The sequence below is a fragment of the Panthera tigris genome, chromosome F2 (genome assembly GCF_018350195.1).
Source record: "Panthera tigris isolate Pti1 chromosome F2, P.tigris_Pti1_mat1.1, whole genome shotgun sequence".
Taxonomy (NCBI): domain Eukaryota; kingdom Metazoa; phylum Chordata; class Mammalia; order Carnivora; family Felidae; genus Panthera; species Panthera tigris.
The window spans coordinates 44141221-44689322 of NC_056676.1; the positions used below are offsets into that span (position 1 = coordinate 44141221).

The 548102-nt window shown below is 39.6% G+C and overlaps 3 protein-coding genes and 3 long non-coding RNA genes across 9 annotated transcripts in view; 4 read left to right on the top strand and 2 right to left on the bottom strand.

Moving 5' to 3' along the window:
* Positions 1-97750: 97750 nt before the first annotated feature.
* Positions 97751-99184, top strand: KCNS2 (potassium voltage-gated channel modifier subfamily S member 2). The gene has a single exon (XM_007073299.3). The coding sequence runs from the start codon at positions 97751-97753 to the stop codon at positions 99182-99184; it is 1434 nt and encodes a 477-aa protein (XP_007073361.2).
* Positions 99185-122965: 23781 nt separating this feature from the next.
* On the top strand, positions 122966-155917 carry LOC122234855. 3 transcript variants are annotated; one of them, XR_006212792.1, is made up of 5 exons: positions 122966-123179; positions 134725-134813; positions 135782-135863; positions 136235-136671; positions 155625-155917. It is a non-coding gene; the product is annotated as an uncharacterized LOC122234855 (long non-coding RNA). The 3 variants fall into 3 exon arrangements; XR_006212793.1 differs by lacking the exon at positions 155625-155917 and adding an exon at positions 137063-137127; XR_006212791.1 differs by lacking the exon at positions 155625-155917 and having other exon boundaries at positions 136235-136897.
* Positions 124366-416924, bottom strand: STK3 (serine/threonine kinase 3). Its single transcript, XM_042972682.1, has 11 exons — positions 416717-416924; positions 382640-382720; positions 373835-373963; positions 362421-362535; positions 334534-334698; positions 333856-334023; positions 272645-272782; positions 255544-255669; positions 209421-209613; positions 194466-194641; positions 124366-124590 (listed from the first exon to the last, which is right to left on the bottom strand). The coding sequence occupies exons 1-11, from the start codon at positions 416740-416742 to the stop codon at positions 124432-124434; spliced, it is 1476 nt and encodes a 491-aa protein (XP_042828616.1). The 5' UTR covers positions 416743-416924; the 3' UTR covers positions 124366-124431.
* Positions 352416-400019, top strand: LOC122234856. The gene is made up of 4 exons (XR_006212794.1): positions 352416-352489; positions 383959-384097; positions 394098-394319; positions 399918-400019. It is a non-coding gene; the product is annotated as an uncharacterized LOC122234856 (long non-coding RNA).
* Positions 416925-532202: 115278 nt separating the features above from the next.
* Positions 532203-539909, top strand: OSR2 (odd-skipped related transciption factor 2). 2 transcript variants are annotated; one of them, XM_007073300.2, is made up of 4 exons: positions 532203-532563; positions 536618-537386; positions 538468-538567; positions 539327-539909. In XM_007073300.2, the coding sequence occupies exons 2-4, from the start codon at positions 536731-536733 to the stop codon at positions 539507-539509; spliced, it is 939 nt and encodes a 312-aa protein (XP_007073362.1). In that variant the 5' UTR covers positions 532203-532563; positions 536618-536730; the 3' UTR covers positions 539510-539909. The 2 variants fall into 2 exon arrangements, with proteins under 2 accessions (XP_007073362.1, XP_007073363.1); XM_007073301.2 differs by having other exon boundaries at positions 539409-539909.
* A 3531-nt stretch (positions 539910-543440) lies between these two features.
* The window catches only part of LOC122235106, a 16746-nt gene continuing 12084 nt past the window's right edge, over positions 543441-548102 (bottom strand). Inside the window, exon 7 of the long non-coding RNA XR_006213233.1 lies at positions 543441-543628. This is a non-coding gene — a long non-coding RNA (uncharacterized LOC122235106). The remainder of the gene's footprint in view (positions 543629-548102) is intronic.

The window sequence follows — 548102 nt, forward strand, 5'->3', positions numbered from 1 at the left end:
TGAACTTCCTCTGTTCTAATACCCAACTGCCTTACAGCAAGATTAACCTGTTTATTGTCTTAGTAAATACATTAAAAAGTGTAATTTCCTCATTTATCAAAATTGCAGTGCAAGGAAATGAGGCAATTTGTGCATATATGTTCATCGATCCGGTGTTAAAATTCGAGAATTGAACTCTGATGTTTTTTTTTTAAACCCTGCCAGTATTTGTACAGTATGTCAGGAGGGCAGCATACTGTAAAGAAAAAAAGAAGGAAAATAGTAAGATAATAAAAATTATTCATTTTGGGTTGAATAACAAAAGAGCGCCAAATGGAAACTCATCCACTCGCCAAGAAGGGCTCTCGTTCACTCCCCCATCCATCACCACCAGCTGGCAGATGGGCTCAAGGCAAACTTCCACAGATGCCAAGTTTTCTGCTTACTCAGTAGTCTTTGTCGTTGCCATTCTGGGAGGGAGGACAGGGAGTGGCCAGAGCCTACAGTTCCACGTAGCCGTTCATCCCACTGTGAAGGAAACTCTTGGGCTTAGCCAACAAAAATGGAATTCAAATTTGGAACCAGACCTCACCTGATATATTTTAATTGATTGTCATGTGATTGGCCATCTGTTTATAATTTGAGTGTCTTTTCTTTGTATGAGAAATGCTTTTGCACAGGGTGGGACCCATGCTCCTCTCAATTTCTATATGGAAAAAAATATTTTCTATCTTTTCATTGCTTTGCTGAGTAGCTTTCAACAAGCTTTTGGAAAAAGTCTGGATCCAGATTTATAAAGTATCAACTGATGCTATGCTAAAACAATGGGGATATTTTATGGGCTGTAAAGCTCTTATTATTAAATAATTTTTGGGTTGCGATAATTTTAATAATAGTAGTAGTAAACTATTTTAGAGGCTGGAAGGTTGATGAACCTTTTAAAATCAGTTGAAATTCTTTAAATTCAATTTACACCCTAAGGACTACATCCAAACTATTATTTGGCTATGGCTATAGTTCTATAACTTATTTGAATGCCACAATTTAGATGATTTATGAAAACTGATGCTAGCTAGAATTACGGGTCGAAATTATTGGTCCCTAAAACTTCTAGAAATGTAGAAGTTGTTCTATTTTTTCAATTTAAAATGTGTTAATTGCCAGAGGGCCAATTTTGATTCTCTTGTCTAAACCTCCCTTCTATGAGTCCCTTATGAGTCTCTTATCAAAATTTTGGTAGATAACATTTTAGAGCTGCATTTCTTAAGGAAAAAGAGCAGAGGTTCCCAAACTCTGGTATATCAGAATAACCTTGGGACCCCGAGCCTCAGCCTGAATCCATGGAATCAGAATCTGGGGTCTCGGCATCTTTTCTGGTCACAAGTCACTCAGGTCATCCTGGTGCACGTGGAAATTTGAGAACAAATTAATCAGACCACCTCAAAGGCCAAACCTGCCCACTGCCCACTCTTGTAAATAACACATTATTAGAATACAGCCACACCCACCATTTTTGTATTGGCCATGGCTGCTTTCACGCTACAATGGCAGAACTGAGTAGTTGTGACAAAGACCATGAGGCCCACAAACCTGAAAATATTTTTTTAATATGAAATTTATTGTCAAATTGGCTTCCATACAACACCCAGTGCTCATCCCAACAGGTGCCCTCCTCAGTGCCCATCACCCACTTTGCCCTCCTTCCCATCCCCCATCAACTCTCATTTTATTCGCAGTTTTTAAGAGTCTCTTATGGTTTGGCTCCCTCCCTAACTTTTTTACTTTTTCTTCCCCTCCCCCATGGTCTTCTGTTAAGTTTCTCAGGATCCACATAAGAGTAAACCTGAAAATATTTACTGACTGGCCCGTTATGGGAAACATTTGCTAAAGGAACTGAAGTGATACATAAATAAACATATTTTTCTAGATCTAATTATTTCAATTCATTCATTCATTCATTCATTCATTCATGCATTCATTCACCTAGTCATTTACCTAGACAGGTAAGAACTAAAAATCACAGAAACACACAAAAGGAGTTAGTTAAAAAGGACTTTAGAGATTGTCCTTTAATTTTCTTCAAACCTCTCAGTTGTTTCAAACAAAGAAAGGAAAATCTAAGTTGGATAATATGCTTTTTAAAATTAGCTGTATTTGATATCTTGGAAACTTAATACTTTTCTAATTTGTTGCTGAAAAATGACTCATCCCTAAGTTAAACTCTGTTATATCATAAATTTTAGTAGTGATTAAAGTGATATTCAAATGCAAGAAAGAGTAAACCTATTCCTCCCCAAAGGTGGGTAATATTAAAAAAGATTTAGGAGCTTAGAAGTGTGTTTGGATTTAGCAAGGCAGAGAAATGGGGAAAAGAGCTAATGATCTTTAGAGCTGCCTAGCCAGAGACAGCACATCGTAAAACAAGGATGCTTTTTGGTGATACAGATACAAGAATGCTCTGTACACGGTCTGAGGCATCTTGAAATGTGAATAAATTGGATGACGTTCCAAATACAATAGGTATGCTCAAGTGAACAGGAAGGCTCAGGGGCAGCAAGGCCTTTGATTTACATGGCATGATTGTTTCAAGGCGTGCACAGCCCTTCCCAAGAGCTGGGCTGGATTTCCCTCCCAGCACCTGCAGGAGATGTTGAATAGACATCACAGAAAATTGTCAGCAGAGAAGAGAGACTGATTGCCCGGCTGTAGGAGGGACTTGAAGAAGGAATTAGGTTCCTCACATCTTGTTTGTCATGTCACTCATCCCCTTCTTCAAAGATGTCTGATGGCTTCTTATTACTTAAAGGATTAGAGTCAAGCCCGGCTGGCATTTCAGGCATTCTCTAATCTGTCCCTTATGCTGGTATCACCAAGCGTTCTCATGTGTATTACCTCATTTGCTCTTTACAAGTACCCTTCACGTGTGTCAGAGGAGGAAGCAGTATTCCCAGTTTTCAGAGAAATAGGCGCAGGGACAGCTGGCTTCATAGACGGGCTGAAGGTGACCCAGCAGTGAGGGGCTGAGTTAGGGCTGGAACCTGGGGCTCCTGCCCCATGAGGTATATTTTTGATTCCTTTCCTCTAAGTTAGACTTGTTCCCGGAAGCATGCCCTGTGCTTGCCTACCTCATCTTTGCTCCTGGCTCATGGAACGCCTCCCCCTTCTCCACGTGGAATGCTGCCTTTGAGTTCGAGCTCCTTTTCTGTCTCTGCTAGCAAACCTTTCCAGAGCTCTGGGATTTCGTGTTCTGTTTCTCCTCCTTCAAACCCACACACATTTTTGCTGACACCATTCCTTTTCCTCAGAACCCTACCAGGCTTTGTGGCACCTCTCGCCTTATTAGATATTTTCATTGGATAGGGAGATTCTTGAAGAGCTCTTTAACTCTGCACAAGTGAGTGCCCCATGTCTCCAGCGGTGCTACACGTTTTTTGAGGGGGCATCTACGCAGCGTGTATTTTTTTGCTCCTCTGCTTACCATAGTGTGTAAAGAAGGCAGGGGCCCAGTAGATATTTGCTGGACAAACAAATGACTTCATTCTCATGCTATCTCTGAATATGATTAAGAGAAAGGAGATGAAACTAAAAAAAGAAGACTGGGTCGAATATCGCAAATATGTTTTTAATAGCAAATTCTTTTCTATCGAATGAAAGTATTCCAAGGACAGCCACCGATGCTCCATGTTTAGCCGAGCCCAGAGTCATCAGGGCTGACTGATCTTAAACTGGGCATAACATAAACCAGCCCATAGGGAATTAAGACTTGGAATATACACGGATAAGACAACCCTTTTGTACCTTTTACTTCCTTGGGCCAGCAACTCACAGGCAGTTGGCGTAATAGGAAGAAAGAGAAAGACGGTATTTTCCTCCCCAGATGCTGACCTTGCCATATCTCTACCTTCCTGAGGCCAAGCTCTCCAGTTTCCTGGCCTGGGCCCCGGGATGCAGCTGCAACAAAGCAAACCTTCCTTGGGGCTTTGCCAGAGTCTTCTCAGGTCTCCGTGGTTGTTGGACTAAGAACTAATCATCGTTGTCTTTTGGTAAGCTGATAAATGGGAAATAAAATTCATGAAAGTATCACCTCGCCAGTTTGTGAGGCTTGACTAAGCCTTCATGATGCCCACTCTCTGCCATCCTCACTCATAGGCGGTGCTCCTTCCTTGTGTGTCTGTGTTGTGTGTTTCCTGCCTAGTTGCACTGGCCGCCCACCTCCCCCTACCCGCCTCCCCACCCCAGAATCAGTGCACAAAATGATCTCTCGTCCTGTGATCCGCTTTCTCTGGGTTCAGAGCCCTGGCCCTAGGTAGGGCTGTGTGGTCTAGGCCACGTCTCCCCTGTTTCTGGATGAGTACACTGACCAAGTAAAACTAAATGTGACATTATACCTATTTACACTGATGACTTCCTCTCAATTTACCAGGTCCTTCTATCACAGAAAGTGATTAATCTGAGTGCTACCTGGGAAGTTGAAAACTTATGTGGTTTTTATTACTTCTGCAAGAGTCTCTAAATTATATTCTACACACATATTTCTTCACTTAAGAGTAAAACAGAGCTGTGTAAAGTGAGCAGCGTGTTTACAGTAGATCCCTATGGCTTGCTATCAAATTAGTGGCGAATCAGTATTATAGTAAACAGAGGTCAAAGATCAAACCCACGATTTCACATAAAATTCAAAACACGAGACACAAAATACAAAATAGAAGGCTCATGTCATGAGACCATCAACTACTCTTAAAAAATAATCAAAACCAGGAAAAGATGAGAGGAAACACAATTTAAACATGATTTGAGTCCAGAATCTGATGCAAAAGCCAGACCTCACAGTGCTCTTTTAAAAACCATGACAACCGACTATAGGTCACTCATCCTAAACGGAAACACACGTCGAAAGGTGGCAAGAAGCAAGACTTAGCAACTCCCGGATTCTATTCATGGACTTGTCACTGACTTTGGACAAGTCAAAATCTGTCTTCAGTTTTTACTCTGAAAAGCAGGGTGGAAACTATTGTTTTACTTCTTTTGATGGACAACTCTGGAGAGAGTCATGCTAATAAGAAGACAGTGGTAATTCTCTCCTAGATTTGATTAGATGTATTTTTGAAAGGTCAAATGATTTAGGAGCATGAAATTGTACACACCACACCCCAGTTTTACTGTGGGCAGCTCTCCATTCTTGGCTTCTAAGGAGGAAACTAGAGGGATCACATTTATTCCATGTTAAAGTATTCCTTCAAGCCAAATAACCCCATAAAAATTGATTACAGTTTAGATCTCATTATTAAAATTGAAGTCCTAAATTAGTCAACAGTTCACACTTATCATTATTAATCTAGGGTTAATTAACCTTGAGTTAAAACATAACTTTTTACTGAAGGCTTCAATGAATGGACTAGGCCAGATGATAAATGGCATAGGAGGAAAAGAAAAGCCTTTGAAAACAGTGTTTGGAAAAGCTCCGAAGGAGTTCTGAGTATTTAAAAGCAATTTGGTCAATAATTTTAATCACAGCCCTCCTTCTTAATTCATAAGTATTTGCTTAATCGATGCCACCAGATGTCAGTATATCCTGTACGATTACCACTGGGTTCTCAAAACCATCCAGAGTTTTCATTCCAGTTAATGAAAGTGAGGTAGTGGCCAAATAATTAAGGCTCTCTAGAGGATTATAAATCCTACTCCTCAACATTAGTTATGTTATGGTAGAGGCCCTTCAGTTTAGATGCAAATTCCCAAGCTCCCAATAAATCTCAGCACTGCAGATCTTAAAAGTAGAAATGCCCTCCTCTGAAAGTGTTATGTGGTCAGAGAGTTCTTCATGTTGAAGTACAGCTTCAGACAGTCCAGCCCTGGACCTCTACTGAGGTTTTCCTAGCCTATTTGACCTAACTTTTCCATTAAGGAAATGTCTTATTGACATTTATGTTTACACTAAAGTCGTCATCAGTGAGATAAAAGGAATTTTTATTAATGGAGAAGATAACTAATTTTTACTGTAGATAAGTGCTAGGACTTTTACCTGTATTACCTTATAGAAACATTAGGAAGTTGGAAAGACAGTTAAAAATGGTCTGTAAGTTTCACATGCATGTCTTTTTTTGACACTATGAAGAACCTAAACTGAGTTCTCGAGGCTTTCAGAGATTTTGTTTCAGTTAACAAACGTGATGTCATGGTCAAAAATGTAAAGGTTCAGTAAACAGGCAAAAATTTTAATTTGCTGGTTATTATTCAATATCAACTGGCCTGTTCTTTAACAGGATACATCTGGGAGGATTTTTGATAAGCAGTAAGGATAACATTTGAAATGATATTTAACAGGATATCTTTAATTGTGAAATACATGTGCAGTTTGATAACTGTAAGCTCTAGAAATCTTTGAAGTCCTCGGCACTTTGCTATGTTTTCAGGAAAGACTGAATTTTGTATAAAGGAGATCCTTGTTGAAACTTCACATTATAAAGTGTCACTGTGGGATCATCCAGGGCATAATCCCTGGGGACAGCATTGCAAGACAGCTGCAGGCTTCCTGCTGCATAATGAAGAATATACGTTTTATCTTAGGAATGAAAGTACCCTCCTTTATCCTAGAAGTTGATATTGCTGTAGGCTTTGCCCTTGGAAAGAAATCCTTTGAAATATGAATGTTCAGTGCGAGAGAAATTATTATAGTCTTGTTTATGACAGGAGGAAGGAAAGTCTGACAAAAATTTTTGGACTCCACTTATAAAAGCATTAATACACCTGTAATTTTGTTTGTGAAAAGATAACTGAATTTTTTCAGAGCTTATCTCCTCTGATGTTAAAATGTTTGTGAAATTCACTACAAACAAAGCTCCCTCCCCCCCACCCCATGCACATGCACATGCACATGTATTGTTTCCTGGTTCATGGAAATTAGTGAAACAAATAGCTAAGGACTCTATTGGATTACGTCAAATAGGGAATTTTAACTTGGCAAAATATGTTTCATGGATCAAAGCACCAAATGCATTGCATTTGAATACCTGCCTTCATGTACCATCATAAAGCCTGAGAAATCAGAAAATTTTATCTAATCACAGAAAGAAGATGCCACAAAAGTCACTCTTAGACAAACTGTTACTTGTCCTTGAATGTTTTCCTATGGAAATACATTTTACAAACTGCAAGGTTATTCATTGAATCAAAGATCGTGACACCTGGGGAGGATTTTAGTGTTCATCCAAGGACAGAACAATCTGCTGCTCCACCCAGAACAACTTTGCTCCGGGGGGACACTGACAGCTCAGAGGAGTAACTTGCCTAGGGGCTCATTGGCCAGAATTGGTTTGTGAATCCCACCCACTCCTGAGGCCCCTGGGCAATTGCACTACCTAATTCTTAATAATAATGGTTTTATTGTAAACTAATTTATTTTACTCATTAAAATTGTTTTCTAGGCATTAATTAATTTTAACTGATTCTCCAAAAAAAAAAAAAATCATTAGAGAAATAGGTACAGGTAAAATTCATCTTTTAAAGCTGGAAAAAAAAAAAAAACCCAAGAGGAAGTGAAAGTTATCTTACACACATATTTCATTTATTCTTCATAAAACATAAAATAGTGTGAGGTAAGGATCACCCTCTCCATCTGACTGATGAGGAAAGTGGCTCGGAGAACTTAATTAATGTGCCCAAGATCACTAATTATTTAAGTAGCAGAGCCAGGATTTAAACCCAGATCTGTCTGATTCCAGAAACCATGTCCTGTCCAGTTCAAGACATTTCTCTTTAAGTTACTTATCCAAAATTACATGATGAGGGCTAATAGAATTGAACACAAATCTTAGTGCCAGTGCCCTGGGTTATGTTTGAAAAGAATCCTCGCAATAAAGTCCAACAGTACAACTCCTAGCACTAACCAAGAATGTCCTAACTTTTCTCTCTCTTTTAATCCTGATTGTTTTACGTACTCAATATCTTAACTAAGTTACAGGTTTCCTTTCTCTTGAAACCTGTAAACCACTCTGAAAAGGTCGGCCCATAAATTATCAAGGAAATAGGGGAGCCTGGGCGGCTCAGTCAGTTAAGCATCTGACTCTTGATTTCAGCTGAGGCCATGATCTCATGGTTTGTGAGATAAAGCCCTGCGTCAGGCTCCAGGCTGACAGCTCTCTCTTTCGCTCTCTCAAAATAAATAACTAAACTTTTAAAAAATGTATCAAGGAAATAAAATATATTAAGAACTCTCAGCAAGGACTACCATTGAAAGTGGTTTAAGCCCAGTTACCTACCACAGGTATGGTCAGCAGGCTTCTGTGTGCTCCTGAGTTAGTTTGAATCGTGCATGAAGAATCCTCGTACTGGCTGAGTTCTCCAAATGTCCTGTTCTCACTCTGTAGCTCATCTTACCCCCATTTCTCCTCTCTAATTTAAAACAGGATTTCAAAAACAGAAGAGAAAGAGAAGGAAAACAAGAGTGCCTATCTTGATGATTTTACTATCAAGATATATGAGGCTGATATTGCATCGACAAGTTTAGGCTAAAAAAATTTATGTATTTTAAAATTCCAGGGGTGCCCGGGTGGCTCAGTTGGTTGAGAGTCCGACTTCGGCTCAGGTCATGATCTCGCGGTGTGTGAGTTCGAGCCCCGTGTCGGGCTCTGTGCTGACAGCTCGGAGCCTGGAGCCCGCTTCAGATTCTGTGTCTCCCTCTCTCTCTGCCCCTCCCCTGCCCATGCTCTGTCTCTCTCTGTCTCAAAAATAAATAAAAACATTTAAAAAAAAATTAAAAATAAATAAATAAATAAAATTCTGTCTTGTTTATTCAACATGTGTCTTAACAGACTTAGGTGGTACCAAGTTCTTAAACAGACCTCCATACAGAGGGAGCAATGGGAAATAAACCACTTTTCTGACCAGATAGCTCTGTTTTTAAGTAGATGATTCTACTCTGATGTCTAAACGATGATCCCTATCATTACTTTGGAAAACTAATAAGATCCTTTGTGGGGCCAGTTTGGAGCCAGCCGTCAAAAGATCAAATAGAGTGTTGGGCCAGAGATGTTCCTGAGGACACCAGCACATGCTGAGTAAACACGAATGAACTAATGGCCACCATTTTTTCTTGGGTGCCCGGAGAACGTGTGTAAGCAGGAGGAGCTGAAGGAAAATAATTTCACAGGATTGCACAAGTATTACTTATTCCTTCCCACTGGGGAGGTTCATAGAGTTTAGAGTACCATCTTGGGCAGCATTCACTCACCAATTGGTCCTGTGAGGAATATTTAATACTTCATCCAGACATAACCTCACGAGGCATCTCCTAAAAATTCCAGCTGTCCTGACACAATGGAAGAGAAACTCTAATTCTTTCGTGTTTGCACATGCTGTTCAAGAGATGCGACTTTATTCTGGCACATCCTGCTACAGGTCCTTTGGTTATGAATGACCCAAAGCCCAGGTCACACTCCTAGTGTGGTCCTAGACTTCCATTGCAAGGGGGCTGCTCCCAACATTGGCCACAGAGCTGCTGTCAGAGGGCACCCTGAGCAGAGCCGGAAATGTCAAATACTGCACATCTTCTGCTTGGTTTTCTTTTTAGGGTAAACTCACTTCTGTGTACAGGTAAAGGAAAAAATAACCAATTGACATTTCACTGACCCAAAAAGGGCAAACTCTGAAATCTCCATGTAACAGAAATGACTGACTAGAAAGAAATGACTAACTGTTGCAAAGATCTGCACTGACAATATAGCTTACATATGAAAACAAAAAAATTGAGAATACTCAATATAGGAATTTGAAGAGTTTGAAATCTATCAAAGCATTCTCACCATATGCCTGTTCCTTCTTAATAATATAATATTTCAAAGTAAATGGCTGGCTTTCTTACCTCCAACTATTCAGATGCAATGAAAAAAGAACATTTCTTTCTCTCTTTTATTTTTGGAAAGTGTTTTTTTTTTTTTTTTTTTTTATCAAAGTGTATATTCAGCATGACATTGGTGACATGATTCCCTCCTCTGGCTCTCTGCTGTCACAGCCCTAGTTCATACTTTCCACATTAATAATGAAATAACAAAACTAATAGTAATAGCTATTATTTCTTTATGAATTTGTATGGACCATTGCTTTGCTGAGAATTTTATACACATTATTTAATCTTTACAACAGTATGTAAGCAAATAGGTTAACACAAGTGTTTACTATGGACGATGGTCAATTTTATGTGTCAACTTGACTGGGCCATGGGAGGTGACTTCTAGGTGTATCTGTAAGAGTTTCTGGAAGAGATTAACATTTGAATTGGTGGACAGAGTAAAGCAGATGGCCCTCCCCGGTGTAGGTGAGCATCTTTCAATTCTTTGAGGGCCTGAATAGAACAGAAAGAGGAAAGTCGAATTTGCCAAAGTCAGTCAATTCTTTTGGGCCTAGATTCTTTTTGTTACATGCAACTTTCAAACTCCTCAAACTCCTAAATTTTACATCTGGACTATTAACTTCCAAGGTGGTGACAGTTTTTTCTCTTGCCAATCCATCCTTCAGAGATGTTAGAGTTATAATCTTCTTTTCCTTCAATCCTTCAATGGTTTACTGCTGCCTGTAGAGTGAATTCCAAACTTAGCATGGCATTGGAGGTCCCCCAACATTTGTGTGGCCTCAATTCCCGTCAATTTCTACCACTCACTCTAGGCTATAACTACCTTATGGGCGTCTCTCAGCTCCACTGTGTTCTCTGGTGCCTACAGGCATGTGCATGTGCTATTTGGGTCACTTCTTTTCATCCCTACCTGCCATTAGCACTCATTTCTAGGCTTCTAGCCCTCATTTGAATTACTGCAGCCACTTTCCAACTGTTTTTCTTGCTTCGATCTCTTTCTCCCATCCAATTCATTTTCTACTTGGTACCCAGAGTAATCTTCCTAAATTTCAGAGCTGAGCATGGCATGCCCCTGCTTAAGGCCTCTGAATAATTTCCCATTGCCAAAGGAATCAAGTCCAAATTCCTTCAAAGGGCCCTATGACCTTGTCCCAGCTTACCTCTCCAGTCTTTATCTCTCACTAACCTCCTCAACAGGCCATGTCACCCCTAGGCCTTTGCACAGAAAGGCCTCTTTGCCCAGAATATTCTGCCTCAGTCCTCACTTGGCTAATGCCTTCTTAACCTTCAGGTCTCAGCTGGGATGTCATCTCCTCTTGAACGCTATCCTAGACCCTTGTCCCTACCAATATCTTCCAGGCTTGGAAGCATATTGTGCCATCCAATGTGCCCTAGGACAATGTGCTGATTACTCCCTTTGTCTTTATCCCACTGTCAGGTCACAGCCTGGTTCTTGTCAGCTTGTAGCACTGGCCTATGCATACCCTGACTGGCAAGTTTCTCCTCTTATTCACTATTGTTCCCCAATGCGTGTCACATAATAGGGATTCAGTAAATATCCAGCAAAGGAAGTGAAAAAATAAACAAATGAATGAATATCTGGAATGCTTTCCCTGTCTTCACTTCTTGATGAAATCTCTGCTTTGCTTCAAATATTGGCTCTAGCTTCAGCTCTCCTCTAATGCTGAGCTTGCCCTGTCCCCTCTGTGAAATTAGCACACCCTTCTCTGGGCTCTCCTGGAAATGTGCTCTAATACACATAATATATTTAGCAAGACTACAAATATGGCCTTGCTAAATTGTAAGCTCCCTGGGGGTAGGGATGATATTTTTGCCCCCCAATGGGGCCTGATACTTAGTCCATTCACATCAGTTGAGAATTTTCATCAGGAGCGCATCATCACAAATGGGGAAAAAATAGAAAATACAAAAAAAAAAAAATTAAGGAAAATGTAGCCTTGTGATGAAACAATATGCCCCCAGCTCCCCAAGTAAAACCCCAGTGCTCTGCCCCTGGAGCTTTTTTGCTTCCTCCACCCCGAGCATCTGGGGCAAGAGGGCATCTGGGTCATCTTCCTTCCCTCACTTCTCTTTACTGACCCCTCCACAATAGACCTGCACGCAGCCCAGCACATGGTTAGCCATTTAGAAACCAAATTGTGTTTTTTTTCCACCATGTTAGCATTCATGCCAAGCAGAAACTATACACAAGCAGGTGGCAAGTGCTCAGAGGGCTGAACCTCGATGTCACGTGACCCATCACTCTGGGGCTCAACCATTCAAGAAGGTGTCTCCTGAAAAGGAGCCGGGTCACCTCTTCACTTTGACTCTGTGTCCAGTCCAGTCTACACCTTCCATACAGCTTGAAATCCTCTTTCCTTGGCCATCCAAAAGCCGGTGTGGATTCTATCCCACCCTAGGGGTCGCCTTCCACTTATTTATCAAACCACTCTGTCTGCTTGGAAAATTCCCCTCAATCAATGCATTTTTTTTTATTGCTACTTCTGGAAGCTATTAAATCACCATTAATTCATCTGTTCTTTCCTCACAACTCAGTTTCTTTCAGTCACTTCCTTTTCCACTTCCTTCCTGTACTCACTGATCCAGCCTTCTAGGTCTTCTGCAGGTGGTCTTTCAGGCCTTGTAGACTGTTCACTTCAACAAACGTTTACAGGGGGTCCAGCATTTAGTAGGCACTGGGGATAAGATAAATTACAGAGTTCTTGCCCTTGAAGGAATTATGCAAGACATACAGAGAGAAAGAAATATAATACAGACCAGTTACACAACAGAAGTTTGTACGGGACTATCTTAGTTTGCTTCTCCAAGAAGTAGACTTTGTGAGGTGCCTGGGTGGCTCAATCGGTTAAGCATCCAACTTTGGCTTGGGTCATGATCGGGTATGGGAGTTCAAGCCCTGCTTCAGGCTCTAGACTGACAGTTCAGAGCCTGGAGCCTGCTTCAGATTCTGTGTTTCCCTCTCTCTCTACCCCTCCCCTGCTTATGCTCTGTCTCTGTCTCTGTCTCTCTCTCTCTCTCTCTCTCTCAAAAATAAACATTAAAAAAAAAAAAAAAGCAGAGCTTGTGATAAAGATTTGAGTGCCATGCATTACTTTGAGAGGTGATCCAAGGAAGCACAATGAGAGAATAAGAGAGTGAAACAGAGAAGGAGAAAAAAACCAATCAAGAGTATATTAAAAAGTAGGTAAAGACTGGGGGCAATAAGGGCTTGGATCTCCTAGGAACCCTCTGAGACATGGTGGAGAGCACCCTTCAGAATGTGCTGTTGTAAAGTGAGGAAGCTGGGGTGTTTATCCGTGAATTCCTGCCTCTCAGTGGTTAAGGGTTGCTTCTGGGACATTAACTTCCTGGCACTTTTGCCTACTCCATGCGGGGATGGTGAGCTCCTGTGGTCAGAGAAAGCCCTCAAGTCAAGAGAAACAGATGCTTGAGAAACAAGACCATAGACACATACAGGAATTATCTGCGGAATCTCCAAGGGCTTCTAGGGTAGTCCCAGGAGATATGAGTGAGGCACCCACAACACCTGCTACCTGGACACAGAAATATGAGTGTGGGGAGAGAATATTGTAGGTCAGCAAAATTTCCACAGAGGTGCCGTCTTAGCAAGGTTTGAAGGGGAAAAGTTCTCCAGGTGGACAAGTAGGGAAAGTGTTTCAGACCAAGAAGATACTACACACCAGGGCTTGTAGATGTGAATTAGCATGCTAATGTGGGACACCTGGGTCCAGATGAGGTAGGGGGTGGTGCTGAGGCAACCAGGGGCAAGGTGAGATTGGAGGGATTTGATAAGCATTTGCATCACATCTTTTCAATGCCAAGAGACAAAAACCTACAACAAAATGGTGAAATTTTTTTGTTAGCGTTGGCCATATGACATTGTTGTATATTGTGGGGATAATTGGGTGGACGGCCAAGAGGTCCAACCATAGATCTAGGCTATCTTCCAGATCTATGGAACATATTTTAAAAACTTTACCCATTTTAGCTTCTGGCATCCTGTTTTCCTTTGGTTTGTTTACTCACTTTGATGGAGGGAGAGATTTCCTTTTCCTGAACTTCTCAATTTTACCCTAGTCATTAGCAAAGTCATGTGGAATAAAGATCTCAAGGAAAATGTGACATTTTCATCTCTTATGAGGAAGTGTAATTTGGGGCTCAAGGAGATCCAAGCTTGTGTTATTGACAGAGGAAATATGACCCTTGCAGGGGAAAACAGAACAATATGGATTGAGATATTCTTACTTCAAACATATACCACAGTGTTTAAATAAATAAATAACCCAGAAATATCTACCATGGGCAAAGCACAATTAACAAATTATGACGATCATATTCCACCTATGCATTTCATCTCCGTTTGAGGTGTTTGCCTCTCTGAGCAGTTCACATAAGCAAGGCTTTTGCTGTGCTCTGTGAGCTACCACTAAGCCCTAGCAGAAGCCTTTGATGATATTCTTTCTCCGTTATATTGTGTTTTACTTCATCAGCAAGGAAAAAAGAGAAAAAGCCAGTGACATAAACAGCGGGTATTTTGGGGGTTGTTCTTGTTTATTTAATTTCCTTTTTTTTAAAAAAAGGCAGCTGGGGGCAGGGAAAGGAAAGGAGGACGAGAGTGTTTAAAAACTAATTACGGCATAAAAATAATCCAAGAGCTCTGCTTTGGCCTGTCAAAGTCCCGGCTTTACCCTTATGCATGAGTCAGAGACACCCAGGGGTCAAGCTTGTGACTACCAAGGGCCATTACTACATTTGGTTGTTTTCTGTGGAATTTTGGAATGCAGTTAGTGTTAATCCCACCCTATAACATAGGGCAGGGTTTCTCAATCTCAGTACTATTGACATTTTGGGCCGGATCATTCTTCATTATGGGTTTTGGATTATAGGATGTTTATCAACATCCCTGGCCTTCATCCAACACACAGATGCTAGTACACTACCCCTCCCCGAAGATGTGACAACCAAAAAATGTACGAAGACATTGCCAAATGTCCCCTGGGGTGCAACACTGCCCCTGTTTGAGAACCACTGACCTAGGGCCACAGGATCATTGTTATGGAACAAAATTATTCCAAAAAATCTCTCTAAGTGGGTCGTTCTGACTTTTTTTTCCCAAAAGAAAAAGAAACAGGTCTTCACCTTTTCTCCTTTTAGTCTTTAGTTGCTTTTCTAACATCCAGAGTCTTTTTATTGCCTGAAAATACACATTCCCCTATAATAGTTTATTTGATTTTCCCAGTCCTCTCGGGCAGACCAGGGCTGCCAAACAAAAGCCCTGTGGCTTGGGAACGTTAGGGGAACTGATAATCAAACATTTTCAGACACTGAAAGGGAAAAGAGAATTTTTAAGTGTCCTTTGTATTAAAAATATTCCGTCATAAACGATGTTATTTTTAATTTCCAGAAAAACCATCTCCTTGAAGGCAGGGACTGTGTTTTGTTCCTTTGAGTATGGTTGTATAATTGTCCACAAAGCCTGGCACACAGCACATGCTCAATAAATCTGTAATTAACTGCTTAATTAATTAAGATTGATCATCTACTAGCTAGACTTCTGGCAGCCTTAGTCCTAGTTAGCCCAGAAGCAAGTGAACAGAACTCTAGGTAGGTATCTATATTTGAGTGAGTCACTAGTGCAGAAATAAGTGTCACAAAAACCCACATACTCTTCTCAGTTCGGATCTGTTCAGCGAACAATTATTGAGTGCTCAGTGCAGTGGGGCTGGGACACAGAGGTGAAAAAGATGCAGTCCCTACTTTAGAGGTACTTCAAGTCACTTAAAGGCCCAGCAGTGGATCATTTCAATGCGATGTGATACATTCTAAGATAAAGGGACTTTACCAGTCCTGTGCGAGGCCAGCAGAGGGCCACCAACCTGGCCTTTGCTAGGAGATAGAAGCAAGGTTGGAAGGTATGATACCTGGACTGGGTGCAAAGGGACAACCAGATGTGAAGGGGGGTGGGCAGTGAAGGGGTAGGAGGATAGCAGTGGTCGTCCAGACAGAGGAGCGGCATAAACCTAGCTACAGAAGCAAGTTCTGGCAAGATGTGGGAGAGGAATTACATATGATATGATGCTGCTGGGGCTGGGATGGATCAGAGGTGAGTCTGGGGAGATGGAAAGGTCAGGTCATGGAGGGCCTGGCACCCTGACCAAGGAGTGGGAGACCTCTTCTGCATGGAAAGTGTAATGTCTCAAGCACGGGGGTAAGACAACCTGATTTTTGTCTTGCTGGAGCATCAAGCATGGATTTTTTTTTTTTTTTAATATATGAAATTTACTGTCAAATTGGTTTCCATACAACACCCAGTGCTCATCCCGAAAGGTGCCCTCCTCAATACCCATCACCCACCCTGCCCTCCCTCCCACCCCCCATCAACCCTCAGTCTGTTCTCAGTTTTTAACAGTCTCTTATGCTTTGGCTCTCTCCCACTCTAACCTCTTTTTTTTTTTTTCCTTCCCCTCCCCCATGGGTTTCTGTTACGTTTCTCAGGATCCACATAAGAGTGAAACCATATGGTATCTGTCTTTCTCTGTATGGCTTATTTCACTTAGCATCACACTCTCCAGTTCCATCCACGTTGCTACAAAAGGCCATATTTCATTTTTTCTCATTGCCACGTAGTATTCCATTGTGTATATAAACCACAATTTCTTTATCCATTCATCAGTTGATGGACATTTAGGCTCTTTCCATAATTTGGCTATTGTTGAGAGTGCCGCTATAAACATTGGGGTACAGGTGCCCCTATGCATCAGTACTCCTGTATCCCTTGGATAAATTCCTAGCAGTGCTATTGCTGGGTCATAGGGTAGGTCTATTTTTAATTTTCTGAGGAACCTCCACACTGCTTTCCAGAGCGGCTGCACCAATTTGCATTCCCACCAACAGTGCAAGAGGGTTCCTGTTTCTCCACATCCTCTCCAGCATCTATAGTCTCCTGATTTCTTCATTTTGGCCACTCTGACTGGCGTGAGGTGGTATCTGAGTGTGGTTTTGATTTGTATTTCCCTGATAAGGAGCGACGTTGAGCATCTTTTCATGTGCCTGTTGGCCATCCGGATGTCTTCTTTAGAGAAGTGTCTATTCATGTTTTCTGCCCATTTCTTCACTGGGTTATTTGTTTTTCGGGTGTGGAGTTTGATGAGCTCTTTATAGATTTTGGATACTAGCCCTTTGTCCGATGTGTCATTTGCAAATATCTTTTCCCATTCCGTTGGTTGCCTTTTAGTTTTGTTGGTTGTTTCCTTTGCTGTGCAGAAGCTTTTTATCTTCATAAGGTCCCAGTAATTCACTTTTGCTTTTAATTCCCTTGCCTTTGGGGATGTGCCGAGTAAGAGATTGCTACGGCTGAGGTCAGAGAGGTCTTTTCCTGTCAAGCATGGATTTAAAGAACAGAGGCCATTTCATAATGGGTAAAAATATTGAATCTCTATGATGTACACCTGAACTAACAGGATACTGTATGTCTGTTATACTTCAATTAAAAAAAAATAAAATTAGGAATATTTTTAAAAAAAGAACAGAGGCCAGATGAGAGACTAACATGATGCAAGGAAGAGGTGCTCTAGGTGATGAAAGGAGGGAAGTACAGAGTCAAGAAATGGAACAGGATGTCCCAGAAGACACTGAACTACAGGTAGCAACCCTCTGAGCCAGGGAGAGCCCATGGATGTCTGGGTGCCCTTTGAGAGATGTGTCTGATCTGTTGAGATGTGAAAAGTATTTCTCTCTCACCTCTGTGCTGCTCTCTCTCAGAGTTTTGTGGGTTTATTTATTTATTTTTTTGGTAGAGAAGATAATCTGCCTTGTAAATATTCCTTATAGAGGACTTTGTGTTTTAAAAATTCTCTAGGCTCATCAAAGAAATAAAATTGGATATCAAAGAAGGAACAGCAAAGGGTAGAACTACAGGAATGGTAAGGAAAGGGAATCCAGATTTTGAAAGGAATGGAGGACTGAGTTTTCTAGGTTCAGTGCCTCTAAGGCGGCAGAGGCTAGGAGGGGAATAGCCTGAGTCAGCAAATTATATTTGGTGTGCTTTAGTACCAGCAACTTTGGGAGTACTCATGAAGTTCAGGGCAATGCTAAGATCTGAAGTGCAGATGAAGGTGCTTGGAGTTGAGGGAGCCAAGAACCCAAAAAACTAGAACTGTCTTAGATGGGCCATCCACAAAGCCATTGGAAAGTCTTAGAATCAAGCAGGGATGGAGTTCACCCCTAATATTTGTGCAGATTCAGCAGGAGTACAAACTCAGGTGCCACTCTTTTTTCTCAACCCCAGCCCTGTTCCATTCCAAGTTAGGTAGGGGCTTACCCTTAAACCTGTACAACCTCAGCTTGCACATCCAAGTTCACCTCTTCAATCACAAGTGACTTGGCTAACCCTAAGAGTGCACATGTAACACTGTCTACCCTCTAGAGGACAGATAAATGAAAGAGGCCCTAAAAGAGGGCAAAGGGTCATTTGGGCAAGGACACCCAGGGTCCTTTGTACCCAGAACATGGCTCTGAAAGAGGAGGCATATGCTCCCTATGGGACTCTAGCTTTGGCTCCTGGGACTCCTTGTTCCTTGGGAAGAAACATAGCTGTAGGAGAGCCATAGCAGGGTCCTCTAAAAAATGGGCCAGATGAGAGACTGAAAGAGCTAGGCCTAAAGGCAGTAATGGCAGGGATTGGGATGGAGAAAAGTACTGAGTCAGGGCCTTTATGATCAATGATGTGTGTGTGTGTGTGTGTGTGTGTGTGTGTGTTCTGTATGTTTTAGGCAGGTGGGTGGCAGTGATGATATATAGAGGGTGAAGGAGAACTACCCTTAACACAACTCTATTGCCTTAGAATCAAATGAAATTGATAGATATTCCTCTACCATATTGATCTTCTTGTTTTCCCTGGTAACCTTCTGTTTCTGCAGAGTTCAAAGACAAGCAAGTAGAGTGGGACATGTTGGGAGATGACACACTGAGAAGTGGTAGCTGGCAGCAAAAAAGAGACAAGAGACTCCAAATAGAAAAACACATTAGTTGGGGGTCATTTAGTGCCAGGGCAAATAGCCCTACATGCCTCAAAAGCTCCTTGGGACACAACTCCATTACAGCATGGAACAATGATGAATGTGCTTTTAGAAGTTTCCATTTTTGGGAAAAAGTATTTGCTTTCAGTTTGTCTAAAAAATGCATTAATTTGAGTTCCTTCTTCTCCAGCAATTTGGGATAATTCGGGTATTGCTGCAGTTCCCATTTAATCTGAGACTTTTTGTTGCCTCTCCTCTGGCACAGAGCAGCCTGATCAAGTTTTGTTGTTGTTCCTCCTCTTCTTCTCCATCCTGGAGAATTCTGCCTGTCCCTGCACAGAGCTGCATCGCAGGGCTCATTTACTGGTCAGACAGCATAAAGTCAGCTCAACTAAACTAAGTCCAAAAATGAAATGACAATTCTGCTGCTATGCCCTAATTCACAGCCACATCATTAAATTGTTCATCATGGCCTTATATGGGACTTTTAATTCTTTTACAACAGCTGGCACATGGCAGGAACAGATGTGCCCACTCACTGGAGCTACTTCAGCAGGAGCAGGAGAGATGAATGAGGATAATGAATAATAGCAAAGAAGGTCCATCATCCCCCTTCTCCCTAGCTCTCAACCCTGGAACATCTGGGCTGCCATTCTAGGGGGATTGGGGCAACCCCTGGGTCATAGCACGGCTCTAAGAGGAACATGAATCTCTGGGAGAGGCTTCATGTGGCTCTTATGAGCTCATCTCATCTCAAGTGGATTCCCACTACTTCTCTGCTGTCAAGTCCTCTCCTTTGAAGGTCAGCCCTCAAAGGTGGAGTGAATGTGGTGGCCTCACCTTATGCTGTCTCAATGCTTTGCTTCTGTCTCATGAACAAAAAGGCAGGGGTGGGCTAGCCTGGAAACCCAACCATTGTTTATGGTATGGCTTTTACAGACAGGGGTTCTAAGTGGCAAACAAGTGATTTACAAACAAGCTTGAGTAAGTTGGGGCCATCTTATTTGTGTGTGTGGATCTTGTGCCTACATCTTCCCAACACTCGTCTGCAGAATCAGCAGCCCAGGCTCTGGGGCCAGTCCAGTTCTGAATGGGTGGGTAAGATACAGTGATGATGGTGATGATGGTGGTGGTAGGAGGAGAAGAAGAGCTAACATGTTTTATAACCCTACTCGGTAGTACCAGTGTTTGACAGTGATTGTGCCATACAATGTCTATGACTATTCTGTGAGGTAGGAATTACTACCCCCCTTTTAGAGATAGGAAACTGGGCTGGAATTTAACTTTCCAAGGTCACAAAAATGGGAGGTCACAGAACCAGGATTCTAACCCAGCTCATGCTCTTGATGAATATCGGGCAGCATGTCTTACATGGCACTTGGTACTTACTTACACTTTGTACTTTGGGGGCTCAGACTCACTAAGTTTTCCTAGGACTCCTCTCTGATATTGTCTCTGAATTCTAAAACCTAGGTTCTGCCTTACTCCCTGTGACCAGTCTCCTTGTTGTAGGCCTATTTCTGGTCACTGCCTCCTTATCGAATTCTCCTGCATTGAGTACCTGTCATACCCAGGATCTCTACTTTCCCAGGACAAAAATATTTGCCTTGATCTTTCTAGCATTGCCAATGAGTCTGAGCATTGGGTTCCCCAATACCTTCTAGATTTATAGATAATTGCTACTTTCTTGTTGCTCCTGATGGACCATCCTGTTGCTAACCACCTGCTTAATTGAGCCACATCACCTCTCTCTGACTTCCAAATGTTCCTATATTTTAGGCCCACTTGTAAGCTTTTGATCACCCTTGGTCACTGCATAACACCTCCTCAACTTTTGCCATCTATTCCCTACGTTTAAACCACCCCCAGGTAACATTGAAGCATTTGTAAGAGGACTATAAGCAAACCTGAATTTTCCCAAAGGGGTGTTAGGGAGCCTGGACAATACACTCAGCTTCTGCAATAACACTCATTCCCCAATATTTCCTCAGAGGTCTGTCTTTTGGAAGCTCTGCTCACCCACTGGGTTGGCTAGTAATAATTTTGTCCAGCCTCTTAGGCCCCTTCTCACCACTGACCACAGGGGCTCATATGGAAGCTTTATCAAATATATTTTCCGCTATTGATTAAATATATAAGGGGGGTATTTATCCATTAATAATTCTCTCCTGGTATTACTTTGCAAAAAAGCAGAGCAAGCAAGGAATATAATTCCCAGTGATCCTGCCAGCTTCCCTCTGTGGGCAGCAAAAGAAGACCAAGGAATACGGAGCTGGAGGCTCTCCTGCCTTTTCTGGAGCAGCCTGGTGGGTATAATAATCCCTGTGGCAACTTCTGGTGAGGCCTCAGGGCAGAGAATAATGATAGTGAAAAGCATCATGATAGTGAAAAGATCACTGCAGAGTAGCTCTGAAGTGAAAGAACTGGAGGTAAGTGAAAAATTGATCGGACATTGTGTTGTCTAGGATTAGAAACTGGATCCCCATCTTAGAGATGTACAGTAAATACTAGTGTGCCTCAAAAATTGCTTTTAGTTTCTGAAGTGCATTTTCTTTGAATCTGATTTTGAAAAGATACTGACCTCTGTGGGACGCTAGAACCATGAACAACCTGTTTGGACATTGTTCCAAACCACTGAAGAAAATACAGTCGTTTTGCAAATCATCCGACATCTTAGAAAGGCACGGTTTCCATCTGGAGATGAAGTTTACCCTAATTCCACCATGTTCTCCAATGTCATAGTTCTTCATATCTGGGAATCCATCCCATTTTCTTCCTTGGCTTCCTATATATCTGGTTCAAATGAAACATGGAACAGTTACCTATAGCAAATATTCTGAGCATCTCCACGAAGTCAGATTGCCAGGCAAGTCCAACAGCTCAAAAGGAGAAAAATAGGGAAATATTCTCAGTATAATTTAGGCATACTGATTGCTGAGTGCCTTTTTGTCCCCTTGACAAATGACCTGAGTTTATTTTCAAGAGTGGGATAGACAAACTCAGTTGGGAATGCAACATGGCTAAAGCAGGAAAGCATGAGTAGGAAGTCTGGGACAATTACCAATTTCTCACCCTGCGATTCTAATTCCATCACCAATATTAGTGAAATATAGGGCAGCTGAAATACAGAATTGCATCTCCAAAGGTCAGTAAAAGAGCCATACATAAAATATCTGTGAAATATTTTGAGATCCTTAGAAGCACAGAATGTTAGAGCTGAAAGTCATAGGTATCAGCAAGAATGTGGAAATAGACCATTTTCATTAAAAAACAAAAGACAAAGTACTACAAGTTACTGAGCCTGAAGCAGTTTGAGCTCTATGAATACTAGATCAAACAATGCATGCACAAACTATCACAGGTCATCTTGACTCTCACAGTGAAAAAATGAGCTCATACTTACTCAGTAGAAGTAAACAAAGCAGCTTTCTAAATACCAACACCATCCCTTTACACTCAGCACCTAAACTGAAGGCTTCGGATAACCATTTAATGCTTTTCTCTGTTTTCTCTTAGTAGGAAACCTATCTCTCACTTCCCTTCCCTGGTTTTGGTCTGTCTAGGGCTTTGCCAATGAGCAAGAAGCTAGCTCTTTCAAAATACTGGACACTAATACAGAATTTTCAAAAATGAGTGATGATGGCAGCAGAGTTTTCAATCTGTCTGAATCCCCTCATGAAAACAGACAATGAAACTGGATAGTGGAACTGAAAAACCCATGGATAACATTTAAACAAAACTAGGTAACAAGGTATCCTCATCAACCCCCAAATACAAACAGATGAAGACAAGGCGTTCATAGACACAAATCTGCATGGTAGCAGTATCAGTATGGGACAAAGGAGAGAGAAGCAAGTGTACAGGGTTTGGTAAACCTGAGAACAAACAGACAACAGGTACACACTGGAAAGCAGAGTGGGCCAATTGGAGAAGGGCAGTTGAAACTGGGAGGATGCTGATGTTTCCAAACCCAGGTGAATAACAGGGCCCATGACAAAAATGACTGAAGAGGCTGGATCCATCTAGCTCTTTGAATTCTCAACCCCAACCCAGAGCTCTCTTGCACGACAGAGTCCCACAGTTAGGAGAAACTTATGGGAATGGAATAAAAATTGATCAGGACATAGCGGATAAAAAGATGGGGAAAAAAGTCCAGTCCAATATCAAGGGAAAGAACAGAGTCCCAAAGTGTCAGAAAACAGGCTCATGTATTTATTAACACTGCACAACAACAGATGAGGGAGCTCAGAGTGGTTAGAAAAGCTTTCCTGGACCTCATTTCCTGCCTCAATCTAAATGCTTAGGAAAACTAATGTCACATAAAAATAAGCAACACTCAAAGCCCATACAAAGTTACTATTTAAAAACAAGACAATGAGAATACTATCCCTACAAATAATAAAAACATTGGAAAGATGCATCTGCAAAACAGATCAAAATTGTAACTTATTACCTCAAATAAAGCAAAAGACATTAAGGAAGTAATTGACAACTTGAAAGAACAACACAGGTCAGAAATAGGAAAAATCCCGGGGCACCTGGCTGACTCAGTCAGGATATGTGACTCATTGGATATGTGACTCTTGATCTTGGGGGGTTGTGAGTTCAAGCCCCATGTTGGTGTAGAGATTGCTTAAAAACAAAATCTTAAAAAAAATAAAGAAATATGAAAAACTCAGAAATGAGTTGACAGAACTCAGGAAAGATGTAAAAATAAAAGAAAAAAATATTTCAAAAACAAAGACTGAACTATAAGGAACAGTGAGAGCAAAATGCACAATAATTAATGCCTTAAAGTAAAAGTTTAAAATAAAAAAATGAAGAATGAGTTAAAAGAAATTGAGAAAAAAAGAATAAATATTGAAGATAGGCAAAGAAAGTCCAATATACAGATAATAGAAATCGCTGAAGGTGAAAATTAAAGAGAATAGAAAAAAATTACTAACATATATAATTCAAGAAAACATTCCTGAAAAAAGATTGAAATCATAATATTGAAAAGGCACATTGCTCATCTACTCAGGCCAAAATGGAGTAACAGGGACTGGATTTACTCTCCAATATGAAACAACTCAAAAAAACTGGACAAAATATATGAAACAATTGGTTTCAAGACACTGCTCATCAAGGAATGAAGGACAGTGATTCCCAAGATATGGGAAACAGTTGAGGTAAGCCCCATGATTATCCCAACTTGCTGCCTTGTGAGCGTTTCCAAGGTGTGATACAGGCGGAGAAATCCAGCAGGAACTTGGCGGATTCTTCAAGTTGAGGAGACGAAGTTATGAGGCCAGTTAAGACCAAAAGGAGAGAGAGTCATCAGGAAAGAATACTGAGAAAGAACTCCAGAGATCTGATCAGAGTCATATAGGGCATTCAGTCAAGTATTGATCAGTACTATCCAAAGCTGGAAAAGAACCATGTGAGAAGATTGGAAGAAACATACCTGACACTCTATACAGCCCTAAAAATAATGCCTGCAAAGAGGCAGGAAAACATAACCACAAGAGAAGAATGATCAGTCAGTAGAAATCAATCCAGAATTGACACAGATGTTAGAATTAACAGACAAGGACATTAAAACAATTTTTATAACTGTGTTCTATATGTTCAAAAATTTAATAGAAACATGGAAAATATGAGAGATCCAAGTTGAACTTCTAGAGATTAAAAACTACAATGTCTAAGATTGAGAATACACTGGATGAGATGACTGGCATTGCAGAAAAAAGAATAGTTGAACTTGAAGATGTAACTATAGAAACTATCTAAAATGAAAAAGAGAGAAGAAACCAATTTTTTAAAAGTTGGCAGAGCATCAGCGAGCTCTGGGACAACTTCAGTAGCCTAATAGACATGTAATTGGAGTCCCTGAAGGAGAGGAAGGAGACAGGAGCTGAAAAGTTATTGAAGAAATAATGTTCAAAATGTTTCCAAACTTGATGAAAACTAGAATTCAAAGATTCAAGAAGCTTAATGAATCCCAAGTACAAGAAACATGAAGAAAACTGTATGAAAGCACATCACAATCAAATTGCTCAATACCACAGATAAAGAGAAAATCAAAATCATCCAGAGATAAAAGACATTTAACATACAAAGGAACAAGATAATGAGGACAAATTTCTTTTTGGGAGCAATGCAAGTAAGAAGGTCACATCAATCTAGACTTCTATATCCACCAAAAAATATCTTTTAAAAAAAAGTGTGAAATAAAGACTTTTTCAAATATAAAAAGCTGAGAGAATTCATCACTAGCAGACCTGCATTGTTAGAAATGTTGCACTACATCCTAGGCAGAAGAAAAATGATACTAGATAGAAGTATGGTTCTATACAAAGGAACGAAGAACACCAAAAATGGTAAGTACATGTGTATAATGTATATTTTTTTTATTATTTGAATTTCTTTAAAAAATAATTATCTGTTTAGAAAAAAATAATAGCAGTGTATTTTAGGATTTATAGTGTATGTAAAAGTAAATGTATGTCAACAATAGCAGAAAGTCCAGAAAGAGAGATATGGAAGTAAAGCTTTTATAATATGCATTAAATGCTATAATGTTATTTGAAGGTAGACTATGATATGTTAAAGATGTAAATTATAAACCCTAAAAGCAATGACTAAATAATAGTTATAGCTAATAAACCAACAAAGGAGATAAAATAAAATCATAGAAAATATTCAATTAATCCAAAAACAAGGCAGAAATAGAGAAGAATGCAACAAAATTCAGATGAGATGAATAGAAAAAAATAAAATGATAGATTTAAACCTACTCATATCCATAATCACAATAAATTTAAATGGTCTTAACACCCTCAATTAAAAGGCAGAGGTTATTGGAATGGATTACAAAGGCAAATAGATTAAAGTAAAAGAACGAAAGAAGATAAAACATATTCATAGCAATCGTAAGAAAACTTTACTTCTGTGCATCAAAGAACACAACCAACAGAGTAAAAAGGAAACCTACATAATAGGAGAAAATATTTGTAATCATATATCTGATAAGGGGTTAGTGTACAGAATACATAAAGACCTCCTATAACTGAACAACAACAAAACATGATTAAAAATGAGGGAAGAACTTGAGTAGACATTTCTCCAGAGAACATATATGAATGGCCAATGAACACATGAAAAGATGTTCAACATCACTAATCATTAGAGAAGTGTAAATCAAAATCACAATGAGATAGTAACTTACACCCATTAGGATGGCTAATATCAAACAAACAAAAACCCAGGGAAATAATAAGTTTTAGTGAAGATGTAGAGAAATTGGAATCCTTCCTCGTACACTGCTGGTGCAAATGTAAAATGGGACAGCTACTATGGAAAACAGAATAGTGGTTTCTCAAAAAATTAAACATAAAATAATCATATGACCCAACAGCTCCACTTAATAGCTCTCAAAGAGGTATTTGTACACCCATGTTGAGAGCAGCATTATTGACAATAGCCAAAAGATGGAAGCAACTCACGTGCCCATTGACAGATGATTGTATTAACAAAATATCATACCTATAAAGATGACTGGGCATACAAATCTATATACATACAATGGAATATTAGCCTTAAAAAGTAAGGACATTATGACACATGCTATGACATGGATGAACCTTGAAGACATTATGATAGGTGAAATAAGCCAGTCACAAAAAGACAATTACTGTATGATTTCTCTTACATGAGGTATCTAGAGCAATCGAATTAAGAGAGAGTAGAAAGGTAATTGGCCAGGTGCTAGGGGGAAGGGAGAATGGGGAGTTTGTTTAACAGGAATGAAGTTTCAGTTTTGCAAGATGAAGAGTTTTGGAGATTAGTTGCACAACAATGTGCATGTACTTAATAATACTGAACTATATACTTTAAAATAGTATGTTAAATTTCATACTATGTATATTTTATCACAATTAAAAATAATAAAAAGGAAGGGAGAGTTGGTATATTAATAGTACACAAAATGGATTTCAGAGCAAATAATATTACCAGAAAGAAACAAGGCTATCTTACAACATCAAAGTGGTCAATTCATAAGAAGGAAAAAGCACACCATGTTCCTGGAAATACTAGCTTGAATGACTAATTCCATGATATATTTTAATAAAAATCACAGGACTTTAATGAACAAGAAAAAATATTTGGGGCAATAGAAGTAAAAAATAGAAAAAGAACATGTGGCATAAAATAGAAAAAAATAATCATCAGACGTTGACAGTACTACTTTATGTCAGAAGAAAATGGAGTGACATGTGCAAGACAATGAAGAACAGAAAATGTGAGCCAAGATTTTGCATTCAGCAAACCTGCCTCTCAATTGCAAAGGGTACAGACTATCAACATGTGACAATTTAGGAAAACTGGTCTCACAGACCTCCCTAAAAAAGTCTACTAGAGAACCAACAATGAACAAAGCAACCAGAGAGATATTTGTGGGGAGCGTTACATATATACATTAAATATATACCCCCCTTATCCATGGGGGATATGTTCCAAAACCCCCAGTGATGCCTGAAACTGGATGGTACCAAACCCTCATGTGCTATGTATTTTCCCATACATACATACCTATGATAAAATTTTATTTATAAATAAGGCAAAGTAGAAGATTAAAACCACAATAATAAAATAGAACAATGATAACAATATACTAGAATAAAAGTTATGTGAATATGATCTCTGTCTCAAAATATCTTATTGTACCGTTCTCACCCTTCTTCTTGTGATGTGAGGTGATAAAATGTCTACGTGATGAGATGAAGTGAGGTGAAAGATGTAGGCACTGTGACTATAGTGTTGAGTTACTACTGACTTTCTGACAATATATTCATCAGGAGGAGGATTGTCTGCTTCCAGATGGAGGTTAACCACAGGTAACCGAAACTGTGGAAAGCAAAACTGTGGATAAAAGGGGATTACTGTAGGGGCACCTGCGTGGCTCGGTCAGTTAAGTGTCCAATTCTTGATTTTGGCTTAGGTCATGATCTCTTGGTTCATGGGATCAAGCCCTGCATTGGGCTCCATGCTGACAGCACAGAGCCTGCTTGGGATTCTCTCTCTCCCTCTCTGTATGCCCCTCTCCCTCGTGCTCTGTCTCTAAATAAATAAATAAATAAATGAACAAAAATTTTTTTTGAAAAGGGGGCTACTGTAATTACTTGTCACACTAAGACTACATGAAGGCTTAGAGGGAGAGTAAAGTATCTAATAGCTCTATGCTCTGACAATGTAGATACAGTACAACTATTTCTTAATGGTGGGGAGAATGGAGAGATCATATAGAAAACATTTAAAAGTGGTTTTGGTCATCATAATGATGGCAGGATTGGTATTGTTATTCTGAGACTGCTGTGTACGAAATATGGGATAAAATAAATGAGTAATTGTGGAATATTCTCATCTATCATTCCCTGTGTCCTTGAGAACCAGGGCACTTGGCATGAAAGAGAAGAAATACAGATTTAAGAGGTTAATAAAAGCTCTATAATCCAATGTTCTCTCTCTCTCTTTCCTCTCCTCCCCCATATATTTGATAATTGTATATATATATATATATATAATTATATATATAATTATATAATTATATATATATAATTGATAATTGTGTATATATAATTATACATATATAATTATATAATTATATATATAATTATATATATATATATATACATAAATATAAATATATGTTTGGATCCTGACATGAATATAATATATATATCTTTTTGACTAATCCTGGGCTCTTTTCCCTAAGGACATCACCAAATGGCTACCTAACTCACTAAATGTATCCACCATAAAGTAGCTATGACTGGTAATGATGTCAAGTGTTATTTTGTCCAACACTGTCAGTATTTTAACAGGAATGATTCAGACACTCAGTGCCCTTGATCAAAGTAATCGCCTTCTGTGGTGGGTATTCGTATTGTCCTGTACATCATTCACACTTCCTTGTCAACCAGGTGCTGATTTTATGCTAGACTCAAGTGGCTATATGCCCGGCACACAAGCTATAATTCTCCCTCCCTTACCCTGTATTCTTGCTCTCACACACTCTCTCTCTATTCGTGGGCTTTCTTGTGTTCACTTCTTCCCGTATGTCTGAATTGTTCTTTCTGTCCTGCAGTTTAATTTCGTTAGTTTTTTTCCATGCATATGGCAGAAAATCCCTTACCAGAGCTCCCAAATTTACATGTGCCATACAGACTAGCTGTTTCTTAAAGCTTTTTTTTTTTTTTAATTCGAGAGACACACAGAGAGAGAGAATATTAAGTAGGCTCTACACTCAGCCTGGAGCCCAGTGTGGAGCTTGATTCCATGACCCTGAGATCATGATCTGAGCCGAAATCAAATGTCAGATGCCCAACCGACTAAACCACCCAGGGGCCCCAGACTAGCTGTTTCTGAACTACAATTCTAAATTTCTGGGACAGAGAATCCTAGTGGCTCAGTTTTGGTTAGGGGCATTCTTCTGATCTAATCAGCTGTGTCTAGGGAGGGCCGTGTAGTACCAACATGACAGCAACTCTAAGAGCCACCCCTCTGAGTAGATAGGCTGGATGTAGCAGTCAGAGGTGTACATGGGTAAGGCAGACACCCTAAGAGGGTATTCACTACAAGCCTGACTATAGTTGACCCATTCTGGATTCCCACAGCTATACTCCCAGGGCTATGATCTTCTTAAAATTTTTTTAATGTTTATTCATTTTTGAGAGATAGAGACAGGGTGTTAGCAAGGGAGGGGTAGACAGAGCGGGAGATACAGAATCTGAAGCAGGCTCCCCGCTCTGAGCTATCAACACAGAGCTCGATGTGGAGCTTGAACTCATGAACCGCGAGATCATGAGTCAGATGCTTAACCAGCTGAGCCACCCATGCACCCCCCTCCCCAGGACTATGATCTTCTTAAGGCCAGGGCCTTAAAGAGTTGCTGACTAATATAGATATCACAGAAGGACCTCCACATTTAGGTGGACGTGTTGGATATAATATCTGTCAGTGCCACATTCCAAGTCTTTCCAGCTGTCTGTCTTCTGGGCAGGTAGGATTTTATATTCTGGCATACCCTGAGGTTGGATCACACCATGTGATCAGTTCTGGCCAATAGGCTGTGAGCATTTAATGACTTATGAAAGGCCTTCCAAGATGGCCTTTTCCCTTTGCCATGAACATTGACAGTGTTTCAGACAGTGGATGTTTGGATCCTGACATGAATATTACAGTGCAATGGCCCTGCAATGGGCATGTAATATAAGTAGAAATAAGTCACTGAGATTCAGGGCTGTTTGTTAGCCTACCTTATTGACTGATACCATGTAAACAGGGCTGGGATCAGCATCATCTCTGGAAAAAAGTCACTTAAAGTCTAATTCGTAGTACTAAGTCGGTCACGCAGACTCCTCTCCCCTCCTCTGTTCTGAGCCTCCCATGAATTTTTTATCCTTACCTCAGAAAGAAAAGTGCTATTTCTTAGTAGTGATACCACCAAGAAATAATGGAGTTGAGAGCTTCTTTCTTGCTTGGATGGGGCTGGTGCCTAGTGGGGTGCATACATGGACCTTTTGGTTAAGGGTGTTTGGTGTTCAATCCAGCTCAAAAAGAGCTGTCCTTTGTTGAGACTCAGCCTGGTTTTTAGAAGGACAGGGCCTCAGGCAGGGAATGCAGCTTAACTAGATAAGGCTCCTGAAGCTGTCCCTCTTCCTGCAAAAGTCATAGAAGAGAGGTTTAGGAGTCTGGAAAGCCAAGCTGAAAGCATGGGTGCTCCAGCCCACATGCAGATCCCAAATGTGGGAATGCGATGTGATGATTTTATGAAATATAAAAGTCAAATGAATTTTTCATGAAGAAGTTATCTTCCCAAGATGCAATAATGGAAAATTCCTTTCAAGAACTGGTGTTTAGACCTCACAAAAATGCGCAGCAAATTGCATTGTGATTTATTTGTCAATGTTTTTATAGGTTAGGCGTTACTTTCTACCCCACAGCTGGAGTCAATTTTTAATATTTAAAAGTGGAAAGAAAGCAAAACCTAAACACGTCCAGAGCTGTCTGTTTTAGATTGAGCTTTTCCCAAACAGTGCTGTTTAGAACTGAACCCTGAGCATGGTCGGTCAGCGGCCAGCTGGCACTTACCTCCCTGCAACATAGAATTAAAATATCTGGGACTGGGCAGATTACATAGAAGACCTCCTAAATTGTAGTTGGTGGGCCTGGTGTTTATAACCACTTTCGAATGCATGTAGCCTGTCTGCCCTCCTGATTGAGGAAGGAAAGAGTCTTTGTGCTTTTTATTCTGGGTTTCCTTCTTGCTCAGAGCTCAAGGTGCTGTGAACGTAATTTTCAAGTTCAGTGGTTTCTGGCCCCCTTTGATGGCTGGGTTAGCAGGGATCCCACAAGACAGTCTCCTTCGTGATTTCCAGGACACCAATCAACTACAGAGAAGCAGCTTGTCCTCTCTAGACTTTTGACTTCCACGGGGTCTACTCTGGGAACTACTCAGGGCCCATCTTCCTGGGCCTGCAGGTGAAACCATAAGGCCAGCCTTGAAGGTGGGTTCTTACAGAAAGGATTCAAATCACAAGAGAACAAGCCATCAGGCCATAAAGCTTAACCCCATTACATATTCCCTTGGGCCCCGTCTCCAGGCTCAAACAGGGGCCTCATTATAACTGGTGATAAAGAATTCACAAAGCAAAACTGGGTCTGTGCTTTTGGGAACAGCACAGAATGGTGTCCCTAGAGCACAGCATTCATACCTCAGTGCATGGCACATCACACTTTGTGCTCAATTGCAGCCCCCATTGTTGAGGCCTCCAGGCTGGCACTGGCTGCTGCTAAGGCTGCCATGTGTGTGCCTACCAAAAAAGGATTCTGTAACATACAACATCTGGAAGGAGGAAAAACAGCCCTAATTGTGACAGGCACAATCCCTTTGGGTAGGAGTTGATACCCTTCTGATGGAGGGGGTGTTTCTCTTTGCCCTCTCTCTTTCTGCTCCCTCCTGATCATTCTATAGCCAAGGCCCACAGGAGGAGTTGACCCATTTCCAAATGTGTGCTTTGGTCCAGCTAAATCAGCCAGTGGAGGACTTTTGGGGCTGCTGACAACATCCCCCAGTCAGGCTTTGAGAAGCACCAACAATCCATAGAGACAAGCTTTGGGTTACAAGGAGCCTCAGCAAACCATGGAAATGTAAGATGTGCCAGCATTTTAGGCTCAGCTTCAACTACCATGGACTTTTCCCAGGAACCATGCTCAAGGTCTTCAACAGGAACACCAGCATCAAGAGAACCCCTTCAATAAATCCCCCAATTCATAGCATCAACAAATGAAGGGCTGGGGAAGAGCAATGATTATTCCCCATCACAAAAGGATTTCTTGACTCACAAAAGGATTTACCATGGATTTCCTTTTAAAAGTGCACACTCCAAGAGCACCTATCACATGATTCAATTTAATGCACAAATCTCCAAGAACACACGCCATGCAGAGTAGAGTATATGGGCAATTGGAGCTAATGTGCAACAGAGCTGCCCGCCAGCAGGGGGAGCTCTTCCCCTGGTTCACAGATTACCCAATAGAAACCCCCTAAGGCTTAAAGAACAGGGAGTCACTGTCCAAAAGAACACAGATACCCAGTGGATTGGTCATTTTTCCTGAGGGCAGTGGGGAGCCACTGAAGGATTCACGGACATCTATGGAATCGTACTGGGTCATCCTGCCTCTTTTGCTCAATATCTCTGACATCTTTGGGGAACACGTTTGCAAAAATGGTGTTCCCTGCATTTTCAACGTAAATGCATTAAAATGCATTACGGTGATGACCCGTGAATCTTTTTTAGGGACCAAGGGTAGGTTCTGGTTTAGGGGTGTTTCTCAGGAAGTGTAAAGCTTTGTTTTATTTTGTTGGGGGCGAGGAGAAAGATGGGCAAGAATGGGAGGGAGATGGAGGCAGAAATGCTATTGTTTTATGCTCCAGTGGTGCTCCAAACCTTGCAGCAGGCAGTTTGGCACTGAAAATGGTGCTGTTTGAAAGTTAATGGGCAAGACGTTCTGAGAAATGGGTTGTGGAGATAAGCATCAGGAGGAAACTGCACTGTTTGAAGTTTGCCTGCATCCAGGAAACCAAGAAAAGCAGAGCCACCCATTAGCTGGATTGCAACTCACACACGCACACACTCATGGAATCCAAACACTGTCCAAAGACAAACATCTCCCAGAAGCAAATGAAGAATGACTTTCCCCCCACCCCTAAAAAGAGCTGGGGAAATGGTATTTCCTTCCTGTGCTGGGGAAAAAAGTCACGATATTCTCGGAGAGAGATGTGAGTGAGCTCTGGAGGGCGAGAACTGGGCACCGTCCCTTTATTCCTGCTGAATGTTGATAATAAAAACAAATGTCTTGACTTCAGAGAGTTCCAAAAAGCATAGGAACCCAAGGGGAAGTGATGAAAATAAGAAATGAGTGTTGTCTTGAATACTTTATACCAGGATTAGGCCACTGTGATCTCCCTCCAGAGTGACTGCAATGGCTTTCCCACCTCTGGTCTTGATTACCTCCCCAATTTACCCTCCATAGTGCTGCCAGGAGGATCTTTCCCAATCAGAATCTGCTTAGAATCCTTCAGTGGTTCCCCACTGCTTACAGGATAAAGGCCCACCTCAGGCATAAGTGATGAGGCCCTCCATACTCCCCTCTCTGAGGTTACCTCTGAATCTCATGTCTTGCCCTTTCAGGAGGTCTTGTAGCTCCCTGAATGGACCGTGTTTTCAGTGGCATAGGAAAGGTAAACAGTTCTGGGGGCATTGCAATGTACCCTGGGTCCTTTCTCCTTACACAGGCTAGAATTTGTCCAGATTCCCGTCTCTGAGGGATCCCCACAGACTGGGCACGTGTTCTCTTCTGCTCCCCTTTGCTCTGCCCCCTATAGTTTCCACACTCACTCTGGATTTTTGCACACACCCAAGGCTCTCTTTTCACATCCCTGCTTCTGTTTTACCCTTCGGACAGTGAATTAGACATTATTTCATCAAGGAAGGCTTTTCTGACTACCCAAGACTCATAGGGACACCCCCGATATCGCCTTCCTTTGTCACCCTGTGCGTATCCCTACTGTACCTTTTGCATGCTGTGCATAATTACCTGATGATCTGTCCCTTGTCCCCTCTAGACTGCCAGCTCCACAGAAATGCAACTTGTCCCCTGCTATGTCCCCATTCCTAGTCTGTCATACTCTAGGAGCTCAATATTTTCTCAGTGAAAATATTCCTTTCCCCCAGACTATCAAAAGACTGCCTTGGCTTTTGGGGATAACTTTTTCTGGTCAAATAAAATATATTATTAATGATGCCACAGTTTGGCCTGTGCGTGGTGCATCCGTTGACAGATGGATCTGACTGCTTTATTTTGCTGTAAGGAATATCCCTCCTTCTTCAAGAGCTCTCTCTCACAGGCACTTCCATTACCTTAATATTTTATTATGCAGCCATTTTTCAGGGTGTAAGGGCATTGTCTCTGTTAATCAAATGTCAGAGTAGAGTAGTCAAGGCTAGTGATTCACCTGGGATTCCAGGAATTAGAAAGCTTTGTTAACAGGTCATTTGAGCTGAGGCTATGTGATTACAGGTATTCAGTTCTACTTTTACGCAAAAGACTGTAAACAAATAGAGATCAGGGATTGCTAAAACATTTTCCAGGGGTGTCAGAGGGTCACAAAATTGAACATTCCGTTCACTTTCTTACATCCTATACATCTATAGGACCTAAGCTCTGCAGAATATTGAATCACCAGGTCAACGTTTGATCTCATCAGTCTGATAATTTACTACTGTCCAACTCCTGTAGATAGAGAAGCCTGCAGGATGCATACAAGCAGAGTATTAGATTACATCAAATACCCCATCCCCAACCACAGTGGACGCCAGAGAGATTATATGTTTGGCTCTAATGAATGCTCAGGGATGGACAAGGCCCTTGGAAGCTGAAGAGCTGCTTACTGGGAGTTTAAGGCCCACACGTCCTGCAGCCTGTCTACACATACAATGTGGCTGCCTGCCACTTACTGACTTTGTGGACCTTGGGAAAGTTACTTAAGCTCTCCATGCTCCATTTTCCTCATTTGTTCAAAGGGGGCAGTGACAATACCTATCTATCTCTCAGAGTTGTTGAGAGGATTAAATTAGCTGATGAGTTGCATAGAACGGTGCCTGACACTAGGTAAGCATCACAATAGATGTGAGCTATAGTTGTGACCATAACAAGAAGGGTAAACAGACTTTATCTCTGTTTGAGTTAACCCTGCTGTGGCGACCACGGTAAACAACAGAGCAACGTATCTTGTGTAAATGGTGTATATTTCATCAGGACATTGGCTGTTTGACCCCCTGGTTTGCTGGCTTTAGAAAGGATCTAGAAATGAAGGGGTTTCACCGGTCTGATCAGGCCAGAGTGAGCTGTGGGAACAGGCTTTCAGAATGTGGCCCTGTGGTTTCAGGACAAGGGAGCCACAGGCGAGTTCTTTTGCTTCTCAGATCAAGCAGTAGAGCATTCTGAACTCCAGCCAGTCCCAAGGACTTCGTGATCTCAGCTCAGTCCTTGCTGCCAGCTTGAGTCCTCTGCAAACTGGAGCTGGCATTGCAGATGCCACACAAGCTCCTTAGTGGAGCCAGTGAGACTGGATTCTGGGTGGCAAAGATTCCCTCTGGGGAGACTTGTGCAAAAGTATTTCTTCCCACAGGGTGTTTGAAGGCAGGTTGGCCCAGGAAGAGATGTAGTTAGAGAGAGCAAAGGAGGATGACTGGGGAGGAATTCAAAGCCCCTCTCACACCAAAATGAGCTCAGATGAAGATAGCTCAGTGGGAAGATGGGAGGAGACACACGGGTTTGGGAATTAGCACTGACAGGACTTGTGATGGATTCGATGGGGTAGGGGAGAGAGTGAGAATGGCTCTAAGGCTTTTTCTTGGAGCATCTGGATGGCTGCACACCCCCTTTCCAGTCTGAGTAAGCTAGGGTGTCTGTGACAGCCCCATTGGACCCTCCACCATCACCCCGCTCATCAAACTCCCCTTCCCTCAGGACTGTCCCACTGTGCTTTAGAGCAACCAGGGTGACAGACACTTTGGGGTACCTTTCCTAGATGAAGTCTACTTCCATCAGCAAAATCTCTAGCTGACTCCCCAGGGGAAGGTGCTGGAATGACGTCCATCCCCTCCCAGATGTAGGGTAGATGCCTACAGGAGAGGGGGCATCAGCTCCTTCTGCCTCCCACAGAGCGTCCTGCAGTGCAGTTTTAGAAACTAGGGTAAAGAAGACAAAGAGTGTGTTGCTTCTGCCTGAACAGCTATCACAGAATTGTGGCTTAGCCCAGGCTATGCAAGAGAGGCTGCTCCCTTCACTTAGCCACATCTCTTCCCTGTGTCTGCTCCCTCAGCCAGCACAACATCAGCAAACCAAAAAGGATAGTCTGAAGGTCTAATCTGCAGAAAATCCTTTCAGATCTGGAAGGAGTTAGTTATGTTTCTAGAAAGCTTCTACATAATCATCTTTCTCTTTCTCCCCCCACCCATACATACACACGCACGCACACACACACAATTTTATTTACAGTCCAGGAAAGACCCATACATTCTGAATATATACTCCACCCTCCCCACAAATTACTGTAAAATTCTAAAAAACCTACACATGCTTGTAAATAGATCACCCTTAAATGGAGCAAGGATCTCTGAATATCCCATGAGTCATGCAGCTAAAATGTCCCCCGGGAGCCCGAGTCGGCAGCACACATTTTCCCATAAAAAATTGAGTTCAGAGCTTTCCATGGCACCCAGCTCTATGCCAGGAAGAGCCCATCTGTGCGTAGTGGGGAAGCCATCAGTCAGGAAACCTGTGAGACCAGATGCTACGCCCTTCACCTGGTGGAAAGTCTCCCCCAGGAAGTCACTTAGGACAGCGAGGAGAGTCACGCTGCCAGAGTAGAAAGAGCATATAGTCAAGGAATGCAGGCTCGGGTTCTAGTATAGTCTTTGTCCTGTGTTCCCCCAGGAAATATGCCTCCCTTCACCGGGCCTTTGTCACCTTATCTCTGAAGGGACGGGGCTAGACCAGATGAAATTCAACAGTGTCTGAGCTGCATATGTGCTGTACAAATGAAAAATATTTTTTAAAGCCCAGATTCAGCTCCGTTCCTCAAAGAGCATGCAGTCTTGTGCATGGATAACTATGGCACTTCATAGTTAGGGCCTGGGGCCCCCACGAAGACTGAGAGCCACCCTTTCACATTTAAGAGGCTGAGATGCTGTGTCTCCCTGACTACAGCAGCCTCAGGTTGGGGTGAGTGGAAGTCATAACACCACAGAAATGTCACAGCCAAGGGAGGGACCTGTGGGCTCTTCTCCTTTCACTATTGGCCATTGCTAAACTGTGGAGCTTCTAAATTCACACACGCCACCAGACACTGGGAACGTCCTGATGGGCATAGAAGAGGAGTACAAAAACACTCAGATGTGGCCCTGGCCTGAGCTGTCCCCCGCTGCTCTTCTCTCTGTGTCTCAGTCAAGCCAAGCAGACCTCAGCAGGGGAGCGAGAAGCTGAGAGAAATCTCCTTAATGAGTTGGTGAGTGTCAGTCTGTCTGCTGAAGGGGTACTGGGGGTTCCCGAAGGAATCTCTAGCCCTCCTGGAGCCTGGTTAGTGGGATAAGTGTTGTTTTCTATGGGGCCCCGGGCAGCCTCAGGCTGAAGGGTGGTCTGGGTGGTTCCTACCTGCAGGTGCTAGGTCTCACACAAGGCCCTTTTTCCTCCTACTCACCTGCTTTCCATCAGCTGCCTGCATCTTCCACATCTGTGCACTCAGCAATCATGGCTATCTACTAATTCCCACTTGGAGGAAACAGATGGGGCTTTATAGCCACTGCCTGCCAGCTCCTTCTGGTCCCACCTTAAAGCCTCTGCACCCCTCCTCCCGTCCCTCACTCTGGGCCTCATGAGGTCTGCCAGCCTCTTTTCCCAGAGGTGCAGCAAGAGCCCAAATCCCAAGCCGTATTCCTTTCTCCTCTCTGGTTTCCACTTCCTTAACTGACCTTTCTCCAAAGGCAGCGGGCCCGAGTCTCTTTTTTTCCTGTTCTTCCAAACTAAAATGTGTGACTATCACTCACTAACTCCATGACTGAGATTTTTCTAGCTCTTAGGCTGGTTAGCCACCAGGTGCTCGCACCCCCAAACCAGCTCACCCCTACTCTAAGCCCCGGGGGACTGACCTCCTGTGGACTACATCTCCCAGAATCCCCTGTAACTCGTTCCAATCGGGTTCAGTCATTGGGAGGCACCTGGAAGGGGGTGGGGGCTGGGAGGAAAGATAACTCAGGGTACTTCTCACCTATTCCATACCCTCTTTCTGCTTTGGGGGCATCTGGGGCTTTTGTTGAGGCCCTCCATGACTCTGGCTTCCACTAGGCAGTGTCTCCTCCGTAGTTTCACTTTTCTCTGGAGCAAAGTCACACCGTGACTTCTCCTCCTCCCTTTAGCCCTAGGGTGGTAATGACTCCCCACGTTGCTGATCTCTGCGTGCTCCACCGCGTGTTTCCATAACCCTGCCCACGCTTCTGTAATAGTCTCAGAGCCCTCTGGGGGCGAATCCTGTTTCCTGTTGTGACCATACGGATGCAATAGTCCTCCACTTTTAATTTCAGAGTTTGACTCACTGCCCTTTTAAAATTATATGATTTTTCCACTAAGATCACAAGAATGGATGCTTTGGTGTCAATATTATGCCCACTAGAAGTTCTAGAGGAACTCAAGAGAAGCTAAATTCCTTGATAAAGCTGGGCATCATGGGAAGAAAGGACACTCTCTGAGAGACAAGATGAGAAGGTCTGCCAACAAGTTTCTCCCGTGATTGGCGGGAGACGCTGACTCCCTGATGAAAAGAAGTGAGGGAGAGCCCAGCCTTGGAAGAAGAGAGTGAGGCACAGTGATCCCAGATCTGTTTATTTTTAAGGAAACAAGACAAAATAAAACAAAACCCCTGAAAGAATCTATGTGCCTGCCACCCAAAATGAACAAATGCTTACATTTTTAAATTTACGTCAGATCTTTTTAAAAAAGAAACAAAACATTACAGAGTTAAAATACCCTGTCCTCACACCAGAGACCTGCTCCCTTTCCTTCCTTCTCAAAGTCACCACCGTGATGAATTCTACGTGTTCCCAGTCCTTCTGTTTACAACTTCACTGTACATCCATGTATTGATAAACAGTATATAACAATGTTCCATGCTTTGAAACTTGTATGAAACATGGTATCATTTTCTACATATATGCTGCACCTTGCTTTTATTACTCAGCATTGTGTTGTCTGCATCAGGCTTCTTTGCTACATAGAGATTGGATCCATGCTTTCTGGTTGCTGTGTAATATTCCATCATATGGACGCTCCATAACTTACTCGTTTTACCCAAATTCCCACTGGTGGGCATTTTGTGGTTTCAGGCTTTTTTGGTTTCTGGAAGCAGTGTTTCTAAAACAAATACACAAGTTTCCCTAAGAAGGGAAGTGTTTCCCAGAAATGGAATGTTCAGTTCAGTTGGATATGTGTATTTGCAGTTTTATTAGAGTTTGCCAAAATTATTCTCCAAAATGATTTTACCTACCTGGTGAATTCCCATTCCCCTGCATTTGTATCAATACTTGGTATTGTCATAAGTTTTCATTTTTACCAAGCTAAAAACACGAAATTGAATTGTACTGTTTAAATGGAATATTCCTATTTACTGGTGAGGCTCAGACATCTTTTCACAACTTTCACATGTATGTTTGATGCTCAGGGTTCTTCTGTAAATTGTTGGTTTAAAGTCTTTACTCATTTTTTTGTTGTTGTTGGCTTTTTGTCCTTTTTAGAAATTGACTTAAAGAATTCTTTATATATTTCTAATATTAATCCTTTATGACCTGACTTTTACCTTTTTTTCAGAAGTTTTAAAATTTGACATTTTCCTTTTTGATTTCTGATTCTCGTGTCTTATAAAATAAACCCTTCCCTACCTCCCTGTCATAAAAACATTCTCACAAGCGTTTAGGTCTTTAAGCCATCTGGAATTTATTTTTGGGTGTGGTGTGAGGTAGGAATCTAATGTAATTTTTTTCCACATAGGAATCCAGTTGTCTTAACATATTTATTGAATGGCTCATAATTTCCCCACTAATTTATAATGCCTCCTCTCTCATACACCAAAGTCCAATTTATGTTGGACCTATTTCTGGGTTTTCTATTCTGTTTTATTGATAGATTTGTCCATCCCTGTTCCATACCCTCCCACTCACTTTGTTAAACACATTAGACAAAACCCATAGCCTTTTATCTCCAATCCCCATTTCCACATTTCCCTCCTTAATTTTGTCCTGCACTCATCTATGAGCCCTATCTTCCCAAGAATCATCATCACCTAATTTATTTTATGCCTACTGTGTGCTAGACAGTGCTAACTACACACATATTATGTAGTTATTCCTCACGGCCCTGTAAGGTGATCTATGTTTGCCAATCAATTCACTGAGGCTCAGAGGTTGAGAAACTTGCCAATGTCATACAGCCAGTAAAAGACAAAGCTACAACTGGAACCCGGGTTTGTTTGATGGCACCCCATTTCCACTTTCTAGCCCTTCAAGACTTCCATAATCTGGTCCTCACCTGATCTCAGAATCTTTCTGTCTTTAAAATGGGTATAATAATCCTTCCTTGCAGAGTTGTTACAAGGATTATGTGAAATTATAGTTGTGAAAGCACTTAGCACAGTGCCTACCACATAATAGGTACTCAATAAATGCCAGTTAAAGTTGAATAAAAAGTAGACAATAATTGCCAAAGTTAAAAAAAGAAGAAAGAAAGAAAGAAAGAAAGAAAGAAAGAAAGAAAGTTTACCCCAGCCCATTATCCCTGCTTTAGGGAAGGAGGAGGGCTGGGCAAGAGTGGGTGGAGTGAGTAGGGGTAGAAGTCTTTGGATAGTTCCACCTTCCACTCTGCTTCCTCTGGTTAGGGTCTCCCGGGAACAACTGGAAGACTGGTGAGGGGAAGCTGACAAGGAAGGTAAACCCTCAGAAATCTTATTTCTTCCTGCTGAACCTCAGGGCTGAGGATCAACAGCTGCTCTGTAGCTCTGGACCTACACAGCAAGCTTGGCTATTGAGTGGCTGTCATGAGGTTTCAGCCTTCCAGGCATTCAGAGCTGGAGCGGACATCTTCCCTCTCTGGGCTGCCTGAGGAAGGACTGGGGCCAGTCATCCCTTAGTGATTCCCATGGCAACAAGGCAACTGTAGGCCTCCCTCAGAGGAAGCAGGTGAAACAAGACAGCCCTTCCGGGCAGCTCTCTGACTAATGGGAACCACATTGACAAAGGAAGCTGATTGACTTGAGAAATCCAGCACAGCGCGCGGGCTCCCTTTAATGCTGGAGGATTATGGTCACTTGCAATTTTCTTGCTAATTGAAGTTTTTGTAGGAAAAGCAAACACACATATACACATGTACGCATGTATTTCCACGCTGATTCTATTTCAGAAGCAGTGGGTTGTACACATCGGTTACAGGCTTTCTTTGACTCCACCCCTCACATCTGCACCATATCAACGACAGCTCCAGCTATGGCCCCAGGACACTCCACAGGGGTCAGAATAACAGGAAAACAGGAGTGGAGAGGACAGTGCCCTCTCTCCCTTGTTTAACTTGGAAATCCTGCCTGAGTCTTAAGAGAGGCAATATGTTGGGTCCTAAAAGAGGTGAAAATTACACCCAGTTACTCAGAGAGAAACCCAAAAGGGCTACAGCCGATTTTCCTTTGCTGGTGGTCTGGCTTGGGGTGTTGGGGCAGCAGCTTAGGGCCATGGATTCCTCTGCATACGACAATTTGGAAAGAGCAGGACTTTTTCCTTAAGCCATCCCACCTTGCTCCCCTAAATTAAGTGAGGACCCTGAGTCCCCATAACCTTTTTTATACGGGAGTAAAGAAGAACACTCAATCTGTGTTTAAAATTAGAGGTTTCAAGGAGAAGCTGTTCCTTAGAGGGGGACAAAGGGCCCCCCTTCCTTGATATGTTGACATGGCGGCATGCATGGTGGCACTCTGTATCTGCTGTCACACACACCCACCCACACTCCCAAACACACGGCAGTGTTTATATGCACACCACACTTCCATGGACATGACCAGGGCTAGGCCAATTCCGGGGCGTGGCCTCTCCATTTCTTCTGCGTTCGTGTAAGTGCCATCAGAATACAAGTGAGTGCCAGTTATGTATTAGGAAAGGACTCCACGCACAAGGACCATTCTTGATTGTTTGTAACAGATTAACTGCGATGCATTTCAATACTGATGGTGCCATCTTAGAGGCAGGAGATCTGATTTCTAGCTCTAGTATTCGACCCTCAGTGTCCTTGGATAGAGCACTTCTCTGAATGCTGGTTTCCTCATCTGTGAAAGTGTGAGGTCAGACTGGTGGCCTCTAGGGCCAGTGTTAGTGGCAGCACTAACACTCTTGAGGCCAAACTTCTTTTGTACTTTGTGTCTCTAGGCACGTCTAAGATCCCTGGAAATCAGGACTTACCAGAATTTCCAAGACTCTGACCATTCTTGCTGGGCCCTGTAACCTTTCCCCCATGGAAGTTTCTGTTTAGTTCCTGCCCCCTTGGATTAACAAGCAAGCGCTTGGTCTCCATCCCTACAATTCTGCCCTCAGGAAAGGACATGATAATAGTGTGTACACTAAGGGGGGAGAAGGAGTTGCCTTTGGAAAGAAGTATGATGCTTGGAACCAAAGGAGTGAAACCCTAATTGTGAAATTTTTAGCTGGAGAGTTGAAGGAGAAGATGTTTGAGATTGAGGATCCTAACTACACAGAGGCTTACCCTGTTGTCGATGCCTAAAATTTCATCACCAGCAAGTGAGTCCTTTGCTGAAACTATTGAGAGTCGCCTCCCACAAAAGAAACGTATTTAAGTTCAGAAGTCATTCAGGCCTTGGTGGGAAGGAGTTATTCAGATCCTTTTTTCAGTGCCTTTTTAAATAAAGAAATGGAGGTGAGGCAGAAAGCTAAGGGACTTAGCAGCTAGGGATGTGAGAGGAATGTCCTCAAAGGAAAACATGACAGGGCAGGCTTGGGACCCCAGAAAATAAACTGCAAGTCCCACACAGTTTTGGTGAAGGCCTGTCCTATACTGGGAACTCCCTGTAGGGAGGAGGAGGGGCCCAGTGAAGGAATCAGAAGTAATTCTAGACCAGCACAGGCCTTAGAGATAAAACAAAAGAGGCTCCATTGAGTCATGCGATAGAGACGGGATGTACCCTTACCCAAAACTTGGTTCAGATGTTGAGACTGATGACACCATACATGCACCAAGGGGGTTATTAAAAAGATTATTACTCACATAAAGAAGCTTTCTAGAGAGAGCAGTCCAGGCTCCCAAGGAGATCTGAAAAGGCTTGGGATTTCATGGTGGTTAGGGAGTGGGGCTGGAATGAGGGCTCCTGTCCCCAAGGGCTCATGTAGCTTGAACTTCCCACTGGTGCTAAAGGAACAGGCACCTGTGCACCTGGCCATTCTCAAGAACTTGCACCAACACAGAACAGAAAAGAGGGTGATGGGGCTTGAAAGCTGTCAGCAGTCAAAAATCAAAAATGGGATTCTGATTTTTTTACAGGCCAGGGAGAAGCAATAGATTCTGTTTGTTTCCATGGCCTATCAAGGCGGTCCCTATTACCACTAGCTCCCAGGAACCCCAAGTCTCCCAGGTCTTCAGTGTTGGGCAAGACCAGAGTCACTTCAGCATTTTCATGTTATTAGACCAGGAACTTTTGTTCTTCCAGGAAGTAGGGAAGCCTGTTAAAATATATTCTGAGACCACAGACCTCCTGGCCTACAGTGTGTGTGTGTGTGTGTGTGTGTGTGTGTGTGACTTTAAAGAACACCGGCTTTATCACTGACCCCAAGCTTCAGAGTCTTATACAATGAAATGGAACTCAGAACTAGTTTCTTTTGTGCCTGAGAAATTGAAATATGCTAAAGAGAACAGGATGGCAGCTTACTATATTTGTACTTGGTTGTGTGCTCCTAAGAGTTGATATTATTTGTTGTAGAACATGACCCAGCACAAAGCCAGATATATAGTAGGTGCTCAATAAACATTTATTGAACTAGTGAAGTGGTAACTGATATATCCATTCTTCTGATCCCATCTACTAAGGACAGGGTTGGGAAGGAAACGAACACTCCCCTAAACACTTACTACAGACACTTCTCGTGCGTTATGCCATTTCATTGTCACTACAATTCCGAGTAAGCATTGAAGTTCCCATTCTGACAGATGAGGAAAAGAGAGGCCCCAGGAGGTGAAATAAGTCTAAATAACTAGTGCGTGATGGGACCAGGCTTTCCGTTGAAGGCCAGCAGACCATGGTGCGGTCGGAGGCAGGGTAAGAGCAGTGCCTCAGAAGGGAGCCACCAGGCAGGAATGTCATTCTGTTCTTTTCTTCAGATGTTCAACTCTCCTCAACAAAAAACACTTCCCAGATGTTTCCAGGACCTGGCAAGTCTTCAGTCACAAAGTGAGGGATGATCTCACACCTGCAGGAGAACGGAACTATATAGCCTGACCTCTCTGGATTATGCTTTTCAAGTTGTTCAAGGGCCACCTGGAATAACCCTTGTCTCAGCTGCGCTGAAGGCTCACAGGCAGTACTTATTGTGAGGCAATATGTTTACCCCACCCAAGTCATAGGTCATGGCAAATGTGATGGGTTGAATTGTGTCCCCCCAAAAGACTCTCTGAAGTCCTAATGCCCAGTACCTATGAATGTGACCTTATTTGGAACAAGGGTCTTTGCCAACGCAATCGTGTTAAGATGAGGGTGTATTGAGTGAGTGTAGGCCCTTAATCCAATGTGACTGGTGTCCTTATAGGAGGAGGGCAGTTTGGACACAGACACCAACAAAGGGTAGAACACCGTGTGAAGTCAGAGCAGAGCAGACTGGAAAGATACAGCTGCAAGCCAAGGAACAGCAAGGATTGCCAGCTGCCGTCAGAAGCTAGGAAGCAGCAAGGAATGATTCTACCCCATCTCAGTGATAGCATGGCCCTACTGACTCCTTGACTTCAGACTTCTGCCTGGAGGAATCATTAAGAGAATAAATTCCTGATGTTTTAAACCCAGTCTTTACTCCTTTGTTAAGGCAGTCCTAGGAAACTAATGTAGAAAGTTCTTATGGGCAGGTGCCCTGAGAATTAAGAATTTAGAGCCTTCGCCCACATTGGAGGAGTGTGCTGAGAAGAGTAGTGATCGGGTCTAGGTTTGATCAAGAGTTCATGTTAACCAAAAACCTGTCTTAGTTTTCAAATATCTGGTAACTTTCTGAGAAGTGTGATGAGGGAAATGTATTACAAGCCCTAGCAAGAGAAGGTTGAGAATCAGTGAAGGTCAAACACTGGGATTAAAAAGCATCCTGGGAGAAGTGTGTTGGGGAGATGTGGGTCATCTGGTATGACTGACTGTGGGGCAAATGTTAGGGGGCCCAGGTAGGCTGACCATGGGAATTGTCAATTTGTCTGAGTTGGTGGTCCAGGCACCAGCCTCAGAGTAGAAGATTCCCCTTCCTCAGAGTTTTGAGTCTCTTGGGTTCTGGTAGATTGCTATTGGCCGCTGCCAACAGATTGCAGGGTGTGTGGGGACATAAGAGAAGAGAAATGAGAGAAAATACATTGGGATATTTCCATCCTCTCTGGAGCATTAGAAGTTCCTTTGCCCAGTTCTTGAGCAGGAGCTACAGGGCTTCTCCTGAGGTGCTTTCTGCTCAGCTTCTGGGTTTCTGGATGCTTTGAGTTCATGTCATAAGCTACCAGTGGGAAAAAATGTGGTAAACTTGGCACTGGTGAGATTCTGTGGTATTCAGAATTCTGGTGTTCTTCCTCCATCTGCCTGCTGCTATTTAATTTTCTCAGACTTCAAATCATCCTCCATGCAGTCTATTCAGGCTTTATAGCTACAGTCAGTGGGGGAGAAAGAGTGAAGCATACTTACTCTATCTCACATGGAACCCAACATGTATATATACCATATGTTATGGTATGGTATATACACACCATATGTATTACCTATTCGAAGTTTAAATCTTAAAAAAATGCTCAAATCATTTTAAAAAGAAAAATTACTTTCTACACAATTTATGTTTGCCATTATATCAGCAGGCACTGTGAGCCCTGGAAAAAGGTGATTTGTGGCACCTGCCTCATGTGGGCCAAGAGCTTAAAGGCCTACAGTCAACCCTACTGTCCTGAGACAGCTTCGTCTTCCTTTCACAAATGGAAAGAAGTTCCAGGGGCGCCTGGGTGGCTCAGTCGTTTAAGCATCCGACTTCAGCTCAGGTCATGATCTCACAGTTCTTGAGTTTAAGCCCCATGTCGGGCTCTGGGCTGACCACTCAGAACCTGGAGCCTGCTTTGGATTCTGTGTCTCCCTTTCTCTATGCCCCTCCCCACCACTCACACTCTGTCTCTGTGTCTCTCTCTCTCTCAAAAATAAATAAACATTGAAATTTTTTTTTTAAAAGAAAGAAGTTACAGTCTCTTGACTATGAGTAATCAGTCAGTAGGGACATTGGTTAGGTTTGGGCCTCAGGATACTCATAGCCTCTGCCACATCACCCCAGTTGAGTCTTGGCAGAATGTAGACGATGCAGGTCTCAGGGAGGAAAATGTGTTTCTTGAAGCATCTGATAAGATTCAAGTTGCACCGATTCTCTCCTAGCCTCCAGTGGGGACGTTGTTCAGGGATATAGGTGTCAAGCCAGTGAACACACCTGCCAGGTGCCCAGCTTACTTCCTAAGGGGAATCTTCCATAGCAGGGCTGCCTAAAGTCACACAGTCCTTCAGATCCAGAGGGAAGGTGGGGAGAAGAAGTAGGACTGCTCCAGAGAAGCCACAGATTCAAGAATGAGCTGCGCTTCACTGATTGAAGGTAGTCCAGGAAATGAAAAGGAATGTGGTAGGACTGATGAGCCAACTTCCCAACCCTTAATCACATCCAGCCGTGACATCCATCCTTTGGCTTGTAAAAGGGCTCACCTTTTTCTTCAGTCAGGAGCTAAATGAAGATCTCCATCACTTGGCTTCCTAAAGAGTTACTTGGTCATGTGTGTGTGTGTGTGTGTGTGTGTGTGTGTGTGAAAAAGATAGAGAAAAATGAGAGACAGAGAGCAAGAGCATTTGGCTTGTCCACGTGTAGTGGTGAGTAACACACAGAGAGTCGGTACACTGAGGTTTTTTCTTTCCAGGAAGCAGCTTTTTTCATGTCAGCTTGGGCTCGGGGTGCTAAGACCCAAAAGGCTGAACCCTGACAGCAGCGGGGGGTGGGGGTGCCTTTTGTACCATTTTGCTCCTTTGTCTCCCATATATGGTAACATACAATCTGAATGGGTGGTCTATGTTACAGAGTCGTGAGGAAGGTCATATATGTGCACATAGCCAGGTTGCCTTCCCTTGTCTTGAGGTTTCGCCACATCCCCCCCCCTTTGATGCTCAGACCCCCTATTTTGGGTCATAGAGCATCATCTTGGTTTAGGGGTTTATATTTCCATAGCATCTTCACATGCATGGCCATTTTCCTTTCGATCATTACCTCAATGAGGTTGGAGACAGACTGCACGACCAGGGGAGCTAGGCAAGGTAGGATCAAGCCAGCTCCCCAAATCAAGAGGATAATACCTATGAGGGTTTTGAATCCTCCAAGAGTTGAAAACCGTCCTCCAAATAACTCCCCAGGATTCTAACCTTCTCAGGTCTGGACTGGGACATGAGCAACCTTTTTCATTTGATGATCTCCTCTATGACTTTTCCTTCATCACCGATCTGTAGGCAGCAGCTGCTCAGGTTAAACTTTCCACAAGCTCCTCCTTCAGAAACAAGCAAGTAACCTAAGGCCAAGTGATTTTGATAGATAGCATTGTGCATTTTGGTTTGCGGCTTGACTAGTAAGTTAAGAGCTCTAGCAGTTTGATTATAATTATAATTGATTATAATTTCTACAACTGCTTGCAGTCTGATTATGCGGTTTAGCATGTAAATGGGAGTGCGGTAGCCCCAGGGCCCATCTTCTGCTCAGATGGCAGGGCCATAATATTGGACTATATGCTCAGGAGGCCATTCATCATCTTTCCAATTGCCAATTTGTAGGGCATATCATTTCCTTTGAGTCTCCCTGTCCATACACTTGGACTCCCAAAGGTTCCCTTCTGGCAAGTGGGAGCAGGAAGAAAGATGGACGAATAGTCCCTAGCACACGTGACCCTGAGCAAGCTGGGGAAAGTACTGTATAGGCTGTCCTTCGACACATCCAGTATAGTCCACCTGGGCCCGCCATTCAATGGCTGCATCGACATTGTCCCAGGCCTCTCAGAGATGAAAGAAGTTAGACAAGGGGTGGGGATTGGCTCAAGGTGATCTGGGGATCTCCACCATTGGGTTTCCCAGGTGGTTGAGTTATAAAATCTTTGGCCTAGGCACGTTAAACTTCCAGCGGCAATGCTGAACTTTCTTCCCCATCGGGCAAGGCAGTTTTTCCCAATACTTGAGGTTTTGAAGAGCCACACCCCAGTAGTAGGACTGGGGTATTCTGTTACATTATAAGGTTCTTGGGGATCTAATTCTCTAGCCTCCCATGGCCTTTGATCTCCCCGTTTTGGTTCCCCCGCATACACAGCAGGAAGAGATCTTCAGAGTCTGGCTATAGTCTCTGCTAGAGCTAGAAACAAGTTCCTTGCTGTGACTGAAATAGAGGGGGGGCTACTTCTCATTTCTTCGTAGGAGTGGAAGACTTGATGGGATATGGTTGGATGGGCAGTAGTGACTCTCTTGAAATATAGCACAGTCCCTGGGTCTCTGCCTCGCTTTTGGATCCGGAGCCAATTCAGGTGCCCCATTGTCATTTAGAATCTCCTGGGTTAATTAACAGGGTTACAGGCCTTTGATGGACAACTTGATATAGCAGCCCCCTTATGAAGGAGCGCTGCTGTGTTTTCTTTTTCCCAAGTAGTCCATGAAACACAGCTCCAACTGGGGCATAAAACTTAGGTGTATAGGCACATAAACCGTTTTCCTCACACATGTATTTGTCATTGAGTCAGTATTCCTGCTCCCAATCTAAGCCTCCCCATGGCATATCAAGAGTCCTTGGGCCCTCTATGACAAGTACCCACTTTTTTCTTCTGACAGATGCTTCTGGACCAATACTTATAACCTCATATATGTCAAACAGCATTGACACCGGTCGTTTGGGGTTAGTACTTTGTGTCCGGCTGACAAAGCTCCCCCACCCACCTTCTCGGTAGGATTGGACTTCTAACCAATTTTCACTGGGGAGTATTATGGGTCAAAACGAGTGTATTGATTCTCCCATTGGCAGATAGAGTAGGTGATCTTATTGTGAGCAGGTCCCCAGGATTGTCCTTGGCACGAGAAGTGGGTATGGTATAGTAAGGTCCAAGTGACTCCCTGGCCTGACCCGGCTATGTGAATACATTGGTCACATGATGAGGCATCTAGGTCTACAGAAAAGGTCCAGATTAGAAGCAACCGATACCAACAAAGCATCCTATCCATAAAAGGAAGGTAAGTGCTAACAGAAATCTCTCACCACACTCCCAGCCAGCTGGGGAGTCCTCTGCCAATCCTATGGTGAAAAGTAGAACAAGAAACACAATAACAGCGAGACACAGGGGGTGGCAGTGCATCACAGTAAGGAAACAGGTCTAGAAAATAAGGACAGGTTATTTGTTCCACAGGACCGTCGACTTCTCAAGCTTCTGCCGTGTGTAGATTAGTCAGCTTCTGGAGTGACTAAAGCAGGGCTGTGGTCTCCCACAGCCTCTGGAGTCGCAGATTGCTTCTTTTGTATGGTCACTTGGCAGGGCATTGATGGATCAGGAATGCACTCCCAGTTTTAAGATGACTGTTTCACTCTGCTGTGGTGAATCCAGGGACCCACCTCGGCTACGTTTTCTGCAGTAGGGGTGGACAATATGACAGTGAATGGGCCCCTCCGGAGGGGGTATAGGGTTTGGACATTCCATTCCTTCACCCATACAACATCTCCTCGTTTAAAGGGGTGAGCATCTGTGGTCAGACTCACAGGTAACCAGTCCCTAACCCAGTGGTATAAGGTGGTCAGGGGAGAGCCAAGGGTCTCATCTGTTACCTTAGGGTTAGATTGCCTATCTCATTTAGATCCCGTCTTATGCCCTTGATAATGGGGGGAGGGTGCCCATAAAGGATTTCATAAGGGGAGAACCCCGTCTGCTTAGTGGGGCTACACCTGATTCTTACAAGGTGATCGGCAATACCTGGTCCCAGTGTAGGTGGGTTTCCTGACACAGTTTGCTTAACAGCAGTATCAGGGTTAGTTTTTTCCACCTTCCGGGAGCTCTGGGGTCCGTATGCCGTGTGCAACTTCCAGGTGATCTTTAACCGCTTCGCCACCAGCCGCACCACCTCAGCCACGAATGCAGGACTGTTATCTGATCCAATAGTGATAAGGATCCCAAATTGAGGAACGATTTATTTTAGAAGTAGTTGGGCCAGTTCATGTGTCTTTTCTGTGAGAGTAGGGAAGGCTTCCACCCAGCCCGAGAAAGTGCACACAAGGACAAACAGATATTTACAGCTTCAGACCCAGGGAAGCTCAGTGAAGTCCACAATCACATTTTCAAACGGGGGTCCCCTGACACTCTGCACCCCAGGGGTGGCCTTGGGTCCCTGATGTGGGTTACTCCCAGCACACGTTTCACATTGCTTGCATATTGCCCGGGCTGTGCTGGAGAGTCGAGGGATGTAGAAATAAATGTTGGCTCAACATAGTCTCAAGAGCTCTCCGGCCAGTATGGGTTTCCTGATGGAACTGTTTGACAAAAGCTGGAGCCAGGGCCTCAGGAATTGCTACTTGTAAATCTCTACCATCCACCTGGGAGGTAGCTTCCATTTTCAGTCTTAAATCAGGTACTCTCATGTTGTGAGTAATTGGGGTGCCATTCTCCAGTGGACTAGGGAACAGTGCGGCCCTTAAAGCTGCTGATTCCACTATTTCTTCAGAAGCCACAAGCTTTGCCTCTCAGTCTGCCTTATGGTTTCCTGTCCAGTCCTGGTGTCTCCCCTTTGATGTCCCCGACATGCATGACTGCCACTCTTTTAGGGGCCCTGCTGAGAATTTCCCAGCCACAGAGGGCACTCATTTTCCCAGTGGCCCTCCTGACAACAGTGAGAACATGGTTCCATCCTAACTTTCGTCCTGGGTGGGATGATCCTCCTTGTTGTTCCCCTTTTTGGCCTCAGCCCTATCCCTGCGGGACATCTTTCCAGGAGCGTTCCAACCATTCCATCAAGGCAGCAGCTAACAAGTCTGAGCTTTTCTGCATCTTCCGGTGTTCCCGCCATGCTGCCTGGTCACGGTTGACAAACACCTTAGTTGCTACTTCCAGCAACTGACTGGCATTCAGGCCAGCGAAACCTCTAGCCTTTGCAGCTTGTGACAGATGTCCCCTTGGACCTGACCCACGAACGCCACATTGGCCGTCCACTGGTTAACCGGTGGATCAAAAGGGGTGTAGAGATGAAATGTCCCACATAGCCTCTCCTAGAACTGGCTTGGGCTTTCTGGAGCACGTCTGATGTTTTACTCATATTTATGGCCTTTTTCTCCCCTTCCTTCATGCCATTTAGGAGAGCTTCTTGATACCTTTCAGTCCTTCTGAGCCCTCCATCTACACTTGAGTTGTTTGGTTCCTAATTGGGGTCCTCCCCAGGGAAGTGAGCCTGCGCATAAGCCTGGGTGTCTAGCATCCCAGCCGGGGCATTCTCCTCTAACAATTTTAGGGCCACCTGGGTAATTCGGTGATGTTCTTCCGTGTTGAAGAGGGTCAGGAGGAGTTGGCGGCAGTCCATCCAAGTAGGTTAAGGGGTTTGAATTATGGACTGCATTAGTTCAATCATAGCCTGGGTCTTCTCCATATAGAGGGGGTATGGTGCTTCCAATTTAGGTCTGTAGTGCAAAGAGTTGGTACACAAAACATGCTGGCCTCCTCAGATCTGGCCTTCCTGCTCATAATAGATGGGTCTCCTAGTTTCCCCCAGTGGCATCTGTAGGGCTCCGCAGTGTGGGTGCAGAGAGGGACTGTCTCCGCTGGCCTGATCTTCTAGTCACCTTCCAGGAGGGGTGTATGGGGTTTGGACCGGTGGTCCAAGTGAGCTGGTCATGTCCGGAGAGGCCGGTGGTGAGGCCTTCGGACTAGGGGCAGGCTCAGGTGGGGTTTCAGCAGCTGAGGCGGCTGGAGGCACAGGTGGCAGTGAGGGGTACAGTGGGGCATATGGCAGTAGGGTCCCCTCAGTCTCTCCTGACAGTATGGGTTTTTCAATTTTTGGCCGGCATATGGAGGTCACTGTGACATAAGCCATCATAACTTTACAGCTTTCTTCAATACAGGCTATCAGCCAAAGCAGCCAGGATAGGACCAGGTCTTGCCAACAGTCAATGGAGGGAAATTGGTTGGGGTGGCCTGGATCCCCCATGCTGACCCTGAACACTCGGCCAACTAGTTCCTCATCAAGTGAGCCCTCAGAGGGCCAGCCCACCCTGAACGATGGCCAATCAATTTCACAGAATGTCCAGAGCTTTCCAGGAGTTAATTTCACACCATAATTTTCTGAATATCCCTTCTTGAAATTCCTCAACATACACTATAGGGGAGTCGGTTTACTCTGCTTTCCACCCATTTCTGCCCCCCTTAATGTATAACTTTCATACACAAGAGAGGAAACAGGGAGAAGGGAGGGACTAATTTGGAGAGGATGCACACTCACTTCTTCCATTTCTGGCCGCTGTCCCTTGGAGATATTTCAGGCGCGTTTTAACGTTGGTGGGTTTGGTATCAAGCCTTGACCCAGATCAGACTCCTGAGGAAGTCTAAGGCTGCCCTGAGCCATATGAGGTTGCCACAGAACTGTAGATCGGGACTCAACACTCATTTCTGCCCATTGGTCAGTTCGGAACCTTTCCACTGTACATCTCATTCACACAAAGTCACGCAGGGACCCCAACCCACTGCCCAGTACCCAGTGCCTTAGAGTTGTGGTTTCACCTCTTATGGAACTACTCAGGCAACCTCGGGAGGTGATCAGGCTCCCCTTCTGCCTCTTAGAGGCAGGTCTACCAAGACGAACCCAGGTTCTCACCAGTCTGATGGGCAGAGCTCCCTGAGCTGGTTCCTAGGCCATACCAGGTTCCTTTGTGCATCCAGGGCCCTTGCCTCAGTACACCAGGAGGGGCTAGTCTCCTACAGATCAAGCAGTCTGCTAGCACCAGGTGAGATCGCCTCTCCTGGTACACTGAGGTTTGAACCCCAGTGACAAGGGAAGTGAAACACCGTCTCCACATCCCGGACAAGCTCCCATGTAATGTAATGGTGAGTCACACATAGAGAGTCAGGACACTGAGGCTTTTCTTTCCAAGAAGCAGCTTTATTCTTGCGGCACAGGCTCAGCGGGCTAAGACGCAAAAGCACAGTGGGGGGTTGCCTTTTGTACAATTTTTGCTCCTTTGTTTCCCATATATGGTAACATACAGTCTGAATGGGTGGTCTATGTTACAGAGTCGTGAGGAAAGTCACGCAGGTGCACATAGCCAGGTTGCCTTCCCTTGTCTTGAAGTTCTCACCACATTCCTTAGGGAGGGACTCTACCACACCCTCTTCCCTACTGGTTTTTTCCTGCATGTTTAAGATCAATACCATGGATAGTTAAGAGCTTGGATCCTGAGTTAGACAGATCTGGATCCATATTTTAACTCTACCATTTACTAGCTGTGCCTCAGGCAAGTTTTTTACATGTCTTAAACTTTGGTTCCCTCATCCCTAAGGTGGACACAAGAATAGTGCTCAGATTGCGAGAATAATATGAGGTAATATGTATAAGGCCCCTAACCTACTGCCTGACACATAGTGTGAGTTTATGCTCAATGAGTGATAGTTATCTTTATCAACATCCTCCTCCTCCTCATCATGAATCATCATGATCATGATTATGATAATGATCAGGAAGGCTCTACTTCCTTCTCTGGCCTATTTAGTATTGGGAGGGCCAAGGTTGGAAAACACACTAACTGAGCATCACCAGCCAACAGGTAGCCTGCCCTCAAAATCGGGAGGATGGGATATCTCTTAATCAGGTGGGCTTTGGCCTCCTCGACTACATTGGTCTTTTGCAATCCTGTCAGAGCTCAGATATTGGCATGAAAACCCCACTGAGAGCCCTGTGGAGTTTTGGGGTGAGGTAGACATGAAGAAGAAGCTGGGGCATAACCACATCTAGAGAGGCTCCAAGCCCTGGCTTCTGGAGACATCACTGAGCCCAGGTTTGTGGGTTTACTGGGTATTAGTCTCTGCTGGTCTGCTCTTCACCTCGCTCCGGTATGGGTATTATAGGGGAAATCATGGTTTAAGTAAGTCAAAGTAGCTCAGGGGTTAATATCTGAGAGGCCTCCAGAACAATTAGAGTCTGGATTCCCAGCTGCTAAAAAATTCCTACAAGGAAAAATGGCCTTCATAAATATGTTAAACTTTGATATTCCCCCAGCAATGGGCTGATCTGTTGGCATAACTTCGCTAAATGCAGCCACTGAGATACATAAGCACTATTTGACCATTAGGGAATAATTAGCTTAGAATGGTTTTTAGCAGGTTTCCTCTCAGGCCCTGGAGTATTAGACAATGCCATTATTCTACTCAAAAACTTTGTTCTTTGCTAGTTTCACTTCAAGTGGAGCAAATGTTGCAGAAACCTGCATCAGGCCTCCTGAATTCCTCCCACACTGTTCTGGCCACCTTGGTTAGCAATGACCTGGGGTTCAGCTGGGAATTTGCCCCCACCCTCATTCCTCCGTCAAGCGCCCCGGGACTGGAGAACTGGACACAACAGCTCCAAAAGTCACAGGTGCAGGGTCACCCACACCACACTCTCCTACCCCTCAGGATAATCAGATTTTCAATTTCTTTCATTCTTAAGACAAAATTATTATACAAGGTAACACATGTTTACTACAGAAACTTTTAAATATACAGAAAAGCAAAAAGCAGAAAATACAACTCATAATCTTATCTCCCAGTGATAACCACCACTAATATTTCGATATCATCTACCCATCTTTCTATATATTTAAAAAATAATAATAATCCCCTATTGTTAAACACAGGTTATTTTCAGTGTCCTGCTAAACAATTCCTGCTACCATTTCTGTTCACATCTACTATTATTACCTCGGGATGGACGTTATTTCAAGGAGCGTCATTACTGAGTTTGCACAGTTTTAAAGCTTTTTATTCAAGCTGACCTCCAGAAAAATCATATCTATATACTCTCATTTCAACAATGTATGAGATTGCTTGTTTCCTCCAACTCTTCCAAGTACCAGGAATTGTAATTTTTTTTTTCAAAAGTTGTAGTTTGATACGTGAAAATGTTGCATTCCTTTGATTATTGGCTAAGTTGAACGTGCTTTCATGGGATTCTTGGTCCCTTGAATTTCTTCATCATGAGTGGCCTATCAATATCTGTTATTCATTTTCCCACTGGGTTTTCTTCATCTTTTTCTTGTAAATTTGTAAAAGCACACATATAACAAGGAAATCAGTCTTCTGTCTATCATGAGAGTTGGAAATTCTTCCCTCAGATTGTTGTATGTATTTTTAATTTTACTATTTGGGGGGAGGGCCCACATTTCTACTCCAGGGGCCCTGAGAAGTGTATTCTGGCCTCTGAACTCCTGCCACTTCTCCCCAGTCCCACCTACTTTACTGATTACTTCATTAATAGTTTTGAATCTATTTGCTTTCCATACTCAATCTGGGTATTCAACAAACATATTTGGCTCCTCTGCTGCGTGCAGACACTTGGACTGGGTGCTCAAGTGAATTGCTACCAGTTTATAATGTCTCCGGAAAAACCTGATGGGCAACTATGAGGGTGAGAGCCAGTATTTAGTTATTACCTCCTGTGTGCCAGTTCTGTGCTGGGCATTGTGTACTCCTCCCGATTTAACCCTTAGAACAACTTTTGAGGTAGGTATTTGGGACAGGGAATTTGATACGTCAACTTGACTTGGCTAGGGGATGCCCATATATTTGGTTAAACATTATTTCTTGTGTGTTTGTGAGGATGTTTCTGGATAAGAGTAACATTTGAGTCAGTAGACTGAGTGAAGCACATTGCTTTCCCCAACGTGGATGGGCTTTATCGAACGTGTTGAAGGTCTGAATAAAATAAAAGGCTGAGTAAGAAAGAATTATCTCTCTGCTGAACTGTCTTGGAGATGGGACATTGATCTCCTGCCTTCAGACTTGGATTCAGACTGAAACTTATACCATTGTCTTTCCTGGTTCTCAGACCTTTGGATTTTGATGGGAACTATATACCATTGGCTCTCCTGGGTCTGGACGGCTCAGCCTCCATAGTCACATAAAGCAATTCCTTATCATAAACATCTTTAGTTATATGTACATATATGTATGTTTATACTTGGAAAGTTTTATATATATAAAATTTATATATGTGAAATCTACACTTACATGACATAAATCATATATACATAAACTTCTATAAATTATATTATATATACATGTACAGATATATATTTATATGTGTGAAAATTTGAATATATGAAGACATATCTATAATTATATAGCGTATAATATACCCCCACACACATCCTGTTGTTTCTGTTTCTCTGGAGAACACTAATTGACCCCATTTAAAAAAACTTTTTAAGTTTATTTGTTTATTTTGAGAGAGAGAGTGTGTGAGCAAGAGAGGAGTAGAGAGAGAGAGAGAGAGAGAGAGAGAGAGAGAGAGAATCCCAAGCAGGCTCCACACTTTCAGCATGGAGTCCAATACAGGGCTTGAACTGATGAACCATGAGATCACTACCTGAGTCGAAACCAAGAGTCGGATGTTTAACCAGCTGAGCCACCCAGGCATCCCTAATCGCCCCCATTTTAAAGATGAGGATATGGAGGCCCAAAGAGTTTCAGTCACTTAGCCTAAAGTCACCCAGCTGGTAAACAGCATAATGGAATACTCGTCTGGTGCCGAAGCCCATGCTTCTTGTGTTCCACATGGGTTCTGGGGACGATGTACTTTAGCGGGGCTGGTACCAGAGGAGGCAAATGAGGTGGGTTATGCAAGTGCAGAGTCAGATCTTGCCTTTACTTAGAAATTTGATGATTTTTGCAACATGGATTTTTTTGACATTAATTTTTATTTAATAAATATATTGCATTAGGGGCACCTGGGTGGCTCCGTTGGTTAAGCAGCTCACTCTTGATTTCAGCTCAGGTCATGAGCTCATGAGAGACTCTCAGGTTGTGAGACTGAGCCCTGTGTCAGGCTCTGTGCTGAGTGTGGAGCCTGCTTAAGATTCTCTCCTCTTCTTCTGCCCCTCCCCTGCTCAGGTGCATTCTCTGTCTTTCTCTCTCCTTCTCTCTCTCTTTCTCAAAAATACACACACACACACACACACACACACACACACACACATTGCATTAAAATATAATTTATCATCAGTGTTAAATTTTTTGCCCCTACCCTTTAAATTTTGTGCTCAAGTGAGTACCTCGCTGACCTCACCCTAAAGGGAAAGAACATCCATCCTTTTCAAAGAAATTAAAGTGTGTACTGGGGGAGAGGGAGGTTGGTCAGCTGAGTGCAGAACGGGGCAGGAGGCCTGGGATCACACCCAGTTCCCACAGTGACTCTTGTGTATGGCTCTGAGCAGCATGTTGGCCTTCCTGTGCCTCTTGCCCTGTCAGTAGCAGATCTGCTTCCTCCTGCCTCAGAAACAGGCCTGGAAAACGAACACGGTGCTCAGTATGCCCCTTGTACATAAGAAAGATGTTCCACATAAATGCACACGATTTTGACATTTGGTGATGAGCAGCCTTCTGAACTATCACAGTCTGTATGTCATTTTGTTTAAAAGGCACAGCCCCTTCCCAGCCCAGGCCCCCAGAAGGCAGGGGAGGCAGGAGGCAGGGGAGGCAGGGGAGGCAAGAACTTCCCAAGCGCAGGATGATGGGAGAAGAAGCCTCAGGGTCCAGGCTGCCTCCTCCAGCCCAGAAACAGGCCTTCCCAGGAGGGTCTGTGTTTCTAGGATGGGTGAGAGAGGGGTCTGGCTCGGGGACCCGAGGGGAGGCCACTTTTCAGCTCCCTGACCTGTGAGACCTGCTCAGGCAGCTCACTGAGGTGGGGTCTGCCCAGTTTCTCTCAGGGCTCCCACATTCCCCATCCACATTCTAACCCTGCTCCAATCTGAGCCACATTCCCACTCCCCCTGCCTGGAAGGCAGCCTGATAGCTAATCGCATTCCCTCCCACTTTGTCCACTCCAGCGGCCACATGACTGAGGGGAAATGGCAAGAAACAGCTCCTGAAACGGGGCCCAACTGATAGGGCCCAGTTCCTGGAATCACAGCAGAGAGCCGGCCTGCTAGGGTGGGGGCCAGCCTTCCCAGGGTTTGGGCTCTGTCCTGCATGGCGGGGTTTCAAAGTCCATGCAGGCCCCAGCTGGGCTGCCTGCCTCCCACAGAAGACAAAGAAATCCAGGCCCCAAAGCCTCCTCCTCGCCCAGGAAGCCTTCCCTGAGAGACTGAGGCTCTCTGCCGGCTCCCGACCTCCCCAGCACAGACCCTCTCCTCCCTCAAGGCACATTCTACCTTTTTTAAAAAAAATCAGACAATTTATAAAATTTGTTCATATTTCACCTTTTAAAAGTCAGAACACAACAAATTTCACTTTCTGGAAAGTCATCTTATTGGAAATACACGAAGTGCACTTCATACAAGGAAATGGGTATCTTGGTACCAACAGTGAGAGGGACACACCCTCACCAGTGCCCTCAAATGAAGCCTTTGTGAAATTTCCCTTCAAACTTAGACCTCTCAATTCAGGGAGGTCTGAGTGAACTTTTCTTTCTTTCTTTCTTTCTTTCTTTCTTTCTTTCTTTCTTTCTTTCTTTCTTTTCTTTCTTTTTTTTTATATATATAGAGAAAGAGAGTGTGAGTGGAGGAAGGGCAGAGAGAGAGGGAGACAGAGGATCCGAAGCAGGTTCTGTGCTGACAGCAGTAAGCCCAGAGCTGGGCTTGGACCCACAAACTGTGAGATCATGACCTGAGCTAAAGTCCAGATGCGTCACCGAATGAGCCACCCAGGCTCCCCTGAGTGAGCTTTTTCCAGAAATTACAATGAAGACGCTGGCCTTAACATTTGGGCCCTCCTAAGCAGCATAACCTTGAAAAAATTGTATGGCTGCCAAAGGGCCCTGTCTTTGCTGGTTCCCAGATATCTGCAGCCCCTACTGGCAGGTAGGGGGAGGCCCACACCTGCCGTGCACACAGGCCCAAAGCTCTCTGTCACTTACAACCTCAGCCACTGGGCAGAAAAACTTTCCACGTTCAGAGAAGAGAGGTCTGACGTGAAAAAATGAACCTAAATCCACATGCCTTTCAGTCAATCAGAGGTTCTGTTCCTACAGATTAGACTGACAGCTCTTAGCCTTGTATTTATTAATATTCGCGAAACATGGTGAACGTCAAGATTCTGACCAGGCAGAATATGGTCAGCAGGGAATTTGTCTCAGCCATCTCTCATGGTGATAGCGGCCACTTGCTAAGCAATTTCTGCGTATGCATTATTTTATTTGCTCGAGCCCTGGGAGGTAGGCACTATTAACATTACCGTTCTGAAGAAGGGGAGACTGATTCTTCGGGGAGTAAAGTAACTTGCCCAAGGTCACTGGTATGTGGCTGAAGTAAGACTAGAGCGTATGTCAGTTGATGAGCAAACCCCATGGGTTGAAGCAACAAGCCAGAAGTGTCAGACGCCAAGGACCACAGGAATTAGGCCAGAAGTCTAAATGAGAAAGGATGAACAGGTAGGATCTATGGTGAGTAGGAGAGGTATGTCTGTCTGAGAGAGCTGGCACCCCACCCCTCTCGCTGATTTTGCCGGGTGGGAATGCAGGCCCACAGCTGTCAAATAGATTTTTTAGAAGAGCTTGAAACTCACATTTTTAGGTAAAAATGCCTTGGGGCGCCTGGGTGGCTCAGTCGGTTAAGCGTCCAACTTCGGCTCGGGTCATGATCTCACGGTCCGTGAGTTCGAGCCCTGCGTCGGGCTCTGTGCTGACCGCTCAGAACCTGCAGCCTGTTTCAGATTCTGTGTCTCCCTCTCTCTCTAACCCCCTCCCTGTTCATGCTCTGTCTCTCTCTGTCTCAAAAATAATGCCTTGATATCTATAGTTTGGCAGCTAGTTAAAAATAAAAGGAAAACTAACAACAGCATTATGCATGCTAAACAACAGAAGTCTTCTCTTTGGGTCAGATATAGCCTGTGAGCTAGCAGTTTGCAACTCCTTTTCCATGCGGTTGCATGACACTGTGCTCTGTGTATGTTAGGTACACATTGAATGATTGTTACATTAACTAGAAAGTAAACCCCAGCCCTACTTCTAGGGACAGTTGTATCTGCGGGGGGGGGGGGGGGAGGTACCATTTCATATATTCTTCAGGATGTACAATGGTAAATGACATGGCTCCGGTTGCCCGTTGGGACAGCAGATGGACAGTCAGATACTCATATAGACCAGGCTGGTATATTTATCAGATGCTCTGAAATGAATCCTCCTGTCAAGTGTCAGGGTGAGATTATGTGCTGGGATGAAAGGCATGTTTACATGATGCTTGGCCCCACAAAGACTTGGCCTCTCTGAGCTGTACTCATAATGTCCTCACCCCTTACCTGTGGAAAGCAGCCCAAGACTCAGTCCTGGACCTTGGCAACTCTCTCTCTCTCTCTGTCTTGTCCTCCAGAAAGCATGGATCTCAACCCCTCTCTTGGATTTAAATGTCACCTCTACATCTCACCCAAGTCTGAAGGCAAGTTCTCTATCCTTCTCCCAGAATCAGTGTGCCCACCCTCCAGCTGGCCTCATTTCAGTCACTTGCACTATCACTCTTCTGCGTGGGCAGCTCCAAATCCCAGCCTCATTCTTGAATCTTTCTCCTTCCCTCCATCAATCAGCCCCCAAACTCCAGCCAATATCTCATTCCACCTCTCAACACGTCATACCTGGCCGTTGCTATATGCTCTTAACTGATGTAACTGGGATAATATTTGGAGATATTAACTGAGGCTCCCCCCACCCATTCCTTTCTTTTCCCCCCTGTGGCCCTCTACCATTCAAACAAGATTGTGAGGCATCCACCCATTGTTTCAAGAAAGCAATGTTTCAAGAAAGCATTGTTAGAACTTAATGGAACTGTCAAATTCTTGGCTTTTGAATTGCAAAAGCCAGTCATCAGTCTCGAGGATGGGGTGGGGGTGGGGGCTCACTCAGAGGTAGTTCCCCATCACACCCTCTTCTCTCCCAGAAGATAGAATCCTATGCTGGTCCTTGGGGAAGGCTCAGAAGAGGAGAAACTGGAAGGTTTCTGAGAAAATTTGTGCCTTTATCCCACACCCAAGCTGAGCCCTAGAGAGATTTGGGAGGCATTTTAGAGGAGACAAATATATGTCTCATTTTCCAGGAGGGGGCCCAGCATAGCCCAGGTGCTGAGTAGAAATTGCTACATAGGGTCTCTGGAAGATAAGACCTCAGTTGTCCTCCCAGTATCTTGTGAACCCCAAGATGGAAGAACAGCCAGATTTCCTTAGGTTCCCAAAAGAGGGATGAAAGAGCTAGACGCCAACGAAAAAAAGGCCCTCTGGATGAAAGTGCAAGAGGCTATACACAGCTGCAACCTCCTTGGTTCCTTGACTGGGGACTTGCCAGGAGGAGGGGTGGGGGTGCATCTCAGCCAGTGGTCAGATGGCATATGACCACCAAGAACCTGATTCTCCTTCTCAACTCTCCTTCCCCCTTCCTCCCCCAGTTCCCTATTGTAGCACTGACATAAGACCCTAGAATTCAGACATAATCTTGGGGGTGTGGGAATAGGCAAAATCTGAATTGATAGAGATTATTAAATCAATGCTCTCACCCCCCAAGAAGACAAAATGTAATATGGGCATTGTAGAAAAGTAAAGTTGTATTTCTTACAACTTGATCTTGTGTCCTGAAATTTATGATTGCTCCTTGCCTCTGTTCTCTCCATATTCTAAACTATTCTGTATTCTGCAGCTAGATCAGTCTTCCTAAAATACCACTTTATACTTTTATGGATTCAAAGAATAATTATTGAACAGCTACTATGAGCCAGGAGCTGTGTTAGGGGATTAAAAACCTTAAATGGAGTGTCATAAGAAAGATGTAAAATACAATTAAATCAAGATGCCATTTTTCAAGCAAAAATCCAAAAATTTGACAACATACCATTAGGGAGTCTATGAAGATAGAAGCGCTCAATACATTGCTATTAGACATGCAAAATGGTACAACCCTATGGAAGCGAATTTGGCGATATCTAGCAAAATTACATATGCACTTGCCCTTTGAAAAACCTATCCCTCTTGTAAGAATCTATACCAAAGAAACTTTGCAAAAGTAGAAGGGATGTGTACACAAGACTATTAATTGCAACACTATTTATATTAACAAAGAACTGGAAGCCACTCAAATGCCTGTCAATAGGAGACTGGTTAAGTAAATTACGGAGTTTATCATTATTAAAATATACAATAGATGACCATGTAGGTATGAAAAGGAATGAGAAATATTTTCTAAATTCTACTGTGGAGTGATCTGCAAAGCATATTATTGATGGAGAAAAAAGGTGCAGAATACTATGTATAGAATGTTACATTTTCTTTGAGAAAGGGGAGTTTATTTGATTATTTGTATATATTCCTTACATATTTTTAAATGCAAGATAACAAAAATTAATAATGGTTTCTTATAGATGACAGAGGAAATAAAATGGAGAAGAAAGGACTAAAGCAAGACTTCTCTGAAAATATCTTATCTTATAGATTTTTTACCTTGGAACAATGGAAATGCTTTACATAATTATTAAAAAATTAATCAAATAGAAAAATGTAATCCTTAAGAATTGAAAGTAAATACAACAGTTAAGCCTGTGTATAAATTTGGTGGCTTATCACATAGGGAATAATTATTTCTAATGACCTTAAAACACAGTAATTTGATTAATAACTCTAGTGAAATATAGCATTAGCATTTCAAAAACACCAAACTTTAAATAGAAAGGTTAAACTGTTTTTGCAGTAATTACATTGTTAATTCTGAAATATACACATAACAGGATAAAGCAAATAAGTAATTCACTTTAGGATTCAAGATTTTCAGAACAAGAGAAATGAGATTTTTAACTATAAAATTAAAATTAAGTAAACAAACATGTGGTTTTAATTTGAATTGTAAATCTCAGCATGAATACATGATGTATTTTCTCTTCAAAAAAGCAAACAAACAAAAAAAACCACTTCTTTCCCTTCTCTGTCTGTTTAAAAGACCTATATACAATGACCTACCTAGGAATAATGAGCACCCCTAGGGCACAGATTGTTGCCTCTAAATACCACTTGCCATGAAAAGAAATTAGAGCTCTTTGTGGAATGGCTGATTTCAGATCTGGACCAGGAAATGTACAAGATGAGACTGGAAAGTAAGGAAAATATCAAAGATTTTTGAAATCATACATAAAGGACCCAGGAGCCAAGTTGAAAGGGCTCCCATTGACCAAAGATGAGACAATCTGAGCATCAAAATGAATAGTAATTGCAAGGGATTTAACATCAAAAATATTAAAATCCATGAGTTCATAATAATAATAAACTAATCAGTCATCTTTGGAGTATGCTAGGGAACTAACTCATTATTCTGAAAATGTATAAATAAAGAGAAAAAAATTAAACATTTATTCTTCCTTTTTAGGTAGTCAAAAAGTTGATGGAGAAAAGGTCTTTATAGAATAATTATAACCTATAACTGAAGAAGGAATTATAGAATCATACTATCACCATTTTATGGTTCCCAGTGTTACCATGGGATAGGCAATACCATTGGCTGCTATACCAACATGCTATATCAATGGCTGCTAAAATCATTAGATGAAAAACTGAGGGATGCTTCTTAATGACTCATACTGATAATTCCTAAACCCAATGATCAAACTTAAGATGACAAAAAGAGAAATGATCAAACATTGCATGCCACCTGATATGACACATTTAGAAGCATACACTACTGATGGAACATTCCTCAAAAAACAAACTAGACTCTAATCAAGATTCAAGTTCTAACCAGTTTCCAGGGTAAAAAGGGACAAAGGAACATGTCAACTGACACCGATAGGACAAAGTCTGCCAAATCTAGAATGTTACAAATAAATTGCAAGGAAAACACTGAGAAGGAAACCTATAAATTTTAAGAGACTTACAAGACCTATCACTAAATTCAATTTGGGAACCTTGTTTGGATTTTGATTCAGACACATCAAAAGATTTTGAAAAGACAACTGAGAAAATTTATTACTTAACAATATAGGAAATTGTTAAATATTAGGTGATGTCTTTTGCCATTATGATAAAAATTCACTCTGACCTGGTATTATTAAGTGCCTTACACTTGAATCAAAAGATTTGGCCTAAGTTCTCAATGTGCCACATACTAGGCGATACATCCTTAAGGAAATCATTGAATGGCTCAGAACCACCTTACTGGATTCTTGTGAAATTATGACATAATGAATGTGAGAGCACTTTACAAACCATTTAAGCCATTTTTCCATAACTAACCTACAGGATTCCTTCAAGCATACCGGAGCCTTTGCCTTTGTTCATGTAATTTGCCCCTATCCAGAGTATTGTCTTCCATCTTGTGTGTTAATGGATGTTTCACCTTCCCTTCTATGCCCTAGCCCAAGTTTCACCTTTTCCATAAAACCTTTTCTCACCACTTCAGCTCACAGTGGTTTTTCCCTTCTCATGGACCTTATTGTGTGTAATGCTCACTTGGCACTTTGAAATGGCATTTTGTGGTATGACTGTCTTCCCATTTAGACTGAAGGACTCTTGACAACATGGACTCTGTCTCATTTATCCATTCTTCCCTCCACCACAGACCCTAGAACATATTTACATACAATAATGTATTTGCTGCTAATGATAGTTGCAGCTTCAAATAAACTGTATTGTTCAGAACTCTTTTTGCAGTGACAGAAACCCAACTCAATGTAGCTTGAGCAAAAACAAATTAACTGGCTCACACAGCCAGATTTCAGGAAGGGCATGGGTGGCATGGGCCTGAAGGATGACTATTACCAGGGACTGGATGGGTAGGACTCACTGTTTCTCATTCTCTACTACTGCACACAGTCTTTTCCACGTGACAGAGACACAGCTTCCTCCCCGACGTCTTCCTGCCTAATTCTGATTCAAGAGTCTGGGAAAGGACTCTGATTGGTCTGGCTTGGTCTATACCCACACCCACAGCCAGGGAGTGTGATGGAACTCATGTTGGACCAAATATTAGCGATGGGGACAGGAAAGTTGTCCCTCAAAATGGGCCAACTACCATCAGAAGGAAAAAGAAGAGCTGAACATATAAACCATGAAACGTCCACTATATGTGTCAATAATACGTTCACTCTGTGAGCCACTTGAAACCATAGATTGTAAACTTTTGTTAAGTCAAAGGGAACTGACATTGAATCTATCTTCCATGTGCTAGGCCCTGTGCCAGGCATAAAGCAGTAAATAGAAAGACAAAAAACCCTGTCTTCATCAAAGTGGGACATGAGAGACAATAAATAAATACATACATACATACATACATACATACATACATAAATACATAAATAAATAAATAAACAAATAAGAAATTAGATGGTATGATAATGTTGATAGGTGCTATGGAGAAAGACAAAATAGGAAATAAAGTAACAGAACAGCAGGGTAGATAGAGGAGTTTTCAGTTTTTAATAGAATAGTCAGGGAAATTTGAGCAAAGACCTGAAGGAGATGGCAGAGCCAGCCATGCAGACATCTGAGGAAAAAAGATCCAGACAGAGGAAGCAACAAGTGCAAAGGCCCTGACGTGGAAACAAGAGATCCAGTTTGTCTGCAGAGGAGCATGAGAGTGGGGAAACAGTAGGAGAAGACATCAAAGAGGTAATGAGGGGCCACATCACACAGGGCCTGTGTGTTAGAGTAAGGACTGGGACATATTCTGAGATGACACACTACTGAACTAAGGAGTGACATGATTTGACATGATCTGATATTCTGCATGACCTCCACTTCCCCCACAGCATTGATTTTTAGAACTGCAGGTTAATGCATGCCCTTGGAGTACCCTCAGGGTTGATGTCAGAAATAGCCAAAATTGGAACACCTCTGCACTTTCAGTAAAACTGTTTTTGGTTACTTACCATTTCTTTTGCTCTCTCTTCACTCTTGATGTTCTGAGTTCCCATCTGGTATCACTTTTCATCCGCTTGGAGAACTTCCTTAGCAATTCTCTTTGAGCAAGTCCATTGGCAACCAGTTCTTTTAGTTTTGCTTACTCTGAGAATGTCTTTATTTCACTTTCATTCCTGAAACATATTTTCACTAGATATAGAAATTCTGGAATGACACTTCTTTTCTTTCGGCACTCCAAAAATGTCATGCCACCTCCTTCTGGCCTGCATGATTTCTGATAAGAAGTCCTCAGTCATTTGAACTGTAGTTCTACTGAAAGCACTGTGTTGTCTTCCCCTGAATTTGAGACTTTCTCTCGTCTTTAGTTTTTAGTAGTTTGATCGTGGAGTGGCTGAGCATAGATTTCTCTGGGTTTGTCCTGTTTCGGGGTCACTCGGCTTCTTGAATATATAGGTTTACGTCTCTCACCAAATTTTGGAAGTTTTCAGACATTTTTTTTAAATGTTCTTATTTCTTTATTTTGAGAGAGGGAGAGTGAGAGTGAGCACAAGCTGGGGATGGGCAGAAAGAGAGGGAGAGATAATCCCAAGCAGGCTCCACACTGTGGGTGCAGAGGTTGAATTGGGGGCTTCATCTCGCAAACTGTGAGCTGAAATCAAGAGTTGGATGCTTAGCTGACTGAGCCACCTGGCACCCCTTTTTAGGAATTTTTTCAGCACTGCACTATTTCCCCTCTCCTTCTGGGACTTTCATGACATAAATATTGGACTTTTTGCTATTGTCTGACAGATTCCTGATCTCTGTTCACTTTCCCAACATTTTTTATTTCTGTTGTTCAGATTACATAATTTCTGTTAATCTGTCTTTTAAGTTCACTCACTCTTTCCTCTATCACCCTCATTCTGCTGTTGAGCTCATCCAGTGAGTTTTTATTTCAGTTAATATTATATTTTTCAGTTTTAAAATTTCCATTTGGTTCTTCTTCGTATCTTCTATTTCCCTGCTGAGGCCTTCTACTTTTCCATTCCTGGCAAGAGAAATTGCCCCTCTACTTTAAAAGTTTAACATAATGCCAGCGGACAAAAGAAAAAAATATTTATATCCCATATCCATTATCACAGAGGAGGAAAAAAGAGTGAATCTGGAGCTGAGAGGCAAGAAACTGATAAGCTAGCAAAGGCGTGTTTAGCAGGCATGTTTTCTGGTTTCCTATAGTCCATGAATCATCACAGCCCCTATGTCAACAATAACTGTGTAAATTACATGTCCACCATCAGCTTTCTTCAGAAATGCAAAGTCAGTGCTTAATTATTCATTTTTGAATGAATATTGAACCTTCATTTGAACCTTCGATGTTTAGGCTGATGCTAATACTTTTTAATTAAAAATTATGACTAAATAATAAAATAAATTAAATATTATTGTAGTAAGAACAAAAGAGTGAGGGAGAGAAAGGGAAAGGGAGAGAGAGACAGAGAATTTGTCCTTACTTTTGGATCAGTTTTATAATAACTGCTCTAAAGTCTTTGTTAGTAATTCCAACATCTGTGCCATCTAAACATTGACCTCCATGGGTTGTCTTTTCCTATGCAAATTGACATTTGTCTGGTTCTTTATGTGCCAAAGAACTCTTAACTGTATTCTGGACATTTTGATAATTATGTTATGAGACTTTGGGTCTTGTTTAAATCCTATGAGGAATGTTGCTATTTTTGTCATAGGAGGTGATGAACCTGATTAACTCAGGCCTTAAGTTCCAACCTGTCTTCATGTGGGCTGCGACTACAATGTCAGTTCAGTTGTCAAATTCTTTGTAGTGTTGTCAGACCTATCCATATATAGGTACCCTCTACCTGCTGCTCTGGGATGCAGGCAGTGGTCTGGCTTGCAGGTTGGGATCAGATCCACACATGTGAAGCTTGGCACGAGCCCTTCAGGTCACAAACACTTTTATGTGGTCACTTTCTCTACTATCTTTCTGGTACTTTCCAATTCTCTGGGGTTCCCGTTTTCAGTTCCTTGGTCAGAAATCTGGGGCTTTGCTTACCCCACCTTGTTGTGTACCTCCCACATAGACACTCATCTTTAAGTCTAAGCTGTGAGGGGATTGGAGGGGAAAAGCGGTAAAGTCATTGACAGCTTGATGGTTCATCAAATTCTGGTCTTCTTCCCCAGTTTGCCTACTACCATTTGCTTTTGACTCCTCAAATAGTGTCCCATGAATTCTCTCCAGATTTCATAACCGCATTTCCCTGGGGGAGATAAGGTGACATGTGTTTACTCCGTCTTACCTGGAGCCTGAACACAATACACTCATTTAGAAGATGTTCTGCCATATGTTCCTTGATGTGTCTTATACAAAGACTCATCTCAGAACTCAAGCTCAGAAAAAAGCAAGTGATAAATTTATGTAGATTTCTTTTCTTCCACTGTTAATTCCTTTCTTTTACCCTGGTTACTGAAGAGCTCAGAAAAAAATTATTTGGCTCATGCAATTGAACTGCAATGTCTGGCACACAGGAGGTGCTTAGTAAACATTAGTGATCTCTATATTTATCTGTCTATCCTGTTATCCTTCAAGAGCTAAATTTTATGCTCATTTGAAGAAACCTTTCTTGGTGTGGTTTTCGGATATAATTTTCCTTATTCCCATTCCTTTTATCACTTGGCTTTTCTCGTGGTTCTGTGATGGTAGTTTGGGGACCTATTTTCACCATATTAATCTTGGGAACTGTCTCAATCCCGTTTGAAAAGAGTCAAGCCGTAAATGAACAAATACATGAAAAAAATGTGTTGATAGAATGTCTCATATTTCTAAAGCTGCTTTCACACCTGTTTCCATATTTAACCCTAAAAAATATCCCAGATGACTGAAAGAGAAAAGGTAGCATGAGCCTCTTCTACAGAAGATGAAGCTGGCACCCAGCCAAAACAGGCCATCTCGAAGATTCTTTGGGTACCCCTCCCCCTCAGCAGCAATGAACCATTTTTGTCTTCTGTTGAATGTTGCACCAAGGCTACAAGCCATTTGGAAACCATCCTAGAGAGTTCTGGGTGTCCTCTGGGACCCCACACTCTAAGAACCCCAAGCCTAAGACCACCCCCACCAAGTCTTCTTTTCTCAGACTGCCTTGTGATTGGTTTAATTATCCCCCTGGGATCCAGGGACCCCTAGAGATGCTAAGGTTTGATGTCTCTTGAAGGGGCACAATAAAATTTCTACCCCTTCCAATCTTAGACTAGGAACTCATCCCTGAACAGAGTAGGCCTGTCTACTCAGTGGGTTCTCCACTCCTATTCCTGTCCATGAAACCAAGTATCTCCTCCTGGGTTGGCACTGAGAGGTGAGACAAAGAATTGTCCTGCAGGCATATGCGAAGGATGACTGTCACAACTCTTTCCTATTATTACTCTACATCCTGAAACTTCCCTTGTTAGTTCAAAAGGAGGGGCAGAATGTGGCCTTGATCACAGAAAAGCCAGTCTGAACCCAGCATGTAGATTAGCCTCTCTCATTCCTTCTCTCCCTCCCTTAGTCACACTGAGGGGGCACAGATTGCAGCCACCTTCTTCTGAGGTGTCCACCCAAGAGTTACTTGCTGACTTTGGCTTTCCTAGGGAAGTGATATCAGCAAGCAGGAGGCCAAAAAAGAGAGAGCTACTCAGGAGACTTCTTGAACAGTCCCTTCCCCCAGTTCTTGGTAAGCTTTAGCAGCCAGAGCCAGACCCCTGTCACACTCCTTGGGCTGAGTTTGAACTTAGGTTGTGCCTACTACCATGGTATCGACATGTGTGAACATGGTCAAAGTCAAAAGATCAACAGTGGGAGCAGGGGTTATTCTGAGTGAGTCTGGGCTCACATAATACAGCAGCTGGGCTGAGAACATATTCATATATTCTCTAGCCCAAACCCCATGGACTCCCACCTTACTTCTAAGGGGAGGATGTTAGGTGTTATATGGCAGCAGCCTTTTATTCCTCCCTGTACCCACAGCCCTTGTGATGTAACCTTGTAGCTCTCCCATCAAGAGGTGGAGTCTATTTCCCATTTCCTTGATTCTGGGCTGATCCTTTGGCCAACAGAATCTACTAGAGGAGACATTTTCCAGTTCTGAGTCTAGGCTTTAAGAGGTCTTCCACACTTCTTTCCCTTCCCTTGGGACTCCTCCTCATCCATGTGAGCTAGCCCATCGGAGAATAAGAGGCCATGTGAACCAGAGTTAGTCAGCCCAGTTATTCCAACAGAGACCCCAGACATGTGGAAGAGTCCAGTCAAGATCAGCACAGACACAAGAGGAAGCCCAGCTAAGACCAGAGGAGTTGTCAATTTAATGCCAGCCTAAACTTTCAACCTATAGAATCAGAAGCTTAAAAAAAACCAAAAAAACAAAACAAAACAAAACAAAACAAAAAAACGGTTGTTGTTTTATAGGCCACTGTATTTGGAGGTAGTTTATTGTATAGCTCTAGCTAACCAATGCAGAGGCTGAGCACTAAAAGAGCTATTTCTTTACCATTTCTTAAAATATTGGGAGCACAAGGTTTTCATAATACCAGTCAGCCAATAGACCGAGACAGAAAGTATGTGTATAGTGGTTGGTAGCAGTGAGGGTTGTGTCTTTGAGGACGTTGATACAGTTTTAGCATTTAGCTAAATGCTAATATGGCTAAATGCTAAGCCATATTAGCATTATGGAGTAATGCCAGAGCAGGAAGTAGCCAGAGCAGGAAGTAGCCAGAGTAGCCAGAGCAGGAAGAAAATGAAATATGAACAGAAGCCCACAGGATCAGCTGGAGAAGCACCCTTAAAACTATATCCAGGGGCTCCCAGAAATCTTCAGAAGATATATAAAGGGGCTGGAGGACTTACAGAGTGGATGTAGTTAAAGACAGGGAGACCACATAATTTGCATATTATGGATGAGGATACACTTGTTGACCTTTTTTTTTAACCTCAAATAAAAACTTTAACTTCCCAAAAGACATTAGAAATAGGAAGTTTTCATAAACTTCTTAGGCATGAGTTCTTCCAAAAGTCCCTAATCATGGCTACTTTATTCTTCCTCAAAGGATTCTATATTTTTCTCTACATTGCTAATTCTTTGGGGATAGTTAAAAACAAAATACGAGGAATGGGTGCAAAGGCTGGCAGCATTTATCACATATTCTTTGTAAAAATGAACGAAATAAAGTGCTCGTGAACGCATAAGATACTGTGGCACAAAAGTCAGATGCTTACTCCTATTTGGTTCTCTTCTCCTCCCAGGCAAGTGTGAGGATTTCACATCTCTGCTCCCCTGGCAGTCAGGAGAGCCTCCATGACCAGGTCTGGCCAATGGGTAGTGAACAGTCGTGATCCTGTGATTTCCAAACTGAAGCGTTTGATTGTTGGTCTCAGATCCTCCATCATCCTCGCCTGCCATACTGACCGAGGAGGCCACACGTTCCAGTGGAAAGCATAAGGGTGGTGGCATCTCTGTCCACCTGGATCACTGGGTCGCCCCACAGGAAGGCACCTGTCCTAGAAGCCACTCAGTCCTGCAGTGGGTATTGCACGAACGTGAATCAACCTTGGTTGTGTCAAGCCATGAAGTCTTGGTGTTGCCTGCTCCCAAAGCATTCCTTGACCTAGTCCGACGAATAGTATTGGAAAGCTGAAATTTAAAAAATCTGATTAAAAGAAAAAACTATCAATGCTGCAAATAAATTACAAAAGTGAGGAAGAAAAATTTGTGCTGTTGTCAAATGCAGATTATACATGGTTTAATTTTTGGCAGGCAAGGTCTAGTGTGCCGAGGAGCATCCAAGAAACTTTATGAGCATGAACATGATAATGGGAATTTTATCCATTTGGCAGAAGTCAGAGCAAAAATTTGATAATATTATGGCAGAGCATTTATGCATAATATAAATATTTACACCAAATAATATTGCACCTATTTAGGGGATGAAATACAAAACTAAATAATTAAAATTGTAGCAGATGCAATGAATAAAACCGGTCTGAATAAGGTAAGAAGAGTTAAATATTATTCATTATTTTGGCTACAAACTTTGATGTTGTATTTGAGACACAACCCCTGATGAATATACTATAGATTGCAATTTTTGTTAGACTGTGGATTCCCAAAATGCAAATATTTCTATATGTAAACACGGTTTGGGATTTTTTTTTCCAGTAGATGACACAACTGGAAAAGGATTATAAGCAGTGTTGGTAGAGGAACTACAAAAACAATCAAGAATAAGATAATTTGAGGGGCCATGGCTATCACAATACTGCAGATATTCATGGAAAACATGACAGATTGAAATAGATGATTCAAAAAAAAATGATTCTATGGAATTTTCTGTTCCTTGACTGGATATTTTCATCTCGGTAGTGAATGGTGCAGCAAAAATCTCTCCTGACACCACTGAATTTTATTTAAACCATCCATGATCTATACAACTGCCTTTTGGCTTCAATACACAATGTTTCCTTGAAGCCGAAAGGCAGTTAGTTGTATAGGTTTGTGTATTAAAAACACATTTACCAAACTTAAATTTGAAACATTGTCAAATGCATGATGGGAAAGTTGAGTTTATGCCATTATGGCACTAAAAACTCAATTAGATACTCTAGGCTATTCTTTTTTAGAAAATGGTGTATTAATGAAGACAAAGATTGTAGAATTCAAGCCAAAGGTAGGCTTTCAAAAACATCCACTACTAAATTTATTTGCTCAGGGCAATTTGGCAAAATGTTTTAAGTAAAATTAGTGCTATATCCAAAATAATACAGGAGCTGAAATTCAACATATTGCCCTAAGAAGCGTCCAGAGAGGGTTGTGTGTCTGCAGAGGCTTGTTGCATGGACTGGGAGTTGGGGTGAAAGCACACGAGCTTCCTCCTGCTGGAGTCTGGACTCTGTGAGAAGGTGTTGTCAAATCATCCTCTGAGAGGAGGCAAGCCTGCCCTGCAGGGTGGGAGGCCAGAGATCGACCAGGAGGGATTCCTGGGGAAGGGCCTTTGCCATTGATATCGCGGAATTTTTATGTCTGCCAGCCTGTGGTCAATGATCTTTTCTGCAGTTGAGGTCCCTGTTCAAAGCAAGAAGCTCAGCCTGTCCACCCCAGCCTGGGAGGCAGTGACCAGGCAGCAAGAGAGAATGGGGGATGCGGTGAGAACAGCCGGCAGAGGTGAAAAGCCACCATGGGTCCTAAGTACAGAGCTTTCACTGGTGTGCAATTCTGACGACAGCTGAGACAACTTCGTATACCACCATACAAGGTGACTGAGTATGTTTGACTCAGCCATCTCATTCCGGGTCCATAGATTTTTTTTTTTTTTTTCCGAGCAATTACTATGTGCTAGGCCCCATTCTAAATTCTTTGTATGTATTAATTTAATCCTCACAGCCACTGTATCAGTGTGCCCATTTTATAGATTAGAAAACTGAGGTCCAGAGAGGTTATATTACTTGCCCGAGGTCAAATTAAATGGCAGCCAGGACCTTAACCCAAGTGGTGTGGCTCCAGTGAGGCTCTACACTGTTAATCAGGGTATTATAGGATTTCAGTGTACAATTTCAGTGGTACCCTTATAACCAAAAGGCCCACCATAGTGGTCTGAGTTTTCAGCCCTAAAAAGGAAAACAAAAAACACAAAAAACAAAAAAACAAAACAACCATATTTCTTCCCCAAGACATAAATCCAAACCTGCTGCCAGGTTGAAACTGCTTCAGCCCATCAGGGTTTCAGCAATGTTGACATCCACCCTCAGAATCTGCCACTTCAGCAGGGTCACACCCTCTTCCTAATGACAGCTGCTTCTGCTCATCTGCCTCCCCACACAGACTGTGGACTTTTCCGTCTTTTAAGGTAGGTTCAGAGATTGTCAATGCCCCACCATAGGCAGGAAAGCCTGCCGCGGCCTCCCAGCAGAGGGAAAAGGCAACCTAATACCTGGAAACTAGGCAGGACTCGACTTTACATTTTCATCCTTTAAAGCCATGGGGGATCTGTCTTTCTAGAGCCTGAGGCCCTATAGCAGCTGCTTGGGAAGGAAAAATACCCTTCTATCCCAACCGAAGCCTGGCTTCATCTTAAGGCCTGACTTCCAAAGTCAAAAGACATCAAAGTTAGGGTGACCAACTTGTCCCAGTTTGCCCAGAACTTTTCTTTGTACTGAAAGTCCCACATCCTGGAAATCCCCTCGGTCTCCAGCAAACCCAACAGTTGGTACCCTGGTCAAAGTAGAAATTAAGGAAACCCTTACCATTGTAGCCTCAAGCCTAGAAGGCTCAGACCCCACATTTCTCCTGATCCATGGAAGCCAGGATCTCCCCAAACTGTCACAATCAGGCTATAGATCAGTCCTCACTGCTCTCCATACAAAGGGATATGACATCCCCTTGGAGCATGGAGAAAAAAGCATTAAGGACACAGGGCCCAAATTCCGTCCACATGTTCCCATCTCCCCGGAGGCTTAAAAAAATTGGACACCAGGAGATGGAGATGCTTGATGGCTGGAGTCACTCCCAGCCTCGGGCAAATTTTCCAGACTTTTACATCTTTGGATGCGATGGCAATATTCCCCTTTCTTTCCAGATCCACATGGCTCGGGGTCAGAGGCATGGGGAATTGGCCAACATGGCTTTCTCTATGATAAAGAGAGCACAGAGTTAAATCCTGTGAGTTAACGTACAGGTGACAAAACATCTGGCATGACTGGGCCAGGACTGACAAGAAGCCATGACCACTTCCAAGGCGCTTGCCGTCCCTAGTGGATTCCCCAGAGAGGTCTTAGTCCTCAGCCCGGCTACAGATATTCACTGTATATAATCCAGACCCCATCTAATGATATAAGTAAATAAACTCTGGACATTCAGAGAAAACAAATCACCAGTCCATCAAAATCCTTGGGGTAAATTAGTTCAGCAGACTGGACTAGAGACTTACTCTGTGACTCACCCTCACCCAGAGTAAATAAGGGAAGATTAAGCACAACTTGATTGAATCATGCTGAAGCTTGGCATCGCTCAACAAACAGATCAGCCTGAAATCTCACATTAGGAACACATAATCTCATAAAATTTATGACTGTTATTGCTCACCACATATGTTTCTGGGTTACTATGTGCTGGGCCGAGCAAGCTGCATTGCTGGGGTCTTGAGGGGCCTGCCTGCTGATCCACGATGTATTTCAAGAAAGAAGACACGTTCCTGGTTGACACTCTTTGGCACGGTCTTCGGCATTGCCTGGCCACCGCAAGGAAGGAAATGGAGAGGGATATTGGCAGTGGGGAAGGAGGCTTGCACCATGCCTTAAGAGGGCCCTTTGCAAGCCCTTGTTGGGATGTTGGTGGGGAGGTGGGCAAGAAAATCTTCTTTCTCCTCTCTAGGCCTCAGTTTCCTCACTTGTAAAAGAAGGCCATAGAACTAGATGATCTCCAGGGTCTTTTCAACACTTACTAAGGTCTATGAAGAAGATCAAAGAGACAGCTTATTTGAAGAGGAATCAGAACCAGGGTGCCCGGGTGGCTCAGTCAGTTAAGTGTCGGACTTCAGCTCAGGTCATGATCTCACAGTTTGCGAGTTCAAGCCCCGCGTGGGGCTCTGTGCTGACAGCGTGGACCCTGTTTCAGATTCTGTGTCTCCATCTCTCTCTGCCCCTCCCCTGTTCACACTCTGTCTCTGTCTCTCTCAAAAATAAATAAACATTTTAAAAAAACTTAAAAAAAAAAGAGGAATCAGAATAAAAATGTCATCGACTGAGGTCAGCAGAGAATAGGGTACAGGAAGTGTGGGTGTGGCCTAAGAAGGTAGGGGTGGGTACAGGAGGCTATGGAAGGCTAGCCCTGAAAATATGGGAGGAACATTTAGATGGTCAACTGCTTTGAGAAGTATGTTGCTGCCCAACACTGAAACAATCTGTAGCTGTTTTCAGAACACTTTCTGCTGACCATTCATGTAGGCCTTCTTCTCCTCTGAGTGCAAATGCAACCTCAGAATCCTTTTCAACACAAAAGCCGATGCTCACCCATCAGATCTGAAGGTGAGAGAGAGCTGCTCTCCAACCCAAATGACCTTGAGGCTCTTCCAGGGCCAAGATCAGATATTCCAGGTCTGACTATGGGCGCTCAGAACACAGAGTCAGCGGGAAGCAGAGCAGGAGAGAGAGAATGATGTCCCTGCCATGAAGGGCCCCCACTTATAGGAGATGGTCACTGAGGTGGGAGTCTGGGGACACCAGCAATGAACAGAGGCAAACTCCATAAGCCCTTGATTCACCTGCGGGAGTCCAAAATGGAACAGGAGATCCTGGGCCTCCAAGGCCATGCCCCCCCCAAGTGTCCCCACCAAGGGGGTGCATGTGTAGAAGCAGGTGCCTGTTGTGCTCACGCTGGTGTCCCTCAACTCCCTCCTCCACGTACCCACCACAGGCTCTGTCCCGAACATTTCATCTCAGTAATCTGTCACTCATCCATGAAATCCTGCTAACAGCCAAGATCTGACCCTCCTGACCCTCAGGCCCTCTCAGGATGTTCCTGTTCCATTTTCCAGCACACTAGCTCCATCCAGAAAGAGTTTTGAACAAGAGAGTAACATTTTTTCTTTCTGGCTCGTTCATTTTCATGATGATTTTCACAGCCAATTCCAGCAAATCTGCTACACTCAAAGTCCCTATTCATCATCCATGTTCTTTTAAATAATCTCAGATTGGAGTGGAAGTCTACTTTGTTAATATTTGGTCTTTAAAAAGAAAGAAAGAAAGAAGGAAAGAAAGAAAGAAAGAAAGAAAGAAAGAAAGAAAGAAAGAAGTTTTATTTTTATTTTTTCCTGATTGTAACTCAGATATCAGCTGGGGACTGCCATGCCCCCTCAAAATCTATCAAATGTCTTGTGACAGATTGTGTTTTCCAAAAATGGCCACAACAATATTGTCTTTTAAAAAAAATTATTTTTAATGTTTATTTATTTTTGAAGAAGAGAGAGACAGAGTGTGGGGGGGTGGGGTGCGGCAGAGAGAGAGGGAGACACAGAATCCGAAGCAGGCTCCAGGTTCTGAGCTGTCAGCACAGAGCCCGGTGCGGGGCTCGAACCCACAAACCGCGAGATGATGACCTGAACTGAAGTCAGACATTCAACCGACTGAGCCACCCAGACACCCCTCACAACAATATTTTCAACCCCACATGCTCACTCCAAAACCTTGTGATTCCTCCATCAAGAAATGGGGTCTGTGTCATCTCCCCTTGAGCCTGGGTGGGCCTTTTGAATGCTTTGACCGATAGAAGGCAGTAGAAGTGACTGTGTGAGTCCCAAAGCTGGATCAGAAAGGCAGTACAGCTTCTACCTCGTTCCCTCTTTCTCAGTACATGTGCCTTTGGAGCCACGAACGGCCATGTAAGAAGTCCAGGCCCGGTGAAGATGCCCAGCTGGAGACACCATGTGGAGACATCACATGGGGACAGAAAGAAATCCTTGAGGAGCTCCAGCTGTGCTGGCCCCAGCAGCGTGAGCCTATCTAGCCCAGGCGCCATACACACGAGTGCGGAAGACTTTCCACAGGAGGGACTCCACCTTGCTGAGCCCACTCAATCCCCAGAACTATGTGAGAGAATAATAAATGATTGTCAGTGCTTTAAGCCACCAAGTGTGGGATGGTTTGTTACGCAGCAAAAGAGAACCAGGACAACTGGGTTCAAGCTTGAGCAAGTCTATGCTCCAGGGAGCTCAAGAGGCCTCCCAAGATTACTGCTGATTCTGGAGGAATCAAATGGGTTGTTCACTGTGAGTCATGTGTCCTCGGATGCTGCCTCTGTCCTACCCCACGTTAACTCTTATGTGAAGTTGGGCCCCAATTTTAGTGCCCCCCGGTGAAAATTACTCATGCCAACCATCTGAGTGTGTGGAAAATTTAGATACATGCTGCTGACCACATGGGCTTCTGTTAACTAGCTGCCTCTTTCCTCCCCATCCTCTTACACTCTCCCTTGGGCTTCAGTTTGTTCTGGGAGCCCAAATCCTTCTCCTGCTATGAAGAGTAATACAGCTTCCCCCACGCTCCTAATCCAGAACTTTCACGTTCAAGTGCATCAAGAATCCAACCTTTACTGGAACCCATTGAGGTTATAGATGGGCAATTTTTCTTATGTGGACATGCATTATAAAGATATTCAAGGGACACACAGATAAATAAAAGAAAGTAAAAATGGCCCCTAAATCCCGTTGCCCAGAGATAATTACTATTCATGTCTTGATAAACCTCCTGTCAGTATAACACAACTTCACACAAATAGAATCACACTCTCCTTCCTGTCCTGTTTTCCCCTAGGCATCATTAACGATATTAACAGTATTAACGATAGCTTTACCATTTATTCAGCACCTGGTATGTATTTAGCAGCTGCATAAATGTGACATCCACAACCCTGAGGTGCAGGCTCATTACCATCATCTTCTTTTTCCTAAGGGATCTTGGTGAGAGGCAGAGCTGGGATGCGAGCCCAGGCCCACCTAACCCTAAAGCCTGTGTTCTTTCCGCTGAATCATAGGCTCCTGACTCCTTTTCCCAAGCCTGTAAAGGGACTATCGTGGCTCTGCATAACTCAAGCCAGACCTAGTGCCCCGACCAACTCCTGTCCCCTCTTTCAGAAAGCCAAAGGATTCAGAGCTCTGTGGGGTCTGGCTCATTTACCTAATGGGACTGAGTCTCTGAGAGGAGGAGAAGGTCTGTGCCCAGTGGGAGGGGCAGGGCAGAGCCACACAGGAGACCCTCTACCTCTGTGTCTGCTGGATCAAGAGGGCCCTGCTATCCTAAGTCTGGGGGTGGCCTCTACTGAGTTCAGCATGTGTCATCTGCTTCCCCCGGTCCAGAGTCGTGATGGCTGTATCTGTGCAGGGCCAGCTGGGTGAGAAGGACATGCCCGGGAGGCAGTTTGTGACTGTTCCTTCAGCCCTAGAAGAGACACTGCCAGGAGGGATTTGCTCTTCCCAGGGAAGGAACATGCAGCTCGTTCTCTGTAAACCTTCCCTGATGAGCACATTTTCCAAGCAGAGCCCCAGGAGGCCAGCATCTGCTGTCTCCCCTCCAGAGGGACCCTGGGTGGGAGGCTGAAGGAGGAGACCTCACGCATGCATTGTAGCCCCAGAAAAGGAGGAAAGCCTCCAGGGAGGTCCTGACCTTTCTTTGACAGCTTTCATGGCCTTGAGCTAATTGCGAAGGAGAATTCAAAACTGAGTGATCAGCCTGTCCCCCAGCTGTTGCCACAGCTGCTGACACTTGGGGGAAGCCAAGGGCAGCCAAATGCTTCCCCAGCTCCACCCACACTCACAGTCCCCCCCCCCCCCCCCCCCGCCCCAAGGTAGGCCCTGTCTGGCTACAGTTCCCCCTTGACACCAGGGGCCTTCAGACACTCACAGTTCAGGATAGGAGTTAAGAAGTCAGCCTTTGAATCTGTACGTTCTGGATCTGAATCCTGGATACCTACTTATTGGCAACCCTGGACAATCTGCTTAAGTTCCCTGATCGTGGGGTTCCCCATCACCTTAGTTTGGTTTCCCCTGCAAAAGCAGACCCTGAGAGGATGATTCTAGTGCAAGTAGTTTAATTGGGAGACAGGAGGCCAGTGCCAGGAAGGAAAGGGAGGCAAGGAGAGATGTAATATTAAGCAAAACTGAAGCTTAATCCCCCTCTGGGCACTCTTGGAGACAGTGCAGAATAAAGACGTTTTAGAATCACCACCCCCATGGGGGCAAAGGAGCTGGGGTATTGACCTGCCAGTACCTACCAGTTATCGATTGGCTGACAGCTGCCCCTAGGGAGAGGGTCAGGGCCGGTCAGGTGTCCCCTTGACCTGTTCCGTGCTCAGGCGAGCAGGCTCCGACAGACAGAGAAGCCTTCTGGCAGACTCACAGCATAGGCCAATGAGATTAAGGAGAAGTTTGTTACTAATGTCCCGTCCTCTTTCCTTCTTCCTGGCTGATATGTGGACACATGCTGGGAGGTACAACCATCTTCTTGAGGCCCTCAGGTAACAGCATAAGGAAGAGACAAAAACGATCACTCAGAAGCCAGCGCCGGTGAACAGCGAACTGGGGCCTCCAGACAGCTTCCTGCAGGTTGTTTGTGAAAATGGCTCCAGCTGAGTCTTCTGTTACTTGCACCTGAATGTGGTTCCTCACTGAAACCAGGTGGGGGAACTCTGACCCCCGAAGAGGTAAGTAAGGCATGGTGTATATAGTTGTCCTGCCACAAATGAATGCAAACGCCTCCCGCGTAGCTGAAGTCCAGAATTCAGTGTAGAACTCCCCTTCCGTAAAAGAAGGGGTTGGACCACTGATAGCAAAGTTTGGTTCCAGCCCTGGAGTCCGGCATGGAAGAGGAGGCCACACATTTGCACGTGTATGTGTGCGTGCATGCTGTGTGGTATGATTGCTAGCCCCTTAGCCTCCAGGCTGGTGGAAAGGTAAATTTTATGCCCTCACATCTCAGCCCTGGTGGATGCAGGACCTCCAGACGGCAATCCCCGCAATCCCTTGGAGGTGGAAGGAGAACGGGGGCAACCAACTACTCACCTATGTCAGGCCCCACACACCCATCACCCACAGTGAGCCTGCAAGGCTCAAACCCCTTAACGGGGTTTGATGATCAAACCCCTTAACGGACTTTGAAGACAGGACTCGAAGAGACCCGAGCTCAGCACTGGCCGAGCCACTCACGCTGGGTTCTCTTCCTGCTTCCACAGTTTCTATCCTGGTGGCCGTGGGCAAGTCACCTAACCATTAAGAACTTCACTGTACCATCTGGAAGAGAGGAGCAGTTTGGAGCTGGAGGTGCATTTGATAAGTCCTACTCTGCTTACTCCTCCGTGTTAGAGGATGGAATTAAGTAACATTTGTGAATATTTTTTTAAATTGTCAAGTGCCTTGACAATTAACGGATTATAATTATTTTCCACAACAATAATAATGAGCTAGATTTGATTCTGGCATAAAAATGCAAATAGCTGAAATTCAGTGATGTAGAACAGATCAATTTAGGGAAAACGATACTCCATCTGCATTTCGCAGAGGTAGAAGAAATGCACATCGCCGCAGCCATGAAAAGGACCAGAAGAAGAGAAGGGTCCATTAATTCAGTAAGTCTGCCCAATTCCTGTTGACTCAAAGGCACAACAATTTATTCATGAATAACTCTGCTGGGCTTAGGGGCAGATTCAATGATTAAAATATATTCTTAAAGCCTTTAAGAGAGTTTGAGCAATCATTTGTATTCTAAATAGGTCTCACTGACACAACCCTTTTCAAAAGTTAGATCACACACACACACACACACACACACGCATCTAGAGCCAGAGGCTGGCTGGCAATGCTACTTCTGGTTTTATAAAGTTGACCGTGGGTTCCCTTTCTGCTGAAACAATAGTCTGGATAAATAAGCGCATGTAACCAGAGTTTAGGGATATAATCAAATGAAACCCTCAATCAAGTTAATCTGATACTGCTTTGGCAATTTTTCCAGACCAGTCCCAAATTCAGATTCTTTATCTTATTATCCAACTATGTCTCCCACTATATGACCCAATATTGAGTTTGAAAGAAAATGTCCCCTGGTCTGTGGTCTTCAACTTTTTTCTATAATGTTAGCAGCTTTCTTTAAGCCTCATAATCAGTGACCTAGAATCCCTCCACTCGCCTTATCTTCTCTCTCAGGACCTCTCATCCCTAAATTGTCTATGAAGCCTCATGTTTTCATTCACTCACATGAAGCTTTCTGGGAATCCACTGCTAATGGTGCCCCTGGGAAAATCTTATTTTGGGTGAGAGGGAGGCACCATCTCTTGGGGCATCTAGAATCACCATCCCGCAAGATGCAAGGGCAGTGCTGGGCTCCATGCACGTGAGAAAAACAGCGTCTCTCATGTTCTGTGAGTGAGCCCCAAAGCAGTTTGGTTTGTACCCAGACTGTCCTCAACTTCCTCATGAAAACAGCCCCTCTGGCTTTCTTTCTAAGCCCCCTGTCTGCATGTTCTATGACACTCTGCCATTCCTTCCAACCAGTCTCTCCCTCTCCCTTCTGAAGGCAATGGCCACCCTTCCCGCCATGCTCTCCAGCCAACAAAGGCCCTGTGCATGTCACTTCATGTAAGCAGATGCCGGGGGTTTGACATAGGGATCATCAGGTCAACCTACGGCAAACCTCCCAATCCCACTTTGGACTCAGTAATACCACCCTGCAATGTGAATTTTCTAATTCCAGATTTTCTGTCCTATTGTAACTCATGTGTCAAACCATGTGTTTCAATTTTAAGGCTTGAAAAATATGGTCAACATGGCTCTGGGGCCTTGTACTGACCTGAAGTCCCTTCTGACTCATTCACAGCTGTCTTCAAGCTCAGGACAATCCCCTACACCTTCTCTGCCAAATGCCTTCTAGGCTGGGCTGGGTGATGGAGGGAAAGCCTGTGTCTCTCAAACACCCTCAGTGGTCCCTTCCTTGGCCAGAGAGTGCCACACATCCAGAAGGAAAGAACTGACCCAAGTCAGAGGCCCAAGAATCAGATTTTGTTGGGATAGAAGGCCACTGAATCAGCCTCATTATCTCTGCACTTGTGTTTCCTAAGTTTTTCCACATTATTTCTGATCTGGGCTGTTAGAAAAGGGGGGAAATTAAAAACCACTGATTTAGAGAATAATGGAATATCTCAGTGGTTATTGCATTAAAACCCGGCTGGCAAAAATGGCTTTGGAAGATCTTAGAAGGCCATCTCTGACTCAAGCTCTGTATAAGTCAGAGCTGGGAGTGAGCACAGGCCAAGGAGTGGCTGAAATCCCAAGGATCTGCCTCCCTTCCCTGTGAAAACACATGTGGAGACATGTGAGCTGTGTCCTCTCACTTCTCCCTCCTTCTAGAAATAATGGGACAGAGGGATAGGGATTGCCTTTTGGATCAGGAATTCCCCAGGTGTCCCTAACATGTGGACCTCATCTACAATGTGGTCTTATTGCCCTTGACTCCTTTACTCATCTGTCTTGCTCAGGAGTCTTAATGAGTATTTGTTGAATAAATGAAGGAAAGAGAACTGGGATAGGACATATTTTGGCTACTCTGAATGCCTTTCTTTCTTCCTTCCTTCCTTCCTTCCTTCCTTCCTTCCTTTCTATCTTTCTTTCTCTCTTTTGAGAATTAGGTATGCAGGTGTGAACGAGTGGGTAGATAAATAATCAAATTGTTGCTCATTGAATGATGTGGTTGATGTAAACACCTGCACCATTTATATTTCTCTCTCTGCTGACAGTGTATAACTTAATTAGTAATCTTAAATGTGTCCATATGATCCCACGGTGTTCTTTTCTACCAGCCCTCTGATAAGTTCTTTCTCCATATACACAACATATTCACATGTTTACTAAGACAAAGCCATTCATAAATGGTACAGGCACTAGGAGGAAGTAAAAAGGTAGGGAGCAGATTCTAAGTGCTTCTTCTCATGTAATCATTTACCCTTAGATCAATAAGAGCTTTGGTACATCTGAAGGTCCTATGACAGAAAACATAATGTCCAGGGGCACCTGGGTGGCTCAGTTGGTTAAGCATCTGACTTTGGCTCAGGTCATGATCTCATGGCTTGTGAGATGGAGCCCCACATCGGGCTCTGCGCTGATAGCTCAGACCCTGGAGCCTGCTTCAGATTCTATTCTCCCTCTCTCTCTCTGCCCCTCCCCCACTTGTTCTCTCTCTCTCTCTCTCTCTCTCTCTCAAAAATAAATAAACATTGGGGCACCTGGGTGGCTCAGTCGGTTAAGCGGCCGACTTTGGCTCAGGTCATGATCTCACGCTCCGTGAGTTCGAGCCCCGCGTCAGGCTCTGTGCTGACAGCTCAGAGCCTGGAGCCTGTTTCAGATTCTGTGTCTCCCTCTCTCTGACCCTCCCCCGTTCATGCTCTCTCTCTCTCTGTCTCAAAATAAATAAACATTAAAAAATTTTAAAAAAATAAAAATAAATAAACATTAAAAAAATAAAAAAAAAAAGAAAACCTAATATCCAGTGGTATACTCTTTACAACGGCAATTCATTATTACAATGAATTATGTACCAACAAATATCCACCACCACCCTCCCCAAAAGTTTGGCCAATTGGTGTTAATACTTAGATGAGGCTTATTTTCAATCAGTCACATTCATTTTTATGTGCCTTTTTAAGTATTACCCACATAAATTTAAGGGTCCTCATGGCCTTTTCAGGTCTTGCACGGTCAAAAGAAACAGACATTCAACTCTTAAATCTTTGAGGAATAATGGAGATTTGGGGACGGGTTTTCTAAATAAGGTGGCACAAGGAGTTTGCATTACTCTAGCTGTTCTTTGTATGAGAAGCCACCAACCTATGCTCCACTCCCTCTCAAGGCCATGAAATAAAATCCTCCAACTTTTCCAGAACCGACAAACCAATTGCATAACTCCCTTCCAGAAGTACACAGTCACAGTCAAAATGTCATATTAACTTGTGACCAGTGAGTGCTCTCTCCATGTTCAACATATCCCCTCATTCAATCTAGATTCTCTTTTCTTCTCTTTCCGCAGGCAGTTTGGAGACACAGAGACGCAAGGTGGTGGGCTTGTCACCCCTGCAGCATGCCTCCACTGCTTCCTGTTGCACCATTAACATCTGAACCCACCCACCCAGCCTTTTCCACCAGAGTCCCTGCCCCTTGGCAATCCCCACCGACCATGTTTCCTCGGAGTTACAAGTTGCGATGTTGTTCCTTGCTGCAAATAAAATGCACATGTCACTTATTCCGATGTTCAGGGCAGCCTAAGGGTGACACTGTCTCACTCATTCTGGGGCCTGAGAAATGGCTTCTATGTGACCAACGTTACCCCTCTGGGAGCACAGTCAGGGATACTGTCTTCAACTTAAGTCCTGGGCTGGATCTGGGTGTCTCTTGAGTGGGACTAGGGAAGCTGCTCTCCCGTCCATCTTGCTTCTCAAATTGAGGCACACTGGTCCCCCAAATTATCCCGACCGCCCCAGTTAGAATTCCATTATTTCATCTTGCTCCCAGAGAGCGCCATATTGCCTTTCTTTGTTCCTCAGGCTCAATTAGGCATCTCAAACAGAGGGAATTCAGGAAGTCTCTCCAAGTTTAAGACCAGATCTCAAATTGCTCAGCCACTTTTTACTAAAAGTTGCTGATCGTTCTCCCACAAGGATTGATCCAAGTGCTTCTCATTATCCAAGCCAGCTTCCACAGCTCCCCTGGGGATGCAGCATCGGAAACATTTGCACTGCTGGTAGGTTCCTAATTATGAACTCAACATATAAATCCTAGCTTCCCTCCACTCTACCCTTGACTTGCATTGGGGCAGTGAGGTGGTCGGCCACTAAATCAGACGCCTGGTGGCTGGAGAGCTGCGAACAATCTCTGCTGTTTCGTACTTCATCTAACAGTGTCTTCTCTCTGCCTTCAGTGCTTGCCGTCCTTGAAACCTTCCGAGAAGCACTAACACAGCTCAAGGCCCTTTTCTCTGGTTCCTTGCACAGAACATTTTGCAAACTTCTTATGTTGCTAGTAGCAGTCAGCTTGTATAAACAGTTCAAAGCCAACTTGACTGCAAGCCTTGCGGTAGCAGTCGTGCTCCAGGGGAGCTGACCCCAGCTAGAGCAGGGCAACAACTTTGAACTAGTCTAACTGTGTTTAGCATTAACTTCTCCACTCCTTATGCAAGAGTCTCTTATGTCTTAAGACACTTGGAAATCTATGAGGGTTGGATTAAACGCTGATGTCCAACTTGGAATTGGCAGAGAGAGCTCTCGTAGGCATCCTCCATTTAACCAATTGCCAGAGCCCTGCATTCATTTAATTCTTGAAAATGGCAATTTTAATGTCAGAGTATGTGCCACCATTTCTTTCAGGCTTTCCTGCGTTGTCACTGCTTGTATCTGACTCACCTACACTTGTGTATTCAAATTTCAACAATTTGGGAATCCCAGAAGGTATATCTGTGGCTCAGGTCTATGACTATTATTTTAATCTAAGAAGCAGAATATTGTCCTTTAGGGCCTGCTTAGGGCCCCCAAGTGGAACCTGCACACAGTTTGGTCCATTTACGGTTCTTTGTACATAGAATTGCATTCTCGAAGCATACTCAAATCCAACTTTGAAAGAATTAAGACCTTTTGTGACATAAACCAGTCAAGTCTTCATAAGCCTGATTCCTCTTCCTCCAGGCTGCACAGCTAGAGAATATTTCCCAGCCTCCTTTGCGATGAGGAGGGGTCACGTGATTGGGTTCTGACCAACGAAACACCAGTGGCTATGATGTGCACCACCTCTAGGTCTAGGCTGTAAAAACATCCCACATTCATCCTCACCCTCCTCCTTTGCCTTGTGGCTGAATGCAGATGAGCTCTGCACCATTGGAAGGTGGTGTTGACTATGGGAAGGAGCCCAGTTCCCCGACTCACCACTTGGAGGGCAACGATCCACCAGTTAGAACAAGTGTTTTGGGCTTTATGTAAGAATTAAACTTCTATCACACTTGAGACATAATACATGTATTTATTATACTTGTTGGCATTACCTTCACTAATATAGCTTAACAGGGGTTTTCTTGGTCGGGCAGCACATCATGGAAAAACTTCTTAAAATTCTTCTTCAGACATCTTCTCAGGACTTCTCAACCACTCAGTTACTGTTCCCTTCTATAAGTCAATGTTTTCACTCATGGACCTGCCCACACGCATAATTCTCTTAGAAATGAATATGCCTCCCATTCTGACTACTTTTATTCTGAGGGACTGCTTTTAACCTTACCCTGGACTTTTGGTAAATTTGAAAGCCTCCTGTTGACACATACATTTTATTTAAATAAACTAAATATGTTCTCCAGCAATCTTATTCAGACCTGGCAAAAGTAAACTTTAGCCCAGACTATGGGCTATTCCAGACTATGTAGGACCAACGATTTTTTGAAGTTCCAAAATAGTCTCATATAAAATAATTAAAATAATGGGGTGCTATTGTACAATGATTATTAGAAAAAAATGTATTAATCAGGATGGAAGAGATTCTGCTGTGGGAAACAGCCAACTCTCCTCAAAGCTCAGGAATATAGCCCAACTAAAATGTATCCCTCAAACACACGAGAGTCTGCTTCAAATCCAGGAGCATCCAGGGCGGCTGTGCTCTATGTAGGTGCTCAAGGATCCAGGCTGCTTTGATCTTGAGGCATCGTCATCACAATATGTACTTTCACAGCAAGGGAAGAAATAGCTGCAGCCTCTCACACCGGCAGTCAAGTGCTCTGGCCCACATAGGACGCAATACCTCCAGACACAGCTCATTGGCCAGAACAAGTCACGTGGTTCCTTCAAACTTGGAGAGGATGGGGAAATGCCATCTTTCTATATGCCCAAGAGAGAGGAACACTGGATGTGGGTGAGCAGTATGCACTAGAAGACTCTACCTTAGAAACTTTTGGTTTCTTCACATTTATGCCATGAACTTCAGAAAAGTCCAAACGTTTTCTCAAAAATAACTCTGTAATTTATAAACTTTTTTCCCCCCAAATCATTTGGATTTTTCTACTCCAGTTAGTTAGAAAGAGCGTGGTGTAAAGAAACTAGTTTCTGTTAAAAAAAAAAAAAAAGAGCAAAGGAAACCAGAATTTCAAGAAGACTGCACCTTTTCTCAGGAGCTGTGCTTAATGGGGTGGGCCTGGAAGGTCAGTCCGGGATGGGAGACGGGCAAGGGAGGTGTTTCCAGCATCATGTTCCCCACCTCTTCCCAATCACATTGCTTCCTACCATGATAAAAATATCCAGACCCTCTGTCATCTTAGCAAGATTTAATTAAAACTGCCCTAAATTAAGAAAATCTAGTCATTGTTTGCATTCTTAGATGCCTATGTTTAGTTGAATTGCACGTAAGCAGAGAAGTGAAAAATTAGCTTAATTTTTTGGCTGCAGGAAAGAGTGTGAATTGGTTTTTTGTCACTCGTGGGGAACATCTTGTGTCTTCCCTCAGCTGGGTTTCTCTGATGGGATTGCATCTTCCCATCCTCCTGAAGGCCTCTGAGGACAAGCTGCCACTTGGCTATGACCTGAGGAAACCTCTAGAGCCCACAGACAGACCAGCTGAGGGTGGGGAGGGTCAGAGAGTTCCTCATGAGAACAGCTGTGGCCCACCCAGTCTTCTGAGCAACGGAAAACTGCTGTCGAGTGGGTCTAGGGTGGAAAGTGGGGGTGGGGAGTTCTTGCATATGGGCATTCGTTGCCCTCAGAGCAGAGCCGAGTAGTGGGGAGGTGTTCGAAACCTACTTCCTATCTTGAAAAAAAATGAATCAGGGAAGCTTCCAGAATCCAGGAGTAGGAAGGAAAGGCCATAAAGAAGTCATGAATGCAGTGTGTAAGAAGAAATCTCTAGAGTCAGACTGTCTTGCTCCAAATCGCAGCTCTGTTGCCGGTTAGCTCTATAACCTTGAACATGCTACTCAATATTTCTGTGCCTGTTTCCTCTCAGATAATGATAATACGTGCCCCACAGAGTCGTTGTGAGAATTGACCTAGTTCATGGACGTGAAATCCTTAGAACAGTGCCTGGCTTATAGTAAGTGCCCAGTAAATGTTAGCTTTTGTTACTATCGCAAAGGGGCCCTACCTATCTCTGGGAACTTCCACTTGTTTTCCTGTGGCAGCCTCCCAGACGTTGTATTTCCAGATCACCTCTCTGTTCAAATACTAGAAAGCTGTTATTTTAAATCTAGGAAGCTGATCACCCTGATGGACCGATGTGCAAGCAGTGTGTGATCCGCAGGTAGGCAGAGCTGTAAGAAGCAGGACAACCTACCAGCAATCAAGGGTTTGAGTCCGGCAGTAAGGCTGCTTTGGGAACAGTCTAGAAAGGAGAATCTTTCAGCAAACCCAAAGCAAACTAAGGCCCTGGAGTAACCATAGAAACAGGAGCCCACAGAGGCATCCAGGGTGTGGGATGGGAAGTGGGTGGATGGATGGATCAATCGATGGGCGATAGATGGATAGTTGGGTGGCTGTCACTTTCACGGAAGAGGGAGGGCCTGAGAGCAGCAGCTCTGATCACCTCTGAGCTGAGGGAGGTGTGGGAAGCCGGGAATGTGTCCCAGGGTAGATGGGTGGGCATGATAAATGAAAATCAGGCCAGGGCAGAAAGGGACTCTTTCCCTGAGTAATTTCTCCCAAGTTCCCAGCCTAGGGAAGGAGTGAAGATCAAAGCAGGAGGAAGGGGGTGGGGTTTTAGCCTCTGCAGCTTCCAAGTCTCATTTCTCTCCTAGAAGTTTGTGACCTCCTTTATTACACACTTTTTCTGCCTAATTATCTGCTGATTCCAACCAAGAACTGGGACTGACACCTTTCTTCAAATATGTGGTGTGGAAAAGTTCTGAAAAAAGGGGAATAAGGCCTTATCTGAGACAAAACCATTCCTCAGTGCCGGCTCAGAACTCCTAGAGAGACAGGGCACCCTGGGCCTGCGTCCTGAAGGAAAGCCCTTCCAGCTGGGACACCTTCAGCCACCTCATGGTAAACAGCCAGGGGGCATCTTCCTGTGTTCTCTCTTCCTATCTCCGGAGAATGGATGCAGGACGTCTACCGGCTTCTACACATGCATTGGCAACAGAGAATGCTAATTTCTCTTCTACAACCTCCTCTCCCCCTCTCTCCAGTTACATGGGGCCATGTGATTAAGTCCTATCAAAGGAATATGGGCAGAAACGCAGTCGGCCACTTCCAGACCTGGCCCTGGAAACATTTCGTGCCATCCTCCACGTTCTCTTCGCTCGTGTGCCATCTTGATGCAGAGGATCCCAAGGAAGGGGCCCAAAGTCCTGGAAGCTGCTCTAGGGAGGAGACTGGGATCACTTGAGTCCTAGAAGGCTGCTCCCAAACACCCAGTTGGAGTATAACCGAAGCAAGAAATGGTCCTTTTATCATGTTAAACTATTGGCATCTGGGGGGTATTCATTATAGCAATTAGCCTACCCTGACTAATTCTTTTTTTATTTTTTATTTTTTTTTTATTTTTTTTATTTTTTATTTTTTTTTATTTTTTTATTTTTTTAATATATGAAATTTACTGTCAAATTGGTTTCCATACAACACCCAGTGCTCATCCCAAAAGGTGCCCTCCTCAATACCCATCACCCACCCTGCCCTCCCTCTACCCTGACTAATTCTGCACCTACCTGAGATGGTTAAGAGGGCATATCTGGGACCAGAGAGCCATGTTTGAGTCTAAACCCCCCACTTAACACAAGGCAGATCACATCACAAGCGCTCAGCCATCAGTACTGGTCACGGTTCACATTTGAAGCACTCGCTATGTGCCGGCCGCGCTATATAGCTCTTTAATGCTCCTTTTCTTCTCTAGATAACTCTGTGAGTTTGGGACTGTCACAGGTTTTCAAGACGAAGACCTCAAAGCATGGAGGGGGCAAATGTTTCGCCAGGCATATGGAGAAAGAAGAGCTGGACTGGGACACAAGCAGCCTGCCTCCAGGGCACAATCCCCCAGCCGCCAGGCTTCCCTCTGCTGCTGCCCTCATTGTCTTCACCCTCAGCCTCATTTTCTCTGCCATCTTATCTTCATCAGCCACCTGCCGGGCTGAGATGCCACTCCCACAAGTGAGGGCCTTAAGGCAGATTGTCCTGATCTAGTGTCTTGATAGGCCCAGAGATTAGGGCCAGGCTGAGAACTGGAGGCTTCAGTCCAGCTGACAGTCACCCAGAGAAGGGTCAGTAGAGGAGGGACAACAGAAATGACATGTCTGAGGCAGAGAGAGGGGGATCTCCTGGGTCTCTGTGGCTCAAACTCCACACCGTGAGCTTTCAGGAAGGCCTGGGGTAGGGAGGAGACAGAGCCCAAGAGGCAGGTGAAGGTGAGACTGGGAGGGCTGCTACCTGGGTGACATGTTGTCCTCTGAGTAATTTCCCTTGCGGTGACCTTAAGTCTGCATTTAATCAGTTTTATCTTAATTATTTCAGCCTCTTCCCAGGATATTCTGGGAGATCCATGGAAGGGCCCGCATGGAGCAGTAGCCAGCAGGGCTCCTAGGGAGGGCCTCCCAAGGAGAAGACTCTCAGAGAGAGACACAAGAGTCAGGACCTTGAGGCCCCAACTCCTATGCATGCCAGCTGTGGGACCTCTGGACATCTCTTTTTACTAAGGAACTCAAAGAGGAGCCCTTCAGAAACAACCTTCCCTCCCTTGTCGACCTCCAAGGGGTGCCTAGGGATGGAGGGCTGTAGGAGGAGGGGAGGGTGGTCTCTGGGGATAAAAGCAGACAGCCTAGGCAAGGACCCACCTATAATATATTCAGTCCTGCAACCAAAAACAATACAAAAGTGATAGAAATATTTACTGTTGCCTCTTGAGAAAACACTTAATGAGGAATTGCATTCATAATGCAGCAAAACTTAAAACCTTTGTCCCCCATTTTGTCTCTTAATCTCCCACACGTCTCATCTCATTCCTTCCCTCCCCAGTGCCCTCCTTCCCAAGGCTCAGGCCGATTGCCCAGCTCAGCACCTGCCCCCTCCCCCTCCTGCTTCCCTCTTCTCTTTGGTCTGCCTCCACCCCTAGCCACTTCTCAGTGCCCTTTCTACCCTAAATCCACCTAGACAGGCCTGCTGGCTCCCTGGTTCCCCGTCCCCATCACCGCTGTTCACATAATAAAGGCTCACTCACGAATGCATCCTCTTCCGAGGTAGGGAAGAAACCTTGACTATTCCTAATCACAAATTATCATTAAAGTAAGTGATTCTGAGAGGCACACCTATACCAGCATTTATGGTACCCCCTGGGGCAGGCACAACTTAACAGTTGGGGTGGGTGTGAGTGTTTACTAAGTTGAGCAAGATACAGCCCCTGCCTTTGGTGCTGACCATTGAGCTGCGTGTAGGCATACAGTTCTGTGTTCACGCTGTGTTCACATTCATAAAGACATGCGGCTCAAGCTTTCAATCTTGGCTCCATATTGCGATCACTTAGGCTCTTTAAGGAAACACTGATTCCCTGGCCCTACATCAGGGATTCTGATTTAATTGGTCTAGGGTGAGACCCCGGGCATCCAGGGGCATTGACTATTTCAAAAGCTCCTGAGTGATTCTAATGTGCAGCCAGGGATGAGACCCATTAGTCTAACCAATTACTTGGGAGAGCACCCCAGAGTCTGGGGTCCCCAAGCCATAGCCCCAGGCACAGCAACTCCTCATTTTCCAACTGCCTTCTTGATCCATCAGAGGAAGAGGAGGTGGGGTCAAGACTCAGGCTAGCACAGAGCGACGTTAGCATAGGAGTTGGAGCCCCATTCGTTCATCATTCAATCACATGTTCAATAACTACTATAAGTTCTGTGTGAGAAATAATAGAAACTGCGGGATCCAGTTTAAAATTTATTTTGATGTTTATTTTTGAGAAGAGAGAGAGACAGAGTGTGAGCAGGGGCGGGGGAGGGGCAGAGAGAGAGGGAGATACAGAACCCTAAACGGCTCCAGGCTCTGCGTTGTTAGCACAGAGCTTGACTCAGAGCTCGAACTTTATGTACCGCAAGATCATGACCTGAGCCGAAGTCGGACGCTTAACCAACTGAACGATTCAGGTGCCCCATGTGGGATCCAGTTTAAATTGAGCAGTTGGGCCCCTTTGAGGAGGTGACATTTAACGCAAGACTTGAGCTACAAGAAACCTGCCTTGTTGAGCTGCCATGATGAGCAGAGAATAGTACGTGCAAAGGCCCTGTGGATGGAGCAAAGGGGCATGTAGCTAGAGCATAATTGGCAGAGAAGAGACAGGTGGGATGAACTCTGTGAGCTGGGCAGGGGTGCATCGTGGAGGGTCTTGGAACTGTGATAAGGAAGTGGCTTTTGTTTTCAGTTTGTTAGGGAGCCTCTGGAAGGTTTTCAGAAAAGAAAGACATGACCTGGTTTGTGTCTTTAAGAGACACTGGGAAGGGTGGCTGGCAGGGGGCAGGATGGACACAGGTGAATAGTCCACTCCAGTGGGATGGCAGGCATGAGCACTCAGCTCTCTGCAGTGGGGAATGTAGGTCAGGCAGCCCAGCCCCCTCAGCCAAGCCGCCAGAGCAGCCCCCTCGCCTGTCAGAGAAAAAAGCCGATTCTGAGATGTGTGGGCTCACTGAGAGATCAGTGCTGCTGGCAGGGGAGGCAGAGATAATAGTCACCCAGGTGCAGGGATCTGGGCCACTGCCTGGGGGTGCCTTTGTCCCCCTTTCCAGGGTGCCTTTCCCACCCTCCCCCACCCCACCCCTTCAGGATCTCCCTGGCAGGGCCAGCGGTGGGTGGGGGGGGGGGGGAGGGTAGGCCTTGATGTGTGCCTGGAGCAGGCGGCTGTATTTTAAGATCAGGGCTCAGACCTCTAAATAAACCATAAACACAGCCAGCTTCCCCGGTACAGAAGGAGCGAGATGGCTCCATTTCTCTTCAGCACAGTGACTGGGAAATAAACAAGTGGCTCTGCCTGTCACATACACTTAACCCTCTGCAAAGGCATCTGTCACACACAGAGCTTCTGCCTCAGCCTTTCCAAGAAATAACTGAGATGCCCCAAACTTGGGCTTCTCTTTGCAGCCCTTAAGTTCATTTTCCCTTCAAGGAAAGGTGGGCGGGGGGGCTTGTCCTTGACTCCAGGCAAAGCTTACAAAGGGCAAGTAGGAACGGTGGGCTGCCAAGTAACTGGGGCATGTTGGCATAGCTCCGTGGGCTGCAGAAGTGGACAAGGGAGTGGCAGAGAGGGAGGAAGGGAAGGTGAATGGAAAAGAGGAAGGAGGAGGGGGGCTGGCGGGAGCAGGGTGCAGAGCTGAGATGGGTGAGAGCCCAGTGGGCCTGAGCAGAGCACAGGCCGGGTGGTCGCGGGTGTGGGAGAAACAAAGAGAAACAGAAGGCAGAGGGGGCTCTGTCTTTATGGGCCCGTGGAGCAAAATCTCCCACGACCATAAAGGAAGAAGGAATGAGCAAGAACAAAAACAGACAGGAACAGAAGGAGGCAGGCAGATACATAAAGCAGGGGAGGGAGGAGAACCCCAGAGTTATCAAACCCAAGCATTTTTTTGGTGGGGGGAGGGAGTCCTCCAAATTCTGCAGGAGAAGGTGATTTATACACTGAGCCAAACCAGAAGAGTCAGGAGCGAGGCCAAGGGAATGGGAGTGGCTGGGGATGGTGGCCATGCAGCAGAAGCCATACAGACATGTGCTGGTGAAGCAGAAGGGGGGCTGAAAGCTTTGGGGCAGCCAGCAGCCAGGCAGCACACGGCGACGATGACAGCAAAGGGCAAGACAGAAAGTCACTGGGCCCACAAAGCCAGCCCCACAGGTGCTGCTGCAAAGGGCACCTGCAGCAGGGAGATCTCACAGCCGCCACCCCCAAGGTGTGGGAGGGGGTTGAAGAAGAGTGAAAGAGGCAGCAACACAGCGATTACGCCTGTCCTTACAGACACACACACACCCTCAGCAAGGGCTGGCACACTCTCAGCAGCATTCCCATGGGGATAAAGGACACCCAGGGGCCTCCAGACTGCAACCCAGCCAGGTGCGGAGGGAGCCACAGACTTCAAATGGTGGATCCAACAGAACTAGGTAGGAGATGAAGTGCACGTACTCCAGATGCAGACCTGACAGAAACAGGGACGGAGACAAAGACGACAAATGCCAGATTCCGTCACCTCTCTCTCTCTCTCTCTCTCTCTCTCACACACACACACACACACGCACACACACACACACACCCCTCTCTAAAAACATCAGACACAAGAGAAGGGATGCTCATGTGGCCCTCGCCACCCTGTTCATCCCCCTCCCACACGTGCCTGCTTCCCTGGAATCCCCTGCACTTGCAGGTGCTTGCAGTGACATGGGGGTGGGGGTGGAGCCCTCTCAGCAGACAACACACCTGCACACACCCACCTCCCCACATATCCTGAGGCAAATGGCTGGCACAGGCATGATCTCCTCTAAGTGAAGCCAGGCTTGGATCCAAGAACCCCCGCACAGAGCCAGTTCAAGGGTCTTTCCCAGGCCCTCCAGGGAGCCCCAAAGCACTGGAGCTCCACAGAGCACCTGTCTAACTGGGACAGCATTGCCAGACCCACAGAAAGAAGGGATGTGCTTTCCACTGTGGCTGTGCTGGCTGCCCCGTGAGTCCAGAGCCACACCGCAGGGGCTTTCCCCAGGACTTCGGACCAAGACCTGTAGCCCGCTAGCTCCCTGCTAAGCTCACAAGGTGCTCCAGTCTTTGCAAATGGGGACTATGAAAGGGCTGAAAGACCAAGGGGTGGGGGCTCCCCAGAGATTGTGGGTCTATTTCTCAACTCAGGCCCAACAGGCGGTGACTTAAGGAACAATCTTGGGAGACCGAGAGCTCAGATTTGGGCCACAAGTCTCCTGGGGAATGGGGACAGAGACACTGAGCACATCTGCACTGGACTCACAGACCTGCACAGTCCCCACTGAGCCCGTAGGCACACAGTTCTTATTTTATTATACACAGACCCTGTCACAGTCTCATTGAATACTACACTGTGTACAGCACACAGTACACAGAGCTAACAGTCACCCGTTGTGACACGCTACACTGACATGCCCTAGGTTCCCCTGTTCTGGCATACTGTGCACATCTCCTCACCCTTCAGAGGTTCCATTTTTATCAACACTGCACACACAGATACTGAAAAGTCGTACTGTCCTCAGACTACACACACACACACACACACACACACACACACACAAACATAGAGCTCCTTACTCTCCTATAAAGCCTGCACACCCCGCTGGCACTGGCCTGTACACACATGGCACCCACACAGAATTCCCCCAAAGAACCCCTTGACTCCCTCCCAAGAGGTGGGGCCTGCGCTCCCACCCCTGGCAAGCTAAGATGAGCTGACCTCAGGCTTCCCTGCCCCTTTTCTTCCCTCCTGTTGCCTTTCGCTAACCCCCACCCCCAGCTTCAGGAAACTTTTCATCAGGTCCCTAAAAGGGGAAACCTGGGGTCCCCGGAGCCCTGCCCTTCCCCCAGACTCGCGCAAGCCACCCCTCCTTCCTCGGCCGGGCTCTTGCCCAGCACCCAGTGGGGAAAGGTCACCGTAGGCAGTCCCCTGCCTGCGCCCTGGGAGGAGGGATCGTGGCAGTAATAGCTGTCATCAAGGGATAGGAAAGGTGTCGGCCCTGCGTCGAGCCGCGGGCGCAAAAGGGTCGCGGTGACGCGCCGGAGGAGAGCCGAGAAGCTCAGGCGGCGGCGGCAGCTCCATCTCCGGAGTCTGCGGCGGCGGCCGCGCCCCGGAGTGGGGCGCGTGGAGCTGTCCGTTCAGCACCACCGCTCTGCGCCCCAGCGCAGGGCCAAGCCGAGGCGCACCGGCTCCGCTCCCGCTCCCGCTCCCGCCGGCGCCTGCGGCGCGGGCTGCTGTCTCTCTCGGGCGCTGAGGGGCATGCGGATCGAGAGAGGGGGGCTCTGCAAGCGTCGGGGCCACGCAGCCACCTGTGAGCCTCCCGCAACTGCGGGCGGCGGCAGCATCTCCAGCCGGAGACAGGAGACGACGCTTGGCGGACCCCGCCCGCCGGCCCGCCGGGCGCACACACAGGCGCACACACACTCGCACCCGCGCGCACACGCACAGCCAGCCGGCAGCGGCGGCCGCAGAGATGCTAACAAGCAGGTCGGGGAAGTTTCCCGCCGGCCTCGGCCGCGGGCCCCGGTGCTTGCAGGTAAGCGCTTCCAGAACGCGCAGGGCGAGCCTGGGCAGCTCCGCTGGGTAAGGCGCGGCGCACGCGGCTCCCGGGCACCGCGCCAGGCGGGCGGGGAGGCCCGGGGCGGGGGGCTAGGGGGCTCCAGTCGTGAGGGCTGGACGCAGGGGACGCCAGGCTGGCCCCCTACCCACAGCCCGGGTTTACAGACTCGAGCGGTGAATTTCTCCGCCCCCCTGCCGAAGCTGCGCGTCCCCCACCCTCGGCCCAGCCCTGCCCGTGCGCATCCCAGGTACAGTCCCGCCTGTCTGCGGCGAGCGGGCGGGGGTGTCTCCTCAGCCTGCCCACGGGCAAGGTCAGCTTTCAGCCCCCCTGGGCTCTCTGAGCCGCGGGGGCGCGACCCCCACAAGCGTAAAGCGACCGACAGGACCCCCGGGGTGGGGATGGAGGCGCAGCCATGCTACTGAAAACATACCTTCTCCTCCCAAACCTTTCCTTGGGAGGGGGCCAAACCCCACGGAACCTTCCCCCTATCCCAGTGCCCTTCAGCCCCCAGAGGCCCGCCTGGGGAGGACTGGGCTCGCCAGAGAGGGGTGGGGAGAAAGGAGAGGGGAGCCGTGGTCTTGGGCACCCCGCGCTCACAGGACGCCGTTTCCTCCGCCTTCAGGTGTAGCGCCCCCGCGTGGCACGGGCGGCCAGGCGTCTCCAGCATGACCCGCCGGAGCCTGTGGGACGTGTCGGAGGCCAACGTCGAAGATGGAGAGATCCGCATCAACGTAGGAGGCTTCAAGAGGCGGCTGCGCTCGCACACCCTGCTGCGCTTTCCTGAGACGCGTCTGGGCCGCCTGCTGCTCTGCCACTCGCGCGAGGCCATTCTGGAGCTCTGTGATGACTACGACGATGTCCAGCGTGAGTTCTACTTTGACCGCAACCCCGAGCTCTTCCCCTATGTGCTGCATTTCTACCACACTGGCAAGCTTCACGTCATGGCCGAGCTGTGCGTCTTCTCCTTCAGCCAGGAGATCGAGTACTGGGGCATTAACGAGTTCTTCATCGATTCCTGCTGCAGCTACAGCTACCATGGCCGCAAAGTGGAGCCCGAACAGGAGAAGTGGGATGAGCAGAGCGACCAGGAGAGCACCACATCCTCCTTCGATGAGATCCTGGCCTTCTACAACGATGCCTCCAAGTTTGATGGGCAGCCGCTGGGCAACTTCCGCAGGCAGCTGTGGCTGGCGCTGGACAACCCTGGCTACTCTGTCTTGAGCAGGGTCTTCAGCATCTTGTCCATCCTGGTGGTGTTGGGGTCCATCATCACCATGTGCCTGAATAGCCTGCCGGACTTCCAAATACCTGACAGCCAGGGCAACCCTGGAGAGGACCCCAGGTTCGAAATTGTGGAGCACTTTGGTATCGCCTGGTTCACGTTTGAGCTGGTGGCCAGGTTTGCTGTGGCCCCTGACTTCCTCAAATTTTTCAAGAATGCCCTAAACCTTATTGACCTCATGTCCATTGTACCCTTTTACATCACTCTGGTGGTGAATCTGGTGGTAGAGAGCACACCTACCCTGGCCAACTTGGGCAGGGTGGCCCAGGTCCTGAGGCTGATGCGGATTTTCCGCATCTTAAAGCTGGCTAGACACTCCACTGGCCTCCGCTCCCTGGGCGCCACCCTGAAATACAGCTACAAAGAAGTAGGGCTGCTTTTGCTCTATCTCTCTGTGGGGATTTCCATCTTCTCTGTAGTGGCCTACACCATTGAAAAGGAGGAGAATGAGGGCCTGACCACCATCCCTGCCTGCTGGTGGTGGGCCACCGTCAGTATGACCACTGTGGGGTACGGGGATGTGGTCCCGGGAACCACCGCAGGGAAGCTGACCGCCTCTGCCTGCATCTTGGCGGGTATCCTGGTGGTGGTACTGCCCATCACCTTGATCTTCAACAAGTTCTCCCACTTTTATCGGCGCCAAAAGCAACTTGAGAGTGCCATGCGCAGCTGTGACTTCGGAGATGGAATGAAGGAGGTTCCCTCTGTCAATTTAAGGGACTACTATGCACATAAAGTTAAATCCCTCATGGCAAGCCTGACGAACATGAGCAGGAGCTCACCAAGTGAACTAAGTTTAAATGATTCCCTACATTAGCCGAGAGGACTTGTCATCCTCAAACCTACGTTGCTGAGCTGCCTCTGGTGCCTCTGGCACAGTCCAGGCACCTTAGAGTTATGGCGTAAGGAGTATGCCCAGCCCCAAAGGGGAGAGATGCATGGGTTGTGCACCCCAGGTTGCTTTTACAGTATTTAGAATCCTTTTTAGAGGGTGTTGTGTCAGACACCATGCCTTTGCACCCTTCAGTGAAATGACACTCACTGGTCTTTGCATCGTGGGCGTAAAATGTTCACCTTTCTGCCAGATGAGTACCACCCAGAATGCTAATTTTTTCTGTTTATTGTGTACTCTCTTCTAGTGCTCGTGGCCCAGTACTGTCTGTGAGTTGTTTGTGCTCTTGTTTCTGAGGTTGTCATGTGAGTTCTGTACAAAAAGCCCCCACAACTCTGTCCCGTGGAAACACATTGGTGAGGTCAGCAAGGATGTGATGAGATTTTGCCCAGTCAGCTGAAAACAAAATCTCAGTTCTCTATCCATTGCTTTCATTTAGTTTCAATACCAAAACAAAGAACGTGAAGTTAAGCGCATACGACCGGTGCAAGGCTGTGAGTTGTTTTTACAAATCATCTGTAACTCTGTGGCTTGCATGGGTACACTGGTCACCTTTAGAATGACGTACACTGATGTTCATCTTGTAAATGTCACTTTTAGAGAATGTTACTTAGTTAAACATGTAGTGAAGGTTGAATATTTTTTTCCCAAAAGAGAAGCATTAGGGACAGGGCTTCAGCTAAATGGAGGCTAAATTGCGGGATACCTGAAGACCTTCAAAATCAGGCCTTCATTTTCCTATGGTGGCCGTGGAGACATTTATTTCTGGCTGAGGTTCCTGGTCTAGGCCATTGACCAAACTTTGCCGTGTCTTAGATCAAAGCATGTTTTTGAAATATTTATTTTTTAAGGTGTTTAGAAATAAGGTCGTGTTGTCTTTCTCAACTAAAAAGAGGTTTACTGTTGTATTATCTCCCTGAGGCAAACATTATTGGGTTGCTAGCAAGGGCAGTAGCTTAGAAACTTTGTTGCCTGCTCTGGTAGCTCATAAAATGAGAGCCCTTTTATTTCCAAGCAGAACTTAGGTAATTTTGCTTCCAGGATACAGTATGTTATATAGGATGCTCTAATTGCCCTGGAGTTCCTGGTTTGACATGGAAACCGGGCGGTGTGCAAGTGTGTACTCAGAATATAGCCATGCATGAATGAAGGCTGTGTGGCTTACCCAGGATGGAAATACTGTAGTGATTATTTCCATTTCAACAGCCTTTGGACGGGAGAGGGTGGGGAGGGGCCAGGAGCAAGGAAAGAGCTGTAAAACAGAACATTGTTACTTCATAAAATGTCACATATAATGGCAAACTTCTTGCAAAGCTTGCTGCTACTTAAAAGACCTTTAAATTTCTCCGCTTGTGCTGAAGGTTGAGAACGCTTTCCTTCTCCACAATGCCCTCTCTCCTCTTCTTCAGTCAACTAGCACACAACATGGTGAAGGGAATCTGGGCCTCTTTGTAATGTAGTTCTCTGTTATCTTCCAGGTAGTCAGGTGGTTCGTCGGTTGGTTTTTGTTACTGTTCGGTCTTTGAAAAGGCTGCCGAATCCCGGGGTCTCAGCGAGGAGAAAGGCTGGCTTTTTATGCAAGTTTGGGGCCTTCTGCTGGTTGAAGAAAACACATACCTCAGGATCTTGTCAGAAGGCTTTGCTACTTAGAGTTGCCATGGCTTCTACAGAGTGAGCAATCTGTTGGATGAATGCACCAGTCCCTTACACCCCTGAGTTCCAAGTTCAAATCCTTCCATCGTACTGGAGCCTCATGGGGGAAGGGCGAGGAGGTGGCCACTTCCTAATACCAGCCAATTTACTGTCTTCGTCTCTTGGTCAGAAGTATCAGGAGAGATGCGATGACTTAGGGGCAACTGGCCACCAGGTCAGAAGAGCAGGTTGTTTTTTAGCATTTGCACTAGGCTCATGTTTCCAGCACTGGATGGCAGAGAATTTATGAAACGATTCCCAGCTGCACTGAGGGCAGGGGAGGGTACAAATCTGTCAGGACCATTCAGTTTGGCAAGGATGATGGTACCAGGTCACTGAGCATGGTGTCCGTGGTCACGGGCCACAAAGGTCATGAAAAAGTTGAAACAAGGAAGGAGGCAGAATAACTCAGTCACTCTCGTGAGTATTTTTCTCAACAGGCAGGTTTTACCACCAAAAAAGAGATATCCCTAGTGGTTGCTCTTCGCAGACGCGAACGCTAGAAAACTTGACTTTTCATTTTAGTAATGACTTGCATTTTTTTGGTGCCTTTCATTGGGGGAATCCCAAAGTGCTTTAGAGACTGTCTTTTTAACATCTCTTGTATATATTTATACACTTGTATAAAATATTGTTGTGCCCATCCCGGAACGGCAGTCACTTCTGAGCATGAGAGTGTCCTAATAGCATCGACTTCTCCAAGTGGTGGTTTCAGATAAGAGGGAGAGAGAACAACCCAGCTGGCTTGAACCCTGGAGTTAATTCCCACAAAGGATGGCACCTGACTGTGGCCCAGGAGAAAGAACCTTCCTCTCCTCCAGAGTACCACCGAGGGACAGAGTTCACAAGTGCTCTCAATTGGGCTCTGACGGATACTAGATAACATCTTTATGTAGCAGTTTCTTCTGGCCTCTGAAACTAATCAGGGAGGATCAGGTTAATTTTGCGCTCTGTTTCTGGAGTTAAGACTATAATTATGAGGTGATGTCTTCGGCCACCAAGCTGTCAGACTGACCCATATACCTCCTCTAGGGGGACCCGATAGAAGCTTCAGGTTGCTTATTTCCAGCTGTGGCTCAAGAGCAGCTCCCTCTCAGCATTTCCAATGCCGTTGGGACAAATATATGGACCAGGCTCTTCTCACTACGTATGTGAAGAGCACTTCAAAAGTGCCAGTTGGGAAGCGACACTGTGTCTTGACCGCATGGATATTGGTTATAGGTTTTTGTTTTCTGCCAAAGGCCCTCATTTCCTGGGTTTGCTCCCGAGGAGGGACATGTTGCAATGCCGAGCCGATTTGTAGCTCCTAAGGTAGTAATTGGTATTTAATATTCGGATTTGTTATTTCTACTTCTCTTAGTACTCGAATAACTGAACTACCTGCTAATTCTTGCCTCATTTCAAAGGAAATGATTTGTTCTGCACTTTGGGATAGCAGTGATCTGTACAGGCTGCGTGTTGTCTACTTGAAGGCTTAACTGGTATTTCCTGTATGTTTTAACAGCATGACTTGTTACAGAGTTGTAATTTTCAAAATTGAGAACGCTGTATTTGCGATGTCAGTTTTAACACTCATTAACACACTACTGTGCAAGCATTAACACAGGCCCTGCTGAACCATTATGTCTGGTGGCTGCACTCGAGTCTCCGTGCCTGGACTCGGGAGTGAGGAGGGACGCTGACGCACTCAGGACTCCAGCCCCGAAGATTAAATAGAAAAAGATTATTTACGCTTCCTTAAGGCACTTCAGTTATGTATGGAGTGGCAAACCCCGCAAGGGTGTTCGGCACGGGGGACCGGGTTTCCTAGGAAAGGCTAGGCTTTTTGAGCATTTGTTGGGAAGGAAGAGTTGTTACTTCTTCTTTGTAGGCATATAGAGGTGGTACCCTTGTCACCAGGATCTGGAGCCTCCAGACTGCTTTGTGGAAGGGATGGTCATTTATTCTTGGAGCCCTCGTGAAACAGACAGCTCTCGCAGGATGATCCCCTTCTACACTGTCTTGCTCAGCACCACTGTTGGGGGGCCTGCCCATGCCAACCCTCTGCCCCCCGGGTGCCATTGTCTCTGCTGCTGCAGTACCTCCCCGACAGTAACTTGGGTCCTGGGTAACCTGAGTGCCCTGGCTGGTTTGGTGTGAGTATTGCTGGGCGATACATAGAACCAGCCCTCAGCACCCATTTACCCTGGTAGTGCCTTAGACCACGAGCTATCGCAAAGGCCACGGCGAGTCTGTGGGAAGGTCCCTGAGCTTTACTCCCAGTTTTGCCTTCAATTCTGTGATCTTACACACATCATTTGGCCTGAGCCTTACACCCCACTGCTGCAAAGTGAGAGGGTTGGATTAGATCATCCTTAAAGCTCTGGCCAATTCTCCATCACAATAGAGAAACAATTTCTACAGGCCCCTCTACGTCCACATAGTAACAGTGAGCCGGTCCTGATATCCTAAACTTATTTCTAACCAGAGCAGAGGGACTGATCATGAACCTGTTTTCTCTCATTTCTCTCTTCAGTAGCCAGCCACGATAGATGGCAGTTTCAGGGATCATGATACCAGAGGAATGTTGGGACTGGGGTCTCTGCCAGGTGAATAGAGTTTTAACATAACCTACAGGTGTCGCCTTTGGGCTTTATACTATTTACACCTAATCTAATTCCTGCTATTAAATCAAAGGACAGAGAAGAAAATCACATTGATCCCATGTGGCTTCGGGGCTCTTTGCCATTTATGTTTGTTCCCTTTGTAAAGCAGGGTGGATCGCCCACCCTGTTTCTAAGAGGTCCCGGGGCCCCTGAGTGGAGCCAGAGCAGACGGATCACCCCCCACCGCACTTAATTCTCAGGAGCCGTGGTGCCTGCACGGGTCTTCTGCATAATGGGTGCAAGGGAATGCCACAGGCTGTGTCAGCCTGCCTCCAGGCTCACAGCGGTGGCCGAGGAAGGGTGCTGAGGGACCCACATGCGGCACTGAGAAGGCACTTGCGATCGCCACAGAGGGGCATAGTGGTAGAAAATGGATGTTCAGGAATATTCTGAGGCCAGGATGCCTTGTGTCTTAAAAGGAAAACGAACACCTCTGTGGGGAAGAACTTACATACTGTGCTCGCATGGTTATTATCGCCTCTTATTTTTAGGAGAACTTTTAACTAGCATCTCTGCCCAAGGACCTTATCTGGGCGTTATACCCAGTTGATACTGTAGGTCTGAAAATCTGCAACATTTTCCTCATTCTGTGACCTCATTTGTCAATCTTCTCATCCTTCTGGCTAAATTCTCCAAAGCACATGATTGTGTCTGCAGGTGACAAGCGGATGCTTTTAGTAGAAGGTAGATACAAATGAGGCCTCAAAGACATGGTGAAGGGGAAAGAGATACAACAGGGAAAAGGGGGCAGGCGTGCCTAGGAGCTGGTGCAAGCTCCCACAGAAGGAAGAAGGGATAGAAAGAAGCCAGGGAAAAGAGGAAACTCACAAGAGGGGACAGAGGAGAGGGTGAAGGAAAGAAAAGGCATAGGAGACTGAAGGGAAAGAGCAGACGGAAAATTAGGGAGAACAGGAAAGGCTAAGTTTGACGTGGTCACTTTAGGCCTGAATTCATTTTATTCCCAGTCAGCGTCGCCTGCTCGGAGTCCACCAGTGGCCTCCTGGGAGGTGACCGGTTCTGGAGTCCACTGCCACCATCTACCTGGCGCCTCCATTGCCCACCTCCACCAAAGGGGTGCGCGGTCCGGCAGAATAGACGTGGAAGCTACAAAACGCGTTTTGGATGAAGAGGGCAGTGAGGACGCAAGGAAAGGAGCAGCAAACGTTTCCTTCTGAAGATGGGACTTCTGGGGTACAGATAGAAATAGCCAGGTGTTGGCCAGACACAGGTGGCCGAGGGAGTCTGAAATGGGGACACAGGGGGGAAGGGAAGGGAAGAAACCTCCGTGAACAGGGACCTACACAAGCACAGACAAGGAGGCCCACACAGGCCAGCGCGTGGGAGTCAGAGCAGCTGAGAAGAAGCACGGTGCAAACCAGTCCAGAGAAAAGGCTGAAGGGGCTCGAGCTTCATTCTTTGGTCACTGGGGTGGGACATCTGACCAAGTCAGTGCGGTCAGAGCTCGACTCTGGCAGCAGCGGGGAGGTGTGCAGGGGCCAGGAGACCTATTTGAGGTCAGATGCGAAGGGAGTGGGCTGGACAGGAAGGGGCAGAGTGGGTTGCCAGGGTGGTTGGCTCTACAGGATTCAGTCAATGACTGGATGTGGAGAGGGAGGCTGGGATGGCTGGAGGTCTGGCTTGGTTGGTGATGGGGTAGATGGTGGTGCCACCAAGAGAGGGAATCCCTGGACCTGTCCCTGAGGTTCGGTGGTGTTGCCTGAGTGCCTGGGAGCGTGCGGATGGAGGTGTGCAGCGGGGAGACTGGGACAGGACCCCTCACCTGCGAGGTGGACGTTGAGGCCACGGGTGAGATAGCCCAGGAAGGGTACAGAGAGGAACAGAAGAAAGGAAGGTCTCTGCAGCAGGCCACCACATCTGACAGACAGCCACAGGGATAAGCGAGGCCCAGGGCTTTGTCTTCCTCTGCTGGCCCCTGATAGCTGTCATCTTATCTCCTTCTTTTCCCCTGAGAAACTCCCGGTGGGTGATCTCTACTGGCAGCCTCAGCTGTCCTCTTCATCCATTTCCTTGTTTTATCTCTGCAATTGGCGTCTGTTCCTCCCACTCTCTTCCAACTGCTCTTTTGAAGATCACCAGTGCTTTTCTGATAGCTAAATTTGGTGCCCCTTCCTCGGTTCTCAGGCTCCCCCAAATTTCACCCACTTAGGCCAACCTCTAAGTTCTTTGCACTCCCTCCTCTCTTACTTTTTGGACACTGCACATTGCTGGTTCTCCCGAGGGCTCTGCTTCTCTCTTTCACATTCCTATTGGGTCTTTGTCCTCCTTCTGACCCTCTTGATCATGCATTTCCCCCCAACTTTTGTCTGTAGCAGCCTGCAATGCACTTTACCCAAGCAGCAGCCTCAACTAGTGTGCACACGACTTGCATGTCTCCTTGCCTGACCCCACGTCACTTCTGAGCCCCGTGTATGTTGCCCATGCGTTCGAGGGTCACCATATCTAAAACTGGACTTTTCACCTTTAGCGCAAGCCTGCTCTTCCTCCCGCCTTCTCCTCCACTTCTGGCAATGGAAACACAGTGCTCTCAGCCACCCAGGAATTTTAGTCATCCTTGAATCCTCTCCATTTAGTTAGACATCTACTCACCACAGCAATCATTTCTTGACAGCTGATTGCCAAGCACCATATTGATGTAAGGGAAGCAAATGTAAAGGGTATTGCTCATAGCCCTTAAGCAGTATAGGCTTTAAGCCATTTTATTGTGCGTTGAAATCATCTGGGGAGCTTTCAACAAAGTAGATTTCTGGGCATCACTCCATCTACAAAATCAGACCCTTGGGAGTAGGTCTCCGGGAATCTGTATTCTTAAAATGCTGCTGGGTGATTTTGATGCAAGTGGTGTTCAAACCCTTCACGGAGAAATAGTGGCTCAGGGATCCCCCTTACAGAACTCACCCTCTCCTTCAATTCCCCTGCCCAGTGGACACCAGGTTTTATCACTCCTCTCTTGACTGCATCTTGCACATAAGCACCATGGACATGAAGGGTCACAGCTAAGGAAGTGAAAAATCGGCATACAGGCTCAAGGACAGAGAAAAGTTGCCATTACGTGGGGCAATGAGGGGCAGGTGATGGGGACATAAAGATTGGTAACAAGGGACACAAAAGTTGGCAGCATGGAGGGATTGAATGTTGGATGACCAGGCTCACCACCTGTCCGGGATGGCCAATCCTGACTCCTAGGCTCATGGTCTCTCAAAGAGTGTGTGGGTCTGTCCAGCACTGAGTCATTCCTGGACACCCAGTGATGTGGTATGAGGCAGGCAGACTGGGGGATATGGTAGAAACAGAGTTGGGGTTCTCCAGGAGGTGTTTTTCCACTCAAAACTCTTTCCGTCGCCTACATCTCCAGACATTTAAAGAATTCTGAGCTATTTTCAGACCTACTATGAAAAGAACTGAGGTGTTATCAGTCAGACACCCATCTAACCATTTCCTAAGAGGCGAGCTGGCATGACTCACTTTTGATCTGTCAGCTTCGTATTGATTTTTCTGGCAAACTTTGTGGGTCTGCCAGGGCTGACTCTACCGGGAGCAGCTGAATTGTGACCCACCGTGCTCAGGGGCAGTTATTACAAAGGCCAGCATCGCAGGGTTGTAGCCTGCGTTTCTTTGGTGGAACACGCGGGAGGAGAGGTGGGAAACCGCAGTGCACAAAACCAAGGATGTCCCTGGGCTTTCCCACCGCTCGCTAAAAGAGAAGCCAGACAGCTTTCCTTATGCCTCTCCCAGATTCGAGATTTGAGTGCTGTTTGTGGATGAGGTGCTGGCAGGAACTGATGGGGCCCCCGAAGTAATTCTGGGCTCTTTCTCATGGCAGGTGAAGTCACTAGCTTCCACTGTGCTGTGAAGCTGGGCAGCCAACGACTGGAGGCGTTTAAATATACTACTATGTAATCTGCCAATTTTAAAACATGAGATCACTGATTATTCAGTAGTCTCGTTTTTTTAAAAAGCCCTCTCATGTTAAAAAGTAAACGATAAAAATCCCAGTCAAGTCGAAATGTCCTAGTGACCTTCACATTTACCTGAACCCTCCCCCACCCACCATGGGAATATGTAAATGGGTGTCAAAGCGTCAGAATTAACAGACGCTCCGAGTCCTGATGTTAAAGGACTCATTTGAGCTGATGTTTCAGGGACGAGCTGATGCCTGGAAACTGGAATGTGCAGATGTCACATATTCAGAGAGACTGGAGTGCTGGCCTCAGCAAATGATGCCAAGAGAGGAACCGAGAAGCAGAGTTAAATCAACCAAGAGCCATCATCTGGCGGAGTGCTAAGCCATTTGCCAAGCAGTGCTGAGTGAAATAGAAACAGCTTCTTCACGTGCCCTCAGTCCCGAATACTTTCATATGTGTGACATTGGGTGAAAAGACGCCTCACATGGCCTTTCAGGAGCAGCTCTGACATGTCACACAGGGATGTGCACCTGTGTATGCCCTGCGTATATGTATGTGCATGTGTCTGTGTGTGTGTGCGGGTCTCTCTGTGAATCTGTGTCTATGTGCCTGTGTGTATGTATGTGGGTGTGTTTGTGCCACTGTGTGTCTGTGAATGTGGGGGTGAAATGAGAGGGGAAAGCGGTGGAGATAGCCGCTATCCAGGACTCTCATCGACACTATCTTCATAGAGAGGCTTTCCCTGCATTCCCCCCAATTTAATTGAAGTTCTTCGGCCACGGATGCCTCTGTTTTATGTGTCAAAGCAGCCAGTACCTTTTCATCTTAGCTCCCATTGCAATTTGTCATTTTGTTTATTGGGTGGGGTCTGTCACCTCCGCTAATTGGAAGCTCCGTGAGTGCAGGGTTATTTATCTCCAGTGCTCAACACGGTGCCTGGCACAGAGTAAATGCTGACAAATGATAAATAAGCCAAGGCCAGAGGGGCCGGCATGAAGTGTAGAGTTCAGGTCTCTTACCGGGGGGCGGGGGGCCGGTAGACAAATCACAGGTTGCCAGGGAGTCCGTCTGACCTGCCGCGTGACTGAAGCAGGGTTGGGAGGCCTCATAAAGGGTTTTCATTGAATGAACATCCCTTAGCAAAGCCTCCCAGGCTGGACACGTGTGACATGTTGGTCAGTGCCACCAGTAAGACTGGAAGGGACAGACTCCCTGTGATGCACGTTTCTGAATGAGCTCCAGGACCGAGGAAGGGCTGCCGGGACATTCCTACTGGCTAATGACTAATGCCTGAGCCAGTGTGCAGGTGAGTAATGTCAAAATGGATCAATGTATAAGCACCCCATCCCTCTGGGGCAGGGTCCAACAGAGATCACCACACCGTCAGGCTTTGGAGCAGAGGGCGTTAGATGTCCCCTCTATGGAATGGCAGGCATCGCTTTGTACTGGTCAGAGGGGCAGTCTTGACATTAATATTTCATTGCTGATCTTCTAGCGAAAACCCAAACCCAAAAACTCTATCTGAGCCCTTCAGTGACATGCGTCTTCATCATGGCTAGCTAAGCACATCGCAGTCTGCATACTGAGTGGCCTCTGCGGGTCACTGGCTGGCACACTCACGAAGCCGGTGGGGCCTGTGCCCCCGTGAACGGGTCGCCTGCCGTGCACTGGCTGAGGTGTTGGGCACAACGCGGCACCTCTGCTGCCTTCAGCAAACAGGTGACATCTGCGCTAGGCCTTACTGTGAGGAGGGGCATCGGAGAGAAAAGCAGGTCCCCAGGTTCCTGGAGGCAGGATCTGGGAGGAAGAGCTGCGGCTACCATACAACCTGCTCCTCTGGACCAGGACAGAACCAAGAGGGCTGAGCAGAGGGATGGGAGCTGCTCTGGGGATCTACACAGACATGGATGCTGGGCGAGGAGTTAGGAGGAATTCAGATCAGGTGTGGGGAAGGCCATGGCCGGAGGCTCTGAGAGCCCCAAGCATATGAAGGGCCTTTATATCTCCTAGGCTGGCAATCTTAAGGCAAATTTATTCTATACTTAGCTTTATTTATTTATTTATTTATTTATTTATTTATTTTCTATCTATCTCTATTATCTCTCTCTGTCTGTCTCTATTATCTCTATCTATCTATCCATCTTTCTATCTCTATTATCTACCTATCTATGTATCTATCTATCTCTATTATCTTTCTCTGTCTCTCTCTCTATTACTTATCCCTATCTATCTACCTGTCATCTATGTATCTATCTATTATCTCTTTCTATTACATCTATCTATCTATCTACCTATCTATCTATCCATCTTTCTATCTCTATTATTTCTATCATCTATGTATCTATCTCTATTATCTCTCTCTGTCTCTCTATTATCTCTATCTATCTATCCATCCATCTTTCTATCTCTATTATCTATCATCTATGTATCTATCTATCTCTTTATCTGTCTCTATCTCTCTCTCTATTATCTCTATCTATCTATCTATCCATCCATCTATCTATTTCCCAACACCCTATAAAACAGGTTCTGTTATTATTCTCATTTTGTAGATGAGGATGCTAAAGCAGAGGGGGGTTAAATAACTAAGTAGCCCAAGGCCACACAAAGCATCTGCCTTCTAGAATATGTCGTGTAAAGAAAGTGCCAGGCAGAGTCAGTGCTCAGAAATATTGTTTCCTGTTGCCTTTTCCAGTACAGTGAATATAGTCTGTGTAACAAGAGCTTCTTTGTGCCAGGAAACAAATTTTATAGTCATTGTCTCGTTGAAGTCTTCACTACAACACTGGAGGGTGAATAATTTTTAAATGTATTTTTAAAGTGAATCAATTTGTAATTATACAGGCAATAGCCAAATACGTCTGTCATACAAAATATTAAACTTTATAGGAAGCACTCAAACCCACATGACCCTCCAACCTCAGTCCCAGCCCCCCCAGAGTCACTGCTATTATTGTATTGGTGTATATCCTCCAGAACTTCCTATTGACGTATATAGACAGATCGTTATACCTGGCATATTGAAGAGTGGTTTTGTAAACTGCTCATTCTGAAAATGCCTCAGTTTCACTCGGGGAATTTTTTCCATGTCAGTTCATAAAAACCAACTCTATTCTTGTTATCTGCTCCTAGCAGCCGTTGTCCCAGAGTTTATTTAGTCATCCCCCTCTGATACTCAATTAATGAGGTGAGTAATATTATCTTCATTTGAGGGCTGAGTACCTTGTCCAAGGCCATCCAACTGGAAAGTGGCAGAGCTGGGCTCCAGCCCACTTCCATTTGGTTCTAAAACCAACAGTCGTAACCACTAGAGTATGAATGAACACAAACATAAATTTTGTTTTAAAGTCAAATGAGGGGCACCTTGTGGCTCAGTTGGTTGAGCGTCTGACTCTTGGTTTTGACTCAGGTCATGATCTTATGGGTTCTTGAGTTCAAGTGCAGTGTCGAACTCTGCTCTGCAAGAGCCTGCTTGGGATTTCTCTCTCTCTCTCTGTCTCTCTCTCTGTCTGTCTGTCTCTCTCTCCCCCTCTCCCCCCACTCATGTGGGTGGACTCTCTTCCCCCCTCAAATACATAAATAAACATTAAAAAAATAAAGTCAAATGGAAACTCAGTAGTTACCATATTTATTTGTTCAATACACATTTATTGAATGTCTACTATGTGTCACAACAAGTGGTGAGGAATCTCTTCCCTGAAGTTTCTCCTCTCTTGACTTCCAGCTCTCCCTCATACCTCCTTGCCTACTATAAAAATCCGTTGGCTCTTCTTCTTGTCCTGCCAATCCCCCCAGGGCTTTATCCTTGGTCATTTCCCCTTTTCCTTCACTTGGCTCAGTCTCCAATTGTTCTTTCTGTCCACTCTTCTACTTGACAACAAAAGTCTTCATTTCCAGCACTACTCCCTCACCCAGCTCCAGATTCATGCTTCCACCTGCCTCCAGGATGCCTGCTGGGGGGTATCTCATAGGCATGTAAAATCAACATGTCTAAATCTTAACTCATTATCCTACCCCTCAAATCCACTCCTATTCTGATTAAGGTATCATAGTTTAGGGTGGCCCAAGTTGGGGTCCTCAGTGCTATCCTTGACCTCTCACTCTTTTGTATCCCCCAATCCCACTTAGTCGACCGACCCCACTGGTTCAATCTCCCAAATAGTCCTTGGATTTGCCCTCTCCTCCCTGTCACCAGTCCCCTGTCATAATTCAAGCCTTCAGTGACTTCTCCTGGACTAGCTCAAACACCTCTCCTCCCCAGTTCGTCAAGCTCCCAAAAGCACAGGACCTGTTCTTCTGTTAGCCCTCAACTGAGCTCTGGGATTTCGGGTGTGTTTCTAGTGGAGGCATGTTCCAATCATCTGAATGTCTGGTGTCTAAATGCCTAGAGCTCATTTAGTTTCCCGAAGCACTTTTTTGCTAGCTCCTGTGCATGAATGTGTCATTAAGCTGAGAATTTCTTACCATTAAACTAATTTCTCAGCTTTGTGCTTTAGAAGCATTACAAATACTATCTTTTTCACTACCTTTTGTGTGGTGATGATTGCAGGTCTGTCATCAGTGCTTGGCTCTTTCATATTAATCACACAGTTAGCAAATGTATAGACTAAGAGCTAGAACTGGTAGTAAAATATATAGCCTTTCTCTAACTGTACTGCATGCAAGGACATTTTTATTTTCTTACCACATCAACTGAATGTTTCATTTTATAAAGCACTTTTTAATGCTGTGGTTGGTGCCTCATGGTGCAGGAAGCCCTGAGACTGTTCTGAGAAACATGGATACCCTTCACTCTTCGTACAGAATCATAGAAACAAAAATTACACTGTCTCAGAGCTAAATAAAAGAGAGATTCTGCTCCCCTTTTCGTATTTCTGTGACACATCAGTCTGTTTTGTATAAATCAAAGGGTCTAGAACTCCAGAGATGTGACCATTTTCACTACATAATGGCACTAAAGCAGTTCACGTCTTCCCTTTTAGAACCTGGGGTATATTCAGTCAGGCCTTAGAATATAGCTGGATGCAAAAATACAGCGATATTTGTCACATGAATTTTCACATTCAATCGAATAATTATTTGCTCAAGGGAAAAATAAATGCTTCCCGAGGCTCCAAAGTGTTAGATACTGAGTAATCTTGGTTTGGGAGATGACAGAGATATAATTTTGTGAACGTCAGCCCTATTCTCATGAAAGCCGTTTGTTTTCAGTTCACCTCTCTGCCTGTACTTTTGTTCATTCGTTGATTTATCTTCCTATCCACATGTTCAGCAAATACCAAATGACACTGGAGACACAGTGTGTTCTAATGGGAACAGATAAGGGTAGTTAGTACCTCAAAGTTGGGTTTCTAAGATTTCTTGGCTGTTTGCATAGACCCAAAATTTAAATCATACTTCTTTTATCTGTGATCATCCCTTATTCAGCAAGCAGTTATTAAACATTGCTATGTCAGGGCCTGTGCTGGTGTTACAGAGATTAGGAAAACATGGGCACAGTGCTGGCTCTTGGAAAGCTTAGGTGATAGGAAAGAAAGAAGAATGAGTAGATACTATAATAATGCAATATGGAAAGCTCAGTGATGGTGATCCATGTCTGGGCTCACAGAGGAGGCATCCCTAAGTTGAGTTGACAGGATGAGTTGCAACTGGCCACTTCAGGTTCAGGAGGGGTGGGCAGCAGAAGACATAGGCCATTTGAAGGAGTGTTCGGAGCTGAGAAGAGAGAGGGGGACAGGGCCCTGGTCTTAGAGAGCCATATTTGCTTTAATGAACTTTATCCTGCAGGTGATAAGAATCCATTGTGCTCTGGATTGACGTGGCAGCAAATGATGGAGGGGATGACTTGAAGGGAACAACTGGAGCGGAGACCAGTTAAGGGGCTGCTGCAGTCTTCCAGGACGCAGATGATGAACGCTTGAGGGGCAGTGGAGAGAGGATGGAGATGAGAACACAGATTCGAGAACTACTGGAAAGCCTGAATCGGCAGAGGGAGGGTGTGGGTGGAAAGGCAATGAAAATGCAAGGAATCCCAGGTTTCTGGCATTGGTGAAGGGACGGTAGATGGTAGCACCAACTGGGTAGAAAATACAGGGGGGATGGTGTTTGGTCATGTTGAACGTGAAGTATGCGTGTGACATTAAGAATGCCTGGGTATGGAGTTTTAAGGGGAAGACCTGGGCTGAAGGCAGGAATTTGAGTGCTGTTAGCACGCAGGTGTTTGCCAAACAGAGTATGATGCCACTGACAAAAATTGAAAACACCATGCAAGACCGATCTGCAAAAGTCATCCCTGTGTCTGCTCTGAGAATATTGGTAATGAATATTGATGTTAAATTAATATTTAATTAATATTTAATTAACCCCCACCCCCGACCTGATAAAGTTCAATAGCTTCTATTTTATTACTGTAACATAGCTAAGTACATTGTATTCATTTAAAAAAAAATTTTTTTTTTTATTTATTTTTTTTAACGTTTATTTATTTTTGAGACAGAGAGAGACAGAGCACGAACGGGGGAGGGTCAGAGAGAGAGGGAGACACAGAATCTGAAACAGGCTCCAGGCTCTGAGCAGTCAGCACAGAGCCTGACGCGGGGCTCGAACTCACATACCGCGAGATCGTGACCTGAGCTGAAGTCGGACGCCCAACCGACTGAGCCACCCAGGCGCCCCCATTGTATTCATTTTTTAAGGTTTACAGTTCAGTGGTTTGTAATATATTCAGAGTTATGCCGCCTTTACCACAATTTTGAAACATGGCTATCACCCCCAAAAGAAACCCTGTACCCATTATTTCATTCTTTTTGATTGTTGAACCATCTTCCCTGGCATGAATATACCACACTTTATCCATTCATCAGTTGATGAATGCTTTTATCTTATAGACCAGCACTGTCTAATAGATTCACGATGAGAGCCACAAACATGAGCTGTAATTTTAAATTTTCTAGTAGTTGTATTTTTTTAAAAGAGGAATAGATAAAACTAATTTTATTAAGATATTTTAACCCAATATATCTAAAATACTATTTCAACATGTAATCAACATTAAAAAATACGAATGATATATTCTACATTTTCTTTTATACTAAGTTTATACTAAGTTTATGTATGTAAGTTTAAACTTAGTTTATGTTTTTATACTAAGTTTATACTAGGTTTAAGTTTTCTTTTATACTAAGTTTATACTAAGTTTATCTTTGAAATACGATGTGTATCTTTCTACCCAGGATTCATCTCAACTTGGACTAGCTTCTTTTCCAGTGCTAGTGGCTGCCATATTGAACAGCTGAGTTCGATGGTATCTAAACTGTGTCTGGTTTCCTTCTTCACTTGGGCTCCTTAGGAAGCTTTGAACCAAATTCATGGTAAGCAGTTTTTTGTTAATGTGATTCATGGCTCCAAACTGCTGCTCTACGTTTGTCTCCCTTTTGTTTTATCTTGTTACATTTGTTTTTAATTTATGCTACTTTGTTAGCCTTTATGTTCCTGCCCTCTCCTTTGGTAATTGCCTTGATGGGAGGTGGAAAACGCTGAAGGCCTTGAGAGGAAAACCACTGACAAAAAGGAGATCAATGTTTCAGTCGAGGCAAACAGCCAGTGAAGCGATTTGAGGAACTGAGCATAAGCCTATTCCTTTAGATGCGGCTGCTGACGCTCTCTCCACCTTTCTCTGGCTCCTTTGCCCCAACAGTCAACCTCAGCGAGCCACCACAGACAACATTTCTTCCATATACTATCAAAGAATGGAAATGAGTGCAGCTGAGTGTGACTGGTAGACATGGGCACCAGGAAATAGGCCAGATATTACTTGGAATTAATTGATTTCGAAAACATTCAGTGACTTGGCAAAACAAAACAAAACAAAACAAAACAAAACCCCAAACGGGCCACCTCCTAAATTGCAGGGTAGAGAGAGCAAGCAAGCAAATGATCCTTGATGCTTTTCCACTATACACATTATTATGCAATAAACTTTCTTAGACACTGAAAGATATACCGTATATTTTTTCTCATCTCTCTGCCTTCCTATATGTTCTTCCTATATGTTCTGCCCTCCCCATAGTGCCCTTCTCCCTCTCTTGCCTTCCCAAGCTTCAAAGCCTGGTTCAAATATCGCTTCAGTGAAGACTTCCTCAATTCCTGCGGCCACAGGGATTTGTGGTATCCTTTTTACTACACTCACCACACTCGTGTATCTATGCCCTGCACCCGGCGATATGCACCAGCTCTTGGGCAGACAGGAACCATGTCGCCTTCATTTCTGTGTTCCCACACTTAGCTGGGAAGCTGGCATGTAGTTGGTGCTCAATGGATGTTTGTTGGTGAGTAAAGAGAGCAAGTCACTGGAGCCTTCTAGGTGCTGGGCAGCGTGCTCTCCGTGTGTGTCTCATCCACCTTTCACAACCCCGAAGCTCTTCTCTGATAAAGAAGGTGGGACTTATGCAAGGTCAAACAACTCACCTAAGGTCATGCAGCAAGTTAGTGGCAGAGCTTCAAAAACACCTACTTTTGAGGGGTACCAATCTGTAAGAGACAAGATTTTTTTTTTTTTTCATTTCATAATGGCCTCAAGGACTAAAGCACTGAATTTGTTTCAAATTGGACACAGTAGGGCCCTTTTCTACCAGAAGAAGCTATTGCTTCCTTTCAGCCAAGCTAGAAATGGTTACTATAGACAAATAGCATATATATCTCTATACACGATACATATATGGGGTCATTGCTTTGAACACATGTCAGGGTACTCGGCAAGACAATAGAAGTCACTGACCTAAAAACACTAGCAACTCATTATATTTGTGTGAAATTGAAATAATTTTGCATTAAGAACTTTAAAAACATTGTGTTTGAATTTCTGTGATTGCCTGCCACACTCAGATTCTGGAATCATATCCCGAATTACAACTTGCTTGTTAAAGCAATTAATTTACTTTCAAAATTGAAATCCTTGCTGAAACTTGTTAAGGCCCAGGTCCATTAGTCTATTGATATCAGAAATAATTTCCAAAGTCCACATTCTAAGCACATTAACTGATGTACAGTCATCAGCTGGTAAACCTTTAAAAAAACTATATACTTTGTGAAAGGTCAACAGAAAATGAATTCATGAATCCACAAAATTATTCCTTAATGATGGAACAGTTCTATGTTTCAGATTTTTCCAAGCATCTTGTTTCTTAACATCAAAGACTTTAGTTTCAAGTGCTATTATGCCTTCTCATTGGAATATTTTTGCTAAGAATTTTCTTTTTAAATAGGAAAGCAAGCTGTCATGGAATAAATGGGGAGGCTGAATAAATGCACAGCTGGAGGCCTGCCCCCATCCCTCATGCTCTGTACACACTGGAACATTAGGAGAAGTATGTACAGGAGCCTGGCTGGCTCAGTGGGTTAGACGTCCTACTCTTGATTTTGGCTCAGGTAAGGATCTCATGGTTTGTGAGATCGAGCCCCACGTCATCCTCAGGCTCTGTGCTGACATTGTGGAGACTGCTTGGGATTCTCTCTCCCTCTCTCTCTGCCCCTCCCCACTTGCACACACCCTTTCTCTCCCTCTCTCTCAAAATAAATGAAACTTGAAAGAAAAAAGAAAATATGTAAAAACTGAGAGCTTTAGTATCAGGTGCTGTTTAACTTCCACTCAACCAATTATAGTTCACCTTGGAAAATTCTTTATATATGTAATTTATTGTCAGGTTAGCTAACATACGGTGTATACGGTGTGCTCTTGGTTTTGGAGGTAGATCCCCATGATTCATCGCTTACATACAACATCTAGTGCTCATCCCAACAAGTGCCCTCCTCAATGCCCATCACCCATTTCCCCCCTGCCCTACCCCTCTCCCCTTGGAAAATTCTATAAAAATGTAAAAGACAAAACTGGTTGTCTGGTTTCAACATGGACAGGCACTGAGTTTTCTCCTAGAAAAATTTTAGAACGTGTTAGCTTTGAGTGCTTTCCACTGAAATGGAATAGACTTGTTTCTCTATCAAAGAAATGTGGGGTATGACACTACTTGTAACTTGGGGCTACAACTGTCATTTTAATATCAGGCAAAATCTATTTCCCTTTGCTTTCCTCTATTTTTTGGTTCATATCCTTCTCTTTTCATTGTGAATATGAAGTGGCATATGAATAGAGGAATAGGAATGGAAAAATCCTGAGAAGTAGATAAGCTTCTTTAGCAATTCTGATCTGTTGGCTGACCCGGGGCTGGAAGCTAGGGTGCTTGCCTGGTCATCCTGAATCAGGTTTTGTGTAAATGTGATTTGAACAGGCTGCCAAGGGCACAGGTGCAGGAGCCAAGGGCATTATGGTGTTCTCTAGCTTGTCTTCTTTCCAAAGAGGAAGGATAGGGGTTATCTTAGTATCTAGGAGTCTCATACCCCTTTGGGCGGTAAGACTCACATGTAGAAGATTCCAGCCGAGTTCTAGGTGCAGGACCTCAAGAACAAACCCCCTCGACACTCATTACCATATCTGACACCCACAAGAACACTGTCAGAAGACATAAAAATTACACGTAATAGGGAACCAGATCCTTCTAAGTATAGCAGAAGGACCAAAGCCTCCACAGATATTTTCTTTTTCTTTTAAAAAATATTTTCAGGTTTTATAAGTATAGGATCATGGAAATGGAAGTATGCAGATCATAGAATACCATAGGCTTTTAACTGTCAGTTTGATTTTGAGCTTCCTGGGATCAAAGCAAGTTGGGAAACCATCAGTTGCATGACTCATATTTTTAAGGACCAAGAATGCTAAAACTTCAGTGAAACAAAACTTTAAGGGCATAAACCTGAAATTTCCAGATGGGTCTTCATAAATGTTGGTCCTAACAATATCCCTAAAATAGAAAGGAGAGTCTCAGGCAGGGGTGAGGGGAATGTTTAGCTTACTATTTACTTTGTTTTAGATAGAAAAGAAAACACTCTTAAAAATTGAATATGCTTTTCCTCAGTGCAAATCACTACCTGAGAGTAGGCCAGGCCCTTAATGGAACACACATCTGGGTTCTAGGAGACTCTAATGCACTTTAGAAGTTATAATAAATTTGCTCATCAATGGAGAACAGAGCCATTTTCTTCATTCTTTTTTTTTTTTTTTAATGCTTATTTATTTTGAGAGAGGGGGCAGAGGGGGCAGAAAGAGAGGGAGAAAAGAGGATCCCAAGCAGGCTCCATGCTTAGCATGGAGACTGATTCAGGGCTTGATCCCAAGACCCTGGGATCATGACCTGAGTCGAAATCAAGAGTTGGATGCTTAACCAACTGAGCCACCCAGGCACCCCTAAAAGTTTATTTTTTAATCTATGTCTATGTGCCATATGCCAAGAACTTTGTTAAATATTTTACATGTACTAGAACATTTGATCTTCACAATTGCTTCATTATTACAGATGAAGAAATGGAAACACAGATTAGCTGAATGGTTATTCTTGCCCAGGGCAATAAAAGTGTAAAGGAAGAGCTGGGATTTGAACCCAGGTAATTTAGCTTCTGAGGCCATGTATGTTGCATGTACATGTACTAACTTTCCATGTCCATGTCCATGTACTAACCATGCTGGTTAGTGTTTCTCTAAAGTACTCATTAACCAAGGCAGGCTTTTGTAAGGGAGTGAAATGGACACATTTCAGTTTACAAAATACATAGATTTTCAAGGCATAAGAACTCCAAATATACCCTAATAACGAAGTAAAAAAAAAATCTTTGTGTAAGTCATCTTGGAAACTTAATGCATTCTGCTTTTTTTCTTTCCCCCACATGTAGGAAGGATGCCATTTCAGAAAATGTAGGTCCCATTTGAAATGGAGAACAGGATCACATCAGCTAACAATGGTCCTCTTCTAAGTTTTAACTGAAAAGCTTCTCTTTCTAAGATCAGCAAGCAGGCTTAGCAATCCCGTCCAACGTTCTAAAGCCAGACCTCCTGTGTTTATTAGGCAATGTGGTCTAGTGGAAAAAGCAAAGATTTTGGAGACAGACGCTGGCATTGACTAGCTTTGTGACCTCATTTAATCTCTCCAATCCTTTCTTTTCTGAGAAAAAGACTGTATCTTGTTATGAAGGTTTGAGATAATAAATCGAAAGTGCATGGCTTAGGAGGTGCTCAAAACCTGGTTGAAGCTAGTATTATTGTTGTCAACGTGATTACCTGGGTGTAAGGAGAGAGATTAGCCTTTATAATTAGTGATGACAATTTTGTTGTTTGGGCTAATACTATTCAATGAAACTTTATTTGCTACCGATTTCATTTAACATCCGAGAAAGCATTGTGGGGAAACAAGATGGATAAACACCAAGTCTCTGCTCCCAGGAACCTTATAATCCAATAATAAATCACATCATTATAATAGAGTTTGAAAGCAGTTCGGTTTGGTGGAAGAAAGGGCTCAAATAAAGCAATTATGTAAGATGAGGTCATGTCCATTGGGGCATGATGCAGGTCTTGAGCACCAGGAGGCAGAGTTCATTCGTAATTTGGTAGGCAAAGTCTTGTGGGCAGAAGAGTAACCCCTAAAATCAGCACTTTAATTTAAAGAGCTTAATCAAGTGAAAAAAATGGTGGCAGGGAGTCTGACTACTGATATGATCCAGTGCGAGAAGAGCACGTCCTTGAATCTGGTTTTCCAAGATTGGTGGAAGAACGGAACTGGTCACTTGCTTTCTCTGGGTCTTTTCATGGGGGTCTTTTCATGGCTCAGGGAAGTGTTTGGCTGAGGTTCAGGTATTTCGTGTGGACATGGAACAGGGAGAAACTGACTGACTTCCTGGAGGATAAGTCACCATTCGGTGGCACCAAACTACCCAGCTAAGGTATATGCACCCTTGAGTCCACATCTCATCAGATTGCTCAAAAAGCAAAGTAGTTCTCTCTTTAGACCCCCAATTCTTGAGCTTTGGGACCAAATGTCTAGGATTCCAAAATAACATTTTGATGAAACACCTAATTAAGTGCCTATGCCTGGTAACAGTTTACTAATGCAATGTAACTCCAATTTTTTTTAAATGATTTTTTTTTAAACATTTATTTATTTTTGAGACAGAGAGAGAGAGAGAGAGCATGAACAGGGGAGGGTCAAAGAGGGAGACACAGAATCTGAAACAGGCTCCAGGCTCTGAGCTGTCAGCACAGGGCCCAACACGGGGCTCAAACCCACGGATCATGAGATCATGACCTGAGCTGAAGTCGGACGCCCAACCGACTGGGCCACCCAGGTGCCCCTAAAAAATGATGTTCTATTTAGAGTGTTGTATCATTAGTATTTTCAGGATTTATTTTAATCATTAATCTTTGACACAGAATAGGAAACAAAAATAGCATTCCTATTGAATGCTAATGTGTCAGTAATTTGAAAAAATTTCCTGTGACTAAGTTAAAAACATTTTATTGATGTATTATAGAATTTCCGCTAGAGAAGCTACATATCCTGCAGTGAGTAGAGAGTGATTTTAAACCTTGGGGATGTGATTCAATAAATAAGCAGAGGAAAGAAACACAAAAGCACGTAAGTCATGTATGTAAGGTTGTTTAGCATAGTGTCTGACAAATAGTAAATGTCCCAAATAATAGATGGTATTATTTTGAAATCCATTTAAATAAAAACATTTTCTTCCCCAATTTATTTTTTTTTTAATTTTTTTTTTAACGTTTTATTTATTTTTGAGACAGGGAGAGACAGAGCATGAACAGGGGAGGGTCATAGAGAGGAAGACACAGAATCTGAAACAGGCTCCAGGCTCCGAGCTGTCAGCACAGAGCCCGATGCGGGGCTCGAACTCACGGACCACGAGATCATGACCTGAGCCGAAGTCGGCCGCTTAACCGACTGAGCCACCCAGGCACCCCTCTTCCCCAATTTATATTGACCAAATTAGCTCATATTATGAACATAAAACTATTACTGCTAAAATAAGCTAAGTGTATTGTAAGTCTGTAGAAATGAGTCATCTAGGATCAGAAAAAACCTTCTCATCTACAGAACAACATATACAATGATGCTGGATTTTAGGCAAGACAAAATCCTCACTCATTAGCTACAATCACACTTACAATTCTGCGTTTATGAAAGGACGGGGGTGTGCAGAAAGTACACTTACCTATTTTTGGAATGTTCTCAGAAGCCAAGGTTAAGATAATAAGAGGCTTCTTCTTAAACTCATTAAAATAACCAGAAAACTCTTGCCTCAGCATCACGATTAATCAAGGCTTACCTAGACTTGAAGCTTTCTTTCATGGCTTTTGGTTCTTCAAAACTTATCATAAGTTCCTTTTTTTGATTGGTGGGGGGCAGAGACTGAGAAGATTGGAAGAATTTTAAAAGATTATCCTAAAATATTCTAGAGCTTCCTAAGTCTCTAAAATAAAAATATGCTCACTGCTCTTAATTCTCTTGTGTGTGTGTATGTGTGTGTGTATAAAGAATAAAAATAACAACAGGATATAAAACCTATTTATATACAAATTACAATGTGATTGGAACATTCAATGTTTACTATTAAAAGGAGGATTCTTGTTGAGACTGAATTAGAAAGAGTGGTTAACAGGCCTCATCGAATTAATTTGCATACATTTTCTAATTTAGCAAACTGGAGAGAAATCCTCTTCATAGGTTTCTTGACATTTCATGTGGGCGGTTTTACTTGGATGGTAGCAAGTCAGTCATTTGATTCCACCCAATTAGGCAGGGTATTAGGTTACTGAAAAGAAAAACAATTAAGGAAGGGGTAAAAAAGGCAGGGTGCTTGAGGGGACTGACTCATCTGACTGTCCCAAGTAGACTCCGTAAGTATGCAGCTGAAGCATATATTGTAGATTTAGTCTTCATTCTGAATTACCTTTAGAAATTTTTCAATACTTCCCACTATTTTAACAATCTTGTAATTCCTATGTGACTTATAACGACTCAACAGAGCAGAGATAAATGTTACTTCAAGGCACTACCCGGGACGCATCTGCCATTTTTATTTATTTATTATTATTTTTTTTAACGTTTATTTTTGAGACAGAGAGACACAGCATGAACGGGGGAGGGGCAGAGAGAGAGGGAGACACAGAATCGGAAGCAAGCTTCAGGCTCTGAGCCATCAGCCCAGAGCCCGACGCGGGGCTCAAACTCACGGACCGCGAGATCGTGACCTGAGCTGAAGTCGGACGCTTAACCGACTGAGCCACCCAGGCGCCCCATGCATCTGCCATTTTAAAATGGAATAAAAGCTCTCTGGAGATGATATACCTTCTCTGGTGGTCATCAGTGAACCTGCCGGCATCTCCCTTCTCTCCCCTCCAGGCACATGGTAAGGTTGCATCTCCTTGCTCCCTTGAAATGAGGAGTGGCCACGTGACTGGTTCTGAACACAGGGTGTGGCCAACCTGACACGTGTCACAGTGGAGCTTGTGTGACTTGTCAGTGCTCCTTCCCTTGCCAGGGTGACCACTAATGTTACAGAGGGTGAAGGCACCATCGGTGGGGTCCCTGGGTGAGAGCGACAGGAGCAGGGTATCTTGCCAAGCGGGGGTGGGCACGGAGCATCAGAAAGAAATGAGCTGTGTTACTACGCTGAGCCACTGAGGTTTCACGGTTGTTATCCATCATCCAGCCCGTCCTCACTAATATACCTGCCTCGCCAGGAAAAGATAGAATCCAGGTGGTGAGTTTTTTTGCAAAGACAGAGAGACGCAATACGCTGGGTGGCACAGTAAAATTTATTTGTCTTTATGATTTACACACAGTAATTAAACACACAAAAGACCAAACACGGTCAAGATGGCCATATGTAGCTTCGGAAATGACTGGTCCCAGATCAATCACGCAAACCTTCATTCAGCTTAGAAATGAGTTTCTTTTTAATGGTTTTAATCTTTTTATTCAGTCCCCAAGGCTGGTACAGTTCAGTACAAATGTTTCTGCTATTTTGTTATCGTCAGGCACATGATGTTTACCAATTCCCAGGAAATAAGTGAAATCAACAAAAAAGTCCTGTGACAATTGAGCATGTTTTCACAGGAATAAATTTGATGAGCTTATTACAGTTTGATACAGTTTAGCTATCAGACCTACATATGAAACATGAAACAAATTGCATTTGTTTTAAGGATTTATTTCTTTTAAAATATTTACCACACTTTTTTGTGCAAGAGTTCCATTGATTTCTTTGGTTTTAAACATTATAGCTCCGTGTGATCTAAATATAGTTTTATTTGTACCAAACATCAGGAATAAAAACATTAAACAAAATTTCAGAAGGTAAAAATGGAATTATTGCTTCAGTATAAAAAAATGTCTGGCCCATTTGGGTACTATTTCTATTATTGCTTTGCTTCTATTGGAAAACTATCCTGGAAATCAAGGAATGTACCCCCATAGCTCCCTGCTGAAAGTACAATTTGGTTGTACGTTATCATCTATTATTAATGCGCCCTACCTTCACCAAAGCTATCCTGATCTCGTCCTTAAAAACAAAACAAAGTGAAACAGCATAAATAAATAAGCTTACGTAGGGGATACAATAAATAAGCTACCAGAAATAAGAATAAAGAATATTGTAACATAAAGCCCTATGGTGCTGTACAATTAAACAATGACTTCAGATTTTCAAGGTCTCTAAACACAGCTTTTGTTTTATAACACAGTTTTAGTGCTGGTATGCAGCTGACAGATCTAGAGAAGAATACCTTTTTGTTGTTTTCATTACCTAAGAATGAAAACATAGTGGCTATAGTTGTAAATTCTGCCCTGTGGAAATTTACTAGATAGGTACCATTGTCAATTTTGGACTGTTGCCTAGTTGTAGAGCACAAATCTTAGGGATGAAAAAAAACCCAATAATAATATTTCTTCAATTCTTAGTGGTTTCTTGGTCTCCAGAATAGTTATAGAAACAAACAGGGAAGAAATCAGACTCAAAAGTTTTGCTGCCTTCTTTTCTTCGCATCCATTGCATCCAGAATGGGTTGTCTTTTCGCCGTGTATCGTTGACGAAGCTCTTCTATTTCTCGTTCCATCATAGGGTCCAGTGCTTTTAACCGCATCTGTAGTTCTTCTAGACTTAGATTTTTTAACTAGAAACAGAAAAAAGTGAAGATATCAATACAGGATAAAATTATCTACAATAGGTTAAAATCTAATGGGGTTTAGCATGAATATTTCAGCGAACTCTCTACAACGTCTTTGAAATATGGTTCAATAACTAAAACAGGAATTCCTTCACTAAAGAACCAAAAAGTCACGCCTTATAAGAACCTTAATTCTGCAACAAAAGCAATAAAAAAAACCTCTGCTTTTAGGAAAGAACAAATGAGAAAAATAAGCAGATGAAAAGTATTAGTTTTTTAAAGAAGGGCAGAAAAACAAATCCACCATTGCCAACACACGGACTTTCAGGATATGCTCCGGATATATTCACTCTAACCTCTCACATCCTTGCCAGCTCTGGAGCACTGTCATAATTGTGAACACTTGAAGAGATCACCCAAGAATGTGACAAGATTGAATGCAGGTTAAATTACCCATTCTATCCTGCATTTTACCAATTGCTTCAATTTTAAGTACTTGTTTAATCAAAAAATTAAATTACCTAGAATACTTCTATCCCAAACATTTTGATACAATAAGGTTTTTAATTTATGCCTCAAAATATCCCAAGCCTGATATATTAGTGCCGAGTAAATTCTGACCTGCTGGTCAATTTGAGAATAAACTATCAGCTTTTCACCACATACATTATAGTTTGACAATAATGATGTGATTTGACTAAATGATCTAGTTTGACCACAGTGATTCAGTTCAATTACTCTGGCTTCCAGAGACAACACTAGCAATCCTTCACTGGTTTTCTGTATAACAGGAGGTGAGAGGCCTCAGGTCAGGGGGATGAAATCCATTCTACATAACAGGATCTGTGGCATGCTGAGCTTTACTGTAATTATTTATATGTGAAAAAAGCAGGGCCCCTGGATGGCCCAGTTGGTTAAAGGTCCAACCTTGGCTCTCAGGTCATAATATTGCGGTTTGTGGGTTTGAGCCCTGTGTCAGGCTCTGTCCTGATAGCTCAGAGCTCGGAGCCTGCTTTGGATTCTGTGTCTCCTTCTCTCTCTGACCCACCCCACTCATGCTCTGTCTCTCTTTCAAAAATAAATACACATTAAAATTTTTTTTGTATGTGAAAACAGCAAGATATGGATTATCTCCTGAGAAACATATTTTAAGATGCCCTGAAATATATAACCTAACACTTGGGCTTTATCTTACTAACATTTAAAAAAAGTCTAAAACTTTGTCTCATTCCGAAACTATTAAAGCAATGGTGGCAGGTAAGTGGTTTTAAAAAATCTGTTAAACCACAGTGATTTACAGAATGCTATTACATATTCAGCATCTTGGTAGGTACTGTAAGGAAAGCAAAGAAGCACTGAACTATTTCCTTGCCTTAAGAAACTTGCAAATTGGGGCACCTGGGTGGCTCAGTCTGTTAAGCGTCTGACTTTGGCTCAGATCATGATTTCATGGTTCATGGGTTGGGGCCCACATCAGGCTCTCCACTGGTGGTGCAGAGCCTGCTTGGGATTCTCTCTCTCTCTCTCTCTCTCTCTCTCTCTCTCTCTCTCTCTCTCTTTCTCTCTCTCTCTCCCTCTGTCTCCCTCCCTCCCTCCCTGCCCCTCCCCTACTTGCACTCTCTCCCTCTCTCTCTCTCTCTTAAAAAAAATAAATAAAGGAAACCTGCATATTAGTCAGAAGGGTGAGATCAGCAACTAGAAATATGTGGGACTGACACAAGACCCTACTGCATAAAGTACAGATTGACTGCAGTGAGAGGTTCTTAAGTCCATGAATAAGCTTCTCATGTACCCAATTTCGCAGGTTCAGTGTACATTTTCCTGGGGACAACATCTATTGCTTCTTGGTCTTTTTTTTTTTTTTTTTTTTAAACAGATTCCCAACAAAAAGAGAGAAGCGTCACTAAGCTGATCCCTTTTAGGGGAGCAGGGACCATGCTGGTCCTTGAAAAGGGGGTTGTCTCAGAGATGAGCAGGGCCCTGAGGAGGAAGCTCCACCATGTTGAGGAAGGACTATGGTTGCTGCAGAACCAGGGGCTGGTGGGGTCCCAAGCTAGGCAAAGCAGGGTTTGGACTTTAGGGAATCATGATCTGCTCCACAGCAGGAGAATTCCATGAGAGTAATTCAGACTTGGTCTTAATATGATAACACTTGCAGCAATTTTTTGTTTTAATAAGAGAACTGTCTTCGGTTATTTTATGAGCCAAATCAGAAAGTGCTCTCATTACTTTAGGGTCAACATGTCAATTTTAACCAAAAATAGCATTTTTCAGCTTGATCCTTCCACTTTCCTCACCTTACCTGGCCCTAAATTACTCTTGGTTCTAAAAAATCCATTCTCACTGAAAAAGGTTTGTCACCACTGAGGATACTGAAAAGAATGAGTCACAGACTCTGAAGTAAATTCAAAAGAGGCGTTCCAAAAATATAGGCATGACAGTGTTACGGGAAAGAGTATGTGGGCTCCCAGGATGATGATTCTGAAGGTGAGTACCACTTGCCTTGGTGTATGAAAAGTTCTGGTGTATACATATATATAATAATATATATATACAATATGCCCTGTCATAAAAAGAAGCTACTTTACTATATCACACCATTATAGGCATTTATATTATCATGCATTGTATTTTATCATATTCTTCACTAATTTTTAACCCAAGTACTAATCATGCCACTATTAATATGGCTAAATATGTTCAAATCTCTGGGAGGATAAAGAATAAGCCAATAGGGGACTTCAGAACTTTCTGAACTGGACGAACAGGTGATGGCGGTGGGGGGGGGGGGGGGGAGGGATGAAGAACCAATTAGACACCACATAGGGCCTTGTTTCCCTGAGAAAGACGGGGCACTTGGGTGGCTCAGTCGGTTGAGCGTCCGACTTCAGCTCAAGTCATGATCTCGAGGTTTGTGAGTTTGAGTGCCATGTCAGGCCCTGTGCTGACAGCTCAGAGCCTGGAGCCTGCTTCAGATTCTGTGTCTCCCTCTCTCTCTGCCCCTCCCCTGCACGCGCGCTCTCTGTCTCTGTCTCTGTCTCTCAGAAATAAATAAATGTAAAAAAAAAAAAAAAAAAATGAAAGAAAGACATGTCCGGGTGCTGTCTACATGAGATCCCATTTCACTTTTGTCTCTTTTTCAGTCCACACTAATCTTCCCATCTCTGAATTTCAATATAACATTCATAATTTAAACAACACAATTTAGTATTTGATTCTAAATTTATTTATTATTATTTTGTAATTGACTTTTATGAACGAGTTTCAGGTCCCCCTGTCAGATATTCTAAAAAATACTTAAACTTTAGATACTGTAAACATGGTTAGAAACTATCAAACTGTACTGCTAAATACCATGGCATGAGGATGGGTAAATAGAAATACAGAAAAAAATGATTCAAAGGAATGGGTTACTCTAAGATTAGGAGAAATAGCATCAAAGCAAAGGAAAACAATTTTTGCATTAACATATTCCTGTAAATATTTTATACTACCTTACTGGGGCAAATTACCAACAGTTTATAAATATTATATTACAGTAATGGACTAAATTCAGAGAAAGAAGCTACTTAGAAGAAAGTTTTCCCCCTCTAATAGACTTGTATATTTTCAATATGTAAAATGTGTGACGAACAGGTCTGTGATGTTGGAGAATCATCCAGGACTGTTAGGGAATTAGATGTTCCATATAAGAAAATTTATGAAGTACCTAAATCTTAGTTTTTTAGGTGGTAAAAACTTTGTTTCAACCGTTTTGAAGAGAAAATCTTTATGAAGTACTTTACAGAATATGCCGGCTTCTAAAGGAGAGGACACAGGACCTAAAGCAATCTTTCCTTAATGATGAATCCCCATTATTAATTTCTACTACTAATCTATGCCATGTATTAATTTCCTCTCTCCTTTTTGGCTTTTTATCTTCATTTGAGAGAAAGCTATCAGCTCCTTTTCATGACATAAAGAGAGAAAGATATCATTCTCTCTTTACATAGTTTGTTCATCTATTGGGAACCAGAAAAGTGATTGAACGGTCCTAGAAAGCATTACACTAAATAAAAATAAATACGTTAATGAAGGCCTGAGGCTGTTTTAGGAAAGACAGAGCATGGTTTTAGTGCTGAAGCTTGTACCACCTGTTTCTAGTGTTTTTGTTTTTTAAAAAATTTGATTTCAGATTTGTGGCTCTGTAAGGTTGAAGTTACAGGAAATCTGACATCTATGTAAGAAACATACATAGTTACATTTTCAGGTGAGCTGTCAGAGAACTCCAGAGTACTCATTTATTAAAATATTTATTGGTAATTTCTATGGACCAAGCACGTGGATACAGAGATGAATAGAACACTCTACCTCCCACAGAGAACTTGCAATCTAGCTGGCAAGACAGGTCCACACACAGCTAATTGACTGAAGGATGGGTAAGCTGAGAAGATGGCAAATAGGACAGGGCAGAAGGGAAGCAGCATGAATAGAAATGTATAAGGTACCCAAATGCTCCATACTTTTGGAGACCTCAGCTGGCTGCTGGGATGTGGGGCGGATCCATGGGGGGAGGGGTCAGGAGAGGAGACAGAAGGAGACAGGAGACCTTTAAGCATGTTGCTACAAACTTTCTGTAGCGAAGAAGGAAATGCTAGATAATTGTGAACATAACTGGTGACATGATCATATATGAGATAGAAAAATGTACCTACTAGCAGGTATAGAAAATGGAATACCATGGGTGAAAATGGAGGCAGGAAGGCCTGTCAGCAGGTTACTGCACAGTCTGGTGAGAGGATGAGGCTTGGACTAGGAAAAAGGAAGTGGAGACTCAGAAGAAGGGAGGGATCTGAGAGACTTGGAAGTAGAACTGATACGGCTTTCTTTGTTGACTGGTTGATTACGAAGGGTCAGGAAGAAGGAAGGGCTAGGATGATTCTGGCTTCAAGCAAGGGTAATGGGGTAGAGTTATCATTAATAAGGTACCGGAGTAGATCACATGACATTTTAGTCCTGCTGAGTTTGAGATACGAACAAGGCATCAAGGTGGAGACATTAGATATGGATTATAATTTGGAGTTTTGGAGTTCAGCAGAGAAATTAAAGCTACCGATTTAGGGAATCATCAGCATTTAGGCTATAACTGAAGCTCCTGATGAGGATCAGATTATCCAGGACAAGGTTTTCTCCTTGATCTTACGATCTATGGTATCCAACAAAAAATAATCCCCAAACTGTAGCCTTTGTTGCCAGAGGCTCTTCTCGTTTTGTTAATAGAAGAGAAATATCAGATTTCTAAATAACTGGATCATGGTGTCATCTAGACAAAAAAAAAATGTGAATCTAACTGGTAGAAGTTTTCACTTTTTATACAGTGGGTATGATTTTAGACATGCACTTCTGGCTGAGTTCTGACTTATGATAAATCCTAATAACATATATTTAGCATTCTGCACTTCTGTAGCTACCAAGCCTCACAGGCATGAAAATGATTGCGGGGTTGGGAGAAATGGGGCAGGAGCAGCTTTTCCAAGCTCTTGGAAAGCACTACTGCTCAACGGCTTAGTAGTAAATAGGGTCACAAACCAGATAAAATTTTATGGAGACTCATAATGACAAACATGGTCCTGTAATATTAAACAATTCCACTATCATCCTTTTAAAATGCTAATCCAAATGAAAACAATTTTGGGGGCTAATGAGGATAATACAAGAAGGAAAAGTTGAGCTTCCTGAATTAGTATCAATATTACTGTGACAGAAGTTTCAGTCACTAAAATTAGCTTTCTTGAAAATCTTCACAAAAAGGAAAGGAAATCACTTCAGAATTCTTATGTTTATGGATCAACAGAGCTTGTGGTAAATTGACTTGAATTTATATATTTTTAAATATAGCAAAGAAATGTTACTTATGAACCATCTTTCTACAATACAAGGAACACAAAGTAGCTATATTACCATAGCCATCTGCCAGATGACTAATTCCAAAATAAATGCAGAGTAAACCATAGTTGTCAGTTTAGAGTTCTGTAAGTGAAGTCAGTGAAGAGAATTTTAGGTTATGCGTACATTGTGGTTATGGCTGTATGTGAACAAATGTATAAAAATGAATAACTCATCTGGAGATGGCTTTTATATGTTGTAGGCTAATTCTACTTAATAACATTTGATTTTGAATTTAATGGTAACACAGAACTTGCGCAACGAACGATGATTCTTAGATTTTCAGATCTTAACATTCTGAGAGAAAACTGTAGTTTGACAACTGTGACGAACATCAAGGATATATAACTTCATTAAGTGACTAAATGAGTAGACGTTCGGTAACAGGAAGGTCTTATCAGCAAAGACAGAACTTCTTCAAATTCACAGCCACAGAAAAGGAGAAGAGTTTCAGGACAATACAGTTTTATTACCCGAGGCATGTTTTTCTATTCACAAGAATGTTTGCTTCTCTTGAACATTTGAAATGACAAGTATCAGGGGGCAAGACATATTAAGGACAGAGAAGAAAATCAATTGCCATAAAAAGAGTTTAAACTGAGGTCAGGTAAATTGAATCATATGAGCCTCAGAGAAACACTTTGTGAATCTGGGATTATTAACCACCACTGCATATGAACAAACCATTGTTTAACAGGAGCATAAACTATAAGGTTGGGTTATGAGTTAAACCTCACACAATCTTACTGCAAATGAAAACCTCAGAAATGATCTATTTTAGCTTCCTTATTTTGAGTGAGAAAATGGGAGCCAGCTTGCTCAAAGTTACAATGTTGGTTGATGGCAGAGATACAATCTGACCTTGAGGCCAATGCATTTTTTCATTATAACAACTTTGATGCATATGTTTTTTAACGTTTACTTATTTTTGAGAGAGAGAGAGAGGTAGGGAGGGAGAGAGCGTATGAGTTGGGGAGGGGCAGAGAGAGAGGGAGACACAGAATCCGAAGCAGACTCCAGGCTCTGAGCTGTCAGCATGGAGTCCGATGCAGAGTTCGAACTCACGAGCTGTGACATCATGACCTGAGCCGATATCGGTTGCTTAACCGACTGAGCCACCCAGGCGCCCCAAGTTCGATACTTTTAGTTAGCACTGCCAGAGTGTTCAAAATGTTACGACACCATGAATGGGAAGGGTGTGGTGCCAAGAAATTTCCAGGGTCTTCAACCTGAGCTGAAAGGGAAAATAGCTGAAAGGGAAAATATTCAACTAGGAAGATCACAGTGAAGAGAAAACATTGCATACGATATTTTTATAAAGCAGTTTTTTTTTTTTTACAATGAAATAAACTGCAGAAAGTCAGCACAAGGTAGAAATACCATTTTCTTTAAGTTTCAGGACACTCGGTAGACTAGGACTTCCCACCTCTTATAGAAAGGCTGTTTAAAACAAGTGAAAGAGTTTAAATATAAACACTAACTTTTAAACAATAATTAGAAGAGTAGATGGATTGCTTGTAAGTTAAAAAAGTCAAAACCACTTTTCAATAGAGGTCAGCATTTGTTTGAAAATTGGTATAGTTTGGGACATAAGTGACAGCTTGACCACACAGCCCATTTTGTTAATAACTGTCCTGGATTGTCACATTTCATCCAGGAGGTTGGGAGGATTACAGATCACTACCCAGCAAAACCATATTTCTTAGTAGCCCTTAAAAAAGAAAAAGCAAGTCCAAATAAATGATATGCAAATGAACAGCTCCCTTACTTACTAGCTCTTGCCTGACGCAGGGGCACAGACAACACAGTGGTGTGAGAAGATAGAAGGTGAGATTAAATCTTAAAACTGATCGTTTTGATAGCTCACTCTTTTAATCATTAGAATTACTTCTGAACTCTACGAGAACCAGAAAAGCTTCTAGTTACTGACCAAGAAGAGTTGTCAGTAATGTCAGAACTTTCTGCAAGTTTATGTATCCAACCTACTATAAAAACCTAATGGGGGCGCCGGGGTGGCTCAGTCAGTTGAGCGTCCGACTTCGGCTCAGGTCATGATCTCGCAGTTCGTGGGTTCGAGCCCCGTGTCGGGCTCTGTGCTGACAGCTCAGAACCTGGAGCCTGCTTCGGATTCTGTGTCTCCTTCTCTCTCTGTTCCTCCCCTGCTCACGCTCTGTCTCTCTCTCTCTCAAAAATAAATAAAGATTAAACAAAAAATTAAAAAAAAATGTAAAAACCTAATGTATTGTATTCAAGTGATAAGAGTGAATTACTTCCTAAAATAGTATCTTAAGAGCTCTCTGAGGAAAACACTTAGATTTTTATATTATTTTGTCAAAAACAGTCCCAATTACATGAGAGGTTTTTTTCAAAAGTCTTACTCTCTAAAAACAGCAGAAATAAGATTATGAAGTTTTAAAATGCATAAATGTGATAACATTCAAGACTCAACGGGTCCATGAGTTGCTGGTATAATCAGTCTGTCAAAATAAACACGACACCGTCACAATGAAGCAAATGGTCTTATATGTTAATGTTAACACATTTAGTCAAATAGTCAATCAAGAAAATCCTGTACAAGGTTTGCTGTGTTTACTGGGAAAACAAACTCTTCCTAGCAACTGTTTAAATCTCACAGATGCTACAGACCTTATTAGTGGCTTGTGATTAAAAAAATATGGATTGTTAATACCGTATCCTGACTCATCTATTCTCCCATCTGCTAGCAATTCTAACAATATGAACTATCAACAGAATGGCTAACAACAATAATTTTCTATGGCAATTTTGATGCTGAATTGCCTATAGCATTTTGTAAGATTTACCAGTGCATGCCTCAGACTGTTTTGAGTTGTTTGTGGCCTGGAGCAGTATACTCCTTTTCCCCCTAATATTCCATTGTAGCTCAAATTTTTACTGTGTTGAATGGAATCTGGTTCGGTTTTACAAAACACTGTTCATAGAGGCTGCCACACTCATTTTGCTAACAGTGAGAGTGGGAAATGCACCAAAATACTAGCAAAAACCCAGTCAAATCTGCCAATTAGTTTAGATATATATAAACAGGTAAGGGGCCTTCTTCCCTAAGACTGAACAACAGAGATCATGGGTATGACACTTGTTCAAAAACCATTGAAATACCAATGTATTAAGGCATTTCCTGATTTCATTTCCAGACTGAGAAGAATACACAAACTCTCAAGTCAATCCAAACTAGTATGAAGCCTGTTAAAGAAAGACATACAGATACATTTAAAATATGGAGTAATAAGGAGTTATAAAAATAACGAAGACTGTGATAATTTCACACTTGACACACTAAAGAGTAAAAATGGAATTCTTCACTGTAAAACATGCCCTTAAAAGCTACATTCACATTAATCTACTAGCAGAACCTTCTTCCCAAAACAGACACTATTTGGAGAGAGAATTACATGCAACCTTGTTTGAGCTGAGTGGCCCCTGTCTACAGCTGACTGACTAAATGACTATAAATATTTCAGGACTCTAAAGAGAAACTGCCATGAAGCATTTGTTTAACCTCAGGGCATCTAAAGTAAATTTAAGACACTGGGATTTTATTTTCATTCCCAAAGAAAAGGGAGAAAACCACTTCTTGTGGATATCAGTGGAGGAGAAGAGAAAAGTGCTGACTACTAATCATTTACAATGTGTTAGACACTGTCCTACGCTCTGGGCATGAAGTCATTTAATCCTACCAATTACCTTATGGGGTAGATATTATCAGCCCTATTTTAGAGGTCAGGACACCAGGAGAGCCCAAGTGACCCACCACAGGTCTCCCAGCTAGACGTGTTCATGCAGGCACTCACAGCCCACATCAAACCCACTAATAGAAGTTGGGATTGGAGTCTACTAAGAGCTGTTTCCTAGGTCTCCCAAGATCTACAAGCACTTCAAAATCCAGATATCACATAAAACAGTTCCTGACAGATTGTTCAGAGATTAAAAGTAGGGAAGCACTGCTTTTAAAAATCCCAGCTTTCCTCTCAATGGAGTATTTTATTTATAAGTTATCGTTGTATTTTAGCTATAATCGGCCTTATGAAGTCAGTGATATGTTTAAGCATTTTTAATTTTATCAGCTCTCTAGCAAAATAAATACATTCCTACATAGTGATTTGGGATAGACACCATCATTTTATCAATAAGAGAAATGCCAAGACAAAACCAACAAGACATGTCCCCTTGATACAGAAGCAAGACTTGGCTTGTGCCCATTCGGACTGTCCGCTCGCTGCTTTGGTGTTGTGTTCAGCTGGGATCTCCCCATGAGCTGCAAGCTGGTAAGCATCCCTATCATCACCCTGATCTGGAGAAACTTGAGCCACCCATGTGAAAAAGGAATGATGACATTTCAGTTGCATTCCTTAATGGCAGCTGAATACCCATTCCTTCTATGCTTTTCAGTTTCTAGTAGTAGTTTTGTCTGCTAAAAATATCAGGGAGGAGTTCATTCCCGTACAGCCCTGTTATACTGTAAGCTGCTCTAAAATTCTAGGCCCAATACAACAAAATCTGAGTAACTTAAAACCAAATTACTAATTAAATCTTTCCAGATCTATTAAGGGCCAGATGAAGAAGTTCTATTAGCTTTGATGCCTTCTCTTAGCGATTCCGATGAATACTTTGAATATCTTAAAACACTGATTAAGCCATAAATGAGATTAACAAATTGAGTGATTAACTTTGCTTATATATTTTATTTCTTTAAAAATTAACTTTATGACTAGTATGGAAGATAATAAACATTTCCAAAAACAGTCCTTGGGGAGGCTGGGTGGTGCAGTCAGTTAAGCGGCTGACTCTTCATCTGGGCTTGGGTCATGGTCTCACGGTTCATGGGGTCGAGCCCCACGTCGGGCTCTGCGCTGATGGCACGGGGCCTGCTTGGGATTCTGTCTCTCTTTCTCTCTGCCCCTCCCCAACTTGTGCTCTCTCTCTTTCTCTCAAAAATAAATAAACATAAAAATCTTCTTTTAAATTACAATTTTTTTTACAAAGTCCTTAAAATATATCTGTAACTAGTTTATTGGGCAGTCAAATCTTTGTGTAACCATTATATAAACTTAAAAGAGTTTCATTTTTCTCCACTCATACTTTTTCAGCTGTGCTAGGCCAAATTTCCCTGACACATCCCTTAAGGAATCTTGGACAGATCTCACTGATTTCTGGTCACTTTTAGTTATTAAAAGTCCAGACTAATTATAAACTTCAATGTCATATTAATGATAAACTTTGTTCCTTCCCTCAGTATGGGCTTGCACAGACCAAGAGGCTTACAGTGGAAAGAGAGGCTGCCTGCATCTAGAACCTTCTTCCCATCTCTTTTCAAGGTCTAGCTCCTCTGGTGCTGGGAGCTGGGAGCTGGGAAGAAAACCGGGATCCTGTGATGGGAATGGTTACTTGTTGGTGGAAGGAGGTTTCAGTCCTGCTCTGGTTTGGTTGATTACTGGTGGTTTGTGACTAAGGAGTGTGTGTGGATTTCCTGACAGGGTGGGCAGTACTATCATGGTGCTCACCCCTCTTGAGAGCAGCTCTCTGGGTGAGGTATTGTCTCCTCTGGACTGGAAGCCCCCTTGGCAGCATTATGATGTCTGACCTCCGTGTTTAGAGCCACAGAGATTGCAGAGGTTGTTCTCCATACTTTCCAGGGGCCACCAGGACCCAAGGAAAGGGAGAGGTACCCTAGTCTCTTCTTTCCTAGAATACGCCAACATGACCCCGGTTACCCTGCAGGCCTTGGCTCCACCTACAGAAGTCTGCTACCTACAGAACTCTTTGCGAGAGACATGGACATCGCTCTCTTATTCCAGGCATCTTTTCCTTATGTCTATGTTAATATGCCCCCCAGACTCCCAGAACTTCCCCACTGAGTTCTGCTCTAGTGGCACGTCAGTGGGTTTCCTGGTTCAACCAGCTTAGCGAGCAGCTGGCTGGGATACTAGATGCCAGTCTCCCTTTCCTGCAGGCACCACCAATTTGTGACTGGCTCTCTGGAAGACATCCCTCCACCCCTGACTTTAATCGAAGCAAGAAGAGAGCTACTTTCTTCTTCTACTAGACCACTGGATTGTGAATTCCATAAGGGTAGAACTTTCTCAATGGCTGCACCCCCAGTGCCTAGAACACTACCTGGAACAGGTACCTAATAAATATTTACTGAATGAAAGAAGGATGGTAGGGCTTTTAGTAAACCCTGGAGAGAGATGTCTGGCCTCAATTGTTGGTGGCTCTCCTCAAAATATGGGGTACTGCAGTCTTCAGCTATGGTCTCTAGTGCTAATGTGTGGCAACAGGAAAAGTCCCCTTCAACATTATGGCACATATCTGTTAACTCCAAAAAAGTAAAATAAAATAAAAAAGTGTGTGTGTGTGTGTGTGTGTGTGTGTGTGTGTGTGTGCGCGCGCGCGCGCGCGCGCGCGCGCATGCGCTCACGCTATCAAGTAGGAGCACTTACAACTTAAGTAAAGGAAAAGGAGTATCTGGGAAAATCAGGGTATTATCCAGCATATTTCGTTTATTCCACTACAGGATGGTCTCATGCTCCATTACATGTTTATTCTGCAAGCCGGATAATACATTTATTTTGATTCCGACTCATTCTTTTCCAGAAAAATGGCTTCTGTAAAAAAAATTCTTCAAAACGATAATAAACACCACAGTTTACTCTTTTGACAAACATGCATTGAATGAAGTGCCCTGGGAGGATAGAGTTCTTACCAATATCACCGAGAACAACCATTTGTAGCTTTCTACTGCAGCAGTTTCACAAAACTTACTCTGACAATTTAAATTCCTATCTTAAAGATGCAAAATTTACTTCGACAAATCTCTAAAAAGTTTAAAAACAGAGGTCAGCTGAAAACCACAAATCATGAAACTCAGATTGCAATGATTTTTTTAAGTAGTGAAACAACACCTACAAATAAGCAGGTACCTCTGACTCTAGTTTTGAGGCATCAGTCTACCACAGAAGAGGAATCACGGTCTGACGCAAATATGGCAAAATATTTTTTTAAAACTTAGCAAAGACAAATTTTGATCAAAGTTATTCATCCTTACTTGCCACGTGGGCCTCAGAAAATAAAATTTACCAAAAATATAACATTTAACATAAATATTACTTTTAGATTGGCATGATTGGTGGCTGAAACAGTATTTTAAATTTCCCAGATATTAACATACAAATTCACGAATTCAGTCAAAACTCCGGGAAGATATTCAGGGATTTAAAAGAATACACATCAGAGAGCTCCTATGAAACGTTAAAAGAAAAAAAAAAATTCCTGCCTACTTTAATAACAATCAGTCTTATGCAAACTTCAAAGCAAAACCACTAACTGAGTAAAACTGAAGATGACAGCTTCTGCCCTTGTCCTTTCGTTAATAACTTTTAAGATATGTTCATAAATGTTATTAATCTAAGATAAAACAGAAAATGAGACTAAGTGAACATAAAACTGGCTAAATTAAATGTGTCTTACTGGGGGGGCATCAACTTGCAAACGTAATGTTTCAAACTTTCGACTTTCTGGTTTAGGGAGAGGACAGTAGTGTTTATGAGGTATGTCGTCATCTTAGACTCACAACTATTATGCATAAGTCACTGAAAATTAAGATGACAGTAATATGCCAGTGTCATTTGCAAGCAAAATAGCTTAAGGGTAAAAATTTATAGCAAACTAAAATTTTTACACTTAGGGGACTACAGTAAAATGAATTTTTCATGAAGGCTTTTTTTTTTTTTTTTTTGGTCTGAGAATGGCACTAAATTAGATTTTTAAAAATTGTTTTTGGTACCAACTAATTTAATAGAGAACATGGCATCAAACTCGTATTTGTAATACCACCTTGTAAAATGAGCACATTCCCAACGTTCCCAGAACTTTCCAGCGTGGGCTTGGAACAAGCTATCGCTATCACCTCTCACAGAGGCAAGCACTTTTGGTGAGATCTTCCCTTGAATCAAACACCTGCTTGCTGAGTGCGCCACCACCAATGCGGACATGGGAGCGGAAGCAAGAACTGGACATTGAGGGATTCACCTTAACTGGCCAATCTCACTTTGCATCTCCTGGGAAGCCAGGAGGTTGTGGTCTCTTGTGGAAACTTGGGGATCAGAATGTGAGCTCTGGCTTGAATACTATACATTAATATGAAGTAGTTTTGCTAGCAAATCTTAACATTTTATTTTTCAGGATAAAATTTCACCTCAGCCTTAAATGGTCCAATTTTAATAAGGATAAAAAGAAAAATGCATCTTTAATTACCTATCAAATGAAAGACATACTATTGGTTTACCTCCTGTGGAAAAGTAACAAAAAAGCATATGGCTGTTAAATTCAACGTGCTCTTGAGGAACTTTCCATAAAATGTTTTTAGCAAGTGACTGGCACATGCTGTTATTCAGAGGAGCTAATCCACTGGATGATTATCCTGAAATTATTTTGTATTAGTATACAATATCACGTAACTTCCAATCCTTAAGAAATGACCCAACAGACCTAGTACCAACAAATGTCAGAATTCTCCAAAGCATTCTTAGACAAAAATATTGTGAGAGAAATTTCCTTTGCCTCATTAGATTCAGAGCAGGAGGAAGTCATTTTGAAAGATACTGCATGCAGAGGAATTACCTTCAAACTGACTTAAATATTGCAAATATTGTAATCTGGTCTACACAACACTGTCCGTTTTTCGGTTCCCATGACACCCACCCCATTTTTAGTTAGGAAGATCCAGGTGAATGAACCTCTTCCTGCTCTAAATTCTTTTAACCAAAATGCATAATCTTCTGTCAGGCAGGCCCACTCCAGTCCTGGGGTCACCAATCCACACATCTCTCCTGCTCACCCAGAGGGAAGAAACAGGCACTGGCCCCTCCTCAGAGATAAGCTCAAGGCCTCCTCTCAACCCTACTCATTCCAGAGTCTTCTACGTAGACCACCCTCACTCTCTTAGCCCATCTGACAGAAAAGCTGACTGTGCTCGACCATGCTGTCCAAGGAAGGAGAGAGGACTCTAAAATACTGAGGCAGTGGCAGATTTTGTCAGCTATCTCCTAGTTTTCTATAGTTTTTCAATCACTAGAAATTTTGTTTTTTATTGACCTTTAATGAATGTCATCCTGAATTATACCAACTAAAAATGAAGAGGGCAGATTTCCTACTAGGTAGTTTTGCTAGGTCAACAGCAGTGGAAGTTTCCCCATCCCCTGCCAAATCTCTGCTCTGAGTATAAAAATGAAGGCACTGTTTATTGATTTTTAAGTAGTGGGTTTTTAACTTTGCAGAATGATGAAGTACTGAATAATTGGTAACTATTTTGTAAAATCTCTTAAATCTCATTAAGAAATTAACTTATAGGATAACTGAGAGCAGCAAAAGTGGAAGCAGTAGGATAGAATACAATTAAATCCTCCTAAATCAACTGAATTGTGACCACCGTGATTTCTGAATGGGTGAGCCTCTTTGAAAAGGGCAGGGGTAACATGAAAAGCTCAATTGGCTCAGCGTTAACTGGTTTACAAAGGAGGGGAATAGGTTTCCAGCTCAATCCCTGGTCCCTGAGAAGGCAGATGGGCCAATATCAGATCAATGGTGATTGGAACCGAGAAAGCATGACACCACTGAGTTCTACAGATCATGATTAGTGGCAGTTCCTGAACCCCTCTCACAAGGGCAAGCTCTCAGTCTCTAAGGAAGGGCTAGGTCGCTGGCTATCGGCACCCTCTAGTGGCCATATTTGGCACCACATGTTGTCTGCCTTCTCAGAGCAGAGACCTGCTTCCATTTTTTTTTTTTTTTTTTTTTTTAAAGCATAGTATACAGTATTTCAGAATCTTTTTTGGTTAGAGAAAGAATCACCACTACCATTTCTGGGCTACAGGTATGTGGCCAACTACTTACTAGGTGTAAATCTGGAACCCCCAAAAGTAAGCTATTGTAATGATTCAAAGAGAGAAAATGTTCTTCCAAAGGTATTTAAAATCTCGTGGGTGAAGCTACTTAAATGAAAAGATCTGGTCAGAACTTGGCTATTTATAATTTAATCTTCTGAAGGTACTTATTTTATAAGCAATATTATTTTATATATTGATTCATATCACTATAAATTTCATACACATCACAGCTCACATCTATTGAGCACATGGCACTGGCAGACACTATGCTGTTAAATGACTCTGCTGTCATCTGAAGGGCAACTGTTCTGTGAAACAGTACTGTTAACACCACCATTTTTCTGAGTTAAAATTGTCAGGGGCACCAAGAATTTAAACTTACCCAAGACACTTAGCTGCTAAAAGGCATGGCCAGGATTCGAATCCAAGGCAGCCTAATTTCAGAGCTGGCACTTTGAAACATTACCCTATACAGAGATACATAGTTTATCAGCTGCAGTAATTTTCCCCCCAAAAGAGACAGTTTCTTAGAGATTTTTAAATTAGATGTAGATTAGCACAGAAACTTACGAGTCAGTGATGCTTAAGTGGTAAGTGAAAGCCCTGTGCTAGCTGTGTTCATTTCTTATCACGCTTATTCAAGTGTGCTTTCGAGTCAAAGGGGAGCTTGTAATTGGCCAGGAGAGCCTGGGGTCTAATATTTTTCACATCATAATACATTTTAAAATATTTTACACTTTACATGTTTACAGACATATCAGATGGACCTCATAGTAATTCTGTGAAATGGGACAGATAACTTGGAAATAGGCATTATTCTGACTTTATAGATAAGATTAATGAGGTTTAGGGGCTCCTGGGTGGCTCAGTCGGTTGGGCCTCCGACTTCGGCTCAGGTTATGATCTCACGGTCTGTGAGTTTGAGCCCCGTGTTGGGCTCTGTGCCAACAGCTCAGAGCCTGGAGCCTGCTTCAGATTCTCTGTCTCTGTCTCTCTCTGACCCTCCCCCGTTCATGCTCTGTCTCTCTCTGTCTCAAAAATAAACATTAAAAAAAAAAATTAATGAGGTATAGAATGATTTAGTGGCTTCCTTAAATAACACAATTTCCTCAAAATCTAAGATCTCAAATGACTGAATGTACAAGGTATTATGCTAAGTCTACAATCTTTATCTTCTGTTACACGGAAGATAAAAATGAGAATTTTCACAGTAAACCGAAAGATGTTTTATTTATGCCAAAAATCTGGTTTCATATTATTTCTGATTTGTTTACAAGAAATAATTTAATACTAATTACTATACCTGAACTAGCAAAAATCCACAGAAGAAGGTAAATGAAAATCAGTAGGTAAAAAGCAATAGAAAAAAAAAAAATAACAGCTCTGGATCATAAAATCCATACTAAATTGGGAGCAAAATGGCCCCCAAATTATGAGGTTAAGATGAATGATTATGCAAGCACTTAGCATTTTAAAATTCTTTAATTTTGTAAAGTACCTTCAAAAATGTGTTACTTTTTGATAACCCCTGAGAGATCATTAGGAGGCATAATAGCCTTTATTTATATGGCAGATAAAGAACAGATCAAAAGTACTATGAAAGGAAGCTATTACTTTTGATTAAAAGAAAGTAGCTTGTGATTCTCATAACAAGACAAAGCTCCAAGTTCTTTCCGAATAGAAAGCAATGCAGTGTAGAAACATTCCTGCCCATCCATCTTCCATACACTCTGCTTTAAGGGAGGATTCATACCTCCCCTCTGATCCAAGGCCAGATTGCCAGGGGTGGTCTTAGAAACCTAACTATATGGTTCTCTTTCTTTGTGCACCATCAAACTCTTTACGCATCAAAACTGAGATACTTTCCAAATACATCCTGTCTTAAACACAGCAAACCACCCCTCTAGTTGCCATACTTCTCTTTTCTCCTCTTGAAAGTCAAACGTCTCAGATGTGTGGAGAAAAAGTGTCTACTTTCTAAAATGGTAACCACACTTCAACTCACCTCACACTGTTTCTGCCCCCTCATGTTCTCCACACCACTCTTCTTAAGTCACTAAAATCAAATGAATTTTTATAGTTTTTATCTTGTTTGACGCCCCCCCCCCCCCCCACCGCCCGCCAAGCTGCACTTTACACTACTGTTCACTCCCTCCTTCTCCTCCTTCAGGTCCTAACCTAGCAATTAGCAGGTGCCTAATAAATTCTTGTTCAATAAGCTAAAAGAACTAAGCATAAATATATCCCCATAGTCCAAGAGTTTTCCTAGTCTTGTAAGTATCTTTTCAGGGTCTGCAGTTTCTCTTGATTCTGTTGAATTTTGAGGTGGAATTTTGCCTTGACCAGACACTGAAAAGCTTGAATTCTTACTAATCAATGTGTAATTTGTCTAAAGAGCGGCCTATCACAGACAAAAGAGTAGATGCTACTATTTTAGTAATATCTGCTAATAGTAGATAGTAACAAGGGATGATGCATCATCACCCTGGCTGTGACTCATAAATAATACATTAATAATGAGTGCCATTTTACATTTCAAAAACCACTGTGGAAGATTCTGTGTATCAATTTATCAATGTTTATCATCACTATGGCACATTTAAAGGTACGCGGAACAATTCAATATTAATCATTAAAGATGTTACTGTGATGGTGTTTCGTGAAATCAGAATTCATCCGTATACCCACATTCAACAAACTAAAATGTCTTGATCAATATATTACCACAGTTTTCATATTAGGAGCCTCAATTCAAATCGTTGACATCTTACTGTTGGGTAGAGGCCAGAGGTTGGTAGACTCTCAGGTTCGAGTGCCTGAAAGGCTTCTGCTTAACATGTGAATATCAACTTGGTCAGAGAGACCAAGAACAGTGGCCAGAAGAGGAGGCAGAATGTAGAATACCTATCTACATAAAAAATAATGAGGGAAAAGACCATGATGACAGAGATGGTTTCCCTTAGCTTACCTCAAAAGCCTTTCATTTCTCAAGCCCAATGAAGCAGTGTTAGAGTTGACTGCAATAGGTTTTTTACTAGATTGTTCTGAAGGCTGCTATGTTTTGGAAAGTAAAAAATCATAGTACCAGAAACATTAATCCATAATAAGATTAAATACTATCTGAAGAAAATACCTCCAGGTCATATAACAAAAATGAGGTCTGAGCAGAAAAAGCATGCATCTGAAATATTTAAAAATAAAGACAAATCTTTTTTTTAAGTTTTTTTTTTTTTTAATGTTTATTTCTTTTTGAGAGACAGAATGTGAGCAGGGGAGGAGCAGAGAGAGAGGGAGACACAGAATCCAAAGCAGGCTCCATCCAGGCTCTGAGCTGTCAGCACAGAGCCTGATGTGGGGCTTGAACTCATGAACTGTGAGATCATGACCTGAGCCAAGTCAGACGCTGCCCAAGACAATTAAATCTTTTAAGGGCTTTTAAAGCAACATCTGACAGCTATACTGTAATAAAACTAAACATCAAGCTTAAAGAAGTGAAACAAAACACTGCCACCATGTCCCTGTGGGCTAAAACTTTGAGAATCTTGTAAACAGCAGGTTTAACAATAATAATTTACCCCCAAATTTGGAACAATGCTCCCCTAGAATTTCTTGTTCTATGTGTCAATGACCTTTTTTTTTAATTTTTAAAAAAATTTTTGAATACTTATTTTTGAGAGAGAGAGAGAGAGAGAGAGAGAGAGAGACAGAGTACGAGCGGGGAAGGGGCAGAGAGAGAGGGAGACACAGAACTGGAAGCAGGCTCCGGGCTCTGAGCCATGAGCACAGAGCCCGATGCGGGGCTCAAACTCATGACCGGTGAGATCATGACCTGAGCCAAAGTCGGACGGACGCTCAACCGACTGGACCACCCAGGCGCCCCTCAGTGACCTTTCTTAGCTTACTCCCAAGTGGGACCATTTGAGCTGCTGATTAAATTCTTATTTAATCCTAACAGCTAATCATGACATACTGGTCATGACATAATCATGACAGTTGGTCATGACTAAGTATAGGAGACAGAGTAGTGTGATGTTCAAATTTATTTTAAAGTTAGGGGCGCCTGGGTGACTTAGTCAGTTAAGTGTCCAACTTCGGCTTAGGTCATGATCTCGTGGTTCATGAGTTTGAACCCTGACATCGGGCTCCCTGCTGTCAGCTCGGAGCCTGGAGCCTGCTTGGGATTCTGTGTCTCCCTCTCTCTCTGCCCCTCCCCTGCTCATGCTGGGTCTCTCTCTCTCTCTCTCTCTCTCTCTCAGAAATAAATAAAAACATTAAAAAAATTTTTTAAAAAGAAAGTGAACTATGTAGCACCATAAGCACTATCTATACCTCAGATACACTTCAAGGCAAAGGTAGATACATTTCAAGGCAAAGGTAGATACATTGGGCAGAGAAAACGTCAACATTCGACACTTGACATTTAATCCAATGCACTTAATGTAAGTTACAAGTTTTTATTCAAACTCTTGGGGGAGAAAAGTTTCATGTTCTAAGTGTATGCAACGTAATAATGTCCTCTGTTTTCTCCAGATAATTTGTCAAAACCAAAGGTGTAGAGGGAAGGTGAGAGTCATGCAGTGATTTTCTTGCAGATGTGAAGACTTGGGAGCACCTTTGTCTAGTGCTCAGAGCTTTACTGCCCCACAAACTCTAACACGGGGCAGAGACTTGGGAGAGGTGATGAAAGGTCCAAAATAATTACTGGGACTAATCAGAATTGCAAAGGACACTGACATGAGGTCACTGTAACAGAGTTATACTTTATACTTATCAGCAGTCTTAAATGGCTATGGGTAAATGTTCTGGTTGTGTGGGCCCCTTGTAACTAGGATATTCATTCCAACAGAAAAGGGGGAAAATTGATTCCAGGTGAGAACAATGTCTCTTTCTCTCTCTCTCTCTCTTTTTTAAGTTGAGAACTGACAATCTTGTTACTGGCAAATGAAAAAGGCAAATACAGGAACAGATTTTAGAGGTGCAATAAAACACAGCTTACCAAAAAAAATCAACGTGGTACTTCTAATGACATAAATAATAGATACTGAGCAAGTGACAATTATTCATAATTTATTTCATTTCAAAAATAACCATAGCCAAAACCATTTTTAGATTCAACCCCCAAATTTTTCAAGTTCTCTAAGATTTATAAATTATATCACTGTTGATGATTTCCTCTCCCATCACATACATGTCCACTGAAAGACAAGTCCTAACTCCAGCTCCATAGCAGCCAAGATACATCCACGATGGCCATGGCTGAGGACTGATGGTTCCTGTACTACTCCTATCCACAAATCCCACTCATGGGTTCTTTCCCAAGAGTCCCTTAGCAGTTCATTCCGTAACTTCCCATTCCACCAGATGCCTTCCACCAGAAATGGTCACCCCTGCAGCTCTGACTGCTGGACAGGCATGGAAAAGCTTCAATGATGAGGTATAAAGTTGCAATGCTGGCCTAGCATAATATTAGACCAGGAGGAATGGCCCTAATGAAGGAAAGGGACAAGGAAAGAAAAGGACACAGAGAAAGGCTCTAGAAGTCTGTTGCAGGGTTTCTCAACCTGGACAATATTGACATTTTGGGTTGCCCAGCTCTTTGTTTTGGAGGGCTGTCCTGTGCACCGTAGAGGGTTTAGCAGCAACCCTGGCTTCTACTAACTAGATGCTCCTAGCATTCCCCCCAAATATCTCCAGACTACCAAACGGTCCTGGAGTACAAAATCATCCATAGTTAGAACCAGTGAACTTCTCTGAGCATCCTAGACACAGAGAGGTGTAGGAAAAAAACTGAAGAGAGAGAGGGACCTGAATTCAGACTCTTGAGCTATGTGTGGAAGAAGGTAATGCCTCTTGGAATGTGCTTTTCTCTCTGAACATTACTCAATGGAATGGAAATTTTAGAGTGAGCACAAGGACAAGGGCACTAGAGGTCAGAGAAGTGAGAGAAATCTGTAAATAAGAATTTCAACTTCAAGTAATCTGCCTCTGACAAAGTGATCCCTGTGTATCTTCCTAAGAGTACTGAAACTCTTTTTGTTAAGGATCTGGCTTATTACAAAGCCCATCAACCCATCAAGAAGCACACTGAGACAGATCTGAGCGTGGGGTGGGGAAAGGGAAGGGTTGTTGAGAAGTGGGGAAGGGCTTACCATAGCTAAACTAAACTTAAGGCAGATCAAGTTTGCCTTCTGAGCAGAGAGTAAAGACCTGAAACAAAGAAGAGGGTCACAGTGCAGCTTCTTAGCCAACTTTTCGAGGTCAGATGCCTGGGCTTCTCACTGAGGAAGGTGGCAGAACCTAGAAAGACCCTTCCCATTCCCCAGGGTTTCCAGAGGGACTTCATATGAGTAAAACCAACCTTAGGAAAGCAAAATGACATTTTATTTTCTGCCTCCTCATTTATTAAGTTGTGTGACTTGAAGAAAATCATGTGAGTTCTTTCAGTTTCTGAGCCTCTCAAATAAAATACAAATACTATAACTCATTTCACAGGGTTGTTCTGAAGATTACATGAAACCACACGGTAAAGGCCAAGCACAAGTGTGGGCACAGCTGGCTCCTGGCCCTTCTGTCTCCCCTTCTTTTTAAAATCTCTTTCCCTCTCAGGGACGCCTGGGTGGCTCAGTCGGTTGAGCGACCGACTTTGGCTCAGGTCATGATCTCACGGTTTGTGAGTTCGAGCCCCGTGTTGGGCTCTGTGCTGACAGCTCAGAGCCTGGAGCCTGCTTCCGATTCTGTGTCTCCCTGTCTCTCTGCCCCTCTCCCACTCATGCTCTGTCTCAGAAATAAATAAACATAAAAAAAAAATAAAATAAATAAACTCTCTTTCCCTTTCAGCTCATGTATACATGCCCACATCCATGCCAGCCTGTACTGACAGAGCTTTCTGCCATCCACTCTTATATACTACATTTCCTGGCTTCTGTCATCACCTTGTTCTGGGATTTTCCTGTCTCCCCACACCCCTGATGGGGCAGTGGTACCTGTTGCTAGGTACATCAAAATTCTTTCACCTCTGGTGACGAAAGTGTGTGTGTCAGGGTGGCAAGGAGGAGGATGCAAGAAACAAGAATGTTAGTTGTGAGAACGATAAACTTTATCTTTATGACTGTATTACCCTTGGCAGTCCTGATCGACTCCACCTGATGGAGACATAAAGAATCTGTCTGTGTGATGGTGTGGGCATGTAGTTTAGCAGGAAGCCTGAGAGGCAGTTAAAGGGTCAGAAAGCATGTAAGGAGTTCAGTTTTTGGTATGTTTGGTATGTCAGAGTAAGCTCCTAGTAGACTAACTCTTTCACAGATAACAACCTTCAATTGTGGACAAAATACAAAAAGCAACTACTAATCTGGGGAGTTAACAAAAACACTTTCCCTTCCACAACAAAACATCTACCATGTTTGGGATATAACCCAAAATCACTTGACATTTCAACGTCAGGAAAATATGATCCACTCTCAAAGGAAAAGATAATCAACAGAGATCTACCTTGACATGACCCTCATAGAGAAACTGACAGGACTTTAAAGCAGCTATAATTAAACTCAGTAAGGGAAAATATGCTCATAATGAATGAAGAAATGGGAAACCTCAGCAGAGAAATAGGAAACATAACAAAGACCCACATGGAAATTTTAGAGAAACGAAACACTGAATATGTATCTGGAATGAAAGTTTACTGGATATGCTTAATAGCAGGATGGAGATGACAAAAGATCTGCTGGAAAAAGATCAATAGAAATTATCCAATTTGAAGAAGAGGGAGAAGAGACTGAAAGAGAAAAAAAGAGTTCAGGGACTTCTGGGATAATGTCAAGAGATTTAACAGATACACTGGAGTCCCAGAGGTTAGATAATGAGTGAATGGGGTGGGGGTGGGGGGATATATATACATAAAATAAAATAAAATAAAATAAAATAAAATAAAATAAAATAAAATAAAATAAAATAAAATAATAAAATAAATAAAATAAAATAAAAATAAATCTGAAGAAATAATAACCAAATACATTCTCTGAAGTTTTAGCAACAGATGCAAATTTACAGATTTAGGAAGTTCATCAACTGTAAAGAGGATTGAAAACAACAGCAATGACAAATATTTATGCCTAGGTTTGCTGAAAAACAAAACAAAAAAATCTTAAAAGAATTTTTTTTAACATTTATTTATTTTTGACAGAGGGAGACAGAGTGTGAGTGGGGGAGGAGCAAAGAGAGGGAAACACAGAATCTGAAGCAGGCTCCAGGCTCCGATCTGTCAGCACAGAGCCCGATGCGGGACTCGAACTCACGAAACGTGAGATCATGACCTGAGGCAAAGTCGGATGCTTAACTGACTAAGCCACCCAGGCACCCAAGAAAAAAATCTTGAAAGTAGACAGAGAAAAGTGACATGTACAGGTGATGTATTAATCCCTTGTATATAACAATTTAAATCATCATAAACTTCTCTTTGAAAATATGGAGACCAGAAGACAAGTGGAACATTTTAAACATTCTGGGGGAAAAACATACTTCACTTTAAATATAAAGGCACAGATAGGTTAAAGTTAATGGACATAAATGGGGCACCTGGATGGCTCAGTCAGTTGAACATCTGACTTCAGCTCAGGTCATGATCTTACAGTTCATGGATTCAAGCCCTGCATCGAGCCTTGTGCTGACAGCTCAGAGCCTGGAGCCTGCTTCAGATTCTGTTTCCCTCTCTCTCTGCCCCTTCCCTGCTTGCTCTCTCTCTCTCTCTCTCTCTCAAAATAAATAAACATTAAAAATTAAAAAAAAAAAGAAAAAAGTTAATGGACATAAAAAGAAATAGCATGCAAACAGGAAACACAACAAGGCTGGAGTGATTGTATTAATATTAGGAAAAAACTGTATCACCTGCCTAGCTGATACAATGTAATTAAAAAAAAAAAAAAAGAAAATTCAACAGGGAACAAAAAAAGCCTCTCCAAATGTACCATGGCAATGAATTCAGACCGTATCAGACAATTCAGATGACAATGTCTCTCTATAACCATCCTGACCAGCATATATCATAATTACTACAGAGGCCGCCCAGGCATATCCAACCTTAGTATGCTTCTCACTACTGTCTCTCCACCTGGACAATGAAACTCAACAGAAATAATTATAACCACTGAGTCAGAGATTTTCCATTTGGGGGAAAGATTCAGGGTATGCTCTTGTGTCACAACTTGCTGGGGAACACAAACACATACATACACATACATAATAAAGCAAATATGGAGAATATCTGTTGAAATCTAGGTGGCTAATGTGTGTTCACTGTATTAACTTTCAGCTTTAAAAAAAGTTCGACAATAAGAAAATATTGAAGGAAAATTACTTTCAAGAACTTTACTCAAGATACATTCTCCTGTCTTTCCTTCATATTTTGATATATTGTTTTTGGGGAGAGGGGGAAGTCAGGGTACTGGCTATATATTGTGGAAAAAAAAAAACAAAAAACCATCACATGAATTTGGTATACTTCAACCATGGCTAGAAAATCCACATGGATAAGTACTGTCAGAATTTATGTTAAAAGTTTTCGGGGCTCCTGGGTGGCTCAGTCGGTTGAGCGCCCGACTTCGGCTCAGGTCATGATCTCACGGTCCGTGAGTTCGAGCCCCGCGTCGGGCTCTGTGCTGACAGCTCAGAGCCTGGAGCCTGCTTCAGATTCTGTGTCTCCCTCTCTCTCTGCCCCTCCCCTGCTCATGCTCTCTCTCTGTCTCAAAAATAAATAAAAAACATTAAAAAAAATTAAAAAAAAATTTCTGTCTCAAGGTTATAAAGTCTAAGAGTCTTACACCAAGTTCTTAAACATCCAAGATAGTTATCAGGCATTCATTAAACAAATATTCCTTGAAACCTACTATGTGATAGATCAAGGAAGAGACAATAACCAAACATATGTAAGATGTTGCTGGGTAGTGTTAAGTGCCAATAGGGTAAGGGAACAGAAAGACTGGAAAAGTGACCTAAATGAAGTGAGAGAATATCAGTGAGAAGAAGAGTACTCCAGGCAGCATCAGCCAAAGCACAGGCCTCAGAGAAGTACACTTGACTTTACTTGAAGTTCAGCAAGAAGACCAGCACAGATGAAGCAAAGTGAGCAAAAAGAGTGGGCGGAAACGAGGCCAGAGAAGTGGCTGGGTGCCAGAACATGAATGGAACCAATAGGCCATAATAAAGACCTCATATTTTACTCTGTGATGGAGAGGTTCTGGTGTGTTTTAAGCGAAAGGGTGACATAATTTGATCTATATTTAAAATGAATCAATCTGGTTCCAGAATGAAGGACAAAATGTGGGGAGTTAGGAATGGAAGCAGAGAGAAAAATCCGGAGATCAATTGGCTGTTGCCAAATATAACCCACAATGAGTGAAAAATGCATAAAGAATTTCTCTTAACTAACCCCTCCTTCAAAGGCAGGAAAATACATAAGGGCAGGGAGTAAATATTGTATACTTATCAATTACTAACTAAGGCTCAATTACCAGTCTGTATTGGTTTGACTAAGGAAGGGGGAACCATCTGGGAGAATTATTGGCCAGAATACATTTGATATTTTTTAAATAATGGAATGAAGATTTGAAAATCAGTCTTCTCCTGTATTTGTCAGCTAGTCCTTCCATACTAAAAAATTAAAAAGTCACTGAAGTATAATATTTATTCAACTGAAGCCACACATTTCTCATACCTCCCTTGAGCTAGCATCAAAGATTATCTTAAAAGGTCATGAAGGAATTCGAATTCAAGGTTTTTCCTGCCTGCCCCATCCCAACACTTTAAATAAATGTAAACCTATCCTAACATCCCTTCATCTATAGCATTCATCTTCTCAAGGAGCTCTAAAACAAAACACTCTGCAGGTGGATTTCTGACATGCAAATCTTACAGATAATATATACAGCATTCTTTCACATCAGTTATGTACTTTTAAAACATTATTTTTCTCCCTGAACAGAAATAAAACAAAGGGTTTTATTTTTTTTTATTTATTTATTTTAACATTTATTTATTTTTGAGACAGAGAGAGACAGAGCATGAATGGGGGAGGGTCAGAGAGAGGGAGACACAGAATCTGAAACAGGCTCCAGGCTCTGAGCTGTCAGCACAGTGCCCGACGCGGGGCTTGAACTCACGGACTGCGAGATCATGACCTGAGCTGAAGCCGGCCGCTTAACCGACTGAGCCACCCAGGCGCCCCAAAACAAAGGGTTTTAAATCCTAACAGCAATTAAGGTCAAATCTAAATGTTTTCAAGACAATTTTACATTGCTTTTTAAAAATGTTCTTCATTTAAATTTTATTTTTTTTTATTAAAAAAAATTTTTTTTTTTTAATTTGAGAGAAAGCGACTGTGCACGTACATGGGAGGGGCAGAGGAAGAGAGAGAATTTCAAGCTCCACACTCAGTGCAGAGCCCGACTTGCAGCTCATTCCCACGACTCTGGGATCATGACCTGAGCTGAAATCAAGAGTGGGACGCTCAACCAACTGAGCCACCCAGGGGCCCCTCTTCATTTAAAATTTAAATCAGGGGGATCCTGGGTGGCTCAGTGGGTTAAGCATCCGACTTCGGCTCAGATCATGATCTCATGGCTCATGAGTTCCAGCCCCGCGTCGGGCTCTGTGCTGACAGCTCAGAGCCTGGAGCCTGCTTCAGATTCTGTGTCTCCCTCTTTCTCTGCCCCTCCCCTGCTTGCACTCTCTATCTCAAAAAATAAATAAAAACATTTAAAAACTTAAAAAAAAAATTTAAATCAGAATGCCAAATAAGAGACAGTTCAGATGTTTTCATAAATGCTGTGAGGAAATTATATAAAGATCAAGGTGAAATATATAATAAAATGTAACAATCTGTAGTTGAGGGCAGTTGACTGCCAATGCCTAGAATGGGTAGATCACTGCATCCCCTTATGAGATGGCTCTCAGGAGTTAAGTCTCAACATTTGCTGAGCAGTGATTCAAGAACCAATACTCAAACAGCACCGCCTTAGATTATTCTGTGCGTGACCTCTCTCTAACTGCTTAGTGCCTAACTCTCCACACATGCCAAACAGAGAAGAATAACTGTTAGCCACCTCTCAGCAATTCTAAAAGATTTAACGAGACAAGGGAGCCAGACCTCCGTGGTGAGTCAATTATTCCCTGGGTGGAAGTCATGTTATTTGTGAGGTGCTGTAACTCTACGGATAATAGACTGTTGTACAAGCATTACAAATAGCTATTCTTGATTCCCAAGTGTTTACATTAAAGCTTTCAGATTAATGCACTCACCAAGTAACAAATGGTCCAATGTTTTATAAAAAAGTTGAGTTTGACGGAATGAAATCATCAAAAAGATTTTATAATGTTGTTTCTCTTCTGACTCTTAATAAGAGAGAGTACACCAATCTTTTAGGACAAATGGGTTTAAAGGAATAGACAGATAAGGAGGAATGGAAGGTTTCTAACTGAATCCAGACCTGTTAAAATAGCCTGGTACCATGAACTACAGTATTTAATTGAGCCAAGTCCGGAGTCCACTAATTTCAGCTTGCCCAAGGCAAGGTTAGGGTACTGCTCTGGAAAGAAAAGATGTGGGTCTGCTAACAACATATGCTTCGACTCTTAAAAAGAAATGTGGCCCAATATTAATTGACAGTGATTAATACAACACACATAAATAAAGGCAATAACAAACACTTAAATTTGGATTAGAGAAGTCACAGGCTCTTTAAATAGTTCACACAGGATGGTCATGCTCTCATAAGTTAAAATGGATAAAATTGATTTTTTACACCAGATTAGCCACACAATATTAATCATATGAAATATTTCCCTGAAAGTCTTGGCACGAAAATGGGCCAATGTGTTCTGTTGTGCATATTTTTTCCAAAGTAAATTTAGATGGGGGAAAAACTTTAGAAAGTAATCACAAATTTCAAAATCAATAAATTCAAATTGTTTTTAAGGCGGTGAATGCACTGGCCTGCCAAATGCTGCAGGAAATTGATGTACAATCTGTCTGGCAACTGGACCATGTGAAAAAATTTTAGGAACGACCTTAAAATAACCAAGCCTCTGAAGCCTCAACAAAACTTGTTTTAGTAAGACCATTTTCCTGGTTCATAAAAAAGATAAGGAAGCAAGGGGTGGGATAACCAATTTAATTTAGGGTGTGGTGAATTATCTTATCTTTAATTGGTACTTTCAATTTGGGCCTGGGCTCAGAAGAAAGGTTTACCATTGTCATTAAGACCAGCTACTCTCTGGCATGAAAATTAAATTATCCATTAGAACCCAGGAGTGTGTTTGAAAATAAAGGCCAAGGAAGCTCCAAAAAAATGAAGATTGCTATCTCTGTTCAGTGAAAATTAGTTAGTTTCTTACTACCTTTTAAAACTGCCTCTACTGTTCTGGCCTTGAGTGGTTCAGACTGAATGGGAAGAGTTAGTTTCCCAACACAGGAGCCACTATGCCTTAAATATTTAATGCAGCCCACTTTATCCTAAGTCCTACAAGTTTTCAAAAGCACCAGGAAATACTTATTGAAAGAAAATAATTTCCTTCTACAAAAACTGGGAGGGAATGTCAAATTTTCTCTTTAAAAACAGTTTCAGTTTGATACGAAAAGTATCATTTAATACTATGAGCAGAGCCACTAACATTTTACTTTACCGTTCACTCAAAAATTACAAAGACAGTACAAATTTAATGAAAATATTCAAATAATACCAATGCAAAATGCACTAAACAGTGAAAGTCCACTTCTCACGCTCCACTCTCAACCTCTTAACTCATAACGAAAGCTGATGTATAACTTCCAGACCTTTTCCCAACATACACACACAAATATTTTTACAAAAGCAGAATCATTTTTCTGTCCTACAACTTGTTTTTATTGCACTAGAGAGTGTACCATGAACAGTCTTCTGTATCTGTACACATAAATCTGCCACTTTGCTTTTAGTGGAGGTAGACACATACACACGCGCACACGCATTTATTGCGAAGTTCTTACAACTGTTCATTTGTTCACTCTACAAACCTTTACTGAATGCCTAACCATGCTTCAGGCACGGTGCTATGCTGGGCATGATAACTACTGGGGGCGGGGGGAAAGCAACTGCAGGTGCTACTAATATAAATTGGGGTGCGGGGGGGCTCTCTTAGAGGAAGTACACCTAAGATTGGTTTGAAAGAGTAGGTAACAGCTAGGTAAAGAAGTGAACAGTCCACATTAAATTAGAACCAAAAAAATGTAACTTCATGGACTTTTTACACCAATATATGTACTTCCATGTGAATCAACTATTTCACCATACTTTAGTGTCTCTTTCAAAGTAAATATAAAGAAAATAACACTGAAACTAGATTTTCAATAGCGCAATTAATGATTTATTTAAATGATTTATTTAAAATATATTATGGAAAATATAAGCTCTAAAAATTTAAGACCCTGTTTTTATATACACGTGTAATATATACATACATATGCACACACACACATACACAAACTATAATTATAGCATACTAAATACTGAAGAATAAAATAAATTTGATTTTTTTTTCATTCTTAACAAAAGCAAACCTAGTCATTTTATTTACCTGGAAGAATTTTATTTATAAATCCAATACTTTAGTGTTAGGTCAAGAAACAATCCATATTCAATTAGTCAATTTGAATTTTACATAGAACCATTATTATTGCCCTGGAAGTCAGACTCATTTTAGCCACCCAAGATTTTATGGAGTGTATTTTATGGACAAATTATTGTATGAAACTGTGGAATATAGTCAACTGAAGTTATAGTCCTTACTCTCGAAGGGCTTCTAATGCATTATTGGGGACATACATAGTCACAAATAAGTATAATACAAAGGCAGCACACACTGAGATTAATTCCAACTAGGGGAACTGTATAATGTTTAATGGAAGGCATAGGTTTAAGATGGGTGGAATTTCAACTAGCAAAACAGGGATGAAAAGGGTGTTCCTTAATCGCATAGACGAGCACAGGTAAAGACAAAGAAGCTGGATGTTGCCACGTGCATGGTCGGGGATAGTGAGGTTGTGGGGGAGGCTGGAATTTAGGAGCACAGAGGAAGCAGGAGTGGGAAATAAAGCTGGAGAGGTAATGGGGGCAGATCATGGAGCAGATTCATGACATATCAACAAGTTCGGCCTTTATCTTATAGGAAGTGAGGAGCCATCACAGGTATCTCAAAGGAAATGATACGATCAAAAGAATGCTGCATAAGCAGGAATGGGAAAGAAGACACAAATGGGGAGACAAAATAGGGGACCAGAGCAAAGCTCTAAGGAAGAGGTAATGAAGAGCTAAGGATGGCAGTGGTGGAAAGTGGAAGAAAGGAACACAGTGAAAGACACATTTTGGAAGCAAGGAGAAAAAGGCGAAGAACTGGGGCTCCAGGAAGCCCTAGATTTGAATGTGGGCTCCTCAAGTTACTTGCTTTCTGGCGTTAGGCAAGTCGGATTCTTAAGTCATAGTTTCCTCATCTATAAAATAGGAATAATGTGCCTGCCTGTGTGAAAAAACTCTCAGAAAACCACAGGAAATTGTCTGGATAAATCACGCCCACACACTTATTTTTTCAACACCATATAATAACAAAGAATGAAATGTAGCCCATATCTGGTTGGGGAAACATATGTAAACACAGAGGAGAGGGACTGTGTAAAGGCATTAAAGACCGGGTAAAAAAGGTGAAGGGATTCAAGGAAGTTCTCATAGAGGGACATCTGAGGCAGGCTAGTCACAACTTTGAGGTGTTTTATTTTTCCTATGAATTACGAGGTTCCCCCACTTTCCCACCTGGTTCTCCGCCTCACCGTATATACTATAGTTCAACCCCCTGGGTTTTATTTGAATTTTAAAGAGTGAAAGAAAGGCAAGCCAGGAGAAAGGAGCAGAAAAAAAGGTGGAGCTAGGGGCGGAAGGGGAAAGGGAGAAAGATTAGAGGAATATGAATGAATCTTAGGCAAATATCTTCTCAGGAAACAACACTTGAAAGAAGGCCAAACAATATTCAGATTCCCAGTGTGATACAATGTCAAGGCAGCAAAACGCAAATGAAAATATCTAACGAGTTCCAGGTGGCAGTTTAGTAGGTTTTTTTTTTCTTTTCAGTACGTGACACTGGGTTGAGGTGGCTGTCAGTGTCAGTGTCCTATCTCAGCAAGTTTTAAGTTCACTTCAAACAGCAAATATACAGACTTCTCTTCAGACTGTTGGCATGCATTTGTCTACTGCTGATAAAAGCCTAAATGACTTTTTCTCAAGAAAGTAAGAGAAAAACATGGTTGCAAAGCTGCTGTCCTTAATTCTTTCATGTCTCAGGTAAATATTTACCAATGCCTACTGTGTGTAAGGAACAGGGATACAGTAGTGGGTATGATACTGATCTTGCCACTAACAGTCTCACAAAGAAATTCACTACAAAGTAGAAAGTGATAAACTTAATGAGAGGTACAGATAAACAAAATCCCAGCATAAAGGAGGGAGAGAGCACTCTGAGCTGAGAAGATCAAGGATGTGGCATTGGCAGTGGGAGAGGAGACGATGCTGTGACACTCACTTGACAAACATTTAATGAGCACACATAACATGTAAGCCACTCACTTAAAAGGCAATGGGAATGTGAGGTGATTTAGTCTAGCTCCTTCCCTGAATGCACTAGGAAATGAAAGTTCGGAGACCCAAACAGACAATTCAATTCAAACACATCATAAACACGGGTAAAATCAGAACTGATGTTTCCAGGCTGCAAGTCCAGTACTTTCTACTACTTTACTCTGTCTCCTTCAAAACCCTGTCTAAATATTTTGTGATGGACAGTGGTTACTTCAAAAAATATCCCCATTCCATTTCTGCATTAAGCCTAATTTGTTGTAAAATGCCTCTTCTAACACATAGTTAAAATTTACCTTCATTTCTAACCCGTGGCCCCCTCTGAAACTACATAGAACATACACAGTTCCATGGCCATATGACCACCACTCACATATGTGAAGACATATGTGAAGAATTCAGCTGATAATTATCATGGATTCAGTATATCACTACGTCTGAGAAGCAGGCATTGAAATTAGGAAGATCAGGATATGTAATCCAGCTTCAACATTTACTAGATGTATGATCATGAGCAAAGTTACTTAACTTTTATAATCTGTGTCCTCATGTGCAAAATAGGATGTCTACTGTCCTTCATGTCTCCCACAGAATTTAATAGCTAATAGCTATGATACAGAATTGGTACAACTTTGGGTGTAACTAAGAACACTAGAGTTTCTCTATATACATTAAGCTAGCACAGAATCATCTGAGGTGAAAAGTTACAAAACTAAGAAAAGATGGCAGTGTTCCCCTCTCTCTGTCTCCCCTCCCTGTCTCCCTCTCTCCCCCTCTCCCATTTCTCTCCTCTCTGACACAGGCCAGTTAACGAGTAACAGCTCTGAAATACTAAAGAAAAGCTAGGTAACAGTCATGGCTTCACCATAGGATGTATGCAAATAGAGTTGCTGGCAAGAGAGAAGTTTTGTTGAGATAAAATATTGAAAAATATTTCCCTATCATTTAAGGCACAAATATGCTTCTTTCCTGTTTAAATCAGAAAGAAAGATCATCAAGGGTTGGGATTCAGATACAAACATACACAGTATCTCCGATGTATCAAAGGACAGAAAACGGTACAAGGATTGCTCCCTCTATATTCATAACTTCCAAACAATGCAGTGCAAAGCTGACCGTGTTTCCTGGTTACTTACGTAGGGTATGGAGGGAGTAGAAAGGAAGAACAGGAGATTTAGAGTTGGTTCTTTTCCTACATCCAAATGTTATAAACCAGCTGGTAATGTTTCATAGCAATAACCTCACGTGCTAGGCACTGCAAGTAATTCCCCATATTTGGATAGGAAGAATGCATCAAGTCTCAAGGAATAACATACTGCTGGGGAATTTAGTGATAGACCCCAAAGAGAGACATGCAGCTCCCAGATAGGAGAAAGGAGTCAAGGACTCACCTAGATGATCTGTAGACTAGACATATAGTTTGGGTCCTCAAAATAGGGCTAAGCTAAGAAATGGAAGACGAAAATGCAGAGGAGAGGTAGCTGTCCCTCAATATCTGTTCTTTCTTCCGCAGAATAACATTTTTAGCTGAACCCATGGCCATTCCAAATAAAGACAACATTTTCCAGTCTCTCTTGCAGCTATGTACATGTGGCCCTAAGACTTAATACTGGCTAGTATTACAGGGCATCTTCCGGGTACCTTCCTCAAAAGATGGTGGGGCATGCCCTTTTTCATCCTTTTCTCCATTCTGCTGCCTGGAATGGAGATGCCTCGACCTTCGACCATGAAAATGAGAGCAGCACCCTAGAAATGGCGAGTGGTGACTTTCAAGAAGTGGGTCTCTAGACATATACATTGATTTCAATTTTTATTAAGCAATGCTGTCAAAATCCCCTTAAAACTATCTTTTACACATCTCAATTTCATCAGATTACACTCCTAGAAGTGGGTAAAAGGATATAACAACATTCTAAAGTTTTTGATACATATAGCCATACTGCTTTTCTGAAAGTTTAAGTTTACATGTGCTTCCCTCCTTTCCAGCACAATGAGTTAATCTTTTTATGATAATCTTTTCATATTAAGTTATGGGCACCATATTATAAATGCTTGTTTCTAACTTACTTGACTTTCAGTTAGTTGGTTGTTATTGTACAGAAACTTTAAATCTTCATGTAGTCAAATAAAGCCCTTTTTTAAAAGTGGTTTCTGCCTTTACTATGATACATTTAAAAAGCCTTTCCCACATCAAGATTACATACATATTCACCTACATTTCCCTATTATTTACTTTCACTGAATCTTTAATCCATATGGAATTTACTTTTTCCACAAATTTAGATAATTGTACCAACACCAGATTCAACACACTGAATAATTAATATTAGTGTATCTCTCCTCCTAATAATGAAAATTTCCACTTTTATTACATTCTGATTTTTTAAATTAGTACTAGATTATTTTAATTATTCATGTAAGTACTCACTTTTTTTTTTTTTTTTTTCTCCAGAAGTCTGTTTGGTTTATTCTTCAGGTAAACATTAGAAATACATTGTCAGGTTTGGCCAAACAAAAACAAATAAACAAAAAACCCTGAAATTTTAATTGGAATTGTATTAAATGACAGAGAAATTTGGAGCGGGTAAGGAGAATATATAAATTTATTTATTTTTAAAAAATATTTATTTTTATTTATTTTTGATAAAGAGCAGGGAGGGGCAGCAAGGGGGGGTAGTGAGGGTGGGGAGGGAGGGAGGGAGAGGGAGAGGGAGAAGGAGAGAGAGAGAGGGAGAGAGAGAGAGGGAGAGAGAGAGAGGGAGAGAGAGAGAGGGAGAGAGCAAGCGAATGAATGAATATATCCCAAGCAGGCTCCACGCTGTCAGTGCAGAACCCAGCATGGGGCTCAAACTCATGAACTGTGAGATCATGATCTGAGCTGAAACCAAGACACTTAACTGACTGAGTCACCCAGGAACCCCGAGAATATATAACTTTAGAACATTAATTCTTCCCATTCACAAATATGAAATATTTCTCCACTTATTAAATTGTTCTCAGGTCCTGTAGGTTCTATAGTTTGGATAGTTCTATATTTACTTAAGTTCTAGAGTTTACTTCATTATACAAATTTCTAAGTATGATTGTAGATTTTTCTGCATATTGTTACAAGTAGGATCTTTGAAAACATGCTTCTTTGTGCTGGTTTGGAAGAAACCATTTTTAAAATTTATTTGGTAACTGACCTTCTTACTGATCAGTTCTCAGCTTTTATTTATTTATTTATTTTTAAATTTTTATTTATTTTTGAGACAGAGAAAGACAGAGCATAAACAGGGGAGGGTCAGAGAGAGGGAGACACAGAATCTGAAGCAGGCTCCAGGCTCCGAGCTGTCAGCACAGAGCCTGATGCAGGGCTCAAACTCACGGAGTGTGAGATCATGACCTGAGCTGAAGTCGGACGCTCAACCGACTAAGCCACCCAGGTGCCCCATCTCAGCTTTTAATAATGCTCATAAATGTTAGTTGATTATCTAGTTTTCTAGTTAGGCAAGAATATTTTCCATTTCCTAAAGATGGGATTTCTCACTTCCTTTGCAATATTTATACCTCACTTCATTATCTTGTCTTACGGTATTAGAACTTTCAAAACAATATTAATAGAGTTAATAAAGGTAATAGCTGACACTCTTACCTTTTTTCCCCGACTTTACATTTTTTTAAAAAAAATTTTAAATGTTTATTTATAAGAGACAGAGACAGTGCAAGTGGGGAAGGGGCAGAGAGAGAGAGAGATAGAGAATCTGAAGCAGGCTCCACGCTCTGAGCTGTCAGCACAGAGCCCGACGCGGGGCTCGAACCCACCAGCCATGATGAGATCATGACCTGAGCCGAAGTTGGACAATATACTGACTGAGCCACCCAGGTGCCCCCCACCAACTTTACATCATAGAGCACTTTGCTCTTTTGAGAAATACATATAGTTGCTATGTATTAGTTTTTCCCACCCCTTTTTACACTGTTCCCAATGCCGAACTATACTGTAAATTCCTTGAAGACAAAAACTGTTTTAGTAATCTTTACAATAATTGTAGCATCCAGTACAGTGTCTTGCACAGAGAAGATAAATCATTAAATCAGCGGTTCTCAAACCTAATGGATCAGGGAATCACATGGGAGCTTTACAAAAAACTTAAAGTTCCATAAACCATTTATAGACTACAAATTCTTTGTTCTCTGTCAATGGCAGAGGAAATCTAGATGTTTTAAAAGGTGGTTCTGATGATCTACCAGGTTTGAGAACCAATAGTCTAATACTTTTATCACCCCTGGAGATTCTGTTTCAGAGTCAGGGATCTGATTTTTAACAAATCTTCCTAGCTCCATATAGAAGCAGGATTAGAAATTACTTAGAGAGTAATTCAGAGAAGGGATCAGAGTTGGTTTTTTTTCTCTTTATGCTTTCTACATTTTATATATATATATTTTTAAATTTTTTTTAACGTTTATTTATTTTTGAGACAGAGAGAGAGAATGAACGGGGGAGGGGCAAAGAGAGAGGGAGACACAGAATCGGAGGCAGGCTCCAGGCTCCGAGCCATCAGCCCAGAGCCCGACATGGGGCTCAAACTCATGGACCGTGAGACTGTGACCTGAGTTGAAGTCGGACGCTTAACCGACTGAGCCACCCAGGCACCCCCTGCATTTTATATTTAATACACTAAAGTGGAAAAAGGAGAAAGACCTATAGAGAAAAAGATAATCTCCCATCTCTACATCCTTGAAACAACCACTTACAAAACTGCCAGTGGTATCCTTCCACATCTATTTCCTCGCATATATAAGATAAACACAAAAATGTTTGTGTGTGTGTATGTGTGTGCCTAGTATTCTTTTTATTTGTTTTTACCCTAACAAAATAATAGTAAGCCCATCACTTTGTAATTTGATATAGTATATTTAAAATATGTTACTGCAAATATATGACAATGAATGGTCTCAAGACCATTTGGCATACTTACATGAAAACAAATATCTGTTTTCTCAACCGACTACAGGCTTAAAAGTAGCAATTAGTACAAAAATATTTTAATCTCATTTTTAACTCTTTTAAAAAATTTTTAATTCTTTAGCAAGTATGGAAAATTTTAGAAAATTCAGCTAGGCAGTTCAAAAATAAAAACTAAAGTTAATATACCAAAAGATACGGGTCCATAAATCAAAATAGCATCTTAAAACCATGAGGATAGTATTGACACAGGAAGGCTAAAAATGGCATATTAAGCTTTCTTTTCTACACAGATAATAAAATAATTAAAAAACACAAAAAACAAATCCTGTTACAGATGTTATTTATACTTAGTTACTACTCACCCTTTAGACAAAGGCTATTTTTTTAAATGTTTATTTATTTATTTTGAGAGAGAGAGAATGTGAGCAGGAGAGGAGCAGAGAGAAAATCCCAAGCAGGCTCTGCAGTGTCAGCTTAGAGCCTGACATGGGGCTTGATCCCATGAACCGTGAAATCATGACCTGAGCCGAAATCAAGAGTTGGACGCTTAACTGACTGAACCACTCAGGTGCCCCAACAAAGGCTATTTTTTAAAAATTTTATTATTTTTTAAAATTTACATCCACATTAGTTAGCATATAGTGCAACAATGATTCCAGAAGTAGATTCCTTAATCCCCCTTACCCATTTAGCCCATCCCCCCTCCCACACCCCCTCTAGTAACCCTCTGTTTGTTCTCCATATTTATGAGTCTCTTATGTTTTGATCCCCTCCTTGTTTTTATATTACTTTTGTTTCCCTTCCCTTATGTTTATCTACTTTGTCTCTTAAAGTCCTCATATGAGTGAAGTCAGATGATAAAGGCTATTTTTAATATGCAAGCAAAATTCAGCCTCAAACTGACCTCTACTTAATATGCTTTTAACAAAACATAAAAGGTAACATTCAAATGTATGCCTGAAATAAAATTTTCTAAAATAGAACTGCTAATAAGAGGAAAGAATATAAATTACTGGCTAAGACAAAAAGATCATATTCTAAAAGACTAAGTCATGACTTTGGTGAAATCACTGCATTATTCATTTGTTATTACTAAATTTTCATAAAGTTTCTTCTCCAAGAAGCTCAATGAAATGCCTTAATGATTATTAAATGATGCAAATGAGTATCCCTAAATTCTCCAATACTGAAAATTAGAAGACAGGGTGGCAGTGGTGGAGAAGAAGAGAGATAAAAGTAAAATAAAAGCAACAAGCAAAAGACCTTAGATATCTTCCTCTATCAAAAGTGAACTAAACTGCGACTTCTGGTTCTTTCCACAAGGATCTTTCTGTAAGAGCAGAATTTAAAGACATGATGTCTTCCTGACTCTCAGGACTTTGTTAGAAGTCTATTTGATTGTTAACTTGGAATTTGGAATGGGAGAAAGAAACGGTACCAAATTAATCTAGAAGAGGCATGAAGTTGGAGAAAGACCTAAAACTCAAGTGCCAATATGTTGAGAATAAAGACAGTTTACAAAGGAAATAGTTTTGAGAAAGGGAACAACATTCAGTGTGGTGGTTGAAGGAAGTGATCCTAAAAATGGTGTTTTGCTTTTTGGCAGGAATGAAATGGATTTTGTGGGTAGGGAAATCAGAGAAACCCACAATGGTAGTTCAAGTTTGAAATTACAAGATATTTGATAGGAGAATTGATAAAGGAAAGGGGACTAAATGGTTAGGTGGCATCTCCAACTGCTACTCCCATCCTCGTCCCCAAGCCAGCGCCCACCCTTTCTCCCTGATTGCTCTGACCCAGAGTAACACCTCTCTCTTCCCATCAGATGTGGTTTCTCTACCAATGCTCTGGGCCCCTTCCTCTCTTTCCTTAGGGGCTTCACTCCATTGATTATCTTCAGTCAATCCTCAAACTCTTGCCATTAGCTCTTCTCTTTCAGCATATAAAAATCCTCAAGCTTTTCATATCTAAACCCAAACCAAAAGTTTCTTTAAACCTATGTACTCTTTTTTTTTAATGTTTATTTATTTATTTTGAGAGAGAGAGGAGAGAGAGAGGAGAGAGAGAGAGAGAGCGAGAGAGATAAAGAGTGAGCCAGGAGGGGTAAGAGAGAGAGGGAGACAGAGAATCCCAAACAGGCTCCGTGCCGTCAGCACAGAGCCCAATGTGGGGCCGGAACACATGGACCATGAGATCATGACCTGAGCCAAAACCAGGAGTCAGAGGCTTAACCAACTCAGTCACCCAGGCACCCCAACCCTATGTATTCTTTCAAGATCATCTGATCTCTCTTCACAAGCCACTCCTAGAAAGACATATACTTCCTGATTCACTCTTCACCCTGAAGCAATCCAGCTTTAGGTTTTACTATCCCACTGAGGCTGTTCCACATAAAAGCAACACTGACCTTCTAAGTATCAAATCTAATCTCTAGTTTTTGGCCCTCATATAAATGAATCCTACTGAAACTTTTTACACATTCACCTTCTCTTTCTTGAAAAGGTCTCCTCCCTCAGTATCTAAGATATCACATTCCTTCTGTGAATGCTCCACAGGGACTCATCTCATTCTGCCTATTATTACTCTCCCTCCATATTCATGACCTCAACGATGCCAGTTCAAAAATTACGTGGAATTCTGAATCTCTAGCCCAGATAGATATCTCTGTGGAGCTCTGATACTGAAAGTTGGACACTACTATGTCCAAAACGGATTCATCATGTTCCTCCTTTAAAAAGTCACTTGTTACTTCTTAACTTAGTTGAACGGAGCCATCACTCACCCAATTGTTCAAGTAAAACATCTGGGAATCATCTGAGATTCTTCCCCCTTCCTAACTTCCCAGGTCAAATCACTATGGACTACAGATTCTCTCAAACCTGTTCCTTTGCATTTATTCCATTGCCTTTGTTTGTTTCTCATTTGGACCATGCTGCATTCCAACAGTCTCCTTAGTGATTTCTCTATCTCTAATTTCAATCCTTGCAACCTAGTTTCTAGAGGAAACGTGTTCTAATTGTTCAGTGGCTCTCTGTTATCTATAAGCTACCTTCTCAACTTTGTATGGCATAAATGTACCTGCCCACTCTCCTTCCTCATTCTTACCACTTCCAGCTCAACTTTATGCTCCAGCAACACTGAACATGCTTTCCTGTGCCCAGTTCCTCTGTACGTGCTGTGGCACCATTTCCCCACTTGTCTGCCTGGTATATTTTTACCTATTTTTAGCTACTTGTTTAAATGCTAATTTCTCTATCAGGTAGACTTTGGTGTTCTTTATACATTCTCAACTGCAGTTTTGAAGATTCTTCCATTAAACAATGACTTTACTGCATTGTAATTGTTTGCATGGGCATCTTAAGTACTTAACTGGCTTACATTAGGGTATTAAAATAGATCTTGTATCCTAAAACAGTAGTTATCAAACTATTCCCCTAACTTAAAAAGCTTTATAACAAATGCCCAGAAAGGTCTTTTAATTTTAAGCTATTGAGATTAAGGAATAAGAGACCACTTATTTTCGTTTTACCAGTACAGTATCTAACACAGTGTAGTAAAGATCTGCAGTATTTACCCAATGAGTAGTTCATTGCACAAACATTGTTTGAGCAACTAGTAGTAGTCAGAAACCATTCTTGGTGCTGGGATACGGTGCTGAGTCTAACAATCATGATCTCTATCCTAGGAGAATTTAAAACGCCAAGGGGAAGACAGATCTTCAGTAATTCCGGGGCGCCTAGGTGGCCCAGTCGGTTGGGCATTCGACTTCAGCTCAGGTCATGATCTCATGGTTTGTGAGTTCGAGCCCCACGTCAGGCTCTGTGCTGACAGCTCGGAACCTGGAGCCTACTTCGGATTCTGTGTCTCCCTCTTTCTCTCTGCCTCTTCCCCACTCACACTCTGTCTGTGTCTCAAAAATAAGTAAATGTTAAAAAAAATTAAAAAGTAATTCCTAAAGTATATAATGAGAGCTTGACAAGAGACTACAGAAACATTTACTGGGAGACCTAACCGATCTTTTTTCCTGAGTAAATCAACTTTAAACAGTGCCTAAAAAGACAGGCAAAAGACATGTAGGTAAAGTCAGAGGTGATGATGCTCGAGAAGTCTGGGCAAACTGAAGCACAAATACTACAGAGGAGAAAACAGCAAGGAAAAGCCGAGAGGCACGGGGAGTCGAACGGTGAAGGCATTTCTAAGAGAAGTTTAAGCTGTGTACTTCCAGTAACGAATTCTTATTTCTCCATGAATCAAATTACTAAATTAAACACCTGTTTTCTAAAAGCATCACATTCTTGGGGCGCCTGGGTGGCGCAGTCGGTTAAGCGTCCGACTTCAGCCAGGTCACGATCTTGCGGTCTGTGAGTTCGAGCCCCGCGTCAGGCTCTGGGCTGATGGCTCGGAGCCTGGAGCCTGTTTCAGATTCTGTGTCTCCCTCTCTCTCTGCCCGTCCCCCGTTCATGCTCTGTCTGTCTCTCTCTGTCCCAAAAATAAATAAAAAACGTTGAAAAAAAAATTAAAATAAAATAAAATAAAATAAAAGCATCACATTCTTGAACCATAAAAAGAAAAAAATATTGCAAATAAAATCCTTCCTGTGGCATCCTGTGTGATGAAGCACTGAGGAAAGAGATTAAACCTGAGGTGTTTTACTTGCACATCTCCAGGGTCTGCGAACACGAAAGCAACTGAGACTCAGAACTCTCCAAAGTTATCAGAGCTCTAACCATGAGCTCCATGTGCCAACATACTAAATGTTCACTTTTGAAATAGGAAAAGTATGTTTTACCTCTTTAATTTGGGATGGAAAATGAGATTCTAATCTTTTTTGATTTTCCATTCAGTTGAACACAGTAACTGGGATCATCCTTCTATAATACAGGTACATTTTTCTAGGAAAGTCTGTGAATACTTTAATTTAAAAGCCATGGACAGCAACCTAGAGGAGCTCTGACCATGCAAAATGTTTTATAAATAGTTCCATGTGCACTGTTCATCTGGAGTCTCACTAGAGATGGATAATGACCTTGTATTTTGTACTCATTTACTCTGAATTAGCCAAACCTCTGTTTTTAATTACGTACTTAATTCACCTAGCATGGTCTAATTACAGAAAACAAAACATCATTTAAACAAAAGGTGGCCTTGAACTTAATCTATCAAAACACCAGTTAGTTTTAAAAGTTTTCAGTTCTTAATAAACTGCCAAGACATGCAATAGCAATTTTCCAAATGTGATCATACGCTTTTATAGCAACAGATTTACTACATAATCAAACATCTGTATATACTTTGAAAACTTGATGTGTTGTCTCACTATTAATGCAAATCTGCTTAAATTTTGATAGACCTAAACAATCTTAAAGCTGAAGTACTACAGAATAATTCTTACATACTCAAGGTCATTTTGGCCTTGAAATGACAAGTTATCATAATCATGGCTACTTATTTGTGAAATGGTCCAGAACTCGATATAAACTCATTTGTGGAATTTTCCCTAACTCCCCCAGTGTAATAGACCTTCTCCTCAGTGCTACCACGGCACCTTATGTATCTCTCAACCACAGTGTTTACGATGCTGAATTGCGGTTACTGGTGGGTACTGTTGCCTAAATTAAGATCGCAAACTTCATGAAAGCAGAGTTCATGCCTTTTATCTCTATGCTTCCAACACGGCGCACAGTGCCTGACACCAGAGAAAGTCCTCAATACATGTTTGTTGAATTAATGTATTTAAACACAATACTATAAAACTATCTCAATTTGCGGATGACATGATCTTGTATATAGAAAATCCTAAGGAATCCACCAAAAAACTATTAGAACCCATAAATGAGTTCTGCAAGGTTGCAGGATACAAGATCAATATATAAAAATCAACTGTATTTCTATACAATAGCAATGAGCAAACCCAAAATAAACTTAAGAAAAAACAATTCTGTCGAGAAGCATAAATATTTAGGAATAAATTTAACAAAAGAAGTGCAAAACTTATACTATGAAAAAACATTGCTGAAAGAAATTAATAAAGACAAGTAAATGAAAAGACATCCCATGTTCACCGGCTAGAAGACTTATAGTTGTTTGAGGGAAATACTCCCCAAATCAATCTACAGAACCGAGAGATTCCAAACAGTACTTCTCAAATCTCAGCTGGCTTTTGTGTAGAGACTGACAAGCAAAACCTAAAATTCAGAAATTCAAGGTATTTAAAATAGCCAAAGCATATATGGAATACTATTCAGTCTTAGAAAGAAAGGAAATCCTACCATGCTATAACATGGGATGAACCTTGGGGACCTCATGCTAGTGAAATAAGCCAGTCACTAAAAGGCAAATGCTGTATGAGTCCACTTATACAAGGTATCTAAAATAGTCAAATTCATAAAAACACAGAGTAAAATAGTGGTTACCAGGGGCTAGGGGAGGGGGAAATAGGGAGACAGTTAAATGGGTACAGTTTCACTTTTGCAAGATGAAAAGCATTCTGGAGATGGACTGCACAACAATATGTATGAATGTACTTAACGATACTGAACTGTACAATTAAAAATAGTTGAGATGATAACTTTTATGTTGTGTTTTTTACCAAAAATTTTTTTACAACAGCCAAAACAATCTTTGAAAAGAACAACAAAGTTGGAGAAAACACATTTCCTGGTTTCAAAACTGACTACAGAGCTACAATGATCAAGACAGTGTGGAACTGGCAGGACACACATATAGCAAAGGAATAGAACTCAGAGTCCAAAACTAGATCCTCACATTTATGGCCAATTGATTTCCTATAAGAGTTCCAAGATAATTCAATGGGGGAAAAAATAGTCTTTTCAACAAATGGTGCTGGGACAACTGGAGAGCAACATGTAATAGAATGAAATTGGACTCCTACCTCACACCATATACAAAAACGAACTCAAAATGGATCAGAAACCTAAATGTAAGAGCTGAAACTATAAGACTCTTAGAATAAAATCTAAGTGTAAATCTTTACGACCTTGGATTAGGCAAAAGTTTCTTAGATATGACACCAAAGCACAAGCAAAAAACCAACCAACCAAGTGGACTTCACCAATATTAAAAACTTTTGTGCTTCAGAGGACTCCATCACGACAGTAAAAAGACAACTCACAGAATGGGAGAAAATGACTGCAAATCATAAATCTAATAAACAACTTGATGTGGAATACATAAAGAACTCTTACAACTCAATAATAAAATACTAACCCAATTAAAAATGGGCAAAGGATTTGAATAGACATTTCTCCAAAGAACATATGCAAATGGAAAATAAGCATATGAAAAGATACTAATAACATCATTAGCCATTAGGGAAAAGCAAATCAAAACCACACTAAGATGCCACTTGATAACCACAAGGATGGTCATAATCAAAATATAGGTAATAACAAGTGTTGGCAAGGATGTGAAAAAACTGGAACTTATGTAAACTGCTGGTGGGAATGGAAAATGGTGCAGCCTAGAAAACAGTCTGGCAGTTCCTCAGATAAAACCTGACACTATCATATGATTTGCAATTCCATTCCTAGATATATATGCAAGAGAAATGAAAAATCCACACAAAAGTCCACACAAAAACTTGTGCAATATTGTTCATAACAGCATTATTTGTAATAACTAAAAGGTGGAAACAATCTAAATGCCCATCAATTCTTAAGCGGATAAACAAAATGCGGTATATTCATACAATGAAACAGTATTCAGCCATAAACAGGAATGAAGTGCTGATTTATGGTATAACATGGTTCAACCTTGAAAACATTATGCTAAGGGAAAGAAACCAGACACAAAAGTCTCATATTACATGATTACATCTTGATAAAATGTCTAGAATAGCCAAATGTACAGGCTGAGATGGAAAGTAAATTAGTGATTGCCTAGGGCTGTGGGTGGAGGAGAGTGGGGGTGATGGCTGGGAGTGCTGGTTTCTTTTTGGGATAATGAAAATGTTCTAAAATTGAATGAGGTGACGGATGCCCAACTCTGTGAATATACTGAATATCACTGAGTTGTATACTTTAAATGAGTGAATTGTGAATTATATATCAATAAAGCTGTTATACACACAGTGCTTACAATATTAACGACTGAAGTAGGTTTCTGGAAAAGCAGCAAACGATGATGTGAAAGTACAGGGTTGCAAATGAGTGAAGCAACGTCTTTTACCTAAACTTCTCCTGATTCCTGACAGAAGTATTACTAGAAATACAAGCAATTTATTTACACTTTAGGTCTATTACAACACGGACACCTAAATGCTGTCCTTCCCAGAAAAGAATGTAGGGTTAGCACAGTGATAATTAATAACCTAGTTAGGGAAGCAGTGGTTAAAATTCCAGAGTAAATTTTTCTAAGAAAGCAATTAGGCAAAATCAGAAGGTCAAAAAGTCACAACACAGTATTGGAAATTTCATATAGAAAATGGTAGCAGCAACCAAGAAAAACAGTTGTTGATTAAGAGAAGCCGCAAGACTGTCATGAAAGGTGAAGGGGTTTTAAACCAGGTGAAATGAAAAGTTGGATGTGGATCCAGTACAGTGAGGGCTGGGAAACTAAGAGAATCACAAAAGAGTGAGCCTAGAAGTATGCAAAAGATGGGAAGGAACAGTAATTCAAGCTAAGGCTCTAACAGAACAGGAAGGGAGAGCTGTGGCTTACAATGGAATTTTTAAAATACATGAAAAAAAAAATCCCCCAAACCTTTCTGTTTTTAAATCCACATGTGAAGGTGTTGACTGACTGAAGGGTAGAGAAAATGCCTATTATCAAGTTCTTCCAGCAGTGCTGGGGCAGGAGGGGAGGGAGCTCTAAGAAAGCTGCTGATGAAAAGAGGTCCCAGGGGTTCCAGAAACTAGTTCCTGTGCTCCATTCTGGAGCAACGTGGGTCTCTCCACTGTGCGTGACAGAACAGGAGAGGTGGAAACTCTCATTGTGGTGGATACTACACAAAGCAGGGCATGGCCCTGCCCTTCAAGACACTTTGTTCATAAAATAAATCATTATTTCAACTTACTGTAATAATTTTTCTTTGTCCTGATCTGGAGCCTTAGGGAGCACCTTTTACACTGAAAGAATTTATGAACCCAAACTGGTCATCAAGATCACCAATGACCTTGTTGCTAACTACCCAAGAGTAAATTATCAGTCCCCATGTTTCTTGAGCTTAAGTAGAATGTGAACTATTTGAGAGCACTCTCCTTTTAGAACACTGTCCTCACATGATTGCCAGGATGCCACACTTTCCTGGCTATCTTTCTACCTCCATGACTGTCCCTTGTTAGTCTTTTTTGCTGGTTCCCCCTCCTCTTCATCTTTTCAGAAACAACATAAAGTCACACTTTCATCTACACATTTTTTTTATAATACATAGTGTTTATATTTTCTTACCAAAAATTTAACATTTAAAAACTCAATGTAAAAACTACTTTGGAAAATGATTAACTTTTTACTTAAAAGAGAAGCTAGAAAAGGGGACACCTGGGTGGCTCAGTCGGTTAAGCGTCTGACTTCAGCTCAGGTCATGATCTCGTGGCTCCTGGGTTCGAGCCCCGCATCGGGCTCTGTGCTGACAGCTCAGAGCCTGGAGCCTGCTTGGGATTCTGTGTCTCCCTCTCTCTCTGCCCCTCCCCACTCTCACTCTGTCTCTCTCTCTCTCTCAAAAATAAATCAACATTTAAAAAAATTTTTAAAAGAAAAAACTCCAAATAAAGTGATATACTATGTGTATGAAATGGAAGATTCAAAACTCATAAATATGTCAATCCTCCCTAAATTGACCTAAAGGTTTAATAGAGTCCAATCAAAATCTCACAGGAGTTTTTGTGCAACTTGATTTCCTGATTCTAAAATTTACATGGGAGTGCAATGGGTCAAGAATAAGCAAGCACTCCGGAAGTAATTGATCATGGTGGGGGAACTTGCCCTACCACAAAGCAAGACTTCTAATAAAGCTGTAAAATTTAACACAGTATGGTATTTGTTTAATTAAACAAATAGACTGAAAACACAACACAGAGCCTCAAACAGAATCTTTCATATATAGACACTTAACCTGTGACAGAGATAGAACCTCATAAAGTGAAGAAAGGATGGATTTTTCAATTCTTTCAGTATATGATACTGGGACTGGTTAGGCAATTGGACCCCTTTCTGACTGAAAAACCGAAATGATTGAAACTTATCTCCACACAAAAATGTGCACATATTTATAGCAGCTTTATTCATATTTCCCCAAACTGGAAACAACCAAGATAACCTCCAAGACGTAAATGAATAAACAAACTGTGGTGCATCCATACAGTGGAATATTATCCAGCAATAAACATAAATGAGCTATCGAGCCATGAAAAGACACTGAGGAACCTACGTGCATAATGCTAAGTAAAAGAAGCCATCGGTAAAGGCTATACAGTGCACATGATTCCAATTATGTGATATTTTGGAAAATAAAAACTACAGAGACAGTATAAAAGATCAATGACTGCCAGGGGTTTGAGGGAAGAGCTGGAGGAATGAATAGGTGGAGTGCAGTGGAGTTTTTTAGGGCAGTGAAGCGATTCTGTATGAAACTTAATGGTGGATACATGGCATTATGTATCTGTCAAAATCCATAGAATAGTACAACACAAAGAGTAAACACTAATGTAAACTGTAGACTTTAGTTAATGATGATGTACCACTATTGGCTTATCAATTGTAACAAATATAACACACTAACACGACTTATTAATAAGAGAAACGGGGGGGGGGGGGTGTGTGCTCATGGAAGACAGGGAGAGGGAATATTTGGAAACTGTACTTCCTGCTCAGTTTTTCTGTAAACCTAAAACTTCTCTAAAAAATAAAGTCTATTAATTAAAACAAAACAACGTGGAAGGTAAAACTATAACATTTGAGGAGTCAGCAAATAACATATATTTATGTTCTCTTAAATATGATGCAGAAAGTGTATACCTTAACAAAGACTAATGAATTCAATTATATCAAAACTAATAAATTCTGTCATTAAAAAACACTACAGAGAGTGAAAAGACAAGCCATATAATGGGAGACTACATATGTAGCACATATAACTGAAAAAAAAAAATCCAGAATGTATGAATAGCTCCTACAATCAATGAGAAGAGACAACCCTAATGGAAAACGAAAAGACTTGAACAGGCATTTCACAGAAAAGGAAATTAGAATGGCCAACCCCATGAGAAACACATAAAATTATATTCAATCCTGTTAGTGATTAAGGGAAACATGAACTGTAACTGTAACAGAAGGCCATTTGATAGCCACTACATTGGTAAAAATTCAAAAATCTGGCAATAGCAAGGGTTAGTACTAAGCAATGGGAAACATACAAAAATTTTCATAGCAGCACTGTTTGTGACGGCAAAAAAAATGATATATGCTTCACATATTAGTCAACAGAGAATGGATACATAAAAATATGGAATAATCGTTTAATGGAATATTATATAACTTGGAAAATGTATGAACTAGAGTTTCATGCATCAACATGGATGATCCTCAAAAATATACTGTTTAAGAATCCATACCTGGTTGGTAAAACTACAAAGAAAAGAACAGAAATAATTACCACAAAGCAAGGACAGTGGATACCTCTATGGGGTAGGGGAGGAGGATACACAAGGGCTTCTAAGGAACTTGAATTTCTATCACTTGACCTACGTGGTGGATATTTGGGCAGATGTATAATTATTGTTTAACCTGTAAATACAATGTTTGGTGCACAAAATTTAAGTGATACAAATTTAAGTATTACAAAAAGGCAAAGGTAGAAACAAATACAAATAAAAGCATCTTTAGAAATATAATTTATGTATGTTGTCTTGGGTCAAATATTTTAAAATGCTATATACCTGGGGCACCTGGGTGGCTCAGTTGGCTAAGTGTCCAACTCTTGGTTTCGGCTCAGGTCACAATCTCACGGTTTGTGGGTTTGAACCCCATGTCAGGCTCCACACTGGCAACCCAGAGCCTGCTTGGGATTCTTTCTCTCTCCCTCTCTCTTTGCCCCTCCCCTGCTCTCTCTCTCCCTGTCTCTCTCATAATAAATAAATAAACTTAAAAAAATGCTATATACCTTGACAAAAGGAGCACACATTTACAGAAAAGGAAAGGGAGTGTATGTATTTTCCCTTAATCCCTTATGGATTTCAAATATCCCCAGAAAAATTAAAATAATAGTACAATGAACACACTCATATACCCTCTGTTTTGCTTCAACAATTGTTAACATTTTACTATATTTGCTTGCTTGCTTTACACACACACCCACACACTTTTATTTTGAACCACTGGAAAGTATATGCAGAACATCCTGGTATTCTGCACCTAAATACTTCAGCACACATCTTCTGAGAATAAGTACATTTTCCTACATTACTACTTATTACAACTGTGTCCAAGAAAATGGTTGTAAGTCTATAAAATCACCTAATCTTCAGGGACTACATATCATTTTAAAGACCAGAAAGCTTGGGAAACATATATAATAATAAAGCTAATTGAAAGGTTACCCACAAGAAGTTCACTGAATATTCTGAGGGAATATTTATTTTAAAAACCATTGAATTTATTACCTATGAATTAAGTTTAACTAGGCCAAAATGGGCGGAGCTAAATTTCCCAACAATGTATACAGGTATCAAATTTTTGAAAGAAAAAATCACAACATGTGGTTTGACACTGGAATGGAATATGTGAAATTAGAAACTGTCCAGGAAAACCCAAGCTGTGTGGTCACTGCAAACAGGCTACAAAGAGATCAGGGTAGTTCTGTTGCAACATAGGTTACCAGAGACTATATAAGGAAGTTATCAACCTAAGCCAGACCCACGGGAAAAAAAACTGTGTGAAAATCAAAACTCCCATGCAGGACGAGCTAGGCTCTTGGGGCATAACTATGTATGCATTACAACTAATGCGCAATATAGAGAAAATAAATTTCACTACTCTAGTATTTAAGGTCCTGAGAGTCCACTTAAAAATATTTTATTTGACTTCAGGTTACATCTATGCTACTTTAAGAAATACTTTATATCATATATTATTATTCTAATAGTTGGCAAATTCCTAAGTAAAAAAGATATTCTAGTTATCCTATTATAATCTCCTATCTAGTACACAGGAAGAAAAAAAGTCATGGCTCATTCTGTATGATTCCATTTATGTGAAACGTCAAGAAAGGCAAATCCAAAGAGATAGAAAGGAGATTATGGTTGCCTAGGACTAGGGGGAGAAGGATGTTGGGGGGGGAGGGAAATGAGTGGCTGCTAATGGGTAGAGGGTTACTTTGGGGGGCAATGAAAATGTTCTAAAATTAATTGTGGTGATAGCTACACAACTGTGTATATATACTACCCCCCCCCCATTGAATTGTGTACCTTAAATGAGAATTATATGACATATGAATTATTTTTCAACAAAGTTGTTGTAAAAAATTTTTAAAAATAGTTATGGCTGATGATTAATTCAAAACACGACATAATTTAAGAAAACATTACAGGAAAATCTTAACAACTGGGGACTAAGAATTACTATCACAATCTGACAGATATTAATGTAGACAAAATTATTGGTGCACATATTCTAAAAAGCTTTCCAATAAATATTTTAAACATATGGTCTTGATCTTTTTTAAGATGCAAAAGAATTAGGAAAGGTCAAGTTAAAAACTAATGATGTATTCTTACATGCCTTATAAAATGAGTAAACAAAAGCTCAGGGAAATTGGTCTAAAAAAAATAAAAAGCTTTCTAAAACTCATCCCAAATTTGCCCAATCAAGTCTTTTCCTAATCATCTACCTTTGAATTTTTTTAATCTAAGAAGTTTGTCTAATGATCTAACCTGATAGAGATTCAGCATATGATGAAAGACAATTTGCAGAAAGTAAAATAATTATAGGAAAAAAATACCTTTCCTTCTCTTCACTTGGACAAAATATGTTTAGACAGGATTAAATAGCAATTTCTTAGGGTGGTTCTCTAAGGTTCTGCTAAACACTCTTATGGTTGGCCCGTCAATATAAATTTTATTTTACTTTCAAACCTCTTAAAAATTGCACATGTAATTCATGCTCATAACAATTTCGAACAGAGGGCTGCGTGTATATGTATGTGTGTGTAAAATGTATTCGTCATTTAAAAATCTAGATTCATAGCATTAAAATACTTAGGCCGTTTTATACAAGCTACCCTGTGAACCTTGTGTTCAGTTAGATGACCATTATGCAGATTATTAATAGGTTGGTGAATTTAGTGAAAATATCTTAAGAGAATTATTTCATTATGGAAAAATGACATACTTTAAATTTTGATTTGATTTGATTACCCTTACCTAGTAATCGAACAGCTCTTTTAGCAACAATGGCATAAAATAAACAATCTCATAAACCTAAGCCTAGAGTTTATTATAGATTAAAACTTTCAAACTTTCAACTGACCATAAATCAAAGTATATAGTGGGGAATAAAACAAACATAAAATGAGAACAGTCATACTTAGACTAACAAATGTCTTTTAGAAAGACTGTAAGTAAACCTAAAATGTATCAATATTAAATAATTCGTCTATATATTAAAATTTGTATCTCATATTCTATCAAAAATTCTATTTTTCTACTCATAGAAGTTACTTACAGAATAGAATTCAATAAGAAAAATGTATTTGTAAACTAATCTAATATTTTCTAACACTAGCTAAGATTTTACTTGAAATATATCTATTCCTCATTAACATTTATTCAAGTCACTTATTTAATAAAAATAAGTTCTCTACTTTGAAATTTTATAGGGTTCAATATCAAGGTATTTTATTAAATGGTAACCTAGAATAAATTCAAAAGAAGAATTTAAAAGAGAAAAGCACTAGGCTTTAAAATGAATACTATCAATATTGGTGTCCGGATTGCACACAAATATAAAAAGAAAAATTAGAGAAAAAACTGGCATAATGAAAGAATAATTTCAAAACTTACCATTTTAATACATAATAAATTTCCATAATGAAGAAAGGATTACTAGTGACACCAGACACGATTTCTTATGCTGCTAGTATTATCTAACAGTCAAATTCAATTTAATGCCTAATCCAGAGCCATACCACAAATGTGCAAGCCCTATTTTTGTCTGTCAAAAGACAGTTATGGATGCTAGGTTTCTCCTCGCAATTTCTTAGTTTTGCAAACAATTACAAAATTTTTACCAGGCCAAATGGCCCCATGTTCCCTAACCCCACCCACAGATTTTCCTTCTTTTTTAGCCCCTGTAACATCAGAAGAACTTTTTTTTTAACTGTAAATAAATCCTAGTAACTAGTTATAAGATTTATTCATAGATGCTCTCAATGATACTATGAACTAGTATCCTCATGAACTGTTAATTTATGGAAGACATCTAAATCCAGTTTTTTACAGCCAGAATTCACATTTGAACAAGTAAGAAAACACCAGACTGAAGGTAAATCTAAAGATGTACAATTAGTTTTACAAGTAACTAATCCTTTAAGTTTAATAAAGTCTTTGGCAGTTGTTGTTTGCTTCAATTCTGTGAGCATATGATGCAACGGGGGGGTGGGGGGGGTTAGGATCTAAAATTTAACGGCTACACAAAGTAGGATGCCCTCTATTCTGAGTAGGAAGAACAGATCACAATACAGGGATATTTTGCAAGTGGTTCCTTTGACTGAGTTAGTTTCTAAATGGAAATAAAAAGGCACAGAGAGGGTGCTTACAATATTTTTGCTGAATAAACTAAACATTGAAAACTAAAAAGGGGGTTTAATTGTTGGTAGGTTACTCTAAAAATAATAACTAACCTATGTTACTCTAAAAATGTTAACTAAAAGTAGACCATTATATATTAACTTATATTTAAACCAAGTAATCCCAACCAAGTAAGTCTCAAAAAATCTTAACAATAACATGTTCTAACAATAATATGTTAACCTTATTAATATTTTCCCATGGTCTGGAAACACTAATTAAAAAACTGGGTCCTATTAAATAAATGAATAAAATCTAGTGAGACAAGTGCTTATTCACATATGTTGAATTTGAATCACTTCAAAAATTTTTTTAATGTTTATTTATTTTTGAGAGACAGAGAGAGACAGAGTGTGAGCAGGGGAGGGGCAGAGAGAGAGGGAGACACAGAATCTGAAGCAGGCTTCAGGCTCTGAGCTGTCAGCACAAAGCCCGACGCAGGGCTCGAACTCACAGACTGCGAGTTCATGACCTGAGCCAAAGTTGGACGCTTAACCGATGAGCCACCCAGGCACCCCTTGAATCACTTCAGATACAATATATAGTAATTTAATATTTATGTATCTAACAAAATTTAAAATATGACAATGTAAGAAACTTAATTTAAAAATATGAAGTAGCTACCTGTGATATACCTGTATATAATACTTGTGATTATTTTTAATAGAGATACAAAAAATTAAACGAAATTTCTTTCTGTTAAAAATCAAAGAGAATGTATAGTCACACTTAAGTATTTTAAAACATTTTCCCTAAAAAAAGCTAACTTATGCTACCCTAAATATAAGAAGCCAAATATACTGTTAAGTACATTAATATGAAATTGAGTAAACATATGAACTGTTACATTTCTCGAATGCCTATTCTTATACTGTTATCATTTCCTTTTAGAATTTATCATGAATTTAAATAATAGCTTTCTAACAGTGATTCAGGGAAGCATATGGGCACATAAATATAATCCATTTTCCCCTGAAAATATATTATGTATTTGAATAGAACACAAAGCCTGAATAGAAAAGTTCCAATGTTTTAGAAGTACTTCCTCTGCCATTAGAAGCTGGTTTTATTTTTTGATATTAATTTTTTTAATGTTTATTTATTTTTGAGACAGAGAGAGACAGAGCAATAGCATGGGAGGGGCAGAGAGAGAGGGAGACACAGAATCTGAAGCAGGCTCCCCGCTCCGAGCTGTTAGCACAGAGCCCAATGTGGGGCTCGAACTCACCAACCGCGAGATCATGACCTGAGCCGAAGTCGGACGCTTAATGAACTGAGCCACCCAGGTGCCCCTACATGATACTGTTTTTTAATGTTTTAGTTATGAAAAAGAAACTGGGATGAAAAATTTCATATGTATCACATTTAAAAATAGCCTTTGCTTTTAAATGGATGTGATTTTCTTTTAATCTTTCAAAATAATAATGTAAATGAAGATAATGATGTTTGGCCTGAATTTGTCTAAGCTCCTTTGCACAAATTCTGTTTATTTTCAGTTAAACTCTCAGACTCAACTTTTATAGGGTAAACAAATTATAAAGCATTGCCTTGGAGATACAAAATGAATATAATTTTTTAAGTCTTATTATAGAATCCTAGATGACACAAATATGTGACACATGTGTGCAAGTACCCACTTAATATTAGCATGAAGCTAAAAATTTCTTAGCAAAAAGCAGGTAAAAAGAGACATAATCTTATTATCTTATTTAAATTTAAAGAAATGCAAAGCTAAATCTTTTATTTTTTAATGTTTATTTTTGAAAGAAAGAGAGAAAGATGCAGAATGCAAGCAGGGGAGGAGAAGCAGGCTCCAGGCTCTGAGCTGTCAGCACAGAGCCTGACAAGGGGCTTGAACTCACTGGAACCATGAGCTCATGACCTGAGCTGAAGTCGGATGCTTAACCGACTGAGCCACTCAGGGGTCCCAAAGCTAAATCTTTAAATAAATAATCTAGAAGAATTATCAGTCTGGCTCATGTGATTGCATGGTCTTATGTATCCAAGGACACCAGAATTTCTGTAATCTTACACAGCATCAATTCTGAATGTCAAATATTAATGTTCAGTCAAAAATAATTTCAATTACAATTTTGCACGTTTTCACCTTTTTCAGTTTTTGAGCCTACTGATTCCACTACAATCATATTTTTCAGATTAGGGGGTCTGGCCAAATTATCTATGGGTGAAATTAAATGCTTAGATATCTAGTCCCATCAGTGGCCTGGGGGCTTCTCCTGGGCAGCAACGTGTTCGAATTATGAGTCTATAGAGTTTTGCATTGAAGTAAGGACTAAAAAATGTTCACTGGATAATTGATGCATGAAGGGACAAACTAAAATATTTCTATAGAGATAGAAACATGAAATACTCCGAAATGTATTTATCAAGTCAGCAATGTTTATTCTTCTAAAAGAATACGGAGTGAGAGTTTCTGGCTCTCCCTGATGACTAAAGCTCAGAGCAAAGAGGAAGATGGGGCACAAGTATTACCGATCTTGAAGAGAGCCACTGAATAAATGTATTTTTGTTTTTTGTATAAATTCTTTACATATTTTGGATATTAAGACCTTATTGAATATATCATTTGCAAATATCTTCTCCCGTTTAGTAGGCTGCCTTGTTGTTTTGCTGAGGGCTTCCTTTGCTGTGAAAACACTTCTTATTTTAATTTTGCTTTTGTTTCCCTTGCCGAAGGAGACATATCTAGAAAAATGTTTCTATAACCAATGTCAGAGAAATTACTGCCTACAATTTCTTCTAGTTTTATAGCTTCAGGTCTCACATTTAGGTCTTTAAACCATTTTGAGTTTATTTTCTCACATGGTGTAAGAAAGTGATCCAATTGCATTCCTGTGCATGTGAGCGTCCAGTCTTCTCAGCACCATTTATTGAAGAGATTGCCTTTTCCCTATTGCATATTCTTGCCTCCTTTGTTGTAGATTAATTGATCACATAAGCGTGGGTTTATTTCTAGGCTTTCTATTCTGTTCCATTGATCTATGTTGTCTATACTGTGCCGGTATCACACTGTTTTGATTACTACAACTTTGTAGCATATCTTGAAATCTGGATATGTGATATTTCTAGCTTTGTTCTTTCTCAAGATTGGTTTGGTTATTCAGGGTTTTGGGTGGTTCTATACACATGTGTACGGAACCATAAAAAACAAATTTAATCAGAATTACTTTCCTGACATCAATCTGTACTGGCTCTCCACTGCTCATAGGTTTAAGGTTAAATACATGTTAGAAGCTTCAGCTTGCCATTAAGGTCTTTATAACCTAGGTCACTCCTGCATCGTATCCAAAATTACTCTGTATAGTAGGCATTATCTCCACTAAGACCTGTTTTCTGGCCCAGCTGAAGTGTATAGAAATCCTTCTGTTTGGTCAGCAGAGCCAACTCATTCTGGGCCCTGCACCTCTGCCCGCCCGATGTCCGAACACCTACTTTATTGTAATGGTCTTTAGTTGTGCTTCTACCTAGTTTGGGTTTGGTGCCATGATTAACCTATCTTCTCCTTTCCTTGATTAATGACTTTCTCTTATGACTCAAGCTAACCTCTTCATAAAGGCTTAGTAATACTATAATTGTTAAGTAGTACAGGGAAAACTCTAAAGTCCTATTTCGCAGCTTCAAATTTTGGCTCCGCCATCTAGAAGCTATGTGACTTTGGCCACTGAACACGTAAATATGTCCCTTTGTTTCCTCAATTGTAAAAAAAAAAAACAAAAAAAAAACAACAGGTATGGAGGGGATAACAACAATACCTTCTGCAAAGGATTAGTGTCAAGAAAGTACTTTGAAATGTACTCAGCACACAGTTAAACTCTCAACATATACTGGTTATTATTTTTACTAATACCTAGTTTATTACCTAGAAGCAATAGGACAGAAAAATTCTAAGCAGTTAAATTATACATGCAAACAAGCTGCACACACTACTCTGAACTTAAATAACTTGTAGTTAGAAAAACAATGTCACATGCTGAAGTTTAATGCAGCTTCCTATCATGAGTTACAGCAAAAATGTGGCATAGTACCCAAATGAATGGAAGCTTGATAGTTTTAATGCGGAGTCAAGAGAAAAAAAGCATAAACTACTCTAAGCAAGGAAGAAATGCTCACAGATGAGGACAACTCATAAAATACAGAAGGGAGCTCACAGGTTGACTAAGTTTGGAAAATGTTTTTAAAAAATGACAACAAAAGACAGGGATATCCACTCTCACCACCATTATTTAACATAGTACTGAAAGTCGTAGCCACAGCAATCAGACCACAAAAGAAATAAAACACATCCAAGTTGGCAGGGAGGAAGTAAAACTTTCACTATTTGCAGATGCCATGATACTACATACAGAAAACCCGAAAGACTCCACCAAAAGAATTGTTAGAACTGGTAAACAAATTCAGTCAAGTCACAAGATACAAAATCAATCTACAGAAGTCCATTGCATTTCTATACACCAATAATGAAGTGCAGAAAGCAAAATTTAAAAACTCAATCCCATTGACGATTGCACCCAAAACAATCAGATACCTAGGAATAAGCTTAATCAAAGAGGTAAAGACCTGAAAACTATAAAACTCTCATGAAGGAAACTGAAGATGACACAAAGAAATTTAAAGACATTCCATGCTCCCAGACTGGAAGAACAGATATTGTTAAAATGTCTATACTACCCCAAGAATCTGCATGTTTAATGCAATCTCTATCAAAATACCAATAACATTTTCCACAAAGGTAGAACAAACAATTGTATAATTTGTATGGAACCACAAAAGACCATAAATCGCCAGAGCAATCTTGAAAAAAAAAAAAAAGCAAAGCTGGAGACATCACAATTCTGGACTTCAAGTTACATTACAAAGTTATATCACAAAACAGTATGGTTCTGGCACAAAAACAGACATATAGATCAACAGCACAGAAAACCCAGAATGAACTCACAACTATATGGTCAATTAATCTTCAACAAAGCAAGAAAGAATATCCAATGGGAAAAAGACAATCTCTTCAACAAATGGTGTTGGGGAAACTGGACAGCAACATGCAAAAGAATGAAACTGGACCACTTTCTTACACCATACATAAAAACAAATTCAAAATGGACGAAACACCATTGGCCAGAAGATGGCCATAGCAACTTCTCTCTAGATAGGTCTCCAGAGGCCAGGAAAACAAAGCAAAAATAAACTGCTAGGGCTTCATCAAAATAGAAAACTTCTGCACACTGAAGGAGACAACCAAAAAAACTAAAAAGCAACCTACAGAATGGGAGAAGATGTTTGCGAATGACATATCTGATAAAGGATTAATATCCAAAATATATAAAGAACTTATAAAACTCAACACCTAGAAAACAAATAATCCAATTTAAAAATGGGCAGAAGAGATGAATAGACATTTTTCCAAAGAAAAACATACAGATGGCCAACATACACATGAAAAGATGCTCGACATCATTCATCATCAGGGAAACGGAAATCAAAACTACAATGAGGTATCACCTCATACCGGTCAGAATGGCTAAAATCAACACCACAAGAAACAACAAGTGTTGGCAGGGATGTGGAGAAAGGAGAACCCTTTTGCACTGTTGGTGGGAATGCAAACTGGTGCAGCCACTGCAGAAAACAGTATGGAGTTTCCTCAAAAAGTTAGAAAGAGAACTACCCTATGATCCAGCAATTGCTCTACTAAGTATTCACCCAAAGAATATAAAAATACCAATTCAAAGTGATACAGTGCACCCCAATGTTTATAGCAGTGTCATCTACAATTGTCAAGTTATGGAAACACCCCAGTGTCTGTTGACTGATGAATGGATAAAGATGTGGTATACAGACACAACGGAATATTACTCAGAAAAAAAAGAATGAAACCTTGCCATTTGCAACAATATGGTTGGAGCTAGAAGGTTTAATGCTCAGCGAAATAAGTCAGTCACAGAAAGACAAATACCATATGTGGAACTTAAGAAACAAAAGAAATGAGCAAAGGGGAAAGAGAGAGGCAAACTAAGACACAGACTCGTAACTATGGAGAACAAACTGACGGTTACCAAAGGGGAGGTGGCAGGGCTGGGGGTGGGGGGACAGGTGAAATAGGTGATGGGGGTTAAGGAGTGCTTCTGTGTTGTATGGAAGTGCTGAATCACTATACTGTACACCTGAAATTAGTATTACACTGTATGTTAACTAATGGGAATTTACATAAAAACTTTTAAAAAACGACAACAAAAAGGTAACCTGGTAGCATATCTAAACAGCCGCTGTTAAATGCTGACTGCTAGACTGCTAAGGGTTGCACAATGACTTAATTTCCTTAACTCAGTTGTTTAAAGAATATTTTTCTATAAGGCTATACCTATAAGATTATCATAAAGGAAAATGGCAAAATAGAATTTGCTTGCAGATACTAGCTGTAATTAACTAATTTCTGCAATTCAAGGTGGGGACTTAACTGCATCTTGTTTCTATTGTACTTTATATAGATACACTAAGGGAAAGCTTTCAGTGTTCAGAGTCAGGGCAAGAATCATTAAATGTTTCAGATCAAAAGTAAGGCAATTCCAGGAATTTTGTACCATTACTGAAGTTCTAATGAATTAAAGACAGTACATTTCTTTTCATCAAAGTATACAATCACTAAAATGACTAGCTTTTTTAGGTCTTTCTTCCATTAGCAACAATAATTCACAACTGACTATTCATTTGACTAGTTACTAAAAGAGCATGGTTGATAATTAGCTTTTTATATATTTATAAATTTGTAACTCTATCATATAACTTCATTGCATTCTCAGATTAATATAGAAAGTTAAAAACTGACTACTGAAGGCCTGTAGAATTACAACTGGATATTCTAAGCCAGGTTACTGAGGCTTCCGTAAGATACTTTACTAATTAACACCAGCTTTAATTATACTTTATACTGCATATCAAGCTAAACACACACTACTACTTAATTCATACAGAAAAATCAGTTCCTTTATTAAGAACCATGAAAAATATACCTTTTGAAATTAAGATATTTGTTTTCTACAATCCTTTTATCTGTTACTATATACTACTTTGATACCCTCTTTCATTTATCTCCTTAAGATCTGTCTATATTTATGGGAAGAAGATTTTTCCACTACTGACAGACAAAATTATGAACCCAAACTAGTTTGGTTTTGAATCAAGACAACTACATTTTGAGTTTACAAAAAAAAGGTTATTTACTGGAAAGCCTCCCAATACGATGAATCCAACCTAATGAAACTATTTTATTGAGTGAGAAGTTCTGTCGGACAAAGTTGCCAACCTAATGTCAGGATGGGAGAGAATGTGGAGTCACTATTAGGTTGACCAGGCTAACAAATCTAACAGTCCCAAAAAGAACAATATACTTCTAACTGTAAAAGATGTATATCGGGGAGTATGATGGAAGCTTCTTATGTAAAGGGTTTTGACACTAAACTACCACGTATATCCTGAAAATCTGAATTAACTATGAAAGTACAAAAATAATTTCAGACTTAAAGAAATTTCATTTATGACAGTTAAAGTAAAACACAACTCTTTTATTACCAACACAACCTGATATATGTATTACTAGTAACCTCAGTTGATCCTAACAACTTATTTTGAAATCTAATGGATTATTTAAGAAGTAAGCACTGCGGGGCATCAGTCTTATATTAAAAGGTGATAAATTATATTGTCCACTCTTTGATCCTAAATGCCACAATTGGTTCCTAACATCTCTTTTGATGTAATTATCCCAACAGTCCCCACTGCTTATTAGCCAAACATTCAAAATGAGGTTATGAACAGAAAGCCCACACAGTCAAAATAACTTCCTCAGACATCAACATCAGCCATAACATATGCTTGGAGTATAATACCTTTGTTTTAAAATGTAAAGTAGCCAATTTTTCATCACAATCTTCTAAATAAATGACATTTTGAAAAGAACAAGTTACTACGAGGAAAGTTTATGCTTGTTAGAACTCTTCTTGGTAAGCCATTTTTCTTTTTGCCATGTGCTTTAAACATCTTAATAAATTCCACCATGATGACAAGAAACCACACAGTGCACCTGTGCTCTCTGTCTTAATGAATCCAATAAGTACAGGCCTGCTCACTTTAATTTGTAAAGGAAACGATGATACAGTCAGTTTTAACTTAAGGTATTAATTATCCAAATAAGCAGAATTAGCTTAATGTTCCAGTAGACCTTGCCCAGATACAACCACTAAGTAACATTTTCTGAAATTACGGCAGTTTTAAAAACAGCAAGTTTGGAGGAATAAGGAAGCAGAATGCTCCATCCAAATGGATTAAATTATACTGAGGAACCGATGTAGCAATTCAGAGACACTCAAGTTTTTGTTGACTTTAACTACTACAGAATCAATTAAATGCAGTTTAAATGCCCAGTGGGTAATTAACCGTCGCCGTTTTATGCCTACCTGTATATAAACACATTATCTTTCAAGAAGGCCACTCTCCTTTCAAAACAAAGGTTATAACTGTCCTAAACGCCGCAGCATACCGATGGTCAAAATCTTATAGAAACTCCACATGGACCCAGACAATCACATGATATAACTGTGCACATGCCACACGCCATCTGTTGGATATGACTGCCAGCGCAGATTTCGTGAGCTGGCAAAGGACTGAAATAGTCAAGAATTCTGCAAGTATTTCAAAGTGCAGGCTTCTCATTAATTTTAATTTCCTGTTGGCTCTACAAGGAAGGAGTGCGTAGTGAAAGCACAATGTGCCACATACACTCAAGTTCATGCCACATGTACACCTGTAATCATAAACTCTTATCCAGGGCTATCCACTAAAAACACTTGAGATTCTGTGTTTATTTCTTCTTTACCCCAGAAGAAATAAATCTGCCATATCTACATTATCTTTTCATACTTTGTTAATACTTTTGCAAACATCTGGAAATACTTGACAATAATCACTTAATTAATGCAAAGCTAATCGATGACAATATGCTTAAATACTTCACTCGACTGAAGTGGTTTCCTCGGTCCACACAACTAGGGAATGACGAGAACAAGAAGCGCTTTGACAAAGGAGTACACTACAAGGGAAACTCTTAGCCAACATCTCTTTAAAAAGATGAAGCAGATGATACTGTACTGCTACTCTGCTAAAAACTGGTAGATGCTGCTGGCTTTGGTTTGCCCCTCCGGGCTCTCCACAGGGCCTGTGTCACGGACGGCTTTCCAAAGGGCTGGCATTGCTACAAGCGTCTGCATGGGCTCTTGTATTCCATCACTGTCTCCACAACATTACCCTCCAGAACTGCTGGCCGCCGTAGGACAGCGAAAAGATCCTGAGAAAGAAATATTTCTCCAGAACGAGGGACGATTCCTAAGATGCGCACGGTGGCTCCAGGAGCACTTTCTCTGGGCTTGCTGCTTGCTGTGTTTTGTGGCAGTGAGGTGTCAGTTTGCTCATCTGTTTGTTTCCCTAGAACCATACAGACTTGCCAATCCAGGAATCAGAAGTAGACGGGAAAACCACTTAGGAAAGTCGGAGGCAAATTTGCACTTGGAGGGGAGGACTTTATATTTCCTCTGCTACCATTATTGAAACTTTTTTCTCCAGTGCTGCTCTGGAGGAGTCTTGTGCCCATTAGCTCAAAAGGCAATGCAAATTGAATAAATATTTTAAAATCATAGCAATCAAGAAAGGTTAACTTACATTTCAGTTTGAGTCAAAGACAAAAACATGGCTGATTTACCTAATCCCTCTCATACTAGTAATTATTGTCAATCCAATTTTTTTTTTTATTTTTTAAAGATTGGAACCAATATAGTAGGTTAACAGATGGCTTTTAAAGTTTTTGTTCTTGTTCCAAAATCTTTACGTTACCCAAAATATATCTATTTAAGTATAATACTGTAATTTCTGCAAAACATGATCTACAAGCTCTCTATTTAACGCTAAACAATCTGGATGCTAGGGCTGTTTGGAAATAATTCTAACAAAAACTGAAACATTAGTCTAGTGCTATAATAAACAGATTTGCCTTTTATATTTGTTTTTAGGAATCTTCATAGGCACACCCTAAACAGAACATGTTTTGTGGAGTTAAAATAACCGGTTCAATTAGCCCAAATATATTTTATGCTATCTTTATTTTACCCCCAAATTGGTGAAATCATAAATTAATACTCCTCTCATCTCATTACAACCAGGAACATTAGCATAAAACAACAGTTCACAGAAAATCCAAAAGACAAATGCTAAAAGAAAATACACAAATTATGTTGCATACAGGCTTTTGGGTAAAGAACGCTTCCTACTCTGCACATCTGTCTAGCAAGTGCCTCTCTGAATGTTTTGTCCTTTAGGAATCTGCTCTGAATACCACAAAAGACAATTAAGTCTTTCACTTTTCTTGAAATCTATTTTCCTCAATGCAAAAGGATAAGCCTTCTATGCGTTGGAAATATGGTCAAAACAACTTTGGGTTGTTTTAAGGAACTTCTACATAATAGACGTAGGAATCACGTAAAAATCTAGTTCTTTTGGAAGGTAGCCTTAAGACACGTCATAAAGAGAGAAGATAAACACATAAACCTTAACATGTTTTATATTTTGATGAGTCACTTTTTTTTTTTTTTAACATTCTATGTATCTAATGTATGATGGGATTAATAAGACCAGATTTCCCTTATCATTACCAGCTGGTGTTTTATGTGGAAATCTGTCTTTGCTTTTAGTCCATTTCCTTACTTTGCAAGCAAAGTATCCCATCAAACCCCTTCCACTCTGTCGCACCCATACTGCCTCTTTTCCTACTCCTTTAGCCCCTCTCGCACTCTCCTTTTTTTTTTTTTTTTTTACCATACTCACCAGACTCTTGGCAATTCTTTATTCATCCCCTGCTAATCCTTCCTTTATCCATCTCCTCTTTATTCTCATTTACATTCCCCTCAGTGGCTATTACAACATTTTCCACTTTCCTCAAAGTGATGAGAGGGTTGAGCAGTAGTTCCAGCTGACAGGTGTGTAAATGTTGGGGTAGAAAGAACTCTGGTAACTCTGTACCACTGCCCCCCCCCATACCTTTTTAAGGCTACATGCCTTGTATACATCAAGAAAGAAATTATTCTGAAAAAACTGGATCCAGTCATGACCTCTTAAAGCCTCTTTCTTAACTGTGAGGACATTTTCCCTTCCTTTTTTTTTTTTTTTAAATTACTTTCACTTTCACTACCTAAGGTTCGTCACCTTAACCAAAATTATATTCCTTTGAGTTTATTTATTTATTTATTTATTTAGAGACAGAGAGAGAGAGAGAAAGGGAGGGGGAGGGAGAGAGAGACAGAGGGAGGGGGAGAGGGAGGGAGGGAGAGAGAGAGGGAGGGAGAGAGAAAGAGAGAGAGGGAGGGAGGGAGAGGGGCAGAGAGAGAGGGAGAGAGAGAATCCCAAGCAGGCTCCACGCTGTCAGTGTAGAGCCCAATGTGGGGCTCAATCCCACAAACTGTGAGATCATGACCTGAGCTGAAACCAAGAGTCGGACGCTCCACCCCCAAAACTGTATTCTTTAATCTAGTAAGTCAGCTATTTCAGTGTTTTTAATCTTTTCTAATGTCTCCTATACTTACTTCTGTTTTTGTTGCTTCTTTTCTACTTTATTACTATATTATTTCAAGCCCGTTTCACATAACTGATATCCCTTACCTCTAGTCTTTTCCTTTCAATCAACACTGCATACTACCATCGAGATTAATATTCTAGGGGCACCTGGGTGGCTCAGTCGGTTAAGATTCTTGATTTCAGCTCAGGTCATGATCTCACAGTTTGTGAGCTCTAGCCCTGCATCGGGCTTTGCACTGACAGTGTGGAGCCTGCTTGGGATTCTGTCCCCAGCCTGCACTCGCTCTCTCTCTCTCAAAAAAAAAAGATTAATATTCTAAAACACTTTCATCATGTCATTCTCCAACTTAAAAACCTTCAATGGTTTTCTACTGTCCAGGAAATAAGAATTCAGACTTTGCAATCTCTCATTCAAGTCTTCGACCATCTGAGCCAGACCTACCTTTCCACTATCATATTGTTCCAAATGAACTTGAAAGTCTCTACTTCATTTTCATCCAATACACCTCGTGGTTTCCTACCTCTAAGATTTTTACTACACACATCATCCTGTGGTGCCTGCCTTCCCTCCTTCTGTTATCCATCTTTCAAAGCTAAGATAAAGTCCCCCTCCACAGTATAATTTCACAAACTACTCCAGCCTTTGCTCAGTCCCTGCTTATGCAAAACCACATGACGTTTGCATTATTGCTCTAGCTTAGAATTTAATTAATTTATATCTTGTCTTAATTTTATAAACTTATTTCTCTATAGAGCTGAGCACAATCCAAGCAGAGAGTAGAGCATTTGTTAAATTAGTTTAATGGTTTATAACAAATTTTATAATTTCCAGATAGAAGGACTCCAAAATACATGATAGGCTGACAATTTTACCAGAGGTTTAGAGGAGCTGGCCACTGGAAATTCAATGCTTTAATTTACAAAACTAGAAGGAGCCTAAAAGGGACAGTGGAAAGCTACATGTCAAAAGTTGTGTGTGAAAATTTAAAAAGCAGGGTACTGAAACGACCCTTACCAAAATCACAAATGACCTCCAATTTCCTAAATTCAAGATTCTAATTTTAGTTGAATTTTAATTATGACAATTTCTAGTGGAACATTTGCAAAGATGATCACAACAAATCCTTTCATTTTGCAGAGCTCTCTGCAATGGGACTCTGCTCTTTTCCCCATCATGAGATAAAATCGATTTCTAAATCCCTTGAATCTGGACTGGCCTTGTGACATATTTAAACTTAACAGAATATGGTAGAAATGACACTGTGAGAATTCTCCCCTCCTCTTATTTATTTATTTTTATTGTGGTAAAAAATACAGAACGTCAAATTTAGCCTTTTGATGATTTTTAAGTTTACAGTTCAGTGTATGAGATACATTCACACCGTTATGCAAACATCACCATTATCCAACCCCAGAACTTTTTTCAACTTGCAAAACTGAAACTCTGTGCCCATTAAACAAGAACTCTCTCCTTTCCCCTCTCCCCACAGCCCCTGGCAGCCACCATTCAACTTTCTCCCTCTGTAAATCTGACTATTCTGGGTGTCTCATATAAGTGAAATCACACAGTATTTGTTCTTCCGTGATTGACTATTTCACTTAGCATGATATCTTCAAAGTTTATTCATGTTATAGTGAGGTTACAGCATGTGTCAGAATTTCCTTCCTTTGTAGGCTGAAAAATATTCTCTTGAATGTATATACCACATTTTGTTTATCTATTCATCTATCAATGGACACTTGGCTTGCTTCCACCTTTTGCCTATCATGAATAATGTCACTTGTATATCTTCTTTGGAAAAATATTTATTTGAGTCCCTCACTCATTATTTAACCGGGTTGTTTGGTTTTTTTGCTGTTGAGTTGTAGTTCTTTATATATCCTAGATGTTAACCCCTTATCAGATATGTGATTTGCAAATGTTTTCTCCCATTCCATGGGGTGCCTTTTCACTCTATTGACAGTGTCCTTAGATGCACAAAAAAATTGATTTTAATGTACCCTAATTTATCTATTTTTTGTTGTTCCCTGTGTTTTTGGTGTCATATCCAAGAAATCATTGCCAAATCCAATGTTAGGAAGATTCTCTTATGTTTTCTTCTATGAGTTTTATAGTTTTAGTTCTTATGTTTAGATCTTTCATTTTGAGTTAATTTTTGTACATAGTGTAGAGTAAGGGCCCAACCTCATTCTTTTGCACATGGCTGTCCAATTTCCCCAGTATCATTTGTTGACAAGACTGTTCTTTCCCCATTGAATGGTCTCAGTATCCCTGCCAAAAATCACCTGATTATATATGGGACGGTTTATTTCTGGTGTCTTTATTCTACTCAACTGGTCTATATGTCTGTCTTGTTTTGATTACTAAAGCTTTGTATGAGTTCTGAAATTGGTTAAGATGAGATCTCCAACTTCATTTCTCTTTTTCAAGACTGTTTTGACTATTTGAGTCCTTTCAAATTCCACATGAATTTTAGGATGGATTTTTGTATTTCTGCAACAAAAATGTCATTGGGATTTTGACAGAGATCACATTGAATCTACAGATTGCTTTGGCCCATACTGACATCTTAACAACAGTAAATCTTATAACCCATGAACAAGAAATATCTTTCTTTATATTGGTATCTTTAATTTCTTTCAGCAACGCTTTATAGTTTTCAGTGTATAGGTCTTTCACCTCCTTTGTTAAGATTATTCCTAAGGATTCATTCTTTTCGATGCTATTATAAATGGACACTGTGCAGATTCTAGGTGTAGGTCTGAAGAGGCCTTACAACTTCTCTGTCACCCTCTTGGTAGGCTGCTACAACCACATAAAAATGCCAGGCTTGCCTGATAGCATCATATGACCTAGGCTACTGTGGGCACCACTGCCACACACACGAGTGAGGTAATTTTAGGGGTGCCTGGGTGGCTTAGTCGGTTAAGCGTCCAACTCAGCTCAGGTCATGATCTCACAGTTCATGAATTTGAGCCCGGCATCAGGCTCTCTGCTGTCAGCACAGAGCCTGCTTTGGATCCTCTGTCCCCTTTTCTTTCTGCCACTCCCCTGCTTGCCTTCTGTCTCTCTCGCCCTCTCTCAATAATTAACTTTTTTTTTTAAGAGTGAGGTAATTTTAGAGAGATCATTCAGATCCCGTCAAGCTGCCAGATGATTACAGCCACTTGACAGACCCCAGGTAAGACCAGGAGAAGAACCACTCCACTGAACCTAGTCAAAATGCTTACCCACAAAATTGTGAACAAATAAAATAGTTGTTATTTTAAGCCATTAAGTTGGGGGGGGGTATAGCAAAGACTAACTGAAACAGAAATAGAATTAAATCATTTTATTTGCTATTTCTTAACCATGATAATTTATTCATTACTTTGTAGCTCATTTCAAACTGTTTCTCAGAGGCTATTAAGATTTATTCCAACTGAGACAAGACAAAGTTCTTTGATGCTAAATACTCTACATAATTCATCATGTTCATGAATGATTTAAAGCTTGAATGTCAGCATTCTAAATAATTTATGATTTTTTTAAAAGTAGACAGCTTAAAATGAAATCTTCCCAGAACTACTATAGAAATATAGATTTTATTTTTGAATATCTAACTTCAAAATTGAAAAGACAAAAATAAGTAGATATTACAATTAATGTTTTCAGGCAAACCTGCGCCCTTGCTGAAATTTGCTAGCTATCTGTACTAACTATATTGGGAATAGATTTTGAAACTTTAGTATCTGATTATTTCAAAACACAATCACAATATTTAGGAGAAAAGTACTAAACATTAAAAATACTTATAATCCCAAAGCATTTAGAGGCATGTTGACTAAGCAAAATGGCTATTATTTAAAAACATTAAAGATATACATATACCTAAAATTCTATTTACTTATAAAGAAATGCATTTATTTATATTTATAGCTGTAATTATAACTATAGGATTATAGTTATTTTATGTGGAAAAAAATCTTACAGAACAATATGCAAAACTAACATATTATTTAAAACATGCTAAAGCAAAAATTTACTCCATAAAAATTTCTACTCCATTAAAGAACTCATTTTGAGAATTTACTTCAAGATGTGGAAATAGTTGCTTTAGAATTGTTCACCTATATTATACGCAGTCTTTAAAAGAAATGAATAACAAGGAGCAGGGCAGAAGAAATAAAGAGAAAATATAACAAAGAAGCAATGAGGCACAGTTTTATACTGAAATTTATATGCTAACTAGATATACAACAGGACTATTATTTCTGACAAACCAAGTGGAATTAACACTTACCAAGTAGAAACTAATTCAATTAACTATCAAAGTTGAGGCAAATTTCTCAAAGTCTATGTCATAAATACCTTTGTACCATTTACTTTGGAAAGTAAATTTACTGTCAGAAATATCTGGTATTTGCACTATTAAGAAATGTTTTTAAGTTTATTTATTTTGAGAGAGAGCACACACAAGCAGGGGTTAGGACGGGTGGGGGGAGGGAGGGAGAGAGAGGGGAAAAGAGAGAGAGAGAGAGAGAGAGAGAGAGAGAGAGAGAGAGAGAGAGAGAGAGAATCATAAGCAGATCCCGTGCTGTGAGCACGGAGTCTGACACAGGGCTCAATCCCATGAACTGTGAGACCATGACCTGAGCTGAAATCAAGAGTCAGACGCTTAACCAACTGAGGCACCCAGGCGTCCCTAAAAACATTTTTTGACATAGTTGTTATTTTAGTTTTAAAGAGTCCTAAACATTTCTCTAAATTTGGTCTCTGATTTATTTAGCTATAAGCAATTATTTACATTTCTCTGCAAATACCTGTCTACAAGCAAACAATAATTTTACCACTCTCTTATCTACATATATAGCTATACACTGAATATTAATACACTCATTGTCTAAGTTTTATACACACACACACACACACACACACACACACACACACACAAACTGCGCTTCTCAATGTGATGATAAAATGAAGAAGGATAAAACATAAATGGAAGAATTAAAATGTACTTACAAAGTCAAAGTCTCCATCCTGAGGAACTTTCCAGTTGTCAGGAAAAACATTTTTGGACATAGGAAAGGGTTCATGCATGTTCTGATTACAGTTTTCATGACTTTTATTCTTGAAGTCCTGTTTATCAAAGTAGTCCATAAAAGACGGTCTTTGTACTTGTGGTGAAGTTGCGTTTCCTTAGGTAAACAAAGAACACAGAAACGGCATAAGTTCTTACATTTAAAGAAGTGTGGTTTTTATCGAAGTATGATTTTTTTATTGAGCAAATAATAAATTTGCACTGGTCAGATTCAAGGCCAACATTGTCAATTTAATGAAGAACAAAGTAAAATGAAACAATGAAAAAACAAAAATATCCAGGCCACATAAAAATTTGACTAATGATTAGGCAAAGATCCACAATATTCTTAGATTGTAGAAAACATTTGAGAATTTTGGCAAGAATCTTTATTATAGTTTACTAAAAATCGTTTCAAGTATATTGAAGTCTGTCAAATGAAGTAAAATTTTAAAACACACTTATTTTTAAACACCTAAGCCTCCATTGTTATTGTCATTGCACACCACAAGCTAAAGAAGTTATAAGGACTTACCCAGGTTTCTCTTATGTCTTTGTTTCCTTACAGTCTTTCTAGCTGATTCCACCTCATCCTGGACTCCCATAGTTTCGCCTATCATATTTATATGTGACTCCTAACTGTCACTTCACCAGCCTAGATCTTGCTTCTGAGTTCTATTTCTAAAACTTTGCCATATTTAAGTCAGAAAACCAATTTTTTATTTCTAAAGCTCACTTCTAAGTTCTATATCTTGACTTTCCTACTGCTTACTTTTGGACTACTCCATCTGAGGTGAGTCAGAGTTACCTCAAACTTACCAGTTCTAAAACTAAAGCTAACTTCTAAAGTTTAATGTCCTTAAGGTTCATCCGTGTATTAGCATGTGTCAGAATTCCCTTCCTTTTTAAGCTAAATAATATTCCATTGTATGTATAACTCACATTTTGTTTACCCATTCATCTGTCAATAAACACTTTTGACTATTTTCAATAATGTTGCAATGAACATGGATGTACAAATATTTCGAGGCCCTGCCGACTATATGTTTTTAAGTCTTTTTAAGCTAACCAAGTTTTTCTCTATACATCTGCAGATCTTTATTTACAAGTAATTTTATTTTTTAATAGCTACATAGAGGCCTTTTTCATTTTCTTATGGGTGCTTTAATGGTTGTACCTAATCCCTGATCAAGTGAGTCATTATGATACAATGTAAGCAAACACGAATAATTATTAGTAAAAGTAATGTTTATTTTTTATTTTCAGTCTATGAATTATGTCTTTTATATGTGTTTCTGAGTTTGTCTTTTCATTAGACTATAAGTTCCCTAATGCAGGAACCCAAATAATTTCACAAATAAGAGAACTACGATCATCAAGGAGTGTTTTTGATTATCCACCCAGATGTTCAACATCAATGGCATGAGGAAGAGCTAATGAGATGGTATGTGGCATTTCAACATCATTACTTTTGAATTAGTAAGAGGCTGCTAGTATTTCAGTACTAGCAACTGTGAATTGGCAATAATAAATTTGAGAAATTATTGTGACTACTACAGTTTTTAGAATGATCTGTCCCAGTGAAGTCAGAAGGAATCTGATATTCAGAATATGCATGTATTAGTGGAAAAATAGGGGAAAAAACTGTTTATCTAAAGACTCATCATCTAATCAGAACTGCTCAGGCTTTAGAAGGCTTGAAAATAAGGGTGAGAAGACATCTGGGACCCAAATGGTACCCCCTGAAAAGATACTAGACATTCCATCAAAATTAGGATAGTATAAAATATCAATATTCATAGTAAACTTTCAGAACTTACAACACTCTCATATCCTACATACAAAATCCATGAAAAAAGAACTCCTCAGGGACAATGTATCAAGATAACAGCCAAAGCTGTCTTTATATTCCCTGTCAGAACAGACTTTACTGGTATGTTAAAAATGAACAAAATATAGGAGGAAAGGTACAATATCTCAATAATCAATAAACATAATATAAAGATTTTATTATCAATTTTCTTCCCTAAATAATCAATTTATTATCAATTTTCTTCCCTAAAATCTCCTATTGTTAAAAAAATAAATTGTTTAATCTGATGAGGTTAAATTACTGACATTTGGATGGGACATACATTCCAATAACATTTTCAACAGATTTTAAGAACTCCTGATTCACCTCTGGGCCTCATTATTTTTTTTTCATTTTTTTTTCTTTTTCTATTATTATTATTATTATTATTATTATTATTTAATTTACACCCAAGGTTAGTTAGCATACAGTGCAACAGTGATTTCAGGAGTAGATTCCTTAATGTCCCTTATCCATTTAGCCCATCTCCCCTCCCACAACCCCTCCAGTAACCCTCTGTTTGTTCTCCATATTTAAGAGTCTCTTATGTTTTTTTCCCCTCCCTGTTTTTATATTATTTTTGCTTCCCTTCCCTTACATTCATCTGTTTTGTCTCTTAAAGTCCTCATATGAGTGAAGTCATATGATATTTGTCTTTCTCTAATTTCGCTTAGCATAATACCCTCTAGTTCCATCATGTAGTTGCAAATGGCAAAACTTCATTCTTTTTGACTGCTGAGTAATACTCCATTGTGTGTGTGTGTGTGTGTGTGTGTGTGTGTGTGTGTGTGTGTGTGTGTGTATATATATATATATATATATATATATATATATATACATATACCACATCTTTTTTATTCATTCATCCATCTATGGACATTTGGACTCTTCCCATAATTTGGCTATTGTCGATAGTGCTGCTATAAACACTGGGGTGCATGTGCCCCTCTGAAACAGCATACCTGTATCCCTTGGATAAATACCTAGTAGTTCTGGGCCTCATTATTACAAGACATCTTTATCTCCAGAATTAAAATTTGGCTCCTATGGAAACCTTTTATTACAAAATAAATCCAGGAATTTAACCTCAATTTTTCTCTACCTCTTCCTTTTTTAGGAGAATAAATAATAAAATATTACAAGTGTTGCTCAATGAATTTTCTATAAAATGAGTAAGTCAAATGATGGAGGGGAGAAAGATAATCCCTCAAATGAAAACTTTCTCTGCTTGATATTCTTTTCTTGTTTAAGAGTAATTTTGTAATAGGATTAGTTATTTGTAAGTTCTTATTTTAACCAGCTGGTCTTAAGATGGGTTACACACATAGAGATCTCAAAAATTTGGCACTTGGTACGAGAAAGGGTTATCAATATTTATATAGTAAAATCAGAATCAAAAGAGTAACAGTGGCTTCGTTGGCAACTCATTCCTGGAAAAGTAAGACACCATGGAGATCACAATTACTAACTGCATTTGACAAACACAGATTTTCACCGCAGCAAATTTCTAAACAGCACTCTTCTAAAAATGAATTTTGTATATTAGGTGCTTTGGAAAAATAAAACAAAACAAAAACATATTATGACATCATTAATCCACTGAAGCCAACAGCACTCCCTGACCAATGCCCCTCCCGCTTCCCACACCAGGCCAGGCTCACATTGCTCTTAGCAGTTGTCCCTCTAGTCAATACTGGCTTCACCACAGAGACCCTAGTTAGTCTTCCTTGTCTGCTTCTCAATTAGGAGACATGAAATTCTTCATCCTAGAATCTTCACCAATGTCCTGGTATTGTACTGAAACTGTCAGGGTCTTGTGATATACTAGTGACTCTTAGTACAGACCTTTGTATCTCAGTAAATACAAGAGTAATATTTTCTTATTGGAAACTAATATTTATAGAGCAGTTATTCTAATATGGCCTACATTTTAACAGCAGCAACGTGCACAGGAAAGGAGAGGAGAAAAATAAAATCTCAAAAGTTGCTTTTCTGGGGTGCCTGGGTGTCTCAGTTAGTTAAAGAGTCCACCTCTTGATCTCAGGTCATGATCTCACAGTTGTGAGACTGAGCTTGGCATAGGGCTCCAAGCAGGGAGCGTGTGCTCGCTCACTCTCTCTCTCTCAAAAAAAAAAAAAAAAAAAAAAAACAAAGATGGAAGATTGCAATAAAAGAATAATTTTTAAAAAGTTGCTTTTCCAATACAGAGAATAATAAAGTAGAGGAAAACTTTTAATCTTTTATAACAACCTTCACAACAAAAAGTAATTTGGGCTGGGAGGTACTTCCTTTAGAGATGTAGAGAGTAAGGAAGAAGGATAAAGCCAAGCAGTATTCTTGTCTGCCATGAGTCAGAAGAGTAAAAGCAGAAATAAGGAGTGGCAATAGAAAGGGAAGAGACAGACCAATCCCTGGAGCTGACTAAAAGAAAAAAGAAAATGACTAAGGAATTTCTTTCTGGGAATCTATGTTTACATCCCAACAATCCTGTGCTGGTCCTAACCCTATCTTAATCGGGAGCTCCTATCCCAAGTCACATGTGCTAGCAATAGTGTTCCAGTGTCTTAAAGTGAAAATTTTGCCTACCCTAATATCAATAGATCCTCCCTTCCTTGAGGTGCCAAGGTGTCTCTCCTGTGGAGAGGAATGGCCACGTAACACAATTCTGGCCAACGACACAAAAGATGAGGGTTTCTAGGAAAGTTCAATTTTCTTGGTGTAGGTAATACCCCCAGTTTCTTCTTGCTCTTTCTTCCTGCCTGGAACGCAGACTTGATGGCTGAAGATCTAGCAGTTATTCCGTAAGCAGGAGGACAAGAGAAGGTATCTTTGATACCTCAAAGATAGTGTCACAGAAAGGATCACTAAGGACCGCATGAAATCAGTCTACCAATGCAGGATGCTCTGCTTCTCGATCTCTTGTTAAATGAGAAAAGAAATTAATCTTACTTTGTTAAAACCACTATTATTTGGGTTTTCTGGTACACAGAGCCAAATTCAGTCCCCAACTGATACATTTCTGTTCCCAAGTGGAGCATGTAGGAAGAGGTAAGAGCAGCAATCTTCAGTTTTACTGTAGGAATACCCCAATTTGAAACTTGAAATCTGCTATTATTCATAGTGGTTTAATTTTCATTGCATTTTAGATACACCATCATATTAAGTGTCTTTTACAGGCTGGCCTAAATACCCACGGTAAAATGCCTGTTGGGCTCCACACTCAAGATCTGGAAAAATAACCCATTCCTAAATTAGAAAGAAACATTCTCACAGAGAGTTAACAAAAGTCTAAAAATCAACTTAAATAAAAGACGGAAGTCTATTCCATTAGATTTTTCTTTTCAGATAACTTTATAACAAGATCTGCTGACACATAATTTTTAATTCAGATTATGTGCTTGCAGTTCCAAATATTTTCCATTGTTTGATTTAAAACATTTAACTTTAAACGTATTAACACTTAGAATATATCTTGGTTATACATAAAGAACATGTTAAAAACAACTTTTTAAAATGTCTAAGGACAAAAAAAAAAAATATGAAGGGGGGCAGCTGTAATTGCCTAGGAACGTGTAACCACACAACGTCAAACACATGCCCAGGGCGTGCAGTGGGGCCTCCAAGGAGACGCATGCTCACAGAAATATGGGACAGAGAGGGTGATGTTTCTGACCTACAATTAATTTTTGAAAAGAGGAAAAAAGAAATAGTAGGCCCTTCAACAGAAGAATGAGGTGGAAAAATCTCACAGTGGTAAGCTCTGTCTTATGTGATTGCGGTTGCTATGGCAAATACTTTTTTTAAACACAGAAAGAACAATCACATTAAACTGACATCAATTTCTCCAGTTGCAGCTGAATTCTGACCCTAGCTTATATAAAAATATTTTAATTTTATTAATAAATTTAATGTTCCAAATTACCTTGTCCTCAATTTTGGCCCCAATTCCTTCAACTACCTGCTGTGCAACTAAGAATTCTTTAGCAATAAAGACTAAAATAATCACCACTCAATCCCTTTGTGCATTTGAAAGTTTAAAGAAAAAAAAAATTGTTTTGCTTCTCCTTCACACATTCCCCAGAACATGTACAAGGAAACTAAACTGTGTGAATATAATACCTTTAGCAAATATGCCAGTCATTAACTTTCTTAATTTGTACATGTCTTCTAAGCAGGTGAAATGTCTTCATGGGAATTTAAATATATAAAGGAATTTCAAAAATACTTTAACAAAATGTAATGTGTTTAATTTTTAATTTCTTAACATGATGATGACAAAGACACTTAAGTGTAGGGAATGAAATAACAATTAATCACAACTTTAGCCTAAGATATTTTCACATCAAAGGAATTTATGAATATTACCTAATTTGATCTTCTAAAAATATTTTAAGATGTGGGTGTTCCACCTGATTAATGATCTTGGAAATCTGTTCTTTAATTTGCTGCCAGGAATACAGTGAATATACATAAAAGCCAGGATGTTAGTACAGAAGCTACTGACATCAGCTTTTTCTTAACTTCATCGGACTATTTTAAAACAAAGGAGGATACAGACAACATGGAGAAGATCCAGAGGCTATTCATAAAAAAGATTAAAAGCTTAGAAAATAATACCTGCACAAAGGTTAAAGGGACTGAAATTGTTCAGCCAGAAAAAGTCTGAGGACACCATTTAATAAGCATCCAAGTATACAAGAAGGGTTCTTCCCCAGAAAATAGTGACCAGCTGTTTTCCATCTCCAATGAGGGCAGAATAAAGGAAAACAGACAAATTGAAGCCCAAGGATTTTAGTTAAATAAAAGGGATGATTTCCTGTCTGAGTAATGAGCATTGTAATGGCCACTGTGTGTCTATGGAAACCTTCCTTCAGAGGCCTTTACAAGAAAGACAGATTTCCATTTGTGCAAGGAAGACTCCTATTTCACAGGCTTGTCTGTGCTTTTGCTAGTAAAAGAGGTATCCTATGACCAAAATACCTACACTAACAGACTCAAGCTGGGTCACACATCATTGAACATTCCACGGACTAAGAGCACACAGAAGAGCAGACCATATTCAGTACCGCCAGGTAACTCAAAACCACTGTAGCCACACATTTGCTGGACATTTTGTATTTCTGTAAAGAGAAATCAAGGGCTGCTGACTGCCTATATCATTATGGGTATGTGCACCCAGCTGCAGGCGGGAGCGGTAGTTTACTGTTGTCACTTTTATTGCTATGTCACGGGCAAGATCAATCTTACCAAGTAAAGATGCATACAAAAGTTTTTCATGAAAGAATGGTAAGATCTCTGATCTCCCCTACCCTGGTTAATGGTTTCTTGGCATCTCAAATTCCATCCTTAGTGATTTACTCCTTTGGTTCAAAACTCTGGAATTTTGGAGGAAAAGACTCATGAACATAAAACATTATTAATCATTTTATACCTACATGTCTGATGCTTTCCTAAAACAGGTTTTGGAAGAAAGTGAGAAGGAATGGAACTGAACCAGAGCTGCGAGAGAAGATGTTATTTAGCAAAGAAGGGGCCAGGGAGGCTGTTGCTCTGAGCAAATGGTCTCTCATTTACAATTTTGTTCAAGGACATCAGATGAATGAGGGAGCAGGAATACACAGGGGTCAGTGTCCCCTTCTTGGTATCTCTCCTAAATCCTTTTAAAATCAATCTAGGATCTATTTCTAGGATACACTCCTAAAAATCTAAAGCAGAACCTAACTGGCTTTCTCTTAGTAATTAAGTGAAATTACATAAATGTGCTGCCCAAAATGAAACAATAAAACAGTGAAATATTTTTAAAATCACTATGTGTTATAAATATATGAAAAGAAAACATTTATAAAATACATACTCAATTATAATAACTTAACCCAACATTTCATCATTGACAAACAGGTTATGAAGGTTAATATAAATAATATAAAAGATAAAAATGACTGGTAATTTCTCTACCCATTCTTAATACAACATGGCCTCCACTAACTTTACCATCTGGGTCACTCACTCTCTACTGAATATGCTCCACTGTGTCTCCACCCCTCCTATATACTCCAGATAAGTTCTAGGCATTGAGAGCAGAGTGAAGTTGCTTATTTCCTTGTTCTAAAATGTGGTTATTAGTCCTAGCTGCACCTCAGAAGTACCTGTACAGTTTTACTGTTTTGATTTTTTGATTTATTTTTTAAATTGAGATGCCCAGGCCCTACTCTGGCCTGCAGAACCAGTATCTCTGAGGGGCTCCTACTATGATATACACTTCTGAGGTTAGCTACATGGACCCAGGAGCAGGGTTTATCTTGTAAATCAAGCCCACTGCTCCAGTGTGTGGAGATCTCTTAAGATCCTAATCGCGTCTTAGAATGTTATTTATATTTTGCTCCACTTCACGTCATTTGCAATTCCAACAGACTTTCACTGTACAGCTTCATCCAAGTTTCCGTAAAAAATGTTAAGCTCAGCCAGCGCTGAGGCCTAGGCCCTATAGCATACAATGAGAAATCTTCTCCTTGACAGTTTAAGACTGAACACTACGGCTGACTGAAATTTAGCAACCACTGCCATTGCCTCTGGTAAGCCTTCTTATTGTACAGGTGGGAAAGCTAAACACTGCATTTCCTAGAACTCCCTCCACCTTATCCTGGATAAGTGCACTTTTTCATGATTGGAAAAGAAGGCAGGAGGAAGCCATGAGCCTCTGACAAGCACAGTACTGAAGAGGTAAGGGTTTCTTAGAGCAGCATGCCAGCGTCCAGTCAACAGCCTCACAGGTTGCAGTAGCCCTGGTAGCATTCTAATCCCTGAAGGGCAACAGGGCTTGAGCTCAGTCTGTATCACTGAACTCCAGAGGCCAATGGCAACCTCTGGATTCACTGCCTTCCTGACTGCAGCAGCCATATATTCCATCCAGGGCCACTCCTGAGGTAGAGGCATTCCTGGAGGCCTAGTCTACACAGCCCTCTTTTCCAACGTTTCCACAGATTTTGTTAATAGTCACATCTCTGACTTAAATCTCTTTATGTTTAAAATGCCCAGAGCAGTTTCTGTTTCCTCCAATAAACGCTGACTGATACAAGCCCATGTAGCTGTAACCATTCAACCCTCATAACAGAACCATCAGCCAGTTCATACTACATAGTGGCTACCAGGATAGCATCAGAAACCTTGTCAAATACTTTTCCAAAATCCTAAAACACAATATCCAAACCCACCATTTCCTCTGACCTATATAAGCTTAGCCATGCTGTCGAAAAAAGGAAATTCCATTATCTTGGTATGATTCGTTCCCAGCGAACTATGCAAAGTGGTACTAATCTCAGTCTCCTTTCCTAAAGCATTTATAGATATTCTACACTCCTGCCCGAAAGGGATGCCAAGCTCACCAGCCCCTGAGTAGTGATGTTGATCTGGGGGCCAAACCAAGATCTGTATATTGGTTCCACTGCTTACTTGCTGTAAGACCTTGGACAAGTCACTTCACATTCCCAAGTCTCAATTTCCTCAGGGGCAAATGGTAGTAATGATGCTACTCTACAGGGTCCTTGTGAGGGGTCAGTAAGATCATATATGCAGAGTCCTGAGCACAACAATGGCCTATGCCAGACCCTCCACTAATGACAGCTATAATTTGAGAAATCCACCCTTTTTTCTCTTTTCTGAAAATAAAATTTACAGTAAAATTTAAATTTACTCTTTCGTGTCTCGTGACGCTTTCATGCATTTTTCATTTTTCTCAAAGAGACATCAAATTTCACGAACAGTGGAACATAGTTCTCTCACTTGAAAGTTATCTCAACACACATTATCGATCATACCTCTACTTGCAGATCCTCAGATCAACTGCGTGATCCCTTCCCATCTCCTCATCTTGCCATTCAAATTGTTCATATTTATGTCTGTGCTACCCTGTTCATTTTGGGGGTCATTATTCCCCATAGCACCCCTTCTGGCTATCTTACTGAATAACTAGAAATGGAGCGAGGTCTTAGAGGAAGGAGGGGAGGGTGGGAGCAAGAGTTTGCCCTGGGAAGGAAAAGGACTGGCTCACTGCTCACTGGCTCAACATGTGCAGTCCCGGGAAGCCCAGGCCTCCCTCACCGTGCAGGAAGCAGGGGTCCAGTTTCCCAAGCTGCTGGAAGGCCAAACTGACAGAGGAACAGATGGAGATTATTTCTTATTGGTGACCTACTCTGCTAGGTGCTTGATATATGTACCTAAGTTAATCTGCACTCACACACAAACACATATCCACAAAAGACCAGAAAAACAAATATACATCACTGAAGCTCAGAAAAGATGAACACAGTTAAACGTGGTCTGACTTTAAGTCCCATGGTCTTCTCAGTACACCACATCATTTGGTCAGAAAAGATTTGATGAATTTCTACTATTGTGCTGGATACTGCCTTAAGCACTGGGAATACAGTGGAGTAAAGAGATAATCACACAGAAACAAGCAATTACAATACGGTGTGACAGATGCTATTCCGAGGAACAGCATGAGGTGAGCTGGCAGCCTATGGGAGGGGCACCATCCCCCCAGCTGGGTCAGTGAGGGAAGCAGCCCCTTGACTGAGTCTGAGAGGATGAATATGGAGTAGCCAAGGAATCAGCAGTCCAAACAGAGGGGCTGTGCAGTGCAAAAGCCCAAAGGTATGAAAGAGCATTCTAAAAGCTGAGGAGCTGGAAGAAGGCTGGACAGGGAATAATGAGCCACGAAATAGAAAGGTGAGCAGACACCAGAGTGTCTACTGCCCTTTAATCCATGTTGGGCTTTAAGTGAGAGCAATGGGGAGTTGCTGGAGAGCCATAAGCAGAAGAGAGGGATGCTGGATCGGTGAGGAGGGGGGGTGCTAAGGATGGAGGCAGGGGATCAATTAGGAAGCCTTTCATGTGAGAGACTATGAGGATCTACACTAGGGAAATGCCAGCAGAGATGGTGGGAAGAGGGCAGAGAGATTCAGGAGGCAGAACTCGAGATGATGTGAATTCAGAGAGGGGTGAGAAAGAGAGAGAAGTTAAGGACGACTCTAAATTTTCTATCTTATTCCAAAGTCTATGCTTAAAACATCTGTATAGTCCTTCTATATTCTCAAATGATAACGTTTAATTTTTCTTTTCTATGAAGCAGAAAGCAAGGTCACCTATTGAAACCGAGAGGAGAGGTGGCAGGAAGAGACTTAGTGAAGGTCTAAAATAGCCACTTTGCAGGAGAAAGAGCTGAGGCAGAGAAACACGGGCTCCAGGAAAGTTCTGAAGGCCCTGAACTGGTGATCCACCTACATAGATCTGAGATTGCTTCCATCAGCACTCAGCAGCCATGGTGAAGATGCCCAGAATATGGACAAAGACACTGATCCACAGTCACATTTTGTCAGGAGGGGCAGAAGAGAAAGAGAATAGGGCAAAAAAGTTAAGGATATGAATAAGCAAGTAGCTAAAGCTATAAAACATAATCTCTAAACTGACTGGAAAATGTGGCTCTTCCTCAGATACCTACAGAGACAGTTTCCTCTCTGGGCAACTAGAGCTACCAATCCAGCCCCAGCTCTGTGAGACCAGAAAGTTCCACCACAAAAACTGAGCTGTATAGATCTAAGCTGAACATGGTAAAAGGCCCCAGTCTTTCTCTTTCCTGAAACAATCACTCTCCCACAATCACTCCCAAGGATATAATCTCTAGTATCTCATAAATTTGATGACAACGGATTCTTGACCTGGTCCTAATCTACTATTTCAGGATGGAAAGTGCCAAATGTTTATTCCCTTAATGACAACCAACCTGCTTTGCACCTACTGTCAAACATTCATAAGTCCAACTGGATAAAGTACAATATATGAAGAAGGAGAGACCCAGGGATAAATACTGGCTGGTGCCAGATTGTGAAAGACCTTGGTTACCAAGCTGAAGCCTGGACATCCTGTGGGTTATGAGGAGGCCCCAGGGAGATGTGAGTGGGAGTGATGGGAGAGGGAGGGTGAGAGGAATGCCATCATCACTGAAAACGGGTTTGGAGAGTTCTTCTGGGAACATGCCCTTATGCCTATTTTATTATTTTTTTAAAGTTTATGTATTTATTTTGAGACAGACAGAGTCAGCAGGGGGAGGGGCAGAGAGAGGGAGAGGGGGAATCCCAAGCAGGCTCTGCACCGTCAACGCAGAGTCCGACGTGGAGCTTGAACCCATGAACCATGAGATCATGACCTGAGCTGAAAGTCTAACACTTAACCAACTGAGCCACCCAGGTGCCCCATGCCCATTTAAAAACAGATCAAATTTTAAATATTTTTTGTCACTATTCTCTACTTACTTTCAAGAGATCTTTTAATAATTTTGCTTCCTATAGTCATACCACCACATCTTTCAGAAGTAAGGAAAACAAATCCATAAATTCTAGCTTCATGAATAAAGGTATAAAAGAATATGCAAACATAACTTAAGCTGACAAGAATATGGCAACTCATTTGAAACTCCAACAGGAAAGATTATGGAAATCAGGATCTTCAGCACACAATATAACATTCTAGACATCTTAGAAAATTAAAAATAATATATTGCTATGATGTGTTTGGGGAACAAAAATGCTGAAGACACATTAGCAAATGGGGCTTTGACATGACATAACCTGAGAGCTCAAACCAACTAATCTAAGACATTTTAAAGAAGATTTAGATCATTAAAAAAAAAAAAAACAACAACCCAAAACTAATTATGTGGTTTCAGGAAAAGTAAGTTCTGCCTCAATAACTTCTTTATATTCTTTATTGCTATACTACAGGATGACAAACCCTGCGGGTTACACCAACATCACTTGATTAGACTTTTGGGAACACGTAAGTCCCACATTCTAGAATGATGTCTAAATTGCAGAAACTTAAATTACATGGAAAGTTGGCTCATGGGATTTAAGATTTGCTAAAGCACATAAACAACTGCAAGTATATATAAGCTGCTATCTGCTCAACTTAAAAATGAGCTTTCAGTAAAACGTCTATGGCCTAACAAAATCATACTTAGGACATAAAATTATATACTGAGTGGTTTCTGTGGCTGTCAAAGCTAAAACTTGCTACAAAAAGTATGTGGAAATCTGCACTGATAATTTAATGCATGCCGTCTGATAAATCATCATCACAGAGCCCTTCCTTGAAATATAATCCAACATGAATTAGATGCTATAAAAACTCATTTTTAATAACCACTGCTTAAATACTCATGTTCAACTCTGTGACTGCACAGAAAAAGTTGTTTATGCAGTTTTGTAGGGAGCTCAGTAGCTCTCCAGAAGATGCAGCGAAGCGCTCAATGATCACCTAACTGGTCTGCTAAGGATTATACAGTTTTACTAAAAGAAATTTTACCAGCTGTGGAAAAGCCATACTACATGCTGAGGGGTAATATGTTGTAAACTGTCTTATCATAGGGTCTTTTTAATCTGCAAGGCACTTAACTTGTACCCTACCACTTTGGAGGCTACAAGACCATCCGACACAGTTGGGTAAGCATGGTATGGATGCAGAAGGCCTCCTGCAGTCAGAAGCCTAGCCACGAATACAATTTGTAGGCTGCTTTCCAGGGCAAAGGCTCAGGAGACTCACCAGTTGTGGGAGATTTAAAAAAAATTCATATCCCTTTCCCAACTCCCACCCAGGATTAACTATGTGGCAATCTGCTTGCATTTTGTGCTTCATGACCCTCCCTCTCAAAGAATACAACCATAATGTGCTATACGTACCAGGAAATGTGAAGAAAGCAAGAGCAGTGAACAAATGGCTTGAAGCCATGAGGTAATAAGACTCACCAAGCAGCCTCACGGGGGGAGTAGCAAAAAGAAAGGGGTATGCAAAAAGAAAACAGACATGTCACAGAGAAAACTGCTGCCTATTTCCACGTTACAATAGTAGCAAATCACTTGAATATTTATAACTTTCTAGGCTCCATAATGCAAGAAATCATGTATTACTGCTTTTGTGCCATTCAGAAGCAGTGCTGTGCAGTGGAAAACAGCCTAGTGCTTAGATTTTGACATTGACCACACATGACCAGGGTAGGAGGGGGAAGAGGAGGGTCAGTAGGTATCAAGAGGTAATTAATCTGCTTTTGCCTATAACTGTGAAATCACAATGTCCTACCCTGTTAACTGCAATCTTAAAAGGTACAAAAAGAAATGCTAGTCTGCAAAAGTATCTCTGTCTTCATCACTCTGTAAGCAATGGAGATCAGAGAGAATGTCTTAATCGTCATTTTAGCCCCTGCAGCATGCCTGGCACTGTGCCTCACACATGACAAGCAGCAGTAAATATGCACTGAACTGAATTTTCGGCATGAGTAAGCCCGTCTCTTGATCCTTCTTTCCAATATTTCTTCTTTTCCCAACCAAGACCTTGTTTCTTCTCTTACCTTGCATCCTCTGTCATCTGTGGCTTAACTGATAATTCAGACAACATGAAATAATATTATGTTGTATTTATTGGAACAGAATTTTATGTTCACTTTTTTACTGAGAAGGTAAATGTTAGGAACGTTATCTTTTTTTTTTTTTTTTTTTAATGTTTATTTATTTCTGAGAGAGAGAGACAGAAACAGAGCATGAGCAGGGAAGGGGCAGAGACAAACGGAGGCACAGAAGTCAAAACAGGCTCCAGGCTCTGAGCTGTCAGCACAAAGCCTGATGCGGGGCTTGAACTCACGAGCCACGAGATCATGACCTGAGCTGAAGTCAGAGGCTCAACCGACCAAGCCACTGAGGTGCCCCAGGAACACTATATTTTTATCTCTAAAATACTTTACAAATTAAATTAAGCTATGGGTTAGTATCTTTTAACAGAAAAAGTTCCATAACCCTAAGTTAAAGATGTGCTGATTTCTGCCATATTAAATTTTTTAAAATTTACTTATGCCATACTCTCCTTACCGCTAAATTATGCCCGGAAACAAAATTTTCCACAACTGGCTATAAAAAGACAAAATGTATCCTAGTTTCAATAGGAAGTCTACTTCTATAGAAGATAGAAAATTAATATTCATTGGGAAAAAGCCACATACTTTTCATAGTCCCATCTTCTTCTTCTTCGTCTTCACTGTTTATAACCATGGTCCCCAGGTCAGATTCTAACATGGTGCTGTTATGTTCAATCATGGTCTGGGCCCCTTCACTCATCGTGCTCGTGGCCTTCATTGTGCCCACACTTTCTGAATTAGTCTTCACCATGGTATGGGAGTCCAGCTCATCTTCATCCTGCAAGCAAAATACTGCAGTGAAGGAAGACTTTTCTAAAACGGCCAGATTTCTTAATTCTTCACAATATGACAAGCATACGATATTTTTTAATTGAAGTATAGTTGATACACAATGTTACATTAGTTTCAAGTGCACAACATAGCGATCTAACATCTCTATCTATTATGCTATGCTCACCACAAGTGTAGCTGCTGTCTGTCACCACACAGCACTATCACCCTACCGTTGGCTATATTCTCTATGCCACACCTTTCATCTCCATGACTTATTTACTCCATAACTGAAAACCTGTAGCTCCCACTCCCTTTCACCCATTTTGCCCATCTCCCTCTTAATGTTATTACTATATTTCAAAATAATTTAATATAACGTTAATTTAATGTAATATTAATATATCTGATATATTTAATAATATTAATTTATCATACATTATAGTAATATAATTAACTTGATATATTTAATATGATATCAATATCACTTTAAATAATGAAAATACTAATATAGCTAATTTTAATATACAGACATACATACAAATGTTATCATAAGAGCCCAAGTTATCCAAAATAATCTACAGTTTTAGGTTATTAAATCTCAAGCAACAGAATTTCTATTTGATGAAATAGAAGGCTGCTAGCTATTTTTTTTTAATTTTTTAAAAATGTTTATTTATTTTTGACAGAGAGACAGAGCACGAGCGGGGGAGGGGCAGAGAGAGAGGGAGACACAGAATCCGAAACAGGCTCCAGGCTCGGAGCTGTCAGCACAGAGCCCGACGCGGGGCTGAACTCACAGACCGCGAGATCATGACCTGAGCCGAAGTTAGATGCTCAACCGACTGACTCACCCAGGCGCCCCTAGCTATTTTTAAAATAAGGATTAAGATAGGTAAATTACCAACACATGCAAAACAAAGAATACAGTGACCAAAAAAATATGAGACAGCACATTAAAGACAGAACATGTTGGCACTATTCTAACAGTCATGTTTACAAAACTTCATACAAAGGCCATTAGCTTTTTTCTTGTTAAAATTGTGATAAATATACATAAAATTTAACATGTTAATAACTTTCAGTGCATATTTCTGAGGCATTAAGTACATTCACAGTATTATGCAATCATCACTAATAGCCATTTGCAGAACTTTTTCATTATCCCAAACAGAAACCCTGTGCCCATTAAAAAATAACTCCTCATTCTCCCCTTTTCCCAATCTCCAGTAACCTCTCTTCTCCTCTCTGTTAACTATGAATTTGTCTATTCTAGGTACCTCATATAACAGAATCAAACAATATATGGCCTTTTGTGTCTGGCTTATTTCACTTGGCATGTTTTCAAGGTTCATCCATGTGGTAGCATGTGTCAGAATTTCATTCCTTTTCAAGACTGAATGATATTCCATTTATATATATATACACACCACATTTGTTTATCCTTTCATTTGTTGATGAACATTAGGCTATTTACACCTTTTGGTTATTATAAATAATGCTGCAATGAACACTGGTGTACAAGTATCTATTTGAGTCCCTGCTCTCAATTATTTTGGGTATAAACCTAGAAGTGCAATTCTACATCATATGGTAATTCTTTTTTTAATTTTTGAGAAACCACCAAATTGTTTCTCCCAGTTGCTACACCATTTTACGTTCTCACCAACAGTGCACAAAGTTCCATTTTCTCCACATTCTCACCAAGACTTGTTATTTTCTAGTTTTTTTGATAACAGCCATCCTAGTGGATATGTGGTATCTCACTGTAGTTTGATTTGCATTTCCCTAATGATGCTGAGCATCTTTTCATGTGCTTACTGACCATTCATATATCTTCTCTAGAGAAATGTCTGTTTAAGTCCTTTGCCCATTTTTGATATAGGTTGTTTTTTGTTGTTGAGTTGCAGGAGATCATTGTATATTCTAGATATTAACCCCTTAGCAGATACATGATTTCCAAGTATTTCTCCCCATTTTGTAGGTTGCCTTTTCACTTTCTCGATGGTTCCTTTGATGCACACATTTTTAATTTTGATAAAGTCAAAGTTATCTGTTTTCTTTTGCTGCCTGTGTTTTCATTGTTCTATCATAGCCATTAGTTTTTAAATGCAAATTCACAGAAAGATCAAATCAGTAATATAAATATGAACCAAAAACTGCTCTTTAGAATGTTCGTCAAAAGATAAAGTGAAATTGGGCCATAAAAATAAACTAACAAATTCTGTTTGAGAAACCAGACAAAATGCTACTTGGAAAAACTTGATACATACTGTGAAATTCATTTACATACATTCCACTTTAGGTAGAAACAAGCAAAACCTAATTCTGACAGAGGTCAACTGTGAATACAGAGAATAGGAACATCTGTATAGTTCTCAGCTGTTTGATGGCCCTTCCTCTTCCTGAACCTGCATGATAAATTCAGCATATCTCTCAAAGTCTTTTGTGCTTCTTTCACAAGGTTCTCATTTATTTATTTATTTATTTATTTATTTATTTATTTATTTATTTATTTATTATTTAATATGAAATTTATTGTCAAATCGGTTTCCATACAACACCCAGTGCTCATCCCAACAGGTGCCCTCCTCAGTGCCCATCACCCACTTTCCCCTCCCTACCACCCCCCATCAACCCTCAGTTTATTCTCAGCTTCTCTTTTAGATGACTTCGTCATTCTTATGCTTCGACTATCTAACATGTTGAAGATTCCCAAATCCCGAAATCTTCCTGAACTTATTACTTAAGTGCTTAATGACGTTTAAAACTCAACAATCCCAAATCAGATATCATCTCATCTACCTCTTTAGTCTCTCCTGTCTGCCTCCATCCCCAACAACGACCACTACAAAGCACAATAATCTGCATTAGCTACCCAAGAGTAAAAAATCAACAGGTCTTCTTAGGTTCATTCTGTCTTTGATTCTCTATATCAACAGAGTTCTGTATATCAACTGTTACTGAGTAAATTCCTGATTGCCTCATACTTGGGTGAATGCAAGAAAAGCTCCCTGACTAAACAGTCTCTCCCACCCTGACCTTCTAGAATCAGACAGATTCCTGGCTTGAATCACTTAAGAGACATAAGACCTCTAGGTAAACAATTTAAACTCTCTAAACTTTAGTTTCTTTCATTGGAGTTATGATGATTAAATGAGAAAAAACATGCAAAATGCCTACATATTACTAGAACAAAGTAGTTTCACACTTTCTTCAAAGCCCATATACCATACGGATCTTTCTTAAAAACAATTGTACCATAATATCCTACTGAAATCTCTAATGGCCATAGTTCTTGCCTGCCTTAAAAGCTAAACACTTCTGCCTCATTTTAATGTCTTCTATGTTATCCTATTTTATCTGGCCAATCCTATTTTCCCATTGTCCAAATATCCTCCATTTTACTCAGGCTAACCTTAACTGAGTCTCCAGCTGCTATAAACCCATGTCACGCTATGCTCATTAAGACCTGTTCTTTCTTTGTTCACGTCTTCTTCTCCACTCAGAATGCTCTTTCCTCTCTGTCCATTCTAACTAAATCCTATAGTCCCAGATCAAGTATCTACTACCTTCATGGCTAATTTAGTCCTTATTAATTATCCTCTTTTCTAAACTTCTATAGAATTTATAAGCTGCATCACACACTTTTGCATTTAAATTTATGATCTCATATTGTGAATAACTGCTTTGTAAAATCCTTTAGAAATATAAGTATCTTACAGATAAGAATACCTTACAGTACCTCCGAATCTACTCCAGTGTTTCATTTGGTATTCCATATACAGTAAGCATTCATTACATATTTACTTTACACAGAACTATAAAATCATGAGCCTTTAACAATTCAACCCCTCATTTTATTTATGAAAAAAATGAGATTCATAGAAAGCAAGAGACATCCCTAAGGACACATATCTATTTAAAAGCAAAGTGGGAGTAAGAAACTAGTTCTTATATTTCTTAGTCTATTACTCCACTAAATGCATGTATCTTACTTACATTTAAATTTTGATCCACTTGAATGCTTAAGTTAGAGGTACAGGCTTACAAATTTAACAGCTTATGTCACCAGCGCCTATTCCCAAAGAGTCCACACAAATTATTTGGTCCATTCTCGTGAAACCCACCACCTTCTCTTATTTGTACTATTAAAAACAGTACAATTATACTGTATGATTTAAAAATTATAAACTATACATGTAAACTATATATATAAACTGTTAAAAATTATAAGCTGTTAAAAACCATTAAAAAATGGCCTCTGCATAGTTTTCTCTGTTCCCACTCTTGCCCACTTTAGTCTCTCAAAGGCAGATTGATCCTTTCAAAAGATAAATCAATCATTTCATGTTACTCTCCTGCTCAAAACTCTGCTCTTGGCCTCCTATCACACTTAGAATAAAATCCAGAATCTTTATCAGCCAAATGTGATCTGGTTCAGTAATATCTGCCAATCCTATCTCCTATCACATTCCTTCTCACTCACCAAGTTCCATCCTTGGCTGTTTCTTGAGCATTCTAAGCATGTTCCTCCTCGAGCCTTTAAATTGGCTGATCTTTCAACCTGGAATGCTCTTCCACAAGACAGCTTTATTCTTTACTTAACTCAAGTCTCTACTTAGATGTCACCACCTTAGTGAGGCTTTTTCTGACCACCAAGCTGAAAGCAACGTCTCCATCAATCTTTTATCCTTCTGTATTCTTCATAGCCTCTACTTGGCTTCTCTACCACTAGAATGTAGGTTTGATGAAGGCAGAGGCTTCTTTTTCATCGATGAATCTCCAATGCTTAGAACACCTATCACACAATAGGTACTTAATAAGAACTTATTTAATAAATGGATCAATTTATATTTTCACTTGTTAATTCACTCAGCAAGGACTTATTGTAAATTTGTAATATGTCAAGGAGTAGACCAGGCATTGGAGATACAAAGATAAATAAGAAAAATTCTGCTCCATTTTGGTTTTTTAAGGAGTCTGATGTCTAAGAGAAACTGACGTGTGAGGGATAAATTACCAGGCGATTTGTTAAGTACCATGAGAGAAGTGACCTCTACCTCTGCCTCTAACAAATGAAAGCCTCGCAGAGGAGGCTGCCCTTAAATTAGGTCAAAAGGATACATACTATGTACGTAACAAATATACACAAATTTGGGTGACTGCTTTATATTACAGCTTCTTTTTATAGCAAAGCCACACTCAGACATCCCTTCTCAGCTCAGACACCCCAAGACTGAATTAAGTGCCATATTCTGTACTGTCAGAGCACCTTATGCTTATGCCACTCATATGCTTATTATGCAATACTGTAATTATCTATATACTTGACTTGTCCAAATCTCCCATTAGATTCTAAAACCTGTAAGTACAGTAACCAAATCTTGTTAACAGTTCTATTCCTGGCATCCAGCACAAAGCCTGTTCTTACTATATAATCTATTAAACTAATGTTAAAGCCCTTATTATGAGGTAGTGCCAAAGCACAGAACTGAGGACAATGTTATACAAGGTTCTACAGGAGAATTTTATTTAACATACTATTTTAAAGTACAGAATGGCTGGGGCGCCTGGGTGGCTCAGTCAGTTGAGCATCCAACTTTGGCTCAGGTCATGATCTTGCAGTTCGTGAGTTCGAGCCCCGTGTCAGGCTCTGTGCTGTCAGCTCCGAGCCTGGAGCCTGCTTCGGATTCTGTCTCCCTCTCTCTGCCCCTTCCCTGCTCATGCTCTGTCTCTCTCTGTCTCTTAAAAATGAATAAATGTTAAAAAAATATTTTTTAATAAAATATAGAATGGCAACTGAAGAAACTGAGAGGGAAAATAATGCTATTAACTAGAATTATTAGTTGATCATTTTTTAATAGTCATAAAAATAGTTACCAATGAGTAGAAGAACTTACGCTAAAAACTTTTTGTAGGCTATTCCCATTTAATCCTCTTATTCATCCTGTGAGATATTATTAACCCCACTTTGCAAACAATGAACCTGAAATTCAAGTGAGTTTAATAATTTGTCTAAGGTCATACAACAAATAAGTAGAGGAATAAGGATTCTAACTAGGTCATTCTGATTCTGAAGCCCAAGATCTGACTTTCAATTTTATAAAGCTTTACAATTATTTACAGCATTTCTCAGGTCTAGCTGAATTTAATAGTGGTTAGCGGGAGCATGTCTCATTTTTGCTAAAAGATAAAGAAACTGACATACACATAAATAAACTGATTTGTACTTGGTCCGAAAGCTAATAAAAAAACCTGGAATTACTCTTTCTAGTAGACCCGACTGAGGAAGAAAGGAAACAACTGATTTTCTATCAGTTCTTTTAAACAATCAACTGCTAGTTTAGTACCTTATTTTATCATGTTTCAACCAGTTTACTTCCCAAAACACTGCATCTATTTTTATATGTGTGAGTCATTTGTCTCTCATCCTTGTAAGGTTCAGTGCTGTGACAATTAACATAACATTTGGGTGACGGGCAACAATACTCTTAGTCTTCCTATATCCATATTAGATTTGAATCTACAATAATGAGGGCTGCACTTCTGGATTCACACAACTGGCCCAGACAATCTATACAATTATAAAAACAATAAATCAATTTTGGAAGCGATTGCTCTCATAGCATATTATCTTCACTGACATAGTCACTTTGCTAAAGGATGCTAATCTAATTTACAAATTGACAGTAAATAAAATAGCAATGCAAAAAAAAAAAAAAAGAATGAGGACCCAATTCGCTAATGGGAGGGTGGCACCCAAACAGTAATTAATAAAGTACAGATGGAATGAGAACCAGTTTCTATGAAATTTGAAGACTCGAACACTAATAACGTGGTGATGGTGGTAAAAACTTTTCAGCAATACTTTTTACTTTTAAAAAATCATTAACTCTGAAATTATTCCTGGTATTTTAGATTATTATTAAAATTCCATTTGGTGCTTTTAACATTTTTACAATAAAACAGTTAAAATGTTTTTCCAAAGTCACACTTCATTTATATATATTTTGTTATTCCTCACAAAAGAAAAGCAGAAGAAAAACATGTTGATACTTTATAGAAAAAGGTCTGTGGAACAGATGCTTCTCCACTGTAGAAAGCAGCCAATTCCAGTAAGGAATACAATAGCATTTCAATCAGTGGTCATCATGTGCCAGGAATGCAAAACAGAGTACTGATGATAATCCAGGTTATGAATCATAAAATCCACATGGAATACAAATATTTGAAAACATTATTAGGAAATCCTACTCCATTGTTAAGATAGATTTATGCTGTAACAGTCTGAGAAATAATCAGATTTTGCGTTAGGTATCCCGACATATGCAAGATCTACTACTTTAAAGGATTTTCTAAATATTCAGCTACTCTTTGATATTAAAGATGTTCACATAAACACATTAGAAAGCATTTGCCATTTGTAACATTGATGAGATAGACTATTCCTTAAATACGTGTTTTTCTAATTGGAAATACTCTATTTTATTTCCCTTCTTAAAATATTAAATACATCTTTACTGCTAGTACAATTACATAACAGCACATTATCAGCATACAGCAGTGATCTTAATGGTTTTGATTCAACTAGAGAATTCCACTGAGGATACATTCTGCTACAGCATACAAAATTTACTTTTATTTTTTTTCCAAAACTATTTTTTAGGAAAAAAGTGAACGTGTAAAATATATAAATGAGCCAATTATATAAACAGTTGCAATATTATAGTGGTCTGGATATCTTTCAAACCTCTTAGAGGTGCTAATCAGGGATGACACTAAAACAGCAAATAATAAATGTAACAAACATACTATAAATGCATAACTGAACTCTTGAGACACTAAAGGAAATCCCCAAGGGCCCCAAACAGAGCTGGGAAACAGTGAGAATAACCTAAATCTGACCTCAGGGGCTGCCTTAGGGGCATAAGATGATGGGGGGGGGTGGTAATAGGGTATCCATTTTAGTGGATAAAGGAAACAAGCGACAAGTCTTTGGGTTCTCCCCACAGTAGAACTGAAACCCCTGCATAAAGGTGGGGATCTTGAAAGTCTACATCCTCAGTGAAAGGGTGAACAAGAAAAAATGTACTCAAAGGCAGAGAAGACATACAAACTTGTTTGTCTCACTTCGGCTTTATGCAAAGATGGGAAGTGGGTGGTGGTGGGGCTTCCTTTTAGAAGGTATAGTTATGGGTTTTGGCTTTCTAACGTTACCCACAAGGTGTGGGGAACTTCATGCTGAGAAATTAGCCTAATGCAGTCCCACTATGGAAGTACCTGGGGTGCCTGATGGAAACAAAAATATCCACCCTGGACAGGGTGTCAAACTCAATCATCAACCCAGAAATAATCATTCTCAGAAATAAAACCCAGCTAGAGTTGAGCTCACAATCCAAAAGATAAGTAATGAATGAACAAGCTATCGAGAATGGGTAGAAACAACAAACACCAGAAGTAAGACTCCCTTCTCCCTTAAAATTAGTCAACTTAGAAAGCTGCATCTTTCTAAGACAAAAATTTCTAGGATAAAAATTAGTAAACAGTATACAGTGGCATTTTAGATTGGAAAAAACAAGCACAAAAGTAGAAATAATTCTGTCTAGAAGGGAAGGCATTAAGTCATTCTGACTGCATTAACAAATGACCTACAGTTTACAGAGTGCTCTCAACACTGAGAAATGGAATAGGTTGGTCGGCAGAGGACTGACCGGAACCTTGAAGACTCAAGACTGAATGGAGGACAAGACTGGAGAAAGAGAACCTGGAGTCAGAAGGTTATTACTGAAATCCAGATTTGAGGTAATCACAGCCTGTACTAAAAGGTTTACAGAAACAGGAATCACAAGTCAAATCTGAAAGAAATCCTGAAAGAATCAATAGATTCAATAGATTATGTAAACTTTCTGGTCAAATTATCAAAATAACTCCAATACTCTGAACCTAAAGAGATGAAACTGACTCGAGAAAAGTGTGAAAGGTTCTAATTTGAAAAGATGGAGAAGATAAAACAAATAATGCCAATTATTTATAACCAAAAAATGACTTAATGGAATTTGCCACTTTCTCACATGATGAAGGCATTGAAATCTAATAATCAATTTGTGGTAAAAGGGTCAAATAAGAAATCAACAAGGCATGTAAGGTGCAACTTCAAGGGAATGGACACAAAACTGGGGAAAACTATGGCAGGAATCTTTCACTTTTCTCCCTGTGCATAACAAAATCCGAGGTTGTTGGTTACACTGCTAACCTGTGTCAATGATAAATTTGACTTATTACTTGAATTAGTAAAAGCAAAAATGAAAGGGTACTACTGCACATTTGCTTTTATGTCTCACATCCAAAAAGAGGGCTTTGTACCACTTAACTAAAAACACCTCTCTGCTACAGCAAGATGAACGTACTGAAGTGACACGGGAACATTATCTTCAAATTCCACTTCCAAATACAGTAAAGAAGAGCACTTACCCCATTGCCCCTTTACCCACAAACCTTGTTTCTTTGTTACCAGTGAGATGGCTCACAGCAGAAGCAGCTGGTTAACTCTGGTCGCATTAGCTCCACATTCAACCCAACTGAGCTAAGAACTACTGAAAAAACATCAAAAATACTCTCTTTCAAACAGCTTCCCTTAAGCACCGCTTCAATGTCTGACAGGCCGAAAAAGGTAATAAATTGGTATTTACCAACAAAAGCTATTAAGATCTACAGTATCTGAGAATCTGTCCAACGAATGAACTTTCTTCTCATTGGTATAAGTAGGTGGTCCTTCTGTTTCACTGCAAGGCCAGCATACGAGCTTATTCAGCTGCTGTCTTTGACATACCTGTCTTTAACAAACAGAAACTTCTGCCTTCATGGATCCTAACTTTTTGCATGTTCACAGGCATGTTTTAGAGTTACATCAAAGCATTCAAGATCTCCAAAAGTCATAAAAGACTTGTTCATCAGTACAAGCCTAAATGGTGAGAAGGCGTGTGGGCAGGACTTCAGAGGCTCCATGATGCAAGACTGCACAAGTTCTTGGCATTATATTAAAAGTTTCCAAACAAAAGATTATCTTACATCCCCTGTGCATAATACTGATATACAATACAGTAAATTAAAAAGTAAAAGCAACCTTAACCATGGTTTTTCTTTTTTCTCTTAGAGCCAAAATGATGTCAAAAGACTAACAAAATATAAAAATTAAAAAATCAACTATTTTAAAATAAAAATAACACCTTTAAAAATTGTTGTTACAAGCAGTTTATAAAAAATCCACAAGAGGGCACCAAAGACAAAACACTAGAACAAATTCCATTAATTGGAGATTTACAGATAATACAGATTCATAAAACAGGTTATTATGTTTACTAACATACTATCAATACCTTTCAGAAAGAGGCTAGTGGCTCCCTGTCTTAAGCTGATATATTTTAAAATATAAGTATAGCCAAGTTATATTTTTAAATAAGCAATATTTGTTTCTTAAAGGACAGGTTGCCTACACTCAGTAATCTTCTCAGTGACTTCCATACAATAGCAGGAGCTCAATGAATAGTTGCTGATTCCACAAAATTGACAGAAACATACAACAGGAAATATCAAACATTCATATTACTTTATCATTGCATTCTAAATTGTTTTATATTAAAAGATTTACGATTGTAGGGATGCCTGAGTGGCTCAGTCAGTTAAGCATCCGACTTTAGCTCAGGTCATGATCTCATGGCTTATGAGTTTGAGCCCTGCATCAGGCTCTGTGCTGACAGCTCAAAAATAAATAAATGTTAAAAAATTTTAATAAAAAAAGATTTACAATTGTATATCTTATGTTTGTAGAACCAGGGCTAATTTGTCTTTGAAAAGAATTTTTTCTTTCCTGCATCCTTTCTTTTCTGTCCCTTTTCTATTCCATTATGATAGTGTTTAATAGCAAATAAAAATTTTAATACACACTTAACAGAAGAAACATCACTTATGTAAAGTTAGAAATGTAATATAAAATGATTTTGAGAAATCACTCTCCAAAGCATACAATTCAGAAGAAGACTACTAGCAATATTCATTTTCATGTGATTTATGTAATACAAATGAAATTCTGGAGCAGAGGAGTTATCAGGGAAGCAAAAAACAAGCAATCTTCCTCTACACCCCCAACCAAATATTTATGACATTTGGCTTAAGAATTGCTGAAGGAGAGGTTGTTCCGGAAGATGGCGGCGTAGGAGGACGCGGGGCTCACAGCGCGTCCTGCCGATCACTTAGATTCCACCTACACCCGCCTAAAGAACCCAGAAAACCGCCAGAGGATTAGCAGAAGGGAGTCTCTGGAGTCAAGCGCAGACTAGAGGCCCACGGAAGAGGGTAGGAAGGGCGGCGAGGCGGTGCGCGCTCCACGGACTGGCGGGAGGGAGCCGGGGCGGAGGGGCGGCTCGCCGGCCAAGCAGAGCCCCTGAGTCGGGCTGGCAAAAGCGGAGGGGCCGGACACACTGTGTTCCGACAGCAAGCGCGACTTAGCGTCTGGGAGGTCAGAAGTTAACAGCTCTGCGCGGAAAGCGGGAAGGCTGGAGGACAAAGGGAGGGAGAGCTGCTGAGCCCCCGGACGGCAGAGCTCAGCTTGGCGGGGAACAAAGGCGCCAGCGCCATCTCCCCCGCCCATCCCCCCAGCCAAAATCCCAAAGGGAACCAGTTCCTGCCAGGGAACTTGCTCGCTCCGCGCAAACACCCAACTCTGTGCTTCTGCGGAGCCAAACCTCCGGCAGCGGATCTGACTCCCTCCCGCTGCCACAGGGCTCCTCCTGAAGTCGATCACCTAAGGAGAAGCGAGCTAAGCCTGCCCCTCCACCCCCCGTGCACCTTGCCTACCCACCCCAGCTAATACGCCAGATCCCCAGCAACACAAGCCTGGCAGTGTGCAAGTAGCCCAGACGGGACACGCCACCCCACAGTGAATCCCGCCCCTAGGAGAGGGGAAGAGAAGGCACACACCAGTCTGACTGTGGCCCCAGCAGTGGGCTGGGGGCAGACATCGGGTCGGACTGTGGCCCCGCCCACTAACTCCAGTTATACACCACAGCACAGGGGAAGTGCACTGCAGGTCCTCACCACGCAAGGGACTCTCCAAAATGACCAAACGGAAGAATTCCCCTCAGAAGAATCTCCAGGAAATAACAACAGCTAATGAACTGATCAAAAAGGATTTAAATAATATAACAGAAAGTGAATTTAGAATAATAGTCATAAAATTAATCGCTGGGCTTGAAAACAGTATACAGGACAGCAGAGAATCTCTTGCCACAAAGATCGAGGGACTAAGGAACAGTCACGAGGAGTTGAAAAACGCTTTAAACGAAATGCAAAACAAAATGGAAACCACGATGGCTCGGCGTGAAGAGGCAGAGGAGAGAATAGGTGAACTAGAAGATAAAGTTATGGAGAAAGAGGAAGCTGAAAGAAAGAGAGATAAAAAAATCCAGGAGTATGAGGGGAAAATTAGAGAACTAAGTGATACACTAAAAAAAAATAATATACGCATAATTGGTATCCCAGAGGAGGAAGAGAGAGGGAAGGGTGCTGAAGGGGTACTTGAACAAATTATAGCTGAGAACTTCCCTGAACTGGGGAAGGAAAAAGGCATTGAAATCCAAGAGGCACAGAGAACTCCCTTCAGACGTAACTTGAATCGATCTTCTGCACGACATATCATAGTGAAACTGGCAAAATACAAGGATAAAGAGAAAATTCTGAAAGCAGCAAGGGATAAACGTGCCCTCACATATAAAGGGAGACCTATAAGACTCGTGACTGATCTCTCCTTTGAAACTTGGCAGGCCAGAAAGGCTTGGCACGATATCTACAGTGTGCTAAACAGAAAAAATATGCAGCCGAGAATCCTTTATCCAGCAAGTCTGTCATTTAGAATAGAAGGAGAGATAAAGGTCTTCCCAAACAAACAAAAACTGAAGGAATTTGTCACCACGAAACCAGCCCTACAAGAGATCCTAAGGGGGATCCTGTGAGACAAAGTACCAGAGACATCACTACAAGCATAAAACATACAGACATCACAATGACTCTAAACCCATATCTTTCTATAATAACACTGAATGTAAATGGATTAAATGCGCCAACTAAAAGACATAGGGTATCAGAATGGATAAAAAAACAAGACCCATCTATTTGCTGTCTACAAGAGACTCATTTTAGATCTGAGGACACCTTTAGATTGAGAGTGAGGGGATGGAGAACTATTTATCATGCTCCTGGAAGCCAAAAGAAAGCTGGAGTAGCCATACTTATATCAGACAAACTAGACTTTAAATTAAAGGCTGTAACAAGAGATGAAGAAGGGCATTATATAATAATCACAGGGTCTATCCACCAGGAAGAGCTAACTATTATAAATGTCTATGCGCCAAATACCCGAGCCCCCAGATATATAAAACAATTACTCATAAACATAAGCAACCTTATTGATAAGAATGTGGTCATTGCAGGGGACTTTAACACCCCACTTACAGAAATGGATAGATCATCTAGACACACAGTCAATAAAGAAACAAGGGCCCTGAATGATACATTGGATCAGATGGACTTGACAGATATATTTAGAACTCTGCACCCCAAAGCAACAGAATATACTTTCTTCTCGAGTGCACATGGAACATTCTCCAAGATAGATCATATACTGGGTCACAAAACAGCCCTTCATAAGTTTACAAGAATTGAAATTATACCATGGATACTTTCAGACCACAATGCTATGAAGCTTGAAATCAACCACAGGAAAAAGTCTGGAAAACCTCCAAAAGCATGGAGGTTAAAGAACACCCTACTAACGAATGAGTGGGTCAACCAGGCAATTAGAGAAGAAATTAAAATATATATGGAAACAAACGAAAATGAAAATACAACAATCCAAACGCTTTGGGATGCAGCGAAGGCAGTCCTGAGAGGAAAATACATTGCAATCCAGGCCTATCTCAAGAAACAAGAAAAATCCCAAATACAAAATCTAACAGCACACCTAAAGGAAATAGAAGCAGAACAGCAAAGGCAGCCTAAACCCAGCAGAAGAAGAGAAATAATAAAGATCAGAGCAGAAATAAACAATATAGAATCTAAAAAAACTGTAGAGCAGATCAACGAAACCAAGAGTTGGTTTTTTGAAAAAATAAACAAAATTGACAAACCTCTAGCCAGGCTTCTCAAAAAGAAAAGGGAGATGACCCAAATAGATAAAATCATGAATGAAAATGGAATGATTACAACCAATCCCTCAGAGATACAAACAATTATCAGGGAATACTATGAAAAATTATATGCCAGCAAATTGGACAACCTGGAAGAAATGGACAAATTTCTAAACACCCACACTCTTCCAAAACTCAATCAGGAGGAAATAGAAAGCTTGAACAGACCCATAACCAGCGAAGAAATTGAATCGGTTATCAAAAATCTCCCAACAAATAAGAGTCCAGGACCAGATGGCTTCCCAGGGGAGTTCTACCAGACATTTAAAGCAGAGATAATACCTATCCTTCTCAAGCTATTCCAAGAAATAGAAAGGGAAGGAAAACTTCCAGACTCATTCTATGAAGCCAGTATTACTTTGATTCCTAAACCAGACAGAGACCCAGTAAAAAAAGAGAACTACAGGCCAATATCCCTGATGAATATGGATGCAAAAATTCTTAATAAGATACTAGCAAATCGAATTCAACAGCATATAAAAAGAATTATTCACCATGATCGAGTGGGATTCATTCCTGGGATGCAGGGCTGGTTCAACATTCGCAAATCGATCAACGTGATACATCACATTAACAAAAAAAAAGAGAAGAACCATATGATCCTGTCAATCGATGCAGAAAAGGCCTTTGACAAAATCCAGCACCCTTTCTTAATAAAAACCCTTGAGAAAGTCGGGATAGAAGGAACATACTTAAAGATCATAAAGGCCATTTATGAAAAGCCCACAGCTAACATCATCCTCAACGGGGAAAAACTGAGAGCTTTTTCCCTGAGATCAGGAACACGACAGGGATGCCCACTGTCACCGCTCTTGTTTAACATAGTGCTGGAAGTTCTAGCATCAGCAATCAGACAACAAAAGGAAATCAAAGGCATCAAAATTGGCAAAGATGAAGTCAAGCTTTCGCTTTTTGCAGATGACATGATATTATACATGGAAAATCCGATAGACTCCACCAAAAGTCTGCTAGAACTGATACATGAATTCAGCAAAGTTGCAGGATACAAAATCAATGTGCAGAAATCAGTTGCATTCTTATACACTAACAATGAAGCAACAGAAAGACAAATAAAGAAACTGATCCCATTCACAATTGCACCAAGAAGCACAAAATACCTAGGAATAAATCTAACCAAAGATGTAAAAGATCTGTATGCTGAAAACTATAGAAAGCTTATGCAGGTAATTGAAGAAGATATAAAGAAATGGAAAGACATTCCCTGCTCATGGATTGGAAGAATAAATATTGTCAAAATGTCAATACTACCCAAAGCTATCTACACATTCAATGCAATCCCAATCAAAATTGCACCAGCATTCTTCTCGAAACTAGAACAAGCAATCCTAAAATTCATATGGAACCACAAAAGGCCCCGAATAGCCAAAGTAATTTTGAAGAAGAAGACCAAAGCAGGAGGCATCACAATCCCAGACTTTAGCCTCTACTACAAAGCTGTCATCATCAAGACAGCATGGTATTGGCATAAAAACAGACACATAGACCAATGGAATAGAATAGAAACCCCAGAACTAGACCCACAAACGTATGGCCAACTCATCTTTGACAAAGCAGGAAAGAACATCCAATGGAAAAAAGACAGTCTCTTTAACAAATGGTGCTGGGAGAACTGGACAGCAACATGCAGAAGGTTGAAACTAGACCACTTTCTCACACCATTCACAAAAATAAACTCAAAATGGATAAAGGACCTGAATGTGAGACAGGAAACCATCAAAACCTTAGAGGAGAAAGCAGGAAAAGACCTCTCTGACCTCAGCCGTAGCAATCTCTTACTCGGCACATCCCTAAAGGCAAGGGAATTAAAAGCAAAAGTGAATTACTGGGACCTTATGAAGATAAAAAGCTTCTGCACAGCAAAGGAAACAACCAACAAAACTAAAAGGCAACCAACGGAATGGGAAAAGATATTTGCAAATGACACATCGGACAAAGGGCTAGTATCCAAAATCTATAAAGAGCTCATCAAACTCCACACCCGAAAAACAAATAACCCAGTGAAGAAATGGGCAGAAAACATGAATAGACACTTCTCTAAAGAAGACATCCGGATGGCCAACAGGCACATGAAAAGATGTTCAACGTCGCTCCTTATCAGGGAAATACAAATCAAAACCACACTCAGATATCACCTCACGCCAGTCAGAGTGGCCAAAATGAAGAAATCAGGAGACTATAGATACTGGAGAGGATGTGGAGAAACAGGAACCCTCTTGCACTGTTGGTGGGAATGCAAATTGGTGCAGCCGCTCTGGAAAGCAGTGTGGAGGTTCCTCAGAAAATTAAAAATAGACCTACCCTATGACCCAGCAATAGCACTGCTAGGAATTTATCCAAGGGATACAGGAGTACTGATGCATAGGGGCACCTGTACCCCAATGTTTATAGCGGCACTCTCAACAATAGCCAAATTATGGAAAGAGCCTAAATGTCCATCAACTGATGAATGGATAAAGAAATTGTGGTTTATATACACAATGGAATACTACGTGGCAATGAGAAAAAATGAAATATGGCCTTTTGTAGCAACATGGATGGAACTGGAGAGTGTGATGCTAAGTGAAATAAGCCATACAGAGAAAGACAGATACCATATGGTTTCACTCTTATGTGGATCCTGAGAAACATAACAGAAACCCATGGGGGAGGGGAAAAAAAAAAAAAAAAAAAAAGAGGTTAGAGTGGGAGAGAGCCAAAGCATAAGAGACTGTTAAAAACTGAGAACAAACTGAGGGTTGATGGGGGGTGGGAGGGAGGGCAGGGTGGGAGGGAGGGCAGGGTGGGTGATGGGTATTGAGGAGGGCACCTTTTGGGATGAGCACTGGGTGTTGTATGGAAACCAATTTGACAGTAAATTTCATATATTAAAAAAAAAAAAAAAAAAAAAAAAAAAAAAAACAAAAGAATTGCTGAAGGAAAATACTTCAGTACCAGTATGCACCTTAAATGCAAATACATTCTGTCCTGATGATAATTGTGCGGCACTATGCTAAATAATAAGGGGTAAAAGTCAGGTAGAATCTACTATAAAGGTTGTAGTATAAAGATAAGTAAATATATATAGCTGATGAATCAAAAATTACATATTTATGTAATAAATTCTATGTGCCATGCAGTGTACTAAAATATAGTCTTTGTCCTTGAGAAACGTACAGTTAAAAAAAATTTTTAATGTTTATTTATTTTTGGCGGAGAGAGAGACAGAGCATGAGTTGGGGAGGGGCAGGGAGAGAGGGAGACACAGAATCCAAAGCAGTCTCCAGGCTCCAGCACAGAGCCTGACGCGGGGCTCGAACTCACAGACCAAGAGATCGTGACCTGAGCCAAAGTCGGACGCTCAACCGGCTGAGCCACCCAGGTGCCCCAGAGAAACATACAGTTTAGTGGACAGAGGTAGAAAGTAGACAAAGTGAGATAAATATTCTCATTGAGGTAAACACAGGGTACATTTAGGAACCATATAGAAGCACTTGTTCAGCTGAAGCTTAAAAGAGCATCATGAAAGGTTCCCCTTTTCCAGAGGAATCATGGCCAAGATGACTCCTGAAAGATAAGGAGTTAGGCAAATGAGGGTGAAGAAATGAGTCTAAGGAAAAGCAGCAACTTATAATTTGCTTTAAACGCTTTTTGAGCAATCCTATTTTTGCTAATGGTTTTGCTACCAACTGGAAAAAGCCTGCTGATTCCTAATTACTTGCTCTCTCCCTGAGGCTTCAAACTTGCATATCCAACTGCCTGCTACACAAAATGACTTGGATGAGCCAGGGACACCTCAAATTAAAGCAAGTGCTAAAGCCATCTCATCTTACCCAGAAAGTCGCCTTGGAGAGAGTGCTGCTGGGAGAATATTTCGCCACAGTCTAAGGGGGTAGAGAGAAAATGTGGGCGAGCGAAGAAACAAAGGCTCTGACTACTCTATCATGAGGTTTGTTAGTGAATCAGTTATTGTTGATTTCTTCCCTGATTTTTTTTTTTAATGGTGAAAACAACTACATTTGTAGTTTGAGGAGAAAGGCCCTAGAAAGAAGAGATACTATGACTGACAGAAAAGAAAAGGCAAGTAGAGAAGATACCCTTAAAGGAGGTAGGGGTGCCTGGGTGGCTCAGTCAGTTGTGTCCAACTTCGGTTCAGGTCATGATCTCAGTGTTCGTGAGCTCGGGCCCCATATTGGGCTCTGTGCTGACAGCTCAGAGCCTGGAGCCCACTTCGGATTCATGTGTCCTCCTTTCTCTGCCCCTCTCCTGCTTGCGTGCACGTACATGAGTGTGTGTTCTCTCTTGCTCTCTCTCAAAAAAATAAACATAAAAAAAATTTACAAAGGGAGGTAGAAGGAAAATCAAAGGGCAATAAAATAACAATGACAGTTCTTTGTGCAGAGCTCTATCACAGTACTTTCATATTGTATTGTGATGAGTCATCAGTTCACTTGGCGTCTCACCCACCACACTACAATCTTCTTGTAGGCAAAAACCACATTTTAGTTTTATTCTATATGAATTTTTATGAGTGAAAAAAGATATATCATCTGAAACAGGGAGACAGAGAAAACTAGTGAGGATGCAGAAACATTAGAGTTAAAAGAAAACTGAGGTCTAGTTAGTTGCGGTAAGACAAAAAATATATACAAAAGTTATAAAGATTTATTTCTAAGTAAAAGGATTATTTATGCAGAAAATTTCAAAGAATCTACAAAAAACTCCTAGAACTGATAACCAAGTACAACAAGGTCATAGGATATAAGCACAATATAAAAAATCATTTGCTTCCTATATATACCAGCAATAAAAAGGTGGAATTTGGAATCAAAATAATTTTTTTTAAATCTCAAATGCCAACTCAAATTCCTTAGTTTTCTCAATGAAGCAACTCAGAATTTAGGCCAACTGATTGTAAGTCTGTAGTGTCATACTTTTGTTAAGGTGATTTGTATCTTGCTGTGTTCAGATGGAACAATGGCAGACCTTTGGTACTCAGTGGAGTTGAGTGTAGTTGGTTTCCTTCTTTCTTCCTTTTTAAAATTTTTTACTCTATTTATTTATTTTAAAAAGTTTTTTGAACATTTTTTCATTTTTGAGAGACAGAGAGAGTGCAAGCGGGATGGGGCAGGGAGAGAGGGAGACACAGAATCCAAAGCAGGCTCCACAGAGCCCGATGTGGGACTTGAACTCACAAGCCGTGAGATCATGACCTGAGCCAAGGTCGGAGGCTTAACCAACTGAGCCACCCGGGCACCCTTCAATTTATTTAAACAAAACAAAAAATTTTTAAGAAAGGTTCATCCATTTCTCTCACTCCCTCACCCCCTGCCTCCTGTAGCAACTAATCTGTTCTCTGTATCTATGAATGGGGTTTTTTATTTTTCTGTTCTTGTTTTTATTTATTAGATTCCACTTGTAAGAGAGATCATATGGTATTTGTCTTTCTCTGACATTTCACTTAGCATAAGTTCTATCCATGCTATCACATATGGCAAGATTCCTCTTTTTTTTTAGAATATTCCATTATATACATAATACAATTCACCCACTGATGGACCATTCACCCAATGATGGACACTTAGGTTGGTTACATATCTTGGCTATTATAAATAATGCTGCAATGAACATGGGGAATGCACATATCTTTTCGAATTGTTTTTGTTTTCTTTGGGTAAATATCAAAGAAGTACAATTTTTGGATCATATGGTAGTTCTATTTTTAATTCTTTGAGGAACCCCCATGCTGCTTTCCAGAGTGGTTGCACCAATTTAATTTCCCACTAACAGTGCACCAGTGTTCCCTTGTCTCTACATCTGTGCCAGCACTTGCTATTTCTTGTCTTCTTGATAATAGGCATTCTAACAGGTGTGAGGTGATACATCATTGTGGTTTTGATTTGCATTCCCCTAATGATTAATGATGTTGAGCATCTTTCATGTACTTGGTGGCCATCTGTATGTCTTCTTTGAAATAAAGTCTATTCAGATCTTCTGCCCATTTTTAATCAGATTATTTGTGAGGCTTTTCGCTATTAAGTAGTAGGAGTTCTGTATATATTTTGGTGATTAGCCTCTTATCAGTTATATGATTTTAAATTATTTTCTAACATTCAATAGGTTGTCTTTTCATTTTGTTGATGGTTTCCTTTGCTGTGCAGAAGCTTTTTAGCTTGACATAGTCCCATTCATTTATCTTTTCTTCTGTTGCCTCTGCTTTTTGGTATCAGATCCAAAGGTCATTGCCAAAACCAGTATCAAAGAGTTGTCTATATTTTTTTCTAGGAGTTTTATGGTTTCAGGTCTTTTAATCTGTTTCAAGTTGGTTTTTGTGTATGGTGTAAGATATGGATACTGTTTCATTCTTTTGTGTGTAGCAGTCCAGTTTTCCCAACACTATTTATTGAAGAAACTGTCCTTTCCCCATTGTATGTTGTTAGCAGCTCATTTGTTGTAAATTAATTGACCATATAAGGGTGGGCTTAATTCTGGGATCTCTATTCTGTTCCATTGATGTATGTGTCTGTTTTTAATGACAATATGATATGCTTTTGATTACTATAGCTTTGTAATATAGTTTGAAATCAGAGATTGTGGTGCCTCTGGCTTTGTTCTTTCTCAAGATTGCTTTGGCTATTCAGGGTCTGTTGTGGTTACATACAAATTTTTGGCTGATTTGTTTTCTTTCTGTGAAAATGCCACTGGAATTTTGATAAGGGTTGCACTGAATCTGCAGATTGCTTTGGGTCCTATGGACATTTTATAATATAAAGTCTTCTAATCCATAAACATGGAATATCTTTCCATTTGTTTGTGTCTTCTTTAATTTCTTTCATTAATGTCTTGTGGTTTTCAATATACAGGTCTTTCATCTCCTTTGTAAATTCAGTCATAGATATTTTACTCTTTCTTATGCAATTATAAATTGGATTGTTTCCTTAATTTCTCTCTTTGATAGTTCATTATTAGTGTAAAGAAATGCAACAGATTTTTATATACTGATATTGTATACTGCAACTTTCCAGAATTCAGTTTATTAGTTCTAAATAGGTTTCAGATGGAATCTTTAGGGTTTTCTTTATATAGTATCATGTCATCTACAAATAGTGACAGTTTTACTTCTTCCTCTCTGGTCTGGACACCTTTTATTTCTATTTCTTGCCTAAGTGCTCTGGCTAGGATACTCTGTTGAATAAAAGTGGTGAGAATAGACATCCTTGTCTTATTTCTGATCTTAGAAAGCTGAAAGCTTTTCACAGTTAAATATGACATTAGTTGTGGGCTTGTCATATATGGCTTTTATTATGTTGAGGTACACTCCCTCTATACCTGCCTTGTTGAGAGTTTTTGTCATAAATGGATGTTGAATTTTGTCAAATTCTATTTCTGCAGCGATTGAGATGATCATATAATTTTTACCCTCCACTTGATTAATGTGTTGAACCACATTGACTGATTTGTGGATGTTGAACCACAAATGTATGAAACTAGAAGTTAATGACAAAAAGAAAACTTGAAAATTTATAAGTATGTGGAGATTAAACAACATACTACTGAACAACCAATGGGTCAAAGAAGAAATCAAGGGAGAAATAAAAAAACACCTTGAGATAAACAAAAATGGAAAAGTAACATACCAAAATTTATGGGATGCAGCAAAAGCAATTCTGAGAGGGAAGTTCGTAGCATTAAATACCTACCTCAAGAAAGAAGAGAAGGCTCAAATAAACAACCTAACTTTATACCTCAAGAAACTAGAAAAATAACAAATGAAGCCCAAAGTTAGCAGAAGGAAATAGTAAAGATTAGAGCAGAAATATATGAAATAGAGACTAAAAAGATAATATAAAAGATCAATGAGATTAAGAGCTGGTTCTCTGAAAAGATAAACAAAATTGAAAAGCCTTTAGCTAGACCCCCCAGAAAAAGTGAGAGGACTCAAATAAGATTAGAAATGAAAAAGGAGATGTTACAATTGATGACACAGACATAGATTATAAGAAACTACTATGAACAATTATACACCAACAAATTGAAAAACCTAGAAAAAATGGATAAATCCTTAGAAACATACATGATGAAAGAAAAAAAGAAAATCTAAATAGATCAATTACTACCAAAGAGGCTGATTCAATAATAATCAAAAACCAACAAACAAAATGTCGGGACCAGAGGCTTCACTGGTAAATTCTACAAAACATTCAAAGAAGAACTGAAAACAATTCTTCTCAAACTCTTCCAAAAAAATATTACCTTGATACCAAAAACAAATAAACAAAAGAAATTATAGGGCAGTATCCCTGATGAACAAAGATGCAAAAATCCTCAACAAATCATCAGCACACCAAATTTAGCAATTCATGACAAGGATCATATGCTACAAGCAAGCAGGATTTATTCCAGGGATAAAAAAACCCAAACTTTATTTATTTACTTTTTTTTTTGAGAGAGAGAGAGAGAGAAACTGAGGCTCCCCCCAAGCAGGGCTCAAGCTCACCCTAGGTGGGGCTCATGCTCATCCAGTGTGGGACTTGAACTCACGAACCATGAGATAATGACCTGAGCCAAAGTCAGGTGTTTTATTTATTTATTTATTTATTTATTTATTTATTTATTTATTTACTTATTTATTTATATTTACTTATTTATTTAAATATTATGAAATTTATTCTCAAATTGGTTTCCATACAACACCCAGTGCTCATCCCAAAAGGTGCCCTCCTCAATACCCATCACCCACCCTCCCCTCCCTCCCACCCCCCATCAACCCTCAGTTTGTTCTCAGTTTTTAACAGTCTCTTATGCTTTGGCTCTCTCCCACTCTAACCTCTTTTTTTTTTTTTTCCTTCCCCTCTCCCATGGGTTTCTGTTAAGTTTCTCAGGATCCACATAAGAGTGAAAACATATGGTATCTGTCTTTCTCTGTATGGCTTATTTCACTTAGTATAACACTCTCCAGTTCCATCCACGTTGCTACAAAGGGCCATATTTCATTCTTTCTCATTGCCACATAGTACTCCATTGTGTATATAAACCACAATTTCTTTATCCATTCATCAGTTGATGGACATTTAGGCTCTTTCCATAATTTGGCTATTGTTGAGAGTGCTGCTATAAACATTGGGGTACAAGTGCCCCTATGCATCAGTACTCCTGTATCCCTTGGGTAAATTCCTAGCAGTGCTATTGCTGGGTCATAGGGTAGATCTATTTTTAATTTTTTCAGGAACCTCCACACTGTTTTCCAGAGTGGCTGTACCAGTTTGCATTCCCACCAACAGTGCAAGAGGGTTCCTGTTTCTTCACATCCTCTCCAGCATCTATAGTCTCCTGATTTGTTCATTTTGGCCACTCTGACTGGCGTGAGGTGATAGCTGAGTGTGGTTTTGATTTGTACTTCCCTGATGAGGAGCGACGTTGAGCATCTTTTCATGTGCTTGTTGGCCATCTGGATGTCTTCTTTAGAGTAGTGTCTATTCATGTCTTCTGCCCATTTCATCACTGGGTTATTTGTTTTTTGGGTGTGGAGTTTGGTGAGCTCTTTATAGATTTTGGATACTAGCCCTTTGTCCCATATGTCATTTGCAAATATCTTTCCCATTCCGTTGGTTGCCTTTTAGTTTTGTTGGTTGTTTCCTTTGCAGTGCAGAAGCTTTTTATCTTCATGAGGTCCCAATAGTTCATTTTTGCTTTTAATTCCCTTGCCTTTGGGGATGTGTCAAGTAAGAAATTGCTACGGCTGAGGTCAGAGAGGTCTTTCCTGCTTTCTCCTCTAGGGTTTTGATGGTCTCCTGTCTCACCTTCAGGTCCTTTATCCATCTTGAGTTTATTTTTGTGAATGGTGTGAGAAAGTAGTCTAGTTTCAACCTTCTGCATGTTGCTGTCCAGTTCTCCCAGCACCATTTGTTAAAGAGACTGTCTTTTTTCCATTGGATGTTCTTTTCTGCTTTGTCAAAGATTAGTTGGCCGTACATTTGTGGGTCTAGTTCTGGGGTTTCTATTCTATTCCATTGGTCTATGTGTCTGTTTTTGTGCCAATACCATGCTGTCTTGATGATTACAGCTTTGTAGTAGAGGCTAAAGTCTGGGATTGTGATGCTTCCTGCTTTGGTCTTCTTCTTCAAAATTACTTTGGCTATTCGGGGCCTTTTGTAGTTCCATATGAATTTTAGGATTGCTTGCTCTAGTTTTGAGAAGAATGCTGGTGCAATTTTGATTGGGATTGCATTGAATGTGTAGATAGCTTTGGATAGTATTGACATTTTGACAATATTTATTCTTCCAAACCATGAACACGGAATGTTTTTCCATTTCTTTATATCTTCTTCAATTTCCTTCATAAGCTTTATATAGTTTTCAGCATACAAATCTTGTACATCTTTGGTTAGATTTATTCCTAGGTATTTTATGCTTCTTGGTGCAATTGTGAATGGGATCAGTTTCTTTATTTGTCTTTCTGTTGCTTCATTGTTAGTGTATAAGAATGCAACTGATTTCTGTACATTGATTTTGTATCCTGCAACTTTGCTGAATTCATGTATCAGTTCTAGCAGACTTTTGGTGGAATCTATCGGATTTTCCATGTATAGTATCATGTCATCTGCAAAAAGCGAAAGCTTGACTTCATCTTTGCCAATTTGATGCCTTTGATTTCCTTTTGTTGTCTGATTGCTGATGCTAGAACTTCCAACACTATGTTAAACAACAGCGGTGAGAGTGGACATCCCTGTCGTGTTCCTGATCTCAGGGAAAAAGCTCTCAGTTTTTCCCCGTTGAGGATGATGTTAGCTGTGGGCTTTTCATAAACGGCTTTTATGATGTTTAAGTATGTTCCTTCTATCCCGACTTTCTCAAGGGTTTTTATTAAGAAAGGTTGCTAAATTTTGTCAAATGCCTTTTCTGCATCGATTGACACGATCATATGGTTCTTATCTTTTCTTTTATTGATGTGATGTATCACGTTGATTGATTTGCGAATGTTGAACCAGCCCTGCATCCCAGGAATGAATCCCACTTGATCATGGTGAATAATTCTTTTTATATGCTGTTGAATTCGATTTGCTAGAATCTTATTGAGAATTTTTGCATCCATATTCATCAGGGATATTGGCCTGTAGTTCTCTTTTTTTTGCTGGGTCTCTGTCTGGTTTAGGAATCAAAGTAATACTGGCTTCATACAATGAGTCTGGAAGTTTTCCTTCCCTTTCTATTTTTTGGAAGAGCTTGAGAAGGATAGGTAGTATCTCTGCTTTAAATGTCTGGTAGAACTCCCCTGGGAAGCCATCTGGTCCTGGACTCTTATTTGTTGGGAGATTTTTGATGACTGATTCAATTTCTTCCCTGGTTATGGGTCTGTTCAAGCTTTCTATTTCCTCCTGATTTTTGGAGGCGTGTGGGTGTTTAGGAATTTGTCCATTTCTTCCAGGTTGTCCAGTTTGTTGGCATATAATTTTTCATAGTATTCCCTGATAATTGCTTGTATCTCTGAGGGATTGGTTGTAATCATTCCATTTTCATTCATGATTTTATCTATTTGGGTCATCTCCCTTTTCTTTTTGAGAAGCCTGGCTAGAGGTTTATCAATTTTGTTTATTTTTTCAAAAAACCAACTCTTGGTTTTGTTGATCTGCTCTACAGTTTTTTTAGATTCTATATTCTTTATTTCTGCTCTGATCTTTATGATTTCCTTCTTCTGCTGGGTTTAGGCTGTCTTTGCTGTTCTGCTTCTATTTCCTTTAGGTGTGCTGTTAGATTTTGTATTTGGGATTTTTCTTGTTTCTTGAGGTAGGCCTGGATTGCAATGTATTTTCCTTTCAGGACTGCCTTCGCTGCATCCCAAAGCGTTTGGATTGTTGTATTTTCATTTTCGTTTGTTTCCATATATTTTTTAATTTCTTCTCTAATTGCCTGGTTGACCCATTCATTCTTTAGTAGGGTGTTCTTTAACCTCCATGCTTTTGGAGGTTTTCCAGACTTTTTCCTGTGGTTGATTTCAAGCTGCATAGCATTGTGGTCTGAAAGTATGCATGGTATGATTTCACTTCTTGGATACTTATGAAGGGCTGTTTTGTGACCCAGTATGTGATCTATGTTGGAGAATGTTCCATGTGCACTCGAGAAGAAAGTATATTCTGTTGCTTTGGGATGCAGAGTTCTAAATATATCTGCCAAGTCCATCTGATCCAATGTATCATTCAGAGCCCTTGTTTCTTTATTGACCGTGTGTCTAGATGATCTATCCATTTCTGCAAGTGGAGTGTTAAAGTCCCCTGCAATTACCACATTCTTATCAATAAGGTTGCTTATGTTTGTCAGTAATCGTTTTATATATTTGGGGGCTCCTGTATTCGGCACATAGACATTTATAATTGTTAGCTCTTCCTGATGGATAGACCCTGTGATTATTATATAATGCCCTTCTTCATCTCTTGTTACAGCCTTTAATTTAAAGTCTAGTTTGTCTGATATAAGTATGGCTACTCCAGCTTTCTTTTGGCTTCCAGGAGCATGATAAATAGTTCTCCATCCCCTCACTCTCAATCTAAAGGTGTCCTCAGGTCTAAAATGAGTCTCTTGTAGACAGCAAATAGATGGGTCTTGTTTTTTTTATCCATTCTGATACCCTATGTCTTTTAGTTGGCGCATTTAGTCCATTTACATTCAGTGTTATTATAGAAAGACATGGGTTTAGAGTCATTGTGATGTCCGTAGGTTTCATGCTTGTGGTGATGTCTCTGGTACTTTGTCTCACAGGATCCCCCTTAGGATCTCTTGTAGGGCTGGTTTAGTGGTGATGAATTCCTTCAGTTTTTGTTTGGGAAGACCTTTATCTCTCCTTCTATTCTAAATGACAGACTTGCTGGATAAAGGATTCTCGGCTGCATATTTTTTTTCTGTTCATCACATTGAAGATCTCCTGCCATTCCTTTCTGGCCTGCCAACTTTCAGAAGAGAGATCGGTCACGAGTCTTATAGGTCTCCCTTTATAGGTTAGAGCACGTTTATCCCTAGCTGCTTTCAGAATTTTCTCTTTATCCTTGTATTTTGCCAGTTTCACTATGATATGTCGTGCAGAAGATCGATTCAAGTTACATCTGAAGGGAGTTCTCTGTGCCTTTTGCATTTCAATGCCTTTTTCCTTCCCCAGATCAGGGAAGTTCTCAGCTATTATTTCTTCAAGTACACCTTCAGCACCTTTCCCTCTCTGTTCCTCCTCTGGAATACCAATTATGCGTAGATTATTTCTCTTTAGTGCATCACTTAGTTCTCTAATTTTCCCCTCGTACTCCTGGATTTTTTTATCTCTCTTTTTCTCAGCTTATTCTTTTTCCATAATTTTATCTTCTAGTTCACCTATTCTCTCCTCTGCCTCTTCAATCCGAGCCGTGGTTGTCTCCATTTTATTTTGCAGATCATTAATAGCATTTTTTAGCTCCTCCTGGCTGCTCCTTAGTCCCTTGATCTCTGTAGCAATAGATTCTCTGCTGTCCTTTATACTGTTTTCAAGCCCAGCGATTAATTTTATGACTATTATTCTAAATTCACTTGCTGTTATATTGTTTAAATTGTTTTTGATCAGTTCATTAGCTGTTGTTATTTCCGGGATGTTTTCTTGAGGGAAATTCTTCCGTTTCGTCATTTTGGATAGTCTCTGGAGTGCTGCAGAACTGCAGGGCGCTTCCCCTGTGCTGTCTTGAATAACTTGCGTTGGTGGGCGGAGCCACAGTCAGACCTGATGTCTGCCCCCAGCCCACCGCTGGGGCCACAGTCAGACTGGCGTGTGCCTTGTCTTCCCCTCTCCTAGGGGCGGGATTCACTGTGGGGTGGCGTGGCCCGTCTGGGCTACTTGCACACTGCCAGGCTTGTGGTGCTGGGATCTGGCGTATTAGCCGGGGTGGATGGGCAAGGTGCACAGGGGCGGGAGGGGCAGGCTCAGCTTGCTTTTCCTTGGGAGATCCACTTCGGGAGGGGCCCTGAGGCACCAGGAGTGAGTCAGAACCGCCAGAGGGATGGATCCGCAGAAACGGTGTTGGGTGTTTGCGCGGTGCAAGCAAGTTCCCTGTCGGGAACTGGTTCCCTTTGGGATTTTGGCTGGGGGATGGGCGAGGGAGATGGCGCTGGCGAGCGCCTTTGTTCCCCGCCAAGCTGAGCCGTGTCCTCTGGGGCTCAACAATTCTCCCTCCCTGTCCTCTAGCCCTCCCGCTCTAGGAGCAGAGCTGTCGACTTATAACATTCCAGATGTTAAGCTCCACTGGCTGTCAGAACTCACTCTGTCCGGCCCCTCCGCTTTTGCAAGCCAGACTCAGGGGCTCTGCTTTGCCGGGGAGTCGCCCCTCTGCCCCGGCTCCCTCCTGCCAGTCCGTGTAGCGTGCACCACCTCTCCGCCCTTCCTACCCTCTTCCGTGGGCTTCTCGTCTACGCTTGCCTCCGGAGAATCCGTTCTGCTAGTCTTCTGGCGATTTTCTGGGTTATTTAGGCAGGTGTGGGTGGAATCTAAGTGATCCACAGGACGCCATGAGCTCAGCGTCCTCCTACGCCATCTTCCCAGAAGCCCCCAAAGTCAGATGTTTAGGCTGAGCCATCCAGGCACCCAAAAATCAAACATTTTTAATAGTACCCCCCCCAAAAAAACAACCCCACTTAGGTCTAACAAAATATGTACAGAATCTTGTGTTCTTGTGTGCAATGACGAAAGAAATCAAAGTTCTAAATAAGCTGAAAGACATTCCATGTTTGTGAATTGAAGACTCCACACTGTTAAGATGTCATTTCTTCCTAACTTAGTGTAGACAGTCAATTAAATCCCAATAAAAATTCCAGCAAGCTAATTTGTAAATGTTGCCAAAATGATTCTAAAGTTTATATGGAAAGGCAAAGACCTAAAACAACCAACACACTACTAAATAAGAAAAATAAAGTTGGAAGGTTCACAGTATCCAATTTTAAGACTTCTACAGAACTACTATAATCAAGACAGTATAATGTTTTAAAAATGTTTATTTGAGAGAGAGTGCAAGTGGGGGTGGGGCAGAGAGAGGAAAAGGGAGAGAGAGAATCCCAAGCAGGCTCACCTCTGTACGCACTATCTGCAGAGCCCTAAGTGGGGCTGGATCTCACAAATTGTGAGATCATGACCTGAACCCAAACCAGGAGTCAGACACGTAAACAAATGAGCTACCCAGGTGCCCCAAGACAGTATAATTTTGATAACAAATAGACATATATACCATGGATATATCAGTGCAACAGAATAAAGAGCCCTGAAACAAACCCACAAAAATACTGTCAACTGATGTGTGAAAAGACACAAAGGCAATTCAGTGGAGAGAGGATAATCTTTTAAACAAAAGGTACTAGAACAACTCGACAACCACATGTCAAAAAAAGGACCTAGATACAGACGTTATGGCTTTCACAAAAATTAACTCAAAAAAGATCATAGACCTTAATATAATACGCAAACCTAGAAAACTTCTGGAAGAAAACATAGGAGAAAGTTTATGTGACCTGGAGTTTGGTGGGGAGTTTATAGATAAAACACTAAAAGGAAGATCCATGAAAAAAAACTGATAGGGGATATTAAAACTAAAAAGTTCTCTTCTGTGAAAGACACTGTTAAGAGAATACAAAGACAAACTATAGACTGGGAAAAAATATTTTCAAAACACATATTTTTAAATAAGACTTGTGTCTAAAATACACAAAGAACTCTTAAAAATTAACAATAAGAGAACAAAAAAAAGGAGAAGAAAATAATAGCCTATTTTGGGGAGCCTGGGTGGCTCAGTTGGTTGAACATACAACTTGTGCTCAAGTCATGATCTCACAGTTTGTTAGTTCAAGCCCAACATTGGGCTCACTTCTAACAGAGCCCACTTCAGACCCTCTGTCCCCCTCTGTCTACCCCTCTCCCACTTGTGCTCACTCAAAACTGAATACTTTTTAAACATTTTTTTAAAAACAATAAGAGAACAAATGACACAAAACAATTTTAAAAGTGGGGGAAAGTACTGAACAGACACTTTATCAAAGAAGATATATAATTGGCAAATAAACATATAAAAAATGCCCAACATCTCCATCATTAGGAATTGCAAACTAGCACTGAAACAGCACTAAACACTTATTAGAATGGCTAAAATGCAAAAACACTAACTACTATGAAATGCTGGTGAACATGCATAGCAATGTAAACTCGCATTCATTGTTGGTGAGAATACAAAATGGACAGTTTGGCAACTTCTAGAAAATTAAATGTACCATAAGATTCAGCAATTATGGTCCTAGGTATTTACCCAACTGATTTGGAAAACTTACATCCACATAAAAGCCAGCATGCAAATGTATGTAGCAGCTTTATCCATAATTGCCAAAAACTAGAAGTAATCCAGATGTCCTTGAGGAGGACAGAGTCCTCCAGTTTGTTTATTAAACAAACTGATAAATCTACACAATGGAATACTATTCAGTGAAAACATGAACTAGGTAGCCACAAAGAGACATGGATGAATCTTAAATGCATTTTGTTAAGTGAAAGAAACCCATCTGAAAAGGCTATATGCTGTATGATTCCAATTATATGTCGTTATGGAAAAGGCAAAAAACTATAGATAGTTAACTGCAGATGAGTGACTGCAAAGGGTTTGGGGATAGAGGAAGAGTTGAATATGTGAAGCATGGGGATTTTTTAGGGTGGTGAAACTATTCTGTATGACACTGCAATGGTGGATATATACCACCACGCATCTGTCAAAACCCATAGAAATTTATACCATAAGGAGTTAGTGTTAATGTACACAAATTTTAAAAAATCACTTAAGAGGTCAAGAGATCCCAGAATGGAATGCAGAATGTGGCACATACACACAATCTAACTGTATTACAAATGTATAAAAGAACTTCACTGAAGGAGGTAGGTAGAAAAGGTACTAACCTAAGTAAACACAGAAGTGAGTAAAGTCTGTAGGACTAAAAACAAAAAGAATTTTACATAAGTACTGTGCTCTAATTGATAAAGTTGTTCGCCATGAGGCTATGGGTTAACAATTCTGAAACCACTATATATATTTACAGGAATTGAAACATTTAGCAAAGGAGTGGTAGATGATGTGAGCCAGGTTTCTCACCATGGCAGTAGGTGGTTATAAACAAGCAAGGGGAGGGGTGCCTGGGTGGCTCGGTTGGTTAAGTGTCTGACTTCGGCTCAGGTCATGATCTCACAGTTCATGGGTTTGAGCCCCACATTGGGTGCTGAAAGCTCAGAACCTAGATGGAGCCTGCTTTGGAGTCTGTGTCTCCCACTCTCTCTGTTTCTCCCCCATTTTTTTCCCTCTCTCTCTCAAAAAAAAGTTAAAATTAAAAAAAAGTAGTAATAATAAATAAGCAACGAGAGACAAAGAGAATGATCCATGCAGTAATGGACTAGAGTCAGAGGTATCAGTATGAATTCATGTTTAGCTTACTATTGATACAGATGGAGATATATACATAGCTACAGATATATACACACATACATATAGAGATGTATAGTTTATAGGTATGTGTGTAGAGACAAGTTAGTGAATACATTTGCTTTGTCAGCTGAGAGGATCTATAACACCCCACAGTGGCAATAAGCACACCAAGTCCAGGTCTTGGGTTTGAATACCATTCTCTAATTGAAGGAATGAGGATCCTAAGATTCTAGGACTGTGGCAGGAAACATACAAGATGAACCTGGCGTATCTTATAGTATCAGAGAGTAACAAAATACTTAAAGAACAAAAACAGGGGCACCTGGGTAGTAGCTCAGTTGGGTGAGCATCCTGACTCTTGATTTCAGCTCAAGTCATGATCCCAGGGCTGTGGGATCTAGCCCCACCTCAGGCTTTGTGCTGAGCATGGAGCCTGCTTGGGAATCTTTCTCTCTCCCTCTGCCCCTGTCCTCCCTCCCTCTCTCTCTCTGTCTCTCTCAAAAACAAACAAAAAACCAAAAACACCTTAAAAATCCACAATAATGGGGGTATGTCAAAGAGACCAAGGTACCTACTAGAAGAGGCTCTCAATAGCCAAAGCTGGAACACTTTGAGCAACAAAATAAATAAAGCAAAATGAATAAATATTCAAAGGCAAAGTGTAAATTAAATAATCATGAATCAATACTGATGTAAACTACTGAATAAATGGGAAGAATAGACAAATCTCCTGTGTAGAAGAATTCCATTTAATTTATGTAGACATTATGCCCTCAAAAAGGAAGGGCATAACTCTCTACTCCTTAAGTGTGGGCTGTATAGTGTGATTTCGTTCCAAAGTGTGAAATATGGAAAGGGGAAAAGAATAATATTGTGAGGAAACCTGATAAACACTACTTCAGCCAGGTAGTCATGTTGACAGAATGTATTTGTGATATTGCGATATAACAAGAAATATGTATTTAGCAAACTTCAACATGTACATTCTGCTTAAAAAAAAAAAAAAGAACGCATACAGGCCTGTCCTATTTTAAAAATAGCATCCTTTACTGGATTTTTCAATTCTTATATGACAGAAATAATCCACATATTTCTGACTATACTCTACCATTCATGTTCTTTGGTGACAACAAAATACTATATTTTTAAAGTTCTACTGATTAGAAAGAACAACTCTATTAGCAGACACTCTTTAAAAAGTGGACACTCTATAGGCAATTTCAGTATTTACACTAAATGTGAACAAATATAGTTATGTTATTTAATCAACTCACACTACAGATTTAGAAATATATTCCAATAACATCTAAAAAACAAATTCTTTTTCATTATGTTATACAGTTGACCCATCTCAGCACCAAATTTATATCACATGCTCATAAATGCCAAAAAAAAAAAATCTTTGTCATGCTTAGCAATGCTTAAACTAACACAAAAATCTTGATATTGGGATTAACCTGCTGCAGAAATCTCTGTTTGCAATTTGTTTAATTTTTAAAATCTGTACAATTACCTCAACACCTATCAAAACATGTCAATTTGTCAGGATGTATTCTCATCAGACTAGCTTTTTCTATAATAGGTATAAAAATCAACTTCATAAGGCACTATTTCCAATCGTGTCCCATACATTTCTTGAATAAAAAAAATGTTTAAAGAGGTTGTTTATAATAGTTACCCAGGACACAGGTGTACAGAACTAAAATTTTTAAAAACAACATATCTTGAAATGGTTATCATAAACTGTTTCCCCTTCAAAAGTCACATTGAGGGTTGATGGAAATATCTATTTAATTTTAGGCCACAAATTTTTCTCCATCTGTAGTAAGCTGAACTGTGTAGAAGAAAATTAAATTTGGAAAAATTATAAGTTGATATTGGTATAACTCATAAATTCTTGGGAAATTGCACTCACTGAGAATGGAAAAAGCAGGATCCACAATGAGTTCAAGTATTAATACTGAATATCAAATGTAAATGACTCTTATACCGTAGCAACTCAGTATGGTGAATTTCACAGATCTAGACTTTTAAAATTAGGAAAAGAATTCAATCTACAGTATTTCAAAATTTAGCTTTATAAAATTTTCCAATGGTCTAGGGCCAACATGTCTCTGTGTTATATTAGCCCAGTCACTAGATAAGGACCAATCCAGGGTCAGGGCTAAAGATAGCTACTATAAAGGCTGTCACAAAATACAGGCTTCCAAGATAAAAATAAATGCAGAGGGGCGTCTGGGTGGTTCAGTAAGTTAAGCGTCCAGCTCTTGGTTTCAGCTCAGGTCATGATCTCATGGTTCATGAGTTCGGGCTTCACATCGGGCTCTGCTCTGATAGTGTGGAGCCTGCGTGGGATACTCTCTCTCTCTCTCTCAAAATAAACAAACTTAAAAAAAAATTTTTTTAAGATAAAATAAATGCAGAAATAAAACTTGGCAGTACAGATCTCCCACCATGCTGAAAAGACCATTCATCTTTGAAATAATCACAAAGAAGGAAAAAAGAGTGGGGAAAACTTCAATGAAAATTAAAACAGCTAGGATATCAAAATATCCACCCAAAACCTCCTGGCATACCCTAAAAGGTAACCAGTCCAGAACTATAACTAGCAGGTATTAGCCAAAATGAATCTCCTAAATTGGAGCAAATTAAAAAAAAAAAAATGGCCACAGGTAACTAAGGTAAGTTATAAGTGAAAATTAGAAGAGGTTATAAAGCAACAACCTCAACTTCACAGATATAAATGTTAAGACAAACATAGCAGCAATCACATAATGGTTCATTAGTCTACAATTATTGTCAAACGCTGGGAGCTAAAGAAAACCTTTAGTCTATCATCTAAAGAAAACCGGGTGTAAAAGACACAGTGGTTCAAAAAAAGACAAATACCCATTTACTTCTATTCTTATCAACTACTAACTTGCCTTAAATTACCCTGATTTTGTGTAATGTTACCTTTTAGAAGTTTCCCTTCCCTTCTTGGATCACTTTGATTCACAAACTATCCAGAATAAGCCAGAATTGAACATACCATAATTTTTTTTTGAATCATGCTAATTTATGAGTACTCAAGGAATTTATAATCATTATAACATATGAAGTGTTTTATATATTAATATATATTAAATATCATATTAAAAACTCAGTATTTCAAATTAAGAATTCAGAACACCCAAGAAATGACAAGTTGTAAGAGTTTCCATTAAAATGGATGATTGAACACATGGGTTTATGCCCATCCCTCCCAAAACTCTTCCAAAATTACAATAAAGGCACAGAAAAGGATAAACTCATAAAGATCAAGGGAAAGGCGAAAGCAGCAAACAGGACATGTCCCCAAATTTGGAAGCTAGAAAGCAGATAAATATATAAGTAATAGCTAATTCAGCAGACCAAAGAAATCTAAAACTTAATAGAAGTCACAAAAAGCAAGCAAATTCAGGCCCCAGAACAATGGTTCCTAACATCTTTTACAGTAAGGTTCACTCTTACACACTGAGTTTCCAGTAGGCAATTTTAGTGCTTATATCAAATATAATCACTAGACCTTTGAAGAAAGTCCATAAAATGAAAAGTCACAGATCAAAACAAAGGAAACATAGACAAGGTAGGAAGCAAAAGAAAATTCAAAGTGATAATACAATAACAACGAAGAAGAAGAGATTATCTTAGAAATTAAATATTTGACATGGGGAAAAAACAGGTTTAGAAGATAAACTTGAGGAGACCTCTAAGAAAAAACAAAAAGAGAAAAAAAAAGAACAGAAAAGATCACTGAATGGTAAGTCTAAGAAGTCCAATAAACAAACAAAAGCAGTTCCAGAGTGAGAAAATGCACAAGAACAGAGAGAAGTAATGAGGTAAAAGTATCGTGAAAAAGCAAAAATAAAATTACACAGCACTTAAGAGTATTTCCAAATTAAAAGGGCCAAAAGACACTCCACACAATGAATGAAAAAATATCTACAAGGCACAGCACCATGGAAGTTTTAAAGAAAAGGGAAAAGTGAACATCTAAAAATCTTCCATAAAACACCTAAAAGATCAGGTATTGGACTGTCATTTGTCTTCCGCTGAGTTAGAAAACAGAACAAAGCCTTCAAAATTTTAAGGGAACGTTATTTCCAATCCAGAATTTTATACTCAATCTCTCATGGGTAAAGGTAGAATAAAGACATGGTCAGATATACAAGGTATGAAAAACAAAACAAAACAACTGCAAATGTCTGGAAGCTCCTGGGAGATAGGGCCCATCAAAATGAGGAAATAAAATAAGACAGACAAGATCCAGGGAACAGAGGATCCATTACAGAACAGAGCAAAAGGAAATTCCCAGGATGATGTTGCAGGGAGGTCTTAGTGTGACAGCTGCTCCAGACTCTAGAAAGCAGTCATACAGATTACAGGAGGAGAGAGGGCCAGGAAAGAAGGAGTTGAAAAAAGTACAAAATTAATGAATGATCTATGTTTGAACATAGAGTCTATGGCTCCTACACAGAGCATAGGAATGTAACATTTGAAAAAAAATTAGATAGGTACATAGAAAAACAACAACAACTATAAATGACAGTAACAAAAACTGAGACAATTATTAGTTCCAGAAATCACAAAAAGAAAGAGCACATAACCAAAATATATTATGACGTTTCTCCGCAAACAGTATTTATATAGTCATACCTCTGTAAACACTGTGTAGGGGTTTTTTAGAACTGTGATTTAATTGTATGGCGAAAATGAGAAGTAACAAGTGATTAATTCTTTTAAAGAATTTTAATTTTGATCAATAATTTAATCTCAAGTTATTCCTTACTAAGTCTAATTTACTTCTCAGGAAGCAAAGGAATGACAATAAATAAATTTATTTACTGGTTTTCTTCAAATAGATTTTTTATAAGCTTAAAGTAGTTTTACAAAAATCTCCCCCAATTCTTCCAAACAGATCTGGCCACTTAAAATTTATCTTACAATACTTAAAAAGAAATTGTGAATATAAATATTGGTTCAAATCTGATCAGTGACATTATCTTGGTGGCCCTTTGAGGAGCAAAACCAGCAGCAGCAACAACTACCACCAAAGAAACCAAAAACTGAACAAACCAAACAATAACAAAAACAAAAAAAAAACATGGCTAAAATATTATAATTAATAAGCATTATTGCCGGGGCAACTAGTAGCATTAGTAAAGATGAAAGCTAAACTTTATTGGGCATACTACGCATAACACACTGTCCTAAGTGCTTATATGTATTTTTAAAAATCACATCCCCACAGGAACTCTATGAGTTATGTGTGGTCTATCACTAATTCCCCTTACACAGATGGTGAAAGTGGAGAGGTTAGTAACTTGCCCAAAGACACAGAGTTATATGCGAACAGAATCAGGACTTAACTCCAAGCCGAATGTCCTCTTACTCTTAGATAAATTCTATCTCCCACTCCCACCCCGTTTAACCAACTAGGTACATTATAGGCTTCTGGACTGACTGAAGTGGATGCTGCTGTTCTATTCTTTTTTTTTTTTTTTTAATGTTTATTTATTTTTGAGAGAGACAGATACAGAATGCAAGTGGGTTGGGGCGGAGAGAGAGGGAGGCACAGAATTTGAAGCAGCCACCAGGCTCTGAGCTGCCAGCACAGAGCCTGACGCGGGGTTCAAACTCACAAGCTGTGAGATCATGACCTGAGCCGAAGTCAGACGCTCAACCAACTGAGCCACCCAGTTCTTTACCTAGTTCAAAAGGTTCTCAAGAAGTAGACTGATTTGAAGTTCCCTTATTAAACAGGGGCAGGGAGAGGGAGGAAGCTTCTCAGAAATGCTCAGGTGGAGGCTGTATCATCATCTGTAGGGGAGTGAATTTTCCAAAGCACCCCTGCATTTCTCCCCACACCCATGCTGAGAATTACTGCTTCAGTGAATTGTTTAAAGGGGATATGCCACTCTAAGACATTAAGGACCACAGCCTGACAAGCTTAGAGTTCGAACCATAAGGAAATCACCAGAAAGTCCCCATTTCTTTTCCAAAAACAGAACCTCTAGGATATAGTCTCAGGCCAATTAATAGGCAAAATCTGTTTCTTTGAGTCATTACAAACTAACATGAAATACAACAACACTTTCTTTAGGCACTTTCTTTAGATGGAAGTGAAAATAAAGGGCCTGATACGTGCATACAATATATACACACATGTAACATCAAGAAGTATCCCATTTTTTACTCAACATTTCACTTAATGTAACATTCTTCTACATCTGTTCAACTCCTTGTATTTTACTTAACACTGTGATCTACATGAGAAATGCCTAAACTCCAGTGACAAAGCAACTCTTGTAAACTCCTTATCAATCTTGTAATCTACTTTAAAAATAACTGCTTGTCAACGGTGCCTTCTGGACCTTATCTCACAAATTCTATTGTTAACACCATCCATTCCATTTTTAAGTCATCATCCAACATATCATGCGTGGAGTGTTTGCCTTGTTCTCTTACTTAAAAACAGTAAGCACCAACTCTTTTACTGTATAAATATTTAAACATTCATTCAAGTGCCTGTATAATATTTCAGTAAACCATACCAGCTAACTTAAAACCAGCTTTTTAAAAATCATTGGTTAATTAGAGATTAAGAACTACATGGAATGTACACTGTTTGTTGTATAATTAATAAACTGCCAAAGTGCATGCTTACATCTTGAATGCTATAGATAAGTTAGTATAACCTGAATAAGAAAAGTCTTATATGCCTGAAATTTATATAGATAACCTATATCAAACTTTGGGTTGACTTTGTCAGAAATGAATGCAAATTTTGTAAATATATTCCAGTTTTATGAAAAATACAGTATTGCTTTAAGGATGTAATTTGGCCTTGAACATCAAGAGACAGTAGTTCTATGAGTATTCAGCTGTCTTATTTTAAAACTGTACATGTAATCCAAGTTTAAGCCAATCTGCAAGAGAATCCCAAAAGAATGTACAGTATAAAGACAAACTATGAAAGATTTTGAGCCTTTAATGTGGATGTTTCTGAGAGAAAATGACTACCGATTTAAAAATTTACTAAAAATGTTGGCAATGTAGAGATACACTTTTACCTGTGTAGGAGGAATTCAGATCCATTATCACTGCTCTTGTACGCATGTGTGTATACTGTATTAGGGGGGAAACTGACAAATGATCTCAAGATGGAAGCGACTGCCTGAGAACATAATCGAAAGCAAAGCACGTGAATACTGTTCAAACTATGACTCTGCTAAGACTTTAAATTTTTTCTTATGATTCCAATTAAAAACAACAAAAAAGAACGTAATAGTTTTACTCAGAAATGCTAGGTCGGTTCCAAAGAATTAAGGATTATTTGAAAACAAAAAAACAAAAAAACCAAAAACCTGATGTGATTTTTAATTTGTCCACAATACTTTGGGAGTACTCCCCTCGAAAGGTGGAACCTAATTCCCCTCACCCTGACTGTGGACAGGACTCAGTAACATATACCTAAATCGATGGGATGGCTTTGGAGCAGTACAGCGAGTAGAAGCTGGAAGCACTTTGAAGAGACTATTAGAACCAGCCCACAGAGCCATGAAAGGCTGTTAGAAGACTGATCATTAAGGAGGAAGGGAAGATAAATGTCTGGAAGCTTGAAGAAAAGATATTCTTATTACACTGTGGCAGAAAATTTAGGACACTGTCATCTACAGTAACCAGGAGGTAAAAAATGTACCTGTTAAACTGGGTATATCATCTAGCTAAGGAGATTTCTAGGCAGAGTGTTAAGGTGACGCCTGGTTTCTTTTTACTGCTTATAACAAAATGCACAAGGAGAGAGAAAAGCTTAAGAAAGAGTAACTAAAAAAGGAATCAGGACTCGTTGGTTTAGTAAGTCCCTAGCCTCAACAGACAGGAAACAATGCTACAATTATGAAAAAGCTTCCAAGCAAACATCAAATCTAAGGTACCTTCAGAAAAAATTGTCTAAAAATCAAGCTGCACTGGTGACCTTAAAATCCTTTACTAAGACTTCAGAAAGAGCTAAATACGTAATAGGGCTTTTATGAAGCTTAAAGGCATTGTCCCGTAGCAGCCTTAGGAGAGAACATGGTAAAGAAGCAATTATTTCAACAAAATGTAGGGGTGTCGCCTGGTCTAATGGAGTGAACCACAATAGGATTTATAGGGTGCCCACACAATTGTTTTTTGGCAGAAACACCACCAGCATGGTCTCACTAGGACAAAGCACAAAATGAAAAGAGGATTCTGGAGTCTCAAACTTCTACAGGCAGGAAGGGGCTGAGAAAATAATTTAGTTCAAAACATAGGCTGTCTTGCTATGAAAAAGGAAGAAAGACACAGAGAACAGAAGCAAGAACTCAGAGGGCACAGCAAAGAGTCATTGAGAAACAGGGCTGGAATAGAACTGAAATACTCAAATAGAACTTCTAACACTTTCTTGGCTGGATTCCAAAATTGCCATGGACTGCTAATTATTGTGCCTCCTGTCCTCACTCTTTGAAAACAACCGTCTATAGTGATAGTCTTATGCCTGACCCAGCACTGTATTTTGGGTATGTGGGGGGCAGAGAACTAACCTTTAGTTTGCCAGTCTTCAAACTGAGATAAGCTAGACTGAAGGATTCTCATCTCTTTCCAAATGTGATCTAGAAGACAAAATACTGAACTGGGAGCTGATAATGTAAAGGGATAATACTCAGAGTGAAGAAGAGACAGTTAAGAAGTAGTAAGTATATTCCATATGGGCAAAGAATGTAAATAATTCGTAGCCAAAGGACACTTTGTATTAGTTTTAAAACATGCCCATAAATTCCCTGAAATTCTCCCTGAAAAGGTAGGGTCTAATTCTCTGCTTAAGTGTGGGGCAGACTAAGTGACTTGTTTTTATTTTTTAATTGAGGTGAACTTCAAGTAACATAAAAATATTTTAAAGTGTACAATCAGTGACATTTAGTGCATTCACAAGGTTGTTCAACCATTATCTTGATCAGGTATCAAAATATTTTCATCACCCCCCCCCACCCCAAAAAAACACTTCACTCATCAAGCAATCATTCCCCATCTCCCCTACTTCCCTGCCCCCTCCCCCACCCCCTGGCCAGTCTCTGGCAAGCACTAATCTGATTTTTGTCTCTAAAGATTTACCTGTTTCAGATCGTTCATATGATACAACATGACTTTTTATGTGTGGCTTCTTTCACTTGGTATAAGGTTTCCATGCTGTAGCATGTATCCCTATTTTATTTCTTTTTATGGCTAAATAATACTCCATTGTGTGTATATACCACAATTAACCTACTTTTGTCTACTGTGAATGGTATTGGGAACATTCATGTACAAGTATTTATTTGAGTATCTGTTTTCAATTCTTCTGGATATATACTTAGAAGTGGAATTGCTAGATCATACGGTAATTCTATGTCTAATGTTTTAAGTAACTACCAAACTATTTTCCACAGCAGCTGTACCATTTCACATTTCCATCAGCAATGTATGAGGGTTCCAATTTCTCCATATCCTTATCAACAGTGGTTATTTTCCTGGCTTTTGTTTAATCACAGCACACCTAGTGAGTGTGAAGCAACATCTCATGGTGAATTTGACTTGCATTTCCCTAATGACTAATGTTGCTGAGCCTCATTTCATGTGCTTGTTGGCCATCTGTGTATTTTTGGAGAAATGCCTACTTAAATTCTTTCCTTAGTTTTCAATTAGGTCTTTTTGTTGTTGAGGTGCCACGGTTCTTTATATATTTTCAATGCTAGACCCTTACCAGATATATAATTTATAAATATTTTCTCCCATTCCATAGCATGTCTTTTCATATCTTGATGATAACCTTTGATATATAGAGTTTTAAATTTTGATAAATTTCAATTTTTCTATTTTTTTTCTTTATTACTCGTGATTTGGTTTTCTAAGAATCCACTGCCAAATCCAAAGTCAGGTAGATTACTTGTTTTCTCCTAAGCGTTTTAACATTTTAGCTCTTATATTTGGTTTGCTGATCCATCCAATTAGATCTTACATTAAAAGGCCTTTGTATATGATGAAAGGTAGGGGTCCAAGTTCACTTTTTTACATGGCTATCCAGTTGTCCCACTACCATTTGTTAAAGAGATGGTTCTTTTTCCACCAAAGAGTCTCCACACCTTTGTTGAAAATCAACTGGCCATGGACATATGGGTTTTTCTGGACTCTCAATTCTAATCCATTGGTCTATATGTCTATCCTTATGCCAGTATCACATTTGATTACTACAGCATTATGCTAAGTTTTGAAATTGGGAAGTGAGTACTCCAACTTTGTTCTTCTTTTTCAATACTGTTTTAGTTATTTGGGGTCCCTTTGATCCATCTGAATTTGAGGATAGGTTTTCGCATTTTGCAAAAAGGACCACTGATATCTTGATAGGGACTGGATTAATCTGTGAATCACTTTGGGAAATACTGTTATCTGAACAATAGTAAGTCCTCCAACCCATTTACACGGGATATCCTTCCATTGATTTAGGTACTCTTTAATTTCTTTCAGCAATGTTTTGTACTTTTCACTGTACAAGTCTTTTACCTCCTTGCTTAAATTTATTCTCAGGTGGGGCACCTGGGTGTCTCAGTCAGTTAAGGATCCGACTTTGGCTCAAATCATGATCTCGCAGTCTGTGAGTTCGAGCCCTACACTGGACTCTGTGCTGACAGCTCGGAGCCTGGAGCCTGCTTCAGATTCTGTGTCTCCCTCTCTTTCTGCCCCTCCCTCGCTCATGCTCTCTCTCTCTCTCTCTCTCTCTCTCAAAATAAACATTAAAAATTTTTTTAATTTATTCTCAAATATTTCATTCTTTTGGATACTATGGTAAATAGAACTGTTTATTTAATTTCCTTTTTCCGTCACTTACTGCTGGTACATAAAAACATAACTGATTTTTGTATGTTGATTTTATACCCTCCAACTGTGCTGAACTTGTTTATTAGCTCTACTAAATTTAGCTGTTTTTTACAGACACCATCCAGAAAGCTGCTCTAGTTCAACAGAGCCAAAACAAAGGCAAGTCTCTGTGCTGGTCCCTCAGGGAACCACCAGACAGGTCAAAATGCAAAGCCACAATTTTTTGAGCATAAGCTTCTTATTGCTCTCCCCTACCATCTCTCTCCACTGCTGTTCCCATGGCTGCTGCTGAGCTACATATGGGGGCTGTGGGGGGGGGGGGTGGTGGTGGTGGTGCTGGGTGGCTCCGTTGGTTAAGCGTCGGACTTCGGCTCAGGTCATGATCTCGCGGTCTGCAAGTTCGAGCCCCGTGTCGGGCTCTGTGCTGACACCTCAGAGCCTGGAGCCTGCTTCAGATCTGTGTCTCCCTCTCTCTCTGCCCAGCCCCCACTCACACTCTGTCTCTCAACAAAACTTAACATTAAAAAGAAAATTTTTTTAAGAAAAAGAAATAGAAAATGGGGGATGGCAGGCATGTAGACCAAAATGCCACAACACTATCTTACCAAAATTTAGCAGCCTCCTTCTTCAGTAAGCACTATCTTGGTTGCTGTAAGTTTTTTTATTCGATTTCAGTGTTTTGAAAAAGTTGATTTGTCAGTTATTTTTCCAACTTAATGGCTGTTTCTGCGGAGGCACAGATTCTTAGAGCTCCCTACTCCACCATTTCTACGACCAGTAACTTCTCTTAACAAACAGAATGTGGCAGAAGTGACAGTATGTAACTCCCAAGAGTAGGTCATAAAAAGCATTGAGATTTCCTCCCTGTTCTTTCTCTTGGATCACTTCCTCTGAGAGAAGCCAGTTTCCATGCTGTGAAGACTCTCAAGTAGCCCTAGAGAGAGTCCACACAGCGAGGGACTGAAGCAGCCCCAGGACAGCCACATGAGTGAGCTACCTTAGAACTCCAGTTCTTGTCAAGCCCTCAGTTGACTGCAGTTCTCACTAACACTTAGCCTGCAACCTCATGAGAAACCCTGAAAATCATCTAACTAAGCCACTTCTGAAATAACTGATCTACAGATACCATGAAATAATGAATGTGTATTGTGGTAGGCTGCTAAGTTTTGGGACACACGATATTTAAAGCTGAGCCTCAAAAGGTGAGAAGAACCAAGTGACTTGAGTTCTTGGGAAGAAGAATGTTTCAAGCAGAGGGAGGAAAGGTTTCTGGCACATTAAAAATAAAAAATTTGAAAGAAGATCAATGTGGCTGGAGCTCAGTGGAGAAGAAGAAAATGAAGAAAGAGATCACTCAAGTGGCAGAAAGTAACCTAAGTGACTAGCGTAAGGTCTTAAAACCAGTAAAAACTGGTAAGCCCTGGAGTAATCAATGTTTCCCTATCCATCAAAAGTGGAAACTGGTCTACAGTTAAGTACAGGAAGACAGAACAAAGCAAAACAATCACTTGTCCATTGACAGATAATTGGAGGCAGTCCACCAGCCCAGCACCCATAAGAAAACTGCACAAGGTGACAGAAAGGCAGATGGGTACCACCACAGAAGGGCAAAAAACAGACATTTTTGTGAATATAAACTTCTCAGAAATTGTACAACTTTGATAATACAATGTTGCTTATTTCTGAAGTAATAAACATTTGATTAAAAAGTGAGCATAAAGTATTAGTGAATGAACATGGGAGCATACAAGTACAAGACCTAGTTTTATTCTTGGTTCCTCATTAGCTTTATGAACTTTGGTAAATCACTTCTCTCCTAACCCAATCTCCCTCATCTGCAAAATGGGATAATAACATATATAGTACATGACCAATCTTCCTTTTTTTAAAGATCAAATGAAATAATATATGACAAAAGTACTTTTAAAACTAAAAAAAAAAAAATCTAGAAAAAAATTAACATTTACAAATGTTAACTGGAGAAAAATCAGTAACTATATCTATTATCACACAGGAACCCAGGGTGGGAGCTATAAAGCCCTTTGAAAGCAAGAACCAAGGTCTTTACCTCATTCCATATTACTTAACTTTAATAGAGTGGATACACAATCCCAAAGGAACAAAACACAAAACAAAACAAAACAAAACAAACAAACAAAAATTTGGGGCACTGGGTAGCTAAATCAGTTAAGTGTCTGACTCTTGATTTTGGCTCAGGTCATGATCTCATGGTTCTTGAGTTCAAGCCCCGCCTTGGGTTCTGCACAGTGTGGAGCCTGCTTGAGATTGTCCCTCTTCCTCTCTCTCTGTCCTTCCCCTACTCATGCTCGCTCTCTCTCTCTCTCTCAAAGTAAATAAATAAAAAAAACAAAAACCTTTAAAGAGATGTTATTTACAATTCTGAATGGCAAATTGATTAGTAAAAATCTTACATCTGGAATATAAGCTCAAAACATCTGTCTCACAAGGCAGTCCACAGTAACTGCCAAATGAATAACTGATGTAGTTGCAAATCTAAAAAATATGATCGTAAATCAGCTCTGCAAAGATGCATATTTGTCCTTGTCCTCAGCTACCACATGATACAAGTTTTAATAACTGGTGAAATGGATAAAAGAATTTCAAAAGAAATCCCAATTGGATAACCAGTCTCTGAAACTAAAACTAAATGTAATTAGCAAAATAATACTATTTGTAGACGATTAAAACTATAAGATTAAAAAAGTCTATGGGAAAATACAGATATTATCAATGACATTTCAATCAGTAAAAAAATAAAATGATATTTGTGCTTTCAGATTTTACAATTATCTGAATACCATGAGGTATTCATCTCTGGATCTTAAACCAGAAAAAAATTTATAATTTGAAATAAGAAAAACATGATTAGTGAAGAACATAAGCATTAAACATTATAAAATGTGAGACATAATTATTTTGGTATTAAGATGCACTGATGCATGAATATAAAGTAAATGGGATAAACGCGTAGGTTCTTATATGGTCCTCCCGCTTTCTATAGCAACCCATCTTCTACTGTGGTACCCTTTATTTACAGCATAATTGATAGCTAGTTGAAAGAAAGTTCTAGAAGATATGACACAAAATTGACCAAATACGACACTAAGTGTCATCTAGATACTAGATACTATACTCTAATTCTTAAGACATCAGGAAAGGATAGCAAACATTTGATGCAAACAAAATACATTTTGAAATTTAATAAACAAACACATCTCCTTGTATAATAAAATAAGTGCTATTGACATATTTAAAGAAAAAAAACCCAAATTTATAGAAAAATGACTTGGAAGGAAAAAAATCAACTTTTTGAGGGTAATTACGAACCGAATTTTCTTCTTCCTCTTCCAGTTCTCGCTGTTGCTCTTCATGTCTTTTAGCTTTGATCTCCATAGCTTCTGTGATCAGGTCTCTTAAAATTGATACAGGCTTTGCATTCTTGATAAAAGGGTGCTGGAAAAGTAAAATTCAACGGTATAAATTCCAAACATTTCTCTGAATTATATCTAAAATATGTTAAAACAACACATAAATGCTAATCAGGATCACAGGCTTCAATTGTTCTTTCAACTAAAATTAAATGTATATATTAAGAAAAGAGAATATTCCAGCTGCTTTAGAAACAAAGATTTTGTTTTTGGGTTTACTTGCTTTTGGAAAACCATTAAGGCACACACAAAACATGCAATCCTGTTAATAAAACTACATTACATTACCCTTAAAAATATAATTGTCCAGGGGCTCCTGTGTGGCTCAGTTGGTTAAGCATCTGACTTTGGCTCGGGTCATGATCTCACGGTTCAGAAGTTTGAGTCGTGAGTGAGGCTCTGTGCTGACAGCTCAGAGCCTGCAGCCTGTTTCAGACTCCTCTCTCTCTGCCTCTCCCCGCTCATGCTCTCTCTCTCTCTCTCTCAAAAATAAATAAACATTAAAAAAAATTTAAAAATATAACTGTCCAGGGGTGCCTGGGTGGCTCAGTCGGTTAAGCAACGGACTTCGGCTCAGGTCATGATCTCACAGTTCGTGGTTTGGAGCCCCGCGTCGGGCTCTGTGCTGACAGCTCAGAGCCTGGAGCCTGCTTCCGATTCTGTGTCTTCCTCTCTCTCTGCTCCTCCCCCTGCTTGCAGCCTGCCTCCCTCTCTCTCTCTCAAAAATAAACATTAAAAAAAAATTTAAAAAAATATGTATGTATAATTGTCCAAAGGAAGTGTAGATTAGATAGTGAAAAAGATAAAGAATTTTTTAACAGATTGGTGATGATCAGTTACTAGAGGGGAAGTGGGTGGGGGGCAATGGCTTAACAGGTGATGGGGATTAAGGAGTGCACTTGTAATGAGCTCTGGGTGTTAGACAAAAATGCTGAATCACTATATTTTACATCTGAAACGAATTATTACGCTGTATGTTAACTAACTGTAATTTAAACAAAAACTTAAAAATTTTTTTAATTAATTAAAAATTCTCATAAAAAATAAGAGATTGGTGATTATATTACATATGAAAATAAAATTATTTTGGTAATACATACAAATTTTAATTAATCTTCATAAACTGACAGCCACAATCAGTGGCCCAAAGGAGGCAACTATTCTGTTACTTCTTTTACATATTTTTTACTTTATTATGTTTTGAATAATATAATCATCTCCAATGGAGAAACAGTAATAAAGGAAATATTTTTCAGAAAATAAATACTGTCTCACTTCTATGCTATGTATAAAACACCTTTTAACTTCTTTTTTTATAGCATCTTGATCTAGTGAAAATATCTGAGTTTGCTATATTTCTGGTAAATAGAAGGGAAACCACCAGGATAGACCTGGGTTTTCAATGACTTTTTTATTGGGGAAAGGGAGAAGGAGTGTGAGAGAAAGTAGGGGACAGGTTAAAAATACAATTTGAGATAAATAACCTTATTTTGAGGCAGCAATACAGTTTCAAAATGTTAATTTTCATATTACATATCCATAGATAGTTATTTTAATAAAGATCAACAGAACATAAAAATATTCTTAAAGACAAAAAAATAGTGCTAAAGAAGAAATTATACACATTTAGAATAGAATTTAAAAAAATAGAGAGCGGTTCCGGAAGATGGCGGCGTAGGAGGACGCGGGGCTCACAACGCGTCCTGCCGATCACTTAGATTCCACCTACACCCGCCTAAAGAACCCAGAAAACCGCCAGAGGATTAGCAGAAGGGAGTCTCCGGAGTCAAGCGCAGACTAGAGGCCCACGGAAGAGGGTAGGAAGGGCGGCGAGGCGGTGCGCGCTCCACGGACTGGCGGGAGGGAGCCGGGGCGGAGGGGCGGCTCGCCGGCCAAGCAGAGCCCCCCGAGTCGGGCTGGCAAAAGCGGAGGGGCCGGACACACTGTGTTCCGACAGCAAGCGCGACTTAGCGTCTGGGAGGTCAGAAGTTAACAGCTCTGCTCCGAAAGCGGGAAGGCTGGAGGACAAAGGGAGGGAGAGCTGCTGAGCCCCCGGACGGCAGAGCTCAGCTTGGCGGGGAACAAAGGCGCCATCTCCCCCGCCCATCCCCCAGCCAAAATCCCAAAGGGAACCGGTTCCTGCCAGGGAACTTGCTCGCTCCGCGCAAACACCCAACTCTGTGCTTCTGCGGAGCCAAACCTCCGGCAGCGGATCTGACTCCCTCCCGCTGCCACAGGGCTCCTCCTGAAGTCGATCACCTAAGGAGAAGCGAGCTAAGCCTGCCCCTCCACCCCCCGTGCACCTTGCCTACCCACCCCAGCTAATACGCCAGATCCCCAGCAACACAAGCCTGGCAGTGTGCAAGTAGCCCAGACGGGACACGCCACCCCACAGTGAATCCCGCCCCTAGGAGAGGGGAAGAGAAGGCACACACCAGTCTGACTGTGGCCCCAGCAGTGGGCTGGGGGCAGACATCGGGTCGGACTGTGGCCCCGCCCACTAACTCCAGTTATACACCACAGCACAGGGGAAGTGCACTGCAGGTCCTCACCACGCAAGGGACTCTCCAAAATGACCAAACGGAAGAATTCCCCTCAGAAGAATCTCCAGGAAATAACAACAGCTAATGAACTGATCAAAAAGGATTTAAATAATATAACAGAAAGTGAATTTAGAATAATAGTCATAAAATTAATCGCTGGGCTTGAAAACAGTATACAGGACAGCAGAGAATCTCTTGCCACAAAGATCGAGGGACTAAGGAACAGTCACGAGGAGTTGAAAAACGCTTTAAACGAAATGCAAAACAAAATGGAATCCACGATGGCTCGGCTTGAAGAGGCAGAGGAGAGAATAGGTGAACTAGAAGATAAAGTTATGGAGAAAGAGGAAGCTGAAAGAAAGAGAGATAAAAAAATCCAGGAGTATGAGGGGAAAATTAGAGAACTAAGTGATACACTAAAAAAAAATAATATACACATAATTGGTATCCCAGAGGAGGAAGAGAGAGGGAAAGGTGCTGAAGGGGTACTTGAACAAATTATAGCTGAGAACTTCCCTGAACTGGGGAAGGAAAAAGGCATTGAAATCCAAGAGGCACAGAAAACTCCCTTCAGACGTAACTTGAATCGATCTTCTGCACGACATATCATAGTGAAACTGGCAAAATACAAGGATAAAGAGAGAATTCTGAAAGCAGCAAGGGATAAACGTGCCCTCACATATAAAGGGAGACCTATAAGACTCGTGACTGATCTCTCCTTTGAAACTTGGCAGGCCAGAAAGGCTTGGCACGATATCTACAGTGTGCTAAACAGAAAAAATATGCAGCCGAGAATCCTTTATCCAGCAAGTCTGTCATTTAGAATAGAAGGAGAGATAAAGGTCTTCCCAAACAAACAAAAACTGAAGGAATTTGTCACCACGAAACCAGCCCTACAAGAGATCCTAAGGGGGATCCTGTGAGACAAAGTACCAGAGACATCACTACAAGCATAAAACATACAGACATCACAATGACTCTAAACCCGTATCTATCTATAATAACACTGAATGTAAATGGATTAAATGCGCCAACTAAAAGACATAGGGTATCAGAATGGATAAAAAAACAAGACCCATCTATTTGCTGTCTACAAGAGACTCATTTTAGATCTGAGGACACCTTTAGATTGAGAGTGAGGGGATGGAGAACTATTTATCATGCTCCTGGAAGCCAAAAGAAAGCTGGAGTAGCCATACTTATATCAGACAAACTAGACTTTAAATTAAAGGCTGTAACAAGAGATGAAGAAGGGCATTATATAATAATCACAGGGTCTATCCACCAGGAAGAGCTAACTATTATAAATGTCTATGCGCCAAATACCCGAGCCCCCAGATATATAAAACAATTACTCATAAACATAAGCAACCTTATTGATAAGAATGTGGTCATTGCAGGGGACTTTAACACCCCACTTACAGAAATGGATAGATCATCTAGACACACAGTCAATAAAGAAACAAGGGCCCTGAATGATACATTGGATCAGATGGACTTGACAGATATATTTAGAACTCTGCATCCCAAAGCAACAGAATATACTTTCTTCTCGAGTGCACATGGAACATTCTCCAAGATAGATCATATACTGGGTCACAAAACAGCCCTTCATAAGTTTACAAGAATTGAAATTATACCATGCATACTTTCAGACCACAATGCTATGAAGCTTGAAATCAACCACAGGAAAAAGTCTGGAAAACCTCCAAAAGCATGGAGGTTAAAGAACACCCTACTAACGAATGAGTGGGTCAACCAGGCAATTAGAGAAGAAATTAAAATATACATGGAAACAAACGAAAATGAAAATACAACAATCCAAACGCTTTGGGATGCAGCGAAGGCAGTCCTGAGAGGAAAATACATTGCAATCCAGGCCTATCTCAAGAAACAAGAAAAATCCCAAATACAAAATCTAACAGCACACCTAAAGGAAATAGAAGCAGAACAGCAAAGGCAGCCTAAACCCAGCAGAAGAAGAGAAATAATAAAGATCAGAGCAGAAATAAACAATATAGAATCTAAAAAAACTGTAGAGCAGATCAACGAAACCAAGAGTTGGTTTTTTGAAAAAATAAACAAAATTGACAAACCTCTAGCCAGGCTTCTCAAAAAGAAAAGGGAGATGACCCAAATAGATAAAATCATGAATGAAAATGGAATGATTACAACCAATCCCTCAGAGATACAAACAATTATCAGGGAATACTATGAAAAATTATATGCCAGCAAATTGGACAACCTGGAAGAAATGGACAAATTTCTAAACACCCACACTCTTCCAAAACTCAATCAGGAGGAAATAGAAAGCTTGAACAGACCCATAACCAGCGAAGAAATTGAATCGGTTATCAAAAATCTCCCAACAAATAAGAGTCCAGGACCAGATGGCTTCCCAGGGGAGTTCTACCAGACATTTAAAGCAGAGATACTACCTATCCTTCTCAAGCTCTTCCAAGAAATAGAAAGGGAAGGAAAACTTCCAGACTCATTCTATGAAGCCAGTATTACTTTGATTCCTAAACCAGACAGAGACCCAGTAAAAAAAGAGAACTACAGGCCAATATCCCTGATGAATATGGATGCAAAAATTCTTAATAAGATACTAGCAAATCGAATTCAACAGCATATAAAAAGAATTATTCACCATGATCGAGTGGGATTCATTCCTGGGATGCAGGGCTGGTTCAACATTCGCAAATCGATCAACGTGATACATCACATTAACAAAAAAAAAGAGAAGAACCATATGATCCTGTCAATCGATGCAGAAAAGGCCTTTGACAAAATCCAGCACCCTTTCTTAATAAAAACCCTTGAGAAAGTCGGGATAGAAGGAACATACTTAAAGATCATAAAGGCCATTTATGAAAAGCCCACAGCTAACATCATCCTCAACGGGGAAAAACTGAGAGCTTTTTCCCTGAGATCAGGAACACGACAGGGATGCCCACTGTCACCGCTCTTGTTTAACATAGTGCTGGAAGTTCTAGCATCAGCAATCAGACAACAAAAGGAAATCAAAGGCATCAAAATTGGCAAAGATGAAGTCAAGCTTTCGCTTTTTGCAGATGACATGATATTATACATGGAAAATCCGATAGACTCCACCAAAAGTCTGCTAGAACTGATACATGAATTCAGCAAAGTTGCAGGATACAAAATCAATGTGCAGAAATCAGTTGCATTCTTATACACTAACAATGAAGCAACAGAAAGACAAATAAAGAAACTGATCCCATTCACAATTGCACCAAGAAGCACAAAATACCTAGGAATAAATCTAACCAAAGATGTAAAAGATCTGTATGCTGAAAACTATAGAAAGCTTATGCAGGTAATTGAAGAAGATATAAAGAAATGGAAAGACATTCCCTGCTCATGGATTGGAAGAATAAATATTGTCAAAATGTCAATACTACCCAAAGCTATCTACACATTCAATGCAATCCCAATCAAAATTGCACCAGCATTCTTCTCGAAACTAGAACAAGCAATCCTAAAATTCATATGGAACCACAAAAGGCCCCGAATAGCCAAAGTAATTTTGAAGAAGAAGACCAAAGCAGGAGGCATCACAATCCCAGACTTTAGCCTCTACTACAAAGCTGTCATCATCAAGACAGCATGGTATTGGCATAAAAACAGACACATAGACCAATGGAATAGAATAGAAACCCCAGAACTAGACCCACAAACGTATGGCCAACTCATCTTTGACAAAGCAGGAAAGAACATCCAATGGAAAAAAGACAGTCTCTTTAACAAATGGTGCTGGGAGAACTGGACAGCAACATGCAGAAGGTTGAAACTAGACCACTTTCTCACACCATTCACAAAAATAAACTCAAAATGGATAAAGGACCTGAATGTGAGACAGGAAACCATCAAAACCTTAGAGGAGAAAGCAGGAAAAGACCTCTCTGACCTCAGCCGTAGCAATCTCTTACTCGGCACATCCCTAAAGGCAAGGGAATTAAAAGCAAAAGTGAATTACTGGGACCTTATGAAGATAAAAAGCTTCTGCACAGCAAAGGAAACAACCAACAAAACTAAAAGGCAACCAACGGAATGGGAAAAGATATTTGCAAATGACACATCGGACAAAGGGCTAGTATCCAAAATCTATAAAGAGCTCATCAAACTCCACACCCGAAAAACAAATAACCCAGTGAAGAAATGGGCAGAAAACATGAATAGACACTTCTCTAAAGAAGACATCCGGATGGCCAACAGGCACATGAAAAGATGTTCAACGTCGCTCCTTATCAGGGAAATACAAATCAAAACCACACTCAGATATCACCTCACGCCAGTCAGAGTGGCCAAAATGAAGAAATCAGGAGACTATAGATACTGGAGAGGATGTGGAGAAACAGGAACCCTCTTGCACTGTTGGTGGGAATGCAAATTGGTGCAGCCGCTCTGGAAAGCAGTGTGGAGGTTCCTCAGAAAATTAAAAATAGACCTACCCTATGACCCAGCAATAGCACTGCTAGGAATTTATCCAAGGGATACAGGAGTACTGATGCATAGGGGCACCTGTACCCCAATGTTTATAGCGGCACTCTCAACAATAGCCAAATTATGGAAAGAGCCTAAATGTCCATCAACTGATGAATGGATAAAGAAATTGTGGTTTATATACACAATGGAATACTACGTGGCAATGAGAAAAAATGAAATATGGCCTTTTGTAGCAACATGGATGGAACTGGAGAGTGTGATGCTAAGTGAAATAAGCCATACAGAGAAAGACAGATACCATATGGTTTCACTCTTATGTGGATCCTGAGAAACATAACAGAAACCCATGGGGGAGGGGAAGGAAAAAAAAAAAAAAAAAAAAAAGAGGTTAGAGTGGGAGAGAGCCAAAGCATAAGAGACTGTTAAAAACTGAGAACAAACTGAGGGTTGATGGGGGGTGGGAGGGAGGGCAGGGTGGGAGGGAGGGCAGGGTGGGTGATGGGTATTGAGGAGGGCACCTTTTGGGATGAGCACTGGGTGTTGTATGGAAACCAATTTGACAGTAAATTTCATATATTAAAAAAAAAATAAATAAATAAAAAACATAAAAATAAAAATAAAATGGTGAACATATCATTTGGGAAAACTATATGGAAGAATTTTGCCAGATTACAGAAATACTAGAATTGATGGCAAAGAACCAATAAATTCTTCTATAACAGTTACAAACTAATCGCCAGATAAATTAAGAGCTAGTAACATAACTGCAGTGCAGATTCCCAGTCATCCACTAAAACAGAGTTGGGATTGGATGTATGGCAACCCAGCTAGATCCTACATTTCTCAGTCTCCCCCTTTCAGTTGGTTGTGACTGTGTGACTAAGCTCTCATGAATGGGTTGTGAGTACAAGTGGTGTGTTCCACTCTCAGATCTGATCCTTATGCACTCTTCCGTGAGTTCGTCTCTTTCTACGAAGCTGGAAAACAGACAAATACAGTGTCTCAGAGGATGGTGGAGCTGTGAGCAGGAAGGAACCCCAGTTCGACTCTAAAAATTTTGAGAACACTTGTGGAAAGGTCTCAAAAAGTAATAATTGAAGATATGTTCTTTGCTCTTAAGCAACTTATCATCTAGAATAAGAAATAAAAGATACATATAGAAAATTACAATGTGACATACAAGTTACATTCATGATGGTTTGATGCAGACTATATGACTTATGATTAAGAAATGTAAGAGCAGAAGAAAAGGTAATGTGACAATCTCAGATACCTCACACAGAAGAAACAGACCATTTTAGGGAGGAGGACAAGTATGAACAATATGAACAAACACACAAAGATAAGAGATGTATGCCAGAACACAGTAGGAAGATCCACCTAGCCAAAACAGAAACACTATTTAGAGAAATGGGGTTCCGGGAATTTAGATCCAGAAAACAGTGGAACAAGAAGGATAAATGCTAAAAATGAGATGCCTGGATTCTGTCTGAGAGCCACTTCAATTACATAAGCAAGAAAATAATGTAAGGAAAAGAATGTCTTTGACAGCATAATCTTGCAGTAGAGTTTAGACATGAAATAGAGTGGGAAGAGACTATAATAACACAAGTGTAAATTATTAAGAACATGGGTGAAAAAAATAGCTCACACAAGTGAGGGGAAATAGTGACTCTCACAGAAGAACTCTTAAAAAGGATTTAGTGACCAATATTAACAGAAGTGGAAGAAGACCAACAGTACAAAAAACTGAGAACTAGTAGAATTATTTTTCTTTATTATTTTTTTTAATGTTTATTTATTTAGAGACAGAGAGCACACAAGTGGGGAGGGGCAGAGAGAGAGGGAGACATGGAATTCGAAGCGGGTTCCAGGCTCTGAGCTGTCAGCACAGAGCCCAATGAACCCAGGAACCATGAGATCATGACCTGAGCCAAAGTCGGACACCCAACTGACTGAGCCACCCAGGCGCCCCAGAATTGTTCTTCTTTAAAAAGGCACAGATGGGACACCTGAGTGGCTCAGTCGGTTAAGCATTTGACTTCAGCCCAAGTCATGAACTCACAGTTTGTGAGTTCGAGCCCCGTGTCAGGCTCTGTGCTATAGCTCAGAGCCTGGAGCCTGCTTCAGATTCTGTGTCTCCCTCTCTCTGCCCCTATGCCACTCAGGCTCTGTTTCTGTCTCTCAAAAGAAAAAATAAATAAATAAAAATAAATGCTAAAAAAATTTTTTTAAAGGCAGAGAAATTTCAAATTGTATTATACTTTATCTTCTCAGGGAAAATTATTAGCCAATCCTGCAAGCCACAGTTTTATCTTTAAAAAATACCAAAGTACATATATGATTCATCCAATCTACTTCAATTTTATTTTCATGAAGTTTATTCAGTATTATGTTACTATTAGTCTATAGGGCTCAACATTCTTAATCTCAAAATCTCAGCATATCTGATTTCACTTGCACTCATGTCTTCTCTACATAACTGCTACAGGTATAATTTTGACCAACAAAGAGGAACTGGCTAAAAAAGTTAAAAGGGTGCTTGAGGACCAAGGCCATATTATTTGAGGATTCTTGACAGTCAGAAGAGAAATTTTATCAAACACTGGCTGATTTAAGTTTACTTATTTATTCTGAGAGACAGAGCACAAGCAGGGAAGGGCAGAGAGGGAGGGAGGGAAGGAGAGAGAGAGAGAGAAAGAGAGAGGGAGAGAGACAGAATAGCAAGCAGACTCAACACTGTCAGTGCAGACCCCAATGTGGGGCTCGAACTCACAAACCATGAGATCATGACCTGAGCCAAAGTCAGACGCTCAACCAACTAAGCCACATAGGTGCCCCTGGCTGATTTTTAAAGACTGTTTTTCAAGGCTTTTTTAAAGTAGCAGGTAGTGGGGTGCCTGGATGGCTCAGTCTGTTGAGCATCCAACTGTTGATTTTGGCTCAGGTCATGATCCTAGGGAAGTGGGTCAAGCTCCACATCAGGCTCCATGCTGAGTGTGGCCTGCTTAAGATTCTCTCTCTTTGTCCCACGGCCTCCTCCCCCTCTCTAAAAAATAAAATAAAAATAAAGTAGCAGATGGTAAAATTAAAAATGCAAAGCAACATAATAACTACAAATACCAGAGAAAACAAGTTGACAAAAGTAAAACATGACAACTGTGATTTAAATTTTATTAAGATACACCAATGTAAATAAATGGGTTGAATTTCCATTTATTAAATAGTATTGTAGTTAAGCACTAAAAGACACTTAGATTACAAGATAAATTCAACTACATACTTTCTAAATGAGATATATTTATAATAAGTCTAACTCATGTTTCTGTAAGAGGCATACTAAGAAAAACTTGGGTTAAAAGTCAAAGATAGGCAATGAAATAGTAGTCAAACACAAAAATGTATCAAGAATAAAATGGTCCAAATAAAATAAAAGTGAAGGCTCAAACAGTACATGATGAAACAGTCATTTAATGTTTATAAGGGACGTAATATAAAGAAACATAGTTATAAACTTAATACAACATTATGATTCAAAACAATTTTAGAGAATTAAGTTCTAAATAAATAAGACATAGGAAATAGTGGGGCTTTTTTGGTCACTGAGAAAATAGGCAAAAAAAAATTTAAAAACTATCTGAATATTATAATCAGATTGAATCAACAGAAAAATTAGTAAAAAGAAGCTACATCTTTTTGTTAAATGCCTAGAGAAGCATGTGGTACTACTCTAAGAATAGGAAGAGCAATGAAACAAAATATAATGTCCCCAGAAATAGAATATAATACACAAAATAAACAGTCATACTATGAAGATAGCATTTTCAATCACTGAGGAAAAATAACTTTAAACTGGTGCTGAGATAATGCCTGTCTTTTGTGGGAAAATTTAAACTAGATCTTTATCACAGAAACACGAAAATAAATTCCAGATAGATGAAAGGAGGTGAAAGTTAAAAAAATAGAAACACAGAGAACAAGAGGGTAATATATGAGAATATTTATATGTTCAATCCAATGCTATAAAACAAAAGAAAAAGATGATTTGGATACATATAACTTAAAAATGCATAAATGACAAAAAATATGAATTAAAAAGTTTATTTGTAACATTTATATCAGACAAGAAGGTGATCACAAGAGTTTTTAAAAGAATCAGTAAGAAAAAGATAAGCACACCAAATTCTAAAAGGCTATTTCTAAATGCATCTAAAGGAAAATCAAAACTAAAAAAGGGTGAGGGGCACCTGGTTGGCTCATTTGGTTAAGCATCCGACTTTGGCTCAGGTCATGACTTCATGGCTCCTGAGTTCGAGTCCCACATCAGGCTCTGTGCTAATAGCTCAGAGCCTGGAGCTTGCTTTAGTTTTTGTGTCTCTGTCTCTCTGCCCCTCCCCTGCTCACACTCTGTCTGTCTCTCTCTCAAAAATAAATAAACATTAAAAAAAATGTTTTTTAACTAAAAAAGGGTGAGAATTCATAAAACACCTGAACTAATGTTGTAGTGACAGGAAATACCCCAAATCAACCTACCACATTCTTGATCATGTATCTTTAAAATAAGGCTGCCTGAAAATTACCTCTTTTAAAATCTGAGATAGTGCCTCTTAAATTTTGTTCATGTTCTGAATTACCAACTTCTGAACTGACAGAATTCAAATTAGTGATTTATTCAAAAAAACTTCATAGCAAACAAGAATTTAAAGTGAATTGAAGAAGAGACTTCTGCTTCTGGACAAAATGAATAGACATACTTTTCCCTGTAACTCTCCATTAAAGCACAATTAAAACCCTGGACAAAACATAGGAAGATTCTGAAAGATGGAGAGAAGGTGGCAAAATGGGTAGGGACTCTGGAATTTGGGGTAGAATACAGCTTTGAGGTCCATGGTTTTCTGTTTTACCTCACTTATCCCAGATCAGGTACTAGAGAAGCCAGCACAACTAAGAAATACCAATGGACACAAGTGAAAAAAACAAAAACAAAAACCCTACAAAAGCCTACTCTCTCAAGCCAAGAGATCAGGAAAGGACAGCTAACAAGACAAAAGTTTTAGGTAACAACCAATCTAGTCCAGCCAAACACTACACAGAAAACACTGACCCCTCCTCCACCAGCAAAGGCTGAATGAGGAACCTAGACTTCCAACCTCTGGAGGCTGTCCAATCCTTCTACTGAGGTGGTATCAGAGAAGACCAAGTATCAGGCTAGGGCTTTCACTTCTATCAGGCCGTATAACAAATTGTCAGCCACCCTGCTGGTGTGAAGTGTCTGCAGAGACTGTGTTGCAGGCTGGACTTATACCCCTACCAGGCAATAATGAAACAAACAAACAAACAAACAAACAAACAAACAAAAAAACCCACCCCCTCCCTGCTGGAGTGGAATCAGACAGAGGCCCACTGGAGAGTCAGAACTTTCATCACCAGCAAGCTATAATGAGGCCCTGCAGTTCTAGGAGAGGCCACTAGATGCGCCCCAGCCCTCACCCCTGTTCAGTAAGTAATAAGGGACCCCAGCACACACATGTCAAAGGAGACCAAGTGGGGGTATCAGACTTCTACTGCTACCTGGCAGAAATGAGATGGGGCCCCTTTCCCTCACTGAAGCAGCATCAGAGGACACCTGTTAGAAAATTTAAATAAGATCTACACTCTCACCATAATACCCAAAATGTCCCAGTTCCAAATGAAAAACACTCACCATACCAACAAGCAGGAAAATCTCAACTAAAATGGGAAAAGACAGTCAACAGACAGCAACATCAAGATGACATGGCTGTTAGAATTACGTAACAAGGGGGCACCTGGGTGGCTCAGTCGGTTAAGTGGCCGACTTCGGCTCAGGTCATGATCTCGCGGTCCGTGAGTTCGAGCCCCGCGTCGGGCTCTGTGCTGACAGCTCAGAGCCTGGAGCCTGTTTCAGATTCTGTGTCTCCCTCTCTCTGACCCTCCCCCGTTCATGCTCTGTCTCTCTCTGTCTCAAAAATAAAAAAATAAACGTTAAAAAAAAAAATTAAAAAAAAAAAAGAATTACGTAACAAGGATTTTAAGGCAGTCATCACAAAAATGCTTCAACAAGTAATTACAAACATGCTTGTAAACAAATGAAAAATTGGAAAGTCTCCAGAAAGAAATAGAAGATATAAAAGAGAAACAAATGAAAAAGTTAGAATTGAAAAATACAGTAATGACAATAAACTCAATGAATGGGCTCATCAGCAGATGAGGACAGAGGGATGAATCAGTGAATTGTAATATAAAACAGTAGAAAGTACACAATGTGAACAACAGAAAGAAAATAGACTAGCATAAAAATGAACAGAATCTCAGGGATCTGTAAGACTAAAACAAAATGTCTAACATTTGTATCAATGGAGTCATAATAAAGAGAAGAGAAAGAGGGTAGGACTGAAAAAACATTAGAAAAAATAATGACCAAAAACTTTCCTAAACTAGTAAGAGATAAAAACCTACAGATTTAAGAAGGTAAACAAACTCCCAACAGGATAAACCAAAAGAAATTCATACCTAGACACATAATTAGACCTGTGAAAATTAGGACAAAGAAAAAAAATCTTGAAAACAGCAAGGGGTAAAACAATCCAACAAAGAGACAGTAGAGTGCTCATAAGAAACTGTGATATCAGAGGAAGTGGCACAGTATTTTTCAAGTGCTGAAAGGAAAAAAAAAAACCTGTCAACCAAGAATTCTATAGCTAGTGAAAATATCCTGCAGGAAAGAAAAGGAAATCCATATATTCTCATATGAAGGAAAACTAAGAGAATTTCTTACTGCAGACCTACCTTAAAAGAATGGCTTACAGGAAGTCCTCTAGACACAAAGGAAGTAATAAAAGAAGGGACTGTGAAACATTAGGAGAAAGAACAATGGAAAGAGCAAAAATAGGGTAAATACAACAGATTACCCTTATTGAGTTTTCTCAATTGTTTAAAGGTTAAAGCAAATATTTTACCACTGTTTGACACAGATCTCTATGTATGAATAGAAAATATTTTGACTACTATAAATGGGAGGGATAGCAAGGTAGATAAAGTTCTACTCCTCAGTTGAACTGGTGAAATGGAAGAATAAGTCACGTTCCATGGGAGTTCACAGAGTAACCCATGACATCATCTGTTCTAGTCAAGCTCAGGGGTCAATTCAAATAATGGCAGATCTCAGTCAACCTCACAGTCTCACAGAAATACATCCTGGGGCAGGAGCTGACTTCAGGTTCTAGGCTGCCCACCAGCAGATACAAGGACCATCTTGAGATCTGGAACTTTAGCGCCACTAGGCTGAACTTGAACCCTGTCCTTTAATATCTTTGGGGTTTCAATCTCCTCATCTTTTAAGAACTACTAGGAGTTCACTAATAATTTCAAAGGATCCTTTCAGTCTATGATTCTTTTAAGCTTACACAATTATTTATATTGTGCCCTGGAGAAAAAAACACTATAAAAAATTCAGCATGAATTTCTTAAAAACTGTTTATCAGGGTCTAGAAATCAACATGGTATAATCTGTACATGTAGGCTATAGATGTGTCCACTAAAACTTGGTAATAAGACTGTCCTCTGAGAGTTATAATTCAACTCATAATATGTAAGACATACGCAAAACTCCTTTAAGAGACAGAATGGATTCCAGGCATCTAGCAAATAAGACTCAAATGAGACTAATGAGACTCACGATAATTATTCTATCTGATATACATGTATTAAGTACTGGATACCAGTAAATGATATGCACTTTTGGGAACACTGAGGAATGACAACTAGCCTTAACAAGGATGAGAGAGGAAGGCTTCCCAGAGGAGTACCTAATTTGAATTAGAAATAATTAAAGAAGAGTAAGAAGGAAACTTGGTGAAGGGGGTTTTTAACTAGGAGGGTTGGGGGAAACAGTGTGAAAAAAGGTACAGAGGATTGAAAGAGCATGGTCTGTATAATAAACTACAAGTCCATTATTTCAAAATGTATAGAGAAGAAAAAGAGAAGTAGCAAAGAGCAGTTACGAGGCTAGACAAGCAAGGGCACATTATAACAAAGGGCCTTGAATGGTTAACAATAGCACAATAGGAAGAAAAAAAAATCAAGAAAGCAAATATTGGCTCATATGCACTATACAGTTCTTGTTATAAAGAAGGATGGTTAAGCCAAACCCAACTAGAGGCTAAAGGGTAACAGAGCTTGTTAATGTAGCCCATCTAGGCCAACTTTTTGGGCAGAAAAGAGTGGAAAAAGAGTGGAGCTGGGGGACAAATGGAATAAACCCACAAGAGTCACTTTTACTGTGTGATCTTCAGTGAGTCATTTAACCTTTTGGGGCTTCAAGACCTTCATCCACAAAATAAGGGAATTATACTAGAGTATTTCTCAACTGCTTTTCTATCCTAAATACTCAAAGTGGGAAAAAACAAAACAAAAACCAGAGTATCTTTTCTTAAGATTAGAAAAGATTATGGAAGAAAGACTACAAAGAAATACTGGTCACATTATCCAAAATATCAGTTACCAGATATATTTGGATTTATTTTAACCATCATTTTTTGTGCTATCTGTCCCACTTTTTGTTTTGCTTCCCCCCTCCTTCTTTCTGGTCTTCCTTGGGGATGAATAATTTGGATACTCAACATGATAACAATACCAACTGGCCCTTGATTTATGTGCTCAAAATTCCTCTGTAATGCTGACAATATCTCAAAATAAAAGTTTTAATTAATTAATTCTTGAAAGGCAATATTTGCATATAACACAGAACTCAAAAGGCTCAAAAAGAGCATTCAGCAAAATGTATGTCTCTATCCCACTCCTGCTTCTTAGCCATACTGTTATCTACTCTGGAGGTCAGTTTCTTGATTATTTTTCCAGATCTACTCCACTGCAAGCATTGGTGCATGCACGCGCGCACACACACACACACACACACACACACGATTTATAAATGAAAGACATTATAATTAAACATATATTATATGAAATTACTGATTATATATTAATAGGACATATCAGTGGGTATATAGGATTGAATATTATAATGAATATAATAATATAATAAATTATGATGATATATACATATATGTATGTGTAGGTGTGTATACTCTGCCAATTACTCCTCTCAGTGGACCTTAGATTGCTTCCAACTGTTGGCAGATATTTATGTTGTTTCTGATCTTCTGTCATTACAATGTACTATGAATACTTCGACACATAAGTTATGTCAGCAATGGTTAACATTTTCTGTAGAACAAATTTCTGGAAGTGTAACTGCTGGGTCAAAAAAGAATTCCTTTCCAAATATCAAGAATTATTTTCCAAATATCAATTGATTATTAGCTTAGAGGTCTAAGCCAATTCTGTTGGGAAAATAAAGACACAGATGTTTATCAAAAGTATTAAATTATTTCTAATCGCAATAAATGCCAACGTAGATAAAAAATAAAACCTCCTGACACTCTGGATAAAGAGTCTGCTTGTAGTTGGGGGTGGGTACTGAAAGTATTTAGGTAATCATGTAATCAATATATATACACAACATAAGGTCTTTTCAAGGAGCTCAGGGATCTTGTATTTATATACCTTATGGTATATCAAAAAGTGAAAAAAGAAATGCTGGGCCAAGGACTAATACAGCAGGGGAAAAAAGCACAAAAAATACGAACAGTGGAGAAAATAACTCATTTCTGCACTGAGAACCTTTTAGAAGTTTTGTTTTAAACAACTTTGGAGGGAAGAATTGACAACAACAAATATAGAAAAAAGGGAAAAGACAGAAGACTGAATTTGGAAAACAGAAAAGGAAAATCGAGACACAGAGAACAGGTAGGCGAAGAATGGTGTGTGTGTCTTTGTCAATCCATATTTCCTCAGAGGTTTACATCTTGAGAAATCGGTTAATAAAAGCCACAGCAATTCTGGTCAATGTGAGAAAGCTACAAGGTATGAAGAAAATATCTTTCCCTTTCAGGCATAAGCACTGACCTGTAACAGTTGTGTGGCAGTAGCTCTCTGCTCAGGATTCTTCACGAGGCACTTTTTAACAAAATCGGTGAAATCATCAGACCAAAGTTCTGGCTTCCTGAATGTTGGTGGTGGATTTGTGGGAATCATAAAAATAGCCTAGCAAAAATGAAATAGCCAAAAGAAATTAAGTAAGAATCACAACAGCACACCAAAAAAACAAATCTCTCTATCTTTCTATCAGACCCTAAATCTGAAAAACAAATTTAAGCTGTTCTAGGATTTCCAGTAAGATTGCAATTCAGGAAGCAAGTCCATCTGCTACTAATGTAATCATTTCCCATTAAATTTCCTCTATTTGAATTGCAGCTCATTGAGCACATCATTCTTTATTTTATCTATTATTTTTAATCAGTCTCCAAAAAAGACTGCAATTCTAACCCTTTCACCAAATTAGGAACATTCTCTAATTAAACAGATATATTCCCTAATTTTGCTATTGCATGCCAGATTTACTTCCCATTTCAGTTTCATATAAGTATTCCTGCTCAAAATGGATAGCAGCAGTCAAATTTGTTTCTGCAATCCAGAATATATAAGTATAAATAAAATTACTACCGTGATTAGAAATAATACTAATAGAGCCAAGGAAACTTTTGTTTCCTTTTCTAACTACATGAATCAGGATTCCAAATTAAAAGTATTAAAGGTAATATACCACTTAAATTTGTTATTAATGATATAATTTAGTATTAAAAACTTAGAACTAATTAAATACATTCAGAAAGTTCAAAATTCAAAAGTTTTAAAAAGCCTTCCTGCCATCCTTGTCCTCCTAGCTGTCCAGTCATCCTTTCTCAACCAAGAGAATTAATTCTTAATGTTCTTAGGAAATCACTGTATGTAATGAAATTACTTCTCTCTTGGGGCATCTATAATAGTTCCTGATAAAATACTATCACTAAAACATCATTTTCTTTGAAAAGATATAAAAATGAAAATACAATAAAGTTAAAACAAATGTATCGAGCACTCAATAAACACTATTACCATTTTCTTTTAATTTTTTTTTTACAGTATTTATTTTTGAGAGACAGAGACGGAGCACAAGTTGGGGAGAGGCAGAGAGAGAATGAGACACAAAATCCAAAGCAGGATTCAGGCTCTGAGCTGTCAGCATAGAGTCCAATGCGGGGCTCAAACCCACAAACCCTGAGATCATGACCTGAGCCGAAGTTGGACATTTAACTGACTGAGCCACCTAAGAGCCCCTGCTATTACCATTTTCATTTTCACATAATGTTATTAATAAACAAGAGGCAAACACAGCCAGGACAAAAATTTTACAAAGTAAAATGAATTCAACCATAACTAATTGTAGTTTAACAAGTAAATTTATATAATTATACAGTCAACACAACAGGTGAGATGAGGAAAAAATGGCTTTTGGCAATCTTAATATATGCATATGCAACATACAAACATGTGCCCCTCAAAGATGTAGTTAGGGTGAAACATCCAAAAAACTCCCTTCTGGGCTGCAGAATTCTTGGACTTTCTAGAAGGGAGGTGTTTGTCTCTGTTCTGTTCTCAGTTTTTTGCCTGGCTTTGGTGGTCTTCTCTCTTCATGTATAAACAAATTTCCTTACTGCATAAAGAAAATAAAAATGGCAATACTACAAACCGCAGCAATACTCAGAAACCAGTTTTTTTTTACCACTGAAAGTAATCATAATTATGTTTAAAACTTCTGTTCATATATGGAGAAAACACCACAGCTGTAGAAAAAGTAACAAAGATAATATATTCTTGGGGATACCAATTTTAATGTATTTTGTTGCTATAATAAAACTGTTCCACTCTCCACTGGAGTTTATGAACTGTTCAAAGTCATTCACAAGTATCTTAAAATCATAGAATTTCCATAATAAAAGATATATGACACATCATTTAGCTTAACCATTTAACAGAAAAGGAATCAAAAGGCCAGAGAGGCTAAGTGACTTAAAACCAAAATTTTAGACCCACAAAAGGCCTTTATTTAAAAGATTAGCAAAGTATTCTAATGCTTCTACTATATTTCAAGAAGCAGAAGGTGAAGTACAAAGCAAAGAGGGTTACTGAATCTAAACAAGCAGCTAGTAAGAGAACAGAGAAATGACAATTGATGATGTTTTCAACGTATTTGTCTTCATAGGCCCTCCTCTTCCAAGCAGAGAAGAAAGCATAAGCAAGTTTTAAGCCTTTATGGTAAGGCAGTGACAGAAATGACCTTAAAACTTACTACAATCACAAAGGTGACCATCGATAAAGGTGAAGGTCATTCAATGAAAAATGAATGAGGGAAAGACCATTACGTGGAGAAAATACAGTCTTTTCAACAAATGGTGCAACAAAAATGAATTTGGATTCTTATGTTGTACCATATACAAAAATTAACTGAAAATGGACCAGTGACCATAACAGTAAGAGTTAAAACTATAAAACTTAGAGGAAAATGTTGGGGGAAAGCTTCAAAACATTGGATTTGGCAATAATGTCTTGGGTGTGACCCCCAAAATCTAGGCAACAAAAGAAAAAAAATAGGTAATTGGACTTCATCAAAATTTAAAATTTGTGCATCAAAGGACACTATCAATAAGATGAAAAGGCAACCGAAATGGGAGAAAATATTTGCAAATCCTATGTGTGGTAGAGGTTTAATATCTAGGATGTATAAAGAACTCCTACAACTCAACAACCAACAACCCAACTCAAAAGACGGAGAAAGAACTCGAATAGGTATTTCTTCAAAGAACATACAAATGGCCAATAAGTACATGAAAAGGTACGCAACATAACTAATCATTACAGAAATGTAAATCAAAACCACAATGAGATATGTCTCACATTCATTAGCATGGCTTTTATTAAAGAAAAAAAATCAGAAAATAACAAGTGGTGGCAAGGATGTGGAGCAGTTGGAATCCTCATGCACTGCTGGTAGAGATGTAAAATGGTGCAGCTGCTTGAAAAACAGTATGGCGATTCCTTGAAAAATCGAACACAAAATTACCATATGATGCCCTAATTCTACTTCTGGGTATGTACCCAAAAGAAGTAAAGGCATGGAAGATATATTTGTATACCCATATTCATAGACTCATTATTCACTGTGGCCAAAAGATGGAAGTGACCCAAGTGTGCACTGACAGATGAACGGATAAAGAAAACATAGTGTTTACACTGTATACACACATACAATGGAATATTATTTAACCTTGAAAAGAAAATTTTGGGGGTGCCTGAGTGGCTCAGTTGGCTGAGGATCTGACTTTGGCTTAGGTCATGATCTCACGACTCATGGTTTCGAGCCCCATGTCAGGCTCTGCGCTGACAGCTCCGAGCCTGGAGCCTGCTTCGGATTCTGTGTTTCCCTCACTCTTTCTGCCCCTCCCCTGCTTGTACTCACTCTCTCTCTCTCTCTCTCTCTCTCTCTCTCAAAAATAAATAAACATTAAAAAATTTTTTTTCTAAATGGTTAATTTTATGCTGTGTATATTTTACCACAAAGAAAAAATATGGAAAAAATATTACATTAAGTAATAATCAAGTTCAGAAATATTTAAGTGCCTACTGCAGATGAAGCACGGTGTTAAGCATTAAATGGAGCTCAAAGAAGCAGCAGGAAATACCCTACCCTTAAGTCACTACCCTTAAGAAGCTTCTAACCTAGTCTGTCAATGAAAGCACAAACAATAAAAGAATTAAATAACAGTATAATCATAAAATAAATGATAACAAGGCATTTGGAACAGAGGTCATTCCCCTTAGTAGAAACAGTGTAAGGATAAGCAGGAGAGTAGAAACAGGCCATCGGGAGGAGCAGAGAACAACTGACTGCTTGGTAAGGTATAGGAAATAAGAAGATTAGAAGGGAAATGGAGAATATGGAGTTTGGTCAGCAAGAAAGTACACAACTGAAAAGAAATGTGTGTGTGTGTGTGTGTGTGTGTGTGTGTGTGTATTTGTTCTTGATTAGGTTGTTTATGACCCAAGAAGTAGATTAAACAAGAACAAAACCCCTGGAGACACTCTAAATATGGAATAGAAAAGGCAGTTAGGGGCTAGTACAGATAGCCCAACACGAGTAATAAAGAGTTCAAACGAGGGTGGTTTCTACGGAAATGAAATGGAAGAAATGAGGTAGAGGAGATACTACAAAAGAGGAACCAAGAATATATCTTGCCAACATTGTGTGGGAGGGGTGGAAAAAAAGGAAGAATGAAAGATTACTCTAGAATTCAAGAAATTTTAAAAAACAATACCTTAATTGCAAGGCACTCAGGTATTCTAACAATTCACTACATCATTTTTTTGAAAGCCCTTAGAATATGCAGCAAGTTGCTACAGTGTGTTATCACTGGTTTCTAACTCGGAAAGTGATCCAAAGGACTTTCCATGGACAAAGCAGTGAAGATTCAATATCCAAGTCTGTTGATTCTAGGGTAAGAGTTAATCTCTTTTATTAGTCTATTCATCTTCTTTCAAAAGGGGAAAATCCTTTCATAGAAGAGAACATTCTTACACATCTTACATCATATCACACGTATTTACATCTAACATGGTCCTTTCAAAAGCAGTACAGCCAGTTTTATGACACAATAAGCACGTCAAATGACATTTATCAAGTACTTTCTGTGTGTTCAAAACTCCGTTCTAAATGAAGTTGCAGACTGATAGGCCAAAGGCCAAATAACATTAGTGGGCATATTTTGTTCAGTCACTATCAAGTTCACACTCCCAAAAGGTAAGAATCTGCTGGAATTAGGCTGATTTCACCCAGGATGTACGTTCTCCCTTGTACATGGGCCCCATTTAGTCTGGCTCGATTATCTACTTTACCTGATGGTTCTTTCAAGTATTCAACTTTGTGAGCCCTGCTATTAACAGATTTTAAAATAAAACATATATCTCAAAGCCACAGAGCTCACAGTCAGCTTGTAAGGGGTGGGGGGGGGGGGAAATTAACACGTCAAACAAACAGCAAACAATGAAATGCTGGAAAATAAAGTTCTTCTGTAAATAACCTAATTCATCCCAGCTCCATAGCTGAAACAGAACCTAATCTGGCTTCAAGGATGGGCAAGATGGGGTTAATATCAGCTGCTGGAAAGGGTACACAAAACCACCTGCTACTTCAATTAAAGAATAAAAATAAATTTGAACTCTCATCTCTGCAAAACAGTTCAAAGCACCCACATAAGCCCTTATATACTGACCTCAAACTGCAGGTAAATGATACTAGATTGTCTAGATAAATGTTGTTCATCTGCACTTGTTACAAACTGATGGATAACAACTCAGTGATTTATGTTCTTGTAGCTAATGCTCTCCTTTGAACTTTGAGTCAATAAGTTGCAGTCTTATCTTCTGATAATCTTAACATATAAGGCTCACCTCAGCAGTAGCTATTAGAAACTCAAGGATAAAAAAACTGAACCCTAACTCTTATTTACCCAGTACTATCATAAAGCAATCCTAAAAGGTTCACATTCTAGTCTCAAACAAGCACTGAACTGCATATAGTTCAAACAAGTAAGTCTCATTATATGGTCTACCAAAAGCAGAGACTCCGAAAGGCTCCAGGAAAACCACTATACCTTTTATTTCTATTTTTTTAGGTTAGATAATCAATAACAAATGGGCAGATTTTCTCACAGGCTTAACTTTGTTCAACTAATTTAACCTAATCATGAATCATAAAGGATCTTCTTAAGAATCCCTAGGTTTTGTATGAGCTAATTAGGTAATAGGCCCCTGCTGTAGAAAGTTTTAGCAATCAGTGGCTAGCCTTAGACTAACAATTCACTCCCTCCCTTGCCACCAACCAAATCGCATGGACACACTTTACAGCCATATAATTTATCTTATCTCTAACACCATTTTGATTGAAGAATGTTAGTACAATAAACAGTATGATTTTCCTTGTATTTGTTGCTACACAGTGTGTTGCTTAACTATATATTGAACCTCTGGTTGAGTTTTTTTTTAATTTATTTTTAACGTTTATTCATTTTTGAGACAGCCAGAAGGCACGAGCATGGGAGGGGCAGACAGAGAGGGAGATACAGAATCCTCAGCAGGCTCCAAGCTCTGAGTTCTCAGCGCAGAGCCTGATACGGGGCTAGCACCTACGAACTGTGAGATCATGACCTGAGCCAAACTCGGACGCTCAACCAACTGAGCCACCCAGGTGCCCCTGAACCTCTGATTACGTTTTCAAAAGAACTTCCCTGATCACAAATAGTCTAAAGAAGCCAAAAAATGTAAGTGCCTCAAAACAAATAATTCACTCCATGCTTGGAATTTCATGCCTTAGACTCCAGGAGCACCCACATGTGGAAAGAGCTGGAGCTGAGCAAGCACAATGCCTGCACTCTGCAATCTCAGTGGAGTGAATCAACACATATGCCTGAAGCTAAGGTAGCTGGGTTTGTGAATATACAGAAGCAAGGAAATGTCGGAATAACAAAGGAATCTGTGCCACTATTCAAGAACCTCAGGTATATGAGCAAAAGGTTATCTTCATAACAAATAAATGAGATAAGGAATGAGAAAGCATTTTATAAAACTTCAAAGAACTAAATAAACACAGCTGTTTATTTTTCTTGCTGGCAAACATAATCCATAGGCAGGAAGCTACTAAGTCAAATAAAAATATATAGCTTCTAAAAATGATACATAGGAATAATAATTTTTAAAAGACTACACAAATAAGATGGCAAACAACACAACAAAATGAAGCCAACACTGGATCTGGGTCAGAAAAACAGGCTTGAGCTCTCAGTCGTCCTCTGGCTGATCGTGCAGCTTCAGTTTTTTCATTTAAGTGATGACATTGGACTACATGTTTTTCAGGGTCCTTTTTGGGTCTAAAAGACTCTAGCACTCTAACTGCCTAGCAGTCAAGGAGTTAAATGCTCACTAGCCAAGTAGTATTAAGAAAGGAGATGCAAGGGGGGGGGGGGGGAAGGAGAAGGATAACAAAATGGTTATTAGATGTGAACACAAAAGTACAAATCTACATTTTTATTACCACTCCCTCAAATGCAATTTTGAAGCAGACAGAGAATACTAAAACCCAGAGTGAACCTTGCTATCAGGGTGCAGTTTCTACAGTAAGCACAGGGTTAAAGTATTGTGAGCCTGACCTCACAATTCACTCCAACTCCAACTGCAGGAACTTCAATACTCATTAATCTGTCCAATAAGGGCCATTTTGCCTGCCGAGGTACCAGATTAAGGGAAGGGATGCAGTTGATGTCCTGGCGGTACAGAGTGAATAAGAGAACTGGCTCTAGAAGTCTGAGCCAGCCCTAGATAGCACTGGGTCCAACAGCACTGCCACCATAAGCAGCTACATGACCTATTTTACTTCTCTATGCCTATTTTCACATATTAAAAATGGGAATAATCATACCCACCTTACAGAGCCAGTCTGAAGCTTGCATGGGTTAATACACGTAAAATATATGCAGCAGCACCGACCACATTGCAAATGCACAAAAATTAACCCCACTTTACCAAGGGGACCCGCAAGAGTAAACTACCTTATTCAAGGTCACACAGCTAGTCAACACTGGAACTCAGGTGTACCAGGCTCCTTGGCTACTTCACACCACCTCTAGATTTCTATTAAATTTCTGCCACAGATAATTCTATCATAAGATACGAGCCCCCTAATGTATATTCAGTCTCCAAAAAAGAAGATGGAAAGCTATTTGTATAAAGATGGTTAGAATTCACTTTCTGTAACAGTGGAAAACTGCAAACAAAAAATACCAAACAATTAAGAAATGGATAAGTAAACTGCTATGTATCAATAAAATGGAGAAACTTATTGCTATAAAGACAACAAATGGTGAATCACAAAATCACAACGAAATATTTTGTTTTGTTTTTTAAGTGAAAATGAGAAAATAAAGCAACAGTCTGTTGTTCTGAATGATTACCTTCAGTAATGACATGTGGCAATGTCACTAAAATGTAGCAATAAAGACTGAAAGATGGTACAGAATCTCAAAAATTCAAAATATCAATTCACAATAGCAACTGTCTACAAGATTGCAAAAGACTCTTTTTACATTTTTTATTCTCAAGGCTACTCACTGTATATATTAAACTTTTAAAAACTGTATTTGAGGGGCACCTGGGTGCTCACTCGGTTAAGCGTACAACTTAGGGTCAGGTCATGATCTTATGGTCTGTGAGTTCCAGCTCCGTGTTGGGCTCTGTGCTGACAGCACGGAGCCTGCGGCCTGCTTCAGATTCTGTGTCTCCCTCTCTCTGTCCCTCCCCAATTCATGCTCTGTCTCTCTCCCTCTCAAAAAAGGAATAAACATGAAAAAAAATAATTAAAAAAAAACCCACTTGTACTTGCAATTGATCCAAGGCTTCATTTAGAACCACTGCTGAATTTATAGCCAACTGCAATCCGCTTCTATAACCACCTCACACAAACATAATTTAAATTCCAACACCTTTCACGGCTTCCATCTCTTCAGGTTGAAATATCATGTCCCTTTAATACAATGCAAAAGTATTCATAAAATATGGCTAAAGAAGAAATCAGAAGTGAATAAGAGCCAAAGTTAAGCAACTTTCTCAGCCTACTCTCTTTCCAATCTCCCAAATTAGAATTCCTATGTGTGACCAGTTCAACCAACTGCTTTGAGCACATAAAATGTATCCATACCTGCAATATAAGAATTTCTTACAAAAAAAAAAAAAAGGAATTTCTTCAAGAAGCTTAGAATTTAATGGGATAGAGAATGCACACCAGATCATTTCAATAAAATAGTGTAAGTACAAATATATATGTGAACACTGGGCATTATGACTTGGTCCAAACTGAGGTTTAAAAAAAAAAAAAATGAGACTTAACCTGAATGCTAAAGAATGAGTTAATGAGTCATAGAAAAGAGAACAGTATGTTCAGGATGTGGGGTCTGAAGTGTCACCATGGGGTCTATGAGGGAAAGTAACCTGTTTTGTGCATGGGGCAGGGAAATTACAAGGTGAGCCTGAAACATCTTACTGGCCCTTAGAGAAAGGAACCAACGACCAACTGAGTCATGTCAAAAGAAGTTCAGAACATTGAGAGCTTAGCTCCACCCATAAAAGATTCAAATTTACTTGACCTGAAGTCAGTCGATTCAAATCTACTTGACCTGAAGATTGCTTGGTCTCCCAAGCAATTCTAACGTGTAGTCAACACTGAGAACACCGTTCTAGGACATATAATATAAGGCAAGTATTATCACTGTATGTGCCTCCATTTCAGTACCTCCCATATTTTAACCAGTACTCTAGTTAGTTATAAACTCATTCTAAATGCCCTGGACAACATGGAAACTACTTAAAAGCATAGATACAGTGCCTCAAGTTTTGTATCCCCACAGTATCGGGCATAGTCACTTCTGCAAAGTAAAACCGAAATTTTTATTGGAAGTGTTGATATAAAGACTTCCAGTTAAATATGGTTCTTTGAACATACTGATTTACCTCAACTCCATCCCAAAGGAAAGTCCTTACTGAAGGACACTAAGAACTAAAAAAAAAAAAAAAAAAAAAAAAAAAAAAAAAAAAAAAAAAAAAGTTTTGAAAAACAACAGTAGCAGTTCTACCCCTGAATGGCTATATGGCTTAGGCTCAAACCTTAGGTCTTCACCATAAAATAGAAGTAACAGCAGTGCCATTTTATTATTTTTAAAACCCATCCAACTTAATTCACTAGTTATTATATAACAGCTTAACTGAGACACAATTCACATATGTGATCTATGTGATCTGGTCCTCTGCCACCTCTCTGACCTCATCTCCTACTTCTCTCCCTTTCCTGGCCAATTCCAGACACATAAACCTCCACCTCGTTCCTTAAACACCAAACATACTGCCACATCAATTTCCTCTGGCTAGAACACTCTCACCATAAATCTGCATGTCCCATTTACTAACCTCCTTTAGGTCTCTACTAAAGGTCACTTTATCAGCCCTATCTTGACCATCATATATATAGTATCACAAACACCCCTGTCATTCTGTATCCCTCTTATCTTGTTTTATTCTTCTTGTAGAGCAGCACCTGTATATGACTATATGTCACAGTTTTTGAGAAGAATTTGTCTCTGTCCACTACAACATAAACACTTGAAAAGCTGGAACTTTGTTTCATTCACTGCTATATTCCAATGCCTAAAACAGTGTCAGAGCAGGCAGTCAATAAATGAGATGAATTAATATGTAACAAACTCAGTCTCTCTCAGCTTCACTGAGATTTTTTTATTTCCAAAAAGCAGGATTTAGACGTAATGACCCCTAAGACACCTGCACAGCTTTAAAGTCTACAAATCTAGCAAAGAGACAGAACTAGAGAGCTAATGGTAATGTATAAAAATGTAAGCTGGCCTTCTAAGAAGGAAGACTTGACAATAAATGATTAACTACCAAAAGAATAAAGTATATATGAGAGGTACCTCCAAATAAACATGTGAAAGACTTTATAATAAAACTATATAATTAAGCACAGAGAACAAGACTATCTTGCCAAGATTTGCTATCATTGGCAAAAATCCATATTAAACTCAGCTTCCCCAATTCCAGATACAAATGGAATTGTGAATTTGGCAACTCACTGGAGAGAAAGACTGAAGTACAATCTGGGTTCACATTAAAGTTACCTCATTCTTCTCAACTTAGATCTGACCCAGAGGAAAATTTTTAACAGATTGTGTTGGACTAGTGCCATACTATACTCAGTAAAGTTCAAAATTAGCATTTTAGATACTAACCTAAAGGATTTGTATTTTGTTTCCCCAAAACTAAATTCGGCTAAAAATGTAATATGATGAATTATGAATATAAATGGATTATTTAAAGAAACACGTTGTCAAAGAAAAAGCAAATTATAACACCAGTCCCTCCCTCTTTTGATTTCATTCATGCAGTGCCTCACCCAGGTCTGAACACATGGTAGCACTCAAGCTGATAAGAGAGAGATAATTCTCTTCTTTCCTCTCAAAGTTTATTCAGATTTAGTGATCTACAATATATACATGTCCACCTCAAACTTCCTAGTTATCAAAAAATGCAAATAAAAATTATGTACTTCCACTTTTTATATACATACATTAACCATTTATTTTATTACCTGCTATGTCACAAAGCATGTATTCTAGGTAGACAACGAAGTCACAAGATAAAAGTTACCCATGCTGCTCTCAATAAATTTAGAATCTGGTGAAAAAGTCAGACAAAATACAATAGAGTGTGATAAATTCTATGATTTGAGGGTATACAGGGTGCAAAGGAAGGAAGCTCAGAGGAAGGGTTCCCAGGTTAGACTGTAGAAGAGAAATGGGAGAAAATACAGGTAAAGAGAAGTAACACTGAGTAGAGAGCAGCAGTAAGAATTTAAAATATCTGAAAATAATAGTATGGCTAAAGGAAAGTAGATATCACGTAAATAAAGATGTAGGCAGAGCCCAAGACTTTGCATAACAACCTTAGGAGTTCGGCTCCTAACCTAGAGTCAAATGAAAGAAACTGCTTTTTAATGGGAGAATTTTAAGTAAGGGAGTAATATGATCTGTGTTTCATTTGGGAATGATCAATCTAGCAGTATCACGAAGAACACTTTGAAAAGGGGGGGTGAAACCAAACACTAGGAGACTATAATAGAAATCCAGAAGAAAAATTATGAGGTCTGAAATGAAAAAAATAGAGATGGAAAGAAGGGGATATATTCAAGACATATTAAGGAAGTAATATGGGCGGAAATTGGTGAATAATGAGAACCTGAATTAGCTTCATGGCTAATAGGAGGAGCTAAATAGTAAGGAAAGGAATCACAGAAAAATTAGAAGGCAGCATCAGCAGGCCTTGGTGATTGACCAATGGTGGGAGACTGGACAGATGAAGTACACTCTCCAGATTTTCAACATGGCAACTGGTTTGATGGGAGTACCATTAACCAAGATAGAAAATACAATGCTAAAATCAGGCTGATGAGAAAACAGTAAAAAGAGATTTGGAGATATTGGATTTGAAGCATCTCTTGACAGTATAGAAAAGATTATCTAAGTAGGTTTTTAGAAATGAGTCTAGAGCTCGAGACGGGGAAAAAAGAGCCAGGAGACGGAGATACTCTAGAAATCAAAAGAGGAAAGAGATTTAAGGAAGAGAAAATGGCTACCAATGCCAAATAGAAGTAAAAGTTTGTGAACAAGTTTAGTAGAATTGTGGGGGAAAAACAGCCAAAGTCTGTTCGGGGGTAAATGGCAGGGAAGTGAGGAAACTGAGGCAGCATGGGTTTTCATATGTGGCTCTGATAGGAAGGAGTGAGACAGAGCAGCAAACTGAGAATAGTATGAGTCCAAAGAAATTTGTTTCTTCCTTAAAATGAGAAGAACCTGAGCCTGTAAAGTTCTGTAACAGAAAGGAGATAAGTGATGGGTGAAAGAGGGAAGCCAAGAGTGGAAGGAGCATGCCCTTCTACTAAAACCAGGAAAGACAGAAACAAGCCCTTAACAGTTCAGGCACTTAAATGACCACTTAAGCAAATTAATTTTTTTAATAATGAATATCCTGCAAGCTTAGGCTATCTTAGCACTATTTTTTAAACAATTCTGTTGGGTAAATTTTGATACATTTACATATTATATATAGTAATACTTACTGTTGTTAATATTATATCTACTCTATATAGACAGTGTGCATGGCAATGTACTAAGTGGCTTTATAAAAATTATTTCTCTTAGTCCTCACCAAAACTCAATGAAGGATTATTATTCCATTTCATACATCAGAAAACTGAGGCATAGGGAGGTTAAATAACTTGCCCTTGAATACTCAGCAAATAAAGGACAGCACTGGAAAATGAACCCAGACACTGTAGCCCAAAGCCAATGTTCCTGACCAACAAGTTATACTGCCTCTACAAACAAATACTTTTGGTTCATGAAATTAATCTGAAGGCAACATATTTTCCATCAGGAAATATTTCTGATTTTAGAATAGAAGAAAACTGGGTTTACTGATCAAAAACTTGCTAAACTGCACTTAATATATTAAATTTTAAAAACCTAGAGAAATAACAGTATATTATTAAAAACATCACTAAATACAGTTTTCTCTTATGTATGTATGTATATATGGATATGTGTGTGTGTGTGTGTGTGTGTGTGTGTGTGTGTGTGTGTATCAGTGGTTCTTAAATTTGACCATGCATCAGAATTCCTTGGAGGGCTTATTAAAATGCAGACTGCTGAACCCTACCAAAAGAGTTCCAGATTCAATACGCCTGATAAAGGACCCAAGAATCTGTATTTCTAACAAATGTTCAGAAGATATTAATGCTATTGCTCTAGGGACCACACTTTGAGAATGACTACCTTATTATAGCAACTCTATATAAAAGTTAAGTAACATGAATGTAAAAACACCTGGCAGATGGCAGACAATAAGTAGTATCTGCAATTATTATTAATAATAGCAAATATGATGACCATTACTATTATCTGCATAGTTACTTAGACTTTTAATCAATTTTTATTCAAAGAAATACAAAATTAACATATCCTTTTATGATCACAATACTCTGACTGCCAACTTTATGTACCTCTGGTGTCTTTCCTGCATACTGCTAGCAAAACAGCCCTTCTAAAATGTAAATCTGCACATCAACTCATACTTCAAACCAATCTTTCCCTATTACTTGCAAAACAAACTATAATCTTCTTGGCATGGCTAAGAGATAGATCTCTTTGCCCATGAGCTATCATGTAATTACTCATCTTTCAATGTGATTATGGAACATTTCCTATTCTTTGAAAGGTTCCCTAATATGACTCTCTCAATAAAGCCATACATTCCTTTCATGATTCCAAAGTACCTCTAAAATAATAAGAGAACAACAATGATATTATCAATCAACATTGTGGGGTATCTCCCAAGGGTTTTACATGAACTATTTTACTTAATCCTCATAACAACTCAGGATAATGACTATAATTATCCTCATTTATAGATGGAAAAAAATGAGATATGGAGAAAACAAATTTGCCCTAGGTGATAAAACTAGCAAGGAGAAAAGTCAGGATTCTACCACTGCAATTAAGCTATACCAACAACTGTCAGATTTCTTAGTACTTGAGTATTGTTTATAGATTTTTGTAAATATTAATCTCAGTAATTTCCTTATTCATTTTTACATTATTTAACTAATATTTACTACCTTTTATATGCCAGGCATTGTGTTAGGCAATGAGAAACACGATATTAAAAAAAGGAAAACCTAGTGCCGGTTCCCTGAGACATGCAATATAGTGGAAGCCATACATTAAAGGAAAAAAAAATCACATAAATATTTCCATAAATAAACGTTAAAGACAAAAAGGACAAGGTTCTTTTCGATTAAAATAGGAAGATCTAACCTATAGATAGCTATTGTCCCTTACCTTCACAGTGTCCTAATACAAGGGTATAAGTTATGCAAAATATAACTCTCAGAATGCCAAATAACAACATTTTAAAATGACACTTTCAAAATCAAATTAAGTGATTTAATTATAAGATCAAAGTCATGTAGTTAAAATTTTAAACATATTATTAAAAATGACATTTAAATTCTTCGGCTCTTTGTTCTTTTGGCAAATGTAGCTATTGCCTCTCTGAAACAGAATGTAATAAATATAAAAACCTATAAAAAAACTAGTAAACTGGCATTTGAAGGGGCCTTGCAAATATTAGTCATGATAAAGGTAAAATAACATGCCAAGTTCCTGACAATCGTAGTTGTGCAAAAAAAGAACTTCCGTTTTGGACAATGCTAACTTTCTTAAGATTAAAGAGGAGTTAGATCCATGACTTAATATACTTCCATTTGTAAGATTTAAAAAAAAAATCAAAATAATTTCCTTCATAGTAAGTTTCAAAGGGAAAACCAGTATTCTTTTATAGGAGGAAAATGCCTAAAAGTCCAAATACTGATCTTACAAAAAAGACATGAAAGGTAAAATCAAGTATGAACCAGGTCTGGATCCCCATATCTTCAGTTTCTATTTATCAAACAGAAAAATCTTTCCAACTTTCTCCTTTCCTGTATAAGACCAAAACTATGCGATATTCTGTTTGTATTACAATTACACTAATTCAATGCAGGTCACTTGCTTTTTACTGAGTCCAGATGACATTCAGTAAACTAAACATGGGCCAATTAGTTTTAAAAAAGAGAAAAAAAGAAAAGAAGAAAGAAAGAAAGAAAGAAGTGCATTCTGATTGCCTTTGGGTAGGTCATACAGTGGCTACAGAACATCATGGCCTGAACTTCATTTTGGCTAACACCAACCATACGCTAACATTAAGGACTAGCATTTTTCATTCCTTTCAGATTTCTCACATTTGGAAATTCTAATTTAAATGCATACTCCGGTGGAAGTGAGGACAGCAGTGCAGCACAATACTGGTTCTCCCTTCCTGAAACTCAAATGTCTTGTTTTGGAGCTACTAAGGGGGAATGTGCATATTGTCTAAAAACATCTGATTCCTTTATTTCAATTGTTTTTTTTTTTTTTACTTATCACAGTTATAAATGAGTAAATAATACTGCTGAGTTAGCTGACACACACAAAAAAAGACGCTCTATGGCTATGAACTTTCAACATCAGTATTGTAGTCTATAATCAACCTACACCACCATGCAATTAGACACATGACAAACTGGGTAACAGGAAGAAATATTCGTAACTAAAGAAACAATAATTTTCTTAATACCTCATCAGGAGCTGGCACTCAACATTTTTTTATAGTCTATTGTGTAAAGAAAGATGGTTTACCATTCCTTGTAAACTCTGCTCACTAATGTATACCTTGCTTAAAAAATAAAAAAATCTTTCAAAGGTTGTAATATAAGTTAAACTTCACATAAAATCATAATTTGAAATCAGAATGAGCTCCTACAAAAAACTACATTAATTCTTCACTACATTTGCCCTTTATTAATTGCCTGAATTTTAAGTTAAAAACCACTCATCATTATCACAAAAATATCAATCTCCAAATGTTTAAATTAGCCTGATTTTTTTTAAAACTTTGTTATTTATTTTTAGCTGTTTTTTAACTTGTATAAATTTAACTGGAGAATATTATGTTCCTGCAAGTGTTCATGAATAGAAAGATACAGTAATGGAGATGGAAATTATTTACTCTGAAAATCCTGACTGCATGACTGTTAAATCACTTACATACGGCCAAATGATCTACAAGGAAGCAGGGAGGTCCTGAAATTGTGTACTCATATCCATTTTCAACTACTGCACAGGTGACACAATCAATCAAGTCATTACTGAAATAGAATGGGAATAGAAGGCACTTGGTGAGTAAAGGTGACTTCTTTAAACAATAGGTAAAATGAAAAAAAAGAGACTATCACTATCTCACATTAAAAAGTAGCCATCAAGTATAGATTAAAGAGTATATTCCATCTCTGTGATGTTCAGTAATGTATGTCCAACTTTGGACACTATCTATATTATATTCAATATCTACACTAGTACAGAAAAAAATATGCGTAAAATAATTCAGTAATGACAAATCCCCTGATAATAAAGTTTCTCTTAACAAAGTCGATATTCTCTGCAGAGAATCAGCAGAGGCCATAACCTGCAGAGGTTAGCTGGTGATTGAGGAAGGAACAATGGCACCATTTCTAGCACAGAACTCAAAAGGCAACCAAGGGACCAAGCCCACCCCAAGGGAAGAGCTGAGCCGAGTGATGCATGCTTAGTTGGTAGAGAAGAAATGTGTGGCCCCATGTATGGGTTAGTGGAGTGGGGCCCATCCAGTCCAACTGAAGAAGATCCAAAAGCCCAATCTAACCTACTTAGAAAAGCATGAGAAAGGAAGGACAATAAAAAAGAAATTTATATCCCACAACCTATCTGTGAAGTTTCTATCTTGTTACCACCCTTGACAACAGAATATACACCATCAGAAATTTCCTCAACATAAGTGCTTCCTATTCTAAAGAAATCCAATTTTAAGTGACCTGGAGCATAAAGATGAAAACAAAATAGGCCAAAATGTTTACTCATTCACTTTGTATCCGTTAAGTCAACTCTGTATTGTTATCCACACACCCCAAAATACAATATATCTATGAGCAACCCTAGATCACATAAACTTTTCTAATGTGGAATTCACCATGAACCAAATTCCTAAATGCTTTTTATATCCACTGTGTTAATCTGTGTCTCCAACCAGGGCAGACCTCCCTGCCTATTCTCATTCATTGGTGAGGGTGGGAGAATATTCAAATTTAACATACATTTAATTTCATCTTCTTGGACTCAACCTACTGCTTGATCCTGCAAGATTTTTCTATATCCTGACTGTGCCATTTGATAAAACTATCCCTCTATCCCTCCTTTCTTCTTTACACCTACAAGTATGAAAAACATGCTTTATTTAAAAAAAAAATTTATTCATTTTGAGAGAGACAGAGAGCAGGGAAAGAGCAGAGAGAGAGGGAGACAGAGAATCCCAAGTAGGATCCAAGCTGTCAGCACAGAGCTGGATGCGAGGCTTGAACCTCATGACCAGAACTGAAATTGAGTCAGACGCTTAACTGACTGACCCACCCAGGTGCCCTTAAGTCATTTACAGAAGAATGCTTAACGTCTCAGAGAAACACTTCACGTATCTGCTTACAACATCTGACAGAAAGATTTCATAAAAAGGGAAATTATAAACTAAACTAGGAAAACCAGGTATATTCTGGCACTGGGGCAAGAGAATAGTGGTTCTTTTTTTTTTTAATTTTTTTTTAATGTTTATTTATTTTTGAGACAGAGAGACAGAGCATGAACGGGGGAGGGGCAGAGAGAGAGGGAGACACAGAATCGGAAGCAGGCTCCAGGCTCTGACCCATCAGCCCAGAGCCTGACGCGGGGCTCGAACTCACGAACCGCGAGATCGTGACCTGAGCCGAAGTCGGACGCTCAACCGACTGAGCCACCCAGGCGCCCCGAGAATAGTGGTTCTCACAGGAGTAGCAGCAGGCATCCATGATGGCTGTTCATACTAAGAAGATAATCAAGAGACAAGGAATGGAGGAGAATAACACCAGCAAAGAGAGAGGCAGTAATGAGTTTAGAATGTGAGAACAGTCCAATTTAAGTATTTCTAAATAGAAAACCAGAATGGATAAGCTGGGCAAGACACACTTATATTATCAAACTAAGCATTTTAAACTTTATCAAATAGCCAAAAGAGTTGAACACAGAGCACAGAAGACATAGGAGAAACTGTCAGTTTCACTCAAATATTTATAGAACAGTCCTTGCTCATCATTAAATCAATAAGCACTAGTCCCCAAAACTTAAAAATAACATACAATGAAATGCTGGTTATGTAAAAATCTTATTTAAAATGGCAATTATATTTTTAGAAAAGAGCAAGTGTTTTAAATATTAAAAAACTAACAATAGATTAAAGATTTATGGTCTAAAATCTATCGCTTATTATGAGAAAGGGTTACTGTATAAAAATCTATGCATAGAGCTATAAAAATGCAATAGTTATACTAGTCTACTAAAATCAATTTTTATTTAAATTCTAGTCGGTTAACATTTACTATAATATTAGTTCCAGGAGTAGAATTTAGCGATTCATCACTTACATATAACACCTAGTACTCAACCCAACAAGTACCCTGCTTAATGCCCATCAGCCATTTAGCCTACCCCCCACCCCGCCCACCACCCCTCCAGCAACTCTGAGTTTGTTCTGTATAGTTAAGAGTTTTTATTTGCTTCTTTCTTTTCCCTTCCTGTATGTTCACCCGTTTCATTTCTCAAATTCCACATATGAGTGAAATCATATAGTATTTGTCTTTCTCCTTATTTCACTGAGCATAATATACCCTAGCCTCATCCACATCATTGCAAATGGCAAGATTTCATTCTTTTTGATGGCTGAGTAATATTCCATTATATATGTAATATTACAAATTATATATTCCATTATATATGCAATATATACATGTATCACAGCTTCTTTATGTGTGTGTGTGTGTGTGTGTGTGTGTGTGTGTGTATACACACCTCACATCTTCTTTATCCATTCATTAGTCAATGGACATTTGGGCTCTTTCCATAATTTGGCTATTGTTGATAATGCTGCTATAAACATCAGATGCATGTGTCCCTTTGAATCAGTATATTTGTATCCTTTGGGGAAATACCTAATATTGCAATTCTAGGTCATAGGATAGTTCTATTTTTAAGTTTTTGAGAACCCTCCATACTGTCTTCCACAATGGTTGCACCAGTTTTCATTCCCACCAACAGTGCAAAAGGGTTCCCCTTTCTTTGCATCCTTGCCAATATCTGTTCTTTCCTGTATTGTTAATTTTAGCCATTCTGACAGGTGGTACCCCATTATGGTTTTGATTTGTATTTCCCTAATGATGAGTGATGTTGAGCATCTTTTCGTGTCTGTTAGCCATCTGGATGTCTTCTTTGGAAAAATATCTACTCATGTCTTCTACCCAGATCTTAACTGGGTTATCTGGTTTTGGGTGTTGAGTTTGGTAAGTTCTTTATAGATTTTGGACACTAACCCTTTATCAGATATGTCGTTTGCAAATATCTTCTCCCATTTCATAGGTTGCCTTTTAGTTTGATTGTTTCCTTAACTGTGCAGAAGCTTTTTATCTTGATGAAGTCTTAATAGTTCATTTTTGCTTGTTTCTCTTGCTTCTGGAGACATGTCTAGTAAGAAGTTGCTATGGCAGAGGTCAAAAGATTGTTGCTTGTGTTCTCCTCTAGAATTCTGATGGTTTCCTGTCTCACACTTAGGTCTTTCATCCATTATTTATTTTTGGGTATGGTATAAGAAAGTGGTCCAGTTTTCATTCTTCTACATGTTTCTGTACAGTTAAAAAAATTTTTTTTAGTGTTTATTTTTGAGACAGAGAGAGAGAGAGAGAGAGAGAGAAAGCATGAGCAGGGGAGGGCAGAAAGAGAGGGAGATACAGAATCTGAAGTAAGCTCCAGGCTCTGAGCTGTCCACACAGAGCCCGACACAGGGCTCGAACTCACAAACCATGAGATCATGACCTGAGCTGAAGTTGGTCACTCAACCAACTTAGCCACCCAGGCACCCCTGTTGCTGTCCAGTTTTAGATGGGGTTTTAAAATATAATACTTTAATTGCCTCAGTTTCGAAGTTAAAATTTGCTTTTCCTAAATTTAAACATAGAAAATCTTAACTCCTACATAATAAACTTCCATGTTTACTACTTTCAATCAGCTGCATGACTGCTGATGTTTGGAGGGGGAAATCTGCTTTTGTGCTCCTTCATTTGCTTTTCAAAACCAAATGGTATATAACGGTTCTTTATGCTTTTATAACTAGGTTTGATCTAAGGTCACTGGTATCTTTGATATTTTTTTAAGCACTTTTCCATGTTAACTAAAGCTTTATCAACTTTCCCTAGCAAGAGATAAAGTAAGATTTGTATTTCTTGAATTTCCAAACTTTGATTTCTGATTTTAGAAGAGAAAGAATGCTCCCAGCTGATGGTTTTTAAGCTTCAAAAATTCTTAACAATTTTCCCTCTTTCAAATTTTCCTATGTTTTATATATTCCTTTTATTCAAAACTGCGGCAAGGTTTCAAGGAAGGTATTTATCTATAAACTAGTTCTATAATCTAGTGAAAAAAATGTGTTATAAAAAATGTAATATTTAATGATGTACTAATTGAAGCTCCTAGTATTAATTTCAACAAATTTGGAATTATTCCCAACTTATTTTATAATACTATGTTTTGTATAAAATATTATCTTTGACATTTTTATTATTGCCAATAAAGAACATTGTAATTAACAACTTATTATTAAAGTGTCAAATAAAAAACCCAAAAGCACCTCCTTGAAAGGAATATTCTGATGTAATTTACTTCAGATAATTATTCTTGGTTAACTGCTCACGTTTCCCTCAATAAATACAGTATACCTAACAAATTCCTATATATAGTATTAAATACTATCAAGTTTTTAAATATTTTTATTGTCAGAAAGAAAACACATGTATTCAAGTAAAGTTTATAAAATCTATTTTTGAGCTCATTGTATAAACATGAAACAGAAAGGATAATCAGACTACTGACCAATCTTAAATATTTAAGAGCAACACGATAAATTCAGTTATATGACTTTCCTAATACATTTCCTAATTTCCTTCACTTACTACTTTAACTTTGTAGTTTACAAGTCATAAATTTCCCAGCACTATACTTTCTCACAGGAGGATTTCCCTTATACAAATTGACACAAAATGTTTAATTATTGCTTCACAATAGACTGGTTATTGAATTTATAAAATATTTAGGTCATGTATTTTCATTTTTCTCTCCCACTAATTGACTTTTGACCACTTCACTGTTTATTAAGCTAAAGATCCAAATTTGGCTAAGTTTTTGCCTTTTAAACCAAGAGCTAAGGTGTCAGCTGACTGCAAGTTCTGTTGGAGCTTACTGACGAGTTTAATCATCAGTTCTACACCACTTTGTCAAAACTGACCCAGTCTAATACCAGGAGAATATTCTTATATATGAAAAGTTCTACCTTTGGTACAGAAGATTTATTCATTCAACAAGAATCTATGAAGTACCTACTATGTGTCAAGCACTGTTCTGGTGCTTAACATACAGTAATGAATGAAAGAAAGAAAAAATTCCTGCTCCCATGGAGCTTTCATTAGGTGGCAACAGACAGTACTGATTTATCGTCTCTGGGCTTCATGCCAAGAATACAAAGATGAAAACCCTGCCCCTTCCTTAAAGAAGATTTAATCTAATTATGGCAGCAACAACAAATCCTCAATACAACTGATCACATACACAAACTAAAACGGTAAAACACACAAACATAAATGGTAGCAAAAGCATCACCAAGTGCCATAGGAATAGAGAGGAAAGCACCCCCGGGCAGATGTTACTAGGTACATTACCACAAAGACGGCAATTCTCTCTGCTTATGTTAACCAAATATAAGCATTCCATCTTGAGAATAGGAATCCCTAGGACAAAAATAAAATTTTACATCTAACTCTATGATATCTCTTCTAGTGGTTAATCAAGGTGTTACCTTATCTGACCTTCACAATCTGTGGCCCATTAGCATCTTCAGTGGTAAATGACAAGGGTGGGAAAATTCAAATATCTCTATTTTGCCAACTGTTAGCAGCCTCTTGTCTCTCAGGAGGACAACTGAAACAATTCTGTAAAATTTCTAGATTAACTGGGCCTCAATAACCCATACATCATCCTTATCTCTTATTCATATGAAGACATTAGCTATCACTTACTAAGTGCCTCTACTGGGAGAGGAACTGTGTACACCTGTAGATCTTTTACATATATTATTTCTAAGGTCTACCTCTTTGGAGGGTAGGTATTTATATTCCCCTATTTTGTACATAAGAAAACTGAGGGTCAGAGAGATTGTGTAATTTTCCCAAGATGGTACACAATTGGGCTGGAATATAAACCAAATCTACCTGAACACAAGGTTTTGAACAGGATATCAGAGATCTGATATGAAATCTATTTCATAGCCTTTCACTATATTTCATAGTCTCTCATTCCCATGGAGAATCATTCTTCTCTTATGGTTATATTAATAATCCTATATATAGATACATATGTGAACTGACCTAAAACAGATCATGTCTTCATTGAAAATAGGACAGAGAGGGGTATGAAGAACAAAATCTCGGGTATAATGTTATCTAAAATTGCTTAAATCTATTCTGCAGTATTCTTATCAGCCTCCAGTGGCAAGTACATGAACTATCTGACAATATTTCAAAAAGCACAATTAAAGAAAAAATAAGCATACCTTGAGATCTTCATAACAACTTTATTACCTCAATTACTTCATTTCCTATTACTGTCCCCCTGGCTCACTTCAGCCACACTGGCCTCTAAGTTAAGCCTCTAAGAGCCAGGCATATTCCCATCTCCTAGACTTTGTACTCTCTGTTCCCTCTAACCAAAGTGGTCTTACCCCAGATATACAGATGGCTCACTCCTTTGGTGTCCTTCAGACCTTTGCTTAAACGTCCCCTTCTTAGAAGACCTCCCCTATCATATTTAAAAGTACAATCAAACCTTGACATCCCTCATTAGCACTTCCCAAAGTGCTAATCACCATCCAACACTATAGTGAACTGTACTTATTTGTTTCATTTATTATCTGTCTAATCCAACTGGAATGTAAACACTATGAAGACAGGAATTTTCATTTTATTAAGGGCTATATCTCCTGCCCATAGAACAGTGCCTGGCACTCAATAAATATTTATTGACTGAATAAATAAACTTTATTATTCAGAATGTAAAGAGAATCTGAGTTAGATTTTATCACTGCTGAAGAATTCAATTAATGTTTCTTCAAAAGTATAGTCCCATAGGGGTGCCTGGGAGGCTCCATTGGTTAAGCGTTTGACTTCGGCTCAGGTCATGATCACGCGGTTTGTGTGTTCGGGCCCCGCATCAGGCTCTGCGCTGACAGCTCTCTGCCCTCCCCCCGCTTGTGCTCTGTCTCTCTCTCTCTCTCAAATATAAACAAACATTAAAAAAAAGTATAGTCCCATATTATTTAATATAAGTTAAACCTCCCCATCATGTAAAATATTTACTTCCTTACTGTGGTCAATAATTGTCTTTTCATTGCTTTTTAGAGATTAATAAAGAGAAATTAAAAATTGATTTTAAAAGTCAAAGTTTGAATAAAACTAAAAATGTGTATAGACACATCTATTAGCTCTCACTTCCATAAACTGTTATAGTAAACATAATTTTTGAGACAGAAATTCATAGATTAAGAAATAAAGTTAAGATTTTGATGTTTTATGTCATCCTTCAATATTAACTGGGCATCAACATCCATTATAATGTATGTGTTTAATATTTCTAAGTCATTTGAAAATCTGAGAAAAACTGACCTCCTTGTGTTGTACAGAAACATGCTGTCACCAAATATTATAAGACATTCACATGGATAAAGCATCCCAAATGCCACAGAAATTACAATACCACAATCATACTTAAGCTTTAAACTCTCCATGTCTTTCATTCTTTCATGTTTAGCAAAGAATCTCTTATCCAAAATTATTTAAAAATCTTTTTTTCAACAACAGCCTTTGTCTCCTAAGATAAACAAAGGCCTGTGACACCCCTCCATTATATAACTTTTTATTACTTCAATTAAATAATTAGCTGATACCAGCATCTCTTAATACAACCCCTGCACATTTGGAAAAAGTAAATAACCCAGAGATCAAAATACACAGTAAAACCATAGGAACAGCAGTTTTTCATTGCCAGCTCTCTCTATGTAAACACAGAATGCAATTCTATGGCAGTATGGCTCCACATATTAAGATGAGGAATATGTCTGTTTACATGTGTCTCTTTCCTGCTCTCTATTATACTGGAACCTGTGTGTGCCTCTGTGGTTAAGATTTACTGCATGTTCACATTAAAGTCCCATTTCCAACATTTAAACACACAGCCACAAAGACCAATTACAACAGTTATTAGTACAACCCTTGGTGTACCAAAGATTTGGGAGTTCATAAAATTGGAATTGATTGTTTATGGACAATTACAGGTACTGAGATTATTTAAAACATTTCAATTTTTGTTTTGCTCTACTGAACCAGAGAGTCTCATTTAAACACCAGTACCAGATGCAGAGATTTAAATATCAACTTCTAATCAAAAATCACCACTAATGTCTTAGCAGGGTGGCCATCCTTTTGCTCATTAAAGAGTCCTTTTTAAAGGTGCAGGGATTCTGGAAGAATGTGGCATTAGGGTCAAAATATTTTTAGATTAAACAAAAATATGTTGATAAACAAAAAATATTTTCCTTAGCAAAAGTATGTTAAACTTGGACTTTCAGCTTAAAGGAACATGGAAGGTCTGAGAAATAATTGCCTATGTTAGATACTATGGCGGAAATAAGTACATTTTTCAAGTGTATGAAGCTGTGATAGGCTAAATAATATACATACAGTACACTAGAAGCATTTTCTTGCTAAACACTAAATTACATATTAAACTGTAGCAAAGATACAGGAAATCTATTAAAAAACTTCAAATGAATATTTGTAAGTACCCACATAATGTCATACTTACAAATTGTGTGCTACTTTAAGCCCAAGAGTGTGTCTGATTCATTCATCTTTGAATTACCAGCACCTGAATAAAGAGCTGATATTCAGTAAATACTGACTTAAGGAAGGAAGATGGCACAATAATGTTGAAAAACAAAATGTGTGCCACCACCATCTCTCACCTGGATTATTGCAATAGCCTCCTGACCTTTGCCCCACCTCTCACCATAGTCTATTCTCAACAAAACCAGAGTCATCCTTTCAAAACATTAAGTCAGATCAAGGGCCTAAAAATGTCTACAAACACTACTCTTGATCTGAACTACGATCAGCCATCACCTCCCTCACTTCTCTTCTCAGATCTCATCTCCTGCTTCTCTCTCTTTCCACACTCTGCTCCAGCCTCAGTGGCCTCCTTGCTATTCCCCAAACACAACATGTTTTCCACTGGCTATTCCTTCTGCCTGGAAAGGTCTCCCCGGGTATATGTATGGTTCACTCCCACACCACCTTCAAAGTGAATATAGGTATATTCTGATATCCTTTCCTAGTGCCTTCGGCCTAATACATTGTTAATAACCCTTAGTAAACTATGAAAAGGTATATTACATACTTAAAAAGGGTATATTGTAATTCCAAACCTTTGTGTGTATCTCATAAACTCAGTATGTATCAGGAAGTCTACTTTTTGCCTCAAGCCTTTTTATTACTGCCCTGGTGGTATTCTAATTGAGCCCTTGTTCAAAGATGAGCCCGGAACTACATGAGTCTTCTTTCTCCCCAGCTCCTACTTTTCCATGTTTGAATCTTTCCCCTACCCTGCCCCCCAACTCCAGGTGTACTGCTCCACACCTTGTTCTCCATCCTTGTATAAGCACAACCAAACATACACATTGGGTCGAGGATTTTGTTTTATTTCTTGGAGATAAGGTTGTCTCCATATGCAATTCTCTACATTGTATTTTCCTCATTTCATAGCAGACAACGGAATGCAACCACATCAGCTAACTCCTTTCTTTAAAAAAATTGTTTCTTAATGTATATTCATTTTTGAGAGACAGAGCATGAGTGTGGGAGAGGGGCAGAGAGAGAAGGAGACACAGAATCTGAAGCAGGCTCCAGGGCAAGATGTCAGCACAGAGCCCGACATGGGGCTCGAACTCACGAAACACGAGATCATGACCTGAGCCCAGGTCAGACATTTAACCAACAAAGTCACCCAGGCACCCAGAACTCCTTTCTTTTTAATGGCTGCATAATGTTACGTGACTGAAATGTATCAAAAGTATTCAACTTTCCCCCCCTTGTTTCCAGTTTTTTACCACTACTAACAATACTGCAAAAGACCCTTACATAAAAATATATATATATCCTTACATATCGGTGCTTTTATTTCTATGATAGAGATTCTCAGGAGTGAAAGTACCAAATTGCTTTTTCTTTTCTTTTCTTTTTACTATTTTTTTCTTTGAGAGAGAGAGAGAAAGAGAGAGAACATGCCACTGGGGGTGAGGCAGAGAGAGAGAGAGAGAGAGAGAGAGAGAGAGAGAAAGAGAGAGAGAGAGAGAGAGAGAGAGAGAGAGAGAGAGAGAGAATCCCAAGTAGGCTCCACCCTTAGCATGGAGCCTGTCTTGGGGCTTGATCTCACAATCCTGGCTGGGATCATGACCTGAGCCAAAATCAAGAGTCTGACACTCAACAGACCTAACCACCCAGGCACCCTACTTTTTTTTTTTTTTTTTAAGTTGTAAACTTCACATTTTTCTACCAATGCCCATTCTTCTAATTTCCCACCAGCACTGAATGTCATAAGTCTTTTTAACTTTGGGTACAACATGCCATCTTGTTGTTACTTTAATCTGCATTTCCCTAACAACTATTGATCATGTGTTTTTTGGCTATTTGGATTTGCTCTTCTGTGAACTATTCAATCTGTTACCTATTTTTTACACTAGATTATATTTTTGTTATTAGTTTGCAAATTTTACTATATCTGAAATATCAACCATTTATCTGTCATTTGAGGTGTAAATATTCTTTCCCAACCTAATATTTGCTTTTTGATTTTGTTTATGGGATTCCACACAAACCTTCTAATTATTGTAACTAGACTTTTCTTTCATACCTCTGGTTTTCCTGTGTTGGTCAAAAATTCTCTCTCCAACTTCTAAATTATACATACAATATAAAATTTTTATTTTTTCATTTAAGTCTTTAGTACATCTAGACATTATTTAGGTATTCTAACAGACCAAAGATTCCATTTTCTCTTGTATACCTATGTCATGACGGTATGATTATCATTTTCCCAGCGGTTTAAGATTCTTACCTTTACAGTTAAATTCCCATTTATACTACAATCTATTTCAGATCTCTATATTCATAAGATATATTTCAGTGCCATACTATTGTAATTATAGTGACTTTAGAGTATCTTTCCACATTCCATTTTTTCTTAGTTTTTTTGTTCAACAAACATTAACATCATTTTACTCAATTTCTACATAAACTGACGGAATTTCTATCAGAAGTACAATAAATGTTTTTCTATTAACTTTAGATAAAAAGAATTTATGACACAGTTCTTAGATGGCAACACACTACCATAAGAATTGGGAATGTATTTTATAAAACCAGCAAGCTTTTCTTATTTCAGTTATAAATTAAAACCATACAGAGATATCATTACTCACATGTTAGGGTGGCAAAAATTAAAAAGATAATACATGTGACAGCAAAGATAAGACTTTCAATGAGATTTTATAGCTTTCTTCATATACAACTGTACTTCTCTTATTAATAAATTCATTCTTAAGTATTTCCTAGTTTCTAAAACTACTCTAAATTGATTATCTTCTCCAATTTTTCTTTATGATTATCAGTACTGACAAAACTATTAATTCCTGTGTATTTTATATAGTATTTTATAACCTCTTAATTCTGTTAATCTTTTACTGATATCTTTTGGATTCTTCTAGGCATACAATTGTGCCAATACAGCAAAATACACTTTTTCTCTTGTTTTTCTCATTTATACTGATTAGCCAATTATTTTGTCTTACTGACCATGCTAGAACATACAAAACACTGGATGATAATAATAGAGGGCGGAACTGTTATCAGAGATAGATTTAGCATTTCACTAAATGTTAAAATAATGTTTGCTTTTTTCTTTGTTTTTTTATACACTTTATTACATTTACACACTTTGGAAAAGCTGTTGAATCTGTCAAACATTTCTTCAGCATCTACTGATATTAACAAACTTTCTTTTTCAATTTGATGAATCTTCTATGCATTGTTCTTTTCACTCATTCACAGTTAATTATTTAAAAGTTATTAATTAGTATGTCCTTTGCATTCCAAGAATTCTTATTTAGCATACTTCCAGTCACTTTACCTTTGACTTTTGATTAGAGTCATTTGGATTTGGTAATATATATTAAAAATTTTTTTGACATGTATTCATTTTTTGAGAGACAAAGAGAGACAGAGCGCTAGCAGGGTAGGGGCAGATAGAGAGGGAGACACAGAATACGAAGCAGGCTCCAGGCTCTGAGCTGTCAGCATAGAGCCTGATGTGGGGCTTAAACTCACAAGCTGTGAAATCACGACCTGAGCCAAAGTCAGCTACTTAATAACCAACCGAGCCACCCAGGTACCCCTGGATTTAATTTTATATTTTATATATATTTAAAGGTTCATTGCATATAACTGTTTCCTCTTCTCTTTATAATATTCTTTTGAGGCCTCAGTTCTGATTCATTTGCTCTTTGGTATAACTTCCTTAAGTATTTTCTTCAAATGGGAGTAGGAGCGATATGTTCTGTGAATCTTTGAAATATCGTTCATTCTGAGAAGTGAATGGGATATCTGTTGAGTCAGTTATTCATTCATTTGTCAAAAACGTATACTATGGAACATGCTTTGTTGTCGGTATCAGAGATAAACCATGGTAAACACAGAGTCTTTGTCTTTAAAGAATGCATATTACCAAAAAAAAAAGGGGAAGGCACCTGAGTGGCTCAGTCAGTTAAGTGTCCCCCTGCTTGGGATTCTCTCTCCCTCTCTCTCTCTGCCCCTCCCCTGCTTACATGTTTGCATGCTCTCTCTAAGTAAATAAACAAAACAAAAAAGAGTGCATAATACAGTTAAGGGAGACAGAAAATAGGCACATAAGTTAATAAATAAAATAGAAAGTAGTTATTAAGAGCTAACAAAAAACAACAAGGCAGGGAAAGGAAAATGATGGTGGAGTAGAAGAAATGTTATTTCATAAATATACACACAGATACACACATGATAGATAGATAGATAGATAGGCAGGCAGATAGATAATAGTCAGGAAGGACCTCTCCAATGATGATGGTAATAAATGATGATGACAGCAGTTAATCCACATATAATACTTCCTAAGTGCCAGGTACTATGCTAACTAATGAATTTAAATCAACTCATCTAATCCTAAACAACTCTTTCAGACTGTTATTATTAAAGCCAAAATTATAGGGGCACCTGGTGGCTCAGTCACTTAAGTGTCTGACTCTTGATTTCAGCTCAGGTCATAATCTCATGGTTCATGAGTTTGAGCTCCACATCGGGCTCTGCACCTGCTTGGAATTCTCTCTCTGTCCTTCCCCCGCTCCCTTTCTCAAAAATAAATAAACATAAATAAAATAGAATAGAATAGAATAGAATAAAAATTGTATTATATCCTTAGATTCAACATTAGAATATGTGACTGAAACAATTCCACACATCTTTAGAACAGTGTTTTAATTAAAATTTTAAGAATTGATCAATTTAAGTGTTCAGAATTAAAATGCTAAAAAAAGGTATGAGAATATGTTAATGTGATTTTTAAAAGACTTCCTTTTTTAAAAAACTAAACACCAGAATTATACAAAATGAAGACACATTCTCAATAATAACAGAAAAAAGACTAAAATGTCTGCATACCACCCCATTGTATCAACATCTTACTGGCTCCTTTTACACACAATCTCTCACTGAATTCTTCCAGTAAGCATGTGAGTCCAATAAGACTACTATGTCCATTTTATATGTGAAGAAAGTGAAGTTTAAGAGAATATCTTACCTAAAGTTACGACAGGAAAAAAGGGAAAGAAAAACATGAAATTTGTATAAATGGCATGGTCATAAACTGGTATAGCCACTAACATCAACTTACTACAGGTAATATGTGAGTTCAGCAGAGTTGTAGGATATAAGATAAATCCAGAAAAGTACTTTCCTATTGAAGTTGGACTGTGCAGTGGAAAGAAAATGCTCTTTGGAGCCAAATACGCTTGATTCACATCAAGCAGACTAACCTAAGGAGTTAACTGAAAAGCACGTATTGCTGAGATCAGTGCCCACAGGGTTACATTTACGATAACCCTAGTGGACACAGCAGTGACAAAGTTGCTCAGCAACAATAGCAATCTAAAGCAATCCTAAAATACCTGCTCAAACAGTTATTCCTGGTTCTGAGATCAAAGGCAACCATCTCAAATATGTAAGAAGCTGAGAACCCTAACTCTTTCTAGGCTCCCATTCTCTTCTCCTTTCTCAACAGAAACTACCTTCACGCTGTTAACCATCTCACACTCCTTTCTTCCCCATTTGACTCTTTTTCTTTCTGATTATTCTCTAATACTTCTTTTTTCCATCACTTTAATCAAGCATCTCCTTTTGAACTGCCTTCTTTTCCTTCTCCAGAGTTTGGGTTCAAGAATATTCATCTCTATTACCTCCAAATAAATTTGATCTCAAAGGCCATATTATCTCTTCTGCCAATACCAGCAACTTAAGGAAGATTTAAGCAACTCAGCATACGTTACAGAGTGAAAATGGATGAAAACACCGACCTATATATGTTAAAATATGATGTGGTTTTAGAAAAAAGTATGTCCTAAATAAAACACTGTATTAAAAATTCTTTCATACACTTGTTAATTATTTTCAAAATTCAAGGAATAAAATATAGCCTATTTAACAAGTAATCTAAGACAATTAGTGTCAGAAAGAAACTCAGTTATTGCTTTAGTGTCCCTCAGCACTACAATTCTTTTCCATTTAGACTTAATAACACTTCACCTATGTAAATGATTTACAAAGGAAGGACAAGTCATTGACAGTTTACTATCGTGGGAATCAGACACCAGTTATCACACAATGCTTTTAATTCTTATCATATTACTAAAATTTTATCAGAAACAGATGTCAGCAGCACATTTTGATGGAATTAGTTAACTTTTCTTTCACTTTCATAACAAATTAAGCATTGCTCAGTTGAAAAGTTATAATGTCACAAGCCTTGAGGCAATGTTAGGTACTATAATCTAAACCGTTAAGTGCAGTTTATATGCTATTGGAAAATAATTTATGGCCTCATTATTGGTAATTATTTAACTAGTAAGGTGCCAGGTTCTCTTAAAACTTCCAATCAGTTAAATATCCAAAAAAAAAAAAAACTAATAAAATAACTCAAAGGTCTATAAATGTATGATTAATATAGCAATATATTAATTAGTGATATAGGGGCACCTGGGTGGCTCAGTCAGTTGGACATCTGTATGACTTTGGCTCAGGTCATGAACTCACTTTCATGACTTTGAGCCTTGCATTGAGCTCTGTGCTGACAGCTCAGAGCCTGGAGCCTGCTTTGGATTCTGTAACTTCCTCTCTCTCTGTCCCTCCCCTGCTCATTCTCCCTCTCTCTCTCTCTCTCTCTCTCTCAAAAATAAATAAAGATCAAAAATAAATTAAAAAAATAAATTAGCAATATAGCAGCCAAACAGATGTAAAATATAACCATTAATTTGATTTCCAAAGAACAAATCAGACAAGTGCTTTATATCTCTAAATAAGCTAAAACCTTAGAGACAAGGCAACTTAGTGGGTGAGAAGGAAAGACATTTATCCAAAGATGACATACAGAGGGCCAAGAGACACAAGAAAAGATGCTCAACCTCACTAATCATCAGGGAAATGCAAGTCAAAACTACAGAGATATTATGCTTCCACTAGTCAAAACAGCTAGTGTCAAAAAGATAAAAAAGAACAAGTGTTGGCAAGGATGTGGAAAAGAACCCTCATGCACTGTTGACGGGAATGTAAATTGGTGCAACCACTATGGAAAACAGTATTTCTAAAAATGATCCAGTGATTCCACTACTGGGTATTTACCCAAAGAAAACGAAAACACTAAAGCAAAAAGATGTATGTACCCCTGTGTTTATTGTGGCATTATTTATAATAGCCAAGATATGGAAGCAACCCAAGTATCTATTAATACACAAATGGATAAAGACAGTGTGTTATATATATTCAATGAAATATTGCTCAGCCAAAAAAAAGAAAGTTTGCCACTTGAGGCAACATGGATGGACCTAAGAGTATTATGCTAAGTGAAATAATTCAGGCATAGAAAGACAAATAACATATGATTCATTCACATGTGGAATCTAAAAAATAACAAAATAAAATAAGCAGACTCTTAAATACAGAGAACTAGAGGTTGCCAGAAAAGAAGTGGATAGAAGGATGGGTGAAATAGATAAAGGGGATTAAGAGGTACAAACTTGCAGTTATAAAATAAATAAGTCATGGAAATGAAAAATACAGCATAGGGAATACAGTCAATAATACTGTAATAACGTTGTATGGTGACAGATGATGACTACATTTATCATGGTGAGCACTGGGTAATGTACAGAACTGTCAAATCACCGTGATGTTATACACCTGAAACTAATATAACATTGTTAATTATACTTATATTTTTTAAAAAGTGGGTTTTCAGTTTCACTTCTAAAATGGAGACGATGAAGAGATAAAGAAAATATAATAACGGCATCTTTGAAAATGCTTCAAAACATGCGGTGGACGAACTAGTATGTGTCACGTGTCACATGTCACAGACCAGTTATAAGTTATAATTTGGCAGTCTGGCTCAATGTGGTTTTAAAACACTAACCTTATCTTGTTAATTTTACAACTCTTGAGTCCCTTCCTCTCTATTATCACAGCTAACACCTTAATCTAGGTTGTTACCACTTCTCACCTTGATTATCAGGAGCTTCCTAATTGGTCTTCCTAAATCTAGTCCTACTTCACCCCAATCCATTTCCTACACTGCTGCCATTAGCAATGTAACAACAACAACAACAACAACAACAACAACAACAACAAAATCAGATTCCATCATTCTGCTTTAAATTTTTCCAATGGCTCCTCATAATATTCAGGAAAAAGGAATTAAAATTCCAGAACAAAATGCAATTCCCAGGACAAAATTCATGACATGATCACTATTTTTCTCTCCAGCATTAGCACTACCACATATATAAAGGTGATCTATACCCACACTCTATGCTATAGCCCTTGGGAGCTATTCAGGACCCCAGAACGTCCTACGTCTCCTTTTATATACGCTACTTTCTCTGATTAGAAAAACTTTATATTATACTACCTCCTCATCTCTACTCTAACAAAGACTTCCTTTTCTCCAGGGCTCAACATCTATACCTATAAACGCCCCTGCCTCCAATAATGCTGTGTTTATATTTATGTAGATGTAAGTACCATAGCACTTATCAAAATGTACTATAAACACTTGCTTGCCAGTGTATCTTTCCCATAACTTGTAAGCTATTTAAACATAAGGATTTATTTTATTCTTATTTTTTATCCCTCTATTTACACATAGTGCCTGGCACAGAGTAGGTAGGCAGCGGTTAATAAATGTAATAATGAATGAAATAAATGTTCATAAATGAAAAATGCATCAAAGGATGAAACACATTGTATATTACCAGACTATGGAGAATCTGATCAAATTTTATTTTCTATAACCAAATCAAATATCTGAATTAATAATCTAATAAAACTGAAACACCAACATTAATCTTTAGTAAAAATAAGTCAAATAACAATATAATGTAGTTCTTAGTTTTTGTAGCTCATTTTAAAAAATATGTTCTTCTATTACAATAAAGCAGGACCCAGTGAAAATATGGAAACTGGTCCCAAAATTTTTACAATCAAAAAATGAGTTTCTTTCAAATTCTGACCCAGAATCCCCAAGTGACGTTGCAGTAAATTAAACAACAAGACCTATGATTCATACGTAGAACTCTACTCCATATGTAGAAAAGAGAGATATGCTAAACTTGTACAAATTAACATCATTCAAGGGACTTTTTTAAGCTATGGATTAAAAAGTGAAAACTTGAATTTTTTAAACTGGAAAAGGAAAGCTGAGATAACACTCAATTATCAATAGCCTGCAAATGTGTTAAAAAGGCTTTGAGGGGCGCCTGGATAGCTCAGTTGGTTGTGTCCGACTCTTGATTTCAGCTCAGGGCATGATCTCATGGGGTTCGTGAGATCGAGCCCTGTTAGATAGCTGTCAGTGCAGAGCCTACTTGGGATTCTCTCTCTCTGCCCCTCCCCAACTCGCTGTCTCTCAAAATAAATAAATAAACCATTGAAAAAAAAAAAGCCTCTGAAACCACAAATTTTCCAACAGACCCAAAAATGTATACTGTGCATGTCCCCAGCTGTATTTCTAAGGTCAGAGAAAGGTCCCACAGACTGTAGTACTTTCTCCTTTATATCCAATTTTCCAGGACATACAAAATAGAGCTAACAATACTACCTCCCCCTCAGAAGATTTTTGGAAGGACTAGAATTCATGTACCACACTAAGAACTCATGTTTCACACTAGTAAAAACTCTGTCTAGTGACTATTATTACTATAATTACTATGAAACTCGATTATTTCCATGGCCATATAGAACCTATTTAAAAAAAAAAAAAAAAAAGGCAAAGTTAAATGAAACAAAGATTCCCTGGTCTGTACACCCAATTCTTTCAAAGTGAACCAAAATTTTTCCATATGAATTTTCCTTTGGAAAATATAGAAATAAATCCTACTTGACCAAGGAAACTGCCAAAAGACATTAGATTAACATGTTAACCTAACATAACTGGTTAGTTTGCCTATTACTCAGCCACTTATTTTACTGCATGTAAGTCTCCATTATCCACAATTAAAACAGATGTAATAATGGCATTTCATGATGTCCCAAATACATAAATTAATGACACATACAGCAGGAAAAAAAAATGATGCAGACCCCATTAGAAAAGGTAACATTTGTGTCAGCATTAGCTGTCTCCCACAGGAGTCTCAATAATACAAATCTTAATTCACATACCTTAACTCCTCAGAACTTACCAGAAAAAAAAGATCATGCTGCCTTAAAAACAAAAAAAAATCTCAACTATCAGTAAAAAGTGAAAGGAGGAATAGCTTTCCAAGATGATTTTCTAAGTCCAGATACTTCTTTTCTTGTTGCTGTCAGGTACTTCTCTAATTTCTAATTCTAATTCTAATACAAATTTTAGCGTAACTAAGAAAGACAAACTAAAATTACTCAGGGATTTTTATGCAAAACTTCCAATTGTGTGTCCTAAACTCTTTTACTCCAAAGTGAGTTCACAAACTCTGACAGATGTTTTATAACTCTGTTTAAATATTTAGTCAGTAAAAAGATGAAATAAAAAAAAAAACTCAGAATGATTTCATTCTTCTCAAAAACCAGGGTGGTCTATAGGCAATTTTGGTACCAGTGGTGTTGCCGGGGGAACAAAATGAAAACAGGTGCCATCAAATTCAAATTAAAGATTTAGTTCTATTTTAAACCACCTTAAACAATGTTTCCATAAACTTTCTAACTGATACTACTATAAATTTGACAATATTTTATAACAAGAAAAGGATTATAAATTGTCTGTAGACCATCAAATTTTAACTGTAACAAATTTGGACTGATTGGCAACACTTCCTTTTAAAAAACTTGCTTTCATTAAATATGCAGCATCATTTAAAAAATGGAATAAATATATAATAAAAGGCAAGTCAAAATAAGGAAACAGAGTAAGTATAAACTTTGATAGTCTTTTTTGAAAGATTTTACCTTGAATCTATTCAGTTTTAAAAACTAAAAATCGAGCACAAAAAAATTCAAATTTATTACATGTAAAAATAGTTTTGTAATTAATAAAATTATGAAAAGCCTACCTTTTCCTGATAAACCTAACTGTGGTATATATAAGCTTTATTGTTAAGAATTGCAGTTTTCTCTGCAAAAAAATCCGGTAACTTTCATTTTATTTTAAAGAATGTAAGTACATGGTTTCTGCCATTAAATAATACTTTTCACTCCTAAAAGAGATATGAAATGAAATTTATGAAAGTTAATTGATGTTTTAAGAGATACATTACAGTATTAGATGTTTTCTTACTTGTTTCATAGTTATTAGTGACGACATTAGTGACAAGCCATTTTATTTTCTTAAAATGGCTTATAAGAAAGTTTTAGATAGGTGATATTGCACATAGGTTGATGTTCTTGAAAAGACTCTCTAAGGCTTTCAGAAAGAGTTAAATGTCTCGTTCTCAAGGATGATTCTAGATATACAAGTAAGATGAGATACACATTCTGCAGTATTATTAAACAGAAAATAATTTATCTTTATATCAGTCTTGACAACTTGAAAACTTTTTAAACTTGCAGGGGCATTTCATCGTGCATGGATCAGTATTCTTATATTCTGATTACAAATAAATCAGATTCCATTGTCATTTCAAATCTTTCAGACAGTAGAAAGTTTAATTTTTAGCAGTGCTGTGCGGAAACACAAGTTGGTTCATTAGTGTTTAAGCACGGCTTACGGTGAGCTCCGTTACTTGGATGCTTTCCAGAATTTAAACATATTGAGTGTTCTATCAGCTAGTTTTCTGAAAAACTTAGTTTTCAGTATTAATAGTTAAATGTGTTTGAAACTAGTATTTCTAGTTTAAAATTCTCCCCCATGAAATTACATGCAAAAATAAAAGAAAGAATTTTTTTCAGATTAGCACTTGTAAGTATTTGAATCATAAAAGAAAAATACACAGTATTATATAAAGTTGACCAATGTAAAACTTCCTTTACAGTTATGTTAGCTAAAGTTTCAAATAATCTCACTTGCGTATAATTATAAAATTACTGTACTGGTCTACTGCTTACTTTGAAAGTGATTAATCAAAGTCAGAGAAAGCCAACCATCAACTGAAGTGTGTTTCAAATTTCCTTCTCATAGAAATGTCAAAAAAAGATGAGCCAATTTTACTTTAATTAAAACCTCATTTAGAAATACGAAATAAATGTTTTCTATTTAATTCCAATTATATTTCAATTGTGTCCAGCTTTCAAACTGCTTCTGCTACTTGATTACACGTGCTAAATTAATCTTTTCTTATGATTCATATAAAAAAGACTTAAAATCAAGACTTGGATTACTTAATTATTTAGTAGGTACACAGTATTTTACATCTTATTCTAAATCAAATAGCTCATTAGCAAAAAAAATTAACCATAAGCAAATTAGCCTCAATTCATTAATGGCTTATTTATCTCTTAAGCAATGCATTACCTAAGATAGTTACTTAAACTTTACTCTTCAGATTTTAGAAATCTAATTTTTTTAATTCTTTTTTTCTTACATTCTCCACTATCTCATAAAAGCCCAACAAATCTACTGGTCTAGATTTCTAATTTTGAAGTGCTTTCCCAAAAGAGTTAGAAGTAACTTTTCCTGCTAGAACCATGGTATGTTAGAGCAACTCAATCATAAAGTACCCTGAAGTTCTGTGACCCAGGAAAAGACTCCTCTAATACCAAAGGACCATAACATCAAACCCACAAAATACCTTATAGCTAAGTTTCAGATGGTGTATTTGGCTGGGTCAAATGCAGGAAGACTTGTCCTTTGTATAACCTAACATTCCTTGTACATCCTTTCAGAGAGTAAGAAGGTAAAGGAAATAAATTCAACTAAAATATTTGTTCTGCTAAAAAGCAGTCTTCCAAAAACTGAAAGTAGAAATTTTAGAACACATCTAGAACTCTTTATCATGTCTTCTTCAGGTGCTTCACACAGATAATCAAGTGGAACTACCCTAAAAATCAATGAATAAGGGAATACAGACCCTACAACGAATCAAGCAGCACGCTTGCACAACCGAAAGTTAACTCAGCACCACTTACTACCTGTAGCATGTGAGGCAAACAAGTCTCCCCCTCCTCTCTTTCCTTCGCTTACCTCCTTTCTCATACACCGTTCTTTTTATGGCTTAGCCCTTCAAAGGCATCTGAAGGCAGGAAAGATTCAGGATGCCTTTCACATAAGAGAAAAACAACTCTGTGATGAACTAGAGAGATACTCAGAAAAGGCTCTAGCTGCCAGCACCCTTCAACTGTAAGGCCTTCCATCCTTCTCTCTCTACTTACAGAAAACTCTTCAACCCTTTTAAAGGTTCTCATGTTGACAAATATTTGAAAAGTAGTACTTACTGTATACTTTAGTATACAGTAATGTATAAATGTATACATTTATGTATACATTTATGTATACATACATGTATACATGTAATGTATAAAAAATGAATGAAAAAGGAAAAACAGTACTGACTCATGGTAAGAAGTAACAGTCCAGATGCATATAGAAATCATTCAATTTAATGTCAAATCCTCAGCCTCACTTAGCTTACTAAATCTAAGCCACTCAACATTGTGTTTAAATGTGAAAAAAAGTCAATATTAAAGAATATGTACAAAATGCTAAAATATATCATTGACAAGGCAAATGAAATTAGGGAATGTATAATAAAGTTCTCTGGAATGAGAACCATTCCTTAAAACATTTCTGTCAACTGTCTGACTTTTAGAAACATTCCCTAAGAAATGAGAGAGCAGTCTGTATGAAGAGAAGGGCTACCTCTTTACATGGACACTTTGCACCTAGAACTACTGTCTAAATCTACCTGGGGTGGGGGGGGGAGCTAATTAGTTAGACAATGTCACCATCTCTCCCAGAGTCTCTAGCAGATTTAGAAAAGAAAAAGGTCTGAGTTGTGTTTTCTTTTCTTGTACTCAAAGTTCAGCTAAGAGTAAAGGCCTATAAAAGAATTCTTATTTCCCCAAAGGTTTCAAAGAAATTGCTTCAGTAAATCAAAAGAATGCTTTCTCTATTGGCCAAACCCTATAATTCAAGAGTAAAGGGTTATTTAAGATGATTAAACTTTTCTCAAACAAAGAAGTGGAAAGCTAAGTAGTAACAAGGTTAGTGATCAGAATTCCAGGAAACTGCTAAATTCTGGCACATTCTGATCATCCAACTATTACTGTTGCAGGGGGCACAGGGGACGACATTCCTGGAGAACTTTTGATGCAGGCTTAAATTTTACATAGACAGAAGCCATATAATTGCTGTGAAATGCTTCAAAGCTCCAAGAAGCAGCTACTACACTTTGCCATGTTTCTTAAAAAGAAAACCCACATACACAAAAACCACACATTATGGACTTTGGGTGCTATTTAGCTCCAAAAATACCAAAGAATCAAAAAGATAATATCCATAATTAAAGTTCGATCTCACATACATACATACATACACACACACCCCTTTTTTGTGTTTGTTTGTTTGTTTGTTTGTTTGTTTTAAGCAGGCTTGACGCCCAGTGTGGAGCCCAACATGGGGCCTAAACTCACAACCCTGAGATCAAAACCTGAGCCAAGACCAAGAGTTGGTCGCTTAACTGACTGAGCCACCCAGCCACCCAGACCCAAGGTCTTACATATTTTGTGTGGCCTCTAAACTTTCTCATTGCCCACGTATTTAGTTATGCCACTGACATTTTTCCAGTTGTCACAGAATCCCCTTTTCAATTTGGTTCTGTAAATACTTAGGATCTACTTCATACAAGGATGAATACAGCATTATCTTACCTCTAGGTTAAGGACCTGAAGTCCACTGCCTGGATTCTAATCCTAGTTCTTCCAATTACTCGGTATTTAATCTGTGCCTTAAAGTTAGCATCTATAAACTAGATAATCTTAGTAACACTTACTTCATAGGGGTATTGTGAGGATAAATGTTAGCGCATACAGAATACACAGAACACAACCATAAAAAGAAATGTAGCACTGACACCTGTTACAACAGGGATGAACCTTGAAAATATCACACTAAGTGAAAGAAGCCAGGCACAAAAGACCAAATACAGTGCAAAGTTCTGTTCACATGCAACGTCCAGAAGAGGTAAGTCCATAGAGACAGAATGTAGACTGCTGGTTGCCAAGGTCTGCAGGAAGGGTTATATGAGGATACAGTACTTAAGGAGTACTGAGTGATGAAAATATTTTAGAAGAACACAGAAGTGGTAGTTGCACAACACTGTGAATGTACTAAACACCACGACTGTTCACTTTAGAATGGTTAATTTTATGTTACATGAATTTCACCTCAATAAATTTATATTTAAAAAAACAAACTATTCATTGACATCTTTAAGAAATATTTAAAACAATGAGAGACATAGAGAAGAAATTCCATAAATGTCAGCTATAACAATTATTATCCATGCCACAAAAACTAGTAAATACATAGGATACAATCCTATATTCCAAAAATTCAAAAAATATAGAGTTTTATGTTTATTTTTAAGTATTCATTGTGACAATTTATTTCTTTTAAATTCAGCATGAAATTATGTAATTCATCTACCAGGAACTCATTTCTCCCCAAAAAGATATTCATATAGAAAATATATATATAAGATGAAAACTAAAAAAAATTACCGTGTATACTATCACATGTTACCCAAGTACAGTACTTATGTGTTTAACTATCTGGAAAAAAAGCAGCTAAATAATTGAGAAAATAGAAACAAAATAACAACTAAAAAACTGTTCTGTAAATTTAACCCCACAAATTAAAAATATATTGTTATACTCACGATGTTAAAATGTTAATATGTAAACTACCACTAAAGGACTCATGCATATATTTACAAACTCAATGGAATGATCAATTTGTGATAAATCAGAAAAATTCTTCATAATGGAAGACAAAATGGGAATTAAAAATTTAGATCAGCCCAGGGAAAGCAAATTTAAAAAGGACATTAAATCATAAAGGTTGTATTGTGTAGCTATCAGAGACCACTAACTCATTTTCTTGTTTTAAGGCAAAAAAGAAAAAAGAAAAAGAAGATTGGAGTAGAAAAAAGCTTTCTGTATTCCAAACTTGAACCAATCATCCTATAGTTCAGGGAGAACATGTAAATAAAGGAAGAGATTACAGTCAGCTCCCAAACTATCAATTATAGCAGCAAGAGACCAAGTCTGAAAAACCCTTCATCTCAAATAAAAAAGCTACCAGAAAAAACTAAGATGCACTTTCTACTATTATCTCTAAAGAAAAACCATGAAATATTCCAGAAGCAAGAGAACAGTTCACATTTTCCATTTCTTTGCCTCATATGTTTTTACTATTAGAAGGATGTCTTTTTGTTTTCTTTGTCATTGCTAATGTTTACCTTATAAATTTCCATTAAATATGTTACAAAGGGTTCCTATTGCAAATAACAGGAATATATATATATTTCAAATATACATTTATAAAAAAATGAAAACTGCCATTAATAATTTTAATATCAATTTAAATTACTGGAATAAATTTTCAGATATTGTATGTTGAGATCAAAGAGTTGGGGCATGACACATGTAATCTTTACTGGTTCAAAAGCAAGATTTTTAGGTCAAGCTTTTTTTTAAATAGCCAAATGATTAACAATTAAAGAAAAATATGTATTACGTGTTTTATGAATAAAAAATAGTTCAAATGAACAAGGTTTGTGGGAAATAATGCATTCTACATCACACATCAACATTGTTAACATTACACTGCATGTGCTATGAGAAAGAACTTTACAACTGTAAAGATTACCATTTTTGAAATGTTACCTTTTTCTCTTATAATTTTTAAGAAAATAAGTCAGCTAACATCCTGGAATTATTTAAATGTGAGTTACCCCAAACAAAGAGATGTAATTTTCTTACATTTCATGAGTTCCATAAAATTTGAACAGAAACAATATATGTTCGGGGCACATGGGTGGCTCAGTCAGTTAAGTGTCCAACTCTTGACTTCAGCTCAGGTCATGATCTCACAGTTCATGGAATCAAGCCCCACATCAGGCTCTGCACTGACAGCACAGTGCCTGCTTGGGATTCTCTTTCTCCCAGTCTCTTTGCCCCTCCCCTGCTCATGCTCTTATGCCCTCTCCCTCAAAATAAATAAATAAATAAACAAACATTTTTTAAAAAATTAGACGTTCTGTATGCCTTCCAAACTTTATGTCTAATATCATGTGGAAACAGTATGGTGGCTCCTCAAAAAATTAAATTCAGAATTAATTCCCCTATGGTCTAGCCATGACACTTCTAGGTGTATACCTAGAAGAATTAAAAGCAGGAAGTCATATATTTGTATATGAAGCATGTACACAGTTCATAGCACCACTACTTATAACAACCAAATGGTAGAATCACACCAAATGTCCATAAACAGATGAATAAACAAAATGTAGTATATACACACAATGAAATATTATTCAGCCTTTAAAAAAAGAATGAAATGTTGACACATGCTTACAACTTTGATGAACCTTGAAGACATTCTGCTAAGTGAAAGAAGCCATATAGAAAATGGCACTATTGTATCATTCCACTTATATGAGGTATTTAGAATGGTCAAATTCATAGAAACAAAAAGTAGAAGGGTGGTTACTTGGGGCTGGTGAGAGAAAGTAATACAAGGTTATAGTTTCATGGGTACACAGTTTCAGTTTGGGATGATGAAAAGTTCTAGAGGTAAACAGAGGTGAATTACAGAATAATATGAATGTATTTAATGCCATTTAGAAATGGTCAAAATGGTAAATTTCACCACAATATTAAAAAAGAAACAAACATTATTATTTTTTTAATGTTTATTTATTTTTGAGAGAGACAGAGTGCAAGTGGGGGAGGGGCAGAGAGAGAGAGGGAGACACAGAATCTGAAGCAGGCTCCAGGCTCCCAGCTGTCAGTGCAGAGCCAGACACGGGGCTCAAACTCACAAACCGCGAGATCATGACCTGAGCTAAAGTTAGACACTTAGCTGAATGAGCCACCCAGGTGCCCCATAAAAGGAAACAAACTTTAAAATAAAGTTCTAGAGGTGCCGGCACCTGGCTGTTTCAGTCAGCTGAGCGTTCAACTCTTGATTTTGACTCAGGTCTTGATTCCACGATCAGGGGATCAAGCACTGCATCGGGCTCTGTGCTGAGCATGGAGCCTGCTTAAGACTCTCGCTCTCCCTCTGCCCCCTACCCTGTTCGTGCTCACTTGCTCACTCTCTCTCTGTCTCTAAAAAATAACTAACTAACTAAATAAGTAAAAAGAAAATACTGAAAAATTAAATAAGTTCTGGAAATGGATGGTGGTAATGGTTGTACAACAAGGTGAATATATATGTCATTGAACTGAACACTAATGGATGGTTAAAATGGTAAATTTTGTTATTTACATTGTCTAATAATTGTCTTTTAAAAAGTTGGGAGAAGTCCTTCAATCATTAGTTTCACTTGGAACTACTTCTACAGCGGGTCAGAATATAGTGGCCAAGAGGTTTCTGAATATTCTATAAGCAGCTAACCCACTACCACAGCTAACCAGCACTCCTAAACCAAGCATGCTCAGCAAAATTATTACTGCCCTTCAACCTACTGGCCTTGCCTCAGTCTGGCAACCTTACAAAATGCTTACATTGCTTCTGCAGCAGTAAGTGATGCACTGTTAAAAATACAGCACCTGATGGTCAAGGCTTGACTGTGTTTCAAAGAATACACTTCAAATCCATTTTTTCCCATGGCTAATGGCTGCATTTCACCCTCAGTCACATTCTCTTCTACCTAACTAGGGTCTTGTTTCACTGTTTATCATCCTTGGCCCTGCTCCTTATGTCTTTAACCCTCTCCCTGGATCCTCCATCTCATTCCAAAAGCAGCCTATCAAAACCTTCTCCAACTATGAGACCTTCAAACGTTTTCCCTAAACTCCCTCTTCTTCTTTGCTCCCAAATACCTCAGACAGTCTACTGCTGTTGCTTCCATTTCTGTACTTCTCATTCATTCTTTGATCTCTCAGAAACTGGCTTCTGCCCCACCAGACTGAGCTACATTACTGAAAGCTAGCCATGACCTCCAATCTAATAACCTCTGCATGCTACCCAACCTACTGGCAAAAAGAAGACAAGAATTTGTTAAAAGGTCATCAATCACCTCCTTCTTAAAACTCTTCTCTCTTACCTAAAATACCATAAACTCCTAATTCTCTTATCCTCTGGCTTCTCTTTTACCTTCCTCCCCCAAGTCCCCCAGTATTGGTACTTGTTATTCCGTCCTTCATCTTTTTTTACCCTCTCTCCTAGGAACTTTTCAAAACTTTTCTTCTTGAAACTTTGCAAAATATTTCATAAATTCAGAACATCATCAACACAACAGACACCAGAAAGAATCAGGTAGTTGGAGAACAATTCCACTTACCCCAAGAACTAATTAGCTGGCAACAGAGTATGCTTCCCTACTGCACATGCATAGACCAGTGCTCAAGGTTAAGAAAACCACATTTGTATGTTTTGGCAGGTAATATACTTTTCAAACGAAAAAGCATTTAGAATGTTTTCTTTTTTAAATGATGGTATTGCTACAAGGAAGTATCTAACAATCTGTTCATTATTAATTGCATGTTTTCTGATATGGTTAATTATTTAGGCTTGATGCAATCACTCAGTTGATTAAGACTGCTTACTGATATGAAAGAGAATATTAAAATTATATTTTATTTTAAAAATTATAAATTTATATTTATATAAATTGCAATGTAAATTATAAATTGCAATGTAAATATCAGCTTCTAAAACTCAAAAAAATAATTTCCTCTGAAAGAGTTTCTAAAATTCTATATAGAAATCTTATAGAAAAGAAACAGGAAAACAAAATTCATGGAGAACTGATAGGTTATACCTTGACTTAAAAGTTGCCATAATACTTACATTCTTTAAAAGTATAATTTATGATACTTAATGGATAATTCATTAGTATGAAAATTTTAAACCAAGGGCATTTTCACCTACTTTAGGATTGTTGACAGGCAATGGCTTCTTTATCTAAGTTATTCCCTCTTGCCTTAAGCAAAGAAATCACTCATTTTAAACCTTTATCATAAAAGCAGAATGTATATGAAATCATTTCATTTAAGTAATTTTTAAAACATTTTAAGGTTCAAAAAACTTAAAGATATGGGGAAGTTATCAAGATACAGCACTAAATGGAAAATGAAAATTACAAAACAATATGATCTCATGATTTCAATTTTAGTTAAAAAACAGTATGTTCTCATGGGCGCATATATATGTATATATGCAAATCAAACAGGAATACCATATATCAAAATGTTAACTGTAAACCTCTACGTACAACAAGGGCAAGTGATTTTTACTTTCTTCTTTTTACTTTCCTTCCTACAACAAACATGCATTACATTTGTAGCTGGGGTTCCTGGAAGAAAAATCTCTATATTCCATTCAATTTTCTGCCTTATATTTTGACAGAGTAGAAAAGCAGCATTTTCAAAAGCTGTATAGAGTGGCTTTTTAGCATTGTCAATGTTCTCATGAACCTGATCCATTAACAAATCCTCTTAATCCACTTTCAAAATATACCAGAAACCAACTACTTCTGTCTTCACTCTTTCTGCCATCTTCATCATAGTCACCATCATTTCTTGGTTGGTTTATACAAGCCTAGTAAACTAGTTTATGTGATTCCACCCTTATAACTCTTCAGGCTATCCTTATGTCCCTCCCCTACACAGAAATCCTTAGTGACCACTCATCTCATTCAGGATAAAACCTAAGTATTTACTATAACTTCCAAGTCTCTATGATCTGTACCATGAGTTACCTGGCACACTCCCACTTCAGGACCAGTGACTTTGCAGTTAGTTGCCTCTACCTGGTATATTCTGCACCCAGATATCCTCATTTCCTTCTAGTTTTATTCAAGTGTCATTTTCTCAATGAAGAAACCTAATATAATACATCAACCACTTCACCCCACCCCTGAGATTTCCTATCTCACTTCCTTGCTTTATTTTTTCTCCTGTAGAACTTCTTACTATCTAACATAATAGATGTTCGTATTTCTCTTTTTTTTTTTAGTTTTATTATTTTTTCGGAGTTCATAATTTATTTACTTAAATTCTACACTGTAATGCTCTTCTTTATTACCTCTCTTCCTCATTAGAATGTAAGCTCAATAAAGAGACATTTTCACCTTTTTTTACTGCTACAACCTCGGCACCTAGAACAGTCACTAGTACAGAGTAGGTGCTCAGTAAACATTTGAGGAATGAATGAAATGCACTCCTGTAAAAAGCAAAGCTTCCCAGTCACAGTAATAGTTGGCTTGACAAATGTCATGAATGACAGCAACTCATTTATTCATACTCTGAAAATAAATACCAAGCATGACTTTACAGAGGGCTAGAGAGCTGAAGAACAGCTACAGTAAATAATAATGTAGTCATATTTTCTCAAGCCTAAAAGGAGACATCTATGTTCTTCCCTTCAAAATTTAGGAATAAAGTTATGATCTGATTTAATACATTAAAGAGACTCTAGGAGATTACATTGCTGTTATTGCTGATGCTAAATAAGTAAGCAATATTGTCTAAAATCATACTGTTACTCTTCTAAGTTTTCCACTAGAAATATTCAATTCCAGTCTATGAGGGTGGATATAAAACTTTCCTTATGTTTAAACAAAAAACAAGCTGAATACGGTACTACTATGCACCTGAGGATCTATTATCTAAAAGATCTTCGGATATTTTATAAACATCAATCAATGCTGTGCAAAGAAAGCTAAGAGGGAATAGGCAATTAGATACTGTGAAGAAATGGAGGCAATCAGAAGAAATACAGTGGTGGCAGTGACACAAGCTAAGCAGGAGGTATGGATAATCTGGGTAAGTGCCATGGAAAAATAAATATCATGATTGGACTTGAGGCAAATGGAAACAGTTCAAATTGGCTTCGTACAGTACGCTGTGGAACATATGATGTCCATATGTCCATTACCAACAAACTGAAACATGGAAAATAACAAAAGCCAATGCTGTGATGGCTACAAGAACACACCCAGTGCCAGTCTCCACCACACCACAGCAGCATAACTTACTACAGCTGCCAGGTAAGCTGGCTAAGGAGTCAGAAGCAATAAGAAAAAGGGAAAGACCAAACTATAAACTGTTCTTTCCCTACAGAAAAAAAGCTGGGATCTACACTAAAATGTAGAATGTGGCCACAATAAACGCCGAAAAGTGCAATTTTTTAAATTATTTTTTTTGCCATAGACAGTTTCCAAAAGTATAAAATACTTTAGAATTAAAGAGGTCAGCATTTTATCCGAAACTATAAATGATTTAAAATCCAAGAAACTGAATAAGAGTGAATCAGTACGTTAAAAAAATAATAGGAGAGAATAACAAGTTTAAAGAATTGTAAATGTGACCTTTCAAGTTTGAAATACAGACTAGAGAACTAAAATGGACCAAAAGATGTGCAGGAATCCATCGTTTTATGTGAGTGCTAAGAAGTCTCCCAAATTTTCTTTCTATATTCTCTAATGCCCAAAGTGATTCATCTTCAGGACACAACCAGAGTTGAAATAAAAGAAGTAGTGCTTACGCAAATGTCATGAAGGACCAATTTACACAGCAAAGCCAAACCTATAAAAACCTTAAAAAAAAGCAATATTAACATGTCAGAGCCTATCTGGTGGTCCCGATCTTTTCAACCAATCAAAGCCAGACATTCCCAGCCAGGTGAACTACATAAAAATAATCTCAGCTCTAATTCAGAAATATATTGGTTGCCACTCACTGAAACTACATAGTAATAAAACCCAGCAGTTAAAAATACATAACTATTTTATAGTAAATATCAATGTCATTCCTGTTTCAACCTGACTTCCCATTCTACCCCCAAACCCCCAAACTTGAAACCAAGTACAATTTCTTGAGTAGCTGGAGTGTGGTTAAAGAAAGGAAGCTATGCTTGTTTGCATGGAATCTGCCATTTCCTCCCTGCCAAAACACTTGTTTAAAAAGTCATGTAATATTTCTATTAAATTGTAAATGCAGCCGACAAGGAAATGGCCTACTGGCAGTGTATTACCTTTGTGGCAGTGCCAACGGGCCTACAGCAAAATAGCGCACATGATAATTTCAACATGCATTCCCAAATAACAAAATTGTGCTTTACATAAATACCACAGAACCTGAGCAAGATCCAGAAAAAGCAATGAAAATTTGCCCAAGCTTTCATGCTTGCCTATATCAATTGTATGTCATAACTAAAGCAAAATAGAAAAGCATCTACATATGTCCAGGAAGCTTGTGAAGTTAGATCATATAACCCTGGGAAAACGATTGCAACTTAAATCTGTGTATTTCTTGTTAACCACTGTAACAACTCACTAATAAAAATTAAGAAAAACTGTGGGTATCAAATGAACCAAAATGTACTAACTACATACAAGTCCTTAAAGACCATAATGCAACTTATTAACAGGAACATATGTTCAGTGTAAGCCGCAATTGTTATGTTAAATTACTTCTTCCTTTGATATCATTCATTTGATTACAGAACTTAAGAGATTCACAAACCTTCCAATTAAAATGGTGACCTTTAGTTTATAAGTCACTTACTGCAATGCTTATAAAGTCACCTCTGATCATTTATCCCTTACCTTTCATTATATAACAAAACTACATGTAATTGTGCTATGTAAATGATCCCAGATGTAATGAAGATGATTCTACTTATGTAAAAGTTATACTGAAAACAAAGTTAGTATAAAAAATAATTAATTTGTAATCAATACAGTCCTCTAGAACAGCTGAAGAATTCTATTCTTCAGGAATTTAACTAAAATACATATATTTTAAGTCAGTTATATCTTACTCATTTTTTAAAATATGCCTGTTCAACCATAATTTCAAAAGTCAAATTTGTTACAGATAGCACTTCCTCCAAAAATTTTATAAATTTTTAGTTATTACACACTTGAATTACAGAGTCAATACCTGCCCTCAAATACTTTCCAGCCTCCTAACACACACACACACACACACACACACACACACACACACACACACCCTTACATATTTATGTCTTCTAAAATTAATGCTAGCTTAGGTCTCTAACCTAAACAGTTTCTCTGACTGGTTCCAAAATAAAACAAAACTTACTGTGACCAGTATAGTAGGCCTATACAATTGCTTTTAAGACATTAAGGCTTGGCAATTATATTCCCATTAGCAAACCAAAGCTACTGTCCAGAGGCCAATGCTAAGGGTGCTCACTAAGTCTTTCTGATCTTCAACAAAGGAACAGGATCTAAAGTATAAAAAAATTATATCAATTTAAAATTTAAATGTCAAATAAATAAACTATGCTTAGTAAAAGTTTAAAAGGCAAGCTATAAGTAACGACAAGCCTTTCAAGTTGTATTTGATTAGCATTTACTTACTTTCATTTTTTAATTTATTTTACTGACTCTTATTCTAAGTTATAAGTACAGCATTTATTATTGTAAGAAAGAAGAATCTGAGCCTGCCAGATTTCAGTATTTATACCAAAGAACTATCTTTGAGATAGGAAATGGAATTGAGCACATATTAACAAAAATCTTTAACGGATGCTCTTATGTATAAGTCATTCTGCCAGGTTCATTTACACACACAAAGAAGAAACATACCTGCACTTAAAACTGAGATCTGGTAGGGGAAATAAGACAATTACATAACTATGATAATACACAGTAAATTAAAAAGTACCATAAGAAAGTCATAAGAAAAGTGATATGAGAATTCAGAGAAATAAAAGATTTTTTTAGTCAGTGATAAGGATATTTGGACAGTAACTAGACATACCTAAAACTAACCTTTCTAGAAATAAAAGTGTGGTGGGGGAGGAATCATATACAGATGCCGTATACATATATACTCATTCCAGATTAAAATACAGAACAATGATACATTGTGATAAATAGTAAACAAAATCATATCCTAAATCTACAATATATTAAGAAACTCATTTGTGGAGCATTGGTATTATTACTGAGAGCCACAGTTCTGAACCTTTTTGGGTCACTTGAAAATTATGAACTCATAGCAGAAAAATGCACATCTGCACAAACACCAATATTAAAATACAACTTCAGGGGTCCACTGATGCTATGAATTCTCTGCCCCAGAAAAGTTCTATTCTCTTGTGAATCATGGTTTCCATAACTGAGCTAGTATATAGTGAAAATGAAGTAGAAAACATCAGTCTACCCTGAGGTTAGAAAAGAGAGTCCATGGGGCACTTGGGTGGCTCAGTCAATTGACTCAAGACTGTTGATTTTTGGGGTGCCTGGGTGGCTCAGTCGATTGAGCGTCTGACTTCAGCTCAGGTCACGATCTCGCGATCTCGCGGTCCGTGAGTTTGAGCCCCGCATCGGGCTCTGGGCTGATGGCTCAGAGCCTGGAGCCTGCTTCCGATTCTGTGTCTCCCTCTCTCTCTGCTCCTCCCCCGTTCATGCTCTGTCTCTCTCTCTATCTCAAAAATAAATAAACGTTAAAAAAAAAAAATTAAAAAAAAAAAAAAAAAGACTTGATTTTGGCTCAGGTCATGATCTCACGGTTGTGAGATCAAATCCTGTGTGGGGCTCTGTGATGACAGAACAAAGCCTGCTTGAGATTCCCCCCCTCCTCCAATAAATAAACATTAAAAAAGAAAATATAAACACTGAAAAGAAAGAAGAGAAAGAAAAGAAAAGGAAAAGAAAAGAAAAGAAAAGAAAAGAAAGGGAAAGAAAAGAAAAGAAAGGGAAAGAAAAGAAAAAAAAGGAAAGGAAAGGAAAGGAAAGGAAAGGAAAGGAAAGGAAAGGAAAGGAAAGGAAAGTCATGTATTTCTGCCTTAATGGACTCGTTCTATCTTGCTTTATAAATACAAGTTACAATCCAATTCTGGGTCACAAAATCAATTCGGATTACCTTTTTTGTTTAATGAAAGTATGAAGTAGAAGATTCACACACCTGAAACAAATTGTACATAAAACAGTACTTATCTATACATGTGCAAAATGGGTCACAACACAAAACATATTTTATGGTATGGACCACAGTCAAAAAAAAAGTGTCAAATGCCAATGCCACCTTTTAATTATTAATAAATCAATGTAAATTGTGTACTGTAAACGTTCCTAAATACAGAGAAATACTGCCTTTGCCGATATCCTACATTAAAATCCTGAAAAGATGGATTCTAGCATAATTCTTTCAATAATTCTCAATAATTCTTTAAAGCATGATTCTTTCTTAATGATTCCTTCTCTAGGTAATACTTAATGTAAACATGACTTCAAAACGACAATTCATATTCATGTAATTTGTATGTCAGTAGGAAGATGAGGACTGCTTCCTCAACAGTGACCAAACTATTCATGTTTACAAAGCATGTGGCAACACAACACCAACAGCAAGGTTTGAATCTAAGTCAACAGTGGGAATTGGTCTTTCCTGTGAAACCCTCAAGGGTGACCCTAAACAAGAGAAGAGCAGGCCTAAATAAGAGAAGAGATCTATTTATTCTGTTCTCTTTGCTTGTTCGTCTCTTCAAGAATAATAACTCTGGACAGAAATATGTTGAAAGTGTCACTGTAATAAACCTTAATCCCCAATTTAGGGGCTGGAATGCCTGATATTCCCACATGTACAGGACCACAGGGCAGAAGAACTCTAACTTTCAAACAGAGTGAAAAACCATATGCCCTGGAAGTAGTATTGAAATCCTCCAATGATCCAATTTGTCCCACTCCTCCAGATCCTTGGCTATATCTGATCTAAAAGTAATGGTTAACAGAATAAAGTATCACTTACTTAATCAGGCAGAAAAATGTAGGGAACAGACAAGGGGTAAGAAAGTCAATATTAAAAGAAAAGAAAAGCACAGGGAAAAGCAAAGCAAATGTGGGGAGAGGACCATGTGAGCATTCATGTGCGTGCACTGTCTGGGGACAGGGAACAAAGTAAAGGCAACAGTGAGAGAGAAAAAAAAGGAAGATGAGGATAAGTTCAAAGGAGAAAAATAAGTGAGGTATGTAATGACAAAATAATAAAACTCATATTTATAGTCTTATGATCCTATATAATTTGTAATATACATACATATAATTGAAGTTTTTACAGTGTATGGTCTCATACTCTAGACAACTGGATATATTTATCTACGCCGCTCTCCCCACAACAGAAAGCTAAATAATTTTAACATTAGAATGCCAGTTCCACCGGACTGGAAGTTCCAAGGGAATAGGACGCACGCCTGCTCTGCTTACCACTACATCCTCAAAGTCCGATCAGCAAATGATAAATGTGCACTAAACATGTATAGAAGGAGATAAAGGAAAGAGGAACATACAGGAAGAAAATTACAGGGTACTTTCTTCAAAAATCACACACCCATACTTAAATGACATGTAGTTTCTCTGACACAAAATAAGCAATGTAGTAAGTATAACAGATCTACACTCCAAGTAGTCTAAAAGTCAAATTCCCTGTCTCCACATTAGAACATGCATTTCTTATACTTTAACATTAATACCAAATCAAAAATATTTTAATATTATGGATTAAATTTATATTACTACTAAAATGAGTATGTCCCACCATAAAAATATACACAATTACAAGGTAGATAAGTTTGAAAAGTGTTATTCTCATTACTAAAGGAGTCATTAAAAATTTTTTTTCCAATATATGAAATTTATTGTCAAATTGGTTTCCATACAACACCCAGTGCTCATCCCAAAAGGTGCCCTCCTCAATACCCATCACCCACCCTCCCCCCCCTCCCACCTCCCATCAACCCTCAGTTTGTTCTCAGTTTTTAAGAGTCTCTTATGCTTTGGCTCTCTCCCACTCTAACCTCTTTTTTTTTTAATTATTTAAAAAATAATAATTTAAAATGTTTGCACCTATTAAATATTTACACACCTTCATCAGAACACACCTACTGCCCAAATAAAGTAATATCTATAAATACAAATAAGCAACCCTCTATTTGTAGACCAGTAAGTCAATTGCATGTAAACAGGAAGTAAAAACCATTTGACTCAAAGATCTCCCAATAGACTGATTATGAAGGAAGAATTACAAAGGGACTTAGAGTATTAGACTTGGGGTGCAAAGAATAATAGGGGACAGCTGGAAAGATAATAAAAGCAGTAAAAAGTCAAATGACTCAGAGATCTCAGCCAGCAAATAGAAATAAAGCAGATTAATACCAGAGAAAAGTCAATAAAAATGAGAACAGAAACTTAACAACAAAAAACAACCAACCCAATTTTCTTCACATAAGATATACCAATGGAAAGATACTCAACATCACTGGTTATTTGGGAAAAACAAATCAAAACCGAGATACCTGTTCACACTCACTAGGATGACTGTTACCAAAAAGACAGAAAGTAAATGTCAGAAAGAATGTGGAAAAACTGGAACCACTGGAAATAACTGCTGGTGAGAATGTAAAATGGTACAGCTACTGTGAAAAAACTACGGAAGTTCCCCCAAAATTATACATAATATAATCCAGCAATCCCCATTCTGGGTATACACCATAAGAATCAAAAGCAGTCTCAAAGAAATACTTGTATACCCGTGTTCACAGTAGCATTATATACAACAGCCAAAATGGGAAAGCAACCCAAGTGTCAGTCAGTGGACGAATAAACAAAGTGTGGTATATACATACAAGAGAATATTATTCAGCTTTAAAAAGGAAGGAAATGCTGACACACGGTACAACATGAATGAACCTTTAAAACATTATGCCGAGTGAAATAATTCAGACACAAAAGGACAGATATTGCATGATTCCACTTCTATTAGGTGCTCAGAACAGTCAAACTCATAGAGACCAAAAGTGGAATGGTGGTGACAAAATGCTGTGGGGAGGAGATAATGAAGAGCTACTGTTTAATGGGTACAGAGTTTCAGTTTGGGATGATAAAATTTTCTGGAAATGGATAGTGTGACTGTTACACAACAGCATGAGTGTACTTAATGCTGCTGAATTGTATACTTAAAAGTGATTAAAATGATAAATGTTATGTTCTGTATATTTTACCACAATAAAAAAATTGAGAACAGAAAGACTAGGAGATATTGGTCCTAATATTAGTCACTATTAATCTTAAACTGTATATAATTTAAAAGGAGAGAAAAAATTATAGAAGGTGTAGTGGTTGAAAGGTAGCCCCCAAAAGATGTGTCCTTGTCATGATCCCCAGAACTTCTGAATGTGGCCTCATTTGGAAAAGAAAGGTAGTTGCAGATGTAATGTCAAGGAACTGAAAGGAGGTTATCACCCTGGATTATCCATGTAGTCCCTAAAAACAATGACAAGTGTCCTTTTAAGAGACAGACAGAGGGAAATTTGAGGAGAAGGTAATGTGAAGATGTAGGCAGAGATGGAACAATGCAGTTACAATTCAAGGAACGCCAAGGATTGCCAGCAGCCACCAAAAGCTAGAAGAGCAAAGAATGGATTCTCTCTTAGAGCCTCTGGAAGGAGAGCAATGCTGTGAACACCCTGATTGTGAAAGAATACATTTCTGTCGTTTAAAGCTACCAGATTTCTGGTAATTTATTGAGACGGCCCTAAGAATCTATTGTGGGGGTAAAAAGATAAAATAAAAAGTAAGAAAGGGAGCCTTGTAAGCATAGAACAAGTCATTCAAGCCAAAATTTAGCTATGAAAGCCAAGAGGAAAAGAGGGTACCTGGGCTTCACCATTAAGCCACGTGACGTCCGTGAACGTGAGTGCTGACGGCAAACTGCTGAGGTGAATTAACAGTCCCATATTCCTTCATCCACTCCCAAATAAAATGAAGATACCTGTCTTTTGCTCGTCATGTTAAATGCCTATAGGGAATCTTCCAAGAGGCAGTGCCTGCACCCCACACTAAGACGGGCCAGCTATCTACTGAGCCATATACAGTAGGGACTGGGAGAGGGCAGATGTGTAAATATGCCAGGTGGGGCACTACTCAACTACAACCCCTCCTCAAGCCTAGTCTTCTAGAGTTCAGCCAAATTTGATCATTAATTAGACAGGAAGGAGGTCATTGATTCATTTTTATTTCTAAAAAATGGATAACTCAGTTTCACTCCTTTGATGGAGATTTAATATCTCTCTTTTTTTTTTAAGAAATCTTGTTGGATCAGGAGTATACCTGGAGTATACTTGTAAAAGTAGTAGTGCCATGTGATTTGAGATAGGGGCAAGCTACTGTGTGTTTTGTTTTTTAATATGCAGTATAGAGGGTGATTTTTTTCCTAATGTCTGTGTTTACTTTGCATGTACTGGATCATTTATTTCACATATTAAAACGCACTATTTCCCCAAAAGGGGTAGGAGTAAAGAGGCAAGTTGTAAAAAACAGCAAGGTTAAGGAAAGAAAGATAACATCATTTTCAAAAACATTCATCAAAAGTACCTTTTCCGTGTTGAAATTATCTACAGAGTTCTTTTCTTCATAAGTAAGTGATGTAAGGATATAGGGAGACAGACGGAGAGACAAAGAGAGATCTTTTTTTAGTCTAAAGTAATTCCTAATTTACTCTTAAACAGATTGTCAAGCTGTATATAAGTTGAATTTCCTGAAAACTGCCATTTAAATGCCTCCAATTGTCTCCTTAAGTCACATTTGACAAGTCTTCCTAAAATATACAATATATGTCTATATTTTATCTTTAAAAGGTAATAAACATTCATATTGTGTTGTGTAGCAGTACAATTCTTAGTTTGATTTTTATCTTCTTTCCTTCAGTTGATGCCAAGCTATCTTCAGTCACAGTACTTGCTCTCTCAAACAGTTCTTAGTCTGACTCAAACACTTCTGTCCTTACCCCTTTCTCTATGCCAAGCAATGGGTAATCAAACTCAAAAGACTGTAAAACAAAAGAAATCAACACCAAAACTGTATTTAAAAGAATCAACAGGGTCTTAGTGATGTCTGTGAAACAAAGTGCCTGGGTTTGGTAGTGGGGTACAGGGACAGACATTTAAAAAATAATACTATTCACTCATTTTGATTATTTGGTAATTATATTTCCTAGAGAGCTGAGAAAGATGTAGATCTCCAAAGAAGTATGTGGTTAACCAAATTCAAAATTAAAATTTTAAATCCCTTTGTTTATTTAACTGACCAAAATTGATTCAGTTTCTTTATATTTAACTTTTTAAAATAAACTGGATTTTGATAAAACTTGTTTCATTTAACATTTTGAGTTTTACTTCCATCTGTTGTTATTCCTTAATCTGTCATTACTGCTTAATTTTAATCTATTTGCTGGATGTAAATTTATAACCACATTTTCATCCTTTTCCTATTTACAAAGCTTTACATGTTTTAATGTGATTTCATCATTGCCTTTTACTAGACAGATAATTATTACTCTTACCACAGCAAAGATATAATCTGTACACACTACAAGTTTCTCTTTTAAAAAGAGAGAGAAAGCAAGCTGTATAAAAACTAACAAATTAGTATCCCTTGCCATCAAACAAATCCAGTGTTTTTAGTAGCTCTTTTTATTAGGAAATTCCTCCATGAATATCTATATCCCCAATACTTCTTATTCTCCCTGAGGAATGATTAAAGATAAGCACCAATCTTTGACCAATGATAAACCAAAGTGTATAAAACAAATGACCTCAGCCTTAACACCTTCAAAAGACCCATTTTCAATTCACTATCAAGTTCCAATTTGATCACTTTCACTTTCTAATTTAGTGCCATCTTTAAGTTCTTCATATCCTTCAGGCTATGACACTCAAAACATATGTCCTACAAAAAGCTTAATCAGTAAAAGCCACAATATTAATTTGTGGCTATTTAGGCAGGAGCAACTCCATTCTAAATTATCAAAAATGGATGCATCTCTTCTTGACCCGAATTTTTGCTGGCCGAAGCAAGCACGACCTGGGTTTCAAGCAGGCCGCCTGGAGCCTGGGCATACTAGAAGGACGGTATGTCTGAGAATAAGACTAGGAAACCAACACCCGGTTCACTCAGTCAGCCTCCTTGTTCCTATGACATACCTCTAGAGGGTAGGCATAGTGGGAAGGGCTATCATCTTGTAACAAAAGCCAAAGGGAATTGCAGAAGGACTAGGATGTGGAGGCTAGGGAAGCTGGCCTACCACATCCTAACTAGTGTCCTGTTCCAGATAGCCAACTAAATGCAGTAAATTATATACTATCCTTTACTTATCTTAAAAGAACTAGCATTCTTTGCCTCCATCTGTTGTAGTGGTCTTTCCATCACTCACATCCTCATTCCACTGTGACAACTTTATAAACTATTGGTAATCTCATAAGCCAACATTGCTACAAAAAAAAAAAAAATGGCAGGGAACATGAAAAATTTGCCCGTATTTCTTCCCACTCTGAAAAATTTAGAAGGTTCCTATTTTAAAATAATAATTATAATTATGAAATTAAAATGTTTGCTGATTTTTATTTTTGCTAGCCACTCCTTCATCTGCATAGAGTTGACATATAAACACAAAAGATATTTCTTTTTTGTCAAGGCAAGAAATGGACTAGCATGAATTCATCTCTCAGTTCTGCCATTTATAAGCTGTATCATCTTAACAAAAAACGTAATTCTTTAAGTATCCATTTCACCCAATCCACTCATTAAAATGGAGATTAAAATATGTATTTTGGGGCTCCTGGGTGGCTCAGTCAGTGGGCATTGACTTGGGCTCAGGTCATGATCTCACATTCTGTGGGATTAAGCCCCATGTCAGGCTTTGAGCAGACAGCATGGAACCTGCTTGGAATTCTCTCTCACTCTCTCCCTGCCCTTCCCCCACTTGCACTTTCTCTCTCTCAAAATAAATAAACTTAAAAAAACATAATTATTTCACAGAGTGGTTAAAGTGAGAAAATTGTTTAATTAAAAACAGAAAACTTCAGGGATGCCTGGGTGGCTCTGTCAATTGAGCATCTGACTCTTGATTTCAGTTCAGGTCGTGATCCCAGGGTCATGGTACCAAGCCCCAAGTCGGGCTCTACACTCAGCTTGAGATTTTTTCTCTCTCTCCCTCCCCCTGCCACTCCCCCACTCACAAGCACTCACATGCTCTCTCTCTAAAAAAAAGGAAACTTCAATATTTTACTCACTAATCTGAGTTTCATATACAGCCAATTCTCTTATACCTTAACTACAGCTTTACTGGCTCTCAACCTCACTGAAAATAACACCGAGATTCTGAAATAATCGGTTTGGGTCAGGGCCCAGGCATCAGTATTTTTTCAAAGCTCTCCAGGTAACGGCTATGTAGGAAGTGTGAAAAACACTGTCTAGCTCCCTGATCCGTTCATTTCCTATACCCTCTCCTCTCTCTTCAGGTTATACCCCATTGTAACCACCAGAACAACTCTCTCAACAGCATCCTTCAATGCCCTGGAGCCCCATCGTTCCGAGACACTCATTCATTTCACCTCAAACCTGAGCTCAAGGCCATAATGTGCTGTGCTCCACTGCTGAGCACTGCTAGAGCAAGGCTAGAGCAAAGAACTGTATTGGTGACAATACAATTCTCACTTTCCAACTTTGGCTGTGTCCTCAACAATCCTTTTTTCTCTCTTGGACAGCTCTTTCTTTTTTCCTCCCACCCAACCTCCCACCAAACTAAACTTTGATGAGCAGTAAATACTATTAATTTTATCAAAATTCTACCCTTGAATACATACCTTTTTAATATTCTTTATGACAAAATGAGAAATGCACACAAAGCACTTGCCTCGCATACAGAAAAACGGTGATTATCTAGAGGAAAAGCACTTGTGTGACAGAACTGCAAGCCAAACAAGCTGCAACTTGTTACTAAGGAACAACTGACAGACAAGCGATGGCAATTCAGACTTGGACACAGGACTGACATTTTCTGAAAAATGAACCGTGTGAATCTGTCATTTCAAGGAAACTATCGTATTTGCCGCCAATGATAAAATGCAAGCTTTGGAAAACTTGTACCCACCACGTGACCTTAACAGCTTCTCAGTACTTGCAGTTCATACTCTCATTTGTACAAAGCAGTTCACAAACATGAGAAAAGTTAAATAATGATAACATAATTTAAGTAGCAACTTAAAACCATACTGTTTGGAAATGCACAAGGTGACACTTGATAAACTGTCCAAAGAACTTGCAGAGCCCAGAATTGCCTATATACAAATTATGAGGAAAACAAGAAATTTACTTAGGTGGTGGCTACCAAGGAAGGCTCTATATAGAAACAATATCTGAGCTGAGACTTGAATGAGTAGGATTTAGACTGGTAGGAAAAAAGTGAGATAGACCGATGATTGATAGAATTTTAAAGAGAAATACTGTCTTCAAGTACATTTTTGCTATTTCACATGTGTTAATTCAAACTGCCAAATGATACTTTAAGATCCTAGAAGTCAGGAACCACATATTACAATTATTTATTATCAGGCAGACTACTTCAGGGTCAAATTTAATATGTTAATCTTTGTGGTTAGAAAAATAAGATCTACACAAGGAGGAAACAGAACAGTAATAATCTAAGTCATAGGTTAAATCTCAGCTCTGGCACCTGGCTAGGTTGCCTTGGGTAATTCAGTTAACCTCATTAACTCAAATTCAAATACACCTAGTTTGAGGATCACCCTAAAAACATCATAACTAAAAGTACTAAAGATAACTAATAATCAGAAAAGAAATGAGAATCTGTGTTGCTGGTTTTATGCTGACCTTGTCATTTTTTATTATTTTGCAAACGAACAATTCATGTCATTTTTATTTTTCATCTTAAAAGAAATTAATATACACCAGGAAGATGATACATATTATATATAATTTTATTACTCGAAGAATTCTCTTTAAAGTGGGAGACAGACTTTTAAATATTTTCAGCACAGTACACTATTACTTATATTATTGAAATTCAATCCACAATACTGTATATCAGAAATTAATTCCAATTTATTCTTCTTCAGATGTTCCAAAATACTACATTCTCTTTCCTCCCATCTATTTACTTCACACATTTCTCCAGTCAGCCTGACGCCATCTTTTCTTCTCTATACACACACACTCACTCTCTCTCTCTCTCTCTCTCTTTCTCTCTCTCTCTTCATTCTATCTTTTCTTCTTGAGGTGATTCCAGCCACTAGAGGGCAATAAGTTCACAAACACAGATGTACTTATCAATAATGAATTGAGATTCACATATGAAAAAACCTAAGAACTGTATCATCACAAATCCTGAAGCACAGGCAATTAGACTTGAATATGTAAGGTACATACTTCAAACTCAAAAAAATCATCCTGGAAAAGGGAGTTCACAGAAGTGTATAATAATGTTCAAAAAAGGAATTCCAGTTTCTCACTAAGACAACTAAAGAAATAAGGTTAATATGCTTACAGGTACATAGCAATACTAGAAATCATGATTTTTAAATATTAATTTCAGATGAGAGAAGAAAAAAAGGAAAACCAAAAACACAGAAAGGTAGAATCCACAGGGTGGGTAGAAAAGTGAGAAATGATTTTTCCAAGGCCTCTACTGCTGCACTGAGAAAACAATGGATGGATTAAAGAATATAGTGGATTTACCAACCCTTTCTTCTACTGAAAAGCAAGGGAATATTTTACACATATAGTTTGGGGGGAGGAAAATGGTGACTGTAGAGGGACATATAGCCTTCACTTCTTTTCTCACAATTAAGGATGTGGGGGGAGAAAAGTTAATATTGCTAACCTTTAACAGATAATTTTACTGTTTTTTGCACAGAACCTAAATCCAAATCAACTTATTTAATTTGTATTTATTTATTTACACTCACATTACAAAAATGCAAAATTTATATAACATCAACATTTTTAGCAAACCATCATTTTCTTACCCTCATTGGATGTATATCAGCATAAGGTGGTTTTCCTTCAGCCATTTCTATAGAAGTAATGCCAAGGGACCAGATGTCAGCCACACAGTTATAGCCTATTTCTTGAATAACCTCAGGAGCCATCCAAAACGGAGTTCCTATCACAGTGTTGCGTTTTGCCATTGTATCCTGCAAAAACATTACACAGATATAAATACTACTACAAAAACACAAAGGAAATCTGCCAACATATTCTTTAAACTGTATAGTGAAACTCTCAATTACTACAGATTGTATCTGAAATTGACTATTTTCTTAGAATTTCAACTAGAGCTCTGACAGGACATTCTTAAGAATTTTGAATTCTGTAATAACAAAGAATCCACAAGAAACTTATCTCCACCTTCATTAAAGATAGTCCTAAAACAGTACTGTAACAGTAACAGCTATAGAAATGGATCAATATAGCTTTCCTTTTTAAACGTTTAAGCATTTCAATTACATTTTTTCATATTCATTCAACATCTCTTAAGTTGTAAATAAAAGTAATAAATAATACTTAAATTATGGATCCTTCTCCCCAAGAACAATGTAGTTACATATTTCTTCCCATTAACCCCTCTAAAAGGTTATCAACATTTAGTCGCAATCAAACCTGGACATATAAGCCGAAAGAGTGTCCAAAATTACTGCACTTACGGTTAACTGACCAGCCACTCCAAAATCAGCCAATTTTGCATGTCCTTCTGTATTAAGGAGAATATTTCCAGCTTTTATATCTCTGTGTATTTTTCTCATGAAGTGCAAATATTCTAGTCCTTTCAAAGTAGATTTAAGAATAGTTGCAATTTCATCTTCTGTTAACTGGAAACAAATATTTATAAAACTAGAATGAAAAACCATGCTAGATAAACTCTTACAAAAGAGCACTGGTAACTAATCCTTCTTTCTAATGACCACTAAACCTCTAGGAAAAGGCTAAAAGATAAAGAAATGGGGGAGATTCCTGGGTGGCTCAGTCAGTTGAGTATCCGACTCTTGGTTTCAGCTCAGGTCATGACCTCACGGTTCGTGTGTTTGAGCCCCACATTAGACTCTGCACTGACAGCATAGAGCTTCTTGGGATTCTGTCTCTCCCTTTCTCTTCCCCTCCCCTGTTCACGTTCTCTCTCTCTCTCTCTCTCTCTCTCTCAAAATAAATAAATTGAAAAAATTGAAAAAAAAACTGGGAACTTCTTTTTCCTCACAAATATTCTTTGTCACTCTTACTACATGTTTTATTGATGAAAAATTTTTTCAATATTAAATTTGCCCTTTCCTTAAAATTAGTGATGTCCATAATTTGGCTATTGTTGAGCCTAAATGTCCATCAACTGATGAATGGATAAAGAAATTGTGGTTTATATACACAATGGAATACTACGTGGCAATGAGAAAGAATGAAATATGGCCTTTTGTAGCAACGTGGATGGAACTGGAGAGTGTGATGCTAAGTGAAATAAGCCATACAGAGAAAGACAGATACCATATGTTTTCACTCTTATGTGGATCCTGAGAAACTTAACAGAAACCCATGGGGAGGGGAAGGAAAAAAAAAAAAAAGAGGTTAGAGTGGGAGAGAGCCAAAGCATAAGAGACTATTAAAAACTGAGAACAAACTGAGGGTTGATGCGGGGTGGGAGGGAGGGGAGGGTGGGTGATGGGTATTGAGGAGGGCACCTTTTGGGATGAGCACTGGGTGTTGTATGGAAACCAATTTGACAATAAATTTCATATATTGGAAAAAAAAATTAGTGATGTCATTCCTAAAGCACATAGCCTCTCCCAAAATCATTGTGACCCTAAGAAATCACTATTTCCCACATCTTCTGACACTGAGGTAGCAGTATCACAGCTACTTGTCCTGAAAGTAAATTCAGACATTCTTCTCTGTGATGTTGCTAATTCTTGATGAAAAAGAAAATCAACAGTTTTACACAAAGGAAAGGAAACAAAGGTGGCTTGCCAAGAGTCTCCTGCATGAAGTGATTATGCCCATACCACTCCTCCTCTTCTAACCGAGTCATGTCTAACCCTACCCAAATCCTGGATTTCTGGCCATAAGAATGAGAACTCAAAAATGAAAATACCAGAGAAAGACTAGGAAAATGGAAACACAAACTAAGGTTATCAGGGAGAGGATAAGAGGGGAGAAGGGAGAAAAGGTGGCCAAGGAAAGAAGTGGGAAAGGAAACATTCTCAGTAGCTATGGCAATAGAGCCAGATCCCTACCAGCCTTTATGCTAATCATTTTCCATGCATTATCTTATTTATCCTTACGACAACTCTCCAGGATATATACTATTTTTACCAGCAATTGACAAATGAGGAAATTATTGCATTGAGGTTCAGTAAATTCCTTCTCCTCACATACAAGATGGAACTAAGATTTGAGCCCTTGTCTGATCATAACCTATGCCTCTCTTGACAAGCCTTGCTCAAGTGCCACTTATGAAAGCCTCTATTTTAAATATACCCACATAATAATAAAAGTTCATGACAAAAAAATCTACTTCTCCCTAAAAGTACAACCAGCAAATATAACCTGAACATAAGCTGATGGAAGATGGGAGGAGGGGAGTTCCAATTTATACAAAGATAGAGGACACTATTCTGTTTGAAAAAGAAGAAAAGAAGGAAAATTCAAATACCCAACAATGGGATAAAAGGAAGACACAGTACAAATTAAAATTATAAAAATATTATACTACAAAGCTGTAGTAATCAGAGCAGTATGGTACTGGCACAAAAAGACATATATATCAATGGAATAGAATAGAAATCCCAGCAATAAAGCTACATGTTTGTGGTCAATTAATCTACATCAAAGGACTCATGAATATACAATGGGAAAGAGACAGTCTTTTCAACAAATGTTACTAGGAAAACTGGACAGATAAATGCAAAAGAATGAAACTGGGCCACTTTCTTACACTATAAACAAAAATAAACTCAAAATGGATTAAAGACCTAAATGTGAGCCCTGAAACCATAAGATTCCTAGAAGAAAACAGTACATAATTTCTTTCACATCACCATAGAAACCTCTTCCTGGATATGTCTCCTCTGGCAAAGGAAACAAAAGCAAAATTCAACTATTGGGGCTACATCAAAAGAAAAAGCTTTTGCAGAGAAAAGGAACCATCAACAAAACAAAAAGGCAACCTACTGAATGAAAGAAGATATTTGCAAAAGATATATCCAATAAGGGGTTAATATCCAAGATATATAAAGAACTTATATAACCCAACACACGTGCACATGCACACACATACACACAAACACACACACACACACACACACACACACACACACACACATGCACACAAAACAAATAATCCAATTAAATATAGGCAGAGGAGCTGAACAGACAGCATTCCAAAGAAGAAATACAGATTGCCAGCAGACACATGAAAAGATATTCAACATCACTAATCATCAGGGAAATGCAAATTAAAACCACAATAAGACATCACTTTATACCCGTCAGAGTGACTAAAATAAAAAACACAAGAAATAACAATACTGGTGATGATGTAGAGTAAAAGGAACCCTCATACACTGTTAGTGGGAATGCAAATAGGTACAGCCACTGTAGAAAACAGTATGGAGTTCCTTTAAAAAAATTAAAAATAGAATTACTATATGATCCAGTAATACCACTAATGGGTACTTACCCAAGGAAAATGAAAACACTAATTAAAAAAAATATATGCAACCCTATGTTTATTGTAGCATTAAGTGTCCATTCATATCTCTTTCTCTCTCTCTTTCACACACACACACACACACACACACACACACACATTACTCAGCCATAAAAAAGAATGAAATATTGCCAACTGCAACAATAATATACATGGACCTAAAGTATATAATGCTAAATGAAAATAAGTCAGAGAAAGACAAACACCATATGATTTTACTCATGTGTGGAATTTAAGAAACAAAACAAATGAACAAGCAAAGAAAAAAGAAACCAAAAAAGCCAGACTCTTAAATACAGAGAACAAACTGGTGGTTGTCATAGGGGAGGTGGCAGTGGGGAATCAGGAAATGTGTAGAATTGTTGAATCATTATATTGTACAACTGAAACTAATATAATACTGTATGTTAGTTATACTTGAATAATTATTCATATATATTTATACACACACACATATATAAAGACTATGTAGAATGTGAAAATAACTATTGGAAGAAGTTTCAACTGCCACCAATGGCACAGTGGCTCATGTCTCATTAAGAAACAACCTGGGGACAACTGGATATTCACAAGCAAAAAAATGAAGTTGGACCCCTACCTCACACCATATATAAGAGTTTACTCAAAATAGATCAACAACTTAACTATGAGTTAAAACCATAAAACATAGGGGTAAATCTTCATGGCTATTGGTTTGTCAATGGATCATTAGGTGTGATATCAAAAGTACAAGCAGCAAGAGGAAAAATGATAAATAAGACTTCATCAGAATCAAAAATTTTGTGCATTAAAGGCTATTATTAAGAAAGTGAAATGACAACCTACAAAATGGGAGAAAATATTTGCAAATCATACATCTGATAAGGGTCTAGTATCCAGAATATAAATAACTCTTTCAACTCAACAAATGACTCAATTTAAACATGACAAAGGACTTAGACATTTCCCCCACAAAAGATATACAAATGGCCATATATGAAAAGACAGATGTTCAACATCATCATCATTAGTCATTAAGAAATGCAAATCAAAGCCACAATGAGGTACCATTTCACACCCACTAGTGTGGCCATAATAAAAAAATAGAAAACAGTGTTGGCAGGGATATAAAGAAACTGGAGCTCTTAGACACTGGTGGTGAGAATGTAAAATGGTGCAGCTTCCATGTAAAACAATGTACAGTTCCTCAAAAAGTTAAAAATAATTAAACACAGAATTACCATGTGACCCAGCAATTCCATTCCTAGGTATATATTCAAAATAATTGAAAACTAGTACTCAAACAATGTATGTACAGGAATGTTCATAACAGTACTATTCACAATGGCTGAAGGTTAAAACAATACAAATGTCTATCAACAGATGAATGGATAAACAAATTATGGTATATACATGCATAGAATATTACTCAGCCATAAAAAAAAGAATAAAGTCCTGATACATGCTACATTGTGGATGGACTTCAAAAACATTATGCTAAGTAAAAGGAGTCAGAACAAAAGGGCACATATATGACTCCATGTATATGAAATATTCACAACAGGTGAATCCTCAGAGAAAGAAAGCAGATTGGTGGTTGCCAGGGGCTGAGGCAGGATAGGAAAAACAAGGAACAATGACTTACTGAGTTTGAGGTGATGAAAATATTTTGAAACTAGACAGAGGTGGTGATTATACAACATTGCGAATACACTCATACCACTCATTAAAATGGCTAATTTTATGCTATGTCAGTTTCACCTCCATTACACAAAACCCTGACGTGAAAATTCCTAAACAAATTGGGAGACAGTTTACATATAACATTAATATATAACATCATAAATGTATTGTACATGTCTATTTATAGTACTTGAACAATGTGCTGGCTTTGGATAAATTAATTTTATCAAAACAAACAAACAAACAAACAACTTGGACCTCCTTCCCCTAACCTCTGAGGTCCCAACTTGCCCTAATCCTTTCCAAATTAAAACACTCTTAAGACTACCCTAAACCAACTCTCAATCCTACACTCTTCAGTGGTAATGTAAGAATGTGACTTACTTGATAAATCCACTCTAGTACAAGATACCTGATCCAGAATGCCCTTTATTCATTCAATAAATACTTATCAAACACCAATAGCATACCAGGAATTACACTAGTTGCTGGGGATACAACAGTGAATAAACCAAGCAGCGTCCTTTCTCTCATGGAACTTACATTCTATGAGGAAGGGATAATTTGATGATAATATGATAGAAAATAGGATAGTGCAAGAAAATATCAGTGATGATTACTATCAGGACAATAAAATACAATGCTATTGACAGAGAATGACTGAGAAAGGCTCTTTAGCGTAGACATCAAAGAAAGCCTGAGAGACATTTCTGAAGTCTTAAATGACATAAGAGAGCTAAACATGTGATTGGCTATCTGGGAATATGACATTCCACACAAAGGAAACAAGAAACACCATGATTCAGGAAAAAAGTCTCCTACATTTGAGTTCAAGAAAAAAGGCCGGAGTTTAGTGAGTCAGAAGAACAGTAGTTCTAGATGAGATCTGGGAGACATGTAAAAGCACAAGGCTTCATAGGCCATGGATATGGAGTCTGGGTTATTTGAAAATTCTAGTACTACCAGGAACTTATTCTCTATCTTAGACCAGACAGTCTGACTTGGTGGTCAAGCACTATGCTCTAGAAAGCAAGCACTATGCTCTAAAGTTGCACTATCCAATACAGTAGCTCCCAACGTGTGAAACATAGCTACCCTAACTAAGATGTGCTATAAATGTACAATATACACCAAAGTTCAAAGTTTAGTACTAAAAGGACAAGGTAAAGAATCTTATTCATAATTTTTAAATTGATTAGGAGCACCTGGGTGGCTCAGTCAGTTAAGCATCTGACTCTTGATTTCAGCTCAGGTCATGATCTCATGGTTTGTGTGATCAAGCCCCATGTCGGGCTCTGCACTGTCAGTGCAGATTGGGATTCTTTCTCTCTCCTCCTCTTTCTTCCCCTCTCTGGCTTGCGCATGCACGCACACACACACTCTCTCTCTTTCAAAATAAATAAGCTTTAAAAGAAAAAATTTTTAGTTGATTACACTTATAAATGATATTTATATATTAATATCATAAACTTATTAATGTTTAGCATAAGTCATTAATATTAAGATACTGTTATGTTATATTATTTAATATTATAATATTGGTGCTATATATTAATATATTTGATATATTACTAAAGTTAACCTTACCTATTAATTTTTTTTAATGTGATTACTAGGAAATGTTAAATTACATTTGTGGCTCATTTTATGTTTCTATTGGACAACACCACACTGAGAAAGGGTCGTCAAGGGCAGGGATCTTTGTTCTTTTCACTGATGATGTATCCACAATGCATAGAACCATGCCTATCATATAGTTAGCACTCCATAAATAATAAATGAATGGATACAGACTCATAGTCACAAAAAGAAAGGAGATACAACACATCTGACATTTCCAATCTTTCTAAGTTAGCAGTTAACAGCCAAGGTGGGAGAGTGGGAAGTAGGAGTGTTCTTTAGGGCCACCACAGTGACCAAGGTGTACAAGGTGGTGGTGCTGTCCTATGTGCCTGGGTTTTCTCCCCTCTCACCACTCCTGGTATAAAAATGAAAGAGCTTGGGGGTACTACAAAACAGTCCATAAAACTGTGTCATGTTTAATCATTTCAATGTTGACATTTTCAGCTACATAGACTTTAATTTTTATCCTCTTAACATTCCATTATTTCCAACCATTCCATTATTTCACTAACCCTTCATTAACTCTGATTTGTTATCTCTGCTTCTGAACCCTATATTTCAGAGCTATACGAGAAAAAAGTTCAGGAGTAAGATCTGCTACATACTTTGAGGTCTCAAGAGCTGCCTGATTTCAGTGCTGTAAAGCATTTGCTACTAGACAAATCCACAGCAAGACTAAAGATTTGCCAAAGATATTATACTGATTCAAGAACTGTCTAACTTTACTAAATGATTTCAAAGGTTCATTCCAACTCCATGATTCTATAACATATTTACAAAATATCTTCATACTCTTAACAGATGAATAAATTCACACTAATTCGGACATCCATTTTTTAAATTCTTTTGACAAATATCTACTTCACTGGCTCTCTCATACAGACTCTGTTAAAGGTGCTAGGTGTTGAAGGTGAGAACATGGACAGTCTCAGTCCTTATAAAGCTTATACAATTACCTTAGAGCATAGCCTGTATTTGGCCCAGAATTGTCAAAGGTGGAGAGGGCAGACCTCAAGCAATGTATAAATGTTATAAAGTCCTTCTTCCATTATGCTTTTCTCTCTTTGTAATAAACTCCTCCCCCTTACCTCAGGGGGTCACTTCATATGCTGCCCTAATCAAAAAATGACACAGTATTCAATCATTCATACTAGTACACGGATACATCTTAATTTAAAGTCATTTGTAGTACAGTATTATTTAAACAATCCATTTGAATATTAAAGCTCAAATGAGGTAACTACACATTAAGCCTTTTAACTTCAATTATGAAAATGAAGGGTTTCTATCCCTCAATAAAATCATTTAAACAACAGCGGCGCCTGGGTGGCTCAGTAGGTTAGGCGTCCGACATTGGCTCGGGTCATGATCTCATGGTTGGTGAGTTGGAGCCCCATATCGGTCAGGCTCTGTGCTGACAGCTCAGAGCCTGGATCCTACTTCGGATTCTGTGTCTCCCTTTCTCTCTGCCCTTCCCTCATTCACGCTCTGTCTCTCTGTGTCTCTCAAAAATGAATAAACATTAAAAAAAATTTTTTTAATCATTTAAACAATTAACAGTAACACTTTCTAGAACACAAAGATATAATGTCTTAATTTTTTACATTACTTTATAGTTATAAGGAGTATTTTATGAGTCTCATGACAACGCAATTAAGTAAAGAGAAACACATCATCCCCTTTTTAGATGAAACAAATTCAGAGAAATAAAGTGGTCAAGTATCATACAACTACAAAGAGGCAAAGCCCACATGTCTTCTGGCTCTATTGCCTATACTCTTTCTATCACACCACAGACAGATGTCACAAACATCATTATGTATGAAAGGGTCGCAATATAAGAAAACAGAGAGCTGCACTCAATGGGGAAAAACTGAGAGCTCACCTCCCGAGATCAGGAACACGACAGGGATGTCCTCTCTCACCACTGCTGTGTTGGAAGTCCTACCATCAGCAATCAGACAACAAAATGAAATAAAAGGAATCCAAATTGGCAAAGAAGAAGTCAAACTTTCACTTTTCACAGATGACATGATACTCTACATGGAAAACCTGAAAGACTCCACCAAAAAGCTGCTAAAACTCATACATGAATTCAGCAAAGTCGCTGGATATAAAATCAATGTACAGAAACTGGCTGCATTTCTATACACCAATAATGAAGCAACAGAAAGAGATATCAAGGAATCAATCCCATTTACAATTGTACCAAGAACTATAAAATACCTAGGAATAAGCCTAACCAAAGAGGTAAAAGATAATATATGCTGAAAACTATAGAAAGCTTATGAAATAAATTGGAGAAGACACAAAGAAATGGAAAAACAGTCCATGTTCATGGACTAGAAGAACAAATATTGTTAAAATGTCAATACTACCCCAAGCAATCTACACATTCAATGCAATCCCAATCAAAATTGTTCTCAGAGGGAGAACAAACAATCTTAAAATTTGTATGGAACTACAAAGTCCCCAAACAGCCAAAGTAATGTTGAAAAAGAAAACCAAAGAGGGAGGCATCACAATCCCGGATTTTAGCCTATACTACAAAGTTGTAATTACCAAGACAGTATGGTATTGGCACACTAAAAAAAGACACATAGACTAATGGAATAGAATAGAAAAGTCAGAATCGGACCCACAAATATATGGCCAACTAATCTTCGACAAAACAGGAAAGAATATCCAACAGAAAAAAGACAGTCTCTTTAGCAAATGGTGCTGGGAGAACTGGACAACAATATACAGAAGAATGAAACTGGACCACTTTCTTATACCATACACGAGAATAAGTTCAAAATGGATGAAAGACCTAAATGTGAGACAGGAAACCATCAAAATCCTAGAAGAGAAAAGAGGCAACAACCTCTTTGACCTTCGCCACACCAACTTACTTGACATGTCTGTGAAGGCAAGGGAAACAAAAGCAAAAATGAACTATTAGGACCTCATCAAGATAAAAAGCTTTGGCAAAGCAAAGGATACAATCAACAAAACTAAAAGGCAACTAATGGAATGGGAGAAGATATTTGCAAATGACACATCAGGTAAAAGGTTAGTATACAAAATCTATACACAACTTACCAAACTCAACACCCAAAAAACAAATGATCCAGTGTAGAAATGGGCAGAAGACATGAATAGACACTTTTCCAAAGAAGACATCCAGATGGCCAACAGACACACGAAAAGATGCTCAACATTACTCATCATCAGGGAAATACAAATCAAAACTACATTGAGATACCACCTCACACCGTTCGGAGTGGCTAAAATGAACAACTCAGGAAACAACAGATGTTGGCAAGGATGTGGAGAAAGCGGGAACTCTCTTGCCCTGTTGGTGGGAATGCAAACTGGTACAGTTGCTCTGGAAAACAGTGTGGAGTTTCCTCAAAAAAGTAAAGATAGATTTACCCTATGACCCAGCAATAGCACTACTAGGAATTTATCCAAAGGATACAGGGGTGCCAATTCATAGGGGTACATGTACTCCAATGTTTATGGCAGCACTACCAACAATAGCTAAATTATGGAAAGAGCCCAAATGTCCATCAACTGATGAATAGATAAAGAAGATGTGGTATATAGATACAATGAAATACTACTCAGCAATGAAAAAGAATGAAATCTTGCCATTTGCAATAGTGTGGATGGAACTGGAGGATATTATGCTAAGTGAAATAAGTCCATCAAAGACAGATACATGTTTTCACTCATATGTGGAATTTGAAAAACTTAACAGAAGACCATGGGGGAAGGGAAAGAAAGAAAAAAAAATAGTTACCAATAGAGAGGGCGACAAGCCATAAGAGACTTAAATACAGAGAACAAACTGAGGTTGGAAGGGGATGGGGGGTGCGGGGAAAATGGGTGATGGGTGTTGCGGAGGGTACTTGCTGGGATAAGCACTGGGTTTATGTAAGCAATTAAATATTGGAATCTACTCTCAAAGCCAAGAGCACACTGTATACACTGTATGTTAGGTAACTTGACAATAAATTATATATATATACCCTAAAAAAGAAAAAAACAGAATTGCAAAACTTGCTCCAAAGATGATATTGAAAATATTTTGACAATCAGCTAAAGCAATGTCTAATTAGAACGGTTGCCAGCCATAGTACAAGTGGTTAACAAACTAAGGACAGATACCAGCCATACACAAGCAGTAAAACCGAGTATCAGCCCAGAGTATCAAGACAAAATGCAGGCCTCATCTGAGCATTCTAATGTAAATTATTTTAAATGCTGTGCCTGCCAAACAAAACAAGTATACCTGTTAATAAATTCTGCGAGTAAGTGGATCCCCTGGCCTGAAAAGTAACCTTAACTGAGGACATTATAGGTGGCTTAATAAGTACTTTATGGAAAACAGATGCTTAATACCACTAAAACAAACATATAGATCAACGACTGAAACAATTTTAAGCTATTTAAATAAAAATAGAAGACATTCAAAGTATCAAATCAGTAGGCAGAAAGAATGCTTTCTAATCGAAAAAGCAAACAAAAATTATGAGAATTTATTAGCTTTGTTTACATAAATACTATAAGCTTAGAAAGCTTAGAAAAATATTCACAGAAAATATACTAAGATATTTAGTGTACAGAATTATTTAGAATATAAAGAGCTCACATAAATCTTTCAGAAAAATAATAAAACCCAACAAATAAGTAGGTAAATAAATGAATATACACAACTCACAAATATGCAAAAATTAAAAATAGAGCTGGTTAACATACACAGAAAATAACAAACTTCACTAATTATCAAAAAAAAAAAGCAAATTAAAACAATGAAGTATCAGTTATAAAATCGATCACAATGTTGCCAAGGATAAGAGCACATGTATGGCAGACAGGAAGAATATAAAGCATGCATAAAAGTGATCTAAGAATGCAGAAGTATTTTGCAAAAACCCTAGATAACATTCATTCACTGAAAAAAAAAAACATTTATTGAGCATCTACTCTGCACTGAATTTAAAAAATCTTTAACCTTGGGGCACTTGGGTGGCTCAGTGGATTGTGGATTAAGTGTTGGACTTGGCTCGGTCATGATCTTACTGTTTCTGAATTCAACAGCTAGGAGCCTGGAGCCTGCTTTGGATTCTGTCTCCCTCTCTCTCTGCCCCTCCCCAGCTCACTCTCTCTCAAAAATAAATAAACAGAGGCGCCTGGATGGCTCAGTCAGTTAAGTGTCCAACTTTGGCTCAGGTCATGATCTCGCGGTTCGTGAGTTTGAGCTCCGCATCAGGCTCTGTGCTGACAGCTCAGAGCCTGGAGCCTGCTTCAGATTCTGTGTCTCCTCTCTCGGTCTGCCGCTCCCCCACTCATTCTCTGTCTCTCTTTCTCTCTCTCACTTAATAAATAAACATGAAAAAAAATTAATAAAATAAATAAACTTAAAAATTTTTAATATTTAAAAAAATAAATGAAATAAAAAATCTTTAACCTAACCTCATAAGGTTCCAATCTAGCATGAAAGACAGACTTAGAAACTCAGAAACTATTAAAACACTTTCAAAGTGAAATGGGACCAGAGTGGAGAGTAATTAATTAGGGAAGAAAGAGAAGTGGCATTAAAATTAGGCTTTGAATAAAAAAGAAGTTCACCATCGAGAAAAAGGAAAATTTTCAATAGAATAATTCAAATAATTAACTGAAGAATAATATAATAGTTATGAAATGGCACTCAGAAATCAAGTAAGGCCCATTCTTCCCCCTTTCATTAAGATGGGAAAAATGGCAAAAAAGTGATGGGCCAAATTTCAGCCTTCTAAGTGCCAAAATGCAGGTAAATCTTAGCATATTTGAAAGAATAAACGTTTACCTGGTCTCTTTTAAATGTCAATGGTATTAAACGAACTGTGGATAAAAGCAGTATCTGTATCAACATTTTACAAGCATTTTCTGGCCCTAATAGAGAAGAATGAGATAGGAACTTGTGTTTATTTAACGGACACTATACAGTAGACTTTAAACAAGATGTTTATTTCGTATCCTTAGAAAAACTATTTTGTTATAAAGACAGGAAAGAAGGCAGGCAGGCAGATAGATGACAGTCATTTTCCTAAAAAGTTTTGTTTTTAAACAACATTTAAATATGTTAAGAAATTTTGTTTTATACAAACTTAACCAGTTACCAAAGTGACTAGAATTCTATTTGGCAACAGAGGTAACTACTTATTCCCATCATTAAATAAAATTTAAAGTGCTATCATTTTCATTTCTGTAATAAAGACTTTTTAACAGTTCAGACAGACCATGCCCATCAATTTCAAAATGGTCAGGTTTACACTAAAAATACTCAGAAACACACACACAGACACACACACACGCGCACACACACACACACACACACACACACACAGGAGAGAAGATCTTAACTTATACAAAATGAGCTAACTAATGTCAGATTTCAGCTCTAAGATAGAAAACTCTTAGATCCACTCTCAAACCACGGCTGACACTTCATTTAGTGGTATCTGTCAAAATCCTCTCCAATGAAAAATCTTATCAACAGAGTACTCCATTTATGGATTTAATTATGTTACCTTTAATACAATGCAGGTTTAATTTGATTTTCACCACTATATAAATGGGGCAATGTCATTTTAAAATCACTTGAATATTTTATAGGTCTATTTAAAAAAATAAATAAAAGTGGGAGAGATATAATAAACCATGAATGAAATAAATACTCAGTAATCAGGGATCAAAATAAGACTTTTATAGCTGAGCTAATACATTAAAAGACGGAAGTCCACATCTGGTTTCAATACTGGTATGAATTCACTGGCAAATTTAAAAAGAATCTCATTGTACAAAAACAAAAAGATGGTTTTGATAGGCTTTAGTCCTCTGGTTACTTTTGTTTCTAGAGTCATATGATTAGTATAATAATATGATACATTTAATATGTCACTGTGTATATGGTTTTGATAAAAATGCACCCAGCAAATTGTCTCAAGGGCACATGCCCAAGCTGTTTTAAAATATACATACTGCCTTAATGTTTTTGTGTCAGTAAAAACAAATTCAAGTGAGCTTTTGTAAGTTCATACAAAATTAAGAATTTTAATTTTCTAAAAATGACTCGACAATCCTACCTAAACCCCACCTTTTTGACATACTTACTTATATAAAATAATACATTAATTCCATATTTAGTACCTATTATCTATTAAGGAAATGAAAAAAAAAAGTGACATAGTTTCATCTTTCAAGTGCCATAGACAGCTAACTATATATTATTATAAAATTTTAAGTTTCAATTTTCACAGTGACTTTTCACAAAGTCTTGAAAACCATTTGATGAAAACCCACCTATGTAATCTTTACACAGTCTTTTAAGTCCTGGATCAAATCTCACCTCTTTCAAGAAATCACCCTATATTCCCCAAGTCAGGATTTACCTATCCACAGATGAGGCGGTAACATCAAAAACAGCTTACACTTAACTGAGATTTAACTATGCCAGCTACATTAAAGATACTTAAACACAACTGGAGGAGGTAGGCACTAACAAGAACTTACTAAGAGCCTGTTACATAGCCCTTGCTTTCATGGTGCTCATAATTGAGTGGAAACGGAAGGGCACAGGAACAAAGAATTACAATATTAAGGAATACCTGGAACAACAGGATTAGCTATAGGAGCACTCCAGGACAGCAGTTCCCAAAGCTGATGATGCATCACAAACAGTACTCTTAAAATCCAAACCATATAATTTAACCCTCAAGGCCTTGAATGATACAGTTCCCACTGGCCTTGATAATCTCACCACACCATTCTCCCTCCTCCAGTAAGGCTTCACAGAGGAGGTGACTTCTGAGCTCCCTCTTGAAGAAAGAACAAAGTTTGTCTGGTGACCAAAGAGGGAAAGAAATACTAGGTAGGTGTAAAGGCAATGGGCATAAAAATATATGAAGTTCAATACTAGTGAATGGCTCTTTGTATTTGAGTAATGTGTATGGGAAAACAGTGCAAAATGCAAGGGTAGATTAGGGCCAAACTCTGCTTTACATATCTACAAATTTTTAAGTGAAACAATGATACAAACATCTGAACTTTCAGGAAAAACAACTCTGATAGTAAACTCTCCGCCTACTGGTGTGGAAAGCTAATGTGGGGATAATAATGAAATCATTTATGGTAGTAGCAGCAGCAGCAGCTATAGTAGCTAACAGGTATGCAACTTGCTTAAAATCCCAATGGAGATTTCTGTGGTAGAATTAATAATGAATACCTTATGCAAAATTAGACAAAAGTAGGGAAGATGAAGAAGTATCACAGCATGCAGTGAACCAGGAAGGCACCGAAAGCAAAACCCATACTTCTTCATAATTCAAACTGAAATTGCCTCTCAGCGCTAAGAAGTTATATATGGCTTAGGCAGCAGTCTCTCAACCAAAAAAAAAAAAAATTTGTTATTAAAAATGAACTTAGGGGGTGGGGCGCCTGGGTGGCTCAGGCAGTTAAGCATCCCACTTCAGCTCAGGTCATGATCTCACAGTTTATGGGTTCGGGCCCCACATCAGGCTCCACACGGACAGCATGGAGCCTGCTTGGGATTCTCTCTCGCTCTCTCTCTGCCCCTCCGTCACTTGCACTCTCACTCTCAAAATCATAAATAAATAAACTTAAAAAAAAATGAACTTGTGGCACCTGGGTGGCTCAGTTGGTTAAGTGTCCAACTTCAGCTCAGGTCATGATCTCACAGTTCATGGGTTCGAGCCCTCTGTCGGGCTCCATGCTGACAGCTCAGAGCCTGAAGCCTGCTTCGGATTCTATGTCTCCCTCTCTCTCTGCCGCTCCCCTGCTCACGCTCTCTTTCTCTCTCAAAACTAAATTTTAAAAAAAAATTAAAAAACAAAAAATGAACTTGCCCTCTAACCCAGTAATGCCATGTTTCAGGATGTATCCAATGGACATAACAACATAAGTATGCCAATACACAAATACAAGAGTTCTTGCCACTCTGACTATAACAAAAACTGAAAAGTTGGAACTCATCTTCTCCAAAATAGTGAAAAAAATATTTTTTTAAGTTTATTTATTTTGAGAGAAAGAACATGCAGATGCATGAGTGGGGGAGGGGCAGAGAGAGAAGAGACAAAGAATCCCAAGCAGGCTCTGAGCTCTCAGCCCAGAGCCCGATGCAGGGGCTCAATCCCACAAACCATGAGATCATGACCTGAGCCGAAACCAACAGTCAGACACGTAACCGACAGCCACTCAAGTTGCCTCCCAAAATACATTTCGTTACATACACACAGACCTTTGCTGCATACACACATGTACCAGTATGGGAAGATCTCTAAGATATATCAGAAGTTAAAGAAAAAAAAAAAGACAAGGTATAGAACACCACATCTATAGTATGAATCCCTCAAGTAAAATAAGGTATGCATACATATGTGCTAGCAAGACCCACAAGAAACTATTAGCTGACATTACCTCAAGGAAGTAAAACTGAGGGATGAGTAAGGAGACACTGAGTTCCTCTTCCATACTATTTAAAATTTTTACAATCTGCTCATGTTACTTGCATTTTTTCCTTAATTTATATCATTAAAGGGGGGGAGGAGCTCACACATTCTCGTTAAAAGTACAGACAACAGTGCTATAAAATTTTAAAGGCTCTTCATCTAAAATCGTTAAAATTAGTGATTTTCTACCTAAGGAGCTAAATTCCAATTTTCTATTAGATTAACTTATGTACATCTCTTGATTTACTAAAATTAACCAAAACTTTACTGGATAAGACACAATAATTTTTTAGTATATTTTTCTAATGTTAGAGAATATTCACTATTTCAACAAATATCATAAAATTCTTAAATCATTAGTTAATTAAAAAATATATGCCATTTTTAAAGTTTTTGCCTTGATAACAGTAAATTAAGTTTGTATAGAATTTTCCAGGTTACAAAATGCTCTGACACTCATCATCTTTGTTCCTCACAAAACACTGAGGTAGGTAAGGAATGTAATATGATATTAGGTCCATTTTAGGCTTAGGCATCTTGGGTTTAGAGTAGTTACACAATGTGCCCAGGGTCACAGAGCTACCAAGTAACAACGCAGGAATGAACCCTTGGTCTTCCGGTTCCACCTCCAGGAATGCTTCCACCAAACCACACCACTTCAAATGACCATTGTCATGGTGTGCTAAGGGTCAGGTTTAAGACAGGGAGGGAGGGCTAACCACAGATCTGGCAGTGACAGGCAGTCCACTCAGGCAAGGAATAAGGAATGTACAATATAAAAATAAAGTGTATGAAGGTGGGCCTGACTGATGAAAAGAAAACAGAACTGGGAGAAATGCCAAGAAGAACAGCAACTAAGGTGACATTTGGGCAGTTTACCAATAAGGGCAGCCAAGGAAATACCTTTGTAAGGTTAATTTACTTAGTTAAGGTAGGAGAGAAAGTCTATTGGAGGAACTATATAGTAATGTGGAAAAATCATAAAGGAAAGTGTTTATAATCCAATCAAAAGATTTAGAAAAAATGTAATGGAGTGTAATGTGTATGATGTGTTTAATCAGAGATTAAGGCCTGGCACATGATTGCTATGAAAAATTCTAAAAGTCTAATCCTACAGTGCATGGTCATCTTAATGCTGTGGCTTGGAACTTTAAGAGGCATGTGTGAAATATACTTAGAACTCACTTTCACTCTATGGTATATACCAAAAAAGGAGCAAGAATCACTTTCCATACAAAAGAACTAATTCTCCTAAAATTCTTGTGCAGCTGTAGACAGTTATTACCTGCTCAGGGTGAGAAAATCCTTGTAAGAAAAGGGGCCGTGGACACCAGAACTACTAACAGGGTCAGTCCACCCTGGCCTAATAAGGAACTATGAGTCTTTAATCCTGATAAGTAGAGTTTCCGGGAGAAGTCTTACAGCAAACATTCACTCCTGACAGAGCAGAAACAGGCTCCTGGAAAATATCAATCTTTCCATCCTTTACTGTGACAGAAGGAGAAAGGGATGAAGACCCAACAGTTTGACCCAAATGTCACCAAAAACGTCTTCTAACCTTTAATCTACATTTTGGGAGTTATTTAGAGGTGGGTTGTTTTTGTTTCAATTTTTTTATTGTGTGTGGGGTTGTTTTTTTCTTTTTTCTTTAAAGTACCTTCACACCCAGCACGAAGCCCAATGTGGGGCCTGAACTCACTACCTGAGATCAAGACCTGAGCCGAGATCAAGAATTAGATGCTTAACTGACTAAGCCAACCAGGTGCCCCTTTTTTCTTGTGTTTTATTCCTGACATAGTTTGTTTTGTTTTGATTTTAGTTTTAGTAAATATATAAAAATATCTATTACATATAGCCATTCTAATACACATTCACCCTTCTCCTGCTAACAAATTTCAGGGGAAATCACTACTTCCCCATCCTCAGAATATGTATTTCTAATAGTCAGCTCCAACCTAGCTCCAGGTTAGACACAAACCTAGGTCTAAGCCAGTTACCACATCACAATGATGTGTGCAGAGAAAGACACATGACCTATTCAGAAGCAGTGAAGCACAAGACTGCTTGCTGGATTTCAGCTAGAAAGTATAACCCAGTAGCTGCTGGCAGCCCTCTTGCGACAATAAGGTAAAAATTTGTGTGAGACTAGACTCCATACAGAGGTATCAGAATAAAAAGGTGAATTCAAGTAATTCCTTTAACCCAGAATCTGCCATGCATAAAACTAGCTCTGCAAAGATTTTTGGTAATATGAGCAAATAAATTCCCCTTGTGACGTAAGCCAATTTAGGCTGGGCTTTCTATATAACTTATAACCAAGAGTTGAAAATGATACAATAAACTTGAAGTTGATACCAAAAAGTGGGGAAGTTCCTGGAAAAAAAGGTTTGTATAAAGCACAAACCACTGATTAACTTTAAAAATGCTAAAGGTTATTCCAGATATTTAACAACATGAGATCTCTGAGGCTGGTTTCTATATTCTGCCCCCAAACAAAGGGAATTCGGTAATTGTGGGGGCAGGGAAAGTAGAATCAGCATGTTTTTTAAAGGGAGCATAAAGGCTTTTCTTAAGTCTCCTTTTTTGCCTTCATTTCGTAGTACTGCTTCCCTCAGCTAATAAATATTTACTCCAAACTGTATTAACATTACATTCAGACTTCTCATTTTACAGGACTCCTTGAATGTTTCAGTGTCCATTAGTTTTTATGGCATACATGATATAATCACATACAATGGTGACCAAACACCTTGCTAAAAATCAGTGGTTTAGAGAAAGTTGAGGAATTAAGTAGCAATCTCTGAAATACCTAAATCTCAAAGGTAATACTCAAGCTTACATGTAAGACTTTATCCAAACATCCATCAAGCCTCAGATTCCAACTTCTTTACAATCAAAATTTCTCCCCCTCTTACTCCTTCTCTCTTGGGAAAAGAATACATACATTTAATGGGGCTCTTAGGTATCCAACATGAAAAAAACACTGGGGAAAAACAGCAGAACAACTCAGTAACTCCCTCCCCCCCTCACCATGCTATCTCATCCCACCCAAAAAAAAGAGGGTTGAGGGTATAAAATAGCCAAAGTCTTAAACAATAAAAAATTTATGGGATTCTTCCAGAAAAACACAAATCTGCTCAACACAAAGTACATACATTAGAAAACATAACTAGAATATTTTAGCCATTATTACAGGGCAGAGAGAGGCTGTCTTTCATGAAATCTGGATTGCAGATGTTTGGCAAAAAAAAAAAAAAAAAAAAAGATTAATAATCTATCACAAAGTCCCACAACTAGTGATTCAAAATGAAAGCTTTCACTACTTACACCATATGTAAATATACATATATACACGCTGCTTATAATCCCTTGATCTGAAGAGAAAGAGAACTGATACTCTACTGTGAAAATGGTCAGTGGGCAGACATTTTAAAATCCTTTCCCACATGAAAAGATTCCTGAAAAAGAGATCAGAAGACAACAGAAAAGCACTCAATATATATGGAGTTGTAAATCCTGTATGAACTAGTATCTATTACACAAAGGGGGAACATGCAACAAAGTGATTAGGGAAGTCAAACATGAATTAGTCCAATAACAAAGAGCCAAATACATATGCCCAAAAAGCACTTTATGGAACAGAAATCCAAACAAATAAAAAATATGTCTGTTATTAACAATAAAATAATAATTAAACTTTGAAATTCCAAAGAAATCAATAAGAAACTGGTATGCATTCACCAAGAAAAAACAAAGCTGTCTGAAGTGACACAAAATACACATCAAGGCAGAACATATATTTTTAAAACACATTAAATCAAGCATTTACTAAAAAGACCATTACGTACAAGGCATTAATTCAAAGGGCACTAAGATAACATGTCCTAGTATGTTGTGAATAGCCACTGTCTGATTCTATTAAAGAAACTTTCACTGCACCTAAAAATGTACCTCTCTTATTAAGTGTATACCTCCTTCATTAAAAAAGATAATTCAAAGTACAAACAGTGAATGTTCAGACTCTGTTCTTGGTTCCATAGTCCTCTGCATATTCTGTTCAAACACATCTGATTGCAAAGACATTCCCACCTTATACAAGTGAGAATGACAGGATGATGACAGTACCAACAGCAAATAGATACAGGGTTTTTATGTGCTAAGTGCTATTCCTTGCACTTTATATATTTAATCTTCGGAACAACTCAATGAAGTAGGGTGGTCTTCTTATCCCATTTAGCAGATGAAGAAAATGAGTAACAGAGAAGTTAAGAAACAGCTGAGTTCACACAGCTAGTATGTAGGACTCAAACCCAGATCCTCTGCCTCCAGAGTCTGTGCTCTTAACTATAGCAGTTAGCTGTCATTTCAACCCTTTCTTTCCCTCTAAACTGCTTTACCACTCTGTAATTCAGTTTCCCATCTACAAAATGGCTCAGTAATAGTTCTTATGTCATACAGTTGTTTAATTCTTATATGAGGATTAAATGCAAAAACATATGCAATGTGTTTAGAATAATGCCTGACACATACCAATACTAAATAAATAACTGCTCGTAAAATATCTATCGGGGCACCTGGTTGGCTCAGTCAGAAAAGCATGTGACTCTTGATCTCAGGGTTGTGGGTTTGAGGCCCACATTGGGTGTAGAGATTACTAAAAAATAAATAAACTTAAAAGAGCATATGCTATAAATAAAATAAAAGTAATTAATTAAATATCTATCAAAAGTCTGACACCAGAGTTGAGAATCACTATTATAAAACTAACAATCAGTGAGAATTTACCAAGCAGAATGGTCTTAATGTGTCCTTCACACTTCTAAAGAAGTGATGTCTAAATAAAACTTGGCTTTCCCAATTATTTCCATTATAAAATAATAAGCCCACCACCAGCTCGGAGGAAAACACATATACATAACTTAGAAGCAGCCTTCTTCAGTCTGGAACTTCCTCTCCGTTATTTTTTGTTCCCTCAATGCCCAGTTCTCCCCAATATCACAGAAATATATCTCATCCCGGTAAAGGTAAATACTAAAAATTTCTCTTGTATTCCAAGATAAATGTTTATATACATTTTAAGACACAAAATCTATTTGGCATTTTAATGTCATTCTCATCTGTACAGCTGGCTACTGGGTATTCTGAATGGTTTCAGCCAGAATTCTATCCTCAGTTTGCCTTTCCTAAAGAGCTACGGAGTTATGGAGATGGAAAGAACAGTAGCAATCCTCTAGTCCAGGGTCTAGAGCTGATCCAGATTTAAATTTGTTTCTAATTTTCTGTTGTGACAACATTCTTATCTATGTGTCACTGTACAACTTGTGCTAGGGTTCCTCTAGGTGCAGATGAAAGAGGAGAATTAATTGCTGGATGGATCTCAGATTGTATATGTATTCAACCTTGAAAGAAATTATCAAACTACTCCTCAAAGTAGTTGTACTACACACCTAAGAATATGAAAGTTTTAAAAAATATATACATAAGATGAGGGGGGAATATCACTGATTCAGATTCAAAAGCCAACCTAAATTTGTAATAATTTGTTTAGTTATTTGCATCTCCTCCTCCTGAAACCTCATTAAGCTGATAGAGACTTTTTTAAATAAATAATCAATAACAAAAGAATTATCACAGGAGAGTATAATAAATTTGGAAGCATTCTATGGAAAGAGCCACAGCCAAGAGCAGGCAAAGAAGGGGTCTGCAACAAAAGGAGTGACTGCCACGTCAACTCCAGGGGGCTCCAAATTAGCAACACTGGGCAGGGAAGGCAGGAATAAGAAGGGGGACAGAAACAGTGGCTAGCTTCTCCATGGAAGCTGAAAAGAAGAAAATGGAATAAGAAAACAAAATGGAATCCCTACTCTACCCCTACCCCCATCCCTGTATAAGCAGATTACATGCATTCTGGCACTTACCCCCAGATTGAGGGGCAGGGGTGGGAGGAATGACTCCTCTCTCAAGAAACTGAACAAATTGCCTCTGTAGGCCCTTCCCCTAAAAGCCAGCTCCTAGCCCATTCACCCTAATAACACCTGCCAGTCAAAAAGCACTGCCCAATGCTTCCAGTGAGAGCTAGTCAGCCTTTCTGTTGGCCAGCCTTACCATAGGCTAGACCAGAACAAAGAAAGCAAGTAAAACAACAATCGCAGAGAAGTAGAGATGATTCAGGAAACAGAAAATAAGTGATTAGAAAAACTTCTGCATCCATTTCTCAGCATCAAGATGTTACAAAAAAGAAATAATCAAAAATGAAAGAGTTCTTGTAAATTGAAACCTAACTCCTGAAATAAAAAGTTCAGTTAAAATTTAAGAATTGGAAAATAAAGTAGAAGAAACCACCTCCTACCCACTCCCCAGAAAAGACAAAAAAATCTAGGAGGAAAAAAAAAAAGAATAAAATTCAGGAGATTCACCATCCAATAAAGAAAACAGAAGAAGATTATCAGAGAAATGTTCCAAAGCTGAAGGCACAAGGGTTTATTTGAAAAGCACAGAGTGCTGAGCATAACTAATAAAAAGGACTCATACCTAGACACATCCTTCTGAAACATCTTGTTCCTTGTACAGTATCAGAACTATCAGAATAAAAAGAAAAGTCTAGGGCACCTGGGTGGCTCAGTCGGTTAAGCGTCCAACCAGCTCAGGTCATGATCTCGCGGTTCCCCGCATTGGGCTCTATCAGAGCCTGGAGCCTGCTCGGTATTCTGTGTCTCCCTCTCTCTCTGCCCCTCCCCTGCCTGAGTTCTCTCTCTCTCTCTCTCTCTCTCTCTCTCTCTCTCTCAAAAATAAGTTAAACATTTAAAATAGGAAAAATTAAAACAAACAAACAAAAAAAACAAGTCGAAAAAGCTCCAGATTTGGGAGGGAGTGGTAAAAAACCTACAAATAAATAAGACTCTGAGAGGCATTAGCTATAACATTAGCAACCCTGGATGCTAGAAGGTAATACACAAAAGCTCTCAAAGTTCTGAGAAAAACTTATTTTCAACATAAATTTCTACATAAGCCAACAATCAACTGTGAAAGCAAAATAAAAACATTTTCAGACATGCAAGAACTCAAATAGTTGATGGCTTATTCTTGTATCATGAAGAAGATAGTTTAAGGAAGAAAACAAAACAAGAGTGAAAACTAACGAAAGAGGAAGTATACAAGAAAATGATGGCACTAACCCAAAAGTCCAGTGAAAAGAAATTCCAAGGACACAGCTGTACAGCAGACCTAAAAAGCAATGAGTCCACATTAGAACAAGAAATCAGGAAGCTCCAAAGAATGTCTTCTCAAAGAAGAATCACATAAATTCCAGGAAACAGATCAAATGAGTAAGAAAGTAGAAGACATTAGCAAAATGATAAAGAAGGCTTATGCTGCTTCTCTAAACATAAGGGGGGGGAAAAGGAAACAACTCCAGAAAAAAAAAACAAAAAATTATACAGCAACATCATGATCCTAACATAGATCCATCAAACTACAATGTGGCAATGATTCTGAGCAATTAAGTGTGAGAAAAGTAAATCCATTTTTAAACCAGATGCTGGGAACTTTCTCCAGGTGACCTAGAAGTATGACCCTGAACTTTTAGAGAGGGAAGTATAAATTCAGCACATCATTATTTCTTCTTCCAAGATGTCCTTTACCCTCTCTTCTCTGATTCATTCATTCATTCATCCATGCATGCAAGAAATATTTCCTGAGCATTCTACATGCCAGGCACTGTGCTAGGAACAGAGATAAAGCCGTAAACAAAGAAGATAGGAGCCAGCATTCTAATGATAAAGACTCCTCCTCTTCCAAGAATCTGCTAAGGGGTTATATCTCCTACCAAGCTTTCTCTGAACTTCCATGTTAGGCTAAATGCTTCTCTTTTACTGCTCTGAAAGAAGTCTAATTCTTCACAGAGTTGAACTAGCTTTTTATATAGGTATTATCTCAACAATGCAACAATGGCAAAATTTATTAGAGTTATTTGGACCTCTACTGCGCAGCACTGCACCTAGATCAATAAATGTTTTGAACCTTTCCATTCAACTGAAATGTAAATAAAATTGCCAAATAAAATGTAAAGCATTGCAGATGTTAATTATTATTTAACAGACGAGGAAGCTAAAGTCCCTGCCAGTTATATGACGTGCTCAGATCTTGAAACTAGTTTGTGAAAGAGCCAAAACTAAAATCCATAGTACTAGGTTAAGTTAAAGTAAGTGGTCAAATCAAAAAATGGGTCAAAATGGGAGAGAATAAACTTAGGCATTTTCTTAGAACTTTTCCGAGTACACAACAAATAAATACATTAAAACTTCTGTCCCTGAGTGGCTTATAGCAGGAGAAAGCAACTACAACTATTCTTTTCCTAAACACTAAAGGCTGACTAATTAAATGTGATTTCTAAGTATGGGATACCATAGCAGGGTGATCTACATGTAAGTTTCAGCAAACTTAAACCATGGTTCAAAACAATGTAATTACTTTGAAAAATAGTCAATTACTAAAATATATACTAGGACTTGACCTGTGTTTGTGAGTCTGAGCACAGAAATCAAGAATTTAACTCACACATATTTATAGATCCCCAATACTTAGAAGCTGAAAGATTCAATGAATACTAACTAAATAGTGACTTTTACTCATAATGCAACCAGGAGACTCAGAGAAACTTTTATCACCCATTGGAATATAGAAGTGTTTCACCTTCATCCTATCTCAAGTACTACTACCATTAATTACTACAGTTGTCATTTATTATCAGCTCAAATGCCAACTCTGTGATCTGCCCCATGTTAAGCAGCAACATTTAAATAGATACAATCCCAACCCCTTGCTGCTCAGCCTCAGTCCCAATCACTGGAATATAATTAACTCCTAAACTTAATTCTATGCCTTTATCTTTTCCTAGATATTTCCCAAAGAAAAAGAATAGGTGAAGGTATGAAACCTCTGAAAGAGATATTCTGAAGCTTCTTCTTCTTTAAGATCTATTCTGACAATAAAATAATTGGTTTTCTGACTTTTTAAAATATGTAAAGTGCTGGGGGCACCTGGGTGGCTCAGTCAGTTAAGCATCCAACTTCAGCTCAGGTCATGATCTCGTGGTTCGTGAGTTCGAGCCCTGTGTCAGGCTCTGTGCTGACAACTTAGAGCCTGGAGCCTGCTTCGGATTCTTAGTGTCCCTCTCTCTCTGCCCCTTCCCCACTCGCGCTCTCTCAAAACCAAATAAAAATTAAAAAAAAATTTTTTGGTATGTGAAGTGCTCATATAACTATTAGCAAACTGCCAGGCAATCCCAAAAACTGGTAAGAAAAATGCCAACCATAATGACAAAACAGCACAAAAAGGAAATAAAAGAGCCAATACACATATAAAAAGGTGCAAAGTCTACCTACCTGTCAAAATATGAAAAAAGTAATAATAATAGTAAAGATTATAATAATGGCAGCTAGAATTTATCATGCTCTTTATGTGTGAATGTATAGTAAACACCTAATTAATTAATAAGAAACTACTCAGAAAACAGGAAACGTTTCAAAGAGGAGGTGATCTCTGAGCTGGTGCCTCATGGACGCAAATTCAGTAGACAAAGCCTGGGGATAAGGGAAGCACTCAAAGGTGGAGGAGAGGATGAGGTAGTAACATTTACAAAAATACCAAATATGAATCCAGTTTTTATTCTTGGAACCATTTATATTCTAAAGTGCATAATAGAAGTGACAAGTTATGAAACTGTACAGAGAAGAAGGAGGTTAAGTAAACAGTGTTTACTTCAAGCTAAACAGATTAAACTTAAAAGTTTTTTATTTTATTATTTTTTAGTGTTTATTTTTGAGAGAGAGACAGAGAGAGACAGAGAGAGACAGAGACAGAGCACGAGCAGGAGAGGGGCAGAGAAAGAGGGACAGAATCCGAAGCAGGCCCCAGGCTCTGAGCTGTCAGCACAGAGCCCAATGCGGGGCTCGAACTCATGGATGGCGACATCATGACCTGAGCCAAAGTTGAATGCTTAACCAACTGAGCCACCCAGGCATCCCTAAATGTTTTTTAAAGGGCATATAACTTAAACAGATTTGTTTTTCCCTGTGCCTTTAATTTTCAAGGAAACATTTGATCAAAACCAGATAGCAATCCATAACTAACAATCAGCAATACTTCATCCCTAATGAGATATCTTTAACTTAGGTGGTCTTCCTTTTAAATCAAAAACTAAAAGAAACTTCCAACCTAGAATTCTTTTTAAACTTTTTTTTTTTTTTTACATTTATTTATTTTTGAGAGACAGAGAGAGACAGAGCACAAGTTGGGGAGGGGCAGAGATAGAAGGAGACACAGAATCAGAAGCAGGCTCCAGGCTCCGAGCTGTCAGCACAGAGCCTGATGCGGGGCTCGAACTCATGAACCATGAGATCATGACCTAAGCCGAAGTCGGACGCTTAACCGACTGAGCCACCCAGGTGCCCCTCAACCTAGAATTCTTTACCCAGCAATTATACCATATAAAAAATGAAGTGAAATAACATTTTCACTTATCGCCATCATACTCACATAAAAGACCATACTAAAGGACAAGTTATTCAGGCAACTGAGAAATGCAGAAAAGAATAAAGAACAATAAAAACTATAAATATAAATGGGGTAAAGTCTTTCCTTTGATAACTGATGAAGGAATTCCCGAAGATTAGGATTCATCCATACACATACTTTAGGACTATATATAGTATATACCTTCCCAGTTTGTAATTGTTGGCAACAAGATATTGGCAACAAGAAAGACTGGCAACTTGAATAAAATATTTCCTATCCATGCACTATGGTAACATTAACATTTAAAATCAAGAAAACAGATTTTCCATTTCACACATTTTTACTTTATATTTCTAATTCTTGGTAATTTTAAATACCAAAAGTACTGGGTTTAACCCTGAAATGATCTTAAAACACTTCTCTAACTGGCGTATAATTATTTTCCATTAAACCATTGTTCTGTGACTCAAGAGTCATCTGATTTACATAAGTACTAGTTAAGTACCATAGAAATTCTAAAATATATAATTAGAATGTCACAAAGCACTTAATCCATCCTGTCAAAACAGAGATTATTTTAATTTCTATTTTACTTTTAAAAGAAATCCTATTTATTTTCTCTAATAGAAAAAAAAATTAGTAGGATAAACTTACAATGTACTTCCCCAATCAAACTTTAAAATGATTCTGGTCAACCACAAATTGACTCAAGTAATTGACTCAAGTAATTAAGCATTTTTCTGAATGTTAGTGAAATATGTCTGACAACATACAATAATGTCATATAATAATTAGGTTACCGTTCTATAGAATTACAAATTATTTCACTGATTATTATTCTTACTCATGCACAGATAAGCAGGTATAAATTCCGTCCTTATAAATTATTCAAGTAGACTAGATGCATTTCTAGCATAAACAATTTTGTTAACAGCTTTTTCACGTAGGGTTAAAACATAACCATAAAAAGCTATTATTAAGTAACATATTCCACTAACCTGAATTCTCACTCACACACACACACACACACACACACACACAAAATTATGAGCTAGCTTTATCATTTTCAAACATCCTGACACTATTTCAAAAAATAAAGACAAAAATCGTCTTTCAATTATTTTTTAAAATTGAGAAACATAAAACTTCAATTGTTTACCAGCCATAGATTATAATACAGAAAACTTAAGATAAATACCATGAATATTATGAAGTTCAAATAAAATTCTAGCCTTAATTTATTGAAACATATTAATAAAGAATATATACATTGATTCCAAATGAAGAAGTGGAGTACTATGGTAGATTTTCTCAGTGACCTACCCAAAATTTCCTAACAAATAAATTAAACAATCATATGACTCTTAAATCTGCCATACAGAGATATATACCTGGTTCTCACAACTCATACTAGATCTTTTTACACTGTAAAGTCTTTCTTTTTTCACACTGATATTTTCTTTGTAACAAAATACTACCTAGTCAGATCCTAAAGTATGAATCTTTAGAAATGAGATTAGCAAAACAGTTTAAAAATACTTACTGTCTTGTTTCGTAATCTAATTATGTCTGAGACAGAGCCAGCGCCACAGTACTCCATAACAATCCAGAGGTCTGTGTTCTTAAAATAACTGCCATAGTACTTTACAACATATGGGCTAAAGAAAAATATATAGACCATTAAACTTAGTTAATTCCCAAAGAAAATTATTTCTTAATCCCAATACAAAGTATTTTCAACATTTCATAATGTTCCAATAAGTAAACTTAATGAGTAAACATCTATAGTACATCAAATTGTCTATATGTAGGGTTTACCAACTGTGCATAATTAGGCTTCAACTCATGGATGAAATTTAACAGGATTACAAATCAGAGGAGGCCCAAATGCTCTGAGTGATTCCCAACAAAACAAGGCTTTGTTTTGGCAAAGGACTTAGTGTATAACATAAGGAACAAATGAAAATATTTAACTAAAGCATTTTAAATATAAATTTTTAAGGGAGTTCACATTCAGTCAAATATTTTTTTAATGAATAAATGGGGTTTTTTTCAGTCTAATTTTGTGTGTTTTTTATATGAAATTTATTGTCAAATTGGTTTCCATACAACACCCAAGTGCTCATCCCAACAGATGCCCTCCTCAATGCCCATCACCCACTTTCCACTCCCTCCCACCCACCATCAACCCTCAATTTATTCTCAGTTTTTAAGAGTCTCTTATGGTTTGGCTCCCTCCCTCTCTAACTTCAGTCAAATATTAATACTCAACTTTAAAATACTCTATAATTCAACAAGGCCAAAAAAAATTATTTTTAATTCTCTTTTATTTGGGTCTTTAAAATCCAGAGATAAGTAATCACAACTATTTTTGCTTTAAATGCAGATAATTAAAATTAACAATTTAAAATATTTTTAAACTGAAGTTTTACGCCTTTCAGAGCAGAATAAACTATGTTTATAACCTAACTGTTTTTAGAAGACTTAGAGACAAGTAGTCATTTATTTCTTTAATATTTACCTAATATTTATTAAGGGCAAGCTATATACACTGATACGTAAAACATCTTGTCCAAGTCAAAGAGGCAGAGTACCCATATTCACAGAATACATAAAAAGATGAAAAATACAAGGTAGTATAAGCTAAATCTTATACAGCTTACATGCTATAAGAGCTAAAATAAGCAACTGATCATGGTAGAGCCAGCAAAAAAAAACTTGTACAAAGGGTGGTATTTGAACTATGAGAGGATAAAACCTCAAATTATGGGTAGAGGAGAGTAAGAACATTCTAGAAAAAAGAAAGGCCATGTGTGAAGACACAAAATAGAAAAATCAAGAATGGCATGTTTAGGGCACAACTTGTTCAATAGATATTTCTGTCTAGTAGCAGCTATCATGAAAAGTGGCAGAAATGGAAGATAAGACACATGAATCAAATTAGCAAAAAATAAAAATAAATGGAAAGTACTATAAAAGACGACATAAAGAGACCACCAAAACAAGAGGTCAGGAGAAGACTGTCAGGGAAGACTTCTCAGTAAAGCCTTTACAATTTCAGCTAAGTCTTCAAATCAAGAGTAGAGCAGATTGGTTGGAGCTTAAGGGCTTAAATTAAAAAGGTAGCTACAAAGCTAGAATTCATTCCTGGGGTTTATCCTTCTGCTTGTCATGACCTCTTGCACAGATTTGCTTCCTAACTGGTCTCCTTGTCATAGTTTTCTCCCCCATTCTAATCTTTGTTCCATATAGTTAACAAGGTTACCTTCTTTTAAAACAAAGGTAAAATAAACTGATCATACTGCTCTCCCATTTAAAAAACAAAAAACAAAAAACTTCCAATCAATAGCTCTCCATTACTGAAAAGGTCTTAACTACTTCATATCACATGCAAGACATTTCAATATCTACCTTTCTACCCATGTCTCTCATTATTTCCCATCTCACACCTTAAATTTGCAGACATACTCAACTTTGGTAGGCATTGGGAATGGAAAGTAAGTATCAGGAGTTCCTAAGTGTTCAATGAACCACTGAAGAAACATGCTTGTTTACAAACAAATGAAACTAATCTATAGACCCAGAACTTCAACTTACGGGAAACATTAAAAAGACTTCTCTACATACACTTCTTTGGGGTGTGAGTGTCTGTGTAGAAACCTTTACAGGGAGTATTGCTCTTACACCTGGCTGTGCCTCAGAAACACTTGTGGCCCAGGTCCCATGCACCTTAGGGGTTCTAATTCATCAGGTCTTTTTAAAGCTCAATAGGTGACTCTGATATAGATTCAGAGTTGAACTTCACTCCAAAAGAATATCCTTCAAAGAACTTCTTTAAACATTAATTTTCTCATTCAGAATTTTGGATGTATTAAGTGGCAACGAATTCAAGACTATGTTCACTGAAAGACACATAGAAAATGTATGTTTTATCTTGCCATGCACTAAGTAATTAGCAGTTCTAAGGATAGGACTGACAGCCCTTACAAAAATTAGGGACTCTAACCTGGGCAGCTACCTGAAAAAGCAACTCTGTCTTTAGTGATAAGTCAAGAAAATGGCTTTGGGGAAAGGTAAAATGCTCCTCAAAAAATACTTTGTGGTCCATTCTAATACATAATCAAGTAGGTGGATCAAGGTCCAACAGTTCTATGCCATAAAACATGGCCTCAATAATTTTAACCTAAAAAAGTATTCAAGCAGATAGAGCTAAACAGTCACATTAAGGACACATACCCGAATATAGTTTCTAACATTCATTCAACATTCATTCAACATTCATTCAACATTCATTCATTGACCCTCTGCTTAAGCCAGATATTCAATACACAGTGGTGAACCACACAGACTCAACCCTGACTCTCAGAGAGCACACACCAGCATGAAAATACACTGGTATTAGAGAAGTCAGCCCACAAATAAATGTAATTAGTAACTGTGGTTAAAAAAATAAAATAAAATAAAATAAGAGGGCTGCCATGAGATAAACTGGCTGAGACTATATTTTGCATTCATCATCTCTCCAAATAAAACTTTCTAGGGGCACCTGGGTGGCTCAGTCAGTTAAGCGTCCGACTTCGGCTTAGATCATGATCTCATGGTTTGTGAGTTTGAGCCCCGCGTCGGGCCCTGTGCTGACAGCTCAGAGCCTGGAGCCTGGTTTGGATTCTGTGTCTCCCTCTCTCTCTGCCCCCTCCACCACTCACAATCTGTCTCTGTCTCTCAAAAATGAATAAACGTTAAAAAAAAAATTAAAAAAAAAAAAAAAAAACTGTTCTAGCTCATATGAAAGAATGGCACAGAACCCATATACCACGGTAGTCCCTTAACTTGGGACTTTTACCTGCCTCCCCCAGAAAAAAAGAAGCTCTATGAGGTTAGGTGCCAATCTGGCTTGCTCTCCATTTTATCCTCAATATCTCTCTTCTTACAGGTACAAACATACAAATACAAACAAAAGCACTGAATAAGTGAATAAATGAATAATCACAGAAAAGCTAACAGAAGGGACCTAATGTAGGCCTCCCCAAAAGAGTAACATTTAAGGGATGATTCAAAGGTTGGCTGTAAGTTAACCAGATAAAGAACATCCAGGCACCAAGAACTGTCTGTGCAAAGGCCTCAGGAGAAAAAGAGCAAATCATTCTCAGGGAATCAAAAGATCAGTGTACCTAGAATAGAATGAAGAATAAGATTTAACACAATGTAGTTGCAGATGGAGAAAGAAGCCTCATAATGAAGAGCCTCAAAACCAAGATAAGGGCTTTATTAGATATGCAAGAGATCTAAGAAGAATTTTAAGCACAGCAATAACATGATCTAATTTATATTTTGTAAGATTTCTCTGGCTTCTGCATGAAAGCTAGATTATAGGAAAGCAAATACAGACACAGGTAGACCAATTAGAAGATTATGTTAATCTATGTATGCATGAGATCATAATGAGCATATCTTCTTATTTTCTGTATTTGTGATCCTTTGACATGGACCTGCTGACAAGGCCTCCACTGTCCCTCTTAGGGTTAGCTAATTCCTAGAAATAGCACCTGTGAGCATACCTTTCCTATGCAATCAAACCAATCTGGAGTCCATAACCTCAACCACCGCCAGGGTCACTATTCCCCTAACTTCATCAACCCAGAGTCATGTACCAAACAAGTAGGGACTGCCCTACACCCAGTGAAATCACTACTCATTGAAATCATTCAAACCAACCAATCCTAGACCTCTTTACCCCACCTCATCCATTCCTTCCCATAGAATCACAATAAAGGCTATTGCCCATGTTTTCCATGCTCTCCTTCTGCCTCCTATCTGACCCTGGTGCTTCCCTGTATAAGCTTCCTCTCCCCTTCTCACCCACTCTTGCACGGCAGGCTCCCTCCTCTTGGGGTCTGTAACAATTTATCTCCTGATCCATTGGTCTCCCCACACCTAAACAATAATAAAACCTACATTTTTAAAAAGAGATGTTGGTGAACTGAAGGGAGAGTAAAAGAAAAAGCAAAGAAAACAAATTCATGAGATATTGTCAAGGTACACTCAACACAATTTGATAATGACATAGACTGGCAAGCTAAGAGACTGTAAGCCGGGTTTCTTCTATGTTGTGCACGCTGAACATAAGCTTAAGACTGACAAATTAAGATTAAAATTTAGGTGGCTCAGTGTGGTGAGCATCTGATTTGGCCCAGGTCATGATCTCAGAGTTTGTGAGTTCGAGCCCTGAGATGGGCTTTGCACTGACAGCGCAGGGCCTACTTTGGATTCTCTGTCTCCCCCTCTCTCTGCCCCTCCCCTGCTCACACTCTCTCAAAAATAAACAGTAAAAAAAAAAAAATTTTAATACAATTATTTTTAAAAGATTATAATTTAATGCTGTGATTTTAAAAAATTATATACACAGGTACTAATATGGTCAAAGAGTTCAAGACTTGTGACTTCTAACTCAGTCTGTTTCCACTGACATAGACATCATTCATTTAAATTCATTCTTCATTCATTCATGTATCATTTTATTATTTTTTTAAGTTTATTCATTTATTTTTGAGAGAGAGAGAGAGAGAGAGAGAGAGAGAGAGAGAGAGAGTGCAAGGGGGGGTTGGAGAAGAAAGAGAAGGAGACACAGAATCTGAAGCAGGCTCCAGCCTCTGAGCTGTCAGCACAGAGCCCGATTCAGGGCTTGAACTTACGAACCATGAGATCATGACCTGAGCTGAAGTCCAACACTTAACCAACTGATCCACCCAGGCACCCCTATGTATCATTTTAAAATAATCAATGTTTACTAAACAATATAGATGGCCTAATGGCAGGAGCTAGGGAGACAAACGAGTAAACTTCAGTGACTAAAAAAGGCAGTCAAGGCAATGGAGAACTCCTGAAGAAGTTTATGCAAGAATTTAAAGAGGATTACATTGTGCAGGACTGTCAGGGGTCAAAGGGGTCACTGTTCATTTCAGCCAGCAAGGTAACAAACTATACAGTTATTTAGATTTCTTAACATGTTTTTTAACCACACATTGATTCTTAAACGCTAGAGGAGGCAGAGTTTCCTTCAAAACACTAGCTCTACGCTATTTAATTTTAAGCAACACACAAAATTTTAATTCAGCCATAATTCCTAAGAACCTTGACTAAGGATGCTGCATGGGTTTATAGGACTTATGAGAATCCAGTAACTCTGTGTAGTCTTGCCACTGCTAAATAGTTAAATATGCCTTTAAAAATTCTATTGGGTGGAGGGTCAAGGAAGACGCAAGTCAAATTACTGCATACACCAGGAAGCAAGGTGAAACACGATGCCTTGATTACTGGGGTGACAATCATAAGCCATATTCTACTCCTCTCTCCCATGCCACCTCCTCACCGCTTCACTCTCCTGTCCTGTTCATGTATGTCCCTTCCCCTATTTAACACCTTCAGCCCAATGAAACTATGTACCATCTTCCCCAACTTTTTTTTTTTTTTTTGGCACATCCCATGCCTAATGACCATATTCTTTCCATTCCTGTCTCCTTTTCACAGAGTAGTTTCACTACCCTAAAAATCCTCTGTGTTCCATCTATTCACCCTTCCTACCCTGCTAACCCTTAGCAACCACTGATCTTTTTATTGCCTCCTTAGTTTTGTCTTTTCTAGAATGTCATAAAGTGAGAATCATACAGTATGTAGCCTTTTCAAATTGGCTTCTTTCACTTAGTAATATGCATTTAAGTTTTCTCTATGTCTTTTCATAGTTTAGTAAATCACTTCCTTTTAGTGCTGAAAAATATTCCATTGCCTGGATGTAACACAGTTTATTTACGCATTCACCTACTGAAGGACATCTTGGTTGCTTCCAAGTGTTTGCTAATTATAAATAAAGCTGCAATAAACATCCGTGTGCAGGTTTTTATGTGAACGTAAGTTTCCAACTCCTTTGGATAAATATTAAGGAGTATGATTGCTGGATCATATAGCTAAAAGTATGCTTAGTTTTGTAAGAAAATGGCCAAACTGACTTCTAAACTGGCTATACCATTTTGCATTGCTACCATCAATGAATGGAAGTTCCTTTTGCTCCACATCCTCACCACTATTTGGTGTTGTCAGTGTTCCAGATTTGGGTGATTTTAATAGGTGTGTAGTAGTATCTCATTTTAATTTGCATTTCTCTAATGACATATGATGGGAAACACCTTTCCATATGCTTATTTGCCATCTGCAAATCTTTCCTGGTAAGGTATCTATGAAGGCCTTTTGCCCATTTTTTACTTGGGTTGTTCATATTTTTGTTACGTTTTAGGGATTCTTTGTACCTTTTTGATAACACACCTTAACAGATAAGTCTTTTGCAAATATTTTCTAAAGTCCTCCCATTATGAGCATGTAAAAATTAAAATACTAAGAAATGGCTATTTTTCATTACAGAAGTTTCACTAACATCCTTCTACCATCTTAACAGTGCTCTAAACCTAATAGGGGTAACACAGTGTTTTTACAAAGGCTATGTGAATACTCTCCTATGAAAACTGAGCTGTTTCCAATATAAATCTAAATCACAGCAATTTATTTCTGGGCCCACCCAAAAATGAATATACATATACATGAACTAATACAAATTGCCAAAATTCATCACAAATCCCTCAGTATGGTGATTTTCAAACTTTTTTTTTTTGGGGGGGGGGGGAAGGCCCTCACTAACAGTGCTTTAATGGAATTTTACCCAGAAACATCAGCAAATAGAACAGGCAGGAGAGAGACTACTCTGGTAGAAGCCTCTAAGCAGACCAGCTAAAAATGTGCTATTCCCAACACATGGATTGCCTCTCCTCTTTGCCCCCCAAATCTAAGTAATTCTAAATCACTTAGTTTGGGTATGACCTTCCTGGAGTAGCCTTCCCTGAATCTCCAATGGTGAGGTGTTGGATATGTATTCCGACCTACATAGTTTCCATAATTAGCCCATCCCAGCTCTTATTACACTGTATAAAACAGTCCATCCATTCATCTGCCTCTCCCATCTAACTGAAAGTCCCTCTAAAGTCTAAGACTCCTTCATTGTTGTATCTCCTGTGAGCAATGCATAAAGGCTCCCCTTACCAGTATGTACTCAATATATATTAGTTGAGTGCATAAATAAGTGAATAATTGTGTGCCTTGATGCATGTGGTAACAACACATTTCTCCTGGTTTACACAGGAGAAGTTCCATGAGTAGTGTAAGGACAAGGAATATAGGGGCCATATCAACTGTGGTTCCCTTGTCTCCAAATTACCTAGCACACAGTATTCCTAACTATTACTGACCAGCTCCTGCCTCCACCGCTAGCAATGCCTTGAGAGTGCTTCAGTCTGAAGTGCTGGAATCTTTCTGTAGACCCTGCTTTCTTCAGCACAGGCTAGCGTAACAAATGTGTGTTCTTATGGCATCCCAGTCACTAACTAGCTGTGTGATTTGGGACAATTCATATAAAATCTCTAGGTCCCATTTTCTGTATATGTAAAATTTTTTAAGTTCTAAAATATGCTTTGGCACAAAAGAGTCTTTTCCTCAAATAAAATTTTAGAATGAGCCCCAATATAGAAAAAAGATAAAACCAATGGCTGAAGTTTCTCATTCTGCTCAATCCTTCACTGTTGGAGGAAAATACCCGCACCTCCTTAGAGCAGAATACATTTGCAAAACTCTAAATTAATAGACCCTACAGAGATCTAGCCTAACATTAACATTCTATGATTTATATATTCAACAAATATTTATTAAACGTCTACTCTGTGCCAAGCACTGGACTAGACACAAAAGATTCTGTAATAAACAATGGAGATGGGCTCCCTCAAATATTTATGCCAAAATGCAGTATTAAACACATGTTTAATATTTACTAAAATGAACAAAAAAATTTAAACACCCTCTGGTCTCTTTTTATAGACAATTTGCCAAATGTTCATATAGCTGAATAGACCTTATTTTAATTTCAAAAATGCAAATCTCATTTTCTCTAAGTGGGAATTTTTCAATTTGTACTGTTCTCTTACAAATCATTTGTATGTTAGTTTCCTGATACCACATCTAAATTAACACTAGTAATTAGTAGCTAAAATGTAATGCTTGCCCTGTCATTTCCTAGTTTATTTTTTACTTGTCCTATCTTTTAGTATTTTTAGGATCTTTTAACCTACTAATTTTTCTGATTCTTCACTATTTCATGTGAATAGTGAATCTGAAAGTAAAATCCAAAAGGCATGAACTATTTTTTACCAGTAATTGTTCCACCATATTTCAGTCAACAAATATTTGAGACATCCCTACCATGTACAAGACATTCTGCTATAAAGTGGTACAAAATTTCTAGAACTTTATTCACATTTCTTTTCCCTTTTATTCTTTACTCTTCTTTCTCCTGAGTAGTTGAAAATATATAATGACAAAGGACCAGATTTCCCTAGGGTTCCCTCAACCTACAGCACTCTTCCATATTCCTTATTCATACCATATCCATTCACATTCACTCAACAAAAAGTACAGTAGTGCTAGGCATTGTAACGTGTGGTAATATGAGTCCCTCTCAGGAAATGAAGAGAAGGATAAAGATAGTGAAGACATTTCAGAAGGAGAATCTATAAGATAGCGCCCTCAGAAGTATCAGAAAAAGAAACAAAGATGACTCTCAATTTTGTTGTTGGGAGACTAAGTAGGTGATGATGCCATTAACAGAACAGGAACTGCAGAGGCTTCTCTGCAATAATTAAAAATTTGGTCTAAGAATGTTAAATGCGAAGTTCCTTCTGGGTATTCTCCAGTTGAGTCGCCCGGACTAGAATCAGTAATTCCCATATTTGAGTAACCACTGTGTGGCAAAATCCAGGGCACTTACTAAGACATACTCCCAAAATCACAGAATTTAAGAGTCAGGTGACAGAGAATGCAAGTAAAAGTGTGCTTAAAAGAGAAACTCAGGTAAGACAGAAGACTGGAAGCACAGGCACAATTATAAAGGACTTTATATGCCATGCTTAGGAGGTTGGATCTATCCAGGCAATGGGAAAGCATTTAAGGTTTTAAACAAGGAATGGCTTGATTAGATTTGCATTTTAGAAAGATCACTCCAGTTTTAGGGTAGAAAATGGGTTGGAAGAGTGAAAACTGAAAGCAAAAGAAACAAACAGGTAGCTGAGAAAGAAATGTGAGCAAGAGCAGATTGGTCCTAAGATGCACAAAGATTAGAGGAAGATGTGTATGATAGGTAATATTTTGCGACCCTGCCTTTCCCAGAGCACACTCAAGTTAAAACCTCTAAAGGACAACAGCAGTCCCTAAACTATACTTAATCATAAGAATAAAGTAGTAATAGCAACATGCAAGTATTAAGCCCCTGATGGGCCCAACACTATTCTATGCTCAATCTTTCTTTTCTACAACAAACTGTGGTAACCATATTCTTATCAAATTACCAGATTAATAGTAAGGTGTGGGAAAACTTTGAATTACATATTTTGATCTGGGAGCCAAGGAATGTATTTTTTTCTATAACCACTTGAATTTCCAGTTATACAGGCTTTATTGAAAATATATAATCTAAATATGTAGTACACAATAAAGAAAAGCAAAACTGAACAGACTCAAGCAACAAAGTTCTTCTATGATTATTCAGTCACCTCATTAGCCAAAGGGCTTATAATATATGGACCTTATACACTTTTGGAAGAGAAAGTTTTTCATAGACCTCTTACTAATATATTGGGCCCTGATCGGATTAGAGGTGACAATGTGTCCAGATTCCCCTGAGTCATCAGCTGTAATATACCATGTGGCTCAATCAATTTTGATGATTAAAACGTAAGTTGAGGGTTTCTGGGAAAGCTCTTTCCTGCCTTTTCCCTTTTTTCTTCTACTGGAACATAAACATAAGGCTGGAGCAAGAGCAGCCCTCTTCGAACCACAAGATAATAAGCATGAGGACACAAGCCACGTAATAAGGATAGCACAGTATAAGAAAAAAAGTCTGAGTCTGAGACTGTGGTTACTTTATGCTGCTATACCAACCCTACCTGGAGACCACTGTAAAGGGAGAGTAATGAAATCCCTCTTTAACTAAGTAACTATAGGCTAAACATAGTCCTAATTCATAAACTCTGCGTTTCTGACCAAACTACTTAACAGGGCACATAAGACACTTCACGGTCAGCTCCATTTCCCTATTCCATTTCACACCAATCTCTGTCTCATGCCTTCCACTCCGGTAATTCTAAACCTTGTCGGAACAGCACATACCAGTGAGCTGATTTTCACCTGTCTACCTATAATTCTCTTCACTCTCTCTCATCCCTCCATTTCTCCACAATTTTAATTAACTCTTCCTCAGCATGCCAGACTTCATAACTGCTGGCTGGGAGTTAAGGTACCCTGCCTCCTTGCTCTCACATCACCCCATGCACCAGGGAGTACAGGGACTGTGCTGTATTATATAGCTATTTATGTAAGTATCTGTCTTCCCACCTAGATCACTAGCCCCTCAAGAAGAAAAGCAATAGTTTAGTTCTTTTGGTATTCCTGGACTCTGGCATAGTAGCAGCTGGCCCACCAGCAATGCTCAGTAAATGTTTGTCGAATGAATTAGAGTTACATAAAACATGGCTGTTTTTAATTACTAAAAACAATTATATAAAAAAAGACTGTTAAATGATCCCCCTTCACATTAAAAAATAATTTTCACCCATAATTTGCCCTGAAAATAAGAAAATGGCTTAAGTATTTTCTGCCACCATATGTTGCTTTATAAGATTATTTCCCCCTTAGAACTGTAAGTCCTAAAGACAACACCACAAAACTATCCTTATCTTCCTTGAAGGATTAGTCTCACTTCAGATGGAAAGTCAGAAAGCTAACCAGATGTCCAAAGAATACATTTTCTTACATATTATTAGCAAAACTCATCAGAATGAAGGTAAATTAAGAAATAAGATCTCTTCATACCTGTCACATTGTTGCATTATGGAAATTTCTTTGATTATTTCCTGAAGATCCGACTCAACAGGTACTTGTTTAATTGCCACAACCTGACCAGATTCCTTATGTATTGCTTTAAATACACTTCCGTAAGACCTAAAAGAAACCAAGACATTTATTTTTTTCCTTTCAAATATCATAGGTATTAAAGAAAAAGTCTACTATGAGTGAGTTTTTGCATGTAGTTTTTTCTGGTTTAAAACACTATTTAATGGTGATAACTCAAAGTAAACAAATAAGAAAAGTGAATTATACCTTAGCTTTAATGCTTCAATTATATAGTTAAAATCTACTAAAATCATCAAGTTCATATATAAAGATTTGCTTTTTTCCTTATGAATTAAAGAAGTAGACTTACGGTTTGTCAACTCAAACAAATGCAGCATTAAGAAGATATAAATGAAAATTAAAAGAATGAAATATAGAACAAAAACAGCCAAAGTCTCAAGTTAGGGGAAAAGGCCTATCTCACCTTAAGCATAATCATCCCCAAAATATCAAAGCCCCATGCCTGTTGAGACCGAATAAAAGCAAAATGAAACCCTCAGCTGAGGACTACATTATTACCAAAGTTAGAGAAGCAAGGAATCTGGTTTTCCCTTTGTCATACATCCAAGGTCTCCTCAAATGCTCCTCCTCCTGCTCAAGAGCAACACCACACACTTACAGGTAAATCAAAGGAGTAATAGGATCTAATGGCGCCCTGCCCAAAAATCATCTCTGCTACAACCCTTGAAACTTTGCCAATTAAATATTTATGTGTTTTAAAGAGCAAAACAACGAGAGAGGGAAGCCATGTGTACTCTGGTATGAATTAGAAGACAAAGTAAACATTGCTACCACTTTCTTTTCTTACAGTAAGCCAGGTACTAGGATTAGTGTTTTACATGAATTATCGAATTCAACCCTCTCAACTGTGAGGTAAAATACTACCACCAACATTTTATAAATGAGGGAACAGAGACTCAGATACTGAATTTAAACATATAATTTAACAAAGAATTTAAACATATAATGATTCCAAAGACCATACTCTTCCCACTGAATCATTTCTGCAGAGGAGAAAGAAGAGCAAGTCATTGAAAGACATGGCACGTTTCCTAGTATTAGAAAGCTATTCAGAATCACTTTCAAATTTATAATCTTTTAAAATAAGTGAAAAATAAGTGATAAACCAGCTACCCTAATAAAATGAATTTTATCCTATCCTCTGTTTCTTTAAGCTTTCCGAAGTAATTTCTTTAATTTGATACTCAAAGACACCTTTTTGTGTATGTAGTCCTAATTTATGCACGTAAAAATACACACACACACACACACACACACATATATACCTCCCCCCTTAAACATCATATATGTATGTATACATATATATATGTATATAAACATACATGTGTGCATATATATATATATATATATATATTCCCTCAAAAGCCAATACAGAATTCAGTGATGGGTTATCTACTGCGAATGAACACCATCGCTCTCTTCTAAAGTCTCATTACTGCAAAAGAGAAGCTGGGAACCACATTTCCCAGAATTCCTTTCCTTGAATGGAACCTAGTTAACAGTCTGACAACGAGAAGAATATGCACGAAATCTGAACGGCAAAAAGTTGAGGAGAAACCATCATTCTCCAGATGTAGTTGGAGCAGATGCACTGACAAATATGACATATACGGTGGCTTCCTGCTGAGTTTTTGATGACCAATACATGTTGCTACAGAATAAGAGAGTTGGCGGGAGCTTCTCAAAGATTCTTAAGGATTCCAGTAGATTCCCAGTGAGCTTTTAAGAAACACTCATTTCAGTGTTTCAGGCAGAGATGTTTAGTGTCGGCTTCTCTGACCTTCATTAGCAGATTTGATGACCTCTGTATCTGCGGCCCTTCAACAAGTCATTTGAGCTCCTAATTTTATAATAAACTCTCTATAACCAGAGTACAACAAGGAGCTTTTCTTTTCCTGATCAAACCCTGCTACCAATAGTTTTTGGCATAGGAAGTGGTTCCAAGGGAAAGATCTTAAAGATAAGAAGCTTGAATTAGTTCTTTCTTAGATCTGAAGACAGTAATGACTTCAATGCAAGTACAAATAAAATATTGACAGTCTATGGAATTCAGTGGCAAAACAATTATTTAAATTATTACCCTTAGTTGCCTAAAGAGTAAGTAAAGCTTTAGAAGACCAAGTACCTGTATCATTAGAACGTTACAATGAAAATAAGAGTACAAATACTATAGAACAGGCCTACATTGGAAAAGTTACATAACAAATATGACAAGCTCAGAGCTTAAATTTCCAGCTCAAGACTGAGAACCAGAAAACTTCTGAATGCCCCAAAAGAATTTTTTAATTATTATAGGCACAGGGCTGAGACTTCTGAAAATAAACTCAAGGTCTAATCTATGCTAGCTGAATTACATTGCAAACTAAATTCACAACATCACCAGGTCTATTCTGTTAATGTTAGACTTTTAACTATAAAGAGAGGTATCCAGTGAGTTGGTAATGAGACATTTAAGTAGACATTTATTAATCTGAGTACCTTGAACCCCCCAAACCTACCAAGCCTCCCTTACCAACAAAAGCAACCCTATTCCCCAGTGGGAGAAGGTGAGCCTCACAATGCCTAAAGACTCCATAATGACCTCACCTGAGGCAGTCACTTTTCAGGGGAATGTAGATCCTCCTCCATCACCTCTCATTGCTTCCAGTCCTATAACTACACTCAAATCCCCAGACACCAGAGGGATGAATATAAAATCTGATGCAATAGCACCTTGCTTTTTCATACCAAAAAAGTTTAGGATTATTGTCAGTTTTTATCAGAATTCTAAAGAATATGTGTGGGAATAGATTCCAAGATTTCTAGGGAGAAAGGAATTCACAGATATGGATACAAGACCAGAAATTCCAGACCCAGTGTGTTATCTCAAGCAGTTAGGAGTATGCTCCCAACAGTATGCCCAGCTAGTTAACTGAAACTTGGACTCTAAAGTGGCCTACAGAGAAATGCCAGAGATCCTCAGTATACATTAGAGAAAGGAGACCAAAGGTTCAAGTAGATAAGATACTGGAATGGATATATTTGACTTGTTCACCAAATTCCTACTATGCTCACTGAGAGGGTCCAGAAGATACTCCCCTTACTAGCATCCTTGGAAGCTCTATAGTGCAGGTCAGCGATAACAGAGATGCCAACAGTGAAATGGGCTCCCTAATTTTAATGAGAGATAGGATCCATAAAGAAGTGAAAAGAACTAGCAAAATCTTTCTACCAGAGACAAAGCAGGCATGAAAATCATAATGGGTAGCAAAGTAAGGCTGAATTTTCTTTTTTTTTATACATTTAAGTTTGGATATTAAAATTATGCTGGCTTCATAAAAATAACTACAGTTATGTGCCCTTTAAAGACTTAGCTTTTTTTTTTTTTAGTAAAATGCATATAACATAAAATACACCATTTTCAACACTTTTAAGTGTACGATTCAGTGGCATTTAGTGCATTCTCAATGTTGTATCATCATTACTTCTGTCTAGCACCAAATCATTTGGAATCTCCTTTCTGGTCTCTGGACTTATCTATTCTGGATTCTTCACATAAATGGAATCATGTAATATATGGCTTTTGTATCTGGCTTCTTTCACTAAATAGAATATTTTCAAGGTTCATCCTACTGTAGCATGTATCAGTACGTCATTCCTTTTAATGGCTAAATAATATTCCATTGTACAGATATATCACATTTTATCCATTCACCAGTTGATAAGCATTTCCACATTTGCCTCTTGTGAATACCAGTGCTATGAGCTGGTATCTTTTTTAATTAACAGAGATCTATCTTTCCATCTTTTCCATGGTAAATGATCTATTTAAGTTTTAACTTTTTTGAGGATCAATTTATATTATTATATATTTATATTTTATTATGAAATTTATAGAATTTACATTATGAAAACATCTACTTTTGGATTTTCAAATGAGTTGTCATTAGAGCAACATATAGTGGCCTCTTAATTCTTCAAACTGTTTCTCTATCTTTGGTTGTAACTTCTTTCTTATTCCAAATTTTTTATCATTTTGCTCTTCTTTCTTTAGTCAAAGTCAGAAGAGGTTTAACTATTTTATTGATCTGCTCTAAGAAATAATTTTTGTATTAATCATTTCTAAATTTTATTTTCTATTTCATTAATTTCAGCTTTTTCTTTTATGAATTCTCTCTTCCTAATTTTTTGGGTACATTTTATTATTTTTCTAAGTTCACTGTGTAAGCACTAAGTTCTTTTCTTTTGGTATTTCTTTGTTAGTAATGAAGGAATTTAAAACTAAATGTTTTCCCCTAATTACAGCTTCTCTGGATTCCACAGATATTGGTATGATTTGTTCTCTTTTTCATTTTCTAAATAATTCATAGTTTCCTCTTTATTCTATAGGTTACCTCAGACTTTGTGTACTAAATTCCAACAAGTATGGGTTTTATCATATTGTAATTATTTCTTTCTAATTTTAACAAACTATAATCAACAGTGAGACATACAAAATCTTTTTTTACAATGTGTTAGTTTTTTAATCAATGCTTTATGAACATACCAAAAAAAGGAGGAATGCCAAAATATATGTTGTAATACAAGCACAGATATACACCGTATATTTATAAATATAATCAAGTTCGTTATTACAATATTTAGATCCTCTGTGTCTTTTTTTCTACTACTCTTGTCCAATTCTTAAAGAGATTTATGAAAATCTCCCATCTGAATATACTTTTATGAGACTCCCCTGACATTTCTAACAGCTTTCCTTCACAAATTTAACTGTCATAGTGACTGACACATATACGTTTCATATAAATTGTCTTATATGCCACTACCTTAAGTCCCTCATTATTCTTTATTTGGATATTAACCCCTCTTTATTCACTTGAGATCTTTTAACTTTAATTAATTTACCTGATAAAAATATTGTCACTCCTATTTCTTTTTATTTTTATTTGTAGGATTATCTCTTTCTTATCGGCATCTCTAATAGGAACTATCCCTATATTTCTACCCTACAGGCCTCTTATAAATAGCATATTCCTAGATTTTTGCATTTTAATTGACCCTACTAGTTTGTCTTTTAATGGGATAACTGACATTTAGTGAAAAATATATTTCATTTTATTCCTTCCAACTTACATTTAGCTTATTATTTTACATTTTTGTTTCCTCTATTTCCTTTTCCTCGCTCTCACTGGTTTACACCATTTTAATTGTTTTATGCCTTTCATCATTTTGAAAGTTCTTTTATACTCTGCCATTTCATTAAATGTCCCTATGTGCTAAAATTGAAACATTTCTCTATTATTTTAAATCATATTAAGTATTCCTCTGTCTCACTGAGACACTCTATTTACAATCTATTACTCATTTTTCCCCAAGTAAAATGAGTCCCAACATGCTGAAAGATGGTCTTATGTTCACTTGCCTAACTAAGTCAAAATCTTTCAAGCTTATTAATAAGAATACCAGACAGAACAAATTAACAAACCTTGTGAGTCACTTTATGGCACATTTCTTGCCTTTCTTTTATACACACACACACACACACACACACACACACACACACACATATATATGTATGTGTGTGTATACATGTGTGTGTGTGTGTGTGTGTATCCTACTTCTCTGAAAAACACAATTACTAGATTTAGCACAATCCAGTATTTTCAAATTCATATTGACTGTTGCAAAGTATATTAATTTTAATACTACTACTATTTTTTTCCTTTCCACTTTTATTGAGATATATCTGACATATATAATATTGTAGTAGTTTAAGGTGTACAACATAATGATTTAATGTATGTATATACTACAAAATGATTACAAGTTTAGTGGACACCTAACAGCTCACAGAGTCAGAAAAAAGTTTTTTCTTATGATGAGAACTTTTAAGATCTACTCTCTTAGCAACACTGAAATCTTTAATATAGCATTGTTAACTAATCACCATGCTATATATGTACATCCTTGGAACTTATTTATCTTATAACTAGAAGTTTGTACCTTTTGACCCCCTTCACCCATTTCTCCCACTCCCCGTTATCCTCTCTCTGGAAACCACCGATTTGTTCTCTGTTTCTATGAGCTTGGCTTTTTAGATTCCACATATAAGTGAGATCATACAGTATTTCTCTCTCTCTGACTTATTTCACTTAGCATAATGTCCTCTTTATGACCGAATAATATTCCATTATATATATGAATCTTCCTTGACTTATACGGCAGCTATGTCCTGATAAATCCATAGTAAGTTCAAAATATCTTAAGACGAAAATGCATTTAATATGTTTAACCTACCAGACATCACAGCTTAGCCTAACCTATCCTAAATGTGCTCAGAACACTTACGTTAACCTACAGTTGGGCAAAATCGTCTAACACAAAGCTTGTTTTGTAATAAAGTGTTGAATATCTCAGGTAATTTGTTGAATACTATGCTGTAAGTAAAAAACAGAATGGTGGTATGAGTACAAAATGGTTGTAAGTGTATTAATTACCTTCATGACTGCATGGCTGAATAAGAATTGTGGCTTACTTCTGCCGCCTACCAACATAAGAAAGGTTATGATACTACATATCATTAGCCCAGGAAAAGATCAAAATTCAAAATTTGATATATGGTTTCTACTGAATGCATATCACTTTTGCACCATCATAAGTCAAACCAGGTAAATTGGGGACCATCCATATATACCACATTTTCTTTACCCATCTGTATATACCATATTTTCTTTACCCATACAACCATCAATGGGACACTTACATTGTTTCTATGTCTTGGCTGTTGTAAATAATGGTGCATTGAACATGAAGATGCAGGTATCTCTTCAAGATGATGATTTTGCTTCCTTCACATATATATACCCAGAAGAGAGACTGCTGGATCATATGGTAGTTCTATTTTTAATATTTTGAAGAACCTCTATATTGTTTTCTATAGTGGCTGCACCAATGTTCATTCCCACCAACAGGGCACAGCAGTTCCCTGTTCCCCACATTCTCACCAATACTTGTTATTTCTTGTCTTTTTGGTAATAGCCATTTTAACAAGTGTGAGGTGATAGCTCATTGTGGTTATGATTTACATTTCCCTGATGATTCATGATGCTGAGCATCTTTTCTTGCACATGCTGACCATCTGGATGTCTTCTTTGGAAAAACATCTATTCAGATCCTCTATCCATTTTTTAATTAAAATGTTCAGGTTTTTTGCTATTGAGATGTATGAGTTCTTTATATGTTTTGGATATTAACCCCTTATCAGATATATTACTTGCAAATATTTTCTCCTATTCTACAGGTTGCTTTTTCATTTTATCAATGGTTTCCTTCCACTGCAGACATTTTTTAGTTTGACATAGTCCCACTTACTTGTTTCATTTTTGCCTCTGTTACCTTTTCTTTGGGTGTCAAATCCAAAATGTCATGTCAAGACCAACGTCAAGGAGTTTACTGCCCATGTTTTCTTCTAGGAGTTTAAGTTTCAGGTTTTACATTCAAGTCTTTAATCCATTTTGAGTTGATTTTTGAGTATAAGACAGAAGCCCAGTTTCATTCTTTTGCATGTGGGTGTCCAGTTTTCCAACATCATTTATTAAAGAAATTCTCCTTTCCCCATTGTATATTCTTGGCTCCTTTGTCATAAATTAACTGATTATATATGCATGGGTTTGTTTCTGAGTTCTCTATATTGCTTCATTAAACTGTTTTTATACCAATACCATAATATTTTTATTACTACAGGGTTTTTTTTAATGTTTATTTACTTTTGAGAGAGACAGAGCATGTGAGCAGGGGAGAGGCAGAGAGAGGGGCACAGAGGATCCAAAGCAAGCTCTGTGCTGACAGCAGACAGCCTGATGCAGGGCTCAAACTCACAATCCATGAGATCACGGCCTGAGCCGAAGTTGGACACTTAAACAACAGAGCCACCAAGGCACCCCTGATTACAACAGTTTTGTAATATTGTTTGAAATCAGGGAGCATGATGCCTCCAGATTAATGCTTTATTCTCATAATTGCTTTAGCTATTCAGGGTTTTCTGTAGTTCCAAACAAATTGTACAACAGTTTGTTCTATTTCTGTGAAAAATACCGTTGGTATTTTGTTAGGGACTGCAATGAATCTGTGGATTGCTTTGGATAGTATGAACATTTTAACAATATGAATCCTCCCGGTCTATGAGCGCAAAATATCTTTTTGTCTTCAATTTCTTGCATCAATGTATTACAGCTTTCAATAAACAGATCTTTCACCTCCTTGGTTAAATTTTTCCTAGGCGTTTCCTTCTTTCTGATATAATTATAATTCATTTATAATTATTTTATTAATTCTAACAAATTTTGGGTGGACTCTGAGTTCTTCTATATAATATCATGTCATGTGCAAATAGAAACAATTTTATCTCTTCCTATTTCATTTGGATATTTTCATTTCTTTTTCTTTCCTAATTGCTCTCGCTAGGACTTCCTGTTCTGTGTTAAATAAAAGTGGTGAGAGTGTTCATCCATGTCTTGTACCTGATCTTAGAAGAAAAGCTTTTAGTTTTTCACCACTGAGTATGATGTATGCCATGGGCGTGTCATGGCCTTTATTATGTTGAAGTGTGTTCTCTCTATACTACTTCTATTCAGTAAAATATACTCTAGTGAAAGATTAATATTATATAGTAATTTATAATTTTCTGTCATTACCTAATGCTACTTTCATATTTTTTGTACTTACCCTTCTCCAAGTTTCTCTAATACATCAAAAACTTCTTCAGGCTGCTTAGTCAGACTGTCTTCACTCAGCTTTTTTAGCTTACTGATGAAAAAAAGAGAGAGAGAAATATTTTAAGACTTTTTATAAAAATTTTAATTTCATTTTTAAGAGGTAATCTATTCAGATAGTTCAAAAATAAAACAATATAAAAAACATGAGGCAAATAGTCTCGTTTCAATCCCTATTCCTAATCTTCCCAGAACACCTCAAATGACTACTTGTATTAGCTTCTTATGAAATCTTTATACAAATATGAACATATATTTTTACTTCTCACCCTTTTTAACACATAAGATAGCATTTTATACACACTCTTTCTACCCACACTGTTATAACTTTGCTGTTTTCATTTAACAACATGTAGCCTATATTGGAGAATCTACAACACAAGTACATAGAAAGCATCCCCATTCATTCTTTTTTACATTTACATCCTACACTATTGCAAAGATGTAGCATCTCTTACAAATCACTTTTTTTATGAATATCTAGGTTTCCTTTTGCTATTATAAACAACACTGCACTGGATAAATGTATACATAAGTCAGTTCACACATGTTCCACTGCATCTGTAGGATAAATTCCCAGAAGTGAAACTGCAAGATCCAGAGAATACATATACACATACGTACACACACAAAAAAATATAGAAGCATATGTATTGAACAAGTATATGTACTATAAGCATAATCATATTTGATAACAAATAATACAATATAATCACTATAGTAACAACTACATAGCAATTATTAAGGTTATTGATTACATTTTACGTTTCATCTACTGTAACTATATGTTATATAAATATATACGTATAGTGATAGATACTAGCAAACTGCCCTCCAGGGAGCTTGCACCAATTTATTATCCTACCAGTAATATATGAGAGAGACTCTTCCCCCACAATTTCACCAACAAAGTATTTAACTATATATCTGGGTTTCAGTCAATATGTTAGCTGAAAACGTGTCACTCAGAATAGATTTAATTTGTATTTCTCTTATTTTGAGTGAAACTGAGTATCTTTTAACATCATTATGAAACTAGACCATCTATTCATTTCCTTTGTTCATTTCTCTTCAAGTTTTTTGGTCTTTTTCTTATCTATATACAAGGTAAACTTGCCTTTGTTTAGGTTTCAAATATTTTCAATTGTATTTTGACTTCACTTATGAGGTTTTAGTTTTCTACTCTATCTGACTGCCACATTGCCATAATGAAGTGTGTTCTTGTTTTGTTTTGCCTTCTTTAAAAATCATCTATATATACGGCATATGCAGATATCTGGAAACAAGAGGTGAGAAGGATTATGCATGACGAATTTGATGGAACAAGGTTAATTCAGTATGAATGAAATGTCATGTATGAAGAACTAAAATAATTCAGTATGAATAAAGAAAAAGTGAACAGGATGTAGAGGTAAGCAAAGTCAAATTTTAAAAAAGCTTTGTAAACCATGTTAAGGAACTCTTTTTTAAAAACTATCACTTCCCATATAGAAAATCTGAACAGACCAATTAGTAGTAACAATATTGAAATGGTAATCAAAACATTATCAAAGGATAATCAGAATCAGGCTCAGGTCACAATCTCACAGTTCGAGTCCCACATCAGGCTCTGTGCCTGCTTCAGATCCCTTCCTCCATTTTAGGACACACAAAGTGCTCACTATGAAAAAGAAAGCAAGCTTTCACCTGAATGTGACCATTCTGGCACCTTGATCTTGGACTTCCAAGTTTCCAGAACTATGAGAAACAAATCTGTTGTTTATAAGCTACCTGGTCTGTGGTATTTGTAGCAGCCTAAACAGACCAAGACAAAAACCCAAAGTTTGTTTTTTGAAAAGACCAACAAAATTAATAAACCCTAGACAAACAAAGCTAGACTTAAAAGAGAGAGAGAGAAAGAGAGAGAGAGGGATAGGGAGAGAGAGAGAAGACTCAAACAACCAAAATTAGAAATGAAAGAGGGGACATCAAAACTCATGCTCACAGAAATAAAAACAATTATAGGAAAATACTACGAATAATTATACACCAACAAATCAGATAATGTAGAAGAAATGGTTAAATTCTTAGAAATACACAATCTATCAAGACTGAATCCTGAAAAAATAAATATTCTCAGTGGACGTGTAAATACTAAGGAGATTGAAGGAGTAATAAAAAATCTCTCAACAAAGAAAAGCCCAGGACTAAAGGGCTTCACTGGAGAATTCTATCAAACATCTAAGGAAGAATTAACACCAACACTCCTCAAACTCTTCCAAAAAACTAAAGAGTAAAGAACACTTCCAAATTTATTCTGAAAGGCCAGCATTACTATGAACCAAAACCACATAAAGATACAGCATGAAAACTACAGACCAATATCCTTAAATACTGATACAAAAATCCTCAACAAAATACTAGCAAACCAAATTCACAGCACATTAAAAGAATTATACACCATGAACAAGTGGAATTTACACCTGTAATGTAATAATGGTTCAACAAATGAAATGCAATCATTTGTTTAAAATTAAGTGCAAAAATCACATGATCATCTCCAGTGATGCAGAGAAAGTATTTAGCAAAATTCAATATCCTTTCATGATAAAAACACTCAAACTAAAACTATTAAAAATAACATAAAATAACAATAATGAGGATGTGAAGAAATTGGAACTCTTGTGCACTGTTGGTGGGAATGTAAAGTGGTGCAGCCATTATGGAAAACAATATGAAGATTCCTCAAAAAATTAAAAATAGAACTACAATATAATCCGTTGATCCCACTTCTGGGTACATATACAAAAGAACTCAAAGCAGCATCTTAAAGAAGTATCTGTGTACCCCATGCTTACAGCATTATTCTAAATAGCCAAGAGGTGGAAACAACCAAATGTCCATCAACAGATGAAAAGACAACCAAAGTATGGTATAGGCATACAATGGAATAGTATGCAACTTTCAAAGAATGAAAACTGTCCTGGGGCACCTGGATGGCTCAGTCAGTTAAGTGTTGGACTCTTGATTTCAGCTCAGGTCATGATCTCACAGTTCAGTTCATGAGTCTGAGCCCCACGTTGGGCTCCACACTAATAGTGCACAGCCTGCTTGGGATTCTCTCTCTCTCTGCCCCTCCCCCACTTGCTCTCTCTTTCTCTCTCTCTCTCTCTCTCTCTCTCTCTCTCAAAATAAACAAACATTAAGAAAAAAAAAAAGAATGAAACCTACAACATGGATGAACCTTGAGGACATCACATTAAGTGAAATAAGCCAGTCACAAAAGGACAAATACTGCATAATTCCACTCACATGACATATCAGTCAAAATTATAAAAACAAAAGTGGAAAGGTGGTTGCCAAGAGCTGGGGGTAAAGAGGAAGTAGAATTCATGTTTAGTGGGTACAGAGTCGCAGTGTTGCAAGGTAGCAAAGTTCCAGATATCTGTTGAACAACATTATGAATATACTTAATACTACCAAACTTAAAAATTTCTTAAGATAATAAATTTAATGTTTTGGGTGTTTGTTTGTTTGTTTGTTTGTTTGTTTTACCACAGCTTTAAAAAAGAGGTCTTATGGGGCACTTGAGTGGTTCAATTGGTTGAGCATCACACTCTCAGTTTCAGCTCAGGTCATGATCTCATGGTTCGTGAGTGCAAGCCCCACATCAGGCTCTATGCTGACAGAAGGGAGTATGCTTGGGATTCTGTCTCTTTCTGTGTTCCTCCCCTACATGCATGTGCATGCTCTCTCCCTCAAAATAAACATCTAAACTAAATAAACAAAAAATAAACACAAGGTCTTAGTGACTTAGAAAAACAGAAAAAAAGAAAAACTTCTCCATTTTTTCATTTATTTAAAACATAACTGTTTAAACCAAAAATAACAACTAACATGGGGTTAAATAACATATGTACAAGTAAAATATAGTACAAAGCAGCACAAAGGAAGAGAGATGAAAAAGAAATGTACTCTTACAAGGGCCTCACATGATGTGTGAAGTGGTATAAAAGTATTTGAAGAAAGGAGTGCCTGGGTGGCTCAGTCGGTTAAGCGTCTGACTTCAGCTCAGGTCATGATCTTGCTCTTCGTGAGTTCGAGCCCTGCACCGGGCTCTCTGTGCTGACAGCTCAGAGCCTGGAGCCTACTTAGGATTCTGTGTCTCCTCTCTCTGTCCTTCCCCCACTCGTGCTCTGTTTCTGTCTCTTAAATAAACATTTAAAAAAAAATTTTTTTAAGTATTTGAAGAAAGATTTTTGATAAGTTAAAGATTCATATTGTAAACCTTCGAGGAATCACTAAGAATAGAAAGCAACGAGGGGCGCCTGGGTGGCTCAGTCAGTTAGGCGTCAGACTTCAGCTTAGGTCGTGATCTCACAGTTCGTGAGTTCGGGCCCCACATCGGGCTCTGTGCTGACAGCTCAGAGCCTGGAGCCTGTTTCAGATTCTGTGTCTCCCTCTCTCTCTGACCCTCCCCTGTTCATGCTCTGTCTCTGTCTCTCAAAAATAAACATTAAAAAATTAAAAAAAAAAAAAAAAAGGAAAGCAATGAGGTACCACTAATTCATCAATAGTGGAGATAAAATGGAATAAAAATTACTCTATCCAAAAAGGCATGAGTTGGGGACAGGGCGGGGGGGGGGGGGTAGGGAAGGAAAAAAGAACAGATCGTGACAAACAGAGGAAAATGGAAAGACTGTAGATTTAAACTAAAATATATCAGGAAATCCCCCTACTTTTGGATATGATAGTGTGAAGAGGCTGACATATGCTCCTCAAACAAAAACACTGAACAAGTTGTCAAAATCAACCAGTTTATGACTCGAAAAATTGAAACAAAAGCAGCCAACATATTGAAAAGCATTTATTCTTAAAACCTTGCAATGGCTTTGAGTAACAACAGAAAGACTGTGTGGCCTTCCAGCCTAGGGCTGTTACCATCACCTGTCCCCCAATTCCATCAGTAGCAAGAACTATAGTTTTACTAGGACAAGGTTGACTATGAAAAGTAGCAACTTTGCTGCCAGAAAAAAATGGGCTCAATTTGGGACATGAATCAAAAACTGGCAGTTTTGTCAACTAAAGATGGTAAGCCTAATAATAAACAAATTGTCAAACCCACAGCTTTGACATTCAAGCTTGGGTAAACAACAAACTAGCCAGAAATTTAACAGGAAGAATCTGAAAATGAAAGGGTGAGATGAGTTCTCCATATATCATGGCTGACTAGAAAAATATGCACACAAGCATAGGAGACCCAACAAAAACCCATGAAAAGTAAAAGCCAAAAAAGACTTGAAAACTAGCTACAGCTTTGAATGCCCTCCCCCAATACATACACAGCTCTATCAGCAGAGAGTAGAAGGCATAAAGGTTCAAGGTGTTTAAGCACAACCTCTGCCCAAATCACTGGCTGATCACTAAGTTATGTAGAAAAGAGGCAATTTCAAATAATCCTGGCTAGAAAATTAAAAATTAAAAAATGAGCAGAGGCATTAATAGCCAAATACTGCAAGAAGATAAATACCACAGTTTAACTCCAAGGTGATATAAAAAGAAAAAAAAAAAAAACTGGAGGAAAAAGGAGAGAAACTAGAGTGTCTACAGTGTATTATTTTAAAAGTCTAGTTTTAAACAAAACAACAACAACAACAAAAAGATTATGAAACATACAAAGAAACAGGAAAGCATATTCAGGAAGCAGTCAATAAAGAGCAATCAGCAGAAAAGAAAACAGTCATAGAAAATGATTTACAGGGGTGCCTGGGTGGCTCAGTCAGTTAAGCATCAGACTTCAGATCAAGTAGTGATCAAACAGTTCATGAGTTTGGGCCCCACTTCGGGCTCTGTGGTGACAGATCAGAGCCTGGAGCCTGCTTCAAATTCCGTGTCTCCCTCTCTCTCTGCCCCTCCTCTACTTACACTCTGTCTCTCTCTCAAAAATAAATAAAATTTTTAAAATTTTTAAAAAAGAAGAAAAATGATTTACAGTGGACCTAGATATTGAATATATACGAAAAAGGTTTCAAATTGGTTATTTTAGATATGCTTAAAAAGATGAATCTGTGTTCAAGAAATTAAAGAAAAATATCTTGAAAATGACTCAACAATCTCAATAGACAAATAGAAACTAATACAAATGTCAAATTTAGACTTGAAAAATAAATCTCTCATAAAAATATACTAGAAGAACTCAACAGCATATCTGAGATAAAAGATGAAAGAATCAAAAAAAAAGATGAAAGAATCAATAGACTTTCAGATAGCTGAATAAAAGAGAGAGAGAGAGAGAGAAGATGAAGACATAGAGTCTCAGAGACTGGTGATACATACAACATAGCAATACACATGTAATGGGAGTCTCAGGAGAAAAGAGAGACTAAGGGGCAGAAACAATTATTTGAAAAAACAGTAGCTGAAAACTTCCCAAATTTGAAAAATTAAGGTTTAAAAAGCATTAATGTACACATCCAAGAGGTAAACAAACCCCAAGTAGGATAAACACAAAAAGATCCACAGCTAGACACACCGTAGTCAAACTGCCAAAAGACAACTGAAAATGACTCATCATGAACAGCAGAACAAGAAGAATATGAGTAACAGCTGACTTCTCATCAGAAACCATGCCAGTCAGAATACAGTGAAAGGAAACACTCAGAGTGCTGAAAAAATTCTAAATCCAACAAATTCCTCTTCCAAAAATGAAGGGGAAATAAGGACATCCCCAGATAAACAAAAACTGAAAGAATCTCTTGCTAGGAGAGCTTCTCTACAAGAAATAATAAAGAACTTCTGGATTAAAGGAAATGGTAAATATTTGCATAAACATAAAAGATCAATTTATCTTAAAAAACAAAAGACTGTTTGAATCAATAATTATAGTATTGTATCACTGAAGTAACATTCTGAGGTATTATACACACACACACACACACACACACTACACATAATAAAACAAAGGGAAAAGAAATGGAGCTATATTGAAGAAAACTTGCTATATTTTACCAGAATTGAGTCAACCCAAAATTGGTTTTAATAAAGACACATACTATAATCCCTTGAGCAAGTATTAAGACAAAAAACTGGAGAAAAATGCAGTTAACAAAATTCTATTGATTAGTTACATTAAATATATATGGAGTCAAATCACTCAATTAAAAGAGAGATTGTGAGACTGGATTAAAAAGGCAAGATCCAACTACATCCTATCTACAAAAAAACTCATACAAAGACATTAAATAAAAGGAGGGAAAATACATACCATGAGAAACTAATCAAAACAAAGCTAAAGTGGCTGTATTAATATCAGGCAAAGAAGACTGCAGAGAAATTAATGCCACCAGAGATAAAGAAGGGTATTTCATAATGACAAAAGGATCAATTTATCAAGAAGACAGAACCCTACACATGTAAGCACCCTAAAACATAGCTATAAAACCATGGAACAAAAACTGAAAGAATTGAAAGGAGAAAAGTACAAATCCAAAATAATAATCACTGGAGATTTTGACACTCCTCTCTCAGTAATTTACACAATAAGTTTACAAAATATCAGTAAGGATATACAAGACAAACAATACTATCAACCAATTTAAGTTCTTTATTTCGTGTCTTTTATTTCTCGTATCTTTATTTACCTTTTTTTCCCCAATAATTTCCATTGCTCTGGTGAATTCTCCTGACTCTTCACTGGTGTTGTCCACCTTTCACCAGATACTTTTAACATAGCAATCACTGTAATTTCAAAGTCCCTGTATGACAGTTCCAACATCTGGATCATCTCTGATTTTGGTTTGGCTGACTATTTCATCTTTTGACGAAGGGTCGCTTTCCTTGCTTTTGGGGGTGATGTACTACTTTCACTTGAATCCAAGACACAAACACACACATGCAAACACTGATATAAAATTACCTAGTAGAAGTGGCTCTGGGGGAAAAAAAATGTGATACAGGAATTGTACTCTAATATATAAAGAATTTTTATCAATAGTACAACAAAAACCCAAAGATAAAAATGGCAAAAAATACGTGCAAACATTTCACAAAAAATATACAAATGGCTAATAAGCACATTGTGTCATGAGGGAAATGAAAAATAAAACTACAATAAAATAATACCACCCACAAAAAGGGCTAAAATTATAAAGACAATAACAAGTATTAATAAGGATATGGAACAAGAGGATCTCTCTCATACATTGATATTGGAAATGAAAAATTAGTCAATTCAAAAAACAGGTTAGCAGTTGTTATAAACTTTTAGGCACACACTTATACAAACCAGCAATTCTATTCCTAGGTATTTAAGAACCTATGTCCACCAAAGACTTGTACACAAAAACTCATAGCGGCCTTATTCAAAATCAAAAACTGGAAGAAAAAAAAATTCCAGAGGTCCCTGAGTGGCTCAGTCGGTTAAGTGTCCTAACTCTTGATCTCAGCTCAGGTCTTGATCTCAGGGTCGTGAGTTCAAGCCCCACACTGGGCTCCAAGCAGGGCATAAAACCTACTTTAAAAAAAATTCCAAATGTCCATCAATTAGCAGATGAATAAACAAACTATGGTAAATCCATACACTGGAATAATACTCATAATAATAATAATAATAATAATAATAAAACCTAACAAACTACTACATTCAAGATCTTGAACAAATCTCAAAATGACTATTGCTGAACCAAAAAAAAAGCCAAACTAAAAGAGTGAACCTTATTCTATGCAAATTATATCTCTATAACATTTACCCAAAAAAGTTGTAAGGAAATTATTGGTGATTACAGCAAGAGCAATTTAGTGGAGTGGTAAAGGCAGAAACCAAACTGCAATGTTTTGAGACAACAGAATAAAGTGAAGAGGTAGAGACAACAATTATGGATCGCAGTCCACTTGGAAGTTTCTAGAAAGGATAAGTGACTGGAGACATGAGTTTGAGAAGGAACATAAAGCCAAACAAACAAACAAAAACCATTAGAAATGCTTGAAAAAGGGTAAATGATATTTTGAATGAATTAGTAAAATAAAGGAAAATTGAAAATACAAGTGAGAACAAGACATAACTACTAAAGCACGTCCCTGAAAAGGGTGGAAGAATGAGATGGAAAGCACATGTGGATGGGACTGCTTTAACCTCAAAGGGCTGCAGACACCTCTCTCATAATAGGAGGATATGATAGGCAGACTTAAACAGTAAATGGTAGAAAGTTAAGGGAGCTCTCATATACTGACTTCTATTTGCTTTAGGAAGTCAGAGGGATATTCATCTGCTGTGAGTGAGGAAGTTAAAGTCTGAGATTTGAGAATATAAAACTATATTTGAAATAGCCAGAGTGGAGAACCAAAACAAAACAAAAAAATCTCATGAAGTTTAATAGGATTACTAGATAGCACTACAGGCCTTGTTGAGGCCTTGCTGAGGCCTTGTTAGAGACCATCAATTTAAAATGGCAATCTTCGAAGTTTCATATTTTCTTCAGCACTGCTCACAAGTCTTTTTTTTTTTTTTTTTTTTTTTTGAGAGAGAGAGAGAGAGAGTGTGTGAGCAGGGGAGGGGCAGAGAGAGAGAGACAGGATCCGAAGCGAGCTTTGTACTGACAGCAGACAGCCTGATGTGGGGTTCGAACTCACGAACTGTGAGATCATGACCTGAGCCAAAGTCGGACACTTAACCAACTGAGCCACCCAGACGCCCCATTGCTCACAGGTCTTAAAGCAGGCAAGGAGAAAGCAAACAGCGAAATCTGACATTGTGCCAGACACATGCCACATAAGAACAATGAGACAAAGGAGTTAAAGATAGGGGCAAAAGAACAGCTGAAGATATGGACCAGGTAAGAAACAAAGAAAAATAGGAAGGGGCTAATGAGCAGGGGAAAAGAGCAAAGTAGATACCATGAACCAAAGACTATATCCCTACCAGAAAGAGAAGTCAGTCTCTTAAATTTTCAAAATATTCACTATTATACCTCAGAAAGCAAGGGTGCTTCGTGTCCTTCATGGCTAAGCAAGCATCAGTAGCTCAAGTGAGCCATGCACATGATATAGTGAGGGAGACAGCCTTATACTAACAAATCTCTTTAATACTAAACCAAAAGGTAATCTAACCACTACATACTTCTTCAGAAGTTATGAAAGTTTTCTTCAAAGCAGGCTCATAATCTGGCTCACTTTAAACAAACAAGTCATAGGTCCTCTAAAACGTATCCAGTAATTTGATTAACTCAATGAGAATTTTCTATTAGTCCACAGGTCTCATTTTCTCAACATGCTGAATAAGTGAAATGTCACTAATGTAACTTAAGCAAAAAGATGGTCTCTAGGGTGTCTGTCAAGTGAAAACACATGATTTATTTTCATAAACAATTCCTGGTTTATGTCGTTTGTCTTCATTTCCTCTTTCCCTTTCTGGTGTTTTAAATGAAAACGAATCATTTCAATTATGGTTTAATTTTAAATAACTTTTATATTGTCTGCTTTGAAAACCCTTACAGCTTAAAAAACTCATACTGAGGGTCGGCTGGGTGGCTCAGTCACCCAGGGTCATGAGTTCAAGCCTCACACCTAGGGTGAAGCCTACTTTAAAAAAACTCATAATTAAAAGCCAATTTAAAATATATATACACATTGGGGTGCCTGGGTGGCCCAGTTGGTTGAGCATCCAACTTTGGCTCAGGTCATGATCTCACAGTTTGTGGGTTCGAGCCCCACGTCAGGCTCTGTGCTAACGACACGGAGCCTGGAGCCTACTTCAGATTCTCTATCTCCCTCTCTCTCTGCCCCTCCCCTGCTCAAGCTCTGTCTCTCTCTGTCTCTCAAAAATAAACATTAAAAAAAAAATTAAAATATATATACACACACACACATAAACACATTTTCCTATTTTATTGCCTCGGTAAACACAACGTCATGAGTGTAATTTCCTCTATACTTGACATGTGGTTTTTAACACCTCAGAATTTCATTATAATTACATGTATTTAATCAGATATCCAAAAAAATTCTTAATGAGTGTCTTTAGAACATACGCCCTCCCAGGTGCTAGGGAATTCTGTGAAGAACAAATCACCCACAAGATATTTCTCTCATGGAACGTGATACATAGGGTTTATTGCACACTTAAGCAGACATATCCCAGAATTGTCTTTTTAAAACAAGTAAGTGGCAGTCCTTTCCAGGTGGTGTGGGACGGAGCGGCCACCAGGCTGCAAAGTAACAGACCTAAGTTTTATTGTGACCGCTGCAACACATACCTCACCCACAAATCTCCATCTGAGAAAAAGACGCACCGCAGCAGTAAGAAACACAAAGAGAATGTGAGAAACTGCTATCAGGAATGGATAGAAGAGCAGGTTCAGAACCTGATCAAGAAAACAACCATGTATTTCAACAAGGGAGGATAGCTCCTACTCCATTCTCTGTTCCTCCTCCTGCAGGGGCAGTGATCCCACAGTCTCCTGGGCCCTCCTCACCCCACATGGGGGCCCTCCCATGATGCCAATGATGGGCCCTCTTCCTCCTGGGACAATGCCAGCGGGACCTCCTGGAATGAGGCGGCGCACCAGAGGCCACGTGCCAGTGACGCCTGGGCCCCCGCTGATGACTTCCCACCGTCCCATCATGGTGCCCACTCAGCCAGGAATGACTCAAGCAGACAGGTAAGGAGAGACAGGAACCTCTTTATACCCATCTTATATCACTTGTTCTACTTCACCAAGAGATCATGGTGCTGTGATTCTGGGTGTTTTCTAGCAGCATGACAGGGAAGGCTTGCTCCCCCTTCCTATCAAAGAGAGAATAGTTTTCATAGGGGAGCAGAGGGACCAAAAAAAAAAAAAAAAGCAATTTTCATTTGTATTATGAAATGTGAAAATAAAATTGTCAAGTGTTTTAGTTTAAAAAAACAAAAAGCAAGTAAGTGGCTAATATAATCTGGCTTTCCTGCCACTTGACTTTCCATCTCATAAAGCAAGAGAAAACATCATCTATTATACTGACATTGCTAATACCATGAAGAAAAAGAGTCTTCTCTCACAGTGTTTTCAAACATTAGAATTCCTCTTTTTTTTTAGCTATAACCAATTTCTCCAGTAACCGAGTATTTATATGCCCATTTCAACCTTGCCCCCATCCATAAGCTTATTTATCTCACTTTTGTGTTTCCTGTTCAATGTAAGAATTTCTGTTAATATTTTTTCCAAGATCCCAATACAAAGTTTTCTACACCTTCAATGGGAGGGTGGGGGAATCATTCTAGATAGACTAGTCTCAGTTTTCTACAAATTCCCCTCAATATTTTATCATTTCAAGAATAAGGTACAATTAAAATTACACCTCAGATAATGGTATTATGGTGATATATTGTTTAATATTCTTATCTTTTAGAGATGCATAGTGAAATAGTTAAGAATGCTATGATATGATACCTGAGATTATTTCAAATTATTAAAGGGTAGGGTGTGTGTACGGAAATATAAATTATGCAAGATTGGCCAGATGTTAAAAAATGTTCAAACTGAGTGACGGGAACACAGAGGTTTACTCTCTCTTCTGTACAAAACTATGTTTCAAGAGTAAATGGTAAGAAGTAAATCAACTGCGATTGATCTTAGATAAATGGAAACAAAAAGTGTGTATTTGTTGTAAATTATGCCAAAATTTAGAAGTAAATTAAATGTCTCAACCTATATTAATTAAGGAATATCTCTTCATGAGATTATCAAGTAGCCACTAAATATCACGCTGTAGAAAACTCACTGACATGAAACAAGTGAGCAATATTGCTAAAAGAAAAAAGGGCAGAACACAACCTAATGCGCACATAATTAAATCATTTTCAGGTTTTCTTTTAAATGCAGATGTACCTTGGGGCGCCTGGGTGGCTCAGTCGGGTTAAGCGGGCGATTTCGGCTCAGGTCATGATCTCGCGGGTCCGTGAGTTCGAGCTCCGCGTCAGGCTCTGTGCTGACCGCTCAGAGCCTGGAGCCTGTTTTGGATTCTGTGTCTCCCTCTCTCTCTGACCCTCCCCCGTTCATGCTCTCTCTCTCTGTCTCAAAAATAAATAAACGTTAAAAAAAAATAATAATAAATGCAGATGTACCTGCATATGTGCAGACACACACACATACTGGCACCAAACTACCAGCAGACTCTGTTCTGTTCACGGCTATATCCCCAGCACTAAAAACTGCCTAGGACATAATAGGAATTCAAATATTTGCATGTAAATATTTTAGGATTCCAAGCAACAAGGTTTGATTTTGGGAAGTGGCTCTCCTCTATGCTTTTGTTTCATAAGGTTTCTAAAATAAACATTCTTTTTTTTTTTTTTTTACGTAATTGGGAGAAACCTTAAAAAATTGTATCTTGTAAAAAAACTAAAATTTTTCCACATGACTCACTGTTTCATGAAATGCATTTCATAAAGTCATTTTATACACTGAAAAGAAAGGCCTCTTCTATAGGCTGAATTAATAAACTGACCTAGACAATAAGAACTACTAAAAACAATATCTGTTAATCAGTCTTATTCTTGTGAGTGAATTTTGCAACCGCTTAGGAAATACAATCTTTACAAGAACTAAATGTTCTAAAATGAATCTTCAACCTGGGTACAAAAAACAGATAAAACTAGATTTAAAAAATCCATCCATTTATATTCACTTAATATATACTTACTGAATTTGTAGACAATAAACTACATGCTGGGATAATACAAAGAAAATTAAGATAAAGCCTTTGACAACTCAGAGCTCCTAAGATAGTATGAAAGACAGATACATAAGAGCTAAATGAAAGAGAATAATACAGGTAGTTAACATTTATTAGGGTTTTTATTGGCCCTGTGCTGAGTGCTTAACAAGCATTTTCTCATTTAATCTCTGTAACAATCTCTCTGGTAGTTACTAAAATATTCTCAGTTTATAAGAAAACTAGGTGTTAAGTAACCTCCCCAGTTACTAGGTTAATAAACAGCAAAACAAAATCAGACCAATGTCTGTCCACGATACAGCACAGAGCCTCTTCCCATTAGGAAGCTAGCAAATACCAAAGCATGCTCGTTAATTTCCATCTATTACTACATCAAGTACCATATATCAATCTCATTTTTTAAAGGGGATATTCTTTTGTAAGTGTTCCCAGGAATTTCTCACCTTCAAATCAACTCGTCATTTCTACTCTAAGACGCACTAGTACAGCCACTAAACTATGATCTGCTAGAAAGGATTTAGCAGTTTGTTTCTCCCAATGCTATATACTACGCACTCAAGAGATTAAACAGATAAACTTTTAGCTTGTTTTGTGCTTCTTAGATTCCAAATCACCATATCATATTATATGAGATGATAGATGATCTAGGTAAATAGCAATTTAAATTACGGTTTAGGAAATTTGGTACAGAGGAGCCAAAGAGATGAAATTCTGAAGTACATTATGGTGATTATGGCAACGGTGGAATACTGCTAATTGTGTAAGATAAACAACATAGTCTTCTTCCAGAGATTTCTTCCCATTCTTCTAAATGTCCTACAAGCCAAATTCCATAATGGAGAAAAGAACTAAAAAAGCTTTAAAACTAAGGGATGGTTTTGTTTCTTGCAATACAGAAGTGTGGTGACAAGGATCTGGGCTTAAAAGTTAACAGTGGAAATGACAGGACAGAACAAATTCAAGAGAAATTCAGATACTGTATAGTTATTTGTACATGATGCAAGATATAAAGGTCATACCCTTCCTATGTCCATTCTCTCTTACGTGATCTTCCCCCTTTTCTCTGCCTGTCAGTTAACCACTTTGTTAAAGATATACTCAAAAGTCTTCTCTGGGAAGTTTGCAGAGATAGCAAACTCCTCTACCACCATCCCTACCCACCGAAACACAGAGAACTAATCCCACTGGTAACTATGGTCCCAGAGCACTTAGTACACTGAGTCATTATTCCCTTTACTATTTATTTATTGTATGAGCTTATTACCAAAGAGCTAAAATGGGAACTCCATGAAGATAGGGATCATGTCTCATCTAGCTTCATATCTCCAGTAAGTCCTTAAAACAGAATCTCACATCCTACTGTTCAATAAACTTTGGTTCAATAAATAAATGAATAGGAGTGCCTGAGTGGCTCAGCTGGTTAAGCAACCACTTTGGCTCAGGTCATGATCTCACAGTTTGGGAGTCTGAGCCCTGTGTCGGGCTCTGTGCTGTCAGCTCAGAGCCTGAAGCCTGCTTTGGATTCTGTGTCTCCCTCTCTCTCTGCCCCTCCCCTGCTCACCCTCTATGTCTCTCTCTCAAAATTCAAGAAGCATTAAAAAAAATTTTTTTTTAATAAAAATAAATAAATAAATAAATAAACCCAAAATCTGCTACTATAAACCTTACGGAACTTCAAAACGCCTGTCACTCACACAGCACGCTTATAGAGAAAAACCTACGTTCCTGTATCAATTGTTATGGTTCAACACATGCTACTTCAAATCAAATCAGCTTTACTATGTGCTCACTTCAGCAGCATGTAAAGTAAATCATCTTTACTATCCCAGCAATAAAAAGTACATACTGAGCCTGGGTGGCTCAGTCAGTTAAGCGACTGACTCTTGATTTCTGCTCAGGTCACCATCTCGTGGTTCGGGAGTTCAAGCCTCACGTTGGTGGGCTGTCAGTAAGCACTGTCAGTGTGGAGCCCGCTTGGGATTCTCTCTCTCATCCTCTCTCTCTCTCTCTCTCTTTTTCTCTCTCTCTGCCCCTCTGCTGCTTCTGTGCGCCCACTCACTCTCACTCTCTCTCTCTCAAAATAAATAAATAAACTTAAAAAAAAAAGTACATATATCTAGAAGTTGATCCAGAAGCCAAAGCAACCATACAAGGGCTGAAATTCAGGCCGTTAGGGACGTTCCAAATTTCATGGTTGCAAGATGGCCCAATTAAACCTTAGATTACAGAAAGTGTAAATGTTACATGAACAAAGATGACAAAGGTCACAGGAACTCATTTCATTCTTCCAAGAGACTCTAAGCTGCTATTCCCTTTATTAATAGAGCCTATTCCACAAGCCAGTATTAGAGATACTGAAGATCACATGGAAAAGCAGCTGACTAGGCAGCTTCCCATGCCACACCATGCACATTTCCTGAGTATGTTTGCAATAAAATTCTATTACTGAAGATAATCTGTGTATCTCTCTTCCTTGTGGTCTTAAAGGACCTAAGTAACAAAATAACTAATGTAGGAAACCAAGCAGAAAGACACACACACCAAATGCAAAGTGGCAAAAGAGTCACATCACTAATCAACAGAGGTTAGATAGAAGACAGGACTTTGTTTTAGACATACTGCTTTTCAGGAGACAGCAGAGTAGTCCAATGTTATGTAATAGACTGAAAAGACTGAATAAGACTGAGCACAAAAGTCTGAGTCTCAAAAGTGTGTATTTGTGGATCATTTTGATCAAAGTTGAAGCCACAAGAGTGGATAAACTCACCAAGGAAATAACTACATAAAAAAAAAAAGAGGAGGAAGATAGAAAACAGAAAATGCAAGGTCTATGTCAATTATGAACTTGAAAGAAGAACACATAAAACAGAGAAAAAGAAGCAACAGGAAAAGCAGAAAGTTGGAGAAAGAGAAAGCTTTAAGAAACAGAGATATGAGAGGGATACGAACAGGGGAAAAAAAGTGGTTTCCGATCCAACCAAGCAATGTCTGAAAACCTGTAACCTTAAAGAAGTTTTATTAGATAGACAAGGCCTAAGCATGTTTCAAGTGAATGAAGCCTTACAAATAGAGATTTTTAAAGATTCTAGAATTGGGGAACAAAAACATGATTATAAAAGTTATAAAAGTGTAAGAAGGGACATGTTCGAAGGTTAGATGAAAGAGGGGAAGAGAAGAAACTGCCCTTCTGTAACAGGAGCAAAAATTATGTAAGAACAACAGTCAAATGAAATTAAGATGAAAATACCTAAGGTGGTTCTTCTTCCTTCTTCCTGCCAGTCACAGAATCCCAACCTTATCTACAAAGTAGATGAAATCATCTGCATAAAATTATGTGAAAATATGAGGGTAGGACAGAAACAGTGTAAATTTAGGACACTGAGGCTCGGAAGCCAGTCAGAAGTTACAGCTTTTTCTGAAAAGTCTTTTAACACTAAACTCACTTCATGCAAGAAACAGGCCCATCATAAAAGGCTCAAAGCAGGGGGAAAAAAAACCCAAAACGACTATATTTAATCCTCTTCCTTTCTTTTCTCTGCTTCCAGCTTTGCAGCAGCAGTTTACAAGTTTGTACACAGGTGGTAACTTCTGCTAAGGACGTCTCTTTGGCTTTGAAGAGACTTAAATAAACTTCAGAAGAGAGAAGGCACAGCCAGTTGCTTATGATTAGCTAAAGGTTTTTTGTTTTGTCTTGTTTTTTAGTTGTGGTAAAATATACATAACATAAAATTTACGATTTTAACTATTTTTAAGTGTACAATTAGGTGGCAATGAGTACATTCACACTGTTGTGCAACCATCACCACTATCCATCGCCGGGACTTTTCATTATCCCAAACTAAAACTCTTCATCCATTCAACAACTTCCCATATTCCCCTCCTTTAGTCCCTAGCAACCACCATATTACTTCCTGTCTCTATGAATTTGACTACTCTAAATACCTCATATGTAAGTGGAATCGTATGGCACATGTCCTGTGTCTGGCTTCTCTCACTCGTCATGTTTTTAAGATTCACCCATGTTGTATGCAGCATGTATTATAATTTCATTCCTTTTAAGGCTGAAAAATATACCAGAATGTATATACCACGTTTTGCTTATCCACTCATCTATTACTGGACATTTGGGCTGCTTCTACCTATTAGCTATCGTGAATAACGCCGAAAATAAACTCTGCTGTACAGGTATCTCTGAGTCCCTGCCTTCAATTCTTTTGGATACCTACCTAGAAGTGGAATTGCTGAATCATATGGTAATTGTATGTTTAATTTATTAAGAAACCATCATACTGTTTTCCACAGTGACTGTACTATTTTACATTCCAATGTACAAGGAGTCCAATTGCTACACATCCTAGACAACATTTATTTTCTGGCTTTAAATGAAAAGAAGCTGAGACAACACTATATTCTGGATATGGATATATATACATATATATGTACATACATGTATGTGTATATATGTTGTATGTATAAATCTGGAAATTTATATACGTATAAAATAGTCATCCTAAACAGTCTGAAGTTATTTCATTGTAGTTTTGATTTGCATTTCCCTAATTAGTGATGTTGAGGTTTTTTCACAGGTTTATCGTCCATTTGTATATCTTCTTTGGAAAAATGTCCGTTCAAGTCCTTTCTCCAGTTTTTACTTGGAATGTTTGTTTTGGCCAAAGACCTTTTTTTTTTTTTTTTTTTTCGTCCTGAGTGGGGGGAGGGGCAGAGAGGAAGGAGACCAACGATCCCAAACAGGCTCCAGGCCCAGCACAGAACCCGATGTGTAGCTCGATCTCACAACCATGAGATCATGACCTGAACTGAAATCAAGAGTCAGATGCTCAACTGATTGAGTCACCCAGGCACTCCTGGCCAAAGACCTTTAAAAAGAGACAAAAAGGAAGACTTTCCACATTGCTAGATCTAGCTCCCTAGTCAAGAATAATTAGAATATGCCTTCTAGATCTCTTGGGAAACTAATCATGGAGAGGAGGATCTGGCCAGAGCGCAAATCCAGCAGAAGAAAAGAACTTTCAACTCTCCAAGAACAGAGATTCCTTCCTCTTAAAGGACCTTCTACCTCATTTCAGCTCTGTAGTTTTCAATGCGTTTTTCTCTTATGGCAAATTTCCCTATGTTTTAGTGATCACACTACTGGTAGCTTTATTACTAATGACAGTAGCTATTTAATAAGTCATAACTTTTATTAACAGTCATACTGTTATTATTGCGATATGCTAAGCACCATGCTGCATCTTACATGTGATATCTCATTTAAAATTAAGTTCTCAGGGCGCCTGGATGGCTCAGTCAGTTGGGCATCTGACTTCAGCTCAGGTCACGATCTCATGGGTTCGAGCCCTCAGTTGGGCTCTTTGCTGGCATTGTGGAGCGTGCTTGGGATTCTCTCTCTCTGCCCCTTCCCCACTTGTGTTCTCTCTCAAAATAAATAAATAAACTTAAAAAATAAAATTAAGTTCTCTGCTTCAGCCCTAGCAGTTTCATCTTGACTGCTGTTATAAAAGTAAAACAACTTTAGCACACATGAAAGGTTTTCATCCTTTAGTCCTTCAACATTCCATTATCAAGCAATGTCAAAGAGTCTCAACATTAGCCTTAAATAATATTTTCTAGGTTACACAACGACTCTGTCTTGAATCTACAAAATCAAAAATCTTTTTTACTTCAAGCCCAGGAAGTACATTTTACCTCAACCTAATAAAATTCAAGGATCTTTTTTTTTCTGCTCTCTTTTGCTTTTTAAAGGCCAGACATCTTGTAAATACTTAGATAGCTCGAAAGTAACACAACTGATTTTTTTTTTAACTCAACTAGAACATATGTATCCAAGTTAAAGTCGTCCTTTTATCCTTTGGAAAGCTATGTGTTTCCTCAAAAGACGTTGACAGTGATAGATACATTTTTGATACACTTTAGAAAATGGCTTAAGAGACAAATGCTTTACAATTACTAATCATTTAATCTTCACAAAACCCACAGAAAAGGTACTATTACCACCTCCATTTTACAAGTGAGTATACGGAGACCTAGAAAAGTTAACTAACTTGCCCGCCACAGCACTGAGTAAGTGGCAGAACTAAGACGAGAACCAAGGTCTATCTGACTCTAAAGCTCTGGCTTTTTATTGTTTTGCCATGAGTACCACTGTTTTAATAGTGAAATAGATGTGATTTTATGATCTCATATAGTATTTGCTTAAAATTTATGAGGGTTTACTTAATTATTGGCACTAGAATGAGATGAAATCCACCTAAGAAAACAGATGCTCTACAATGGATAGAAGACTTTTCAAAATTAAAGTCTTATTTTTCAGCTCTATCATACCATTTCCTCTCAGGTTGGGCTCTTCGCCCAAAAATACTCTGAAATTATAATTTCCTGGCAAAGAGCTTTAAAGGAAAAGAAGCTGAGATTTTTTTTCCCCTTCTTTCACCCTGCAGAGTCTTTTTTATTTTCTAAGAACGTTTCACTTACCCTCAACTGGAAAGCGTTAGGATTCCTTTTAATTTCTTGTAACAAACCTATTGGAAGAAATGCTGCAATACACTCCCTAGCTTTAAAGACACAGTACTGCAGATTTATTAACAATAAGTTTAAAAAAAAAAAAAAAAACCAAAGCCACAAAAGGCAGACAACACAAAACAGCACGTCTGAAAATGTTCTGACATATTCATGTCCTGTTAAAATAAAAATTAAAAATAATCTCATAAGAAATATGCAGAACTGTAAATCTCATAACTTTAACCCAGGTCCTTATAAAGATTTTTAAATACTCAATAACCATACCTAAATTTGAGAACTAAAAAAGGGAAGAGAATCTTTCATTGATTAAGAATAAAAGAGGAACTTCCATATGAAACTTGCCAAGGGCAATCCATGTACCTGCTATACAGAAAAATCTTCTATGATTTGTGCCAAAGATACTACCTACACTTTAAAACTGGATTTACTCATATATTTTGTCCCTATTTATTTCCTGCACTTCAAATTTTGAAGGTAATATATAAGGATTTAGTCCTCATACACTGACAACTCCTCACTCCCATCCCTAGAATACTGAAATTAACTAAAATTTTAAAAAATTAACTGAAATTAACATAAATACATTACAGGTATACCTACATTAATAAAAGTGTAATTTCAAGGAAAGTTTAAACTATGACAGTATTAACATGCGTATCATTCAGTGAGTTGTGTACTCTGCTTTCTGTTTAATGTTTACAGACTTTCATAAATAGAGACGAGAACTGTGAAGACAGTGGCTCAGTTCTGCTATTTGTGCAGATGGACACTATCCTGCTTGATTTCTCAGCACAGTTTGATTACACAGTAACAGTACATATGAAGCCATTTCTCAGTATTTCTCTGTGGTTCTTTGTAAACAAATTAAGAGGATTACGATCCTTTATGAAAACAATTTTTGCTTTTTTTTTAATGTTTATTTATTTTCGAGAGAGAGACAGAGACAGGGCACGAGCAAGGAAGGGGCAGAGAGAGAGGGAGAAACAGAATCTGAAGGAGGCTCCAGGCCTGAGCTGTCAGCACAGGGCCAGACACAGGGCTGAAACTCACAAACCGAGAGATCATGACCTGAGCTGAAGTGGGACACCTAACTGACTGAGCCACCCAGGTGCTTCAGTAATTTTTGCTTTTCTAAATTGGGGTTATTTTTACCTGTTTGGTTTTGTTTTTTTAGAAATAAAAATAAAATTTTAAAATCCCAAGGATATCTAATAGAAAAAAATTTTGATTATAAGAAAGATAAATAGCCTAAATACTTTGCCCATAGAAATTAAAAATAAACAATTCTAAGTGTAATGCTACAGTATTTGCATGAGTATAAATACCCTCTGAAATTCCAATGCACTTTTGTAATAATATCATGAGTTACCAAAATCTAAGTAATGTTCTAAAATGACAGAAATATTTTTTAGCTGAATTCTGTGGGCTTAAGGTAATAACCTGTTCCCTTTTGGATGAAAAATTTGGTTATTTTCATATTAAAACTTAAGAACTTAGGGAAGTTTGGAATAATTTTTTCTCCCCTTCACTGCATATAATGTTCCTCCTCTTGGTAAAAAGATAATTTCAAGATGTGCTATGAACCCAGAAGAGAAAAAGACCTCTAATAAGCAAAAACGGACACAACATGCATGTATTTTACTTTCGGAAAGGGAGAGCAGCTGTCAGGTCAGGTCATTATTTCTGAGATAAGTAGCAGTTTAAAGAAGGACATAGTAATGAAAATGACAGATAACAGTAAAAGACAAGACTAAGTTTAGGGGAAAACCAGTTACATACAGCAACAAAGCTTCAAAAACACCAAAAGAGCACACTTGACTGTTTCTATGAACTAAAATTATGAACGGTTCTATGAACTGCCTCTATGACTTTTTATGAACAAGAAAAGCAAGAAGATGATTTGCTTTCTTGAAGTTTCAGAAGACTGAGCCAAGTGCCTTCATTTTGGTATGATTTCAGTCAAAACTGGCTATATAAAAGTGTTTGTAAAATACTTGAAATATATTGCTTAAAGTGGTTTACTTCATTTATTTGAAAAACCCATTACGTGGTACACCATACTTCACAATGATGCTAACTATAGTTAAAATTATAACCATATCACTATTTTGACAGGCTCTTTGAAATCACGAGGATTTATGAATATTAATTAAAGCTATCTAATCAAGTGCTGAGAGTCTATATAAAAGGCAGAGAGGGGAATCCCACTGTCTTATCATTAGCCTAGTACCTGAATTCTCTTCTATTAGAAAAACAAAAACAAAAAGCCTTGGAAGTATACAATAAGAATCTAGTTCATGGAAGAAAAATTCCTTCTGCAGGGAAAGAAAATCATCAAAACACTTTCTTCTCCAGAGTTAATTAGTACATACATTTTTAATTTCCACTGGAATTTTATGCCATTCCATCATTTATTTTATTTTTATTTTTTTTTAACGTTTTTTATTTATTTTTGCGACAGGGAGAGGCAGAGCATGAACAGGGGAGGGTCAGAGAGAGGGAGACACAGAATTTGAAACAGGCTCCAGGCTCTGAGCTGTCAGCACAGAGCCCGATGCGGGGCTCAAACTCACGGACCGCGAGATCATGACCTGAGCCGAAGTCGGCCGCTCAACCGACTGAGCCACCCAGGCGCCCCAGCCATTCCATCATTTAATTTGACATTTATTTCTTATAATTCTTAGAAATTACATAAACTATAAATTTTTTTCATGGCAATCATTTCTCTATGATCCAAATTTCACTGATTACTAAAAATGTTTGAATGGATAATCATTGGAAAATAATTACTGGTTGCTGTTTAACTGCAAGACAATAGATCAACTTATAGGTTCAACGTATCAATTTATAGATCCAACCTAATGTCTTTTAATACAGTAAGTGATTACACCAAAACTAACTCTTTCTAAAGTTATGTGACACAGCATCAAATGTAAATTACCCACATCACTGAGACAAATACCCTGTATTATCTAATCAAAAGCACAATAAAACTTAACTAAAGGGGCTGATATCAAAACTAAAAAGGAATAACATACGGCATTTCATATCTGGATATACTTCATTTTGCAATTCATCATACTGTAGTCAGTTAGAATCGGATTTATACAGCAGCCTCAAAAGGTGCCCTTGAATTTTGTTTGTGCACAGACAGATATACTTTTATGTATGCAAGACAAAGCAAGCTAAAAGGTCTACCTTAAAAAATAAGGCCTGAAATCTAATCTTATCACTAGTGGTGGTTTTTGTCTTGGATTCTTTTATTTTCTTATCTTTTTTGTTTAAGAAAAGAAGAAACTAGGTCACCTAAAACCCTAAGGAGGTGAGAAAGAAGTAAGGCTGGATATTAGGATAATAGTGGGTCAAAGGGTAACCAAAGTAAGAGAAGGGAGAACATGAAGGTAAAAGTCCACTCAAAATAGTCTCTACCATAGAATTTGTCTACACATGCCCAATTTCTGGCTTAAAACTTAGAAAAATAAAGGTATGGCAGAGATTATCCAGAGGAAGAAGCTCAAAACTTCCAGTGCTATCAGATTTTTTGACACAGCATCCCACAGTTGGAAAGAATGAGTCAGTTCTCCTATTTGTGAAAAAAAAACACTATTTAAAATTAAAGTGGCACTAACCACACTAGTGCCAGGGTTAAGGTCCTGAAATACCATTTCTCACTAAAAGAAAGTAGTGCTTCTTGGACAAATGGTTGATTCCGGATCCAGGACAGGAAATGGACATAATGAGCCCTGAATATCTTATCACTGCAGACAACAAGGAAGCTACAGGTCACGTTGTCCCTGAAGGGACTTCCACTGACGAAAGACGGGGGGACACTTTGAATTTCAGCAACAGTAACTGCAATGGATTAAAATCCATCAAATATGGGGTGCCTGGTGGCTCAGCTGGTTAAGTGTCCAACTCTTGGTTTCAGCTCAGGTCATGATGTCATGATTTGTGAGTTCGAGCCCCACATCGGGCTCTGCACCGACGGTGTAGAGCCTGCTTGGGATTCTCTCTCTTCCTGTCTCTCTCTGTCCCTCCCACGTGTACTCTCTCTAAAAAATAAATGAATAAACTTTAAAAAATAAAATAAAATCCATCAAATATGCTTAAATCCATTAGCTCCTAATGGCACTTAAAAAAAAAAAAAAAAGAATTGCTTCCCTTTGGAGAAAAATAGGGAACTAATTCATTCTCTTGAAAATGTGTAAATAAAGGGGAAGAATCCAGCATTTATCCTGTTTTATTTTATAAAGTGTACCACTGGGTAATCAAACAAAAGATGAGGGAGGTGATTCTCTATAAAAACATTCCAACTAATAAATGAAAACAAAATGATGTATTTAGAAATTCACCATTTTGCAACATCCAATGAATTAACAGAAATAAGCACTAACCATCAGCAGCTGCTAATATCAGAAAAAAGAGACACAACTAGACACGAAGTGACTAATACAGTCTTGCCAAACACCACCTATAACAATTCCTATGGGATCAAAACTGAGCCCATCAGTCTCTGGATCCAGTTACCCATTTGCAGAAAATATGGAGGGCAAAAGAATATCTAGAATTGCACCTTGTGTAAGCTGTCAGCAAAATCCAGGCTGTGAAAAACTATAAACAGCTTGAGTTCTTCAACAGGAAAAAGGAAAGAAAAGGGATAGAGAAACTAATGTAAAGATTAAAAATGACAACTCCTTGGGCACCTGGGTGGCTCAGTCAGTTGAACGTCTGACTTTGGCTCAGGTCATGATCTCATGGTTCATGAGTTCAAGCCCATCAGGCTCACTGCCGTCAGTGCAGAGCCTGCTTTGGATCCTATGTCCTCCTCTCTCTCTCCCCTTCTCCCACTTGTGCTCCCTCAAAAATAAATAAACATTAAAAATAATAATAAAAGTAACAACTCCTATAAAAACTATTTTTTTTAATTGGCAAGACTAACCCTAGAGTGTTTAGCAATGCACATTTAAGTTATTACTATAAAAGTCAGGATAAGGGTTACTTATGGGGAAAGGCAGCTGTGACTGGGATGGAACACTAGGAAGGGAGTGTGGCAGAGTTCTTTTTCTTAACCTGACTGGTGATTACAAAGGTGTCTGCCTTAAGCCATACACCTGTTTTTTACTGATGCTTTTTTTTTGCAGTAAAAACATTTTTTTTAATTTTTTTTGACGTTTTTATTTATTTCTGAGACAGAGAGAGACAGAGCATGAGCAGAGGAGGGGCAGAGAGAGAGGAAGACACAGAATCTGAAGCAGGCTCCAGGCTCTAAGCTGCCAGCACAGAGCCCGACACGGGGCTCGAACTCACAGACTGTGAGATCATGACCTGAGCTGAAGTCGGACGCCCAACCGACTGAGCCACCCAGGTGCCCCTAGTAAAAACATTTTTTAATAGCAGGTCACCAGGACACCTGAATGTTGCAAACACCTAACAAAGGTTTGGTATGTTCCCCATTCTCTAGACTCATACAGTGAAAAAAGAGGTTAAAAAAGAAGTTAGTGTCCATTATTTCCTCCCAATCCACTTCCTCTCCTAAGGGAACCACCTAATACCACATTTCAAGCCCAACACATTCACTTTTCTGGGAGTTGGAAATTCTAAGAAATAGACTATAAGGTACCCAAACCTGTTCCTCTCCAGGTCTTCTCCACTCCCAATTTGCTCAAACACAAAACCTAAGGGCCAGAATTGACAATCTCTTCCTCAATCCCCACATCTATTGTATCAGTAAGTCCTTCATTTCCAACTCCAAAATATAATTTAAATCTATCCACACTTCTCTCCATCTCCACTGATTCCACCACCTAACCATGAACTATTCCAATAGATTCCTAACTTGTTTCCCTGCTTTTATTCTTAACCCTCTACAATCTATTCTACCCAAACCAACCAGAATGATTGCTTTTAAAAGCATAAACTGCTTAAAATTCTGCTTAAAACCCTTTAATGACAGCCCACTGCACTCTTACATCCAAATTCCTTTCCATGGCCTGCATCATTGACTCTCTGCCCATTTCTCTGACCTCATCTCCAACCACTTTCTCCCATTTTACAATCCAGCCACAGTGGCCTCATTTCAATTCCTCCCACACACTAAACTCTTTGCCACCTCCAGGCCTTCTCACAGCTTTCCCTCTGCCTGGAATACTCTTTCCAGCTACTCACGAGGATAACTTCTCACAACCCCATGTCACAGCTTTAGTATTACCTTCTCAGAGAAGCCCTGTCCAACCATCCTATAAAACAGGTTCCACCATTCTTCTCTATCAATACGAGCTATTTCTCTCCTTCACAGCTCAAACTCCAACTGGAGTGTATGTTCTTCTATGAGGTCAAAGATTTCAACTGCTACATTTAACAATGCACCCAATATGTAGCATTTGAAAGGCAGTTAATTAATAATTACTAATATATGAATAAATGAGCAATTGAATGAACTCAAGGCTGACAGCCAATTTCTGTCATGAGCAATGATCAATGAGTAAAGAAAGCCAGTTTTAGAAAGAAATAGGAGAATGGGGCAACTCAGCAGACTCAGGAGAGATCACCTAGCTCCAGAGCGAAAGAGTCAGGGAAATTAAATGTGTATTACCTTTAACTTATGCTTTCCTCAAATATGTAAAAGGTCTACCTAAATTACAAAAAATAATTTTAACTTGCATTCTCCAACTACAGGACTCTAGGTCCAATGGTCTCACAAAATCAAAAATCCTGAAAATGAAAAATGATCTGGACAGACAGTAGTAACATTCTGTATTCTGAATATAGAAACTATCTCATCTTTGGAATCACATATGCTCAACAATTTCCCATTTTCTAAGCGTGAGAGTGTGTGTGTGTATACCAAGATACTAATATTTATATCAAGATATCCGCAACTATCTGAAAATGTTACTCTATTTGACCTCTTTACTAAGGTGTCTGGTATCATGTAAAATTTATAAACTAATTCAGAACCCACTATACTATCACATCTCTACCTATATTAATTATCAGCAATATTAACTGTTTTCTACAATTCTCACTTTGCTATGAAGTCATTTTGTAAGTTATGTCCTTTAAGATACTTTTAAGAAGTTCAAGGTAATCTGTACCTTATTATTCGTGGCATGCAAACAATGAACTTATTTTTAATATTTATACATATCTATTTACATACTTATTTGTATCTATTCAACTTTAGATTCTGTGGAAAAACCAGTTGTAATGAGACATTTCAAATATAGAATCTGTTCTAGGATTCTAAGAATTGAAGAGCTAAGAATTGAAATTAGAATAATCCTAAAATATGAGGCAATTCAAATAAGATCTCAACAAAAAAGAGACTTGGATCAAATAAAAAAGAAAGTTTCTATGAGATAGTATAAATTTTTCCTTCGCAGAAAAACTAAAGACCTTTGTTATTTAGGAAGGGGAGAACTAGTAGGAAGTCAGAAATTGAGGCAATCATAATTATAGCTTTGCACGGGGTCATTCTACACCAGGAGGCAAATGAGCCTTTGCCTGATAGCAACCTTTATGTATTACATATTCTTTTGTGAACTCTGTCAGACATCATAGACCACAGTTTTCCATTTTCCCATACTTCAATTTGGACCTATATAAAATGTTCAAAATACTGTGACTTTTAAATTACAGCTTCCTTTCTCCCTACCACCACTATCCTTTTTAGATTCTTAAAGAATATCTCTATTGTGTATATAGGTAGTTACCCCAGTCTGGATTCCTCTGGCAATGCCATCATAGAGCTTTTAAGTATGAGGATGGAGTCTAAAATGAGATAAGTTTCTTGACTGTCACTACAACATAAGCCAGCAATGTTTTTTCAAACTGCAGATCACAACCCATTAGAAGGTCATGAAAATAATTTGGTGGACCATGACCAGCAGTTTTTCAATGAAACAGAACAGAAAGTAGAAAAATACCAAAAACATCCTACATAGTACGTTGTATGAAACTTGTTTTAATTTGATATGTATGTGGGCCTGTCCTGGGTTTCACCATCAATTTTTTTTTTTTAATTTTTTGAGAGCCACTAATATATGATGGCCTGAAGTGACGGTACCTTTAGTTGAACACAGACTTCTTTGAAACCAGAAAAATTAAATTCAAAGCACTTCCCCCCACCTCTACAATCCAGAATCTAGAAGTACTCAATTTAAACCTTTTATGATTTTTTTTAATTAATGTATTTATTTTGAGAGAGAAAGAGAGATATAACACGTAAGCTGGGGAGGGGCAGAGAGAGAGAAAGAGAGAATTCCAAGCAGGCTCTGCACTATCAGCGCAAAGCGGATGTAGGGTTCAAACTCCCAAACCATGAGAACCTGAGCTGAAACCAAGAGTCGGATGCTTAACCGACTGAGCCACCCAGGTACCCCTAAGCCTTTTGTTATTAAACCTCTACTGATACACACTTCTAGAATGAGCATTTAGATGACTTAAGAAAAACAAATTTCAACCCAGCTATGTTTAATATATGTTTACCTTTTTCTTTACATTTCTAACTAATTCTTCGGTTCTAATATATGCTATCTCTCAGCCCCTTAAAGAACAAAGGATAAATTAATCTTTGCCTCAGGTTGGCCAAAGACTGAGTTTATCTCCTGTCTTATGGTGCAACTGAAGTTTGCTCACCAGGACCAGCTCCAGATGTTACCGTTCCCTCTTTAGGAAGGAAGAGCCAATTGACTGGTCCCATCTACAGGACTTAAGTCAATTACAAAGGAGATGGTGCCATCCCCAGTTAACTGAGAAAAGCCAAAGGGAGGACAGATACGTTTAGGGACCCTGTCATTAAAGAGATGCTCCTGTTTCTTTTCTTTCCCTCTGAACTACTCAGAACCTCCTCCCCTAGCTTGCCTCTAAAGTTGGGAGCTCCCCGCAGGGCCTACTTGAGGCTATTGGCCTTTGTTTTTTGTTTTTTTTTTTTTCTTAGAGGTCATCTTCTCAAAGAGAACTCTAGCTCCCCCCTTAGTGAATCTCTACTATAATAAGCACAGAAGAATTTTACTTTGTAACATTCCAAGGGCGCATGAATCAGTAATACAGACATAAAATGAAGCCCATAACTCTTGTCATTGCAATGTCTTCATGATTTTTGTCATACCCTAGTACCTACTTAACTGATTTGTTGCTTTGTCCCACACAATTCAATTCTAAGAGTTGACAGTTCCTGCTGTCTGTTTATCTGCATTCCCAATTTCTGGTCTAAGGTCAGGGCTACTGATGCTACAGGCTGATTGATAATGGCTTCTCATGCTGAGGAATCTATGAATACCTTATACTTTACCCTCCTGTATCATCATCCTTTTTTTTCTTTTAATGTTCATTTATATTTGAGAAAGCACAAGCAGGGAGGGACAGAGAGAAGGGGACAGAGGATCCGAAGTGGGATCCACACTGACAGCAGCTAGCCCACATGGGGCTTGAACTCACGAACCCACAAGATCATGACCTGAGCTAAAGTCAGACGGTCAACTCACTGAGCCACCCAGGTGCTCCACCATCCTTTTACTTTCACTTTTTCATTCCCTACTAATTTATCTTCTGACTGATATTCCATTTATTCATAGCAACACTTTCCCTTATGAAATAATGGTTTCCTTACCTTCACTTTTCATTGAATGCACTGTATAACCCTAATATTTTACCTTGAGTCTTCAACTTTACTTCCCCCAACTACCTTTACACACTATAAAAAAAAAAAAAGAAAAAAAAACTGCCAAAGAATCCAACCATAGCTTAAATCAAAGAACTCTCCTTATCCATCTTGAAAGTAAATTTCAGTGGCTTACTCTCTTCTTATCCTTCCAGTGTTTTCACTGTCCCACACCAACTTTTCCTCCAAATATACCTTAACCAATGCATTTTACGTTTTAAATAACTATTAATTCTATCATCTAACTGAGGAACAAGGCCTGTCTGATACAGTATATCTCTCCAGCAATGAATTCTGTCCGCTCTTTAACAACTATATAGGCGGTATATATGACTACCTATCCTCAAGCAACCAGAGTTTTCATGCTACCCACCACCTGTCTTTCATAGAGGCCGACCTCCCCTTTTATGAACGTTCTACTTGGTGAAGAGCCCATGTTCTGATCATTTCCTTTCCTATCTATCAAAACTTATCTACTGTGTGGTCATTTTTCTTTCATCTAGCAGTTCCCCTACAGAGAAATCTGAGAAACTCAACTTACCAAAGGGCTAATAATTAATAACCATTTGATGGACTTCCTTCCCAGAGGAACTTCATTTTAATAAGGACTTATAAAGACCTCGGTGACAGACCTTTTAAGGAAACCTGGGGAATCTAAAAGCTATTCTGATACCTTAAGTCAGGGACCATAGGTGACCACATCTATTGCCTATATTTAACACAGCCTGGTTGGTGAGACCAAATCAATGAAATGAGGTAAGAGGGGCCTTCCAGATCCTCTGGTCATGATTCTCAGATCTGGCTGCACAGTGGAATCTCCAATTCCCAGAGGAAAAGGATGATACCAAAGAGCAAAGGCAGGCCTAACACCCAGGCCTAATACCAGGTCAGATACATATTAACAACACGCTAAAAATATAAAGACATGTATGGGAATAACAAATACCCAATTCAGGACAGTGACTACCCTTTGGGGGAGAGGGAGGGAATGCAACTGAGAAGAGACATACTTAGGGAGCTTCAACTATATTTGTAATATTTTACTTCTAAAGCTGTGATACAAAAGTACTTATTAAATTAGCTTTTGAATATCTAAAATTTTGTAATTGAAAAAAGAACAATATGAAGATGGCACACACTCAGAGGGATATAATATTAGGAATACAGAGAAATACTCCAGGCTAGAAAGCACTCAAGTAAGATACTTTATGAAGCAGGCCTTGAAGGAAGAATAAAACATAGATTACTAGCAAAAACTAACATAAACTTCTCTAAAGGAAAAGCATGAACAAAGGCAAAGTTGGGAGTACCCATAGCCTACAACCTAAATAAAAAACAAAAGGGAAACTTTAGAACAGATTCATTTTGGAGAAGAGTAACAAAGCCTGGGGATTAAGTCTGAGACCAAGGGATAGGAGTCTTGGGTACTAAGTAGACTAATGTGCCCCAATCCAAAAAAAAAAAAAAAAAAAAAAGGAAAAGCATGGGGGAAGTGATGTTTTAACAAAACAAATCAGAAGCCATGTGCAGGATGAACTAAAGTAAACAGACTCCTATGGGTCATTAGGAGGTTCTGTAGGGAAGCAAAAGGGGAAGAGAAGGTGGTAAAGCACTGAGAACCAGGTCCTAGTGCCCTATCTCTACTCCCTACAGAGCCTTTCTACTGCTAAAAATTTTTGAAAACTACTGCATTAAAGCACCTAGTTGGAAGGCACTTCTGTAAATCACGTATGACTGTCATAAAACCCAGGAATGGGGTAGGAATATCAAAAATGAAAAAGGGAAAAGAAGATGAATTCAGACTTTTGGTGGAGAATTCAACAGGACCTAGGGACAAACTAGATGGAATAACGAAAGAGTGGATCTGCATGAAAAAATCAAAAATACCAACCAAATAGCAGCTGTTGGTCATCCAGACTTGAACACCAGCAATATACATGTGAGCATGTCAAAGTGAGCTACCCAAGGGAGAAAAGCAAAGTGACATTCCTACAGAGATCAGGAAAAGAACAAGCCAAGGACCCACAAGACTGTACCCAGAAATGACCACCACATCATGGAAGGCTAAGCAAGCAAGCGAGTTTTAAGAAAGAGGTATCACTATACACAGTGAGAGGATGCGCAGCCCCGTACAGCCAATCAGACTCAGCGTTCTGGCATTCCCCCCCCCGACCAGATTATTTGACCTGACTTTCGATTAATAAGGAAAAAATAAACTAACAACATTTAACATCATCAAACACATTGCGAAGCACTGGGCTAAGTAAGCACTTTACACACGCCCTCATTTAATCCTCACAACACACTTTACAGATGAAGAAATTAAACATAGAACAAGCATAGTAAATTACAGAGCCAAGATCTCTGTTTCTTAGGACAATAAAATAAAGGAATGTGTATATAAAGTTCCTGGCAAATAAAAGGACCTTAATGGCAGCTATATTTTATTATTAGAAGGTAATGATCAACAGGGAGGAAAAAACTCAGTCAGTAATCCCTGTCACAGCCTTCCGTGTGGCAAACTCTTTTGGTGTCCTCAGCTATAAAACAGGATCAATGCCTGTAATCCAAACTATTTAATAGGGTTGCAATGATGATATTGTGAAAATGCAAATGCTATGAAAAAATTTTAAGCCATATTCGAATATATGGGATTAATGTCACATATCTTGCTCTTCAGAAATGCCTTCCTGGATCAACACAAGTCTCTCTGAAGAGAGCTAAAAATAAGCCTGTTAGATGTGCAAGCACCACTTTGCAAAGTATAAATGACCATGGAATGGTTACATACACCACCACTGTCTCCCCCTGACCCCTCTAGGTTTTCTAATGCCCCTACAAGGCCAGGGGTTCCCTTACACCTATAATGAAACTTTGAGCACTCAGAGCTAATGAATAGAGAGAACCTCTACTGCAATTTGGACTTAAGTTGGCCCTCGGGCATTATGTCACAGGTGCCCCCCTTCCCATTTTTTTTCTATGGTATTAAAACTGGGTGTCTAGTCAACACTAGAATTCAATACTTTACAAAATGCCAGATAAGAATCTATGAAGGGCTCTGTGTGATAGCAGGTCTCTTTTGGAAACCCCTCCACAACCCCCCTTTCTTCACCTGAACAGATGGTTTCCAGGCCTTAAGGCTCACATGTCTAGTTACCCAATTCACAACAGTTCACAAAGTTCCTACCTTTTCAATTATTCCATGTTCCTGAATATATCACCTTTCATCTAAAGATCGCTAAGTATCAAAACCCAATAACTCCTTAATCTTCACAACAGCACTATCTGGGAGAGAGATTAGTACATTTTATAAATTAAAAATGAAAGACCTAGGTTAAATGTTTTAAACAACATCAGTTAATTGACACTGATTCATCCTTGGGGGGAAAAATACCCACTATGAACTTATATCAATGGACAGCCTTGATTTAGCTAGATCATTTCAAATATTAGTTTAAAAGTATCTACTGTGTACTCTTACTCTTCCGATACATTAAACATGAAATATAAACTAACAGTAAATACCAAAGCATCACTATTTTTATATGCTAGAAGAAATACAAAAAAACTATAGGAGGGAGGGGTTCTAATTTAAGATTCTCACTGCCTTGCATCCATAAATACTTTTGAACTTGACGGCGATAGGGAGAAGAACACCTGTCAGGGCAGTATATCCACAAGTTTTACAGACTGTGTAGCTATTAATATTGAATTCCTTAAACTGTAAATAAATAACCCGCCTTCTCAAATAAAAGGCAGTATTATGAAAAACATTTGACAAGAACGCCTACATAGCTGTAAGCTGCCTAATTAATTTCCTAGTTTCACGTCTCGGGGCTTCGTGAACTTGCCCGGAGGGAAAAATCCTCCCGGCCCAGGAGTCCGGCCACGGGGAGCCCGGCGCTGCCCAGCGACTTTCCACGCCGCCAGGCCCCGCGGCCGCGGGAGAGGCGAGGCTCGGCCTCCCCTCGGGCCCCGTCGGCGTGTGGACAGACGCGGCCCGGCACTCGGACGTGCCTCCGACTCCCGACGGGCCTGGTCTGGGCCCCGCAGTCGCAAAGGGGGTCGCGGTCCGGCCTGGCCTAGCCGCCCCCGCCCGCGGCCGCCGCCTCCCTCCTTCTCCCGGTTCCCCACGTTCGTTACCTCTTGGGCGCTGGCGGCTGCTCCATGGCGGCGGGGGACAGAAGGAGGGATCTGGTGGGCGGTGAAGGACGGAGGGAGGCGAGGAGCCGGGGCACCGGCCGGCCGAGCCCCGGGAAACACAGGGGAAACTCCAGGAACTCGGACCAACTTTCCCGTAACTCCTCGGCGGATCCCCCTCCCGCTCGCGAGTGCGGCTCCTCCCGGCGCGCCCCGCCCCTCGGCCGCCGGCCGCGGTCCTGGGAGAGTGGGTGGAGCCAGACGCGGCCCAGGCATGGTGGGCGGAGCCAGGCCCTGGTCGGGCGAGCGGAGTCAGGGGCGGAGGGACGCGCGGGCCACATGGCTGGGAGGGGGGGAAAAAACGCGGGGACTGGAAGAGCTAGAGGCTAAGGCCTGGTAGCGACTCAGAACCCGTCTTTTCTGGCCATGGGCACGTTCCTTTGAGCCGGCCAAGAGCTGCCGCTGCACACTTGCCTTCATTGCGTTTGCCCCAAACCGATTTGACTCATTTATCTGGATTTCTCAGGGACACATCCCAAGCATCTTGTGCAGCCTTTTGAAGTGTTACTAACTGCCCACGCTTCCTTCTAGTTGTTTATAATTATTGGCTATGTTTTCCCGCAGCCATATGACATTTGTAGCTACAGCAGTAGGGATTCTTTCTGGAAATTCTTGTTTGATGTTGATTGTAGACAAGCTCCTTGCTACATTTCACTATAATTATGTCTAATTACAAAGAAAATAATTACTGTAGTGAGATCTCTCAGTGCACCAATTTCAGTGCGCTGTGGTCTTGCCAGCTATTCACTTGGGTAACCTGGAAAACCTATCACAAATTATGGTGCATAGAAAAGTACTCAAGAAACGTTTGTTTTCTTCCTTCTTGTCATGGGCCCTCTCCCCTACCTGTTCCCAAGGCCCTTACCTCATCATAATTTGATCCCTTCATTCATTGTTTGTATACCATTTAATCTTGAATTCCATATGTAAATATCTTTCTTAGGACCATATCCAGGTGCTATGTAACGAGTTTCCTTGCTTTCCTTAGAAATTATCAAGATTTAGAGTCATAGAGTCTTTTTGAAGATTAGAATGAAGTCTATGAAGAGAATGTTAAATAAAGGAATTTGATGAACATTAATCCAAATTAAACATGTCTATTTGCAGTTTTCCTCTTTTTTGCATTAAGTTTTGATATGTAACAAACTTACATGATTTATTTTCAAACCATTATATTCCCCCCTAAATTTAGTTATGTTCAACTTTAGACTATTCGTTGTTCACACCTAAAGTCAAATTCTGCAAACAAGAGAGATCACAAAATTTTATACTCATTTGCATTATTAAAGATCTATAGTCTAATACAGAAGTAACAAGAAAACAAAATCGAAATTGTTACAATGTAAAATCTAGGAAGAACCTTTGAAATTATTTCATTCTATCCCTCGTTCTGATCCTCACTTCCATGCCCTAGTCACATCTTCTTATATTTCATCAGAAATATCTCTTTCAGAGAATGTCATGTCATCCTCTTAAAAAAATTGTCGTATTTTGAAATGGGATCAGTTGTCATACTTTCAAATGGACTCTGAATTGTTACCAATCTTAATCTCCAGAAAGCCTTTCCCAGTCAAATCACCAGCACCACCACTCCTCCCACTCTCTCTGACATTTATGTTGTGAAAGAGATGTCTCTCTTGTATGTGCCCATAACACACCGCGCTGGCTCTTGTATGATGCTTATTGCACTGAATTGAAGTTGTTTATTTGACTATCATCCCAACCAAGTGAGTCTGCTGAGAATCACACTCTGTCTTTACTCTATCCTTTGCATAGCAAGTACCTTGGATATAGTAAGGTTGGATAGCCAGATTCACTCCATTCTTTTCCATTCCTTTCCATACAGGTTCACCTGTATGGCTGATATCATTGGACTCTAGGCTCTCTGGCTTACAATTGGGTCTGATGATCGGGAGATGCAGCAGGAGATTATCTGAGGGAGAAAGGAGAAAGGCTATTTATTCTCCTGGTTCCCTTCCTGTAAGGTCACCTGGGGCCCAGCTCTCCTTTTTCCCTTCATCCCCTTTGGGCCTACAGGTAGTGATTGCTCTGCTATTCCCTGGGTTTCTCCTCTATTCCCTATGTTCCCTTAGACCTCAACCCTCCTCAAATGTTCTTAATTTGAGTTCCTGTTAGAACCCTGACTGAGATACCCATAAAAAAGTTTTGTGGAAGGAAGAGGAATAATATCTGAAAATAAATCTCTGAGGCCTTCCCTCAATCTGAAAAGGGCTAAAAGTTGTTGTGTGACTCTAACAGGATCAGACACTTGGCCTACAATATCTCATTACACCCTTAAAACTACCTTGTTAGATAGTTATACCCACGTTAAAAGGGAAGAAACTGAGGCTCAAAGGGGTGAAGGGAGCTACCCCAGGCCAAATAGAAAGTCTGCATTCTAACCCAGGCCTTCCTAACTCCAAAGCCAAGCTTTAACCCACTTTAAGTCAGTCAACAAATATTTACTGAGCCCTTATGTATATCAGACACTGATCTAGGAGCTGGGGATTCCTCAACGACAAAAGTAAACAGACAATAATTCCTGTCCTCATGAGGTTTATATTCTGGTTGGGGAAACATAATAAAATAAATCAATACTATTAGGCGTTGAAAATTGGTAAGGAAGAAAAGTAAAATGGGAAAGGGGGATATAACATGGAGGGGAAGTGACAAAATTTAGATTGATTGGCTGGGGAAGGCCTCAGCAAAAGGGTGAGTGAGGAAGTCAGGGGAGCATCGTGCAGACTGCAAAGGGAAGAGAACCAGGAAGCCCAGGAAGCAGTAAGTGGTAAGGCCTGGGAGGCCAGCCTGCCTGATATGTTGTGTTACTAAGTAAAAAGAATTGTTTTTCTCCTGAATTACTCAGAAAACAAAACAAAACAAAACAAAACAAAACAAAACAAAACAAAAAAAATGCCTCAAGTTTCCATTTTAATTTGTCTGTGGAAAGCCAATCTGAAGATTCCAAGAAGGAAAGCATAAAAATTATCATTCAACCTGCAAATAAAAGGCAGCAGCCTTTATGAACAATGGAAAGCCTTAGAAAAATTTGAGATCTTAGATAAGGGCCTGAAGTAGGGTAAAATGTTTCTGCTTCCAACCATTCTAGTTGGAATGGAGATTAAGTGCACACTCTACTTATACTAGCAAATACCTTACCAGAATTTTTAACTGGGTGTCCTAAGAGAAATGTAAGAGAAATCTGCAATTTGAGACCCAGTTCCTTTTAATAACAAAACTGTATTTGTTGTCACTGAACATGTACACCACAATGTTTTGTGGGTAGAAAAATATTAACATAAAGATTCCTTGCTATATTTGCTGCTGCTTTTTATTGCAACTGTGTATATATGACTGTTTCTATCATTTTTATGTTTCTTTGAAAAATAATACTAATTAACAACTGTTAATCTTTCCTACCATTATGGGGAAGTGTTTGGGCAGAGAGAAAGTTCTGATCAAATATATTACATTATGTAACTTTTTATTTGCAGGGAAACTTGGAAGTATTTCCTTTCAAGAAGCAACTTAAAACATTTTCCTTTGATATGTTTCTCTTTTCTAACTTAATTTTATAGTGAGCTTAGAACTAGCATGTTGCATTTGACTTCAACTACCATCTTCTTTTATCAGAGCAATCTTAAACTTTTATTTCACTTATTTGTTTCTCTGGCCAAACTGTAAACCTTTTGGGAATGAGAACAAATCTTATTCACATATGTCATCTCAAAAGTCTGGCATATCAGTTAACTACAAGAAACATCTTAAGATGATTTTTAAAACCAGGAGCCTAGGGGTAGGTGTTCTTAGGCTTGATCAATTCTTTCATTTACTTCCATTTCCTGCTCTGCAGTGCACAGCAGACTATCACCCTCCCCTCAAATGATGGCTGCCATCGCGTGGAGACATGACAATGCCCAGCAACAGAAGAGGGTTATTTCTTTCTGAATACCACTTTTCAAAATAGTGGAAAAAGCTATTCTAGAAGCCTCTTTGTAGATTTCCCTTCATGTCTTAATGGCCAGAATTGTGTCACAGACACGTTGTTGGCAAAGGAAATAGGATCATGAAAACCTGTTTAGAACAATTGTGATTCACCCCATGGAGCTGGTTTTACAGTTGAGACTGGCACTGGCCTTTCCTCAAGCTTATGGCCAAGAGAAACATGAGAGAAGAACAAAATTGGGATCTATTATTGAGAAAAAAAATGGAAGAATTGTTAATAGACAATAGCCTACAATTTCTGCTTATGTTTATAAGTACCTAGAACATTATTGTCACTAAGTAAATGCTTATTGAAAGAATGAATGGATTTCTACACACCGAGAGCATCAGGAATTTTAACAGACATAGGTAAACTATATATTAAGTGAAAGTAAATATGCCGTTTGTCATTTTATTTCCTCTCAGTTCCAAATTCATCTTTTTTCCAGTTTTTTATCTGAATTCTAGTTAGTTAACATATAGTATAATATTGGTTTCATGAGTAGAACTCAGTGATTCATGACTTACATATAACACTCAGTGCTCAACACAAGTGCCCTCCTTAATGCCCCTCGCACATTTACCCCATCCCCCACCACCTCCCTGCTATCAATCCTCAGTTTGTTCTCTGTAGTTAACAGTCTCTTACACTTTGCCTCCCTCTTTGTTTTTATCATTTTATTTTTCCTTTCTTTCCCCCTTTGTTCATTTGTTTTGTTTCTTAATTTCCACATATGAGTGAAATCATATAGTATTTGTCTTTCTTGGACTGACTTATTTCACTTAGCATAATACACTCTAGTTCCATGAACACTGTTGCAAATGACAAGATTTCATTCTTTTGACAGCTGAGTAATATCCCATTGTGTATATATACCACTTCTTCTTTATCCATTCATCAGTTGATGGACATTTGGGCACTTTCCATAATTTGGCTATTGTTGATAATGCTGCTATAAACCTTAGAGCGCATGTACCCCTTCATATCAGTAATTTTGGATCCTTTGGGTAAAAACCTAGTAGTGCAATTACTGGGTGGCTGGGTAGTTGTATTTTTAATTTTTTGAGGAACCTCCATACTGTTTTCCATAGCAGCTGCACCAATTTGCATTCCTACCAATAGTGTAAGAGGGTTCCCCTTTCTTCACATCCTGGCCAACAACAAACACATGTTGTTTCCTGTGTTGTTAGTTTTAGCCATTCTGACAGGTGGGAGGTGGTATCTCATCCTGGCTTTGATTTGTATTTCCCTGATGATAAGTGATGTTGAGCATCTTTTCATATGTCCATTAGCCATCTGGATATATTCTTTGGAAAAGTGTCTATTCATGTCTTATGCCCATTCTTAACTGGGCTGTTTGGTTTTTGGGTGTTGAGTTTGATAAGTTCTTTATAGGTTTTGGTTACTAACCCTTTATCAAATATGTCATTTGCAAATATCTCCTCCCATTCTGTAGGCTGCCTTTTAGTTTTTTTGATTGTTTCCTTCACTGTGCAGAAGCTTTTTATCTTGATAAAGTCCCAATAGTTTTGTTTTTGGTTTTGGTTTTGGTTTTGGTTTAGGTTTTTTTTTTGCTTTTATTTCTCTTGCCTCCAGAGATATGTCTAGTAAGGAGTTGCTATGGCCAAGGTCAAAGAGATTGCTGTACATGTTCTCCTCTAGGATTTTGTTAGTTTCCTGTCTCACATTTAGGTCTTTCATCCGTTTTGAATATTTTTGTGTATGGTGTAAGAAAGTGGTCCAGTTTCATTCTTTTGCATGTTGCTGTCCAGTTTTCCCAACACCATTTGTCGAAGAGACTGTTTTTTTTCCCCTCCATTGGATACTCTTTCCTGCTTTGTCCAAGATTAGTTGACGATATAGCTGTGGGCCCATTTCTGTGTGTTCTATTCTCTTCAACTGATCTATGTGTCTGTTTTTGTGCCAGTACCATACTGTCTTACATTACAGCTTTGTAATATAGCTTGAAGTCCAGAATTGTGATGTGTCCAGGTTTGTTTTTCTTTTTCAAGATTGATTTGGCTATTCGGGGTCTTTTAGGATTGTTTGTTCTACCTCTGTGAAAAATGGTGGTATTTTTTTTTAGGTTTATTTATCTTGAGACAGAGCATGTGTAAGCAAGACTGGGGCAGAGAGAGGGGATCTTAAGCAGGCTCCATACTGTCAGCACAGGGCCTGATGTGGGGCTCCAACTCATGAACCGTGAGATCATAACCTGAGCCAAAATCAAGCGTCAGACACCTAACCAACTGAGCCACCCAGATGCCCCACTAGTGGTATTTTTATAGGGATTGCATTAAATGTGTAGATTACTTTGTGTAATGTAGACATTTTACTATAGACATATTTGTTCTTCCAATCCATGAGCATGGAATGTTTTTCCATTTGTTTGTGTCATCTTCTATTTCTTTCATAAATGCTCTATAGTTTTCAGAGTACAGATCTTTTACCACTTTGGTTAGGTTTATTCCTAGGTATCTTATGGGTTTCGGTGCAATTATAAATGGGATCGATTCCTCGATTTCTTTTTCTGATGCTTCATTATTGATGTATAGAAATGCAAAAGATTTCCGTTGATTTTATATCGTGCAACTTTGCTTAATTCATGTATCAATTCTAGCAATTTTGGGGTGGAATCTTCTGAGGTTTCTACATAAAGTATCTTGTTTTCTGCAGAGTGAAAGTTTGACTTCTTCCTTGCTAATTTGGATGCCTTTTATTTCTTTTTGTTTTCTGATTGCTGAGGCTAGGACTTCCAGTACTATGTTAAATAAGAATGGTAAGAGTGGACATCCCTGTTTTGTTCCTGACCTTAGAGGAAAAGCTCTCCGTTTTTCCCCATTGAGGATATTAGCTGTGGGTCTTTTGTAATATGGTTTTATGATGTTGAGGTATGTTCTCTCTATCCCTACTTTTTTTTTTAATTTTTTTTACTGTTTATTTATTATTGAGAGACAGGGAGAGACAGAGCATGAGCATGGGAGGGGCAGAGAGAAGGGGAGACACAGAATCCGAAGCGGGCTCCAGGCTCCGAGCCGTCAGCACAGAGCCGGACGCGGGGCTGGAACTCACAAACCATGAGATCGTGACCTGAGCCAAAGTTGGACGCTTAACTGACTGAGCCACCCAGGTGCCCCTTCTATCCCTACTTTGTTGGGGGGCTTTATAAACAATGGATGCTGTATTTTGTCAAATGCTTTCTCTGCATCTACTGAGAGGATTGTGTGGTTCTTATTTTATTAATTTGATGTAGCACATTGATTGATTTGTGAATATTGAACCACCCCTGCAGCCCAGGAATAAATGTCACTTGATCATGCTGAATAATTATATTAATGTACTGTTGGGTTCAATTTGCTATTATCTTGTTAAGAATTTTTGCACCAGGGATGTCCATCAGGGATATTGGCCTGTAATTCTCCTTTTTAGTGGGGTCTTTGTCTGGTTTTGGAATCAAGGTAATGCTGGCCTTGTAGAATGAGTGTGGAAATTTTCCTTCTATTTCTATTTTTTGGAATAGTTTGAGAAGAATAGGTGTTAACTCTTCTTTAAATGTCTGGTAAAATTCTGCTGAGAACCCATCTTGCCCCAGACTTTTGTTTGTTAGGAGATTTTTTATTACTGATTCAATTTCTTTGCTGGTTACGGGTGTGTTCAAATTTTGTATTTCTTCCTGTTTCAGTTTTGGTAGTTTGTATGTTTCTAGAAATTTGTCCATTTCTTCCAGATTGCCCAATTTATTAGCATATAATTTTTCATAGTATTCTCTTATAATTTTTTGTATTTCTGTGGTATTGGTTGTGATCTCACCTCTTTCATTTGTGATTATATTTATTTGGGTCCTTTCTCTTTTCTTCTTGGTAAGTCTGGTTAGGAGTTTATCAATTTTATTATTTCAAAAAATCAGCTCTTAGTTTTGATGATCTATTCTACTGGGTATTTTGTTTTGTTTTGTTTCTATATCATTTATTTCTGTTCTAATATTTATTATTTCCCTTCTTCTGCTGGCCTTAAGCTTTATTTGCTATTCCTTTTCTAGTTGCTTTAGTTGTAAGGTTAGGTTGTGTATTTGAGACTTTTCTTGCTTCTTAAGTGGGCTGTGTTGCTATATACTTACCTCTGATGACTGCCTTTGCTGCATCCCAAAGTTTCTGGACTGTCATGTTTTCATTTTCATTTACTTTGTTTTTATTTCTTCTTTAATCTCCTGGTTCTTCATTCTTTAGTAGGATATTCTTTAATTTCTACATATTTGTGGTCTTTCCAAATTTTTTCTTGTAGGTGACTTCAAGTTTCATAGCACTGCGGTCTGAAAATATGCATGGTAAGATCTTGATCTTTTTGTACTTGTTGAGGCCTGATTTGTGACCTAGTATGTGATCTATTCTGGGGAATGTTCCCTGGGCACTCGAGAATATGTATTCTGCTTTAGGATTAAATATTCTGAATATATCTGCTAAGCCCATCTGGTCCAGTGCGTCATTCAAAGCCATTGTTTCCTTGGTGATTTTCTGCTTAGATAATCTGTGCATTGCTGTAAGTGGGGTGTTAAAGTCCCCTACTATTATTGTATTGTTATCAATAATTTCTTTATTTTTTTAATTAACTGATTTATATATTTTGGGTATTTCCAAATTGGGGGCAAAAATATTTATAATTGGGGTCCTGTTGGATAGACCCCTTTATGATTATATAGTGCCCTTCTTCATCTCTTGTTACAGTCTTTGGTTTAAAGTCTAGTTAGTCTGATACGAGTATGGCTACCCTGGCTTATTTTTGACATCCATTAGCACAGTAGATGGTTCTCCATCCCCTCACTTTCAATCTGGAGGTGTCTTTAGGGCTCAAAGGAGTCTCTTACAGGCAGCATATAGACAGGTCTTGTTTTTTGTTTTTGTTTTTGTTTTTGTTTTTTATCAATTCTGATACCTATGTCTTTTGACTGGAGCATTTAGTCCATTTACATTCAGATTGATTATTGATAGATATGAATTTAGTGCCATTGTATTACCTGTAAAGTCATTTTTTCTGGAGATTTTTTTTTTCTCTGTTCCTTTCTAGTCTTTGTCTTTCTCACTTAAGGAGTCCCCTTTAGTATTTCTTGCAGGACTGGTTTAGTGGTCACAGACTCCTTTACTTTTGTTTGTCTGGGAAACTGTTTATCTCTCCTTCTATTCTGAATGACAGCCTTGCTGGATAACCTACTCTTGGCTGCATATTTCTCCCATTCAGTATGTTGAATGTATCATGCCACTCCCTTCTGGCCTGCCAGGTTTCTGTGGAAAAATCTGTTGCTAACCTGATTTGTCTTCCTTTGTAGATTAGTGATTTCTTTTCCCTTGCTGCTTTTGGGGCCCTTTCCTTATCTTTGTATTTTGCAAATTTTACTGTGATATGTCTTAGTGTTGGAAAGCTTTTATTGATTTTGATGGGAGTTCTGTAACTCCTGGATTTGGATGTCTGTTTCTTTCTCCAGATTAGGTAACTTTTCAGCTATAATTTGCTCAAATAAACCTTCTACCCCTTTTCCCTCTTTTCTTCTGGGAGTCCTATGATATGGAGTTGCTGAGTTCCCTAAGTCTACAATTTGTGATCCAATATTTTTCTTTTCCTCTTCTTTTTATCTTCATTATTTTCCATAATTTGATCTTCTATATCATTTTTTCATTCCTTTGATTCTTCCATCCCTGTGGTCATTAAGCGCAGTCATTTTTGCATCTCAATTATAGCATTTTTTTATTTCACCCTGACTAGTTTTAGGTCTTTTATCTCTGTGGTATGGGTCCCTCTGGTTTCTTCTATACTTTTCTCAAGCCCAGCTAGTATCCATATGATTGTTGTTTTAAACTCTGGTTAGGCATATTACTTATATATATTTTTGTTAGCTCCCTGGCCATGACCTCTTGTTCTTTCTTTTGAAATGAATTCCTCCATCTTGGCATTTTGTCTAAGTCTCTGTCTTTTGTGTTTTAGGAAAGCCTGTGCCTGGTCCTTTCCACTAGAGCTGAAGCTTTCAACACTCTATGATCAGTAGGCCTGGTGTGTGTTGGGAGAGGGGGGAGGGGAAGGAGGGTTGTGCTGGTTTTCTGGGGGAGGGATCTACTGCTTCTCTGGCTTTCAATCACATTTGCGCTATTAAAAAGGCACCTGCAGAGGCACCTGGGTGGCTCAGTCAGTTAGCGTCTGACTTCAGCTCTGGTCATGATCTCACAGTTCACCAGTTCGAGCCCCACATCGGGCTCTGTGCTGACAGCTTATAGCCTGGAGTCTGCTTCAGTTCTGTCTCCCTCTCTCTCTACTCCTCCCCTGCTCACATTCTGCGCCTCTCTCTCTCTCGAAAATAAATAAAAATTACAAAGGCACCTGTGGTGGCACCTGGGTGGTTCAGTCAGTTAAGCAGCCAACTCTTGATTTCAGCTGAGGTCATGATCTCATGGTTGTGAGATTGAGCCCCGTGTCAGGCTTAGTGTGGAGTGCAGAGCCTGCTTGGGATTCTCTCTCTCTCCCTCTGTCTGCCCCTCCCCTGTTTGTGCTCTCTCTCTCTCTCTCTCAAAATAAATAAATAAACTTAAAAAAAAAATAAAGGCACCTGCAGAGTACAGGGGACCAGGCAGCTCAAGTCTCTACTGTGTGTGCTGCAACGCTCACTGAAGTCCATCTATGTTGATAGTAGTGGTAAAAAAAATTGGCATTGGCCTGCTCTCTTCCCTGGAGAGGGGAGTTTGCACCCCCTGCTATTTAGGAAGCCCTCACAGAAGAGCGAACAATTTCCCCTCTTGTGTCCCAGGCTTCTGCCAGATTCCTGCCTTCACCCTGTCTGTACTCACACCATCCACCTGCCTGATGGTGACACAGTCTCCTGTGTTTTATCTCAGGCCTGCTGCTGAATTTCAAACTCCAAATTTTAGGAATCCAGTGTGGCATGGACCACACCGATCCTCTGGGGGAGGGTCTCACAACACTGTGGCTGTTACTGGTTTGTCCCAAAAAGCAGTTGCATGACTGCACAGGGGCTTAGATTTTATGGTAAAGCATAGCAAGAATCAGGCATCCAGGTTAACTGCCCTCAGCAGGTGTCTCTGCTTGTATGCTAATGAATGGGACAGCTCAATGGTGCCTGGCAGCTCTTTTGTCCCCTGAGAGGCAGTGCCACCTCTCTCAAGTGCTCTCCAGGAAGGGGAACTATCTCTCCCAGAACAACCCAGGGGATCCTCAGACCACACTGCCCACTCCTGGGCCTCTGCTCTCCTCCACACAGAAGCACCACTATACCCACCAGGTTCAACGTGGCAATGGTGTGGACTTCTAAAATTTCAGACTTTCAGCTCTGCTGACTGTAAAATCTTTCACTAATCATTGCCTTTTGTTCTCCTAGTCAATAGTTTTGGGGAAGTGTTTTTCTTGTGCAATCCACTTTGTGATGCCTTATCTCTTTCTCTCTCTTTCCCTCTTTCTCTCTCTTCTCTCTGTGATCAGGGCTCTTCTCCCTTTGCAGCATCTGAGATTCATTTCTCCCCTAAATCACAACTCCACACTTCCTTCCTTCCACAATTCGGCCTCTTTTCTCCCTCTATTTGTGCCGTTTATTCTCTCAGTACTCAGATTGATTTCCTGGGTGTTCAGAATGATTTGATCATTTTCTAGCTGTGTTTGAGGGACAAGGCAAGCGTAAGGTCCTCCTACTAATCCTCCATCTTAACTCCCCCCCACCCACCCCCAGAGTCATCCTTCACTGCCTGCCCTGTTAAAATGGAGCCAGGTCTTTTCACTTTTTTCCTTTATCAGGTAGACTGATGTTACGCTTTGTCAATAGAGAGCCATGAAGAGACATTGCAAAAGAGCTTTCTTCCCCGGTTTGTACGTTTTCCACTGGTAGACTTCACCACTGGAGACTGCTTCTCTGGATCCTGCAAGATGCGCTTCTGTGCCAATACTTGGCTCCTGCAGTGCAAGGCAGCAACAGCACTCAGTGGTCAACAGTCTCTCTCCCCACCACAACTTGCTTCTCCCTTGAGCAGTTTCGAGGCAGAGTGTCTCCACTAAGAAAGCTCACCATGAACAGTTTTCCCCAGCAAACTGAAAGAAAGATTTCCAGAAAGTTCCAGAGGGCAGATTTCCAGCAAGTTCCATCACCGTGGCACCACAGCAACTTTTCTGCCATTCGGTGAGACGTAATTGTGCCCTCTCTAACGAAGTCTATGTCTCAACCCTGGGAGACCTCTGAGGGAGTACTCCTGATTTCTGCTATTCTATATTCTTTAGAGTTCTTTTTGCCTCTTACTAGCCTATCTCTTGTTATTCCAACCCTCTGTTATAGTTAATAACTCTTTCTATTAAACTTTCTCCATTCTCTGTCTCTTGTGGTTTCTGTATCAGATTGGACCTTGACCCAAACAGAGAATAATAGCAAAGAATTTCAGGCCCAACCGTAAATTCAGGGGAAGGAATGATAAAATCAGATTGATTCCATTTTTAGTTCAATACATAATTGTCTACACCAGCAGTTCTCAAACTTTTTGGTCTCAGGACCTCTTTGCACTCAGAAACTATAGATAACCTTAAAGAGCTTTTGTTCATGTGGGTTGAACATCTATCTATATTAAGAAATTAAAACATCAATTTTTAAAACACAAGAGTACACAAGTGCACGTTCCAATAGCCATCAGAGGAATGACATTATCACATGTCATGTAGCATCTGTAAAATTCTACCATAAACTCATGAAAGAATAAAAATGAAAGGGCAAATAAAATTTTAATATTGTTTTTTAAATAGTTTGATTTTGTGAACCCCCTGAAGTAAACTTGGGTACCCCCAGAAGTACCTAGATCACTCTTTGAGAGCCACTGAATTTATTGTAACTTTATGTAAACACACATGGTGGAAAAGATATAGAAGATATGGTCCTTGCTATCTAAAAATATAGTTTACTTGAAAATATAAAATTTATATTCATGTAAGGGTAAAATGATGATTTAAGCCTTATGTAGTAAACTATCAATAAATTTTGTCATTCAGAAAAGTGCTATGGTTCAAATTGATATGGTCTAGAACTCAGCCAAACAAAAATGCCTTCCATTTTACAAAATCTACTCTGCTTATTACATCACTTTTGGGGGCGGGGGGGAAGAAGTTTCCATTATATACAAAGATAAGTTCCAGAACGAGCTGAAGATATCTCAAATACTCACAACAATGAATTAAGTTAAGACACTGAACATGGGGACAGAACTAAGGAAAAAAAAAAGAACCAATGCTAAGAACCTGGCAAGCTCCATCAGTCAAAGCCTTTCCATGGCTGGCCTTTGTTGCATTTTTTTTTTTAATTTTTTTTTTTTAACGTTTATTTATTTTTGAGACAGAGAGAGACACAGCATGAACGGGGGAGGGGCAGAGAGAGAGGGAGACACAGAATCAGAAGCAGGCTCCAGGCTCGGAGCCATCAGCCCAGAGCCCGACGCGGGGCTTGAACTCACGGACTGTGAGATCGTGACCTGAGCTGAAGTCGGACGCTTAACCGACTGAGCCACCCAGGCACACCAAGGCCTTTGTTGCATTAATATAAGTAACTAGAAATAAATCTGTTCCATGTGTTCATTATTTCTCTTTTTATATTTTTGTTTTTTAAGTTTCTTTTTATACCTGCCTATGGTCTCTGAATAATCTCTAAGTTGGCTTTTTTTTTTAATGTTTATTTATTTTTGAGAGAGACAGAGTATGAGCAGGGGAGGGGCAGAGAGAGAGGGAGACACAGAATCTGAAGCAGGCTCCAGGCTCTGAGCTGTCAGCACAGAGCCTGACGCGGGGCTCGAACTCACAAACCAAGAGACCATGACCTGAGCCCAAGTCGGCCAGTTAACTGACTGAGCCACCCAGGCACCCCGTGTAAGTTGGTTTTGACTGACCTAAGCATAAAGAAGATGTGTTTACTTCCAGGCCGGGAAAGCTAAGGAAATAAGAATATCCCTAGACATGTAGTAGTGACAGCAGTTAACATTGCTGGAAAACTGGACAATGAGACCTAGGGCAATAGGATAAAAAGGGGAGACAGACATTTAATAGATAGACAGAAGCTGAAATAAAGTGGAGCCATCCTTAAGCCAGCCTTAGCACGTGATGCAACCAAATCAAACATAAATCCAACTTCAAGAAGTTTGGAGAGATGTAGGTCTTTACTAACAATCTCACGAAAATGCTGAGGAAGGGAATACTTGGCATATTAACACAGCACAACTTACTAAAAATCTTTACCCATCTTTCTCCCTTAAGTTTTCATGACAATCATCCATATGCTTCTCCCTTGCTCACCAAACTCCTACAGCGCTTCTCTCCTGCTGTTTACCTCCCTTTGCTGTTACTTCAGGCCTTTTTCTACTGAGAATAATCTGACCTCCTTCTCTTCAATTCTGTGGCTCTTCTAGCTTTACTTATCTTTGTCAGCACAACACAGTTCTAGGAGACAAGAAATGAAGGATTCCTCCTTAAAAGGTCAGGGGAAACAAGAGAGAAAAAGACTGTGAATACTCAGATGTTAATATTTTTGTCCCTGTCAAACATTCTTTCAATCAGCATTTTTTAATTGGGTTGCCAGACACAGGCAATGAGGTATGACCTCTACCCTGAACTTATGGGGTTTTCTTATTACAAGATTTCCCATGCTCCTTCTTTTCGATGCTTTTCCAAAGCGAGTGATTACTTTACAAAAGGTAATTTTTTGCTTAATGAAGTGATTACTTTACAAAAATTACCCATGGAAAACCTTTACATGGTTAATTTCCCTCAAGCATTTAAACTATGATTTCAATTTCAGTGTTCACTGAGAAAGAGGGTTAAGATGATTGTGGTTTCTATAATTTCTTTTAAAAGAAATAGTCAAAAGCATTAGACAAAGTTGTCTTAAGGCCACCTTCTTAATAAATCACCATTGACAAAGGACTGTTAGATCACCACTTTATATTTAGCCACAAATGAAGGGGAGGGAGAGTAACAGAGAAGCTTCTAGACACCACGGGTTTATGCCAACTGAACTAAATTTTTAAAAATTGTAAATCAAGAGTGAGAGCATTGAAAACATAGATAAACATAACATTAATTTTTATCCATATTGGTTATCTATTGCTGCATAACAAATTGCCCCCAAAATTGCCAACTTAAAACAACACACATTTATTATCCCCTAGTTTCTGTAAGTCAGCAATTTGGGTGCAGCTTAGTAGGGCCCGCTGCTCAGGGTCTCTCATAAGCCTGTAGTCAAGGTGTTGGCCAGGGCTACAGTCATTTACGGGTTTAATCTGTAAATTTAATATAATCCTAACTTTTTAAAAATTAAAAAAAAACACTTTTAACGGGATTTAAAAGGCAAACTGTCAATTTCAAATAAAAGAGAAATTACATGAAAAATGCCCATAAGTATTTGAAAGGAAGAATAATGATGAGAGATTTGCCCTGTCAAAATGGCAAAACATACAATAGAATTATGGTAATTAGGTACATGAAAAGATATTCAACATGACTTATCAATCATTAGTAAAATTCAAGTCAAAAACCACAATGAGATGTCACCTCAAACCAGTTAGAATGGCTGTTATCAAATGGCCGTTATCAAGAAATAGCAAGTGTTGGTGAGGATGTGGAGAAAAAGGAACATCCTTGCACTGTTGGTGAGCAGGTAAACTGGTGCAGCCACTATGGAAAATAATATGGAGGTTCCTCAAAATATTAAAAATAGAACTATCATATGATCCAGCAATGCTACTTCTGAATATTTAACTAAAGAAAATGAAAACAGTAACTAGAAAAGATATAGATGCACCCTCCTGTTCATTGCAACATTATTTATCATAGCCCAGATATAAGTGTCCACATGGATGAATGGATAAAGAAAAATACAGTATAACTACAATAGAATATTATTCAGCCATAAAAAAGAATGAAATCTTGCCATTTTCAACAACATGAATGGGCCTTGAGGGTGTTATGCTAAGTGAAATAAGTCAGACAGAGAAAGACAAATACCATATCATGTGACTTCACTTACATGTGGAGTCCAAAACAAAATAAAACAAATAAAAACCAAGCTCACAGATGCAGAGAACAGACTGGTAGTTGCCAGAGGTGGGGGGAGGGGGGAGGGGATCAGAATATACAAACTTTCAGTTATAAAATAAATAAGACTTCAGGACATAATATACAGCATGGTGACTGTAGTTGATAATACTGAATTGCATATTCAAAAGGTGCTAAGAAAAATCTTCAAAGTTCTCATCACAAGAAAAAACATTTTGTAATTATGTGTGTGCCAGATAAACTAGACTTACTGTGGTAATCATTTCACAATACATACAAATATTGAATCATTATGCCATACACCTGAAACTAATATGTCAATTATACCTCAATAAAAATTTTTGGTAATTAAAACAATGTGGTATTAATTCTAAATTAGATAAATTAATGTATGTAATGAATAATGAGCCCACAACAGAACCATTTTCATGTGGAAGTGTTGTTTATGATAAAATGACATTTTCTATCACAGGGAAAAGAATGAGCCACTCAATAAACTGTATTGAGACAACTGACTATTTGAAATAAAAAAAAAGGAAATAAACACAATACATATAATACATACATACATATCATTAGATCTCTGTTTATATACCTCTCTATCAGGATTTTTATTTGCAAGCAATTGCAGACCCAGCCCAAACTGCTTTATACAACAAAGGACTCCTTTCACTAGAAGACCCAGAGATGGAGCAGACTGTAGGGTTGCTTGATTTAGTGGCTTGATACTGACATGAAAGACACTGAGGGTTTTTGTTTATTTGCTTTTCTTTTCTTTTCTTTCCTTTTTTTTTTTTTTTTTTTTTTTTCCGTTTCTGGGTTCTGACTTCTGTAATGTTAGCTTCATCCTAACTCTAAATTGCTGCCGAAGTTCCCAGCTTCAAATCTGCACACCAGGCTGCCCAAGAGGCCAAAAAGCACTATTCTGATAGCTCCCATAAATGAAGGAGAAACCTCCTCTCCCAGAATGCTTCCACAGCTTCCCCTCTTGTCACATTGTCTCAACCTGTCAGCTTGACCATTCCCTAACAAGCAATGGTTTGGCTTCTGCTTAAACAAATGATTGGTCTATCTTACTACATCAGTGTGGAAAATTGGATGGAAATACAATTTTGTTTGGTCTAAAATAGCAGGGCCCTCTCTCAGAGCTAGAAGTGGTGTCAATTTCCACTATAACTCCCCCAAACAGAAGAAATGCCAATTGCACAAAAGAGGGAAGAAAGAAATAGCCTCAATGTCCACTATGATGATACATCAGAATAAATTGCAGATACATTAGAGATCCAAATGGTTAAAAATAGACAAACAGGATTCTCCACCCTCAATGAAGTAGAGCAGAACTCCTTATACCTTAAGTGTGGTCTGTACATAGTGGCTTCCTTCCAAAGAGTACTGTATGAAAAGGTGGGTAAAACAAGTTACTTTTCAGGTAGAGAAACAGAACCTCAGCTGAGTGATCAAAGTCAACATCAAGAGCGATAAGTCATATTGGGTATACATACCCTCGATCTGATGTGATGTGAAGGACACTTTACCTCTGTGGTCTTTCTTCCCAAGTCACAAAACTCAGTCTCACTATGAGACAAACATCAGACAAATCTCAACTACGGGATAGTCTACAAAATATCTGGCCAGTACTTGTCAAAACTGTTCACATAATCATCAAAAACAATTAAAGTCTGAGAAAACGTCACAGACCAGATGAGGCTAAGGAGACATAAAGGCTAAATGTAATGAGGTATCCTAAATATGTATTTCCTAGAACATAAAAAGGACATTAAATAAAAACTTAAGGGTATCTGAAAAAGGGATAAACTGCAATTAACAATAACATCAATATTGGCTCATTAATTGTGACAAATGTGCCATGCTAATGTAAGATGTTAATAATAGAAGAGATTGGGTTTGGGGTATATGGGAACTGTGCTACTTTCACAACTGTTTTGTAAATCTAAAATTACTCTAAAATCTAAAGTTTATTTCAAAAACCTTTTAAAACACATTAAAGACCTCCAAGACATGTTTTAGAAGAGCACATAAGAGAATATTTTTATAATCATGAGATAGAAAATCTAATAAGAAAAATGCAATGCTCAGCAAGCAGAAAGGCAAAGCTGACTAGATTTGACTACATAAGAATTCATAAGAAGAAAGGTAATAACCAAAGTGAGCAGATGCCTAACAGAAGGAAACAAAAGTATCTGCACACATATTCATTTCAGGAAACTGAAAATAAAGCAAGAGCAGTGTTTGTAAGTCATCAGTTTGGGAAAGGAAGGGGAGGGGAAGGGGAAGGAAAAGGTGGAAAGGTGGAAAGGAGGACGGCAGCAGAGAGAGTATATGATTGACATTGAGAGTAACTTCACTTTATCAAAAGTATAAGATTAAAACATGCATAAGAGACTGTTAAAAACTGAGAACAAACTGAGGGTTGATGGGGGGTGGGAGGGAGGGGAGGGTGGGTGATGGGTATTGAGGAGGGCACCTTTTGGGATGAGCACTGGGTGTTGTATGGAAACCAATTTGACAATAAATTTCATATATTTAAAAAAATTAAAATAAATAAAAATAAATAAAAAATAAATTAAAAAAAACATGCATAGCTGCTTCAAGGCTTTAGGAAGCCTATGAAAGACCAACTGTAAACTGTGTTGCAAAGCTTAATATAGAATTCAGTGAGGTAGAATGAAAACAATCACTCCCTTTGTTTAGGGAAATATCTTGATAAGCTTCTTTGGGTTGGAAAGGGGACACTGAAAGGCTTGCTCTATATAAGAGGCAATATGTAAACAAAGAGAGCTGGAATCGGATTTGGAAATGTATATAAGTTCCGAATGTCTCTGGACTCCAGGAAAAGACTTAGTGAAGCGCTAAAATAGAAACAGAATTAGGTTTGACTGCCACACTATTGAAGTGTATTCAGGGAGACATTGGCCTTAAGGTTAGACACATTTTAAAGGCTTGTGTTAAATTTCATCTTCCCTTAAAATTTAAGTGCCAGTAATTAGTAGCTAGTTAATATCTATTCTAAGTTTGGGAAGTGACTATTTTTGCAGGAAAAATATAGTTGTGGAAAAGTTTCAGCTGTAAGCCTTAGACGTTCCCAGCTGGAGGAAGCCTAGCTTTTGGAAAGCAGCCATGTCCAAGCTCAACCACTTACCTGGGGCACCAAATTCTAGGCATGGTGCCTAGAAGGAAATAAATAACTTCATATGTTTTAATTTATAAAGCCATGGCAAGCATCAAATATACGGATAAGGTTAATTTAAATTTATTCCACAAATATAAGAATATTAGCAAGAGAGGAACCCCTTCAAGCTTCAAGAGGCAGTATTAATATTACTAAAAGAAAGTGCTAATGTTTTAGAATAGGAATTCACTAATTCATGCAATCATATAGGTTGAGAATATAAATAGATTTAAGAAAGATTTGAGTATCGTTATGATTATAGTTATCTCTCATAGTATCACAGACTATGGATACATCATAAACTTTTTTCTTTAAAGAGAAAGAAATTTTAGGCATACTCCAAATATTTTGAAACTGCCATAATGGAAAATAATCACTTTTTCCCACAAAGTCCCGTTTTATTCTTGAAGACTTCTCCATGGTCAGTCGGTACCATCACCATTATCTCTGCCACCACCATCAGCAACACAGACTGAACACTTTCTTTACGCTAAAAGGTCTACATGAATTTTCTTATTTTTAAGTGTCAGATCTTATAAAAATGCAAACACCTCTGGATGCTATTACTAGTTAGCACAGTAGCAGTGATCAGAAAGCAAGATTCTTTGGGAATAGAATACAGAATATAAACTCTGGGACTTAACAGGAATGTGGCACGAAAGGTGGAAAACAAACACTAATTTTCCTTCCTTCTTAATTTTGCTTAGGATGAGAAGTATATGCACACATAAAGCCAGGACAAGTCCAAGATGCTTGTTATGTTGTGTTTTTAACTGGCTCCTTTTTATAAAATGCTTCAGGGATAGTCATCAGAGAACCTATAGAAAACCAACAGGTGCAGAGCACTTTCCTAAGTGTTATGATTAAATATTTTTTACTTAGAAAAACAAAGTCTCTAGTCAAGAAAGCCTGGGAATAAATGGTAGTAAGGTAGGTTTAAAAAAAAAAAAGCAGTGTCAATAGGTATACATCTGGGGTGCCTGAGTGGTTCAGTTGGTTAAGCATCCGAATTCCGCTCAGGTCATGATCTCACAGTTGGTGGGTTTAAGCCCCATGCCGGGCTCTGTGCTGACAGCTCAGAGCCTGGAAACTGCTTCAGATTCTGTATCTCCCTCTCTCTGCCCCTCCCCCATTGTGTTCCCTCTCTCTCCTCTCAAAAATAGATAAACACTTTAAAAAATAGGTATACATCCAAAACACAACTGTTACAAATATTTTAATTACATTTTTAATTAAATTTGGCAATTTTCGAATAACATTGTACCATGAGCATTTTCTGTTAACTAAACAGTCTTTGTAATTATCATGTAATTGCTGTACAGAATTTTATAATAATTTACATGGTCTATTTTTAAAATTTAGATTGTATCCACATTTTCACTATTATATACAATGGTACAATGCACATATTTGTATGGAATTTATTCTGTGTTTTAGTACTATCTTCTGAGATAATGTCCACAAACAAAGTTAATGGGACAAGAAACACGAGCAATTTAAGGCTTTTGGCATATTGCTATCAAAAAAATTGCTTTCCAAAAGACATTTTCATATGCTCATTTGGAAACATAAATTATTAAAGACTTTTTGGAGTGTAATTTTATAGTATCTTTCAAAATAAAAATGCATGTAGGCTTTGAAGCATCAATCCCACTTCTAGGAATCTTTCCAACAAAAATAGTTACACATATATTCAAATACGGATGTACAAGGGTTTCATTTTAGCATTGTTTAAATTAGGAGGAAAATGGGAAATAACCTAAAACAAAAGGCCAAATAAATTGTGTTATGGCTATATTATGGTGAATAGAAAGCTGTTAAGAATTAAGTGATTTGGCATGCCTGGGTGGCTCAGTAGGTTGAGCATCTAACTCTTGATTTCGGCCCAGGTCTTGGGATTGGGTCCCTCATCTGGCTCTGCACTGTGTGGAGCCTGCTTGATATTCTCTTTGCCTCTCTGTCTCTCTGTCTCTCTCTCTCCCTCTGCCCCCTCCCCCTCTTGCACTCTATCTCCTTAAAATAAAAAATAAAGATAATAATAATTTTTTTAAAATGAATTTTAAAGAAGGAATTAAGTGATTCTACAATTCTTGACATGGAAAGCTCTCTTAGAGAGTTAAGTAGAGAACAAAAGCTGATAGATAAATAATCAGGTAGAATGATTTCATTTATAAAAAATAAGTAATTAAATGTTTGAAGATTCATTCAAAAATCAATAGGGATTGATTGTGGTACGACATTATGAATGTATATAATACCACTCAGTTATACATTTAAAATGGTTAAGATGGTAAATTTTGTTATGTATGTTTTGCCACAATTTAAAAAAAATCAGGAGGGATCATATACCTGTGGCTGAGACTGTTAGCTGTCCCACCAAATCCATTCTCCTCTTCTTATACAGTAATAGATTATCAAATTTAGCTAGATACATTTCGCAGCCTCCCTTGCAGTTAGAATTGGCCACGTGGCTAACTTCTGGCCAATAAGGGATAAGTAGAAGTATTTATGACACTTTCTGAGAATCTTCCTTAAGAAACCACTAATATATTTTGTTGGCTAATTCTCAATAGCTTAAAACAGCAATTATCTATTTTCATGGATCTGTAGGGCAGCGGGGCAGCTGTGCCCCACATTCATTTAACCTGGGCCTGGGATGAAGGGACAGTCGGTCACTGAGGGAAGACCTTCCCCTATGGGCAGCAGGGGTACAGTAGGGCCAGCAGAGCAGTGAAGGTGTAAGAAGCCTGGGCTTGAAACTAAAACACTGCGACTTCCACCTGCAGCCATTGACCAAGTCTTATGGCCAAGCCAAAAGCCAAGAGGAAAGGAAGTATGCCCTGTCTATGACGAGGGCAAGAGAGGATGTAAATGAGGGGGTGGGGTGGAGGAATAGGACAGTTAGGGTCTATACCACATATTTTGCTTGAAGATATTAACTTAATTGCCTAGGATTACATATCTAGAATGTGTCATAGCCAGGCATTCAAACCTAAGTTTACTGGATCCAAAGCCTATCTTTTCATCTCACCACTGTGCATTTTTGTATATTTTTACTCTATTTTAATTCTGATAGGATAAATTATCCCTCATTACTCAACTTTTTCATTTTGTCTTTGCTATTGCAATGTGTTCATCATTCCAAATGAATTTTAAAATCACTTTGTCAAATCCCAGAAATCAAACAAATAAGAAAACAGACTGGAAATGAACCTATATGGTAACTTTGGGAAATGCTGACATTGCTAACTTTCCTAAAAGGGATTTTGGTGTGTTCATTGTTATCAATTTTATTCATGTGGGTCTATCTATCTTATTAACATTACCCACAATCCTTTTGGGTTTCCTAGGTATCCAATTATTTTATCTACAAATATTAATAATGTTGTCACTTTCTAACATTTACAGTTCCTATTTCTTTTCTGCCTTTTTATGTTAGACAAAATTTCCAGAAGGTTATTGGGCTTTATTGACCAAAAAATATATGATGATAGTTTAAAAGATTGTTTTTAAATCACAGTAAAGAAGTGTCTTTCTATATGGGGCGCCTGGGTGGCTCAGTCGGTTGGGCGTCCGACTTCGGCTCAGGTCCTGATCTCACGGTCCGTGAGTTTGGGCTCCACGTCGGGCTCTGTGCTGACAGCTCGGAGCCTGGAGCCTGCTTCGGATTCTGTGTCTCCCTCTCTCTCTGACTGTTCTCTCTCTCTCTCTCTCCCCTGTTCATGCTCTGTCTCTCTCTGTCTCAAAAATAAATAAAAAACATTAAAAAAATTTAAAAAAAGAAGTGTCCTTCTATACTTTTTAAAGAGGTTTTTTTACTTAAAGAAATTAGTATTTAAATTGGCAGAAGACATGAATAGACATTTCCCCAAAGACAGACATCTGGCCAACAGACACATGAAAAGATGCTCATCATCACTTATTATCAGGGAAATGCAAATCAAAACTATAATGAGATATCACTTCACACCTGTCAGACTGGCTAAAATCAACAACACAGGAAACAACAGGTATTGGCAAGGAGGGGAAGAAAGGGGAACCTTCTTACACTGTTGGTGGGAATGCAAACTCGTGCAGCCACTCTGGAAAACAGTATGGCATTTCCTCAAAAAGTTAAAAATAGAACTACCCTACGATCCAACAATTGCACTACTAGATATTTATCCAAAGGACATAAAAATACTGATTTGAAGGGGCACCTGCACCCCAATGTTTATAGAAGCATTATATACAATAGCCCAGATATTTAAACAGCCCAAATGTTCATCAGTTGATGAATGGATAAAGAACGGAGTAATGGAATTAATTAATTCTATCAAAGAACAATGGAATATTACTCAGCCGTAAAAAAGAATGTCTTACCATTTGCGACAACATGGATGGAGTTAAAAAGAATATTATGCTAAGTGAGATAAGTCAGTCAGAGAAAGACAAATACCGTATGATTTCACTCATATGTGGAATTTAAGAAACAAAACAAATTATCAGGGGCACCTGGGGTGACTTAGCCCGTTAAGCATACGACTCTTGATTTCAACTCAGGTCATGATCTCACAGTTCATGAGTTTGAGACCCACATCAGGGTCACACTGAGAGTGTGGAGCCTGCTTGGGATCCTCTCTATCTCTCTGTCTCTGCCCCTCTCCCACTCTTGGGAGCACATTCTCTCTCTCTCAAAACAAAACAAGACACCTGGCCTTCCAAAGTATACTGAATGAAAAAGTAAAACAAAATAAAAATAAACAGATGATCACAGGAGGGAGAAAGAGAGGCAAACCAAGAAACATACTATTAACTATAGAGAACAAACTGATGGTTACCAGAGGGGAGGAGGGTGGGAGATGAGTGAAATAGGTGATGGGGATTAACGAGGGCACTTGTCATGATGGGCACTGGGTATTGCATGTAAGTGTTGAATTACTAAATTCTACACCTGAAACTAATATTATACTGTATATTAACTAACTGGAATTTAAATTAAAACTTATTTTACAAAGAAGAAATTTGTATTTAATTTATCAGATGCTATTCAACTATCACTACGTGATCATTAAATGATCTTATTTCCTTATTATCCTTAACATAGCTTAATGATTTTCCTAATATTGAAACACTTAGTTTCCTGGGTGGATTATTATTTTAGTATGCAGTTAGAACTGATCTACTAACATTTATTTAGGATTTTCAGATCTAGGCTTTAAATCCAGAAAATATTGTTTCAAATGCACACTACATGGTTTTGTGGGAGTAAAATCTGCTTATAATTTTGACAGGTTCCCAAGAAGGTTTACATTCTCATGGTCTCCTCAAACTTCAAGTTCCTGCTTTTGTTCAACTGGATCAGCTGATGGATGGGCCTGGCATGTTGTTTCTTACTCCTTCTGTTTCAGAGAGTTAACCCAAATGTGGAATTCAACCCATTTCTTAGATTTCCATCAAAAACACACTCATACATAGCATGTATATATAATATACTTAGGTAAAATGAAAACAATATAAAATCCCAAGCTAGACATGTCTGGCCTAAAAGCCCTTTAACAATTTTTGGATCTCTTGTCTCCTGCTTCATTGCTTAGACCTCTGCTTTCTCCACTTTATTTCCCTGGCCAATTCCCCCTCTACCAGATAGAACAAAACTTTTCTACTTTCTTATACAAAGAAATTTAGTTCTGTCTAGTTTATACCCCTAAACTCAAGCTTTGGTGTCACTTTAAATATCTAATCAAACCCATCAAGGTGCTCGCCACCCCCTCCAAAAAAAGAAAGAAAAACTCATTTCGTGTATGTTAGTCAGATTTACTGCAGTAACAAACAACTCAAAATCTCTATAGCTTCCAAGAACAAGCATTTATATACTGCTCATGGTTTCTGCCAGTGGCTGCAACTCTGTTTTGTGTGTCTTCTTATTTACAAACCAGCCTAAAGGAGCAACCTCTATTAAGAACATGTCATTCTTGGGGCACCTAGGTGGCTCAGTTGGTTGAGCATCCGACTTCGGCTCAGGTCATGATCTCACGACTCGTGGATTTGAGCCCTGCATCAGGCTCTGCACTGACAGCTCAGAGCCTGGAGCCTGCTTCCAACTCTGTGTCTCCCTCTCTGCCCCTCCACCACTCAGGCTCTGTCTCTCTCTGTCTCTCAAAAATAAATAAACGTTAAAAAATAAAGAGAGAAGAACACGCCATTCTTAAGGTATGAAGAAAGGCAAATGAGTTGGCAGAAACACAAATTGCCTTTTAAAGTTTCTGCTTAGAGCTAAAACATTATCACTTCCTCTCATCTTCCATTGACCCAAGTCACATGGCTAACTTAGAAAATGTGGTGAGAAAGTATACTTCATCTATTCTCTTACAGAGAAGAGAATAGCTAGAAACATTAACATAATTTATCACAATGTAAGAAGAGTCACCCTCCTTATAATTAATTGTAAACAGCAACTTTCTCCTTTTCCTTATACTATATTCATGATTAAGATGGGTGTAGTAGTGGTTCTGGGAATCATGAGTTGTGAGCATCGGAGGGTGCCTATCAGAAAATCTAGAGAGCTTTTCTAATATGCGTGACCTCCCTACCCCGACCTTCACCACCATTCTGATTCATCCTTGGAGGTAGAAGCAGATATGGGCATTTCAAAGGATCCTCAAGTGATTTTAACACTTCCTATTCTCAAGTCTTTTGAGCACCACTGGAAATGGGTTTTGGGGGAATGCTCTTATATTGTGTCCACACCATTCCTGACACTTTAAATACAACGAGTTCTCCACTTTCTAACACTGTGACACAAAAATAAACTCAAAATTGATTAAAGACCTGAATATGAGACCTGAAACCATATAAAATCCTAGAAGAGAGCATAGGCAGTAATTGCTTTGACATTGGCCATAGCAACATTTTTCTAAATATGTCTCCTCCGGCAAGGAAACAAAATTTTAAAATAGTATTGGGACTACATCAAAATAAAAGGCTTTTATATAGCAAAGGAAACCATCAACAAAACAAAAAGGTCAACCTACTAAATGGGAAGAGATATTTGCAAATGATGTATCTGATAAGCAAATAATACCCAAAATATGTAAAGAACTTATACAACAAACTCAGCTCAACTCAACACCAAAACAAACAAACAAAAAAGAAACAAATAGTCCAATTTTAAAAATGGGCAGAGGACCTCAATAGACATTTCCAAAGGAAACATACAGACGGTCAACAGACATATGAAAAGATGTTCAACATCACTAATTATCATGGAAATGAAAATCAAAACCACAGTGAGATATCACTTTACACCTGTCAGAATGGCTAAAATCAAAAAGATAAGAAATAAGCGTTGGTGAGGATGTGGAGAAAAAGGAAATTTCACACACTGTTGACAGGAATGTAAATTTGTACAGCCACTGTGGAAGACGGTATGAAGGTTCCTTAAAAAATTAAAAATAGAGATACCATATGATCCAGTAATTCCACTATCCACTACTGGGTATTTACCAAAGAAAACAAAAAAATTAATTCAAAAAGATATATGCAGCCCTATGCTTATTGCAGCATTGTTTAGAATAGCCAATATATGGAAACAACCAACATATCCATCAATAAATGAATGAATAAGGAGTATATGGTATATATATTTGTGATACATATAATATACACACACATGAGATATATATATGAGATATGTATATAATAGAATATTAATAAAAATGGCAGCATAATAAAGGGATGGAATATTCATATTGATATAAATGGCATATTAATAAAAAGGGATGAGATTATGCCATTTGTGACAACATGGATAGACCTAGAGGGTATAATGCCAAGTGAAATAATTCAGACTAATAAAGACAAATAGCATATGATTTCACTCATGTATGGAATCTAAAAAATCCAGCTAACTAACTAAATAAATAAACAAACAAAAAGCAGAATCAGACTTGCAAATACAGAGAACAGACTGATGGTTGCCAGAGGAAAGGGGAGTTGGGAGATGAGCAAAGTAGGTGAAGAAGAGTGGGAGATATAAGCTTCCAGGTATGGAATGAGTAAGTCATGGGAATAAAAGGCACAGCCTAGGGAAAACAGTCAATGATATTATATTGTATGGTGCCAGGTGGTGACTACACTAGTGGTGAACGTAGCATAACATACAGAGATGTTGGATCACTATGTTGTATATGTGAAATTGATGTAATATTATGTGTCAACTATACTCAAATGTTTAAAATTTTTAAATAATAAATACAATAAGTCCTTCAATGAACATCGCAGTAAGCACATAGAAGACATGAATAGGCAATAATACCTGCCTCATATATTTGTCCAGGACTCTCCTTTTGCCAAGAGAAGGTTTTTACCTAGCAAGGACTGCAGACATTTGCTACTTTTTTTTTTAATGTATATTTATTTTTGAGAGTGTGAGCTGGGGAGGGGTAATGAGAAGGGGGCGGAGGATCTGAAGCAGGCTCTGCACTGTCAGCGTGCCTGATGCGGGGCTTGAACTAACGAACACAGGTTGGGCTTGAACTCACAAACCGCAAGACCATGACCTGAGCCAAAGTCGGATGCTCAACCGACTGAGCCACCCAGGTGCCCTGAGATTTGCTACTTTAAAAAAAGAAACTACTGTTGACATTTTTGCAAGAATATATTTTTAGAGCACTCAACCAAGAAGAGTGAAATATAATTTTAGATTGGACTGAATTTGTCAATGTGGGTGCACTTATCAGAAGTGCTGCTTCCAGAGTGCTGGCTCAAGGAGTTGGGTGTCTAACTGGGTTGGATAAAGCAAATCAGGCTCCACAAAGCGCCTCATTAAAAAAAGTGGAGATGCCAAAAATCCCTTGGCATAGGTACAGGAAGGAAATTAACGACTCCTTGAGATAGGAATGCTGGAATAGATCCTGCTTATATACCCACAACTATTGCCCCAAGAAGGACTGGAATGACTATCCCTTCCCCAAGACCTTAAGACCTGCACTGCTGAAGGAAATTCCAGTATCTTTTTCTTATGCTTCACTATTTTCTGAATGTTGGAAATTGCTAGTGAGAAATGTTGCAATTGAAATGTGTTGCCTAGTTTCATTTGGGAAAGGAGAATCTTGAAATTGCAGAAGTGAGATAGCCTCCATCAACAATCAGAGGCAATTTGTGCATGATTACAATAGGCAGAAAGATCAGCTGCGTAATCAGAATGATTTCACTCTCATAGATCTCTGGCTATGCCTATTTGAGCAAAGAGTTGTCACTAAAGTCTTGATTTGTATGACCAAAATACCCTAGGTAACTTAAATAAGGCCTGATTTGAGCCAAGACAATAGTCATGACTCCTCATCCAATTTCCAGAGCTGAATCCACAGATCCACAGGCATCTTGCTTGAAGGGGAGACTAGGTAACATAATAGCAAAAGTAGATTCTTTGACTATTACCCCTAGGTATTCCTAACGGCCACTTAAAAGTATAACTATGTCCTTGGATGAGAGAAATAATTAAGACTTCTCAGGAACTTTTAGATACTTGCTCTAAGCTGAGAGTAATTTCTGGCACAGAGAAATTCACTGAGACCCACCTATCAGAATAAGGACATACCTGGGTCAGGTAAAATAAATGAAGTTTGACACAGTCAGACTCTAAACACATTCATTCTGTCATTTTATTCCAGTTCCTGTGTTGAATAAAATATTCTCAACAACTGGCAGAAAGTCCCAGATATTTTCCCTATGATGGTAGGAAGAACAAAATGGAAGATACTAGAGTTCCCTCTCCCTGTTAAAATAGCAAATCAAAGGCAATGCTATATCCCTGAGGGAATTTCAGATATTAATGCCACCGTTTGTGGCTAACCCAACAGCTGTTTTTACTTGCTCAACACAATGCCTTTTTTATTTTAAAGTTATAAGACAACCATGTGCCTCCAGGAGACTGAACTCCTCTCTAGGACCAGGGGGTGAATTTTAATTAGACTAAACCCAAACCTAAATAATTCCATTCTCCTTGCATTCATTGGTTTAGGAATGGGAATATGATGCCATTCTGGCCAATGAGATGTGAGGGAAAGCCCGCTAGGAGGCCGAAAGTATCCCCACAGTCTTGAAGAATGACAATGGCTGGCATGATCAGACAGTTGGGACAAAATGGTACAGTCTCAGGCCCTAGAACACAGTGACAGAACTAGGAAATGCTCTTTTCTACATTCTAAGTAATCAGAGCATCTCAGCTGCAATGATTTCAGATTGTCTATTAGTTTCTTCTGGATCCCTGGACTTGCTCTGTTTCCTATCCTTTCTGAGACCTGATGATTCAGTATTTTGTGTTTTGATTCTGTGGCTACCCCACAGCCCTCTGATAAATTCCTGTATTTGCTCAGAGTTCATTTCTACTGCTTATAAAGAGCTCTAATAGATGTACCTTCCTATGTATTTTTTTTAAAAACTCACATATTTTCTTTATAATTGTTTTTGTTTTGCACTCACTTTTATATTTATGAATTATTTTTATATGTTTCCTTGGTTTTGTTGTGTGTCAGCAGCTTTTTTTCTGCTACAAATTCTCAATTTTTTTATTCTTTAGTTTTGACAAATTTCTCAGTGCAAGAGCGTCCATCATGAGAAATTTTTGAGATAGGACATACAAATGGTCTGACTCTGAGATCTCTTATATCTGAGAATGCCATTTATTTGAGATTATACATAAATGACAGCATTCCCTCCCTCAAGTTTCTATGGATATTGTTTTATTGTTTTGTGGTATTTGGTATGGGCACAGAGGTCTGAAGCTAGTCTGATATGTTTTCCATTGAAAATATCATTTCCCTTGTTTCTATACTTGAAAGTTTCCTCATAGTTTAATTATTTCTGCTCCTTTGTTGGTTTTGCCTTCAGAATTTCTACAAAGTTTTTCTGGATTCTTGCAGTTGCTACTGACAGAAAATCAAATTTATGTATAGTGGCCTGAATTTCCTTGCAGAAAAGAGTTGACGCTAGCCAGTTTAAGGAGGGAGACACCTACTAAAGTCTATTCCCTTACTAAGGAATGACGAAAAGGCTTGTAGTAGCAGGCTGGACTTCCAGAACAACCCCGGAAGCCACATCTAACATCTACCTCAGTGAAGTTGCTGGTCTGGCTGCTATATCCCTGCTAATTTAAATGAAAACTATGCTACCTGTGTCATGGTCATGAAAGCTGCCAGACCAGGAAATTGCTGCCACCCTTGCCGATCACAAAGAGCTAGGGACGGACTAGACATCGGGGTTTCTGTCATAGCTGCTGCAAAAGTACCCAAATGCCTCTGGTGACAGAGTGCTGCCAGTATAGCCACTCTATGATACTCATAACCCCCTTTCAAATCTCATTCAGATGTGTCTACTTAGTGGATACACATCACATGCAGAAATCCTCAGTGCAAAGGCATCTGAGTAATGTAGACTTTAGTTTTCCAGCTTGTGGTGTCCACAAAGTCATGCTAGTATGGGCTTGGAGTCTTGTTGAGTGAGCCAGTTTTGAATATCTGCCACATTAACTTAAAAAATAAAGGGAATTTTTATTGGCCGATGTACTTGGGAAGTCCAAGGAGTACAGTTGGCTCTAAACAACTGGAACCAGAAGTTCAAACCATGTTACCAGCATTCTCTCTCTCTCTTCCTATTTTTCAGTTCTGATTTTATTCATTCAACAAACATTTACTGAGTACTATGTGCCAGACATTGTTATTAGTGCTGGGGATGCCATAAAAAACAAAACACATATTGATCTCTGCCTTCTTGCTTTTCTTCTCTAGTAGTTCTGTTCTCTGGCTGATTTTCTGAAAATGGCAGCAAAATTAGCTCCCAGTCGCTTTAAGCTTTTGGGTTACTTCAGATATCACAAGGAGAAAGGACTTTTCTCCCACAGAAAGCATATAAATTCTACCCTCCCCAAAGAAGATTCTAATTGGTTTCCTTCTCTCTCTCTCTGCACCTCTCCCACTCACAAGTGCGCGCTCTCTCTCCCTCTCAAAAATAAACATTAAAAAAACCCTTATAAAAAATATGTGATACACCTATGACCAATCAGAGTATGGAGGGGCACACATCATATGCCCACCAGATGTTGGTCAGGCTGTTCCGAAACAGAAAGGGCATGCTCCATCCCTAAACTACCCAGCACACTACACACACACACACACACACACAGAGCACACAACCTTATTTCTGTACATTCATTTTAAAAAGTGTTCCTCCTTATGACAACACAAGTTCCTCTTCCACAAAAGAATACACACTCTCTTCCTCCCCAAAAGAAGAAATTTCAAAATTCACCCAGTTACCATATAATGTTCTAAAGTCCAGGATTTCAGGCCCAGATGACTCATCATTTAGCAACTTATGGATAAATGAGAAGTATAACTACCCCCGACATATTCAGTATTTCAATTCATGAGGTACAACAGAAAGCTACAACAAAAACCCTTATTTGAAAATGGGAAACCAGCTTCTGGCCACCACTCTATGGCATATACCTATACTTCTGGCCGAAAGACCAAAGCCCCTGCTCTGGCAGCAGACTAGTTTAAAAAAAATTTTTTTTAACGTTTATTCACTTTTTTTGAGAGACAGGGCGTGAGTGGGGGAGGGGCAGAGAGAGAGGGACACACAGAATTGGAAGCAGGCTCCAGGCTCTGAGCTGTCAGCACAGAGCTGGATGTGGGGCTCGAACTCACAGACCGTGAGATCATGACCTGAGCCAAAGTTGGATGCCTAACCAACTGAGCCACCTAGGCGCCCCTGGCAGCAGACTAGTTTTGCATCATCAACCCAATGGACTAGTAACCAAAACCAGAGATTGGGCAGGATTGTGATTCTTGAACCTAAACCCCTAGCCCAGTGGCTTTTTCTCTTTGCCACAGACTGTGAATGTCTGCCATCCCCCTATCCTTGTTTTAACTGTACTCCTCCCGGCCTCTGTCCCTCAGTGTGACCCAGCACTCCGAAACCCATAATCTTTCTCTGGATTACATCCAGTGGTTGTATCTTAGCAGTGGAATTACTCTTGCTTTTGTGGGGCAGAGAAGTAACAGCAGGAAGCGTCTGGGTAAGGCCCAGGGGCCAGCCTTCTACCCTTGCCAGTCTTCTCGTCCACCACACTCCTCACCTTCCTGTTTTTACTCCCACTATCTTTAGCTTCAGCCTCAAGTCAAGAATACTGCTGTTAGACTCCTTCAAATGTATATGAGTTGCTGACTCTTAAGGATCCGAGATTGCTGGTTACAGGCAAGAAAGAGACTCTCAGCAAAGTCATATGGATGGTATTGCTTTTCTGCTTGCTGTTGAGACCAGAGTGAGATTTTTCAAGAGAACTTCACTGAGATAAAATTTCCATGCATGTAATTCACCCATTTCAAGTGTACACATTAACAGCTTTTAGTGTATTGACAGAGTTGTACATCCATTACCATAATCAATTTTAGAACGCTTTCTTCTTTTTAATGTTTATTTACTTATTTTGAGAGAGAAAGTGTGTGCTCATGAGCGCATGAGCAGGGGAGGGGGAGAGAGAGAGAGAGAGAGAGAGAGAGAGAGAGAGAGAGAGAGAGAATCCCAAGCAAACTCCTCACCGTTGGCACAGAGACTAACCTGGGGCTCAATCTCATGAAACTTGAAGTTAGCCTTAGCTGAAATCAGGAGTCAGAAGCTCAACAAACTGAACCATCCAGGCATCCAATTTTAGAACACTTTCTTTACCCCAGAGAGAAACCCCACTTCCTCACTTCTTTTTTATTTAATAGTTTATTTATTTTTCAATTTACACCCAAGTTAGTTAGCATGTAGTGCAACAAGGATTCCAGGAGTAGATTCCTTAGTGCCCCTTACCCATTTAGCCCATCCCCCCTCCCACAACCCCTCCAGCAACCCTCTGTTTGTACTTCATATTTGAGCCTCTTATGTTTTGTCCACCTCCCCATTTTTATATTATTTTTGCTCCCCTTTCCTATGTTCATCTGTTTTGTATCTTAAAGTCTTCATATGAGTGAAGTCATGTATTTGTCTTTCTCTGACTAATTTCGCTTAGCATAATACCCTCTAGTTCCGCCCACATAGTTGCAAATGGCACGATTTCATGCTTTTTGATTGCCGAGTGATACTCCATTGTATATATATACACCACATCTTTTTTATCCGTTCATCCATCGATAGACATTTGGGCTCTTTTTTTTTTAATGTTTATTTATTTTTGAGAGAGAGACAGAGACAGAGCACAAGGGGGGAGAGGCAGAGAGACCCAGAATCTGAAGCAGGTTCCAGGGTCTGAGCTGTCAGCACAGAGCCTGACATGGGGCTAGAACTCACGAACCTCAAGATCATGACCTGAGCTAAAGTCAGACGATTAACTGACTGAGCCACCCAGGTGCCCCTTTGAATATGCCCCTTTGAAACAGCACACCGTGCTGTTTCGAAAGGACACATGCACCCCCATGTTTATAGCAGCACTATCAACAATAGCCAAAGGATGGAAAGAGCCCAAATGTCCTCTTTCTCTGCATCCTCGCCAACATCTGTTGTTGTTGCCTGAGTTGTTAATGTTAGCCATTCTGAAAGGTGTAAGGTGGTATCTCATTGTGGTTTTGATTTGTATTTCCCTGATGATGAGTGATGTTGAGCATTTTTTCATGTATCGGTTGGCCACCTGGTTGTCTTCTTTGGAGAAGTGTCTGTTCATGTCTTTTGTCCATTTCTTCACTGGATTATTTGTTTTTCAGGTGCTGAGTTTGTTAAGTTCTTTATAGATTTTGGATACTAACCCTTTATCTGATAAGTCGTTTGCAAATACCTTCTCCCATTCTGTCGGTTGCCTTTTAGTCTTGCTGATTGTTTCCTTCGCTGTGAAGAGGCTTTTTATTTCAATGAGGTCCCAATAGTTCATTTTTGCTTTTGTTTCCCTTGCCTCCAGAGAAGTGTTGAGTAAGAAGTTGCTGCGGCTGAGGTCAAAGAGGTTTTAGCCTGCTTTCTCCTAGGGGATTTTGATGGCTTCCTGTCTTACGTTGAGGTCTTTCATCCATTTTGAGTTTATTTTTGTGTATGGTGTAAGAAAGTGGTCCAGGTTCATTTTCTGCATGTCTCTGTGCAGTTTTCCCAGCACCACTTGCTGAAGAGACTGTCTTTATTCCATTGGATATTCTTTCCTGCTTTGTCAAAGATTAGTAGGCCATACATTTGTGGGTCCATTTCTGGGTTCTCTCTTCTGTACTATTGATCTGGGTGTCTGTTTTTGTGCCACCACTTCCTCACCTCAATCCTCCCATCCTCCCAGCCCTTAAAACTGCTAATCTGCTTTCTGCCTCTAGAGATTACCTTGTTGTAGACATTTCATATAAATGGAATCATACACTCTGTGGTCCTCTGTGATGGACTTCTTTCACTTAGCATAATATTCTCAAGGTTCATCCATGTTGTAGCGTGCATTAGCACTTCACTTCTTTTATTGCTGAATAATATTCACTGTATGCATATACATTTTGATTATCCACTCATCAGTCAATGAACATTTGGGTTGTTCCGTCTACCCTTTGGCTATTATGAATAATATTGTTATAAATGTTCATGTACAGGTTTTATGTGAACGTATTTTCATTTCTTTTGGAGTATCTATGAATGGGATTGCTGGAGCATATCCTAACTCTGTTTAACTGTTTGATGAAAACTATTTTTTTTATGTTATTAAAAGTATCAAAAAGTCACTAACTTACTCCAATATCTTGACATTTTCTGCAAGCCACTAAAACACTAGCCACAGGGGGCATGTGATCAGATTTCCAAATACAACAGGTGACAGTCTAATTTGTGTCTACGCTATAACCCAGATGTTCAGTACTCAGGTGGGAACAGAAGAATTCTCATTACCGCTTATACCTCAGCTCAGAAATTCTATATTTTAGAGCCTGACACTTGGACTATATTTCACTTCCAGTTACCAATCTTTGTCTTATGATTACAAATGAATAAAAAGTTAGGTCTTACAGGGATGCCTTGATGGTTCAGTCAGTTAAGTGTCTAACTCTTGATTTTGGCTCAGGTCATGATCTCACAGTTCATGAGTTCAAGCCCTGCTTTGGGCTCCAGGCTGATAGCATGGAGCCTGCTTGGGTTTCTCTCTCTCCCTCTTCTTTCTGCTCTTCCTCCACTTGTGCTCTCTCTCTCTCTCTCTCTATCTCAAAATAAATAAATAATCTTTTTCAAAAAAGTTAGGTCTCACATTATTGGGAGTTTGATTGTGAAATCTGATTTCAGATACATCTGGATACAGCAGTTCAAAACTGTAAAGCAAATGCCATCTCTCTACTTTTCAACAATCTTTTTTCTATTTTGGCTTAATTTTCAGGTGGGCTTGCTTTACTTGACTGCAAAAGTGCCCCCTTGCAGCTCATGATTCGAGATTCCAAAAGGGACCCGTATTGGTCCCTTCATAAAAATGCTAATTGACCCTAGTGAGGGCAAGAGATCTGGGGGGCACAGGGGAAGCCGTTCTTATTCTGGGTCACCTTCCATTTCCAGATCCAAGGGAATAGGATGGTCAGCCCGAGTTCCATGCTCATTCTCACGGCAGAGATGGTGGGGTCAAATGATTGACAGCCAGGTATGGCATGAGAGATTTCCAAAAGGAAAAATATACCTGGAAGTCAAGAAACAACTGTCCCATATACTTTCTATATCTATTATACTCAATTTCATCATTTTCATTTTTATGTCTTTATCAATTTTCTGTGTCCTATGAAATATTTTTCAAATCTGCCCCATACATTATTCATTCAGTTTTCTGAAAGATTGAGTCTGTAATTACCCTCCTGTGCTTTGGGTTTCTGTGTAGTTTTTAGAATATCAATGATGTTTTAAAATATTTATTATGGGGGCTCCTGGGTGGCTCAGTCAGTTAAGCATCGGATTTCAACTCAAGTCATCATCTCACAGTTCCTGAGTTCAAGCCCCACATCGGGCTCTCTGCTGTCAGCACAGAGCCCACTTCAGATCCTGTCTCCCTCCCTCTCTGCCCCTCCCCCACTTGTGCTCTGTCTCTCTCAAAATAAATAAACTTTAAAACATAAAAGAAAATATTTATTATGGATCCATTGTTCCCAGGATATTATGCTAGGACAAGGACCCTGTCTTCAGAGAGATTACTGTTTGCTGGAGGAGGACACCAATGAACAGATAATTACAGTAAAGTGGTGTACCTAAAGTAAGCTCAGGGTGCTTGGATGTGCCTAGCACAGGCACCCAACCCAGCCTGGGAGGATTCATAAGTTTTCCAAAGGAGACAGTCTTTAAAGAATGAGTGTTCACTGCATAAGGAGTGGGGACCAAAAAATGAAGGGAATTTCAGGTCAAGGCACGGTGTGTGCAAAGGCATGAAGATGTAAAAGTGCATGTCAAGAGAGAGGAACACTGATTACTTCAGTGAGATCAGTACATGCAGTGCAAGGGGAGAAACAAGAACAAGGCCAGTGAGGTGCCTAGGGACCACGTCATAAATAACACTGCAGCTGTGTTCCTGGGGGGTTGGGTTTTTGTCCTGCGAGTAATGGAAGGGTTCAAACAGGGATGTGTCATGATCAGAATTGCATTCTAGAAAGGCAATTCTAATGACAAGGTGGAGGATGCCCTGCAGATATAAACTGTTCAAGAGGTTACTGCAGCCACACTAGTGAGAGATGGTAAGGATCTCAATTATGAGTGTGTGGCAGGTATGTGACCTTCACAAAAGAAAAGGAAGTCAGAGCCAAGAAATGGAAGGAGCAATAAAATGGTGGGTAGCCTCCAGTTCCATATCATCCCTTAGACTTTGCAACTAAATGAACCAACAAGCTACCTTTGGAGCTAAGCTCATTTGTGTCGGTTTTCCAGACTTTAAGAGAGTCCTGACTAACTCAATAACAAATCAAATAATCAATCCATCCCTACCTCTATCAATTAATATGGTGCTTTCTTCAAGGAGATGGTTTACAAATTCACTTGTCTGATTCTTCTCTTTATCTCTTTCTACTCTCCTCAGAGTTCTCGTCTTTTCCTTCAGATGTGAGAAGAGCTGGAGGGTGGAAAAAACTTCGTAGGGGTGATTCTCACAGTTTATTTTTGTTGTGTTTCTCTCAAATCTCCTTACATGTTTATGTTAGATACTACTGTGGGTCTCATGTTATCCACAGAATCTTAAAAGGGATTATTAGCATAGCTGTGGCTTTCTTTCTTTAAAATAGACCCCATCTTACTTGGAATTTGTATTCCTCAAGGGATAGTCTTTTTCCAGATACACAATACTAAATATTTTAATCAAATATGTGATCAGAAATATTTTCCATTTTACTTCTTTTATTTATTTAATGGACTCATGTTACCCATGCTTTTTGGAAGAGAATTATTTGGGATAAAGGCTCAGATTTTATATTCCAAAATATGAGAAAATGATTTCTTGTTTCTGGGACATATAAAATGTCAGTCTAATTGCGCATTGTTTGGTATAGTCATGTATGGTTTGAGAATGGATTTTAAATTATATATACTAATATTAAATTAAATTAATTTTTTTTTGGTAGTTCTCTGTCATAGTTAAGGGGTTGGGTTCTAGAACATGTCTTGAAAAGGTTATATAGATCATTTCAGAATTCTCCCATTATTTCAGTTCTCCTCTTCCCTCATTCCCCAATGTGGTTAGATAGTCCCACACATCTGCATCCTTGAATCCCAAGACACCAAACTTAGGGAGTAGTTTCTGCCTTCACCACATGCTCAGAAAAACTCCTGGATTAGTTTCTATTCTTACTGCTGGGCTCTGATCTTTCTGCCTAAACCTTAGTCTGCCTTTTATTTTATTGCTTTTTTTTCCCTTCCCAGATTTGCATACTTCATGGTTCTTATCCTTCCCCTGGGGTCTGGTGTCCTACTGGCTCTGATTCATGGCTGGTCTTGACTTCCCTACTAATGCACATTCTGGCTTCTATTGATTCACAGGTTGCTGATCCCTGACTGATTTTTTTCCCCTTCCAAGTCTTGCAGCCAGCCACACTCATTGTGGTTCATAATCCTGGTGTAGATTTATCACATCTGCCTCCAATGCTTACAGGCAATCAAGTGGAAAAGCTCAGACAGAGAATCAGGAACCAAGAAAGACACATACTACTGAAACTGACTCAAAAAGAAATAGAAAATTGGAATAGAACTATGGCAACTGAAGGGACAAATAAGTAACCGCCCCCTCCCCAAAATGCCCACAAAGTAGAACGTAGGCCCTGATGTCTTCACCATTGAATTCTACCAAACATTCAATGAAGAATAAATCCAAATTCTTCACCAACTCTTCCAAAAAATAGAAGAGGAGGGAACACTTTCCAAATCATTCCATGAGGTCAATGTTACCCTGAAATCAAAAGCAAGCAAACACATGGAAAGAAAACTATAGAACAATATCTCTTGTGAATATGGAGGAAACTAGGCAAGAAAAAGAAATATAAGGCATCCAGATTGGAGAAGAAGAAATAAAACAGAATTCACAGGTGACATACTCTTCATACACTAAAAAATTATTGGAACTAATGAATAAGTTCCTGAAGGTTGCAAGATACAAGATCAACATGTAAAAATCAATTGGGGTGCCTGGGTGACTCAGTTGGTTGAGCGTCCGACTTCAGCTCAGGTCATGATCTCCCGGCTTTGAATTCGAGGACTGCATCAGGCTCTGTGCTGACAGCTCAGAGTCTGGAGCCTGCTTCAGATACTGTGTCTCCCTCTCTCTCTCTGCCCCTCTCTCACTTGCTCTGTTTCTTTCTCAAAAATAAATAAAGACATTAAAAATTTTTAATAAAACATGTAAAAATCAGTTGTATTTCTACACTTGTAATGATCAACCTAAAAATGAAAATAAGAAAACAACCCTTTTATGAGAACATCTAAAAGAATAACATGATTAGGAATACATTTAACAAAGAAGTGTAAAACTAATACTCTGAAAACTAAAAATAGTCTTGAAAGAAATTAAATAAAAGCTAAATAAATGAGAAAACAGTCCCATGTTCACAGATTAGAAAACTTAACATTGTTAAAATGTAAATAATCCCCAAACTGATCTATAGATTCAATACAATTCCTAACAGAATTACAGATGACTTCTTTTTGCAAACTGACAAACTGATTATAAAATTTGAATGGAATTGCAAGGGACCCAGAATAGCCACAACAATTCTGAAAAGGAAAAATAAAGTAGAATTTACATTTCAATTTCAAGACTTAATACAAAGCAACAGTAATCAGGATAACGTGGTATGGTCAAAGGTAGACACAAATCAATGGAACAGAATTAAGAGTCCAGAAATAAATTCATACATCTATTTTCAGCAAGGTTGCCAAGACCATTCAGTGGAGAAAGAATAGTCTTTTAAACAAATGGTGTTGGGGACAACTGGATAGCCACATGCAAAAGAATGAAGTTGGACCCTTACTTTATGTCATATACAAAAATGATCTCAAGACGCATCAAAGATAAATGTAAGAGCAAAAACGACTCATACTATAAAAAAAACTGCCACATACTATATGACTCTACTTATATGAAAGCCTAGAGTAGAGAAACCTATAAAAACAAAAAGTAGATTAGTGGTTGCTTATGGCAGGATATGGCATAAAAAGTGAATTATATGGTATATGAATTATACCTCAATATAACTGTTAAAAACAAACAATAACCAAATCCACTCAAAGACTTATTAAATGACTTTTCAAAACATTAAAAAGCTTTGAAAATCTACTACAGATTCCTGAAGGTTTAGCTTCACAGATTTGTTTATTTTGCAATTAATGAAGGTTAAGAGAGCATTCTCTAAAATTGTCACTTGGAAGCTTAGAGTTTCTAGTTGTGACTCTAAGCACAAGTACACAACCATCATGTCTTTTAAAAGAGAATTTATTTGCCTTATTAACAAATCAAGAGTACTGAGTTTCTATCAAAGAGAACAGAATAAAGGGAAAAGATTAAATGTTTTATTTGCTTAGATTGTTTAAAGAAGTATGCTAGAGAATAATAGATGGGTTTAAACTTCTTTTAGAGTTACTAGCATTTCAAGTTCTTAAAAAACGAATAATGCACTAAAGTCCACTTAAAACTTGTAAGAGTGACATCAATGACCATAAAGTAGAGGCTAAATGAGTATTTTAAGGTAAAATTCATCACTATCAACTACTGGCTATAAGTAGTGAAACTAAATACAGAGTTAGTGAGCTAGGGATGAAAGGGGAAAATACACATAAAGCCTAGGGAAGGAGCCATAACAATATTTGGATGAGAGGATAATGACAGAATTATTTAGGAGGCAAAACTAGAGAAAAGAGAAAAGGAAAAGGAAAAGAAACCCTGTGGGAAATATTTCAATAAGTTCTGGAAAACATAGTGATTTTGATCAGATCGTTTTTTACTCATTTTGCCACATGTTTACCAATAGCTTGAATGTGCAAGTGGACAGCAGTTTTTGTGATACAGTAAAATAATTTTTAAAAATAATAAGGTAGGCCTGGTGATTTTTTTAATGTTCTCTTGTACCTGCTCCCTATGTTAGCAAGAAAGGCTGAAAATTGAGGTATAGACTTAATCATTATTTGCCCAGTCTAAAGGAATATGGGAGGGGATTCAGGCCTCTAAAAGGGAGATAGCCACACATTAATGGAAACATGAATTAAAAATAGGATTACCAAATATTTGTCAATTAGAGGAAAAAATCAGTTCAGTTTCTGTAAGAATAAATCATGCTTGACTAACCTGCAAAATTCAGAAGGAAAATAAATGTGTAGAGAAAGGGGAAAACATGGATGTATTTTATTCTTGGGAAAATCTCTGAAATTTTTTCACACCAATATTTGTTTCTTAATTGAGTTACCTAGGATTCAGCAGAAGGTTTTATCGTGGTAAAGAATAAAATAAAGTTAATAGGGAAGGAACATTATTGAATGGAGTAATGCACACTGTGTATTTCCCACAGAATCAATCCTAGGCCAATCTGATTTAAAGATTTATTATGTTTTGGAAAAGACAGTGCACGGTAAAATCTCTAAATTTGAAAATGATACTGAATTTTTATAGGGAGTGATATGCCAAAATGAGAGGGATAAAGTATGCAAAGTAAAAATGGCAGATGAATTTTGGCCTAAGCGCGACTTAACAAACACATTAGTGGGAAAATTACCCAAGCTCTAGTTATAGATGGATTTGATTGCTAAGTTACAGCAGAGCACAGGGTTCAAGGCATCACTGGGGCTATTCTTTAAAGATACCCTGATGTGTTATTGAGGTTCAAAATGTCAATACAAGATTATTGGAGACAAGATAATTAACATTGTCGATTATTCTATCTATGAGAAAATTACTGTCATGACTGATCTCGGCATGTTTCTAAGACCCAGAAGGGTGACTAGAAGGAGGTGGCCGTGCAGGACACCTTTTCTTCTACCTTGTGCAATGATTACCACATGGCATGAACCTACTTATCCATAAGGACAGAATACCAGCTTGGCTGCAAATGTCCTGAGACATTTTCTGAGAAACTACAGTGTGAAAGGCACTCTACTAGGTGCTAGGGAAGATACACAGATACATTTATTTATTTCAGCTCCTAGACTACCCAGAGAAAAAAGACAACTGCAATACAGAGGGGACAATAATTTTGCTCTATGAAAGGTGTGGATGTGCGTGTCCAGAGGAAAGAGAAATCAAACTCCATCTTACTTTTTATTCATTCATTCAGCTCACATTTATTGAATATGACTGTTCATTCATGCATTACATCAGAACTTAGTTACTGCTTACTAAGTGCTAGCCACTGTTCTAGGTGGTAGGTAATAACAGTGAACAAGACAAGGTCCCTGATCTCCACAATTATGATAGATTTTTTTAAGATACCCAAATAAACCTGATAACATCAGATAGATAAGTAGTATGAAAAAAAAAAAAAGCAAATGAGTTTGATGGAGAGGCTGGAGGTTGGTGGCTTCTTTACGTGGGATACAGAAAAATTCTTTCAGAGAGGTGACATCTGACTTGGGACATATTGATGAGAAGGAGCCTATCATGTGTAGAGCTTTCTAGGCAGAGGGAGCAGCAGATGCAAAGATTCTGATGTGGGAAGAAGCATGGTGTGTTTGAGAAGCAGAAAAAAGAGCAGCAATAGCTCAGTGCGCCTGGAGAAGTTAGACAAGGCTGGAGGAAGATCTGGTTTTCCCCTTGGAAGATTCCCTCAAGCCCACTGGAATAAAGAGAACATGTCAGCAACTAAGTGATAATATAAAGAGTATGCAGATATACAGTCTTATTTTAAATGTGAAGCAGGAATTAAAGATGATTGGTTATGAATTCTATTTTCAGAAAGAGCCAGGAACATAAAGCTGAGGAAGAGGAACTATGGATAAGGATACTACAAACACACAAAAGTCCAGACCTTGAGCTAAGATTGAGCTACACTGTAGGGGTAGAAGCAGCAGCAAGGGTGGGCGATGGAGGTACTGTCCAGGGCTGGGAGGCTAAGCTTCTGACATAGTTGGATTTGAGTGACCCCTGAAAGGTTAATCAAGCCCACCCACCCCCTTTTCCCCTGAAAACCTCTCAGGACTCACTGAGGTCTCCGGAGCTTCATTCACTTGACTTAAACTTTGGTCCAAATAAGATACAAAGAGCCGCAGGAGGAGAAATGCATTATACTTAATTACCCTGCAGTGTATTATTAGTGCTTCATTTCTTTGGGTACTTAATCTTCAAGAGATCTCTGTTAACAGGGGATGACAGCACCTCGGTATGAATTTGTGTAGATAATTATAGGTCTTCCATCTTTATAATGAGGTGGGAGAGAGTAATAAGGCACTTGCCTCTTTTGGATCAGAACAAATTGGGAGTTTGGGGGAGGCACAGAGAAGGCCATATGAAACCAGGTTCAAAGTCAAGGGTCTGGCTTCACCTGTGGGACCTGGGAAAAATTATTTAGTTATTTGGAGTCCTAGTTGCCTTATCTGAAGGAATGCCAGACGAAGAGATTTGTTGTGGAGATTTAATTGGATAATTTAAGTGAAAGTGCCTGCCAGACTCGTAAATGTTTAATGGTCTTTCTTTCCCACTCAAGCCTGTGGCCCAAATTCATGGGCATGGCTGGGTGTTCAGGGAGGCCAGTCCGAGTGGGGCTCCCCTGAGGAGCAAGGGAGAACAAGTCAGGGTCATGAGGAGAATTTGGTATTTCTTTCTAGGCAACACAGAGAAGATATGTGAAAAATGAAATTTTGCTTAATGCCCAAAAGAATCCTGAGTGGAAAAACTACAGAACCTCTGGAGTAATGAATTTTCTTCCTTCTTAATGTGTTCTTCTAACACAGACATTGGTTTCAAAGGTGTTAAAATATAATAGGACTAAAATAATTTACTGCCAGGATTTTGATAACAAAATCCAAACATAAGAACCACCAACTCTACTTGCCAGAATTTAAACCACGTTAACCTCAAATCAATACACAGTACATCTGAAGAGGGAAAACATTTACATTGCCTGACCTGGGATTCTAGCAAACAAACTCTAGCTATGTCAATTCTTAGGCCTCTTTAATATCTCGTTAGTCTAGGTTCACATCAATCGTTTCTTGCCAAGAAAATGGGTTTTTAAATGGGTTTCCATTTGGAGATGGCTCAATGCCAGCCTGAACAGGGCTTTTTAGAGGCATTGGAACACTCAAATGTCACCAGTTAAAGTCAGTACAATTTCTACTCGTACAATTTTATTTAATGCAATTACTTAAAGAAACAAAAAGGCAGACATAAGGATACTGGTATCAGAGGGAATGCAAAATCCATTGAAATGGCATCTACTGAAGGAGTCAGGTGACCTGTGTTAGGCTCTTAGTTCTATTAATAAGCTAAATATAGGACTTAATTGGATAAAGTGACAGATGTCTAATATTTTTCATTCTTATGTACACAGAACAGGTTCAAACCAGCCTCGCATAGATTCAGGCACTCACCCTGTGGATTGGCCAATTTAGTTTGAGGCAAGGAGGCACTCCCAAACATACCAGACTCCTTGGAAATATGTTAAGTGGTATTGATGATGGCCAGAGCTGCCAAGGGTGTCAAATGCATTTAAAAGTAAGCAGAGCCCAGGCCCGCTGCTCCCTGGGCAGGGACACAATTGATTTCAGGAGGGCATGGTTCCTTTTCAGTGGCGTGGGCAGGAGGCTCCCAGCCAAGGATCTCACCCGATGCAGAGCACATCAAGATATTATGAAAGATGCTAGAGTTGTAGCTCTCGTATTTGTGGCAGTAGTAAGAATGGTAGCATCATCTTTAGCAACATTTGGCTTCTCTTTTTATTCTTTGTTTGATCTCCTTTTAGGAGGGGCAATACAACACTAAGGTGAAGGACAGACTCGGGTGGATTCCCTAGGTTTGAACACCAGCGCTAACACTTGCTAAACGGATGGTGCTGGGCAAGTCACTTAACCTCCGTGTGCCTCAGTTTCCTGATATATATTGTGAGAACAGTAATACGTACCTCAAAGAATCACTTTGAGGAATTCGTAAAATACAGACTGTTTAGGCAGACCCGGCATGTGGTAGATAAGCAATAAAGTTAGCTATTGTCATATTTCTGTGGGGGGGGGGATTAGAACAATAACACATATTTAATATTTATCCATAAATACTTATTTATAAATAAATACTTATATATACTTATATATAAGTATATATATATATTTATATATATATAAGTATTATATATATATAAATATATATATATAAATAAGTATATATAAGTATATATATATAAATATATATATACTATAAATACTTACTTATAAATAAATAAGTATTTATGGATAAATATTAAATATCTAATTTAATAAAACAATTAGTACACAAAAAAATTTTTTAAACAAAAAACACCCATTTCCATCCACATCCCCACTGTCCACAGACTATCTAAATATTTTAGGAAGGAAGTTACCAGGTAATTATAATTATTTGCCTATACAATATATATTCTTCCCTTCTTCCTTAGTAATTATACCCTGATTTTGTTGTGGCTAGCAAACTGTTTTTCCTACCTTCTTTGCAAATAAGATTCACCATGTGACTAATTTACAGCCATTGAGATGAAAATGCTCCTTAACAGTAGAATGGATAAATAAGATGTGGAATGGAAAACTACACAGTGATGAGAATGGACAAACTGTAACTAACTCAACAACATGAAAGAATCTCACAAACACACTGTTGAGTAAAAGAAAATAGGCACTACTGAGTACACCCTGGATTATCCCATTTATATAAAGAACAAAACCCTGGCAAAATAATCCCTGCTTTTAGAAATCAGGATAATGGTTACTTTTGGATGGGTAATAATATGGGGTGAGAGACACGGGAGGGGCTTCTAGGATGCTGGTAATTTTCTGTTTCTTAATTTGAGTGATGGCTACATGAGCATGTTCAGTTTGAGGAAACTCACTGAACAAATATACTTATATATACATATCTGCATTTATATTATATTTCAATAAATCTAAAAACCATGCAAAGCTCCAATGATAAAATTCCACACATCAGCCACCAGATGAAGATGGACTGGTGAAACACAAGTTACACAAGTGTTTGGAAGTTGCTGCTTCACCTAGGGGTGAGGTTGGGTCTATACATCGCACAGCTGAAGCTAGTTCATTCAGTCAGCAGTCCTGAGGAAAAGCTTTGCTAAGCAAATGTGCTTCAGAAGGTAACCAGGAGGGGTGGCTGGGTGACTCAGTCGGTTAAGCATCTGGCTCTTGATTTCAGCTCAGGTCGTGATCTCACAGTTTGTGGGATCAATCCTTGCATCAGGCTCTGTGCTGACAGTGTGGAGCCTGCTTAGGATTCTCTCTCTCCCTCTCTTTCTCTGCCCCTCCCCCAAGCACACACATACTTTCTCTCTCTCTCTCTCTCTCTCTCTCTCTCTCTCAAAATAAGTAAACTTAAAAGAAAAGAAGATAACCAAGAATTCAAGATGATAGTGATATCTTCCCCAAAGTGAGAAAAATCTATATTGATGTCAAGAAGCCACATAAATCCAATAGGGTGTCACTGCATCCAATGTAGTGTAGTGAGCACTTTATGAACTCTGAAGAGGGAATTTTATGCGTTATCTCCTTGAATCCTCACAAAATCTTTCAGAAGTAGATATTATTCCTTTCATTTTAGAGGTGAGGAAACAAGACTCCAACACATAAAAGCCTCCTTGGGAAATGAAAAATATTATTAATGCCAGTCCGCTAACTTATTATCAACTCCTGTATTATTCAGGACTCTGTTAGTTGCAAGTAATGATAACCCAATTCAAACTAACTTAAGAAAAATTGGAAATGTTTTTGGTTCCCGTGCCTGGGAAGTGTAGGGATATAGCTAATTTCTAGCATAGCTGGGTACAGGGTATCATGTTCTTTTAAGTTTAGGTCTTACCACTTCTTCAATAGGTCTATCCATGTGTGTGATGTCCTCCCCCATCCCCAGCTTTACATCCTACCAATTCGTCAGTCTAGCAAAAAGCAACAGCTTTCCCAATAACTCTGGAAGAAGAGTCTGGAGAAGGCTCTGATTGACCCAGGCAGGGTCATGTGTTCATCCTGGGACCACTTGATGTGGCCAGGGAGAAGGACGATTACGTGGCTAGAGGAGATAATGGCATTGCCACGCAAATCGCATGAAATGACTTTGCTGCAGGGAAGATGGGTTCTGTCACCCAAAGAACAGACAAAAACAACAGGCATCCACTACAATGCCCAAGGAAGATTTCCCAGGCATCTATTTATTGCTGACCTGTGACTATCTAAATATCACTATTTCCATGCAGTATATGAACACCTTTCATTTGGGTAGTGTTTCACATCAAAGAGCTTTGAAATGAATATTCTCATTTAAGTCTTACAGTAAATACTGGGAAGAAAAATTGTTCTCATTTCACAGATGAAGGAACAGTCTCATGAGGTAAAGAACAAATAAGGTTATACAGCTGGTAAGTGGACCCCAGTTTGAAACCATACCTCTCAGCCTCCCAACATAAGCAGTACTAAGTGGACTTCCTATACCACATTAGTTTAAGTTATTTTTCTTAGTTATTTTGAAAGCATAAGAATAGGCCACTGCTCAGGGATACTCCCCAACAAAAGAACATCACAGTGCCTTTAAAACAGTAGTAGGCTAGTGCCATTGGCTTTAGAGCATGTTTCCAGAAACCAAAGGTCATCTTCATATCACCTGGCAATACAGTGGAGAATCCAGACTTACTGCAGCCTTGTCACAGCCCCTCAGTGACCATTAGATGGAACAGCCCACTCACTTCTGTGTGAAGCCCAGAGCCTTCCCCAGGACAATGTACAGGGCTGCCTCAAGCTGCTTCTCCCTCTGGCCACACAGTCCCCAGCCTGGGGTGGTCAGAGGCCCCACAAGCAGTGTTCCCAGGGTGCAGGACCATGTGCCTGCTAGCCATGTGTTGCTGCTGTTCCCTGCTCTGTCTGGGCCCTGTAGCTTTTAGGCCACGGGGCTTAGATTTCTCAGGCATGCTGCTGATGGTGCAGAAATTCCAAATGCTGTGAAGTTCTCAAAGCACTTACTGTTGAGAGAGTGTCTGCGTCTAGTTTGTGAATTCCATCTATTTGGAATTCTGAAAACTGAAGGTCCATTCTTCAGGGTCAGTAGAGGCCTTACATCATCAACAACAAACATTCACTGTAAGCCTTTTTATGTCTGGGGCTGTGGGCAGCTACCGACATGGTATAACTGGGTCTCCTCTAGAATCAGGCTCACCCTCTGACCACTTAAGGCGCCTAGGAGTTTACACGCACCCTCCATCCAAGTGAAAAGAGATACCGATCCACGACTAACCAGCTTTTACAAGATGCTGCCCCGTGGCATTGAGACATGGGGTTGTTAAATTTTCATGAGACAGAGGTAGTCAGAGGCACAATAAATTCTCAGGTGGTGAGGCATTGCTGTACGACTCACGTGAGGTGAGTAGGAACCCAGGAAATAATTTACTGACTGTGCACCGTGTATCAGACATTGTACAAATATTAGCTGTTGTAGGGCAGGTTCCCCAGGAAAGAGACTCTGGGGTGAAGGTTCACTAGGAAGTGATCTTAGCACCAACACCTGAGAGGGATGAGCATGCAAGATTGGGCAGAATAAGAAGTAGGGTGGTTATGGGGGTGCAGCAGAGGTCTCAGCCAGCCCCGCCACTGGAGCCTCAGGAGGAGGGATGGACCCTCAGAGTGGTCCTAAATTGAGACGGAGTGGTGGCAAGCCTTTGTGCCCTTCCCACACACACAACTGAGAAGTCATGGGATGCCAGATGGCCCTGGAGAGAGAGCATAATCTGATCTGAGTAAAACAGGCTCTGGAAGAGCCTCAGCTGTGAACAGTCAGCAGCAAGGGAGGGAGGGTCCTGAAAGGGTGGCCTGGGCAGAATAGCGAAGTTGCCACTGCACTGTATTTTTTAAATCCATTCAGCTGTCCTAGAAAGTAGTTCTTATTATCACCATTTTCAAATGAGGCAACTGCACCCTGGAGAAGTTAGCCTGTCTAGGTTCACATACCCGGGATTTGAACACAGGTCAGACTGCATACAAAACCTGTAATCTATCTACCACACTATCCTGCCTTGGACAGGAAGTGAAAGGAAAGGCACAGAGAGGGTGGAAGAACGCTGGAGGCAACCACCTAACTCACAGTTTTGTGAGAAACAGGTCAGGAGATGCAGATACAGTGACTAAGAACACAGTCTCCAGAACCATCCTGGCTGGCTTTTTTTTTTTTTTTTAATTTTTTTTTTTTAATGTTCATTCATTTTTGAGACAGAGAGAGACAGAGCATGAATGGGGCAAGGTCAGAGAGAGATGGAGATACAGAATCCGAAACAGGTTCCAGGCTCTGAGCTGTCAGCACAGAGCCCGATGCGGGGCTCGAACTCACGGACCGCGAGATCATGACCTGACTAAAGTCGCCTGCTTAAGCAACTGAGCCACCCAGGCGCCCCATCCTGGCTGGCTTTGAATACCAGCTGTACTGCTTACCCTTTAACGTCTCTTATAAAATGGAGATAATATTAGTACATGCCTCAAGGGTTTTAATAAAGTTTAAATAAAATAATAAATTCAGTCCATGCCAAGGGCCTAGCACTGCGGCAGGCCTATAGTAAGCACCTAGTAAACATTAACTACTCTTATAATTTTCCCACTTATGGTAACTTTTGATAGTGCAGGAAATGTTCTCTTTAGGATTCTGCCGAGTCCTTGCCTACTATTTCCAAAGAATGATCCATCTCTCTGGGTACCGTATACATGGCCTCATTACCAGTCAAGGCTCTAGATTGTTCCATGGACCTGGGTATTTTAAGAATCTAGTTTTTAGACGGTCAGGGTAATTCCAGAAATCTGAAAAGGAGCCAAGTGCCAACCATACCTACCCCTTAAATACATAATTCTGGAGGCAGAATAAATAAAAGAGAACTGTGAAAATAGTTCTTTCTTGTCTGCCAAACAAAATACCTTTTATTGAAGTCAGCTTTTTAGAAACCTTGGACAGTGAAGGAGTGGAGGGTGTTCTACTCGCAAAGAAGCCTCAGCTGAGTTTTGTAATCCAAATCCCACAGCCTGGGAGAGAGAGATCGTTAACCTTGTTGCTGTGATTTCACCACTACTTCCTCTGGAGAGCAGAGCACAGGGAGCTAAACCCTCAGTGCATGTTTCCTAGGTGTGTGGCCAGTATTTTATTACTGCATACTCCCCAGGAACCACTCAATGACTCAGTGAATTCTGCCTTCAGCTCAGTCTGCCCACCATGTAGCCAAATAAAAAAGGACCCAGAAAGTTAAGTCAACGACTCCTTTTTAAAAGTAATTTTTAAGGAGAAAATCATTCATCCAAGTGTAGTGAGGTAAATGGTCCCCCTTCAACACGCCCCCCCCCACCGCCCATGCTATGTTCACCTGGAACCTGTAAATGGGACTTTATGTGGAAAAGGGGTCTTTGCAGCTATAATTAAGTTAAAGATATCAAGATGAGATCATTCTGAATTATCTGTGTGGACCTTATAAAGGCAGGCATCCTTATAAAGAATGACAGAGAAGGGCGCCTGGCTGGCTCAGTCGATTGACCATCCAACTCTGGATTTCAGCTCAGGTCATGATTCCAGGGTTGTGGGATCAAGCCCCACATTAGGTTCCACACTGAGTGTGGAGCCTGCTTAAGATTCTCTCTCTCTCCCTCTGCCTCTCTCCCCCATTCACGCACACTCTCTCAAAAAAAAAAAAAAAAAAAAGAAGAAGAAAAAAGAAAGAAAGAAAGAAAGAAAGAAAGAAAGAGAGGTTGAGGGAGATTTGGGGCACAGAGAAGGCCAGAGAAGACAGAGGTAGAGGTTGGAGTGATGCCCCAACAGCTAAGGAATCCTATAGCCAGCAGAAGCTGGAAGAGGCAAGGGAGGATTCTCCCCCTGAGCCTTCAGAGTGAGTGTAGCCCTGCCAATACCTTGATTTTGGACTTCTGGCCTCCAGAACCATAAAAGAATAAACTTCTGTTGTTTTAAGCCACCTAGTTGGTACTAATTTGTTACAGCAGCCAGAGGAAACCAATACACCAATTGTTTCCTATATAACCTAGAAGTATATCTGGGCTACCGATCAATATGTTTATGATTCTTTTATACATTCAATATGCCAATTTAAACAATATGACCAAATTTTTGTTATAAAACAACACATAGAAACTATTCATTGCCCAATGAATACACTTCATAGTTCTCAGAATAAAGACTTTAGAAGGCTAGATAGATAGATAGATAGATAGACAGACCCCATATCCTGTTCTCTTGTCCAGATTTGAGGAAGTCACTTCTGGGATTGGACCAGTCTCCCTCAAGGATCTAGAAATATCCAGTTCTTTTCCCTTCAATAGGCCCAGACCAGAGATCAAAAATTCAAATGTTCATAGGAGCCAGGCAGGTATATTTTTCAATGAGTTGGGCCTCATAAAAAATATTTAGGCATATGGGGGACTGTGACACACTGGAAAGAGCATACTTGTCACAAACAGGAACTCCAACTCAGCTCAATGATTATTGTCACAAAGGAGACAGGCTGTCTGTTACCAAATCTTATTTTTCAAAAGATACTGGATTCAAATGTTTCTTTTTTTTTTTTTAAACATTTATAGTTTCTTTTTTATTTTTTAACATTTATTTATTTTTGAGACAGAGAGAGACAGAGCATGAACGGGGGAGGGTCAGAGAGAGAGGGAAACACAGAATCCGAAACAGGCTTCAGGCTCTGAGCTGTCAGCACAGAGCCTGATGCAGGGCTTGAACTCACAGACCGCAAGATCATGACCTGAGCTGAAGTCAGACGCTTAACCGACTGAGCCACCCAGGCGCCCCCAAATGTTTCTGTATGAAACCTGTTTTTTAAATGTGGACATCTAATTCAAATTCTCTTAAAACGTTTTTCACAGGGCACCTAGATGGCTTAGTCAGTTAAGCGACCGGTTCTTGGTTTCTGCTCAGGTCATGATCTCACAGTTTGTGAGTTCAAGCCCCCCATCAGGCTCTGTGCTGACAGCATGGAGCCTGCTTGGGTTTCTTTCTCTGTCTCTCTCTCTCCCCTGTTCGATTTCTCTCTGTCTCTCAAAATAAATAAATAAACTAAAAAAAAAAATTATGAACAATTACATTAAAAATGTATTAAAAAAAACATTTTTCAGGTCACACAGAAGCTCAGACCTTTAGGTTCCCACTTGTGATTTAGACCTTTATAAATAAGGTCATTTGACTCTTCCCAGAGGGTAAAAGAAATGTAGGCTTTAGAACACAATGCCTGGGCTCCTTTGTTGGGAGAGATATGGAAAAATTCCTCTCATTCTTTGCTGATAAGCTTACAGCCTTGAACACAAGACATAGTTAATTTTGTAATCAAGTTATTCTGCCACATGAAAATTTTCATAAATTGCCCTGCGAAGTAAGCATTGTGTCAAGGCACACAGTAAATGCTCAGTGAATGGTAGCTATCACCTCTGCTCTGATGGGTATGAATTTTGTCCTCCTCCTTTGGATAGTCCAACAATAGGGATGGAGTAGAATAAGTGATGCCCAGAAACTGATTAAAGAGCCCCTATTACTCATTAACCAAGCCCACAGGGCCTGTTCAAAGGCAAGTGGCCTTATTCCCTCCATTCCCTTCAATGCCAAGCAGAGCCATAGAAAGCTTCTACTGTGGCACCAAAGTCAACAGCTCTTGGTGTTCACTCTGGTCCCGGCACTGCTTCTCCCTATTCCTATCAAAAGTACAGTCCTCTGTGGGACACAACATGGGAGCAGCTGGTACACTTAGCCTCCTTCAACCCTTAGAGTCCCTCCGTCTCTTGGATAACTTAGCCCCAACACCACTAGGAGCCTGGGGTTTGGGGGGTTGGGTGAAGAAAAGGCTTTCAATTCTCCTAGGGAACGAAAGCACCACCAGCACCCAGGCTGCTTGGAAGAGTAGATTAAGGACCAAGAGAAAAATTTATATCTTTTTCCTTACTGCAGAAACATAAACTAATCTCAGTGGAGATTATCACATTATCATATTAGGGAGAAATACTCCTAAAATCCAGACTTGGGAGTCTGTGCAGGAATGCCATTAGCAAAGTAGTGCCCAAGAATGTCAACAATAGACCAAAAGCATAGGCAAGAGAGACAAGGAGGCATTTTTATTGGGAAGAACTATGGGAACACTCTCGCCGCACTGAGCTCCTTAAAGTTTTGGTTTCCCGCGTCTAGGGAAAAGTCTCTTGGGCCAGGATATATAGCTTCTGGACCTGGGACAATGACTACTCCCAGGAGGACTCAGTCAAGGTCATTGCTAGATGGTCTCTAAGAAGCTGTGTGAATGAGGGAAGGCCTTGATCTATCTGTTTCAGCTTCTTCTCTAAAATGTGACTAAAATTAGCACATCTATTGTGTGGACCAAGAGAAAAATACGTGTACTATTTTTTTTTTAATTCAAGTTAGTTATCATACAGTGTAGTATTGGTTTCCAGAGTAGAACCCAGTGATTCATCACTTACATATGACATCCAGTGTTCATCCCAACAAGTGCCGTCCTAAATGCCCATCCCCCATTTAGCCCATCCCCCACCCACCTCCCCGCTAGCGACCCTGTTTGTTCTCTGCATTTAAGAGTCTCTTAGGGTTTGCCCCTCTCTCTGCTTTTATCTTATTTTCCCTTCCCTTCCTCTGTGTTCCTCTGCATGTACTTTTAAATATAGGCAACATGCTTGAAAATTTGCATTTTGAAAAGTAAGAAATGCCCTTGAGTAAACTGCCAACTCCTCACAGAACAGATAGAGGAACTTTTATTCTGCCTAGAACAAAAAGTTCCTGGCTACTCTGTTAAAACTCTAACATAGCCTTGTAGTGTTATCTAAGAATTTGTTACGTATTTCATAAACTTGGTTAGCGAGGACGACTCTGATTAGAGACACAACTGATTTAGGATTATGACATGTATTCTAAACAGTTTTTGAAACAACATGCATTACCATATAACTAGAGGTTCAAAATAAATAGTTCTTTTAAAGTTTATATAGGCTCTGTAATGACCATGCTGCCCATAGCTAAATACAAAAGGGCATTTTGATAACAAAGCAGTATCAGGTCAGCACTTAGAGTGCAATTATAATTCTATCAACTGTGGGTCTGGAATTTAAAATAACACCCCAACTGAAACCATCCGTACTGCCTCTATTATACTTCAGGAGACTGACTGTACAGTCTACTTTTCAAATTTCAGAATTTAAGATGTTAGAACAATGCTTTCAACTGACCTTTTAGGCTTTCTATTCTAGGTTCATTTTTTTAAATTTAGCAATAATACTAGGTTAAATTCAGTCATTCCATGTTTTATGGAAAAAACAACTTGAAAAGACATTGGAATAATTACTACGTACTATTATTTAAGTGTTTTCCAGAACTTTTAAAGACACAGTAATAAAACAAAATAATTATAGAATTTGAAGGAATCTAAAAGAACTAGTAGATTCTTTGATTTTACAGATGAAGAAACTTGGACCGGAGATCTCGGTGACCTGACCTGCCTAAATTGGTGTAACTAAATCATAGCTAAAGGTATTGCAAAAAAGTCTATTGATAGAGAATTCTTTCAGAAAGATGGGTATTATAAATTAGTGTATTTGTGCAACCATGCCTGTCCTCTTACTGTAGATGGGTTGTCATGAGATCAATATAATATTATTATGGAATTGATACGTTTTGAAGTTATAAAGGAAAACTTGAAGATCTACTCCCTGAGGGTATAAAGTGAAACAAAGAGAACCTAATTAGAATGGGTCATCATGGAATATCCCAGAAATGGCCAGTTTATGGTCATCCATATAGGAATTACCTACAACAGAGGCACTTGGGTGGCTCAGCCAGTTGAGCAACTGACTCTTGGTTTCCCCTCAGGTCATGATCTCACAGTTCATAAGATCAAGCCCTGCGTCAGGCCCTGTGCTGTCACTGTGGAGCCTGGTTAGAATTCTCACTCTCTCTCTCTCTCTCTCTTTCTCTGCTCACTGGCCCTCCTCAAAATAAATAAACTTTAAAAAAAAATAGAACTAACTGCAACAGCGGTGTTCAAGGTTTGCCAGTCTGTCTTTCATTCAGAAGACCTTAAAAGAATTTTTTATAAGTTTATGTAGTTGAATAGTTGAATGAATACATGAAAACATGTAATTTCTGACATATTTTAAATATAGACATTCTAAAATAAAATGCTTATATCAAATTTAAATGTATCTAAAATAATATAAATAGGAACACCTGACTGGCTCAGTCAGTAGAGCATGTGACTCTTAATTTCGGAGTTGTGAGTTCAAGCCCCACATTGGGTGTAGAGATTACTTAAATAAATACATCTTATAAATAAATAAATAAATAAATAAATAAATAAATAAATAAATTACCATAATGGTTGGTTGCCATCACACATCATGTATTAAAAAAAGAACAGGGGCGCCTGGGTGGCGCAGTCGGTTAAGCATCCGACTTCGGCCAGGTCACGATCTCGCGGTCCGTGAGTTCGAGCCCCGCGTCAGGCTCTGGGCTGATGGCTCGGAGCCTGGAGCCTGTTTCCGATTCTGTGTCTCCCTCTCTCTCTGCCCCTCCCCCATTCATGCTCTGTCTCTCTCTGTCCCAAAAATAAATAAAAAACGTTGAAAAAAAAATTTAAAAAAAAAAAAAAAAAAAAAAAGAACAAAAGCCTTAACAATCCCTTCTTTAACTGTTGAAAATTCTACATATTTCATTTCCTCCTAATTCTTACACAGAATTTCATCCTATTGTGATTTTTTTAATTTCCTGTTTAAAATCTTTTATCAATTTCCCTATCATGTATCTCTGTAACAAAAATATTAATACAAATTGAATTTGTAAATTTTTATCTTGTTTTCTGTGACAATTCTCTAAGTGTTAAAATCATTCTTCTGATTTGATTCATTGTTATAATTCCTAATAATATACAATAATATAATGCAATATTTGATTAAAAATCACTAAAACATAAAAACTAATTTATAACAGAACTGTGACTGTCTTAATGAGATTAATAGGGCTTTCTTTTTTCAATTAGTTCATGATCCCATGATCCATTGATTGATGTGACTCATTGCTAGAATAAAGTAAGGTTTTCTATCACTTAACATTTCTTTCTCTTTTTTTAAGTTTCTATTTATTTATTTTGAGAGAGAGAGAGAGACAGAGAGAGCAAGTGGGGGAGGAGCAGAAAGAGAGGGGGAGAGAGAGAATCTCAAGCAGGCTCCGTGCTGTCAGTGCAGAACTCCATGTGGGGCTCACACCCACAAACCCATGAGAAACCAAGAGTCTCACACTTAACCAACTGAGCCACCCAGGTGCCCCATGTTCCTTGTGTTGTTGTTGTTTTTTTTTTTTTAATAAATGTAAATGCTATTGTTGAAAGTGCTCCTATAAACATTGGGGTACATGTGCTGCTATGAATCAGCACTCCTGTATCCTTTAGAAAAATTCCTAGTAGTGCTATTTCTAGGTTGTAGGGTAATTCTATTTTTGAGGAACCTCCACACTGTTTTCCAGAGTGGCAACACCAGTTTGCATTCCCACCAAGAGTGCAAGAGGGTTCCCCTTTTTCCACATCCTTGCCAACATTTGTTGTTTCTTGAGTCGTTAATTTTAGCCACTTGGACCAGTGTGAGGTGGTATCTCAGTGTAGTTTTAATTTGTATTTCCCTGATGATGAGTGATGTTGAGCATCTTTTCATGTGTCTGTTAGCCACCTGGATGTCTTCTTTGGAAAAGTGTCTATTCATGTCTTCTGCCCATTTCTTCACTGGATTATTTGTTTTTCAGGTGCTGAGTTTGGTACGTTCTTTATAGATTTTGGATACTAACTCTTTATCCGATATGTCATTTGCAAGTATCTTCCCATTCCATTGGTTACCTTTTAGTTTTGTTGATTATTTCTTTTGCAGTGCAGAAGCTTTTTATCTTGATGAGGTTCCAATAGCTCATTTTTGCCTTTAATTCCCTTGCCTTTGGAGATGTGTCGAACAAGAAATTGCTGCAGCCAAGGTCAAAGAGGTTGCTGTCTGTTTTCTCCTCTAGGGTTTTGATGGTTTCCTGTCTCACATTTAGGTCTTTTATCCACTTTGAGTTTATTTTTGTATATGGTGTAAGAAAGTGGTCTAATTTTATTATTCTGCATGTTGCTGTCCAGTTCTCCCAGCACCATTTGCTAAAGAGACTCTTTTTGTCCATTGGATACTCTTTCCTGCTTTGTCAAAGATCAGTTGGCCATACGTTTGTGGGTCAATTTCTGGGTTCTCTCTTCTGTTCCTTGATCTGGGTGTCTGTTTTTGTGCCAATACCATACTGTCTTAATCATTACAGCTTTGTAGTAGAGGCTAAAGTCTGAGATTGTGATGCCTCCTGCTTTGGTCTTCTTTTTCAACATTAATGTGGCTATTAGGGGTCTTTTGTGGTTCCATACAAATTTTAGGATTGTTTGTTCTCTCTTTGAGAAGAATGCTGGTTCAATTTTGATTGGGATTGCACTGAATGTGTAGATTGCTTTGGGTAGAATTGACATTTTAACAATATTTATTCTTCTAATCCATGAGCATGGGATATTTTTTCATTTCTTTGTGTCTTCTTCAATTTCTTCCATAAGTTTTCTATACTTTTCAGTATATAGATCTTTTACATCTTTGGTTAGGTTTATTCCTAGGTATTTAATGGTTGTTGGTGCAGTTGTAAATGGGATCAATTTCTTGATTTCTCTTTCTGTTGCTTCATTATTGATGTATAGAAATGCAACCAATTTCTGAACATTGATTTTGTATCCTGCGACTTTGATGAAAGAGCCTAAATGTCCATCAGCTGATGAATGAATAAAGAAGATGTGGTTTATATATACAATGGAATACTACTTAGCAATGAGAAAGAATGAAATCCTGCCATTTGCAGCAACGTGGATGGAACTGGAGGGTATTATGCTAAGTGAAATAAGTCAGTCAGAGAAAGACATATCATGTTATTACTCATATGTGGAAACTGAGAAAGTTAAAACAGAAGACCATGGGAGAAGGGAAGGGGGAAAAATAGTTACAAACAGAGAGGGAGGGAGGCAAACAATAATAGACTTTTAAATACAGAGAACAAACTGAGGGTTGATGGACAGGGGCAGGGGAGAGGGGGAAATGGGTGATGGGAATTGAGGAGCGCACTTATTGGGATGGGCACTGGGTGCTGTATGTAAGTGATGAATCATGGGAATCTGCCCCAAAACCAAGAGCACACTGTATACACTGTATGTTAGACAACATGACACTAAATTATATTCAATAAATAAATAAAAGTAAATGCTGAGAAATCTTGTCACATTTTAAAAGTTGGCAATAACGGAAGGAATTTTGTTATTGCAATCCTGATGAGGTTCTGGTTTCCTTCTAAGTTAAATTTCAAAAATCATAAAACGATACATCATCAGAACTGTTGTGTAATGACCTATCAGCTGGACTAGATTCTCCTTTAAACTGGTGAAAGCATTGAATTGGAAACCTCCTACTTTACAAAGGAGTCTGTCACTCAATCACTAGAGTCATTAGCTTTCTCTGTTTCTGGAAAATCTAACAAAAAGACTTTACCCAGACTCATTAAATAACCATTCATTATACTTGCTACTCTTTCACTTAGAGGCATCATGTTTAATCCTTTAGAATTGCAGTTAGGAAAACCCGTATCAATCTTAATTTCGTTGTATTTTAAATTTTTTTTTAATGTTTATTTATTTTTGAGACAGAGAGCATGAACGGGGGAGGGTCAGAGAGAGAGGGAGACACAGAATCCGAAGCAGGCTCCAGGCTCTGAGCTGTCGGCACAGAGCCTGATGCGGGGCTCGAACCCACGAACCGTGAGATCATGACCTGAGCCGAAGTCGGATGCCCAACCGACTGAGCCACCCAGGCGCCCCAATTTCGTTGTATTTTAGCCAACTCAACTTTTTTTAGTAGTGTTCTTAATCAACACATGCTTTACATATATTTTTTCAAGACTTGGAGCTGCCGATATGTCATGTTTGAGTTATGGAAAATATCTACCAAATAACCTACAGAGCTAGTCCTCTTTGTCAACTCAGTCTTTTTTATTTTCAGAAAAATCCTGCTTTCATGTTTTAATCCAAATGAATATGTTAATTCATGTTTCAAAAACATTGTAAAAACCACTGAGAAATATCTTCAGGAAAGTACCATCTATGAATACTTAGAAAGATTAAATTGATATAATTATAATTCAACTAATGTATTCATTTTTTTAAGTTTATCTTTTATTTATTTTGAGAGAGAGAGAGCACACAGGAGGGACAGAGAGAGAAGGAGAGAGAGAGAACCCCAAGCAGGCTCCACACTGTCAGCACAGAGCCTAATGCGGGGCTCAAACTCACAAATTGTGAGATCATGCCCTGGGTCAAAATCAAGAGTTGGATGCTTGACCAACTGAGCCTCCCAGGGGCTCCTAATGTACCCATTTAATAACATGTTATTAAATCATGATAAGCAAGATAAGTGAAGTTGCTGCTTCTCATCACTTGATTTGTAAAAATGTAACATTACATGTGACTACATTTTTAAGTTACTTGTGAGGTGAGTGGTATCATAAAAGGCATAGTATTCCTCTGGAAAATCTATCTGTATTAAACTCTCATGAAAACAACTATGGACAGTCAAAACAAGGATTGACCATTACTAGAATGGAGCCAGCCTTTCACAGAAGGCTAACTTCTTCTGCTCCTAACAAATTTCAGGGCAACCCTAGTGGAATTGGTGAAATAGTCATTTTTAAAGTTGAATGATTTGATACTCCAATAGTTCACAGAGTAATCAAAGTTCAAGAAAAAGATAATGAAGACATCAGGTTTCTAACTAAAGGAGATAATAATGAAGTTGATGATAGAGGGGCTTACGCAAACAAGGCCACAACTAGCTTGAAAAGAAAGATGGGGTGGGGGAGGAGTTACAGGGTTTTTACCATATGTTAGTATGGCCACCGTAATAATGAATGACTATCCAAACTTCAGGTATGTTCCTTTGGCTCTAATGAGTACCTATGTGTTACTAAAACATGAATCCTAAAATGAGAAGCAGCTCCTGGGACCAGATTGAATTGAATCCTGTTGAAAAAGACAGAAACTAATATACTTAAAATATTCCACTTCTGTATAAAAGGAAACAATGCAGAGATATATTTGTCTTGTTCAAATAAATGATTTATCAGTAAAAAAAAAAAAAACAAAAAGACGCTTTTCCCTTTCTATCATTCCTTCTGTAGTTATTAATTGTAATTCTACTACATAAAAGAGCTTTCTCTTCTCCCTATTAATTAATTAATTTATTTATGTCAGTACAGAATAATGAATTCTTATCCTATTCTATGAATGATAATCCATGTTCATCTTTATTTTAGTGCTCAAATTGTCCCAGATTTGGCCATTGGGTATCCCTTCCATTTCCTTTGGACACACCCCTACCATTTGTAAGGGCTTGCTTGCTTTCTGTCATTACAGATGTTCTAGACTCAGGTGTACAACATATTGATTTGACAATTCTAGGCTTACTCAATGCTCACTATGACAAGTGTAGTCGCCATCTGTCACCATGCAACATTATTACAGTATTATTGACTATATTCCTTATGCTTTACTGTTCATCCCTGTGACTTATTTTATAACTGGAAATTTGTACCTCTTAATCCCTTTTCTATATTTCACCCATCCCCGCACCCACCTCACCTCTGGCAACCACAAATTTATTCTTGTATTTAAGAGTCTGTTTTTCTGTTTGTTCATTTGTTTTGTTTTTTTGGATTTCATGTATAAGTGAAATCATATGGTACTTGTCTTCCTCTGTCTGACTTATTTCACTTAGAATCATACCCTCTAGGTCCATCTAACTTGGCCTGGTCTTGGTTCAGCTAATTAGCCAGTGATTTTATACTCTTGGCAAGAACAGGCTCTGGTATATTAAAAAAAGTTTGTTAAAGTTCCTAAGGCCATTCCCCATAATGATGTGGTCAGTTACAACTGTGTTATAGGTGATTTGTTCAACACATTTCTCATCGTTAATGGGGTAGTTCAATTGTTTGAGATTTATTTAATCTCCTTTACAAGGCCATGCACACAGGGAACTTGGTAGATGGTATTGCAGTATTCTCTGTGGTTTTCAGCAAAAACAATTCTTGTAACAATGGTTCCCAGCACCACAGAACTTTTTGAAAGGATTCAGTCATTCTTGAGGTCATAGTACATACAGACAGTATTTTAGGTCCTAAGAAAATAATAGTGACCCCCTCAGAGAAAGACATGGTTACAACCATGAAGCTTATGTCCTACAATGTCAGAGACAAGTTAATCACGCAGTCACAGATAAATATGAAGTTAAAACTGGACAAGTTCTAACTTGGGGGAGGTACACAGTGCTACGAAACTGTATAAAGAGAGATCTGATCTAGTTGCTATTTTTTGTGGAAAGAGAATGAGAGGTCAGGGAAGGCTTCCCCGTGAAAGTAAAAGTTGAGCTGAGGTTCAAACAACAAATGGGTATTTTATCAGTCAGGGTTCAGATACGAAAACAAAGCCCATATGAGGCAGTTCACTAAGGAAGTTTAATTTAGGAGATGAGTTATGAATTACTAGGGTATGGAGAACAAACAGGAGAGTGAGGTAACAGCTGGAAGCTGGAGCTACCTCAGGGCTTGGAGTGACATAGTAAAGTACCCAGGAACCAGGGCTAGTGGTGACAGATGGCAACACAGAGGAAGGGACTGTCTGCAGATTCTGGAACCATAGAGGTGATTATAGCCACTGCTGAGAGATGCTTCACAACTTGGGGATGTTGGGGTTACCTGGCTTTCTACCTTCCTTCTGCCCTCTAATTTTCTGCCAATGATTTCCATTGACCAAATACAGCTAGAAACCAATTGGAAAGGAAGCATAGAAAATGGAGTTTGCAAGGGTCAGCCCTCTACTATAGAGCGGAAGTGAGGGAGGAAATAGATCTGAACAAATATCTGGGACAAAGCCAGTGGGGGAAAACACTGGAGGAAACAGGCAGGGGATAGCATGCTAGGCAGAGAGGTGACACATGACAGAGGCAGAGAGCAAGATGAAGCTGAGAGGAAGTAGGGCCAGACCGGGCAGGTGCAGCAGGCCATCTTAAATTGTGGACTTTAATGAAAAAGCAATGAAATGCCAATAGTGTTTTTTTTTAATTAGAAATTTTTAATGTCTATTATTTTTCAGAGAGAGAGAGAGAGAGAGAGAGAGAGCACGCAAGTGGGAGAGGGGCAGAGAGAGAGGGAGACACAGAATCTGAAGCAGGCTCCAGGTTCAGAGCTGTGAGCACAGAGCCCAATGTAGAGTTCGAACTCACAACCCACAAGATCCTGACCTGAGCTGAAGTCAAACACTCAACCAACTGAGCCACCCAGGCGCCCCATGCCAGTAGTGTTTTAAGCTAGGGGTCATTGTAACTGACTAATGTACTTGAAATGAAAAAATAATTATCAGTTATTCTGCAGATCTGAGTCTCTATATCATCAGAAGGGAAATGTTTTGAATACTAAGGACTGGTAAGATAAAACAAAACTCCAGTGAGCCCACTGATCACCATAGTGGGAAACCAGATCTATCTGGCATATAGACAGAGTTGGGACCACAAACCACGATTCTCCTTGTCTAACTGAAGGCCTCTGCAACAGTAGATATAGCACTTTTGAGCACCTAGTGTGTGCTGTGAAAGGGGCCCAAGGAAGAGAGAAGAAAATAAATATTTTTTTAATGCTCCCATATGCTAAGTGATAGTGGGATACACACACACACACACACACACACACACACACACACACACACACACATTCTTATTTAATTTTTATAACAATCCTATGAGATGGGTATCATCATCCTTAAATTACAGATGAGCAATCAGAGGCTCAGGAATATTCTAGGTCACCAGCTAGGAAGTGATGGAATCAGGATAAGAACTCAAGTCTTCTTGATTTAAAAGTCTAACTTTTGGCTGTGAATGGTAAACTCAGACCCTCCTCAGACTCAGTTTCTCAGGCCCTCCACTGGCGGCTCTGAGGAACCATCTTTAATGCCATCCAGGTTGAAGCAATAAAATATGGCTTCCTACTCTGAAGCAATGCTTTCTGCTGTGCTATTTCCCTGGGCCAGGCATGGTGAGCAATAACAAACAAAAGCAGGACACCCAAGCGGTTACCATTTCCTTACTTAAAGTGGGACAAGTACAAAACTGATGGGAGTGAAGCATTCTAAGGACCCAATGAATCAATTCTGGTGGAAGGCTGGCAAGTGGCTTCTCTAAAGATGTACTAGTAGAGATGAATCCAGGGCAAGGAGCAGCCAGCAGGGGTGACTCCATTCTGGACGAGGGCACTAAGAAGAACACCGTATTATTTAGGCCTGGACAAATTACCACAAAGCCAATGCTAGGAAGAATCTATGGCTCAAGAGGCCTCCATGTCTTTGAGGCAGGTGCTTGACAAGCTGACTGCATGTCAGATGGTTGGAGACCAGAGTGAGATGGGGCAGGGTAAGCCTTTCACAGGGTGAGAGAATCAAGTATTCATATGGGGGGAAGGACCAGAGAGAGTGATGGCTGAATCTGGAGGTAGAGGTGGGTTTGAGGTCTGAGCTGGTAGGCAAAAGCAAGTGGAGATGACAAAAGATGGTCCCCCAGTGCTCCAGTGTTTAAGCCTTGTTTTGTGGGACAGCAGGTGGACTGACTTGATTTATAGGGCAAGGGTTGGGCTAGACATTTCTAGTCTAAACCAGTGGTTTTGAAATTTTTCAAAGCAGGGAAACATTTTCTCCAAAGGAAATCTTAAGTGGAAGAGTAAATAACCAAGACAAATAAAATGGAATTGCTCTGGTGGAAGCCAGTGGTGGGGACCCCAGGTCCTGCCATGTTAGACCTGCTTCTCCCTTCCCAGGCCCCCTGATGGTCCCACACCCAGATGTTGAAGCCAAGAGGATTCATAAATGCAGTCATAATCTTCTCAACTGAGAAGTTAAATGAATCCAATTCTTAAGTATGTAAATTAACTAGAATATCTTAGGCCTCTGTTGGATGGAATCCAAAAAGGAAAACTGAATCAGCACACCAATAATCATTTTCAGCCTGCTCTCTCGCCAGGCCCCGTGGCCCCTGTAATTTAGCTGGTTAAACCTTTTCCTTGGGGCCAAACAGCTAACCTTGAGCCAGGTGGGCTTACGTGCATGAACCAATTCAGAGTTTACTGTCCAAAGATGAAAGAGAAAAGCCGGCCAGCACCTTCTGCTCATCCACCTAAGGTTCCCAAGAGCAGAACTCAGCCCTCCTCCCTTCCCACTACAAATACACAGAGTGGAGGCCAGCCCAACAGAACTTCAAACAGTGTGACCTTGCAGCCCTCTCAGACAGATTACATGAAAACAAGCCAAAGCGAACACAACTGTCTTTACCAGTTTCATAAAGGAACCGCCTGGGAACCATTCCTTTTCAGACCTAATTATAAAGTCAGTTTTAAATTACAGCGCAAGATGGTATGAAAGCCAGTGTTCAACAAGCAGAACAAACAAACACGCAAAGATAAAATGCAGCGGGCTTTCACCCGAGGGCTGCTGCCAGTGACAGCAGGAATGGCTCTCTTTCACCAAGTCTGGGGTGCCCTGGAAAACTTCATACCCTGCCAGGAGACAGTTCTCAAAGCCCCCCTTTACAAAGCACTCTTGTAATAAATAAATAAACTACATTTCCCAGAAATCTCTTTGCTCTGGCCCAGGGCTATATTTTCAACCACTCTGTAATTGTCCAAGAAAAATAAGTAGAAACGTTTCATGACAACCTTTTGACATAGAGTTGACTCAGCTCATTTCAGATCTCGTTTTATCACCAGATCCCTTGGGCAAGTTTTTAAAGATAAAAATACCAAACTATTAGACTATGCCAGGATCAGCAGCAGCAGCACTTAACAGAGCAACAGTCCCGTGCTTTTTACACTCAATGTATACATCACGCTTCATTCAAACATTAGCATGCATCGGAATCTCCTGAAGGGCTTGCTAAAACGCAGGTTGTTGGACCCCAAACCCGCAACCTCTGATTCAGTGGGTCTGCAGGGGGGCCCCAAGAATGGGCATCTCTATCAGATTCCCAAGTGATGCCAATGCTGACGGTTCCCAGTCACATTGTAAGAACCACTGATTTAGATGATCTATGTGGCCTATGCCAAAACTGTGCGGGAAGCAGACACCGTTACTGATTTCTACTTATTCTGATTTCTACCCTTTTTCGAACTAGCAGTACCTGTGGAAATGAAGACCCTAGCCTTCCCTAGCAGTGATAGAAAGGGTAAAAAGCAAAGCAACTAGTTCGGGAAGATCCAGAAACTGACACTGTCTGGCCCAACACTTTTCATTTTCCCATTAAGGAAATTCAGTCTCAGAGAGAATCCATTTGTGTAAAGTCTCCTGGTGAGTCTGTGGTTGTGCTGGGACAAAGAGCCCCATGTCTTGTGGGGCTTCCTCTCCAGTGCTTTTGCCAGCTCTGGAGTAAAAAGAGACGAAAGGACCAGGCAAAGAACAGGGAAGCCATTGTGATTCTGATTCATACCAACTTCTCCACTGGCCCCTACCTGGTCATTGTCTTTGCCCTGGCAGAGGTATGGTTCCTCTGCTCAGATCCCCAACCCAAGAATTCCTACCCTCCCTTCCTTCTTCATTTAGCTCCTTTATAGCCTAAGATGGGCAATCAAAGTTGGGCAGCCAAATAACCACAACAGCCTTTAGTTACGCTACTGAGGGTGGGGGTGGGGAGGAGGGTGAATTAATGAATGTAGAGCCATTTATTTACTTTACTATCTACCTTGTCTATGTGACAGCAAGCAAGGCTAGAATCTTTGGAAACACCGACCATACTCAATGCATCAATCTGCTACCCTTGCTATTATAAAGGAACTAACTTTTAAGAAAAATTGTTCAGGTGGGGAACCCGGGTGGCTCAGTTTGTTGAACGTCCGACTTCAGCTCAGATCATGATCTCATGGCTCATGAGCTCGAGCCCCACATCTGACTCACTGCTATCAGCACAAAGGCCACTTCAGATCATCTGTCCCCGTCTCTCTCTGCCCCCTCCTCTGCTCGTGCTCTAAATAAATAAATAAGAACAAAACAACTCCTCCCAGCTTCCTCCTTCTTCTCCATAAAATGAAGTTCCTTCCTTTTGTTTGTAAGACTTGCCTATGATTTAAAAGAAGAAGGAGGACGAGGAGGCGGAGGAGGAGGAGAAGAAGGAGAATTGCTCAGACGCACCAGTCACTCCCATCAGCCACCAGGGGTCACATAAATAGAAGTTTTCACTAGACCTTTCTAATTCACAAACCTACCCTCTTCCTCCACGGTCCTTGGTTACAACACATAATTCAGCAACTAGAATCCCTTGAAGAAGAAAAGAAAACATCTATAAAACTAGTCTTTTTCTAATTCCAGAGACATGAAACCATTTAGGAGTTTAGGCCAGGGTTCACAACAATCCATTATCTGAAACACAGATATTCAGATAAACCATTACTTTGGTAAAGATAAACACCAGTCAGCTAGGCGTTGTTTGTCCTTGAATTGAAGTACGATCTCATTTTATTGTCTTAGCCTTGAGTGTGGTTATCAATGCCAGTAACCGAGAGGCTTCATTGAAAGATGACCATGCTGTACAGCTTGCAAATACCTTTGTCAGTTAACAGGGTCTGCTGAAAGCACATGGGCTTATACACTGTTGCACAAGCGAAAAACTTCTCAATGCTTCTTAAAGGTACCAGCTAAGAGACTCTGGTCAGTCTGCCCAGGTCAGGGTTGCAAAGACAGCGGCTCGGCACCGTGTGGTGCAGCTGTTGTATTGGCCAGAAAAAGTGCTGGCAGCCCCAGGAAAAACAGACTAATTGACTTACAGGAACTTTCCTGAAAGAGTCTTTTAAAAAGGATTTAAGGCAGACCAGGTGTACTTTTTTCTTAAATCTCATTTCTGTGTCAGGTATTCTCATTTATGGTGGTAATACTGTTAATGTGCCACATTAAATATTCTTTTTTTGCATCATAAATTATAATAAAAACTTATAAAACATATTTAATGCTAATTAATGGTTCCTAGGTAGATTCCTTTAGAAGTGTAACATCTAAATACCTGTGCCACAGTACTCTGTAGACATACACACACACACACACATACACACACACACACACACACACACCATGGATTGCTATTTAGGTTGCCTGGAATTTTGTTAAAGATTTTGTAAGGCACACATACTTTTTAAAAAAAATTTTTTAACATTTATTTATTTTTTGAGAGACATAGAGAGACAGAGCACAACTGGTGAGGGGCAGAGAGAGAAGGAGACACAGAATCAGAAGCAGGCTCCAGGCTCCGAGCTGTCAGCACAGAGCCCGACGCGGGGCTGGAACTCACAAACCATGAGATCATGACTTGAGCTGGAGTCGGATGCTTAACCGACTGAGCCACCCAGGTGCCCCCATACTTTTTTTTAATAAAGCCATTTCTGTATGTGTGTGTGAGATATAAACAGTAGTAATTGATTCGTAATTGAACAGTAGTAACTGCTTCAATTCAGCAATGTCATTGCTGTTAAAAGAGTTCCAGCTGTCAACTGCTCCCATTATAAAGAGGAGGTGGGAAGATTGTGATCCAGAGGGAAAAGAAATTGCATAAAGGTGGAACTTCATAACGTGAGAGGCAGGAGTTGGGACTCACGTCATCATTTAGGTGAAAATTGCCAATAATCTGAATAATTCTAGGAAATACTCTGGCCCTTCACCAGACTTTGAAAGCACTCAGGTCACAAACACCACAGTCCTCGCATGACAAAAGACCTCCTTGTGTCAGTAAATAAAAATGAATGCCAGAGCCATCCTTAAAGGTGAATATATTGGGAGTAGGCAGCTGTTTGCATAATGTGATTTTAAGTGTGACAAGCACGCACCCCACCCAAAAAATAGCTATGCTACAGACCAACCCAGGTCATGGATGCCTGCAATTCTGCCACTAAGAGTATTTCCATCCCAGTCAAAACTTAGGAATCAACCTTGACTCCTCTCTCTCGTTCTCTGACCCCATTCAATCAATCACAAATTCCTCCTACACAGCTCTTGACTCTGCCCCTTTATCTTCATTCTCTCTGACAGTGTGATAGCTCAGGTCAACTCCTGCCAGTGTGACTGCATTGCCTCCTGACTTGCCTCTTCCTTCATTCTGGTCTCCACACTGCAACTAATGTGATCTTTTAAGATGCAAATCTGATTATGACAATCCCCAGCTTAAAAGCATTAGCTGGCTCCCCATAGTCCTAAAGATGAAGTCCAGGTTCCTTTACAGGGTTTACAAGGCCCATAGGGTCTGGTGCTTGCTCCTGCTCCAGCCTCAACTCCTGCCCATCAGCACAGTCACACCTTTCTGGTCCCTCCTTCTTGTCTCCAGGGCTTTGTAAACATCATCCTTTTTGCTTAGAACACTCCCTCCCACTTTCTAGTCTTCTTCCCAAAGACTACATAATCCTAAATTTATCCCTATTTTAACACTTCCTTCCTATGTAAGCTTTACCCATTTGACTGATTTTTTTCACAGTTAGAGTGTGTATTTCATGAACGCCAGAACTGTTACTTACTACTGTATTTCCAGGAGTTGGCACAATGCTTGTCACATAATAGTCACTCAATAAGTATTTGTTAAATAGATGAACAAGTGAATTCTATTAAAGATCTTATGTTCTATTAACATACTGATTGGGGGAATTTACATTCGTATGGTTTTCCTTATGACAGCTCTCTGAAGATATGTTTGAGATATGTAATGAAATAAAGGCAGAACCGGCTCTGAAAAATCAGAGGACAGTCAAAAGATAATACTAACCGGGGCGCCTGGGTGGCTCAGTCGGTTGAGTGTCCGACTTCGGCTCAGGTCATGATCTTGCGGTCTGTGAGTTCGAGCCCTGCATCAGGCTCTGTGCTGACAGCTCAGAGCCTGGAGCCTGCTTTGGATTCTGTGTCTCCCTCTCTCTTTGCCCCTCCCCCACTCATGCTCTCTCTCTCAGTCAAAACTAAATAAAACATTAAAAAAAAAAAATTTAAAGAAAAAAAAGACAATACTAGCCCAAAGAAAAAGGCACCAGCAAGGAAAGAAAGGACAGGTACTATTGGAGAGATTAGAGTGGCCCTTCATGGGTATAAAGAAAATAGCAACCAAAACCTGAGTTTCACCCTTGATTTCATCCCTAAGGCCCCCACTAATGAAAGGTTGGTTCCACGGGGTGGGTTCAACATCAAGATACCTGCATTTGGCCCAGTGACTTTACCTGGGGCTAACCCCATAGCTATGCCCTATTACCAGGCCTATACCATGGAGAAGCTATGAGGGCAAGGCATCGAGGACTGGACAGACTTATTTCACCTTGACCAGTTTGACTGAACTCATCTAGGTAGACTTGGCTACTTTTTGCTTATCACAGCCTTTCAAAGAAGTATACAAATTTCACCAGCCCATACTTTATATATTTCCATACCCAACTACACTCTTTTACCTATGATCAGTGTAGAAGAGGATAATATATAAAATTAATAAGTTTATTTTCCTATTGACCTGCATCAATCACTCAGTATGTTTCTGAGCAAAAGGGAAAGAATATCTTCTTCCCTCCACCCATTATTAGGAGCATTCCTGAGCCCTCAGCCATGAGTTCCTGATTTTTTCTCTCTGGATTCTTTCCTTGGTAGATTAGTTCCTTATCATGACTCTCACTTTTGGTTTTAGGTACCATTCTAATGATTCCTCCATTTGAAACATCCACCCTGACCTTATAAGCAGACTTCAGGCCCACATTTGTCATTGTCTATAGGACTTTTTTTTTTTTTACTATCTCAACACGAGCCACAAGTTAACATGTCCATAATCTTGCCCTCTCAAAAAAAATTGACCCACAGCTGCAGTGTTCTTATTTTCACCAGTGGTATCACCATTCTCCCAGTGACATTCTCCCAGTCAGAATGCTCTACTCCTCCCACTAGAACATAAACTGCCTCCTAAAGAAGTCCCACCTTGACTACTCCATTTAAAATTGCAACTCTACAGCCCCATCATTCTTGACTTGCCCCCTCACCTGTTCCATTTTTTTATAGCGCTTATCACTGTCCACCACACTACATAATTTTTTTACTTACAATTTATCAGTCTTTCCCCAATATTAAGTGGAATGTAAGCACCACTGAAGATAGGGATCATGTCTGTTTTTATTCACTGATGTCATCCCAGTACCTAGAACAATACCTAACACTTAGTAGTGCTCAATAAATGTTTGTTGAATTAATTCACAAGCGTATAGAACAAAGTATATATTATAAAATATCTCTCCTATAACTAGAACTTAAGTTCCATGAAGTAGGGACTTTGTTTTGTTCATTGTTGTATCTTCAAAATCTAGATAGTGCCAGGTATCACAGGTATTCAATAAAAGTCTGTTGAATAAATGAATGAATGAGTAGGAACTCATTGAGTTCCGAGTATGAAGTTAGGTGCTTAGAGATTCAAAGATAATTTAAACAACTATGATAATTTAAACATCATACCCTGGGAGGAAGATATGTGATAGAAGTAGAAACAAAATGCCATGGAAGCTGAGGAGTAACAGCACTGAAGTTAATTCTTCACTCCTGGGTCTTGAAGACTTAGCTATTCACCTGCCCAAATGGCAGGAAAAGCCCTAGAAGGGATTAAAGCATTTGGTATGGGGTAATGCTTCTCAAATGTTACTTGCATATGAATCACCTGGGGAATCTTGCTTAAATGTAGATTCCAGTTCAGTGGACTTGAGGTGAGCCCTAAGATTTTACATTTCTTTTTTTTTTTTAAGTTTATTTATTTATTTTGAGAGAGAGAAAGAGAAAGCATGAGTAGGGCAGGGGCAGAGAGAGGGAGAGAGAAAGAATCCCAAGCATGCTCTGCACTATCAGCATAGAGCCCGATGTGGGGCTTGAACCCATGAATCATAAGACCATGCCTTGAGCTGAACTCAGGCACTTAACTGACTGAGCCACCCAGGTGCCCCAGATTGTATAGTTCTGACAAGGTCCCAGGTGATGCTGGGGCTGCTGGTTCTCAACTTCATGTTGAATAACAGGTGTACTCAACTCAGGACCCATTCTCCTTTATTTCTTTTTAGTGGACTCCAGTGTTGTTCATGTATCTGACCATCTCTCCCCCAGAACTCAGAGGAAGTGATCCTCATGCTACTCCAGGGTTAGACTAGGATTGAGCTCAAAGCTTCTTTAAGCTGATAAGTGGGTGAGTGAGAATAAGGATAGGAACTAAGGATTTACAGTCTATGTTTGGGGGAAAGGTTTCTCTTTCCCTTCTGCTGTCCTTAAATAAGGAAACATGTGGCTTGACCATTATAGGCAACTATGCTACATGAACAACATCACCTTATGATGAAGCCAATGTCAAGAGCGCTGAGTGGAGAGAAGGAGAGAAGTAGGGACCTTAAGGATATCACTTAGCTGCTGACTGCATGAGTCTGGAAGTTACTCTACCTGTGATCTGATCTAATAAATTTCCTTATAGTTTAAGTCAATTTGAGGTCAAGACTTCTCTTATTTCCAGCAGAAACCATCCTGATGGTTACATATGACCTTTTTTTAAGGGAATAAATATTTATTGAACACTTACTATGTCCCAGGCACCAACCTAAGGAAACAAGACAGATATCTGTATCTTCATAAAGTTTATAGTCTAGAATTTAAGTTAATTTGATAGAGTCCAAGTTGATGAGATTAGCAAAATTTCATTTTATATAGTATTTATTTCCTTGGCTGCAGACTATTTCTTCTTCGCTGGCTCTGCCTCTGAAATTGTTCTTATTAATCATTTTTTGCCCTGAAAAACCGACCTAATCCTAAGTCAGAGCTTTGTCTCCTCACACTTGAAAATTGCAACAATACCCTAATACCACCTCAGATCTAACACACAAACTAGTACCCCATCAATCTTCCTACATCATCAAACTCACAGGACAAAAATCTCCAGAGACACATGTTGCTTATAGCAGAGATTTTCAAACTCATTTTTATTAAAGCTAAAAATGATTTCTTCAAAGGCAAAGAAAGTTTCTTCCATAAAGTCTCAATGCATAAAATGAAAAAAACAGTGTTGTGCTGTGGAAGTAGGGAAGGGTGAGGGGCAGCCACAGCCTCCCCACTCCAACCACCCTCCATGCACCACCTAACATACCCAGTCCCCTGAAGAGTCATGGAGTTCAACTGGAGCCTTCATTTCACATGGTTTCACAAACACTGGTCTTGTGGTAGGGTGAAATCGAATGCTTCCACTTGTCATCCTATTATCTGCTTCTATTATCTGCCCCCATTCTTGATTCACTTAGGTCAGTCTTCCCACAACATTTCAAGCACACACACTCATTCTCAATCTTTGCTCAGGTTATTTCTTGCCTCGGGAACAGTGTATGTCCACCTCGATGTAAAACTGATCCACCTTCACAAGAAACCTGACGCCACAGAACATGCACTCCCAGGGTCCAGACAGCAGGCATTACTAATCAATCCCTATCCATCAGGAATTCTTTCCTTGGAGTCTGGTAGCATTGCAGTCCTTTTCCTTGCATCGTAATTGTCAACCACTATAAACCCAAAAACAGCAAAAAAGCCAAAAAAAAATTTTTTAATTAAAAAGAAGAAATTTTTTAAATTTTTTTTTAAATTTTTTTTTAAAAAATTTTTTAACGTTTATTTATTTTTGAGACAGAGAGAGACAGAGCATGAACGGGGGAGGGTCAGAGAGAGGGAGACACAGAATCTGAAATAGGCTCCAGGCTCCGAGCTGTCAGCACAGAGCCCGACGCAGGGCCCGAACTCATGGACCGTGAGATCATGACCTGAGCTGAAGTCAGCCGCTTAACCAACTGAGCCACCCAGGAGCCCCAAAAAGAAGAATTTTTTAAATTAAAAATATTTTTAAAAAAGAAATGTCCCTCCCCCGTTGTAAATGCAGCTCTCATTCTATTATTTTATAGATTCAGATTATCACTTAACTATAAAATCACTTAACTATGTAGTTCCTCAGCTAGGTTATAAATGGCTGGAGGGTAAGGACTATTTTTTCTTTCTTTCCCTTGAATTCCTAGCCCTGTTCTAGCCTCCTAGTAGATATTAAATGAGTACACACTTAGTAAATGAATATTAAAGTAAATATTTGTTTCTTCTAAAGCATCCTTACATGATCACCACGGAGTGTCAAAACATGAGGCAGCACTAGACCTTGAAAAACTACTTTAGGAATCAGGAAACATGAGCTCTTCTCCCATGAGCACAACAAGGTAACTGTGTGCCATACTGTGTTCCGGGCCTCAGTTTCCCTCATCTATAAGAATGGGTCTGATTCAATTATTCTGAGGAATGATGTTAGGGATGGTGTTCAAGTTTGCTGGGAGAAGAAGCACTCAGGTTACCAGGTTGCCATTTGGAAGTGGAGTCCACAATAGGCAAAGAAGATGGTACAATCCACAAAGAAGGATATATACAGGGCATTCTCCATTTCCCTGGCTGTATTCTGGGTCCCTAGACTTCCAAGCCATGGCCATACACCAGGCCTCATGGAGAACTGGAACAACAGCTCCTGACACGGAGTGTGACTGACTACCCTTCTTTGTGTCAACTCATCATCAGTTTATCCTGACCCAACAGACTCTGCCACATCTCACAGCAAACGCTGTCAAAGGCAGTTAACCTCCCACATATCCAGCTTACACATGATTGTCTTTGGATTGGACACCAGTCCCTGGTGCAATCAGTTGGGGCCAAGGTCTCAGGGTTGGTTTCACTCAGAGAATACTCTGGCAATATTATGTAGGAAAAAACTGGTTGGGGCCACTGTTTTCAGAAAAGGGGGCTGCAGGTATGGCACAAACCTTGTGCTCTTTTCTCTCCTTTTTCAAGATGTTTTATGTTATTTGACCAAATACTGCCAGCCCTCATAAAAAGCATTAAGAAATATGCATTATGGGGTGCCTGGGTGGCTCAGTCAGTTAAGCGTCCGACTTCGGCTCAGTTCATGATCTCACGGTTTGTGAGTTGGAGCCCCGTGTTGAGCTCAGTCTGTACTGACAGCTCAGAGCCTGGAGCCTGCTTCGGATTCTGTGCCTCCCTCTCTCTGCCCTCCTCCACTCATGCTCTCTCTCTCTCTCTCTCTCTCTCTCTCTCAAAAATAAATAAACATTAAAAAATTTTTTTTAAAGAAATATGCATTATAAATAAAAGATCAGCAGGACGAAATGTAGCAGTAACTTAATCTTTCTGCTCAGTAGGAAAGTATATGAAATGGAAGTAGAACTAGAGAAGAGGGAAACTATACAAATTCAAAAAATCAACTCCCTTAAAGACCTTCTGGGATCCAAGGACCTTAAACATAATACAATATTGCTTCAGTATTCAAAAAATTACATTTTATGTCCATCAACTGACGAACGGATAAAGAAGATGTGGTTTATATATACAATGGAATACTACTTGGCAATGAGAAAGAATGAAATCTGGCCATTTGTAGCAACGTGGATGGAACTGGAGAGTGTTATGCTAAGTGAAATAACTCAGGCAGAGAAAGACAGATACCATATGTCTTCACTCATAGGTGGAGCCTGAGAAACTTAACAGAAGACCAGCGGGGGAGGGGAAGGGGGAAAAAAGTTACAGAGAGGGAAGGAGGAAAACCATAAGAGACTCTTAAAAACTGAGAACAAACTGAGGGTTGATGGGGGGTGGGGGAGAGGGGAAAGTGGGTGATGCATATTGAGGAGGGCACTTGTTGGCATGAGCACTGGGTGTTGTATGGAAACCAATCTGACAATAAATTGTATATGTTAAAAAATTACATTTTAGGGGTGCCTGGGTGGCTTAACCGAAGTCGGTTAAGCGTCCGACTTCGGCTCAGGTCATGATCTCACGGTCCGTGAGTGCGAGCCCCGCGTCGGGCTCTGTGCTGACGGCTCAGAGCCTGGAGCCTGTTTCAGATTCTGTGTCTCCCTCTCTCTGACCCTCCCCCATTCATGCTCTGTCTCTCTCTGTCTCAAAAATAAATAAAACGTTAAAAAAAATTTTTTTAAAAAAGAAATATTTAAAAAAAAGAAAAGAAAAAAATTACATTTTAAAGAGGACACAGAGTATGAAAGTGTTTTATAACTTTCTTTTTTTTTATTTTTATTTTTTAACATTTATTTATTTTTGAGACAGAGAGAGACAGAGCATGAACAGGTGAGGAGCAGAGAGAGAGGGAGACACAGAATCTGAAACAGGCTCCAGGCTCTGAGCCGTCAGCACAGAGCCCGACGCGGGGCTCGAACTCACGGACCGTGAGATCATGACCTGAGCCGAAGTCGGACGCTTAACCGACCAAGCCACCCAGGCGCCCCGAAAGTGTTTTATAACTTTCTAATGCGTAGCTGATTCAAACACAGCCCGAAATGCATGCTAATTACAAATAGATGGGACATTTTTCTCCCCACCTCCTTGTCACCAAGGGGGTATAGCATGGTGATGAAAAGTTTGGACCCTTGTCAGAGAGAAACCTAGAATAGAACCCTCAGCGCCACCATTTTATCACCATGTGACATTAGGAAACTTTCGTAACTCTCTAAGCCTCTGTTTATTTATTTGTAAAATGGGGATAACGATTCCTGCATCATAGGATTATTGCAAGGATTAAGTGAGATAAAAAATAAATGAAGCCCCTATGCTTTTATTATTCACTATAAGCTTTTATTACCAACTATAACTGTTCTTAACTCTCAGCTTCCTCTCCCTCCCCATTCACATTTTCAGTTAATCAATGGCTTTACAGAAATATGCTTAGGGATTACATAGGTTTAAGAGAGAGCAGAGAGAAAGGGGAGAGGAGAGAGGAGAGACCGTGGTCGCAGGGAGGCCCTGCACATGGTGCCTGCCTCAGCCTCTCCTGCCGGCTCGGCAGGAGCAGCAGGGGCTCCCAGGCTGAAATTCCATTCCCAGGTACCTCACAGGGCAGATCTGGTCACTGCTGGGACGTGTGGGCTGTGCCCACCTGCTGCCTCACGGCAGCCTCATTCCACGCTGGCTCCCTCGGGATGACCGAAGCCGCTGTGGCCTGGGATGGAGGCAGCTGGGGAGGGCAGGGAAGCTTTATACGTTCTGTGAGAGCTTCTCAGTTGTCTGAAATCCTCCGCTTTTCAAAGTAGGGCTGATCCCGCACAGAAATGTGAAACTGCTGTGCGTCAAATAAATCATTAATAGGCAAGCTGGGAAAGAATGGGCAGTAAAGAGGACAAAGGGTCAGCCCTAGGCCTTCTCAGAAGGATTGACTTCACATGTGCTCTCCGCCTCCTCATGCCATTCACCAGTCAACTCGCAAGATGATTTTCGCTCTTCCGAGGAGGCGCCTGGGGCTGTGCCAGGAAAACTCCAGGAGCATTCCACCCAGTTGAGCACTCCCTGCTTCTTGAGACTCTATTCTCTCGGCTTCCACGACGTCATCGTCTCCTGGGCTTTCTCCTCCTTCTCCAGCTCACCCTCCTTTGTCAGCCACTTCTCCTCTACTTGACCTCTAAACATCACAGTTCCTTAGGACCTGGCGGTAAGCCCTGTCCTCTTTCTGAGCCTTCCTTCTCTCTGGGTGACCTCACCCATTTTCGATCCTGGTGACTCCCAAATCTTTATCTCCAGCTCCGACCTCTCTTGTGACCTCTGCATCTGTGGATCCAGTACATACAAATCTCCACTTGTCTTCCATGACTTAACGGGTCCAAACGTAACTCCTCCAAATGGCCCCCTCATCCAGTGTTCCTTTCTCAGTAAGTCTCAGTCACACCCGTATCTGCCCGGTCGTACATGTGTACCCACACCTGGGAGTCATCCTTGACACCCTCCTCCCACACCACCCCCATCCAATTCATCACAGATCCCTCTCAATTCCTCCTCGAAAATATTTCCTGCACCCTCCCACTGTCACCATCCTGGACCAAGCCTTCTCTTCTAATAACCTGCCAGCTAATCTCCCTGAGCCCTCCATGTGGCAACCAAGCATCACCTAGAAACATAACAGATGGGATTGTGTCACCATCCTCACAAAACACTTCAACAGCTGCCCATTGCACTTAGTGGTAAGCAGTGTGTCAGACGCTGTGCAAAGAACCCTGCGTGCATCACCTCAGTTACTCCTCACAACCCGCACTTACCATCCTATTTTACAGATTAGGAAACTGAGGCCTTGAGAGATGAAGTAGTTTTCCCAAAATAGGCAATTGGAACGAGTTAGGATTTGAATTCAGTTGATCTGACCACAGAACCTAGGCTCTTTGATTACTGCTATCCTGCCTTTCACTTAACCCAACCCTCTAACAGCCTAAAAGGTGCCATATGATCAGGTTTCTACCCACCTCTCCATTGCTCTTTGTGTTATGTTACAGTCATATCATTCTTCCTTCAGTGACTCTAATACCCTAAGCTCTTTCCTGCCTCAGGGCCTTTGCATATGTAGTACCCTCCGTAACATTTTTCCCCATATGACCTAACTCCTCCTCATCCTTCAGGACTCAGCTTTACAGTCACTTTCTCACCAAGAGAACTTTTCCTAATTCCTTATTATTTTCTTATGTTATGCTTTCTTATTGCATTCTGCATTTTTATTTCAGAGCACTTACCAAAGTATGTACATAATATGTAATTGTACAATATATAATATATGCACAGTATATGGTTGTTTAATGTTTATCTCTCCCATAAACATTAGCTCCATGAGAGCAGAGACTATGATCACTTTTTCATCCTGTATCCCCTGAGCTTAGCATAGTAGTAGATGCTTCATTAATATTAGTTAAATAATTAAACTTATTTATCTTTAAGGGATAAACAATTTATGTCCATCAGTAAGAAAAACACTACATTCCCCAGAAGATAAATAGGTAAATGATGCAATTGATAATTAACAACTTTGGAATAAAACAAATAAACAGGGTGATGTTCTACCTTATTGAGTAATTAGATAACCTGAAACAGAAATGAGATCTAATGTTTTCATCTATTTCAATAGCTAAAATGAAAAAAAATAAATATAACTTCTTAATACTGATGGTGAAATTGACCTGTTAATGTTTTTTTAAAATGTTTATTTATTTATTTTGAGAGAGAGAGAAAGAAAGAGAGAGAGCGGGGGAGGGACAGAGAGAGAGGTAGAGAGAGAATCCCAAGCAGGCTCCATGCTGTCAGCCCAGAGCCTGATGTGGGGCTCGATCCCATGAACCATGAGATCATGACCTAGCTGAAATCAAGAGTCGGGTGCTTAACCAACTGAACCACCCAGGCACCCAGGCCCATTAATGTTTTGATGGTGAAAGTGTTAATTGATTTCAAAAAAGAAAAAGAAAGAAAAGAGAATCATACCAAAAAGCAATTTGACAAGCATCAAGAATCTTAAAATATTTATATCTTTTTTCCCATCATTCTACTTAGAAGCTTCTATTGTAAGAAAATAATATTAAGACAGAAATTGTTTCATACAAAGATATTTTACCTCAGCATTATTTATAATAGTGAAAAACAAGGTACAATCAAATGTCTAATAATAAAGTCTAGCATACCACTGTATTTTGCAGTCATCAAATTTACGTTTATCACAACTTCATAAAGCCATGGGGAAATGGCAAAGCTTCAACAATGAATGTATCAAGTGAAAATGCACAATTGCTTATATTAAGACTGAATATAAGGCAACTATGAATACTACATTATCGTAATGAAAATTCAAAATTTTTTAATGTTTATTTTTTAGAGAGAGGGAGAGAGAGAGAACGAGAGAGAGAGAGAGAGACAGGTGTGAGCGGGGGAGGGGCAGACAGAGAGGGAGACAGAATTTGAAGCAGGTTCCAGGCTTTGAGCTGTCAGCACAGAGCCCAACACAGGGCTTGAACTCACAGACCACGAGATCATGACCTAAGCCTAAGTCGGATGCTTAACTGACTGAGCCACCCAGGTGCCCCAGAAAAATTTAAAACAATTGAGTTTTAGGGGCAGAAAACTGGAATATGTAAATTTTTAGCAATGAAAATGAAATAGTTAGATATCTCCTTATAATATTTATTAATTTAATTTGAAATATATAGCCCAAATCACATGTATAGAAAATATACTGATAAAAAAAATTTTCCACCCTCATATTTGATGAAAACATTTTATCCTAACTCTTCAGAGTTATATTTGATAGCAGTGTCTTCATCATCTGTAAAGAGATTATCTATCATTTTTTTAAAGATTTACTTATAAATATAACCAACACTTACAATTGTGTAGTCATGACCTCAGTGTACTAGTCAGGCTTCTCCAGAGAAACAGAACCAACAGGATATAAGAGGAGATTTATCTTAAGGAATTGGCTCACCTGATTATGGAGGCTGAAAAATCTTCCTATCTGCCTTGATGCTGCAAGCTGGAGACCCAGAAAAACCAGTGATGTAATATGGAATACAAAGGCCTGAGACCCTGGGGAGCTAGTGGTGTAAATCCCAATCTGGGGGCAGGAGAAGATGAGATGAGATGGCCCAGCCCAAGGAGAAAGGCAGGAAAAAAAGTGACAAATTCTTCCTCCACCTTTTGTCTTATTCAGGCCCTCAGTGGATTGGATGATGCCCATCTACACCAGGGAGAGCACTTTACCGGGAGTAACTTTACTGAGTCTACATTTCAAATGCTTTTTACAGGGCACTTTACAGGGAGACTTTACTGAGTCTACATTTCAAATGTTAATCTTATCCAGAAGCACCCTCACGGACACACCTGGAAACAATGCTTAATCTGGGCACCCCATGGCCAGTCAAGTCAACACATAGAATTAACCATCACACTAAGGAATGAATTACTAACTTTGTATTAAATTCTTTATTAACTTAAAGATTTCAGCAGATAACTTCAATAAATGCAGAAAACTATCATTGACTGACTTTTTTTTAGTTGTTTTCTAAAGTTTATTTATTTATTTTGAGAGAGAGAGAGAGCAGGGAGGGGCAGAGAGAGGAGAGAGAAAATCCCAAGCAGGCCCCACACTGTCAGCACAGAGCCTGACTCTGAGCTCCAACTCACCAACTGTGAGATCACAACCCGAGCCAAAATCAAGAGTTGAACGCTTAACCAACTGAGCCACCCAGGTGCCCTTGAAGTTGTTGTTGTTTTTTTTTTTTAAGTTAACATGTCTTCCCCCAAATAGTATGTTGTTATTTAAAACAAAATAATTGAGAGAGCTACCTGTGATAGATTTTGTAAAGACTTGAACATAGAATGACTCTCTTTTCTGAGGAATGCTTTTCAGGAAACCCTGTCTGTTATTGGATATACATAGTGCATAATTTACAATTGAGTTTTTAAATAAAGCCTTATCCCTATACAACCTGCATTACTGGATGATTAATCATTAGTCCCTCTCAGTTGTTGCTGGGTAGTAAGAGACTGCAATGTTAAATGATACTGCACAGGAAGTGTTCCTGAAGTCTATGTCCTGCCTGGGAGGGTATCCTTCTTCAGCTCAAACTCTAGAGGAAATTAGTCTTTCCACCAAAAGTCATTTAAGGTGTCCTTCCCATTATTATGGTGCTCAAGAGAAATCCAACTGGACAGAGAGAATGCAGCCGCAAGGACAGCCTGAGTGCATAGCCCACCAGAAAGAGCTTAGTGGTCAACCAGCACACTTAGCAAGGGAAACAGAGAGCAGACGCATCACAGGGATCCTGGTGATGCCCATACCCAGCAAGGCAACCGGCAGCCAGCAATTTTTGCAGACTGCTGGAAGGAGCACTCTGGAAAAGATTGTCACTCATTCTTCGAAAGAAAGAACTAGGGACCAGAGTTAGAGGATGCTGTTCATCTTTTTATAGATTGCTGCATATAATCCAGTAGGTAAACTCTAGTTCCCTCTCTTTCTTAAGTTTTTTATTTTCATTCTAGTGTAGTTGATGTACAGTGCTATATTAGTTTCAGGTGTACAATATAGTGATTCAACAATTCTATACATTGTTCAGTGCTCATCATTAAGTGCACTCTTTAATTTTTTTAAATGTTTTACTTATTTTTGAGACAGAGAGAGACAGAGCATGAGCAGGGGAGGGGCAGAGAGAGAGAGAGAGCGAGACATAGACTCCGAAGCAGGCTCCAGGCTCTGAGCTGTCAGCACAGAGCCTGACGCGGAGCTCGAACTCACGAACCGCGAGATCATGACCTGAGCCGAAGTCGGACGCTTAACCGACTGAGCCACCCAGGCACCCCATAAGTATACTCTTTAATCTTTATTTCTCTTTACAAAGAGTGAGTTTGGTTATTCTCGGTAATTTATTTTGTTGATTTCCTGAAGCTCTAAGTTAAAGGAGCTCTCTTGGTATAGACAAATTAGGTGGACCACAACTAATTGTTAAGTCAAGATTCTGCCCTTGGAGTGATCAGTAATATACCAGCAGCCTCCTTTACAAAGTGACAAAGACAGCTACAAGGGTGTGTGTTACTCATAGAAAATATTCTTAGAGCACCTGGGTAGCTCAGCCAGTTAAGCAGCTGACTTCGGCTCAGGTTATGATCTCATAGTTTGTGAGTTCAAGTCCTGCATCGGGCTCTGTACTGACAGCTCAGAGCCTGAAGCCTGCTTCAGATTCTGTATCTCCCTCTCTCTCTGCCCCTCCCCAGCTTGCTCTCTCTCTCTCTCTCTCTCTCTAAAATAAATAAACATTAAAAAACTTTAAAACCTTTATAAAAATATATATATTCTTAAGGAAATATTCCAAAACATTGGTTTCAGTACATTTTGAGTGGCAGTCTTATAGGAGTAATTATCCTCGTTTTTTTTTTCTATTTTCCAAATTATATTACTAGGAGTGTACTTTTTAATGAAAACTAATGAAATGAAAAATTTTAAAAAGAACAAAGTTTAATCCTAGATTATTCATATTTGTTACAACGGATACCAGTGTTATCTAGCCTTGAAATATCGATAAAAAATTCTTCTTAGTTATAGAAAAAAATTAAGAGTTTGCCTACATACAATCAAAAAGAATGAAATCTTACTATCTGCAACAACGTGAATGGAACTAGAGTGTACTAGGCTAAGCTAAATAAGTCAGTCAGAGAAAGACAAATATCATATGATTTCTCTCATTTGAGAAACAAACCAGATGAACATAGAGGAAAGGAAGGAAAAATAATATGAAAACACGGAGGGAGGCAAACCATAAGAAACTTGTAATTTTAGAGAACAAACTGAGGGATGCTGGAGGGGAGGCGGGAGGTGGGATGGGTTAAATGGGGGATGGGCATTAAGGAGGACACTTGTTGGGATGAGCACTGGGCGTCATGTGTAAGTGATGAATCACTGGGCTCTACTCCTGAAATCAATACTGCACTGTGTGATAACTAACTTAAATTTAAATGAATAAATAAATAAAGAGTTTGCTGATACGACACCATATCTGTCAAGGTTTTAGAGAGCTAAGCCCCTTTTTTCACCTCCTGAGTTTAAAACCAACTGAGAGATAAAAACAAGAATAAGATAGTTAAAGATCAAAACTTTTATCTCCAAGAGTGGATTGGAGGATGTGACTTTAGGTCTGTCACCAGATTGGCCTTACTCACACTGCGCTTGCAAATTATTCTCTGCCTGGTCACAAGGAAGAGCTGGAGAACCGAAGGCTTTCCTGATGAGGAGGGAACATGCCTTGCTAACAGTCCTACATGGAGAGCGGACCAGAGAACGTTTTTTCTGTAGGCAGCTGAGCCACAAGGAAAGTGAAGTTCAAAAGGCTGAGCCATACCTCCCCGGTTCTAAGGTCCAAACATAAACCAGAGATAGAGGAGAAGAGGGAGCTTGGGAATATTACTTTAAGGAAAGTCTTCTATGTGGAACTATGAGACCAGAGGAAGAGAAGAATCCTAACCCACCTGCAGCATACTGAATGGGAAAAATTTCATTCAGATAACTAAGACTATGTGATCCTAAGGAACAGTTCTGACTATGCTTAAAACTAAATGAAGAAAGGACGCCTGGGTGGCTCAGTCGGTTAACCATCCGACTTCAGATCAGGTCATGATCTCACGATTTGTGAGTTCAAGCCCCACAGCGGGCTCTCTGCTGTCATTGCAGAGCCTGCTTTGGATCCTTTGTCTGCCTCCCTCTCTCTCTCAAAAGTAAACAACAACAAAAAAACTAAATTAAGAAAAACTTTGGTGTTAGGTAAATGCAAAAAAAAAAAAAAGTCATTAAACAGAAGGATCTCTTGTATTTTGAAAAACAAATATGAGTTTTCCTTAAAATGTGCAACGATATACTTATTTGATTTATGCTTCATTCATATTCCACAAATTGAAAGTATCTTGACAATTAAATCTAAAATTAGAAAAACATTGTTGTGCCCAATAGAATTCTCTCTCTCTTCTCTAAACACTACCTAGCCAGAACCAAAGAATGAGAACCTCTGGAAAAGAGAGTAGAGAAACTGTTATTTGTTTTTAAAAAGTCAATCCAGAGTATAAAGCTGGAAAGGAGAGCCCATCCTCTTAGCCTGAGTTGCATAATCTTCAAAGAAGAGTCCCTGGAGAGTCACAACCAGGTATGTTGTTTCAGCACCCACACTTGCTGGGCAAGACTCTGGCCTTCATCCAGGCTCCTTGGGACAAGATGTCCACATGTGTCTCCATGCCTCCAAGGAGATTCCAGGTAAGATTTTCACATAGATATTGCAGTGTTCAAGCCTCTTGCACCACATTTACGCACTCAGGCATTAGACTAACTCCCTTTCTGCAACACAATTGTGACTGAACCAGAGGAAAAGAATCTTCCACATCAGGTACAAATGAATATCTCTGCTTAGAAGGAAACAGGAGTCCAGGAAGGGGAACAGAGTCTCCATGGCAATTGCCGTTGGCAGCCAGGGCCTGTTATCTGGGGCATCTCTTGACTGAGAGACCTTGAGACTCTTAGCTTCTATTCCCTTAACTCAAAAGTACCAAGGTGGGATTTATCAGGCTGGAACTGCATTAAAATTCTGATTTTTCAGCTTCTTTCTATGCAGATATTCTTATGATTAATATAATAAACTAAGGTAAAAGTTATTTTGGTGATTGTTCTCAGTTAATGCCAATTTTTTTTAAAAAGTCTGTAAGGTAGGCTTGTGAGCATACACACACACACACACACACACGCCACTCACAAAGTAAGAAGCTTGAACTATTTCAATTGTTTGTTCACACAGGCCCAAATTACTCAACCTTGCACTTCATGTTGCTGCTATTGACATGTTAATTGTGCCAGGTTGTTTTTAGTACTTTCAAACTGTCCTCATCTCTCTTTAAGTGGAATAGATTTCTAAACATGGGTCCTCAAAACAGGATGGTTGAGCCAGCACCATATGCTCGGGGACATGTAAGAGCTAAATGTACTGATACACTGAACACGTTCTTGAAAGATGGATCTATCACACAAGGACAGTAAAAGTGGTTGATTGAAGGAAAACGTCCTGAAAAATGGAAGATGAACACATCTTTCATTATATGGAATCACATTTTATGTGTTGTGGGACAATTCCCTATTTAGGACTACGTTTTTAAAAGAACACTGAATTTAGGTCCAAATTTATTTATTTCTGCCACTTACCGTGTAACTTTAGGCAAGGTCCTTAAACCCTCTCTGAGCTTTAGTTTCCCCTCGAATGGTTCCCCTCGAATGGTTCCCCTCGAACCATCTCAAATGATGGTTGTGAAAATTGAGTAAGAGACTGTAAAAACGCCTGACAAAGCACCTGATAGATTCTAAAGTTATTTGGATATTAAAATACTTATTTTACCATTTGAGAAATCCTTTTGAAATGCAAATAATAATCAGCAATGATTCTGTGTGTGTGTTTGATTTTTAAAACAGAGTCTTATTTACAAATGTGCTCAGGTAAGAAGTATTTGTTATTTTGTAAAAGCCACACCATAAGGAATATAGTCAATGATATTGAAATAGCCATATATGGGGGTCAGATGGTAGCTATGCTTGTGGTGAACATAGAATAATAATTTGTCAAATCACTAGGTTGTATGTCTGCAGCTAAGGTAACATTGTGTCAACTATACTCAAATTTTTTTAAAAAAAGTATCTGTTATTTGGGGCTTCTGGGTAGCTCAGTCGCTAAGTGTCTGACTTTGGCTCAGGTCATGATCTCACGGTTCGTGAGTTTGAGCCCTGCATCAGCGCAGAGCCCGCTTTGGATCCTCTGTTTCCCTCTCTCTGCCTTTCCCGACCCTCTCTCTCAAAAATAAACAATTAAAAAGTATTTGGCATTCTGTCACATGGAGTACCCACCACTCAGACAACATCCACCATCCTCCTGAGCACATCCAATCCTTCTGCAAGGAGCAATTCCCTCCCTCCCTCCACTGCCTCTACTTCCATTCCTTTATCCTTCAGCACCCCTCACGGATGCCAACATGGTATCTCATACCTCTTTACTAGTGACAGAAACTGAGCATTAAAGCATCGTTTTACCCTCCTTCTGCTTTAGGATAGCTTTTCCAGAAACCATTAAAGGCAAAAGAAAATTCTTCCTGTTTCAGAGACTTACAAAAAGAAGCAGCAGACTCAACACCTCCTGCTGGAAGCTCTGAAAAGAGTCTTCCTTTTACTGTTTCAAATGTACTTCTTTTTCCCCGCTGTGGCATGAGCCTGTACAAGCTCCAGAGGACAAGTTTCCTCGAGATAAAGGGTGTGTTAGCTTCCAGCCTAGTGCTGAACACACAGGGAAGGACGCAAAAATTTTTTTACAGGCAAATAGGGAATAAGCATCAGGACTAGAGTCAGTCTTCACAACTTACACCCAAGTTTCATTTTCTCTGACATAAGTATAATTACGCTCCCTATCTCCCCTGGTTATTGGGAGGACCACATGACTATGTGTGGCTGCAAAGCATTATCCAAATAGAAGGCATTATTATTAACCATAACACATGCAACAAATATTAACTGATGTCACTGTTCTAGGCTCCAAGGATACGGCATTAAATTAGCAGATCATGGTCTCTGTTCCTTGTACAGCTTAGTAATTGTAAGATAATTTCTGTCAGGGATTAGTACTAAGTGGGAAATAAACAGAACTATGTAATTTTTAAAAATCAGAGGGGAGATGGGAGTGGTTCTAGGTTAGTTAGCCCTCTTTGAGGTCAGGGACTTTGTTGATGAGACCCGAGCAGTGGGGAAGAGCCAGCCATGAGAAGATCTGGAGGAGGAGCATTCCAGACTGAGAGAGCATCTGCACAGGTCCTGAAATGGACATAAGCTTGATGTGTCAATGGAATAGGAAGATGGCCAGTGTAGCTGGAGCATGGTGAGCAAATACGAGACAGACAGAAGGTGAAATCAGAAAATAAATGGTAACCAGGGCATCTAGGTCATGGTGAGGATTATTTCAGAGACCTGCTGAAATGCACACATTTCTGAGAACCTGTTTAACTGCCACAACACATAGTAGGCAATTAATAAATATTTAGATTAATTGATTTCCTATGGATAAGCCTTGGATAAATCTGTGATTAATAGCCATCCAATTGACCAGGACTCTTGAACAACTGGGAGATGTACCAGCATAGCTTTTTCAAAGAGGACAGCAATGCAGATTGCATTCCAGGAAGCAGAATCCAGAGACGGGCTTTTCATCCATCTTGGCAGAAACCGTTCCTATCCTGATGTAGATTCCAGATCCCAGCAACCCCTTGCCAAATACTAGGAACTGAACCCAAGTTTAGGGCCATGTCTTTTGGGTCTGAAGACTGATCCTGTCAGTAAGGTAGGGGAAAGACCATGAGCTCAAGACCCTTCCTTTGCTTCTTACTAGCTATGCAACCTTGAGTAAGTTACCTAATAATAACAGAAGCAAATGTTTATGTAGTGCTTTCTGTGGGCCAGGCACTGTTCTAGGGACCTTACTTGTATTAATTCATTTAACCTTCAGTTGCACCATCTGTAAAGAGGGGATGATAATAATAATGCTTACTTGGTAGGCTGGGATATCAAGTATAAAATTGACATATAATAAATGTTTCCTTGCCTTCCCCTTTTCTTTTAAAGACTCAAGTGACTGCCTTCAAAAGCACTAGTAGAGATAAGGTATGTTAAGTGCTTGGCCCATAGTTGGTGCCCAATATATCACAGCTATAATAGCAGAGATGTTCTCAAGTCTTCCCCAGTAAAGGTAAGTCCTGGTTTCTCTGAAGGGTCAAAGTCCTGCTGAGTGACTTATACAGACCAGCTATTTGGTGTACATCTTACCGCTAACTTATCCTAAAAGCTGATTGAGTACCTGGCACATAATAGGTGCTCAATAAATATTCTTTCCTCTCTATTGAGGCACAGATTTACTGTCAAACCAGGAACTACTTTGAAAGGTAGCTGTCTTACCTCAGAGAACACTGTCATCAATCGACTGTATCAACAGTATTATCAACTGTAGAGAAAAAACAAATCTAAATCTTCATTTTAGGTGGTGATCTCCAATGTTCAAACTCTTACCTCAGCAGAGAGGTTGGCAACTGGGACATGAGGAGGGGGCCTGGTGCCTTTGCCAGCCAGGTCAGGACTGGCCTCACAGTAAGGCAGAGCACAGTAGCAGTGTTACAGCCAAGCAGAAGAAAGGGTCAGGGGAGCTTGGGTCAGGCAGATGGGCCCAAAACAGTGAAAACAAACCCTGCTAATGATGGAAGTAGAGAGAGTTCACAAGCAAAGATTTCTCAAGCAAGATGCAGCTGTGTATCAGTGTACAAATCCTATATCCTACCCTGGTTATCACCATACACACAAGGTCCTAGGGGCTAAGAGTTGAGGGGTCCCCCCCCCTATATCTCCTCCACCCTAGCTGGCCATGAGACCTCACCTTGGAAGAGGGACCCTTTGGATCTAATGTCTATATCTCCATGGACCTTTGTGAAATGCCAAGATTTGACTTGAAAGGGTAACACATCCATCTATTAGCACCTACCCATAGATGAGAGTGTATTGTTTCAGCAGATAAGCTGACTCTTGTCTTAGGAAACTGAGAGTAGAGTTCAGAGATAGGACACAGGTCAGAAAAATCTTTGTCAGTTCGAAAACAGGCCAAAAAAACACACGTTAAAAAAAAAACGCTGAGGTTTAAAAAAAAAAAAAAAACCAGAACAATGGTTGCCTGGGGGGATTGACCAGGAAGGTGCATGAGCGAACTTCCTGGGAACATGGAAATTCTATATTTTGATGCAGTGTAAATTACATGAGTGGTGTATCCATTTTTCAAACTTGTACAGCTAAGAGCTGTGATTTCAATGTACGTGAATTTTGCCTTAAAAAGCTGTGAGAAAAATAAGAATGGGGTAGGGAGGGAAAGTCGAGGTAGAGATGATACAGAAACGGCAGCAGGTGATGGATACATTGGAGTTTATCATACTATTTGATTTTTTTTTGTATATATTTAGAACTTTCTATAATCAAAAAAAAAAAGTCTTTGTCAAGAGCAAAGGAAGGGTGACCAGAGGCCAGGAAGGGGCTCTGCAGGATGAGGGCCCACACAGTCAAAGGGCAGCATGGGAAATGGCGTAAGTGCCCGGGGAGAGAGATTTTTGTCTCCTGTACATTGCTTGTCCAGTTTAACTCTACATGTTACTTTTTTTGTGTGGGGGGGAGAAGGAGGGCCTTATTAATCTGATCCTTCTCTGTTGACTTTTCTAACTGTATGAAAGAAAGCTAATACTTTTGTGTATTTGTACAGCCACTGTTTCAATAGTTACAAGCACACTAAAGGGAGGGGAAGTAGAAGGTAAACCTGGTTTAAATGTGTCCTAGGACAGTCCTGCTCATTTCCACTGAGAGACTGCAGAAAAGAGGGACCCACAAGCCCAAACTCAAGCTGTGTAAGAAACTTCCACATGAAGATTGTTGTTTTCCCAGAAATGACTCTCCTCAAACAAAAACCCGGGGGTGGGGATAGGGTAGTGAATAGCCTTCATGTGTAGATGGATCGCTCCACCAGAGATGCAAACTCATGGAAATTAGCAGTAATGAGACATAAACAGTCAAACCTCAAAATAACATCTTTGGCCTTTAGAATCAACACAGCTCTCCTGTCAGCCTGCACCTGGCCTGTCCGGCTGGGTCCGGGAGCCAGTGGGGTTTTAGGCCCCTTTTAACAGCTGCCAAGAGCACATTACTCATGGCCGGGATGTCGGCCTTTTATGTTGCCACAAGTGGCCCAGCCGTTGTTGGGGCCTGGCGAAGTCCATTGACGGTTTTTCCCAGGGCCGGGGCTTTGCTGTCTGATTTTTCCAGCAGCTCCAATTTGTCCAAATGTTACCAATGTACACTGAATAAGCCCCCCAGGCTCCTGTGCTGGCTTGCAGCCACGCTTGCGTCCAGGCCCACATCCTCTGGTCCCCGGAGAGACAGGGTGGGAGGCTGAAGTCAGAACAGCAAAGGGCTACAACCTCACCAGACAAACTGTTCGACCTACCTTGTCAATGCCTGGATTCCTCCCACAATGTGAATAGTTAGGAGGTGCCAGTTAAATATAGAAAGTCTACCAAGAACATAACTGTGAAACTGCAAAATAAATAAATAATTAAATAAAGCCTAATAGTAATACTTGTGTTTGAAATACATCCTTGAAATGGGTTGGTCCGTGGCATGGGTGGGTGGGTGTAGCAAGTGAAGAGTCCCATCTACATCAAATTAGTAAGGGCCCTCCTGGAACAGTGGGGCCTGGTGAGATTGGATTTGGGGTTAAATCCTAATGGGGTCATTAGTATCTGATGATATAAACTCATTCTGTTTACTGCAGTTATTCATTTACCATCTATTTTTCCTTCTAGACTTTAAGTTCTTCGAGGACAAGGAGTAGTGTCTTTTATTCACTGCTATATCATCATGGTCTGGCCCAGAGAAAATCACAGAGAAAAAGAAAATCTACTGAATGAAGGAATATGTTGAATACTGAATCTCCAAGTTGCTACCACATATGAGGGCCTGGAGGCATTTCCTTCTGCACTAGGTTCCTTGTTGGCAGACATTGTTAGCTGGATACGGGGCAGCCATGCCCAAACCCTTCATCCCTTTGTCTCTCCCACTGTGGAGATTGGAAAGTCTCCCCTGTAGCTTTGGGTCTAGCCCATAAGGCATAAGAGGGACTCTGCTGAGGTACATCTGGGATAGATTTTGCTTCCTCATCAAAAAAAAAAAAATCAGACAAAAGAAGTTGCTGGTGTTGCCCTTCATCTCTTGTTTCTGCTCTGAATGTACACTGTAAAGCCTACACTGTGACAGTCATTGTGCAACCAATAGTGACAAGCATGGGGAGGAAAATGCAACATCTAAGGATTATCGAGCAGAAACACAAAAATAACCTGGGTCCTGGGGCTTCCCTGAGTCACTGAATCATCCCTGGAACCACCTGCCTCTTGTCTTCTTGTTAAGTGAGATAATTCAAACATTTATTCTGTTTGAGCCACAATTAGTCCCATTTGTTTTCTATCGGCTACATTCAAATACTTCACAGCTGGTAATTTTTCTAACCTCCACCTTAGAGAGAGGACAAACACTGTTTTATTCAACTTGTTATTCCCAAGTACATAGTTCAGAACATTGTAATAGTAAGGGCTCAATAATTATTGAATAAATGAATGAATGAATGAAGTGAGTGAACTAACAAATCAGGAAATGAATAAAAAGTGATTCAAGAATTCATTTATTGAGCTTCTACTATATAAGGCTTTGCTGGTTGCTGAATGAGAGCTGTTAGATTTTATTATTTAGTTGAGTATTTTAGAACTCTAGTATTTATAAGGTATTGGTTACAAACTATTGTGATTCTTGGTTCTTACTCTCTGATTTATATAAATTATGGATTATTAAAGTGCACATTGTTTGTTTATTTTCTTTGTTTTTGTTTTGTTTTTGTTTTTGTTTTTAACATTTATTCGTTTTTGAGAGACAGAGTCAGAGCATGAGCCAGGGAGGGGCAGAGAGGGAAGGAGACACAGAATCCAAAGCAGGCTCCAGGCTCTGAGTTGTCAGCACAGAGCCCAAGACGGGGCTGGAACCCACGAACTGCAAGATCATGACCTGAGCCAAAGTCAGACACTTAACTGACTGAGCCACCTAGGTGCCCCTATTTTCTTTTATGTTTTTAAGATTTTATTTTTAAGTAATTGCTACACCTGGTGTGGGACTCCAACTCACAACCCCAGCTCTAAGATCAGCTCTATGAACTGATCTATCCAGGCGCCCCTGTTTGATCATTTCCTTAATGCATACATACTCATTTGTTCTCAAAGACTGAAGAAAAATAACTATTCCTCTATAATGTTTATTAATGGAACCCTGTCTATAAAATATGGAAACTATTTTTCTTTTTTGAAATTAGCTACAATTGGTTCCACTGAGGATTGACAAAATCTGGCTGTCTGCTAACATCATTTCATTTAGAACATTAGGATGTGTGCTATCCATGGTTTTTCAAAATGTTTGATGTTTGGAGCTTCTAATTAAAAAAAAATGTGGAGCCTTGATCAAATGGAAAGGTTTTAAACATATCTGTTGCAAATTGTAATGAAGCAAAATTTATACTAGTTGACAACCAATGACCCATATTAGAAGAAGTTCTAAAATAACAAAAAGAACAGAAAAAATGTATTATGTTAATAAGTCTGGGGATTCAGTCTGTGGGCATTATAATAAAATTTCACTTTTCCTTTCATACTATTCTCTAGCAAGGCCCAAGTAAAACAAGTGTAATAAATTTTCCATCAACAGGTGACAACACTTGTTTGTTGTTTTTTTTTTTAAGGTGGGCCTTAATTTCATCTCAGAACAAATGCATCGATAGCTGGTGAAGATAAATATATATTTTTTAAAGCAACTGCATCCAGAAACAACATCCTCATGCAAACAAAATAAGAACAATGGCAGAAGAAGTCATAAAACAACAAACAAACAAGCCTGGAGCCTAGCACTACTTGTAAAAATGGCCTGCGAAACCCCAGGGACATTTCCTCAAAGATGGATCCTCCCTGGGCTGAAATTACCTAGAGTCTCACAGTAGAAGGATAAATGGTCATGCAGCCTGAGGCTGACGAACAAAATGGAATACTCTGCAGTTATTAAAAAATCTTACGTCTAGGGGCGCCTGGGTGGCCCAGTCAGTTAAGCGTCTGACTTAGGCTCAGGTCATGATCTCACGGTTTGTGAGTTCGAGCCCTGCATCAGGTTCTGTGCTGACAGCTCAGAGCCTGGAGCCTGCTTCAGATTCTGTGTCTCCTTCTCTCTCTGCCCCTCCCCAACTTGTGCTCTGTCTCTCTCTGTCTCTCAAAAAATAAATAAATGTAAAAAGAAAAAAATTTAAAAAAAAATCTTACATCTACAATACCAGCCAAGACATGGAAATGTATAGGTGGAATAAAATGAAAAAAGCAGAGCATAAAACTATGTACACGCAGATCACTGCTTTGCAAAAACGTGTGTTTGTGTTGACAATGACGGGAGAGAATTTGGAGGTGTGTCAGTGGTTTTATGCCAAGCCAGCCAGTTCTTTGTTTTTTTTTTTTTCTTTTTCTTTTCCTTTGGAACTTGTTTAGATTCACAATATAAGAAAAAAGGAAAGCCCTAGCACTAAAACTGTCCATGGTTCCCTGAAAGAGTTGTCAGGCCTTCTTAAGTGGCTCATGGAGGTTTGAGGGCCCAGAGAGTTCATGTCAGGAAAGTAAGGAGCATGAACACAAGGACACCATTGTTGCCCCCGAAAACTTCGAGGAGGGTGCAATGGAAGAAGCAGGCCCACCTCTTGTTTCTTCCAACTGCAGTTTGAATGGTAGGGAGAAGACTTGTCTGTTGAGTAAGTTTGTGAACAAAGGCTGATTGCTTCCCTTGTCAATAAACAAACATTATCTGCTTCTGTTTCTCTGTTAAATTGAATTTCTGCCTACCCTGATTGGTTATATAAAGACTTTATGTACATGGGAAAAAGAAATGACAAGGATGTATAAGCAGGCAGCCCTGGGTAGAGTTGTGAAGTCTGTACAGTTTTTTTTCTTGGGGATCCTTGCTTCTCTTTTATGCATACTTTTCCTTCTTTCAAACCTTCAAATAGCTCACAAAGCCACTATTTCCATCGTGCATCAACCTATTCAGTGACCAATGGATTCTTTCCATCCAGAATTCTTTAAATAATTTTTCTTTAAAAAAGACCATGACAAAGGGTGCAGACAAAGGGATGAATCACTATAGACTGAATTTTGGGCATGGAGGTAGGGTTTATATGGGCATGGAGGTAGGTTTGGGATTGAGAACCTTAAATCATACTGCCTAGGCAACAGTCTTTATGAAAGCCTGAACTGAGGGACAAAGAGTCTAATTTACTGACTCAAGGTCCACCAACTAAAAAGAGGGAAAGTCAGGAGTGGAAGTCAGGTCTTCAGAAAGTGGTAGGTATAATGAGAAGCTGTGAGAGTTCCCAGGAATGCGGATGGACCCAGCTTTCTTTTCTCATAGGGGAGTGGAATCGGGGACAACCCTCCCCCCACACCAAGTTTGGGTCCTACGGCCATAAAATGCATTGGGATTATTGCTGGTTTGTGATACAAGAAGTAGGATGCCGATTAGAAGGAAGAAGACAAAATCCTCTTTTTTTCTGATATGGTGGGAAATGACAAGGGAGGAGACCAGGAGAGAAACTGCTCCTATTAATTATTCAAAGCTAGATTCCCCTTGCAAGGTTGTCCTGTGATGAGAACAGTGTCACCAAAGTCCAAACCCTCTCCAGGGTCACCACTAGAAGGCCAGACTGTCTGATCAGAGTGGGTGCTCTCCAAAGTCATCCCCAGATTTTGACTGTCCCCTCTCTCTCTACATCAGGCTGCCAGAACTCTCCTGACAACCCCTAAGACAAAGTTGGCATCCAGTGTTAGGCTCAGTCATCTTAATTTTTCTGGTAGCCTTAGGGATAGTAACAATTTTTCTTTCAATTTAAAATTAAAAAATAAGGTATCAGAGTTGCAGTATCAGAAGGCATGAAAAGACACTCATTGAAAGTTTAAAGAGAGATACACAGAGGCACCTGCTTGGTTCAGTTAGTTAAGCGTCCAATTTTGGCTCAGGTCACGATCTCATGTTTGTGGGTTTGAGCCCCACGTCGGGCTCTCTGCTGTCAGCACAGAGCCTGCTTGGGATCCTATGTCTCCCTCTCTCTCTCTGCCCGCCCCCCAACTCTCACGCATTCCCTCTCCCCCCTCTTTTTCTCTCAAAATGAATAAATTGGGGCACCTGGGTGGCTCAGTGAGTTAAGTGTCTGACTTTGGCTCATGTCAAGATCTCGCAGTTCGTGCGTTCAAGCTGACAGCATAAGAGCCTGGAGCTTGCTTCAGATTCTCTCTCTCTCTCTCTCTCTCTCTCTCTCTCTCTCTCTCAAAAATAAATAAACATTTAAAAAAATTTTAATGGATAAATAACATTTAAAAAATAATAAAGTAAGGAGAGATATACAAATATTCTGCAAAAACAATCATTAGCTCTTTCAAGGTCATAGAGCAGATTGGCAGGAGAACTGGAAAGGAGACTTGTTTTCTGTACTGTGCGTTTCACTCACACATTTATCCAAGGGACCAGGATTTTGAGGAAATAGTGATACAAAAACCTTCGCATTTTATGGTATAGAAGGCAGCTTCATGTCAAAACTCTAAATTCATTCAAACGCCTGTAATTTTCATTTTTTTCAGTCCCTCTTTCCATCTGCAATCTGTATTGTTTTTGGCTCAGGCACCATTTTTTGATTGTCCTTGCTGCTTGCTGAGAATGCGATCTCTAAAGCACTCTGTTTAATCTTTGAATCAGCTCAGGAAGATGGAATTACCATCTCTGGAAAACTGCAGTTTCGTGTCAAGGAACTCACTGCAGCTGCAACAATAAGATGGAAATGTGGCTGGCTTGGAGGAGGCGAGGATAAAGGTATGGACAGGATTAAGAAAGCCTTGCTTGCCCCAGTGAGTAGAATGATCACATAAATCACAGGCTAACCTTGGCTCCACTCAGCTCATATTAAAGTATGTGGTGTCGCAGCCTCCCCTTAATTAGGAAATGTCATCTTGAGCATCAGGATGGAAGACACAGGTGCCAAAGAGGGGCCAGAGAGAGAACAGAGGATGAGGAGGAAGTGAATAATTTGGGGGACAGTGACTACTATTTTGATAGGAACCAGAACGTCTGCAATATTTCAAGAACTATGTATAAGGGCAAGAGCTCTTGGAAAAGTGCCTTCCAACTTCAAAATGTGCCTGACCATAAGAACGCTGATAAGCATGGGGGGAGAGCAGATGGAACGCTCTGGGCTGCTTGTGTTTCCTCTCTGGATAGTTATTCCGAGATCACATTTGCAGCTGCTTTCATCTGCTCTTCAGAAGTTCTTGTATTTGGGGAATCGTTAATTTTGAAATAAATACCTACTCACTGACATGGAAATGTAATTTATTAGCCAGCTACAGAACTAGTTATTACATTTTTAGAGAATCTGGAACTTTCCACCCTACTCAAGATGCCATTTGTGGACACTCAAGGTTTTCACACCTCATGTGGGCTCCATACTAGTGTCCTGAGCTAAGACATTAAAAATAATGCTCTCTTCAAGAAAAACATTTAAAAATTACGTTACCCAGGGGCACCTGAGTGGCTCAGTTGGTTAAGCTACTGACTTTGGCTCAGGTCATGATCTCACAGTTTGTGGGTTTGAGCCCTGCATCGGGTTCTGTGCTGACAGCTCAGAGCCTGGAGCCCGCTTCAGATTCTGTGTCTCCCTCTCTCTCTGCACCCCCCCCCACCTCCGCGCACGCTCTCTCCCTCTCTCAAAAATAAATAAAACATTAAAAACTTTTGAAAAATTGTGTTACCCAATAATATGGATGGGGACATGGGAAAAGGTTTTTGAGTAAGAGAAAGAGCCTTGAAAGAATGACCAGCAGAGAAGAGACAGTGTAAAATGTAGTTGTAAACGCAAGTCTATTGAGAAACAATGCAGAGCCTCATCTTGTTAAAATGGGACCGATACATGTCGGGATTTGGGGCAACACAAGAAGAAGTTAGGGTAGGGCAGAGGTGACACCATGAGGAAACTGACCCCAGGATATCTAAGGCACAGTGTCTTCATATACAACAAGCTTAGGCATGGTCAGTATCAGCTGGTCCAAACCAGTAAGTAAGGTAAGGTCCCGAGAGGTTTGCAGCAGCAGCAGTGGGTAGTAGTGTGGGAGTCAGTTAGAACCACAGGGGTCATGGGATCAGAATCCAGACCAGGCTGTATAAGGGCCATGGCCAAGCAAAATGAAGTTCACAGTGTGTCCCAGTTCTATACAAGGTCAGGCTTTCGAGGCTGGGTAACCAAGCAGCTATGGAGCTGGAATCAAAACATCCAGATGGGCCCAGTCCTGAGAATGAGGAAGATGGTGCTTCCATTTTAGGGCTACATTAAGCCCAGGGTTCAGCCTCCGAATGTGAAATCATGCTGCAATCCAACTTTATTCCAGATCATACTAGGGGGCAGGGCTGAGGCTACCTGTCTCATTCCTGTCCTGCTCAATTCCTGTCCTGCAGGATTGTACCAGGTGTTGGCCCTGTAGTAGGCATATGTTATTTGTCTGTCCAACTGCCCTTCTTTTCGGAATGATGCCTCTATGATTCAATGTGATTTGAGTATACTGCCCTCCCAGTACGCAAAGGGGGGAATGTGACTCAAGTCTGGCCAATCAGATTACTTCATCCCCCCTCCCACAGTGATTTATCTAGAGATAGGCACATGCACAGGCTGAGCCAAATCTTCTATTCTTCTCCTACTACCAGCATTTACTGAGTGCTTACCAAGTGCCAGGGACTACTCTAAATGCTTCATTCAGATGCATTATCTTATTTGACCCTCCTATCAATTCAATAAGGTAATGCTATGATTACCTCCCCCTTACAGATAAAGGAACTGAAACAAAGATAGGGTACTTTGTCTAAGATCAGACAGCTAGGTGGTAGAGACAGACTGTGTAACTAGGCAGTTTTGTTCCAAGGCTCGGGCTATTAATGTGTAAGGAGACATACTCACTTCCTCAGGGATTGTAAACTATAAGGATTATGTAGACCAGAGATACAAACCACCATCTCCCCTGGCCTCAGTGTGGGAGTTGTCTTCAGTAGAGGAGAGTGAGGCCATGTAATGTGAAAAGCAAAGGGAGAGAGAGAGAGAGAGAGAGAGAGAGAGAGAGAGAGACTCATAATATGGCTTGAATTCCTAAATCCAGGGGTGCCTGAAGCCATTCAATCCATGGACTTGTCAGCTACATGGATCAGTAAACTCCTTTTATGGCTTAAACTAGTCAGAGTTGGGTTTTTGTCATTTGCAAAGGGTCCTGGCTAATATAGGCTTGTCTATAAGATATGTCAGTATCCACGGGAGAGCGGGGATTGGGGAAGGTCAGAGCAGAGGAAATGAGTCAGGATGTTAAAAACATGCCGGCATCCTATGACATGCCTACAATTGGGGCATTTCACAGCTCCAGTTGTCCTAACATTACCAGTGTGCCCTGCTCCCATCTACTCAGTGATGCTCTGTAGACATACTGACTGTCCCTCTGCAGACAGAGCCATGGCCCCTGGAAAGAAATCTAAAGATAAAGCAATGCAGGGCTATCACCTCACTAGGAGAAAATGTTTGATCTGTCTTATCAGTACCTGGGATTAGAGTACACTGCAAATAACCTGTAGAATGATGGCTGAAATACACACACACACACACACACACACGCACACACACACACACACACACACAGAGACACACACCCTTGGAAGTTGCGAAAAGCAAGATAATCGCAATGCTTGTGCTTTGAAATACACCTTTAAAAGACTGGGGGAATGAGGGATTGGTTGGTTTGTTGGTCAGTCCCTTAGGAATAACTAGATAGAGTTAACATCTGTTCCAACTTCAACTAATTAAGAGTAGCCTTCCTAGGCTCCTGGACTTACAGAGCAGAGCAGTTTGGTGTGGTTTGGTGTTGGGCTAATAATACAAGTGAAGTTCTTAGCACAGTGTCTGCCATGTAATAAGTACTTGTTACCCAAACACCATTGTTTTTTTTTCCCCTCTTCTATGGCTTTCCAAAGATTTTTCAATAACTGGTATTATTTTTCTAATTAACAAATTCTATGGTGGAATGAGTGGGAAGGGCTTAATAACTGAATGGGCTATTGGAAAAAGAATCTCTAATCAACATTCCTGCACATGGACAAGGGTTAGAGCCAGAAAAGATTTTTAATTCAAACACCAAAACTGGAGAAACTGAGGTTAAGTAAATACCCAGGGTCACACAGTCTATGAGTAACAGCACTGCAATTAAAAGTTCAGGTTGGTACAAATTGTGCAGCCTCAGTCTGCATAGATGATGACACTAATCAAATCTTTATGCTTTTTGAGTGTATTATAATCTGAGTTTTTAAAAAAAAATTTAATGTTTATTTATTTTTGGAAGAGAGAGAGAGAGACAGAGTGTGAACGGGGGAGGGGCAGAGAGGGAGACACAGAATCCAAAGCAGGCTCCAGGCTCTGAGCTGTCAGCATAGAGCCCAGTGAGGAGCTGGAACCCACGAACCGCCAGATCATGTCCCGAACCGAGGTCGGATGCTTAACCGACTGAGCCGCCCGGGCGCCCCAATATAATCTGAGTTTTAAAGTCTGGATTACGGGCGCCTGGGTGGCTCAGTCGGATGAGCGTCCGACTTCGGCTAAGGTCATGATCTTGTGGTTCATGGCTTCAAGCCCCACATCAGGCTTGCTGCTGTCAGCCTGTCCGCACAGAGCCCACTTCGGACCCTGTGCCCCGCTCTATCTCTGTCCCTTTCCTACTGACACACTCTCTCAAAAAAGAAATAATAAAGAAACATTTAAAGTCTGAATTATCACAATTTTCTCTGTCATCAAATGAACTAGCTTAAAAAGTAGAAATTGGGGGCGCCTGGGTGGCGTAGTCGGTTAAGCGTCCGACTTCAGCCAGGTCACGATCTCGCGGTCCGTGAGTTCGAGCCCCGCGTCAGGCTCTGGGCTGATGGCTCGGAGCCTGGAGCCTGTTTCCGATTCTGTGTCTCCCTCTCCCTCTGCCCCTCCCCCGTTCATGCTCTGTCTCTCTCTGTCCCAAAAATAAATAAATAAATAAAAATAAATAAAAATAAAAATAAAAAGTAGAAATTGCTTTGCTTACTCAACAGAAACTTTTAGAACTTTGTAGCGAAATGAACCTTAGAAATCAAATAGAGGTGGGGAAGACCACATTAAACAGATATCTTTAACTGTAGGACAGACATCTCAGAGTTTGGGTTGTGCCGACACCAGTTTTGACTCTTCACTAGGAAATCTAGTATACAACTTCTCTCAAGATTTTTTTTAATGTTTATTTATTTATTTTGAGAGAGAGAGAAATAGAGAGCAAGTGGGGGAGGGGCAGAGAGAGAGGGAGAGAGAGAATCCCAAGCAGGCTCCATACTGTCAGCGCAGAGCCTGATTCGGGGTTCGACCCCACAAACCGTGAGATGATGACCTGAGTCAAAACCAAGAGTTGGATGCTTAACTGACTGAGCCACCCAAGCTTACATGATACCAGAATCTTTTTTCCTCAGCAAAATTATTAAAATCTTGAGGCATCCTGAACACCAGCTAGGAAATAGTGGAGTAAACGTCTGGAGTTCCTGCATAGGTGCACATTTTCTTCTATAAATCCTAATTATTTTCCTGCTAGCTGAGGCCCAGAGTGACAGACCCTTCATTTTTCTGCTCAATGCACCTCAACTCCCCTCACTACGGAGCTCCTGTTGGGGTCTCCAGGTTCCTGTTCTCTTGTGCCCTCAGCCCCGGAGCGTGTGAGAGGGAAGCCAGAAACTGCAGCTGCCGGCCCAGGCCTCCAAACTCCGCTCCCCACACTGCAGTTCTGAATTCCCCCTGCGTGTAATTATAAAGTATGTGTTCAGCTATTTACTTTCCCTGTTCCATGCAGTGTGTAACTGAATAATACAGCTCACAAGTAAGCCCAGCTTTTCTGCTGCAAGGTCTGAATTAAAAAGATTACAACTCTATCATTCTAGCTTAAAAAGAAACCACTACTTACGTAGCTTTAAAAAAAAAAAATGGAAACAATGATTCTCTGTCTTCTCAGAGATGCAAGCAAAATGGTAGAATTAAGACGTTTACATGGGTTTTGTTGTTTCTGATGGCCCTAAACTGCCTCATTTAGAAAGGTAGAAGATAAAAAATGCCTGTGTTTCTTGAATTTCCAGGAACCGGGTCTGGCAGCTGATTCCCTGTTGTCTTTTAGAGTTTGGAGCAAGAAAAATTACAACCAAAGTGGTGTCAATTTGCTCTATTTATCTTGGGAATTAACTTTAAAGCTTAATTGTCAGAGACAGTGACCTCTAGACTCATGAAAATCCCCAGGGAATCACAAAAGTGGACTACTTGAGTGGAATGTAAATGTCACGCTGGGGTGACCTGGCCTACACAGCGCCTGAAGGAAAATGCTCAGCCCTAGAACGAAGGAGCTGACCCCACAAGTTTTTGTCCTTCATTTCTCAACATCCAGATCTGGTTCCTAATGCACTGCTTCTGTCTGACCCATGTTCCTGCTGCCCAGCTGGTTACAGAATTGCCTGTGGATGTGCCTTGTCACGGAAAGACTGGGTATCCTGAAACGACCTGAGTCAGCACCCAACTATTGACCCCAATCAGCTCCTGAATGCCCCTGAAGAGATGGTGCAGTGGGTTGAAGAAGTTCTGCTTGCTTAAGAAGAGGGTTCCTGGGCAGAGGGGCGCCTGGGTGACTCAGTTGGTTAGGCATCAGCTTCGGCTCAGGCCATGATCTCGCGGTTTGTGAGTTCGAGCCCCGCACTGGGCTCTGTGCTGATGGCTCAGAACCTGGAGCCTACTCCGGATTCGGTGTCTCCCTCTCTCTCTCTGCCCTTCCTCCACTCATGCTGTGTCTCTCTCTCTCTGTCAAAAAAAAAAATAAATATTTTTTAAAAATTTTTAATAAATAAATAAAAAAAGAAGAAGAGGGTTCTTGGGCAGGATTTTGTCTGGAAACTTCCCTTTGCTCTGGCAGAATTTGGAACAAATGTTTGGCTGAAACCATATACTATCAAATTAATAGAACAATTGCAGGATAGAGAACAATAACTCAGAAAACAAAAATGCAAGCATACAGCTCATAAAGTCTACTTTATGGAAGTAGCACAATGCTGAAAAAGTACACGTTGTACTCAGTGGAATAACCACCCCCACCCCAACCCTGCCCCAGCGTGATCCATCTTGCACACATTCAACTTAAAAAAAGAGAGAGGAGGAGGAGGAGGAGAAAATCATTTGAGCAAATAATGGCCAGGCCTCGGCTGTGGTCAGTGGTAAGCCCAGATACTCAGCAGATAACATCACCATTGTAATGAGGTAACAGTGGACAGCCAGGAGAGAAACTGGGTTTGCTCACAGTCTTTTCTAAGTACAAAAAATTCTGTCGACTGGCCCTGCCCTAAATCATTGCCTTGTAAGAGAAGAGCACTCGTTGGGCGCTTGGGTGGCTCAGTCAGTTAAGCATCAGACTCTTGGTTTCGGCTCAGGTCATGATCTCACAATGTGTGGGTTTGGGTCCGCGCTGACAGCACAGAGCCTGCTTGGGATTCCCTCTCTCTCTCTGCCCCTCCCTCCACCTCTCTCTCAAAATAAATAAATCTTACAAAAAAAAAAAAACAAAACCCAACCAAGAACACTGAAATAGATTACCCTCTAGTGTATACAACAATACCCTGTTTTGGAATCTGTTAGCATAAGTTCAGAGCTGGGAACCATGGTTAAGAGCTTTCTTTAAAATTTGGAGCTCATTGATTGATTTAACCTCAATTCACTCAGAGAATGTTGTTCTTTTTGACCAAAGCACAACATCAGAAGGGACTTTAATGGAATGATGGGAATGGTGGGATAGGTGCACTTAGCAAACCAGATGAGCCAAATCAATCCTGGTGATCACTGGAATATCAGATAAAGCAGCCAGATGAACCAATGACTGGATCTCAGAATGGTTTAAATAGGCCTTCAGGAGTGTTCACTCCTATTAGTAATGATTAACAAGGAAGTGGAAAAGGAAATTTGGGAATCAAGCATAGTTTATCTTTTCAAATTGGGAGAAAGTGAAAAGTCAATGAAAGAGAAAGATATGAAAAAATATAATCAGAAGGAAAATAATTTTTGTGATTTGGCATCTAAGGAAAACAAGGTAGCATGGAGAAGTGCTTGTTGGTTTCCAAGGTTTTCCTGTTCTAAGTTATACCAAAGCAACATTTTGGATCAATATTTTTCAAACAGCCGATTTAGGGACCCAGGAAAGCTAGTTACCTGGGGAGATCTTTAAATACCTAGATTCCCAAATCCATCTATAGAGAAAGTCTCTTGCATGAGGAGGGAAACTGTACTTATCAAGTTTAATACGTACATTGAGACTGGACATTTAAAACATTCGCATAGAAACAGATAAGCAATAGGAGACCATCATAGGTTCTTGATGGATCAGAGGAAAGTGATCAAACAGATCTTTAGGGAAACAGTCTGGCAGTAGATACGGTTATGGAGCAGTTCTTCCTAAATTTAATCTACAGGGAAATCACCCAGGGATCTTGTTAAAATTCTCATTCAGTGGGTCTGGCTGCATTTCTAACCAGCCCCAGGTGAGGCCAACGCTGCTGGTCTTCCACCCACTCTTGGGAAAGCTAAGTCTGGAGGGTGGCTGAGGCTGGAGTCGAGTACTCACAGGCTCACGATGTGGCACAGCAGACTACTGGGGTCAAGTCAACACCTTTTCCTTGGAGAGAAATTGTAGCTGCAATCTAGATGAGACTGCGAAGTATAACAGAAAGAGGCCCTTCTGGAACCAGGAGGTCCAGCTGTGGGCCATTGAAAGTCAACTGGCTTGAGAAACTTTCTGTCCTCCTGGGCCTCTGTGACCACACAAGCAAAATGATGGAATTGAATTATGTTGTCTCTAAAATAATTTCTCATCCCATGGTCCTAAATCCTCTAAACCCAACACAGACAATAGGGTCAAACCAACTTAGGTGGCCTTGTCTAAATCTGCAGGTTATTAGTAACTGTATTTTAAAGAATCAACATGAGTATCTTGCAACCTTTTGGTATGTTTGCTGTAAAACATGCATGTCCTTCCTATACATCAATTGTGTACGTTACTATTTAGACACGTAATTACACCCTAAAAAGGGGGAAATACATTTGCATGTGGGGGGTTGATAAACGAAAATTCTATTGTATACAGACTGAAAAACATTATACTTTATTTTTAAAATATTGTAAGGGCTGGTATAAACAACTCATCGCTTACAGATGTGTGTAAAAGCTGCACGAATTGTGCACATTTACTATTTGGAGGGGGAAAAAAACCTTGGTTTTAAAAATTGTTTGGACTGTATGTTCTTTTCCTTTTTAGCAGGGTGGGGAGCCAAAGGAATAGAATTACAGGGTAGAATATAAAATACCTCCTTTAAGGAAATAAATGTGTAATAGGAACTATCTAGCCAGTTCTCTCAGGCATGGGAATCCCCTGAGGCTCGTGTAAATGTGTATAACTATGTCCTCCGTGTCACTCCAGATGTTTCTGAAGGGAAAGAATCTTTCTCCCCGCACACTGGCATTAATGCTCTGCATGTGACCTCCATGCTCAGACTTGCCCCAAGCCAAGCAGCATCCTGCAGAGGTACCCCAGGTGAGACTGGGGATCCACAGGCCCTTGCCACTCCCCGCCCTCTATACCTGGAAATTCATGTGTGTTGATAAGTATTCTCCCAGGCTTGGAGGGGAGAATCAAGCCTATAAATATTAACATGGGGTAAGGCTCAGAAGAAAAGTTTACCAGGCAGAGAGGTCAGGCCAGGACAATTTAAAATGGTAATTAAGTCCTGAGGCGCCTGGGTGGCTCAGTCATTAAGCGTCCTACTCTTGGTTTTGGCTCAGGTCATGATCTCACAGTGAGTGCGAGCCCAGCGTAGAGCTCTGTGCTGAGAGCTCAGAGCCTAGAGCCTGCTTGGGATCCTCAGTCTCCCTCTCTCTCTCTCTGCCCCTCCCCCTCCTCCCCCCACACACATGCTCGCTCTCTCTCTCTCTCTCTCTCTCTCAAAATAAATAAACTTAAAAAAAATCTTTAAAATGGTGATTAAGTCTCTCCTCACTTTTCTTTGGAAATCGTCCTTGGGCTGCAGCCAAGGGGTGGGGGGATTATCCTTGAGCTGTGCTGTGTGTGGGGTCCAATTGTAGTTTTCACTCTGCCCCTCGGGGCAACTGAGCTGCACATTTTCACAGCAGCCTCGGCTGCCCCCGGTGTAAAGAGTCAGATCCTGGCTTCTGCAGCTGCCCCCCCAACCTGCTTTACATGGTGACAGGACCACAAAGGATCTAAGGCTTCCACTTCCCCTCTAGGATTCTGTCTCATTTCTCACCCCATATTCCAAGAATAAAAGTGAAGTATTCCTGCAGAAGACCCACTCACATGGCCCTCCTGACACCTCAGGACCTATCCCACAAAGGAATGTTGCCACGCGGTACCGGTGGTATTCCTCACAACCCACAACAAGGTCATCTCCAGGCAAGTCCTGACACCTCTTGTCTCCAAAACCTCACCCACCTTCTTTGTTCACACCTCCCCACTCTAGGCAGAAAGTCACACACCAGTAGCCACAATTAAGTAGTGACAACACGCTGAGGGATTCCAAAACAGAATCCTGGCCACTCAGTATAGGGCTTAAAACCATAAAAGCAGCAAAGGGGACAGTGAACACTATCTGGAACCAATGACAGTATTATGGTACAAACACATATACGTATATAAAGAGTCAAATACCAGTCCTAGACATCCTTGGCAGAGACTGTTGGCATCAACCAATATCCATTCTCTTCTTCTTCTTTAGTAATAGAAGCCTGAATTTTAGCTGAGCATATAGCCACCCAAAGACTACATTTGCCCACCTCCCATGCAGCTGGGTGTAGCTGTGCGTCGAGGTTCTGATTTCTGTAGAATCTCCTTAAAGAAGGGGTGCTTGACCTTTATGTCTTCCTCCTTGCTATTGGCTGGAATGCAGTGATTTTGGACTATAAGGTGAAAATCATTTCTTGACGTTGTGGAACAACAAGATAGGAGGAGTCCAAGTACCTAATAATCAAGGAGCTGGCCACCATATTGATTCTGGCTTGCCTATGTTTGTGTGAGAGATAAATAAACTTCTCTGTTGATAGGGTGCCTGGCTGGCTCAGTTGGTAACGCATGGGACTCTTGACTTTGGGGTTGTGAGTTCGAGTCCCATACTAGGTATAGAGATTACTTAAAAATAAAATCTTAAAAAAAATTAACTTCTCAGTTGTTTAAACCCCTGTGATTTTGGATTTTCTAATACTCATAGCTCAATTGTCTTCTAACGGATACAATTTCCCTCCTCTTAAGATTTCATATGTCAATGGCATCCCATTTTTTTAAGGGGGGGGGTACACCTGGGTGGCTCAGTCCATTAAGTGTTCGGCTTTGGCTCAGGTCATGATCTCACAGTTTGTGAGTTTGAGCCCGACATTGGGCTATGGGCTGACAGCTCAGAGCCTGGAGCCTGCTTCAGATTCTGTGTCTCCCTCTCTCTCTACCCCTCCCCCACACATGCTCTGTTTTTTTTCTCAAAAATGAAAAATAAAACATTAAAAAAATACGCAGATTGATTTCTTTAAAAAAAAAGGTAACATCCCAAAATTAATTGTATCATTGTTTCATTAGAGAAAATATCCAAAATGATAGCTTTGAAGCTTAAAAATCTATTCCTTGGGGCGCTTGAGTGGCTCAGTCGGTTAAGTGTCCAACTTTTGGCTCAGGTCATGATCTCACAGTCCATGAGTTCAAGTCCCATGTTGGGCTCTATGCTGACAGCTCAGAGCCTGGAGCTGCTTTGGATTCTGTGTCTCCCTCTCTCTCTGCCCCTCCCACTCCCTCTTTCTCTCTCAAAAATAAATAAACATTAGGGGCACCTGGGTGGCTCAGTTGGTTAAGCACCTGACTTTGGCTCAGGTCATGATCTCACAGTTTGTGAGTTCAAGCCCCACGTTGGGCTCTGTGCTGACAGTTCAGAGCCTGGAGCCTGCTTCGGATTCTGTGTTTTCCTCTCTCTCTCTCTGCCCCTCCCCACTCGTACTATGTCTCTCTCTCTCAAAAATAAATAAAACATTTTTAAAAATTAAAATAAATAAATAAATAAACATTTAAAAAATCTAGTCTTCATAAATTTACTCCATGTATTCTCTAATTGCAATAAGACAAAATAACAGAGTACAACAGAATGTAATTAATATACAACATAGTATAGTGTTCCTACTTTTCAGTAAACAGTGAAAATTTCTCTTGATATCTTACTGTCAAGGCAGATGACATTTTTCTCTAGAAATACTTGCTGCAGTGACTTAATTTTTGTACTCTTGACCACTAGATACTAGGCACTGGGTCAAATTTCTTCCCCTTGATCTCCTTCCCAAGTCCTTGGAGGAGTGTGAAAAATAATTGGGGACCGATGAGGTCAGTTCATGTTAATGGATAAGAAAGAATTGTAACTACTTATAACATTGATATACATGTCATTTAACCCTCAGAGTATTTTTTATCAGCAGATTCAGAAACTAAGGCTCCAATAAGTGGCATAACTTCTTCAAGATAATAGACTTTGGGGTGCCTGCGTGGCTCAGTCGGTTAAGTATCCAACTTCGGCTCAGGTCATGATCTCATGGTTTGTGGGTTCAAGCCCCACATCAGGTTCTGCTGGGACAGCTTGGAGCCTGAAACCTGCTTCGGATTCTGTACCTCCCCCCGCCCCCTTCCCCACCCCCAACCCCCCCCCCCCCCGCTTGTGCTCTCTCTGAAAAACAAATAAATAAACATACATAAAAAAAGATAATAGACTATTAACTAGGGACCTTGGATCCAGGTTTTCTTATTCCTACTGTATCATAATTACCTGTTTATTTGTCTGTCTCTCCACTAGACCATAGCTCCTTATTCATTGTCTCCCCAGCACCTACCACAAGACCTACTATACTAAACATCACCAATAAATAAAATACGTTAAATGAATTAACAAGTCTAAAATCCCACTCTGTCATTGCTCCCTTGCTCTGCGAGGGTTCTACAAGCCAATGCTCCTAATATATTCCAGGTCACTCCCAGGCCATATGGCCTGTCAAAAGAATGTGGTCAAGGCTGAGATGGAGGGGAGCAGAACTGGTGAACACACCCATATGACACACTCGTGTTCTCCTCCACGCTCTCCTGGGCCTGGGCGGGCCCACCACGTAGGGCATTTGGATGTGTGCCTCATGGCCTGGGAGACAACTTGCACTTTGTGTACTTTTCCAGGGAAAGGAAAAGGCAACTGTGGTCTAACACATGTTAGAAACGCTGCTGCCTGGTGTCCTGACATCAGAGCATCCACCCAGACTGATTCCTGGAGGCAGGCCCATTTGCCAGGCATGGGCTGGGGAGGGTAGAGAGAGAGGGGACATGAGAAGAGGGGTCAGGCACTGTGACGTGGAGTATGTGGTTAAGATAGGCAGTGTGACCAGCCATTGTGACACAGTACACGAGGTAAGAATAGAATGGAGCCTCTCCGCTTCTTGTATCTGTGTGTCCTGATTCCCGGAAGTTGTCTAAGTTTTGAACTTAGAGGCAAAGATAATGGAGCTCATCTTTCATTGCAAGACCTGGATTCTCTGAAGCCAGCTGGATCTGAGCTGGTCCTGCTTTAAGTTCTCCCAAGGAACAATGAGTATGGGGCCAGCCTAGCTGTCTGCTACTTCCTTTACCCCTGCCTCCAGCAAGGGTGTCAGAGGAAGAAGTGTGGTGGTTTGTTTGTTTTTTCCCCCCTGTGTCTCCCTGCAGAGTCAGGACATGAAAACAGGCTTGAAGTGAGCCAGTGGTCACCAATCATAAGGAATCTACAGCTAAATTATCACCTGGCATGATGGAAATAACATTATTCTAAAATGTTGTCATGATACTAAGGTCTTCCAGTTGGAAAACCAAAAGTTAAGGCTGTGCTGGCATTCATTTTCCAATAAATGAGCTGGCTTAAATACTGCCTTTCTCTCCTCAACTTGTAAAAATGATCTAAAAATGTAAGAGAGAGAGTTCAATAAACGTTTTAAAGACTGCTATTAAGGAGAAATACTTTAACAATTTAACAAAACCAGAGGAAACCAGCCTTAAACAACCTACCTTTCTTGTCCTTGCCCCACTCCCAAGTCAGGATGAAATTCAGGGTCTCAATAACACAAGTGCCTAGAACCTGGCACAAAGTAGACACTCAAAAATATTTGGTGACAAAGAATTCTATGTGCCTTATGAGTTGGCACCTCACAGACACTTTTAGAGTTTGCTGACTTGGCTTTGATTCAAAAATAGTGTATTAATCCTCTGGGGAATATTCACAGGGAAACAGCTACAGGGATATACATTTTTCTTTGTTAAAACTTGTATCTGTATTCAAATATTGGCCTTGGTATTTCCTAACTAAGTGCTGGCGGCTTTGAATGTTACTGTGTCAAACCATCTGCACTGGAAAGCAAAATCCTGTTAAGAAATATGATCACAGGTTGTAAAGAGATTATCATGTTCTTGACCATCATACAGTTCATATTTTCAAAATCCCCAAAAGAAAACGACATATTAAAATAGCAACCTTTGTCACAATGGAGCAGAGTACTCTTATACAATTTGTGATTATGGTCAATATGAAAATCCATTTTTTTTGTGCCTTTTCAGTGGCTTCCCTGCACTGGCTCACTAAAATGCAATCTTTTTTTTTTTTTTTTCCTGAATCTAAAAATAGACAAGAGGCTTCCAATAGACAAGAGATCCTGTTTTTTAAGGACCTGCCACTGCTTGTGAGTCAGGGTCTCCTATTGTTCTCACTGCCCATAAACAGAAAATCTTGAGGAAAGCAAGTGGTCCAGCGGGGGTGGCTCTTTGCCTGGCTAAGAACAGAAGTTCAAGTCAGGGTTCTGAAGAGAAAGTGCAAGGTGAAAGTTTGAGGTTGATCTGGCATTAAGAAAATTACCAAGTTGGAGTTTCATTCAAAGTTTTACATACTGGGGGGGGGGGGGGCGGTAAATGAGTCTTATACTCCCATGCAAAGGGTAATGGGATTTGACCCAGTCTTAAGGTGACAAATCTGCAGGTGGAGGATCTCTACATCAACACCCAGGTGTACCTGACCTCAGGAAGCTGGGAAGTCAAGGACCCCAAGATGCAAGAAGCCAGCAAGTGGGAATCAGTGAGTGCAGAGTCTGTGAGCAGACCATGCATGTCAGTTTCAGCTGCCCTAAGAGCGCCCTGTGCAGCCTCAGGGAAAGCCAAAGGCACAGAAGCTTCCAGCCCAGGTCCAGACAGGATCCGCAGGTTGTGACACTCGCTCCTCTCAGCTGGTGTCAGGCACTCTGACCCAGTGCAGGGAGGACAGGGAGAGTGTGGGCAGTGTGTGTCAAGGTGTGTGAGAAGTGTATGCAGCAGACTCACAGAACCACTAGGATGTGACGGAAAATGGGGGGGGGGGGATGCTATCATGAGAATACTGGGCAAGGGAAAGAGTGGAGAGTCCCAAAAGGTCTGAAACTAAAATGAAGTGCGATGACACGTGTGGTCCCTAATAGGGACATTTCCTGAAATTATACCAGTTCCTGTATTAGATAATAATAACAACAACAACAACAAACTGGCCGTGAAATGAGGAGGCACCCATACTGCTTTCTCTCCCTCCCTCTTGCCCACACATCCCGACCTGCCTCCATGAAGGGAGGGTTGGCGCCTAGATCCCTTGACAATCCTCTGCAAATCTCCAAGGACTTGGAAGGTACCTCTGGAAATCAGGTGAATGAATAAATGAATGAACGAATGAATGAGCGAATGAATGAATGAAATAGCTGCCCCAGGCCAGACGTTTACGTCTGCAGTCTGTGGTGGAAAGAGAAATGAAGGCAAGGAGGGAGAAAGGAATAGAGGGAAAAATAATTCTGCACGCCCGCGATGGCCCTCAATGTCAATATGATCGAGGTCAGTGGTTCCCAGACTTTGGTGTGCATCAGACTCACCTGGAGGGCTTGTCCAAACACAGTTCTCGGGGCCGCACTCCCAGAATTTCTGAGTCAGTAAGTGGGGCCAGAGAATCTGCATTTCTAACAAGTTCCAGACATTGCTGATGCTATTGGACCGCACTTTAAGACGGATCCCAGCGTCCCAGGGGAATGACCTCTGCAGCGAGTACTGGAAACTCCAAGGTAATCTAATACATTTAAAAAACAGACTACAGAGAACCGACAGCACAACCGCTCCGATCCAGCTAGCTCACCGCGGCATAGCGATGGGAGCCCATTGGAAATCAAGATTTTTCGTTTGAATTTTCCCAGTGTTAAAGCGTTGGCAAGTAACTTTGTTTGTCTGTTTGTATTTTAAGTGAAAGCGTAACAAAAATAGGCTTGCAGATTCTGTCCTAGTCTTTGCTGAGTATCTTTTCGGAGTGCGAGGGCTGGGACAGTAGTCCCACGTTGGGCGAGTGAAGGTGCCCCAGCACCAGCCACAGGGCCGTCCCTCCTGGGAAGCTCCTGGGTCTTGTCCTCTGATGCTTAGGTCTTCTTAGTCACGAACACCAACGAGCTCCGTTAGAAAAGCACCTTGAATTCGAAGCTGTCCTTTGGCTCGGGAGCGTAGGCTTTGACCCGGCTCTCTCGAGGCAAACTTCAGGAGAGCCGCTTCCCTGGGGGCACTGACGCTGAGCGCGCGCCCTGTCCCGGCACACTGGCCCAAGCCCATGCCCTTGGCTACAGGCGCCTGCCTCCCGGCCTCTGTGCTCCGCCCGCGCCCAGCACGTGCCGAGCCAGCCCACGCTGCTACCTGTTCCTGCCCCCCAGCGGGACCTCTCCAGACTCCGCGCAGCACGAAGGCGCGGAGCCGTTCTCAAGCGCCAGGGCCTTCGCAACACCACGCGACTCCAGAAAGGCTGTCGGATCGCGGGGCGGCCTGGATTCGGCGCTGGTCCTCGCTGCTTCGGCATCGGAGAAAGCCAAACACCGATGGGACCCAGGCTTACAAGAGGGTCTCCCCCTAAGCTCGCCCACCCCTGCAACGGCCACGTAGATCCGACCCGATCTAAGGCCTACGCAGACAGCTCCCCCTTCCCGGTGACTCGGTGCCACGCAAACCGGCGGCTGGAGGGGCGCCAGCTTCGGCCTCCAGCGGAGTGAAGCTGAGCGAGGGCACAGACGCAGGGAGAGCGCTGCCTGAGGCTGACCGGCCTGGCCCCATTCAGGAGGTGGCTGGGCCCAGGGATTGGATGGCTGGAAGCGGCGAGTGGCCCTCAGCACCCACACCCCTCCGCTACGTCCTGCTCCGGGAAGCCTCCCGGGGCGATCTGGGAGCCTCGCCACGCGCCTCTTCCCGCTCTCGGCCTTAAGGAGAGCATGGTCGGTCCAGGAGACCCATTCCCGACAGGGCGTCAAATGATGGGGTAGGAGGAAGCGTAAGTCGTGGGAGTGGGTCAGCCTTTCCTAATACGGTCCCCAGAGAAACTCTCTTGCCTCTCCCACAGGGACAATGTCTGAGGCCTTGGAATCGGCTGGAATCTGAGCTGATCAGAACAGGACCGCCCACGAACTCCTTGCATTGGGGTCAGACCTGGGGTCTTGCCCTGCCCTGCGAAAGTCAGAGCCTCCCAGAGCGGCGCCGTGAGTCCGAAAACTTGTCTTAGAAATTCTCTCCAGGCAAAAAGTCGAGAAGGGGGGGGGGGGGGGCGGCGGGAGGAGGAACCGCGAGGGGCGTTCACCAAGGCCCCAGCGTTAGGGCCTGACAGCAGGCCAAGGCCTTCTCCCCAGAAAGCCTGAGGCGCACAGGACTCTTCCTCCACAGCAAAGGGGCCCAGGTCGAGGTGAAAGGAATCCAGCGGCCAGCGGGGTCTCTGGCGGCTCCGCACTCTCACCGGGTGGCCGCCCCCGGCGCCCGCGACAGGTAGTGCTCGGCAATTGCCTCCAGGGGGCGCTGCGGCCCTTCCCGCGGGCCGCGGAGCTCTACCCGCGACTGCACTTTCCCAGCCCATCCCAGTGTAGAGCGCCGACTCGAACATACTTTTCTAAAAGATAAAATTCTTAGTCTTTTGGTCCCTGTTCCACACCCTCAGTTCTGAGCCCAATGCCCGCGATCCTCCTTTAGGTTTTCGCAGACCTCCTCACAGCGCCCAAGCCCAGAGGATACCTGGGCTTCCCGCTCCTCGGGGCTGGAGGTGGGAGGGAAAGCGGCTAACAGTGCGCGAAGTTCAAATGCAAAAGGTCTCCGCCCTAAAGAGGCTGAGGAAGTCTGGGGAGAAGGGAGGCCAGTCCACAGAGGTAATGGCAGCTGGGATCCCTGGAGAAAAAAGATGGGGTTACCATAATTTGTATCTTAAGGGGTAAACACGTTTAGGATGTCCGCAGCGCGCGGTCAGAGTGGGAGAGGCTCGGAGTCAACTGCAAGGAAACCTGTTGTCTGACACCTGCTCGCTGCTTTACTGGCAGAGCCTCCTGGGTGGGCCGAGGAGGGGGAGAGGGGACTACTCTGCGGGCCCCCTCCTCCTCCAACTCTGCGTTTCCTCTCTCCGGCCTTCGCCGAGTCCTCCGGGGGCGTAAACTTTCAGCAGTTCGGGGTTGAACACAACTGCTCACGCGCTCCTCGTCGGTCTGTTAGCCATTGCCCTGGAAGCGTCCTTGGTGTCGAAAACCCAGAACCCAGAGCGAGGACAGCAGATGACCGAGTTGGCGGAAATGTCAGAGTGAACCGGCGGCGCAGCTCCGGGAGGGCGCAGGGGGAATGAGACGGCTGCGCAGAGACTCAGACCCCCTGAGTAGCTGCGCCGCTGTAGGCTCCAGGACTTCCCTCTCGGCACACACGGACCCCACAACTCGCCGAGGGCCGGGTGGCCTATCTTCCCAGCGGGGCGTTGTCGTCTGGGGAGTCCGGCCGGCGAGGCTGCTCCTGGGTGGGCCTCCACAAAACGTGCGCTCTAGACGCTGGCGTGGGCGAGGGGCTCGCCTGGGCTGAGCCTGGAGAAACTCAAGGTCCCCCACCGGGGTGGGCGCAGAGATGGCCGGGGAGAGCCCTGCGTGCAGGGCAGCGCGGCGCTCAGCCCCCCGCTTGCTGTCGGCCTGGGGCGCGCACCTGCCCAGTGCAGCGGCCGGGCCTAGAGGCTCCCGAGGCGCTGCCCCATGAAGCGTCTTCCAGCAAAGCCCGGAACTCGTCGACTCCTCCCTACCGTTCAAGCAACAGCAGCCCTCGGGCCGGCGTAGCCCAGACAACACTGTGGAACTTCAGAGGCTGGGGTGGGCGAGGTAAACACGTTTATGAAAAACCTGGGCCCAGGAGGTTTGCGGAAAGAGGGCGATGCTCGTAGGAAGTTGGAATTTCTGTCTACCCGGCAGGAAAAGCAGGCGGCTCCTTGCACACACTCATACAGGGTGGGAAGGTGTGAAGCCGACCGCTGGGGAGTTGCCTCCACTTTGGAAGAGGAAATACGAAGCGTAGGAACACTCTTCAGGTCACCACCCGGGAGTGTGTGTCCTGGGGGTCTGAAAGAAGAGAAAGTTCCCTCCAAATCTTCCAAATTGAGAAAAGCTGCGGAAGGAATGAGGTGGTTAGAGAGAGGGGACCGCAGGCATCCCGGTAGTTGGAACTCAGGACTGAGCGCTGAAATGAAAGGACCCCTAAAGAACCCTCTAGGGAAAACTTGTTGTTTAAAAAAAAAAAAAAAAAAAAAACAACAACCTAAACTCCTACGCGTTCTACTTCCATGCTGTTTGTCAAATCTACTTTAAGCAGTTAAATGCTGAAGGATATTAAACACTTGGCTCGCTATTCCAAACTCACTTTTTAACCTTGGAGAATTTGAAATTGGAAAGAAAGGGAAAAAAGATCTACTATCCCTGAATTATGTTTTATCAGAAGAACGAAAAATTCCATCCATCTGGACATAAATAAAATAGAAGGAATTATATCTTATTAATATAATATCTCGTAGCTTCTGCCTGGCTCACCAATTACTGGTTAACCTTTTGACAAATTTTAGGCTTCTGCTTATATTTACCCACTTCCCCGCACGATGAGATTATTGTAATTGTCCTTTGGGGCGGCACATCCAACACCATCTTTTGACGGAACACTTTTGAATTGTACACAGCATTTGGGCTGGAAGATTGGCGCCCCTCAAAGCGCGAACTTGCCGGGGGCTAACGCAAATCCCCTCTGGCGACTCGTCTGGGACGAAAGGCGTTTTCTTCAGTGTTGCTCACACAGATCTCATCTGGAAAGAGGCTGTTTAAAATGAGTGTGTCATTCCCTTTCTGTCACTAGGTCACCCTACTTACGGCTTAGCTGAAGTGCGTTCTGCAATTACGCTTACCCAGGACCAAACCTTTAGAAGAACCTGAAAATTTTATCACTACACTTCAAATTCGATTAAGTTTTCCTGGAGACTGAAAAGTGAACTGCATTTTTTTTTTTTTTTTTTTTTTGCTGGAAATGAAGATGTACATGTTTTGAGAAGCTACAATAGTATTTTCCTAAAAATTTAAAGTGATTGTTCTTCACCCATTCCAGATGGATTCTTTATTGTTTGCCAATGGGTTGCAGATGCCCACCCCTTTAACCAAGTTGGTTAACTGCTTATAAAATGTACACTGGCTGATTAAACCTTGAATACTGGAAGAAATTTCTTCTGGGACATTCCACATGTCTTTGCAGTAATTACGAAATTAGTCAATTGTCACCTCTAAAAACAAACTTCGTTTTGAAAACAGCAAGCAAGAGCAGACTACAGATATAGTCATAATTTACAAAAAGTATGTACAAAGCAGCATTTAAAATTGAAGGAAGGGTGATATATGCTGGAATATACAATCTAGAACTGATTGACTTTACCCTACGGAGAAGATAGTTATATTAAACGTGTTAAGATGTGGAAATTAATCCGGCGAGCGCGCCAAGTAAAACTACAAAAAGCCCTTTGGGTTTCTCTGCAGGGTCTTCAGGACGCAGAGAACCAGTTGTTTGGTTTCTAACAGTGTAAGGAAAAGTGGCACGGAGAAGGAAGGGGGTGGGCTTTGCTTGTGTGTGAATTTTGAACTGAGTCACCTTCGGTTCATCTCTGTAACAGGGGAACCTCCAGCAAACCTGTGCCTTTAAGACTCAGTTGCTATCCAAACACAAGTAAACAGAGTGGACCATTAGCGGGCGCCGGGCTCGGAGGCGGAGCCAGGCTCCATGGGCCCCGCGCTGCTGCAGGACGCCCGCCCGAAGGGGAGGCGGGGCTGCTACTAAAGCCCGGGACTCCGGGCCGCGAGCAGCCTGGGGAGGGACGCGGGCGGGGACAGAGCTCGGAGCGCGCGCTGCTGGAGGGTGATGGCCCTGCGAGGCTGCAGACTCCGACCTTACCCGGAGTCCGCGGCAAGAGGCTCGCGGAGACGCGGGGTTCCGGACGAGCGCTGAGCCCCGGCTTAACCACCCCCCGGGCTTTACAAACTCCACGTCCACAGTCCCCCACGAAGGCGAGGATCCGCTCTCGTTTTTGCTGCTCGTCGTCCACCAGATCATGTCCGCGGCTCCCGGGATTCCGCTCGGAAAAAGAAGTTTGCCCAGCGAGGACCCAATGACCTTTCCGAGCCGTGCGCCTCACTACCTGGGCCGGGTCTGAGCGAAGGTGCCCAGGCGGACCTTTCCGAGGGAGGTGAGTGTCCGCCTTGGGAAGGGGCTGCAGCCGCCAGAAGGAAGGAAGGGAGGATGGGTGTCGGGGGTGTGGGGGACACTCAGATTCTCGGTTCCGCGTGCCCCAAGTTCAGAACTGTGAAAAGAAATCATATGGATGCAATCTTGGGGCACTGTGTTTCTCACTTAATCGGATTCCAGGCACACCACTCCCAGCTAACACCCAACGGCACACACTTGTACGCGCTGTTTTAGTTCTGTTTTGCGACATTTAATCTAAGTGTTCGGCAAGGCTTCTTAGAAAAGCTGCTCAACATACGCTCAGATAAAACCCCATAATCCCATGTGCTTCTGATGGTGCCGCAGAATTCCTGGTCCACCCGTCCCGGGGCAGCCGCAGCAGCTCGGGGCAGCCGCAGCAGCGCAGCGCAGCGCGGACGCGCGGGGACTCACAGTGCCTGCCTAGCCAGCGCGTTGCAAGAGGGAAGTTACAGTTCAGTCCTAGGTAATCCTCCAACCTTGTGCTGGGCTTTTGATTTTCCTCCCAGCCTCCAGTCCTGGAGAGGGGGCAGAAGGCAAATTCCCTTAGGGTTTAAACGCTCGCCTCCTCGAGTAAGAGCAACAGAGAAAGGAGTAGTGGCGGTTGCAGGAAGGAAGGAGAAAAAAGGTGTTTGCGGAGGGAGCGGGGGGGATCCGTCTCCCTACCTGTTAGAACCTAGAGAACAAAAGAGGGCTGGCATTTCCCGAAGCGAAACGGCGCAGACAGCTACTTTCTCAGCTAAACAAACTGCAGTCCTGAGCAAAACAAGAAAATTACTCACGCAGGGAGAGCGAGGGAGCAGAGAGAAACAGAACCCAGATTATGCGGAAGGCATCTTAATTTAATTAACTCCTTGGAAAGGCAGAGGCGCGGCAAAGGGGCAGGAACTTCGCGGCCCTTTTCCTCTGTTCACCTGATCCAGTCTGGCCATCGTTAGTACTTTTTAAATGATCTCCTTATATCTACTGGGACTATAGCTCTGATTTATGTAAAATTCCATTGTGGCTTGGGTTGAAATTCAGCAAGCCTATGGATCCATCAGTCGTTTCTCTCACACTAGCACACAGGTTTTAGCAGATGACCCCTGACTGTGTCTTATTTTTAGATAACTGAATGTAATCACAGCATTACCAAAGAGCAAGACTCTATCAGATTACCACGTACCTTTTTTCTCCCATGTTTTGAAAGCTTCGGTGAAATGAAATTAGTAGGTACACATCTCACTTGTTGACAGCCAGTGAATTAAATTTTACAAAACTTCTGTTCATGCCTGGAAATCCCTGTGAAGAAGACTGATAAAAGAAAATTAGTCTCAGCTTCACCAAAATATTTGTTTTTCACTGGCTCTTTCCTTGTAAAATTAAAAGTAACTAGTGGTCCGAAAAGGGGTAGTGGAGAAATGACAGCAGAGGATGATGACCTCTGTTACTGCCTGAAGCTCAGTGTGGGAACTACATGCTCCACTCCAGACAAAATGAAAGTACTTCAGCTCTCTTCGTTGACTTAAAACATCTCTTGACATATATTTCCAGCAACTCAGTGGGAGAGTGGAAATCTAAAGTCCCTGATTATTTATGGCAAAAGTGTTTGGTGGATATTTAGAGTTGTTCTGCTTGTAAAAGGGTTGAAGTCACCACTGGTTTGTTCTTCTTCTATGGAGAAACTATCTGTCCTGCAAATTAAAATGAAAACTTACTATGAAATAGCACGTTTATGCTGCTTTGGAGCTGAATTGTAATGGAGTTGCTAATTTTTGTGTTACAAACCATTTGAAGAAAATGGCAGGAAGATGGCACTCAACTTTTTGCTGGCAGAATTAATGCATAATGTTTATGGCAGATTTCACTTTGTGCATTTGAAGTGGAAATTACAGGTGGTGATATTCCTTCAGTTGACAACCCCCCCCCCCCCATAACAGTGGTGGGAGTTATACTTTGCCTCCTGTATTTATTTCTAAGAAATCTAGTCTGGGAATACACCCAAATAATAATTTCGGTTTCCTCTCTATGGGGGAAACCGCTTTTTAACACTAGGGGAAAAATAATATTTTGAATCTCTGGAAAATCCTCATTACACAAAAAGAAGGAAATAAACGTGTAATTTATTATTTTTAATGGAAAATGAGATAATCAGATAGATTACTAGGAATGTTAGTAGACTCCTTTTTCCCTGCCTTTCTAGGAGGGCTTGAGGGTTGCCACTGAACAAAAATGAATCGTGATTTGTGGTGGGAAAGTTTATTACTAATGGAGGTTTACAGTTTCGGTTGAATGGTCTGACTGAGACCCTCTGACTCTTCCACACCTCTCATTAACCCCCGTTCTGAACTCCCAGGCCGAATACGACCAGGCAGAAGCGGTTCATTAATAAATCCCTGTCTCTGAGCATTCCAGAGGAGGAGAGAGAGAAGGTGTGGGCCTCACGGCAGCGACCAAATTCTGCCTTGTCAGAGCGCTGTGTCATTATCGCAGTCTCCCAAGTCTGCCCTCAGACCCGCGGGCAACACTTCACAGCGCACTAGAATAGATTCAGGCGTGTAAAGGGATGGGTGGTGAAGGAACACTGGACAAACTTTCCCACCTTCCGGCTGGGTTCAAAAGCCAGGCTTAAAAGGTTGAATGGCTCCAATCCATCCGCGGGCCCCTCGCAAGCACTTAGCTGGGAGTCCCGCACCTGGGGAGCCTCCCTCAAAGGCAAGGCCCAGGTCTGAGGAGCTGGCAGAACCGCTGCTAAAAGGCGGCTGGCGGTGGGAAAAGGTGGGCCTTTCCCTGAAATGCAGGTAGGGTGTCCTGGGGAATCGGGGTCTGAAATCAGACCTCTGTATTGCCATTGGGGGAGCAGGAAGAGGGGAGTGAGTGCTCCCTGCTTAGGCCCAGGCCGCACACATCTCCCAGCAGATAAACGACCTTCCTCCAGGCTGGCAAAGCCGCACTGTAACCTCCGTGGCTCCCCTGCTGCCCCTTCCCCAGGGAGTCCACTCTTCTCTCCACTCCTCTCTTCTCACCTCCTGAGGCCTCCCTGGTGTAGGAGCGGCTCCCGGTGCCAGGCCGGGAAGCCGCTCCCGCCTCCCGAGAGCTTGGCGCTCAGTCTGGGAGAAGGGGTTCCGGCCTCAGGGAGGTTCTCCGCCCACCCACCCGTATCCCCTACCACCGCACCCCACCCCCGAGAGCCTGAACCATCTGGAAGGGATCTTGGTCGGGGGGTGGGAGGGGACGGCTCCTGGGAAGGAGGAGGGGGCGATTCCAGGCTGAACCGGCTCCAGAGGTGTCACTTTTCTTTCCTGCGGCCCGTCACCGCTGATAAATGGGACTGAGGCAGAGGAAGGAAAAAGAAAACCTCCGAGGTCAACGCGGGGCGAGACCGGCCCCTCCGAGGGCCCTCCGGCCCTGGAGCGCGAAGCGCACCCCGGCTGCGCTCCCGCACCCGCGGCGTGGCCGGGGTAAGCGCGGGAAAGGCGACCACGCGGCGGAACGGCCTGCGGGGGGCGCAGCGCGGGGAGCAGCAGCACCCGGGCTCCGCCGGGCCGTCCGCGTCGTTGCCCGGAGAGCTCGGAGGCGCCGCGGCGACAGAGGCTCGGCCCTGGGCCTGCGGGTGCTGGCGTCGCGGGCCGTCGCGGTTGCCCGACCTTCGCCGGACAGGGTGGGCTGGATGGGCTGAACTGGGTGCTTCCTCCGCTGAAGCACCGCCTTCCCCCAGCCCGCCTTTCTTTCTCCCGGGGCCTGGGTCTTCCGCTCAGTGCGTGCCCGCCAACCCCACCTTCCTCTGGGCGCCCACAGAAGGGCCGCCGGGGCGCCCGGCTCGCCGGAGAGCCACTTCCCGCCCTGCCTGACACCCTGGCCTCGGGTCTGAGCATGGTTCGGACCCGCACGGCAGGCGCTGTGGGGATCCCTCACCACTCCTTCTGGGGGCCCTGGAGTAGAGTGGGAAGGAGGACTTTGAAGGAAGGTGTGGTAACCCGCGCCGGCGCCAAAGGGCAGGCCGAGCCTGCTAGGATAATAGTCACAACTCTCCCCCTCTCTTCTCCTGCCATTTTTAGGGTTTTCTCTGCGTGCCTTTGTCTCTCTGGGTTCTCGCCGGAGCCCCACGCCCACCTGCCTCTGAGTCCTGGAAGACAGGGGCGGCTCCCTCCGCCCCCCAGCACCAGGGAAAATGGGGAGCAAGGCCCTGCCGGCGCCCATCCCGCTACACCCGTCGCTGCAGCTCACCAATTACTCCTTCCTGCAGGCCGTGAACACCTTCCCCGCCGCGGTGGACCACCTGCAGGGCTTGTACGGTCTCAGCGCCGTGCAGACCATGCACATGAACCACTGGACGCTGGGGTACCCCAACGTGCACGAGATCACCCGCTCCACCATCACCGAGATGGCGGCGGCGCAGGGCCTCGTGGACGCACGCTTCCCCTTCCCGGCTCTGCCCTTTACCACCCACCTCTTCCACCCCAAGCAGGGAGCCATTGCCCATGTCCTCCCAGCCCTGCACAAAGACCGGCCCCGTTTTGACTTTGCCAACTTGGCCGTGGCCGCCACGCAAGAGGACCCCCCTAAGATGGGAGACCTGACCAAGCTGAGCCCGGGGCTAGGTAGCCCCATTTCGGGGCTCAGTAAATTGACTCCGGACAGAAAGCCCTCCAGAGGGAGGTTGCCCTCCAAAACGAAAAAAGAGTTTATCTGCAAGTTTTGCGGCAGACACTTTACCAAATCCTACAACTTGCTTATCCACGAGAGGACCCACACGGACGAGAGGCCATATACGTGTGACATCTGCCACAAGGCCTTCCGGAGGCAAGATCATCTGCGGGATCACAGGTGAGGTTGGAAAAGAGGTTGGCCTGGGTAGGGAAGTCGACTTTGTTCAGAGTACCGAGTCCTGATAGACAGTCTAAGTGTCACCAAAATCCCCTCTAAACCAGAATATATTCCCAAATACATTTGGAATATATATATTCCTGGCCAGCTACAGCTAACCCCCAACTGTTACCTTTTTCCTCCTCTGTCTCTGGCTGCGTCCTGGTTTGGGATGCGGAAGGGCCTTTCCTCATTCTTAGGCAGTTACAATCTGGTGGGTTGGTCTTTGTATGCGTTTCCCAGTTTCCTCCGGGTCGCCAATGGGGGGTGGGGCCAATAAAGCCGAGGGACCCCAAAGACCTTCCCACCGTGGGTACCAGTTCTAGCTGCTGTCAGACCATTTCTAGAAATCTACTCGGGCCACCTCTACTGGGTACCCTCCTTTCCCTATCTCCCTACCCCCAGGTGTGCCCCAGAGCCTGCCAAGGCGACTTTTCTTTTATTTTACTTATGGGGGTCTTGAGATCACTGAATTTAGAAACGGGTCCCCACCCCGCAACACCCTACGACCTTAAACTCTGCATTAATAAATGGCAATTGAAGAAATACTGTAACGTAAGTGTTTTCATCGGGTAGAAGCTTCCAAGGAGTGGGGGTGGGGGTATCTTTTCTTGGACTCTTGCTTGTAGTTCTACAGCACTGGGACTCCTGTTGGGATCCTCCGCGGCTGTTTAGGGATTGGGTAAAATCGGTTCCCCTAGAGTCGGCCTTGCCTAACATCCTGATTTGGCCAGTTTAAATACCAGAGAAAACCGAAGAGACCAAGAAGGACTCATTCGGCACGATTTTGAGCTCCAGAATACACCAGAGAGGGCGATCAAGTGTAGATAAAGCCGGCGTCCGGTGAATGTTTTGAAGAATCTGTTAGTTGAGGTTAACCATAAACAGAATTACACAGAGAAAAAAAAATACAATCTATAAACATAAATAATGGGAATCCCGTTTCTTCTGCCCTTTCACGACTTGGTTTTGAGTAACTGTCAAAAGAAACTCCTCACCGTGGTGTAAAACCATTTCAATGAAACCTTATATTGATTTTCAGGTATATCCATTCCAAAGAAAAACCTTTCAAATGTCAGGAGTGTGGGAAAGGATTTTGTCAGTCTAGAACTCTAGCGGTTCACAAAACTTTACATATGCAGGTAAGTTTGTTTTCTTGTTTTAAAACAATGGCTGGTTTCGTTTTATCATCTTTGCTCACAAAGGTGTTCAATGGCAAGCTCTTTCTCTTAAAAGGCTCTGTTTAGACTTAGTTTTCGAGGTGGGGAAAAGCAGCACTCAGCATTTTTTATGCAAAAAATTACTCTTACCTGCCATAAAGCATTATTATATTTTTCTTAAAGAAAAGGCCATTCTCTTTATTCTAAGTCCTAACTTTAGATTTTTTTTTTTTCCATCTGATCTGCCCTGCATTTAAAGCTTTCGTGTTTGGGAGGAAATAAAGGTAATTTTGATAATGGAGGCATAGTGAAATCCCATATGCTCTCTCTCCCAGGGGCCTCATAATTTGTAGTTTTCAGAACATTGAGGAATAGTTTAATTTTCCAGCAAAGAGGAGCCTTATTACCCGGGAGAATGTCGTTCCTTAAGAGTGGATTAGAGTTTTTTCCTTCCTCCTTTTCCTGCCTGTGACACGGTGATGAAATGTAAAGAGCTGGAAATCACAAAGCCCACCGCGGTGGCCACCGGCACTTATCAGTGTAATCGGGCCTCTGTGTGTGCCTGCGCGAGTGCGTTCTTGATTGGAGGATTAGGAGCCAGATTTGTTCGTGCAAGTCCCCTCTTTTGTTGTCGTGCGCGTGTTATGTTAACGCTTGTGATACCGATAAGACAGAAACTATTGAGAAGGGTGCGGTGGTGGTGTGAAGGATTAATCCTTTGCTTGCTTCACATCTGAACAGGAATCTCCACACAAATGTCCCACATGTGGAAGAACCTTTAATCAGAGAAGTAATCTGAAAACTCACCTTCTCACCCATACAGACATCAAGCCCTACAGCTGCGAGCGGTGCGGCAAAGTGTTCAGGCGAAACTGTGATCTGCGGCGGCACAGCCTGACTCACACCCCGCGGCAGGACTTCTAGAGAAGCCCAGGATGTGTCCCGTGCCGCCGCTGCTCCCCTCCCCAGACACTTCTCCACGCCTCCCACCCAAGGGTCGCACCCCCAACCCCTCACTGACCCCAGCTCTTCCCTTGCTGTAGCCGCACCTGCAGCTCCAGGGAGTTAACTCTTCTTCTCGAGGACTGAGGACTGTAGAAAGCCACACAAGTACATCCCTTCACAAAGAGTATATGCTAGTTTCTTGTAGATATTCACAGCTCATTTTAGAGCTCTGTACATAATGTCGTGGGTCTTCGTTTTGTTGTTTTGTTTTGTTTGTTTTTGTATCTTGTTGGATGCACCTAGATATGGAAAATGGAAGCCAAATTTATCTTTAAAGAGTGTATTTTCAAAATAAAACCTTTTCTTGTTTGTTTCAACACTTCTGCAAAAGTGTCTTGCTATTTAACTTCTGTTCTTCCGCTGGGCTCTGGGAGAGTAGGATGCCTCCAAAATACTCAACATTGAGGGTTTTCTTTATCCCTAGGTTTTTAAAATAAGACTTCTCACAATTCTCTTACTGAGACTTCAGCTCTTCCCTTTCTGTGTTATGGTATTTTTGAATTGGACAATTTAGATTTGGAATTTTTGGTTTTCACAGATATTAAAATTGATACCCTCGAGGTTTTATCCTCTTTTGTTTATTCTAATTCTTTGTGTGTTATTCCTTCTGATAAAAAGCAATATAATGATTGTTAATAGCATGCAACTCCATGACTGACCTATCTGAAAGCACAAGATGGAAAAGTCCTTGACCTAATGTCAAAGTTTATGATGGACTTCTCTTACTATTAGACTTTGAACACTATGATTTAGCACTGTAGACAGAGACTTTACCCTGGTTTCAGGAGAGAAGTCTAATAATCCTCCTATAGAAGAGTGCAGGAAGATACAACCTTCAGAAGATGGGGGACCAGAGGAGAAAGGAGAAACTAGCTGTGAAAATATTGCTTTCCTAGGGTGGAGATGTTTTCTTCTAGAAGGTTCAGATTTCTCTGCAAAGCAAACTTGAGTTAGGTCACTTGCAAAGTTTTCATCACTGGTTGGTCTTTTGTCCCTGGGAAAATGCCAGAAGTATAGGTAGTCTGTGTGGAGCTCATGGGAAGCATGTCATAAACTTCTGAGGCATTTCAACCTTTCCCAGATGATTCCTGGGGAATGTGACACTGGCATCATGACAACCTGTATAGGATTTGGGTGGAAGACTTTGGATACAGATAAACTGTAGTACTATGCAGAAGTACTGGAAGGGATATAACTGAACTTAAGGAGGGAACATCAGAGGAACCCATGGCCCAGTAGCCCAGAAGGTACTCACAGACTTTAACACTGAACAATAGGGTAAATTAGGTATTCCCAGATTTTTCATTTTTATATTTGTATTAGATGGCATGTTTCATCTTTAGGGACTAGGCATCACATCCTGTGTTTGTACTTTAGAATCCTCCAGAAGGGTACATAGGGACTTGAGGACTTGATTCCAAATTTTTTGCCAGTGCCTTGTTCAACACAATTTACAAAGAGGTTTCAAACATGTTCCAGATTCAATGCTTACTCTGTTCTCAAGGGAACTGGCTGGAAGTCACTGACGCTTCTCATGAGAGATGAATTCTATCCAACAAAGTGTCCACTCACCAAGCCTGTGTGTCTAATGCTCACACAAATGCATTTCCCAACATGGGATGGGCCCAAGCCTTCACTGAGGAGAGGGGGCAGGAAAGAGTGTGAGGGTGCATGTGTGTGTGGTATTTAGAAGACTGAAACTCTTGTTTGTTTTCTTGTGTTTGTATAGAATTAACTCAGTGACCTCCCTACCTCTACTCTCTCAAGATCCTGCCCACCTTGGCACAGAAGATTTGAATACTTTAGGGCAGGGTTACACATTGACTGTCCCTAGAGCTCCCCTAATCCCGCAGGCATTTCCATGTCCTCAGTCTCGCTTCCCCACCCAACCCAACCAACTATAAGTGTCAGAATTCCATTGCACAGGGTTCAGTCCAATTATCAAAGAATGACCCTTGCTCACTATCAAGCTCAGGCATATCCTTGAAGTCAGTGTCACAAGGATATTTAGATAGGAATACGGTTCCTCTGCATTTATTTTAGTTAAAAAAAATGGGAATCAGAAGGGAATGAGGAAAAAATAGAGAAAGTGGAGAAAGCAGTTACTCTTCCCAGATACACACTATTTCAAAAATCAATGTTGATTTGTTTATATAGTTATTAATTTAACAAGTGCACATTTTGGGATCTTGACTACTTAGTAATTTGAAAACCTGTACTAGGGTTTAATTTAATAGCTCCCTTCCTTCAGTCTGCACTCCTGAAGCCAGCATCCATCTAGACTCAGAAAGAGATCTAGCCTCATTGCTCTCTCTTTCCACACCTCATGATCTCAGGGGAACTTTTGAACAGTGGGTTCTTTCCTCTCCAAATGCAGAGTTTTGTTTTCTTCTTTATAATGTTCAAGTATGCAGGAAATGAATCTTATGTGAGAAAAACTTGTAAGACATCATAAGGAAAATGATATCTTGTAGCTTATGAAATTAATCTACTGAGTTTTGGTGTGGTTTTTGGTTTTTTTTTTTTTTTTTTTTTTTTTTTTTTTTGGTTTAGGGAAGAGTCATTATTTGAGTTTTAGATTAGCCTGTGTTTTCCTTACACCCTCTACCATAGTCAACTCATGAATCAATACTCCTGGCCAGAGACCAGGAATGGGAAATATCACGAGTCATAACCACAGTGCTGAAGAACTTCATGTACAACAGTTAAGTATTCAGCTGTGACTTTAATCTTATTTTGCAATCCATGTGTGGGATTTTAAAAATAATATCTAAAATTAATTACATTGTAACCAATTATTAATGTAAAATTATGAATGTGTGTTAGGTGCATGTATTAAGGCTAATATTGAAATGAAGGTCATTGTAGTACTAGCGCTTTATAATTGCAGTAATTAAAATTGCTATTTTACCCAGGCACATCCTCTTTTACGTGAGGAAACTTACAAACGTTGAACTCTAAGACTACTGAATATTTAAAAAGCAAACAAATCTAAAATTTCAAATTATAAATAAGCCTAATTACTACTAATGATGAAATCAGAAGCATATACTGGGAGTTTCTTCTACTGTTCATTTGTCAGATGTTAGCATAGACGTTTGAACCTCTTCACTTAAATCATGTTCAGTCAGGTACCCTTGCCCTACTTTTGTTTCTAGAGGAGCAGCCTACCCCTGGAAGGTACTTGGGAAACATTAGTTCTTGAAAATTGCCAACATGACAGACTACATGCATTTGGATTGAACACGGAATAGAATCTACAGCAAATTTTACTACAAGAAGGGTATTACCATGGCATAATGGGCTACCTTCCTACTCCCAAAGTAACATTAATATTATTACGATAATAAAGAAAGAGGAAACGTTGATGAAACCATATAACACATTGTAAACAGGAATAACTTTTGATTTTTGAGGATTATTTGTTTTCACATTTATCAGTGTATTATATTGAGACCGTATTTCCCAATTTTTCCTTCTGAAATGTAACTTTCCACTGATAACCACCTCTGCTGAAAGCACCTAGCAATAAAGGGAGTGGAGATTCAGAATGATTCAGCTTTGATGACCTGAGATATTTCAAGTTCATTCCTGTTTATTGCTTGTTTTCCCCCTCCAACACAAATTACATTATCATAAGCTATGTAACTTTTTCTATATAATCATCCAAGGCAAAAAATGACAGTGAAAAACTATAAGTAACCCAAACAGCCTTTAAGAGGAAATGGTTGGGTAAATTATAATGCTATATCTCTTATGTATGGCATTATACTAGGTATATATTATACTATTAGGTATAGCTTTCTACTGCAAACAGAAAACCTGACCAAAAGGGGCTTGAACAATAGGGGATTTATTTTCTGACATAACAAGAGGTCTAAAGGTAGGATCCAGAGAGGTATAATTAATTGGACTGACAAGATTATCCAGAGCCCAGTTCTTCTTACTTTTCTTTTGTTCCATCTTTAGTGTGTAGACTGGCTCCCTTCATGGCCACAAGATGGTTGCAACAGCTCCAACCACCAGTTCTAGTGCTTCCTTTTCACACATATGTCACAGGTAGGAAAAGGATTTATTTCTTTTTTGTATCACTTTTTAAGAATTAACAATTTCTGCATAAATCCAACCTGTAGACTTGCCCATATATCTTATTGGTCAGAATTAGGTCAACCTGCTCATTCCTCAGCCAATCGCTGACAAGGAGAATACAATTAGCCTGCAATGGACTAAATAAAACTCATCTTATAAGCATAGAAATGGAGCTAGCCTTCCCTGAAGCCTCTGATTGCCCGAAAAAAACCCTGATTTCTGTTAGCAAGGAAGAAAGGAAAACTGAGTTTTGTGAATATAAAGCAGATATTAAAGATGAAGTTTCTGTTAATAACCTTATGTTAGGAGATGCTTATGTTGTAACACAGCAAGATATTCAATGGCATGTACAATATTACTCAAACTATATAAACAAACAAAATCTTGAAAAAACTAAGCAGAAATAAAGACTAGCAGAAAATACACTGAAATGTTAATAGCAGTTATTCATGAGTAGCAAGCTAAAGGTGTGTTTTTCTTCTCCTTTTCTTTTTTGAAAATTTCTATTTGAAAAAAATTTTATGTTTATTTTTGAGAGAGAGAGAGAGAGGCAGAGAGAGAGAGAGAGGCAGACAGAGATGGAGACAGAATCGGAAGCAGGCTCCAGGCTCTGAGCTGTCATCACAGAGCCTGTTGAGGGGCTCAAATTCACAAACCATGAGATCATGACCTGAGCCAAAGTCTCATGAGCCAAAGTTGATGCTTAACTGACTGAATCACCCAGCGCCCCTCTTCTCCCTTTCTTATTTTCAACTTTCCCACAATAAGCATGTGTTAGTTTTATAAAGGAAAAAATAATAAACATTATTTTTAAAATTCAAGATAAAGCCTTAGTTTACTCAATATATTTTTTTCATATGGCTTTATTGTCTCTGACCAGCCTTTGCTTTGTCTCTTGTCCACACAAACCCACGTATACACTCTTGCTTCTTCTAAACCACTTCTTTAATTTCATTACATCTTTCTAGTTTCTTTCCATTCTTCCTTGATTTCTATTCACATTTCTTTTTCCTATCTTTTCTCTTCTCTAGGTTTCTGTATACTGGCTCTTTGTTTTCTTCCTTGTAAGACCTTCAGTAATTCCAGCTCAGTGTTCCTCCAGGTATGATCATCAGACTTACCCAGGGTACTTATTTCTGGGCTCTCCCTAATCCAGTGTGTGACTTGGGATTCCTGGTGATAAAGACTCAGAACTCTGTATTTTAAACAAACACTTCAGGTAGTTCTTATGTGTATTACAGACTGAGAATGTCTGCATTAGCCTTTGACACCATCATTCCCTTTATCTTATCCATCAGCCATTTACTATGTGCCTACCATAATAAACATAAAATAAATTTCAACCCGCTTTTCTTTACTTATTTACTCATGTCCTTGACGTGGTGAAAATTTCCTCTGCCTTTATTCTTATTACTCTTCTATGGTCTCTCTATGTACTTTTCTTTTCTATTGTTGCTGTCTCCAAATTAGATTTATCTTTTTTGCACTAATAGACATCTTTGGCTTTGATATTTTATTTCTTTGTTCTTTTTTGTTCTCTTAATCCATTTTCTAATTTAAAGAGGCAGGAGAATAGAGAGAATAATTGATTAAGATGAGAAAATCACAGAGAAGTAAAAATAATTCTCTTTTGGATTTGTATATTGAAATATTGTCACCAAATGACTTGTTACTTTGGCTTCTGTATAAAGAACATTAAGTTGCTATGAGTAATGCTTTATGTATTGAGCTGTGTGTGTGTGCACAACCTAAAATTTGTTTATTAGATTATTTTATTATTACACTAAAATTTCAGAGTAGGTGGCTATATGTTGTGATGGAAAAAGCCATGGACATGAAGTCAGAAGATGGATTTAAGGGCACCTGGGTGGCTCAGTCAGTTAAGTGTTCCACTCTCAATATTGGCTCAGGTTGTGATTTCATGGTTCTGGGATTAGGCCTGTGTCGGGCTCTGTGCTAAGCATGGAGCCTGCTTGGGATTCTTTCTCTCCTCTCTCTGTTCCTACCCCACTCATGGGCTCTCTCTCTTTCCTCTCTCTTCTCTCTCTCAAAATAAACAAACACTAAAAGAAAAGATGGATTTAATTTTTTAAGCTCTGGAATTGTTTATAGACAAAACATTTAACCTTTTTGAGGCTCAGTTTCTCATCTGTAAAATGTGAATTTGTCCTACATAATAAGGTCTTCTCCACCTTGTAAGATTTATGGTTCTCATTTAGGTAAGCATGAATGTATTATTAGATGAGCATTGTTCACTTCACAAAAACTAGAAAATACCAAGAAATCATATCACTTCTCTCTCATAAAATATGTCATTAACTCAATAAAAATAAATGTAGGCTTACAAATTAATTTCTACTTGAAACTGTCATATCATGTTTTTCTAAAACTTCTGAAATATTAGAGGCTCTTTGGATGACTGTTGATTAAAAGTAAAGTCTTTAAATTCAAAAGGAATTGTACTTCTTTATCATTTTCAGCTGATAAAAACAATCATGCTTATTGTAAAAAAAAATTCAAACCATATAGAAGTCTATAAGTAGAAGTCTCTTATTTCCTCACCCCCACTAATGACCCTATTAGTTTCATTCCCCAGAGGTAGCTACTGTTAACATTTTTGGTCTGTCTTTCTGGACATTTTGCTGTGGATATTCAAAGGTAAGCATATACTTAACATCACACACACACAAATAGGATCATAGAATAATAGTATTTTGCAACTTCTACACACACACACACACACACACACACACACACACACACACACACTTAACAAAACAATATATCTATTGGGTCTTTTGTTTTTCCACATCAGCGTAAATAGATATTCCTCTAAGGTGATGGAAAAAAAAAAAAGTCTAAAGACTTCTAAACCTGAGGATTGAATCTCTTCATTAGAATTTAACATGAGAAATAGGAAAATCATTGTTACTGAAATTATTTACAGAATACTATCCTTAACTGACAACCTTTAGTCCCCTATCTTCATGACAGCAGCTGAGAGAGTGCCTGAGGGTTTCGAAGATTCTTCAAGGTGTGTCATATTATGGTTCACATCAGTGCACACTGAGATACCTCTCTGGCAAGAACTGAAAGATACAGTTCTTAAATCCCCTGGTGACCCATTATCCATGGATCATTGACAAGATAGAATGTAATAGCTCCTGTCTTTTTACCAAGGTAAACTTCCCAGTGAAACTGTACTGTTCTTGCCCTATGTCTCTTATCTAAACAAAAAATTAATCTAGGAAAAAGAAACTACATTAAGTAGATAATGCAAATACTCTCATATTATTTATTGTATTTTAATATTTATTGAATGAGGAAATATTTATTGAAATATGGTAGCTGTTTAATAGTAAAGACTGACCCTGACAAGTTGTTCCCACAACTCAACTTTCCAAACAGATCATGTGAAATTCAAGGCTAAGCAAATTGCACAAGATCCAGCATTTGGAACATAAAGTTCTAAATAAAGAACTAATAGAACATAAAGAACTAATAGATATTTTGTTTATTTAAGGCCAGCATTAAAACAATAGGTCAGCTGGTACTATGGGCCAGAATTGAACATTTCCTATTATTTTTCTATGGTCTAAAGAGTCAGTATTTCTCTATCCTAAAAATTATTTCACTTGTGCACCGGTCCATAGTCATAAACTCAGTGGGACCCACTCTTAGTCCTCTGCAATGTTTACCATGAGGCACCATGTTTTTGCAACATCATTTATTGGCAGTGCTGTGTTATAAATATTATAATGTGATGACAGGACATGGCCATGTTTTTATTTGGTTCTGATCTAGATTCATCTGAAAGTTCCTTATTTTATGTTAATCTTTTTTACTTCTATAAGGATTCTTCCTCCATTTCTATGGGTTTAGAGATAGAAATGGTTAGAAATAGAAAGATGACGCTCTTATCAACTTGATTAACACTTTATTTCCTGCCCAGGTCGAAAGAAAAAAGGAAAAAAGAAAAAAGGCAGTAACTTAACCAAAAAAGCAGGTTGCAGAATGACAAGTATGTATCATTCATGTAAATTTTGAAGGCATGATATATAGTTTGTATAAATATAGTAAAAATATAAAATGTTCTTGGAAATAATAAACACTAAATTCTGGATATTGGTTACCTTTGGGGAGAAAGACAAAAGAAATTAAGGATGCTACACACTGAAGGGGGACTTCAATTGTATTTATATTTTATTGCCTAAAAACATCTGAAGCAAATACTTAAACAGTTAAGACTTCACAAAACTGAGTGATATGTGTACGAGATTGTTACGTTAGTCTCCATACTTTTCGATATGCTTGGAAATTTTCATAACAAGCCTTTCTTTTCCCCAAAGAATCTGATTTTAGGGGTGCCTGGCTGGCTCAGTCAGTAGAGTATTTGACTCTTGATCTTGGGGTGGTGAGTTTG

What these genes read in the sequence shown, in the direction of transcription:
- KCNS2 (XM_007073299.3), top strand. Translation starts at nt 97,751, where the DNA reads ATGACCCGCCGGAGCCTGTGGGACGTGTCGGAGGCCAACGTCGAAGAT.
- STK3 (XM_042972682.1), bottom strand. Translation starts at nt 416,742, where the DNA reads ATGGAGCAGCCGCCAGCGCCCAAGAG. An exon ending in TTAGATTACGAAACAAGACA is followed by an intron (nt 334,699 to 362,420) that starts GTAAGTATTTTT and finishes ATTTGTTTCCAG; the next exon opens with TTAACAGAAGATGAAATTGC. An exon ending in CTGCCACACAACTGTTACAG is followed by an intron (nt 255,670 to 272,644) that starts GTCAGTGCTTAT and finishes TTACTTTTCCAG; the next exon opens with CACCCTTTTATCAAGAATGC.
- OSR2 (XM_007073300.2), top strand. Translation starts at nt 536,731, where the DNA reads ATGGGGAGCAAGGCCCTGCCGGCGCCCATCCCGCTACACCCGTCGCTG. An exon ending in GATCATCTGCGGGATCACAG is followed by an intron (nt 537,387 to 538,467) that starts GTGAGGTTGGAA and finishes ATTGATTTTCAG; the next exon opens with GTATATCCATTCCAAAGAAA. An exon ending in ACAAAACTTTACATATGCAG is followed by an intron (nt 538,568 to 539,326) that starts GTAAGTTTGTTT and finishes ACATCTGAACAG; the next exon opens with GAATCTCCACACAAATGTCC.